General features: G+C 38.1%; 8 protein-coding genes across 12 annotated transcripts; 3 read left to right on the forward strand and 5 right to left on the reverse strand.

Annotated features, from left to right (window-relative positions):
- Nucleotides 1-32,190: 32,190 nt before the first annotated feature.
- Nucleotides 32,191-61,219, reverse strand: spen (spen family transcriptional repressor). Its single transcript, XM_023333738.1, has 15 exons — nt 60,735-61,219; nt 56,694-57,014; nt 49,925-50,539; nt 45,803-45,960; nt 45,486-45,686; nt 45,239-45,390; nt 45,030-45,155; nt 44,831-44,944; nt 44,637-44,750; nt 44,438-44,538; nt 36,590-44,348; nt 36,137-36,481; nt 35,186-35,380; nt 34,425-34,583; nt 32,191-34,338 (listed from the first exon to the last, which is right to left on the reverse strand). The coding sequence occupies exons 1-15, from the start codon at nt 60,815-60,817 to the stop codon at nt 34,207-34,209; spliced, it is 10,575 nt and encodes a 3,524-aa protein (XP_023189506.1). The 5' UTR covers nt 60,818-61,219; the 3' UTR covers nt 32,191-34,206.
- A 5,475-nt stretch (nt 61,220-66,694) lies between these two features.
- On the reverse strand, nt 66,695-72,595 carry tmem82 (transmembrane protein 82). 3 transcript variants are annotated; one of them, XM_023333758.1, is made up of 6 exons: nt 72,327-72,595; nt 70,649-70,718; nt 70,348-70,546; nt 68,237-68,651; nt 67,788-67,975; nt 66,695-67,145 (listed from the first exon to the last, which is right to left on the reverse strand). In XM_023333758.1, exons 1-6 carry the CDS (start codon nt 72,418-72,420, stop codon nt 67,065-67,067), a joined length of 1,047 nt encoding a protein of 348 aa, XP_023189526.1. In that variant the 5' UTR covers nt 72,421-72,595; the 3' UTR covers nt 66,695-67,064. The 3 variants fall into 3 exon arrangements, with proteins under 3 accessions (XP_023189526.1, XP_023189515.1, XP_023189537.1); XM_023333747.1 differs by lacking the exon at nt 66,695-67,145 and having other exon boundaries at nt 67,569-67,975; XM_023333769.1 differs by lacking the exons at nt 66,695-67,145; nt 72,327-72,595 and having other exon boundaries at nt 67,569-67,975; nt 70,348-70,562; nt 70,649-70,720.
- A 5,635-nt stretch (nt 72,596-78,230) lies between these two features.
- cep104 (centrosomal protein 104) lies at nt 78,231-113,191 on the forward strand. 2 transcript variants are annotated; one of them, XM_023337778.1, is made up of 22 exons: nt 78,231-78,411; nt 78,806-78,971; nt 79,874-80,047; nt 80,721-80,859; nt 81,250-81,312; nt 83,447-83,523; nt 84,255-84,423; nt 88,253-88,408; nt 88,527-88,751; nt 89,470-89,685; nt 90,498-90,665; nt 93,416-93,589; nt 98,533-98,709; nt 102,940-103,140; nt 103,810-103,905; nt 104,035-104,110; nt 105,099-105,171; nt 105,384-105,492; nt 105,634-105,772; nt 107,226-107,287; nt 108,618-108,705; nt 110,947-113,191. In XM_023337778.1, exons 2-22 carry the CDS (start codon nt 78,859-78,861, stop codon nt 111,081-111,083), a joined length of 2,832 nt encoding a protein of 943 aa, XP_023193546.1. In that variant the 5' UTR covers nt 78,231-78,411; nt 78,806-78,858; the 3' UTR covers nt 111,084-113,191. The 2 variants fall into 2 exon arrangements, with proteins under 2 accessions (XP_023193546.1, XP_023193555.1); XM_023337787.1 differs by lacking the exon at nt 108,618-108,705 and having other exon boundaries at nt 110,947-111,060.
- Nucleotides 113,192-114,648: 1,457 nt separating this feature from the next.
- On the reverse strand, nt 114,649-117,146 carry LOC102233281 (UDP-GlcNAc:betaGal beta-1,3-N-acetylglucosaminyltransferase 7-like). Its single transcript, XM_005812604.2, has one exon. The coding sequence runs from the start codon at nt 116,919-116,921 to the stop codon at nt 115,686-115,688; it is 1,236 nt and encodes a 411-aa protein (XP_005812661.1). The 5' UTR covers nt 116,922-117,146; the 3' UTR covers nt 114,649-115,685.
- A 2,102-nt stretch (nt 117,147-119,248) lies between these two features.
- Nucleotides 119,249-124,559, forward strand: c1h1orf174 (chromosome 1 C1orf174 homolog). 2 transcript variants are annotated; one of them, XM_005812605.3, is made up of 4 exons: nt 119,249-119,484; nt 121,172-121,243; nt 121,375-121,734; nt 122,690-124,559. In XM_005812605.3, exons 2-4 carry the CDS (start codon nt 121,172-121,174, stop codon nt 122,828-122,830), a joined length of 573 nt encoding a protein of 190 aa, XP_005812662.3. In that variant the 5' UTR covers nt 119,249-119,484; the 3' UTR covers nt 122,831-124,559. The 2 variants fall into 2 exon arrangements, with proteins under 2 accessions (XP_005812662.3, XP_023193476.1); XM_023337708.1 differs by having other exon boundaries at nt 119,249-119,377.
- Nucleotides 124,078-128,182, reverse strand: dffb (DNA fragmentation factor subunit beta). Its single transcript, XM_005812603.3, has 7 exons — nt 128,048-128,182; nt 127,052-127,178; nt 126,781-126,966; nt 125,622-125,701; nt 125,369-125,542; nt 125,061-125,161; nt 124,078-124,983 (listed from the first exon to the last, which is right to left on the reverse strand). The coding sequence occupies exons 1-7, from the start codon at nt 128,168-128,170 to the stop codon at nt 124,734-124,736; spliced, it is 1,041 nt and encodes a 346-aa protein (XP_005812660.1). The 5' UTR covers nt 128,171-128,182; the 3' UTR covers nt 124,078-124,733.
- A 1,354-nt stretch (nt 128,183-129,536) lies between these two features.
- nphp4 (nephrocystin 4) lies at nt 129,537-303,795 on the forward strand. Its single transcript, XM_014473925.2, has 29 exons — nt 129,537-129,830; nt 130,697-130,831; nt 147,119-147,288; nt 149,353-149,417; nt 160,245-160,394; nt 163,764-163,900; nt 180,782-180,966; nt 185,598-185,733; nt 206,988-207,206; nt 207,729-207,861; nt 211,505-211,557; nt 225,639-225,776; nt 232,671-232,828; nt 235,578-235,769; nt 242,122-242,309; nt 255,913-256,073; nt 257,338-257,521; nt 271,312-271,446; nt 275,023-275,213; nt 275,979-276,193; nt 283,395-283,584; nt 284,206-284,289; nt 289,372-289,528; nt 289,876-289,952; nt 290,197-290,282; nt 292,049-292,220; nt 297,464-297,643; nt 298,975-299,118; nt 303,398-303,795. Exons 1-29 carry the CDS (start codon nt 129,681-129,683, stop codon nt 303,536-303,538), a joined length of 4,326 nt encoding a protein of 1,441 aa, XP_014329411.1. The 5' UTR covers nt 129,537-129,680; the 3' UTR covers nt 303,539-303,795.
- Nucleotides 303,796-504,989: 201,194 nt separating this feature from the next.
- On the reverse strand, nt 504,990-557,585 carry ajap1 (adherens junctions associated protein 1). The gene is made up of 6 exons (XM_005800142.2): nt 556,718-557,585; nt 531,081-531,841; nt 511,282-511,369; nt 510,899-511,141; nt 509,121-509,249; nt 504,990-507,545 (listed from the first exon to the last, which is right to left on the reverse strand). Exons 1-5 carry the CDS (start codon nt 556,744-556,746, stop codon nt 509,177-509,179), a joined length of 1,194 nt encoding a protein of 397 aa, XP_005800199.1. The 5' UTR covers nt 556,747-557,585; the 3' UTR covers nt 504,990-507,545; nt 509,121-509,176.
- Nucleotides 557,586-576,716: the final 19,131 nt, after the last annotated feature.

A 576,716-nucleotide genomic window follows, 5' to 3' on the forward strand; every position in this document is an offset into this window, starting at 1 on the left:
TTAGTCAATTGCTGTGTAGTTGGCACCTTGACAAGCAGCCTTTAAATCAAAGCGAACCGGAGCGCGATCAAGGATTGCCATCAGGCCTGATGCGTCCTGTTTTCCATTTCCTAGAGAGTAGGGTGGATAAGAATCATTTGATTGGGGAGAAACTGGCACCGACGTGAGTGAGCGAGCGCCTGGATTATGTCATTCATTTGGTAGAAACTTCATTACAGTTATAAAACAATATCCTAAGATTTAAATATCGGATGCCACACTGCTCGGTCCTTTATCTTAAAATGAAAAGTCGATGACACAAATGCATATCTGCCAAGACGTGGCTGTTCACCTAGACTGAGATCCTGGATAAGGAGTTTGTTAATCAGCTCAGGTAGGAGAGAGACCAAACCCGGTATTTTTGAACGAAGAGCAAGAAAAAAAGACTTTGTTGAGCAAAAGGGAAATGTAAATAACTTAATAAGTGTAGAATAACAGCTGTGCCAAAAAAAACCCTGTAGTAATAGTGTTTGACTGAACTGCTCAAACACTTTTGGGTATTATGCTCAGTTACTTTCAATTTCTTGACATCCTATGGAGTGTCCATGCTGTGGAATTTAAACATCAATACTGTAATACCAACTCTGTGCCAGTAGGTGAACTGTATTATCAAATTCAACATTTTAAAAGAATTTCTATAAGACGTGCTAAGCCAATTATTTTTGCCAAAACGGTAATAATTTTAGTTCACTCTTTCCACCAAGTCATTAACTTTGAAGTCAAACAAGTTCAGTGGAAACAGGGCCAAAACAGAATGAAACAAAAGTTGAAATGCCCATAAAAATGGCTCTGATGTTGAGATTTCTAATAACCCGTGTAATTCTAGTTTATGTGAATATACTGCCATTTATTTAAAAAAAAAAAAAAAGATCACTTTTAAAGGTGTTTTAACAAACTGTTTTGATTTTATTTTATTTTTTTATTTTTTCTGGAGCAACTGGGTTCATACCAACAACTCAGAAATGTATTTAGCCCCAAGAAAATGTGTTGCCTTATGTAACATCAGCAAGTTTTCAAATTTCTTTTCTGTCAGTTCATTGTACAAACAGGAAGCCAGAGCAGTGACATAAGGGCTGGTGTGACCCAACGATCCACGGAAATGCTATAATCAAAGTTGTATGAAATCTGCAGATTGTATTATTTTTATTCATAGACAATGTAAGAGATGCTGTAGTATTCCGTAATCTATTAAAATATATTTTCAAAACGATCAATCACGATGTTATGAACAAGGTGCAAACATGACTGAAGATCTTCTGACTGCAGTTTGTGTTAGTCAGACACTTCAACACTAAACACGACCAAAGGATACAGGCAGGAACGTATTCATTTTAATAATAAAATACAATACTTACAACCATCAGAAACTCTAGACCTTCTGGTTGAAACGCAATATTGTTCAGTCAAAGCTTTTACCTGTTATTCAAAACCTTCCTGGGTGAGTATAAAAAGTATGTTGACCAGCCACACCAACAAAAAGTCTGCTCTCTCACAAGTCTAAAGTTACTCTTTCAAGAGTCACAGCGATAGTTTTGGATTTCTCAGTCTATCTGCTACATCTTTTTTTGCGTTCATATTTTATTTATGGTTTGATAGTGTTCAGCATTTCAGTTGGATCATCTGGCTCTCTTGTTTCTTTACTCAGCTTGCTGCCTGATTGTCTCAGTTTGTCTTGTCTTCAGCCTCCCTCACATCTGGTCCTTATTTGCGAGAGGTCGCACTTGTCTTGCGCGCATAATTTACCCCTCAGAGTATTCTATTAGCCCTCTGGCTCTCGGTGCGATACGGGGTCGCAGTGTGTTTACGCGCCTTTGTTTGATCGCGCTATCTTTGGGTTTAGTTCACACTGACTTTTTATTTCTCTCTGCCAAAGCCTTTCCGCCTCTGGACCTGAGCCAGCGTTTGGATCCTCCGTTCACTCAACTGTCATCCCTTCACAAAAGCCTGTTGTTACTCAACTACAGAACTGAAAATGTCTAGCTGAAACATTCAGCAGAAGCTAAATAGTCTTTATATTGTGTTCAGATGTTTTGTCCGGGAGAAATTATAACTTTTTCTGGCCGAGTAAGGGCCTCTCTTGGTTTTAATCAGACTAAACTCATAACTCATGCTTTATCGTATGATTGCTTGCACCATAAATTAAGAACTTCCTTTATCACAGTAACATCTCCTTGATCCAGAAGCCGACCTAATCATCAAGCAAAGTCATGACCCTGACAAAAAAAAAAAAAAAAAAAACATTTTGTGAAATCTCCTCATCCTCCTCTTCCTTCCTGCCCCTCCAACCTCTCCTCTCCCTCTCACTAGATCTGACTGTCCTTGGAAAATCTCAGTGTAGCCTGCAGGGGGGAAAGGCAGAACCGTTACAAGGTGCCTCTCATTCAACTCCTTATCACAACAGTATCTCAGCATACCGACGCCTTGAGCTGACACATAGTCTGAGATGATGCCTCTAGTGTTTTTTTTTCTTGCTTACTTTTGTTTCTGTTTTTTATTGGGTCAAAACCGGAGTGGCAGATGTTCCCATTTGCTCACTGAAGTAGAATGACCTGCTCCTTAAGGCGCCCGGTTCCTTCCTCCTTCCTTCTTTCTTTCCTTCCTTCATATCGAGTGACTTCAAACCCAAAGGCCACGGTGGAGGTTTGAGGAAGCTCGGTGGGTAGACACTTCTTAGATCGGGAGTTCCTGGGGGGCTGTGGGGTGTCGGAAAACCGGGGAGGGAAGAAACATCCTTCAGTCTCTGAAAAGGGGCCCCCCGGGCGCCTGAGAGCCTCCATTGAAAGCCACCTGTTGACTCAGTTCCACATGACCCCACTGAGCCCCTCGCTGACATCAGATAGGGCGGAGAGTGGGGCTAAAAAGACAGAGACGTCCACGTGAAAGTCTGAGAACATCTGAAGACATTCTTCATGTCCTCATATTTAGTTAAAAATATTAAAAAATAACAAATTATGTGAAGATACGTTTTTCAATGTGTGAACTTCACAAATGTTTGTCCATGAGTTTGACATTTAATATAAGGATAGAACAGGAGAATGAGATTAAACAGTTTAGACAAAAATGATTTTACCTGATATACAAACAACAATACTGAAGGAAATTGTGGTTATATGCGTCTATAAACATCATCCACCAGCGTTTGAAAGTACTCACTCGATTTTCAAAGTAATTTATGAAACGGTCTTTTTTTATATAAACTTTCAAATCATCATGAAACATTCATAGTGAGGTAACAGACAGATAGTTTTTTGCCCTGTAAATGGAGGAAGGAGGAGGTGCCCCTCCATTCATAGTCCTGCCTGAAACACGTACCAAACATTGAGAAATAGTGTTTACATTTAAGAGTTACCACCTACAAAAGTAAAAAAATATTAAAACTACATAGTGTTCACTTAATGTGCTAGAATATTTTAGCTTTTACATTATTTTAATTTTATATCAAATCGAGATTCTTAAAGAAAATCTTATTAGTCCTTTATATACCTCTCCACCTCCATGAATGCAAGTCGCTTGGACTTGGACAAATAGAGAGATAACAGTTTTCATAGTCAAATAGGTGCAGTTTTCACCACAGAGTCATAAGGATCGACAATGTGTCGGTTTTATACCATGTCTACTCAGATGAGGAGAAGAAGAAAAGAACAGAAAGGGTTAACGCCTTTCTCACCAGAATATGACTGTGGTCCCCAAAGTATAAATTATTCAAATGTAGAAAACAGCAGACCTGAGAATCCTGGTTCATATCCCGCTCATCGTGTAATTGGTCTTTTTTTTTGGTCTGCTGTGTGTTTGGCCCTCTGAATAGGAGCATCACTGCACAGTTAGCATGCTCTTTAAAAGGTGGGCTGACGAAATTTATGTTGCACTGGCCTTCTAGTCGAACAGACAGCAGTGCATTCTGGGAGGTAAGAATCCGACCTTACATGCTTGCATTACATGTTTCACCCAGGAAGATCACTGGCGGCGCACTGCCTCCAAACTCCACTTCCTGAGTAAAGCAATTACCAGCTTCTATGGTAATAATTCCACAGTGCAAAGACGATTAATGGATATTGTTTGCATAACGTATTTGAGAATGACGCTGTTTCAGCACCTTGGAAATCTGTTTCGGTCTCAACTCATCTCAGGCTACCTGTTAGCTTCAGCCTCTGGGGAAAACAAATGAACATTTCTAAGATGTTGGAGCCTCACTTAAATAAATCCAGAATCTCTTTAGGTCTCCAGAGCAACTGTTGGGGTGAAGCATCAGCTCTTAGTTTTAGCTCACAGGTTAGCTGCCAACATGCCAGATGTTACGTTGCCTCCTCCTGTTCTCCAAACTCCCCTGTTCTAGAACCATTTTCCTCCAATCGTTCTGAAAGGAAAACTAAAACGTGTCACTTTTTTTCTTTAGCTTAAGTGGAAGCTTTAACTTGCTGATACACTGAGTTCTTTGTTTTTCACCCCTCCAGCCCCCGGTACAAAACCCGTAATCAGATCCACCGGTCTGCCCGGTCCTGCCCTGCTGGCAGCGGACAATAAATAAACTTCCAATGTCAGCGCAGCAGAGTCCAAATACAGCGGACATTCTGCGAGCCCTTTCACTCCTCAGCTGGATCTGTCAAAACCTAAAATTACTTGTCTCAGCCGGACTGAGGGTGAACTTGTCCCATCCCCCCCCAAAAAAGGTGCCTCAGATGTTAGAGCTGCGGTAGGTAAGTTTAAACAGCAAGATAAACATTTTCAGTTTCCGCTCCTCTCCTCGCTGCCAGTGGCAATTAGTAACAGGTGAGTGGCAACACAGTGCGCAGCTTTCATGCTCCGCTGTTGATCGCACACGAGCAAATTGCACAACTTGATCCGAAAGCAAACAGAGAGCTGCCAACTCTCTGGCGATTATGACAAATTAAACTATAATTTACATCTGCTCGTGCAAGCTGAGAGTGAGCTCTTCGTGAGCGAGTGCGAAAGAGGGCCTGTGAAGCCTGCAAGACGATACAGGGAATCCAAATCGAATCGGAAAGCAGCTTTCCGTTGACCTCACTTCCTTTCCCATGAAGAATGTTTGAGAAGCTTAAATCTTCCAATAGTTTAGCTCTAGTCTGTCAAGCACAGGTTTGCTAAAGCGTTGTTCTTCACAGATGCTATTATTGAATCTCCATTATCACTGAGTCTCACTCGTCATCACTTCACGGCAGTGGAAATGCGAGAGGCTCTCTGAGCGGCGGTGATGTCATGGCGGCAGCAGCAGCACCTGTCCTTGTGGTTTCATCCCGCCTCCCCTCTGTGGGTTTTATTCTGCAGAGGTAGGTATGTCCGGCATGTCTCGGTCTGAGGAATTGCAACGCCGGTGAAAGTGTTGGGACAGCTGTGTGCGTTTCCTGATACCCGGTCAAGGACAGCGCAGGACTGGATGTTTATTTATTTTAATTTGGGAGGCTTGAGGTTCCAAATTTTAAAAAAAGAAAAATATTAAATCAAAGGAGACATTTTCTGTCTAATTTATTCATAGCAGCATTGTTTATGATGCCTTACTAAAAATATCTGTGTTATGTTTCTTCTCATAACTTAACTATATGAACTCAACAGAACCTCAGTGGAACGTGACTTAGTTTATTAGACATTTTTCCCAAGAACATAGTGAGATCAATGCGCTGATACCACATTTGGTATTCTTCCACATAGTAGACAAAATAGTGCCATTGAATAATGTATTGTTTTATCACATACATAATAATCTGGTAATTGATTTGCTCAAAATACAAAAGCGGCTTACAAACACCTCCGACGTTCAGTAATATGTCTTTAATTTGCAGTTTATTTCAGGGAAGTAGCAAGAAATCTACCATGTCCAGTCAAGCATTCCAGCCTACACTGTTCCACAAAACAAATGAACTAATATTTAAACTAGAAAGAAAATATTATTTCGATTAATGTTACCATATTTTCAGAAAATGGTTTATTTTTCTTTAGAGAAGAATTTAATTAATGCTGTCTGGGATTATCTCATTACAGATACAAAGCAGAAACCTTAAATGGATTTGCTTCCTTTATCTCCCTGCATCACCAAGCTACTAATTTCCAAAAAAAACAAAACAAATTGTTGTCATGCAGTTTTTTGGTTTTAACGTCCTTTTAAATACATACTAGAAAACGTATGTGCTTTTTCTAGTGGCCAGAACAGAATAGTGCAGGTCTACCCCTCCCCTACCTGTTTCTGCACACTGATGACGAGCCATCCTAGAAGGATTTTTTTCCTTTTATTCGCCCACTTTTTCTTCCTTTAGCTAGAGCTAGAATAAAGTGTAGAAAGGTGTCAGCCAGACATCATACAACATGACCAAATGACCGTCTCCTGTGCCTCGTCTTTATTGTCCTTATAGGAAGGCTCACTCACTGCGTGTGCTGAGGATTTCAGTTCATGACAGCGTAAGGTCGTTACTATGGTAATCTTTGAGCCTGTAGTCCCAGCATTCGTCAGGTCATTGGCCAGGTCCTCCCATACAGCTCTGGGCTAATCCTTCAACTCTCTTATGATCACTGATACTCCATGAGATGAGATTTTGGATGGAGCCACAGTCTTGGGGAAATTCACTGTTATCTTGAGTTTCTTTTATGTAATTATAATTTCACCAAGTATTAGAAAAAAAAAAGAGTTTCTAATAATTATCACCAAGCTGTTTGTCCTTCAGCCCACATCAGCTTTGTGCAAGTCAACTTTGTCTCTGGTGTCTTTAGGCGACTCTTTGGTGTGGAGGTTACAGTCTGACCGAGTGTGTGTCTGTGACAGGCAGAGGACCTGCTGGTAGGTGGGTGATCAAATACTCATTTCATGAAATAAAATTTAAATTAAATATTTAAGGTCCATACAGTGGGATTTTTTTTTTTAGATTGTGGCTATCAGAGTTTTAATTGTTTATTTTTTTAAACAAGTAAGTTTATTGAGAACAAACTCTCACTTTCAACAACAACCTGTTCAGGAAACATTAAGCAATCATACAACAGAATATTATACAGCAGAAAACAGAAGAATATCATAAAGAAACAGATAGAGGGGCGTGCCGTGGTGGCGTAGTGGTTAGCGTGACCCATATTTGGAGGCCCTTGTCCTCGACGCGGCCATCACGGGTTCGACTCCCGGACCCGACAACATTTGCCGCATGTCTTCCCCACTCTCCTTCCCCGTTTCCTGTCAGCCCACTGTCATGTAAGGAACACTAGAGCCCACAAAAGACCCACTGGAGGGGTAAAAAAAGAAACAGATAGAGAGAGAGAGAAAAAAGTTGAGATGTACAAAGTAAATTTCAGACCTTTCAATTCTTGGTAAGTGGGAAAATGTTAAAAAAATAAAAACTGGCTTATTTTTCCCCTTGTGTGTAATGGGACTGCATATACAACATGGGAACTGATAACTGGAGAAATCATTGGACAGCAGCGCCGATACTAAAACTGCATTTTTCCAAAAAGATCATTAAAAGACACCACCGAAATTGTTCAGGGAGCTGCATGAAATCCTGTCAGACACCAGTTATATTTTACATGTGAAGATTATCTCGGATGGGTTTTTTTTATGTACCCAGACTAGGAGCGTCTTTTATTGCAAGTCAAACCAGCTGACCTGGTCAAAACGGCCAATAAACCATGTGGCATAATGTGTTTTGGTCTGATAAAGCCAAACTTCAAACATCAGGTCGGCATCACTAAAAGACAAGGTTGGCCCAAAAACAAGACCCAATGACTTCCTTCTTGATCTACTGCCTTTGGTTTTTCATATTTAAGCTTTAAATGAGCCGCATTATGAACACAACAGCTGCAATTATGTGTGACAGACATTAGGACATTAATGACATTAAAGTCCCAAAAAAATGAATTTTTTAGGACTTTATGTTTTTTTTTTCTTTATAAACCCTTTCTTTCAGCTGGTTAATTTATATTAGCATATTTCCTTTTATGGTCTTAGTAATGCAGGATTTAATGATAATTAGTCTCCAGCTGTGAGAAAGTGAAAAGCAACTGTTAAAAGTCAAAGGCAAGATGGTGGACTTTAGTTCAGTTGTCATTATAGTTCGCTGCTGGCAGCAAATTAAAGGAGTACGAAATGTTAGAAATCCATCCCTGCAAAATTTGAAGTTTAAGTTGTTCAAAAGAAGAAATAAATATACAGTATATTTTATAGAAGAAGATGTTTTCTGACCTGAAGGTTCAATACAGAGTAGCAGACTTAGCAATGTGTTTCTGGTAGTGAATTTAATTACATGAGAAAAGGAAATAACCTTATTTATTTTGGAAAGTAAGAGATTAATAGAATATGATCAAATAGAAAATTCCAAGTCAAAAGTCAGTCCAAGAGAAGGAGTGTCGTTTTTTGTTTTTTTTTTTCACATAGAACTGACAAAACATGTCACAACAGCAAAGCAGCGTCGAGAAACTGCAAGATCTCAAATAAATTTCAGTCTGGAAACATGATACTACTAGACATATTTTTGCATTATAATGACGTCTAGTATAAAATCCCCATCTACAACCAGCACAGAGGCTCTACTGTGAGGTATAAAAAAGCAGAACTGTGCTGCCAGACTGGAAAACCTTTTGGGAAAAGAGAAAAAACTCAATCCAGCTCCGCTTAAAAGCTGGAAAGGAAATGGCAGTACGCCTCCTCGGAATCTTGTGCACCGATATCCTCCATGCAGGGGAGGACGGAGTTTATCACAGGGAAAACATTTCAGCTATTTTAAAAATCCCAAAAATGAAAGAAGCTCTCATGGTTGGTCTTATATTTTTAATGCAGCGAATCCAAAAAAGTGTTGGTTTTTACCTGAGAGCAACTGCACAGTTGTTCGACCCTGTAAGGTAAGAAGATCAACATGGTAAGACTTACCTATTTTCAAAATAAAGTCTTAATTAATTTATCATTAATATTCTCAACTTTAAGAGAATATTCTCTTAAATAATTGCTTATTTTAATGATAATGACTATTGTCCTTTCAAGTTGTTACCCAAATAGTCATAAGCTTTTCTTATGCTAGGGTTTTTCAATTTGTCTTTCGTTTCTGGTCAAAAGTTTGGCCATCAACAAACGGACGCCGCATCTTTATATTTATTATGCAACAACGAAACAGCAGGGCGTGTAGTTTAGTAGGAACGAACATCTTTCCGGTCGCCTTGCTCAAAAATTGGCAGAGTGAAGTTCCTGTGGTTAAAATTACACACTTGCCACATTTTTCCAGCTTTACTACATACACCGTTTTTGTGACAACCTCGCAATGCAGCTCTCTAAAGTAGCCGAGCGAGTATCCTCACGAGCTGTCACAACTACATGTAGGAGTGCCAGAAGAATGACAGGCAAATCTGCAAACCTGATCATAGAGAACAGCAAACAGGATGATCTTACATGACACGGCATGTCTGTGTGTGGGCAGATGAGAGACTCCAGTAAAAGCAGTGCTGCTGTCTCACTTCCTTGTTCTCACACCGAGCCCCATCGATGCAGGACAACTGTTGTGTGAAACTTCCAGTCTTAACCTTTTGCCAACATCAACACACCTGAAATGGCTCTCCAGATGGCAAATGACTATAAACACACATAGGCTCACTTTCACTTGGTGAGCGGAGCTGAGTGTTGCATGACTGTGTTTAGACGGGCTGCCAGCAGCTGTCACGTCAACGGATCGAGGTGTGCGAGAGTGCACGGCGTTCCTGTGCACTCCCGCACGTGTGCAGTCAGGTGCGTTCCTGCACCGTCTTGCCTCTCCTGCTGGAGTCGGTGGGCCCCCGGATGGGGGGGATCTGCCGGAGCAGGCGACAGTGGTTAGGGTGACTCAGCGGAGCGATGCTTTTGACAGCTGTTTGCGGAATGACAGATCGTTTCAATGCCTTGTCTCTCAAGGCGTCTTCGTTTGGAGCCTGTTCTTGCTTGTGGAGTTCTTTCAACAAACAGCACCAAATACCACGACAAGTCTGTCTCAGCGCCTGCGTAGGCCGAGCAAGGTGCATGATCACGAGGTGGAGCAGCAGGAGAGAAAATTGGATTTTTTTTGTTTTAGCTGTATGTTTTGCCTGTTTGGATCAGCTGAATACACAGTGTTGTGTCTTTCTCACCAGAGTGAGACGGCATGTCGGCCGCCGACAGAGACAACTACCAACACGACCTGGTAACCTTGACTACAGCCAAAGCCTCCATATTTGGACTTTAGCCTGATTAGCAGCCATCATATGCAGAAGGGCCACGCTACAGCAACCATGTGTTTATGTTGTGAGTCCGATTAGTACGAGAGCACATGGTAATTCTCTATTAGCTGGGGGAATAAACTTACTTGTTTGTTGGCTTCGTGTTTTGACAGACTGGATTTTAATTTTGACTGATCATTTTACACAAGTGTCACTATTTGTTACTGCCTAGCTAGTCCTTGTCCTACCAGTAAAAGGGCAACTTTAATTTTGCAAATATTGTTTACAGCACGTTTTTCTGTGTAATGCAGATTTCCTGTGTATTTTTGAGCTAAAACCGAAATCAGTCCCGAAAGAGGAGTGCCGCCACTTTGGAATCAGATGTGACAGATTCAGCTCATTTCCCACCGGCTGCTCCCGCTGCATGTGGCGCATACACGCATTACCTCATGGTAGCAAATCCCGTTCACCTCAAAACCTCATTGTCCAAGCAGGGAAGGGTTTAGTGTTTCAACATCCAGTTTAAGATGTGATAAAATAACCAACTTTGCTCAAAAAGAAAAGAAACATGCCTGTGTCAGCTGCAATAATGCATCTTAGCAATAAAACCCATGTACTGTAATACTTTGAAAGGCCTATTATTCCCCTTCAAATGGTGCCACATGTGTAAGGAAAGTGCATTTGTGGGTTGAGCAACTGGGATAGTGTCCACGAAAAACTCCCTGTGCCACATAAGGAAGTAGGGGTGGTTTAAAATGTTTCACAGTACTCTGTATTTCATCCTCTATTCTCAATTCACACTTGATGATTAGATAAGGTTTAAAGATAGAAGTCAACATGGTTAACATTCACTTGGGGTGTTATGAAAACATTATGAACCAACATTCCTCACTAAGAGGTTGTAAATCAACTTAAAAACAAACACCTGACAAGGATTTAATTTCACCCATATCTCGACTTTCATCAAATATCAAATCTTGTCTTGTCTTCTCAAGCCCCTGAAAGCTTCGAACTGATTTTCAGATTTTTGTTTCGTTTTTGGAGGGGAGGGGAGACACTCGTTGCGTTTAAGTAGGTAAAAAAACAACAACAAACAAACAAACAAACTTAGAACCTCTGGAAAAACATAACGAGTAGAACCTTCAAGTACTGTATATCTTGCTCTGTTCCTGAAAACGGACTCTTTCTATAACCCTTCAAAACCAGGGGTTGTTCAAATTTTGGGAAAACCATATTTAAAGCCTTTTATAAAAATATGTTTGTTTTTTTTTTCTTACATATTTGTTAAAACTGTCCCTATGTCATAACAGATAATCAATAATCAACAGATAATCTGTGAACAGATTGATCTCCTCCACATCCTCAACTGACCTACTATTACCGGCTGAAAAAATGCACCGCTCCCGACCACAGCCAGGACGAGGGTCGTAGTGCTGTCAATCAACCTTGTGTACACACTGTTTGGGCTAATGGAGGAGAAACAACTTTCCATTCCAGGTTTATCTACCGTCATTGCTGGCTATGCAAACCAGCCCAAGCATTTACAGCTGGCTTCGTTGTGGTGAACGTAGCAGAGCGAAAGGGGGAGGGAGGTTATGAGCAGCAGGGTGATTGACAGCGCTAAGACCCACCTCCTGGCTCTCATTGGTTGTTTCTGACAGACCTGTGTATTTGTTCAGATGACAGCAGGGAGGAAGCAGAGGAGCTTGATTTTCTTTTTTTTTTTTTACAGATTATCCGTCTCATGCCATATTGTCACAACATACTGACAGTTTTAACACATATGTAAAAAAATATATATTATTTTATAAAAGTTACAAAGTGCTGCTTTAATAGAAGGCGCCTCTCTGATCATGCATTATCTGAATTTAAAGGTTCACTGCTGTGTTGCGACCAACGTAGAGTCACACAACACTAATGAGGTTAGGAAGAGGGATGAGTAAAATGAGGGTCATGAAATGTGAGCAAAGACGAGACGGACAAAATAAATGAAAATGTATCGTAAAGAAGAATTAGGACGATAATTAAATGGAAATAAGTGAAAAGGAGAGGGATAAATGGGATTCCTTCAGACTCTTCAAACATCCTGATGAATTAGTTCAGTGGACCACAGGAATGTCTTGAAGACTAAACACCAGGATTACTTTTAATTTTCTTTTTTTTAAAAGTCACACAAAACAGAGGTTGTTGTTTTTGGACCAGAACCTCTGAGAAACAAACAGCCTATTCAGCCACTTACTCCGGATTGCATTAAATTGAAGCCTTAAAAAAGCTGGGTGTCTTCTTTGTCTGTATATGATTGATGCTGAATCTGTCTGGACGTCTAGAAGTTGGATCTGCTGGTCTCATAAAGTGTCTTGAAGTATTTTTTTGTGAATTTGCACAATTGAAATAGACTGACGTAAATTGGAACCGAGTTAAATAACGATAAGGTAACAGTTCTTAGCCACTTGTCCTTGCAGGGTCAGGAGGTCATCTGGCGAGAGGCAGGCTACCACCATCGCACAGCAAGGATTAGCATGCAGCTGAATGCTGTTTCAGCTCCATATCTCCTTAAAGAAACAGCCGTTAAATGTTAACGTTACAAATCCCACACACACACACGCACGCACGCACACCCACACAGTAACACTTTACCCAAGACTTAAACCAGCAGTCTTCCTATTGTGGCTAATCGCTGCTCCACCTCATCTCCAAAGCTTTTTCTGTTTCCCTTCTACTGAGAGTTTCTAGGACTCATCATTTCCTCTTATCACATGCAACCAAGCAGAAAGTTCTGGTTTTATCTACTGATGATATCCACCTGCGGCATTTCAGCCCACACAGCAACGCACCAAAGTTAAACCTTTAGTGTGCATTTATTGTGAGTCAAGCATTCAAGAGAAAAAGATGACGTCTTTTCCCAGGACTGTGTTTTGAGTAATCACGGCGATTTGCTGATCCTGCTTTGAGTTTTCTCTCTGGACTGTGACAAATAATTTGCAGGAAAATGCCGCCACGAGCAACCGGCAACTGAGATAAATTGGGATTCCTTTTTTTTTAATGTGAAACACCAATGGTTTTAGATTTCTAGAACTAATGGTGGTATATTTAACGTAGAATAAATTCTGATGGTGAGGAGTTCCAAAAGTCAGCATCTGGTAGCCATTAGTGATAGCGCGCCTTCAGGCAGCTTACCCTGATTTTCATGGTGGCTGCTTGATTGGCTCAGATCTCAATCTGAAGTAAGGTATGATCAGCCCTTCCCTGCCCAAAACTGAAAAATATCCCTTCTGTATGCTCTGTTATAGTGTCTCACTAAAGTGTTTTTAACCTTTTGAACTTTTTTTTCACATTTCATTACATTACAACCCTCAAAAAGACTCTCCCCTAAGCGAATTTTGAAGGGGACATGTACTCTTCAGGTCTCTTTTACAAAATCTCAAATGTCTGCAATGTTTTTGTAATCAGCTACTATGCGCTGTTGTCCCTGAATAAACCCCAGTGCAAAAAAACAATCCAAAAAATTTATTCAGATATTCACTCTTAAGTAAACACTCTGTCAGTCCGTGATTTAATCTCAGTATAAATGCAGATGTCTTGTGAAGGACTCAGAGGTTTAGTAAATAGACAGAATTTATTAAGCGCTTTTCTATTCATACGGACCACTCAGAGCCCTTGACCCTAGAGTCACATTAACCCAGTCGGACTCACTAACTCACATCCACTTACCGATCAGTGGATGCTGAGGTGCATAGTGTGAAGAGGTCATGAAGTTCTGTTCTGATCTGAAGAACATCTGAAGAACAGTTCAGATTAGCTGAAGAACAGTGAACAGAGAGCTTAATGGAATGGGTTTCCATGGTAGAGCTGCTGCATCCAAACCATACATCACCAAGTGCAATGGAAAGCGTTGGATGCAGTGGTATAAAGCCTGCCGCCACTGGACTCTAGAGCAGTGGAGGCGCGTTCTCTGGAGCGACGAATCACGCTTCTCCATCTGGCAATCTGATGGATGAATCTGGGTTTGGCGGTTGCCAGGAGAACTGTTCTTGTCCGTCTGCATTGTGCCAAATGTAAAGTTTGGGCTTAGCCCCTTAGTTCTAGTGAAAATAACTCTGAATGTTTCAGCAACATTTTGGACAAAACTTTGTGGGAACAGTTTGGAGCTGGGTCTTCCTCTTCCACCATGGCTGTGGACAAATGCACAAAGCAAGGTCCATAAAGACATGGATGGCAGAGTCTGGTGAGGACAGAGTCCTGACCTCAACCCTAGAGAACACCTTTGGGATGAATTAGAGCGGAGACTGAGAGCCAGGCCTTCACGTCCAACATCAGTATGTGACCTCAACAAATGTCCTTCTAGAAGAATGGTCAAAAATCCCCGTAAACACTCCTAAACCTTGTGGACAGTCTTCACAGAAGAGCTGAAGCTGTTCCAGCTGCAAAGGGAGGAACAACGTCATACTGAACCCTGTGGACTAGGAATGAGACGTCACTTAAGCTCTTATGTGAGTCAAGGTAGGTGGGCAAATGCTTTTGGCAATATAGTGTATGTATTGCAGGCAGAGACATACAAAATAAACTTGCATATGCAAATACAGAATAGCAAATGGAGACTGAAAATCTAAATTTGCTGTCTGAATTCTAGTGCGCACCAAACCCTCAAGAAGTTGGTTTGTTTACAATTGTGCGGTACTTGAGAAAAATTTTATTGGTTTGAATAAATTTGAAAGGCCCTCTGAAAAAAAAGTTTTTGTGTTCCATTTGCTTTCTTCATAGCTGCTAGGCTTTAGAAAGCTCTGCGTTTCATATCACATTACAGGAGGACCTTGTGTTAACATTTTCACTTTTCACCCCGTGTTGGCTTCAGCTTCCACCGCAACAAAGACTTCTTACAACTGATTAAAGAAAATAATGATATAATAAATGCACTTCTTCAGGCTCCTTCGTTTACTTGGGAATTTCCATCCAACTTTTACCATAAATATCTGAAGCCACAAAAAGAGTACTGATGTCCTGTGAAAGTGCAGGATGAGATGAAACAATGTTCTAACAAATGAGAAACCCTGCTATGCTATTTCTTAAGGCAAGAGAATAAAGAAAAAAAGGATCGCAAGGGGAAAATAAATTCTGCCTGCATAGTTTTAACCATCTCTGTATGCAAACTGGCCAAATATCACTAATGCTGTAGAAGCTGCGTTCCAGTTTACACAACTTAAAAGGCTCTAGAGTCCCTCACCGAGGCATAAATCAGCGAGGAACTAGACTTTGGTAATTGCCCAAATCTCTGGTGAGACCACAGCTTTCCATAAATCATAACATGGTTGAGGTTTGAGGGCAGCAGTGATATTCTTGTAAACAGCTTATTGCTTGTTAGTGCGCTGGACACATAGCAGGGAAGATTCACAGAGCAGCAAACAGAATGAGGACAATTAGCAGTCCAACAAACGCAAACAGACACACAATGGAAAATAATCCTGCTAAGGAATCCTCACTGCCAAATGCTTTCCTTTGTGTTTTATCTCCTCCGTAATTACACATTTGTAGTTTCCACGCTTAGAAAAAAATCCCAACCCCATCATTTACATTGCCAGCATGCTCGGCACTAAGCAGGCAGACAATCAACACGTCCTGTCTGGCATAATAGCTCTTTGTTGCTCCCTCGCCCCAAAGCTGGAAAGCCATTTTAGGGAAGCCACTTGCAAAGTTTTCAAACCTACGCCCACTTCAAGTGACCCAAGTCCGGCTCTGCCACCCGAGGCTCAGTTTGAAGTCTCCCACACTCATACATACTGGCTGACAGATTGGGTTCTGGAGGCGGGGAGCGGTTAAATTCAGAATAGATGGATGATGGAGGGAAAAAAGGCAGCAAAACACAAGCCTGTCTTTGATTTTCCCTAAAAAAAAAAAGTGAAAGAACCGTAAATCAACTCAACATGTCCCTGGAGCCAAATCAAGAATCAAATTGAGACACACAGACACACACACACACACCACACACGCGCACACGCACACCCTTTTCAGTGCAGCATGTTTAAATGCTTCTACTTGTAATCTGGTGCCAAAAACATCATGATTTTACATATTTTCTGCTTCCTCTGCATATGCAAACATTCACTTTTACACAGTAGCGTATGAATATGACAGTATGAATTTGTCGTTTTTCTTAACGATGTGACATATTGTTTATGCTTCTACTGGTATTTTGACAAGTTATCCGTTGTGATGAGCTCCCAGTCTCGTAGGATGGAATGCCTCAGTATCATCACCCTAATCTTTAAGCTCTTCCACAGACTTTCTATCAGATTGAAGTTGGGACTCTGGCCGGGTCGTTCCAAAACATCATTTCCGGCCTGAAGAAATCTTTCCAAGTGAAATGTTGTATTTCCGATTAATAACAACTCCAACCCTCTGCTAAACCTGGTCCTTAGGTCGGTAGTGGTTTTGATCGTAGGCTGGACCATATTCCTCCCCCTTGAAAATGATCAGTTGTGCTTATTTTGTCTGCTGTCTGATTGCTCATCAGATCAAGTTAAGACTCTTCTTAATTCTCCTCAGCAACCAGAGGATTTATTTCATTTAAATTAAATTAAATTTTTACTTTCTTTTTCGGTTTAGACCCAGAAATATGTTCATTACAGCAGACAAAGGGTGAGTATTATGTATTTTCCAGGCACATAGTGACATTTTATAGCACTATAAAGCAACTATGTTGCCTTCAGTTGTTATGAAAAATATTGCATTTATAAAACATGATTTAAAGGAAATTTGACTTTGTAAGTTGATGCCTTGAAATTGGGCCTCCTACTCTTTCTGAAACGCCGCCTTCAGAGAGTCATCACCTCTATTAACACCTTAGCAATGCTACATAGTTCCATCAGGTGTCTGCTAATTGTTGTTGACTAGTCTGAAGGAGCTGAGTGGGGCAGGGGTACTTTGTGAGACAGAAGCTTGACAGCTTTGTAAGCTGCAGCTCAGAGAAGGAGCTTCATCCTCTAGGTGGCGCTTGGTTCCAACAAGCATTTTGCACAGTTTAATGATTGTCATGGGAGAGTGAAGAATTTCTCAGACATCCATAAAAAAAATGAAGGCAACTCTCCAGGTGTGTTTTTGATGAGTGAATTATAGCATTATAACATGATGTAACGCTAAAAGGTTTTACACACTCCTGCCCCTTTAAGAACTCAGTTGAAATAAAAATTATGTAAACAAGTCAAATAATTGCAGATTTTAAACTAATTGTTTTTTTTTTTGTTGTTTTTTTACTTAACGATAGTAAAATATAAAGCTTGTTGAGCTCATTAAAATTTTTATTTGTGTACTTGAAACTTTCAAAATGGATAGATATGGACTTTCTTTGTAGTCTGACCACACCCAACAAGATGGAGGAATGTTGGACATGGACCCAGTTATAGTCGAATGATGCAAAAGAAAACAAGGACCATCACACAAGACCACATTCTTCTATGGCTCTGTGGTCCAGTTCTGATGCTAATATCCCCCATTGCTTCCTGAAGTGGACAGGAGTTAACCAGGGCACTCTGGTTGCTATGCAGTTGCAGCACCAAATATGCAACAAACTCCAATATGCTGTGCATTCTAACACCTCTCTATCAGGAAAAACACACAAGATCCCTACTGGAGGCTGGAAAGGCTACCAGGAGCAGCTCACACTGGACTAGATCACAGTACCGCATCTACAAATAAATCCCCGTTGTCTGCTGACTCAGCTCTTGTCTGGCCGTGTTAACATTCCACATAGCAATTTAAAGACAGAGACTGTAGATGTTTGGGCCCACTTATAGAGCAGCCCGGCTTCCAGAAGCTCCACGTCTTGTTTGCACTGACAGCTGAGACACCCCAGACATGAATGTGTTACATGTGAGGCTCAAAAATTCACATCCTGCCCGTGGGTAAAGTCAGTTTTATGACACAGTGAAGAAATGGACTGGCAGCAGGGAGCATGAGCAAGAAGATTGATTGCTAACATGTAAGCAGTCATTTGTTGATTACATTAAACTCCTGCTTTAAATGTTGTTTTGCTACCAACTAATTGTCTCTGTGCAAAAAAATGCCTCCTTCACTTTTTTTTGTTTTGTTTTGGAGCCACAGTGCATATCTCAAATGTCCCCCTCTAGTACCCGGGTAGCCCAGCGAGGGTATGTCTGGACTCCTTCCATCCGTCACTCTAGTCTGGACACTTCCATATTTCACCGCAAAAAGAAAGTTTAATAAGTCCAGAAATCACATTTGAATTGCCATTTAACATAGGCTGTGGCTGCAAAAGTTTGAACTTTACCACAAACCGTCTTAAGAGTTTGGCAGAATCAGCTGCATTGGAATAAAGTGTGCTAATAGCTGGGTTTGGCCTCTACCAGGATGGTTGTTATAGACTGGAAGTCAAAGGAGGAGGAAAACCATCCAGCTGCTCAACTGCATTCATTTAAAAACAACCCCAGTTTGTTTTTTTATTATTGCAGTTTTCTGTATGTCTTTGACCATGCTGGCTCTGACGAGCATTTTTTTCTATTATTTTTTTGTCAGAAACCGGTATGTTCTCTTCTTGTTAGCACCTAATGTTACAGTGCAAGACCAGACAACGTGCTAATAAAAACAGTCCAGTGTGCTCATGACCCTTTTCTCGCATCGCGCCACGTCAAAACCACTAACTTCAGTGTGTTTTATTGGGGGGTTTTACGCGTTATTCTTTGCAAAGTAAGTCAAACTCAGACTGAATAGAACATTTATGAAGTATTTATCAAACACATAAAATAGGCTTTAATCTAAAGCCAGGGTTTGCAACTCCATTCCTTGAGTGCCACAGTCCTGCAGCTCTGATCAGCTTCCCTGTCTCTGCTGTAGAAGAGCATCCTTCCGGCATAATGCTGCCACCACCATGTTTCACCATGGAGACGATGTGTCCTGCGGCATGTTTCTAGTGTGCTTCCCATGGTTTCTGGCAAACTAGCTATGCCAGTGTCACGCTTAACGCATGAAATATTATTTTCAGACGATGCTCTGCTTACAAGCCTTCCTCATGCCCTGACAGCTGTGTTCCTTGGTCTTTGTGATGCTGTTTTGTGCACTAATGTTCTCAAGTGAAGCTCTAAGTATTTCACAGGTCTCTCCCATGAGATTGACTCAAGCAAAAGGGAACATTTACATAACCTTAAAAGTATCACTTTGTCACAACAGTAAAGTATGAAACAGACCATCTGCGGGGGGGGGGGAAAAAACAACAAATCGAACTCCTGAATCCTCTTGGATTCGCCGCTGGGTGAGGTGAGGCCACTCCTCTGCGTCCACATTTCATAAACACTCAGACACCCATCCGCCTCTCGATCTGCTCCTAACCGCCGCCAATTGTAAAGCGGCGAGATTACATCGTGGCGTTTCATTCATCGGCGTTCGCTTGGCACTTTACCTATTATGGAGAGACTTCCTCACTCTGAATGGTCCCGAAAAAATAAATCAGCTGGGAGTTGTTGTGTTTGTGCGACCGGCGTTTTACAGGGTAGCAGGGATGAAAGTGAATTTTAAAAGTCATTCAGTATCACTAGCAGACATGTACAGCACAATCGCAATCTTACTTTCTAAATTACTGCATGGGGTCTTTGTGGGTATCAACATGACCTGCGCCTGGTTCATTCTGTGATGCTCTTTAAAACACCAAAGCAGCGTCTCATCCGCAACATTCCAGGCTTTTTCTGCAGCCTATGTTCACGTCATATCTCTCCGATTGCAACATTTAAATGAAGACTCCAGATACTGTTTGTCTCCCGAATGCTCCGCTTGAGATTTATTTTACAATTGTGCAAAAAGGGATACAGAAAATAATATTGTGTTTATTATATTGCTCCACCTTATCAAGTCAACATGGAAATCAGCCACGGCCTCGTCCAGAGACAGAGACAGAGACAGAGAGAGAGAGAGGCTGCTTCGTTACGTTTCTTTTTCCCACAGTCTTCTCCGGAGCCCAGCGTCTTACTGAGTCACTGTTTGGAAAGTGGATATCTGTTTGTTTAACTGGTTTCTTTGTCCAACTTGTGATGTGAGGTCGCTCCAAACATTAAGTAAAGTACGTTTGTATTTATTGCATTTGTATCAAAATTGCTCCCAGATCAAGTGATAAAATGTGGATATGCAAAGGGGCCCTTCGGGACGGCTCTCTCTGGTGCTGGGGAGCCCCGAATCTAACAGGGAACGCATATGTCGAGTCGACGGGGATCTCGGTGTGTTGACGCTTCAACGAGTGAGCAACGCTCCTGCTTTTAGCCTAAAAAGGCGCAGCAGCACTTTTTACATGAAGGATAAAGCCAAGAAATAAAACATGTGGTGAGACATTCTGACAACTGGAAATCATTGTCATGAACATTACAAACTTATAAACTTTGATTTTCTAGGGTGTAATTTATATTGGAGTGAAAAGATTAGAAGTTGAATGATTCTTAAAGGGACAGTACTATGTATTTTCCAGGCACATAGTCCCATTTTATAGCTCAATCAAGTAACTATATTCACTTCAGTTGTTATGAAATGCTGTTTTTACATCTTTTTGTATGCTGTCACTCTTGGCCATTTCGTATTGAGATTATTTTATTTATCAAGGTTATTAATTATTAGTATTAATAATAATAATAACTAAAGTATTTTCATTATTATTGTTGTTGTTTAAATGTAGAATTTTTTTTTTACATTTGTCATACTCCTACTGTGCAGCTACTCACCTACTGTACATATGTTCAACAATATATTCACACAATGGATAATATCTAACATAACAGCCTGACACCTCAGCAACCTCAGCAAATGAATGCAGAACAAGAAGAACAGGATGAAGAAACAGAAGTACAATCAAACGTACGAATGTAAACAAGAGTTTACATTCTGCAGTGGCCACGCACCGTTTATGTATTATTCATAATTCATTTCAATTGTTTGTTTTTTTGGGGAGGTTGGGGGGGGGTCATTTGTTTTGCAAGTATTTGTTGAATCTAAAGCTTGGTGTGAAGAAATTATTCCAAGACTAGACCAGACTTAAAAGTTTGGCTCAAAGTCTATTGGCCACGCAGCAATGGCAGTATACTGAGCCCATAATGTTTTACAGCTGCAAGTGAATTTTCTCTTTAAAATCTAACTGCGCTCATCAGATTTTCCTTTGGGCTTCATGCAAGATGAAGAACATAATTTGATGGAGGATTTTAATGTCGTGTGAGAAACAAGATAGCCAAAAACACAAAACTCCACCATCACTGAAGAATGCCTGTTTTATGTTCCCACCACTTAGCAGCAGCTATGAAGCACTCAAACCGTTTCCTCTTTAAACGAGGGAGCCAGTGCCCACAAAGGGGACAAATTCAAAAACCTTGAATGTTATGACTTGCAACAAATCACAACACCGCTGCATCGTAACTCTCCCATGTAGCTGAAGGCAGAGAGGTCCGAGCCAGAGCGTTTCATTCAGCCGCAAATCAGAATTCAGCCTCCCTGCTCCGTGGAAAAGAAGCCGGGGAAGCGTTTATCTCCTTCATAGAAGGCAATGTGCTGTTTAGATTTATGGCACATTATTAAAACAATCGTAACCCTTTAATGTTTCCCATTTTGTCTGGTGAAAACCACATGCTCATGTATTTTATTATCAATTAACGAGGCAGACCAGCACAAGGTAGGGAATTGCTTTTCATATTTTAGCCCCTTTCTCTAAAGACAGATTAACAAAACAAAATGTTAGTGGCTGCAAAAGATTAAAGACTGAGGTGGAGGTTCAACCTACAGAAGCTGAGCGACCAAACATTTGGATCAAAGCAATGTAAATGGACAGGAATGGTCCAGTCAAAGTTCAGGCCAAATGATCCAACTGACAAACAGTGGAACCCAGCCAGGTTCGGTTTTCGTCAGTTCAACTATTTGAGTATTTTTTTGTGTGTGTAAAGTAAATCCAAAGTACTCTGAAGAAATCAGACTATTTATTAATTCCTTTAAGTATATTTATTAAGTAACACTTTAGAAGAACATATACCAAATTTGATTAACATCTTTGAACCTAATCATGTACTAATGGGCATAGTTAACCAGTACTTACTGGGAAACACACAGTCCAGCCTTATTAACCAGTACTTACTGGGAAACACACAGTCCAGCCTTATTAACCAGTACTTACTGGGAAACACACAGTCCAGCCTTATTAACCAGTACTTACTGGGAAACACAGAAATAGAGGAGAAATTCTCCATGTGAGTTCTGATTAGACCCAGAACCAGTAAGGTTCCAGCTCGTAATTCCTGGTGATCATTGATTGTATTGGAAACTCGTTTTTTTTTTTTTTTTGTAAACCCATTTATGAAAAACAGTAGTATTTGTATATTCTTGTACGTTTGTCATTGTCTGACAGTTACTGAGTAGCAAATCATTGTCTGGTCATTCTTTTGTTCACTGATAACAAGAACTTAGTGAGGAACCAATCATTGCGTAATCAGTTCCTGACCGTTACCTGTTGTTTTTGTGTACCCTAAACTAAGTGAAACATCATACCAAGTCACAACATCAGTGAGTGAGTACTAGTAAGCTATTTGTTAGTATATGATTAGTTGCAAAGGCATTCCCTGGTAGTTAATCAAATTTTGTGTACCTTATAGTGAAGTATTGCCAAATATTCAGAAGAAAAAAGAAAAGCTAGGTTTAATGCTACTTGACACAACTGGCATTTGCCAAGCAGCAAATGCAAGAATACTATTTATTTTAATGAACGGTAGATAAGGCAGATAACAACCGCTTATTGACTGGGTTAACGTCTGTGCTTGTTAATGCATATTAAAGTATATTTGGTATTTGAGCTACTATAATGGGCAGCTGTAAGCATTTTAATATAACAACATCTCTATTCCAAGCAAAAAATGTGCACAAATGTTGATTTTTCATCTGTATTTTTAACCCAAACTTATAGATCGAACCCTTCTGTTCAGTCTTGGATAGGAAATGTGCGTGTAAGCTCTGACCACAGGGTCACAACATGCCACAATTTGGAAAAACTGTGGCTGACCGAGAACTCTGTGTTTTCAAATTACACAGAAAAGAAGTAAGATGTATATTCAAATTTTATGTCTAGAACACATGTACGTGTAATTTTTATACAACATACTGTACTTAATATAACATTTTCATAAAACCTCACTAAAAATCATCAAAAACAACCTGAAAGCATTACATTTTCATTTTCAAAGTGTAAAACCGTCTACAATAGTTTTTTTTCTTTTCTTTTTGTGTTTTTCTGTGTCCAAGTTTTCCAGAATTAAAAACCCTGCAGCTTTATTTTGGGCAGAATAAACCTTTCAGACTTTTCTTGCAAAATTGTAAAATTTGGAATCAGTTCCCTGCCTTTTCTGAATTTTCTACTGCGTTGGTCCAGCCCAGGGGTTTGCAGTCACAAACAACTCTTAATAACTTTGGCAAAAGAAAGACAAGCAAAAACAAATAATGAACCAAATAACATATTTAAGTAAAGACATAATAACAAATGCAAGTTTAAGCAGTTTTTCAGATTTTTTGATGGAATAATTGCACTAAATATTCAGAAAAGAATGACTCCAAAACAATCAGTGATATTCTCAGGTCTTTTTTATTGCTGGGTTGGAAAGCATTTGCTTTTTTTTACAATCATCTTTACAGGCCAAGATTGTGTTCCCAGAGAAGAACTTTGATTTCAATTTTAGACACTTTAAATATAAAATATATAATATTTAGAGGAAACAAAGGATTTCTATAGCAATTTTATTTTTACAAATATCAACATCCCATAGAAGAAAATGTATGTAAATGTAAAATTTGTATTTTATTACAAAAAATGTATGCGTCTTTCTTTGTTTTAAAATCCTAAAATAGAAATAAAATGATTGTTCTTTAAACATGAGAACACGTTTCCTTCAAAGATGTTTATCAAAACATGATGAGTCTTTATTTTCTCAAAAGATGATGTAACATTTGCGGCCCCGAGACAAGTTTTATTCAGCTAGACCGGGAGTAAAATGGGTTTCAATTACAAAGGTTGCTGACCCCTTGGTCTAGCCCCACAAAGTCAAACAAAAAACATTCAAGTTTGAGGTGGTAATATTACAAAATGTAAAATGAATACAAAAAGAAAAAACAATGTTTTGATCACATAGTCAGTTTAGACTTTCCCACAATTCTCCACACCGTCAAATCTTTGTCATCTTGATTTGAGGCCATCTGTTCGAAATGATCTTGTGAGAGAAGATTGAGTGAACACACACAAACACACACACACACACACTCCCACACACACGTTGGGATCAATACCAGTCCAGACATCAGACACTAATCAGCTCAGTAAATGTGCAGGAAGGACCTCAGTCAGGCAGGTATCCAGCAAGCTAACGGTTGAAATAAATTTGGCCCTTTGTGGAGAGAACAGAAAACATTCAGGCAATCAACCGAAGCGCTTCTTTTCTTTTCTTTTCTTTTCTTTTCTTTTCTTTTCTTTTCTTTTCTTTTCTTTTCTTTTCTTTTCTTTTCTTTTCTTTTCTTTTCTTTTCTTTTATTCCTTTTCTTTTCTTTTTTTTCTTTTCTTTTCTTTTCTGCACTCGACTTTTTGCAGCATCCAGACAGAAGCTGTTGTTCATCAAAAAGAAATTGACTGACTGAGCCTGAATATTTCTGCCACATAACAAGAAGAACTTCAGGAGGAAATATCAAACGCCTGAAGGTCTATTCCCATACCAATTTGAGGATTTTTTTTTTTTTTATTCATTGTTTTTTTTTTTGCTGTTTTTCGAAGGATAACATATTAAATTGTGAAATAAAACGACCAGAAGTCATTTTGACAGGACATGAAACATGGTAAAATGTGGAAAATGTTAAAGACCCTGGAATGTTCAGCACATTCTTTGAACTGGCCGAAATGCTCAAACAAATACAGCCCATGTGTTCTTGAGTTGTTTTCGTCACGATGCTAATGGGCAACATGACTGCATAAAATCTTCTGCATCAGTAACTGAACGCTTCAGTCACAAATTGGAAGCATCGGAACGTTTCTTGTGTGGTTTGCAGTCCAGACATTTTGAAAAGGTGGAGAAAGATTTTTTATGATGATGATGATGATGATGATTATTATTATTATTATTTCAGCACTCACTGGTTTTCTCTGCATTCTCATCTGAGGAATAGCGTCTAAGCAGCAGCGTGGAATGCAGCACGCTCGCTGCCAGAAGGACACAAGAAAACAAGCACTTATCGATGTCTAAAAAAAAACCCTCCAAATTTTCAACATTCTTTTAGCTTTCTGGCTAAAAAGAACTTTAAAAATGTTATGTGGCTGTGAATCCAAGGAGCAAACAGCGTAGAAATATGGACAAGGCCAAATTATCATGAGTCGTCTTTTGCACCGCACCAACTGGAGTGTAAATTCTCAGGCGAACAGCCAGTCAGGGACGGCAGTGGGAAAACAGAGGAACGGATGTGTTCCTTCTTTGCATTTTGCCAGTCTGATCTGCCTCTTTTCACACTGGGAACTGGGTGTCATTTAACAATCCACATCCCAGCCTGACAGGGAGCCATAAATCACTCACTTTTTAGGGTTGGACTTATTTATATCTACAGTCCAGGGATGATGGCAACATCCAGAAAATGGCCACAGCTCAGCCTTGACCCTGTCTCTACGCTTTTCTGGAGCTGAGGCGCTCGCAATTGTTTGAGATTTTTTGACCTAATCTATCAGATCTGACGTGGGAGGGGGGATGTTAAAACTATAAACCTTTGGCTCAGACTGCCCTTGTGTTGCAGAAAATGAACACAAATCTGGATTTTTACCTTTGATTTGTGCAATAAAATAGTGTCTGTTTGCAGTGTGTTAAAGTGTCAAGTGTCTTCCTAAAACTAAAGGAAATGCTTTATTTAAAAAATTGCAATTAAAGTACTAAATTAAAATAAATGTTCCTTGAAAGTTACAATGAAATATTACATAATTAAATCACAGAAGTATTCACTTAATTTTTACTACTATTTACACACCTTGGACTGTTTAATATTTCAGACCTTAAGGTTTGGGGAGTATTACGTGACAGGCCAACACAAGGTTGTGCATAATTGCAAAGTATAAGGAATGTTATTAATGTTTAAGGTTTTTTTATTTACTTTTTCTTTGTCTTTAAAAAAAAAAAAAAAAGAAATCTGAAAAGTGCAACGTTGTCATAATGTGTTGTTTAGAGAGGACCGAAATGCAAAGCGGCAGAGCGGTCGAGCAGGTGATGAAGCTTTGAGGAAATAAAAATGATGAACGGAAAACGTACAAAAATCAAAGGGACCACACGGAGCCAGAGTCAAACAAAAACAAGAATTACTATATTCAAGTCCTGCCACGCACTCCTAATTGTAAATTTGCCTGTACTTTGACTAGGTCGTTCCAACACCAACGCGTTCGCTTCTATCTAAACAAATATTCCTCTAGCTGGTTTTCCTCTAGGACTGCGCTGTGTTTAGGTCCATCCGTTTCCACATCAACTCCGTCCAGTTTCGGTGTTCACACTGAACAAGGGCGGTTCCCATAGAGTGATGCTGCCACCACCATGTTTCAATGGCGTGTGCAGGATTGTGTGCAGCGTCACTTTTCAGTTTTTTTTGTTTGTTTGTTTAAAACTGAGGCAGATGGACCCGTAAAGGAAACGCCTGGAAAAAGACGAGAAATAAGTCAGTTGGGCTGAATCGCATCGAGAACTGCAGAATGCTAACAGCTGAGATTAATGGTTTGCTAACGGCTTAGTTTGCTGATTATTCTCCCCAAAACACTGAGAAATACCATCACAAAACACTACAAGTCAGTGTCAGTCAAATTATTAACAAGCACTCTGTCATAACTGACTCATGTACATAAATGAATGTGAGGGACAATAATAAATAAACCTCTTTTAATTTGGAAGTCATAACTGAAGCCAACTCTGGATAAATATTAATTAAAATTCTCCCATTTTTGTCCAGACCATTATAACTACACAGTGCCATGGACAGAAGGAACAAACGTTTAGGTACTTGTTTTCCGCTGATTATAATTTTTTATTTATTTATTTACTTTTTTGTATATTAAGGGTACAGCTAAAAATAAGGACAAATATTGTAGCACCAACCGCCAAATGTCCAATTGCTACTAAATTCCCACAGGCCTCTCTCTGGGGAATCTGTCAGCTTGGATACTGTGACTTGGCAGGGTGAAGCCGGAAACCCTAATGATTCAAGCCACAGTCATAAAATTTCCCAAACCATAGAGCAGTTTGCCTACAAGGATGAGTCTCTAACTATTGCTTTTCACAGCTATCGTGCTCATTTGTCTTGCTTCATTTGAATCCAGAGGAATGCTGCTCTAAAAACCGAGTTAATCAGCTCCATTTCACTTTTTTTTTTCTCTGATTTTTAGCTTCACTTGACATGATGGAGAACAGACGGTGCCAAACTTGTTTGCAAAAAAGCATTCATGGGAGTGTTTTAACTGGGAAAACCATTATTTGTGCATGCCACAAATTTGGCCTTCGTGGAAAAAAATTCTCAAGGGATTTGGTGAAAACAGAAAGAATGAAGCCTGTTGAAGGAGAACCCTGGTTTCCAGTACGCAGCAGGCCCAGTTGGGGACACAGCAAGCATGCAGAGAAAGAACCTCTGGTCAGATAAAACCAGAACTAATTTTTTTTTTTTTTTTGAGCCAATATGCAGAATGCTATGTGTGGGAGAAAAACTAAGACTTCGCCTTACCCAGAACACACGACCCCTGCAGTGAAACGTGAAGGTAGCAGCACGACGTTTTCGCAGGGTAGTGAAGCTGGCCAGCTGATGAGAATATGGATGGAGTTAGATACAAGGAAAAGCTGGAAGAGGCTTCAAACGACCACGGCCCCTGGCAGCCCGGAGTTGCAGTGGAGTGGTTTTGATTTAATCACAAGAACGTGTTAGAATGGTCCAGTCCGGGTCAAGATCTAAATTCAATTTAAAATCTGTTGCCAGACCTGAAAACGACCTTTAAAAGTATCCTCCCAATCTGAATCTGAGAGACGAGGCAAAGTTTTAATTTCAATTTCAATGCGTCCTTGGCTGGGGAGCAGGCTGAACGCAAATGGATGAAAAACTTTTCAGCTTTTTGTTTGCAAAACAGTTGAAAAAACTTGGGTCATTTAACTTCTACATTACACTACAAAATACACTGAAGTTTGAAGTGGACAAAATGTGGGGGGAAAAAAATAGTTAAATAGTTGTGAATACTTTTAGTGGATCCTGTCCAGTAAAAGTATTCAAGTATTTTTTGTTTTATATCCTGCTACCTAGAATCCTAAATACTTAGGTTTTTATAAGTTATGAATAAAATAATTAAACTTTATTCATTTTAAACTGGTGAAATTTTCCACAAGTTTTCCCGTTGACTGTTGGCAGGGGCGGCTCTAGACAGGTGCCAACAGGGGGCCAGTGCCCCTGTCGAAATGATCCTGGCCCCAGTTAGGGCCAGGATGAAGAGATAATGCTAAATGAAATTCTTAAGATGATATGTCCTGGCATATAAACTATAAATAATTGGACCAATTTCATCCTTTTTTACCTTCAACATTTTACTGTATCAATAAACTAAAAATTACGTTGTTGCACTTTTAGCTTCAGCCATCTTGAGACAGGATCACAGTTTTCTTCTGCTACACTAACACTGTGTGATATTAAGGTAAATGTTTATTTTTAATGCAGCTGACAGATTGCAAAGCTTGAGGATGACATCCTGTTCACACTAAATGGTTTTGAGCAAAATTCATTGTGATGTTTAATAAAATTCATTATCAGATCAGAAATTTTGTTCATGCCATTTGAAACAAGAGTTTAAATTAAATAAGTAATTATTTTAACTTGATATTGTGAGTGACAGTAATACAGATGTGTGTGCTCTTTAAATAAGTGAGGGAAGTTTTTTTTTCTTATATATTGTGAAATAATTTTTGGTTTCAATTGCAACATTAAGGTACAACTCACAATTTTTACTCAGATTTCATGAAGAGTGTCTCATTTATGGAGAGCAAAATTAATAGGTGTCAATATACATTGCTTATTCATTAGTCCACTAGTTTTGCCTCTTGTGCTACACAAGTTAAAAAAACAATTGAATTATTTCAAAGGTCAGTCAGGTCTGTTTTGTCCAAAACCCTTCTAAAGTTAAGCTGAGATGGCTTTAGAGTTCTTTTCCAAACCTGGGAAGCTCTAAAACGTCCCAAACTGTTTCCCAAACTGGAAACGTGGCTGTTCAGTCCCGTACTGACATCTTCTGATAGATGGAGAAACTGCAGCTCTGACTGTGACGCGCTGGTCTGGTAATACTTACTTAAGACCTACCAATGAAATTTGTAGCAAATTATATAAACATTAGAGACACAAAAATTATTATGTTTTAAATAGATGTGTCATACAGTAGAGTGAAAAAGTTTTTTGCCCTCTTAGAGATTTTGGCAACATCAGAGTCGTTGCCAAACTTAGATGTTTTTGCATCATCAAACAAATTTGAATATCAGACAAACATAACCTGAGTAAATACAAAATGTGTAAAATTATTTCATTTAATACTAAATAGAGAAAAAGAAAAACAGGCCATGAGAAACAAACATTGCTTCACCCTTGTTAAATCATGAATTAACTGTACTTAACCAGATTTATTGGAAATCACAAGTCAAGCCCAGGCCAGATTACTGTCTGGCCTATAAAATAAGATGAAATCACTTTAACAGAACTTGTCAGACAAGGCTAAAAGATCAGACGGGAAAGTAGGTGATTGACATCTCAGTCTGGAAAGAGTTTGACTCCAGTGCGTTTATCCAAGACCGCATCAACAACTCATCTAGAAGATCACCAAAGAACCCAGAACAACATCTAAAGCACTCTATAGAAGAGTTTCAAGATTTAAAAAAAAAAAGACATTGCTGATTTGAAGGAACCCAAATGCCAATCTATTTGCAACAAACGTCTTGATGATCCTCAAAACGTTTTTTTTTTTAATATTCTGTGGACTGAAAAAAGTTGAACTTATTGGGAGGCATGCGACCTGTTACATCTGATCTAACCTAAATCTAATGGAGATTGTAGCAGCATGATGGTTTAGGCAACAGTGTTGCTTTCCCAGAACCTTTAGATGTATCCCCTATCCAACAAATGAATGATCAGATTGTGGCTAAAATCTCTAAGGATTTCTAAGGAATCTCTAAGGAGATTGAAGCCTCAGATGTGTTGAGGAAGCAGAAAGACTTCTGAAAGCACCATTTGGCTTGAACCCTTTAGCGTTATGGTCAACCAGAGTATAATTTGTAGAATATAATTTGTGACCTTATATTTAAGTGAGGCATGAATTAAACTTGACCTACCTTATTGAGCCTTTTCTACTGATTGGTTTACACCTGCAATACCAAAAAAAGTCCACTAGATGGCACTATATCAATAAAGCTTTGACCTGTTCAAGAACCTTCCTCACAAGAAGTTTGCATGAGAAAAAAATGCTAACAAAGACATGGGATTTTGGGCAACACATCTGACAGTTCTCAATGTAGTACAATGTCAAAGGTTTTACTAAACATTATATAGTAATATTACAATAAAAACATTTTTTTTTATGAAGGTCAAATAAATTTCTAAAAGCACACACTAGCAAATGATTGATTTACTAATATATCACTTACTAACTTAAGCTGACATATTTCAACTTGTTTACTGATGCATATGCTTAAATTGTCACATTGTTCTTCTTCCGTTTTATCAACAAATACTAGATGGACAGCAAAACCTTTTATGGTGACAGGACGCACAAATCTCAGGCTCTGATACCAGAACAACCTGAACGATTCTGATCTGAGCGCTGATGATGAGCAAACAGAAGATCCTGATCAACTGCAGCCCTGTGGAGACTGAAGATTTCCTTGCAACGCTGATTTTCATGAGCGTTTTCAGGTTCTCAGCCATGGAGGATTATTGGCATTGTGATTCCCGTTACAACCTGATAGCTGATCTAATTCCAAGGAAGAGATTCAAGCTCTTGCGCCCATTCATTCATTTTCATTTCATGACAACTTTGGACACTTGCCACTCCAGCGTCCAAACGGTGAGTGGATGCCCCGCTCTCAGTGCTTTGCTGCATATCACCAGAAATAAAAGGACTTAGATGCCTCACAACTGCAGTTGCAGTTGGTTCTATAGCGCGCCAACTATTTGGTGCCTGTTGTGTCTACTTTGCTAACTAGCCAAAAAAAAAAACAAGAATATAACTTTAATATAATTTTTTTCTTTTTTAAATCCGAGTTTTAGCAAAAAGGGTTATCTAAACCTTTTGGTAGAGGTTTGTGTTTTTAAAACTACTAAGTTGTTTGAAAAAAAAAAAGTAAAAACTTTGTTATTGATGATCTAAGGGGATAAAAAATGCACACACACACAAAAATCTTTTTTTGGTGTGAACCTCAAAGGGTTAATCCAAACTTTAAATAGCGGCTTGAAGCTTATTTGATTTATGAAGCAGGATAATAGTCCAAAGAACACCAGTAGATTCACTTCCAAATGAGACAAAAAAGAAATAAGAGTGGCCCAGTCAAAGTCTAAGATAAAATTCTGTTGTAATGGTGCAGGATTACCTTAAACCGGCTACTTATGGTTAAAACTGTACAAAATGGCCAAAATAAAAGTGTTCTGCGAAGTGAGGGACAGTTCATTACTATTTATCAAAGGAGACAAAATGGCATTTTTTGCCTCAAATGGTAAAAAGGTAAAAAGCTGAGAGTGAAATTATTTTTTCACAAAGGTCGAATAGCTTTTGTCTTTACTAAATGAAACCATCAATGAAAAAGTTCGTATCGTATTACTTCTTGTCATATTTGTCACGTATGCAAATTTCTGATTATCTACAAAAATTAAAAGCAGAAGAAAAATGTAACAAGGCAAACACTTTTCAAAGCACTCTACACTAAAAGTTGCAGAAAGGAGGACTTTTGAGGATAAAAAATAAAACAAAAACAAACGAAATGCAGAGTCATGGACCATTTAATGATCTTCAGAAGTTAAACAACCATTTATGTTACAGTTTAAAATGTCCTCATGGAGGAACAGCAAAAATACACTCAAAATGAAGGTCGATCAAAAGACATTTTTTTCATATTAATCACTGTTTTAAGACTGTTGTTTTTTTTCTTCTTCTTTCATTTGTATATCAAAAATTATAAGTGCCTTCAACATAACCATGAGAGTTTTCAGCTTGCAGTCATAGAAATATTTACACCACAAAACTGACAAGCATGGTTTTACTTTCAGCATCGGTTTCACGCGCTTCACCTCCCGTCTCTTTTTAGACTGCTTTGTTTTGTTTCACAAAACAAAAATAAAGACCCTGAATAAAGACAACTGCAAAGTGAGAGGGAGGGAGTGGGGGGGGGGCAACTACACGGGAGCACAGGTTAGAGACGTGGGTATTTACAGCTTGGCTCTAGGAGACAGACAGGAGGAAGGATGGAGACAGATGATCAACACATCCATTAGCGGCATAACGTCAAGTTTAAGTCACATTCTTTGCCTTTATGATCCTACCTTACAATTTAAGATATGAAAATAAAGCATGCTATACAACATGTGACACAAAGTAGTGGCATGAATACATTTAGTATGCAGACTTCCATATATTAAGGGGATGGGTTTTCAGACACCAGGGGGCAGTACAGGACAACGTGGGGAATGACGAAAGACAGAAAACACCAACTTCTACAGTACAAAAAGTTCCTTCAAATGAAAACGCAGCTTCGTTGTGTAGAAAGCGCTGCAGTATTAGAATCATGTCAATAAACAAAATATTTAAAAATGAATCAATGTGCCCTCTGAACAGCAAAATACTAATTTAAATATGAAAATAGGTTCAGATCACTTTTTTCCCCCCAAACACTTGCACGTAATGATCACTCGCAAGACATTTTGGCACAAAGTCCTTTTTTTTTGTTTTGTTTTGTTTTTTTTCTCTGCAAATCCCCTTCCGACTCCCTCCGATTCACATTCTTCCCCGGCTAAAAACAATAAATGATTCAGAAATAAATAAGAAAAAATGAGACAGCATACTTAAAGAAACATTGAAAGCACAATCTGTCTTGTAAAATAAGTTGCTTGGTCTCTCCATTTTTGCTTCAGTCTTTCAATATTTACAATATCTACAGCTTCACAATTCTCCACAATACCTTTAGGCATACAGAAGATGCAAATGAAAAGGAACAAATTAAATAAGTCTCTTTTTTTTTCTTTGTTTTTTTTACTGTCCCCTATTGAGGCATTGCGTGTAAAATATACAACTCTACGGATCCCATCATGAGTTCCTTGGGGCAGGGAACACGTCGCGATGGAAACATGAGATCGGAAATGTCGCAGAAACTTGCAGATGGTGTCGGAGGAAAAGCTTTGTGATTGATGAAGCCGAGAAGATTCTCCATCATTCCGTAGGCAATAGCTTTCTTTGCTCTAGCACAAGCATGACTGATCACTAGAATAAATTCATAACATGTATCAATTTATGCACAAATATGTACAAAGTTCGTAAAGTTTTGTCAACATAGTGCAATGGATTCTCAAGTTTAAAAAAAAAGAAAGAAAAACAATCACAATCACTTTTTTTATGAAGGTAAAAAAACATCCTACTTGTAGGTCTCCGTCCACAGCTTTATGAATGTTATGAAATACAAAAAGGCAATGCAGAACACCTCCAAAAATGGCAGAAAGAAAAAACAGTAATCCAAAAATGATCATCAAAAATCCCTGTTCGACCCTTTGCGTCCTATTTAAAAAAAGGTCTAGCTTTTGGAATTCATCATCACAGGGTGATTTAAGGACTTGGTGAAGTGAAGGAGAAAACTTGAGTCCAAACAAAGTGAAAGATATGTTTTGTTGTTGCCGTTGTTTTGCAGTCAAACTCATAAAGATGAGGCATTTCCAGGTTCCAAACTGGTTCAATCCAAAAGGGCTGGTGTTGGCATTGTTCAGGAAAAAACAAACAAACAATGGAGATAATTAAACAGAAGCTATAACAATCATGAGGTGAGGGGAAATGCTGGAGATGCTGTTGAGAAGGTCGGGAGCCAGGCGCGAAAGATGGCTCTCCGAGAATTCACACGGCGGGAATATTTGCACCACGTAAGCTGCCTGTAGTTGCAGAGATGGAACATAGTGTGAGTGGAAAAGCGACAACATCCACAAAAGGGACAGGAAAAGCTGGAACGAGAACAAACCTGATTAGAGCCAGGGTTGGGCACATTAATGATGCCAGCTGCCTGTTTGGCTTGCAGGTAAGTGATGAAGCCACTTTTCAAAGCTTGGGTTTGACCAAGGACGTCTTCTTGGTCTCGACCACAGGGTAGAGCCAGGAGCAAACAGTAGTCATTTTCCATCTGACATAAAAAAGACTTGAGTCAGTTAAACGTAAAAAGAAATATCACAACAGACTTATGACAGATTTATGGTCTACGTGATCCATGTTGTTGTGGCCATTTATGTTACATTTTGTAAACTGTTATTTCTATCCATTTAATTTGTCTTTGGACAGTTAGAATATACTTAAGTCAGGTTAGAACCAAAATCTATAATTGACTTTTACATTTGGAATTTAGATGACTTTGGCAACCTTTGGAGCAGACCCTCCCATTAATTCAAGTGATTAAGAACAGACAGGGCAGTTCTTCTGCTTGGCAAATGTCTGGTGTGAAGATGGGAGGTTTTTGTAAAATTATTTTTTTGACCACTTTTTGAACTTGAAGATTATGTTAAGTTGTAAGAGATTTTTAGTATTTGTTTTGTTTATATTTTTTTCAAGAAATAAAGCATACATATTTGTATTTTCAAACAATCAAGTCAGACATGCGTGCAAGAACCAAACCACCTGTTACCACCCCCACAGCCTTTGGTGGAAAGTTTTGGCTTTGGAACCCAGAAGGCTACGACACATTCGTTCATCCAGGTTGCTGGCACTCAGCTAAAATAATAAGGTACTCACAGTCATTCTGCGTGCCACACTGTCCAACTGGGAAACCTCAAGCCTCATCCTCTGGACAATACGGAGAAGAGATCCTCCTTCTGGGGGCGGGAGGGAGCGCTGAGCCAGGATGGTGTTTCCAGACACGAAGTGTAACTGGACGGCAGCCTGGTCGTTCTTCAGCGCCAAGAGTCCTTGCCAAACTATAGGATATTTCTGAAAAAAATAAAAAACAGAAAGTAATTGTAAGCATAGCTTCTCCTTTGCTTCAAACCAAAAATAATTGTATATAATGACAACTTGAGATGGCACAGAGAAATCTGACCGGCGAGTTGCAAACTCAAATCTTATCTAAACTCTGTGAATGCATGATACACAAGTGCTGGCAGGTGGTCTATATTCTTCAGTGTGGTCATTGTTAATGAGGGACGAAGACTCGGAGTGAGCCATTTTCAACAGCAGCGAGGTGTTTAGAAAGGACGTTAGCAGGAACACAGAAAAAAATAAAAGGCATGCTGAAAGAGAGCAAGACTCTTAGCAGATAACAAGAAGGCTGAAAAGACTACAGCAAAGTAGCTACATTTTATTAGTTTTTTATTTATTATTAGTTCAACCTCTGTCTGCAAAGGAACATGCTTCATTTGGAACGCTGGAAAACGTCAGAGCTAAAATAGATTGCTGTGTTAGTAATTCTAACCTCACTAATTGAGCTATCCTCCAAAGTTAGACAATGAATTCAAAATTTCAGTTCTTTATTCATTTCCTCTTTGTTTTAAAATGATAAAATTATTTTTTCATGCAGATGCTGCTCTCTCACACATGGTGTGATGTTGCCTCATGTTCCCTATGTTGAAATTGATGACAGCTAACAACAGGAAGTGTAGAAAGTCTATTTTAAGTGCTCTTCTTATTCCTTCTTGCACTATCTCTCTCATACCATCAACATACTGATGGGTCATATAATTCTCTTACTTTCAAAAGCTGCACCATGTCAATTGACCGATGTCCGGAATGTTCCAGCTTGGTATCATGTCGTGGCTGTTGTGAACTTGATGGGGGTACTGTTGGCGGAGGCGTAAGGAGGAAGGTGCGAGGGCCTTTCTGTAGAGACAGATCTGGCTTATGAGTGAGACCCATGGGCGACATCAAGGGGGACTGGTATGATGGAGAGATCGTTTCTCCTGATATTCGAGAAATGTGTGAAGGTTCAGAAGAGGTAGTGTGACGGAGATGTGGGCTTTCAGGTGTAGAATCATTTCCTCCTCCATGGGACTGAGATATTTTGCTTCGGTTTCCCAACTCATGCTCCGCGGGGATCTGATAAGAAAATTCCAATCACATTCAAAGATCGGTACACAATTCTGGTTTAACTGTAAAAATATCCTCAGAAATTACCACATGATAAAATCATAGTATGTTTCTTACCTGTGTAGATGAAATGCCCTGGTTGGCCAGATTGTGTCCCGGAAACTGGGAAGGGAAGCCCCGCATGTCTCGATATACTGGAAAGGAGCTTGTTCCTCCTGGATGCATTAGTTGTACTCCGTGGGGGTGAGAAGACATTAAAACAGGGCTGGATGCATGGACTCCTCTAATTCTACTTTCATTGGGGCTCAAATGCATTAGCTTTCCTTCTGGTGATTTGAGAGGCTCTTTTGGTGAGAATTCAATGCTCTTTACCAGTATTGGACTTCTTGAAGGTCCAGAGATGTTGCTTGGAGATGTTATTGCGGTCTCTGAGTTGCGAGACTGCCGTGCTTCTACAGATGCCTGTTCTCCTAGTTGCTGGTGCAGGAGTATGCGCTGGTGAATTTCTCTGTACTGGTCCATGCGGATGCCTGGGCGGAGCCCTCTGTGGTCACTGTGAACCACCATTACATCTGACTGTAAATGGGGAGCTGAAGGTCGATTAAGAGCTTGGTTAAAGTGTCTTGGCTCTTCTTCACTTACATTGCTGCCACCACTCCCTGACATTGACCTTTGGGGACTTGAATGAGACTGCAAAACCATATCTCGAATAACAGGCTGTGGTGTATTTGAGTTCTTTGTAGATCCTGGGTGCGGAGAAGGTAGGCAGCCTCCTCGCCTTCCATAGTTTATCCCTGGCATTGTTGGATTGTTCATTCTGGCTTCATGAGTTAATGACTGAGTGACACTGTGAGGCTGCATTATGACAGAGGACTGTTCTGGGTGGGAGTGATGCATGCTGGAAGGGTATGTAGACAGCGTTGGCATACCGTGACTTAAAACCACAGAAGTTCCAATGGGAGAGCTGCTTAGTGGACAGGTTTTGACAAAGGGTGAAGGGGAATGACCAGCTGTTCGTGGAGACTGGGGTTCTTGCTTGAGATGTAAAGCAGACCTATCATTTGTGTTGCTGGGACTAGGACTCATTCGTGTTCCAGGAATAGATGGGTGGTGTGGACTCATGACTGGGCTCAAGTTAGACTGCTGAACATTTTTTATGTTAATGTCCATTTTTTTTGTTAATGTATCCGTCACTAGCCCTCTTTTGCCATGCTGCTGCTGGATTACAGCTTGATTGTACATCAAAACTTGAGAGGAACTAACAGGCGACTGGAACATCTTCACCACACCTGGTGATGTTGTATGATAGTGAGCTTCAGACTTGTCGCATCCATGAACATCTTGCTTGATACTGGAAATGACTGGTTGAGAATTGTAAGACTGATTGGTTAAAAGGACTCCAGGATGCCCATAACCAGTAGGAGCTGAAGAAACTTTGGGGTTAGGTGACTGAGATGATGTGATGATAGGGTCTTGCTTTATCTGGGATTTGGACACAGATTGTTGAAACTCTATATCACCAGCACTGGCTTCAGGGATTTGACTAATTTTGGCTCTCATCCTGTGTGGTCCCTCTGTCTTTTGACCAGAATAACTTAAAACAACAACACCCTCTGATGTATTTACCCTCAAGCCAGGGCTAGAACCTGTATGGTAAGGAGTCGGCTCAACAACAGACCGCCCTCTAGAAACATCTTCTGCTATCTCCACATTATGACAGCGGTTATTCTCATTGGAGTTTGATCTAAATTTTTGTTTCGGAATGGTCAGGCCAATGCTTCGATTGCTTAGGGAAATTCGTGGAGTTTCTTCTGTATCATAAGGCATTGGAATTCTACTTATGACTGAGGTAGTAGGAGACATAATTGTATGCGGTTTCTTTTCCCCACAGTTCTGTTGGGATTCTGTGAGGGGGCCTGGCTTATGGTGCAGTGACTTGGGAGGTAGAGGTGGTCTTTGTTCAGAATTTAAATGTCTTGAAACAAGTGTGTCTGTGGGATTTTCATTTTCTGACATCCTTGAATGATCCGACAGTGCCGATGATACCACAGTGGTAGTTATAGAATTGCTGTTTGACGCAGACACATATTTAGGTTCCATTAATATTTTTCTCAAGGTACTGGAACTTGGATCAATGTCAGAGGCCTTGGTGTCAGGGGGCATTGGGGGATTTGCTGTAGGCGTTCCAAGTGCAGTTGATGGAGGTATCGTAGGAGTTACTACTGTGACATGACGGGAAGGATTAACATAGATTCTGCTTTCTTCAGATCGCTGAGGCCAGTCAGGAGAAAGGGGCATTTTGGCAGGTCGCAACAGGGGTACACTAAGCTGGGAAACAGGTGATGAATTAGCAGGGCCGAAGGTAGGAGTACTTGGTACTGCTGTTTGAAGAGGCTTTTTAGTCGCAGAACTGCTGCTTGTGCCTAAATGAAAGGCAGATTCTTTGGGAACAGGCTGCTCTACTTCAGGCTGTTCTGCCTCTTTGGGGTTGTCTACAGTTATAGCACTTGTAACATCACGTCTACAAGTTGCAACGGCAGTGACCACAGAAGTCACTGCAGAAACTGCAGCTGTAACAGTCACTGCTTTTGAGTCTGTTTCTGGATCTTCTGGAATTGACTCAGGTAACTTTACGGGTGAGGACTCTGACTGAGAGACTTCATCAGCAGTGTCCCCCTTTCTGCTAGCTGGACCTTTACGATTTCTTGACTTCTTTGGGGTTCTTGCTCTAGATTTAATTGTCTTCTTGGGTGTACCAAGAAGAATGGGTTCATCAGCTGTCTTCAATTCTGTCATTGATGCCTTTGGGCTTGAGGTTCGAGAGTCATCATCCAAGTCTCCAGCAAGGATATTATTGATTGCCATGTGTGTTTCCGGTTCCATGATGTCATTGGAGGAGGATGAGGAAGAAATTACAGATTCAGGTGTAGGAACAAGAGCAGAGTAAGTAGGAGCAGCAGTGAAGCCATCTCCATCCCCACAGGTTTCTTCAGCTGTGATGGAATCAATAGCAGCAGCTAGTTCTGTTTCACTTGCAGGATTTTCTCGCTTCTCCTCTTCAACTTCAACTTCTGGTTCCACTATGACAGGGGGCAATGCTGTAGGCGGACCAGGGGGTGGTTCTTTATAAGGTCTTGAAGGTTGGTCAGCTGTAAGTTTGGCAATATTTTCGACTGCCTGCTCCAGTTCCATCTGTCGTGCTAAAAGAACAGCAGCTGGATCAGCAGGAGGTTCAGATTCCGATAGTGCGTCTTCATTTTCTTGTGTAGTAATTTCTTTGGTATCTTTTGCAAAGTCTGCCATCCTTGTTTCTTCATTCTCTTTTACTACAATCTTGCCTTTTGTAATAGTAGCTGCAAACGTATCTGACTCATGATCTTCAGAGCGAAGTAGGCTTTTTACGTCATCAACGCTAACGCGTATTTCTAGATTTTTCAGAGTGTGTGATTTGTCTTCAGTTATCTGTTTAGTATTTCGTTTTAACCTTGGTGTTTTAACTTTTAAAAATTTTTCAGGCTGTTTACCCCTTTCAGAGGCGTTAATGTCAAATTCTGTATCAACAGATATTTTTTCAACAAAATCTTTTGTATCTTTTTCTTTTCTGAGCACAGGTGAGTTTTCACTTTCTGCCCTGTCTGATGACTTGCCAGTAGGTTCTGAGCTAGCTTTGGGCTTAAGCTCTAATTCATCATTGCTTGATGGATCACCTTGTTCTGCTGACACAAATTTGTTCCCAGATGATTTGTCTGTTCTACTTCCCTTTTTGTTTGGAGTAGAGGAAGTCAGTGAAGTTTGTTGGACTTTTTGTGTACGAGGTGAACGCCATCCCTCGGAGGGTTTCACAACTTCTGCAGTATTTGATGCCTCCCTGGCCTCTGTGTCTGCTTCCACTGTTTTCTTCTGATCCCCTTTTACTGGTGATATATCTGTGACTCGTTTGACACCTCTTTTCGGCGGGCGTCCCCGCCTAGTATTGGTAGAAATTTGAACCTCTGGTTGTATATGGTCTTTGTCGGCTGCTCGTTTGCGCATGCAACGGGGGGACTCTGTTACTTCCTTCCCAGCTTGTTCATCATCATGTAGAGTGGCATAGACTGACCTCACGTTCCTCCGTCGTGTTCTTCCAACAATTAAACTCGATTCAAGGTTTTGTTCTGAATCAGACGCATGTATTGGAGACTTGGATGTAGTTTTAGATTCATATGATAATTTAGGTGCTTCTGCTCTAGGAGATGATGCCCTTTTGAGTTTCTCTCGGTCAATCCGTTCACTTTTCCGTGTCGCAGGTTTTTCCTTGCTGATAATATTGGTTGGTTGTGTCATACGTAGTACAGAAAGGGTTTTGGCCCTTTTACCCTTAGTTTGTCTGCGAGTAGGTAATGGTTTCACTTCAGCCTCTAGCTCTGGCATACACGGCTCACTATCTGTCTCAATTTTTTGAGAGTCCTCAAAGCTTTCCATGGCTTGGCTTTCAACCTCAGAAAAAACTTCTGAGGTTTTTTCTATCTTTGAACAATCAGAATAAGCAAATTCAATTGTCTCTTTTTCACAGGCACTTGGGGAAACAACAGGTGTGTGATGCTTATCTTCTACAACATGTTCAACCACCAAACTATTATCCCCATCTGTTTTGGGTTCAATTAACTCTGTTTCAGGTTCTGGGTCGGAAACTGAAGGCGTGGGGTTTATGGGTGCCTCAGGAGCAGCTAATTTGATCATATTTACAGGAGGAGAATGAGATGGGCATATCTCAAGAGATGGCTCAACCTTTTCTTCTTTGACAAATGGCACTGATTGATCTGTGGATGGATCTGAAGCTTCCTTCTCTGCTAGGCATGTTTCCTTGGGGGAAGGGAGGAATGATGACATTTTTATAGTTATTGGGGGGCTAGGTGATTTGTCACAAGCCTTTAGGGGAGCTTCTGGTTCCTTGTCAGATATCACATTATCACAACTCAGAGTTTCATCTCTTTTCATCTCCAACAATACTGGGTCACTTTCAGAGTCAGGTAGATTGTGGTCCTTGTCTTTTTGTTGCTGAAGCTCCAAAAATCGACTATGGAAAAGCACAATAGGTTCTGTTGAAATATCAGCTCCTCCGGATTCTGAATGTGTCTCTATAGCACCAGCCTTGATAAAAGGCTTACCACTTCCAGTTTCTAAGTCTTGGTCTTTACGTTCAAGACGCTGCAGTCGACGAGAATCCTGTTCAAAGATGGAGCTGTGCAAGAAACGAGAGGCAAATAATTCCTGACGTTCTTGGTCCTGTGGCTTGAGTTCTTCCTTTTTATCATGCAACGTTTCCACAGAATCAGTACGGATCTTCTTTTTTTTCATGTACCAAGAAGGAATAGGGCGTGGAGCTAGCACTGCCTTGTCTTTTTCAGAACAACTATGAGACACTGGAAAGCGTGAGGGGAGAAAAGACCAATTATCTTCCCTTGAGGAATACAAAGTCTTGGCTCTTTCAAGGAGTGCTTTTGTGTCAGGAGTTATTGTTTTGTCTAATGCAAATGAGTAAAACTTATTTTTCTCCAAGGAACCCGAAAGCTTGAGGTCAGTCATTCTCTCATCGCGATCCCTGAGAATATAAGACAAAGAACTGCTTGGTTTGTGAGAAATGTGTTTGTCTCCATCGTCATCTGAATCAGACTGCAACTCTCCTGGTTCCAAGTCCTGACTAAGGCGTTTGCAAATATTTTCCCGTTTTAGAGTATCATTTGGGAATGTCATTTCCATTCTGAGAGAATCTGACTTTATTCTCCTCTCCCAGTGTTGCATTGCGTCATCATTAAATCCAAGTAAGGACGTTTTCAGCTTCGGGTGTGCATTGTTAGAAGACTGGAAATTTCTGGCTGTCAAGCTGAAATGATTTTTTAAGGATTCTGTGCGTGAATAGCTTTCGTCAGTTGGAGACAATTTTTGTTCCTTTTTTGTAATTAACAGACAAATGCGAGAAGTCTCATCATCTTCGTTTTCTGAAGACGGACCAGCTCCTATAGAAGACGACATGCTGTAGATGTCTTTATTGAATTCCTGGGAATTTGGAAAGTCATGCTCTCGTTTTACTTTCAGGACTTCATGTTCAAAATTCTCCAATTTCTTTCGTTTACTAGAAGAGAAGTCATCGTGGGCAATGTCCAGATTTGTTTTCCCAACATCATGCAGGATATATTCTTTTTCTGAATGACAAGCCTCATTGTTTGGCAACTTTCCAAACTTGGCCATTTTATCAGGATCCCTAAGCTTGGATTGAAGCCATCGATCTTGCTCAATTTGTTTTGCACAAACAGACTGGTTAATGTTCAGACAATGTTCATCTCCATCATAGTCTCTGCACTTTGCACTTCCCTCCTCATTTTCAGACAAAACCTGCTTCTGTTCTTTTAATTCATCCATATCAAAGCTGCCGTCATCTGATATCTTTGTGAGACTGGAGCCGTTTTCCCTTTTTAGAGCCTCCAAATCCATTCTAAGGAAGGGGGAGTTCTGTTGTGATGTAGAATCTTCAAGCAGCTCCCCAAAATGTGATTGCCCCTCCAGAGGCAGACCTAGAGATTTGCCTTCGCAGTCCCGTCCATCTTTAGGGCTGCTTACTGAAACCACACAGACAGCTCTATCCTTGTGTTCTTTTTTATGCACCCCTCTTATCAAAAGGACTTTCTCCAATCCTGTCTCCTTTGTGTTGTTCCACAGTTTATAAAGTCCAGCTCTACCAGTGTCTTCTTCGTTAGATCTCCTTTGTCGATCGGTTCTCACAGATTCTTCAAATCGCCTTTTTCTTGCAGCTAAACGATCAACATCCAGAGAAACATTGTTATCAAATCCAAACTCAGACTTTCCATGTTTTTTGGATTTGATTTTACCATCCTTTTCAGCAATCTCTATTAAGCTGTGTATATTTTTTTCTCTAGGCATCTTCCCATGCTTGTCACCTTTGGATGATTCTGAGCGGAATGTAGGACTTCTCTGGTCAGCTCCAGACAATGCCAATTTAGGACTCTCACTGCCAGCCCTCAATGTTTGCTTTTCTTGGACAGCATGACAGATCAATTTTCCTTCTTTTTCTTTGACACGCGTTAACTGCACTACACAAGGCAGAAGATCTAGCCTTGTTTTGCTGGAGCTTTCTTTTGAGGTTTTACTGGTTTTACTCCGTAGTCCAGACTCAGGGCTTGTGTCTTTTTCAAGTTCTGGTTCTATCTCCAGCGTTGTAGGCGATGTGACTTTAAATTTCTTAAGCCTTTGCTTCTCGCTTTTTTCTTTATCTCCTCTCTCTTTTCGCCCCGTTCTCTTCTCCTTTTCAACCAGACTCGCTCTTTCAATTTCAAAAACACGATCCTTCTCTAGTTTATCAGTTTTATTATATCTTTCAGCGCGTGCCTTTTCCAGTTTTTCAAATCTGGGTGGGGAAACCGAACTGCAGCTGCCACTTCTGTCAGATGATCGACAACAAATTCGCCTGTCTGAGTCACTTGGTATTCTCTCGGAGAGCGAAGGCGATGCGGTGGGGCTGACAGGACGTCGAGTGGAGACGTGAGTAGGGCTTTGGCTACGCTCGATGGTCCTTCTTCCATGATCACGACCACGATCCGTTTCAAAGCGCTCCCTCTCTCTTTCTCGCTCTCGTTGCAAGTAGCTGTATTTGCGAATGTCCTGCTCATAAGGATCAGCTCTGTATTCCCGATACTCTCTTGGGTCCTCAAAGTACTGTGGATCATAATAATCTCCTTGATATGGGTCCCATTCAGTATAGAACTCTCGACTTCTGGCGGGGTATTTCCGCCGTGGATCATCCGTGTAAGTTCCAGGTGTTCGAACATTCTCGTAATATTGTCTTTCTGTTTGAAACTCATATTGGCTTCGTCTGTCATCTCTGTCAAGAGAAACAAAAAAATCTGTTTTAATTTTGAGGGTGAAACGGTACTGAAGTCAAATTGTCTCAAAGAACAAAAAGATGCAAACCTTCTTTCAGAAAGAAACTCATAAAAGTCACGAATATCTTGCCCAGATGCCTGCATTGCACGATAAAACGCCATCTGACTTTCCTGATTTGCAAAGTCCACCTGAAGATGAAAACAGAAAATCCAGATGCAAAATTAGTTAACAAATCTGGAGATTAGTCCAGGAAATTAGTTTTGAACACAACTATATTTCCACTTGCCTTAATTTTATTGCCACCTATCTTCCAACCTTTTGTGTCTTTGACTGCTGCTTGGGCGTATTCAATGTTGTTGTACAGGATAAGGGCCATTCCCTTCATTCTATCAAGTACGACCTGTAAGCCACCAGGGAAACAGATTTAGATGTACAAAAATCACAAAGGTGGTAGAAGGGTACAAAAATAAACATGCTTACCTTGACAACATGCCCATAGCGGCAAAAATGGCGAGTGAGAAACTGCTCTGTTGTATTTGAAGCCAGACCATCCAACCAAACACAAGTTGTGGGCATGCTCTTTCCAAACCCCAGCTGGAAAAAATAAAATATCAAGTTGGAATTTGGGATGAAGCAGGAACATACTAAAATTGCAAAATTAAGTCACGACAAGGCTGACCTTTAGTCTGTTGTTACCAAGATACTCGCCGTCCATCTTTTTCATTGCTTTGCAAACACTTGCAATGTCGCAGTATTGAAGAAAGGCATACTGTGGGGCTCCATTCACCTTTTTAATGTCAATATCCTTAGGGAACCGTAAAGAAACACATCTGTCAGTAAACAACTATTTCGCTGTACTTTTTACTGAAAAAAAAAAAAAAAGCTTACCACTATTTCTCCAAAACGTTGAAAGATGTTTAGCAGGTCATGGTAAGTGGTAGTCTTCTCCAAGTTTCCAATAAATAATGTCCGTGTGGCCTTTGGATGAAACTCGTCAATCCTCTCATCCAGCGGTCGAAATTCGTTTTCGCTTTCTGTCTCTGAAAGGACAGAAAGGTGTAAGTGAGTTACTTTGATTTTTTAATCTTTCTGCTTTGAGAATTATTTTGCATAGCAGGTCCAACAGAAAATTCACCGGGACCATTCCAGGCTGTGACGTCAATTTGCATTCCAAAAAACAGCTTCCCCTTGGAGGCGCAAAGCGCTTTCTCTTGATCTTCTGGTTGGCGGAAAAAGACGAGTCCATAACGCTCCTCTGAAGCCCCATGGATTTGCACAGATGTAACCTTTCCATGTTTTTTGAATTCATGGAACAAACCGTCCTTGAGGCTTGTATCTGTGGCAGGCAAATTTAAATGTGGCACAAGTTAAAAATGTCTTAATTGTGGCAGATAGCTATGTTATTCTACACAAAAGAGGTGTTATTTATTGTGGCAACACAACATTACCTACCTGTAGAGCGCACAGGAAGATTTTGGACCTTGATGCCAAAGCTTTTACGCGGTTCGTCTTTGTCAAGGGAGGATAAAGGAAGAGCTGAGGGTGCAGGGACAGCAGCAGACTGCACTGAACGGGCCGGAGAGTCATCACTCGAGCTACTGCTAGAATCACTGCAGCAAAGCAAGAACATAAAGTAAAATGACTCAATCCAATCTGCCGGCTTCATTAGACAGACAAAATCTTATTTTGTATCAATTTGAAACAGACTCTACGGAGATGGATTATAACATGACACACTAAAGTGAGTTTGATTAAAATCTGACTTTGCTGGATGGAACTGCAACAGAGTTGAATGGAAATTAGCAGCATTTAATTTACATTGTTTTGTAACTGACCCTATGTTGACATTCTTTGAGAATTGGTGTGTACTTTCATTAAGTGTTTCTTCAATAAATGAAGCCAAACACGTGACAGTAAGAACTTTTTCATTCCTGTTCAGCAAAAAAAATAAATAAAAAAATCTATACAGTTTAGTCTATTTGTAAAACCCTGAAAGCACTGCTGTCAATTTCCATGAGTCAACTTGTGCCTTTTACACACACTGGACATTAATACTCACTGAGTATCAATGAAATTCAGCTACAGATGGTTTTATCAGGACAGATTCAAAAAGGAACACAGGGCACCATGTCTTAAACTGCTGATGTGTTATAAAACATACAGGAATATTTGTTTAGGGTTTTATACTTCAAAGTCAAAATGGGATGACATAATTTTGTGAAATTGTCTTAAAGACAAAAAAACTGATTCTTCTCTCCGAATTCTAAAAATGATGTGAAAAACATAGCACACAAATTTCTGATTAAATGTATAGATGGCGGGAAAGTTCTTGCAATGCAGTAAATACTGACAATGCCCCCTTCTGCACCCCCCAAAAAAACCATCCTCTATTGAACACCTTTTTCGTCTTTATTTCACTGTTATACAGAGCATCTTGTAATCCGTGAAGCGGGGGAAAAAAATTGCACAGTTGCACATTTCTGCCTGCCTCATGCACCTACTCAGACAATTCCCATGTCTGTCTCAGCTTTCTAGGCCCTCTGCTGTTTGTGTCCTTCTCACTTTCTCCTCCTGCGCTCAGACACTCCCGGAAGTGCTGCTGACGGAGCCTGGCCTGTGGGAGTGGGCAGGCAGCCAGCACTGGCCAGAAATTTCCAGTTCCAACTGGATCTCACGGAGAGGGTGGGAGGGTGGGGGGCTTGCAGTTACCCATACACAGAGGTAGGCAGTGCGAAAAATACAGCTGCCATCTCCCGATAGTCTCCCCGCAGCACTTCCTGGACGAACCACATGTGTCGCTACATGCCGTTCAAAGCCACGTCCAAAGGCGATGCAGTCAAAGAAAAAAACTGGAGAGGAGCTAAATAGAGTCATTTCCCATGAAACGGTGTTACTGTGATTTTAATCTTTATATTTATGCCCAGTAAAATATATTAGAGGTGTCATGATAGCAGTGAAAGAAGCAGAACTCAACGCAAAAGCCCAGATTAAGAATTTAAATTCACAAGATTGAGAATAATTACTCAGTGATGCAAGACATTTTAATTGTAGATAACTTTAATTTATTTTTATTGCAATCTACTGCAGTGTTTGCCACATAAATATAACATTTCCTAGTTGTAATAACCTCCGACATATTTCTTCACAAAGAAAGTGCATCAGCAATTGACGAGAAGCATTTAGTGGATTTATCACAAAGTATTAGAAAGAGGTAAATGTGTCGTCTTTTATGGTGGTTTAAAAAAGTCGTGGTCCACTGCTCTCAAACACCACCCCCACGAGGCAAGCTAAGTAAAAGCATAAATCGACGTTGGCTAATCTAAGTGGACTTTAGCAGTATGCAAATATTTATGATACAGAGAGAGTGCCATTGTAGCACTTACAAAGATCATTTTCTCTCCTTTAAAACCGACAACCACTTAACACATATGGCGACAGTCTTACCAACAATTTAAATTGGAAGAAGGATTTAATAACTGAATTTTGAATATAAGTAACAAAAAGGCTGTGGGGGTGTGCGTGTGTGTGTTTTGTGACAGGCAGTATCTTTTCTTGGCAACGTGTGCCTTCAAATAAATGTTCTAACATGCAGACAGAGCACCTGAAGTGGGGCATTAATCAAGCAGAAAAACCTCAGGGTGCCTTCACCCTTTCTTGCGTAACCCCATTTGGAATACAACTACCGGTGAAATGAGTCGGCATCACCAACTGAACACTTCTGCCGATTAATATAAAATCCATTACCTGCAGGACAATAGTATGTAATATTTGTGTGACAGCTCCTTGGAAATGATTGAATACAGGAATACACGCACAACTAATGGGAACGCTGCTATGGTTGCTGTTGGACACATGAAACTCTAAAGCTTTGGCACAAGCAGTAAATCGGAGGCACATTTGGCTAAATTTGAACTTTGTTTGCAATTGCTGATCAGAAATAACCCCCATAATCCAAGTATAGCAGTAACTCTTCTGTTTTGGATTTCAGTTTTCACCATGTAACGTCTGGCTGCCTAAATACATGGTAAGCAAATATTACACATTTTGATGCAAGAGTGATATAGTGACACAAGAGGTTCATAATATTGAGATGTCATTTTGGCACGATCGCTGACAAAGCTAAGAATCCCTCCTTTCCTTGGAAGTTTTTCAGAAATCCCAAACTGTGTTTTAAATAATCTGTAGTCAGAGTAGAATAAACCAATCCAATCTCTACATAACGGGGATAAAACCTACAAAATGTTATTTTTTTCAGTTTTCACGGATAGAATACGTTTTTATAAAAGGCCTGTACGCACTCTGTAGAAACCAACGAATTTAATTTTTGTTACCATAGCTATTAGAAAAGAATGAACACATTATTTTTCTCACTTGTTGTAATGCAATGTCCAAAGCTCTATTGTGTGGCACGTCCAAACTTCTGAGTGGCAGTGGTTAATGCAGAGAAGGGCAATGTTATCATTCCATATGTTCTGCCCTATGGGGACTTCTATCCTTTATCACAGCTGGATCAAATGTTGACTCATTATAAGGCTAAAGGAGAACACTGACATGCTGGGGACACTGACATACTATCAGGGAGAGAACTAAAACATGCAGGATGCCGGCCTTTGAGGACCAACTTTGGACACCACTGTCTTAAATCACTCATCGTCATATCCAGGGTACATACAAATAACATAAAGTCATATGCTTCGTAAGGCATAAGCGTTGGCATGTCATTACTGTTCAAATGTTGTCTTTTACAGCACTTAGCGATGGTATTGCTCTTATGGTAATTTATTGCTAATTGCTGATATTACAACATGTGGCACATGGCAATTTGGATATGGAAATGTGGAGAGAATGGGGGACATGTATACCAGCATGGTGTGTGCACTTCATTCACTGTGACAAAACCAAACCTGTCACTAGGAGTATCGAGTCTGTAACCTCTTGATAAACCCCAAAAAACATATGTTCTAAATCTGCCCATGTTAGTCAATACCTGCTTTCTACTTTTGGAAACCGATATACTACAAAAAATAAAAAATAAAATAAATCACTTGGCCAAAATATTACAATTTTCATTTTAAATAAAAAATTTGTTGCGACAGACTGGCGACCTGTCCAGGGTGTACCCCGCCTCTCGCCCGGAACGTAGCTGGAGACAGGCACCGGCAACCCTCCCGACCCCATTAGGGACAAGGGTGAACAGAAAATGGATGGATAGATAAAACATTTGTCAAATAAATGCTCAAGTATTAGCTTTGGATTATACAAACACCAGTTTTTAGCTAAATTAATCTTAAGCAGCATCCTGACATAGATGAGATCTCCACTACTGGCAGGAATTACATTTTTAGACATCTTGCACAATCTTGTTTGAAAATGTGGTATGGACTTAAAAAAAGATGTTGCACAATTTCTTGAGGTCAACATAGCTGATGAAAGGCATTTAATGAGGAAATACAACTTTCATTGAGTTCCTATAAAACACTTATTATCTTGGTTTACTTTCATGCATAGAGCTTAATAATTTCACAAGGGAAATAAAAAAATAAAAAACAAAATCTGACTGTGTAATTCACTCACCTGCCACTCGTGCTGCTGCTGGTGCTGCTGACTGAGTCTGAGCTGGATGAGCGACTGCGAGATCCTGACCCACTGTGGGAATGTGGAGGACGAGTAGTCTGAGTCACCAGTCTCTGAGGCGAGGGATTTCGCGAATGTGTCGAGTGTGGAGACCGGCTGCGACTGTGGCGGTATGACCTCTCCACACGCCGTCCCCGGTCATCCCGGTACAGGTCCCTGTGAACCACGCTGGCCAAAGTAAACGGTTCCCTGGAACGAGACTCATAGCGAGGCTCTGGCGCCTCAAACCGACACGGACTCCTGCTGTGGGAGCGGTAAAAGCCGACCCCGCTGGATGTAGATCCCGCGCTCCCTCCCGTCGACGCCCCAGCCGATCCGCCGGCTCCCGTGTTTCCAGAAACGGGACCAACTATAGTTCCACTAACACCTGACGGCACAGTTGTACTGCTCCCACCAGTGGTGCCAGATCCACTTCCAGCATTGCTAAGAGTCCTCTCTCTTGCGTCACGGTAATAGTCTGTTTCATAGTGCCGTTGACGGTCGAAGCTGCTACCAGGTCGCTCGTGATGTCCGTAGGTGGTGTGATCGTATGTCCGTTCCCGACCTTCCGCAGTCCTAGCAAACACAAAGAGAAACCAAGTTACTTTGCAGTTTTATCATTCAAGGTTGGTGGACAATCAACATGATCTGTTATATACAATAAGGGGGTTGCCATAATTAGACACAGGGAAAGACGGAGCAAAATGTTTGAGAAGAATTGAGAAAGACGTTTGCATTTCAAGGAGAAATGAGTGACTAATCTACCAACAAAACTAAAAGAAGGGTTAAATACGTGCCTGATAAGACAAGTGAGCATCAGGTTTTTTCTTTCTTTTCATCTGTGACTTGAAGACTGATTATAATCGTTTCCTTTGTCATCCACAAACAAGTCATGTTGACATGTTTTATCATTTTGCTGAGGATTTTTGTTTAGCCAATAACACATAAGCCGTTAAGTCATAACTACACAGTCTGATAGCTTTAGATCTTTAAAAACAACCTCTACAAACCAACGGTTTTTGGCATCTACGTTAAAAAAAATGGTTTTAATGAGGACATTTTGTTCAAACTTGAAACAATCAGCAATCAGAATTTAAAATGGTATTCCAAGTGATTTGTCATTACGGGAGTCATATTACAAAACTCACCATAATGAGCGGGATGGGACAGCAATTACTGCTGTTGGAAATCAGATCGAACTATAAGCAGCAAATTAGGCACGCTGTTCCAACTCAAGGCCGGATGTGTTTTCATCCAAAGACACTTAAGATCCTCATTTTAGCGGGACGTTGCAAAATAGATGAATGGGTTTTAGATTTGGTTCAAATGGAGAATTAGGAAAAATGTTAAAATTAAGGTTTTCATTAAAAAAAAAAAAAAAGATGGGTAGCTGCTTATGAAGGTTAAGTTTTTGTAATTGTTAAAGAAGGAGCAGAAACAGTGAGTAGCTTAAAATAGTATCTGCCCACCTCACCCTAGAAAAGGACATACATTATGAAGGTATAAAAGACAAAAAAAATCAAGAAACTAATATATATAATAATGTAGTGGCAAACCCTCAAGATGCTACACTATGAATAAATTATGTATTGCAAACAGAAATTGCATTTACTGTTTTTTTTTTGTTTGTTTATTTGTTTGTATAATTTACAATCCTAAATTGTATCCTTTACAGAGAAAATTAATTTATTCTGGTGCAGGATTATTTTCAGAATGTACCATTTTTTAAATTTTTATACGCCATTTGTCCAGCAAAGATTAGCTTTTACAAAATTAATAAGGGCACTGACTATTTAACTTCACTGTCTGGGCCTCACAATGAATACCTTTAGAGCTTTATATGAATCTGAAGTTTTCAAACCTATCACAGCAACGTCTTGAAATGACTTGTGTAAGATTTGTAGGTTACCCCAATTCAAACTACAGTAAGGAATGAAAATTACTGAACTTAATAACCAGCAGCTAGTACTAAAAAAATGAATGGAATGGCCTAAATAGTAAGCATTATATACAGAACATTACAAATAAGAGGCTGGCTATTTTTACATTGGCAGAGTGGCTGTCTGTCACACTCGTGGTCCGCTCTCACGCCTGCTGTAGTCGGTTGTATTGATCGGAATAGAAGTGTCATGTTGTAGCAGCCACTCCACATGTTACACATTTACCGTAATTCCGGCTCATATTCAAAAAGAATTCAATTTTTTTTTTTTTAGATCTTTCAATAGTAACAACTGTGATATCAAATATGAGAAAAGCTATCATTCTTTTCCCCTTGATGGCTAAATCCTACTATCTTCTCCACCTAATTTATCCTGTCCAAAGCTGCAGTGAGCTGGAAATGAATCTGCCGGACAGAATGTACTGTTATTTTGGTCTTTTTTTTCTCACTACAATTTTTATCTAACTGCTGTTTCTTTTCTTTTTCTTAAAATGCTTTTTCAGTCAGATATTTTTGAGGGAAACAACGGCAATTGTGACGAAATCTTTCAGAGATGGCTTTTGTTGTGCCGTACAATTTAAAATGCGATGTCTCTCCTTGACGTTTCAGCTAAACGAGGGAGTTCTTTCAACAAAATGAAAATATGAAAATGTTTAAGCATTTGTCCAGATGGATTCAAATCAAATTGTTATTTTATCATATAAGCACATTTGTATGTAAATCTCCCTGCTGTCCTTAGGAACCTATAGAAATCCACAGGACGAGTGGTATCAAAGGCTGCTGATATATTTCTCAAATTATGTTGTTACACAAGCATCTTCCTCTGCGTCACCGGGCGTCGGATGATGTCCTGAAGGGGGATTTTGGTAAATGATTAGTGAGGGCTCAACCTGGCCTTTGCACCTGCCGCCTTCATTTTACTGCCCCTGATGCGAGGACTTTGGTAGAACCCTTTGTACTAAGAACATAAATCCCTTTATGACAACTCTTTGTGCTGATATGGGCAAAATGAAAACAAAATATTTGGGATCGTAAATAGAAGCCTTGCATAAAAGAGCAGAACACTGTGTGAACTTTATACAGTGCCCTGGATGTTCAGAGTTATTTGCTTAAGGAGACAAGCACCGAGTCTTTTCATGGCACGATACATAAAAAGTACAAGAGGGTCAGGGGGCGAGCTCTGTTTCGGCCTATTTGATTTGATCGTCTGGGTTCTGGATTCATGAATAGCATGTATGGCACAAGGATGTCTGCTGTGAAATTGATGGATTAGCTTGACCCCCAGATGCTCTCCAAAATGGTAATTTGGTGGCGCGGGCCCAGGGCTCAACAGATACCCTTCATTTTCACGTCAAAAAAAAAAAAAAAAAAAATCTGGTTTTACATTATTCATAGAGCTTAAAAATAATTCAGATCTTTTTTTTTTTTTTTCCTTTTTCACCTTTGGACAGAATTTCCATCAGTGTGTGATTATTAGTCCACTCGGGTGCATGCTAAGCACATCAACTGTTTTGGTTCTACGTGAGCAGCATATTCATGAGGATTCATTCCTGCTGCATGACAAAAAGGAGGCTTATATATGTGGGCTCTGTCATATAGCAACAATGCATTCAGAATCTTTTGAAATGGCTATGCCTAGCTACTGTCTACACATAGTTATGACATAAGGAGACTGACAAACTCTACACTGTTGTTCTTACATACTAAATAATGATCTGCAGTAATGTGATTTTCTGATATTAGTAGTGAAGTAAAGCCAGTTATAGTATTCTCTCAGGAAACACCTGAAATTGGATTGGGAAATAAACCAGCTGAAACGAGAGCGTGTCTTTTGTGCTCATCCAGGTTACAAATCAGTGTAATCCATCAAACTGACAATTTGGTGAGCTCGATACTGAAATGGATGATGTGCTCGATGACTTGCAACATTACCGTATGCTACACCGTAAAATCTGCAACAAAGGGGAAACCAGTGGGAGAAAATGTTGAAAAGTAATATGCGAGTGAAGCGCAATGAAAATAATTTCAAAAGAAGAATCTTTTTCAACATTATGTGTAGGATAACACAATTAGATAGATAGATAGATAGATAGATAGATAGATAGATAGATAGATAGATAGATAGATAGATAGATAGATAGATAGATAGATAGATAGATAGATAGATAGATAGATAGATAGATAGATAGATAGATAGATAGATAGATAGATAGATAGATAGATAGATAGATAGATAGATAGATAGATAGATAGATTATTTCTGGAAAAATTCTACTTTTTTTCAAATATTAAATGTTGTACATTTGGTTAACACATCCCTGTAATTTTTTTCTTTTCATTTTTATTATGCCTTTTAACAGTTTGATTTTAACATATAGATACTCAAAAGTACTTCCAATTTAGAACTGATTCTAATCACCGGAGAGTGTTTGCTTAAAGAAGGTTCTGTGACGTAAATGTTAAATAGTAAGGATAAGATCCCGGGGGAGTTTCTGGGATTGACTCGATGTTCTGCCGCACAGCTGTTTCAAGAAATAAGCAGTAAATTTTTTTACGTTTTCTCAGGGGACATTTGCAGTTGTGAGAAGGAACATTGCTTTGAATTAATTCATTACGAATTGGAAATCTTTAATTATCAGTCTAATAAGTGAATTGCTTCTTGGCATTTCCTTTTAAGCGACTTTATCTGCATAAATGTGTTTATATATTTTTTGTTTGCTTGTTTGTTTATGGAGTATCGTCAAAACCTGCATTGATTAAGAATCCATCAGACAAGAGAGACGGGGGTGGGGGCCAGGAGCTGAGGGTGGGGTAAGGTAAGAAGAGGAAGAAAAAGGAGAATGATACAAGGTAAAGTAACATATTTCAAAAAGCAGTAAATCTATGCACCAGCTACTTTGGTTAGTGAGGAAATGGAGAGAGACAGGGGATCAAACTAGGGGGTTAGAGAGGACAGCTAAAATACACAGGGCAGGGCATACCAACCTTTTGAGAGAGTGGTAACTTGACCTACAATTCCAAATACAATTTAGGGAGATAGAACTTTGTGAGCAAAAACATGGCAAAAAATGTTGAGTGGAGGTGAAAAAAAAAAAAAAAAAAAAACTCTGAAGCACAAATGTTCACATTTCAAAGTGTAATCCTCATTTTCAGGCCAGCCGGAGTGTTCGGTTTTGTTCAAATATTCCTTCAGTGATCCGATTTAGGGTTTCCTTTTTAATGCTGGAATGTGTCTGAGTTTACAAATCCACTGGGAAAAAATAAAATAAAAAATCAGTTTCACTTTGAGTCCAGTTAAATCCAGAAGTCCATCTTTAGAAAGTTGATCGATGAGTCTGCAGTGATGATCGCCTTCTGTTTTTTGAAGTCCTAACATCCACTGTGGTAGTAATGCCCACATCCATAAAGCAGTCAGACTCTTGTTGCACATCAGGGAAGGTTTACGGGGGTAGATAACGGGTAAAAATGTAATCCAGATTAAAGTACTGTCATTCCACCGGTAGGCAGCAGTAATAACAACTCAAAGTCTCCTTGATGTTTATGTCTCTTGAGTATCTTCCATTTCTTTCACAATTAAGAGTTTGTGTGCTCTCCAATCTCAAACTAAGTCCTCTGCAAATGCGGTCCAAAGGTAAAACTTAGTCCTCTACTTTTGTCCGATTCATTAATTGTATCCATGGTTTAGTTATAGTTCCACAGTTAGAAGAGGAGCTGTTAATCCACAAGGGAGAGATAGGTTTTCTCCATTAGAACCAATATTTAAACACTCCAGTCAAAGCTACTTCCAGCATGTCTCTTTATTTATACGATCCAAATGTAGTCCAAGTTGATCCTCAACTTTTGCAATATAAAAATAAACTCCACAAAAAAAATCTGGTGGGGTGGGGAAGTCTTTTGCTCACTTGTTTTTGTTGTCTCTACTGTTCTGAGTCATCAGTAGAGGTCTCCCAAAGCTCAATTTGTAATGCCCTGATTAGATATAATCCCAAAATTAAACGAACAAAAAAAAAGTACACAAATAAATGGAAAAAAAAAAAGGTAGAATGCAAACCATACCTTTAGTACGAAGGCACATTCTTCATGTGTCATGCCATTGTTAATCCAACAGTAGGGAATAAATATCCTGTGTGGGGTCTCCGTATAACTCCAACCCACGTGAGAAGTGAGCACCTCCGTGAGGTGAGAAACCAAATCAGACTAATCCAGACAATGGGCTCTTATACATGTAATGTGTGCTGGTGTCTTGGTTGATTTGTTACATGAAGAAAAGATGGGTGAAATTAATCCACTGAACAGGGCTGGTAGCTCCACATTTACAGGAATCCCAGGGATGGCCGCTGGACCACTCTCTCTCTCTTTCTTTAACTCCCTCTCTCCCTCTTTTTTTTTCCTCTCTCCAGTAACTTCCAATAATCCTGGGAAATTTTGCGGTATCCAATCTTTGCCCCGTGTTTTCCACATTTGACCATTCCAACTCACAGAGATGACCAAGACAACAAACCTGATCCCCAGCAGCTGTTTGAACTCCTATCTGCTCATAACAGCCGACAGATGCCCTCGTGTACGGACACGTTTTCATTTAGGAAAACACCGAGTGTGAATCCAGGAGCTCTGACTACTCTTTGGGGTACTTTAGAGATTATCCTCAGTAGTTTTCATTCTGAAACATGATTTCTACTCTGTACCTCTAAATAAGTAAATGAATAGATGGTGGAAAGATGCTCGGAGGAAAGGCGTTTACCACAAACCACGGTTCGCTCTGTCTTCAGAGGACGAACTTTCTCCACTTACCCGTCTAGCCTGCGTTCATAGCGTCCATCTCTGCTGTGAAGCGACGTGGGGGGCCCATACACGGCCCCCCCTGTCGCCCTTGTGAACCCTGACACATCCCGGCCACGTGAGCCTAAGGACAGACTATCGTCCAGCCCCCTCGCTGCACTAGGAATTGTTCCTGGTTCATTGTAATCTGTGCGCAGGTCTCTGTCCCCCATCTTGTTGATTGCATTGTGAGCCTTTTGAGCACTTTTAATGTCCACAAAATCCACAAATGCTGCAACTCCACCCTCTGAGCCTCGCTTGGGCAGGACCTTGACGCTCTCCACTCGTCCATATCTGAGGGAGTGGGGATGGGGGGAAGACAGAGCGATCAAAACATGTTAGTAATCGAGGTTACAAAAGAAAATGTATTATCGCTTACAGTTTAAAAATATTCAGTTATAACAGTTTATTTGTGACTCTCCAAATCCGAATAAGCGTGTGTGAGAGACGCTGTGGGAGGGACAGTGGTTTGGTTACTCTTGCTTTCCACTCAGTCCCTAGTTCTTACAAGGCAACAGTAACCCAGCAACTAGACTTGAACCTTGAAACGCCGCATGTTAATAAACACACAGGCATGAAAAAATACAAAAGAACATGCCGGGCAGACAAAAATGGGGGAAAAAAAATTTACATTTCTTGAATAGAAAATGTTCTAAGTTCAATCTGGATTTTTTGCAAACACTGTTTTATGAGCCTTTAAGCTATTGTCAAACCAACATTGGGACGTTTATTACTAAGAAGTTGACAATTATTTACACAGCAAATGGAGGTAGAAGCAGGTGCCCCACCAATATTCTTCCTGTGTAAACTATTTGGTCTGAAAATAGAACATAAGTGTTACCAGACCTACCAAACAATAATATTGTATTAGTGGTACTCTAAGCTACAATATTTTAGTCTTTTTTACACCAGTTTATTTTTATATCAGAGTGCAACACTGAACAAAAACACTGAGTTCTAGATATGTTTCACACAGGAAGATCATTAGCAGTACACTACTTCCAATCTGCTATTATAGAGTAAATAGTCACCAACTTTTGTGTCAGTGACAATGCAAATCTATTAAAGGCTTAAAGGTTCAGAAAATACACTTTGCATAAACCACAATAATTATTTTGAGACTGGAGTTGTTTTAAGGTGGTAGAATTTTACTTTGGTCTTTGCCTCTCTTGAACTGGCCATTAGCTTAAAAGCTGCCAGTACTAACTAATGTGTAGTTGTGCTGCTGGAAGATGCCACAAAAGATATTAACTTTATAAAAATTGAATTGCTGTCATTCCACGGGGTTCTTGCTGCAGTTGCAACTTGGGCCACAATAGCCCAACTACAGCTACTGGATCTAGCTGCAGTTATCGCCACTTGTGTACCAAGTCTACAATTGACTGCAGAGAAAACACCACTCATTACTTCCTCACTCTAACTTTAAAACTGCCCCTTTTTTTAAAATTAAAGTTATAAGTGTCACTTCTTTAATTTCTACATCGGGGCTATATGTTTGTTTGTTTTTTTTGTCAGCAGAACATTTTCCAAACATCTAAATTTGGCTTTCTCATGAGAAAAAATTACACACATCTTATTTCAGCCAGCTGATGGCAATGTGCAGAAATAGGTGGGAGAAAGGTAGCTTTATACTCTATATAGTCAGAGAAAATTCTGGTGACTGTTTTTCTGACTCCTTAATAAAATGACTCTAACATTTGTAAAGGTTGCAATGTGGGTTTTTTTGGCCTTATCTTGTAGCTTTGCAGCTATAACATTTTAAAAACCGCGGTATGACTAAACACCGGTATCCGGACCATGCCTAGAAAATATACCGGCGGAACAGCATCTAGTCCACGACTTGCCTTTAATAAAACTATGAATGATATTTGTCATTCAAATATCAAACCTATTAAATTTGCACGCCCAAGCAATTACAAAGCTTGGTGTCTCTTTCTTGGACTGGAGTAAACACAAGCGCGTTTTTTTTTTTTTTTTTTTTTTTTGCTGTTTGACACAGGGTACCTCTAAATTTATTGGCATCCCGATTCCCAAACACCGAACAGCCCCCGACGCCATTTTAGAAAAGCTTTTCACACTGCTTACTCATTCTGCCGTCCCCCATCTTCAATTACTTCTATCACACACACACACACACTGGGCTGTCATGCACCTGCATACCCCAACTACCTCTGGGTTAACGCAGGGGCTGAGGCATAGGCTCGCTGAAAATGACTCGCCAGCACCGTTCCCCCCCCCCCCCACACACACACACACACACACACTCTCTGCTGCTGCAGTACCAGCCTGCCAGTCACCACCATCCCCCCTCAACACACACACACACACAAAAAAACCCATCATTACGCACATCATATCAAGGGATTATGTAAATAAAACGGCATATAGAGAGGAAGCCCATTACAGCGCGGTCTGCGGAGCAGCATCAATCAGACATAAAGCTTCTCCTTTTCTGTCCCCTAAACTGCATCAAACCAGTACGAAAACAAAAGCCATCGACAGCAGCAGATTATTGCATTGATTTGATAGGAATGCATTTCATGTTTTGGTACATTGTTTCTCTCTCTCTCTCTCTCTCTCTGTTTTTTTTTTTTTTGTTTGTTTGTTTGTTTAGGTTAGCCCATATGTCGACGTTTTTATGGCTTTCATCCGATATGGCGGCGTCTGTGAAGTGAAAACGAAACGCCACGTTAAGTTTTTTTCTTTCTTTTTTTTTTTTTTTTTTTTTTGAGCTGTCTGGTTTCTAACAAATGCACGGAGGAGCGGGGCTGCTATTTCCTTGACAGCGCCGAAAAGAGAAGCGAATGCGCACAGACAGACCGCGATATCCCACAGACACACTCAGCCCCAAATTAACATTATTATTATTATTATTATTATTATTATTATTATTATTATTATTATTGTTATTTTCCAGTCCAGAAAGAGACAGCAAAGAGCTAAAACGTTGATAAATGCTTGATAGGTGTTTCTCATCCGCTTTGAAGCCGAACATTGCAGCGAGAAGAAGAAGAAGAAGAAACGGGCTAATTTAAGAAATTATGGATCTGATGTGGTTTGAGTCGCAACACCCTGCCGGCTGTGCAAGTCAGCAGCAGCCGGGAAGAAACGCGGTTTTCATGGGAGGGGGGGGAGGCGAAGGAGAAGTAGGGGGGGTGGGGGCGACCTTTTTTTTTTTCTGCGCACGAAAGTAAACACAAGTAGCCTGCCACAGACTGTGTGCTCCAGCGCTGCACATCAGCGGCACGGCATCACCGCTCAGCCACAGCCGGGGTGGGTGCAACAAAGCTGCGGCGTGAACGGCGCGTCACTTCTGGGGGGAGGGGGGGGGGGGGGGGGGGGGGGGGGATGGAGAGAGCAGGGAGAGGTTGTAGACGGATACTGTGGACTCCGAAAGATTTATAGTGCTAATCAAGCACACTTTGTGCAAAAAAATAAATAAATAAATAAACAAATTAAATTAAAAAGAAATATCTGGTTGGGAAACAATGTCTGAGATGGACAAAGTCAAGCCAAAACCTCCGAACCACCAAGATCCAGGCTGTAAAATGCATTGCTCTCTCCAGCCCCCCTCCGGGAAGGCTGGGGTTTGTTTACATTGCCCTACTGTGTCTTCCTCTGCGGTGATCGGGAGCAAAGGTGGGCTGCACCGAAGCCCAGCCTGTAACCCGATGGAAACGTGCACCCAGCCCGACGTGAAGGGGAGGCAAGTTATAGCAGGCAATAAGTGGAGTGGCTGTGTCCATATGTCTGCGAGCCGAGTGGATGAGTCTCCGCTGAAAACGCAGGGAGCTGACAGCACAGCTGCCAAATGGGACTGAGCTACAGGGGGAAACCTCCTGCTTCATCCCGACTTCGCTTACAAATATGTCACAGCACAGACTATGAGATGCTGGCAGTGCATAATAATAATAATAATAATAATAATAATAATAATAATAATAATAATAATAATAATAATAATAATAATAATGAAAAGAAATGTACACATATCCTAATAATATTCGTACTCACCGTTTGAAGTGCTCAATAATTTTCTCCTCTCGTACATTTTCGGGTAAATTTCCCACCCATAAATGTCTGGTTTCCCGGACCATACTGTGTGCTCCTGCTCCCCGATCATACAGATGAGTTTGCTGTGTCAGTTTCTCCCCGTGCAAAATACAAAAGACCTGCAGAATAAAAGCCGGGCGAGAAAAGGACCGTAGCCTGCTTGACTGGCCGTTGTGACCCAATGTAAACCATTAGGCTGGATCCCCCTGCACGCTGTTTGATACTCTCCTCGCTGTTAAGCGGCGCGAGCTTGCTCTCTCCCCGCGCGAACGCGCCCCGGTTCTGTTCCCGTGACTAGGCGCGTCCCTGACACCACGCGACCTCTGGGTGTCGAAAGAAAGCATGTAGCTTCCTAAAAAGATGCAGCAACTTCGCTTGTAAAGGAGAGGCACACCGCGCAGGCGTGGCTTTGTGTGTGAACTTCTTTTCTTTTTTCTTTTTTTTTTTTTTCTTTTTCCTTCTTCCCGATGAGATAGTTCTGTGCCCGTGCGCATGCGCGAGAAAACCCCTGGTTGAGCGATGGTGCTTTGACATCTGAGAAGCTCGCAGGAGGATCCCATCACTGCCTGTTAAATACAGTAAGGCGAGGCGGTTTGAATACAAAGCAAACGAGACTATGTTTGAAATTTGTAGGATGATGGTTTTATTTTTTTTTTTTTAAATCGAGTTCGGTTTATGCTTATCGGTGCACAAAACATACCTCCAGAGTGTTTGATTGCGCAATATCCGCACATATTGCAGACAGTCTAACTCCATGTTTAGCGCAGACATGTGTCTGTCATTTGCCATTAAAGGCGAAGACAAAGCATCTCTTGTTTAAGCTGTGATTGATCCAATTTTAATGGGTGGACCTGCAGCTGATGACCACAAACCAAAGCTCTACATGTTAGTATAATCTGAATAATCACGTTTGAAATAAAGCACAAGCAATTCGCAAATGTCCATCTACAAAACACAGAGAAACCGTTGCGACACACATTTTCTTTCCTGGCAACTTTGAAGCAGTATTAGGGGAATTTGGTTTCCTTACGTTGCTGGGGGTAAATTTGCTGTACAACAGGGGAACAATCCCATATTTCACATGAATTGGCAAGATGAGCAGAATATGGTTTAGGCAACACAGAGGACTGGACACTTGACCATCCTTTCATGAGAATATTTGTAAAGCCAGTGACGGATGTTGGATGAGATGGCTGTCTCCAATCTGATTCATCCCTGAGGTGCTCTGTCAAGTTGAGTTCAGGGCTCGGAGCAGACCAGTCTAGTTCCTCAACACCAAATTCAAAACATTTACTTGTACGCTGAAGCATGAAGACTCCCTGTAACTGAGGGGCCCCCACAATCCCTTCTGTACTCAACTTTCCTGACTCTGTTGTGTCAAGTGTTGCTTTCCTGCCAGCTCCCAAACCCCGACTTATCCAATGGATTGTCAGACAGAAAGTCATGCTTTGTCTCTCCATAAAACATGTCTCCACTTCAGTCGAAGCATTTTTTTTAAATAACTGCATCTAGTTGCATTGCACTTGTAAGGCTTGGATCTCGCTGCTCAGCCATGGAAACTCACAAATTCTACTATTCTTGCGCTGCTCTTCAGGTATAATGAGGTTTTGAGGCTTGAAGGCCTTTGAACTTGTTCCTCAGTGGCCATGTGACTTAGCATGTCAGGGCTGAGTTGTCATTGTTCCCAATGGCTTCCAGTTGTGTGTGGCATTTTTAGCTCTGAGGAAATTTTACAACCGGACTTGTTGCACTTATTGCATCCTATCATATTACAAAGCTGGAACTTCACTGAGCTTCTGAGAGCTTTTAGTCAGAGGTTTGTCTTAGGAAACAAAAGACTTTGATCATTCGTTACCACAGCATGTTAACAGTTTCTAATTTTCTGACGCAAATTGACTGACGTCTGCAACAAGTTATGAATCTAATTTCGTCTCAGCAGATAAGCTTCTAAAAAGTAACTTGAGTTGATTAAAACACTTGTAAACTACGGTGTGGTTTTCAAGGTGGTGATCAGGACCTCTCCTTGGGTCTGAAGACTCCAAGCTGGGAGTCTTGAGATAATATCCAAAAATCAAGGTAAATACAATACAATCTTTTTTTTGTTTGTTTTTGAAAATGGTAAAAAAGTGTTTCACACGGTAAATTGGTTTGTCTTTTCGTCAATTTCTACCCTGATTTTGAACCCATCTGTTTCATCAGTTCCTGCTTTTATTTGGCACTGATTAACAAATCAGTTTGTACCAGTGTAGCAGTTTGTTTATTCATTTTCGAGGTTTTTTTTTATTATGAAGTTAGTCATTAGAATTCAAAAACATTCACAAGTATTTTGATGCATTACTGTTTCGATTTACTTTAGTTCTGATCCAGAGTTAAACTAGTTGACTTTGGCAAATACTATAGATTATGACTTCTTATTAAATTAAACTATTTTTTTTAACCCACCGTTAGTCAAGGATAATTACTAAGGTCATAAACACACATTTCCTTAGAGAAGACTATGAATCTAAAATACAAAAATTACTTCCTCATACCAAAGTCGCTTGGCAACCAGGAATTGCTGTGCTGGTATGAGATTGATTTAAATGTTATGCCTTGAAAAGCCATGTATGACCTACAAAGGGGAAAAATAACAAGCATCCATTGGGATTATAACCATTTTTTTTTTATCTCACTGGCAGATTGTCACCCTAAGCAATGGTGGAGGTTGAAAGTCTGTCATTGTTATTTTGTGGGTTTCAAACAAAAAGGTTTTGGACTCTGGATTATAACTAAATTAAAAGTTGACGTGGGTAAAAACCTTTGGCATCACATGGCAAAAATGCCATAAGATATAATTTGCTTTGATTAGATGCTGTAGTCATATTTTAAGAGCTAAATCAATTGAAAATATTTCATTACTTCCACAAGGAAATGAACCAACCCCAACAGAACCACACAGTAAAATGAAAAACAGATGTAATGTAACATGTTCGGAAATGAAATAAATTTGTAGGTGAGATTTGATCATTTATGACTCACCGTCTCCCTAATTAGTCAAAACAATCAATTATAAGGAAAAAGAAATTGCTACTATTGCTAGGTACATGTTTTTGTTTGTTTTTTACACTTATTTCACGGAAGTAGGCTTGCGCAAAATGGTGCTGAGGTGAACTAACCCAGAGATATACGAAATGACAGTATTCACCGTAGGATAAACTCTTGACATTGAAATATGAATCCCCCTTTTACCCGGCTCGTCTTGTTCACATATAGTATGTGTGACCTAATTAATAATATGTGTTGCGGAATAAGTGAGAAAGTAACAGGCTGGTGTTTGCTACAGCATTTCTGACGCCTTAACAGTTGAGCTATTACTGCTGTAACGTCAATGCATTGTGCAGATACGGGGTAGTCATAGTACTGAATAATGCTTAAGCTCATCTGACCTGCAAGTGGAGGCAGTCACAGTTCACAGACATTTAGGAGAAGTGATGCAAACAGAACATGTCGTTCTAGTCCACCACATTGTTGCCGCCCGTCTGACTCCTCCTCAACAGAAGGAGGCTTTTTAAAAATGCTACCTGGGAGGCATTTTGCTGCCTGTGTTTAGTCAGCACAAACAAAGAAAAGCAGGCAACCATCTCATAACAGGCTAATCTTTTTATTCAACATTAGTACCAAAAACCTTAAAATGCCTGTGAGACTGCCTCTACTGAACATTCAGAGGGTACAACACAATTGATAAAGATAACGGTGAGGCTTTTCAAAGGTCCAAGCAATGGACCTTAGGTCTATAATAGTATATGTAAAATCAAATGGTCACGATTATTAAGTTCTGAATATGTAATATCTAAATGTCTGATATTGGAGTTTTGGGTGGGTGGGAGGGACGGACAGATGGATGGTTTTAGGCAATGGGGCTGGTTAAAAATACGGAAATACAAAAATATTTCATCATCTCCTTTTTTTTTCTCCGAACTTTTCCAGAAATGGACTATTTTCCAGGCTGCTAGGCATGCCGCAAAACTGACTTGTGGGAATGACCACAAATTGGGAGAGTTGTTTAATTTCCTTGAGACCAGTGTTCAAACCAGAATTTATGCATAACAGAAGATAAAATGATTTGTAACAGATCAGTCCTAAGAAGTGATGCACACAATAAACAAAGGAGTTGATTTTCACAAAGAGATAAATTACGCAAATTTATTTTCAGCGGGGCAGAAGTTCTAATTAAAAGACACATTGAAACAATTTGGAGGATGGGATGTTGACCAAATATTTTGTATGCACATAAGACTTGATATGTGGAAAATGCCTCTTTTTAAAAAAGTATTACTGTAAAAAAAGCATGTGTACAACACAATAAATTTGACCAAATTCATTATAACCAGGCCGTTTTGTTGTGTTTATTTATTTGCCCCAGTTATACAACACAAAAATGCCCTGCAAGACAAATAAAGCTTGGAGGGGGCTATTAAATAAGGAATTCTGACCAGGTCTGAGCTGTTTTTAGCTAATAAGTAACAGAATAATCTCTGTGTCCAACGGTCTACAGTAATGGAGGTCAGAAGCTATAATATAATGTAATGTATTTTCCTTTATATACAAATAATAAAGTGTTTATTCTATTTTCTCAATAGATTTTTTATCATTTTAATCAAAAATGCCCCCATCTGTCTAAATTATCACCTTACTTTCACGTAAGTGCATCGTGCCTAGAGCTCAGTCCAGGCTTGTATGTAACATTTTTATGCAGAGGTGTTTTGAAAAAGCTCTGTCTCCATGGCACCACATCTTTCTGCTTTTGTTACTATATTAAGCCTATGAAAGCGTTGTGCGCATGCGCCCCGCGTGCCTATCAGAGGCCTCCTGAACAGTCTGGAACTCTCGGGAGGAGGCGTCAAGAATCTCTCAGTCACTCCAGCACCCTCACTGCAGTCGGCTGCGTTCGGATACCGTCTTTCTCAAACCTCCTGAATCCGTCCTGATGTGGAACTTTATATCATTATAAATCCATTAAACCCATGGGAGTACAATTTACTATTTTGGTGGATCGACCAGACACCAAAACGCAAATGTCGTCATCTGTGGTTCTCAGACTTGGATTACTATGGATACTGGACCGTCAGGCTCATATTGTTCCCCTTGTAAATTTTTTTGAGAAGGAACTGGAGTGATATATCAGAAACCCTCTCTTGGAATATGTCTCTTATCTGTCCTCAGCTCTAAATAAAGAAGTCTTCATACCGACGACAAAATGTGGATTTCATTCGATGTGGGTGTCAGAACATAAATCACGAAAAGACGACAAGCTTTAAAACGTGTTGCAAAGACGAGAACGAAACCTTAATGTGTGTTGGGTGTTAAAACAATGTTTGGTGAAACTAGCCAAAGAAAATGTGGATTCATTACTGTGAAAATACGTACAAAGTCCACACAAAAAAAAAATCAACAAAGCCTCCAGGGGCCTAGGTCTTTGTTCTACGCCATTTTGTGAGACTAACAGTAGTAATGGTTTCGTCAGCCATTTTGCCCTTACGTTTCAATAAAATAATGTGAAGTAACCGTCAAAATAACGCAGTTAGCAAGCGACGCTGACAACTGTTGTAAAATACATCAAAAAATGACAGTAATAGAGATAGCAAGTTAGATAAGCTGGTGTCTAAAACGATCAATTAAAAGGCAATCGACGTCTGTGCCCAGCTGAGGTTTCCGTTTACCTCTTTTTATTCAGTTAACTTACTGGCTAAACGAGCAGGTTATCCTGACAGCGAAGGTGACATGAAAAATGAGTCCACGATGGGTTTATAGGCTCTCAGTCTCATAGGAAGTGCTATTGGAGTGTGCAGTTTTAAAAGTTTTCTTTTCCTTTGTTTTACTGGATACCTTTGAATACAAATGTTTCCACTAATGAAAAATAACAGGGAAAAAACGGACAATAATGGCTTTTACATAGAAATCTGGTTTATATTTTTTATACAAGCCAAAATACAATTCAGACTAATATTTAAGCAAAAAAAAAAAAGTAAAAATATACAGGGCTCTTTAGTTACAAGGTCACCCATATTCCCAGAACTGAGTTTTTTTCCAATTAACCATATTTTCAGGTATTATGTCAAATTTCTGACTTCATTCATAAAAATTGTAAGTGTAGTAGGTAGTAGTGATCTATTGTCACTTCTGCGGAGCAACTGCATTAAATAACATGGGAGGAATTTTATGACAAATTGCAGTACAATAACAGTACAGGTCTAAGTAAACATTGCAAAAATCTTATGTTTACATATTATGACCTCTTGAGAATAGTCCATGCTATCTCGGATGCTGCTTCGCGTGTGTTTGTGATGTTTGTCGACGATCTCTTCTTGCATAGTTTATAAAATCCTCTTCGTCCTGTGTGACAGAAAAAAAAATGCATGAATAACTTCCAGAGACAGAGTATTTGCCATTGAGCCATAACATTATGACTATTGACAGGTAACAGCACACACAGCGCAATGCTTTTATTCAGAAAAATGTGTCACTGTCACCACAAATATTATGTTACTTTGAAATTCTGTGAAAAGTTGATTGCATTAAAATAAAAGAAATATATTACAGCAGTAATCTAATAGAATACTGATGAGGTATTGGCCAGTATAAGATTCTGATAAGTGGGAGTACAAGTACCACCGTTTCATGACAAAAGGGTTTTTATTTAAAACACAAAGGTGCTAAACGCCTTTAATGGTCAAAGCATTTGCAGCTGATCATAATGTTATTTTTCATGTGTTCTGTTAATATCAGGCAGTGTTTTAAAAGCCTAGTTATTACAGCAAGATGATATCTGTGAAAAGAGAAGTAGGCTTGTTTTTTGGGGTTTTTTTTTTTACACAAGTTAGAGACTTCTCTGACCTAAATCTGTCGTAGGGGTTCCTAAACTGTTCCCCTCCTGGGATAAAAGTTTAAGAAGTTCTTTTTCTCTCTGGGATGCAGTTTGATAAGCACATTTGGTATTCTGCCCCAGTTTAGTGGTCTCCAGAGAAACCGACTGACCTGCGAGGATGCTGCATCCAGCAGATCCATGTTTGGGATGAGACAGCTGGCCTCACCGAGGAAACACATTAGGATGTGGAAAACATCGGCCCAGCGTCCCACAGTCAGCATCAGGACCATCAAACCCCCGAGACGCACGACAACTGCATTGAGGACAACCTGGCTGCTCGGCAGACGATGCTGTTCTTCTGTAGGGTTGAGAGATTTAAAATGGGACATGAACAGGAATGGTTGGGTGTACTCAGCTGCCAAAACATCAAATTGTTTTTATTACTAATGAATAAATGATGGCTTTTTCTCTTATTACAACTTAAACTCTAATAAGTTGAAGTCCGGGAGTGTATTTCTACACAAAAGACATGTTTGCGTCATCTTAAACACGGAACGAAGCAGTGGCTTCATCGGATACCCTCTAATGGAGAGCTTGAAGCGTTTGACAGGATCCTCACCCTGCATGTACACCACCAACAATGTGTAGCAGATAGTCAGCGGTGTCCAGAACCTCAAGGCCTCGGTTGCAGAGAGAAACTGTTGGTTGATGATCGATACGGCTGCCAGCACGGCCACAAAAAAGGCAATGGTCATAGTCCTGCAAATCATGGGCTGCAGATAGCAGCCTGATGTGAGCAGGCTGATGCAAATGCCGCAGTAGCGCTGGGAGCTGTGCAGCTTATACAGAGCAATGACATGATGCAGTAGGGCTGCTGCCTTTTTTGCCAGATACCAACTGAGAGCTGCTGCCAGGAGAAGGCACAGCCAGCGCTGGGATGCCCCCTCGTGGAGAAAGTGCAAACTGCAGCTGATGGCACAGCCCAAGGAGAACTGGCTTTGCACTAGCAGCTGCTGCAGAAACTTCCTGGTTTCCTAGGAAGGGAAGAGAAGATGTGACGGATCAACTATACCACACAATAGGGAGTGGTAAATAGGTGTGAAATTATGAAACAGCGAAATAAACTAAATTAAAGACATCACTGGTATATTTGTATTTGTTGGGCTATGAGAACTAAAAGCTTTATCACAAAATTTTGTGGTACAATTCTGATAACGAATGATAAAAGTCACAATAATAGCTATTCATTACCTATTTTCTAGGTCATTGTATGACTATGTCTGCATGGCAGAGCAATCAGAACCCCACAAACACAGATCATACCCACTTGTAATGCTCTTCCTTAGGACATGAGACATATAAAAAAAAGTGTTACACATATGTATTGATGCTCTCATTGACAACACAGACAGTTTTGGGGGGGGGTGTTTAAACATCATTAACTGGAATTTATAGTGACAAGAATAAAGCAAACTTCTTATCATGATAGAAATTTATCATCATAAATGATAAACGCTACGATAAATGCCCAAGCCTATATTGGTGTAACTATTAAGTTAAAAGATATCAAGTTAAACAATTAGGCGACTTAGACATGGCTACAGTTTTACTTGTACTTAACAAAATGTTTAATTCCGTCTTATAAATAAACATATGATATTAAAGATATACAAAAATTTGGTCACCGTCTTTGAGCTCTAGTTTGCACTACATATTTTCTGAAATGCAATCTGTTCTTTACGTAAGAGTATATTTTATTGAGATTTTAAGTGAAAGACCAACACAAAATAGCGTGTTCTGACTTTTACAAAAGTCCAAACCACCGTTAAAAGAAAACCTTATGAAGTTCTAATTACACTTTCCTATAATTTTAGGAGACAAAGTATACCTACTTAGGTAAAATTAAAATTCTTGTTGAACTGAAATTCAGTCCTCTAGTAAAATGCTACGTGTTCCATGAGGTTTTGTTCAACATGGATGAGGGAGGTGGACAGATAGAGCTCTTTCAATTGATGAGAAGAGAATGGATGTTGACAGATGAACATCTGACTTGGTCAGAGCTAACCAAGTCAGACTGGAGACTTGGTTAGAGGTATTTTGAAGAGCAAACCAACATGAGTAAATGTTCACTCTCTAGATGTGCCACGCTGGTTGGGAGATACTCTAAAAACCTCCGTCACATTGTGGTTCTGCAAAAGAGTGGCCCATTTTGTGGCTGAATATAAAATAAAATGTACAACGCACAATTCAGATTTTTATTTGTAAAAAGAACATATAACTAATTTACACTTTAGCAGTTATGAACAACTTTGTGTTGGTCTATCTCATAAAACTTTGACAAAATACATTCAATTTGTCCACAACAAAAAAGAAAGTTAAAAAGAAGTAAAGTTTGTTGGTTTATTTTCTTTAAAATGTGACAATAACTAATGAGGCATGAAACAACAGCGCATAACTGCAGAAGTCAGTCTCTGCCTGCTCCAACATGCCTGATTTAAGGAAATTAAAACCTGGTTGTCAGCAAAACCTGGTTTGGTTAGCAGGGAAGCGTGTATAACACGAAGCAAAGATCAGAGCTGGAAAAACTGTCACGATGGTTTGGCCGTGCAAGAGGCATACCAAGGATCCCAAAACACCTTGTCAAACAAAGCTGACAAGCTTTGTGGACCAAACACAATCCAGGTTTGACAGGCGTCACTTGATCCTGCCACTATACTGCTGATACCTTACCGATCCAGCTGTAAGCAGGCCAGAGACGGCTCGCAGGCAGAATTCCAGTACCACCAGTGACGCCACACGGGACCCCACAATGGCCAGTATCCCAGTCACAAAGAGAAACTGGACCATTCCAAAAAGTCCATGTTTAGCTCTCATTGGCTTACTGCTTGACCTCCCACTTGATGTGCCTTCATTATTTTTTTCTTTCCAGCTGCAAATGACAGGAACTATCATGTAAAGGACAGAGATAATCCGTAGAAATGTCAATATAGGACTGAAAAACTCTTGCATACATGTCAGACAATTTCCTTACCTCTCCTCTATCAATAGATGTACTCTGAAGAGGGAGCACAGCACAGAAATCCCACATGCTCCCACCAGCCCTGCAAGTCACCAACAATGTCTTTATACAACAAATGTTGGAAAGTAGATTTAGAGATATTTTCATAATGTGTGAGCAAAAACAAAAGTTGAACATCTTAGAATGTGCACATCCTGCTACATCAATTATGGAACTATAAGTATTTTACATGAAGAACATCCTTCTGGCAGTTAAATATGATGGTGGTTGTGTGATGATTTAGGGATTTCTTACTTCAAAACCTGGATGGCTTGTGTCCTGACAATATATGGAAAGCCACTATTCTGTTATGTAGCAGGTCCATAGACCAAAGTGCATGATCCATTTAATTCAATTTATTTATATTGCACCAATTCAGAACAAATGTTACAAGTGAGTGTGTCTCTGAATGGCTTAAAAAAAAGGTTTTAGAGTGGTCTAGTTAAAGTCTGTACTTGCATCTTGTTAAGATGCTGCCACATTACCTCAAAGAGGCAATTATCCCTCAAATCAAAACAACTGTCTAAAGAGAAATAGACTCAATTTCCTCCACAAAGACTAATTTTCAGTTTTCAGTTCTTGATGACAATTAATTGATCCATAACCTGCTGTTAGGTTTTAGGGAGCAACTACTTATTCCACATAGGTCCTTGTTGTTTGGATTTTTTTTTTCTTCCTATTAATCAATTAAACCTCCATTGTGAAAGTTGACTGTATTCACTCAGGTCTATCCATCTTTAAGGATCTGAACATTTCCGGTGTGATAAAAAACTAAATCAGAAGGAACCTGTAAAGGACAAATACAGCACTGTGTCTGTAGCATGTTGCTAAGTGACACTATCTATCAGTCTATCTTAGTCCTGCTCTGTTGCCAACAGAAAAAAAAACATTTGTAGATCACTGGGCTCTTAAAAGTACGGAAGAATCTTTTAATAAATCCTAATAAGATGTCAATAAATTTAACAGAATTCTCTAGTGGAAGCTCATTGTATAAAAAATCTACTTCTGCTAATATCACAAATGACATTTTTGAACATCAGTGTTAAAGTAGAAAGTAGAAGAGATGTTAAAGATATTTCAAATTAAACATATCGAAAATTAAAGATATCTAAAATTACTATACAAACATTTAAGATCGTCTCAATAATGTACGCGTTTGAAAAGAAAACTAGGCTGTTATTCCAATATGTCTCAAAAAGTTCAACCGTCCAATTTAATATTAATGGGCCCATCTGATATTTGTTGGACATATCAAGAATTCAATTCTTCCCAGATAAATCAACATTCTGGATATATTGAAAGCTAAATGTTTATTTATTGATTCTTTTTTTTTTTTGGTTGTTGTTTTTACTTGACAATCAGCGAATCATTTTATGACAAACTGCCTTGCCATATCATAACAGCGTGGACATATTTTTGTCTGTCACTGACAGCAACAGTCAGTCTATAATACCGTTCCCAAAGTACACATATTTATGACATTTAACACTTAATTCAAAGAATTTTGCACCCTTGCTTCTTGAGTCCCTGTTAATGGCAAAACTATAGGCAATCTGCTGCGCCGACCTTCCTTTACACAGACTAGTGACACCCTGTCAAATATTCTTTTATTCCAAAAAATAAAAACAAAATCAGTGAATGAGGAGCTTACCTTGAAGTAAACCAATCAGAGGGTTCATGTCCAGTATCAGCCATCCTGGTAGGAGGTAAGAAGTCGGCAAAAAGGAGGTGAGAAAGGACAACATTTTTTAAAAGTCTTACAGAAATACATGGAGGGTACACTTAATAAATCATTGCACACTCTTGAGTCATGTATTCTGGGCCTCAGATCGGATTTTTTTTTTTTAAAAAAGTGTTGGAGTTGCTGCTTTTTATTTCCTGTTGCCTCGGCGTTGAGCTTTGCTCAACCCAAACCCTGTTCTGTGTCTCGTACCAAAGGTCACCCGAGGGCTGCTGGAGCTGTTTGAGTCAGAACAAGATAATAGAGGTTATTGCACCAGTCCACCAGAAAGATATTTACTTCTCATTAATTTTTCAGACAAAGTTTTACAAAATATTGTATCTTAACCGAAAAGAGAGATGTAACTTCTATCATGAATATAGACTAGCAAAAAACCCTACAAATTACAAAGAAATGCTGCTACTTCCGGCAGGCGCCGGAAGTAAGACCCAAATCGCTTCCCCAGTACGCCTCCCAGGAATAAGGTGGATAGAATGAGAGAAAATGAAAAAATCCCTGAGGTTACAGGGGATAAAAACGACAGAAAATGGAACACAAGGAGCAGAGACAGAGATAAGACAGTGCTTCAGGGGATACAGTTAAAGGATTTGAGGGCTTCAAGAGTCTGTCCAGCTTTGGGATCGGTGGAGGCCTGCATAGATACTGCATAGTGTTGTAATTCAGATAAGAACAGATTAAATTGGGGCTTTTTGCCAGAAAATTTTAATTTATGGATATTAAATTTAATTAGAATTAACAGTAGATTAGATCAAATTGATTCTCATCAGTAGGATGGACATTGTAGAAACCAAAAAGTACATCTGCATAAAACTGAAAAACTATTGAGGATATGAGACTGAATATAATAAACAAAGTCTTTTATTTTGCAGGGTAGCACCGGTGGATAAGTTTGAAGCACACATCACGAAGCTTTGCTGGTAACAAGGTATTTGGAAGATAAGAGTCCAAACCATTTTCCATTTGATATCAGAAACAAACTGTCTCCAGTAGTGGGATGCAAAAGGTGCAGTAGCAATGTTCCTCTGAAATAAGGATCTTATATTCTTGTTTCTAGTGGAAGGTTTAGAGGAGAAACTAATTTTACCCACAGCAGATTCAAAAACAGAACATTGTATATGTACAGCCCTGTCCTCCCCAGAATGAAGATGGCTCTTAAAGAGCAGGAGAACTTCTTTAGGAACGGCGTCCATAACAATAGCAAATTCCCTGGGGAAAACTGGGATACAGTAGGTGGATAAAAACTCAGAGTAAGACTTTAGGTACCCGTCAGAGTTAAGTAATTGTTTAACAAAAATAATAATATTGTTATTAAGCCTGTTAGGGAAAAACATTATTCTACAGAAATGAAGAATTCATCCCAGGTCTTTAGTCAAAACATCTACAGCTACATATTGTTCTAAGTAATTTAAAAGTTCTTTAATTAATTTAACTGTGCATTGAGATAATTTTCCATCTGTGATATTTGGATTTTTTTAATATATAAATTTCTTTGTAGAATGTAGATCTGAAGGTAAACTAGGTCTAATTGCTGGCACAGACGATGAGGTATAGCAGTACTCCTGTTTTTTTTCCTATGTACCTGCATAACGTTATTATAAAACACTGTAGACACGCCTATGTAAAGTGTATTTCATAGACTCTTATTTAACAAATGTGTTCGTCTCTCTTCCTTCTAAATTTATAACGCTGATAATTATCCCTGTCGCGTCTAAAAGTGCATTGATAAAATGTATAGTGAAGGAATCAGTTCATTATTGCTCAACAATTAGCGGCGTTGTGGGAGAAAGTAAGAAAATAAGTTTATTTGCGTGACGTGGCAGAAGCCATTCAAACTGACTAACAGCGCTGAGATGTTTGGACCTATTTAGAGCTGCGTGTCTCGGGTGTCTCGACTCTCTTCCTCTCTATGACGCTGGTTCTTCGGACCATCAACTTACATCGTGGCACTGCGCATGCTCAGAGCGATACCAGAACACGCGTTGTACGCAGCTGACGGCACAGAGTTTGGAAAATCTGACGACGTAGCAATAAATGTTTGTGACGTAGAAGGCTGATAGTTTACAGATCTTCACTGGATTAACTTCCAAGGCTTACTTTCAGCTTGCCAATCACTTGCAAGGAAAGGACTTTTTAAGTAAAATTTAGCTTTACGGTGAGAATGGAAGGAAATCAGGTTTGTGAAGAATTTCATCAGTTTTTTCAACAAAGGTGGTCAATATTTAAACAGGAGAACCAACGATTGAAAGAAGAGTTGTATAATCTAGAACTTCAGGCAGAAGTCAGAGAAACTGAACACCGGAATGAAATAGAGCAACTTACAGACATAATAGCTGAACTGAGACACAAAGTTTCAACATTAACAGCGCTGAAAAATCATCTGATGGAGACTGAAGACGAAATACTTAACAAAGAATCCTCTATGGCAAAGGAAATTGATGGATTAAGAGAAGAGAACAGAAGACTTCAGTTAAAGACAGCAGTATTGATGGTTGAAGCTACGATTTCCAAAAAAATAAAAGAAAGTGCTGAGAAAAAGATTTTGGACTTGGAGGAGAAAAACAGCAAACTAATTGCTCACAAGGCCAAAGACAAACACAAGATAGGAGAAATTTATGAGTTGACAGAATCGCTGAGAGATTCAAACAGAGACTTGAAAATGCAACTTCAATTAATGCAAGAGAAGCACGCTCTTCTAGAAGAAGTTGCAAAAAGTACCAAAGACAAATGTCATGCTGTAGGAGAACATGTAGATCTGCTGATAACACCGAACTCTGAAGTTCAAACCCAACAGCAACCTAAACTCTTAACAGAACAATCAACTCAGACTGAAAATTTGACATCTGAATCTAAACAACACACTATGGAAAAATCAACTCAGACTGAAAATTTGACATCTGAATCTAAACGACACACTATGGAAAAATCAACTCAAACTAAACATTTGACATCTGAATCTAAACGACACACAATGGAAACATTTACACAGACTGAAGCTGCAACTTATAGACAAAAAAGCAAAGATAGGCAGGGAAAGAAATCAACTACTACTCGAGCTGCAACTTTGGTAATTGAACCTAAGAAACCCAAATCTGTCGCTGACAAATCAACACAGTGTGAAACATCTGCTGTGAACTGTAAGAGCTGGTGGAGCACGTGTGGGGATGGGCTTTTATTTGCTGGTAAATGCACACTGATTGGTATTATTCAAGCCGCGGCAACGACAAAGGTTTTTGAAATGGCAAACGATTATTATTTTGAACAGACAGAAGTTCCTACCTAAGGAATAGTTTGTAAGATTGGCTTTCATAGAAGCCAAAGTTGGACTCGGGAGGAGCATTAAGGGGAGGAGACTTGGGGGAATTCGTGACAGTGTCTGTCAATATGACATCCAGCAAATCTGCTGCATTTAAAGACTAAATAATAATAATAAGGGGAGGGGGGGGGGGGGGGGGTATGTTATTTATTTATATATATATAGATATATATATATATATATATATATAGATATATATATATATATATATATATATATATATATATATATATATATATATATATATATATATATATATAAACATATATATATATATACTGTATATATATATATATAAATAAATATAAATATATATATATATATATATATATATATATATATATATATATATATATATATATATATATATATATATATATATATATATGTGTGTGTATATATATATATATATATATATGCACATATATGTTATCACACTTAATTGTCTTTATTAAGTGTGATAAAATATATATATTTTATAAAATATATATATTATATATATATATTTTATATACAGTATATGATTAGGATATCATAGATATCATAAAATATCTATGATGTTGTAATTATTGTGAAGCATTTGTCTCAGTCAGGATTATTATAAATGCTATAAATAAACTTTAGTATACTTTTAGTCTGGTCAAGTCAGTTTGCATATTTTGTTTATGTTTACTTTATGTTTGTATTTTGCATAAAATAGGTCATGTTTGTATTGTTGTCTGCCTTAGGAGAACTGACAAAAATTATCTTTTGTGCCAACTCTGTCATATTGATATAGATTTTTATTTCTGACATGTTGCTTAATATGCATTGTCCAATTTTTTAAAATTATTTCAATGTAAAAAAAATAAAATAATTTAATTACATTACAGATGGATGCCAGTGTTTACTTGTCAGATGTATTCCATTGTTGACATATAACATTTCAAAAATATGAAAATATACAGTACAGACCAAAAGTTTGGGGACACCTTTCTAATTCAATGAGTTTCCTTTATTTTCATGACTATTTATAAGGCAAGAAATCCCACTTATTAACCTGACAGGGCAACACCTATGAAGTGAAAACCATTTCAGGTGACGACCTGTTGAAGCTCATCAAGAAAATGCAGAGTGTGTGCAAAGCAGTAATCACAGCAAAAGGTTGCTACTTTGAAGAAACTAGAATATAAGGGGTATTTTCAGTTGTTTTACACTTTCTTGTTTAGTGCATATTTCCACATGTGTTATTCATAGTTTTGATGCCTTCAGTGTGAATCTACAATGTCAATAGTCATGAAAATAAAGGAAACTCATTGAATTAAAAGGTGTGTCCAAACTTTTGGTCTGTACTGTATATATATTTTCTCACATGCGCAGTAGGTCAGCCTCAAAGGATTCTTCTTCTTCTCCTATGGCTTGTTATGGCAGTTTACACACTTTGCGTATTACCGCCATCAACTGGACGGAGATGTAATTTCAGAAATTAATTTTTCCTCTATGTCTTCAAATAAAAATAAAAAAAAAATATATATATATATATACAAATATTTATATACATATTTTAATTTGAAGATTAAAAAAAAAAATATATATATATATACATACAAGGACAGCAAGGACAGCACAGAGGCCCTCATCCTGGCCGCCCAGGAACAGGCCCTAAACACCAGAGCAATAGAGGCCCAGATATACCACACCAGACAAGACCCAAGGTGTAGGTTGTGCAAGGAGGCCCCTGAGACAGTCCAGCACATAACAGCAGGGTGCAAGATACTGGCAGGGAAAGCGTACATGGAACGACATAACCAAGTTGCAGGCATAGTGTACAGAAACATCTGTGTAGAATATGGACTGGAAACCCCGAGATCAAAGTGGGAAACACCCCCAAAGGTGGCGGAGAACGCCAGAGCTAAGATCCTGTGGGACTTCCAGATCCAGACAGACAAAATGGTAATGGCGAACCAACCAGACATTGTCGTAGTGGATAAACAACAGAGGAAAGCCGTTGTGATAGATGTAGCAATACCAAGCGACTGCAACATCAGGAAAAAGGAGCACGAGAAACTAGAGAAATACCAGGGCCTCAGGGAGGAACTGGAGAGGACCTGGAAGGTGAAGACCACAGTGGTGCCTGTGGTCATCGGGGCCCTCGGGGCAGTCACCCCCAAACTGGACCAATGGCTACAACAGATCCCAGGAACAACATGAGACATCTCAGTGCAGAAATGTGCAGTCCTTGGCACAGCCTAGATACTGCGCAGAACCCTCAAGCTCCCAGGCCTCTGGTAGAGGACCCGAGCTCAGAGGATAAGAACCACCGGCGGTGGGTGAGAAGGGAATTTTTTTTATTTTTTTTAATATATATTTTAATTTGAAGACATAGAGGAAAAATTAATTTCTGAAATTACATCTCCGTCCAGTTGATGGCGGTAATACGCAAAGTGTGTAAATTGCCATAACAAGCCATAGAAGAAGAAGAAGAATCCTTTGAGGCTGACCTACTGCGCATGTGAGAAAAGCTTGTTGTCAGCGTTGGTATTGGAGATGAGATGGGAGTGCGATCCTTCATTAATACGGTAATGTTGCTGGTAAGATGTCTCCAAAACCCCCAACAGAAGGTCTTTATACATCTAGCTGTGCGCTTACAACGAGTTGCAAATAAAGACTCGCCTCTGTCAGTCTTATTCTCATTTTAGCCGGGTAAGTCTTCTGTACAATACAGGTAATGTTAGACTAAATGACGTTTGCCATGTTGGCAGATGAAACGATTTTAAGTCAACGAAAACGTGTCGTTTATTGTGTTCAACAATGTTATCTATAGCTAGTCTGTGTTGCCTTCATGAAGAGAAATTCTGCATGTAAATGTCACGTAAACTGGTTTGGGTATGCATCTGACAAGCTGGATCCACTCTCCTGTCAACCCCAAAGTTGTCTTTCTTTAATATTTTCTAATGTATTTACACAATTATGAAATTAGTTGAAATATGTTAAATGTAAAGATATATAATTTTATCAAATTATTTGAGCCCAACAGAATTGTTCAACCAACACTTACACGTGGAGCTTTACACTGTTTCTTTTGTTTATATTTTAGCAACTCCTTTGAACAACAATAGAAAAAAAAATCTCCAAGTGTTTGTCAGAGGAATGCCAAAGAAGACAGAATTCACTGCGGTCACCTCTTCAAGTCATGAGGATAATTTCAGTGCCAAGGAGCTGATGGTGCATGCACCCACTGTCAGTGGTTGGAGATCCAGCAGGTAATTTAAACCAGAAGGTCTCTTTCCAGAAACGTAGTTAATCTCTGATGTATTTTTCATTTAAGCTACCTAGGCCTTAAAGCATAAACCTTAGATTTTGATAGCTTAGCATGGGTACAGAAGCCTTGCTCATCTTTTCCTCCCTATGAAATAAAATTGGTCTTGACCGGCCATATCTATCTATTTTTAAAATGATAGCTTATTACATTTTAACAGTACCTATATGTCTTACTGGTAAATAAGAAATCTCTGTGGTACTCCAAAGGTAACCTTGTAGTTCGAAGAAAATGTATCATTTAAGTGAACAAACTAGAATCAGAGTCAGACAAATAAGATTTAAGCCAGCCTAGTCCTGTTTCTTTGATACCTACAACATGTTCAAGCTTTTCAAAGAGAATTTTGTGATCAATGTGTCAAAAGCAGCACTGAGCTCTAACAAAACACTGAGCTCTAACAAAACCGGAACACAGACATGTCCAAGCAATGTGCTTGGATACACCACTATGTAAACAGCTGGCTTTATCGCTTGTGATTTACCCCCACTTGCTCATCATGTCAGTGACTGTAAGTCAGCAGTCGTCTCCATGATTAGCCCTTAAAACATGATCAAAGTCAACATAAATAAATGCTTGTAGTAAACTGCTCTATTTGTAACAGGTGCATAAATGGGCTTCACTTTCTACATTGAAATACCATTATTGCTATGAATTTCCATCTCGGTGTTAGATACTGTAAAATTCAAGATGATGATCATTAAAGCTATCACATAACTTTGTTTTCTTAAAAAATATGTTGACATAAGGTTTTATTATTTACGTAATAGCATGTCGTTTTCTCAAGTTACTCTTTAATCTACCTTTTTAAACGGAGCCTAATATTTCTATGTACCAACATTTCTACAGGCTGTGTTCGTATCCTCAGCACCTCACCCTCCAACTGGCGGAGAGATGTAGAATAAGAAAGTTGCAATTGCTGGCTCACCAGTACATGATCCCAGCCAAGGTTGAATTTCATGTTGGTGACAGCCTGCCTGAAGCCAGCCCTCCAGGATTCCCTGGACAGTTTCACAGACTTGGGTAAGACCTCAGACTTTACCAGGCTTAATTCTGACAATTTTATTGAGCATGCACAGTTTGGAAGATTCCACGGTTTTCCAGATCTTCTCTTTTTCATTCAGGCCATTTTCATGTTGAAATGCCAAAAAAAAATAAAAATAAAAAAAAAATAAACACACTAAAACTGGTGATTTTTGAAATTCCTACCAACAAAATAAAGGCACTTACATCCATAAACTATCCTTTGAAGAATCTGCACTCAGCACAGGTCACTTATTGTTTAAGTGTTAAATATTGTGCAATCGCACTGATCTAATTTAGTCCAGATGCAAAGAAACCTGCAAAATGGCACACTCTGAAAATCAAGAGCTAGTTTCAGCACTGCATTGTTTCAGGATTTACAGAACCAAGTCCAGCAGGTCAATATGAATAATTTCTACTCAAAGTGTTATAAAAACTACATAAAATTAATTCTGGAAAAATATTAAATGAAAAACTGTGGGACCATTCAATCACAGCAAATGTGGATAATCACAGCTGATGCACACCAGCATTACATGATGGCCACTCACTGGGAAATCATAATGGATTTATTTATTGAATGATTGAGAACAAATGAATGAATTGACATTTGTGTTCTCCAGCACCTGTTCAAAGTATGATCTAACATAACAAAGTTGCACTTTTCCAACAGGTATGTGTCTTTATCGGATAACGAGAAGACTGGCTTCAAAGCCCGGGAGCTGAAGTCGGTCCACGTTGATGCCGTCGGAACGTATCTGAGAATAACCCTCCACAGGAACCATGCCAACCGCTACAATCGCTACAATCAGGTAATCGGTTGGGGCATTTCTCCCAGATCAGAAACCAAACTACTGGGGTTGCTTTAGGTTGGTTTTCATTTTGGTTCTCTACCAGAGGTAAAAACAAAATTTTGCACAGTATCTTTTTCCTTTTTAAAAAAAAATGACTTATTTACTGATCTTAACTGAGGTAGTTGAGGCCTGCAGTATTTAAAATTATTTTTTTTTAAAAAAAAAACCTCAGTAACGAGTTAATGGAGTAATTTTGGGAGCTGGATCAGTCCTGGGAAGATTCACTAGTTTTTCATGTTTCCTTCATTTGTGGAGAACGGTTCAATGTGTTTCATTTGAGGCCAGAATTCTCCAAAAAGGACTTTTTAATTCTTCTCAAACTGATGCCAATAAATCTGACTTCTTCAGGTTGCACTGGTCGCCATCAACGTTCTGGGAGATCTTTTGGACAGTACCACACATCACACAGGGGTAAGTGAACGGTCTCCTCATTTCTCTCTGCGCTGAACTTACATTTGCACAGCAGAAGGGGGGGCTGTTGAGCTGACTTTCGACTCAGCATTGACTTGTTGGGCAGATTAAATAGATTTTTTTTTAATATACAACCAAACCCGTGACACATTTCAAATTTTAATTTTGCAATGTCAAGAAATCTTTCTTTCATACTTTATGACTTAACATTAACATAATGTTGGTCAGTTTAGCACTGTTTCTTTTTTTTTACTTAACAGCAGAAGCCATTAAGTTTGAGATATTCCTTTTTTGTTTTGCAAAAAAGTAATTGCAGATAACTGACAGAATACAGCAGGATGTTGGTAAAGAGGACTCACAAAATCAAGACTCGCACAACATATTCAAATGAGTTATTAATTTAACAATTTGGCTCAATTTTCAAAGTATTTATTGTCACATTGGTATAGGCATATATATATATATATATATATATATATAGTCAAGGCTCTGGCCCAACTAAACTTCACAAGTGCCCAAACTTATTTGTACAAGTGTTTATGTATGTCATCCGTGTAGTAATGAGACACAAAGAGAGGGCACTATGTAATCAAACAGGAGACCTTCAGTTGGTGAGTGTAATCAGATAGTCCTGCAGATGGACGGCTCCTGGAGGAGCGAGACTGCCTTAAAACACACACACACGCATGTACACGCAATAACACACAGAAACGCAAGGAAAGCGTGGACTCTTCTTGCACAGATTCCAGTGAACAAGCCGTGCATTGTTGCTTCTTTAATCCGACTGAGCACCTTCATCACAGCAATGTTCTTGCCTGTTGGCCACAGCTGGGTCTCCTGGAGTCTGCGTTATGTTTGTTCTGGATATTGAACCTGTGATGTAGATGTGTAAAACAAGGATTATTTACTTCTTGGTTAAACTAAATTTGATTAAGAGCATCTCATCTACACCTTATCTAAAGTCAGCACTCCTTTCTTAATGAGTGTGTTAAAGCGTTGTTATTTACAGAAAAATGCAAAGTTGGCACTTAGAGCAACTTTGCATTAATAGTGTCATTATTTACCAAATGACATTTCATGACAACAGTCATAGACACCTTCATATTCCACAGGTGTTATGTCATGTTTATGACGGTGTCATGTCGGTCTCATACACACCCCGTCAAATAAAGTGTTATTAAAACGGTTTCTGACACAGCAACACGCTCCTCTACTTTACATTAAGCGATTACAATCTCTTCCTCTATGTTCCTTCACACGAAACAGTGGCCTTCAAAAACTTGTAGGCAAGTGTCCACTTTGACTAGATCTGCTGTTGTCACTTAAGGCTTTACTGGAAAGTTCTTGTTCTAACTTTTTTTTGTACTTCAAAGTTTATTGAAGTACAATAAACTGTGTTCCATGTCATGAGAGCAGCTTTTAAGATGAGATATCGGAAACATTTCAGCAAACGCTGCTTTGTTTGTGTAATTATTTCAAAGCATTTGAAGGACTGAGTAGGGATCTATGTGTGTGTTTATGTGTGCACAGTAGTGTGTGTTCCAACAGAGCTTTTCAAAAGTACTTTTATGCCATGAACATTTTCTTACAAAACCACAAACTTCAGTTTATTCCGTTGGGATTTTCTTTGATCAAACAAGATAAGGCAGTTCATAACTGCGCAGTGGAAGCAACAAAATGCATTGTTTTTGAAATTTGTTACAAATGCATGTGAAGCAAGGAAAGTGTCCCACTGAGTCAGTACTTTGCAAAACGTATTTTTGATGTAGTTGGAGCATTTGAGTATGCATTGGGAATCAGATTTTCCCCATATAGAGATTTATCATTTTTTTCCATTCAACATGCTCAGTCTGATTGAATGGAACATCATGGTGTAACGTGAACGCCAATTTTCAAGTAATTCAACACATTTTCAATTGCATTTAGGGCTGAACTCTAATACATAAATACACCTTATGTATTAAACCCTGAGTTTGACACGCGAAACTAATAAATAAATTGATCTTAACCTTTTGTTGTTGGTTTAAATTAGGGCTCTTTATAACAGGGAAAACACAAACCTTAGCCCTGCACATTACAGAAATAAGTGTGCAGCCAATCCACTTGTGTAATTTGTCCATCTGTTTACCCCCAGCCAAGCGGAGACCAGCTGATTGAACTGTACCTCAACAGTACCCAGCAGGAAGCTGCCCTGGACACGACTTTCATGGGGTGAGACTCGACCGTTGAACCCTGTTTTTTTTTTGTCTTGTGACAATAACACAGTCCACCAAAACCATTCAGTCTGGGAGACAACCAGTAAGCCATTCAGGGTCACATACGTTTGAGGAAACAAAACCCATATTTAAAATATATGCAGATGTACTTACTTCTTAGCATTTTAATCTTTGTAAATTATGCAATTAGATTCTTTTTACATACTTTGATCAAGAATTGTACAGGAACCTTCTGGTGATTGTGATAAAAATAAAGTACAGAAATTGTTTTTACATCAGAGCGCTGCAACAAGCAATCCTGTCAAATAGAGAATAATTTACTATATTTATCACAGACCATATGATAAATCCATCCATCCATCCATTTTCGTACACCCTTGTCCCCAGTGGGGTCTGGAGGGGTGCTGGTGCCTATCTCCAGTGAACTTTGTGGGCGAGAGGCAGGGTACACCCTGGACAGGCCCCAGTCTGTCGCAGTTTGATAAATACATTTTCTATGAATATTCATGGTCTTGTTGCATGTTTTTGATCATAAATGTAGTCTCTGTGCAGTCACCGATGCATTATTACCTGTGGAGATGCAACTCCACAGGTTGCATCTCCACAACCTCAGTCTTTATTTTTTTTAACAATCTTTACCAAAGAGCTACCAAGAGATTAATTGATAATAACGTAAACTGAATTCCTACTCCAATCATGCATTTTCATGCTTTCTTTCACATTCAGCAAATGTTTATCAATCTCCCAATTTGATGATTTGGCCTTCGACATGTACCAGGATCCGGAGGTCGCTCACATCATTCGTCTCTTGGACCAAAAGAAGCAAGCCGTTGTCCGACAGGAGAACTTTGAGGAGGCTAAGAAGTTGAAGCAAGCCATCGCAGACCTTCAGAAGGTAGATTCAAAAATGTTTTATTCACTTTACATTAAGTAGAAGAAGTATTCGTAGTGCAGTCAGCATGCTAGGCATGAAATTCACAGAGTATAAGAGCTTGGAGTGAAAATATCTTGAGAGTAATACAAAGATTTGAAAGAAAATTGCAGGACACTAATTTTATGGGTTTTTTTTTTTTACAGAAAAGCAACACACTTTTACACTTCTTCACAGTAACATAACATTAGAATGATACAATTCTTATTTAGAACTTTTATCCATTGATTCTGGATTGTTTTGATTGTTACAAATAGAAATTAGCAAATTAAAACAAGCTTTTTTTTAGCTAGCCAATAGACAGTTTTTGGGAATAAGTAATTCTGTATTTTTCTCTCTCTTTTAGCTATTTGCATACTCATGTATACACACACGCACACGTACATATATATACAGCTAAGGTTAAGGAAAGGACACACTAGGGAACGCCCTCTTTAGGGCTCTGTAGCTTAGATAGAGGCCTGCAAAAGGAATCAGAAACTGTTGTTAGGTCCCATTTGCTGTGTTGTCCCGTAAGGAAAGCATGGTGATGGGCCAGCGCTGCATTTTGGTCTCAATAAATGGAATTGATGAATTCAACTCACTAACTCTTCAACCTCATAAATTATAAACCTAGCAGGAGAAAAGATAATCTCCAACACAGTGTAGAGCAACAGGATGGGGAAGAACAGCAGTGCAATAATCTATTCTCCATTTACCTATAGAAAATAATTCTCTGTCCAACTGCATTATTATTATTATTATTATTCTATGCCACACAGACATTAGACCTTGTTGGTGCAGCTTATGTTCTTGGACCAATAACAGAGTCCTAGTATTACATTAAACAACAGGTCAGAAAATTAAAACATGTTTTAAACTAATAAATAAATCATTTATATCCACATATCACCACAAAACTCATTATGTTTTGTCTCCTGAAAATCTCAATTATTCTGCAACTTTGTCTCTATTTGTAACAGAAGCTGTTAAACATTGTTCAGATACCTGCTACAGACCTTCTTTGTGTTCAGCGTTACCATGCAGACCATGAATTCTTAACAAGCTCGACAGCTGCTGTCAGGATACCTGGGCAGTGTGTGTCCAACTCCCAGTTGAAAGGCTTTTTGTAACCAGATAACACACAGTCTTACAAATGCCAGTCGCTTGTTAGCATGGCACGTTAGCATTGTGGGCACAAGTCAGTCATGCTGAAAATCCCCTATCGTCACACCCTCATGATGTCGGAGTTATCCATTATGTAGCATCTGAGAATATATGAATAAAACACACAACAAACTGACTTGCTCCGTTTCTTCCATCATCAACAATTCAGTTTATCGTCACAGGAACATTTTTCAGAATTAAATGATTACAAATAATTGCCAAGTAATAAGAGTAGATGTGTGTTTTTCTGTCTCCAGGAGTGACAGAACTCCTAAAACCTCAGACATACTGAACTTTTTTCTGCAGACGCATTTAGAACCGATCCCTCTTGTAGTGAGTGAGGCTTGAATGTAGACCTGTGAAGACCGTGTTGGCTGGCACCTCGTTAGCAGCTTTATTCACCTCGAAGGAATTTCCGTGCGCAGAAATTTCATGTCCAACTCACTGGAAGCTGTTGTCAAGTTTCCACACTGTAAGTCTCAAGGTTTTAATATCTGACGCTCCTGCTTGTTTTTTTTTTTTTTCTGAACCAGGGCTGGAGTATCGCCTGAGGCATTTGAACTGGCCATGTTAAGATACATTCACAGTGTAAATGTTTTGTAGAAAGAAAACATTTACACTTTAGCCACTGAGGTGTACTAATAAGTATTTAAGTTAGACATTAAGAAACGTAAGATACATCGGACAGCTGAGCACAATCTAATGACTTATTCCAATATAATGAATGGAAATTGTCTCAATACCTCCATTAAAAACTATTCCCAGACTAAGTAAGAAGTAGAGCAAAACATGCGATAAATGTTTTAGTGTCTATAAAAAATGTACTCTACATCTTTTTGTTTAGTTATTGATCAAGTCCAGAGGAAGGACGAACCAGTACAAGATTCTCTAAATGTGATAGATGCCCTTCGTTAAAAATACAACAATATTATAATACATGCAAAAAAAAAAAAGAACCTTACATTTAGGATATATTGTTTCATTTAAAACTGAGGAGAAACAATTATTGCTAGTGCAGCTAATATAGTGCAACACTGATTATTGCAGTTTTATTAGTGGTATTTAAAACAGATTTATTTTGATACAGAGTATTAGCTGGACATTTAGTCAGACTGTCTGCTCTGGTAGCTAAGCTGCAATTGGCTGCTTAACAGACAAGCCACTCTGAAATGCAGTGTGAGCGACTGTCTGCATTCCCTACATGCTCATGCAGGAGGAGTGAATGCTGCAAGACAGTGACTTGATTTTTTTTCTTTGTTTCCTTTTTACCAATTTGAATCATAAACTGAACTTGACTGCGTTGTTAAATAACCAGGATCAGTTGAAATAGATGCAGATTGGTTTGAATTGACTTTTTTTGGTAAAGTGTTTAGAGATTGTATGTTGTGAATTGACACAAAATATATGAATTGAGTTAAATCGATTACTGCTGTTTTAAAACTGCAAGCCCTAAAAAGAGTGATAAGTGGTTCTCCTTTAGTTTTCTTACCGTGACTTTTTTGTTTTCTTGGCGGCTATTGAGATACACAATCATCTGCATTTGTCTTTCTTATAAGCTAGGGGGAATGTAGCATTCTTATTTCTTCCAGGTCACTGACAATATGCAAGGGAAGGTGAGGGAGGGGCACCAGTGTCACTGCTCTAGCTGCTCTAGCACTCATCCTGTCCTCTTATTAAAGGATTTTTTAAGCACTGGAACAGTATTATGACAATTTGGACACCTGTTACCAACCCACATGTGGTCCAGACGTTAAGACAATAATAGAAACACAATGTAGACTAGCAAAAAAAAGAAAAAGTGTTTCAAGCTCCATTGGAAGATAAAAAGGAGTACTTAAGCCCCTAATGATTTAGACCAGGGGTCTCAAACTCCAGTCCTCGAGGGCCGCTGTGCTGCAGTTTTTAGATGTGCCACAGGTACAAAACACTGGAATGAAATGGCTTAATTCCCTCCTCCTTGTGTAGATCAGTTCTCCAGAGCCTTAATGACCTAATTATTCTATTCAGGTGTGGTGCAGCAGAGGCTCATCTAAAAGTTGCAGGACTGCGGCCCTGGAGGCCTGGAGTTTGAGACCCCTGATTTAAACCCTTGTAAGAAATGGGTTTAAAGTAAGATTTTAACTTAATCCACATGTTTCTCCTGATGTTGATGGCAAGGAGCCCTCCCAACCTCAAAGACATGTGACCAAAAATACATAGTCAAAATACCTGCTAAAAGTTGGTCAATAAATAAAAAAACGGGGTTGGTTGATTCCATTGATTGTTGAGAAGGTCATTACTAAATTATTCAACATGCCCTTTTTAAATAAAATGTAAATCAAAGATCAAATATGCTTTTTTTGATTCCCTTCTTATATTGTTTTGCATTCATTACACAGATTGCATTTCCTGTCAGAAACAAAGTTCTTGGTTGACTGAAAATAATTTTAAATCTACATCCACTGGAGGTATCAATACTTTTGGGCTAAACTGTATAGGTTTAATTATCCTTTTTTATAACATCTAACAGTTCAATAAAATAGTTATGCAATAAAACCCATTAAACGTGGGAAACCAGTTGCATTATATAAAAAAGCAGGTCTCTTTATGAACTTTATAAACATGCTGGAAAAGATGCTGAGTCTCCCAGTGATTTGGGCTCTTCCAGGTTGGAGAGCGTTTGGCCCGATATGATGTGGAGAAGAAATCTGCGATTGAAAAGGAGAACTATGACCTGGCCAAGACGAAAAAGGAGCTCATGGACGAGTACAGGAAGAGCGTCTACCAACAGCTGGAAGTTCACAACCTGCTGGACATGACGATGGTCAGTCTTAAGCAATTAATCATGCTCCAGCTACACAGTAGACACCAGTGGATTGTGATGGGAAACAAGGTTTTTAAAGTTTCCATAAATGATTCTGTCTCTTTCATGGCATCATCAGATCACCAAGACCTCAAAGGTGTCCTCAGCCCAACGTCCTCCACCTCTTCTGCCTTCTCCTGCTGATGGTTCAACCCTCACCAAGCCCCTGTTGTCCACAGATGACATTAGGAAGGGAAAGAAACTAAACGCTCATAATCAGCAAACAGCCACACAGACTGTTGTACCCAAACCTAGCAGTCAGCCTGACAAGTCTGTCACCCCTGCCTCCCTCCCTTCCGTTAACGTAAGTATTTTTCCACATCGAAATTGTTGTTAGCCACATCGTTAATTAGCTTCTAAAAAAAAAATCCTCTATGAAACCATTTCCTAAGAGGATCAGTGTTTTCTTTAGAATAACCCAGCGGTATTTTCTTCTTTACACACACATTCCTGTAAACATACCTAAGCTCGGAAGCACCTTTGGAACACGTCTCCTGACTAAACCTGAGCAGTGCTTGAACCCAGAGCACACAGGGAGATTATGACCAGCAGGGGTCTGTATGCTTTACTCACCACCTACTAAGGCCAGACCTACTGCAGGTTTGGGTTTCACTATTTAATTAAAAGCGTGCAACAGTTGGCTGACTCTGGCGGCTGCCAACCTGGCCTCAAGGCAGTGCTTTGAGACTTTTGTTAAGCAGTAGGGTGCCAGTTGGCCCAGAGGCACAAAACGCAGAACTTTCTGGCTAGAGCTCTGGTTTGTATCGAGGTGGCAAACGGTCATTGTTGTACGAATGTTGAATGATACTGAATCTCTCCGGTGTTCAAATGCTAAAGTTGTTGTTTGCAGAGATTACATTTTTGACCTTTTAAGCCCCCAGACAGACAGGCTTCTGAGAAATGCATTTGGTTTTAAAATACTTTCATTTCGTAGAAAATGAGTGACAAGAATCAAACAGTGAAATACTTTCAGGCACAACATTTCAGCTGAAATGTTTACGTTTTTTGCTTTCTGCTGACAGATCACCGGTGTGCCTTATGATGAGAGGCCCCTGCCAGCACTTCAGCGAAAAGGTAGGGCAGGGGAAAGCATCCAGACGCCATCAGCGGGGAACTCCCCTAAATCTGACGTGTTAAGGTCTCCACGTGGTCCTGACCTGAGCGGAGAGCCAGAGCCCCTGACTGAGAAGGCTCTGAGAGAGGCTGGCCTTCCTATTGAGGCCTTTGGAGAGAGTCTGGTAAGAATGTCATGAGTTCAGCCATGGGCAGTTAAGCTGGGCTGATTTCAGTGACCCTTTTAGTTTCAGCTGATGAGAAAAACTTGCTTTGGTGTTTTTAAACCGCCCCCCAGAATGGCACCTTGAAAGAATATTCAGATTTTGAGCTTTTCCAACTTTTATCGTTGACAAAAGCTGAAGAAGTAGTAGTTCTTACAAGGTTCCAGCTGGTTTTTGAAATCAGAATTAAGTTTTACGGTCAAGGTTTGTACATGCCCTCGCTGATGCTGACATCAGCCCAATAATCATAAGACCTCTCCTGCCTTCTGGAATCATTCACATGAAGCTCCCATTAAAATTTTACATTGTAAAGGATGGGAAGCTTACTTATTAATGAGTCATTTTTTGACACTTCTGTTTTCGTATTTTTAGGGCTTATGGCCCTAAATGTTTGATTAGCTTGATGATCAAGCATACACTGTGTTTACAATAAAGGCAATGTGATATGTAATTTTATTTATTTATTTATTTATTTTTTGCCATTTTAAGGTTTTGATCCGTGGTGTATGTAGTGCATTATAATTGATTTAAGAAAGATTTTTAATAGGTGAAACATGAGAGAAATTTCAAAACATTGGGTGCTATCATTGCTTTGTGTTCTTTCTGGAGTTTCCTTGTTACCCATCAGCTGTATTTTTAAATCATTCCTGTGAAGAAATGTATTTAATTTCAAATTTAAGGGTACCGCTATATGATGTGCTTTACGAAAAGCATATATTTTATGAATAAGGTGCAGTGTATCTACGATACCAATGAAAAACATGCTTTCTCAGGTGGCTGGTGCATATTCTAAGACCTGGTGCTACAGAGAGGACGCGCTGCTTGCTGTGCACAGCAAACTGCTGGAAGTAAGCGCCACAACGCCCAAAGACGAGCTGAGAAACACAATAAGAGCGGCAGTCTTTCTGGTTAAGAAGGCCCTTCTGGATAAAGTTTCATCTGTGAGTCAATTCACTTTAAAGAATATTGCTTTGATACAAAATGCAACTCTGTTAAAAGACAGTGGATCATAAAAAAGGCAGTATCTTAACATGCAGTATATTAATCTGCAATACCTCTTATTACTGACTATAGGAGGGCTACTTATTTTCTCTGAGAATATTTTCAGTTCACATTATTTGAATAAATGCCACACAAGAACAAAACAAAGTACTAATTTGTTCATTGGTCAACTAAATGCCAGTTTACAACTAAATGGATATAACAATACTGAAACCAAGAACCATAATGTTACTTATTCAGCTTTAATTATTGTTAGAAATGGGCCTGCTAGTATATTGGCCTTAGCAGCTCTAACCAGGTTCCAAAGTTCCCCAGAAACCCGGTGAGCCTGCCAGCAGTGCACACCAAAGGAAAACTGGATTCTGGAGCAGAGACCCCACCTCTGCTGCCTGCCATCTGTCTTTCCCCTCCCTCCTTTTCCTAACTCCGCGTGGCAACAATGAGAGGCGCCGGATCGGACATGCTCCACAAGCGACTGCTGGTGGATTTGTTGGGCAGCGTACAGTATTATAAGACCTCTATATGACAGGAGAGGAGGGAAAAAAGATGATATTAGATTGTGAGAGATTATGACATAAAAATAGTCTGATGACCTCTGATTAGTTTTTTTCCATTTATCAAGCACACACATAAAACAAAGAGAACAATTGTTGGCAATATTTACATAATAATGTAATATTTACATACTAGCAAAGATAAACATAGTTGCAAGCGTAACCTTCCTTGCTCGTCACAGCACCAGTGTAACCTTGCTCGCTTGGTTGTTTGTCACCTTCCTCACTAGTATGACACAGAACAAAACACTCTTCACAATGTGACTCCTAACTGTACGCAAGCATTTCCTCAGAATCCTGGTGGGGGGAGCCGTGAGAGCGCCTGAAGGTCACTCATCACACCACTAGGTGGTTCTAAACATATGCATGGATTAAAAATCTCATTATAAATACATGCTATTATTATTATTATTTTGGGTAAAATACACACACTTTTCTCTCTGTTATGCAGTATGAAGCAACTCTCAGATTTACTTTACCGTTTTTAAAGTAGCATATAGACTTTCAAAGACTAAGAAAAGACAGCTACTTCACTAATTGTTCTTAACAAATCTAATCCATCGCACCATGTTTTTCTGTAAAGTTCAGATTGCAGTCTCAGCACCTTTCCATTTTGTGGGTTTTGACCATCAGAACCAACCAGTCCTTCAGCATCCGTGGATCAGGTTGAAGCCATTTTCAAGTGACAAACTAATCACTTTTAAAGTGACTTATTGCTTTGCAGAATTTGTAAAAGTTATTTCATTAAAGACATTTTTCAGTCCTTTGTAAAGCTCTAAAAAGAACAGGTTATTGTTGAGAGCATACTTGTGTATTGGTTGAAGTAGCTACTTCTACCTTTATGCTAGGACTGGACAATAAATCAATAACAATACATATCGCGTCAGACGCCTGATCAATATCAATCGATAATATGTCCAATGATTTCGCTGAACTCCAATTCAGAAACGCACAGCGTTCTGGGGGATGTAGGCAGAGGACAGGCTTTAGCCACTCAACGTCTCACAGCTTATAAACGTGAGTGGCATCAAATAGCTAACTTGCTCTTTGGTGAGCTAGCAACAACCTGATGAGTAACTTGAGCAGCTGCTGCTTCAGGTTTCGCCACCATGCCTCATAACTGCTTAAAAAAAAAAAAACAGTTTCGTGGAGTGAAAGGAGAAAATGTGTACAGCAGCTCGAGAGGAAACTGGAAAAAACAGGAAAAGTCACATTGCCAGTTTGGCAGTATTTCAGGTATTTAAGACAGAAAACTAATCAGTAATTATTGATATCATCTGATAGGAAACACTTATGTTGTGGTATATTTTTCAGTTATATCATTCAGCCCTACTTTGCACTATAAACGGTGTATTTCCCGCAAAATAGTGCCACATAGCAGGATTAATGGCAAAAGAAGAGTTGTGTGGGAAGTGTAGTTTTCATAGGAAAATATTAGAATACAGACAGTGTTTTAAGAAATGCTGTTTATATTTCTGACTTGTTAAACATTCTGTAATATTTTCTCCCAACCCAAGGCAAGTCACTGTATGCTAAATCTTTTGCAAAAACTTCCATAATGATGCTTCCTGGTTTAAGCATCACATTGATGATTAAAGGCTTTGTGCACACTCATGCTGTCAACATACTTTCTGTGCCACATGCAAAACATTTCACACAAGCTGCTTTATTAAAGCAGGAAATTTGACAAGCTGGACTTTGTATCCATTCTGTGGAAGCTGATTCCAGTGTTTCCTGGTGACGAAAAGGGCGGTGAAATTATAATTGCACTGATTTATTTCGTACTGATCCAGAAAACGCCTTTAAAGATCATTGAAAAGTCTTTCTCTTACGCACATTGCTGTCCCTGATTCTATTTGGTTGGCTATTCCTGCATAATACCTCAGTAATTTTTTATCTCTAAATCTACAGTGTGAATCGACATTAATAAGCAGAGAAATATTAAATTTAGTCATTATTTCAATGCTTAGTTGCCTTTTTTCTTTGTATTTTCCTTCCTTTTAAGCTTTTATTAAATAAACAAATACCAAACACAGCTGTGAAATAGTTTACTCATTTCAAGTTAATAATTCTCTAAGATATTTTAAAAATAGCTCACAAAGTTTTAAGCCTAACCTGTCTGGTTTCTACCTCAGGTTTTTCACGCCTCACTGAAGTTGCTCCGGTTGATGCTGAGCCAGCTGATCCCAGGTCTGGGCCTGGGCCGGGTTGAGGTGACCCACTGCCTGGAGCAGACCTTACCTAATTTGCTGGCGAGGACGGGAGACTCCCCTAACCGTCTACGGGCGGCTGCCATCGCCCTCATACAGGTAATATGACACTCCAAGTGATGTGTGTGTCTAGTTTACAGAACGGGTTGGTGTTTTGCATCTATTGAGCATGTTTTTCTGACTGTTCCGTATCTGTATTTTTCAAGCCGGAGTTGTTTTCTTATGTTTTCATCCATCTATACCAAAGTCAAATATCATATTTGTCGTTTCCAGACAAATATGGAAATGACAAACACAAGGCATTTCCTTGTGCTTCCAGAACACAAGGAAATGCAAAAGATAACCTGTGTGTGACTGATTGGCAGACATTCTGCTTGCAGCTTGCTAACCATAGCTGGCTAAATCCGTTTCTCTTGGAAGCAAAGGAAAACCGTGCGACCCTTATTTCAGCCAGCATACTGGCAGTGCAGAGCAGCTCGAGAAATCTTTTGTTCACTCTCCCATTTTCACTGAGCTCACGTCAAAAATATTAACATGTAGGAATAGCAGGTGATTTCTTTCAGTTGTTCTTCATGACTTGTTGTTTAGAACCTCAGTCTGCTATTGCATGCATTACACCTTTGATAAAGAGAGCCAGCAATCTAGTTTTACTGGTTTTTATTCTGTAGTAACAGTCATTTCACTGGTTTCAACAATTTTGTTGAAATCAGAAAATGTGTTCTTGTTTCTATTTTCTTTTGTGTTGCTGGGAAGAGGTACGTTTTGTGCGTCCGTTGTGGTTTGTTTGAGTCGTGAATGTTTGGAATGAGTCGGTGCACTTGTTTATGTCATTTTGTGACTCAAAAGAGGCCTGAAGGCCTGTTCATCTTCCTCTTGAGAGCAACATTGAGATCTCGAGAGGAAACTCGGATCTTAATGTTGCTATGTATATGGATAAACGGGATCGGATTGCTTTAAATGTGGCTGACGAGCTGCTTTCTAGGCCCAGTTGATGCTTGTTTTCAATTGTCCAATATCCCAGCTCCTCCAGTGGGAAAGCGAAGAAGCTGGTGGGATGTGGGTAGAACTGCATTTAGGTATGCATGATTGGACTCCCCAGAAACCACAATTAAAGTGTCAGGATAACAGTTTGAAGCTGGTTAACAGTAACAAACGGTTCCTTCAGGGCCCTCTGGTTGAAATCTCTGGAAGGAATGTAAACACCACCAGCAAAGCTGTAAATTCACGTGGCTAATGGAAGGACTGAGATTTCACAATAGTTGTAGCTCTATCAACAGAGAGCTGTGACTACAACGTGTTACAAATGTCCACCATCTATGTTATTACTGGAGCTCCCGTCTCTTTTGTCTACACGTAAAGACACTGGCCCATCAAGCCATATTACAGAGTCACTGATGTTGTGGTGGAGCCAGGTTTCAGTCAAGGCAAAAACTCACAAGTAACATATTTTGTACTGTGTGTTATTACATTAGCATTATGACTTATTGTCAAAGAATAAATGTAAAGCAATACTCTAACTGGTTTGTGAGGTTTCGCTTGAAGCCGCTCTCAGATCCCTGCCGTGTTGGAACATTTCTAAATGTTGGTATAATCGTTTCTGTCCGTCCTTCTCCAATAAGCTGGACATTTCCTACGTAATTTTACTGTATCCTATTTCCCACCAGTGTATAAAGTTTCACAGACCAAAGTGTTTCCCAATTCCCAACAACGGTTGGTCACATAAGAACGTGTGATCAAGAGCTCTTCTCCAGACTAGTGGTAGCTGTTCTGGATTCATGCGCTGCTCTTGATTGAAATGAAAGTTATGCTTGACGTTGTTCAGTAGAAGATTTTGTCACTTTTTTCCTTCCTTATTTGGAGAATCAGACTTTCCGTTGTTCAATACTTTCTGAAACACTTTGTGTTTTATTGGAGTATATTTTGTTGGCATTGCATGCAAAATGTAAAAGCATGCTACAGTGTGTTCCATTTTCTACCAAAGACGAGCCGACCACAACAGAGATGATCTTGGTTTTGCTTTTGTTACTGTATTATTACTGTTGGTGAACAACATTTTTGAGCAATCGATGTATTGTTTAACAGGATTATTTGAGAGCTCATTTAAGAGTCATCGCTGAATTTCAGAAATGTTGTTATCAAACCAGTAATCCAATACTAAGGCTCTTCATTATCCTTGAATTTTAGGCTTGTCTAGGTTCTTATGTTGTACAACTACTAGAGTGAGCAGCTCAAATTTGTCAATCCTTGTAACTTTGTTCCAACAGATAAAGATATTTCCAGTCTACTATCCACAACAATGTAAAATTTAAAAATTTTTAAAATTGTACAGTGAAACTAAAAAGGAGCTTTGTTTTTAATGTTAAATTCTTTGAATGAAATATTGATTCATTGTGTTTTTCTACATATAGACTAAAACAAAAACAAGCAAGCAAAAACTTCTGAGTTCAGTATTAGTGCTAACTGCCTGTTGTGCAGGATATCAAACCTTTTTGCCTTAGCTGGTTAATGGCTCAGGCTATCTGCTCAGGTAGAGCCTGCAGTCAGCTGCTTAACAGACTCGCCACTCATGGCTCACCAACTACATCTGTAAAAAAGGTGCAAAATTTATAACAATCTTTAGTTTCCAAGCAATGACTGTTCATATTTTTTCAGACTGGAAAATGCTACCAAACCGCCCAGATTTTCCTTTCTTGTAACCGAGAATCAAGCATGGTGTTTGTCAGTGCCTTTTTTTCTGCTGTGACTAGCTCTCTGGTAGCGTGACTACCAGGTCAAGGCCGTGACTTATCTTCCTGCAGAGAGGTATGCCAATGATCTGGTCAGGAAGAGAGCTTTACATCAATGTATGAGCCCATTCTTTTATGAGCACGAGAAAATTTGCAGAATATGCTAAACGTAAACAAGAAAATAATGCTAACATTCAAATTTTTAAGCCAAATGATAGCTGGTAGCGTGCCATTCCAAGGCCGTGACTTATTTTCCTGCAGTGAGGTATGTCAATGATCTGGTCAGGAAGAGAGCTTTACATCAATGTATGAGCCCATTCTTTTATGAGCACGAGAAAATTAGCAGAATATGCTAAACGTAAACAAGAAAGCAATGCTAACATTCAAATTTTTAAGCCAAATGATAAAACAGTTGCTTAGCAAAAATGTATTGCTTTCTTCAGATTTCAGTTTGTGTTCATCTAAAAAAAAAAAGAAGCTTACTGTAAGTATGATTCATTTCTTGCCTCAGTGTCTCCATCCTGTGCTTCGGCCTAATAAACAGTAAGAGGCAAATAAGGAGGTGTAGTCATGGTCTCTAAACAAGCTTGGGGTTGTTTTCTCCCTGACTTTCCCACACTGCCTCCTTTAACTATAATTGGGATCAACTGGAACTGTGAGTTCATCAGAAAGCTGAATATAATTTTCTGTGCCAGGGTGAGACTAAAATGTTCGCAGGTTTGAGCATGGAGAGATGGCGTGTTGTGTAGAGTATAGAGTGCTGTGAAAAAGTATTTTTGCAGATTTATCCCGTTTTAGATTCATTTGGTACTGAAATGGTTCTGGTCCTCAAACAAATAACCTGAGTTAAGAGAAAAGGCTAGCCAAGCCGATCTGGCCCTATGCAATAAAAGTGATTATCCCACTCGTTAAATCAGGATTTGTAGTTGTGATTAAGTGCATTTTGTGGTAAGCAGAGTTGAATTTTGTCAGTTGCACACAGGCCTGCTTACTGTCAGACCACTAAAATAAATAAATTACTTCAAAATATTTCCGATGGCCCTCTAAATTTTGGCCAATTATTCTGAGGACTGGCAAGAAAATAAATCTTGTTAAAAGTTTCATTACATTTCTAATAATACTTATGTCGCAATTCAGAAAAGGAACACATTCAGTAGTAATGTGATGGGCTGAGGCTGCTTTGTTTTAATTGAGGACCATTATATTCTGCTCCAGAAGATGAATGTCTATCCATTAGTTTGTGATCAGAGGTCCAAGCTCACATGGGTTATGTAGAAGGAAAGCAATTTCATGTACACTACCTCTAAATGGCCAAAAAGAACAGAAAATCCTTGTTTTGGAGGGGCCTAGTTAAAGTTAGAACCTAAATTCTATCGAAATGCTATGACTTGATGTTAGACTAGGTATTCATACTGAAAAGCCCTACAGTGTGGTTGACTTAAATCCGTTCATCGAAGAATAGTGGGTTGAAACTCCTCAGCAATATGAAAGATTTGTAGCCAGTCATCCCACGTTTTTGATGGCAAATGTTCCTGTCAGGAGTGAAAAATCTCATTATTTGGTTTAGGAGCAGTTGCCTCTTTTCACACAGAACCAGCTATGTACAACAAGACATATAGCCTGAAAAAAGGCACATAAAGATGACTTAAGAAAGTCATAAAGATAACTTAATAAATTGTTGTCTTTAATAAGAGATTATCATTTTCTCTCAATAAATGGAAAACAAAAATTTGAAAGCAACTTTTTTTTTGTATTAATAATGGTAATAAAGTTTGGGTGATTATTTGAATTACTGAGGTGTGACAAAAGCGCAGGATAAATCTCTAAGGGAAGAAATATATTTTTTATGGCACTGAATATTCTTGTCCCTTGGGGTCTGTGGCGGTGAACTCATTCAAGGGTGTGAGCGTACGAGAGGGAGTGTTTCCTTTAGCTCAGCAGCTCACAGACATTACCAAGCCTGTCTGGGTTGGTTTCTAATGTCTCATTAAAACTTCGATTATTTCTTTGCTTGACAAACGCAAAATTCACTATTTGTGTCTTGCATTTCAAATACATGTAGATCTTACTTTAGTCGTCAACAATGAGAGGGGGTTTTAGCAGAGCCTTCTTCTGCACATTACACTTGGATTATTTGCCATGACTTGTCGACTTACAGGATGCTTGTGTTGAAAGATAAATTGCTATGTGGCATCAAACAAGTATTCACCAGGAGCTTGCAGGATACATTTTACCTAATAAAACTCTGTAGGTCTACAAGTGCACCGGCTAGCCTCAACAGTGGAAATCTCATTCTTCCTCTTGTCTTTTGCTTAGGAAATTGCTGTTATGAAGGATGTCAGAGCCTCACAGGTCATCCCCAGTGAACTAGTGAAGCCTTTCAAATCCAACTTCCCCCCTCGTCTGGCTCAGAGTCGGGCTGAACTGCTCGAGAAACTTCTTGTGGAACTGGGCACAGACAACTCTGGCTTCACCCTAGAAAATGTCATCACGGTAAAGAACCAAAATAATAATAATAGTAATAATAATAATAATAATAATAATAGAAGTTTGTCTTGTGTTGTGTTTTGAGTTTTTTGCTTTTATGTAATCTTGAATTATTTGAAGTGTCTGAAGTTTACGTTAAACGAGTGTTCAGAAGTCAAAAAACTCACATCAAGTTTAGATTTTTAAAAATCTCAATTGGAAATGACTTTTTTTCAGTACAGTTTGTTTTGCTTCCATATGTATACCAACAAACATCGGTTGCATGATAGTCTGTGATAAAAGCTTCACAAGAACAAGAAACGTTCTTCCCTTGTTTTGGAATAAATACTGAATGTCATTCATACATTTATTTTAAGGACACAGTAAAGCATTTCTCTTACAGCATCAAGCCAGTTCTAGTGTTTGCTTAGCATACGTTCTTTACAGACCTCTTGCTCTGCAAAGCTGGTTCTTAATTTGTCAACAATCCATTGCAGATCCCAAGGAAAACACCACTTTGGTCAGGGACTAGAGTCAGGTTCTTGGAGGCCTACAACTAATCAAAGAAATGTGACCATTATGTTTAAATCTTCTGAGGTAGTTCCAATTTTAATCTCCGTAGTCTGAAAAAACAAACAAACAAACAAAGCTATACAGAACAGATACAGCTGGAGTCAGAAAAACGTATCCTTTTTTTTAACTCCAGCTGTATATTTGAATATCACTGATTGCATAGCAAACGTAGGACAAAGCACCATATATTGCTGCTCTAAGCTAGATTTCCAGCTGAAATAATAGGACTCAATTTGTAACTTCATAAAGATTATTCTGTTATTTACACTCACCTGCTAGGTTTTATAAATCCTGTTTGAAACAGTGCATGCAACTCCTGTTTGCAGAAGGTTTATAAACGCTTATCAGTGCCAGCCTATGTTTCAAGCAGAACTACACACACCGGCTGTTGTTTAACAACATTTATAGATGACAAGCTGTCATATCATACAACAGTTTAAGGTTAGGTCAATATATGTCATTTTTGTAAAATGTCAACCATCAAAAATAGACTGCAAAATGAAGTCTGGAGGGCACCAGCTTTCAGGTGCTGCTGGAATTCTAGCGGGACGTTAGTCAGCTGTGAACAACGCATATCAATCAGCTGAAGGTCTTTGCGAAAGTAGCTTCAAGATTAACAGCCCAACAGGGAATCACAACACAAGTATTTATAATCTGAATTGTCTCCAGACTTTGATGCTTTATCTCTGAAACCGCTTTGCTGAAATTCCCCAAAATGTCCCTCTTGTTCTAGTCTAATCTAATCTAATCCAGTTTACCATTTGAAAACAATTTTGCAGTTTTTGCAACGTACATAAAATAGATAATCCCTTCAACTATGACTTTTATAAGTCATTTCTATTTTTTTTTTCTAAAACCTCGTTGGCAGAGCGACTTTTTGGGACTTTTTATTTCACCCAGACATCCAGTAAACTCCACTCAGCTGAGCCCATGTTGGCACAAGTGACACTCTTTGCTTCGTTGGTTTCCAATAATGATCTAATTTTCTTTACGTAGTTGTTTTAACTCCGTAAAACGCTGCCCGGTCCTTTAGTCCACCAAAGAAAGCCTCTGTAATCCCGTTTGGCCCTCCTCTTGACTCTGCTTGACATTTGTCAGGGGAGAGCAAATTGTTAGTTTTGTCATCTCGGTTTCAAGTGTGGGCCGGCTTGGAACCAAACTCGGTTTTTAGAGGAGGAATCTCTATCTAGATTGAGCTGTGCTGCATCCCACAGCTGGTCTCCTCCTCTGACACGATTTAGTGTTAGAAATAAGATTCACTTCTCTTTAAAATGAACAGCTTGAGTTGACAATAAGTTTTTCATTTTGATATTTTCAGATATGACGGGAGAAATGAAGTCTGTTTTTGTTGATTCTCACTGCTTTACAGCAACTAATGTCAACTTTAAGCATTTTAGTTGGCATCAGCCTTAATAATGTAAGGAGTAAAAAAAAAAAAAACCTTAAAGGTTATTGAAGTACTTTATAATATAGACATTTTGTTACTGATTCCATACTAATAGAAAGGAATGACCCCATTAAATTGTTTACATAGCAAAGAAAAGTATATCTTTTTAGAATAAGATTTTTCACAACTCAAGCCTGATGAACTGCATACAAAGCACAGTAGACCATTGATCTGTTTATTCTCTGAAAAGAAACACGTTGTCTGTGTAAGATATGCTAAATATACACATAAACATATTTAACAATGTCACATTTTTCTAACAACTCTATCAGGTTGTGTGATGGGTACTCTGTGGTATCTCAGCGATAGTTCAAACATTTCTTTCTTTTTCCTGTACCGTTACCACGGTGATTTGCTCTAAGGCAGGGGGCCAGAGTCAAGAAAAGGGAATTTCCTAATTAAAAATGAGAACTGGTCAGTGGAGACGGCAGAATAATGGTATGTTGTCCTTGTTGAGCAAAGGACGGTTGGCCTTTTGACTCTGTTATCTCAGAGAAGAGAATCACAGCACTGAGGTAATACTGGCAGTGGGAACATCACCATTTGGACAGTAGCTCACTACTGAATGAGTGTTGTTTTTTTTAGTGTCCTGATATTTCAGCAACTTAATCAATTCTGCCTTTGTTACTGAATAAATAACTGATAATGGCAACTTGAATATGGATGAACCAATTTTGTTAAGTTTTTAAGTTAGGATTCACCTGTGCACTGATTTTTTTATTTTAATTTTTTTTTTTTTTATTGATTTAGCTCTGTATTGAATTGTACTTACAGAATTAAAGGTCAAATTATTCACTATTTGACAGCAAGAACTAATGATTGGGACAACAACAACACAACAATTATCTTGATTTTATCTCCTATGAAAAAAAAACAAATCCTGTCCCGTTGCTATATTCCTCAACCAGTGAATGTTTCCATCGGCCTCACAGTTGCGCGTTCACAACTATTGCCTCAGAGCATATAACACAGGCACTGGACAAACAACCGTAGAGTGAAATAATTATGAGTCACAGAGAGCTTATTTGAATAAGATTTTTCAATCGATCAAACCTAGTTCACCTGTTGAGATTTCAGAACCACAAAACAAAGCATCCCAAAGTCAACATCCAAGAACTGAAAAAACTCTCTAAGCCTCCTTCTCAGCTCCAAATTTAGCTCTGCTGAGGGTTATATTTAATCCATATAGTTCAACTTTACTTTCAAAGTTTATTTTGAGAATGAAGCTTGTCAGCTAAACAACCCACTTGCCTAAACTAACATCTCTATTGTACCTTTGTTTCTGGTGGACTCCACTCCACTTGGTAGACATAACTACAGTGGGTGGGACCTGCCCTAAACTTATGATTATTATTTTCACCTGCTTAAAATGATATCATTGACATATTGGCAATTGGTTGTTCAATGGTTTAATATTTCCTGAGGATATGTTGGCCTTGAGTAAAACGAAATTGTTCCTTATATCCATAGAAAATATAAAATATAGTATCACAATATTTACACAAGAGGTTCAAATTACACATTTATTTGTATAGCAAAGCGATGTCCGTTTAGTGAAATCTCTGCAAACCATTTTTCTACAACGTTTAGGATCTGCGGCACAAAGTTGAGTTTTGAAGCAAGGTAGCCGTTGTAACTTCTGAAGAGATGAGTCTGTGTTTGTTTTTTTCTGTATTGGCTTGACCAGCGAGGTTGGAAGGACATCGGGCTTTCTGTGGCCAATCAAAGCACTTCTGGCTTGTGATGTTACAGGAGTAAAGATAGACCAGATGTGAAGGCAGAGTGAGTCACTGGAATGTTGCGGAGCAAACAGCACGATTCTCCGTCTCAGGGCTCCAACCTTGTGTAGCACTGCACAGGAAGCAACAGGGACAATTTTAGGGTGTCAAAGAACACCCTAGGGTCTTTTTTGTTTGAAGCTATAAAACTGTCAAACTCTGCAGTACTGGCATGTTTAATCATGCCTTTAAAACACAGGATTAGATCCCCAGAGGCAGCCGATGAATTTGCCTTTGCATTTTTGTAACAAAAAGGAGGGGAAAATAACATGGACATAATTTATGGCTATTTATTTTTAGAAAACAACAAAAAAATGTCTTATTTACTTGTGCTTTGCTCCCCCGTGTCACATCTCCACACTTCAGTTCCTTTTTTTTATTTTTTATTTTGGACTAAAACTACAAAATGTATCTATTTATTCCACTCGCTTTGATCTAATTTCTCTTGTCATTTGTCAGTTTTGTACAGCTGCTTTGGAGCATAGTGCGAAAGGGGTTCGAGAGCTGGCAGCAAGCATCATCTTATCCCTGTACGAGCAGCACAGAGGAGCCGTTCTCAGCTACCTTCCGCCTAATGATGCTTCCACACAGAAGAACTTTCTCTACAAAACCCTGTTTGACGGATTTGGGAAGATTGATGGAAAAACTGCGGAACCTCAGGCAAATATTGGATTTTTTTTTTTTTTTTTTTTTTAAACATTTTGATTCATTCTTGGGTGTCTTTACTCTGGCCAACCTATTTGCATCAAACTGACAGACAAAGGCAGTATTCATCGTTGTAAACAGATAGTAGGCCAATAGAGCAGCTGGTAGATGGGCAGTGAAACTCTTAGACATGCTAGATGGGCGCATTCTTATAACCTGAACTTGCAGGACGGGTTTTAGATGAGACTTCATCAAAAAGACAGGTGAAAATTTCACGGAAGGTAAAGATCGTCTGACATAACCTTCTCCCTTTTTTGGTTAACAAATCAGCAAAAGATAAACGCATGCTAGTTTATCATGCATTGCAATGTTCTTTGGAAGCTCCTATAACATCACTGTAATTTTTAGCAGGAACAATAACCCTGACTTTATCTTATCTACACTAATATTGTGAATTTGTATGTAAGCTGTAAACTGCTAACAGTGACACAACAGGAATGCACTCTTTTAAGAGCCACAGCAGTCTAATTTCTTCCGTTTTGCATGCGCATGGTGACGCTGCTTTTGAGTTTAGTTCCAAGAATCTTTTAAAAGAGCGTCGCAAACAAAGACTCAGCAGAACGCACGATTTGACGTGGGCACCGTTTACGCAAATAGGCTAACGATGTGCTGGTTTTCTCTCAGGCTTTGAAAAGAGATGTCAAACAGCAGCCTGGACAAAAGGAGAAGAAAGAAATCCACTTCCTTCAAAAGCAGCTGGCCGCCTTGAAAGACATCACAGTGGGTGGAGCTGTCATCAGTCTGCACTTGGATCAGCTCTCGCAACATTTAATAATTTCTGTTTATGACTTCAGTCACTTTGAAGGTGGCCACATGCTCTGAGCTGCTTTTGTTTCCTCTGATGTGTAGGAAAGGGAGAGCGAAAGCACCACAGACGAAACATCCAATCAAGAACAAGACAAAGTTGAAAAACAGTCCCCAAAAGGTGCCAAAGCAAATATCTAGAAGATAATGTTTATTTAAAACAACAGAAAAGAATATCGCATTCATCTTATACTATTGCTATGGAATATCATAAGTGGGGTATGAACTTTAAAGAAGTGCGAAAACATAGACCTTTTAACAGATGTCAATGGTTAATGGATGTTTTGTAAGTAGCTATTGTGCATTTTTATGCGCAAACAAAAAATGAAGCCTGCACATAAATTATTCATATTATAACTTGGCCTCTCAACTTAACTTGCAGAGAATATAAACATAATGTACTGTAAATAATGTTCAACCATCACTTTTCTGTGTCTGATATTTTAGCATGATTAGCTTAATTTCCTGCTAAGTCAGATTGCCACCAATTTTTTATTTTTTTAATTTTTAAAAAAATATCTATTAACAACCTTCATAGAGTGAGCATTTTAATCAGATAGCAAATGTTTTTTATTCTGCACACATCTGCCACTAATAGAGAATTTACACAAGTGCTAGTCAAATGTCACAGCAATGACCAGGTGGCATTACTTCAACCTCATGCTTTGCTTCTCTCTGGAAATCTGTCAGATTTACTCACCTCAGCATGCTGAATGCTTGAAGTAAACAACGCAGAGGAGCGATAAAATGTGTAATAATTTTGACAGTTTTGAAAAGTTCAATTATTTCAGCAACTTAATTCAAAAAGTGAGACATGTTATATACAGACTGATGTTTTCAAGCCTTCATTTCTATCATTTATGACGAATTGCCTCTTACAACTAATGAAAACATGGCATTTAAATTTAGAAGATTATATCAGCAATAGAAAAAAAAACATTAATAGAGAAATGCAGACATGATGAAGAGTATGCTTAGTACCTGTTTAGAGATTGTTTTATATATATATACTGTATATTACTATTTTAGTTAAATAACTCTTTATTCTAAAAGAAAACTTGAATCATTGCAGATGTAACACAGTTCTTTTGGCATGGATTAATTTACAGGTGTCACAAAAGGGCCCCAGAGTCAGAAAGCCGACTGCGTAGACGTACAGGACTCCATCGAATATCTGGATAAGTAAGTAACGTAAAACCCAGGGCAGGCCTGTAAAAAGCTAATTAAATAAAACTAATTTTTTAAAAAATGTTGGCAAGAGATAACGTTTGAAGTCCAATCGATAACCTAAAGCTCAGTTCCTTTTGCTGCTGATTTGTTTAATGTAAATTCTCATTTTCATGTCACTGATGTTGCACTACCACATAGTCTGATAGGATCTCTGTCTATTCTAGCATGTGCATTTTCTGTGGCAAAAAAGATGAATCGTTTACAGAAGATGGATTGGACCTTCACTACTGGAAACAGTGTCTGATGCTGCAGCGCTGCGATGAGTGTAGACAGGTACAGTCATGCATTGGTATTGTCTGACGTCCCATAGGTTTGGGGCTTGTTTTCTCTAGCCTTCCTCAAAATAAGTCACTTAACAATCTGTTTGAGGACTTCTACAAAGAGCCACTGTGTACGTGTGTGTCGTGTTCACAGGTAGTTGAGATAGCCAGCCTCACAGAACACCTGCTGCGGGAATGTGAAAGCAGGTCCAGGTTCAGCCAGTGTCCACGCTGCTCAGAGGCTGTGCCCACTGAGGAGCTCACTGGTCATGTTCAGGGTTCAAACTGTAACCGTAAGTTGTATTTCACCTGGATGGAAAGACTAATAATGATGTTTTGGGAATATAAATTATTATTATTATTATAATAATATTACAAAATATGTTGTAAAATATTACAACATATTTTGTAATATGTTGTTTATTCTGTCTTTTTTTTTTTTTTGACATTTATTAAAATATATAGGTAAAATGACTTTAGGAGAGATGGAGGCATTCATCAAAGACCCCCCCCCCCAAATTAAGGATGGCGCTATGAAAATTTAATCCATATGTAATATGACTTAAGTCAGGCAGTTGGGACAGAAAAACTGAAATAAGACTGAAAAGAAATCCGTCATAACAATGACTAACAAAGTAAAGGTAAAGCTAGAAATTGCTACAAAGACGGCATGAATGATGTCCTAGTTCCATTAACATTAAACCATCATGTCAAGCTAGATAATTAGGTGGGCTATGTGTTTGTGTCCAGTGTGAACTCAACTCCTTAGTGGACATTCTGCTTGTAGCTCGCTAACTGTGGTTTTAAAACTGCATGAAGGTGTTCGTTTAGTTTCTACACTGTAACTATTACGGTTTTCATTTTCACAGATTAACAAAAAGTAGAATTGGTTTCTAAGTTTCCACAATTTTGACGGTTACCTACATTTCCTCAGTACTTGGCAGAACTGGCCTTCAGACTTGAGTCAAACATCCTCAAGTCGGAAAACTAGACTTGAAAATATTTGCTTGAGGTTTGGCCCATTCCTTCTGACAGAACTGATGTAACTGCAGATTCATGTATTGATGGCTCGTTCTAGCCACAAGCTAGAACTAGTAATGTCTTGGCTGTAGCGAACATCCTTGGGACGACATGTGTTTGATGGATGCTCCAAAACTGCAATAACAACCACAAGGTTGCAATTACATCACAATTCACTTTCCTAATATCATACATCCCTACCCTAATGGTTTGTATTTACTCCAGTCAGAGGTAAAGTAGCTCTGTTTGTGCAGAACAGAGCGGTGTTACCAACTTTATTTAAGCAAAATTACCTTTTTCTTATGCAGTTTGATTTTCTGTTTTTAACTATTTTCCCAAAAATCTATTTTCCAGTGATGATTGACTCAACACTCAATGAAGTTATTGTATGCGCTTTTTAAATTTATCCTTAGAATAACTATGTATTAGCAGCTACAACTTTGATGCAGAGTAATTCTTCTAGTTATTGTCAGGTGAAATGATGTTTCAAAAGCCAATGTACTGTATGTTTATTACATACTGTCAACTGCAATGTGTTGCATAAATAATTAATAGCAGTGAAGTCTGTCTGCTTTCTTTTGTCAGCACAAACTGATTAAATTTGTGTTAGTTAAGTTCGACTCTATTCCCAGGCTTAAGAAAATGTACTTCAGTGGGTAATTTTCTTTTAAATTGTGGGGCATTAGACTTAAACATATGATGTTTTTGTTCTCGCAATTGTTTCAGGTACAGTCGCCGCCTCCAACCATTGTCCTTTGTGTCACAACAACTTTCCACCTGGAGAGGAGGTGAGATTTTTTTTTTTGAAGCAACTTAGTTATTCACCAATGAACAACAATGGCTTGATGAAATGGAATGGTTGTGCCATATGGTAAGATGGGTTTCTTTTTCTTCACATCAAAAAAGGGTGAGAACAACTAGATACATGACTTAGCATATAATAGGCTTTAGGCAGCAACAGATGTTCGGGGTAAACACTGCTATTATCACACACTCTGTTATTAGAGGTGTTTGTAATTCTCTCCTGGTAAAGAAAATACCATCGCACACTTTACATTCCCATTGCTTTTAAAAAATCAATTTGTGAACTGTGTGGTCACTGCTGTTTACGAGCTGATTTCCTCATGATTCTTTTGTAAATTGAAATGGGTTTGACTGCGTGTCATCTGGCCAATTATTTGATCTAAAGCAAGATTAAATAATTAAAACTTATGCTTTTTTGTACTTAAGGCTGCAGTTTTAAAAGACACTCACCAAATCTAATAAGAGCAAGGTGAAATGTCACAGGAAAAATGTCAGATTTTGGACTTTCTTGAATCCAATTTTAAAGTGCTTGTAAAAATCTCCGCAGTTTGTTGGGTGTTGCTGTTTACACTTTCATGCTTTAGAGTCTGTGTGTATTGAGTTAAAAAAAAAAAGACCCTTAGGTCCACACAGTAGTGGAAGTGATGTTCTTTGTTTTTGCGCCTTTGAGAGAGAGGACACATGTGGAATATGTTTGGGCCTTCAATTCTAATTGTTGTGATCATTATCGTTGACTGCTTCTGGCATTTTATGGTAAGTTTGAATTACAAGATGGACTTCTGAAGTTGTATATGCAACAGCGCAACCAGGTTAGGAATAAGTTGATCCTAACAGGACGAAAAACTTGAGAGAATAAAATAGATGTCTTGTCTTCAAATGTATTTATTTGGGTTGATGTTAGAGTTTTATTTTCCTGCAGTGCATCAATGTAAAATCCAGAGTATTTCTAAGATGTTGAATAAAGTTAGATAAAATTTGTCGCAAACAAACTCAAGATGAGCGAGTTTGTTTGCTCATTAGGGAATATATCTAGTCAAAAAAAAATACAAAAAGGTAAAATAGAGAGAGAAAAAAGTAGAGCTGAAAATTCCTTTTGATATCTCACTTCACACAACCTAAAGAGGGATGCAGAACTTCACAGATTCTCTTTGCTTTGTCTGCGAGTGTGAACCCAATGAAAGAGGGCACTGTTGGTCAGAGAGAGGGCAGCCAGTCAGACTTTGACTGGGCCTACAGTCACCTGTGGTGGTCCGGGTCAAGAGGGTTCCTGGTGAGGGAATAAACTCAACTGTGCCACTTTTGTCCCTGCTCCAGGCCTGGAAGACTCACCTCATGGGCCGAGAGGGCTGTAAGCAAAACTCACGCAGGACTGCGGTGTCCCAAAGAACCCAGCCAGCACAAGGTGAGGCATTCATCTGCCTCCTGCCTGCATGGTGTAGGGTGCAAGAGGTATAGAGTTCACACTTGTCGGTAAAAGTTTAATGGCGCACCTTTTCCAATACCATTTCCTCCCTCAACAACACAATAGCAAGATTAGCTAATGAACCTTTCTGTTCAGTGTTTTGTAGGAATTCTTCATTTTGTTGTCTTCATTGGCTCAGTGTTTGTTTGTTTTTTTTTCTTTTTGGGGGGATTGGGATGGAGGATTTCTTGGAACTTTTTCAACAAGTCTGATGCAGACAGACCATTAGTGTTTCCCACTAGAAAGCAAGCTGCAGATGCATGTTTCAGATTGAAAATGGGGCTGCATATAAGCCAGTATTTCATCAGGTTTGTCTGTTTTGTCTTCTGTTATAACCCTACTGTTTTCATTGTTCAAGCTGCTCTAAAAATGTGTATTTACAGATAGGTTAATCAGTTTCCATATGAAAAATGCATGTTGCAGTGAGTGCTACTACACCTTTTGCCAACATTTGCCAACACTAATAACAGGTATGGGACATAATAAAATGTCACAGAAACATGTCAGGTTTTGGACTTTCTTGATCTCAATTAAAAATCTCCACACTTTTTTTTTTTCAGGTGCTGCTCGTTACACTCGTCCTTACGGTCTGTGGTGTATTGAGAGAAAAAAGTCCTGAAACCTTCTCATATACACGAAGCCTTATAGTCTTGGTTCACAAAGTGCCTTTGAGCTTTTAGCCATTTTTTTTCTCCTCACGTTACTGCCTTTTATTGAGATGCTACGTGGAAGACCAGTAAAGTGGTGCATAATTGTGAATTAAAGACAAATTATTACATGGTTTACCTTTTTTACTAGAGAAAAATCTGACATTGTGTTGTGCGTTTGAAATTTTCCCCTTAGCTGACACTGTGGAACTGCCTTTCGCTCTAAAACAGCTCCGTGTTTTTTTTTTGTTGTTTTTTTTTTACCCCTCCGGGGGGTCTTTTGTGAGCTCTAGTGTCCCTTATATGACAGTAGGCTGACAGGAAACGGGGAAGGAGAGGGGGGAAGACATGCAGCAAATATTGTCAGGTCCGGGAGTCGAACCCGCGACGGCCGCGTCGAGGACTCAAGGCCTCCAAATATGGGTCGCGCTAACCGCTATGCCACCACGGCACGCCCAGCTCCGTGTTTAATGTCAGCTCTGCACAACCGAAGCCTGAATTTTCGTCCATTCGGATTGAGCTTCAGAATGATCTTCCCTTCAACTCTGACCAGCTCCCTTGTCCCTGAGGAAGAAAAGCATCCTCACAGCATGACACCGCCACCACTATATTTTGGTGTTGAGATGGTGTGTTCAAGTGTTTTGCATGCAGGCCAGAGAGTTCGACTACAGCACTTTCTTAGACATGTTCATTATGTTCTTTATGTAGTTTTCACAGCTTAACTGGACTTCTGTTGACTTTTCAACAATGGCTCTCTTCTTTCCATTCTTGCACAAAGGCAGGATTTATGGCGTGCGTGACTAATAGTTGTCCTGTAAACAGATCCTGGAACTCTTCTCTGCTCCTCTTATGGTAAATTCTATTTGGAGCTTTAGGGGAAAATGGCAACGCTAAAAAAACCCACAACACTATGTTCTGATGACGAGGTGCAGACGTTTTTGTGCTTGTTGTGTTGTGTGAACAGATTTTCTCATGTTATGTTTCGGCCTCTGGGTCCGCCCCTCAGTGACGACCATACCTATTCAATTGTAATGGAAGACAATCCGAAACGCAGAGTTGAGCCAAACTGTGTAGGTACAAGTGGAAAGGCACATAATTGTCTCTTTGGTGTGTTATTTGGTTTTCATGGTGTTATAAGGTTCTGCTAAGAAACCTTTGAATGCTTCACAGAACAATTGTATTTCTGTTAAAATTACAATAGCATGTAAGCAGACTCTACAAATTTGCTGACACTGTCATTTAGCTGCAATTGAGTTTGTTTCATTGAAAACGATATATCCATTTTCCATCCCTACCAAATTACACTCTATTAAGTGTTGACCTATCAAATAAAATCTAATAAATATGTTACTATTCATGGCTGTAACCCAACAAAGGGTTATTGAGTCAGGCCATCACGATCTTCACAGACGCTTCCTGTTTATAGTCACGTCATCAGGAATGCGGGCTGCATTCATTGGAGTCGGCGTTTGGTGAATTTCCCTTTTTATTGTAAATTTAAGGATGGCATTTGTGGGTGTGTTTATTTTTCCAGGTAGGGCCGCTGGGGGAATGAAGCAGTCGTTGTTGGTCAGAGCCGGAGCCAGAACCAGAACTGGGCCCGGGGGCAGAGGCAGCCGGATCCCATCCCTGACACCCATGGCGAGGAGAAACGCTGCAGGAAAGCGCTGAAGCTGGTCGGTCACAAACTCCATCATCCAAAGATAGTATATAACCAGAAGAAACAACTCCCCCTGCCCTCTCATTTGAGAGTTATTGACAAAGGGTCAATAACTCCAACTCTAAATAGGTGGACGCAAAACTGCAATTCATCATTAAGGCGATCTAGTTCAGCCTGTTGGGTTTGAAACAAAAGCTTATTTTGTGTAAGAATATCAGCTGACTCAGTGTCCTGCCCGCAGGTTAAAACTCTACCAGTAAACACCTGTGAGGCCAGTAAATATGAGATCACTGAGTCCTTGTAAGTGATACACTCGTACAAGGTTTCTCGTCTCTTACAGTCTTATTTTTGTCAATGCTGTTTAAAGCCTTTATATGTTGCTTAAAGGGAAGTCTTGCCATTCCTTACTGTGGAACTATCAAAATTTTTAATCCTAAAGATTATATTGGAAAAATGAAGCCATGTTGAGGGTGTGCCGATTTATATTTCCAGCTACTGGTTGAAGTTCAAAAGTATGTGATGCAGCATTTCCAGTTGTGCAGCCAGCTGCATCTTTTCAGTCCAACTCCTCTGCTCAGTCACTGCCCACGTTTTACACAATGCAGGCACTCTGCTGGAAGCAAAGTTTCGCCGAGCTGAGACAACACTGAATACGTCAGTCTGACATCACCAAGGACATGTCACGTCTGTCAACTGAATGCTCTGTGCAAAAACGTCTAGATGCCCATTACGGCAGTGCAAGCCCTTCAGTGATTTCTCTCTCCTTTAAAAAAAAAAAATTTACTGGATTATGGAGCAAAATTGCTTTGATGCTGTGTATCGCATCGAGATAAAACCATAAATTTACGTGAACTATATATAAAAGGAGACTTTTTTTCTCCCCTCGTTACTCAACAGCAAACCAGATTAAACTTTTCCTGTTTTCGGGTCAATAAGATTACTTGACCTAAAACAAGCAATCTTGTTTTAGGTCAAAAGCTAAAATAGGATTAGATTTTGACCTAATCTGGTTTTATGTCTCTTTGGTTACATAGCAGAAAAATGAGATAGGATTGTTTTGTTTTTTTTCTTCTATTATTTTCTTCATATTTAAAAGCTTACATACATGGAGATTGTCATGCCTTTAAACAATTTTGGAAAGCCCAGATGATGATAATGCCATATTAGCTTCTACTTGATGGCACAGCAGTGTATTTGTGTTGACAAAACAATATAAATTTAGCTACTTTCCTTGTTCGACATCATGGAAAAATCTAAAGGAACCAGCCAAGATATCGGGATTGTGGATTAAAATACAGATGTCTGAAAGCGCCACATTCATCTGTTGTAAGCGTTATTCAGAAGTATAAGCAACAAGGGAAGGTCCAGTTATCATACAGATCTAGAAGGAGATGGCTCCTGTGTACCCAGATATTAGCAACAATCAACTCCAAGGCAAAAGACTTTTGTGAAGATTGCTTGCTGAACCCGCTGAGAGAGTCTTTGTCCAGAGAGAAATGACACCTGTACCAACACGGGCCGAAAGGTCACATAGCAAGGCAGATTCCATTCCTCCAAACTCAACATAAACAACCAGATTACAGTTTGAAAATGGACTCAGAGAAAACAACGTTCGTCTCTGGTAACATCTTTGATGGTCAGACCAAAATGCAGTTGAAGCTTTTGGCTCTAGTGAAGACTCTAGGAATAAATGGGGAAGCTTACATTCCTGAAAACACTGTCCCGAATGTGAAGCATTTCCCCAAATAAATGGCATCATGAGAAATATAGAAGCGGTATTTTATTCGATCAACCAGGAAGTTCATGACTTTCCACAAAGGGGCCAACTGTTGCAACTGTGGGGAGAGTTGGAAAGGTGTGTGTGTGTGTGTGCGTGTGTGTGCGTGCGTGCGTGCGTGCGTGCGTGCGTGTGTGTGTGTGTGTGTGTGTGTGTGTGTGTGTGAGCGAAACGACCTGCAAACCTCGCTCAGTTAAAGCAGCTCCGTCAGGTGAAATCTCCAGAGCCTTGTTGAGAGGAGACAAAATATTTTAACTAAGTCATAGAGTTTAAAAGGAAATTTTCTAAAGACTAAAGAAATGAATATAAATGTCAGAATTTAAGAAAAGTTAAAAAAAAAAAGATCTAAAAACTCAATTAACTCAAATTCATTGAAACAGCGTGTCTGAAACAGAGCCATCGCATCCTAATCTGAGCTTTTGAAATTTGTTTCAGAGGTTTAATTATCTTAATGTATGTAAACTTCTGAATTTAAAGGAAACGATCAAAGATTCCTCATTTAGCAAATATAAATGCATTTAACTAATACAAATAGTGCTGCTAATTTTGACTGAAATTGTCAAGACTTAAGTCTGATCAAATGCCAGACAGTGAGGGAAAAAAAGTAGAATTTTTTTTTCATGCTGTCAGTTTGAACTTTAGCTGAGTGCTATCTTCTGCACAAATCGAAACCTCTATTTGTAAGTGTGTTCAAACAAGCAGAAGTAGCAAGCTACTGGCTGAAATCTCCATGGCAACAGCTCTGACGGTCCTTTCTTCCTGAAGCCGTTACAAACCTGCCCAAGCTTTACTGCCACCATCAGTGAGCCGTCTGCCCTCGCACTCCCTAACATCGTCTTTCTAACACAGGGAATTAAGTAACACTTTGCCAAAGGACGTTTGTTACCAGTTATTTTCCTGAAATTTCCAAATGACAATCTTGCAAATGAGTGTTCTGAACTAAACCTTAGCTGTAGAGAATATTAAATTAAAATTAATGAAACAAAGGAAGATTATTGCGCCGTGTAGTCACACTACAAAGGTTAACAACTACCTAGAGTATTTATTCAGTTATTATTTTAATGTGCAAATGTCTTGACAGCGCTCACTGGAACACGTTAGAAATCTAAGTGACAGAATGTATTTGAATATGAAAAGGTCGGAAGCTTATAATGTATTCTTGAGCTCTAGCTTTTCGCACTTCCTGAAGCTGTTTGTACAATGTCAAAGATTGTCAACAATTGTTAATGACAGAGCTACTGGTCAGCAGCTGTTTTATAAGATGCAGCATAATTAGTTTCTAACACGGCCTGCTTTTGTGTGGACTTTAATATGCTGTGACGTTGTAACAGTTTTTATGGTGCTTTCTGTGCACTGTAGTCAGTCATTTTTATGACGCGTTTGCATAATAGCTATTTTTCTATGGAAATGTGTTTGTGTGTATAAAAATAAAGCTGAATGACAAATAACCAAATGTCTCTGTGAATGCTCCGGCCAAAAATGGTTGTTGGCCGGTCGTTGGCTGCGCCGAACTGAAGAAGAAAATAATCTTGTTGTCCGTAGAGCACCAGAATATAATGAGTTTTGTCAGATTACAGCTGGGACGCTCTCCAAACATTGCCGTTAATCAAATGATGACACCAGACATGCTACATTTTACAAAGTGACTTGGGGATTCCAGTTTTATTTTCACAGAGTGCAGGAGCTATTAACATTAGTTCCTTTTTCTTTGGTCTTGGGCCTAATCTCTCTTAATCAAAAACAAAGAAATTACATCAAACATAAACCATATTGACTTCCACAATTTTTCTCTCTCTCTCTTTTTTTTTTTTTTTACATTTTTACAATACATTGTAAAATAATCAAATAACTACTGTTTGTCCTCAATAGGTTTTGTTCTAAACCTATTAAGTTCCCTTTGCAGCTAAAATTAGGCATGAGCGAGGCAGTGGTATGATTTTTGACAGTTATGGCTTTAAGACCGTAGCTGTTTAACATATACCTTTTCTTTTTTTTTTACATTTTTAATCACAGTGGCCTGATTGTGTAATTTTTAAAAAAAATAAGAATGTTCTCCAGCTGAATGGTGTGCAGACTAACAAAGCAGTGCCCTTCTCACACATGTTGCTGCAACAGGTGTTAGCTGAAAGGTGTTAGCTGTCAGCTAGCTGAAAGAAATTTGCAAAGTAAACAAAAATAAATAATTGTATATTCTCTTTTTATAAACCGGCTATATTTGCTACACATCCATGTTTCAATTATATTGGGAGTAGAAGGGATAACTTGATTTCCTGTTTTAAATTAATACCAACAGGTCTAGTTAGAGATCTTAGGTTTATTTTTTGTGTCAGTATGATTCCATAATAGTTTTTCTTAAGGTCGTCTCATATCATTGGAATTTGGTGCCAGCCCATGCCTAGTTTATAAAATCATGAAATTAGAGAATAAAATCTCAGGAAATAGCCGAACAGAGGAGTGATGGAAAGAGTCACGTTTTAACCTGCAAATTTAAACACTACTCCCCCAAAGTCCACAATAAAATGACTCTCACGTTAGGACTTGAGGATAGTAAATGGCACAAACTGAATTTGAAAATGTACATGTCTTATTAGTTGGTGCTGTAGTGGTTTTACAAATTACAAATAAACCAAAAGAGGTCCACTTAGGGTCCACAGTGTTCGGTCAGCCAGGTTGTGAACAGTTTTATCTGGCACTCAGAGAACACCGACTGAGTTTCTCTCCACTCAATCCGCTGAAGATCGAATACAGTCGGAATAATAATAAAGAAAACCTCCGGACGATTTAATGAATGTATTGATCAACTACAAGTTGATTTCATGGCCTGCTGGGGGGTCCTTCATATAAAGGTCCTTTGTGCGCAAACCAGATCCTTGTCGTGCACTGCGCTCCACATCCTGAGCAGCTCCTGCGCGCTCAGTTTGTGCACCACGATGAGGCTCTTGTAAAAGCACGGCTCCGTGTTTATGGAGCTCGCCTTTTGTCTGGTGATACCGAAGGTCCTGAAGCCTGCGTGCAACTCCGGAGCCACGTTCAGCCTCTTGACACACATCCCTAAAAACACGTCGTCGATGGGGTACAGCTCCACGTCCTCCGAGGCCGCGAAGAGCCTCCTGGCCATCTGGGAGGACATCACGAACCCCCCACCCCCTAAATAGGGCGGGTACGGCTTGTCGTAGAGCTCTTTGGGTATGTAGTATTTGCTCTGGCGGTTCCGGATGGGGATCGCCTTGGCGATCGTGTCCCCCACAAACAAGTCGGCGTCTTTGCCATCGTCCACCTTGTAGCCAATGAACTCCAGCAGGTTGTGCGTGTTCACAAACACGTCGTCGTCTCCTTTGTATATGAACTGCGCCCCGGGACAGTAGATGTTGAACCATTTGAGGAAATTCACCTCCTTTAGGGTCAGGTTGAGGAAGGTGTCCATAAAGTCCCACTGCAGGATGTCTTTGTAGATCTGATCCTCGTACTCGATCAGTTTCTGGAGGTTCTTAGTGTCTTTACCTGTTGTCGGAGTTCCGAGGAGAAATAAAGTTTTGATCTTCTTTCCGTTAACTGTGCCCTCCTTGCCCCAGGTTTTACGCACAGCTTCCCGCCGGTCGTGCTGTTCGATAACGGACTTGATCACCATGATGAGGTGCACCTCTCCGTCCGCGCATTTCTCCGGGTGGTTGATGAGCATGGGGAAGTACCTACAGTGTCTGTGCAGGACAAACTGGTGAAACCTCGGGTCCAGACGCTGGAACCAGCCCTGGCTCTTCACCAATTCGTCCTCGCTGCAGTTGAGAACTTGTACGTCCCAGCCGGTCGGGGTCCCGTTGGCCGCCCGCTGCGAGTTCACTCTGTTGCTTTGCGCCGCGGCATTTAGTCTCCAGAAATCGGACTTTACCGGTGCCTGTGTTGAAGGAAAACAGTCCGAGCCGCACCAGCTCGCGTCCCGCGCGTCTTTTAAGCCCGCCGCGTATTTTCCCGACAGGTTCAGCTTGAGAATCATCAGAATAGACGCCAAAACCAGGGAGAGACTCAGCAAGAACTTCACCAAACCTGCCCGCTTTCTCCGAAAGAAGTGATCCATATCTGTCACCGTGGCGCCCCGGGACCCTCAGATGCTGCGCGTTTGGACTTCATGCTGTTTCGCAGCCGTGCGCCCTATTGGAAGCATCCACCGCCGTCCGTCCTCATGCGCACTTGCAGCAGAGTGAAGTTGTCCCTCTGCGGGCCACTTCAGCCCACGTGGACGGTTGTCACACATCAGTGTTTATTGTGGCTGGGAGGGTGGGGAGAGAGAGATGCACATGGCTCGCAGTCGCTCTCATGTCGCTTTTAATCTCCTCGCAGACCGGAAAACTGTTGCAGGACCGCCTCACCCAAATATCCCCCACCCACCCATCATCATCAGGTGCCTGACACATCATCAGGTACATGACACATCATATTGGTGCCCGTAGTGGATTTGTTTTCTAATAAACAGAAATGAGAAAATCGGAACTGTTTCGTCAAATTGCAAAAGACAAGCACGGCATCCTAAATATGCTGCAGCTCACAGTTCTGATCACCGGTGAAATGACGATGTGCTTTAAATAATATATGTATGCATTCTGACCAGTTCGGGTTCCTGAAGTTGGGATTCTGCATAAATGCAGACTGGATCACCTCGCAGCAGTTTGTGTGATCAAGTTGAGATTATAGATCTCTTTGATCTGCTGCAGGACTGGCCTTTTTTTCCCCCTCCGGCTGAATGCCTGAAGTCATTGTCGTGCAATACAATGAATCTGCGACCAATCAGATGACCTCCTGACTGCGCAGAGGGATAAAAATCCATTCCTTTCAGGTTCTGTGAATAGTAAAGAGTATACATTTCTTTAATGGAATATCTGTAAAACGTAACTGAATTTTTGACACTTGTTTAAGTATTTTTACTGGAAAAAGGTAAAAGACACGACATCAACAGGTTAATAGTATTTTTAGCTTGTAAATAGTGTGAAGCGCTTTGCGGTCCCCTGGACTTCATTGATAAAAGCGCTATACAAGCACATGCCATTTAACATTCTGTATAAGTGTTATTTTCCTTCTTTCTTTCTTGCAAATCGTTTTTATCTTTGTTTTGCTGTAGGTAGTTCTTAAACTGTAAAATTAAACAATGTGTCGTCTGGGGGTTTTACTATGTGCTTTCAACGCACCATTTGTCATTTTTGGGGGGGTTTGTTATTGAGAGAAGTATTGTGGGATTTTGTGGCTTTACTGGTGCTTTTATATTCCTGGTGTTTAAAATGTTGCATTTTCTGGTGCTTTAAAATGACTATTTGAAAAATAGATGCTGCAAACTAACTTGAGATTGTTAATTGTGTTTTTATGATTGCCTTACTTCGGGGAAATGGTTTCTTGATCTTCCCTGCAGTCGTACTTTCCATCATGTTTTTTCTAAAACTAATTTTGTCTGCTACGTGAACTTGATAATTCCAAGTGATGACCAACCAAATATTACCTTTTATAAACTGTACGCGTACGTAAAGTTCCTACATGTATTAACTGTGGCAGACATAATCGTCTGCAACCGAACAGAAGCAAGTTGTAAAGTGATTATCTTCTTGCCCCCTCTTATGGATAAATATGTGAACTACATTGATCATAAGGCGTGACTTAAAAAAACAACAACAACAAAAAAAAAAACAACCTCAACTGCCTATGCAAACCACACGGTTACTTTTCCCCACACTTTTAGAGCAAAAATAATAATAATAATAACAAAACCCTCCACATTAAGATTTCATTGCAACACATTATAATAATATAAATAGTTAGGCATAGTTATGCACTCAGTTGCAACTTGCAGATGTTTAGTTTAAAGCGAGGATCGTCGAGATTACTTTTAAATAAGATGATACAATCTCATCTCGTCGACTCAAAGTTTAAAACCAAAAGGTTGTATGGTATTTCCTTTTTTCTCTCTCTCTTTTTTAACAGGAATACTTTGGAATCAGTTCATGCGCAGTTAAAATGCGTGTTTAGGTTATACTATTGAGGAAAAAAGCCCTCCCTAACAGGGATAAATGTTTGTTCAGTACTTACAACCCAATGTAATATTTTTATGTAGAAAGAGACTGACCCCTCACAGTAAATTCTTTGGTCGATAACGTTCAAACCCATATTTACATTAACTTTGTCCGCTACGTCCGCAGACATGCAGGCTGCGTTCCAACATTTTAAATTGACCTCTTCCTCAATTTGTGACGCAACTGGGAACACACTTATTACTTTAGGCTGAATAAAGAATCTGAGTGAAGATTAAGTTCAAATTTTATTGATACTTCTCGCAACTACCCGACTCATAGTAAAGAGGAAAGTCGGCAACCCTTCGCAGCGCACTACCTAGTGAACGAGTGAAGGGATTTGGAACGCAGCCCAGGGAGTACGCCGCAGTGCCAGTACAGGGACTCGATGACCTCAGCTTGAACCTGACAGCAGGAAATACACGGAGAAGTCGGTGGTTCAGACGCAAACAGACAAGCAGCACACAGCCACGGCGGCTCAGGTTGTAAAATTTCCTCTGCCCAATAGTTGCTTATAGCTGTCATTTTAGTCGCAAAGCTAACAAAGAGCTAGATATTTGGACCCGAAATAGCGCCGGCGGCGGCGAGGTAAGAGAGAGTGTAGCTAGTCGAGTTAACCAGTAACGTCGTGTTATGTGATTAAATAAAGTATTTTAGCTTTCAACATTAGGGCGTAAAAGCGTAAAACTGTTTTTCGACGTGTAGTATTGAACACACCGACACCTTTAGGTTATAAGCCGGTTTTGTCCTTGTAACTGGTTGGAGACGCCGCCGGATAATCCTGGCGGAGGCTAAGTTAGCAACGCTTCTGGACAAAAGGTGTCGAGATGGAGAAAATGTTCGGTATTTGCAGGAGGACTGGAGCCGTGATTGTTTTGTCATTTGAGACTTTATTTGAAATTTCTCGCTTTTTGTTCGTCAAGACGGGATGGGTGGGTGTCGTTGGGGCTCAGGATCAATTACAGTAGTTTTTTTTAAAATAATAAATGTTGTGGAGAAAATATTCTACAGTTAAAGCAGTTAGTTTTCCCCAAGCTTTACTCCTGTCTCTTGTTACTTTAATCAGATAGTGGTGAAAATATTACAGTCATATGGGACACTATGGAGAAACTAACATTGTTTCCAAATAAGCCAGCATAATACACTAGTTTTCTTGAGTAAACATTTTGGACTTATTTTTTAGTTTAAGGAAGAACATAAAATAATACACTAAACAAAGCCTTTTCTGCTAAAACAACCTTGCTTACAGTTGCAAATGTTACATGACCTTTGAAAAAAAAAAATGCTGTCTTATAATTTTTGATAATTATCTGCAAAGAAATGTGTTGTCTTTTTTTTTTAAAGATTAGTCTGTTTATTTCTGTTTTTTGGTTTAAAAAAAACATTTTTGTAAAATGTAAAATTGTAAAATTCTTCTATGGAATGATGCACATTTGTGGGATATATTTGGGATCACAGTGTTGTATTTTTTTGTGAGCTAGAAGATTAAAAAGACTTGGGAACTTCTGCTATGAATTTACCGGCAGATCGAAACCTTCAGCCTCACCAAGAGTTATAAAACTGAAGTGTGTGTTGCTCTTCACTTAACAACGCATCTTAAAAGACTTGCCAGTGAAGTTTTACTTTGTTTTGTTTCTATTGGACTGAGATGTTTGCTGGTCATACAGAACGCTTTAGAGATTTGTCTCCCAGGTAAAAAAGTGACGTTTTGAACAATTGGAGCTTTTGAAGCTTGGTAGTAGCTGCAGTAGTGCTGCTCAATAGTCTCACATTCTGTTTTTTTTTTTTTTTTTTTTTTATCTCGGAAGAACCAGAGTTTTCTCAAAAATGTAAACACACTCGGAGAGAAATCTGAAGGGCTGGATTCAAGTCTCATTCGCCTTATCCGAGACATCTACTGCACAACTCGTTTTTATCCTGACTTTTACCCAGCCTGTAAAAATCCATAAAGTGGTCAGTTCGTTATGCTGAACAAGCGGTTTTATATGGTTTCTGGTGAGTCTTTGAAAAATTAGAGAAACATATTGCTTAGTATTAATTTACAGGCCGAGTCAGACGTCCAATAATCTGAAGGTAATCTGAGTTGCCAGGGAGGCTTTGTAAAAACATTTAGCTGAATAGCTTCGGCTCCCTGGGATCTGCTAGTGTTACAGCAGCTGCATCAGCTGACTGACTGAAGCCAAATCATTTAACTAAGTAGTTGCTATAATGATATGTGGTCACTGAGGAATAAACAACCTGTGTCTGGTTTTTATTTATGCATTTCTTTTTCCAGATGCCTAGTCAGCTTGATAACATGACGTCTAGAAAGAGGAAGAGCAGCTCTGAGGTCAGAGCCTCTAGAAAGGTTGGTTTTGAGACCACAGCTTTTAATCTGATTGTTTTTTTTTTTTTCTTTTAAGTCTATTTTTTTGTACAGACCGTTAAGTGGCAATGGTTAACCACTTGATCTCTCCGCATGTGCACATTCCGCCACAGGTTTCTGCTTCGGAGAAGAAAAACCGTAAAAGCCAGAAGATGCATTTGTCACCAGAGGACAGTTCAGCGCTGAGAACGTCCAGATCCACAGATAAACTGTCTCGCATCTGCTGCGAATGCCAGGAGGTTGCTGACAGGAGGAGGTGCCTGGGTTCACCTGAGCTCCAAGGCCAGGAGGGCAAAGAGAACGAGCTGAGGTCAGAGCAGGAGGTCAGCAGCTGCAAAGCTAACAGCGTCTTGGAGGAGCAGGCTCCTGAATGTGTGGAGCCCGAAAACAGTAGTAGAGTCTTATTCCCAGATGACGACAGTAATCAAATCCTTCCTGTGGAGCAGTTCTTCGGGAATTTGGATATTGTACAGGTGAGGCTTTGTGGTGTACAAGTTGTGTAAGCTGCTATTATTACAAGTTAAAAAGCCCAAATGTGACTGAAAAGGTCAGGTTGAGCCTTCACCAAGTCATATCAGTTTGTTTTTGTGGTTACACACTTACAAACTTACACAGTTCAAAATGTAATAATCATTCCATAACAATAAAGACATTTAAGTCCTTAAATGTGCCTAGATTTTTCAAGCAAGTATCAAATTGCTATTATTTAGGACATTTTGTTTCTTCAGTCAGTTTTAATTTGTTGGAGGCCAGATGTGTTGCATATTAAAAATGGAAAGCCACCTTTGTTTAAGATTTGAAATTTGTTCCTGTCAATAAAATGTAAAGTAGTTTGCTGTAATAAAACCTATAGTAGTTTGCTGTTCTGCTTGAACTGGCACAAGACAATAGTTCTGTAGGGAAGAGAAGCAGGAAAATGTTTTTAGAGATGGCACCTCAAGGGCCTGGTTTTTTTTCAACGCCATTTAAATAGAAGAATCCTGTTGAAATTGCTTTTTTATGTACTTTTTGAATTTAATGTTTTTAAACAGTCTGCTTATTACCATTTCTTTTCCTGTTTAGATAAAAATGTGGATGATATAAATTAAAACCCAATTAGCTTGTTTTTTCTCTAAACAGCACATCTTACCTCAAAATGTTTTCCTCATTATTAGTTGGCAGATATTTTATATCTTTATTAAATGGATTTTCGCACCTGGTGGATTCTGCGGTTATTTTTTATGTTCTCCATTTGATACATGAATGAATTCATGACAGGGTAATTTCAGAGTAAATAACCTTTTTTAATACTTTTAAAATGTCGATAAAAAGTGAAAACATTGAAGGGGGGGGTCACACAACAGATTTCCGACACAAATAGTTCCTCAGCCTTGTCGTCCCTCTGCTGTGCCAAGCCAAAAACTCTTGTACGAATCTCCGTTCCTGCAGGACTTTCCTCGGAGATCACCTGCTACTTCTCCCAGCGCTCGAAGGAAGGAGAGGTTTCGGCATTACTACGCACAGGAAGACAGCGATGGCGAAGAGGTGAGCCACGGCGGCCTCCGACGTGACGACGGAGCTGGCACTTAGTGAAGAGCCGGTTAAAACAGAACAACATCCCAGCACTTTGGAAGAAGCGACAACAAAACTACCTGCTCAGATGCTGCATCCAGTCGGTCCTCTTCATCTGTCGAAGTCTCTGCGCCGTCACTGATGTGAGGAAAATGAAGGATGGTTAGTGGTACTGGCTGTCAAAGAAATACTTCATTGGCAGTGTTTCTAGCTGTGTTAAAGTGCGATTGTAAACACTGAAAGCATCCGGTTTGGTGCCGGATGCTTTTATGCTGTTTTCTCACATGCCAACAATCACTAAAAAAATTGAATATGTAAGCAAACACACAAGTGCTTTTTTGAAACAGTATATAGATTCACATATACTCTGATAAATCCATGCTCGATTGTAGCCTACCTTTTTCAGAGCTCTCAGCGGCACTTCAGGAGATATTTAAAAAAGAACAAAATATGAGGAGGACAACAGATTGACTAGAAATGCACTTGTCAGAATCTTGCTGCTAATTTCCAATTTTTTGCAAAGCTCTAAGCTTAAGTTTAATGCTGATTGTAGCCTATTAAGTTTTCCCTCAGAAGATCCATTTTTTGTCCGTCCATCAGCATCTTAAAATTGAAAGCGTTGAATCTTCTTTCTTAACTTCCATGCTGAATAGTGTTATTGTAACACACGGCCTGTTTTTTGTTGCACTTATTGTTGAGGTAAAAAAAAAGAAAAAAAGATTTAAGTTTGACTGGTCAGAGCCAGTCAAATTGAAAATCTGCTGCATCTCTTACTGCTCTTTTTGAGTATTGATCAGCTGATGCAAAATATCAATGCCAAGGTGCTCTAAATGACAACATCTCTGCTCCAGGCAGCGTACTTTAATGTCTGGATTGTGGAAGTGCTGAACACAAATCTGACACGGCATTTTTTTCCTATCATTTGAATAACTAAAATAAACTATTCACTTAAAAGTTGAATAGTTTCAACCCAGTCCTTTAACTTTCTACAGGCAGTTTGTATACATGCTGTATACTGTACTGTCATTTCAGGATTGCTGTAAACTTACATTACATACATTATCATATCAGGATTCAACCACTTTAACATTCACTCTGAGATGCCAAATATTGCTGAATTAAACTTAACATTTTAAGGGTGCTTGTACAACAAATTAGTTTATGGACCGATGGAAATTTCATACAAATTACAGCAGATTGACAAATATGCAACCTTATGTCAGGCTACTTAAATGTTACGAGGAAAGAAAGATGGAGAACACCCAAAGAGCAGATCTGTTTATTACAAGATCAGAGATGAATGTCATATTCCAGCCATTTTTCACCAAGTGTCTAAAATCCATCCTTAAAGGTTTTTGGCAGCTTTGTAACATAATGTCTGTATGTAGATAAACACACACATATATATATATATATATATATATATATACACACACACACACACCAGTGCAGCTAATTGTTCTTTATATTCCTACTGTTTATAGTTGCTAAAGTTATTAGATAACAAAGTTGATTTTTCTGCCTAAGAATCTGCAGTTTAACTAGATTTGAACAAACTTGATTGAAAAATATAACCATAACAGGTTATCTGCAATTGCACTAGAACTATATCCACAGGTTTTGTATATAGCTGATAGATCTGACCACTTAACAGAAATATTGTATATTATTACTGCCTTATTTATGTAAAAATAATTAACATTTGTCTTCAGTGTGTAACTCAGACTGATTGAATGTCTCATTATTTGGGCAACATTCTTAATACATCCATATATTTTACATTATTGTGCCACATAATACAATAAAAAGCTTTTCATGACTTACAAAACTGTTTTGTTTCATTTTGTTCAATGAATGACAAGTTATCAATTTTACAGCAAATAAAAACTAATTTAAAAAAAAACATTAACGTAAAAATGTTTTAGGTACAACGCTTTTTCTTCCCTTTGGTATCTTCTTTTGCTTTCCTCGCATTTTTACTAGTCCTGAACATCTTATTGGTGTCACACATCAGGTTGTGCGCTCCCTTTTTGTGGCAGACGATGTGCACTAGCTTGAGGTTTTCCCTGGTGAACAGCATTTGGTAGAAGTAGTTCAAGTTTATGTCTGCGGTCTTATGAGTCTGCAGAGCCTCCAGCAGAGCGGGTATGATGGTCCTCTTCTTTTCAATCCTGCAGAAAAGGTAAAAAACAAAACGTTGTTTGATTCTCTGCTATTTTTACTGCGCCAGGAACAGAACGTATCCCACCTGTGATCAAGGTTCCAAGTGCTGAAGACGATCCTGCTCTCTCTGCTGCCATACGGGTTGATTGAATGGAGCGACTGGCACAATTTCTGCTCAAAGGATCCCTGAGGAGACCACAGAGAGGAAGAGTGAGGATTGTGCAAAGCAATTCTAGGTCTTTATAAAATGGTAAAAAAAAAAGCTTATTTAATTCACTGTATGTCTGCTGTGCTTCTCACAATATATTTCTGTTCCTAATAAACAAAATCACAATTGTCTGATGATTGGAGCAGATGCCATTCAGTTGCAGCAAAGCTTAACTTCTGCCGTACCTGACAGGTAAACCATCCTTCCTTAGTGCAGAGGCGCCCAGACTCCTTTTCAGTCCTGTCGAAGTATTTACCATTGTACTTGTCATTTTTCAGCATCTCAACCAGGCACTTGGATGTTTTTAAAAACTCCTCTTTCACTTTAGCTTTCTGTGTGCCGTTGGTTGCATTGTCCACCTGAAAAATCGACACAGGAAATTGAAACGTTTAATTTGCGCAGGGAAACGTGCTGGGTCTCAACGGGCCTCGGGTTCACCTCCTTCATGTAGCCCCGTATTCTGCTTTCACAGTTGTACTTCATGTAGGCAGACTTTGTTTTGAATCGCACATCGACACCTGGAATAGAACCAAAACACTTCAAAGGGTTGTTAAGTTTAATACAATTTTGGAGATGATCTTTCATCGAGAAGGTATATGTGGACATGTTGTTTTAACCATCAAAAAGCATTAAGATTTGGCCTTTTTACAAACCACAAAATGTCAAATTCTTATTTTATCTAAAAAACAACAAAAAAATGCAGTTTAAATTGAACAGATTCTTATTGCTCTATATCTTATGTCTACAAAAGTAAGTACAACAAATAAATAATTCTTAAAGCACACAAACATGTTGAGTCAAGTGTGCTGATCAGATAAAAAGCTGATTTTAGGCATTTACAGCTTCCAAGCACAGTATTATGCATCTCACGCAAATTCACTAAAAATCTTTAAAGACGTTCTGTTTAAAGTTTTTGGTTAGTGCCAGTTCATCCTTGTTAGATGTTTGCATATAATCCTCGTGGCCATGAATGCCACCCAGATGTGCCCATAAGTTTATGTACACAAGCAGAATTTCTGATTTTCTGGGCATTTTTATGAATGATAAAGTAAAAAACTTTTCTGTCTTATGGTTGATGGTTGGCTAAAGCCATCTATTAACGAACACCGTTTCTCTTGGTAGCCACCATGACAATAAACTAACCAAAGGATCCTTACAACTTGACACAACCTAGACATTTTTCCCTGAGAACATACAATACAAGTTGATGCACATGGGTTTAAGGTCACCATTTTGACCTGTGACCTCATAATCAGGGCGTGTGTAAAAAAAAAAGCTGGGAGTTTGTCGGCTCCTGACAGACCCTGGCATGTTTTGTCCAGTGCTGCAGTGATGTTGCTGGATACCAACATCAAAGACAAGAGTCATTCATCATCATTGCGATTTAAAAAGAAAAAACAATAGTTTAGAAAGTGAACTCACCCAACCACTAGTAAGTGTAGAAAAAGAAATCTGCATTATTATTCGTATTTTGGGCAATATATACAATGCAAACTATGGCTGCAACCCGTGTAAGTAACTGATTTATTGGTCTTAGTATAATGGTACAAAAAGTGGGAGAATCAACCAGCTTAATTTATTGTTGGACACTATGTACCAGTAAACCAGTCTTCATCCTCCTCTCTGCTCTCCAGATCTGATCTGTCCTCCAGGTTCTGCAGCAGGTCAGTAAGGACTTTACGCCTCTTGAAAGATTTCTCGTCAGAGAGAAGACCCTTCGCTGCTTCAATGAGACCGTCAGCGTGGCGATCGGTGTTCAGTAACCGACCAATGTCACAAACGACTACAAGAAACAGAGAAATGCTTAAAATAATAACACAAAAAAATTATTTTAGAGATGATATGGATGATATTTTTATCTCACGTACCTCCGCTCCATGTCTGATCCCTTGACAGAAGAACAAGTTCGCAGTTATCAGGCAGGGTGGGAAAGAAATCCTCTGTCACCATCGTTCCATCTTCATATAAACACACATGAGCACCAGAAAGTGGCAGCTGGGATGGTGAAGAACATGAAAACATCACATTATTGTAAGCTCAACCAATACACAAACACATAATTGGATCAGATCGGCTGCTTTATTCCACTTTAAATGTTGCACATACGGACAGACTTGAGTTTGTCTATGACAAACTGATGCAGACAGCTTCATTGGCAAAAATCAAATTTGCTGGTAAAGATGTGTAAAAAGCCAAATAAATTCAAAAATCTCACACTGAAATGATATTTTAATGTAACTTAGCGAAATGATGATGTTATAAACAGCAATACACAAACATGTCCAGATGTAGACTCATCTGATGACATCACAGGCAAACACACACAAAAAGAAACTGAAAGTAAATTAATGTTTTTAATCCAGTAGCACAATCCTAAACTTGAAATTCATTCAGTAGAAGAACGGGCATTTCACTCATTTAATTCATACATACCGTACTTAGGTGCACTTATACATGTGTTTGCTCTACCTACAGGATGTGGAATAAAAATAATTGTGCCAACAACGATTATTTAAAAAATATTCACGTCTGTTCTCCAGTAAATGTTCAATATAGTGAAATTAATAGGTCATAATTTTCTGTCCAATCAAGTTATATTCTGAATACGAGTTAATTAAAATCAACTATTAGTTTAAAGAGAGAAACTTATATCACATATGTATGAAGCACATATCATTTTTTTTATCGCTTCACTCAATATTCAACTTGTTCGTGGATTATTAAAATGCCTTATTTTCAATTAATAACTAAAGAAAACGGTTTAGCTCTCCCGGGTTATCAGTTCCTTCTTCATCCTCGCAGGTTCACAAAAAGCGGAACTGACAGCGACGAAAGTTATTAAACTACAAAAACATACGGCTTACCTGTAACAGCTTACAGCTCTTTTTTATCAGCTCCTTTACATCTTTAGAAGCAATGCCGTATTTTCTGTCCCCACTATAACCTCGAATTTTAACAGGTTTGTTTTTCTTGAAGAGTCCGAACATTTCACAGTTTATACGTACCGCTTCCTTTGTTCTTCTTCCTCTTGACGCTCAGTAGCGCAGCGGCAGTGATTTTGTGCTGCCCCCTAGTGGTTATCGTTATACGTTACGGCTATTAGTGACGTAGAAAGACAGTCAAAAAAACGATGTTTTTTGACTTTAAACATAGCAAATTTAGGATTTTTAAATGAGCGAATTATGTTTTATTACTTTTAATAAATTGGACTGTCACCTTTAAAATAAATAGATCAAGTCATCAAATCAAATAAACTTACAATTTGCTGTTTCTTTTTCTGTATCTGCTCTATATGATTGTATTGAAATTATTATAAAGTGGCCTGAGACAATGTTTTGTGATTTGGCGATATATAAACAAACTGAACTTAATTGAACTGTAGCTCTGTAAACATAATCAATTCTACTTTTACATAACTAAACTTGCACCTTCATTTCAGCATTTTGGATCTTTTAACTTTTTTGTCCTAAAACGGTCAGATCAAATTTAATATAAGTCTCATTCTCAATAAACAAATATAAAAATATTAGGGCTATGGTCTGCATTAAAATTCAAGAATTTATAGTAGGCCCTCGTTGTTAACACAACATCGATCCAAACAATATTCAAGAAATTTCCTTAAAAAACTTTATTCTCATACATCATTGATATATTATATTATATTATATCATAAATGTGACCTATGGGACTCCAGTTCATTATCTTTGTTGTCCAAAAAAAGTATAAATAATATAGGCAATAATATTTTGTCAATTTTTCTCCAAATGTCGGAAAACGGTGAAATACTGCTATATATTCATCAACTGTATGGCCGTGTGCGTCAGTAACACTGTACGAGAGTTTGTGTCGTGATTAGAAAGCAACTTGTAGTGTTATATTTTATGTTTTATTTTATTTTTGTAAGCTGTCAGGAGACTGCAGAAACGAATGTGTGTGTGTGCGTGTGTGTGTGTGTGTGTGTGTGTGTGTTTGTGTGAATATGTGTCAGCTCCAGTAAAATAGTTAATTTTTAGGCACTTCAATATAAAACAGTATTATCATATTTACTTACTCGGCATTCACTTGTAATATTCTGTTAAATATGAGAGCACATTATTACCATGGCAACTGACGCAGCACGGTGGGCTCTACCAAAGAACAGGTTAAGACCGGCTAAATACTCCATTTGCGAAATTGATTTTTTCGTGATAATTCACTCTTTGAAACACGTTTTGTTATATTGTAGTATTTAAACTAATTAGTATGAGTATAAAATTGTTTTCCTTACTAAGCAAGGCTTCTTTTTAAAATGCTTATATATTTCCGCACCCCTCTAAAAAAAAATAGTACAACTGGATTTCCAACATGGCGGCCGCATGTTTGAAAATCTGTACCGAGAGAAATTCTATTCTAAAGTAGAACCGCAGGTAATTTACAGAATTTTTTGTTTTATTTTATGTTTTTTTTTGTGCTCTTTTTATTGATAATGATATGGTGAAGGCAGAAGAGTGAAACAGCATGGCTGACAGCTGGGAAGAATTGTTTCACAAGAACCGGTTGGTTCCCCCGTCCAGCCAAACAGTCCGCCTGGCTGTGGAGAGCCACCTCACCGCTAACCATGGCTTTCAGCTCAGCTTCAGCCGGCTTACTGTAGCGCAACTCCCGCAGGTAATTCCAAACATTTGTTGTCTGTAAACGGCAGAAATGTTCCTGGGTTTAAACCAGTAGTCTCAAACTACTCCTCAAAGGCCGGTGTCCTGCAACTTTTAGATGTTTCTCTGCTTCAGCACACCTGGCTCCAATATTGGCTCATTAGCAGAGCTCTGTAGAAATTGACTGCATGCTAGCAAGGCAGTTTAGCCATTTAATTCAAGTGTGTAGGAGTAAAGTTGTGACACTCTGGCTGTCGAGGACTGCAGTTTGAGAGCACTGTTTTAAACAAACAAACAAACAAGTTAGGTCCAGCAATTTTTTGTGTGTATTTCAGTCCACTTCATATTTACTTGACATATAGAAAAAATAATCATAAAGACCTGTAATGTCACCCACAATTTAACACGATTGTAAAGCACAATCGTGTTAAATTGTGGTTTACAGAGGTTTTCATACCACTTGAACCTTTTCACGTTGTGACACATTACAACCACACGCTCGTGTGTTTTTGTATGATTTATGTAATGCACCGGTCTGAAGCAGGACATACATGTGAAGTCAATGAAAAATAATACGTGGTTTTGAACATTTTTTTTTTTAAATAACAATCTTTAAAGTGTTGTTTGATTGTATTCAGCCCCCTAAGTTGGTGGTTTTAAAAGTCTACTTTTGAGTTTGGCTGTGTATTTTCTTTTACTGATTTGCTTGCCTAGAGACCGACTGTTTTGCCCATATTACTTTGCAAAATATTTTAAGCTCAGACTGGTTAGAGCTTCCTGCTTTCTAATTGCATGTTCATATGATGTATTTATAATTCACTTAACTTATTTGAGGCATCAAGAAGAGCTTTTAGTTGTCCATCTTCTTTTGTTGACCCACAGGATCTGTCAGCTGGGGAAGATGTGACCTACCAGCTGCGAGTGACTCTGTATGATGGAAAACTCCAGCACTTTTTTGGAAAAACATGGAAGAGCTCATCCCAAAAAATGAAAAACAACAAGATTTCCTTCAACGAGGTAACTTTTTGTCTTAACGCATTTCACTGAAATAACAACTGCAGCTGCAAAGTGCTAAGCATTTAGGGGCTTCAATGCTCTGAGGATCTGTAATGAATTCTTCTCATGTTGTCTTCATAAGCATTCAGTCAATGATTATTTGTTGAAATCAATCCCTATTCAAATCTTAATTGTGTTAATTGAGCACTGCAATTATTTAATTACTACTCAAAACATTTAAAAATCAACTCTTTTTATATGAACACTTCTGATTGGATTGTGTTCTGCTGTGCTCTTGAGAGTGATATGAGCATAAACAAAACTAATCACAACAATTTGGCAATCACTTTGGTGATTACCAAAAATTGATCCAAGTTGTGTTGCACAACTTCCATATTTAAAACTTTCAAACAAAACCCAGATCTTATCACTGAAAACTGCATTTAACTTTTATTTAACTTATATTTTTAAAATGGCATGTCCATCTGAGTTCATCTTAAAAATAAAAAAGACAGAATGGCACAATTGTTGCAGCATAACTGACATAAATTGTGTCAAACATTCCTGCTTAGCTTCTCTGGGTTCTTGAGAACAATGGAAAGTTTAGTTTTAGATACTTTATTGCACAAAGGAACTCCTTCCTTCCTTCCTTGTAGGAAATCTTTTCTTCCAGTTTATGTCTTGGCTGTGCTATTAGCGTTCTCTACTGGTGTTTGGGGTTATTCAGACACATATTGAGTAAATCAATGTTTATAAATTGGTCCTTAATTATATGTTCATTGCTTCTTTATGATGGACTGAATCTTTTCATGGTGTACCCAGTGACAGTCAAGTGTTTTTGTGCCAATATCCAAAATCTGAATGGTAAAACGTAATTGCAACGGACCCAAAATATGGAGGCTGAGGTTTCCTTTATTGTATTTTACTGTTGTTTTACCAGGGTAAAACCCATTAGGATTTAAAACTTTTTTCCAAGAAAGTCCTGGCCAAGAGCAAACAGCAGATAATGTCCCCGTTCCTGTTCAGAGCTGCACTCAGCAGGCAGACGGACATCCTACCTCAAAATGTTGTAATTTGGTCAGTTGAGTAGACCCAAATAATACAGTGGGCCCTGAAATATCACTTTGCTTTACCGCTGCTGCTTGTACGATACTGGACATTCTCTGTTGTTTTCAGGACATTTCTGCTGCTGAGCTCTGCAGCCATAGGCTTAGAAAAACATCCTTGTAGACAGCTACTTTTAAATCACTCTGGAGCAATTTCTTATTATGAGCCTGAAGCACAACTTCTGCTCTGGTACACTGATGATTAGTTGAATTGATTCATCAAATCATTACTTTGAGCTTCTAGTTAGTGATGTGCTGATTATGCTGCTCAAAGGAGAGAATGCTTTCTTCATTATAATGACAAACACTCAGCATGGAAATGAGTTTTTCTGCATCTTTCAGTTTTAAATAGAACCATAGCCACATCTTCAGGTCAGCCATGGTGCAGCACATGACTGACGCTGACTACTTGTCTGTGCCGTGCTGGTGTTTTAAGCTCTCTATCTTCAAAAACACACAGCTTTAATCTTTGAGCCACCTCTATGGTTTCCCTCTGTTCATTCTCTGTAATTTCTCCGCCATCATTCTTTTGCTCCTTTGTACTTTGTAATCATCGTTAGACAAAGGAAACAGAGAAACCATTTTTATGTCACGATATCTCATGTCCTCTCTGAAAGATGTGCTTTGATGATGAAATTCCTCATAACTTATTGAAAGTGCTAAATAAGATGTTGTAAGAATCAAATATGTGAGATACAAAAACTAGTACTAAGTCTACAGAGAAATTAAACTTGTCTACAAGTCAGGCTTCTTTATGACACTCATGACTTATTTTACTTCTCCACTGAACAAAAACCTCATGGTCAACAATGTTGGTTTTTTTTGTCCTCTGATGAGCATTAACAAATTGATACTATTATAAATTGCAAACAAAAAAAACCTTTGTATATTCTTTATAAGGGGGTAAGATAGGGAACTTGGATTGTGTTGAATATTTTATGGCATCAAAATGCCAATGTCTTCGTAGACTATACTGTTTGCTTTATAGTCCTTTTATCAAGTTATTTTTTAAAGGTCTTATTGGATTTAGTGTACTTTATTTAATAATGAATTGACAAGAAAGTGGGTAATAAGAGAAAGGGGAAGACATACGGCAACGATCACCAGGCCGGGAATCAAACCTGCGACGGCCGCGTCGAGGACTAAGGCCTCTATATGTGGGTTGTGCTTTACCTTTCTGCCACCACAGCAAAACTACTGTGGAATAGTTTAGATCAAAACATATGCATGTCTTAGAATGGCCCAGTCACAGTCCAGATGTAAGTCCAATAAAGAATAGTTTTTGTTTTTATTGTTATGTTTTATCACTTTGAAATACTTAAAGGACGTGTATTATAATTATTTTTGTATCATTGCTATGCCTCCAGCACCACCATTGGTTTCAGCTTCATCTTTTTCAGTGACCACTCTGCTCTCCAACACTTCATGATGACAGCCAGCCAGTAGCAGATGCAAAATCCTTATTCAACTAGGGCGGTCAGCACCACTTTTGTGCCTGCAATCTATTGCATGCACAACACGCCTACTAATTGCACCTGGAAATTTAATATTTTAAATTTAGTAATTTAGTTTCTTTGTATCCTTTTAAGTTCAGGCCCTTGGTCTCCTTACTCACGGTAGCTTTAGGTAACAGAAATCTTTACATTTCCATGTCCTTGGCATAGGCTAAGTTACTTTTTCTGGTTTATTGATTATTTTTTTTCCTCAGGTCACATGGCCCAGGAGGGTCACAAACCACAGTTTGAAGAGCTCTGGTCTAAACAGATCTGCACTGTTTCATGTAGCATATAGAACATTGATATAGTGTGGAATGGATTGATAGTAGAACAGTGGCAGGTTTTCTAAAATGCCTGAGAAAAGCTATCAGCACACATTGCATCTATGCCATAAAAGGAGGAAGAAGAGAAAAATAAAATGCTCCCTTTTTTACACAATACAATTTTTTTTAAATCCCGACTGTTTTTCAGTGACATTCTACAAAGTAGATGTTTAGCTCTTTTGATAACATATTCTTTTTTTTTCTGTGACTGCAAAAAGCCAGTCAGATGCAGAGTTGCAGTCTAACTGATGGCAGGATTTTGACATCTTGAAATCGAATAAAGTTTGACATTGCCTGCCAGAGGGGTTATTTTTTAGAGCCAACAAATATCAACAATAAAATGTAGCTCCATGTAGTGTAGTTGAAAATTTATCCGAAGGCTCCCTGTTGTTATATTTGAGCCGATATCTGGGGAGCAGCTGGGTGCCTGTGTTCTCCCTCAAACATCTGAATGTCTCTATGAATCCAGGCAGGAGGCCAGTCACCCACTGCTTTATAAATGGATCGGAGCAATGAAGAGCCTCCCCGTAGCTTCCAAATTTGAAACCTACTGAGGGCGGTACAAATTTGTCTCCTTACCTTCCAGCGTGTTTGTGTGTAAAATACACATCTTTTAGTGAAAAAGAGAGTGTTGCAAAAATCTTTTAGCAGTGACATAAATGAGTCACAGCTATGGCCCATTCTGATTTCCATTTTGCCACCATCAGTTTTCTCCATTCCCCCCCCTAACCCACCATCTGCTTGATGTTCGTTTGATCCAGCATTTTCGCTGTGCACAGCCTTACTTTGATCCACCACAATAGTCATAGCCGCCATAAAAATCCACTTGGTATCCCAATCAGCATCTAAATCCCATTATCCATCCAGGATAATAATATAAACCACATCATATCCTATAAGGATGATAAAGTAGGTCTGGCCCTTTCTCTGCCACGCGGCGAGAGCTGCAGCAGCTTTTTTCCCCCTTCTTTTTATTAGATTTGGCGCGTTGCTTTCGCGCTCATGCTCGTGTTTATGAGTGGCAAATTGCTGTTTCATATCCAAATAATGTCAGTGGGGTGGGGATTCACTCCTAAGCTGCATTAGCACGTTGAAAATTGCACCTCCCTCCCCACTCAGGCCATGATGGATTGATTTTAATATCCACAGAAAAGCAAAGATGTGCAGTGATTAAAGACAGAAAGAGAGGGAGCTCCATTTTAACTTGGTTTCATTTTTTTGTACCTCTTTTTTGTCCCTAAACAGAACTCATCACATCATTACGATGCTGCCACAAATGCAATTTATTTTTTAAGTGAGCTGCATGGGCTTGTTAAAGTGTTTTTTTTTATGGGCCAGATGCAGAAATCATAACCACTGATTGTAAAAGATCAAACCTTTGTTTAAAAAACACAAAACAGGTTTATTTTTAACCTTCATTGTCTGTACTGTTTTAGGATGTTTGATACTGTAGTAAAGCAAAGTAATTTTAATGTTGCAAAATCTTCTGAATGCTTGTTTTTTTTAGGAGCAGTTGCAGATTTGATAAAATTTGCTACAGATTTTATTATATCTTGACTCAGATCTTTTGAATGGCAGTTAAAATATTGCACTTCAGATTTGTCTTCTCTGCAGATTTGTCAGCAGAGGGCAATGTTGTGCTATCTGTACGCAGAGAAGAGAAACAAGAGGAGGAAAGGGAGAAATGTGCATCTTTTTTGCATTGTCTCTTCCTGTGATCACTCCATTTGAGCTCCCTAGCCTTTACAGAGAACCAGTGGTTTCTTCTCACATGTGCAACATTATCAGACCGACAGCTGGGCTTGGGAGGAAAAGGCCAAGCTCCGTTCATGACCAACACAAACCTCTGTTTATCTAGGTCTCCAAATGCTTCAAGTTAGGACTAGTACATCTAAAGGTTTATATGAAAGTTTTCTGTTAGAATATTGAAAGAAAAGCCTAGGGTTATGCCTTTTTAAAAACAACAAAAAACCTTCAGCAAGATGGAGTGGCATGTCTTAGATACAGATGGTGATTAAAAACACTTAGCTTCACTCGCTTATGCATCAACATAACCGTCAGCCATCAGATAGCCTTATTACATGACTTCAAAGAAGTGAGAAGCAGAAGACAGAATCTTACCGATGGGGAAAGTATTTGCATCAGTCCTGCAATTTCTCCAATTTTGTTTCGTAAGGATTTGGGTTTTTTTTTTTATTATAAAAATGAGTTGGTTTAAAGTGGGGCTTCAGTCACAGTTGTGCTGTAAAGCATGAGTTTCCACTCACTGAAAGCACGCAATATGTTGTCAAAATGAAGCTGCTGTTGCTGTAACAAAGCTCCAGTCAAAGAAGCTTTCGTTCTTTCCATTTTTTTCACCACCCTCTCTAAAAGCAAAGACATGTTCAGCTGAAGGAAAAAAGAAAATCTCTTTGAACTCAGCTGCATTTCTTTTTTTGTGTGCGATACACTGTGTTTTGCAGTCAACCATATTTTTTTTTGCTCATGTGTTTCACAGCTTGTCAAGCGTGAACATTCAGCTGTTACGTAGGAAGGAACTGTGCCCTTTGCTGCTGTGTTTAGGGAACAGGTGATTACCAAGTTCTTATGTAGGACCCCTGTTTCATTCCAGTTGGAAAGAATAGTCATTAGATAATATTTAACCTTCCTTGGCTTCAATTTTGTTTCATGGGTTAAAACTTTTAATTCTAGGTTAAATCTGGTTGTCCTGTAGCTACGGGGATTTCTATCTCTGCAGTTGGACTCTGCTCTGTGATAATCTTTTGAATTTATGATTTTTGTTATGTTTAATAGTCTACTTTTAAAATCTACAGACCTGGAGGCAAGAAACAAACATTTGCAGTAAGGGTTTTGAAGAAGAAACAGAATATTTTATTAGGATACATTTATGATTTGTTTTTGATGTTAGATGTATACTTTTTAAAAAATAATTTTATAACAAAAACCATGACATTTTCTTTAAGGAGTTAATGCTTACAGTGCATGGCAGAAGGTGTCATGCCTATTGAACCTTTTCACATTTGTCACCCTGAACTCCAATGTACTTTATAGCAATTATAATATGATACCCCAACAAAACATAGAACACAATTATGAAGTGGAGGGAAAATTATACATGTCTTAATAAAATAAAATAAAATCTGAAAAGTGTAGCATCTACTTGTATTCAGCCCCTTTGAGTCAGGGCTTTGTATGAAAACCATTAACTCAAAATCTTTTTGGGTGTATCTGCACAGCTTTGTAGCCTAAATTTCACATAATTTTAACACATGAACATGCTTTCCATTCCATTTTAGCGCTACCTGTATGTTTTGGCTCTTTAGCTTGCTGAAAAAGGAACCCATATTCCTGTGACAATTTTTTTTTGCAGCTTTTTCTTTCAGTTTTACTGTTTTGCACCATCCAACATCCCATCAACTCCGACCAACTTCCCTCTCCATGCTGAAGAAAACCATCAGCATGATGTGGCCACCACAACATGTCAGTATGGGAATGATGTGTTCAGGGTGATGCGTAACTACAGCTTTGTATGACGGTTAAATAATTTAGGTTTGGTCTCATCTTACCAGAGCACCCTCTTCTTCATGTTGTGAGAAATTGCAAACATGACTTCAATGGCTGTATATCTTACCGCGCCAAGGACAGATTTGTGGAGGACATGCCTCATAGCTGCTCCTTAAACAGTTACAGGCTTCTTGGCTACTTCTCTGATGAATGGTCTCCACACGTTGGTCAGTTTAAATTTACTATGTGCTTCTTTTTTTGCAGTCAGAGGATGACGGCACATAATCCATTGGTTTGCATTGATAAATGAGGGTCAAACTGTGTGTACAGTTGTTTTAATGTTGCAGTCACAACCTTTGGCTTAACCTTTGCTTACATTTTACACCCCATTGGTTAGTCAGCTCAGCGTTGTTCTGTAATCACTACAACAATGGAGATTTGCTGAAAGATATCAGCCTATTCATTTAGTGTGGATTCTAAAAAGTCATGCATTTCTATTTGTCTGTTTTTTGTTTAGATGATCAAGCACATTTGTATTATTGCTCAGTATTACTTGGAGCATTTGTGGGTGCATTACACTTGTTCTGTGAGTGAGTGTTGTATCTTTAAACTCCAGAGCTTTTTAACAATCTCTTATGTACCTTAAGCCGTGAATTGGAACCAGTTTGTTTATTGGAAGTATGTGAAAGTGTCACCAAATTTCATTTGTGCCCTGAGACACAAGTGTATTTTTTTTATTGCATTGCAGATTAACAAAAATAACTTCTCACGCACTTACTGTCCATGTCATTAGGCACACCTTGTGATACTGGCTAAGACCAGTTTTTGTCTTCAAAATTGCCTTAAAGATAAGAATGTTTTGACAATTGCTATTTAACTTATTTAGCACCTGCAGTCTAGATGATCATAACACCAACTTTGTGCATAAACTATACACTGGAATTTCCAGCAGGTGAAAGTAGATAGCACCAATTAAAACATTCAAATCATTTTTCTAAGCTCAACTTCCAGTCAAGATGTAAAAATAACTAGGTGAACAGATTTTTCTTATTAATAGATGTCTTTTTAGTTTTGATCTTTTCATGAGGTTTACAGATATTTTTGTCATGTGTCAAAGATCACTTGCCCAAAATGCTCTAGAGGCATCTGTTGTTCTTTATTCAGAGCTGCTAAGTGCTCAGATAAATGTCTGGCTGTAAATCATCAACCTAGATCGAATCTGAGTCTGTTCTGTTCCTTTTCTCTTCCAATTCACGGCGCTTCTCCGAGTATGAAAACCGCCTGTGCAAAAGGTCGTATGATTGATGGACAAAGGAGCTTCCATAGCACAAGGACCCGTCTCCAGCCTACCTCTGTGCTTAATTCCTTCTCCCAACTGGCATTCCACACTAAAAGATATACACTTCAATTATACATGGGGACGATGGGGTTGAAGACTGCACGCCTTGCTTGAGAACTGATCAATATTTCAGTTCCGCGGGGACCAAACACATCGTGGAGCAGCTGCTGCTTAACAGCTTTACACAGTGGAGTGGCACATCCCCTAATACACAGCTATACACTGTGGGTGTGTGTGTAGGGGTGTGTATGCACAATCAAAGGACCTGAAGGGCCCACAACAGCTACTGCTGAGGTGACAGAGAGAGATGAGAGCCTCAAGGAGGTTTTAGTTGTGTGTGTGTGTTCAATTTTAGTGTGTGTTGGGTATTCATACTTGCCTTGTATTTGACTGTTCTTTCTCCATGCCTGTCTACTTCTTCTCTTCCTGTCCCCTCTCCCCATCACATTAACACGCAAACACTCGGATTCTAAAACACACATACAAGAGATCCACACACAGCAAGCTCGTCCCAATATTTCTGCTATCAGCTCTCCCTGGGGTCTGCGCTGCCTGTTTGTGTGTGGGCATGTGTTGAGACTGAGGGGAAAGAAAAAGATTCTGCCTGTCTTGTACTTTGTTGTTCCTGGCTTTGACGTGTCAATTCCATCTTTGCCTCTTTGTGTCTGAAGTCTGGCACAGAGACACTGTTTTCTTTCCTTGTTGCCATCCTGCAGCATTTTGTTGCCCCTCCACCGTTCAGCCAGCACCCAAAGACTGTGAAACATTTCACTCAGAGTTTAGCAAATGTCAGGAGACCAAAACCTCTGTTACAAAGTAAAAAATTACCCAGCAAGCACTTCAATTTCTTGTTGGCAAAACTGTAGATGGTATAGAGTTTTGTTTGAATCAGATGGAGAACGTTTACAGATTTCTTATATCCTGTATATTGTCATTTTCTGGAACTGAAGCCAGTTTTGATAACAACTAGTAAGACTGCTAGTGTAACAAACTTGATTTAAGATAAAATAAGAAATGTTGGCAATATCGCTCAAGCTTTGTGTTTTTCTTTTTCTTTGGTATGATATCTGTGGTAAGGTTTGACCTCCTTTAAAACATTTACATTTTAATGTCTAATAGCTACAGTCAGCCTCCTGCTGGGATATATATGGAGTGATATTTCCATATGTTAAACCATGAGAATATTATCATTTTCATATGAAACTCAGTGGAGTACAGGAAAAGACTTGTGGTGTTGACAAGGAGTCCTGATATGCAGGAAATCTCCTGCATATCAATAATTTTCCAAGTGCTGTGTAACTACCCAGTGCATATAATGTTCACAAAAACAGTTGGTTTGAAAAATCTTGTCTTGTTGGTATTCTTTTTTTTTTTTTTAATTATTTTTATTCACCTGTCACACATGCAGTATGCATACCAGTCTTATCTCTCTTGCTGCAATCCAGTGACATATTGGCCACAAGGGAGCCTGAAGCCTCAATTCTTGTCATTTTCTTAGCCTCTCTATCATCCACTCTGCCATCTCTCATCTCTGCTGTGCTTGGGACTGTCACAAAATTTCACACCAAAAGGATTTGTGATACTGATACCCACTGGTTCTGTGCCTGTAAAATGACTCGCTGAATCTCTCCTCCTTTCTCTTTCACCTCCTCTATCTCTTTTCTCATCCTCATCCTGCTGCCAGACTTGTATTAGAGAGCTTCATATATAGACTTCGATATCAAAGCATTGCAGCCAAGAAACTGCCAAAAGCATTTGCTTTATTTCTGAATCTTTGATTTTAGCTGGATGACTTGAACACTTGACAGCAAAGTCCCATAGTATAGACTTTTGAGATGCAGTGAACGTAACAGTTGTCTAGCAAAAACTCATGTCCACAAGTAGAAGCTTTTTTTCCACATTTGTGAACAAAATGTGCAGCAATGTCAGTCTTGAGCTCTGGAATCTGGATATTGTATCACTAGCTAATCCAAGCATGTATATCATACATGTAACTTATTATCTTTGTCCAAGTCTCCAAGACAATGCACAGTGTTGGTCAAATTCATGGCACTGCAAGTAAAACTGTGTGAAAAGCAATAAAATTAACCCAACTTTTTAAGCAGGAGAGTTTATAGACCCAGAAGCACAAATATTACTCTTGGAAAAACAAACTCATTTGTAATATGTTTCTGTAGGTCATCCGTCACATAAAGAAGTGTTATTTGTATTACTAGACTGCACACAGTCACTGCATTTAATTATATTTTCAAATTTATTGATATTTCTTGATACTTTTTTTTAACAAACAGTGGAGTTGATTGTAAAGTTAACAATCCCGACAGTATGAACAATTTTTTGGAATTTATTGTATGAATCAAAATTCTTCGTATAGAAAATTTATCACAATAAATAATAAACGATACAATAAATGCCCACTGTTACTCCAGTCCCCATCAGACCTAACAATGTGCAAATAGGTTTTTACAAACACATGTCCTTTGTTTCTTTCCTTCTTGTTAAAATCGAATGGTTCTTATGGAGACGTGGTTTGGCTTCTCTGCTGCATTGCTCTAGAAATTATTTTTTGAAATTTATACAAACTTTTTTTTACCATCCTGCTCACTGTGTGCGGTGGTATGATGAATATGAGTCCTTTTCCAGCCCAGAGACTAGTGATGATTTTTATGTAAGTCATTTTAACACTTTGATTTTGGAACATGTATTTCCAGGTTGAGGGGTAAATTATACTCTCATAGCTGTGTCAAAGGTTCCTAATCATTCATTTAGCACCAAAAGACAAATAGTGAATCAAACGAACCTTTTATGGGTTAGGGCTGCATATGAAAAGCAAGCTCTAGGTCAGTGCAGGTTGTTATTCCATTTCCCTAAAATCATTTCTTTAAAACCATCTTAGTCTGATATGAAATTATAAAACAGCATTCTACCTTGAGAAAATTGATTATTTCAGTTAAGAAGAGGCAGACTGGCATCCAGTTTAATGACTCAGAACTGTAATTTCTTTCTTCGCTGTCGAAGGTACATACCCAAAGTAATTGAAAGAATTTTACTTGAGGTGTTTTGTTGTGCTTTAATTTTCCACAGTATTGCTTTCTCACACTTCCATTCACCTCTCGCTAGTCATAGATGGGTTCTATGTCACCCATAAATGAATCTTCTTGGCATAATGCTTCCAAAGCTGCTGACAGGTTGGTTGTTGACAGTGACTTCATACTACATGCCTCCATGTTGAAGTTATTTTAATATCACCATATTGCTCCTCTTCCATCTTGACTTAAGTTACAGCTCTTAGATATTTACCCCTGCGAGAATCAAGTGCCGCTTTGTTGCTGCAAAGCATAACCTCTCATTAAGCCAGACATATGTGGCGCCTGGTGTTGCTACAGATGCAAGCTATTTCTCTAAATGACTTCTCCCAGAAATTCAGTGGCATTCAAGTCACAAGAGCTCACAGCATTGTCTTATTGTACAGATCTGTTAAAACCTTGTTTGTATTGGTGGGGAAACGTCATGAATATTGAACTTTGAAGAAACAAACTGACTTCTGTGTTTAGTACAAACCTAGAGATGCAATTGAATGCAAAATAGAACAACCTGCATATCTTTCCAATGACCCTATTGTGTTTTTTTCCCCTTTGCATAAGAGTAGTTTTAAAGAAATATGGTCAACCCTAAAACATTAATATATGACTGAGCAGTGAGCTGGTCATGAGAGTTTCTTTCTCAGCTCCTCGCTCTGCCTCTGACACTAAATCAAATTTTAAAAATGGCCGTAATTCTCATCACAAATCTTCCGTTTTAACAAAGTAGTCTAATCAGTTCAGGTCAGCTATAATGAGCTGAATCATTTAGCATCTCAGGGAACTTTTCATAAAAAACAGTTATACACTGTAGTCTTGATTATGTTAATTCTGAGCATATTCACTGAATGAGTAATCCTTTCTATCCAGTCTGGACTTTTGGGCTCATGGCTGTTTCTTGGTCTTCTAGCTTTCTTTGGCCTGAAGGGCTACGAGACAAAGTTTACCAGTTATGTGGTGTTGTATTATACAGATATTTAAAATATGCAGCATTGTGTTATATGCCACACAAATCATTAACCTGCAAGCAAAGTACAGCTTGCCTTAACCATTTCATCATTCTCATTTTACTTTACTGACTGTGAGCTTCTTTTTGTGAAAATCTTCTGCAAATTTAGCTGCATCTGTTTCCAGGGTTTTCCTGTTTTTAATTCTAGCCTTCTCCACACCACCCTTGTCTATCTTGTAAACACAACTGGCCGAGTATATGGGTGTGTTATGTCAAGTTGCCTGTCCTCCAAAAAATCCAAAATCTGCCAGTGGAGGAGGGCACACATGCAGGGACAGCGGGAGAACCATACATGATCAACCCAGTGTGATGACTGCACACCAACTTGAAAGAAATGCACACAAAAAAAGAGGAAAAACTGCCCTTGTGGCCCAAGCATCAGACCAGCCCACTGGGAAATGTCCCGTTCCTCCTGATTACTACCTGTTTGTTAGTAAGAGATACAGTGGGACAGCGATATCTGTCCCACTGTATCTCATATGAGAATGAGGGAGCACATTCTTTATAGAGAAGAAGAGAAATCTTTAAAAATCCCTTTCATTTTAGTTTATATCTCCCCCCCAAAAACATTGACGTTACTACATATCTCTTCAATTGTATGCATGAATTTTCTGTATTATAAAAACCAGATTTGTGGGAATTGTCATTAATAACCGCAATGTTTCATTGTTACCTAAATTCTGCCAGAGATTGTCTTAACTTTCAACAATGAGAAGACAAAGGAGTTGTTTCTGAGCCTTTTTCAAAGTATTCTAAATACCCTCTAAAACCTTCAAACATTTGGCTTTTGTCCTCCAACAATCTGCTTTCATTACCAAGTCAAATGTCTCTGCATTGATTGGAGCTGTTTATCAGCTGCAGCCTGCATTGATGGAAAGCTGACACTTGGCTGAACACTTCCCACCCTTTTTTATGATGACATGGTTTGATGAGAAGGCTTGATGCTTCATTTAGTGACTTATGTAACTCAGTCATATAAGATGCAAATCCCAAATCTTTCTGCTAAAGCAGCATTTGAACACAGTGACTGAAATGAATGTAAGATGGAGTCGATGACAGTACCCTAACAAAGTGACACTTTTCTAATGAGTGCCAAGAATAAAAGAGAGCGATCTTGGGCATAAGATTGTTGTTACCCTTTCTGCTGTATCCAAACAAGCAGGTGTCCATAATTTTATACTGAGAAAGTATATTTACTGGTGGAACCCATTCAAGGTCAGACTTTGTAGGAGTAGTCCCATCTTTCTAGATTTGAGCATGCTGTGCCCAGAGAAATTACAGAAATCCCTGAAGCTTCATTTTAGACTCTTTATTTATCTGCATGTTTAACTTCTCGTAACAGCACAGGTATATAAAAACTGAATTAATCTGGCTTCAGTATATCAATTCAGAACAACAAAATTAAACTTCAGTTAAACACAAGTCAATTTAGTCCAGTTCAGCAAAGGTTTGGATGAATATAATAATGTTTCAGTTCACGCCAACAAATTTGATTACCTTCAGTAGGATTAAGAAACATAAATTAAGAAGTTCTATAATGAACACAAAGCATGGTGATAAATATTTCATTTCATTCCATATCTAGCCCTAGGGATGGAGGGGTTGGCATAGAGAAGGAAAACTATCTTGTAATAAAAAAAACAACAAAAATAAAACACCTCTGGCAGAACCAGACTCCGAAATGGTGCTGCTGTCTGACTTGACCACCTGAGAACTGAAGTACAGTTATGGGCCAACAACAAATACAAATATACTTGCTGAAAAACAGAAAAATGATCTGTAGCATCTATTTGATGATATTGCATTAAAATCATTTTTTCTCTCAAGCTTAGATCAAACTTTACAAAGTTTGATCTAAGCAAGTCAGAAGACTTGTGGGAAAATGCCCTTCAGACCAGATGAAACCAAAGTGTAGAAGTTTGGCCAAAATATGAACAAATGTGATGAAAACCAAACATAGCATTATGCATTAACACCTTGTCGCTGAATCAGTTCTGAGTTCCTCTATAGGCTACAGTGATAAGTAGGACCAAATGTCTGACAAACAAATGATCTCAAGCAGTTGATTTGTGAACAGTAGGAGTTAAAAGGGACTCCACCAGAGCTGCCTTCTTCTGTTATGTATTAATGAGAATCATGTCAAACAAAAACTAAACAATATTGTGAATTATATGCAACTCACTTCTGGAAAAAGACATGGTGGGCCTCCTGCTACATTATTTTTCATAGAACAGAACCGGCTTAGATTTTGTTGTCAATGTTAGGTTAGAACTGATAAAGGATCTTGGTGAGATGAGTTTAATTGTATTATCTTCACAACTTTTGTTTATATTTTGTATAAACAATCTTCTTTGCAGGAGACGTTGCTGTTAATGTAAAAAAAAAAAAAATTGCAGACAAAATAAACTATATCACAGCGTCAGGAGAACTTTACTCTGTATGTTGTACTCTTTTTTTTTTTTTTTTTTTTTTTTTTTGAAGTTCTTGTATTTGGAAAAATACTAGTCTTACTAGATGGTGTCTGTAAAAGGAAAAAAAGAAAAAAATAGAAGTAAAAAAGCCCCTTCTGCAGTTTGTGTTATTTTACATGTGGGTTATATGAACCTTTTTGCACCTGAAGTTACAGAGGGCTTGGAGAATTTCTTTATTTATAGGGTAGCTCAGATTAACTTATTTTCTGACAATGTCATCATGGTATTGTTGGTGATTTAGAAAAATAACTTGAGTTGTTCCCCACAACCAGTGGATCAGAGAGAATTTATAGGTCTCCTTATGCTATTCAGACCTTTGTGCTGTGTGAAACAGGGTGGCTCTGGCACAGGAACGCCATTATTTCCAATTTGAGCACATCAGAGCCTGTATACAATTGCATCTACCTTGCACATACAACAAAAAGGCTCCCAAAAGGTATTACCATCTCTGAGCTTGTACAGAAATAGCAGGTCAATGCAACTCATCCACATCCTGAAAGGAAAATTTGTTGATTTCTGTTCCTTTAGGATGATATCAACAATCGTATTGATTTGTCCCAAACATCAAAGCTCAAAAGAGTGCAACAGCTGTAATAAAATTAGCTGATTCATCTTTCTAAGATAAGGATATTCTTTATTAAGTAGCAAGATACACGACTAAAATGGAGATAAATCGATCCAGCAAAGTTGCTAATTTTTTTTTTTTTGTGCACGTCTCTACTTAAATTCCTTACAGTTTTGTCACAACAGCTTTCACTGTATTCTATTGCATGTCTAATGTGAATCTGCAGTGTCCTTGGGATATTAGGAATTACCTTCCAAATGCTACACTGGTGTTATGTTTTTATTTTGAATGTCCCTGAACTGCTCAAATGACAGCAACAGTTGATGCTTCCAGCCAAACAAAGTACCCTGGGACAGTGCACCATCTGTCCTTGTTTATAGGTCATTTCCCTGATGTAATTTTCAACATGCTGTTTATTGGTCATTATTATTATTTTATATGTCATCTTCATCATGCTTCTTTCATCAGTGTGCTCAATCCCACTCAGGCTCAAAGAAAACAAGTCGTTTCTGTGTGTCTGTATTCTTTTCCTTTATTCTTATTTGCCAGATCATAATTTGTTTTCTTTATTGCAAGGATGCAATATACCCTGCTCACATATAAAATCATGGGATTGTGTATCAGTGCCCTTGGCTAACACAGTCCACCCTTCTGTGATGGCAGAAATAATGTAGACAAGGACATTAATATTTTAACACAACATATGTGGCCTTGCAGACCAAACCTTTTCCATCCTATCGTACTCTGTAACTATCACAAACACATGGCTAAAGATGTATTATGATGGACAGCTAAAGGTGTTAATGAGCTGGCTCCAGTGCCGAATGTGTGAGTTTTTAAAAAGAAGAGAACCTGTGCAGTAATTAGAATATTTTTGCTGGAAAACTAGGTCATAAATATGCTTGAACCGCTTTAATGTTGATTATTCTCAGTACAAGAGTGTTTTTTTTAAAGTGTTGTGAACAGGAATGACAAAATAGTAAAAGCACCTAAGAGACAAGCTCTTCTGCATGTCGGCACATTTGGGCCTTTGTACAAATGAAAGAAAACATGAACTGTGCAAGGCGAAAAATAAACTGCAAAACAGAAACCTCTCAAATTATGAGATGGAAACCATGTATATGTACCTTGAATTCTTGGAAAGTCTTGGAGGATTTGTCACTTTTCGTCCCAAATCAATTTACAATCTCAGAAAAAGTGTGTTTTTACTTACTAATTTCTTATTTTACAGTTAGTGAATATTTTACCTTCAATATTGTATACTTATTGTCTTTAATTTTGAAAAACTTTAATATTTATTGCAAATGTATGGCTTTTGTCTTTAAGATATGGGAAATTAATCTCAAAGCATTCTGAACGACTAAACGCTGTAAGTTAGATAATCTCCTTTGGTGTTCCATGTGTTTATTTCTCAGGTTTTGTACCTGCATACGTCCTTGCTGTTGCCCAGCACTCTGGTCGTTGTGGAGCTAGTGTCGCTATCAACCAAACCAGACGGCTCCTATCTGTCTCTGGGGAGAGGCTTCAGCATTCTGGAGCTTTTTACCAACAGACCAGAGGGTCCAGGTACTAATGGAGACAGAAGGTGATTATTGAACTCTTAATTACCACATACATGGATTAATGAGCCTTCTCATTAGGACACAAAGGACAGGTGTATTTATAATGCAGGAGGTTGATGCTTTCTGTCCAGCCAGGTTGTTTGGTCCTGTAATGTACATGTTTTTAGTAATTGTAAAAAATAGTTCTAATATTTGAGTTTTTCACAGCATCCACGAAAGAAATGCTATTATCCCTGTGGGGTTTAAAGCCACCTCAGTCTGCTCTGGTGTTGGACAGTTTAATTAAATGTAGCTGGCATGATAACAGACACATTTAATATTGAGAAGGTTATAGGCTCACAATATTAAAACATGACGTTAAACTGAAGCCTGTCTCTAAAAATGCCACGTTGCCACCAAGAGGATGGAACTTCATATGGAAAGATGAAGCTATTGTTATGAGTTATTAATATAAAATAATGCTTTAAGCTTAGATGCCCTGTTTTGGCTGACAACATGGATTTTAAAAACATATGTAAGGTGCCCTCTGCACTTTTAAATCATTTATATGACTGCATCTTTATCAGGTAGAAAACAATGGAAAAAAGTCACCTGTTAAGAGCAACTTTAAGCTCTTCAAAGAGATAGGATTATTAATGGCTGCAAAGATTGCTGCTATATAATTTTCTATTTAGCATCTGGTTAGTGATTGATGCTGCAAGACACTGGAGAGGTTTTGAACCTCTTCCATTCAGATATCTGTGACTGAAGTCCAGTATTGGTCTGTTCCGGCCAATTCACCCACATCAATTAATGAGAGGAACTGCAGCGATCCCAATGTGGGTTCCCCTTTAGATTTTTAATTGGTGCTGAACTAAAGGCATGTTTTAAGGAATCTGGGCTTCTTTTGACAATTTTTAGCTCGCAATCTAAAAACCTTAGACTAAACCTAGAAGTAGATGACTCTACTTTAAATTGTTTCTCAAAAACACAGTTTTGAGATTTACAAAAGCTTTATTCTATTTATGAAAACAACAACAACAAAAAAAAAAAATTATGTTTTTCTTTGCCATTGGGACTAATTCAGATCGTGGAAAGTAGGGAAACAGTCATACTTTTACCAAAGGTATTCCATCACTCATTCAAATAATTTAATTCAGGTATTCTTATACCTTCCATAGCAACTGGTGAATAAAATCAAGCACTTAGGCTTGCAGACTACTTCTGCAAATCACTGAAAGAATGGAAGCGATTAGGAACAAGAGACACTTAGCCATGAAGAATCACAGAGCGGGGTCAGACAAAACATGGCAACTCTTAGTTTTCCTAAAAAAAACTGTTCTTGTTCTTGTAAACCTAATATTGTGTATTGTCTTTGTTGGTGATTGTTACAACCGTTAATATTGTGAAAAATTGTGACCACAAAAATGATCAGTATCTTGTTGGAGAACCAAAATTCACTCTGATTTACTTTTCTCCTAATAGTTTTGAAGGGAAGCAATAAGCCTTATGTCCTACTTAAAGCTTTTTACATGATTTTCATTGTCTTGCTGTCTTACTGTGTTTGCCATGTTGGTTTTTGTTTACAATAGTATTTGATAGGTTTCTAATTTTTTAGTCCTTCCTGTCATTCTGCTGCCTCTTCAGTCAGCCTCTCATTAGATGAACTGACCCCAAATCCCCCCTGTCAGACGGCAGTTGGTGAAAGCAGCTATCTTGCCACAAACTGTACTGCAACCTAAATTACCTTTGCATTACAGCATGTATAACTGATTTCCTTCTGCATGATAGCAGGTTTGGAGGAACATCTAAATAACTGTATTTCAGTTGGACTCTAAGAAGGTGGAAGGTTGTCTTTTTAGCAAGGCTTCTTAATTATGCAGAGCACTACCTCAACAGTAACCGTTTCTGGCTGAAAGCAGGCAGACTAAGACATGAGAAGCACAACCTATCTGATTACTGGCGAATGTAATACTTTGATCCCCAGCTTTCCTAATGATGCAATCGGTGCAATGCCCTTAAAAACGGGTCAAGTGCTAAATTAAGATTGTCAGATCTACTATAGCTTGCAGGCCTGCTTTTAAGATCTGTTCCACTTTATTCCATAGGCTGAATCTACACCATGGATCACCAAGAGGCCTCCTCCACCCCTCACTGAAGGACTCAGTTGACTGTAAGAATAATTTGGCAATCATTTTTCTAGATTAATACATGCAGGATTTAGGGGCATCTATTTCCAAGGTGGTAAGGCTTCTTTTGTTTTCTGAGGTGGAAAAAGACACATCCACATTATCTTTAGCCATGTGATATCATTCAAAGTCAAGATGGCAAATGCTTAGGACAGTAAATAAATGACTGCTTACTTTAAAATGACTTTTAAAATGCTTATACCTCTTGATTCACCATTTTTAGCTATACCATGCTTAGAGAAGCCAACTGCTTGTAGCCTGCCTCTTCCAGATTTGGAAAGTTATTGTCAGACCTTTGGATGAGAGATGATTTTTGTCCTTGAATATCTGATTCAGCTTAATTTAAAATTTGGGAATTTTTTTTTAACTACTTAGCTACTTATGAGGCTCATGGTTGGTTTTGATATGTCAATGGTTGGCTTAAAACCAGGGCTATGAATTACAAAACACTGCTGTGCCTTACCGTGTGAATAACATTGTGCCCACCGAGAGCCAGACTTCCTGTCTTGGCTATCATGTCACATGAATATTAGAAAGCTTGCTCTCAAACGGACTCTTATGCTCTCTGAATTATTCAGTGTCAGCCTGTTGTTTAGTGGAATGCTGCTTCTCTGTTTTACGAGTCATGTTGCTGGTATTCTTGTTTACCTTTAGATGGTTTAGACCCCTTTTTATCACTTTAACTTTCATCCACTGTGGCAAAGGTGCATGGTTTTTATCTTTTCACTGTGAAATACTCGGGTGTCTTATGTCTAAAGACTGCATGATGTTAAAGTGAATCTGTTGTTATGGTGGTAGTTTCCTTCCCGATTGTGTGAAAGAATTCTGAAGGGAAAAAAAATCCCTGAGGGTCAAACTTTTTATTTATTTAATTTGTAATAAGTTCAACATTATACAATTTGGCCTTAGAGAAGGAAAAGTACATTGTTGATGTGCTGCAGCTACAATTGAGGTTAAAAGTTGAATTTAATAACAGTGACACAATTATAAACATAAATTGTTATACATCTCCTATCATAGTCCAATTTCAAGCATTCAACATAATCATTATGCTGCTGGTGTCTGTCACATTGTCTGTATGAAAACCTATTGGTCAAGACATTATTTTTTACAGTGAGTATTGTAGTTCTACATCATTCTTCATTCTTTTGCATTCAGAATAACTCTCATGACCTTTACTGAGACCTACTCTCAGACTTTTTTTAAATATTTGAAGTTATCGACAGACAAAAACAAATCTCATTCTAAAACCCCATCAGGACTAGTTCATAGACATTTGACAGAATGAAAAGGCAGAGTTAACATTATATAGTATATAGTTGCATGGAATATATAAATATACACCTTTTTGAAAGGAGACTAACAAAAATGTAAATAATCCCTGCTTTGATATGTAATAATTGGCTAATGCTGTTTCTTTCTTCCTGACAGCTGTTCATAGACTTTCCTCAGTTTATTAAATTTCTGCAGCTCTCACAGGGGTTTTAACAATGAGTTGCACACTGATTTATCAGCTTTAAGTCCACTCTTAATATTTATAATTCCTGACACATGGTTGGATTTTACCATGACTTAATGGTACACCGCAATCTGTTCATTTGTCCAACTCATACGGTGAACTGATTCATAACTTTACATTTTGATTACGTAGCTTCATGGCTTCCAAAACATATTTTTAGTTTTATTGCTTAAATTTGAATTAAAATCATTTATGACTACAATTGACTATGACTACCTATTTATGAGATATGTTTTGTCGGCAGTCAGTAAATCATGACAAAACATGTTTTACTGGAAGAAAACTCCAGTGACATAAAACATCTCTGCCAAAGCACTAACTGATTGAAGTTTGTGTCGCCCATATGGCACCTTTCCTTTCCTCTTCAGATGGCAGCCTCCTGTCGTCACCATATTCTGTAGCGTGACTAAGTCTGAGATGCTCATCAAGGTTAGTGCTATTGGCATAACACCTCACAGTATTCCTCCATGATTTGCATAAAGCACTGGTTCTGGTTTATCAATTGGAAAAGTCTTTTAGCTCCGTTCAAAAAAATACACAGTATGACCCCTAAAAAGTCACCACCCAAATTTAACTGAACAAATAGGTAAGTTATTTAACCCCAGTTGATACAATAAGTAACTTCTCACATTTGATTAACCCTCTATGGCATGACTTTTTATTTTTGTGGGGAAGAAATATTTTCCTGCATTCTTTGGGAGCTTGGTGGTCCCTAATTACATGTCAATCATAAAATCGGACTCTGACACCTCCTGGAACCAGATTTGGGTTTGTTGCCTCAGGGTAACATTGGTCTAGAACACCAAGATTGTCTACACTGATTATGAGAAATGAAATACAAATCAAACAAAAACTATATTCATAAAAGAACTATTTTTTGGACAAAAATATGTCAAAAATCATGCCCCCCAAAAAATAAAATAAAGGAGCAATGTGAGGTACAGCTATGTGGTTTGTTGCCTGAGGGCAACGCCATGCCATAGAGGGTTAACAGATATGTGGAAAAGCGTCCTGTGGTCATGGAAAATATGTTAATCTGTTTTAAGATTAACATTTTGCATCCCAATAATTTGGGATGCATGAGGCATAGAAAATATCTAAGAAGTTTGCAGGAACTACTAAAATTGGGTTGAGAACTGTCCAATGCATTATTATGCATTATAATGGAAGGATAGGGAGGAACCATTATCTTTGAGGAAAAAATGTGGCTGGAAAAAAAAATAAAACCTGAATGACCGAGATCAGTGATCACTTAAACCTTTGGTGACACCAAATCGAAGACAAACAAAAGTAGAACTGTTTAATATTGAAAGTGAAAGAATTTTTCTACACAATGTGGAGGGAATTCAAGTGATTCGAACTGTAGCCATGAGAAAACCACTAGTCAGTGAGGCTAACTGATTAGTTTGCAAGAGAGCATAAAGCCTGGACTCTAGCACGAGACATTGTTTTCACACATGGATCGGCCACTACAGAGTTCAGATCTTAAGCCCATTAAGATTCGTTGTGATGTTCTGGAGAAGGCTTTGCTCAGTGGTTGGACTCTCCCATCATCAATACAAGATCTTGGTGAAATATTTATGCAACACTGGATGGAAATAAATCCTTTGACATTGCATAAGCTTATCGAAACAATGCCACAGCAGATAAATGCTCTCATCAAAGTTAAAGGCGAGTGTGAAGCCTTTTTGTCTTTAGTGGCGACTTTTCTTTGTTCAGGCAGTGAACTTGAACTCGGGAATAAGAATCCTTTTTTGCCTTTCAGGGTAGTAGTCAGCCCATCTCTTATACAAAGTGTAAAAACTCTAAAATAATTTCCAATCATAACAGTAAGAGGCTTACTCACTGTAGTAGATTATGTATACGGCTACTTTCCTGTTTTAGTCCCAACAATACTTTTAAACATTTTCCCCTAAAAGCACCTAGAAAACACCTGTAAAAAAACTTTTTGTTAAAAAAAAAAAAAAAAAAAAAAAAAAATATATATATATATATATATATATATATATATATAATATATCTTACTTTTTCGATAAACTTCAAATTACTCTACTTGTTATACCTGGCAAATCTAAAGGATCAGGTTCGTTATGTAGAAGCCACGAAAGGTTGAGTTTGCAATTATGACTACTTTAAAAGTTTTTTCAAATGTTTAAGTTGTTTGTATAATTTAGAGAAAACCGTGCTTGTTTCATCGTGTTATGTAAATAACATTAAAAACAGCCCTTTGAAGATTATGATTTGTCAAAACAAGACAAACTTTCTTTTCTTTTTTTCTTCATGAGATGAACATTTTGAAAAAAAAACCCAAACCAAGTAGCTTTTGTGTTGCATCTAGTTTCATCATTAAGTAATAAGCTATCATGACTCTTGGGCGTGCTCTATAACCTTAAGGCAACACATGCATATCTAACACTGTTGGCTTGATGTTCCTTGATGAGAAATTCTCGTTTTCAGTCGGTTGACGTTGTTCCCGTTCTTGTTTCTTATAGGCATTTTTGATTTTAAAGTGAAATAAAAAAAACTAAATATTTCAATTTATCCAAAAAGACTTTTTTTGAAGCGCTTTTTTTCAAAGGTACTTCCATAATAAAATTATCAGAGCAGATAGCTTCATAAGTTTGCGATAACTTTTATCTGAAGATAATGAGGATAATAAGTGATAATTGTTCATATCCCTCAAACAGTTTAAGGGATATGAGTACTTTTGCAAGGCGCTGTTTGTAAGAAGCTTTGTTGTTGAGAAATAGAAATGAAACCTGTGTCTTACTCTTTAAACTTTGGTGCTTGTTTCCTTTACAAGGGCAGCTGTGTTAGTCCACAGGAGATCTCTGGTAGGTCGGCATTTATCCACTGACTGCGGTAAAATGTAGCGTTTGTGTTTACAGCACACAAGAAAGTGCCACAACATTCAGCAAATCAGACAGAAAGAAAAGGTCAAATAAGGAGAATGTTTTGCCTCCTGGAAGGCATTGTTATGATTTTTGCATAAGAAAATGTGTTCATGTTTTTTTTTCTCACTGTGAAACTAAAGGAAAATAAATAATCTCAGTGAGTGCATTGTGTGTGTGCAAAGTGACAAACTATGTAAAAAGTTTTAAGATCAGGTTGTGCTGAATGAATGCACAATGTAAAAGGAATGTGACAGAACTTGATTGGAAACCAATGGCACAAACATACATGTCAACATTCCCTGGTCCGATCCAGAATATTGATGAAGTAATCCAGCTTAAAATGCTGTTTACTTTGGACTCTTGTTTTCTGAAAATATTTTGTCTGGAAGCCCAAAAGGATAAAGCATAGCAATTTTTGCATTTCTTTGTTCAGCCTTCCTGTTGTCTACTGAAAGTCTTACTCTTCCTTGCTGTAACAGTGCCTGAAAGAGTCCCAGATATTAAAAGAGAGCTATTATTTTGGGCTTCACAAGCCACCGTTGCTTGGCAGCATGTTGGCCAGGATACCCAGACCATCTCATTGTCTTTGGCTTGCAGCGTTGAATGAGCTGCTCTTGACATTTAAAATGGTATTGCAGTTGTAAATACCGGGACGTGTGTTCTGTTAACATTCATGACAGAAATGACATCCAATGTTTGTTTTTTCTGTACTGTGATCTGTCCCACTCCCATCATTTTGGTTGGTCGAAGCAATGATTGTGGCTTTTATTTTTTACTAATGGTAATCCACTTGCAACAAAGCACAATGTGAAATCAAACTGCACCAAACTAAAAACATAATTCTGTTTTTGGTTCAAACCAAAGAAGTGGACCAAAGAACTTTTTTTGACAGAGGAGGCCGATATACCAAGTTATTTCTTGCTCTCCTTGTTTTCAGGCAATAATGTGGGTTTCAGTCTTTTTCAGTCTTCAATTTACTTCTTTAGAGAACTTCAAAGAAACTTTTTACATACACCTCTAAGCTTCCCCTTATTCTATAAAAAAATACAGAATAATCCTTGCCCCCATTAATGAAAACAGTCATGCCGGTATTCCTGCTAGTTCCTCTGGGCTTGTATAGAAGCGTAGCCAAAAAGTAGAATTTTAGATCTCCGTTTATAAATACTATCAGATCTTCCATCATATTTGCCCTTCCAGTCATGGAATGTCAATAATTGAAGTTATTTGTTGGAAAAGAAATCCAAGAAATTGCACTTATTTTATTTAGTCATAAAGAACTGTGTGTGGATGTGCAGGAATGATATATTAATAGATTCCAGAAAAGAATCTATTAATTCTTTTCTGCATCTTGGGTGGGATGCAGTGTAGGTTCTACCAAGTGGTGTTTATGCCCTGCCAGTCACTAGCTTGGTTTTATAAAAGCACACACAGAAGCAAAGACACTGTCTGTCTGTCTGTCTGTCTGTCTGTCTGTCTGTCTGTCTGTCTGTCTGTCTGTCTGTCTGTCTGTCTGTCTTTACAAGTACTTTGAATGAAAAATGAATGGAAGTCAATGCAGTTTTATATATTAATTTCAAAAACGGCACTACTCTTTTTGTAGCGCTCTTTGGGCCCAACAAGGAACAGCGGCTCCTCACGGCGTAGTATTTGATTGAAAAATGGGCCTCACAATGTAAGAAATGCTAACAACACACAGACTCCAAAGCACACTTCTCTCTTGAAAATATTGCCTTTCATAGACAGGTTAAGAGCAGGAACACAAAATGATGAAATGTCCAAATTCTCAATAGTGAGTCAAAATGCAATTATCATTGTTCCTTAAATGTTATTACTTTAGATAATTCCATCTGTACCTGAGGACTGAGCTCAAATACAGTGACTATTCTCATAAACTCAGGGAGAACTGGCTGTTGGTTTTGATGCTGACAGAAAAAGAAGCTTAAGTAAAAAGATAGACTAATCCTGGCAGACAAATCAAAATTCTGTCCAGGCCTTCAGACAGAAAAGGAGGGATGACAACAGGAAAAAAGTTGCATAAAGTTTATTGCATCCAGGGATGCAAAAACAGGAGGGAGAAGAAAGTGCAAAAGGAGGCATAAACACATTGGTTTGATCTGAGCTTCTCTTCTTATCAACTGGGAGGAAAGGGGAAGGAACAGAAAAAAGACTAAATCAGAAGGAAGGGGGGAGGGCAACTCTGGAGACCTCTTAATGTGTTAAACAGATGGTAGTTTGTGTTCACATTAGCATATCTTTATCTTGTGCCATAGAATAATGCATTCACTTTGTGTGTAGGGGAAGAAAAGAGTGCTGTGACATGTTTTGTTTCTGGTGAACAAAAATGCTTCCTTGTAATGAAGATGAAGAAACACTTTGGCTTGTTTAACATGGTTTTTATTCATACATTCCTCTTCATCACCTACACAAAACTTACTACTTCTTCAGTGAACTTCAAAGGAATCCTTTACTTGTACCGGCTGAACAGCTATGGTTTATGTTTTCAATTCTGTGAACAAGTATGATCTGTTTTGCTTTATCCACACACAGCATACGTTTGTTGCTGACATGAAACATGTGATTTAAGATTTAAGTATTAACCATTGCTGATTTTAGATTAAAATAATTGTTTATGCATAAGTCCAACATAAATGGTATTGAAGGAAGTGTTTATCAAAAGTATTTACATCAGGATGGAAATAATTAGTTTTGTTTATCACAGTTTGAATGATTTCAGAATGGAGTTTAGTGTAATTTGAGATGAAAACTATCTTAAGTTTCAGTTTAGAGTGAAGAAATTTATTTCCATCAAGAAAAGCTCTGGTATTTTTTTTTTCTTTAAATGCTAATCAGCTCAAATAAATGTCTGCTTAATCTTTCCTGAATTGTAAAAATACAGAGGCAGCTTAGAAAAGGGCATCGCTGTGACTTTCTTTTTTCTGGGTCAAATCAACATAAGCTGTTACTTTCTTTTACAAATCTTTATTGAATTTTTACATACAGAGAAGCATGCTTTGATGGAGCTAAAATACTTCCCTGATAGAAAATCTTAAAACTGCGAAAGATCAGGATGGAATGAATTTTCAACTGCAGCATTTTCTCTGCAGTGCAGATGTGGATTTCTTTACGACCAGGGATTTGATTATTGATATGTTTTTTGAGCACTGTTGGACTCTCTACAGTTCCATCTAGTGTGCTGTTGTACGATTTCCTCATCCCTTCAACGTGAAGCAAGAAAAAATATTGAATGATGTAACAGCAAAAAAGCATTGGTATGTTTTTGGACAGCTTGAGGTTCCTTAAAATTTCTGGAGAATTATAGTCTCTGCTGTGCATTTTTTTAGTAGGAGGGTAAAGTATGTCAACAGGGAGTTGCATTGTGTTCGTGTATGCAGGATAACTCCTGATACATCCTACATATGAATTTAGTTCCACATACATATTATCAAGGTAATTTTTATGCATGTGCTGCACATCCTATTACTTGAGGTGCTTTTTTAAAAATATGTTTTGAATAGTTTTTTTTTCCCAAATAAATGGAGCACAGGCAATATATATATACACTGCTCAAAAAAAAATAAAGGGAACACTCAAATAACACATCCTAGATCTGAATGAAAGAAATATTCTCATTGAATACTTTGTTCTGTACAAAGTTCCATTTGCACAACAGCAGGTGAATTTGATAGTCAATCAGTGTTGCTTCCTAAGTGGACAGTTTGATTTCACAGAAGTTTGATTTACTTGGAGTTATATTGTGTTGTTTAAGTGTTCCCTTTATTTTTTTTTTAGCAGTGTATACATATATATATATATATATATATATAAACTAAATTTAGATGCTGAAACTGAATTAAAACTCTTAAGATTAAATGAGCTGTTCAAAATAAATGGGTAACTGTCTTTTAATCTTTAGATTAATAGTGTATGAGTAGACTTAGCTTCTGAGTGTAAAGGCAATAAGTCTAAACAGAGAAAGAAGTGCCACATAATTACCATATGAAAATTTCTGTATGTCATTTGACCCATTGTTTTGCTGTGTTTTTAGTTTTTTTTATGTATGCAGTATTCATCATGTAACATATTCAAATGTCTCCATTGTACTAAGGAGCAAGTTGAATGCTACAGAAACACTAGAAGCCGCATCTCTTACAAGTATACATTGTATACTGAAAAACAGACCAGATTAGCTCTGGTTAGACAAGGTTATTACATTCCAGCATTTAAAAAGAATTGTTCATGCCAACCAGAAATCATTACCTGCAAGCCACTGGACTGTAGACCAGAATACCTGGCTTCCTTTTGTGTTGTAATACCAGCAATCGTCACATGCAGCTCTCCACCGGACCTAGCAGTGTGGAATTAATTTATACTGCGAACCCAATTTTTGCACAGAACATGTGATATTATAACATATTACATAGTGAAATTCAAATTCTTCTGTCAGTGATTGTTAATTGACACTGATGAATATAAATATTACTTCATCTCATGCTCGCATGCTTTTTCTTCCATTTTAGTGTTTTCCCAGAGTTACAATTTCTGTTTTCCTCATTCTGAGTCTTTTTTGTCCCCCAAGCCTTCCAGGTTCCCTTTTTTCACATCTCTTGCCAAGTAGCTGCTCAACCAACTCTGAGGTACCACACCACTGGTACTGCTGTAAGGATATTTTGGAATAGTTTTCTAATCTATGCACAGCATCTGACTGCAACATGAGCCTGATGCATAATAAATACCAAGACATAAATGATGAAAAAGAATCTGACACCTGGGCGCCATCTGTGTCAAGAAAGTTCTATGATTTTGCCTTTTTTTTCTTTTTCCTTTCTTCATTCATCTTTGCTGTGTTATGGTAAAAAATGGCTTTTCAATAAAAGCTGCTTCTGTGACTCAAAGTGTTTGCAGAAGAGGTTAAACTGTCCTGCAACCATGGAGGTTTCCTTTTTCATTTTTAGATTTAAGCACCTTTCTTGTTGTTAGTGAGCTGCAAGAGAGAGTCGAAGCTTTTTGACTGAGATGAGTCACTAGCAGAGGGAAGGAGAACGTAGGAATCCAGTCCATCATCATCATCCTTCTCCCTAAATCTCCTCCACAGTGACTTAAAGATCAAGGCAGTTGCAATGTCCTCTGTTGGCTCTTCCAGTGATTTCATGTTGATCACAGCTTAAATCCTGGATTTCATCCTTCTGATGTTTGACATGCTTTACTCTGAGGCAATTGAGCAGCATCGTGTGATGTTCAAATGTCTTGTTGCTTGATATGGAATGCTGGAAACTTTATATGGAGGAAAGGTTCTGTAAATCAGCAGTGCTTGTTCTTATTTGAATGTCAGACATTCATAATTTTAGTGGATGTTCATAGTGACAGTGCTGTTTGTCGTTCTTAAACAAGGGGCTGTAAAGCTGGAATTAACTGTTTGTATGGTCCCCATGTATAGGTCTTCTTCAGATGTTTTTCTCAATGTAAGCTTTTCAATTACTACAAACACTTTCTTCAAACAATCTGTTAGTCCAAGAGTGCTTTTAGACACTAAATGTTTACCACTCTATTGATGAACTGTGTATTTAGTTTGCAGAAGAGTGCAGCTAAGGGGAGCAGGTGACTGCATATAATAGAAAGAATGGGATGTGCCAAAATTAATGGGTCTCAAAGTGTTCAGTTGAAGTGGTAGTTTTTCAGCAGTGCTGACAGGAAAATGAAGCAACAACCAAGTTTCAGAAACGATTAGAAATCAAAATGGTGAGCTCAGGTTGCAGCATCAGTTCTGCTTGTACAATGACTCCCCTCCAGATTGCGCTGCACCAACTTGTTGAGCCACTCATGAGTGTGAATGAAGCTTGGTCTGTCGTAACCAGTGCTGTTCAAGGTCCAGTCATTAACCCTGCCACGGTGAAAAATTGTTATGCTGGTCAGACTTGATTGAAGCCAACGTACGCCAGCGTATCAAACACTACTACTCCCACTTTCCAAATGATCTGTGCTTTGTGTTGATGACAGGAGTTGCTACTTGTCTCTGAATGACCTCCGTGAAAGATGACAATGTCTAACTCATTGCTCATGTCTCGCGCCTCATCTACGCCGCAGCGGTTCTTTGGGTTTCGAGCTGAATGGCTGTCATTTCAGTTTTAGTCCGTGAAAATGATGCCTGCAGCGGAGTGGAACATTGCAGCTACGTCACAAACAGCCAAATGAAAGATTGAAAAATTGGGTGCACTTTGGATGCCATGTTGCCAGGTGACTTCCCTGCTTCTGGTGGGGATATTAGAACCTGACACTGAGAAGATGGATAACTTTTATTTGGATGAGGTGATGCTAATGGCCAGGTTGAAATATCATATTGAACTTGTTTGTAAGTTTTGCTTGCTTCTCATGAAATCATGCATTTTGTTGTCTTTTTGCAGATGGCAACCTACTGAAGGTAATTGATGGAGCACATTTGGACTGTGTGATGAAAATGCATCCTTCACTGAATTCTGCAGTGCATCTGCTTCCTGAGCATGCTCTTGTATCTGGAGAGGACAACATACCTGGGCTCATTCCTTCTCCAACAGGTGAGCTTTTTACATCTGGTAAAACATGAGGCGTCAGTTTAGGAGAATAAACTCTGATGGCACGGTGATGAGTATTAGGAAATATATGGGGGCATTTTTCTGCCATAATCCAAAAGCACACATTTTCAGTCTGAAAGCAGGACTTCATGTCTTTCTTCTCAAAACTTGGAATGATTGTACTCGAAACATCTCCTTGTGCTCAGACTTAGACTCTGCTCAGACTCTCTGCTCGAATTTGGAAACGCCTTTTGGCACAGTCGCCTGGCAACCTCTCAGCCACAAGAATGAAAGTGTTGTACTGGGTGCATCTGTTTCTTACTAGCGAGTGAGCCCGTGTGGCTACTATCGATTGTAGCAACCTGCACCACTCACTGGATGTAGGAAGAAATGATGTTAGCTTTCTTCTCCGTAGTACACTAAACATCCGCCAGCAGTGTGCTACTGATGACTAACAGCCTTCTGATCTTAGGCAAGAGTTTGTTCACCCAACCAACTCTGTACGTTTATTTGTTGTTTTTCAACAAAATTTAAACATATCCGCACAATTTGCACGTTATTGAATCATAGTTGCCTTTGTAATGACATTGTGTGCAGTGTCATAATCATATAGTAGTGTTTGGATGCAGAGGAGGAACTTGTTTATTATTTTTTACCAGTCTTTACGGTCTGCATCAATAATATATTATTTGAAATATTAAAACAACAATGTCTAACATATTGTTATTATTATTATTTTAATTTTAAAAAGAAAATCTCCTATTATTCCTACTGCTACTGTAGCAGTGCAATGCATTGTTTTTCTCTCTGGCCTTTTGAAGAAAAACAAGCATAACAAGCTGATAGATACTGGCTAATTAGTTGAGCATTCAGGCTGGGTAACCAACATGCATTCTGTTGCTCAACCTACATCTGGCTATTGGGTTGACATGTTTGGTTTTAAAACAGTGTTAATGAGCAACATTGCTGGAATGCCTTCAGTTTTCACATTATGCTTGCATGTGTTTTTCACTGTTGTAAATATTCCAACCAGCTCAATTTGTTGAAAAGTGTAGTAGTTTTTGTCAGTCTTTTATCTGCATCATCTGAAATATTAAATTTTCTGTGTATCATAATGAGGAAATATGATATCTGGGCATCCAGAAATACTCTAAAAATCAATTATTGTGAACCTGTAAAATATGCCAGTATTTTTTGGCCTCACCAAAAAAATTCTGCTAATAGCTTTCATTGCTTTAGTTTCTTATGGTGTTGGACGAATCAGTAAAGCAGAGGTCTGGTGCTCATAATAAGTGCCTGCGGATACAGCTGCTGTTGGATACTCTTGTCTTGCTTTAACATTTGTATTTCCCAGTTCTGCATTACCACATAAATTCAGGAGCTGGGCAATTAAATTTAAATATAAAAGTAATATCACAACATTCAAGAGCAACCATTATCCAAACAGCTGACATAGTATTTTATCTTTTTTTTGCCTACATGACTAACCATAAAATGAACAGTTATTAAAACAGTTTTTACTCTGCTCTATTAAATGATTTTTTACTATTAATAGCCATCATATTGTTAATTTCTTGAACTATTCTTTATTTTGTTGAAAGAGATATTGAGATGATATATTTTCAAATACGATACTTTGTGCTCTGACAGGATTTGTACCACTTAATTCTACATAGTTATGATCACAAGTTGTTTTCTTAACAAAAATCTACAAAAACATATTTGTGTTTTTATGAACTTCTCATTCCAAAATTACAGAAGTACAGATTTTGCAGCATTGCTCTTTGGGCCCTCAGCCAAACTGCTGAACAAAGAAGTAAACCAACCAAATAGGTTCTTTTGAATTTAATCTAGTCATATATGACTTGGCTTAACTTATCGTATTTGGTGCATCAAGCGTAATCCATTATTGCATACAAAACTGCACACTCATCTTCCTCCAGCTGTCACAATAACATACAGGACATTCATCACAGTGGTCTGTTTTTAGAAACTTGGTTCCAGCAGAAGTTGAAATGTCTGCAGTACTTAGAAAGTAAGTTTCTAAGGGGGAACGTAATGAAGTCTGACAGAGCAGAGCTATAATCATTGGGAGTCAGTGGGAGGTATGGTAGCAAGCTAATCCTCTTCATGTTCTGGGGCTGTGAGCAGCAGAGACCTAAGCTGCCTTTTAAGACCACAACCACCAGCTTGATATTCGCACAGCATTCAGAATAACTAGACTTTGTGCTTCAGAGACGGGGGCTGCAATAAAACATTGGATAGAGGCATTACTCTTTAGCCAAATATAAACAAACTGCCCGTTCTTGTTGTGTCTGGAAGTCAGACTTTCAAACTTCATCCATTGGCTGAAATACTTCATTTAAATCAGTTTTGATTCAATTTATATCAAGAAAATGTTCTAATATGGTCTCTTTTGGTTAAATGCTTAAATTTTTATTATTAAAAGCACGCAAAACAATCATAGAGTTTGAGTAGCACTCAAACTGTATGATGGACAATGTTCTTGCAGACATTGTCCATTTTTCTAGACAGGTTTCTTCTTAAACAGTTACCAAATATATTGCAGTCAACATTTTCAATCACTTGATCAGCCTTAATTCAATTCCTTATAACTGACTTTATACAAGCTGACAAAAGGACTTTGAACAGATATCAATTTATTCTCAATACTGTACTCTAAAATAACTAAAATATAATATTTTACTGATCTTGGTAGATCATAACCCAGTTCTTCATTTAGCCTTCCTGTTATCAACAACAACAATGGTGTCACCCCAATATCATACAAAAGTACAGATTTCTTTTAAATAGCACTTTAAACCTTTTATATGACTCTTTTACATGTCTCAACGCCTTACTGATACCGAAATTATTAAACTGCAACTTTTCCTCACTCAGTATCAACATCCAGATCGAAGACTGTTGTTTACAGCATCCCCTGATTAGTCACTGGTCAATAATGAACATTTATCAAGTTCCAGTCAACAAAGGATTTCTTGGCACAAAAATTATACACATACCTTCAAAAAACAATTATGTAACCTTTTCTGTCAGAATCAGTCACATTATGTTTATGCTTCCAGTCATTTATAATGCTACAATTTATTTTTGGTAAATTACATGTAATTCCCATGAAGGTATAGATTGGCTAAAAACATGTGAATCATTGTTTTATTTGTATTGAGTTACATTTCTGTCATGCTAGACTTCACTACTATCACACTATCAAAGATGGTGTATTACCCTCCTCATTAACCCCAAAGAGGAAACCCCTTCTGTCTCAGTGGGGGCTTTGAATGTTATTGAAAAGAGTCATGTAAATATTGTGTATATGCGTGTATGTTGACGTCATACTCTCTCTGTTGTCAGGAGACGCTTTGCTGAGGCCTCAGCTGCTCAAGATGACGCCCTTCACCCTGGATAAACTGACCATTTCCCTCCAGCCTTCCCTGGAGAAGTTTGAGAGCCTTCTGTTGCAGCTCATCAATGCTGACTGCCAAAACACAGTAAGGCCAAGTCTTCACAACCAGCACAATCATTTCAGTTTTCATATGCCTTTGACACATTTTGTGCAGCCATAATAAAGTTTCTTGCAATAGGTATGTAATCATATTGTGGGATTTAAAAAAGTAAAATAAAATCTTGAAGGATGCTGCAGCTTTGACAGTTGACTTGCTTTTACTACTGAATAGAAATTCAGTGAGAAAAACGAGCTCCAAGTACAGACTGAGGGATGCATTCTGGTTTATCTATATTCTTAAAGCAGTGTGTCTTTTACCTTATCTTACATCCCACAGCATTTTCATGCATATTATACAGAATGTGTTTACAAGGGAGAACAAATTACCTCAACAAACAGTAAATATCCCTGTCACTCTCCTATCTAGGTACACATACAATGCCTGAATATTATCTTGCATACAATTCATCACTCTGAGGTTACTGTTTACCACACTTTTTAAAATTATAGATGGGCACAATGGCATTGACGCACCTTTGCCAATACTGCTTTTTGGAACTTGATGATTTCCTTGATCCCACTTTTCATTTCCTTGGCATACAAGCACAGGCCTACTTTACAGCTGCCACTGCAGTTTAGGCCATATCCATTGCAAAGTAGATTGAGCTTATCCGTTTTCTTCCCTTTTTCTTGTCTGTAGCAACCCTGATGGTTAACCTTATTTGACAGGTGCAGCTTTGGACTACCAAATATATGTAAAGTGGCTGCACACTATCTGTTCACTTGAGCTTAAATGAGATGTGTCCTTGGGAGGGATGAGAATTGTTATGACAACGCTGTCCGTCATTGTAACCGTCTCACTGCTGTTTGCTACTCCCAGGCTCGAATCCTCAAAGTCAAACGCAGGGCACTGCGAGTTGATTATGTTAAGCATATAGTCAACACTGGACCACCACCTGATAAATTCATGCTTAGCATGTCAGAGATTGCATTTTCTCCTAGAATTTTTAAAAATAAAACTGGCCTTTGCCTTTCTATTTGCTTATTTTAATTAATGTCTCAAAATGTTAAAGCTTGACTCCATGAAGTACCTTAACTTATGAAAGCCCTCAAATTCATCCTTGCTTATTCTCATCATGCCTTTTTTTCCCCATCATCTTACTACTTTTCTGTGTAATAGCCTTTGCTTTTCTGTTATCACATCCTTGCCTTTTTGGCAAAACAGTGATTTTTTTTTTCTGCGAAGTCGACGTTTCTTCGCCCAGCTAAATGAGTGCTATTAAGGTGAAACTTTAGGAGTGTTTATATTTCAAAACAGGACTGCATAAAGTGCATTTTCCATCCCACATTCGAATCTGTTTGGAACATTTCACTTTTCTTTTCAGCTTTATTTCACTTATAACTGGCTCAGCTTAAGGATAACCAGAGGTGCCCACACTACAACACTTAAAGATGGTCTAAGTGGACATTACTAGTTAATCAATTAGGACTACTTTTAATTTATTTGACAATTAATTGTAAGTTGGATGAATTGGGTGCTTTCCTTCTCATCAAGGCAATGTTCATGCACCAGCAAGAAATTATACTGACTAGAATGCTACCACTAGGAGAACCACTTAGCCAGACCTTCGGAAGCCAGAGCCAGCAACTCTGAAGTTCCTGATCAAGTCTGTGTTTACTTATGTTGTCTTTTGGTTTGGTTTGATGCTCTGAAGCATTGAAGTGTGACAAACATGTAAAGGATAGGAAATCAGGAAGGGGACAAACACTTTTTCACATCACCGAACATTCAAAATCTGTAAAAGCATTAATAAAATATCATACTTGATAAAAGATGATGATTACCTTATTCTGCCTACTCTTTTGTACAAATATATAGAATGTCTTTGCCAAAATAATGTAGACATTACTTTGGCTCAAAGTGATGTGTTCATCAGCCTTTTGAGCTGTAGAACTTATTTTCAAGCATTAAGCAATTCAACTTTTATTCTTGTGTATGCAGTCAAGTCTTTCTGTGGATATGTGTATAACACTTTCCCTACATCTAAGTGCAGACAATGAAAAGTCAAGTACAAGTTTTGCTCCGTGAGCTAAGTGACATGTTGGCGTGAATAATTTTCTCTTTTTGGTATTCACAGCTCTTTCCTTCTTTATAGCTACTGCTGTATGACGGCATTCTCACGTCTGTGAGAAGTGTTAATACATGCAGAAGTCAGCTTGATTACAGCTTTTAATTAAAGTGTGGGTGTGTGTCGGGGTGTATATGCGACAGAAATAGCTAGAGAAGGAAAAAGGGTGTGTGCTTGATATGTGTGTGACCTTTAAACGTGTGACTGCGTCTGGATTGTCATCAAGCTGTCTACGAAGTGATTGTGACACCTCACCCGTTGAATCAGTTTTCCTGTTGTTTGAGTGAATGTGCGTGCATGCAAGTGTTTGATACCAACGTATGTGCTTACTCTGGTAAGGGAGAAATGGGGGTTGTGTGGTAAAAATGACCCTGGAAAAGGAGGCAGATGACTGTACAACACAGCATATGACAAATTCTTTGTTGGCTGTAGTTCCAACAGTCTTCATGTAATGTCCCTATACATGTTGCTATTTTCAGCTCGACTGACCAATCCAGCCTCTTTTATGGTTCACCCCCTCATACATTCTACACCCGAAGCTGACATGCATGTAATTTGAACTACTCTAGCTACTTCTCACACATTTATAGCACACCTTTTTGAGCCTTAGACCGAGTTAAACTCCTGTCTTGAACCTCTCCAAACACACTGTAACCTCTTGTTAAAAACACTGGCACTATTCACCTCCAGGGTTGCTCAAAAAAGAGTGCCCTCCTGCACTAGCTTGAGCAAAGTCAGAGGGTTTATTACCTTCAGTGACTTGTAGCACAACTGCTAAACTTCCGCCCCAATAAAATCTATTTCTCTTGATGAAAGCGCCAGAGATGTTGTCAGAATTTTTGTAACATCGCAGCTTTTGATCAAAAGACCAGAGAGAGCAGAAGTGGATGAAGAGGAGGAGGGGAGCAGGCAAGGACCAATGCCATGCTGCAGGCGGAACAAAACGCCTAAGGCTGATTTAATGAAACGAGAAAGAGTTTGGTAGCAAAGCTCCAGGAAGTTTTCACTTGTACTGAAAGAGCAAAACTTGCTCCAAGTGGGACTGCCCCTGTGGATGTGCTACTATAAAAAAAGACAAAGGAGGTTGAGCATTTCTGAAATAGGAGGCGTCTCTCGCATTGTTCTCTGAGGACGGTTTGGCCGCCGGCTGGTCACCACCATAACCAATGCAGTGTAAAGGAATGGGGCTTAATGGCATGGCTCACATCACACATCCATGGGAGGCAGCTCTTTGTAATGACCAAAGATCCAGACATTAGCTGAAACAAACTTCAAACGATTATAGTCTCTATCAGCCAGACAAGACAGAGGATGCGTTGCAGATTAGTGAGGAAAGATACATTTATCCACTTTTAACTATATTATACTGTTTCTTCGATGGAGTAAGCTATATTATCTGGAGCTTCTAAATCTTTTTTAGAGAGAGATGTTTTGTTAGAATTTTTTATTAGACATCTAAGAATCTACAGTTTTGATTAATGTAACATTTGGGTCAGCTGAATGTAGAGATTTGAATGCCATTACATCTATATGCATGAGCCGCTTCGAGGTTAACAGTATAATTATCACAGTTTTTACTAAAAACTTTAAAACAAAGTAGTATGTTCTCTAATTTTTAAAATTGAAATCAGAACACTGATACAAGAGTACAACATCAGCAATTGGTTGTAATGATGTTATTTGGATTATCGGTTTATTGTTTTGATTTTGATTCATATAATTAAACAAAAATACATAATGAGCATCTTCTAAATTTAGTAGTAGTTTCCAAGCCCTTACAGAATCATGTGTGTTTCTACTTTTTAAAGAGTAAGACAAGTATTGTTGACATTAGCTCCAAGTCAGTCAGTCATTTACATCAAACAGATGAACATCATCCATCAACAATACCAACAAAAATCATACTTTAATCATCCTTTTTTTGAGGATTCAACTTGCATTATATTCCTATTATGACAGAGAGAAAACAAAAGGGGAATGACATGACTATTTTTAATCTGTCATTCTAAACCATGTTGATGTCAAATTGTTAAGAGCAGATACTAACCATCGTTGTTCCAAAGGGTCGTCTGTGACAGCGACAGGTAGAAACGGATAAAACCGGATAGATTGGCTTGATGGACACTGGGTTTATTTTTAATGTTAGAGAGTCCAGTTGAATTCCTCCATAGCAAGTCAAACCTGAACTCCCCAGATTTCTCTATTTTCTGAGTTATGGTGAAATTGCAGGTGATGTTAGGAGCATTGACTTTAACTTCAGACAGGTCCCTGCAACATCAAACGCATCCAAAAAAAAAAAAAACTAGACATGAATTATGTTCAAAATTAATCTGGTGATGCAAACATAAAAATTAAACTATATTAAATAGACATAAAAACAACAACATAGTAGTTGGCTCCAGTGCCATGCTGTTCGAATATTTTAAACATGGGATTTGATTTTGCCATTATGCAATACACATAAATGACAGGGGAAACATGAACTATGGGCAACATTCTCAGAGCTTAATTCATTCAGCTTTTTATCTATGATATGAGAAAACTCACCAAATGTACAACACTGTGTATACTATGCTTATTTTTGATATTTTGTAGTAAATTGTTTTCATTACTTGGTCAAATCTAAACCTGCAGATATTCTCCTGCTTCTTCTGATGATGTCACAAACAAGTGTGCGTAAAATAACCACAGTACTTCTGAGAATACCCTTTTGTATTTTCGGGTGTATTTGTATTCTGTCCATTTGCAGTACAGCCTCTGAGCTGTGTGTGAAAACATTTGGAAAGAGGTGCAATGCAGATGTGAGTGGTCAGATTGCAACATCAGGTATCTGCGGTGAGCCAAGTTGGCATAAAAAAAATAAGGTGGTTGAAAATTTGAAATGAAAGCTGACTTTAAAATCTTGTACAGATATCCAGAACTGCTGCATTTGTCACGATTACCATCACATTACTCCTTTCAATATAGCACTTTAATAGAGTTACAACACTACTTTTAAAAATCTGTGGTTACTTTTATCTATGTAGTTTTCTGTAGTTCAGTCTAAGTATTTTAAAATTTGAACCTGAACTGCTTATCTATTTATGCTCTACCACCAAACCAAATGCTGGAAATTAAGTCATAATCCAGTTTGTTCCCGTTTTGTCCTAAATTAGACAGACTGAAGCTAAAACCGTCTCTAGAGGTCTAAAACTGTAATTAACTCAGGCGTTAATGATGTTTGGATCTCCATGAGTCAGTCTCAGGTCATTATGAATGTGGTTGGTGCCAAAAGTTATTTATTTCTTGACCCTGTAACTAATAAGAAAAGGAACTGACCAACCTAATATTACTAAAAACAAAATCTCACCAACGCCCAGTATTAGTGTTTCACTGGTGGGAATAAAGACAGCTGAAGCCACACATGCTCTATCTCCGGCTTAGAAGTTCACCTATCCTCAGGGGTTTCTGTGGAATATAGCTTCAAATTATTTGTGGAACATTTTTTGTCTGTTGAGCATATCTGACATATTTGAAGCAAAATGCAGTACATCATCTTAACTCAATGATACTTAACACGCTATTAGATGGCATTTAAAAAGCAGCCAATCCAGGAACAATTAATGCATGTTTAGCAATATTTGGTATTTTTTAAAGAGAGTTTTGAGTTATTGCAGATTTAATTTAATAATGATTGTACCAGGCAGGTAAAAAATATCACTTGTACAAAACAAACATTTGTATTTAGAAATGGTAAACTTTCTTCCAATAATGTATTGTTTAACCTTTTTAAAGAGATAAATGTCTTTAACACATGCAGCTTGGACCCACTGCTGGAAGTTTATTTCTGTGTGAAACCAACTTTGCTGTGATCCGTTAGTCTCATGGTTGTGCAATTTTACATGTGCTGTGTGTAGCAACACTAGTCAAGACAAATGGTCGGAAACTGAACGGGAAACAGACTGGCAGCAGCACGACTGTGTTTGACTTAATAATTTTGGGCTGAAATTATGGGTTTCAGCAGCAGGGCAACAATGATTTATCAGTGAGAGCTCAGTGCCAGTTAAAATTCGTTAAGGAGTGGGGGGCGTGGGAGGATGAGAGCAGCCTGCTAATGATGCGGCAACTGTTTCTTGCCATAGATGACTCATGCTCAATATGGGGGAACTAATATCCAATGTGTGAGGAGCGACTCACTCTGTCTCTCACCAACTCACACTCTCATTGTCATGGTGACAGTAAAGACCTTGGTCCAGATGAGCAAAAATCATTTTTTTAAGATATTGTTGGCTTCACAAGTGTGGTTTGAATTGATTATCATGTGGAAGGAGATATATTCACAGTTAGGCTCTTAGCCCAGATCGTGTGAGATCTATGATTGCTAAAAAAAAAAAAAAACGCCAAACAAATAAAAAAAAAAAACAAGAAGCTGTTGCCATTGTTTAGCATTTTTTTGTGAGAGCTACTTGCCACAGTAAGATAACTACCTTCTTAATTGGCTGATGCAAAACTCATGTGGGGTGTAATTTCACCTGCTTTGCTCACATTTACTTGCTTTCTCTCTCACTCTTACATGCTCTTGAGATGACAGTTGCCATCTGCAGAGTTATTATTACTTTTTACCTTAGTCTACAAGATAATTTCAAAAACTGCTGACAAGAAAACGTATTGAAAAACCGACTTCAAATGTTAAATAGAACCATTTACTAAAAGCCCTTTTAGATTTTTCTTTCTTAATAAGCTTTGAAATATTGTTAGCTGTTTGTTCCATTGATCCATTGTCTATACCTGCTAATCCATGCAGGGTCACCGCCGTCCATTTCAAGTGTTCATCAGGTGAGAGACCCCGTGGACGGCTAGCTGCTTATGCATCACAGGGCAATTTTTCAAAAGAAAGTTTAAAGTGTAGGATTTTTGAATTCTTCATAAATTTTGAAATGTTGCCTTCTGAATAAGCATTTTCTGTAAATAACAGGCAGTGCCTACCAAACATTAACAGCCAGTTTTTGCTATGTATTTAACTAAGCATAACACAGTACAATGTTTATGGAGACAAAGAAATGTTCCTATCTGTACAAGTTATGCTACAATTATGCACATATTTTGAATAATTTTCTTGCTCTTTTCCATCTTAAATCTTTGAATAGTCATAAACTGGAATTTGAAATTGCATAATTTCAACATATTCTTAGATTTGAAAGCAGTCTAAATACTTTGTGTTTACCTCATAATTTGCCAAAAGCCCACTGTCGCTGCTAGTGTATAATTATTTATTAATACAATTTTTAGGAGAAATGTTTGAATGAGTTGGAACATTTATTTATTTTAGATTTATTTATGCTTCTGTCTTGTATTTGTTCTTTTCAGCTCTTCCTACAGCATAATAACAACCAAAAACTACAGTATATCTTCTGTTTCTTGTACTTTATTTAAAGATTATCTGTTGCCCCCACCTAACCACTCTTTCTAAAAAAAAGTTTCATCGACATCAGATAATGTACAATAATTTGCAGCAAGTGAGTCTGTCCTAAATCTATCCAAGTTTGAAAAAATTAATTAGTGTATTAGTCACACAATAATTTAGAATATTTTCCTAATAATAGTTCATCTGATGTGTTCTGGCAACCTTGGAGTCATAGGGGGTGAATGAACTGGTTGAATGACAGCTAAACACTCCAACCCCACCTCGCCCAGCTCATGATGTCACGATGTTTGTTCAGATGACACTATGAACTCTCACTTTTATTCTCATTGTGACTCTCGAGGCCACAAACTTTTTCCACAATAGCTATGCACGGAGGCGATACTGTCCAGAAATGAGCACAGATGCCTTTAATTATCCTCCCTTGTGATCTCATTTGTAGCTTGTGTTATGTTTCTTGAACTTTGTGGATTCATGAATGCTAAACATTTTTAATAATCAAAGTTTTACACTGGGTAGTTTAACATAGTTGGAGTAGTTTGCTGCAGATCAAATTCTCCGGTCACATTTAATTTATTCCTCTAAGGCAGAGAAGTGTACGATCAATATGCACATTACAGGGCACACCTAGGCATGGCTTAGAATAAACTCAATTACTCAATAGCATTGAGTAAAAATACATTTGTTTCAAGGCCTTAATAAACTTTTTTTTTTTTAAATGTGTAAAATAATCGAGTTGTTTTTATATTGAACAAACAATTATATATTTATTATAATGCCAATGTCACAAGGCCCAAATCAGCTTTTGTGTAACTTGATGATGAGTTCACTTCACAGCAGTAGCCTGTGGAGTGACATGTGAAACCAGTTGAGCATCTTTGGCTTTTGACCAGTGTATGGTTGTCTTTTACCGGGGAAAAGAGTAATTTTTTCCCCAGTAAAAATTAAATGCCAAATGGCAGCTTATTCCTAAACAAATGTAATGGAACACATTACGTGTTTATATATATAATGTGTTCCACTATATACAGCATATATATATATATAGTGGAACACGCCCACGTCCACCCCCACACACGCATACATACATATACATATATACAGTACAGACCAAAAGTTTGGACACACCTTCTAATTCAATGGGTTTTCTTTATTTTCATGACTATTTATAAGGCAAGAAATCCCACTTATTAACCTGACAGGGCAACACCTATGAAGTGAAAACCATTTCAGGTGACTACCTCTTGAGGCTCATCAAGAAAATGCAGAGTGTGTGCAAAAGGTTGCTACTTTGAAGAAACTAGAATATAAGGGGTATTTTCAGTTGTTTTACACTTTTTTGTTTAGTGCATATTTCCACATGTGTTATTCATAGTTTTGATGCCTTCAGTGTGAATCTACAATGTCAATAGTCATGAAAATAAAGGAAACTCATTGAATTAAAAGGTGTGTCCAAACTTTTGGTCTGTACTGTATATATATATAGGTAAGCATTTAATTTATTTTAAATCATTTGGAAACTGAAAATCAACAAACCTTTTGGAAGACATGTTTTAAATGAAATAACCAAATGCATGTTAAAGATAAAATCTTCACAACAAAAACTAGCATGAGTGCTGGAAAATTAAGAGTTGTGATCATCCTACATGTCCCTCCAGGGACACCTTTCATCCACACACAGGTGTGGATAAAAGGCATGGATAATTAGGATAATGAACCTTATTCACAACCAACAGGCTGTAACAGTGCCAGTGGCCCTTGGAGATACAGAGGGTCAAATTGCTCTTTGTGCCTTTATATGATTCACTGAAGAGTCTGATCAATTCTCCAAACCTGAAATGACATGAAATAGGCAGTGGACCACAAAACACGTTTGTTGTAAGGTGACTCGTTTGTTTGTGTATACATTATAAATAACTCATCGGCAAGATGAGATTAACATTAAATATGTTAATGTCTTACAGCCCAAAAAATTCATTTTAATTGAGCTTTACTGAATGGTCAAACATTTTGCTATCCTTGTTCTCTGTTCTGAGCATTTAGGGAAACTTTCCCACTCATTTAATTCCATTGCCATAAAGGTATTAGCTTTTCTGAAATTTTCCAAGAATGTACTTTCATTTATTTCAAGTCTCTTTTTTTGTAAACTCTCATTTCATTTTTCAGCACTTCCATTTCATTGCTAGTGTCTCTTTCTAAATTAGTTTTGCTTACTAATCTGTCACCCTCACTTTTTTCCCCACCTGCCTCACTTAGCAGTTGGAGCAGTAAATTACATCTAAAACAAGCTCTGTTGGTAAGATGTTATCTCCTGATTCTATTATGAAAGTGCCATTTGAAACTCTAGAGGACTTCAGTTTTTAAAACAAAAGTGAAACGATGTAAGAGACACTAACCTTTATAATCCACTGTTACAGCCTGTAGTTCAGACACAATGTCTTTTTTTAGTGCTGGTCCAGCATATTTTCTTTCATATGTTTTTTTAATGGTTTTTGGGCACTAGTGGCCTACATTCATTAGTAGGTTGACAGAAAAAACAGCAGAGAGAGAATGGAAGTACATCTAAAAAATCCAGGGCCTGGAATCGACCCTTGAACAGCTGTGTTGTGGCCTGTAGCCCCTGTGTGGTGTACACTCTACCACTGAGAGCAGCACTGAAAACATTTTTATCTGGTCCTCCTGCTGTAAGTTGTCAAAAAATTTAACAGATTTCAAGTGGAGGCTGCATGTGTGAAAGAGCAAGTTATTATTAAAAAATAAAGACGGTGATTACAGAGTATTTTATAACATAAAAGAAAGAACAAGTGACAGTGATACACTTAACACAGATTCTCATTAAATAACTTGGTCCCCAAAGTAAACAAACACAAATAAACAATAATGAACAATGAGAAAAAAAAAAACACCCAGCAATCTCTGCACAGATCTCTTAATGTCCTTTGTAACGTTTCAGAAACTCGGTCAACGGTGACCATGTCTTTTCAAATTTCGCTCCTTTTCCTCTGACAATATAAGTGAGTCGCTCCAGAGCCATACAGGATGACATCTCCTTCACCCACATGTGATTTGATGGTATATCCATTTTTTTCCAGTATAGAGATATTAATCTCCTGGCCTGCAGGAGTCCAAAGTCAATCAATTTTAACTGTCTGGAATTAAAAACATAGTTCTCTGAATAACTACCCAAAACACACATTTTGGCCTCAGCAGGTACATTCACTCCAACGATCTCTGACAAAGTTTGCGTAACCAGGTTCCAATATTGTTGTTCCAACCAAACATTTACAGCAGATATCTGGGATGTTAGGTGCCCAGCGGTTCAATTTGACTGGAGTTACAGATGATTACAGAGTAGTTTTTTTTTTAATTGTCCCATCTTAGGTTAGCAAGTAGCACGATTAGCATGGACTGCATTAGCAAAACATCAGTGACTGTGTATTCACAGATGAGTTGTTCCCAGCCTTTTATCAGCGCATAGCTCTTCTTTTCCCAACAGCATTTGTGCCCTTGCCAACGTATCCCCCAGGAGCACAGTTGTAAAAACAGATGTGCGTATCTGTGCGTTCGCATATCTACGTGTGGACATTGATACGTGGAAGCGCATATGAGGAATAGCCAAAAATGTTTTGTGAAGTTTTTCTTTCATACTTCTGGACTAAATGATCTCTATTTAGATAGCTCTTATGGAAATGAGCTCCAACATGCCTTTTTTGTTGTCTGTATCCTGGAAAATATTTTCTCCTGTTAAAGCCTCAAATCTCTTCAGTTCATTATAGCAGATGATTTTTATTATTTCCTCCTAAATTATGTTGCAAGCCAGGACTTTCTTATTGCTTGGTGTCTTGCAGCATGAAACAAGAGACATGCTTTGACATTTAGAAAATCGTTTCCTATGTCATTCTACTTCCTCTGATAATATAAACACATCACTCGCAACACTCACACCAAAGAGTGTTGCTGTCAGATTGACCCGGTAGTGCTCATGTGAGCTGCCTTTTCTGAATGGAAAAACTGATTGGAAAAGTCTTCTGACATTTGAGCGCAGCAACCCACGAAGAGCCAAAACCGCAAATACTTGAACGCTTAGAACTACCAAATATGGCTTAAAGTTAATTAAGCACAGTGCAAAATGTCTGAGCACTACTGCAGAAGCTAATGTCCAAACACCAGCCAATAGCTTTGTGCCAAGATATATCAGCTTCTCAAGTTTCATTTCTGTTTGAATATTTTAGATATGCGCCTTGAAAAAGCATCTGTTAATACTCAACGGCAAATAGGTCCACTGTACAGTATGTTATATCAAGTATAGACTGATGTATAATATTAGCTTGTGCAACTTCTATCCCAAGTTGAGCAATTCAAGTTGTAGTTACTGACATATCAAACACATGAATAAAACTAAATTAGATAACAAGCTTACGTAGATGAGAAAAAAAGTGAGGGGCACACCCATGATCCACCGGTGTATTCATCACTTTGAGAATTCCCTCTTCAGTGACTACAGAAATGGAGTATAATTTAACTTTGGGGCCATTTCATTGTTCCTGTAAGCTTCTTAGCCCTAAAATATTCATATTCCAGGCAGGGGAGGAAGAAATCTGTGACAAGAGGCAAGAAGGGGAAGAAAGAGGATAGTGTGTAAGATAGGTAGAGAGAGAAACTGACAGAGTGAGGAAAAAGGGAGCAATGAAATGAATGAAAAAGGAACTTTCAAGAAAGGAGGGACAGAAGGAGTAGAAAACAGCATTTTAACTGATGCTGTCTTCTAAACAACTTTTTTCTCTCTTTCTTTTATTTTTTCTCTGACACACTTCATGACAGACCTGTCCAACAAAAGACAAACCCATTTGCCTGTCATCCTTCACAGGCTGCAGTGAAGGGAAATAGTGAGCGCAGACAATCTGTGGAAATATACACCATCATTATGATGTGAATGTCACTGAAAGCAATTATTTACAGATATCCTGTCACACTTGTGCTGATAGCTGCAACTCTGTCACAGTGTGAGACTAAAGGCGGTATAACATCTTAACTCTATAAAGTGTAGTTACATCAGCTGCATGATGCAAAAACACCACAATCTGACATGACAAAGGACAAGATGAGCTTTACTTATTGTTCGGTACAAAAGGTGTTCCATATACATAAATACTTAACATATGCATGGTATGATGTGCTTGTTATATATTAATGAGAAAAAATTAGCTACATTACACAAGCAAAAGCATGTGCTTCAAAACATTTAATACTTGAAACCAAAGGCAAAATGATGTGGAGCTGATATTTTCAACTGACTTCTGCATTTTGTATTATTGGTTAATATAATTAGCCAAATGCTCACATCAGTATATATGTGTATACCCAAGAAATGTAGACATTTTGTCTGACTGTAAGATTTCAATAGTCCTGCAAACACGTCCAAATCCAGTATAATTCGAAGCAGAAAGAGGTTGAAACCTGAAAAGTATATATATATATATATATATATATATATATATATATATATATACACACACTCCAGTAAATCAGACTTTGGGTCAATTCACTCCTTCACTAATTCAGCAAAACAGTGGTAATGAACAGTCAACCTACTTCATACCATTTTTATTCCTTCCACCTTTTGTGCTTCCTCAAATACCTTGTGGATACTGAAAATGGCTAACTTTCACTCTTATAGTAACAACTTCCACACAAAAAATGCTGTTTGCTTATTTCTGGGTGCATCTTTATTATCTTATTTCAGTTTAGTTTATTCTGGTCATATCAGATCAGTTAGTTGTATTGCTGAAAAGTCAACCTGCACAATTAAGTCTTTGAACATGAATGAAAACTGAAACAGATGTCTGTATGAAAACTGCTGCTTTATTGCTTTTATCAACACATCTATGCATCTGCATTAGAGCAGAAGCTCTTCAAAGTCATATGAACAATTTAAGTCTGAGATAACTGGCATGCATTATATGGAAAATATTTGCTATTAACCTTCCTGATTATGCCAATATCTTTAAAATAAATGGTCATAAATTAGATTAGACAATTAAACTCAATGCATTTAAAATAATAATAATAATTAATAATAATAATGTTGTTATGATAGCAATTAAATGACAGTGTACAGATCCTGTAGGCACATACTAGTTTCTTTTTTTCAGGTGGGCATGACGGGTCATAAATTTAATGGTAATTATTGTTGCAGTACTTTTTATGAGTTCAAATATGACAGACTGATAAATTAAGAAAATGCACAGATTAAAATTAGCTCAAATTGTTATACTAAGCATTGGACAATAGAAAAAAAAGCTTTTACTGCTTGAGGTTAAAATCTCTACCTAAGTCGACTAAAATCCAATTCTGCATGCACATGCGTACACCTCTAGAGATCTCAGTTATTCAAAGCAATGATGTGAATATGTAAATCAGTTTACAGAGAAATCATGATGTAGACTTTGCACACAATATTTACTTGTTTTAGGTAACTATAATGTAACAATACCATCTGCAGTTTCTGATGTATCCTAATTTGTTCTTGTAACTCTGTGATTGATTAAGGCATTAACCTGTGTAAGCAAACTAAAACAGTTATATAACCTACCCTAAAGTCAAATTACAGCCAGCATGATTCAAAATGTATCAGGACTGCTGTTAAATTGATGAAAAACATATTGCAGTACTTGTCAAGCATAGTGACACAGAATACCTCAAACACATAATAAAGGTAAAACAGTGTATAGTTTTGAATATATATGTAACCAAAATAATCATTTATTGAAAGAAAATATCACATTTGTGGTTAGAAATTGGGGTGAGTTTTTGTTGTTTCTTTTCATTTTTTTCAGACAGGATAAAAGGCTAGAATTTGACAAGAACCTTAATCTCCTATAACCAAACATAAAATGTCATAAGTTGTCGAGTTTTTGTGGAGCTTGGCTTTAGAAGAAATGAAAAATACAAACGGTGGGTAGGTTGTAAAATGGATGAGATGAGGATAAAGTCAAGCGTTGCATAGATGTAACCTGAGAAGAACAGTAAGTAGTTAGGCATGTGGGCTGTTTGGTATCCAGGCAAGCTAGGCTGCTGTTCCTGCTGTTGCTGCTTTAAAAGAAAACCCCCGTCTGAATTGATATGCTAATTTGATTGAGAAGGTGTGGGTGGATATGGAGAAGGTTTTAAGCTGCTAGGGGGACCGAGAGCGAGAATGACAATGGAAACAGAGAGGAAAGAGAAAAGGCGAGTGGGAGTAGGAGACATTATAGGGAGAAGAACACTGAAATGAAACAAATAGGAAGGAGTGGGAACGAGAGGCGAGCATATGGTGTCTTTGCATTTCAGGGTTAGACAGTTTGCAGTCAGTCAGTGGACGACTGTCAGTCAGTTAACAAATAGCAGCAAGTATGTAGTCCCTCGTTACAATTACTTGATACACACGCCTTTTCAGAATCAGATTGTGATTTACATGTGTTCTGTAAGCTTCAGTGATCAGCTGAAAGCATCAATGCAAGGAAAATGCATCAATGGATGTTTAACTAGGCCTTCAGCAGCAGTTAAAGAGAATGACTGTCAAGTTTCCCAGCTTAAAAGCTGTCTATACAGGCGAATTAAAAAATATATATAATTGAAAGGCTAATTTATTTTAGTAATTCAGTTCTGAAAGTAAAACACGTTATTTGAGTTCATTATGTAGTGGTAATGTTTTACATTTATCTTTGGTAATTTAAATGATTATGACCCTCAACAAATGAAATTGCATTATTCAGTTCCTTGGAAATTAACATGTGACATAATATCAGTCAAATGGACCTTTAGTACACGAATGCAAACCTATTGAAAAATATGTCCATGTACTTTACCATGATTTGCAGCATCGGTCCAACAAGGCATGGAGACAATAATATTTGTTTCTAAGCTAAGGGGTTAAGCTTCTCTACATTATTGCTTCTAGGGTCTCTCATTTTCCTCTTGAACATGCTGTGCAGTTTTCTAAATGTTAAACTATTTAAAATCATTTAATATTTAATATCATTCTCAGTCTCAACAAACAAAGTTTAAGCATTTATAGTGTGGTCCTGAGCCTTAATACATTTCAGTAAACATTCTTAATAGACCTTTGCATCTTTGTAAGACGTTTTACTTTATCTCTCAGCAAACCATTGCCATTACCAACCAATTCAACCTTTCAGCAAACAGATTTTCTTGTCCACAGAAAGTCTGTACTTAAAAATCGCTCGCTCCTCTATAATTGCGGCTCATGGAGTTCAAAAGTTGTACAAGGCCCTTGACTGCCAGTCTGCAGGAGAAGAAAACATAATAAGCTGACAGTAGCATGAGGACATGATTGGACATGGAGTTTCTAGTTTTCTTTTGGTATGCCTTCATAAAAAATAAGAGTTCAACTTTTTTCTTTTGCTTTACTCACACCATCAGATGCATACTTTTAAAAAGCTTTTTGTTTGAATGTACCAATAAATCTTATATTACAAAAGAGGGGATTAATGACGTATATTTAATTCTAGCAATTTAATTGGCTTTTTTCCCCTCCAAAATAAAGGCTATAATTACAAGCTGCTGCTGTCTCTTCTCCTTTGCAGTATTTTCTAGAAAGCAAGATGGAGAGATTTGTCTGTTGCCTTAAAATCTGTGACAAGAGGCATAGTTGGCTTGATGTGTTTTTTAAAAGGGTTGTAAAAATAGGCTTTTTTGAGCTTTAAGTGATGTTATAATAATCTCTCCTCATCACAAACACACCTGGTATTGCTTGTATCCTTTCATGTAAGTTTAAGGAATCCATGAATCTCCTCTGGCATTCCTTTGTGGCGCCTAAACACTTACTCTCACTTAACGCCTCCTATTACCCTAGAGCTGCAGTCTCCCCCACGCCTCGTTCACTCAGCTCCTCTAGACTAGCTGCAGCAGCAGTGAGCAAACACCTGATGGAACTGCTCCTCCGTAGAGCTTATCATACAAACTACTTTTCAGTCCAATGCTCCTAAGAACAGTTGTAAATTATGTAATGGAGGAACTTTGTTGTGATGACGCGTTGAATGTGGCGTGTCGGAAAGAGTAGGAGCTTCTTAAAGAGATATGTCAATTTCAAGGCATCAAATTGGAAAATTTAATTTCTTTTAAGTTATGTTTGATATATGCAGCATTTATTTTAAATTTAATGGTGCTCTAAAATGGCACTCTGTGCCTGGAAAATACATAACATCCCCCCTTTAATCTTTGTTAGTTGGGGTTTAGATAAAGGCTCCATCAGACTCTCCATTTTCTTTATGAGCGTGACATTGGACACTAGACAATAATCTTGTTGAAATCAACAAGATCATCCACATGCACTGTTCATGCGAACTGCTTTAGCTTTGTGTGTGATAACCCCAATTTGATCTTCTCTGTTTCTTAGAAACAACCTGAACCAGAGGATGCACAAAGAACGGTTGTCATTCAAGAACGGAGGCTTCATGTCGGTGTTCACAATGGCTGGTGTTTCCTTGATAAGCCCCAAGTGGTGGTCCTGGAGCCCTTTGCATCAGGAGTCAGAGGACGAACAGACAGCACCTCTAAGAAGAGCACGCTGGTCAAGGACAGGTGAGCAGAAGTTACACGTGTATATGTATAGTGGAGCTGTAACTGTAGGCTGCAGAGGATGGTGAAGCAGAACTCTGATGTCAGACAAGATCTGCAGATGTGCAGAAATAGTTTTTGGAGTGCTTATTTTTATGGTATTTCATCAGCTTCTCTAAGCACTGTTCTTTTTGCTGATCGAGAAATGATTGAAAGTTAATCTAATAAAGTCAGCAAAAAAATGTATATTTGAAGAAAGCTTGCTAGGCATTAATGTCATTTTAGTATAATATTGGCAGATATCAGGGCAAAGTACTATTCCTGGTGTCCGTTTCTCCTCTCCCTTCTCTGGAACTGCAGCACACACTATATTTTTGCTTTACATGCTGTTTTTTGTATTTCTAGATGGCTGGGACAATCTTTTTCTTTTTTGAATTTGAATTTTTTTCTGCGGTTGAATTGATAGCAGGGGTTATGTAGAAGTGTTGTAGATCTAAATGAAATAGTCAAAAATACAGTGCATTGTAAAAGTGTTCCCACACCTCAAACTTTTTCACATTTGGTCATTTTAAAGCTAGAAACTTGTGCACAATTGTATGTGGTATACCCACAAAAAGTTGTCCATAATTTAGAAATTGAAGGAAAACTATGCATGATTTTTGCCAAATATTATGGAAAGGGTGACATTCATTTGTCTTGAACTCAACTAAATTAATACTTTGTAACTTCTTATGACTTTTTGAAATGAATTTCTCGCCACTTTTTCTTAGATGCCAGATTTGTTGATGGAATAAACAGTGAAGTTCGGTGAGATGTTCAAAGCGTGGGATCTAGTATTGCTTTGAACTTCTCCGCTAATCTCTGCATAAACTTACCTGCGATGTTCCTTGGTCTTCATGATGCTGTTCTTTAATGTATTCCATAAAAAAAACAAAAAACTCTTAGACCTTCACAAAATGGCTGGATTTATACAGAGAATAAATTTTGAGAACCATGAATAATTTTCTTCCCCTTCATAATAAGTTTCAGCGTTATGCTGAATCCCAATAAAACACACTGAAGTTTCTTATTGTAACATGACAAATTGTGGAAGAGGTATAAATACTTTTACAAAGCAAAGGCGGTATTGTCGTATCAAAACTGATCACATTAATACAGACCTGCTCATAGGTCACAATATTTTAATGCTCGTCTGTTTTAACCAGACTTGGACAGTTTTTAATGATCACAAATTGAAGTGTATTATTGCCATGGTGAAAACTGTAAAGTCTTGCTCAAATAGCAGTTTTTATTTCTGCCTACTCTAAAACCCTGGGATGTCCTAACAGCTTTTGTTGCAGAGTCTGATGGCCAATAAAAGCCTGCTGTTGCATCATTGCAGTCCTCCACTTCGTAATTCTATTGTTTGCTGCATCCAGAGGCGACAATGGCAAAAAAAAAAAGAAAAACAACAAATGAATGATGAAATCCTGTCAGTAGAGTTTTGATACATCCATTGAAACCAAACTAAGAACAAAACGAAATAAAATTGTGAGAAGTATGCAAACAGATTGCGTTTCCCAGCTTAGATAAAAGGTTTGGCAAATTCTTTTAATGTCTTCTTCTGGCATTCCAAATAAATTTGCATAAATGAAGAATCCTTCTGTTTATGCACTTCCTCCTCCCACCTGTATTGCTCATTACCTGTTCCTCCTCCACTTAGCAGCTATATCATCGGTGTCAAGGGCATAATTTAAGATATGCTTTTTTTCTCTGGTGAATAATGCTGCAATTAGCAGTTAACTCCCAAGCAAAGTTAGTTAATATTTGTTTGTTGGATTTATTCAGGTAATTTCCTGACCAAACTGGCCATTTGGTAAGGAAACTGGAAAATCCTTATGCTGCAGAAGCAGGTGGCAGAATTCACAGTGTCCACACACTTTAGCTACTTACTTTGCAGTTTAATTCATTATTAAATACTAAATAAATGTTTAATGCCACAACAGAATTTGCACAAGGCAATAGTACATCAGAGCCTTAACTTATGATTCCTGGAAGATTTAGTAAACTAACTAAGCATTGAATTTAAAATAATTCTCATGTTTCAGAAATATATATATATATATATATATATATATATATATATATATATATATATATATATATATATATATATATACACAATACTACATCATCTTTGACCTACATGAAACAACTTTATTTTTCACACCAATGTTTTGTTTTCTGATAATTATGTAACAGTTCAGAAGAAATGCTTTGGCCTTTGAGTCTTATTGAGACCACAAAAAAAGTCAATGTCAACCTTTCCAAAGCGGGTGTTGTGATGTAAGGTCATCAGTCCACTCAGTTAAAGGAAATCTCATCTCTGACACTTGGCACAATACATTCTGAAATCTCATAAATATTTTAGGACTAGCTGTTTTTCTTTTAACTGAATTGGTTTTTAACTCCCCTGAATGTATCATGTTTCTATGTTTTTTTTTTTTCAATGTGGAAACGTGATTGCATGTTCCAAATGAGGTTACTAAAAGCACTTTTGAAAATAAGCACACCAAAATGTGGAGAATATGTTTTATATGTTAAAAAATGCTAAAACATGGGTAAATGTTTACCTCCAGAGATATGTTAATACACAATATACAGTAGATCTTGCATATAAAGGCCTGTTTTACTGTATTTTATGTTTCACCTGGAGATCACTTGTAATCTAATGGATTTCACAGGCATATTTATATGTTCTTCACACATTCCACTTTCCAGCTTTTCAAAAATCTTGTGTTTAAAGTATATTCATGTTTTATATATCTCAATCTATTAAGATGTTAACATTTTCATGAGCTTTATCACATTTTCCCATTTCAGTTTACAATGATTTTGCACATGTGCAGAATTACATTCATGTGTAATGACCTGTTGACACAGGTTTTGCACGTGTGAATTTTATGCATTTTTTCCTGTAGGTTCCTCTGATTTGTGGCTGGATTTCTACCAGCTGTCCAGAAACAGCACAACTCCTCTGATACGTTTTGCATTACAGCTCACTTTGTTCAGAATACATAAGCTGTCCCCAGAAACCCACCGTCGCTGCTCTGGTGACGGCACAAACCTCTTGGCTCACACAAATAGAAGTTCCAATTAATGAGTTGTGTGGGCGCATCAGCGAGCCATTAAGGAGCTGAAATTTTTTACAAATTTTTTCTTTCAGAAATATTGGGAATATGTGTCATGGCAGTCTATTAAATATTTTTATACTGTGGGTAAGTCTTACACATTTTCCTACCTACAAAGAGTAAAACATTTTTTATTACGTTTCTGCACTGCTTCTTTACAAAATAACAAAAATGAGAATATTTCTGATAAGTATTCTGCTTTGAAGCAGATTTGGAGGTAATGTGGAGGTTCTAGCTTCGGTTGCAAACATAAAGTTCACGGCTGAAGGTCAAACAGTTCCTTTCCAGTTTCTATATGATGCCCTAATTCTGCTGTATTTCATTGCTCAAAGTTTGTCCTTTCTTAATTATACCTACTGTGAATGGCGTTAGGAAATGTGGTTGTGCTGACAGCACTGTCTCCAAAATACCTAATTGGTTGAAAACATAACACTGTTCGCCCACATGCTGTCACTGGACAACCTTACTAGAAACCACTGCATGCACCGAATGTGTGTTCTGACATTTTTCCACACATTCTTGTCAGTGTGAGCGCTCTTATTTAAGCTGTGCCTGTCTGGGTAATTGGCTGGGATATTTTATGCAGTTTTATAAAGTAGTAATGCACAAAACAGTAACGTGAAGGATGAAATAATTCCATTTAAAAGGTGAGGAAATTGGAATGGCAAAATAGGCTAGGGAACTCAAAACATGACACACAAATTCTTGAAAGTGGATATCCACATCAAAATGTATTGTTTTTTTTTCTCTGCTGCATACCAGACCCTTGGAGAAACTAAGATTATGTATGATGACACAGGTCTCTTACCATAACAAAAATGTATGTACAAACATTTAACTATACAACAAACTCATCAAGATGCTTACCCACAATCTGTGCCTGGCGACTCGTGTTTTATGACCACAATAATCATCATCTTCTCCATACTAAAACATTTTTTTGCACTTCTTTCCTTTTTTATTTTTAAAGATGGGAATGTCTGTTGTAAATCTGGTTTGATGTACCCCTATAGTGTATGCAGTAATTATGGTGTTTGACTCTCACTGGTGCTGTCAGTGATAGCTGACAGTCTGTCTGGCTTGTGTTATGCTGGATGGTTTTAGAAATGGAGAAAAAGAGGGGAAAACTGACTCAAGAGAGGCTGTGAAGCGAAAGGAAGAAAAGGCACTCGGCCCCACCTCATGACACGCAAGCGTTGCACAGTATGCTCCCGCCTCCTGTGTATGCAAACTGTGAATGACGAATACATAGAAAGCCGTTTCATTTCTCACACAGGAGGCAAGTGCTTGCCAGGAAATATTTAGTAAGGGATTGTAAATCTTCCAGCACATTGATTTTGTTTCACTTTTAATGGAAAATATAGCTATAGGAGGAGAAATATTAAAACCTTTCACATTTTGGAAAAGCGTTGTTATTTCTTCATTACCGCCATCACATTTTTCACGCCTACATTACACATCAATATCTCTCTGCTTTCTCTTTAGCTCTGCAACATCATCACGTCCTCAGATGCTGGGCCTTCGCAGCAGCTTGGAGATCAAAATGGCCAATAATCAGGCTTTGGCAATCATCTTTCAGCTAGAGTACGTCTTCTCCGCTCCCATAGGCCGAGAGACTATGGTAAGAGGGACACATGTATTATAGAGTGTGTAAATCCTAAATCCAGATCCTGGCTTGGTATCAACCTCTTCTTGAAATGGACCCCAGCCAGGAAGTTATCTTTATAGAAAACATCTTTACATGAATAAAAATGAGAGAAAAAAAAGCTGTCAAACACTCAAGCATATTTTCACAGTAATATGTGCAAAAAGATCCTTTCTTCTCGACTTGCTGTGTGAGCTTCCTGTTTGTGCAGATAAGTTTTAAGGAGTTTGAATCCAAACATTTTCAGTGTATGGTTTCAGCGATGGCCCCCAAGTCACCATTTACCTCTGAGCTGCTATGATTGGAAGAGTAGACGACATGCTGGTGTTCTGTTATCGATCATTTATTGGTTTTATAGTACAAGTTTAGATTTCTGAGTTATAAACCAGATTACAATACTTAGAGATGCAAGTAACATAATTTCAGATACAACTCTTGGGGTGGGGGTGCGGGGGGTCATTAAATGCAATGGTCTTATTTTTAGATCATCCAGGTAAGAGACTTTCTTCTGCTAAGAGCAGTCTGCTGGAAGCGGTGAGTGACCCTCCGGGCTTTCTGGAAGGACTACATCCCAATCACATCCACATTAAGCCAGGAGAACTCCAATTAGCCTATTATATTTATTATATCCTTTTGCACTGCAGCTGCTGTGCCAGGAGGTCCCGTCTGGCTATAACCAAAAATATCTCGACAAGCAACTGAAACAAACAGTCGTGCTTTTGAAAATATAGAAAAAGGAAATGATTAACAATAACTGCTCTAAGATCAGGTTGCTTGCACATAGTGATTAGTATTCATAGTGCTCCACTTTAAAAAGGCCGCCATCTAGGGCAGACAGACGCACACCTCCATGTTGTGCATGAGAAACTAAAACTTTTACACTGTCAAATAGACTGACTTGACAAGAGAGGAAGAGGGAAAAAGTGTGAGCAGTGGCTCATTTTCTTGATTCCTTTTGACTAAACTAACCAAGGTGGTCATACAGATTACAGTTTTTTAAGAATCTCCATTAGTTCTTACCATAGTAGAATATTCGTCCTGTGGTTCACAACGCAAACATTACAATAAAAAATAATATTACAGATCATATTCATGTGTACAGTGACAAAGAATAAATTCTTATTCTAATTTAAAACCAAATTATCCCAATTCTTCCCTGTATTTGTAATTTTCACTGCATAACTGTTGACTATATTAACTTAGATGAGGATATTTTATGGATTTTCACTTTTTTCTCCAGTATTAAATTAAGCTGGAGTTCGCTCATGTTTAGGTTTTTGTGTCATATAAGTTGAACAACCCAGTGATGGAGAAATCCGCGCTGGCAACATGTCCTGGTAAAATAAGTCGATACTACACAGCTGCTCCCAGCATTACAAAATACACTAAAAGACTGCAGTAATTATGTGTGTGGGTGAGCCCTCAACACTTTGCACATTCTGAGGCTAAGCCCCTACTATGTTACTGAGTACAGCCCTGTATACAATGAAGGGTCAATAGGACAGCAATTAACAACAGCAGAATAACAAGCAGTCACAATGTCACCAGGATGACACGGTACATCAGTATTAATATAATAACTAATGTCTCTTCTTACCATGGCAACCTGTTGACAGGCAGTTTTCTGTGTAGGTATTTATATGGTTGTTTGTTTCATAAAGTTTAAAATATTCTGTGAGCCTGTTGACTCAGAATGGATAATAATTAGACAAAGTGACATAGTTACACCGTCTAGCTTATTCTAGTCTGAGAAACATAATACAGTTTAAGTAAGGAGTAATGCTAGGGTCTGTGAATATCTAGTCTATTCCTAAGAAGATCATTGGGAATAATGATCAAGTCAGAATTAAACACTGATTCTAAGTTGGCTAAGGAGATATTGCTGGGTTTGAGGCTCAGTGTTGGTTAAAGTAGAGAAGGACATAGATGTCTGCTCTAAAACTTACATCAGTCTGTCAATCAATGTTGAGAGATTTCACTCAAAAATGTTGCCACTGGGTATGAATGCAAAATGAGAAAATTACCAACCAACTCAAGTTATGCTGCCACAGGGTCCAAAACCTGTGACTGCACTGCTGATTTTGAAATATGCTCTTCTGTTGCCAGCAGTGGCTTTCAAGATGCTCATTAGCTTTACTGTGGGTGTTCATGGTCCCCATAGTTAAGAAAGCACAAACTAATATTTTAGGTTTTTACACTGACACTTCCGTTGCATCTAGCGTTTTAAAAAAAATACATACAGTCACTTCATATAAAATATATTTATGCTTTTGGAGAAGCTTTCTTTTTCCACCGTTTTTTTTTAAATGATCACCTAAGTTCATAAATTCTAATAAACCTGTTGGAACAATTCAGTTGCTATCTGGATCATCTCAGAATAGCAACAGATCCTCAACCACTCTCTACTCCACCACATTCACCTTCTCTACCATTAAATTCTGAATGTTTGATGAAGTGAAAAATATTTTAAAAAGTGCAGAATACTCTCTATTTGTGGCAATGTCGTGTGGATGTTTTTAGTGCATGCTGATACATCCGCATGCAAGTTATCGCGTGTTTCTCCAGACATTGGTTGTTGACTGATAAGGATTTTCTCGTGCTTCCTCTTAAAAGACAGAAACGCAGCTGCCAAACTTCATCTTGCAGTAAGACTCCCATATGATAATATCAGCTGATGGCTACAGCTTTATGCTCTGTGACTTTGGCAGCCAAGAGCAGCATGATGAGGCAGCGTACTTGTGCATGCACTGTCTCAGCTGTCAGAGATGCGACACTTCAAAAGTGTTGAAGTGGTACTGAGTTAAGGTGTGCCTTCAGGGAAGTCAGCCGAGCTCTGCCAACTAGATTTTAGACCATTTGATGACAGTAAATATGGATGATCATGCTGGATAGTCGTCATCAACTTTACTAAGACTTTTTGGACATTTCCAAGACTTGGAGTTGTTCTCTCAGTTGGAAATCAAGCAGCATATAAATGTTTTTATTCCTCTTTTGACACCTCAGTTATTGACTTACTTGCTGATTTTAGTACTTAGAAAATGTCATGAAAGTCGTTAATTAAGAGCACCAAGTAAAAAAAAAACACATTTGGTGTTGTTTATGGATTTATGAGCACTTAAGAAAAGGTTTTTGCAAAGAACAGTTGAATAACCAATTATGGTTTTTATATTGCTTATAGAGATTAAATTAAATTTAAGCTTCCAAAACAAAATGTAATCCAGGAGTCTTAATTTGTTTCTCTAGTTTATGACTGGTGGAAAAGAGTTTTAGGGTAATAGAAAGCACCATGCACCGTCTGTGTGTTTTCACGGAATATTCTATGATTTACACTTGTCTGGGTCTAAGTTTTGTGTTTAACATAATGCCTGATAGACGAGTACTTTGCCAGACAATTTCGCCAACTTTTCCAGATTATTTGACATCTTCTGTGGTAGAGTAAGGCTACTTTGTGTCATATGTCATCTATAACTCTGAGTGAACATAGATAATGTGGAATTCCTCTACCATAGAAAAAGAATTTAATATTTAAAATCTTCCCCTAACATGTGAATATTAAAACTTTGCTTATCAAAAATGTACTATTGATACACAATGTTTTATTTCTGTCTGTAATATCAATAAGTCATTATTTTCTTAAACCTATGCAAAAAAATAATTTTTGTCATCCTTTTTACAAAACATTTTATGGTGGAACTAAAGCACCTTTTAGTTGTCTCCATGTGTTTTTTGATAACACCAATGCAGCAAGAAGGGTTGAGATCATTCTGCCTCTGTTTTCACTCCTCACTCCAAAACAGTTAGTCGCATTCCTGCATCTGCAGACTTTTATAGGGGCAAGTCGGCTCCACAATTGGAGTGAGTGACATAGTGATGATATGTCGTCAGCCAGCAGCAGAATTTTCAAGCTAAACAAGATTCAGATGTTATACTGATGAGAGAACTAAGAAGGTAGAGGTACAGTTTAAATTTGAATCTCAGCCAACAATATGATTACTACAATGAATTCTTCAGCTATTGTTTCTGTTGTTTAGAAAGGATGCAATGGTTAACACTGTTGACACAGGCTTTGTTCTGACATTGAAGCAGCACTACATCACCTGTTATTCTGCCACTGTTGGGCTTTTTTTGTAAACCCTCAGCTGTGTGGAACAACACACTATTTACTTGGTCTTTGTCTAAGGGTGATGGGAGCTCAGAAATGGCTTGTCGTTTGTAATTATTTGATGGGAATCTTTTGCAAAAGATCCTATTGTTTTTTGGTCCCGAAAACCAAGATTAGAGATCAGCACTCCAATAGACTTGGTGAAGCTAAAAGCTGGGCGATATGGCCGAAAGATAAAATCTCAGATTTTAGTTCATGTGTGGGCTGGTATCATTCCGAACTATGGAAACTCAAGCTATTGGCCCAAATATAGCAAAACCAGTTCAGATTAGCTGAAAATTTTGTTATAAATATGAGTATATCCATGTCATTGCACGCTAATCTTTTAAACGTGCAGCCGTTTGGATATCGATTATGCAATCAAAAGATGCAAATAATGTCCATTAATGAACACTACTTGAATGAAAATATTCCAAACAAAGAATAAAATTCAGATCGTGTAAAACTAATATTATGTAGTTCCATTTTTTTCTGCCACAAAACTATAACTGCGACAGAATTTTTTCCACAGCTGCAAAGTTTCTCCTTTCTTCACTGCTAAATCACAGTCATTCCACTCTAAAAGTTGACAGATGTGCTCCTGTGCTGCCCAAGATTAAACTCATGATTACCCTTCTCCTCACCGTACAGGTCTCTTATAGCAGACCCATGTCTGCCGGTCCACAGCGGTAGTTGATATGTTTTTGGAGTTTGTAGTGACATAAATCATGGGCCAACAAATGCAGTCTACTGTCAATCAATACATGTGCTCAATACGTGGCTTGTACTACCCCTGAAGTGAGTATGAAAAACAGAGAAAATCAATGCAGAACTTTCTAATTGGCATGAATCCGGCAGGGCAGAATTGGTTAAAGCTGTTCTAGTGGAGAAGCACATACAATGTTCCAAGGACCAAAACTAAAAAAAAATAGGAGCAGTATTTGTCTTTCATGTTTTGCTGCTGATCTCTGGAACCAACAGATATGCAGAAACTGTTGCTGTTCCTTTAAATCAAGTGTGGAAACACTGCATTTACTACAGCTTAAGATTCAAAGACTATCAGTTCATTTTATTTTGCTTTTGCTGTTCATTTGTTGAAATCAATAATTTTTTCTTTTCATGTAATGCCTGATTTTTTTAAATATATTTTTCTTTAATTCCTCTATTTTTCTGTGAAGCACATTTAATTACTTTGTGCACGGATATTGTTATACAAATAAAAATTTGTGCTTTACCTTAGAAATGTGTGCATAAAGATATTTATTTAGGTCTCAGTAAACTTTTGTCCTTGCTTCTCCCATGTTGCTCTGGCTTTCATTTTTAACTTCAACACTAGATGGCGCTGTTTGGTGCAATATTGACAACCGTCTTGTGTTGAACTGTAGTGGCATGACAGGTGCGGTCTGCCTTGTTTTTGCTCTTTCCTCAGATTAAATAGACTTATGTCTTTTGATGTTTTCTGAGGGGGCTAAGGTGGCTGCGAAGAGAGGAAAAGTAGTTTGCTGAAATCCCTTTTCATTCTCAAAACATTACCACTGCAATACAGAGGCAATCACCCTGTGCTCTCAGAGTGCCTTGATGCTTCGTCCGTGCTGTGTTGAAAGCCAGCCAGCCTCTCACTGTAAGGCAAAGCACAAGGATGGCCTCCTTTTTTTTTTTTTTTTTTTTAAATACAAAATTGTATTGCCATCGTTGCCTGAGGTTATGTAGAAAGAAATTCTTGTGGTGTCATCATTTTTCTTCTTTCCCACTTAGCAATGTACAGCCAGACTTTGCTGTTTGGTTGGTCCCTCTGTCATGTCTCCAAGTGTCTCCCTTGATCTCTCAAAATCTTTAAGCTATACTTTTATTTCACATTCCTTGCAGCAATCAGAGGGATGAAGAATAACGATTTTAATGAAGTAGGCTGGAGAGAAAAAATGGAGAGGGTATATTCCTGATAGGCTGCTCTCCTACTGTGTCTGGGGCTGATGAACTTCAAGTAATCAACTTCTCTTGAGGTCAAACGCGCAAGGTCCACTTCCTGCCTTTTACCTTGTCAATGTCGCTCTACTTTGTGATTTGGTATTGAACTTTTATTTTCCTTTCATCAGTGGTCCTATTGTACTTCTTTGCGGACGGTTTGCACTCTTCTTCCTTCACTATTCACTGCAGCACATTGTTCCACATCAGTCCACTACCTGCATCAGAAGGGACCTGAATATGGGTTTACAGCAGGTTACCAACCAGATTGAACTACTGTAATGAACAGTGTCAACCTGAAATATACAAAGTGCTGCAGCATTTAGATGTTTCTTTGTCAACACATCCAAATCACACATGGTTCTTTAGCAGGACTCTGTACAACTTGAGTGCATGAGTTGGTAATTCATCCATTTGCGATTCAGGTGTGGTGGACACATATCCAAACTCTACAGTACACCAGCCCTCGCGGACCAGAGTTTGACACCCCTGCTGTGGGATCTGAAGAGAGCTTGAGGGTGTGATGTATCTATCTATGACAGATGGTCAGAATGACCAGCTTGCCTCAAGATTTAAGACAAAAACACACTGGAGCTGCTGGAGTGCAGGATGTCAAGTGACGCATTTTATTTTTGCTGTTAAAATGCAGTAGTGCTGAAGTGCAATGAGACAGGACAAATCACTGGACTTCAGGCAGTTACTTTCTTCAATAGCAGTGACACTTGAATAGAATAAAACTAAGGAGATGCTGAACGCCTTCGAAGTTTTGTTCAAAGATGATGTTCCCACACATTTTATGCAAAGAACGTTATATTGCCATTGTTGTACTTAACTTGATACCTACAGTGATTCTGAGATGCTTACCGTTTTGTATGAAAGCTCACATGGTGAATAATCAGAGGTTAGATGCAGCCTAGAAAGGAGTTTTTCTGTTTGGCTACATGAGAAAACAATTTCATGTAAGACACTATATCTAGTCATTCAGAAAATGACTTAAAGTTCTTCTTTCTGAAGGGGGTTCTGCAAGTATTGAGCCATGGGGTGCTGTTAAAGAAAATTATACCTTTTAGCATGTCTTGCACTTAGTTATTTACTCAAACGTTTTTGTAAGAACCTTCTACAGTATGACAAATTGTGAGAAGACTTGGATCACTGACAAGTGATGTTAGGAAATGGCAGCTTTCCTAATTATGTCCCGTCAGCATCAATTTATCCTCACCTTAACTTCATCTCAGGCATCTCTTCCCTGCTGTTTGCTGTCTCACTTCAGCCTCTGTAAGCTTGGCACTGTTCACCTACTGAGCCATGCAACACAGTCACATACTGTACAATTTAATACAGCACGATGGGGCATATTGTTGCCTGTCGTCTTCTGCTGACAAGCACTAGCTCATCACTAATGGGTGGGCTGGTCCAGGGGAAATTGAGGATGAAGGTGCTGACGGCCTGCATGACTTTGTCCTTTTCCAAAGAATCAATCTGTCATGAGGGGGAAGAAAACAGCAGTCATTCAAAACACTGACATGAGGATTGAGTGATTGTTCTTTGGTTGAAGTCTTAAAAAAAAGACACATAGAGGATAAATGGGTGAAAAGAATCAAACTTAAGGCTTTATCGAAAGGAGATAGTTGGATTCGTGTTTCCAGTGTCTTCTGCTCTTACCCCAGAGACACTGCTAGATGTGAGTCACCTTCTTGGAACGGTAATTGGCAACCCTCCCAAGCTGTTACATGATATCAAACCTAAATTACTAAAAAAAGGATGTTGACAGTTGTGATATGCGTCATGTACTGAAATAGGTTCTCCGTTTGTGTAACTGGGCCAGCACAGAGCGGCTAATGAAAGCGTTGCCTTCCTCACTTTTTCATGTTGTGCAACCTTTAACCCTGACTCAGCCTGGTGAGTGGCACAGTTGATTACCGAGCGTCTGAGGAGGTGTAACCATTAATGCTTGACCTTTAAACAAACTCACTGTTTTGCCCTTTACTGAGCTCTCATCTGGATATATGCAGAGGCAGAACTGAATCTGGCAGCAGGCTCTTTCTTTCCTCTTTACAAAGTATTGTACAGTATTATAAAGAAAACAATGTTGTCTGTAAGAGAAAAGGTCTGACTTGGGTGGCATTTATGATGTTGAGTAAAAAAGTGGCAAGGAAAACTTGATATGAGATTATGGTAGTATGTTTATTTCTTGAATGCATCATTTTTATACATGGTACTTTGTTTGATTTTAATATTTTTTAAATGTAGCATGACTTTTATTCTAATGTGTTTTTTAACTTGGATTTGTTTGTTCTCATCACAAAACAATCCTAAATTGAAAAATCCATTATCTCTTCTGTGTAAATCACAGAATGACTTAATGACAAGGATTGATACGAGGGATTGCAGCAAATACAGTGACTTGATTCATCAAATGATGCATTTTATTGAAAAAAGTTCATTAGATTTATTACAGGAACAGAGCAGTCAGAATGATTTGGATTTCTTCTGCTTCATAGCTGATTGTAGCTTCTTTGTCGTCCAATTTCTTTTCGGTCCGGTAAGCCTCTTTTGCTTAACATTTGGTTTGACTCTATATATAATTTTATATCTAAAATATAATTAACATATCACTTCTGGATTAGCACAAGACAGGAATTTAAGACACCAATTTATTTTTCAACATTGTATATTTGCCATTTTTATGAAATACGCCTAAACAATCATGATGCTGTCCTCTACCAGTGAGGGAAATGTCAAAACATTTCATACCATATTTGAAGGATCCCGCTACTTGCTTCATAAGACGAGAAAAAGAGAAAAATGAGGACTAAAATGTAGTTTTGCCTTTGGCCAACAGCTGAGGCTGATTAACAGACGTGATATGGAGCTTATCAGACATTTTCAGTTTCCTATCTCCTTAATTATGTCTTGAGAGAGAGAGGCAAGGCTGGAGAGAGCATATTTCCTCAAATGTGGACAATAAGGTCATTTATAGCGCAATAGACAGACAGAGGAATTTTAGTTAGTAGTAACTTGATTTATAGTGCAGGTTACACCCAAAATAAAGCAACTGGTTGGTGTTTAATCAACAACATTTTTAATAAAAATTAGACCATTTCCAAGATATTTTATAATGCAGCCTCTGTTCTCATTTTAATTTTTAGATGAGCTTTGTAGATTATTTTTCTCTGGTCTATTGAACCTATGCAACCTTTTAAAAATATTAATGGCTTCAGTTAATTCTGCTCCAGCTCCTACTAATTTTAAATGGATGAGAAAGTATTTTCCTCCCCACATATTTCAACTGATTATCATTTTGATGTCACAGACATGTGTCAAGAACTAAAAGTTCTCCCACAGAGATTATATCAGTAAACCCAAAATAATTTTTCAAAAGATGAGTACAGGTACACTAATTATGAAAGAAAGTTATCCAAATCAACTTGGTCAAATGTGGAAAAAGTAATTGCCCCCTGTCTGCTGGTTGTTCCACAACAACTGCAGTAACAACTTCCATCAACCGTTTATGATTACTAAATGGTTGAAGAAAAATAATTCTCTTCCATCACCGTGGAGGAGGTTTGGCTCACAAAGAATAGTGTTAATGCATCTTGTAGCATTTTAAGGCAATGACAGAGCACCTGAGTCGTTATATAAATGTGGTTGACTAGACCACACCAAAACATTAATTAAATTTTCTTTGTCATTTAGCGGGGAACTTATTAGAGTGCTTTGGGTCATTGTCTTGCTTGATAACCCCATTGTGTTTAACTGTGACATATTCCTGGAGGAGGCCATTAGACAACCCTCAGTAAGTTCCTCTGAAATTCTGCATTCAACTTTGTCTCTCCTGAACAAAGTCTGTGAAGGAGTTACTGCTGCCACTAACTATATGTACTCTGTTTTTCATCTAATGGACTTTAAAACATTCTCAGGCCATATCTGTCAATAGGGTGTAAAGGTACCTGTTGCTAGATTAGGAGCAGGGATTGGATTGACTTGCTTAAATATAAAAGTTTTTTCGTTTTTTTTACCCCTTAGGATAATAAGCTGAACTTGACTGGGTTATAATTAGGAATGAACTGAAATGTCTGCAATTTTAATTTTAATTTATTGTCTATTTCAGAGGTGTCCAAAATCAGCCCTCAAAGGTCGGTGTCCTGCATGTTTTAGTTCTTTTTCCAGCCATAGTTGCTGCCTCCTCAGCATGTCACTGTACAGGGCTTGGTAACGAGCCATCATTTGATGCAGGTGTGTTGAACCAAGTAGGTAGCTAAAACATGCAGGACACCAGCCCTTCAGGACTTATTTTTGTTCATTTTAATAATCTATCCTTCTTGTAAAGTGCCATATTGCATTTATTGTGAAATACATTGAATTGAAACTGAATTGCACTCAAAACAGACATTTTCTGTAGAATATGAAGCATGTCGATACTACCTTTAATATATATATATATATATATATATATATATATATATATATATATAATGGTTTGAATGATAATAGTGACTGTGATCACAGTTTTCTTGATAATTGTTGAGGGATTGCCTTACCTGGCTTCTCTGACCACATCTCTCTTTTGACAATATCCTGCTTGATCTGTACTGAAGATCCAAGAATTTGTCGAGGTATTCTCTTAACCTTAATCGTTAGCTTGGGACACTAGTGCTGCTCTCTTAGTGAGTGTTCAAAGAGGTGTTTCTTTTATTGCCTTGCAGCTGTCAAGTTTGATGGAACTGTCACTGTCAGATCTTATCTGATTTCTTGTAAACAAGATAATTACAAGCTTCAAAAGTTTAGTGATTTAAAAAAAATTTTCAGACATGCTGTAGAAACTCCTCACTTTTATTAAGTGTCACCTTAAACAATAGGTAGCAAACTTTGAGTGTTTAATCAGCCGACTCCCTGACTACTCCACCTAATGTCACCGCGTTATACTTCAATCACAAAAAAGACAAAAAAAAAGTATTTTGGGCAGTAAAAATCTAATTTTAATGGGTTGTTTTGTTTAATATTTGCATAAGCTTGTATTGTAATGACAAATTAATTTTTCCTATCAGTCATTCTACAACAGGCATTGACCGATAGCAGTCCAATACTTAACTAACTCAGCTGCATTAAAGAAAAATTACACTGCATTGTACTTAATGCACTTCATTCAATATTCTCCTTTAACATGACTAATTCAGTTCAGAGAGCTGCTCAAATGTCCTGACAGCACATTACCTAAAACATGTAGAACCTTAAATTGCATTTTTAATGAAATATCAGACTCAGACTGTTTAGTTTAGAGCATGGCTAACATTAAAAAGATTTATTCATTCTTTGGTATATCTGAAAGTTAATTTCAGTCATAACCCTTTCCTCAGGGGTTCCAGTTGTTCAAGTTAATTTGTACATTTATTTTATTTTTTTATAAGTACCCAACAGTGTAAGGATTTTAACTGAAACTAGAGCTGATATTGAGTTAATTTACATTGAGAAAAAGCCTTTTCCAAGTTGAGCTCTCCACAGAAAAAAAAAAATTCTCTTAATCATGTTTTTATTTCTCTGAGATGTCAGTGCAAAAGAGATGGAAGAGAAACAGTATGCGGAGCAGAAGGTAGGAACATGGCTGGCAGCAGCAGGGTTTATTAAAGGTGTCAGTGTACAGCCTCTCCTTGGTGCCACGGAGACTCTTGTTTGGGTTTTAATTGGCTCACAGGCGGTACATGTTGTATAGATTGTTGTGTGTTTTTCCCATGACTGCCCCTAAGTGGCTGTATGTGTGTCGCTTTTCTGTGTGCCTGAAGGGTTGTGCGGTGTTTGGTAAATTAATGTGAATATGCCAAAGCTTTTAGCAATCAAACGCTCATTAAAATGTTTGTGCCACAATGACACTATCCCCAGAACACACAAAAAACACCCCTCAATGTTTGGTGCTGCTAAGGTCATTGGTGCTACCTTCGTTGTTACACAGGCATGAATCCTCCCACTGGTGTGAAGCCAACTTTTTAAGAAACCAGTTAAATATTTGTTTTTGTTCTGATATGAAATGTCATACAAATGTTAATTAAATGTTAATCAAACATCCTAAGAAAAATAATGTCATGTGGACTTAGAAGTGATATATACACGGCCTGATTGGTGGCCTTTTCTGGAGTTCATTCTTCCCTGGAGATGCCTTTTCCTTTCTCTCCATGAGAAGAGACGTTGAAGATGAGGCAAGGGAAGCTATGTGCCACAGACACATTATTTTTGCCTGCCTAATTAAAATGAATGTCAGTTCTTCCCCCGCCGAGAAGTGCATCAATCTCCCCCCTGCGATAGGCCTGGGGTGAGTCTTACCCTGTCAGTGCCTGCCAGCAGTGCCATCCTTTTCCAGATGGATGTGGCGCCCTGGCAACCGGAGAGGCGATTGGTGATGATGTTTGAACATCTAATCGTTGTCTTGTGAGTTCAAACTCAAACTTAGACCCTGCTGTCTATGTAAAGCAGCTTCAGCGAGGAAAGCAAGGGTTTTGATTAAACACAGTTACCAAATGAGGTGCTAAGAGCCACTTTAACCCGGAAGCAGCTGCAGCAGGCCTATTTAAGTTATGCTTTTTTATATGCCCTCTTATATCTGGAGCAGAATAGCCAAGTCTTTGATGGTGTATGAAACCATTGAATCCATGTGTTCAATCAAATACCTTTGCAGGACTATTTTTAGAGACAGGAAATGAAGTGTCTTTGCCTGGCAACAGTATTTGCACAGTTGGTAGTTATGAATTTACATATTATCACAAACTTATAATGATCAACATTTTTATCCAATGGGAATGAGGAATGATTTGCCACTTTGATGAGGAATTAATAACCATCTGACCATTACTTTATTGCTTTCATGTAACAATACCAATATTTCTGAGCAAATGTAGATGGAAATGTGTCACTCTGATTGGTCTGCTATGGTAGATTGTTATATAAAAAAGACAACAAAAAAAGAAACAGGGGCTTACATCCATGAACATTTCCACATTTTATCACATAGCAACTACAAACTTAATTTTTTTTAAAAATTGCAGTTATAGATATTTCTAACACAGAGTAGGGCATTCTTGTGGAAAGCAAATTTAACATTGGAAACTTTTAATCATTTTTCCAAACATGAATGCTGCAATACTGCCCCAGTTATAAATTTTCCTTGGAATGAGTGGGACGTCATTAGCAGGCACACATTTTAGAGTGCGAGCCAGCCCACAGCATGCCTCTTTTGTTTCATGTTATCCTGCTTCTTCTGTGTTCTTTGTCCTGCATTGTTTTTCTGGCTTCTTCTGTACCCAGCAGGCAAAGCTGCCGATTGTAAAGTTGTTCACTTCCAGAGTTTTCTAAGAGGTATGAGCAGTTAAAAAATGTGCAGTACTTTTATGCACTGCATCACTTAACAGATCTCTCGCAAGCACTCCATTAACTCTGTGGAATTATATTCTTTATTAATATTTTTCCTAGCATTTTAAAATGCAGGCAGAAGTAAATCTCTATGAGCTTATGTCTTTTTAATTTTAGAGAAATTTACTGGAAAGAAACTGGATTTCTACCAGCACTTCATCTTTGTTTGTTTATGAAGAACTCCAGTAATGCCAACATTCTGCATTTTTGACCCAATCCGGAATCCGCTAGGTCCTTCACTTAACCCATGATAGAAGTTGTTTGACTGCAAATAAAAAAGAAACTCCCATAACTACTGTGTCCCAGAAAATTTTATTATTCATTGGTTACTTATTGTTTCATCATGCAATGCTTCTAGCTATGTTGTAACATACATTGCACATTTTGGTCAAGATGTAGCTATTAGGTTTAAAACATATTATTTTCATTTACATTATTTTCAGTGGAGAAGTGTGTTTCCTAATGCACTAATATTTGAGATATATACAGTATGTTGAAATGAGTTAAATTTGTCTTTGGATGTTCAACTGTGCATTGTTATCCAACTAGTTTTAGAAAACAAAAAAATGCAAAAGTGGGATTTAATGCTCACCATTATATTGCAGCCCTGGCTGACACAGTTTATGGTCCTTGTCCTATTGGAAGCTGAAACAAAGACTAATTTTATTGTTCTTTTTTGTGTGACTGATGATTGTGGTTTATGTGATAATTATGTGATTGCAAAACATAATAGAATTTCTGAGTTTCCTAAAGTGTATCCCCTATAGAATAGACATCTATTTTAGCTTGCATGGCATTTTACTCAATACTGAAATGTCAAACTGCCAGTGGTGATGTATGGGGAAAAACACCTGAGGATCCATAAAGCGTCGCATTAAACTTTATGTCAATCCAGGCACTGGGTGGTATATCTTCCCCAATATTATACCAAGGGCAGGTGAAGCACATTAGACTAACTCAGCAGCTCAGTGCTGGAAGCAGCTTTTTCATTGGTTTAAAACATGTTTAGTTTAATTATAATGAATAGTCTCCTTGTAAAATTTTATTTGAGGTTTTTCAAATTGGGGTTCTTAAGTCAAAATACTCTATTTTCTTTAGAGTCTCGGCTAACTTGACAAATTAAGAAAATGACAGGCACTTAGTGCCTGAAGCCTGTAACATTACATTGTGATGTTTGAAAGGTCTTTACTAATGGTGCCTCTGGTTAGTTGCTCTTTGTTTGAAGACTCTTCTTTAGTTGCTTTCAGCAGGAAGAGTGCATCTTAGTTGGGTAAGGAGCAAATGATTATCTCAGCAATTGTAGATTTATTTTCTTCAAGTTGTTTTCTGACTAAATCTCCCTGCAGTATGTTGAGAATCATTGTTCATCTGTACTGTTTAGTGAAACTAAGTGCTGCCAAGTCAAGTCCACTGCATCTGATAAATGTGAACCGACAGAATGTCGCTCCAAACTTAAAAATGTACCCAGCTGCCTCTGCCTCCTGTCAAGTCAATAATAAATGCTTTTGCCCTATTGCCACTGGGAAACATAGATGCCCATGCCGTCACAGATCATATTTCCAGTTTTGGACCTGGGTGCGAATTATGCAGAGACAATGGCAGGCTTGACATTTTTCCAGGATGTGAGCATAGTCGGCTTTAAAAGCACAGTCTGCAAAATAAATTTTCTTTGTTTGGACAGATAAAAATAAAAAGTGTCAAGCATATGACTGAATTCAAATTCAAAAATAATTTATTAACCCCAAAGGGAAATTAAATTAAACAAAATAAAGGCAGATTTAAAAAATTGAAATACAAAATGTACAAAGCCGCACAAAGACCAAAAGCAATTACAAATAAATCACCTTTCAACGTATTCTTTTGCTGTAGGCAAGTGAAACATCTGAAATGACTAAATAAAGAATCAAAAGGTTATGCAGACCAAAGACAGGATCATTTTAAAAGTTTGCTGGCTTTTTTGTTTGCATTGTATATATGGTTTGAAACAGAGAAAGATTGACAACTGTGACAGACATATGGATTAATTCAAACTAAAACAGTATAGTGCAATCTCATACAAATAAATGTACTATCATGCACTGTTCAATCAATTTTGTTACAATATGAGCAACCACTTATCTCAGTAAACCTGTCTGAGAAGTGAACCAAACTTTTATCAAAATCTTTAATTTTCAGAATCAGCAGTTCTAAAAACTTCTATTTCCTTTGATAGAGTACACAGGATTTTGAATTCATATGGAGTACGTGTATATATAAATGTGGCTATATTAAAATATTTTCTGTCAAGTCTTTTTAAATTAACGATCTTGATGCATGTTCTCTCAGTCCTGTAAGGTTTCTCCTTCTGAAGTATAAGTAGAGGAGGCTACGGGCCGGTTCCTGTCACAGGGTCTTGGATGAAATAATGACTTGAGCAGCCCAACAGACTGCAGTAATGGTAATAACTGTCAGACTTTGTCTTCCACCAATGCCCACATCCTCCTAATTTAGGAATAATTCTTGCTGCACTCTAGAAAGCCCCAAGTCACTGAATATCTTTCCAATTTCTTTGAGTTTCTCCAAAGATATGTCTTTGCAAAGCGCTTTATCTCAGCTTATTGCAAGCTTTCTCTTTCTAACCCCCCTAAATCCGGACATATTCAAGGAAGTCAGGAAAGCCGTGACATATCAGGCTGTGTGGCTGTTTTGATGATTGCTGATGTTTCGGTGCTGAATCAGGCTGGTGTAGTGCCTCTGCTTCCAGCTCTTCTCGTCGGCTGGGAAACGTTTTCCATCGTCTTTGATGTGCAGAACTTGTTCTCAGCACACAGTTAAATAATTTCCCCCTCTCCCACATCTTCTTAATGCCCTGTAGGAGTTAGATGATTACACTTCCTTCTTCAGGTCATAGTAGTGGAGTCTTTGTTTCTTCCCCGTTAAATGTTTGAAACACACAATTTCATTATTTGTCTGGAAACAATGCAGCATTACTCTTCTAATCCATTTTGATGGATTCTTCCCTTAGAAAATGTTTTGCTACATGGAGCAATTATGTGTGAAGTGACATTGCCTGTTATTGTTTTCAGTCGAACCTTATGAAAAAGTTTCCTCCCTTCTTGTTTGCGCCTTAGGCCTACGTTTTTAATTCTTCACTTCCAAGCGCACTCATGTGCCGGCTTTCTTTCTAACTGAAACTTAATGACTTGTTTTGAATATAGCCTTTAACACTAAAATCAGCAGTGTAATCACACTTTGGGGAAATAACCCATTGATCATTCTGCCTGTTTGGACATAATGGCCAGCCTTACAACAAACTTTTAATTCAAAAGACAAAATCTCTGATTAATTACATTTTTTTTTGTCCATAACACTCAAAGTGCAAAAAGTTATACTTCTTCTAAAATATAGAAATTGATTTAATGTCACTTTGCTATCACCAGTCAGCATGCAATTGATTAAGACTCAGTGTGCTACTGTGGCGCTCAGAATAAGTCGATTTTTCCTGGCCGTTTTTCTTTTTTACATTTATATCTTCAATAAAAATCTTCAACCTATGCATACATTGACTAACTACCTCCTGCTGTGCTCTGATTTTACCACAAAGCTATTAAAAGCCTTGTACCTGCATATACATATGACACTGCTATACTTTATTCAAGAAGTTTTGTGACATAGTTTTATTGTTAGTGGTTCTGAGATGTACAGATTAAAAGATGAATAGGAAGTTTTTCACACGCACTTCTGAATGGGGTTATTATAATCTTTGTTTTTATAAAACTTTGAGTCTCTGACATTCCCTCTTTCATGTTTTTTGCCAGCCCAAGCTGTCAACCCTCCATGCTGTTCCTCTGTAGATCCTGCTCTCTCAAAGCACTTTAAAACACCACCACACTGAGATCATGACAGGGATTAATGCAGTCTTTACTTTCACAAGGAGCTGTTACATAATTCTCCCAGTTTATTCTAATACAATGTTCGAGCCTTAAGAAATTGATAAAAAAAATAAAAACTCCACTGTGGCAAGAGAAATTGTCCTAAGATTTTTTGCATGTTTCCATGCAAAAAATGTTGGAAACCATGTTTGTTGGAAACCATGTTTCCAACAAACATGTTTTTTGTTGGAAAAATTAGCTTTGCAAAGTGAATGATACGCACACATTCTGATATCTTTAGTTTATCTTTTGACTGAAACATTTGTGAATTAATATTTTGTTTTAGTTGGTAGTTGTCCTCATTTGTACTTACTGTGAGCACTTTTGAAGAAAAAGTCATTCATAGTTTCTCATGATGGGGAAGACTGAAAGTCTGTGATAAGAACTGAGTGTGGGGCAGATAAAAGGCTGCAAGCGTCCCAGCAGAAAAGGCCCCTCGATTGGTCTTTTGTCTCCTCTTTTCTCTCGCGGCTCAGCCGGGCGTCTCTGCTACCGAATCACTCCTGCAATAAATACAGTGAATAATATAAGAAATTAGTTTTATGTCATATGCTGAACACTCATTTTACTCTTTCAGTGGTGTTCTATTGGAATGCATACATTTTAGAAATGAAGTGTGTGCGTGTGGTGAAGGCAGGCAGGCAGGGTTTGAGTGAAGAAGGAAAGCATTCAATTAAATTTCCTCGCAATTTTTACCGGCTACGTTCTGGGCCATAAAAAGACTTTTGGCTCATTGCATCATTTTATCATAACTTTGGAACTGAAATAGTTTAATTTAATGTTTCACATAAAACATTTTATTAATTTGACCTCATAAGATAGGAAAACAGCAATGTCTTAGGAGGGATCACACATTTATCTGTTTAATGGGTGCTATATATTTCTGCAGTTTCAGTTTTGAGAAAATGCTGTTAATATCTGTGCTTCTTGGGGATACATTCATAGTTTTAAGATGGCTACATATCCAAGGAGATGGGGTGTTGATCAGCTTTAGGGACCTTATAAAACTTTAGAGCGGTAAATGCACATTGTGAAACAAGTAGGTCCTTTTTGTATTTGGTTATTTGACTACATGTATATGACTAGTAAAGCCACTTGTTTCAGAGCCACAAATCAAATACACAATGCAGCTGCTGTAATCTGAGATTGGTATATTCAAAAAGAACTAAAGGAAGGACAACAACAGACATATGAAGTGTTAAAGGGTTTATATAAGGCGTTTGTTTACATAATAATAAAAAGCGAATATTCAGATCTCTTTAACCTTTAGATTTTGAGCGCTCCGTCCCTGCTGGAGTGCAGTATTTCTTGCACTGTTCAAAATGTCAGCTCCATTAACCTATCCGAGCACTCGACTTTGGGCTTTGTTAATTGGTCAGCAAGATTACTTTGCATAATGCAAAATAAATTGACATTTTGAATCTGCCCTCAGCAGAGATTGCACTTGTTAGTCTTTGCAACAACGAACAAAATGATTGTCGCTTTTGTTTAGCTCATAAAGACCTCTTGTGGCTAAATTAATTATAAGTGTTGTTGTCAAGCTGAAAGGATGATTTTTGAAAGGCAACAAAAATTTCTGGAAAAAAAAAAAAAAAAAAAACTTCAGAGGACTTACAGTACAAGGTATTTGCCCCCCTGCTGATTTTTGTTATGCATACGTGTTTCAGACCATCCAACAGATTTTAATACTACATTAAGATAACCAACCTTAATACACAATACAAAAAATACCAAATGGTTATTCAAATTATTTTATCTATGAATGGCAAAGGTTACTCAGATCAACATGGGAATATGTGAAATAGTAAATTCCCCCTTAAGTCTTGAATCAACTTTGATTAACTACATTTTTGGCTTGATTTCACCAGTTTCAACCAGACCTGAGTGACTGGCTTACCTCCAGAAAAAACGAACGACGTATTCTTGGCCTGGTTACATGGCAATTTAATTCTGATCTAAGCCAGTGAGTCAGAAATGTTGTTTAGCATTGAAAACAATGGGATAGGAATGATTCTGGCCTTGTGTTAGCAAACAGCTGGTGTGAGCTTTCAGTCACCAGTAAGCTTCTTCTCAAACAACCATGTTCTTTTCACAATTTAGTCCTCCCTATAGTTCTTTTTGTGGTGTCTTACGCAGCTCCAGCTCTCCTGCTGTGCACTGCCAGTGAGAAACAGTACATCAGATGTGACTCTCTGGCTCAGTAAGGGGATCTAGAGCTGTGTGGAAATGGTTTAAATCAATTGGTGGAGGCAATATTGTTGCTTTCATTTGGGCTTCTTCACACGAAGCTCACTGGAAATCAACCATTGGAAGACATTTTTCTGACTCTGGTTTTCAATCTCAGTATAAGCCAACATTATACTGAGATTGAGTTACTTTATCATAACCTTGAGTTAAAGTGCCGTGTTTTGAATTTCAATCAAAATGTAGTCGAATTTGTATTTTCATGATTATTTCAATTTTAATAGATAAACTAAACTTCCCAGCCTGCGCTCTACTGCTTTATAACATTCTACTCATAGCTTGCTAAATGTAGTTTTACAACAGTATCCCATTAAAAATGATCAATTACACACTTTTAGCTTCTTCACAATGTTATCTCTACACCAGGATATGCTTAATTGTTAAACAGTTTTAAATTTTTATTTTGCTCTTAGTTTAAAGTAGTGCAGTCTCTTGTTGTTTTACAATGTATGTTTTTAATTCCAAAGATCTAAGCTTTAGAAGTTGATAAATCATTTACTGTTGCAGTTTTTTTCCATGGTCACTCAGTAGAACTTGTTAAAATTGATTCTAAATTATTACCTGCAGTTCTTGTTTTTCATATTATACCTGGTTAAAGGTTCTGTATGACATTTAGATTTAATATAGCATTTATATGAGTAATGATCCGCTGCGTCGGATTTTTGTATAAGGCATTCCAGTTGTGATTAGGGGAATTGCACTCCCTCAGCGAACCATAATATGCTGAGCTTTCTTCTAAATTAACAAGGACTTGCAGGTTGTACTGTATGGGTAATATGTACTGTCCCACATTTGATTGATTGTAATAGTTTAAGGCTCAGTTTTTTAATCAATTCGGCAAAATCTCATGTTTCTGCTGTGGATGATTTAAAGCAAAAGACTTTTCCTCCATTCTTTATATGTCTGAAACAGAACAGCCCTGATTCTAAACCAGGTTTATACACAGTGAAGCGGCTGAAACCATGTGTAAAATAATACATGATAACTCTGTCTTTATTTCAAGAAGTTATATTTAAGGTGGCATATTTAGTGGTTAAAACAGGGCTGCATGGCTTTGGGACAAAATGGCATTCCGATGTTATTGTGAACTATTGCAATGATTACTATTTATGTACATTTTTCTCTGTAGACTTAGTCTTTTTCATCATAACAATGTCTAATCCAGGTCATTAAGATCTGTTAGCTATGAGCATAAAGGACAGCAAAACTCCATTTTATTGACCAAATATATCACTGGAAAACAGAGGTCAGTGTGTATAACTTACAGCAGTCATTTTCAATATAGCTCTGTTCAACACATTTATTGTGTGATAATTTTAATTTATGTACATTTCAGTTTATCTGCACACTCAAAAAGTCAATTTTGTCTGAAAACAGAGCAGACAAAATATAGACAACTTTATGCCCATCCTAATATCCAAATTATAGTTTTTCCCTAATGATAGGGTGTTTATTGTAAGAATTTCTAATCCTACATAGTTAGACAAATGCTATAATTCCAGGTGAAAGCTTAAGCAGAACTGGGCAAGTGTCACAATGGGAATTTTCTTCTTTTTTTTTTTCTATTCTCGCAGCTGTCTACTACCTCCACATCCCGAGCTGCCTTCTTGCAGTGCCTTCGTTGGGGGATTTGGTGCCCCTTCCAGGAGCTAGCTCACTGGAAAGACAAAGAGGTCCAGCTTGTTCTGCAAGGAGGTGCAAAGCCGAATCCTCTCAGAGTGATGGTCTACAGCACAGAGGCGTCTGTCCAGACTCACAGCCCTGCTGCAGTCTCAGCTCCAAACACAGTCCAGGTAACACAGAAGCTCAAAGGGAATGTGTTTGTTGGAGGAATAAATTATATGAATGTCCGAAAACGTACAGAAAGGTGTTTAGACTAATAACTTTTCTTGCACGACTGCAAGATGGTGCTGTCTCCTTAGAAAAAAAAACAAAACACTATTTTTATTGTGAATTGTCCGTATTGTCAAGTTTCAACAAAGATGACAGCTTAAAGTTTTGCTCCAAATATTCTAATCACATTGACTAAAAATTGTCTGGAAGTTACTCCCTTTTAGAACAAGTGTTAAAGAAAAAGTATTAAGATCCTCAGATTTTCCACACCTATGCTGTCAATTATCACATAGTTGTAGTTATTACTGTTTTTTCAAAGTACTTTTTGCACTGTCTCCTTTCCTCGTCTGTTTGCTGTTTCACTGATTGCAGCCCCAAAGTTGCTCCAGAATCTCTGCTGTTCCTTTTTACCGGAGTTAAACAGTTCTCTTAACGTTTCTTTGTTTTGGGCACTGACATGGCTTAAACTTTCTCCTCCTAAGGAACGCTCGGAGGCAAAGGATGTGATAAGATTTTGGCTGTTTTCCAGTTTGGAAAAGAAGCCATCCAGCCCCAGGGTATCTCTGAGGACTAAGCAGGAGGATGTGCCACGTCAGAGATCATCACCTTCACCAAGTAAATATCTTCATTTAATTCATGAGGACTTTTTAAGGTCACATTAATTGCTCTATAAGTAACAGGATAAATGACGTGAGAAAACATTGTTTTAAAGAAAGTGAAATATTTCTTCCTCTTAAAACTTGAACTTTATTTTTCTTCTAACCATTTGGTAAAATGCACCAATAGGAATTCTGGGCACCATGTTGGATCTTTTACCAATTTGAGCCACTTTTACCAAGTTTAGCTGATTTTTCTTCAAGAATTATAATATAAGAAAATCATCAAAAGTATTTCTTCCTTTACTTCCTGCTGTCATTGCTCATTAATTGAGGGTGACATTACATTTTTTTAAGAAAGACAAAATTCTAAGAAGGATCACATTTCAAGCTGTCTTCAGTATTTCTTTATTACAGGCTGAGTTATTCCCAGTAGGATGTAGATTCTTACCCAAACTTTGAGATTTTCTAAACCATTCACAAATTCATTCTCAGTAATTCACATTTATTTTCTTAATGTTTTTTTTATCTTGATTATAGAGCCATTTATTAGTATTTATACACAACCACCAGCCCTATTTAGTTGGTAAATTTAGTTTACAAGTGAGTCCTTCCCTCAATGTGTCCCTCCCTGTCCCTCTTGGAAGCAGCAAGGCCACTATGGTGACATCCCTCAAAACCACTAATCTGCCACTGAGTCCCTCATCTTATGGTTGGCCTGCAACTCCACTTCCTTGGACCAGCTGAAAATCTTCTGGAGGCTTTCTGCTTGTAAATCCTCTGTTACAAGCTGGATGGCCGGTGCAACCAGAGCTGGCAGCAGATGGAGGAGCGGTTCATGTGCCACCGCAGCAAGTTTGCAGGGCATCAGAGTAGAGCGCTACTGCTGTCACCAGCTGCAGTCCGAGGCTGTTGACACAAAGTGCAGCCATGTGCTGAAGAGTTCACTGGAGTGGCAGCTGGACATTCTGACCTCTTATGAATTTCATTATTTTATTTTGACAATGCGACACATTTGTTTGTTTATTTTTTACACAATTCGGATCTAAATGAACCACAGTCAGTGCAAGGTAGAAAAAAGATGCTTCTGAATTTCTCCTGCCCTGCAGAGCGCCGTCATTCTGCCCCAACGAATTAAGCACGCCTGTTCCACAATATCCTCGCTAAATGAAGTTTTGAACCCCGAGCTTTAAAGAAGACTCCCGCTAAAACCGAGTTCTGATTGAATATTCTGTGGCTGCTCATACCCGCGAATAAATGATGTGCCGCTGTCTGCATGTCTTAACGAAGGCTATACTGCTGATTTGTTGTGATTCTGACGGTGAATTGATTTAAAAGTGTGGTAACGCAGCCACTCAATCCCAGCGACGCATTAGGAACTCGAGTGATCCCTGGTTAGGTAATTGATTATTTCCCTCCTAATGAGACTGTTTACTTATCTCAGGAGAGAAGAATAGCGCTGATCAGGGCTTGCGTCACAAGAGTGCAGAGAAGGCTTTTGGCTGCATCTATTGATGACATCTTAATCAGTGTTCAAGTGCTTTTACAGAGTTACAAAAGTGGACTGAAGACTTGGGCTTGTTTTCAAAGAAGAGTGATACAAATATTTCTTTTGATTTCAACATCTGATTGATGTTGGTGATCTATGATGGATTTATTCATTCCTTTCTTTGCTACACAGTCATCTTTACTTACGTACAATAATACATCTCCCACATCTCCTCTGTGACTATAGAGGTAGAGTTACATTAGTTTGGACTTATGATGTGTTTACTTCCTTTTTGGTCCTGAAATTGTGATCTTATGGATTTGAATTAATTCTGTTTTCTTGTATGGACAGTTACATTAATTGATGTTTTAACATATACAGATCCATTCAATATTATTATTAAAAAGCCCATTTATTTCAGGAATTGTATCACTAAGTAAAAATCAATATATAGCTTATAGATGGATGTTTGAAAGCCTTTGATTCCCTTGTCACTTGCTGAAGAAAATCTCCTCCACAATGTTTCACTGTGGATTTTTTGTTGAGGGTAGTGTACTGAATTATCTTCCTCCTTTACATAGTTTTTCCATGTAGATCCTGCTTGTCCTATTATCAAATTTCCCCTGCCTGAGCTGTGGGTCCCTGCAGCTCCTCCAGATCAGAGGAATTCAGGGTCATTAAGGAGGTTTAAAGTGTTTCTTTGGTTCACCTTGACCCTCTTTGTCAATTCTCAAAATGTTGCTGCCTTTGCCCGTTCTGTCAGATTAGGTGAAAGGCATCTTCAGGGTCATGGGTTGTGTTTGTTTTAGGCCAAAAGTTTCCTCCAGATATGGGGAGTGAATAAGTTGCACTGTCCATTTGACAGATTTTTTCACTTGAGCTCTAACTCTCTGCAGCTCCCTCAAAATTCCTGTCGGCCTCTTGGCAGCTTTTTTAATGAATGCTTAGTCTGTGCAGTTATGCCATTCTCTTTCCACAAAAGTTCTTTACAAGTTAATATTTCTGTTTGAAAAAGAATAAAAGTTGAAAATCATTTATCCTTTCCTTCCAATTCAGGAAGGACAGGATTTATGTGACAGACAACTTTGTGTCTGTCACCTAATGTCCAGATGAATAAATTGAAATTTGTGATTATGACATGACAGAATGTGGATGGATTCAAGGGGTTTGTGTTTAAATGCGTTCCTTGTATGCCCCCCTTGTGTTTTGCTCTTATGCAGCCCACCTCTCGTAAAGCAAACAACTGTCCAACTCTGGGTGGAGAGCTGTTTGTTCAGCTGTCTCATTGATCCCAAACAAACGGCCAATTGCACATCAGTCCTGCTAACGAGGTGAATCAAATTCTCCACGGGCTCCAAAAGTATAACAGTGAGAAAACAGCAAGCCCCTAAAAAGAAAATGGTTGCCGGAGGGGTGGGGGTGGGGGGTTGATGCCATAGCGAATTTGTGAGAGAAAGCCAGCCAGTCTCATAACATGTCCACTCTGTATGCATTTAGTCTGAACAGATGGGCGCTACAGCAAGACACCGCAGGCAACTGAAGCAATTTCCAAAAGGCCAGTGAAGCCCAGCATAAAGAGTGAGGCAGCGTTGGAGAGGAGGACAAAGAGATGCTGGAACGCCTTTCATTACACCATTGCCATGGCTACCTACCAAAAAAAATCTCAAGGAAACATTGTTACTCTTTAAACTCAGCGAGCTGTCTAAATCTAACTCTGGCTCTTGATCTGTGTGAAATTGGATAGATTTGTCATGTTTGAAAATAGTGAGGGATTCCAGTGTTCTGTGGAGTTATTTACTTTGCTAGGGTTATTCGGTACATAATGTTACGGTTTATTCATATACCTCTGGATGCCAGATTGCTTCAAATCCAATCAGTAGAGAAGCAGTTTATATAAGATGACATTTTACAGTTACCCTTTATTCCCTCTCACTAGCTCATATTCCATTAAATCTTTAACCAAACTATAAAATAATCTCCTTCGATGCAGAAGATATTACAGCATCATTATTTAAACTTGTTAAACTCTGAACTGAAGAAACTGGTGTGTTGTCAGATGACTTGTAAATGTAAACCTCTGCAGGAATACAATATGAAAAGCATCACTTTTCTAGGATTGAAGTTGGCAAGTTTGATTTGCTTAATTTTTTTTATTAATTTGCTCGTTTTTCAGGTCGAAAACAGGTCACTCCCACCTCTCCTCCTGAATCCCCGCGAGGCCCCGGGGTAAGACACCTTATTAGTCATTACAGTCTAGATGTTACATGCTATGGAGTCACATGATATACAGCATCTATCTGAAATGCCAACTTTCTGCACATTTTTAAAAATAGAAATGCAGTACCTTAAAAGAGTATTCCAACTCATTAAGTTAAAAAAACAAATCTTTCTATATTTCAGTGGAATTTTATTTGGTAGACATACACAAAGTAGTGTATAATTGTGAAGTGGAAGGAAAATTACTTGCGGTTCTCTTTTTCACAAATTAAAATATGCATGTTGTGCAACAAACAAAAAAACAAACTCCGGTTAGTTGTATACTTTACACTTTTTTTCAGTTTAGAACATAGTAAGTTTTTAAAGCGATAATGTCTTCCTTTGTGGTGTACTATACATTTACATTTAAATATCTGGACGCAAAAGTTTCTGAGACAGCAAAATGTCCGGCCTTGTCTTCTTGAAATAACCACAGATTTACTGGGAAAAGAGTTACCAGATGAATCTATAATCATATGCCACACTTATAATGATATGTGTATGATTTATATGATCTTAGTTGCAGTAGCACCTTGAAACAAATGCCTGTTTTCCACAAACTAAAATGTCAAGTTCTTTAACCACATGTCTATTGTTTCAGTGTTCAACTGATGTGACTTGGTGTAATAGAGCTGGAGCTTCTCTGAGTTGATATATTGGTTCTTTGTAATAAACATTCAGGGTAGAGCTTTGGAGGCAGCAACAAACTTGGCTGACCTTACGTCATGTGAGCTCAAGGTACTCCAGAGCCTATGTGACTGTATTGATCACAGCAGCATCACAGTTTCTCATGAAGATGCACCTGAAGGCTTGAAGGTCACCCACAATATACAGAGGCTGTTGCATTGGCTGTTTATTACCCAGTATTTCCCCAGACTTCCTGCAGTCCTGTTCTAATATTACTTGTCACATCTGGAGGTGAACATAGTATTTAAGGTCTGGTTGAATCACACAACTCACTTTTATGTTGGGAATTATTGTATTTCTAAGAGAAAGTATTTTATTTAACATATACATATGATACCTGCTGAGCTTGTCGTACAAACTACATCTCAGTCTAATGCTCCTAAGAATGGTTTGGAAAGAGTAGGAGATGTTAAATTGCAAAGTAAAATTTCTATCAAGTTATGTTTGATATATATAGCACTTTTATAACAACTGAAGGTAAGTTATTTGACCGTCGTTGCAACTGTGCTTATAATCTAAACCTAACCAAGGGCCTTTTCTTGCTAACCGTAACTATGTAGTTGTATAATGTAGTTAAATAATGCAGGAACTGATCAAATATCTTAGGAAAGCATTGAAGATATTTTTCATTAGTTGGAATATCTCTGTTTTCAGCTCAAAAAGAATATATAACAGAGTTTTAAAAAAAAAAAAACCCGACCCCTAGGTCTCCTTGTTCAACAATGTACTTTATCCAAGACTTATAAAAGGATTCCTGCTTGGAGCCAGAAGCTCGTTGAGCAGCCTTTATGCAAGACTGCAATTTTTTATTTTTTTCCCATGCTGTGTAGACAAGGATCATAAATCTCAGCTAACACACACTTACACTGTCTTGTTTGTCCTCAAATATAGCAGGTCTAACCTATAAATTTTGTTAAATGTCAAGATAAATGACTTATCTGCCCTGGGTTTCCCAACATTGTAAGCAGGAGGTAAAATTGAGAACAGGCTTGTTTACAAACATTTCTGTCTTTTTTTCTCACCTGTATGAGCACCCAGGAACATTGCAGATGTCAAAATATTCAGCAGAGTTTTTCTGAAAAACTCAGCAGCCACATAGCAGAAGGGGGAAATAACAGAAGTGTGTGAGTGCATATCTGTTGGAGATGTTATTCCTGATGAACAACAACAAAAGGTCTGTTTGTGTCAGTCACAGAACACTTGAATCACCTCGGAAACCTTGCAAGGAGGGGGGAATTACTGATGATGATAATCACGCCTAGTTGCATCCAATCAGATTAAATGTCACATTAGCATCTGTGTATGTCAGAGGCTTCCCACAGGCAGCTAATATATACTGATCAATCCCTCTCTAACTTTGTAATATATTTAATTGTTCTGTGATTATCCTTCCACGACATCGAGTGCGAGTTCAAACGTCTTCTACTATAAAGTTCCAGAGCAGGAACTTTACACTAACCGTATGTGCCGAACATATGTGTTGCTGATTTGTGTATATTGTGTGTCCTGGCTGAGCTCAGCTGAGCTGCGGGGCGTAACCATCATCCTTCAGCCAGAGTGGAAGTGCCAATGGGGACTGGGAGTTGTGATAAATGGTGCTCTCTCTATGAGGATGAGGCTGAGGACACAGGCGTGCTCACAGTAACACAGTTGAGTCCAAGCGAAGAAGGGACGATATCAGCTCTGTTTCAATGCCGGCTCCCTGGGCAAGAAGTGGGTCAGTTTGTCGACTCATTTTAAATTGAACCGGCGGGGGATGCGAGCCACTGCAGCGCTGCACCCCTGAACTCTACAAATCGACCTTATTTTGATTAAGCTGCCAGGGCGGTGGGATTCCACAAGTGAGCAGCTCCCAGTAGCCAAGAACAGACGTCTGTGGTCACACTGGGCAGCTCGTAGGGGACAACATTAAGAAAAGGTGCTTAACTGAATATACTCTTCACTCTCAAGAGGATCCAAAATTTTAAGCTTAATTCCCAAATGATTTATTCTAATGTACTGACTCAAATTATATTGGACAAAAAAAAGATTATTTTTACTATTTTTCTTTTTATGTCTTTCATCTCATTCCTGAACGTTCCCTTTGCAGCTAACAAGATCCTTTTCAGTACATCACATTTTCAGGGGTTAGGGTTAGAGTTCAGCTGTTATTTCCCAAAAGAAGCAATTAAGCATGCCTCAATAAAGAAATATAACATCATAAAAGAGAAAAAGTCAATTTAATACTTGTTTAATATTTGTTAATACAAATTGCTGGAGGGGGGTAAAGAAACAAAAGAAGGAAAATTAGGGACCACTTCTGACAATTTCAGGATAATCGCATGCTGAATTCAAAAACACCATCATTAGTCGCCAGTCTTACACAGAGTTAGCAAACCTTCAGTTTTAATCTGTTAAAAGTATGTTGGTGAAAAAATTGGCCTTGAGTGTTATTTAAAATGCTGCTCTCACCACTTTTAAGACAGTGCTGTTTTTCAATTGCATTGCATTGTATTTTTAGCATAACCCTTTAATCCTTCAAACAAATTTTGTTTTTGTCTTTTTATGGGAATAAAAAAAGTAGAAAAAAAATCTGTTAAAACTGCAATCTCTCAGGTGAAGATGATATTGTTGCCAAAGTAGCATATTTTTCTCAGGATAAACTGAAATAAAAGTGAAGGCTGTTTCAGAATCCTCTCTCCATACTAACAATGCCAAACAATGGCAATTGTTTTACAACACCATAACCATATATTTGAGACATTAACCGTTTCAGCATTCAGCCTGTTTTAAATGTCAGAATGCTTTCGACATAGGGTTCATTCAATTAAAGCCAACTTTAACTGAACTCTAGTTTGTTTGTCTAGAAGGTTTGGTTTGTATTGGGAGGTGTGAATGCGTAATCAAGCTTTGATGCGGACCAAAAAAGCAAACTCTGGTCCGTCTAAAAACCTAAGTCTCTGTTCGGTTGAAGTGAACTCTGGTGAGGTGTGAATGCAAGCGGACAGGAGACCGCTCCAAAAGTGGGAAGCAGGATACAGCTCAGGGCATTCTGGGTAAATACAACCAAAACAAACATTAAAGTCTAGCGCTAGGGGAGAAATAGCTCATAGTCTTTTACCAAAGAGAAAAGAGAAGTCCTACAACCTCTAAAATCTGTGGCTACTTTATTTTTTGTTTATATTTTGTGAAGAAGGAAGTTGTGCTCATGTCTTCTTCTTTTTGTGTCATTTCCTTAAGTCATTCTTGGTGCAGCACCACCACAGTTCAGGAGGTGAACAGATTTTTAATTGGTTTGGTTCATGTGACACAGTGCAGTGTGAAAGCAAACTGCGGCAGCTGAAAATACAACAAATGTTGCAATTTCCGTGCCCAATCAAACGTAGTCCACACCTATATATTTCTGGGTAAATCAAAATGTGACACAGCAATTATTAATTCTATCACTTCTTGGTATCCAGAGCATGGACAGTTATCTGATGGTCATCCAGGTCCTCCCAGAAATAAATGAAACAAAAAAACACTGTGTGAAGCTGAGCTGTTGATCAATGAAGTCGCACTTCTGTCTAATTCAACATGAATTGGCTGCATTTTTTTCCCACTTTTTCAAAAACCCTGACGTGGGAAGAGCAGCACAAACATTTTCCCTTTTGTAACATTGCCCCCATCCTTTTCAACAGAGATCCAAAACGTTGATTAATCTGCACCATCCTCTGTTGATATGCCTCTTTAAACAAGCTGCATGCACATTGTCTTGTTTGCTGGCATTGTAGAACCTGATGACTTTCTTCTTGCTTGCATAAATTATTGATCCTTGACACTCTCCATTTGCCGCGGTGCTAAAGATTTTGTGTTATTTATAGGCAGCATTTGGACCGGCAGCGGCGTTTGTTTGCCTCTGTTGATGATTATTTCTCTCATGAGTTCTCACATTGGGCAGCGGTCAGGCTTCAGGGTCGCGTTCGTGTTCTGCCGACCCAGGTGGTCTTGTAGTCAGTGGGCTGAAGGTGAAGCTGTGTTCTACTTTGTTACTTGGCATGGGCTTGTTTGGCAACTGGCACCGACTCTGTGCAGCCTAATTTTAGCTCCTTTCCTTCACAGAGACTAGTTGTGCTGCTTCATCCTTTTTTGTAAACTAAAGATGAATAGCAGGTTGTTTTTCTACGTTCAGAATAAAAATTTCTTTGCTTTCCAGCCTTTATTCTTCCATGTAAAGGAGTTAGAATCTCACAGTTTCTGATTTATTATTAATACATTTGTTCCAATCTTTTGAGTATTTTTTTTCCAGATTAGCATATGTAGACTAACAGTTTGCCCATTTATTGTAAAAGAGCTCAAAGTCCATCCATTAGATGGAAAACATCTGCTAATATAATTTGTCTGGTTTTACCAGAGATTCTTGATCAGATCTAAATCTGGAAGGTAAACTTTAACACTTTTGCTTCCACTAATGTCTATTCTTCCAGGTTTACTTTCTGTTTAGCCCCGTTTACTTTCCAATCAACTCTGACCAGCTTTCCTGGCCCTCCTGAAGAAAATCATCACCACAACATGATGCTGCCACCACATTGTGTTCAGTGTGATACACTGATTTTCATTAGAAAAGCAAAATAATTAAGATCATGTATCATATTTTTTACAATCCACAATTATGCAGTATTTTGCATTAGTTCAAAATATCCTCTATTATGAATATTTTTATAACATTAAAAAACACAATTTATTTTGACAACTTCACTTATAAACCATTTAAATCATTTCAAGCAAGAGGAGAATGAACTAAAATAAGCACTTGAAACACTTAAAATTTGTTGTTTAATATTATACATTAAACAACAACAAAAAGGTTTCAAGGTATATGAATAAATTTGCAAGATGCTGTATATTTCAGGACAATGTAGAACTTTTTTTAACTGTAGAGTACACTTGACGATTTGCCATTAAAATAAAAAAAACAACAAAAATATAGTGGTGAGACAACAAATTTCATTTGTAGTTAAAAACTGCACATTTAGATTTTCATTTAAATCATGCTTAATGTGAAACTAGTGAACTAACGAGTTCACATAAATTTAAATTAAAGTTGATTCTATTTTTTTATTTTGTTTAGCTCATAACGATGGGTTTTAGTAAAGAATAGCTGGCAAGAATAAACAGCGTTTTCGACTTTCATGAACTTCACCATACTGCCCATGCTGTGAATGCATACACTGTGGGTGATGGTGTAGGAAACAGGGGGGCAGAAAACAGGACTAGAACACAAACAAGAGAACAATTTGACGCCAAGAATTTCATGAAGTAGGAAAACACTTTGTTGCTCTGATTAAGATGGTGTCATCTTGGTTACTGTGGTTATTTATTAAAACCTTTTTTTTTTATTTATAGTTTTGTCCAGTGTTGTATAGTAACGAAGTAAAAATACTTCACTACTTTACTTAAGTATATTTTGGAGTACTTCATACTTTCCTCGAGTATGAAAATTTTTGATGACTTTCACTTTTACTTCACTATATTTCCGAACTTAATTGCGTACTTTTACTCCGATACATTTTCAATGTGTGGTTTAGTTACTCGTTACAAAAAAGCGAGAGAGAGAAACGAAGTGTTTTGATCCCACCTACTGATTAGCAAGTAGCAAGCAGGCTACCGAACAAAGTCGGTAGCCTACTTGCCTGAGCTGGTTCATCACCTCCAATAGGATACACCTGTTTCGCTTCTCCCATTAAACACAAAGCAAGTCTCGCAATCAGCAGCAGCCACGTGGAGGAGGAGACGGAGACCACAACGACTGCAACTACGTCAGACACGGCTCCAGGGGAACCACCAGCTGGTGATGAGAGCCCATGGCCTTATTTAAACACAATACATGCTTTCGTGGGTGTTAAAGATTCGTCGAACCACATGCAGTTTATGTTATTCCTGCCCGAAGATGTGGAAATTCTATCTTACAAAAACTCCCCGTCCAACTTGAAGAAACACATCGAGGTAACGTCTTATGAAATGGTTATAATCCTCCTGTTTCAGTAACTATAGCTTGGTCACTAGACACTACTGTATTGTGAAACGTTGACCATTAATGAACTTTGTTTGGCATTGTTTCAGTTCCACACGTGGTGTATTTAGCTGAGGCCTAATGTTGACTGTAGCAGGCTACCTAGACTCCTCTGTTCAAGGGGGGACAGAAGCCATAGCGATAGCAATTTAGACTAAATTTAACGAATATAGGAAAGGCATGCAAGTTCAAAACCAGGTTTACAGAAGCCAATAAGCTGCATTTCCCTCCCAATTCTTTTTTTCTTTTGCATAATGACCAGTTGTGTGCACCACCTACTGACTGTAGCATTGACTGATTCACTGATTTGTGAAGTAGAGTAATCGTAACAGATCTTTTTCTTCATGTTGGCCGCATTTTCTGTACTATTTATTTTTCTCATTTTCAGCACTGACCTTACTTGAAGGGAAAACTTAAGGCTTACAAAAACTTTGTATTTTCTGTCCTGGAGGGTTTACTAAGAAGCTGGTTCAGTTGTAAAGCAGGCTAAGTTAACCTTGTGCTATAGGTAAAGCACCTAATTTTCTTAACTAAATGATGCCTGCAGGTATATCTATTAGCAGGTTTGATTTTGCCTGCACTTGGTTGGGTACATTATTTTAAGTGTATTTGACAAGTTTACCAAAATATAAAAAATGTCATTCAAACTGCATTTGCTTTGTTTTACTTTTTACTTGTACTTTTCATTACATTACTTGAGTACATCCATTTTTACAGTAATTTCCATACTTAAGTACAAGAAGTTTCAGATACTTTAAGACTTTAACTCAAGTAACATTTCAGTCAGTGACTTCGACTTTTACCAAAGTCATATTTTGGAGAGGTACTTATACTTTTACTTGACTCTCAGATTTCAGTACTTTATACAACACTGGTTTTGTCATCTTCGTTTACCCATTCTTACAAACAGCAACCCCTATGGTTCATACTCTGACTAGTCTCCATCTTACTATAACTTTTTTTTGTGTGTGTACGTTTTTGTTGTTTTGTTTTGGACTCCCTCTTTGGATTGGCCTAAACCCTTCTTGTTATTTGCATGTCTATCTCTGAGATCTCCCGTAGAAACCTTGATTTCATGCTACAGCCTCTTTCTCTTCCTCCCATGCAGATGTTCAGGAAAGAGGCAAATGAACACTGATGTGGCTCATTAAAACACCTGACCCAGAGGAAGTCATGGTGCTAGAGCCGGAACATTTGAGGACTCAGAACAAATTGTGAAAGCGTCTCAGTTTAGGGGTTAACATTCTCTCCAAATACTGCCTCTGTGACATTCTTTCTACTTTTTCCGGAGTGAAACTCTTTCTCCAATATGTTCTGCAAGGATACGTGACAGTGGTTTGAACTTCTTGTGCTTTTCAACCCGTTCTTGTTGCTCTTCCTCCGTTATGGTGTGTTGTACCTGCATTCCTCTCAAATTATTCATCATCAATAACCCAAATCCTCCTGCCTGCCAGGTCTCCCCTTGGGTCCTCTGTTCTGTCCTGTGCCAATGCTGACCAAGTAACAACTTCCCCATGTGAAAAATGAAGCCAATATGGAAATACCAAAAACTGCAGTTTATTAAATGGACACTGGAGAAGGCCTAAGAACTCCCGTTGGTCCCCCAGCTTGAAAAATGACCAGCATTAGTGCAAAAATAAACATGTTTCTGCCCTGGTCAAATGAATCACTGTTAAGGGTTGCACCACACTGAGTGACAGGTGAGTTACCCAGTGGACGCAGCTGAGTTTTGTTTTCTCTCAACTCCAGCTGCAAAACACAAACTGGTGTAGCCTAATTCTTGTATAGTTTTTAAACAGAAGCTTATCAAAAGGCACTATATTTTTATGTTCAGGTGTAAACTTAACCTTTGAAAAATCAATCTTTTACGATTCCTACATATTTCTGCAGTTGAAATTTCATTGTATTTCATAGTTCTAGTTTTCCCAGTCTATTTAAGTCAAATATTAGTGTGCAAATACAAAACTGTATTGACACACAGATGGCTAGATAGATGGTTTTCCAGTACTTACCTTATTTAGATTGATTACTGTGTGTACACGACAAATCTAAGTGCTTTAAGCCTCAAGTACAAACAAATGTGGAGCATCCAAGCTGACAGATAGCAACACCATGACCATAACAATGACTTGTAATATAAGCTTTATTTCTATACAGTTGCATGAATAATTTTGACATTTAAGTGATCTGATGCTACTCATGTAATTTTGTGAAAGCAGTTTTGTAATGTTGTAGTTGGTTTAAAAAAGAAAAAAAAATCTTTTGCCCTAAAATTTGGTTCTGTTTTTTTTATTTAAATTTTTTATTTTTTTATCGACCAGTAGTGTTTCTTGTGAAAAGTATTATCACATTGTTAAAGTTCACTTCCTCTTGCTGGTTGTTCTGGTGGTTGAACACACATTTTAAAATTATTTTTTAATCTCCAAAGTATTATTAGTCAGATTAATTTCTGTCATTTGTCAAATAACTTGCTTAAGACTTGACACTTGCTTTGACTTTGGAGTTGAGTGGAAAGACTTGAGACTTACTTGTGATATGCAAAATAATGACTTGGTCTCAGCTCTACTGAAATTCTTTATCATATAGCATTTCCCTCCATTAGTTTATTTTTCATACATACCTACAATAAAGAGAAATTTTATCAAGGCTTTGTGGCTCATTCTATGTCACTTTTTGGCAATCGTTTTTAACTATCAGCATTTATTTTTCGAGCACAGCATTAAATTAGCGCCTGAGAGTTGTGAATGCTGGCATATTTACACCCAACTGTGTTACGGGGGTTTCGGTTTGAGAGCTTAAAATTTGAGTAGCAATGTGTTTAACTTATTAATATTTAACACGCTTTACATTATGACGGCTTCTGCCAGTCGTGCCATAAGTTAGCACAGTAAAAATGCCTATCTTCTCTTTTTTGGTATGACACAAATGTTATTCTCTATGAAATTGGGAGCATCAGTGCTATCTGAGAATTAGGGGTTGTGCAGTTAAGCTCAAACTTATTTCTGCTCCTTATTAATTTAATTATAGAGTCAGTACAATTTTTATTCTCAGTCAGACTCAAGTCAGTATTTTGGCTGGGCCAATCTAAAACGTCAATATTTTGGTGAAATGTTAAAGGTTACTTTAAACCTAAATCTGCCAGGGGTATGAATATGTTTGGAGTTAGCTTTGTGTTTTTTGAGCGGTGCAATTTTAGAAGCTCACCCAGAGAACTGGACACTTCCGCTGGCGCCATTTAGAATTTGTTAGAAACACAAATTGGCTCAGCTTGGTAGCACTGCCTCTAAGAGAATGGGTTGAGTGGGGCATTTAGTTGTGGCATAGATTTGACTGCCAAAGTTGTGAGCTCAGCCTTTGTGCCCTGACAGCCAAGCAGATCATCTGCTCATATTTTTGGCCTCATAGGATCTTCATGTCGCCATGTGTGTGAATGTGTGTGTGTGAGATCTTTTCATCCTTGGTCTGTCTTTCACACCCTCGATGTGCAGAGTGCGGTGAGTCACTTGCATGTGTGTGTAAAATGGGTTTCGGCTCAGTGGTACTTGCAGGGCCTGACTTGTGACATTCTCCTGGCCTTCACACTTTTGGCATTTTGAAATGTGTGGATGTTTTTACCATCGTCTCGGTGACCAAAACAGCCCATTTTAGACCTGTACATCTTATGCCTAAAATGATTGATTCTCCAAATAAGAAGAGAATGTAAACAGATCTTTATATATATATTTGTTCATTTATAAGATAAAATACAAAATGGGAAAATATAAAAACATAACTTTACATTTATGTCTTTTTTTTTCATTCTTGATTTCAAATATTTCTTAATTTCTTCAGTTTTCCCAGAAGTGATTAGTCTCTTTCCCTTTTGCTTGGACTTTTCTCTACCACTTTTTCTTCAACACTTTTATAAATTCATCCTCATCTGAATTGCATATATCAAATTCAAAAGAGAATTCATCATAGCCTCACACAGTAAATCCCTCTGCTGTGTTTTCTGCATGTTTTCTTCATCACACAAGAAAACATGCTTACATCAGATCGATACACACACACAAAGTATGACACTTTGGACACATTGCATAAGTTTGTTTTGCATAAAGTCTCTAACAAATTCAACTGCTGACATTCTTTCTATAAAATACGTTGTTTTGGTTCTTCCTCTAGTACCTGCATCATACTTATTTTCTGTTGTTCATTCCTTTAAATTCATATCAAAGATGGGAAGCCTCCATCTGCACAGTCATGTATCAAATTGTGGGCTGAGATTTAACAACTACCGTACTTACACATCTTCAAAACTACGAATAGTAAAAAATTGCTAAGTTAACTTGGAGGTGGAAAAATCAAGAAAGGTTGAAAATAATAAAAGCAAAAGGTATTGAGTAATAATGTTGGCAAACAATTGTGGCACAGGTTACTGTGGCTCTCCTATAATTCATTCAATGAAATGAACAGCAGTGTCCAAAAAAGAGTCACCCTGTCTCAAACTACTTTGTTTTAAAATCTCTGTATTGTTTTTCATTAAAGGGACATTTGAATATAAACGTACTGCTTTTTAGGACCAAATTCAAATGTTCTTTTTTTTTTTTTTTAATTGGTTATTCATTCAATATGCTAAAATCTAAATGTCGCAAATTCAAATCCAGTGCAACCAACTGCATTAATAGTCACCTAATCAGAAAATAAAGTCCAGCTGTGAATTATTCAATTTCTACATAAACACAGCAGTTCAGACTGGTCATACTTTAGAAAGGCACAAAAAGCCCAGTAACATATCATTTGTTGTGATCTATTCTTTCCACTCAGTCTGTATCGATGCCTGTTGTGCCAGTTCTATAGCTATTTATAGCCTATGTAGTATAATCTATAGAAGGCTGTATTGTTAAACATATTTATGGGTTGGAATCCATTAATAGCGCTAACTATACAGTCTAACTTACCCAGCTTAGCAGCTGTAGTGGACACTGATGATAAATCTATGCTTCTTGTTTGGGCACATCCATGGCTCATAAAGCTTGATGGGGTCACCCATCGATACGTCGATGAGTTCACCATAATTTTCCCAAATGAGCACGTTCTATTATGCTTCTAAATGTAACCCTTCCTGTTCATGGGCCCAAGTAAAAATATTATCCCTCAAATTATAAAATCTTAAAAAGTTCAGAACTTTTTTCCTAAGCATTAAACTGCATGTAGTTACATCCTAAGTTTCTACATCGTTTAACTCAACAACCATAGCAATAATCTGAACAATGTGTAAAGCACATTATAGTGCAAAAGCAATAGAACTAGGTCAAGCGTCTGCAACCTTCAGCTCAGGAGCCACAAGTGGCTCTTTGGACCTTTTATTTTTATTTGTTTTTCAGCTTATTCCTGCAATAATTGCATTTCCACAAATTCCACTAAAAATACCAGTAGTCTTTATCTATTGTTATTAGGCTGGAAAATATATGTAAGTATAAACATCTTACACTGAGAAGTTGAAAATATACAGACAATAAAGCAGCTCTGAAAGTCACACGCCGCTGTGGTTTTTCATTCTTTTCTATTTACAGCATACCTGTTCTTAGCTTCCACTATCAGCAGCTCAGGTTCTGTGCTTCCTTCAAATGTGCTGTCAGAACATTTGTCTTGTTTTGCAGACAACATATGTCTAAGTGTGGTTGCAGGTTGCACTGATGATTTCAGTAAAAAGGTGTTGAAGGTCTTGATGTTTTATTTGCAGCAGTATTGATTATGAGTGTTAGGCAAGTGAGCTAAATGTCTGTTTAAACCTAGAGCAGTTTCCATGTGAAATGGAGAGGATGTGTGAACTCCTGTCAAACCTCATGTGGCCCATAAGAACATTCTCTGTGTTGTCAGCGATGGCCGTATTGCTAAGCAACAAGTTATAAAAATAAGTGTTCCCTTTAACTAGGCCGCTAGGGGAAGCTGTAAATGTTCTTACTGTGATGCAGCATCTTGTGTCAGCTCTGAAAGCTCTTCTTGTTAAATGGTAAATTCAGCCTTTGAAACAGTGGATTCCTTTGATACAAAAGTTATGGGTTCTGTTGTCTCCTTAACCTATTTTCTCCGCAGATAGCATATCAGTTTAGCAAAGCTTTTCAGACAGACTGATTAGTGCAATAATTCATCTTAGGAAAACATAAAAAAGTGACCTGTAAACTTTCTAAGAAGCAAATTTTAATGGAAAATCACTGATTCACATTTTCTTTTCAGTACATATTTAAAATATACCTGTAAATGAATGCAGTGCTGCTATGGTTTAAGAGTTTTAAATGTAGAACTCATAATTTGCCTCCTATTAGCTAAGAAACATTACAGGTATACAGTGTTATTTGAAACTTAATTCAGCAAAATCCACTCTTTCTCCATACTACTTCTTGCCATCATTCTGGTAGATGTTAACCATGGTTTTATTTGCCCAAAGAATGTTCTGCCATGTCTGCTGGTGTTTTAGATGGTTTTCTTTAATAAAGTTCAATCTAGCCCTAATGTTATTAAGGCTAAAGATTTGCTTGCATCTCTGTATTTACTTTCATTCAGTCTTCCCTTTTTTTGTAGATTTAGGTATTGATACGCCTACCTTTTGGTTGATGACTTTGTTGACTGTGGTGAAGGGATCTTCTTTCTAGAATTATATTTCATATTAAATACTGTTTTTTCAATCAGTAGATCAAAAGGTCAACCTTTAAATACAGTCAGTAAGTTGGAAAAAACATGCTTTGCAAAATAAAGTTTGGAGTGTCTTGTTTAAAAGGACTTCTCCTGCTCTTTATACATGAAGAGAGCATCTAAATAAGAAACTTAATGTAATTTGCATTTGCAGCACCATTGACCACTTGGAAGCGGAGGAGAGGAAATATGCTGATATGATATGCAAGGACAATTAAAAAGCATCTACTTAAGCAATCAATTAAGATTCATTAGTAGCAAATATGAATCATGTAGACTACAAGTAGAGAGGCAATGGTGCTCTTTCGCTTTGTATCAAGCTTGAAGTATCCCCCATTAGTAGTAATTGCTGTGTTCCCGATGCTATTTTTACATAATCTTTAAGTTGTGACTGGGAAAAAAAAGAAAAAGCTGCTCTCTTTTTCACATGTCTTCAGTATCAGAAGGGAGACGAAAAACAGTTTTAACCTGGGCGTGCTGGGAAAGACAAGCTTGTGGATGTGGAGACAGGGGGGGGTCTGAGGGGATTCTAAGTGTTAAAGAGTAATGGGCTGTTGTTGTGATCTGAGGCAGCACGTGTCTCTCTGGCACAAAGTATATTTCTTACCACTGTTGTTGGTAATCATAATAACAGCAAGTCGTTTGCATTGTTTCTCTGCAGCTCTCTCTGTCTCAGCTGGCAGCTACTTCACGCTACCCGACCATCAGCCACTCCAGCTCGTCGTTACCGTGGCAACAGTCATTTCCTTCTCTGCTCCATCCTTCCCCATTGGCATCAGCCCACCAGCTGTCACATGTCGTAAGATTTCCACCCCCGTTCCCTTACACACACACACACACACACGCAGTCGTGGTCTCACACTGAAACTTCACATACATGCCAAAGGAAACGCAAAAGCATTTAACAAAGACAAGCATTTACAGGTTTGACATTTCTGAACAAAACACGCTAAATGGTTTGAATATCCTCAAGACAATGGAGGGAGTGATTGAGTTCAAGCATACCAAGCCTTGCTGAAGTGTTCACACGCCTTCACATTTTTCATATTTTGTCATGTTACAACCGGAAACTCAATGTATTTTATAGGACGCTATGTGACAGACCACTATTACAGCTACAAGTTTTTAGAGTACGTCTCTTGTGTTTTTTTGTATTGAGAGACTGAAAGTTTTGTCCATTATTCTTTGTAAAATAGCTCAAGATTAGTCAGACTGTATGAAGAGCATTTGTCATTTCACAGATTTTGACAGAGTTTTGCCACAAATCTCGTGATCTCAAGATTTACTCTCTTTTCCTGTTTTCAGCATTCGAGATAAATATTATTTACGTAATCTTTTTTATATCTTTATGTAAATACTACCTTACTATTTTAGCACGGGGTCTTAAAAATCTACATGTTGTCTTGTATCTAGTCCAACTTTAATCTATAAATTCAAGCCAGTTTTGTAACATCGATAGATTTATTTCTCAATGATCTTGGACAACTTAATGATGTGCATTTAAAATGATGTTACAAACTACAAGTCCTAACAAGCTCAATGAAACGAAGGGCATCCTGTTAATGCACTCAGCTCATATACTGTTGCAAAGCTGAGGAAGTCAGCTGCACTGTGCGGATTTTAATACCTCTGGTGAATAATTTACTGGAATGATGCAGGAGTAACCTGCTCCCTGCTGTTGTGGGTGTTTGCTGCTGAGAATTGGCTAGGACTCATTTTGCCTTTGAAAACTGCCTTGTCTCTGCTAAATTAGACCATGTTCCCCCACAATGATGCACATATTTGGGAAGTGATGCAGAGCACGATGAAAACAGTGGTGCAATCTCACAAAGTGAGGATAGATGAAGTAACCACACCCCGACACACACACACACACACACACACACACACACACACACACACACACACACACACACACACACACACACACACACACACACACACACACACACACACACACACACACATTCTAACCTGATTAATAGAGAAAGATGTACAGCTCTTTAACTTTTCACATTTTTGTACATATACACAAAATCCACCACTGTTTTTAATGTATTCATCATTTCCCAACAGTATGCATTTTGGAATGAAACATGTTCTAATTTACAAATGTATGTAAATGTAAAATGCTCTCTCACCTACATATATAGAGACAGAGAGATTTCATCTCAGGCTTGGGTCCTTATTTTACGTGGTCCTAGGCTTGTGCTCCTCTGGATTGCGATGACGGATGTTTCTCCAGGTATTTGTTGGAGCTCCGATGACCACGGCCACTACTGTTGCCTCCACCTGCCAGGCTCTTTCTAGCTCTTCCCTGAGCCCTTGCTGTTTCTCCAGTTTCTCCTTTTTTCTGATGTTTCCATCACTTGAATGACCACATCAATCACAACGACTGTCCGCTGCTGCTTATCAGTGATCACATGGTTGGCCCACTGCCATTTTGTCCGTTTGTATCTGAAAGCCCCCAAGGATCTTAGCTCGGTCATTCTCCACCACCTTGGGAGGTGATTCCCACTTTGACCTAGGGATCTCCAGTTCATATTCCACACAGATGTTTCTGTACCTGGCACCATCCACTTGATTATGGTGTTTCATATTTTCCTTTTCTGCTAGTATCTTACAGCCTTCAGCCTTCTGTGAGATGTTTAAATTTTTCTGGGGCTTCTTTGCACAGCCTGCATTTGATATCTTTGCTGGTGTGGTAGATCTGTTCTGCCATGATCAGTGCTTCTGTGCTGTCTTTCAGTCTCTTGGTAGAATTTGGTCATATCAGTCACTTCAGCTATCTGTCGGTGGTACATCCTAATCAGCTGTTCTTCTTCCCATGATGGTTCTTTCAGCTTCTTCTCTTCCAGTTTTTATTGTCTGCAACATTCACTAAGCTCTACATCACTTGGGATTTTCCTCATGTATTCTTGGAACTTAGATATTTCATCTTGGGTGATGACTCTGATAATCACTAGACCTCTATATAAAGGGGAACATTAGTGGACTCATTGTAAGCTAGGAAGGTAAGCATCTTGAGCTGTGAATGTTCAATCTATTATTCTAATATGTTGCCCAACTGCAAACCTACAAAGACTTGTCTTGGCAAGTAGAGTATTAATTATAGAAGCATTAAATTAAGTAGAAAAAGGCAGCTCTGGATCTTTTCACAGATCCTCTATTCACTTTGAATAAGTGGAAAACATGGTTTTGGGATAATTATTAACAGCTTCTTTCACAATACTAGCTTTTATGGAAGAGTAGCGAGAAGAAAACTGCTTTTCGAAGAAAGCCAGCATCATTCCATTGAAAATGTAGAAAATCTTTCAGATTTATTCCCTGATTTGACATATTTTGAGAGTCATTTCTGAGGTTTCAGAAACACTAACATGCCTCATATTAAGGCTGCAAAGCTGCATGGAGCTGAAGGCATTAAGTGTTGACATGAGTGAAACAAATAGATGCTGATCCTTATATCCAACTGGATCAGCTGTTTGTCTTGTAAAGGAGGACAAATGTGTGCATAGATAAAGGGCTAAAACAGACAGTTTGGGAATAAACAAAGGCAAGGGAATGAACCTGCTGGTAAAAAATGTCTAACTCAACATTTTTATAAAACTTATTCTGCTATCTATCCAGCTGTAGTGTCTTAACTAATGTTAAAAAAAATACTATCTTTAACAAAAAAAAAAAAACTGATATAATGCAAAATACTCTGACTTTTATCTTGGCAGATAAAAGTTGGACTAGAAATTTAAGCTAGATAAGGTATTCTGGCAGTCCTCCTCACAGCACGACTTGGTCTATGTGAGCCAAATTCAATTGTAATTTTTTTTTTTGCAATATTGTGTTCCTGATTATTCTTTTATCTTCAGCAAGACTCATTCGCAGTTCCTGGATTATTCAGGTAATATGATTCATAGCCTAAGCTGTATGGATTTCAAGCATAATAGATGGGAGAAACATAATAAAAGAGCTGCTGTCTAGTTAGGAATCCCATTTCAAGTTGTACTGCAACACAACACCGTCTTTACAGTCTAAAGTGAATAGAAAGGGGGGGGAAAAACAACATTTCTCATTGCAAGAAATGTTTCGTACCTTTTAGATGAATTGCTAAGATAATATTTTGCTTTCTGTAAATTTCCTTAGACTGCTACAGTCTCATGCTACTATAAAATGCTAATTAAAAGAAATGGATGAATAAATGGAAGTCGACACACCCAATGCCTTTTTTCTCTGAGGCACCATACTTGCCCAAAAAAACATATTTTGTTTAATTTTACTTGTTCATTTCAAGCTGATTTTGTGTTTCCCTTGAGAATTTTGGTTTCTACATTAGAGGCAACTCAAAAGCTAGCAGTTAATAAAGTTAAGGAACGTTTGACCCTTAAGTCACTGCCTGGAAATAGTTCTCATTTATAATTCCCTAGGTGGTTTCTTTTAGTAAATTCAGAATTTACTGTTTAAACCTCCATTTGTCCTTGTAACCATAAAACCTGAGCACACCTGCCCATGAAAATCACTCATCTATGGGTTATCACATTGCAATAGCTTAATGTCAGCAAGTTCAAGGGCACCAATTCTTTGGACAATTTAACATTTTTAAAGCTACTATCTCATACCATGCTAACCTCAGAGTTTATTAAGACGCTGGCTGTTCAATCACATGTTGTATACTCGTGTACTTTATGTATATACAACAACATGGTATTGGCCAATGTTATTACTGACATGTCTGACGGAAAGTCAAATAATATTCGACTCTGTGTCTTCTGATAGGCAAGCTAAAATGTGTGTGAGGAGCCAGGAAGGAAACATGTCTTCATTAGCTCTCTATAGATAGTTGTTGGTTTGGTCCAACGTCCAGCTGTGTATCTGTGACAGTGAAGGAGGGATTAATGTTTGCACTATAAACCACAACATTATTTCTTGCCTGTGAGCTCCCCTCTCACGTTGAGCTAAAAATCTATACAGGCTATACATCTACATACATAATTAATGATTTATTATTTCTTAATTTGCTACACAAACACACACATATAAGATATATTTTGGATAGTAATCCATAAATGTTCAATACTATTAAGTCATATTAAGAACTGAAGCTGTTGTTTTCCTGTACCAACACAATAGCAACAATGCAAGAACTTCTTTCCAAATCATTAAGTATATTTAATATCTTATCAGCTGCTATGAATTGTATATAAAGTCAATTCAAAACCAAAGTGAACTCACAATTCTGACACCTTTATATAAAAACATTGCTTGTATAAATCATATTTAATAATATTTTCTTAATTATAAAATAGTGTTCAGAAGGGAAAATACCCCCAGTAATAAGAGTTACTTATGTCTGAAAAGCTTTTTGTTACTTCTGAAGTGGAGCGCACAATATACTGCCACTTATTATTTGCAAAATTATAAAAAAAAACATAAACCTTGATCATTTTAAGTCAGTCCTACATGTTACCTCAGAAGCTGTTGTGTAGACTCCCATTAAATTCATATAGTTTCAGTGTTTCTATTGTCTCCAGAAACAAGTAGGTTCGAGGTCAAAGGCTTGGAGAAATGAACATAATATAGAATAGGCTGTTTACAGCATTTGTAATCATGAATATAAAGAAGAAAATGTTCTGCTACAGTACTTTGTAAAATCCTCAGTGTATTTTAGGTAAATGTTTTTGTGATAGATCAGTACAAATTCTGTATAGTGATAAAGTGAAAGGAAAATAATTCAAGTTTTTTTTGGTTTTTTTTACAAACAAAAATGTGGCATGTATTTGTATTCATCTGCATTAAATCTATACTGGAGTGTTTGACTATTCTTTTCTGGAGTTCACTCTAATTGGATGGTGACTGTAATGAGTGATTGCCAAATCTTGCCACAGACACTCAGTTGAATCCACATATGAACTTTAACTGGGCCATTCTAAGATGATCTAAACTCTTCCATTGTAGCTGTGGTTGTATGTTTAGGCTTGTTGTTTGTTGGAGACCGGTAGAGGTCTTTTCCACCTCTACTGGTCTTTTGTTTCCAGTGTATTGATCTTCACCCACCTTCACAGTAACGATAACCAGTTTCACTGTTCCTGTTGAAGGAAAATATGCACAAGCCATGAGGCTACCTATACTTAGTTGTTTTACATGTAGATGAAAAGCAAACCTTTAGTCTCATTGGACCATATCACTTTTTTTATGTTTCTTTTTTTTTTTTTTTAGCAAACTACAATCAGGAATTCTTGCGGTTTTCTTTCAATATAGTCTTCTACTGTATATCTTATTGCAAAAATGTGAAAACAAAGTATTAGTTTATTTCCACTCAACAATTCAACCCTTTGCTTATGCTGTCACATACAATTTTTTAAAATATATACTAGTTTGATTTGTTAATTTGAAGAAATGTGAGAACGTTCTAAGGCTATGAATACTTCTCCACCTTGGTTTATGATATTTTAATGAGACGTCTTTGAGTTTCTGAAAAATATTTGACACAAATCCAGAATCACTAAACTGGAATTTTGGCAATGTAGAAGAAACATGCAAACATTCATCTGAAGGCACACAGATCTCAGCTGTTGTAGTTCAAAGTGATGTGCTGCAAGTGAAATTGGAATCTAGCCAATAACTTGTAGGTCGCAGTGAGTATGATGAAACTGCTTCCTTCACTTCTGACATCCTGTGGTTTCCTCTAAGCTTCTTTTTTAATAGAGATAAAATGTCAGACCACATTTTTTTATTGTTGCATTTTATGTGTTTCTTTCCAATGACAAAAAAAAAATTAATACAATTAGAGAGGCACCAAGAAATCAGCCTAACATTGAAATCAAACAGTTATGCTTGATCGACTAAATTTTATGTTTTCCCTTTCATTAAATGCATAAAAACAGTCAATAAACAGATACACTAAAGAATGTAAAATAATGTTTTTTTATTTGTTTTAAAATCTGATTTTGATGCATAAATAGGGATAAACTTTTAATTTATTCATGTTCTAACCTGCTGGATTTAAAATTACTACATCATAGTAAGTGGTAGTACATCATGTGTCCTTAAGATAATAACATCAGAGTCAGTTAAAATCAAACTTTATAGAAAACTAGGAAAACCTTATTGCTGCATCTTCATTTGTTTATTCTAGATGAGTAATTAGAATCAGAGCAAACATTGACAAGGACCAAGTAAACCCAGACCAGGGTAAGCTCCTTACCTCCTCCTGTGACAAGTGGCTGCTGTGTGTGAAAGATATATATTTCCACTGTAAGCTCAGGGAGTCAGAGCATTAGGCAATTTCTAGAATCAGTTTTGACAAATCCACTGCAAGCTTTTTACTTATTGCCTCATTCTTTTAATCCAGGCCTTCATAACCCAATTTTACTTTCCATGGATCCAGTTGTCAGCTGTGTTTAGCAAAGTCGGTCCTTCTCCTGGTTTTTATTTCTCTTTGCTTGTGATTGTACTGTACTGAGTCATTTCTTTATGATTCATGTGTCTCTGCCTACACTTTTGTGTGATTGGCTTATAATTAGACAGTAGAATTTGCTTTATGCCATTCTGAGTGATGAGTGTGAAAGTGAACTTAATTAATGGGGAATAGTCTGACTTATCAGTGTGGATAAACAGAGCTGGTTCCTGATTTTCTGCCATGCTGCTGCATTAATCCTATTTATTGCATTATGTATAGATCGGTCCTTGTGTCTTTTTGTAGGCCTGCTCAGCTGTCAGCAGCATCACCCACCTGGAGATGGACCTTCAGCGGGAAGGCGGCAAAATGACCTCCAAGGACGAAGAAGGGGATCATCTTCAAGAGCTGCCCTTCACCCCCATCCATGCTCCTGTCATTACTCTGGGAGTGAATGTGCCGAGGTGAGGTGTTCATGTTGTGTGTCCCCAATTGTAGCGGGATTTAATGTTACTTAAATCCTCCAGGACAGGTTGGCTGACGGTGTCATCAGCTGCTTAAAATTCATTAAGAAATAGTTAAATATTCCAAATTAGCATCATGGAGTCACACTAAAATCAATTTGTATTTTTGCCATACAGCACATGTTGATGTTGATATTGGGAGAGAATGTTGTTGACCAACTTGGAAGGTGCTTTTTAAAACTACCTGCCAAACTGTATGTAAACAGACGGTACACTCAACACAGAAAGCATATTTCTTGCCAAGAATGTAGCTACAGGTTCCATTTTCTGAAGAAATGTTTCTTCAGAAAATGACAAAAGCAATGTTCTGTCATCTTCACATATCCTGGATTTTCTCTTACTTGGTTCTTGTTTTTGTTTTGAGAGTTTTCCGTTTTTAAAGGACACATCTATTTCTTCCCAGTCGTCCATGTTTGTTTACGCTGAGCTTATGTTTGGACTCAAGAGATTTTGTGAGTTTTCCCATCTGACATCTGACTATTGGTGAGGCAAATCAGTTCGTGTGTGGTGTGTTGCTCCTGCCGTGTGGCTTCACACCACACATTGTACAACCAAACCTGTTGTATCCAAGACTTTTTATCGCCATGTGTGGCGTCGCTAAGGTCTTGAAGGTTTGCCAACAATTTTAAAATTCTGCCGTTTGAACCAGGCATAAGGCTAAATAAGCATTTGGCCCTCAAATTCTCCAAGCTGGTCCGATGTGTAATAAAGGATTAATGTGGGAAGATTCACCTCATGCCCACTGATAGGTGACAGCAGGATCATCAATATCAATGTGTGAACTGTGAATTTGTTGAAAAACTAATTCTTAAAATTGGATATTTCCCCCCACTGGATCATTTTTATTTCAACTGAAACTTTCAGTCAACTTTTCAGTTATCTATCAATTAACTTTCAGTTGGTTGATAGATAAATAAATAAATAGGATTGATTTGACATCAACTTATTAAAAATCTATTTTAATAAGTTGATGTCAAATCAATGCTACTGCAATAACAGATTATTGAATAACTCCCACATCTTTATCAGAGACGCCAATAAATGTGGTCTGTGCTGTAAAACAGTGTGGAGAGCCTCCACCCGTCAGGCCATAGAAAATCTAAATCTTAAATAACCTTTTTAGCGGGTACTCAAATGTGGAGCGTCACGTTCATTGTCATCTCCCAAACTCAGTGGAAATGAAACATTGTCCTCTACAATCCAAGGCCAACTGCTGGTCCAAAACTAAATAAAAGTAGTCTCTTGATATTGTTCACCTAATTATAGCTAATGCCTTTTTTGTCTCCTAATAAATATTTGTTATGCTTGGGTTTTTCCTCCTGGTTTTAATCTTTGCTACAGTTTCTGGAGTTCATCCATGTGAATCTTGCAGTTTCATCTTCATATAGAAACATATTAGTTTTTAAAAAATATATTTCAAAATTTACCCCCCTACTTTACGTATTTTTCTCCCACCACATATACATGCATGGATACTTACAACAATAATTTTTCTATGCTTGTTGAGTTAGTTTCCTGAAAGAGAAAGTACACTTTGCAAATAATGAGCATAGACACAGAGAAACAAAGCCTTGCATTGGTGAGCAGCATCTGTAAATAAGCAGCTGGCACTGAAACAATTTCTCAATCCCGGCATTTTGGATCCAGACACCATGTTGTTCAGTTCAGCGAGCTGAAACATCGTTGCCTCTTCACTCAGAGCCAGAACATCTTTTTGACTGTTTTCAGTCTGAAATGACCCACTTTTTGGAGAGGAACAATAAAGTCAAAAGAAGTTTAATCCAAGTTGCTCCGCATATCAGATGGAGCCCCTTTTTGAAATAAAGATGACGGCCTGAATATTAATCCAGAGTGACTAAATTAAGAGAGAAGTTTTAAGAAATGGGAAAGTGACATAATGCATGAAATTGATGCAGCTGTGGAGAAAAAAACAATTGATTCCCCTTGTCACTGCTGTCATTCTGATTAGTTTGATCAAGGCTTCTTTCTTTTGACATTTTTAATTACTGTCTCAACTATTTACCAAATGGACTCCGACCGTGTTAGTGCTATGACATTATTGCTCATTTCATATGCCTGCACTTTAGCCAGCCACCTGTGTGCTGCATTTATCACAGCCATGGCATTCCGAGTCAGTGTTAAAAGTATAAGTTATGAATGTTACCATAGTTCTGCTGAAACAGGTGGCCACTATGATTAGAGATAACTGGCAATTATGCTTGAAAATCCTGAGGGAGCGCTTTGGCACCCACCCGGTCCCCCTCTACTTCCCTCCCCTATAACTATTATCCTGGAGCTGCTGTTTGATGGATATTGCTGACATCCGTATGCTGTCTAATCATCGTTTCATCACATTTATGTTTAGTGCAGACGGATATTGCAACTCAAGTTTGGTTAAACGGGATGAAGTGACAAAGCTGACGTTATCGCTCAAACGATAAACATCTTGTATTAGAAAGGGTGCGGGATAAAATGGTGAAAGGTCTGAATTGATAAACAGGTGTTGTATTTTACCCAACTCTCGTCATTTTCCTGTCTCATTTGAAGTAAATCACCTTAATGAGGCCTGTGCAGCAGGGAATCAACACGTTACCGCCTGTTGTTTGTCAAGCGTCAAGAACACATTTGAAGACGTCTGTGTGCCGTGCTCCAACAGATCTGACATTTTGCTTTGATGATTTTTCTCCAGCTCCTGCTCAGTCAGCTCCAGGAGCTCTCTGGCACACCTTTTCTCTGCCGGCTTTCCTGAAATCCTTGACTGCAGCGGGCAGGTGGCAGAAGTCCTGGACCCAACTGAACCTATGCCCTTCGATCCTCAGCGGGAGGAGGCTGACCTTTTACAGGGAAACCTGCTGGTGTTTGAGTTTCTGGCATTTACCAGGTGAGGTCTGCAGTACTGTGACACATACAGCAGCACTGATGATGCTGACTCTTAGCAGCATCCTGTGTCCTCCTGAACAGTACAATACACACACCGTATTCTCTCCATATTCAGCATACGGATCGAGATAGGTAAAAAAAACCTTCCATTTTGTCACATTATTAAAGCAACAAACTTGCCTGTAATTTAGGATTTGTTGTAATTGACCAATACACACACAAATAAAATATGAAGTGAAACAAAAAACGACAGATGAAATTCACTTTTAAAGTCAGGGCATAAAAGATTAACAAAGATATGCTTTTTACATATTTGTTAAAATTATTATGTCGTGACAGTAGAAGATGAGACAGATGAAAAGATTGCGCTCCTCCACCTCTGCCCAGTGTTACTATTGATATCTGAAGAAATGCACCACTCCTGGTCAACCAATCAGAACCCAGAGGAGCATCTTGGTTTGATTCATGGAGATGCTAAATATGGATGGCAGACTTCATTGTTGTCAGCGTATTAACAACTTAATCCTTATTATTATCTGCCACGGTTGTTGTTTATCTTCCTGCTTCTGCATATCAGGATGCAGAATAGTGACCTTTGTTGAGTATCGATGACTTACAGGTCAGGTGAATGCGACCTGGCCATATAGAAGCAGGTCATATTTAGAAAAATCTGATATTTACATCGTGTTCCAAGTTATTATGCAAGTTATATTTTCTCAGATTTTCTTAAATGGTCAATGCAAATGATGGTCAGTATAATTTTCAAGTCCTGAACTATTACAGTATAAATCAAATTTTACTGAACAAAGCTCCACATGAGAACAGTATTTTTTTCAAAAATAAAAAACTCAAAATCACTGTTCCAAATTATTATGCACAGCAGATTTTCTAAACATTTTATGGATTATAAAGAACTGCAAACGGTCATTCTTTGAATGTGCAGCATTAAGTGGTCCCATGTGCTAAAATCAAAAGCTATTTCAATCAAAAACATCTTAACAGACTGAGTTACATGTTAACATAGGACCTTCTTTGATATCACAGCACAATTCTTGATCCATTGAACTTGTGAGTTTGTGGAAAGTTTCTGCTTGAATTTCTTTGCAGGAAGTCAGAAAACATTCCCAGAGCTGCTGTTTTGATATGAACTGCATTCCACCCTCAGACCTTCTGCTTGAGGAAACTCCAAAGGTTCTCAAAAGGGTTGAGGTCAGAAGTCAAAGGAGGATGGTGACCACACCATGAGTTTCTCTAATTTTATGCCCATCGCAGCCAATGACACAGTGGTATTCCTTGCAGCATGAGATGGTGCATTGTCATGCATCAAGATGATTTTGCTACTGGAGGTACGGTTCTTCTTTGTGAAGAAGGGACTCTGAAGGGGCCGACCAATGATTCTCTGCCCATAACTTCGGCCCAAAAAATTACTCCACCACCTCCTTGCTGACGTCACAGCCGTGTCGGGACGTGGTGGCCATCCACCACCAATCCACTACTGCGTCCATCTGGACCAGTTGCACAGCAGTCATCAGTGAACAAGTCTGTTTGAAAATTAATCTTCATGTACGGCTGGGCCCACTGCGACCGTTTCTGCTTGTGAGCTCTGGTTAGGGGCCCAGTAGTAGGTTCATGCACCACAAGCCTCTGGAGGATCCTCCACCTTGAGGTTCCAGAGGCTTCAAATAACTGTTTGCTGCTTTGTAAGGGCATTTTAACAGCTGCTCTCTTAATCCAATGAATTTGTCTAACAGAAACCTTCCTCATTTTGCCTTTATCTGTACAAACCATCTTTGTTCTGAATCAGCCACAAATCTCTTCACAGTACGACGCTTCAGTTTTCATTAAATATCTAATGTTTTCATACCTTGTCATACGACACTACACTATCTGATGATTTAGGTCAGCAGACAGATCCTTTCTCTTTCCCATATTGCTTGAAACCTGTGGCCTGCTTAATAATGTGGAACATCCTTCTTAAGTAGATTTCCTTTCATTGAGCTCACCAGACAAACTAATCAACCAGCTCTCTGAAATTAATTATAGTGATTCAAAGAGCCCTGACATACAATACCATCTATAAATTTAATAGCACAACAAAAAATGGAATCTTTATGACACTTAAAATCCAATTTGCATAATAATTTGGAACACGGTGTAGGACCACATATCCAAGTGACTTGGATGGCATTTTTAAAAATCTGATCTGTGTTATTTAGACCGTCATGAAAAGAATGGATACAAGGTGCGTAAGGGCAAAAAATTAGGATTCAGGTCTCGTCAGGCTGCAGAGTGAATGTAGTGAAAATCTCACTTCATTCCCACTTAGATTATTTTATTTGGGGGAAAAAAGCAAAAACTGTCACTCCCCTTTCATAATTTTGCACAGCTTTGTGTTGATCTGTCACATAACACAACATATCACATCCTAATTAAATACACTGGAATGTTTGGTTGTAATGTGACAAAATATTTAAGGAGTATGAAAATCCACACAACATTGCTGCATTAATCTGTGGGCGAGTTAGAATTGATGCATTGTGACAGAATTGATTTGTCATTAATTTACAGTGTAAAATGAACATGTCACATGATATAAACGTTTAGAATGAAAAGTAGCAGGAGGGGGATCTTATTTAGTTTTCCTCTTCTCTCAAAAATCAATTTGTTATACCATAAGCATCAATCGACCATCCATACAGATACCTCTTTAAACACAAAACAGGCAATGTATATAAAAATAACAAAAAAGTAGATACATTATTTTTGTAATGATATAACACTACTGAGTCAATATACTTCATCACATATTGATCACATTTTATATTTTATTATTTTCTTAAAAGTAAAAATTGATCTAGTCTCTTTGGTTTCTTTAGACAGATTGTTCCACAGAATTGGTCCATAAACAGAAATACAATATTCCATTTGTTTTGTTCTGACTTTGGGTTTTTTAAAACCCAAACAATTAGAGCACACATTTCTTTCTGTCCATTAAACTACTGGCCTTTTATCTGCATTGAGGAATTGATATTGTAGTTGGACATTTGTTTGATGGTTGAGGATAATCTCCCACATCCTGCCTAGACACCTTACCACCTTATATATATTTTTATATATATTTCTTTCTTTTTGTCTTCTACAGAGAGACTTCAATTCACATAAGTCCTCCACAAAGTCCTACCTGTCAATTACATACCCATACATGGCATGTATGCTCTGTATTACAGAGACGCCATATTTCCTGTCAAATCAGGCAGAAGAGCACCTGTGTCATTGTCCCATCAGAGAAACCTATCGAGTAGTCGTCCCATCTGACAGGGGCTGACAGTGACAGGGGGCTGCTGAGGGATGTCAACAAAGGCCTTCACTTTTAGTGTCGTTCCATCAGCAGTCCTTTTCATTTGTCTTGGCTGTCACTGACTCATCTGCGCACTGCTTTGACTCATCGTACCAACCTCAATACTGTGCAACTTTTCTCCGATTAGAGGCTTGATACATGAAACTATTTGCATCGGTTATTTATGGGTCTTTGGATTTATGCCTTTTCTGCTTGGAGCAATTACAATCAGAACCTCTAACTGACAGCATGTACACGTGGACCATTGACAGATGGGAAATTACACCAGACTCATATGCCCAAGTTAAATATTCAGACTGAGGGCTGAGTTTCATATGTCAAGTGCTTTCATGTTTCTGCAAACTCTTTTGAGTCTGAAAATGCATGTTTAGGTCAATAAAATGTCTCACCTTGAATGATTGATCACTCTGTCCAAAGTGCTTGTGGTGCACTCCTTAATGACATGTTGCTATGCATTGTTATGGAAGTTTGAACAGGAATGGGACGCAAAGATCCCAAAGACTAATTTGAGACATTTTTAGAGATTACCAACTGAAATGTTGTGCTTTTTTAAAACTTTCTCTTAATAATTTTGATATTTGTATGTATTCATAATTACATATTGATATATAGTCATCATTAACATTGTATTGCAGAAATATATATATATATATATATATATATATATTTTTACCTTCTCTTTAAATTTCAACCTCAATGTTATGCAATAGACTAACTAAATGTGTTAATCGGATTATAATAGTATCTGGAAAACACAAGATTTTAAAATTGTTCACAAGTAAAAATCTTAAAAGTGTGGAGGACATTAATATTCAGCGCCATTTAAGCGTCTGTGCAATTGATTCGCTTCAGTGAAGAACTCAATAGACCTATGGTGACTCCGGAGTAGATAAATAATTATTTTTTGTGTAGAATAATTACTCATCATAAAGCTAAATACAGAGCAATCCTGGACGAAAACCTGTTTGTTGTAAGACTTGAGACCTGGGTAGATATTCTCATTTCAGAGAATGAGAATAAAACATCCCTAAACGTACACCAAACGCGACAATGAAGTTGCTCAGTTTCAAGCGTATCCATTGTTTAGAATTACACAGTCAAAGTCCAAACCTAATTTTAAAATATGGGGAATGACTCGGAAATTTGCTCCCCAATCCAATCTGTCTGACACTGTGTGTTGAATGAAATGAAATGTCAGTATTACAGCAGAGAGGTACATTGTAAAGACTTTCAGTTGTAATTTCAACAAAAAGTGGTTCCACAAAATCCAGACTCAAGGTGGGCGAAGACAAATGTTTATGAGTTTTCGTTTTTGTACAAATATGTTAAACATTCTCACTCTCCTTCCACGTCACAATAATATAGTGCTTTTTGTTGGTCAATCCAGTACTTTGAAGTGGGTAAAAATGTGAATAGTTTTATACGGTTGTGTTTTTCTGTAGCCTTTTACAAATGTTGGTTTAAAGAAAAAGTCATTTCCGAGAACCAATGTGGAGTTCTGCAAATTCTTAGCCGTCCGCTGTATTACTGAGACTGTTCCAATTTGTTGGTTTTGTGCAAATTAAAAGTCATGATAAAGTTTAACGTCCTGGCCTTAGTTTTACACTGGGACCAAAGCAAAATGCCTATAAAAAGTATGACTAATGCAAAAAATCTTGAAGCTTGGTACAATAAATTCCATAGATGTGTTATTTGGTATAAACCTATTATACAGCTCAAAAAAACCTATTTCCCTGTTGTTGTGAGCGCAGTCAGGCTTGGATTCCATAAAGGCTCGCAATTTAATCACATCCTCACTGCAGGCAAGGTGAGAAATTTCGATTCTGGTATTGTTAAAGTATAACAGCAAATGTTTAAAGCCTGTGGGTAAGTTACAGTATTCTCACATAAAAAGCTGAAGACCATGCAACAAAACACAGTATGGATTTCTATCTCAGATTTAATGACGCGCTGGTAAGAAAGCTGATTTAATTCTTCGACTTCTTTTTCAAAGCATTCTGGAGTGCTACCTGAACCCACACACTCAAGCTTACAGTTAATTGCAGATCTGTGTCCTTCTCTGTTGAGTGGGGCGAGGGTGGGTTAGCTACCTCATAATTATGACAAACAGGTATGGCAGGCATTAGTTGTTACTGTGCAGTAGTATCACTGAGACAAGTTAGGACGCTGCTGCCAAACGTTGTCATTTTCTTTCTGTCTCAGGTTCTATGATTATCAATCGCATCTTTCAACAGGATGCATCTCCACTCTGAATCTGCTTTTACAATGGAGCATAGCGACCAATTGTTAGCAAGCCTGTCTTTGGATTAACTTCCACTTTAAACTGTGATGTTCTAACCACCTGTTTAGTTTCAGTGCTGCTTCCTGCTTTACTTTTTCTTTTAAAAATAATTAAATATATTAAAGCATAAATCTTTTTCTATTCATCAGCTGAAACAGCTGAGCTTTTTTCCTGAGTGTTTTTTTTTTTCAACAATTCACTGCTTAAAGTTGCTTTTTGCAAGCTCACTGGGAGTCTTTTTGGGTATAACTTAATATTGGAGTGTTGCATTGAAAATTTGCAACAGTGTGTGAAATTGCACTCAGAGGGAGGCGTTTGTGTGAAAAGCAATACAAACCGCTGGGATTTTCTTAGTCTCAAAGGCCTCTTTTTCCTAAATGTGATTCTTTCAAAACAAAGGAAGGATTTCATTTGTATGAACTTGAATGGAGGTATATTTATGCACCGGCTTCTGAACACTACTTCCTCTTTTCCGTTGCACAAAAGCTTCCTGTGATAAGATTTTAAAGCCATTTTTATTTAATGTTTTTTCCTTAGAACTCTCTTTTATAAACCATTTTCTGAAATACAGTTTACTCTTAGTAGTATATGCTATTTTTTTTATATAGTTTTTGTTAAAAATAACTTTTTTATAACTCGGGAATCCATCACATCTGATTACAACCTATTTTTACATGTTTTAAAATATTTCACATATTTTTGTTCTTTTCACAGAATACCAGGAGCAGGAGTTGAAAGTGACTGGCCTCGCAACATCTATGTTACCTTCCAGTTTTATCGCTTTCCCCCTGTCACCTCACAGCAACTTAAGCTGTTGACCAGCGATAAGGTTCGACCCAAAGCTAATGAGGCACTTCCTTGTGTCTTAGCCACTATCAACAAAGACGGATCTGTTAATACTGGTGAGACTAAAAGGCTGAAAACATGATTTACTCTTCCTCGCTGTTGTTTACATGTATTTTTATGGAGGTCTTTCAGGTCAAGATTGGCGTTTTTGATTTCATAGTTTTTGTCAAAATATCTTTATGTATTTTTGTAATAGTGCTTTTCATGATGTAAATACTGGCTGTTTTACCTTACCATCAAAAAACTCCCTGTCCCTGCTCATAATAGGTCAAACCCTTTTGCAATCCCTGACAATGACTAAAAGATTACCATCTCCACTTTCCTTGTTACCATTGTGCATTAATATCCTTGAACTGTAACCATGTTCAGTGGTGCTTTGAGGTTATGCAATGCTCCAACACTTCTCCTTCAGTCAGCTGAGTGAAGTCTGAGTCTATTCATGTAGTAGCTAATGAAATGGATGAGATGTTACAGCTTCTTACAGAATGTGATACTGAGCACACAAATGACCCTCCCCCACCCCTTTCCACATTACCCTCAAACTCATACACCTACCGATGTCTTTATTCCCAAGACACTCTCCAGTCCAGCTCTGTCAATATTTCCCTGTCTATTTATATTCGCCTGATCATCTACAGACAAATGCTCGACTGCAGAGCCTTTTCTTCCTTGTCTTAGGAAATAACCTCAAAGGTTATGATTTAACAAGATCCTAATTTGTTTTTTGTTTCCTCAGATGTCGATTTCTGATATCTTTGTTCTTAGCTGCTTTATTTTATTGGCTGCAAAAATAACTTTTTATTTAAAAATGGCTTAGCCTAACTGTAATAAACAAATGTATATAAGATTCTGGAAAATGGCAGAATAAAATGAAAATATTGCAATGTTCTTTGTAGATCTGATGCCTTTGAATAAACTACACAAACAACTGAGAGAAGAATTCACAAAAAGACATTATAGAAAATCTTACACTCTTTCTTTTACGTTTAGTGATTTTTCCTGACTCGCTGCCAGAGGGATTCCTGTGTAAAGCCCAGTCCATCTGGAGTCCAGAGCTTTGTGTTCAGAGATACTAGTCCCTCTGGATTTTGTTTGGAAAGCTGTCAGAATTGAATTGGACATCTAAACCAACTTTTAGTCCTTTAAAGTTTTCAGAAAAAGAAACTAAAACCACAAATTGGTTACTCATTACTTAAAAATGAAAACTTGCTCAAAACTTGATCCCTAAATCACTTTTTATACACTAATAGTGTATATAAATGTCCCAAATGAAGCTGCTGTACTTCACCTGTTATGATCTGCCAATTTTACACATTGGCAGTATAATTGAGATTCTTCTCTAAGGCCTCTAATATTGAGTTTTTGATTTTGTATCCTTTTATGCAATGTTACCTGCTGGTGTTTCCAGGACTTTTTTTTTTTTTACTGAGATCAAGTTTTTTAATTTATTTATTTTTACAAAACCTTTTTATTTTTATAAAACCTTTTATTCAGTCATTTGCTGACAGCAAACAGACATATAGTTAGTTCTCAAAATAGCCATAAGTAATCACCTGCTGAAATGACTCCTCCTTATTTGACAAATCACTTACTGCACACGATATCAGTCATTATTCAGTATATTAGATTATATTAAAAAAAATTATATTTGAATTATCTTTAAGAAAATAACACAATAAATAACATAATTCATAACATAATTCATTTTCTCACTAATTTACCTAATTTTTTATTCATGTTGACATTTCTGTGAAAGATTACAATTTAAGGTTGGGCTTATGGATAAGGATTTATATTCATAACCTAGACAATTCTGTTTTTTAGGTATACTACATTGCATGCACCACGGTTTGTGAACACCTGTGGAATTCAGCGTCCAAAGACTGAATTCATTTCTTTTAACTGTTATATGCGAAAGAGAAATATTTAGAGTGAGATGAGAAGAGAATTGGAAGAAAACTGGATCAAAGTTTTCTTCTTTTAGTTCTATATTTAAAAGCTATTCAAGTTGAAATCACATGTCAAACTCAAAAGAAAGAACATGACAGAAGCAATCAAACTTCAAATGATTCCTAGAATTGAGCTGGTTCGACTTGGAGAAAACTGTCTAACTGTGAAAAATACAAGGATTTCAAACAAGGCGGCAAATTGTTGAGATGTTTCTGACTCCTTCACGGATTCAGATTAGAGATTAGAGTTGAGATATCAGCCTCGACATTTTGCATCATTGACCCTCTTGTCTTTAAAATAGCTCTTACCTTCTGGAGCATAGAATGAATCCTCGAATCATGTCCTGTGATATGATACTATCAGTCGAAGGTAAAACCAAAAGCAGCTTTGAAAAAACGGTTTCATTTATTTTGAGAAAAAAAACTATCTAAGCCAATGTAACCCCTTTGTAAAAAAAGTATTCACTCCCTTTGTTATGTCATGAATGAACTATGAGGAGCCACATTTATTTGGAAACCTAAATTTAATTTCTCAATACTTCCAAACCCGTTGTGTTGGGTCTATTTTAGTTACTAACCTGCAAGGAATCAACCAAAAACACAAATTGCTTTTCTGCAGAAGAGGAGAGCAGAGCCAGACGCAGAGAACCGCCATTAAACACTGTCTGGGGTCAACTCTTCGTCCCCAACTGACTTTTATTATGATTACAAGGAAGGAGGTTGGGCTTTTTTATACAGTCACACAAAGAATTGATCAAAGACCTTTACTACAGGATGTTCTGGAACCTTCTGTGGACATGCCCTTACAAGGCACGAGGCTGACCATTACCAATCAGTTTCACAGGCAGCTGATAACACAGGAATCTGTAAACGTTTTTAGCCTCCAGGCAAACATCCTAAAAACAGGTAATAGTGTACAAAAGAAAGAAGTCAAGTAAACAACACAAAAATAATAATATGAAAACATAACCTTTCAAATAAACTCATAAGTAAATGAACTTAGATAATTTTTCTAACATGTTGGATCAAGAAAGTACTTAAAAGAACCAGACAACATGAAGGAGGTTGAAAGATCTCAAAAGGCAAAACAAGATGCTCCGACTTCAGGAAATTTAAGAAGGAAGGAAAAACAAATTAGTTGACAACCAATCAAAATTATTCCAAGAGCACATTGACTCACTCAGGCCACAAGGGACATAAAAGTATTGCAGGTCTCAGTGTAGTTAAAGTTATTGTTCATAATTGAACAACAATAAACAGAAAGAGCAAAGACTGGATCCATGCCAAGTTTACTTCTGAATTCAAAGGCCTGTCTTACATTTACCAATAAGTCTCCATAAACTGTTGTGAAAATATGGACTGAGAAAAATTTGACCATATCATCACATCAGGTGTAAATGTAGCAAAGCATCTCATAAAACGAGCATCAACAGTTGAACACTGTTGTGCTTGTAAGCTTAAAGCACGACAGAGTTAGACAGCAAGTCAAATAGCCAATGCACACTGGCAAATCTGAACCTCTGAATAGCTGCAAAACAAACAACAAACATCATCATTTTGGTGCGGTCTATTCGAAGTCTTAATTTAAATCCAATTGAGATGCTATGAAATGATCATAAAGAGGTTGTTCATCCTCAAATCCTGCAATGTGGCTGAATTTTAAATATTCTGCAAAGAATTACTCCACAGCGATGTGAAACACTCATTGGCAGTTATCATAAAAGTTTGATGGCCCGTGCTGCTGCTAAAGATGGCACAGCCAGTGTTTAGCTTTAGGTGGCAGCTACTACTGGCTGGGTTGGTTTGGACAGCTTTTTATCTTTATTAATGAAATAATTTAAAAATGGCATTTTGTTTTTAATTTGGTTAACTTTATGTGATATAAAATTTGGTTTGATGATATGAGACACTAAAATGGCGGCTATTTTTTAGCTTATCACTTTTGCTTCCCACAGTTTCTACTATGTTCCCTCAGAGCTGTTTAAAGTCCAAGTGTGTTAAAAAGTTTGCAGCCACTGTTGAGTAACAATCCCATTATGGTGTTTGCTTGGCCAAAATAATATATGTCTTTTTGGTAGGTAATAAAAACATTGACCATCTAGGCTTCATAATTCTCAAGCTGACCATTTAAATGATCAATGCTTTTTAACTTCTCATAGTGTACATGCATATTATTTTGGATTCATTTAGATCACAGGGCACAATGTTAAATAAATAATTTGCAACAACTGGAAATGAAATTTTGTTACAGTAATGTATTATACAGGCTGATGTATAAAGGGTTTTATTTCAGAGGTAGAAATAAAAGGATTCCTCAGCATGTCCCTGATTTTGTCTGATCTTGAAGGCGTGTTTGGAGCTTTTTGCTTCTTTCTTGTTTCCCCTTGTGGGAAATTCAGATTGAAACAAAGCCAGTTTGAGCCACAGACAATGTACCAACTAAAGAGGCATTATATATAACCAGCTGGCCTTGTGTGTACATGTGTTGTACACACAAGGCCAGTTTGTGACACGAACAGATTTGTGTCACAGACTAAATGAAAATCAACAACAGTATTTGCTTTTTTCTCTTAGGATTTGTAAAACTGTGAGATGTGTGTACATATTCATTAAAAAGAACACATTTTTACTAATTGAAACCAAACATTAGATGATCTGTTCTGTAATAGATAAGTTGGTCTTGTTGGAAAAACAAGGTTTTTTGGTCAAAGGGTAACTTAGACATCAGTAATAACTGATACCATCTAAAATGCAGTAAAATCAGAATCCTACAGATAGTTGCTTTTATGGTTCTGCTTTCTATCTAAGCTTAAAACTGTCTCACTTTTGTAAAGGTGGAAATGTGATAAATCTTTAGTTGCAAGTGCAATTGGGTGAGACAGACCAGTTTTTATGTCTTGAAGTTTTAGTGTTCTTTCTATGTTTCTGGTTTAGCTTTGTCACAACAGTTATTTAAAATGGATATTTGGTTGCAAGAACTGAAAGCTTGATTTGTTGTTTGGTATTCACTCCACTAAGTCAATGCTTTAGCTCCTTCAGCAGGAATTACAGCGATAAGGCTCCTGTGTTATTCTTCTATAAATTTTGCAGATCTTGCCTTAGGATTTTTGGATGCTGTTTAAAGCAAACCTGCTTCATATTCTTCACACTGAAGCGATAATGTGGAGCTAAATGTGCTTAAACTAGATGCTTTCAAGGTGTGTTCTCATAAACCTCTTGGATGTTGATTTAGTTGTGTGTTCATCAGGGTTATTATCATGTTGAAAAATTTCATCTCTGCCTAATTGTTTTTTTTGGAAGACTGAAGTATGTTTTTCTTTCATTCAATAACTTGTTTGGATTTCATTTCTATTTTCCTGGTGATGGCAAACATAGCTGTAAGAGATGATATCTCTTGTGTGATATTAAAAGACCGGTCTGTTTGTTGTCAAATTGAAGCCAGTCTTGTCCAGTTTTAAAATATTTGCTTTGGTACTGACACCTACTAAAAGCTAAAGGATTTTCTGTATTTCCCCTAAACTGTCCCTACATTCTTGTCTCATTTGTTTGATCAAGTACCATGGAGTCTCAATTGATATATAACAATTCATATACTGAATGAATTGTTATATAAATTAAGATGCATCTGATATCCCTAAATCAAAGCCTTCTGTAGAAGTCACATATAAATCTCAAAACTTAAGAATATCATAAGAAAAACTTTTTTTGTTACTCATTTCAGAAAATGAAGCTCATATCTTATGCAGATTAATTCTACATAGTGAAATATTTTTGGTATAATATGAAGGTTTCATAAGAAAACTTTTTTATTTGAACGCCTGACAGACATTAAAATAAAAATACCTCTAAGCCATTTTTGTTTTTAATGCCTCAGATGTAGCAAAAGCCAAGTATTTCAGAAAATTTGAATCTTAAATAAAATCAATAAAAATGATATTTGAGCTAAAATGTCAGACTTCTAGAAAGTGTGTTCATTTCTATGAACACAATTTGGTTGGACCTCTTTTTGCATGAATTACTGAATAATCTAAGTGATTTTGAAAAGAAAGTCTTAAGAAATCACTTGAAACAGGACAAACCTGCAAGAAAAGTTGTAAGAGGCTGCAAAAGATGGGAGATTTTACAACAGGACAAGAATCCTGAACAACTGTAACTAAACATAATAATTTAAATCTAAGAATATTCATGTGTAAGAAATGCCCAGTTAAAATCCAGACCAAAATCCATCTTACAAACTGTAGGAAGGTTTGGAAATGTATTAAAAGAGTTATTTCTAAACTCTTTTAATCATAGCTACTGCTTTGTGTCGGTCTATTGCATGAAACCTCAATAAAATACATCAAAATTTGTGGTTTGAATGTGAAAAACTATTAGTTTCTGAGGTATATGCTTTTGGGGTTTCTGGTTCAGAAGTTGCAGATTCTTTTTAGTGACATGTTAAATGAATTTGCTAAAACAAAAAAAAAATAAATAAATAAAAAGTTACTCTTAAGAGTTCAAAATAACCTTTTTCAAGGTTTTAACTTTTATCCAAGCCATTTTGAGGGCAATTTTCAAATATTTTCATAGTTTTACAAATAAAATCCTAAAGCATATCGGTCCAAAGCAATAAGACTCTAAAAAAGTACCTCTTGTTAAAGCAGTGTACACTTTTCCTTGCCTCTGCATGTTTCTAGGTTTAGCCTGGGCCTTGCTTTATGCTGGGGCTTGCGTCAGTCTCAAGAACTCTAAATACGCACTCTGCATCCACGCTGTTTTCTTAGCCTGGAGCCTTCACCGTCTTGTTAGGCTTGTTGATCCCCAGCAGGATTTTCAACCCAGGCGAGCGTGCTGTGCAAACACCAAACAGGCCATCCAGGTTAGGGCCACGGTCCGAAGTGGCAAAATTTCCCATAGGCTTTTGCACCGCAGTGGCTGCCACTATTCCCAAGTGGCTGCAAGAGCTCGTTTGCCACCCCGGTATTCCTTTGAATGGGCCATTTGGGCGCTTTTGGTGCCATACCGGTGCAGATGCAGTTCATGCAAAATCCCCTGGATGGAGCTCTTGTATTAGGAATAGAATCGTGTCAGATTTTCACTTTCAGCTCAGAGGGCCTGCCACCTGGGTGTTCCGACCGGTGATCCTTGGTGGCAAAGTGGCTTAGCTGGGTGTGCTAAGTGTCTGAGTGCTGGTGGTTCATGGGTAGTGTGGTCCACGGGCATTGTGGGGGATTGGGAGGCCTGCCACTTGGGTATTCTGACCTGTGTTCCTTGGTGGCAAAGTGGCTTAGCTGGGTGTGCTAAGTGTCTGAGTGCTGGTGGTTCATGGGTACTACTCTGGAGGTCCATGGGGGTGGTTCATCTGTCCTCCATGCGGGGTTATGGTGCTCCATTCCTGGGTACTTGAGCTCCATGGTGTGCCCTGGTTCTCTGGAGGTCCAAGTGTTCAGTGAAGATGTGCCCTGGTTCTCTGGAGGTCCATGGGGGTGGTTCATGGGTACTACTCTGGAGGTCCAAGGGGTGGTTCATCCAACCTCCATGCGGGGTTATGGTGCTCCATTCCTGGGTACTTGAGCTCCATGGTGTGCCCTGGTTCTCTGGAGGTCCAAGTGTTCAGTGAAGATGTGCCCTGGTTCTCTGGAGGTCCATGGGGGTGGTTCATGGGTACTACTCTGGAGGTCCAAGGGGTGGTTCATCCAACCTCCATGCGGGGTTATGGTGCTCCATTCCTGGGTACTTGAGCTCCATGGTGTGCCCTGGTTCTCTGGAGGTCCAAGTGTTCAGTGAAGATGTGCCCTGGTTCTCTGGAGGTCCATGGGGGTGGTTCATGGGTACTACTCTGGAGGTCCAAGGGGTGGTTCATCCAACCTCCATGCGGGGTTATGGTGCTCCATTCCTGGGTACTTGAGCTCCATGGTGTGCCCTGGTTCTCTGGAGGTCCAAGTGTTCAGTGAAGATGTGCCCTGGTTCTCTGGAGGTCCATGGGGGTGGTTCATGGGTACTACTCTGGAGGTCCAAGGGGTGGTTCATCCAACCTCCATGCGGGGTTATGGTGCTCCATTCCTGGGTACTTGAGCTCCATGGTGTGCCCTGGTTCTCTGGAGGTCCAAGTGTTCAGTGAAGATGTGCCCTGGTTCTCTGGAGGTCCATGGGGGTGGTTCATCTGCCCTCCATGCGGGGTTATGGTGCTCCATTCCTGGGTACTTAACCTCCATGAGTCCCCCTGGTTCTCTGGAGGTCCATGGGGGTGGTTCATCTGCCCTCCATGCGGGGTTATGGTGCTCCATTCCTGGGTACTTAACCTCCATGAGTCCCCCTGGTTCTCTGGAGGTCCATGGGGGTGGTTCATCTGTCCTCCATGCGGGGTTATGGTGCTCCATTCCTGGGTACCTGAGCTCCATGATGTGCCCTGGTTCTCTGGAGGTCCAAGTACTTAAGCTCCATGAGTCCCCCTGGTTCTCTGGAGGTCCAGGGGCTGGTTCATCCAACCTCCATGCGGGGTTATGGTGCTCCATTCCTGGGTACTTAACCTCCATGAGTCCCCCTGGTTCTCTGGAGGTCCAAGTACTTAAGCTCCATGAGTCCCCCTGGTTCTCTGGAGGTCCAGGGGCTGTTTCATCTGTCCTCCTTGCGGGGTTATGGTGCTCCATTCCTGGGTACTTGAGCACCATGATGTGCCCTGGTTCTCTGGAGGTCCAGGGGCTGTTTCATCTGTCCTCCTTGCGGGGTTATGGTGCTCCATTCCTGGGTACTTAACCTCCATGAGTCCCCCCTGGTTGTCTGGAGGTCCAAGGGGTCTGTCTCCCAACCTCCATGCGGGGTTATGGTGCTCCATTCCTGGGTACTTTAGCTCCATGAGTCCCCCTGGTTCTCTGGAGGTCCATGGGGGTGGTTCATCTGCCCTCCATGCGGGCTGTCAGTGCCCTAGCCCTGGGTAAATGAGCTCCATGAGTCCCCCCTGGTTGTCTGGAGGTCCAAGGGGTCTGTCTCCCAACCTCCATGCGGGGTTATGGTGCTCCATTCCTGGGTACAGAAGCTCCATGAGTCCCCCCTGGTTGTCTGGAGGTCCAAGGGGTCTGTCTCCCAACCTCCATGCGGGGTTATGGTGCTCCATTCCTTGGCAAAGCCCCCCCAGAGCAGGGGGTCATCAGAGGAGGTTGTGCCTGGTTTCGTTTATTCTTCCAAGTGTGTGTGATGACCGGAGCCCACCTTTGGCCCAATAAATGCGCGGGACCCCCCCTTAAAGCCCCCGTGAATGTTGGTTCCCATTTGGCATCAATGCATTTGAAAGTGATACCCGGATGGCAAGTCCTGCTCTGCCGGGTGGGAGGCAAGCTTCTTAACCATTGTGCCACGGGCAATGTGGCAAGCCCCAATGGTGCCGAATACCCATTTGGCAAGCCCATGTTCACAAAGGGAGCCTTACCAGGGGCGCGAGACTCTGGGCCATGCATGCTGGTGGGTCTAGTCCGCGGAGGGGTGCTTAAGTGTGGGGTACCCATGTTCGAACGGTCCTTAAGTGTTGGTCCCCAAAGTGGCAAGCCTCCCATTGATATAAACACCCAGGTGGCAAGCCCCATGTACTCGAATACCCAGGTGGCAACCCTCCCATTGACATAAACACCCAGGTGGCAAGCCCCATGTTCACGAATACCCAGGTGGCAAGCCCCCATTGTCATAAACACCCAAGTGGCAACCCCCCATGTTCACGAATACCCAAGTGGCAAGCCCCCATTGTCATAAACACCCAAGTGGCAACCCCCCATGTTCACGAATACCCAAGTGGCAAGCCCCCATTGTCATAAACACCCAGGTGGCAAGCCCCATGTACTCGAATACCCAGGTGGCAACCCTCCCATTGACATAAACACCCAGGTGGCAAGCCCCATGTTCACGAATACCCAGGTGGCAAGCCCCCATTGTCATAAACACCCAAGTGGCAACCCCCCATGTTCACGAATACCCAAGTGGCAAGCCCCCATTGTCATAAACACCCAGGTGGCAAGCCCCATGTACTCGAATACCCAGGTGGCAACCCTCCCATTGTCATAAACACCCAGGTGGCAAGCCCCATGTACTCGAATACCCAGGTGGCAACCCTCCCATTGACATAAACACCCAGGTGGCAGCCTATGTTCACAAAGGGAGCCTTACCAGGGGCACGAGACTCTGGGCCATGCGTACTGGTGGGTGTAGTCCGCGGAGGGGTGCTTAAGTGTGGGGTACCCAGGTTCGAAGGGTGCTTAAGTGTGGGTCCACAAAGTGGCAAGACCCCCATAGTCCTAAACACCCATTTGGCTTAAGTCTGGGTCCCCAGGTTTGAATGGTGCTTAAGTGTTGGTCCCCCAAGTGGCAACACCCCCGTGGTCATATACCCCCATTTGGCAAGTTTGGGTACCCAGGTTGGGACAGTGCTTAACCCTAAGTGTGGGATACCCAGGTTCGAAGGGTGCTTAAGTGTGGGTCCACAAAGTGGCAAGACCCCCATAGTCCTAAACACCCATTTGGCTTAAGTCTGGGTCCCCAGGTTTGAATGGTGCTTAAGTGTTGGTCCCCCAAGTGGCAACACCCCCGTGGTCATATACCCCCATTTGGCAAGTTTGGGTACCCAGGTTGGGACGGTGCTTAACCCTAAGTGTGGGTCCCCAGGTTTGAATGGTGCTTAAGTGTTGGTCCCCCAAGTGGCAACACCCCCGTGGTCATATACCCCCATTTGGCAAGCCCCATACCCTATCCCTGGGTAAAGGAGCTCCATGAGTCCCCCTGGTTCTCTGGAGGTCCAGGGGCTGTTTCATCCAACCTCCATGCGGGGTTAGGGGGACGTCTGCTGGGTGCCGCTCTTTGTCGGCAGACCTTGCTGCACACATGCAACCCCCTGGGCCAGATCTGTCAGCTCTTCCTGTTTCTGAGCAGAGACGCAGCTCATCCTGTCTCACTCTCACACTCTCCCTCTGCGATCTTATTGCTACTCGTTTACACCACACAAACCAAGAGCATGCTGGGAGAATTATTACTCCAAGTGGAGAGAGAGAGAGAGGTGCCAGGTGGTTTGGTGAGAAAAATGTGGATTGGAGGAATGAAGAAAGGAAATGGTCTAAAGGAGCAAGATTTTATGTAATAATATTGTCTACCTTGTAAAAAATTCATAATCCTCTTAGCAAACTTATTTTGTAAAAAAAACAAGATGGCTCTTGTGCACTCTTGGGTTATTACCAGCTGTATTTAGCTGCATCTAAACCCAACGTTTATATCATCACAACCTTAATTCAACTGTTGCTGTCTCAAAACGAATTAAATCAAGTCTGATCAGTTTCTTTCTGAGGGGACAGAACATAACTATAACTTTTGTTATTGTAGCTAAAACCCCAATGACACATGTGAATGAGATTACACAGTCATGTTCACGAAGGACATGACATTGATATTCTTTTCTCTGAAAATTATACCATCTAAAAAGATAAAGAAACTGTACCATTTGAACTTTTTTAACTCCAGAAAGTGTTATCAATTTAAATTTGCATTGTTTTGTTGAGTGGTGTATCTAGATTAAAAATAATAACTATTTCCTTGAAGACTTACTGAGCCATCCTTTCTTGCCCTTTAATGCTAAGCAATTGGTTTCAGTGTGGCAAACTCTGTAGAGTTGTAGAGGAAGCCCTTCCGTCCCTCTTCCTCATGGGTTGTTATTATTACTCCCCTCTGTAGGAGTGAAGACATTTCAAGGCTCACAGCTGAACCGTAACCCACTAAATGTGCTCTCTAACAAGGGAGACATCGCTCTGCAGAAACACATGCAGGAGGGTCCTTGCAGAGAGCTTTCTGAGGGCTCTGGAGAGAAGCACTTTCTGTTCTTTTTGTAATTTTGTGGAGGAGAAATAGAACATTCTTGTCTAGTACCTTAAATGCATACTCTATGTGTCTAGGTAAATATAAGAAATCCAGTCCAAGTATATAGAAACTTGTAAAGGAGAGTAAATTCTATCAAATGTTTTTTTTTTTTTGCATGTCTGAAAAAAAAAAAAGAAAATGAAAATGGTTGGGATTTTGATTCTGTATCACCCAGGAAAGAAGCTGCATCTCATATTAGACTTTTTTTTCCCTATACACACCTTTGCTACACTGACACTTACATTTTGTTACACAGAATCTTGCGCAACACGAGTTTCAAGCATGAAAGCTCTGTCTTTATTAAGATCACTTTAAGTCTCATTGTCATCATAAATAGAGTTGCAATTCCCATGCTGTCTTAAGGAGAGAAGTTGCTCTTAAGTAGGATTTTGCTAATATTAAGCAAAGACAAGATGATTTAAAGTTTATATTAGCAAACTATCAGTGATAAGCAGGATTATGAATTCCCTGGAGCAAATCTCTCCAACTTTGGTCCACTAATTCATATATAAGCACCTCATTGATACTACATAAAACTAACTTTGCTTTTTTCCCCTCAGTAACAACTGAGAATCTTAATTTACAGAAATCACAAGACACTCAACCGAGTAGTATGAGACATTTTTAAGTTTTCATTGTTAGATTAGGTTAGTGGAAATCTGCTGTTCTGAGATAACCAAGCAAAGCCCCTATGGAGCTCTTTCCTGAATAAGTGATTGTGAGGAGTACAAACATGATAGTAACAGGGAAAATAAACAAAGAATGGAAAATATTCTTTTGAGTTTGTGGAGCTTTCTGGTCTCTTTAACTGAATGGGCTTCTAACCAAAGCTCCTCATTACATCACGTCTATTCAGCCGGTGGCTCCACTGTACTTTTATCCCCAGGGAGTAAAGGCAATGTCGAGGCTTTGAATCGAGGCTGGAGGGAAGCTCTGGGCAAGAATTCTGATCATCCAGTTACCTCCTAGCCTCTCGCTCAAACCGTTGATACAGTCGTGCATAATACTAACACACAGGTTAGTTTGGGGTTGTGGCAACATGCATCCTGTACCAGTTCAGCCTGTTGTACAGGTCCATTAATGCATGTTGGGATTTTTTCCCCTGCTTTTCTGCTTAAGGTATTCACAGTTTGCATCCAGGATTTTACTCTGAATACATTCTAAGTAAACAATTCTTTAGCTTTCTGAACGGCTACAGTGTGATTCTCAGTCTAGATGTTTAACACTTTGTTAGACAGAAAGGAAACTTTCATTTCTGAGTCATGAATATCTACTCGCCTTTGAAACGTTCAGTTTAGATTTCTTAGATGGAGATACGGCTTAATCAAACAGTTTGTAAAGTCACTCTTGAGGTTTTTCTGAAATTGTAAGCAGCTTTTGTCGTCTTGAATTGTCGTAACCTTCAGGGGTGGCTGACATTGTGGAATGGCTCTGTGCTCCCAGGTTTCTGTTCTCGGTTATGAAGCCTGGTGACTCTCAGTTGACAGATATATTACCAGCTCAGTGGCATCCATAAGGTTGACAGCTGAGTTGCCTCTTAATTTTTCTTTTCTCAAATTTAATGTCACCATTGTGGTAGGAAAGGGGTAATATAAATATTTATGATCATGCATCAAATATACACCTTCATGTTAGTGAGGGGGACTTCCAGGCTCACACATCCATGTCAACACGTTAGCCAAAAAAGTTCAGTAAACCCAGCAATACTGTGCAATTTTGATTACAAAGAACACAATTTGGTAGTGTGTCCTACATAGATACTATATGTTGATAATTAGAAAATAACACGTTTATCTGGGTCTTCAAATAGACTTTTTATGAAGTGTTTTGCCTTCTTGTCAAGGTTCTCCAGGCCTGCAGATTCAGTTCAGAGTTGATGACGATTTCTTGAGGCCAAGAGAAAAGCGCTGGTTCCTCCGCCACCTGGCCCTCCATACCATGCACATCGATGTTTGGGACAGTGAGTCATTGCTCCTCATTGGTTCTACCGCCATAGAGCTCAAGGTAAATAACTGAAGGTTGGATGTCAGACTAATAGCTATTAGAGACACATTTATCAATTTTTTTATGATCCAGTTCTAATAAACAAAAAGAAATGACTAGTGGGTTGAATTTATTTTTCTTGATCATCACATGGTTGTGAGAGAGAAGTCATTATAAAAACAAGATTTTACTATGTTAAATCAAACTAAATGATTTTGAGTTCACAGTTTAACCTCTTGATATGCTACTGTAGCAATTAGTGTGGTTTGATACGTTTTCGTTACTAAAACACTAGTTTTAGTTTCTGTGCATATTTCTGAGACTGTACATCATAACTTTAGGTCTGAGATTTCCAAAACACTGTTATTTTATTATTATTTATTTATTAATCTCATTTTAAGGCCAAAGTGTTCTGAAACTGGCAGGTTAAAATCTCAAACAAATAAAGATAAACTTCCCTGTACTCTCTTCCTGTTATTTGCTTTAAGTGTTGCTCTCTTGATCTGTCACAACCTGAACAGACTGCAGACATGTTTTACAGAATACATTTTCCTTTTAAATGGGTTCCTCTGACCTCAGTTTGAAATTTATTACATATACTTCAGATATTGTTGACCCTTATTTTTTTTAGCCAACAATAACATATCATAAAGCCTCGTAATACTGACATATGGCATATTCAAATAGGAAACTCAAACAAGTATATCAATTTTCAATAGTGTTTACTGTCTGGATTGCTACAAGAAAGCTCTTGCCACTTTCTTTAGTGGCAAGAACTAAACAGAAAACTACATTTCATTTTAACTCTTTGTTTATGGTCACAAGCACTACAACTATTAACAAGATAGAAAGTACCAAAATATCTGCTATTCGTTGGTCAATTGTCTATGAATAAACATGCTACTTCATAATGCTGCTCCGGTTCCCTGTGATAGTGGATTAGATCAACACATTTTTTGGCCTTTAAACCCGTTCAAAAAGTAGAAGACACGTGTATCAGACAGATACGCTCTTGTGGACCTCAGTCAGGCTGAATTATGTAAAACTCTTCATCACACAGATCTATTAGAGGAGTTCAGAAGCGCGTGGGGCTGTTTCACCCTAGCTTCATCAATCTAGTTTCATTATCCAAATTGAGAAGTTTTTCTTTCTTTCATTGGTTGGTTTGTTTGTTGGTAAATTCTTTCTTTCTTTGTTTCTGTCTTTTTTAATTTTCTTTCTGTCTTTCTTTCACATGCTATGTACAACTTTGATTCCTGTTAATTTGTACGTTTTCCCTCCCCAGTGCTTGCTGCGTCAGGGGAAGCCTGCCGTCCAGGCTCTTCACGAGTTGGAGATCCTGACCACAGATTATGTGGAAGAGGATACTTTACTGCCTGACGCAGATCAGCATCTGCGTTCAACATCCACCGCGATGACAGTTTGCACCATTGTCAGAGGACGGCTCCACATACGAACGGGCAGCATAGGCAAGTACAGAAAAACTTTTACTTCCCATTCAGAACTCAGATTGTTGGTGTAATTATTGACACCTTTACAATTAAATGTCTACATCAAATGGGACTATTTTGTAATGTAATCAGAGGTGTCTGAAATTTTTATTTGGGCCAAAGTTGTCAAGTCAAAAGTAATATAATTTTGAAAAAAATGCAAAAAGCCTACCTTGATTCCTTTTAGTTGTTTTTTGATCGACTTAACATCGTATATTTTAAGAAAAATAATGAACTAGTCAGATTAAAGGGAAAGCAATGATTAACTTTAGCTTTAGGAAGGAATTGTTGAGTTGTCCTGCTTAAATAAGGCAAGCCAAATCAACACTCTTATCTCCTTGTGAAGATAAAATATTTTTAATCTCATCTACCCACTTTTTCAAGAAAAAACAAACAGGTTTTGTTACTGGTAGACTTGGGAGAGCCTGTCCAGACAGCCCAGAAGAGACTCTATAAGGAAGTCCAATAAGGAAAGCTCAATGTCCTTAGCCTCATAGTTTGGGATACACCAGAAAACTTGGGGTCTAATCTGGGCTGACATGTAATAATCCACAAAGCAAGGCAGGGCCATACCCCGCCTCTGCTCCCTAGGCAGCTGCAGGGTTTAGTATTTCACTCTTGGACTTTTATTACTCAATATGAACTTTGAAAAATGTTTATCCCACTCCCTAAATTGTTTTGCTGGGACCTGCTCAAGGAGTGCTGCGAAAATCTACATCAGTTTTGGGAGAACATTTATCTTTACTATTCAGATTCTGCTGCCAAGGTTGAGGGGAAGCAGGCTACAAATGTTCACTGTGGATTTTCTTATTTATTCGTTTGTAGGTAATGTCATATGTGTACAATTTTTTATCATTCAAACACCTAAATGCTCTATTAGAGATTGGTTCCAGTTGAATCAGTAACTACCCATGAATTGTTTTGAGTGATCAAAAAAAAAAAGTGATTCTTTTTTTTTTTTTGGCTGTGTGTAAAAAGATGCATATCATTCTTCAAATGATCTCTGAATTTCTTCAAATTAGTTTCCTTAAACTTTTAACTGAAAAAAAAATCTAAATTTTACATTATTTCATAAAGCTATGTAATCAGTTTAAATTAGGTGAAAGCAGGACTGAGTCTGGTGATGCTATTTAAAAAAATGTTTTTAACAAAAGTGTCCCACCTCACACTTTTTATTTAAAGCATGCTTTAAATACAAACCTCCTTGTCTTTAATGTCGTCTGGATACAATTGTATCACTCAACACAGATGTTGGTATCTGATATCGATGGGATTCAAATGAAACTCAAAGATGTAGCATCACGACCTTAAAGACTTCATCCTCAAATGTCTTATCTGCCAACATCTTTGTGATTTTTTTTGTAAACATTGCACTTTCATAACTTTATATGTGTATAAGAACAATTTTTTCTTTCTTCTCATCTACTGCTACTGATGCAAATAATAATGAAGAATACGGTTTAGGGAGAAAAAAACATCTAATCTCCCAGGCAGATGTTTCATTGTGGATTTCTCCAACACTGACTTCTAAAGGAGACTAAACCTCCTTCTGTCTCAAAGGAACACAGGAAAGAAGCAGTTGTGTTTGCTGGCTTTTGAGCAAACATCCTTGTTCATTGCATCCCAAATCATCCTTTTACATCCAAAATGTGTGTGGGCATTAATTATTCAGGATATATTGGTTCTTTAGAGCTTGGGATTATGAATGAATGTTGTCTCTTCTCGTTATTTGAGTGTATAGTTTTGAAGTGACAGTTAATCTCCACCACTGGGAGGACAGAGGTGTAGAAACTTGTAAAGCAAACGGTGCCAAAGCAAAAAATATCTCACTGCGATAGTCCCTCTCTGTCTGGCAACTGAACGCTTTTCCTCTTCCCTTGCACTCATCCAATTTGGGCCTGGCACGCCCCTGCGGCGCAATGGCAGCTGACGATAGCTTCCTTGCCATTAATCAACTGCTGAAACGATATTCCACCTCATAAACAAGACGTCCTTTTTCAGGTTGAAAAAACTCTTCCTACTGGCATTGTTGAAGCTTAATATACCAGCAAGTTCTCATTGTGCTTATCACTGAAAGCAGGTTAAGAGTGGGTCGGGTAACGGGTTATTGGCTGGGATGGGGAGAGGGGTTTTTGTCTGACATGTAAATTCACATCAATGCTTAGATATCTATCAGGGCCGCCTGGCCGACAGTCGGAATAAATTTTGTGAGGGCATCGCTAGCGAGGTCTTTTATTTGTTTTTGCTTCCGTCTGCTGCTGCCTTTTTCATATATTCACATCCGTCTTCACTCTTCATCAGTGTCTTTTCTGTTTTCTCCTGTTTCTTTTTCCCCTTCCACAATTTCTTTTTTCTTACTGGTTAATCCAGCTGTGAAATGTAATAGATTGAGTGAGTCATGAATATCAAACAATTTAAAGATCCCAAAAACTCATGGCTACACATACATACATGCAGACAAACATTGCCTTGCGTACTTCTACGCTTAAGACTTTCAATGTTGCTGTTTTTTTATGAAGTGTAAGGGAAGAGTTATGTATTTAGCATCTTCTACACATCACCCTGAACACACCATTCCAATCTTTAGACATGATGGTGGCAGCATAATTCTGAGGATTCTCATTATTAGCAGAAACAGTAAAAGGTTTAAGGAATGAGGGATGGAGCTAAATACAGAGCATTTTTGGGAGAAACTCTTTTAAAGGCTACAAAAAACTTGAAACTAAGGACGAGGTTCACCTTTCATAGGACAACAAACCCAAATATACAGCCAGACCTAAAGTGAAATGGTTTATATTTAAGCATAACCATGTCATAAGAATGGTCCAATCAAAGTCCAGACCTAGATCCAAATGCATATTTGAGGCAAGACCTGAAAATGTATGCTCATACAGGCTTTCCATCAAATTTGCCTGAGCTTGAAATACTGAAATGTAAGTATTCATTTCTAAACTTTACCTTAAAAACACTTTGTTTTGATCTACCAAGTAAATCCTGATGATGTAAATTGAAATCTTCTGTCGTAGCTAAACGAAGGGGGAAAACATTTTAAAATTTATACATTTTTTTAGAAGCACAATGAACACAAATCATCAATCTCAACTGTTTTCTTGAGTTCAGTAGAAGGTTAAACAATTTCCAGATGGAATCAAAAAGTTGGACTGACCAAGCTGTGACTGATGACGTACAGTTGCACCTTTGGGATTCCAGTTTAAACTGTGGGGTAAAGGCGGCTTTAAGGGATTTATCTCTATGAATGCAACAAGGGAGGAGTTGTGTGTTTGGTAGAAAGATGTGCTAAGTCAGAATGGTGAGTTGAACAGTTTAATGGTATGTCATAAATTCCCGAATATGTCCTTGAGCCTTTCTAAGGTCCAGTTTATAGAAAATGGTCCAATGTTTCTTTTGATAAACATCCCTGACATACTGAAGCCAGTTTTGATATGAGATATTTTCCAACAAATCAGCCTGCTTGATAACCTGCAGGGTTACTCAGCTTACTGCAGGAGCGGAGACCCCATTCCTCTCTGGCGCCCAGCGCTGATGGCTCTGGGAGGCGTGATAAATGGTGTGTAAGGAGACCCAGGTGTGGCCAGAGCTGATGGTCTGTCCTACAAACCAGCTAAAGCTGGCTGACTTGTCTTTCAGATGTGCTATTCTCAAATGGTCATTTGTTTGGGGCTTCAGCCAGCATGATTTTCTGCCGTTTCTCTCATTGATTAGCTGTCTGTCATCATGACTGGCAGGAATTTAACTTACATGACAGTGTAAAAGATCTACTTAATTGCATACCTGCTTATTCATCTCTTGTTAAACTGACAGCAGACAGCAGGGCAGCAGCCCTATCCCATGGCAAACAGGGATTTCACTCAAGCATAACATACAATGCTGCCTGGTTTTCTTGCCAATATTAGTAGAAAAAAAGTTGTAGACCAATTCGGAGACATCTTTTAGATTTACTTTATGTTTTATTAAACACAGCTTCAGATCAAAACCGAGTTTTTAAATCTTTAATTTGAAACAAGCAAAGATGTTGCAGCAGGGGTGTGCCTTGTTACCTTGTAAACTCGGTGCATAAATTACACTCAAAATTTTAAACACCCTGTGTTTTGTACACGACAAACCTAACAGAGTGGAGGGACAGCAATTTAAACTCTCCCACTGAGCTAAAATAAAATGAATACACATAAATAATGCACTCAAGTGACACAAAGATCAGAAAAAGGAGTGAAACTGTGTTAATTTATGAACATTTGCAAAAAACTGTTAGGTTTTATATCATGTACAAAGGAACTTTAAATGCCAGGTCAAAAAATCTTAAAAATGAAATCAATGCATATTTCATTTTCCCTGATCATAGCACTGCATCTATTAAATGTTTTTTCTTCACTCACCCACCTTAAATGAAGATGATTAGTGGTATTTCAAGCAATATTTAGAGGTGGGACTGTCTTGGTTGACATGGTGATGGAAAGAAATTGCAAAACACCCAACCTTCCTCACACCACACAAAGACCATCATGTCATGCTGATGGTAAGTTAATGGAAATACTGATTTGATCTGTTTTCTTCTTCACAGTTCTACAGTGTTATAAAATTGTCCCAAAATAGGATTTGCCACAGTCGTCTTTAGCAAACATTCTTTTTTCATTCACTGTGTTCCCGTCATACCGATTTAAGCTTTTTATTTATTTATTTATTTCTTAAATTTGCAGTAAACACAACAATACAGATTGCTTAAGTCAGACTTGAAATAAATATTTTCCTTTGAAAAAGGAGAACTCAGCAGGCGAGCCGAGGCAATTAAATGCCTCATCTGTTGTACGAATGAAATTAATGCAGTGCAAACATTAGCTTTTTTCAATTACTGTTGGAGGCATTATGGCCAGGATAAAAAAAAAAAGATATTTTAAAACTATACACATTAAATTACATAATCAACTTAATTTTTCTCTAAGCTATTAAAACTCTAAAAGCAACAGAGTGCTGACTACATACTAATATCTAATTTCCTGTTTTTGATTCATGGATTCATGTTTTATCTTTTTTTTTTTTCTTTTTTTTTTCTCCGAAGAGTTTTTTTTTTTTGCGGCGCTAGTGGCTCGTATTTTTGCGACAGTAGGCAGACAGGAAGGAGGGTGAGGAGAGGGGAGGGGGGAAGACATGCGACGACATCCTGTCGCATGTCGTCGAGTCGAACCCGCGACGTCTGCGTCGAGGACTAAGGCCTCCAAATGTGGGGCGTGCTAACCCCCTGCGCCACCACAGCACGCCCCCATGTTTTATCTTTAATGAAATTTATCAGCAGCATGAATTAAAAACAAAAGGCGAATTCCTATGATTCTGAGTGAAAAACTGCACATTTTTTAATCATCACAAAGTAGGACTCGCATGTAATTAATAAAAAGAAAATGTTATAAATTGTCACATCCATTTAGTCACACTACAATGCAGTAATTTTTTTAAGGTAAAGGACCCAAAAGTAGCCGTACTGAATAATAGAGAAATTAAGTGAGAAACGCTTTGTTTTGTTGAAACATCTGCAGTCTTGAGCAAACAAGAAGCACTGCCAGACAATTGTCTGAGCAGACAGAATGTTTAAGCTATAACAACTGCTGGCTTGCATTTTAAAACTAATTATTGAATCTACAAAACTGATTTTTATCCACAAAACCACAATGCACTCAATAAAGGCTGAGACAAAAAGCAGACATATTTAATAACAATGTTTGATGAGCAGATTTGCATTTGGTCAAAGCAGAATTATCCTAACATATAAACAGCTTCAGGAGTAGCGAGCGAATAATGAGTAATCTTTCAATCCATGATGTCATTGTTATTTAAAGCCCAAAGCGTTTTGAGAGATAATGTTGACTCAACAGTGGCTCATTAAAAATTATTAATCTATCGTTAGTTTCTAGACACATCTCTGTGTCCGAAATGTTTTCCAGGAACAATGATGGTTATTATCTACTCCCTTTTGATTTCACTGCATACAGTACAGACCAAAAGTTTGGACACACCTTTCTAATTCAATGGGTTTTCTTTATTTTCATGACTATTTATAAGGCAAGAAATCCCACTTATTAACCTGACAGGGCAACACCTATGAAGTGAAAACCATTTCAGGTGACGACCTCTTGAAGCTCATCAAGAAAATGCAGAGTGTGTGCAAAGCAGTAATCACAGCAAAAGGTTGCTACTTTGAAGAAACTAGAATATAAGGGGTATTTTCAGTTGTTTTACACTTTTTTGTTTAGTGCATATTTCCACATGTGTTATTCATAGTTTTGATGCCTTCAGTGTGAATCTACAATGTCAATAGTCATGAAAATAAAGGAAACTCATTGAATTAAAAGGTGTGTCCAAACTTTTGGTCTGTACTGTTTATCAGGATAAAGTGAAAACAACTGTTTGATCAGAAGTATACTAAAATGCATCGAATTTGTCCCATGATGCTTCCTCTTTGGCGGATCATTAACACATCCTAATCCTTTGTGATCTAACATCAGTCAGATATTCAGATCATACTTTCACAATAAACACACAAACACAAACCACCATTACAGATCATTTTGTCTTTTCACAGCAAACATCTTAATCCTTCAACACCGTGGTTCTTCCTCAGCGTGGTATCTGCATCACATTCTGTTTAACGCATATCTCAGATGAGACTGACAGAATAGAATAGAAATATCCTTTATTGTCCCACAGTGGGGAATGTTTGGTGTGACAGCAGCAAGCTGACAGGCAATCGAAACATGTACATTCACACAAAACTAAAGATGTAAAATCTATGAAAACCAAAGAATAACACAATGTATTGTAAGGGCTAAATTAAAGCCCAAAATAGTGCTCATGTTGTTTAAAAATTACATACTCTGATCAAAAGGTATATGCAAAGCTTTACAAAATGTACATGCTTCTTTGTGAATTAAAAACTGTTTGCAACAAGTGGTAAAAACTGTGCAACAGCAGAGATGTGCAAACAAGAGCGGAAATGTTATTGGAAAGGAGATAGCTGTGCAAATACCAGCAGGGATATCAACACCTATTGAGTTTGTTGGGAGCAGTGATATTATACAGTATAATATCACTGATATTATAAAGTATAATATAACTGCTATATTTCCTTTCTCTTCTGCTGGGAGAGGATCTGCAACAACCCTCTTTTATGTACTTAGGATGCAGCAGTCTGTCACTGAAGGAGCTCTCCTCTTCAACAGTTTCATGCATAGTTTGTGACACTGGAGGGTGATAAGATGTCTTTGCTGTATGTTCACTGGCTGACCCGTCCTGCTGCACAAGTGGCATGTAGTTTGTTTTTTAATGTTATGTTCTTTTATGATCGGTAATAATTGTTGTTTCATGGCTTCCCGCTTTATCCGTCCCAGACTGCATTCTCAACTTATAACAAAAAGAAAGAAAGAATTGACATACTCAGTAGTTTAAAAGCATAGTAAACAACAGTTGTATTTGGTTTATACTTCTGTTCTTGTTTATTGCAGTCAAGTTGACAAGGCAGGTAAAAATGCTGATAAACTATAATCAGAGGCCATTTCTTCAGGTCATCTTCCCAATATTTGACAGATGTAGAGACTGGTAAAGCAATATTATTCTGTTCAGCCATTTTCTTCTGTGCCAAAGTGACTGGTTGTTTAAATGTAAGAATGCTGGTACAGTTGTCAATAAAGTCCACTAAGAGCCTTATGGGATTGAGGAATAAGGCTGATAGTCCTCAAAGATTGATCAAAATGACATGACAAATTCAAATCCTTGTTAGTTTGATTGTTTCTCATTAATGTTGGTAAAAAAATATTTTTATTAACAAATTTAATGCCAAATTCAACCATAGACACAGTTTATGTAGTTCTATAAAAGGTCTGTGGGTCTTGTGGTAAACTCAGACTTTTACATCTTATTTAAAGTTACTAAATGTACTTTTAGAAAATAGTCTGTGATTTTTAAAAATATGTTTATTTGTATGAAATAATATTGCTGACTCAGTTGAATCTGTGTTCTTTCAAAGTCCAATTTTCTCCACAACTAACACACAAAACGTGCAGAAGGACACACAAGCAGGAAGCGTATATCTGCTTTAGCACAGTGGAAATGGGCGATTAGAGCCTTCTGCAGACCTGACAGTGCTGCTCATCTGCAGCGGCCTGATAAGCCCTGAGGAAACTGACTTTTGCAGCTGGAGAGAGTAGAATCTTTTTTCCCAAATACTGCCCCAACTGGGACAAAATATCAGTGAAATTTACCTGGCCATTAGTTTGGCTATAGATGACAGCCCACATGAAGTATCTCTCCGTCATTAAAAGCTCACTGCTGGCACAATTACGCCAGACTATATCAGACTAGCCTTTAGCCTTAAGGTGAGGCTGAATCTGCTTATTTCGAAAGGTCAGTGGCCTGGAACGGCGAAGCAGAAGAAATCGAATACTGCAGGCTACTTTGAAACCCCCTTGGCGGTCGCTCTCATTTGTTCTGGAGGCCAGCAAATCAGTGGCTTGTTATGGCCTTAACCTCAAGAACTGCTAGCAGGGCAAATGAGGTGGGCAGGTCGGGCTATTGTCATGCGACAGCATTGGGCAGTTGATAAATTTGATAGACTTCAACCTCCTGAGTCTTTGTTCACTAATTTTCTTCTCCACACAGAGTGTGCAACACTCTCTCTATTGAAGTTTGAATTTGTGTGTTGAATATCATTAAGGCAGTCTTTTTGATTCAGTAGTTGTGGATGGGTTATATGACTGAGAGCAAGACATCCATACTTGCATCGACATTCAAATAATTTTGGTTCATCATCGTCACATTATTTTCCTTACCTACTTATAACACTATCTTATGTTTGATGGTGATGAGAATTAAGCAAAAAAAACACCATAGATGTGATATCCTCACAGAATAACTGATGGAAGAATCTGTAACGAGGCACTGGGAATAAGATATTTGCTTTTGATTGGAAGTGCTCTCTAAACTCTACAGCATAAGTGATATGTTCACAGTAATATTTGAGGAATTATAACTCAGGCAAATGCACCCGACTGAATGGTGTGGCCAGTGTAGGGTGATGGATGATGAGGAAAATGCTTTGGGATGGCAGACACCTCTCCCATTAATCTGCAGAACAGCACTGTCTGCCTCTGTTTGCATAGCAACACCGACTCCACATTATTCATTTAGCTGCTGCCTATTATCTGTTAGTTGATGAAAGGATTCTCCTTTGAAAGATTTGGAGGATGCTTTTGGCTTTCCCTCTGAAACTCCTGCAAGCTATCTGATGTGTCGGTTTTGGACAGAAGAGGCAGTTAATTGCTGCTCTCGCTACATTTCATACCAGATGAGAGTGCATCCTGCACGAGGATGCGCTCTCGTGCAGCTCCTCAGAAAATGCTACATTTGTTTCAGGTATGCACCTCATTTTGGGCATACTATGATTTAGGGCCTGAAAACATTGAGGAAAAACTGAGTTCACTTTGATCAATTTTAACTTTTATTTCTACCTTCTTTGTCCAGCAGTGTCTGTAGATTAGATCTCATTTATTTCAAATTAAGCTCTTAGGCTTAAAATTGTGCAAAAATACTGATGCTGTATTTAACAATGGCGATTCAGAGTAGCTGATTGAGCCTTTGCAATCGTCATTCACATTGTTAAAAATCAGAATTTAATTTACAGTCGGTAAGCTGGGAAAGGTACCTCTGTTAATCAGCCCGCTGCAGCCTCGCTAACTGAGTAAGTAAATGCTGACTTCTAATACTTGCAATACTCGATGGAGTGCAAATTGCAAGTATAAGATGATGCTCTCAATAAGATCTTAATAGCAACTACTAAGTTTTACATTCCTGAGAGATTTTGGTCTTTATTAACATGGTAGATTCATACTACAAATGTATCAGCTTCACATTCATGATGCAGAGGTGGCATTCCATCACATCCCAAATGTGCATTGTGAAATGGAGATGTGGTGACATTGGAGGCTATTAGAGTACAGTGATCTAGTGGTCAGGTTCCAGAAACCAATTTGAGAATATTTCAGCTTTCGAGTGGCACAAAGCACCACTTGAGGTAGCCATCAGAAGATGGGAAGACCAGGGTTATAAGAAGATGGTCATAGTCAGCAACGATATGGTGCAAAGTGTGCAGAGAAAACAATCTTTCACTCTGTTACATGATCACCACCACAGTCTGAACAATTTGCAGAAGGCAGATTCTGACTCTACTATCTGAATGTTGAAACTGAGATCAGGACCTGAGACACTTCCAATGTGTTACTGTACAATTTTAGTAAACCTGTTTGGATTGTAGCCTTAGTACCCTGTTGTTTGCTAACAGGAGAGGTGCCTAGTGTGGTCTTCAGCTACTGTCACCAGCATGTTTCAAGGTTCAACAAGTTTCTATATACTTAGTTTTAGCAAACGGTTATTTGCATGTGTTGTTTTTGAACAGTCGGCCTATTCTGTGACCTCTGAGATCTGAGACAACTGCTGCTCACTGGATATTTTCTGTTTTCCAGACTAATGTCTATAAATCCATGGTTCTTTGAGCACTTGATAAACTGCTGATCTACTAGGATTTTCACAAACACATCTGTCTGGCATCAACAAGCATATCGTGTTAATTTGAATCCGTTTTCTTCTACATTTCATTTGAGCTTAAAGAAGCATTTTTCTGCATGTTTGGATTTATGTAAATGTCTGAAGTACTGAGTTGCAAAAATTATTTTTTTGGTGGGGGGCCGCTTTGAATAAAATTAATTGGACCTTGTTTTTAATTTTAGTTGTGAATCTTGGTGTAAATACTTCAAAGCTAGTACTTTTGGTCAAGGTTGTGAGAATCTGAAATTGCCTCATGATTGAAATGATTTACTTTTGTAGCTCAAGCAAAACTTAAACCTCTGGCACTATAAAAAGAGGAGAACTTTTCAAGGTATGTTGTCCAGAGACCAATACCTTATCTAAGACAACATCTGGAATAATTCTTTGGACAATAATTTATACCAAAGTCTGTAGTCTATTCCTGCTCTTCTTCCAATATCTGCACTGAAATCAAACTGGAAACCCAGTCAGACTGGCTCATGTGACATTTAACATCTTTATGTTCAACAGTCTGCATCAATCAACATGAGTCATTGTTCTGCCAGTTTCATACCCAAGCCCACTGACAATTTCAAGCTCCAAATGACAACCGCAAACTTTTGGACTTTTTGTAAAAGGTGTTACCTTCAAGCTATTTTGAATTAACAACTCCTAAACCAAGCACTTTTATTTTTATACCTTGGATCCTATTTTGGCTTATGTCAAAAACTTCATGCTAAGGAACAGCTGTTGTACAGATGCTAATTTTGTGGATAATTGCATCTCTATCCCAGACTTATACTGATGGTGACCTAAGAATGCAGTGTGTGATCAAATATGAAGAGACAAGTTTGTCTTAATAAAACTGAATTTGCCTTCTGTGTTGTCTTATAAACACGAGTCTCAGTGAAAAGAAGCAAGAAAACTTGCTGGGAAAACTGGGGCAACACTTTCTTGTCAAACTAAACTATCTGAAATCAAACTGAGATAAGATCTATTTGTGGAGCCCCTGCTGGTGTCCTCAGGCAGATTCCAATGTTTATTCTCTAAAGAATCAGCAGGATTTTTTACATATAAAAACACTAATGAAACGGTGAGCATGGATAAAAAAAACTAATGACTTTGATAACAGCTTCTTTTATATATTTTATATAAACAGTAAATTTCCCCAAATATTTATGCAAAGTTGTTGCTGTTGTTTTTTACTTTTTTGCAGCTCATATTGCTTCTCAGTTTCTGTTTTCAGGTGTTTTGCTCGTTATCCTTACATTTTTTTTTATTTTTTTTATGAAGCCTCCACAGGATCTCAGCAGGATTGAGATTAGAAAATTATGCAAGTCAACATAATTTGTCAGATGAGCCTAATAGTCTTTAAGGAACATGAAGTGTTAGGTTTTTTGTGGTACAAATGTATTTGACATAGTTAGTTTTTCTTCTTCATCAGTAGTGTTGATCATGTTTGTAAATCCCAATGTCTCTTACATCTCGGATTATTACTCTCTCACCTACATACTGGTATTACGATGTTGCCTGTAATTTATGTTATTACGTACATTTACACAAGCAAAAGATATTATTTTAAAAATGTTTTTATTTTACTCCACTTTACATTTCCAGTCCACTTTAGAGTCTGGATCAGTAGGTAATAGTTGTCAGTCGGATTATGAACTCAAAATTTCAGCTAAGTATAGAACTTAGTGTAGAGCTAAGTGTAGAACAGTATAGTATTTGTGTTGAGATTATGTTAAAAGTTTCAACTGCTACTGTTTCTTTTTCTTTACTTGACAGCCAGCAATACCAAGAAAAATATTAGATGTTTGATGCCATTTTGATTCTGTACATGAAAAAAAAGTTTTAAAAAAGTTATTACAAGAAAGTACAAGTCACATAATCCAGTAACATTTGGATAATTATTGTCTTAATTAATGCAAAGTCTCATTTCAACAATATTCATAAATGTTTCTACATTAATTTCTCTCTTAGCCAGTGCTGATTCCGTCTACTTTGTACCTAGAAACTTTTATACTTGTGGCATTAAACTATATCACATTATCTTTCCATTTATTCCAGTATTTTCATAAATTATGAAGAAAAAATGTTATAAAAATCTGACAAGAATCTGTATGAGTTTAATTGTTCATGACTATTTGGAAACTTTTTATTACTCTCCTCCATTCCCCTTTATTTTGATGCCGATTTCTGTTTGGTCCGGTTGACTCCTATAAAATATGACAAATTATGATCATTGATTAAGCCAGAATAACTCATTGGACTCCTGTTGGAAGCTAAAATGTATTGGACTCACGTGAGCTAATTTTCCTGCAATATACTATACGTACAAAGTAGAAAATCACTTTAAGGTCGCACCAGGTGCATAAAGTCATACAGGTGGGTAAGAATCTGTAAAGTTATTGTTTTGTTTTGTTTTTTTTTACATTTGGGAAAATCTTACTTTATCTTCTTTATATCTCTTGACATCTCAGATTTCTCTGGTGTAATTCTTGCTGAAATTATTTATAGATAACAATATTCTTTTGTCCATCATCACTTACCCCTCAGGATAACAATATATTATCACCATATAAGTAAAAATACATTAGTGAGGGAAATTAGCTTGCACTTTATTATAAATATGAAAACTACAGATGAAGATATGCCTATTTTTTTTTCAAATTCATGTAGAGTATGTTGCTATAAGAACTGTCTTTTATCATTTTAATGTGCACTCCGACCTCACCCAAATCTCACAAATCAGTGCTTCCTCTGTTGACTTCTCAAAATATTGACTATTTAGATTTTCAAATCTTTGAAATTATTGTTTGCATTATATCCTTAAAAACCCTTTTTAATACCCACATTTTATACCCACCTGATTAATTATGTGGAAGTTCTAAATGTAAGTTCTCCTTTAATTAAGATTAACTTTGAAACCATGACAAAACCCTGTCACATAGAATTAAGAAGTGATACAGGGAGTAAAAATTACCTTTAATGCTATGGGAATCTGTTTGATTTGTCTCTCATTTCTACAAAAGTGGCCTGACATTGGATTTGCGGCACTTCAAGTGTCACCTGCTCCTTAAAGACAAACAATTTTTATGTTTCAACTTTAAAGTTGAGGTCCATCAGAGTGTTAATGGCTGGTATCACACACATACAATGATTTCTTTGCCCTTTGTTTCCTGCAGGATGTCCAGCTGACCCTAGCAGGAAGAGAGCAGCAGACGGGATATCATCTTATTCTCACATCATCACGCCTCGTGAAGTCACCACCGGCTTTAAAGGAGGAAGCCTGTCAACCCGAAACATCCTTCAACTTAATGGTCAGCACATCAAGCTTAATATGTTAATGCACCAACAAATTAGTTGCTGCCACTGGGGTAAAAATGTTTAAAACGTCTTAAAATAGATGATTTGGTTGCAGTAGCTTAATCTCAAGATGTATTATTTTGAAAAATACAACCTTATAACGTGACGACAGCATAAAGGAAGAGGCATCGTTGACTATTCCACTTTGCACAATGTCTCTGGATGGTTTTAGTTCCTCTGTGTGCTTCGTTTTCCTCATGTTTTATATAAGCATTGAATCAGGATTATTTATTTGGTTCATATCTGTGTCGATTTTTCTGCTGAAAGACCAAATCACCACTCATATTCAGTTTACTGGTAGAGGCAACTCAATATCTCTGTAAAATGACCCAATATTTTAAAGCATTCATAAAGTGATGCACTCTGACAATGTTGACAAGGTCATTTGGACGAGAAGCAGGCCCACAGCATCACATACCCTCTACCTTACTTAAGTCAGCATGATCTTTCAAATATTGTGAAATGTTGCAAAAAAGCTCAGCATTAATCTGATTTGACCCCCCCCCCCCCCCCCCCCCCCCCAAAAAAAAAAAGACTACAAATGAAGATTCAGTAGAGTTCATAAATATTTTAGTGGTGGGACAGGAATGCGTTTTGTTGTCTCTTGCATGACTCCCAAATATTGCTTATAATGTAGAAAAAAGTCCAATAGTTGTCTTTTTAAAACCATCCTGTAATGCATCATTGGTCAGTAATGAAAGATTTCTACAAATTCTGATCACCATAAAAAAATATAAAGTACAACTGAAAACATTTTCAGTTGTATTTAGAGGCACCAATAATTCTGTCACCTATTCCTTTACATTAATTTTATTAACAATAATCAATTTGAATATAGGACTTTTTTCAGTTTTCAATGTAAAATTATGCTGTTGCAGTAACAAGTGCATTTATTCCTAACCTTTACCATGAGTACTAACCGTTTTGTTTACCTTTGAGTCTGGTTATTGCACATTGGAGTTTCTCCACTCAGCTATCGGTGTGTGTCTGAGCCCTTGTTTGAGTGGAGCCTCAGCCACAGAGGAATCGGCGTCTTTTATTTGGGCGTTGACCGCGCTGCCGCCACCTTGATCGGCTCAGTCAGATACATTTCACATTCTTTCTATTGGCTGCACCAGCGAACCACTCAATTTCCAGGCTAATTGAGCTTGCACAGGCATCTCTAGTGGTTAGCCACAATCCTGTTTGTGGTTTGTTTATTTTTTGACTGTGTGTGCATGTGTGTCGGCGTGTGCAAGCATAGCCTTAGCAAAGGCACACAAACACACAGGGGGGAAACCAATTTTTCCCTCAATTAAGCGAGCCATCATCAGTCAACTGGCTTGCTATTGGTAAATTTGTCTTGAATTTTAACTATTTCTGAAACCCACACTCACAGAGTCAGAGGTTTCGCATAAGACATATAAAATAAGCATATAATTGCACAGTGTGATACAAAATGCATCTGACAGGTATAGAATTGCAAACTGGCCTGCAGAAATGATGTGTCATTTCACAAATATTTCAGCTTTATTCACTGTGTCCAAAGCACTGATAAACAGTTATGCTGCTAAAAAGCTCGATGTAGCTCAGATTCTGTGTATAAAAACATATTTACAAATTGTTTCATGGACAGGTTCACCTCACAATCGCTTTACACACTGTGGCAATCAGTCACTCATACCTCTTGTTGCTATGCAAACACAGGCTGTTCACTGTTTGCTCTGTTTCTTACATGTCTTCCCCACCACAGCGTTCCCACTTATTGTCTCTTTTACATTCTCTCCTTCCTTCACCTTGGTGTGCCAGTTAAGCATACAGTGTGCCTAATTGCTTTCACTGGAGTCCAGTCACACCAGCAAGACTTAGTGAGCAGAGCAGCTACACACCATAGGGTGGTATATGTGTGTGTGTTTGTGTCACTCTCCTGCCCCACTTCTTCCTGCCGGTGGCTGTGAAGGATAGCCAGACACTATCAGGTTAGCGCACTGGCTCCCAGCCTGATACGGTGTTGATAATGAGACTTGGAAAAATGTCTAAGGATAAGGAGTCGTACGAGTAGGGGGGGAAAAAGAAAAGAATAGCAGACATCAAAGATTTTGGCTTGGAAGCATACAACCTAGAAATATTCTTCACAGGGAAAGTTTTGTAATACCCCAGATTTATCCAGGCTTAATTAAGTCCAATAAAAAAAGATTAGCAATGTTTGTTTATTGGTTTTAAAATGTTCCATTCATTGTTCCAGTTTATATCCCAACTCTGTTCTGTTTGAAATCATGTAGGTCTTGAGTACACCCTGGAAATGTAGCCATCTATCACTTGGTAAACAAACACTTTGTTCTGACTTGTGAGGGCAGTTTGGCAAAAAAAAGCAATAAAACAAACATGAAAAGCGTCTATTTGAGGTGAGGGAGCAAGCTGGGATGCCCAAAGAAAACTTATGCACAAGTAGATGGAAACCTCATATAAACAGGCTGAAACAAGCTTGAAAAACTTGAATGTTTGAGAAAAAGTTGCTGCTTAAAGAAATATAACCTTCGTAGAGTGGGGTTCTGTAAGAAGACTATAAGTATTCAAAAATCCTACCTCTGTGGAACTTGCAGATCAGAAAGTGAGTCAAATATGTCACAATGAGAAATGGCTGTTATATAAATTAATCTTGCACTTCTGACAAAAACCTACATTCCCTAAAAATCTACAAAAATATAAACAGCTAGATTCCTTTTGTGGAAGAATTACTGATATGTTTGTTTTGCTGTGACTGTTCATGTTCAAGGTGTTCCTTCAACTTAGCAAACACAAAACCTTTTCTGCTGCTAATTTTTATTTTGCCAATTCATTTGGTAAGCTTAAATACTTATAATTAATTTGGTTAAATTAATCTATTCAGCATTTTACATAGTGCAATATTGAAAGTTAACTTTAGAATTCTTTTGCAAAATGGTAGAAATGTAAAAAAAGAGAGAAAATGCTCAAAGAAAGCAGGACACAAGTAACTTCAGTTTGTTAGTTGTATGTGATGAAGCAGAAAGCACTGGTCAGCATAGTATGTGGCATAGAAAAAAATCCACTCCAAATGCACAAAATACTAGCAAATGCAGAAGCATTAAAAAATGTGTTCTACCGCTTGTACAAAACAAAACAGAACTGGGTTAATTTACAAGAAATGTAGAGTCTCTGCAAGATTAGTAATAAGGGGAGATTGTTTTTTCTAGAAATCAACGCTGCAGTTTAAGCTTTGTTTAAATACGTTCATAATTCTGTGACTGGTCCACTTGACTAAATTAAAATAATTGATAACTACGTAATCACTGAGGCAAAAGAAGACATCAGAGAATCTTCTCACTTGAAAATTTGGAGATTATGGTCAAACATTTTATCTTCTCCATCTGTTTTTATTTGTATTTTTGTAATTTTTCTTCTGAAGTGTCATTTGGATGTGTTGAAAGGTGCCAACAAGGAAAAGGCATCATCATTATCAACATGAGGAGAACAGATTCCATTCTTCCCAGTGAACAAATTCATCACTTTGGCCTGTTTTTACTTGGCAGCAAGGAACACGGCACAAGAACACAGGCTGGACGGAGATGCGGCGCTGTTGAACAGAAACAGAATCAGAGCTCGGGACATCACCCCTGAAGTACAAAACCTGAACACCGACAGCAGACGGCGAAAGCTGGACTGCATGGCTGCAGTGCATCGGCTGGAGGCTAAAGAGAACACAAAAGCAGCCGATGTTACGGTAATGTCAGACTTTGCGCTAATAAGGATTTGCAAATAACTTTGTTGCTAAACATTTTTGAGAAATCAGCATTTCATTTCTTAGCAGAGTACAAGTTCCAAAACAAGTGACAAACACGTACAAACACACGCATATGCACCCCCACCCACCCCCACACACGTGCACCCCCTACATGTATGCATTAACGTGTGTGGGTGTGTGTATGCTTTTAAAATCCAAAAAAAATTTTGACACGTTTAGAAAAGTATTTCCAGTATTTAACGCTCCCAAATATGGATGTTCTTTGTTAAATTGGAATACCTAGTTTTTATTCCAAGCACTTGACGTAGACGGAGAGTCTGCAGCAGTAAACCTGCCTGCTAGGACGTTTATCCAAACTGTACTGTGTTGTGTAGAAAGAATGCAATCAGTGGAGAAGCAGTGAAGTGTTAAAATATGTCTTGAAATAGTCACCGAAAGGTCATGGAGAAAATTATTGATTTAGTGCAACCTGAGTTTTACTGGCTGTACACTGGCCAGTGTTTCTACCAGTAATGATGACATTTTACTCCACAAAGTCATTAACTGAACACTCTGCTCTGAGAGTATTAGAGCTATGAGCTGTTGCACAAGAACACTGCACAGATCAAAACTGATCACAAAACTGCTCTGGAAACTGTCACAGCAGTTCATAGAGAACATTTTGGGTGAAGACCATGATAGTGTGTAGTAAGATGCCACTATAAAACATTTATCAGTCCTTTGGTGTTGTTTTTCTGGTGTCAGGGTCTAAATCCAGCAACTCGGTTGATCAGAGAACATCAACCCAGCGACGAGTACAGCAAGGCAGAGGGAATTGCGAACATGCTGAGCCAGGCCATCACCACACAGCACCTTCTCTATGCCAACCTGGGCTCTGCTGAATACATGGAGTTTGTCCTGAAGAATCCCTTTAACGTGCCTCAGACCGTCACCATTCACAGCGATGACTCTGAGCTCAGGTGAGACTCTCCAGACAGTTAGTAGAGTGTGGTATCTACCTTTATCTGCACCGTTATTAGTTTATTTTGAGAAACCTAATCTTCCTCCAGAAAAAATAAAAACAAAGGTTTTCTTAAAGAAATTAAAACATTTTATGGCCACAGCATGATACTTCTAGAGTGGCTCAAAGTAACAAGTGTGTGCTTTAAGCTGTCAACACAAAACTTTATGTGCTTAAATATTTACAGTGCATCCAGAAAGTACTTAAAGTGCTCTATTTTTCCACATTTTATGTTACAACTTTGCACACAGATACCCCACTATGACAATGTGGAACAATTGTTTGAGTGTTTTGCAAATGTATGAAAAATAAAAAAATAGTAACATTTTTGGGGATCTTGACGTCTTTGTAGTTCAATGCCACCAGAAAGCTCAAGAGATCAGTTTTGTTGTATCTGGTTTCACCTTTTTTCATACATACAGACATTTTTTCCCCTATGTTTTAATGTTCTCTTCTTTTTAACAAATCTGTTGAACTTATTCTCAGAGATGTACTTTAGTAAACTCGTTTATGACGGATTCATCCATGCGTGCATTGTCTTTACCCACCTGCATTTCAAAGTTGTTCTTAACCTGTTTACTGTGACATGTCGAGCCACATTTTTCATCGTCGCGCACAACTTTTATTTGTTGCTCCCAAGACTTCTTAATTCATTAATTTGTAAACATGGTGCTATGCTTGCTTAGTATGTGTTACCTCTTTTAAACTGGAAGGATGTTGTAAATTTATTGGTGGCTCTCCAATCTAACACGCTAGGTGTGAACATGTGTTTTTTGTGCGGTATGTGTTTTCTGTTGTTAGATCGTAACAAGCCATGCTCCTACGTTAAGCTGTGTTCACACTTTGTGAATGTGTTTCCATTTGTGATGTTAAAGCTCATGAGCCTATTTGTGCTCTGTGTTGTGGAATAATGTATCCTCACATCTCACACACTCCAGTGTAGCAGACTGAGAAGTTGGCCCTAAATTGACAACTAAACAATTCAACCATTTTAAAATTTCACTACTCTTGATATTATGCTACAAGCTAATACATAAAGTTAGCGCAGCTGAACTTTGTATAAACAAGATCGACACTTAACAAGTCAGAGGTCCAACTCATATCAAATTATATACAATCCACTTCAGTCCAGAATCAGTTTAAAACTAACCAGAAAAAGGCTCAGAAGCAATGGGCCAGGTGAGCTGTCTGTAATAGAGACAGTGAAAAAATGCATAAATGGATAGGAAAACCTACGCCACTCTGGCTGTAGCTTTTACCAAAAATGAATTTTTAAACATAGTTTTGAAAACAGATTTGCGGTTTCTTCAATGTACAGCTGCAGGACATACTCAAACGTTACAGCGAAATTATAAACACTTTCCACTTTCTCCAGAACAAAACTTTTCTACTGTTTGTGAGGTAATGTTTTGGAACTAACAGTGACCCACAATCAGCTCTTATACGATGATCACATCTTTATTTAGGAGCCAAACATTTATTACTCAGAGTGGCATTTGGTTGTGTCGTCTGTTCTTCTCTCCTCCTCCATTTAAATTAATACATTTTCTGGCCTGTTTTGTGTTATCAGACTCAGTAATGATGAAGATTTTGGATTTAAAATTGAACCCCTGTAGGATTCCAGTAATTTGGGACTCTCAAGAGTTTTTTTTCCCCCCTTAAACTTCAGGTTTACATGCTAAAGAACGTCCATCTTTGCACCAGTACACTTTCTTTTTGGTTTGTTTTTACTTTGTGCCTCTGGGCCGTACTTGTCATGAAGCTATGAACTGTGGGCAATTCCCTGAGGCAGTCTGCTGAAACGCAGACTCTCTGAAAATGTTACACCAGGGCTCAAAACATCTCGGAGAGAGTCCCGATGCAGCTGATGATTTGACAGTGGGTCCTTGCAGTATTAGCTGGAACCAGCTTCATACTTCCTACGTGTGGACATGAACATCACAAATAAATATGCATGCATATTTATTTGGACTATTCTTGAATAGTCCATATAGAGGCTGATTATTTGGAGGTAAATTTCACATGTTTACATCAACAATGATAAAGGAGATAATTTCAGTTTACAAGAATGTTTCTACATGGCACTATGCGTCAACTTTTTGCTCATTATTCACAGACACTTGATAGGCTCTCAGACAATGAAGATTCTTTCGCCTTCAGAAACATAAACATGTCCTTGACACAGATGCATCTGTAATCCTGGCAATATGCCAAATAACCCCTTTAATCCAAACACAGCAGCCATTATTCCTGATGTTTGTGCTTGATTCTTTCCCTGTCTCCATGCCGTGCCCGTTTCTTTTCATTTAGCATCATTGTTAATCCCCGCCTTCACAGAGTCTTTTGTTTTGGATTCCGATCATGCCTGAGCTTTGGATTAACATATATCAGGTTGATCAACAAAGGCAGCGGCACACCATGGATAAATCATTATGGCATTAGCCCGGCCACTGGGCCTCCTCTAATTGAGAGTCATCAATCCCACTATCTGTCCTCTTACTGGCTTAGCACCCTCTTTGTTTATTTATTTCTTGACAAGGCAGTGTGACAATTTGTACCAAACGCTTTCACCTTTACCAAGTGCTGGAATGTGTGAATGAAGAACAAAAGTTTTGCATTATTGGACATGTGTCTTTTGCAGCATCTGGGTTTCATTAGTGAAACTTGTAGTTCCCTATGTGCACCGTATATTTTATGACCCTATGATATTTTACTGTACATAAGCAACCCTCCTGCATGTTGAGCTTCAATGTGTCTTTGATTATCCTACCCTACACTTGTTAAAACCTTATCCAGATATGTTGAATAATTCAGACACAATCACTGACAAAAATCTCAAGTACCTTGAAATTGTGAGCAGATTAGGACACGTAACCATAGGTTACAGATAGTTATGGACTAGTTACCGTTACAGAGATTAGTATAATGTTAAGTAAAATAGTGTAAAAAGTGACCCTTTCGTTGTGTTACCTGACTGCAACTTCCTGATACTGTGGTCATCATAATCAAAATTTTGATAGTACTATTAAATCCTTGTTTCTTGTCCATCTGTATGAATTCACCTCAGTCAAGTCATCAGTCAGAAAATGCGTCATGAAGAAGAAAAAAACATATATAAATGCATCGGACTTCAAGTTGCAGGACCAGCCAAACGGTGGAAAAAAATGTGCAACTCATTGCCCATAAAATGCTGTAATCGCTGACAGTTCTGTAACCACAGGTTTATCTGCTGATCATTTTAAAATCTGTATCAAATTTGAAAATATTTTGGATAATCTTTGCGATATCCAAGACTAATTTAGAAAAAAAAATCCAGTCCCCAACATTTATTATACAAAAGCAATTCACTTGGCTTTTTTTTTCATAAGTACTACATGAATTAATTAAACTGCATATACAATGTTAAGATTCACAGTAATTCTGAATGTTTAACAATTTCCAAAACCACACAAAAAAAAAACCTTGTAAAATTGCACACAGGGTCGGTGCGACACCGCCGGACTGCGCACAGTGTGAAGAGCTTGTGGGGTCTAAATGATCTCATCTCTTAAGACCATTGGAGAGTTAAAAGCTTTGAGCAACACTGCACTTGTTTAAGATATAGTGAAAGGAGAGGTTTTTTTAGCAGTTTTATTTTTCCGTTAATACCTTCTGAGAGTAAAACTTAACTTTAGATTTTCTGTTGATCTTTTCCAATAATTAAAAGTTGAATTCCAAAATGTCAGATTTTTAAATGGAACAAAATTGTCCATAAAGATGCATGAAGGTTACATGTGTCAAACCTTTGCAAATAGATGTATCCTTATGCCCATTCTTGGCTTGTATCTAAAGCATTTTACATCATAATCAGATTATTCATTTTTTCCCACTCAGTGTAAAATTGCTTATCAAGGAGAAGATAGGGTAACACCTGTGATATTTACAGGTTTATTGTGTAGTCCAAATTCAAGATCAATATGCCAAATGCATACAGCAGCATTTCTAACCTCTCGTTGATATATTTAAAATGAATATTGTGTCCTGTCAGAAATACATACATATACCGTTAGACGAGGTCACTCCAAAACAAGAAAGGTGGTCTAACAAAGCCGATAAAGTTTGAATAATAAACTAAGTCAACGATGGTCAACTCTTACCAATCTTACACAACTCCAGAAAGGTTTCAGGCAAAAAGAATTTCATTGTGAATTCCATTGTAATCATTTCATTCATATTTCATCTGTTTTCTTCTCCATCTCAGTGGGGAAGTAAAAGTGTCTATAATATCCGTGTTGGACTACATGAGCAGCAGCTTGGTCAAAACACCAAAGTTGCTCTGCTGTCGCTTCCTCATCAATATTTCAGCCGATGTTTGACACGCAGGTTTCTTGAGAACCTGGGGCGAGCTTTGGGTCAGGTCTTTGTTCTACAAAAACAAACCAGAAACAAGGCTGGCCCTAACTCACAATTCCAGCATCAGTCTTTGAAGACAGAGTACTTAGCGAAAGGCTAAGCTAGCTGTAGCTTTGATGTCAGCAGTTGTTTTCAAGCCCATAGGCTTCTCTTGATGGACACGTTTGCTACCTGTTGTCATCTATTTTGTTGGGAATTGTGCACTTTGCCTGGCCGATCCCTGTGTGCTGGAAGACTGATGGCTAGCAGATTGTGTTTCCTCCAAGCTGTGCTGCTTTTCTCCCATAATTTTTTTTTCCTATGCTGTTTTCAGCTCTGCATTTCAGTCGTCTTATTCTTCGGTTTTTGGTTTCTCTTACTTTGCTGTTTTTACTTTTATTTAATAATTAATCGGCCAACAGTTTGCAATAAAAACTCGCAGGTGAAACAAACACCCATAAAAGCCTCTTTGTTGTCTATGCCAAGGGCAAAATGTTTTATTCAAACCGCACTGTGGGAATATCCAGATACATTTCATAGAAATTGACTGTAGCATCTTTGCCTAAAGTTGGCAATGATGGAGCTCTAAAAAATTTAAAAACTCCCAGTCTCCTATTGAGAAGAAATTTCCCCCTCCACTCCCATGGCTTCAAACCTTTTGAAGTCTAAAGCAACCGTTCCCTGAATGCATTTGTGTGTGAAAATTTTTGCATATAAAGAGAAAAAGAGGAGGAGAGATAAGACATTTCGTCTGTTGGAATGGGTTATCGCGTTCTGGTCGTTATTCCCTGGAAATCCATTTATTAGGGGACCCAACTGGGGCAATTTCTGTCCTCTTTACACCTTTTCCATACACGCTGTCAATAATTTAAGGCAAGTAAGTGTGGTGGAAGTGTAGCTGCTTGGTTCAGGAGTTTAGTGAAAGTTTACTCCTGGCTGTTCAGTAGAGTGTGTGCCTGTTAGACTTCAGACTTAAGAGTTCCCTTTATTTTTAAGATCTGGTGTCACCAGAAGTCTTCATTCATCAGTAGCTTGACAAGAAGATCGGCAGAGAGAGAAGAGGATGAGATGCAGCATGCTGAGGTTGAGAATCGAATCGTTGATTACAGTAGAGGTGTGCTTGCTCTACCAGTGAGGCACACAACAGCCATCATTTAAGATTTTCTTCATGGCTTTTAAAAATACAGAGTTGTACATTAACAACAAGCCTCCCAACTCATAACTATGTATGAAATGGTTGGTTACCTTCATTTCAGGAGATTATGTACTATAAAAATAATGACTAATTTTATTAAATGTGCCTTTCTTACACAAAGACACATTACAAACGCAAACTTCAGTGTATTTTGTTTGGATTGTATGTGATAAAGCTACACACAATAGTGTGTAATTGTGAAGTAGGACGAGTACTAGATGTTTTTTCAGAGATAGTTTTTTTTGCTAATTAGATTTTAAAAAATGTGTAGTTTATTTATAGTCAGCCCTCCTGAAACCATACACTGTACAAAAACATTTTTGCTGTAATAATAGCTGCAAGTCTTTTTGGGTATTTCTCTGCCAACTTCTGTTGAAGAAACAAAACATGACACTCATGTTTCAAACAATATCCCCATGTTTCACAGTGTTGTTTAGAGGTCAAAGAAAGTGTGTTTTCTTACACAGGGTTTTGCAAAAATATCTAAAACTTAAAGTTTGGTTTTATGTATCATTGTTATTTTCCATTCCATTTAGGTACTTAGGTCTACTTGTTGCTGGTTTATTTACTATAAATTTAATAGTGTTTATTACTGATTTTAAGAAGGTTCTAATTTGTTGACATTTTACAGATTAGGCTATATGCCCGAATAAAGGCATTTATTGGTGGGGTTTTTTTAAGTTATGTTTTTGATTTTATGTAACTTTACAATCAACTTTGACATTTTTGTGAAAACAAAAAAATATGTTCAAAGACTCTTCCAGTTCCTGTTATACTTTTTATTTGAGCACTGAATGTTTAAGTAGTTTCATGTGAATGACATCTAACTATTCTTTTTAAAATGTTCAATTTGGTTTCTGATTTGTGTCCGTTCAGATCAGTTTATCATGAAGAAAACATTTTACAATCATTTCTGAACAAAACCAGTTTGAACCACTTTGAAACATTGTGCATATTAAATACAAAATAAAACAATCTTACAAGATTATTTTTCAGATGTCTTGAAATGCTTAGTGATATACGATAGTCATCTCACAACAGATTTGAAACTGTGATCTGATGCATGTTTTGTCAAATTTGCAGAGGCTTTGATTTGCAGTTTCTAGTGCAGCTAAGTAATTGATTTGAATCTCATCTTTCACAGCAACTTTCTTCTTAAAAGGAAAAAGTGAAAAACAAAATGAGCCATGATTCTAAACCGCTTTTGGGCTTGTATGAAAGCAAGATGGTTCTTTAATACATAATCATGGATTTTCTTACAAATTTATATTTAATTTATGACAAGTCTTCAGATATGTTCATTTAAATGTGTGGTGTACCCATTTTAGTACTTTTTGGAGATTCTCTTGAACAGCAGACATATTCCAGAGTTGAAGCATATGTTGCTTTCTTCCGTACCAGCCACTTCCTCTCATCCATTTAGTCGTTCTACAGAAACAGAAATCGGATTTTTTTTCTCGGTGGTGTGTCTCTTCAGCTCTACCGCACGGTTTCCATTTTGATCACATAACAAGTCACATTGTGATCTTGAATGGCTTAAAAATATGTAAATCTTGCTTTGATTACATTTCTGTCCTTTAATCTTTTCATCCAGTGTCATCACTGACACTGAGGAGTGGCGTTACTTCAAAGCAATAACGAAAACCTCTACCCCGCTGGAGGAGAACATGTTTCACGTGGAAGAAGCAGCTCCTGGTCCCAGGGTTTATCTCCGGCCTAAAGAAAGTGTCCACATTCCCCTGAAGTATCAGAGCTTCCTGTGCAACCACATCACATCTGTCCAGGTGAAGTTCAGATCAGAGGGTGACTTTGAATGAACTGTTGTGATTTCTCTTTTTTCCCCCCCGTATTTATTGTTTTACAGTATAACGTTTAAAGAGATTTTATTTCTATTTTTTTGAACCGTAAGAAACAGACTTCGTGCTACCATGTGAGAAAACTCAGAGGGACTTCTGAACACTAGTTTTTTTTTGTTTGTTTGTTTGTTTTTTAATACTGATTCAAGTACATTAACATCTTTTGAAATATATTGGCCGTGAGCTCATCAAATATGTGTCTCAGCTGTGAAGAAGCCATGCAAATAAAATGTGGAGTGAAGCTAAGACTTGAGGAAAATGTCACCGCACCTCAGTGTTTAGTAATCACAGCTGATCTCTTTAACGGACACTCTGGCTTTCTCATTTTAGTTCTTTTCACAAGTTTGGTTCAAAACAAGTGTCACTTATATCAGATGTTCATCCTCAGTGGATTGCTGGTGGCCTGAAGCCCTTTGTTTGTTGTCTGTTGTTACCATTTACAGTTTTCTTGCGGGGTTTGTACATGTTGTATTTCCTGAGAATAAATTGGTGTTTATATGTAGATGCTCAGTTTTGATAACAGTGTGTGTTTTTATCAAATCCTTACAGGGACCAAGCTTCCTGCCTACAGGCAAAGGTTCCCAGATGGCCAAGAAGACGCTGTCCAACATTATTAATGCCAAAATTATCAAGGTACACAGTGTCCCATTACGCCTTGTACAATATTCTAAGGATCTTGAACTAGTTTTATCTCCAGCTGCAGATTTTTAGTTATCTCGGATGTGCTTGTGTTTTCTCCTTTGAAAAACCTTTTATCTGAAACCTTTAATGTAAAGATACATCTTAGGCTTCAAAAAGAAGCCACATACCCATCTGTTACATAATGTCTTGATGGGTTAGATATGGCAAACGAGGATATAGACACCTAATCCCACCACTACTGAATAGATTTTTGGATCTGAAGCTTATATCAGTTAACTTTAAGCTCCATCCTAAAGTTAACAGTCTTGTCTGCACAAAAACCCACAGACAACTAACTCCCTGAGGAATGCCAGGATAGCATTTCTTACCTTCTCATTTTTTACATACGTGTCACTAAAAAAGGAAATGAAAACTATTAAGTAGCCAGACAAGACAAAAGAGTAAGACTGTGGGATTAAAATAACTTATCTTTATTAACCTCTAATCTAATTATTTATTAGTCGCGAGATCCTAGGACGAGGCATCCGGGTGTGTGCACATCACATTTTGGGCCGTTTAGTCCACAATGCAAAGCTTTTCTCTATATGGGGCCTGGTGTCCATATGTGAGGCCATTATACTGCCACATAGTGGTAGTGGTAGAGTAGAACACATTACAGGTTAGAGCAGGGGTGGGCAACTCCAGGTCTCGAGGGCCGGTCTCCTGCAACTTTTAGATGTATCTCTACTTCAACACACCTGAGTCAAATAATGAGGTCATTAGCAGGACTCTGGAGAACTTGATTGCACTTAGGAGGTGATTCAACTGTTGGATTCAAGTGTGTTGGAACAAGGAGACATCTAAGAGTTGCAGGATACCAGCCCTTGAGGACCAGGATTGCCCACCCCTGGTTTAGAGCCAAGATGGCTGATAACACACCTCAAAATTCACATGGCAGCTTTTGATCCAAACTTTGCTCTGGTAAAAGATTAAATCAAATTTTATGCCTGATTTTTGTTCAGATATTTATAAAAGTGTTCAGTGTTTGTTGTAAAATTTTACAAAAGTTAGTATCTGCGGAGATTTACCATGCTGCTAAACATGACGTACACATATGTGGACAGAAGGACTTAGTGTCATTAGTTTTGTTGGTGATGTCCACAAATGTGGGCAATGGGAATTAGTTTTATAGAAAATGTTTTTGTGTTATCGTAAATACCAACAAAATGTGAGAATTAAATAATATTTTTAAAAGACTTATAGGGTCTTAAAAGCTGTCAAATTTGAGTTGGTGGAACCTGGAGAAATCCTGTAAACTATTCCATTAAAGTTTTGACTCCACTCTGTGTCTTTGTCCTGATCCAGGATCACGCTCCATATATCTCCATTTGTCCTAGTGTTAACACCTGCCTTCGAGTCCCTGCTGAAGAAAAACATGATACTACCACTGCCATGTTTCATGGTGGAGATGGGTGTTAAGGGCGTTTGTTTTCATCCACACGGAGTCTTTGCATGTTTATCTTTGGTCTCATATTAACAGAGCCACAGCTGTTAACAAGATGTTACAATGTTTCTGATGATCCAATACAAACAGAGAACTGAGCCATGTATCTGCAGAATGGAGATGCATGATCTTTTACAAACAGCATCTTCACATATCCTCATCAACCTGCGTTACACCATGATCCTCCTGGTGTTCATTTGCAGTATTTTGATTTGATCACATTACACAGGGTTGATAAATATGTGCCAATCTGCCAAGTATTTGTGCACCACCCCACCCCTGTAGCCCCTTCCTCCAGTTTTTGTATTTTCTGAGTCGGTCAGCACTGCAAGTCAGAGCAAGCAAACAAACAAAAAAAAAAAAAGCATGTCAACAGGTCAAAGAGGTCAGGTCTGGATCAAATCTGTATCCCGCTAAAACTGACAAGTCCCAACAGCAGAGCTGTCAGTATGCCAGCTCTGGCCCCGCTGTCAGTCAGCATACATCGGCAGATATAGGCCACAACTGCAGGTCAGCATGTCGCCGCAAAGCTGATACTCCCACGGTTTGGACAGCTGCTCTGCGTTCAGCAAGCAAATTGTTTGAGGTTAGCTTCCAGGACTGGAAATGTTCACCTATCAGACTGCTGGGGATACATTTGTATTGTATCAAAGTAAAGATTGAAAGTGCTGCTTTAAGTTTGTTTTTTTTTAAACATCACTTTTCAAAATTTCATTGTTGTGAATATTGAATTAGATTACTGGATAATTTAAAAGTAATTTTTTATATCTTTTTGAGAACGGTACACAAAAAGCATAAACATAAGGAGAGGCGCTAAGGCACAGTTTAGGAAAAAAGCTCTTGTTGACCTCTGCCAAGATCTCGCATTGTAATTAGCTTTTTACAGCTGTCTTTCTCACCAGTGATGTAACTTTCAATAAGCTGCCTAAAAGCCTCTTAAGTGGAGTCCCAATTTGGGATCCATCAGCTCCTCTAAGAAGCTCTTTAGCCTTCGGTAAATTCACCTAATTGATGTTCTGAAAGGGAGAGAAGGTTATCAAAGGATCCCCATTTTCAGATTGTTGTCTCCGCAGTTTGTAATTTAATTAGGAACTTGAGTAAAGGGAGAGGTCAAGTCGAGGCTTCAGACACAAAGAAAAATGAGCAAGAAAACCTCCAAGTCTAACTTAAACGTTAAATTGACTGCAAAAACAAAACTCAGAAAGCTTTAACGGACTCTGGAGAGGTGTTGTACTGACCTCCGTGGATGAGTCATAAGAATCGGACACAATCCTGTTCAGGGTTGCTTTGGTATGCATTTTATTTGCCTGTTTGGAGCGCTGGGGGAAAGCGCATTGCATCCCAGTTTTTTTTTTTTCTTCTTCTTCTTGTCTCTACCCAAATTTAACTTCAAACAATGTTGTATTTGTGGTACTCATTAGAAATAATGGATTGTGGAAAAAGTATTTGCCACCTTATAGATTTCTTTTTTTTTTTGTTCTATAATGAAACAATTAAATGTTTTGGGCGTAAGTTTGTTTACTACTTTGTTTGAAAAAACACTTTATTTATTGAGGCAAGCATTAGAATTAAGTTGATCAAGTTAAGTTCATCTTTCTTATAAACCTATATATATGCTTTACTGTGAATAATTACAACAATTCCAAACTGAAAGTGCAATTTGTCCATCTCACAAGTTGAAAACACATTTAATAGAGAGGATTTGCTGATCCCTAGTTGTTCTGGTTCTCGCTTTAGGAATACAGTTTGGACCATTGGATAGATAGTCTAAGAACCGTGTTACAAACAGTCTATAATATAAAACAGACCGTTTGTAATAAAATACAGTACGTGATTAAACTATAGGATATACACATCCTGATATGCATATCCTGTTGCCTACTTTATGCAGCAATCTTCAAAGCATTCTCCAATGGTCACTGGAGATTTAAATAATTAGACACAACTAATTTGTATTCTGGTGGACATCGTTCTTAATGTGTTATGTAGCACATGTGGAGAGGCAAAGATTCTCAGCTTGTTGACTTCCTTAGGGAATTGTTGTGATATCTATAGTTTTTTGTAAGCCAGTTAATAAAAATCAGGATTTAGAGGATTATTTTTTCTGAACATCTGAATAGGCCCAGTTTGGTTAAGGATCTCATAATTAAACAAGCTGGTGGACCTAAAGCTATTTGTCTCTAATTTTTGTTCGTTCACATCCTCCTACCACCTTGCAGTGTTCATCAACCGTGCACATATTACTAAAAGCATCATTGCAGGATGAAAATGTTTTTCTAGGTGAATTTTTACTCATATTGATCTACCAATAAATAAATGTACCTATGTGATCTGCAAATGTAAGGAGGTGGGGATTCCTTCAGGTTGGTGAACAGCAGTTTGTTTTGGAACCGATGAGGACTCGGCAGGCTTGAAGTGAAAACATTTTCTTGTTTTTACTGTGTAATATGTTTCAAGTGAGTGAACTTTCAATCTTTCAAGTGGATTTCCTGTTTTAACTGGATAAGCTTCTCACCTACCTCCTGATGAAATCTGTTTTTACAATGATTTTATGAATGACGTCCCCCACTTCTGCATTGTTTTTCTGGAACATTGTGTGACATCCTTTTAAGTACTGCACAACCTTAATTAATGTGTGATAAGACACATAAAAAATTAAAGGTTGACGCTCTCCAACTCACGACCTGCTTAGTTTTCCCTGCTTCCACAAGAACACGTGATATTTGACCATGCAGAATTGAACGTGCCAGGCTTATTTTACATCTATTTGTGTATATGTAAATGGAGGCGTATTGAGGGAGGAGTCTGATATTCCCCCGTGCACCTGCTGATTCCACAATGATCAAAATATTCAAAGGAATTGTGCTTGAATCCATGTGTACGAACAGCTGCATGCATGTTTTTTTTATTGTATCGTTTATTGTGAAACAATGTCTTATAAAAATTGTAATTTATTGTTGCCACATAAGTTTATTAATGGTAAATAAAAACAAAACTGACAGTATGATTGGAAATGTAATTTTTGCTTTTTTCTCCATTGTTTGTTCTATGAGAAAATCAATAATTATTAATATATTTGAAAATATGAATAAATTTAGCTAATGTGTGCAGATTAGTGATATAAATCATACTTTTTAAGTAAGTGCTTTCCAGAATAAGGGTTTATTCTTCAAATGTGAGTGTTTGTCAGGAACTATGTTTGTGGTGCTATGAATGATGTGATTTGCAGTCACAACCATACAGTAAAAAATAAGTTATAGTGTTTTTGTTATTAACTTTAGTGCACTTAAAATGTTTTTGTAGAAAATCCATGCAACTCTTTATACACGATTCGCCAGGTTTGCACACATTCAAGGTGATTGAAATGCTGTAAATTTTCCTTAACATTATTCTATATTTATTACATATGCTTATTGTTATTACTGGAGATAGATGTTTATATACAGTTTACATGAAAGATTTATTTAGAATTACCTCTTATTCTCTCCTCCACAGAGAACAGCCCTTCATTAGTCATTTTATGTAGGCAATTCAATTTGACTTCAAGCCTGCAGTGCATCACACTGATATTTCACCTCTTCCCTCCACAGGTTACATTCAGAGCAGAAGACGGCAAGCCAATGGCCATCTGCCAGGTGAACGTGGAGCCAACGCCCCACGTTGTGGACCAGACTTTCCGACTTTACCACCCTGAACTTTGTTTCCTGAAAAAGGCCATCCGCCTGCCGCCGTGGGAAGGCTCAACAGGTTGCTAGGCTTCTTTCAAACAACCTCCCGTCATCGATCTTTCCCTAAGCCACAACGTTCCTTTGTGCTGCACTGAATATATATTATATAGATATAGCTATATAATAGATCTACTGGACATAAATGTGTTTTTTTAATTTCAGTCACAGAGGTAATGTAATTTACATTATAGCGGTACCTGGGGAACCAAGGCTGGGGATGGAAATGAGAAGATTGAAAAGTCCATGATGATAATCTAATTCCTGGGACGTGTTCTTATAAATGCTGATTAGATGCGCCATCTAACTGTGGCCTTTTCTTGTAAGTATTAACATTTTCTTTGTTTTCCTTGTTTGTGTGTCAACCAGCCGAAGACCCAAATTCCTGCCCTCATATTTCTGTGCACTGCAGTGACCCTAATATCATCTGCCAGACGAGGATGCTGGTGAGACGACATTACTTTCCTGCATGTTTCTGTTCTGACCACAAGTAACCCACAGTAGCCTTTGCTGATTGCTACACTAGTGATAAAAGAGGTAGAAAGCATTTTCTTGCAATTCCCGAGGCATGAGTTTTTATCCATGCTTCCACCGGGACATCATGCCATACTGGAGACACATGTCATTGCTTTCTTAGTCATTTTACGTCTCCACTTTAACATGTTTTTCGTAATTGCTGTTCTTGTTTAGGTTCCTGGAGAGCCTCAGGATGTGTACTTAAAAGTACCAGGGAGTCCCAGTCCGCACATAAAGATGTTCTTTGTCATGGTTTTCACGTATGTATTGTTTGCTGCCCACGCAGATTGCATACGGTGAATACAAACACAACTTAGCCTGAAGGAGTGTCCATTTTTAACTAATTGAAATGTTGATATAGGCTTGAACAAGTTGTTTCACTAACCGAGTGGTACCTCTTTGTGAGAGAATGGACCTGAATGAGGAATATTACAGAATTCATAATCTGTTCTACACTGAACCTCAATAAGACATACAATGTCTTGCAAAACTATTGAACATTTGTTTTGCATTTTCTCACATGAAAGCCACACACCTTGATGTATATTATTTGTTTTTGTTGTTGTTGTTGTGGGTTTGAGAAAGAAGAAATGGTTTTAAATATATATTTCTCCTGGACCTGTTCCTTTTTGCTCACTATGCTGTTTATTTAATATTCCCGTATAAACTTTTGAGGATTTCAGAGAACAGCTGACGTTAAGTTATGAATATATGGACCCTGTTAACACATCCAGTGTCTTCTGAAAGCAATCGATTGCACTTTCATTTAGGAGTAACTAATTAATTCTAGCATGGCCTTTTTTTTCAAAGCTTAATTAAAAAAAATATTATGTGTTCCATTTTCACCACTTCCGAATTATGTGCTATTTTATGTTGGTTGCAACAGAAACATTTAAAGAAATATAAATTGTTAAAAACTGAAGGCATCTGGATGCAATTGCAAGGCATTTTAGGTGTCTTCCTGCTTTTCACCAGTTTCTATATCTGAAGATATGTCAGACTTAGTTCTGACATTATTCATTAATCAACTGTGTATTTAATATATTAAGCCTTGGTGATTTAAAATAGCATGATTATTCAGAGATTAGATCTGTTTTTTCCTCCAAAATGGTGTAACCAATGATACAGCCTGTAGATGCCATTTTTAAATCTAGATGCATCATTTTGTCCAGAAGCTACCAGCAGTGTTCACAAACTTGCAGGCAGTTTTTATTTCACTCCATAAGAGTGGCTCAGCTGGTAAAGCAAGCTAGTGGCGAAGTCCCCAGCATTTCCTTTCCATGCGCAGAAGTGTCCTTGGGTAAGACACTGAACCCCAAGTTGGTCCTAATGGCAGGTGCACACTTCTCATGCCAGCTTTCTCATCTGCCTCTGTGACTTTGTGAGAAAAAGAGGGAAAAGAGTGCCAATAAGTATAAATCCCTTGAAACACTTTAAGCCACTACTTAAACTAAGTGCTTTTCATTTTTCATCAAAGCTATACATATAGTTGAATGGAGAATGGCAGTATTTGCAATATATGTCATGTCTAAGACATCAAATATTAAACTTATTATCCACTACTTTCAGTAGTTAACATTGTGGTGTGAGTTTGGAACAATTAAAAGAAAGTGTGACTGGAAAACCCCAAATGCTCTTTTGTGTGTGCATCTGTTTACCATCTGAAGATATCACTTCATTTCATCAGCAGCTCCAAATGTTACTGATGTTCCATGAGCCCTTGAAAACTCACACTGCCTTATTTCTATTGCAAATATCCCCAAAGGCTTCTCGAGTGCAGTTTTCTCAGAGCAGAACCGAGTAGGTGACTACATTGCCTCCCACTCTCACAGCCAGCTAGTGCTCCTGAGACTCTGTTCCCTTCATCTCAGCTCTGATTGGCGATGATGTTTGTGCTTATTAAAATGCTCACTGAGCTGTTGATCAGCTCTTATGATTTCCAAACTCAAGCTGCACCTGCCGCATCTCCGGGGGAGCCTTAATTGTTCTCGACTGTGTGTGTTTCTTGTTTTTTCTTTGTTGACAGTGATAAGTGGAAGGCGGCGCCCTCTCAGATCTGGCAGGTTTACGTGCATTTTCTGGAGCGGGTGGACGTCAGCTGCGTGACTGGCCAGAGAACCTGTCAATCACTGGTTCTGAGGGGAAAACAGGCCGTTCGCAAGATCAAATGTTTCTTGTCACACCCCAAAGAAATTGAGGTACGCTGTTTTAATTTGTAAAGAAGTAAAGTGAATTTATTGTGTCTTGATTTTAGCTGATAATTACAAAATGTGTTGTGGGTGACTTGGCTGCTATTAACTCAAACTAAGTTAAATTGACTATAAATTAATAAATTAGGTTTAGGAAAGTCGGAAATAGAGATTCCGATACTCTATTTTGTGTTATGATTTGATACATTCAATGTATATTATACAGAAAAAAGGAGTTTTAATTTAATTTTTAGTTTAGTTCTTATCTTAGTGTTGCAACTAATTACAAAAAATACATAATTACTGTCAGCGTTCAGTTGTATTATTATTTGCCATTTTAATATTTACATAATGGGCCCCAAAGTGGTAATTTTGTGTTTATATTAACATCATATGAAAGCTGCTAAATCTGTATAAAGACGGCTGAAACTAGGGAGGCTGGTGAAAGCACAAAGCATGACTGCAGTGTAAAACAGACTGGTGCTCTGAAATCTTTAACTTTATTGATGTGTAAATGTTTGTAAAATGGTCTGAAGAGCTGCAAAAACTAGCAATAAACTCCCGCCACAACAAGCTTTTCTGCCGTGAACAAATATTAATTATTCATGAGCAAAGGTGTATTCGTGTTTGTACATTAAAGATTGAGAAAAGTCACACAAGATGATTTCAATAAAGTAGTAGTTTCTTATTTTAGTCCAAGAAAGCCCTGAAATTTGATGGTGAAATGTTTTAAGCTATTTTTAACAGCTCTTATTGGAAATTAGCATCTCTAGCATGTACATATTGTTTTGAACTGTAAATGTTTCTACCTTGTGTCAAAGTCTGTCAACATTTTCCTGACATGTCCAGACTTTATGTGCCACATGACAGACAGAAGTTAAACATTCAAAACAATAAAATGAAGCCACTTCCTTTTGGGGGTTTGTTTTGCTGTTGCTGTTTAACTGAGATTTCACATGAGTTATTCTTACTTTCACACTTACAAATAACATTTGCCACTATACATTTTTTACATGGAGTAAATAACAAAAATCTGTCTTGTATTTATTTTTGACTTTAAAATAACTCCAAAGAAGGAGATATTTTAAAACATATTGGGTAAAAGTCAGCCATGTCTGGATCAACGACTTCAGTCTGATATCTGGTCCAAGAATGACGATATCTGTATCTTATTTGATACAGATATTGGAGCAGATTGTCCTCATCTCTTATCATCAAGCCTCTATTCAGTATCCAAATTTTCCGTGAGCTTTCTAACCTTGATGTGTGTCACAGTCATGTTTTGTTGCCAATTGGCGATCTGGTGCATACATAATATTTCTCTCTCTGCTCCAGTGGATGGCAACAGCTCTGTTATTGGCTGCATCAGCCTGTCTGGAGAAGGTTAGTTGCTCTGGCTTTGCCATGTGCCAGTTACTTGTCGAATAGGTTTTGGTTCCCTTGGGTCTAATTTAGGAGTTATCTAATTAGCTTAGAATGTGACTTTTTGGACAAATTATCCAAAGCCATTCATTTAAAACCACTAGAAATAGAATTTTCCATTTTGGAGAATGATTTTGCTCTGTTCCCTGATATTTCTTTAAGCAAAAGAAAGCAAATGGTTTGGACTATTTGACATTAAATGACTAATGAAATGAAGTGAACTAATTTGTCAGTATTTTGTACCTCACAACACAACTTGAACCTTGAAATGGTTAGAAAATAATACGCTCACTTGCTGAAGTTGATGTGCTCACTTCAGCATTTTTATTCTATAATTGTTGGGCAAGAAAGTAGCTGAATCAATTTCTACACTATCAGCGTAAAATTATTTCACACAATGCATGTTGAAAAAGATGACAAGGAAGGATTAGTCTGCAGTTGCAACAATTCAATACGCCATCTTAAAAGGATAGTAGATCATTTTTGAAGTGATCTGCAGTTAAAAAGTTGTAAAGTTACAGTCATACCCGCAGTAGATAATTTTCATGGCATTTTTACTTGTAAACTGAGAATAGCTGGTCACTGAGGCTAAAGCTACAGTTTCTATAAAAACTGCACATAATTCTTGGCTATTTTACCCTTTTTATTGCATTTCCAAACTGTTCATGAGAGACAAAATGTGGATTTTTTTAATATCAAAGTAAAAACTGATTTATACAAAAATAACAATTAAAAAGACATTTGACATAAAATAACTGATTGCACATATATTCACCCCCTTCAAGTCAGTATTTAGTAGAGGCATCTTTGCCTTGTTCAGTTAGGCGTGCTCATCTGGATGCTGCGGTTTTACTCAATTTTTCTTTGCAAAACTGTTCAAGCTGTCAGGGGATTAGCTGCAACATTTCAAGTTCTGCCACAAATTCTATGTTGTTTTGAGGTCGGGCTTTGACTGGGCCACTCCAGAACCTCCACCTTGTTGTCTTCAAACCATTTCTATGTAGCTTTATCTGGATTCATCAAATTATTTCCCTGCTGGAAGATAAATGTTTCCAAGGCTGTAAGTTCACATGGAGATAGAAAAAATTGTCCTCCAGAATTTCCTGATATTTTGCTGCATTTATTTTAGCTTCTACCTTAACTAGCCTTCCAGGGCCGACAGCCGAGAAGCAGCATGATGCTGCCACTACCATGCTTCACAGTGGGAATGCCATGTTTGTGGTGATGTGCAGTGTTTGGTGTCTTACATACAGTCTCGTCTGATGGGCAAAAAAAAATTTATTTTGGTCTCATCAGACTAAAAGCCTTTCTTCCTCTTGACCATGGAGTCTCCCACATGCTTTTTGGTAAACTTTAGTCAAGCCTTGAGCTGAGTTTTCTTCAACAGTGGCTTTCTCACTGAGACTTTAAAATAAAGCTTGAATATGAGCACATTGCACATTTCTCTGTAGGTCATTCCAAGCAAAAAGGCTCTCGGCTTAGATTTGTTACCGAGATTTGTCACTGCCCCCACGTGATCTCCATTCCACTCATTGTGACTACAACCACCAGTTGACTGACAGCAAAGGGTTCTTTTGTCATTTTTTCTCAAAAAGCCACATTTTGTTGATCGTGACTGATTTGTAAAAGCAATACAAGGGTTAAACATCCAAGAGGATGAGAACTTTTTATAGATACTGTACTAGAAAGTCTGAAAGGGGCAAAGATGGAAGCTGTCTTCTATGGCCTAACACAACTCTAATCTTAAAAACATCACAGCAGTTTGTACAAACACTATTTTATATAGCTTTTATATTTTGCATATATATATATATATATTTCCATTGGGCAGTCATTTACATAGAAGCTGGTAATTATCTACATGGAAAATACAAGTAGGAGGCTATGTGCCACCAATGGTCTTCCTTTGTGAAACGTGGTTTTCTCTGGTGGAGAAAATGCATTACAATAGTATTACAACATTTTTTCTTTCTTCTTGATTTTTACATTGACTTACTTTTCTTTACTTTTCTGTACATCTTCCATTCTTTGTGTTGAAAACTGTTGAGGTCCCTGTTTTTCGTACTGCCTTCTACCTCCATTTTGTAGCAATCATTGGGATCTGGATAATTGTGAATTCTACTGCCAGTAAGATATTAACTGTTTCTACCATTATAACAGAAGCTCAAGTCAAAAATAGTTAAGTAAATCTCTTTTTACTACTACTCCCACAGAAAGGACTACAGCCACTGGTCGATGGGAGACCTTGGTGATAGAAAACTTGACTTCAAGTAGATGCTTTGCAATAAACTAAATCTACTTGTGGAAGATTGGCTCAGCAGTAATTAGGAAAAGTGGAAAACACATACACAGAATACCTTTATTTCTTAGTTTGAAAAAGACCTCTTTCGGACAGTTCTTTTACATTTTTTTCAATTGGATCCACTAACTGAGTTCACACTCAGTTAGTGGATCCAAAATTATGGGACTGCATTTAGTTATATAAACTGTGATTTGCAACAGTTTAACTTGGAGAACAAAGTGGTGTGTCCTTTCTGCCACCTGCTCTCATAAGCTATTCTGTCACTCTGCATGTTATCCAAAGAACATTTTGCACACAAGCACCACTGGACCAACATTTCAGTTATTATGAGTTATTTGTGCTTAGATGCATTGCTAAAAAATCTGAAAATGTCACAGGTCCTTTAATTTCTGAACATCATTCCTCTTTATGTTTGCTGTCTGTGCCTCTGTGTTGATTGGGAAAAGCCAGCTGAAACTAAACAGCTGAAACCTTAAATATCAAATGGGAAGCTGTGAGCTTTTCTCCTGCCAGATTTCTTTCAGAATGAGGGATTTCTGTTTTTCCTAGTGCACATCCAAAAATGATTTTCTGCTAATTGTTCTTCGAGCAGCACAAAGCAGCACGGAGCAGAGGAATAACAACGGTTTCCTTTGCAATAACCCCTCGGTTCAGATTCAAGTCATTATCAAGAATGAAGTGTGTACTGACAGCGTGTGTCATTTCAATTTAGGTTTGTCTCCATTTTGCAATGATGTCAGATAAAAAAAAAAAAAGACTTGGTTATTTGAAGACATAGAAATGTGCTCTGTGCACAGCATATTGCCCTTTATTTTCAATAGATGTTTTCTTCTTCATATCTGATAGCTAGAGCAGCCAGACAGCTTCTCAGTCAGAGTTATTTCATAATACTTACCCATATTCAAAGAAGGGGATGATGGACTGTCACGGTTTTCCTGCGCGCTCACTGTACGACCCAAACATGTTTACCCTGTAGAAATAGGGTACCGTCTGAGAAAGTGACAGATGTATTTTTCAAAGAGTTCACCGTATGCATCAGTGGCAGCTTTGATCTGGCTCTCAGCAGGTTTGGCTGACTGTGGAATGCACTGAAGGAGTCTTACAAAACAGGATAAAGCTCAGCTTCAGAGAATAGCTTTGCTTTTCTCCGAGCAGATTGAAAAACAGCTGCACAGTAGAGCTCAATCTCACATCCTTGTGTATGTCACTTTTTTCTCCTGTGCTTTCTCTGGATTCATTGTCTGTTCTCTTCTCTTTACCTTTTTCGCCACATCTTACTTTTCTCTGGCCCACTCTCAGTAAACTGGGCACCTTCTTTATTTCCCTCTGACTCTTTTAAACTCCCTGTCTTATTAACCCTGTCCCTTTCCGCCCCTTCGTCTTTGTCCTGTCACACTCTTTCTGTCACTTGTTCAATGGCTCTGCTTACCTTCATTGTGTTGTCGCCGTTCTCATAACCTAATCACCAGCATCTCATCACCTCGCTGCCAGGTGCAATCAACCTTTCCCGCCCTCACCTCCCCTGCAGGTGGACCCGGCCGGTGTGTTTGTTTTGCCTCCTGCCGCTGTGCAGGAGCTCCAGCTAAGGGTTCAGCCATGGCAGGCTGGCAGCCGCTTCCTGTATGTGAACGCTGTGGACGTGGATCAGCAAAGGCTGGTCGCCGCCTGGCTCCTGTGTCTCAGTGTCCACCGTCCTGTACTGTCAAAGGTGAGAGGATCTTTCTCTGAACTTCTCTGAAAAGAAATTCTGTGTCTAGATTTTTTCTTTTATCTAAACGTTTTAAGAAATGTTGAGGACCGAAATTGTTGGTCAAATGTGGCAAAATTACAAGAAATAAAGGCTTGAAATGATGTACTACAGTATGGTTAGGTGAGGGTAAGAGTTAGGGTACGGTGTATAACTGGTTACCCCAGTTATTATATTACACTTTGTCAAATGCGTGCCAATTTTAAAAAAAAACTTTTTTGCAATATTAACTTTTTTTTTAAAGCCTGACAGCTATGCAGCAGGGGGGATGGGCTTCTCTCTCGCCCCTCTTTGCTTTTATTCCAGTGTAAGTTTTGTTTGTATTTGGTTATCTTAATTTTATATTCCATATTTACGTTCAACATTGTCATCCATTTGCTTTGACACCACTAATTACTGACTACCTACAGCACAGGTTGTCTGCGCATCCTTAAAATGTCTTAAATTTGTGTCTAAAATAAAGGTCTTAAAATGTCTTGAATTCATTTAAAAAATCTTAGTTGGTCTTTAACTTGTTAATCATAATTCTTACTATTTACTGTAGTTTTTTTCTCACTGTGCTTTGAGTTTCATGCAAACATCTTCATTGCATTCTGTGAGTCAAAGCAGTAGAAGGTAGCAATCTGCTAATATAGCAAATATAGCTTGAAAGCTAGGTTTTTTTTTATGTCTATCATGAATAAGTGAAAATTTATCAGCAGTTGGCTGAATGATGTTCTTTTTTGTCAATGACTGACTTCTGCTGCCAACACAGGGGAGGTTGAGTATAGAAAAACGTTTCTGGAACTATGGCTGTGAAGAACCATATGTGATCAGAGAAGCAGAAAGCCAGATTCAGAATTTTTGCTACACTTGATTGTAATGCAGCAAGTTCCCCCAACCATCCCTTATAGTAACAGTTTTAATTTAACATGATTCAAGATAGCATTAAAATTTTATTTAAAAAGTCTTAAGTTTTATTTGGTGAAACCTTCAGATATACTGTGACAGTTTTCTTTCCTATTTTCTCAGATATTAAATTAATGCCAAAACATCATTTCCAGATTTTTTGTAGCCCATAAACCATGTTGGGACTTTTGATTGTTGCTCATTTTTTATAATTTCAATTTAATCTTCGTAATTTAGGAACTTCAACTATTTCTTGTGCAGTTCAAATTTTTCCAAAGGTTACTGCTGTTTCTTGTGTTGTTGTTTTTTTACCTGGGTTTTGATACAATAGCTAACCATACTTTGCAAAGCAAGTCAGTGACAAGCAAGTGCACCATAAACTGTTTGTGTGTGGATGTGTGCAGGCATTCGAAGTGTCTGTCCCAGCTGGTAATGGGCGTGGCAGCTCCAGAAAAATTACGTACACCAACCCTTACACCAGCACACGGACATTCCTGCTCCGCTCCGACCATCCTGACCTGCTCCAGTTCAGAGAGGATCAGTTCCAGGTGAGATAAAGCAGGAGGCAATACAGTTCTCTCCACTTCATTAAGACTCAAATCAATACTTTGATTAACGCCTTGACCAAAGCTTGTCAGGTGTCCTCCACAGATAGTTTCTCTAGATTAAAGGATTAATCTTGTTAACACAGTGTGAATAATTTCTGTGTTGTTGATGATCCATGACATGTGTTCGCAGAAAGTGAAACATCAATCCTTTTTCCCCACCAGACGTCAAGCCATTAAGTTTTGTGACAAATTCTTGATTAATATAAACTGTAACAGAGGCACGTCTGAGCTGTAAAAGAGCTAAAAGTGATGGTTTATTGGAGCCTCAAGCTGGATTCACCTCTTTACTCATGACCCGGCTCTCGTTCAACACCGCTCATTGTATATTATATTGTATATCTATCTGCACAAAATTAATCTAGTTAAAACCTTGAGAAAGGTTTAACCTACGTATTGATTATACAAAAAAAAATGCTTTAAACATTCACTGCTAAATAAATAAAACAACATCCCCCACACCTATTGACACCCTGGGAAAGATGTGTAATCAGCCTTAAAATAAATGAATCTTTTGTTGGAGAAGTGGTAATATTGCACTTGGTAAAATCAGGAATCCAAGCTTTGATTTGAGTGTATTGATTTAATTAGGAGGGGGAAATTCATTATAAAACCTAATAGTTTTCTCCGATTCTCCAGTGCCACACTTTTTTGGAATTTTCACTATTTTATTTCTTCGAAAGGACTGCACTTAATCGTCCCCTAAAACGTTTTTAGAAAGTTAAAGCCAACACATTGATGGATCTATGGCTTTTTGTATTTGCACATTATTTTCCAGAAAAGTTAATCCAGTGTCCTGGGTCCTTGAGAAGATGACGTCTCTCTTTCTTTAGTTTACCACAGATTTTGTTTCAATAGGACGTATATCTGATAACTGAGATGGCTTTGAACGAAGGTTCATTTTGTGTCAGATAAACCACTTCTGTTAATTTTGTTGGGTCCTTATTTTGTTTTTATAGGCAGAATAATAATAATACTTTTTCTCGGTTTAAAGCAACAGGTGACAATACTTTTATGTGAAACATTGATAAGGTTCTCAGTTGCTTCAAAAGTGCAGAATGCTCATAGTATCACAAGATTATTCCCCATAGCTAAGAGTATGGCACATTCTTTATCTTTTGTTCCAGTTAAAGTAGCAAACATCATGGGTCTGTGTTTGTAGTGGCAGGACATTAACAGATTTTCTGTGGTCATTCCCAAAACAACCAGTAAGGATTGTATGTTTTATCTAATGGTTGTAGCATGTCCTTGGTAAATCTATTATATCATCTTTTGTTGCAGTTTTTACTAGTAAGCTTTTTTTTTACTTCACTTACCATCCTCCCTCTTTGGTCCTCTTCCAGTTTCAATTGATTCAACCTTTTAAAATATGTGCAGCCTTTTGGATGTAATTTCTTTCTAAATGAAGATCATTTTATATCTTTACGACTTGAATGATGTTTCAGATCAAAATATATTTTTAAGTGGTCTACTTCAAATGTTAAGTATAAAACATTGTATGAATATCAGTAGGGATGTCTAGTAGTAGACACCCTTATTAGTAGACAAATATGTTTTGTTTTATTTTGCAAAAACAAAAAATGTTTCCCAACTTAATCAGTGTACTCAAACTAAAGATTTTTTCAGTCTGACATTTGTATCAAAAGATTTAATTTGTGTAAAATTTGTTACACATCTTTAAAAGGAATGCCATTAATTTCAAAGAGTTTTGCAGATATGTACATATATCTTTGGCAGTGAATAAGATTGTATTGATTTCAACACATTTGTTGTCTGGGCCTCAGCTGCGACAAGTGTTGTGCTCGTTTGTTTTCAGATCACATGGAGGGGAATATTACAAAGCCTTTCTTTACGTTGCTTTGTTGTCGTGTGGTCAGCTGCAGCCTCCTGCTGATTTATTCCCTCATCAAAACAAAATAAAATAAAAAAAAAACTGTTAGGTTGATGCCGTCATTTCCTTATCATTTGCTTATTTGACAAAATAGCAAAACAAGCGAGACAAACACAACATGTGAGACGCAATAGGAGCCAGTTTGCACATAAACACTGAAGGAGTCTTGCTGGGTTTGGCCCGAAGACGGTGCATCGTTATAAATGAGGTGGGCAGAGTGAAAAGCAGCCTCTGTTTTTCCCACCTCCCTGGTGAATCTCCAGGTATCTCATGAAGGATCTGCTGTCCCTGTTGCCTCAAGCAAAGGAGAAGGTTGTCTTTTCTGTTTTATATGACAGCTTCAGAGAAACTGCAAATAACATAAGGTTTTAAGGAAAGTAATTGCTCTGTAAATTTCACATTTTGATTATTTTATTTCTTTTCTGAGGTTATGTAAATGAAAAACGGGTAATGGCTGATAGAAATACCGTGAGAATATCAACAAAAAGATTAAATTATGACCTTGTAGGCTATGAGCCCCGACAACAAAAACATCAGCACTTTCTCCCTTTAATTAGTGAGAACAATGAAAATTGCAGGCTGTGTGGACAAAACTGGTAATTTATACAAAAAAGGTAAGGACGGCAGTGTCGGGAAGTTATAACAACAGAGGAGCGATGCTACTTTGTCTCTCCTTTCAAACATTGTTCATAAAAATAAGAAAACTGTTGGAAAAAGCAGTTCAGCTGTTTTTTGTAATAGAAATGGCTAATTTAACGACTGCACATAAAGCTGTGTCTGTGCAGCATCATGTCCCATTTAACAGATTTTAAACCTTATCCTGGGCTTTTGTATAAGCTGATCTTTTTTTTGTGACTATTTCAATCAAGATGGTGGTCTCAGTTCAGTATATAACATGCAGCCTGTACATTCTGGCCAGTTTTTCCTTATTGGGCTCTCTGGGTCTTATTTGCTTCACATCGTTGGTAAATTCACAGCCACAGATTCATGGCATCGAGCTCAAAGCTGCTGTCATTATCGAACACAGATATACTGGAACAGACCCCTGTAATATAAACAGAGCAGTATGAAACCAATTGGAATGCCTCATTATGAAGAGAGAACTCACAAGCCAAAACAGTATGCTCATTTACAAGCTTTTCTTTTGTAAACCCCAGCAAACTAAACATACACATTCCTGGTTTGAAGTTTACAGACTGTACATCCAGCATTAATATTATATTGTTAGGATTTAAGAACTGTTTTGTTTTTTTTTTGACTGATTTTTGAACTCAATAATTGGATTCACAAGTCTCAATTTATTGTGGCTTTTCTCTTTATGCCGTGTCAAGATTATACACACCGTACAAACACAACCTCATTTAATTTTTGTATAAATGTCCCATGCAGATAACCCATGTGCTTTTTGTGGACACCTTTTTTTTTTTTCTCCTGATCCAAGTCATCTTGGCATTTTCAGATACAGAGTCCTAATCTGACAGTTAAACTTTAATAAAATCAATATAATATGTACGCACAAAGCCTCAGTAGCTTTAAAGTGCAGTAACATAACACTACGTTTCATCAGTGTTGCGTTCTACTCACCAGTGTTTATAAATGCTGCAGGTTCTCTGCCTGTCGTGACAGTGACAGACGTCTCAGCTGGTGTTTGTGGAGGATAACTTTAGTCCGTCGTTCCAACATGCGATTAGCTTTGTTAAGAAAGCAGCTGCAACCTTCTGAGAGCACTTTACCTAACATGGCCATCAATTTTTCATTTGTTTCTGAAGCTCTATCTGACTCGACACATACAGTTGGGTTTTTGCTGAAGAGCTTCTCTGATATGACTTGTTTATTATTTGAATTGTGTCACATTTTAATTCAGTTCCAGTTAAGCGATCTGCAGTATCTTTGTAAAGGGTGAAGTACACTGAATCTGATCTGATGATTCAAATTGATTCAGGACATCTGTATTTTCTACATATACTGACCCATTCGATAAATCAGAATAAATGGGCAAGCCCATTTACTTCAGAAACTTTATCACTAAGTGAAACATTACATAGACGAATCAAACACAGATGGAGTTTTTGGAAGCCATTACTTTTTAATTATGATTTTCCACTTACAAAAACCATGACATGTAAAATTAGAATATTAAACCAATAAAAATGCATTTTATATTACAGAAATGGGAGTGGATGAAAAATACGTTTAATATCTGCTTAAAGGTTGTTATCTTCAAAAGGTACTTTTAATCTGACAAACAGGCCTTATCAGAGCTTATATTGTTTAAAACAAAAAAGAACCAGACAGTAAAGGGGATGTGTTTGCTTTGTTCACTGTGTTCAGATTGGCGGTGGAGAGAGTTACACGATCGGATTGCGATTCGCTCCCAGCCAGAGTTCGGGCTCGGCGGAGATCCTGGTTTACGTCAATAACTCGGAGGAGAAAACCGAGGAAACATTCTGCGTCAAAGTCAACTATTCTTGAGCATCGGTCTGAAAATGCTGCTTGTATTTGAGTGATATTTTATCGCTCAGTCTAGTTTTATAAAACATGTGTTGATGAATAGTTTTTTTTGTATTACTTGTGTCATTTTGTGCAGTTGAGTGCTGCGGCCATACTAACACCAAATGAAAAATAAAATAAAATTACAAGAATAAAATTAGAATATTACGAGAGTAAACTCGTACAAGTATAAAATCATAATGTTATGAGAATAAAGTCAAAATAATACAAGAATAAAGTTGTACTAATATGAAAATATTTATAATTTTTATTCATTATTTAACCTGTATTTCAACATTTTGACTTTATTCTTGTACAACTTTATTCATATAATATGACTTTATTCCTGTAATTTTATTTTCTTTGCATAGCCCTAATTATTTGTTGCAATTTTGTACTTTGTAAATTAATAATTTTAGCTGCTGACTCAATTAGTTTGTTTGTAGCCCAACAAAAGATGAACCCTAGCATAAACCTAGATGGCACCCTGCTCACAATTTACTGTAGCTGCTGAGGCTGATTCCCAGTTGTGAGCCATCCACGGAAATGTCCAGCAAATGTTTGACAGTTCAAACCAGCCGAATGCAACATGGGGGTGAAAGCAGTAACATTTCATTCGCTCTAATTACCCAGTGAGCCCACTTGAATGCCACTCGATGGTTGGGTTTTCATCTAAGACAAGCCGGCGGTTCGACCTTCACGTCTCCCCACTTTTTAAACAACTTATTCTCATCACCGGTGTTATTAGAAACCCTGCCGTAATGAGGTATGATTTTATTTAGCAAGGCGCACATCTCTACACAGCGCTCTCATTAACACAAGCACCCTTTTAAGCCCTCCACGCTCTCCCGCTGCTTGCTGCGCTCCGTGTTTCCCCGGTTTGAGGAGCTGGGAGACAGAGAAAGAGAAGGCCATGCATATTGTGTTATATAACTCAAGAGTTACACAATTCCTCCTCCTCACCCGCTACCACCACCGCCGCCGCGCCCCACGCTCTCCCTCCCCTGCTCGCTTTCAGTCTCATTAGAATGCAGGCTGCAAAATAAGCCTCGGCACAGCAGCAGCAGAGACAAATAAAACAAAGATAGTCACTAAGCCGGGTTCATCGTATGGATGCCTTATTGTCTTTAGATGTTTCGCGTCAACGTGAAAATAGGCGGATAAAGTTTTATTTACTTTGTCGTTTATACTTTTGAACATTCTGTTGCAATGTTTACAATATTCTGGCCAGTTGTGCTCATCTTCATATAACGTCTTAATGCTTTATGTGTAGGTTATTTACTGTTCACGACGTCATTTCTTGCATATCCCCATTTCAGAAAAACGTTCTTCTTAACTCAACAGCAATATGTGTAAATTAAGTCAGCTTCCTTTAAGATACATGCAGACAAGAAACACACTTTCTCTTAGTCCTATTCTTGGGCAAATGTAATAAAACTCAAGACCACTAGAAGGTCACATATATGGAACCTTAAACATAACAGTTGTGTACTTAAATATTATTCTATCAGTGACATCAAAGCAGTTTTTATTAGTGTATTGCCAAATTACGTTAATGTACAAAGACGTAAAATAAATGACATTTTAAGAAGTACTTATCAAAGGCAGACAGCTATTTATTTATATTTTAAGTTTATTTTGGGGTTTTGTTTGTACCTTCTGGCACAACCAGCCCTTTGTGAACATTAATGATCTTGATATGGCTTAACATGAAAATGAGTTTGACGCCTCATTAAATATCAGCACATGACGCATTTCAAAATGTCTTTGGCAGGTTTTGAAGTGACATACGTTTAACCTAAAGTATACAAAACCTTCAACAGATTCAACAGTCATTTATTAAACATTCATCAAATGGGGAAAAAGAAAGTCTGAATAACTGAGTCCATCTTTGTGTACATTTTATAAGCGGAGAGCCAGATGTTTATCTCATTTTTACAGTTTAACTCTTGAGATTTTCAAAAGACTACCATCTTCTCCAAAGCCAGAATGTTCCAAAGCAAAGGTTGAAGGCTGGTGCCCAAAGTCGGTCATGGAGGGCCGGCATCCTGCATGTTTTAGTTCTCTCCCTGGTGGTAGTAACAACCTCCTTAGCAGGTCAATGTTCTTCTTAGACCTTCTAATGAGCCATCATTTGATCCAGGTGTGTTAAACCAGGGAGACAACTAAGACATGCAGGATGCCGGCCCTTCAGGAACGACTTTGGGCACCACTGCTCTGAACAATAAAACAGAGACTTTACTGCATGCCGTTCACCCTTCCTGTAATCTGCTGAAAGTCTCACTCTTGCATTCTGAATGAACCACAGACATGTAGAACACAGGTGTTTACATTTCACTACAGTGAAAATGGCAACCTCTGCGTTTGATTTTACTCAACATCTGCCTCATAGAACACAGGTGTGTGCAAGTCTTCTACATGGCGAAATCACTAAGTAGAAAAGGAATGGGTTTTTTGTGTGTGTTTCTGTCAGTCTGGATACTGTTCATAACATCTGCATCACTGAAACTGAGGTTTTGTCTGACAAAGGACTGTCAAATTATCATATTGTAAGTCTTGTTCCACTGCTTCTGTGTACAGGAGATTTTCAGCTCCCCCTCTTCCCATCTCGGTTGAGTAACCCACAGTATCTCTGATGGGGAATGTGCTGTTGTTTTGTCCAGGCTACTCTCTGCCTTGTGTGAAGCTCTTGCCTGTTGTGGTTGGAATATGTGGACTTTGCAGCAGTCCTGAGTGGGAGCCGAACGGTTGTTCTCCCAGCGAGGGGCAGAGTTGTTCTGACACCTTATTAGGGGTGCCAGTCCAGTTGTTGTCGGTTCCTCCTGAAGAAGCGCTGACATCCACCACCACAGCTCTCATCGTCTGCTCACCTTGTTAGGGCGGTTAGACGGGACCTGTCTAGTTGTCCGTCGGAGAGGCTGCCTTGATATTTGCTTCCCCATGTCGGGGGCTTATTAGAGGAAATCCACGACTACACGTTGCAATCTGTGTTTACGATCATCTTTTTTGTATGCAGCGGTGCCCAACCGGAGCCTTGCAAGTGGGTACATGTCTCTGAAAGCACACAGCAACATCTCAGTGTATCAAAGAGCTTCACAACTGAAGGAATATGCAACCTAGCAACCAGCCCTCCTCCTCATGTACAGTACGCCGCTGGTTTGGATTGTCAATGCGGCCGAGAGGAGATTTAATTAATGCTGCTGTGAAACACTTGAAACTTGAAGGACACATCGCAGCTTATAAGGAGTTCTGACATTTTTTGTCACTGACAAGTTTGAAGGAACATTCACAGCTCCGATGAAGTGTGAGAAGGAGCTGTTAATAAACTGCAATTCATTTACCTTGTTACCCGTCTCAGCAGGATCCTCTCTATCAGCCACCACTGATCTGGATGAGGCAGCGCCGCTGTTTCTGTCACTTTATTTAGCATCAAAATTGATCTCAGTAGATGGCAGCCTTACACACACACACACACGCACACAGAAGATTCGCATTTCTTATCTAACCATCTTTCCTCTGAGGAAGTAAAAAATTAGAAAGGGAGGAATTATTTCTATTCTGACATTATGACAACAGAGACGTATAAGCAGTAATCTTCTTACCTCTGTTTTGTCCTTCATTTTGTTTCCTCCTTGAATACAAAGTTGCTTTTTTTTTTACCTAATTGTGGATTATGCATCTCAGTGATTCTTGTTCTGCATTTTGTACAAAATGTTATGTTTTTTCTTTTTTTTTTTTCTTTTGTCGCACTTAAATGTTTCAGATTGTCAAATCAACTTTTGATATCAAATAAAGATCACCTGAGTAAATACAAAACGCAAAATGTTTCATTTTTCACTTATTAGATTAAAAAAAGCTGACCTTGAGCCAGTTGAAAAACGTTTTACTCCTATTAAATCATCCATTTACCCATGATTCACAACATATTTATTTCTGCCAAAACCACAGAATCAAGAAATCACTTCAATGACAACATGAAGTACAAGAAGATATATATACAAGCAAACACATTGTTTCCTTATCTCAACTATTTCCATAACTGAATAGAAAACAAGTAATTGACATTTACACCACAAGACTGAAATGACATTGAAATGTAGTGATTTAAACCATTAACTGTGTAGTTAAATAAAATGAATGCCACATTTTTCAGATGTTTAAGAAGAATATTTGAAATCCATTTATCCTTCACTGTTCCTGTGATAAAGGAAGGATAGATTTGAAGGATATCAAGAGTTTTTTTAAGGCACTCCAATTAAAAAATGAGTGCCTTAAAAAACTATTTAAGGCAGTCCTTAAATAGTTTTTTAAGGAGTGCCTTATTATTATTACATTCTATCACATATCCAACACAATTACCTATAAAGAAGTCTGTTTGCATGTAACTACCATAAAATAGTTTTACTTCTAGCTTGGGTCTGTGAGAGTTAATTGCAGGTTTTATTTTAATGTTATGAAAATAAATTCAGCATAATGCTGCTTAGATTAGTGTTTTTTGCTCCAGTTTCTTTGCCCTGTTGATTTAAAATGAATCCTAGTTTCTTTTCCTTGATTTAACTTTTTGGCTCGTTTATAAAATGCTTAAGGTATTTGCGAATCACAAACAGTAGTGGCCCTAAATGTCCAGGTTTTACCACAAAATTACATAGCAATTTAAATATTAGATTTTTAAAATCAAATTCTTCACTAGCAGGAAACGTGTGTGTGTAGGGACTACCAGAAACCACACCTGATATGAAATGATGTTTGGATTATTGATTCACTATGACCGCAGAGTTCATGATGATTTGTGTTGCATGTTTACTTTGTATTTTCATACTAATGAAGTGAATTTAAAAAAAAACAAACAAAAACACGTCTGTTTTCACTTTCTATGCTTTATGTGTTTGGTTTTGCTGTTGTAACATCTATAACCTTTATCATCTACAAAACATTGTCCAGGTGAGTAACAAGGCACTTTAAGGTAACCCACTGAATTTAATTATGAATCCCAGAGGAGGTATTTAAATCGATTTTGTCTCTACTGCAGATACATTTTCAGAGCTGATACAGTAAAATCTGATCTGTATGTCATGCTGTGGTCTGTTTTTTTGTGGTTCCATTGCATTATTTCATCCTGCTCTGATGTTTGGTCCCTCTAAGCGACCTCCTTCATTTATGTTTCATTTACGTCGAGCAAATATCTGGCTTGCTCTTGGCTTTGATGTATCAAACAAACCTCCAACATTTGATGCATCAGTGAAACTGACGGCTCATTGAGCTGGTTGAGGGTTGGCTGTTGCAGCAGAGCAAACGTCACTCTGAAAATACAAACCAGTCATTCACAGCTGAGTACTCTACAACAACTGGGAGGGATTTACATTCCAGTACAATCATGACGCCCGATACATCGGTGCCAGTCATACATATTGATGCTGGCACAATAAGCAGCAAACTTTAGACACCATTAGATGGAAGCAGATGCTTTTGAAGCTGTACTTTTGGCTGAACTTTCTTTGGGCTGCTGCAGCGCCTCCTGCTGCGACAGTGCAGTGGGACTCATGGAGGGCATTGGAAAATGAATTTTCTTCACACAGTTCATTCGTGGGCAGGCTGCTCACTGCCCAGTGGGTCCAAGGGTCCGTCTCTGCAGACATTAGAGGTCTCCATTACATGGAAGCCATTAAAACTGCTCCCCAGGGTGCGTCGATATCCTAGTGAAATTGTGGTAATAATTTATGTTTCTATATTTCTATTCTCACTCCACAATGAAGGAATGACCTAAAGTAGTGGATTTCATAGTTTTGTTCAGAGTAAATTGTAATGCAAGGACATGAAAGGATTGATTGTCTTCAATTGAAGACAAGGAAATATTGTTAGGAATGTTGTAGAAAAACGCCAACCTCAAGAATGAGCTAGTGGTCTGTGCAGTGACAATTTTATGAACCTGTAAATCATCGTTATATTCGCATTGGAGAGCTGATGATTATTTAGCCAGTAAACAGAGGAAGGAGGTGGTACGGCACAAAAAGTCTTCCTAGGTTTTAACACATTTGTAACAAAACATGAAAACTATGTCCGGTCACATTAACCGCTCCACAGAGTGAAACTAAAACGTAAAAATCAATGACGTTTCTAACCCTTCCTTCTTCCTCTCTTATTAACTTTGATCAAGGTTATAAAGTAAGACTAATCTGAAAGTGCAAATTAAGTCAAGTTGAAAAAGGAAAGGTTGACGGAGGTGAGCAGGACCGAAAGCTGTGGCAGGAAGATTGATTTTTCCCTCCCCTTTGCCTTTAAGGCCATAGTTCTGTTGGAGAGTAAAAACATCTATTACCAGCTGATTGCTTTGGATGCTGGAAAACATAATTCATGTGGCCATAAAATGTGGCCCATGTTATGATAAACCAATATAACTGTGGGGACCAGCACTCCTTTAAAGATTTTATGACTGACACAATTATGTAAAGTGCATAATGATGAGGTTTTAAAGACGATGCGTATTTCGGCTGCAGAGGTTTAAATATGCACATCTCCATACATGTATTCAGACACAGTTTGGTGCACTGCTGCGGCAGCAAGTCTGAAAAGGGTAGGAAGAATTAGATTCATTAGGTTCTTCTGAGATGAAAATATGCTCTTTGTAATTTTACTTTTTGGGAGTTGCAATGTAAAAGATCAACAGTTACTGAGTTTTTACAATTTTAACATCAGGGAAACTGAATTGTTAGAGCTCCTACTGGACAACATATGTTCTCCCAAAGTCAATTTCTTTTAACATGGGAAAAATGTCTTGTTATAAGTGAAACACTTTTTCATCAATGTTAAAGAGTTATTTACTTAAAACAAGCTCCTACATGTTGCTGAAAAGTTGCTTGTTGTTGATAAGTTTCGTCTTATTTCAAGTGTACCAAGACATTTTCGCTAGAAATTATAGCAATGGTTCTTTGTAAGATTTTATGGCTTCGAAATGCAATGTCCAGTTTTAGACTATGCATTCAGAATTTGATACTATCTTATTGGCACATGATTTGAAAAATGTAAAGATTTAACAGAAATTGATTCAGTTATAAAAAATAAGTCCATTAAATTTGTGAAAAAAAAATCTTGCAGAAGATTTTTTAAAGGGCTTTTAGGCTTTGTTTGTGTATTCTGGAATTGTTTCAGCTCTTAACATACGTACCCTGAACTACAGTAAGTCAAGCTCAGTAGTCAAAGACTAACAAGGACACAGCTATTTATAAAAATTCAACAGGAGTAAAGACAAAGACTCATGTTTACTTAAAAAAATAAATGAGCTACAGTCATCAATTTACAGTCGAGTTGTGCCAATGTTTTTAACGAGCACTGTACATTTAATGATTTGCTATGAAAGTAAAGCTTTAATAAGGCAGCCAAGTCCACAAGTGACGACTTGACTGAAGCACAAACACACAGAAATTCAGATAGTGGCATAAATTTGCAGCTGAAATAAACCCCTGCCGTGACACATCCCATGTTTGCTCTTTTTGCGAAGTGTCACGAAGTAAATAAAACCCCTTGCAGACATAAAAAAAGAAGAAGCTTTCTTGTAATGGTAATGCACTGCTACTTTTTAGTTCATGAATTTTAAACATTTTAAATGTCAGACAATAATTGTTGCATGTACCAATGTGCGGCCTCCCTACTGAGTCACCGCTTGGTAACCCCATTTTGGCAAAAGGTCTCGGAAAGTGTTCCCTCTGTTTTTTCTACATTTTCCGTCTCTCATTTTTGTGGATTTTGCTAACTTCTGAAATATGCTTTGTTGCTCATTTTCCTTTGATACTTAATGAAGTCTTCCCGAAGCCAAAGTATTTATGTTTGTTTATTGACTTTGTGCATTTAAAATTAGCTAGGCTAAAGCTAGCAGAATGCATCACTTTCTCTGCAACCTTTTTTCCTAACAATCAAGAGGAAGGGTTTTTGTCCCCGTTTTATGCTTTTAAATTAAAGTAATTTGTAGGTTTGAAAACTCAGTAGCTGTAACATTCAATAAAATACCAGACCATTTTTGAGAAATGTAACATGATTGTGTCTCACTTAGCTCATTTCCACATACCAAAGTATCGGTTTTTTTGGAAAGAAAGGGATATTTTGTTCCGGCTGGAGTTTCTGTGAGGTAACATTTGTTTCTGTAGATAATGGTAAAAACAGGTTTCCCAGAACCGCATAAAAATAAGCATACTTGACCTCATTGTTTGATGTTTAATCTGAATAATTTGGTCAGTAAGGTTTACCAGAATTCTTTATACTTCCTATATGCCTCAATGATACAAAAAATATATATATCTTGCTCTCATGACAATCAATACATTTAGCTGGGGTTTGGTACAACTGTGTAAAATGAATCAAACATTTTGGATCTCCTTCCACAAGCTTCTCACACATTGGTTTGCTCAGTTTTGGCCCATTCTTCCAATGAGACCTGCTATAATTGAGTCAGGTTTGCAGGCTGCCTCACTCACAGAAACAGCTCTACCTATAAATCAGGTCTTTTCGTAAAGGCCACTCCAAAGTATTGACTTTGTTGTCAATTAATCACTTTGTAACTAATTTGGCTGCTTGCTCTGGCATCACTATTCATTCAATTGAATGTGTTTTTCAAACCATTTCAAAGCCAAATGTCTTTATTTTCGCCTGATAATATTTTGTTTGATAATGTGAAGCAGGTAAGGGTGAAAAATATCTAAAACGGAAGGAATTTGTTAGCTGGCTAATAGTTTTGCACAGCACTGTACAGAAAACCCACAGGGAGAAACGTGGGTGTATTTACCCAAGGGACCGACTCACGGAGGCTGGAGGTGTCGAGGACGAAACAACAACATTGCAATTTCTTGAAAAACTTTCCGCCCCGTTGAGTTCAGGTGTTTTGCATGCAGCAGTTGTTAATTGAACTTAAGATGAATGCTGAAATCAGTCTGCAATCCTTCTCATCACTCGTGCAACTGAAGCAACCAGCAAATATGGATAGATTTGTAAAGTATCAATTGTGCAGATGCGTCCATTCCATTGTCGGAAACCAGAGCACACGTAAAGAAGAAAAGACATTTACAGGAAAGGCGAGGTTCTTTCAACCTTCCACTTTTCCTTGCTGGGACGTCTCCACATAACTCATCCTGTGGCATAATAATGTTTCCGCAGCTTTTACTGTGATGGCAGTTCTGAGAGCCCATAAACAATCTAAACTATAAACGTAACCGTGTTTGATGGTAGCTGTGCTGGGGAATGAGATGCCTACAATTTGTTTGCTCAAACGTAAAAGTTTGTAGTGAGGGTAGTACTGTGAACAACTAGCAAAAAAATAATAATAATAATCCAGCAAGCTGAGGTTTAATACATTTGAGACTCCCTTCTAGTGCGGGAACAACTATCACCACCACATTACAATTCTACTTCCTCTGTTTTGCATTTTCCCTTAAACATGTTTGGTAAACTGAAGACCCTGATTTGGGGTTTTCAAGTGCAAATTTCCTGATTTACCTAACTTTTAGATGCACCACTCTGGAGAAAGAAGTAGTGATTTTCTTACAAAAGAAAGACATTGACATCAAACCTGAGGACATTTTGACCTGTCACACCTTGCCTAGTAAATAAAAAACAGTCAAACCATCTATTAGGTTCATTAGTAGTAACCTAGTAGTCCACACATCACTGTGGGATGTATACCCAGAAAATCCCTGGCTGTGCCTTTACCTCCTTGTATTTAAAGTCAAAGTTTTCTGCGTCAGAGATCCGTTTAGAGTTTCTTCACTCATATTTCTTATGATTAGCAGCAACTGGGAGTTTCCCCTTAATCAAATTGCCTATAAAACAAACTAAATTACTGTTATTAACCTGCAGCTTCAATGTCAACTACAGAGGGCGCTCCTGCTGACCTAAGTGCACTGCTTGGAAATACTGTAAATATTCATGAGTTAGCAGCCGGTCTCTGAGAGATAAATTGGGTCTTCACCTGTGTGTCCACCTTATCAAGCTAAGGGTCAATGCTCAGGCAAATTCTTAGGGGAGAGAGGCAGAAGCCTAAACTCTTTCTCTATTAAAACTAACTCTCAATCAGAAGCTTTGGCCCCTTTCTGAATTTCTGGCTGTCTGTGAGGTCTGATGATAGAGAGAATTAGGATCCTTCAAGTGTCTTTGCTGAGGCGGTCCTGCAGGACCCTCGGCTGTCAATAACAATCTGCTGTTGATGTGTTTGTCGGCCAAATGGGCTGGCTGTTTCTGCTTTTGTCAGAGATAATTCGACTCTGGGGATCAATCTACATCCTGCTCTTCCAAAGAAGACCCGGAAAGCATTAATAGAAGGGGACGAGATATGACATAATTGCAGCTTTTGAGTTTTGCATTAGTTAAACTTAAGAGAAGCTAGTCTTTTAAGTTTTTAAAAGTGATGTTCTGTCAAAGTTACCATCGGTAATCACTTCCGTGCCCATCACAGACAGATATCATCTCAAAGGGCATTTGTAATCCAGCCCTCATTTTAGCCGACTTTGGTACTTGAAACAACTCAAACAGAAAGTGTGAAGAGATATTGGGTGCCACATGAAGCTGCAGCCCTCAGTGTAGCTTTCCCCAGTGCATTTCCCGATCCCAGACCATTTGTTCCTCTTCTTGTCTTTGCTTTTTTTTCTGTGCAGGTACTATTGAATAAAGGACACTTGAGCCACAAAACCCTTTGTATTGGTGCTGCACTTGTTGGTAGTCTCTAAAAAGTGAATTTGGGCTGTAGTTCATGCTATGGACTAATTTACATTAATCTCACTTAATTCTTTTGATTTAGTGATGACATCTTACCTTTTTGTGTTAACTTAAAAGTTACACATTTAATTAAAAGTAACTTTTTACTTAAGTTTTATTTTGGACCATTTATAGCAAACTGCTATAAATGCACAGTGGTGCAGTTGGTAGCACTGTTGCCTTGCAGCAAGAAGGTCCTGGGTTCGATTCCTAGCCTGGGGTCTTTCTGCTTTCTTTCCTCCCACAGTCCAAAAACATGACTGTCAGGTTAATTGGTTTCTCTAAATTCTCCCTAGGTGTGTGTGTGTGTGTGCATGGTTGTTTGTCCTGTATGTCTCTGTGTTGCCCTGCGACAGACTGGCGACCTGTCCAGGGTGAACCCCGCCTCTCGCCCGGACCGATAGACGATAGCTGGCGATAGATGCCAGCACCTCCTGACCCAAGTAGGGACAAGGGTGTAAGAAAATGGATGGATATAACAAACTGCTGTGCAGGAAATTCTTCTCGTGTGAAGGGTGTTTGAGTCGAACCTGAATTGGAACTGAATTTGATTAATCTGTTTTTCTATCACAGTTTTGAACTCGGGATACCAGGGTGCATCCAAAACATTTAAAACTGAAAATTACTCCTTGGCCAAGTATTATTGCTATTTTATTTATTTCATTGTGTGTAATTTTATTTTCATAAGTGTGAGTCTTGTACAACTTTTTTGTCAATTTAATGTTTTAGTTTACTAAAGCCAGTTTGGTTGTTTAAATTCATTTTACTGCCTTTGTGTCTCATTTAAACACCCCACTGTGCTCCGATAGCCAAACCTATTGGCCCATTGATTTAATATATTTAATAATCTTAACTGCTGTGTTACACACACAACCCACATAAGGAGACTTTAGTACTCGATGTAGCCGTTGCAGGTTCGATTCCCTGTTTGATATTTGCTGGATGTCTCTTTTGTTTCTCACTTTCCTGTCTAACTACTCTCAGTTAAAGTAAATATAGTAAATTGGTTGCTATGGAAAACGTGATTTTTCAACAAATGGCTCAACAAAGTAATTAAGCCATTTAGTTGTGTTGGATTGCAAGTATTTTGAACACAATTGCGTCTGACATAAAAACAAAGCATGGCCATTATAAATTACTTTTCTGGCTATCAAACAAAAATGTACTTTCACACTGTTCTGTCCAGGGAGCTAGGCGTCAGCTTAGTTCTTTTGAAACGGAAGGTGTTTTACTATGGCATCCCCTGTCAATCTTTCTGATTCTCTTCTGGGATTATTCTGAGTAACTGCATCCTGCTTGAGGAAAAGCAAACCAGCCTTTTCATTTTACCTACTGTGTTTGTAGGTAAATTAGGTAGGAATTGGGTAGTGTGCTTAGGAAGACACAACCTCGACTTTCTGAATATCAATTCTTCAAACGCAGAGCCCTTTGTGAGGTCTTTTACACCATTTGAACAGCAAGTCACATGTTAAGAAATAGGGCAAGTGCGCAGGGGAGGGTGTATCCTATCCAGCAACCTTTTAAACGGCACTCACATCATTCTCGCACTTTGCTCTGTTAATGAAGATAAAAGTCAGAGTTTTATCTGTTTGTACAGTAGAGACTGCTGCCGTTCTGCTCTTGCTGCCCTGACTCCACAGAGGCTGTATGTCCCACTTCTAGACAGGAAGCCTAACATTATTATTCACCCCCCACCAGTCAGCCTCCAGTGCCTGTGGTCAATGGAGGTTTATCCACCCTTCAGAGGGAAAGTGATCAGATGTGTGTGGACAAGCTCACAGTTCATAAAACAGCAGGGTGCTCCATGGTGGAATCACACAAGCCATCTCCAGCTATCACAATGGTCTAATGCAGTTCATGTTTTTGTGTATTTATTTATTTTTATTCCAGATTACGATGACATAAGAACACATTCCCGTGTACCCTCTCCGCACTATAAACATCTTCATTATTTTCTAACTTGGATTTAATGGAGGGTTTTAATGCCACATGGTCTAAATGCTAATTCAGGGGCTTTTTCAGATTAATGGAAAATCTGAGAGAAAGACATAAAAGCCCACTTCCTAAAGGGTTCTCCAGTGGCCTAATGTTCCGCCTCCATAAAGCTGAAGGACTCGCAAGAGACAGATTAAAACTGGATGGTCAGAATCAAAGCGGCAATATAGCAGCCATGTCCTCTTTTAGTTTGAAGGACCAGTGGATCTTCATTTCAAACTTAGCATGTTTTAGGAAGTTTCAAGAAAATGAAAGAGCCTGAAAACATCTGCTGTTGTTTCCTATTACTTTATTCTTAGCAAAATAATAATAATAATAATAATAAAAATCTTTATTTCTGTCTTTTTTGTGTGCACACATTTAAGGATCAAGGCTTCATACATGGGAGTCCAGCTTTTAAAGCAGACAGAAATCCCCTGTGGGCAACACAAGTGACTTTTTTTATACATCAGCTGAGTGGGTGCTTAAACACACTTCCTGTCTGTCACCTTCTTGTTCTACAGTGGAAGTGACTTCAAGGACTTTTGAAATAAGTATGTTATGATTGCTAGGTGGGAGATTGTGTGATGTGTTCAGGACTCTTGTGTTTCTCTTGGGCCCACTTGGCTGCTGCAGTGGTGCCGAAAGTCACAGAGCAGTAAAACCTCTTCAGATGCACATATTGCTCCTGCTGCTAAGTGTGTCTGGGCAGCGAAGTAACCTGAAAAAAATACATTTTTCTATAATCAAATTTTTGCTCTCTGATGGAAATTTGGCAATAATTAGTCTGTTAATTAGTTGGTGTGTTTTTGTACTTTTGATTTAGAGTAATAATGATATCGTGGAAGTATCAAAAAATTTAAACCTTTTCTACTGCGACCTTAAGATCTGATGCTCCTCTACATAGGAAATATTTGAAAGTGTTTGGATGTCTCTCACATCGTATAGTAACCTACTGTGCAAAAGATCAGAGTTTTGCCTTGCCTCCAAGGAGCCAAACTTTACTGTAAATATTAACATTGACCTAATCAATATTTTTTTGCCCCTCCACAGTTTTTTAGTGGTGAATGTAGCTGATATGTACGGACTGTAAATATTTTTCCTGCTATTTTACTGACAAATGTCTTTTGAGTGTCAAAGGGCATATTCCACCATAAATATGTATGAAACATGTAAAAAAGAAACACAAACCAGGTGAAAGTTTCCAGAGAATAACTTCTGTAGGAAATGCCAAACTCACAATGGCTACCCAGCTTAGGTGTATGTTCATACTGCAAATATGTCTATGGTGATTTACTCAGTGAGGAGGAAGAAGTCCGGGAAATGTTGTCTAAGATGAGGGATTTGGATTCCTAGCAAACTAGCACACTACTCTAAGATTTAAAAGTGCTCAGGCACAGACACACACCATTTGTAATTCACAACAACACTGAATTATGTTTTTCTAATGTAAATTCTGTCAAAACTGAAACAGATTTTGTAGGTTTTGCTCTAGCTCTGATAAGTATTGTTACTCTGAAGTGGCCTGGCATTCACAAACGCTTTTATTTCTTCCAACCACTAAGTCAAAAGAATACTTTCCTGGCTGTGTAGCAGAACATAGCATTGAATGAAGTCTTACTTTTTTGCACATTTTATTCCTAAGGGTTTAACTATACCACTGTAATGTAGCTGTCAAAATGTGATTTTAAGGACGTTGTGTGTGAGTTTATCTAAAATTGACTTTACATCATAATGATGTACTAAAACGTCCCTTTAAGCCGTTTGAGCTGTTGCCTAGAAAGTTTAAACACTGATATCCCATCTGTCATTCATTTGTCTAAGACATTAAGAAAAAAAAAACATACTTATTGCTAAATACTATAAATAAATAAGTAAGAGGAGCATTTGAAGAGAGTGGTTATTGATTTATTTAATAATGTGATTTCAGCAGAGCCTTTGTATACCCAGAGTGCTCATGAAAAGAAAACTTGTTTCCTTTTTCTTGCATTTGAAAGCCACCACAAATCCATTTGACATGTTCTCATTAGAAAAGTCTTTTATTTTCATGAAACGACCAGCATTCGCTCTTTGCTGGGACACGGCACGCCATTTCCCACAGAAAGTACTGCACTTTCTGCTTCATAATGGCTCACTGTCAGTCTCTCATTGTGTCACACAAATGTGATTAACAATTACTCAGCAGCTTTGAAAACAGTGGTACAGTAGATTGGGAGTTATAAGTACTGAACAGATGTGTGTTTTTATTACAATTAATATTTTAAAATATGAGGAACATAACTGAACTACGAACGCTCCATCCCCTGGACGATGCCGATTATCTGCTGTGCACAGATTTTTAGGTGAGATTTTTTTGTTTGTTTTGTTGTTTTCCTCTTGTCAGATTTCCTGAAAGCAAAATGGAATATTGAAAAATGTGATAACAGCAGGAAATAAAAAAACTTGACCTCAGAAAGTCTGGAGAACTATTGATGATGGCCACTTCAAACAATTGAAGTGGGGGAAGTGAAAAGAAAAAAAAAAGAAATAAGAGATGAACCTCCACTGGGCTTCTCTGAACATTACATTTTACTCATGAACTGAAATTTTACCTTGTAAATGCAGTATAAATAATGTTAGAAATCGAGGACAGAGAGCCTTTTGCCAGCCATTCCTGTAATGAGCAGCATTACAAGTCATTTAAAATTTTAGTGTAATTGGTGCAGCATATGGCCAGACTCCTGCATCTGAGACATAAAGGTGTTACAGGCTCCTATAAGATCTTAAACATGAAGAGTTTAATGAAGAGTCGTCATTAAACATCTGCAGGAAGTCCAGATACATCAACCAGGTTCGGTTTGTCACTGCTGGAGCACCTGCTGGATGATTAGCTATTATGATTCCTCTAGTCTTTAATGTTCTCAGAGCCACAAAGGAGATGAAGTTTATTTTGTGCATTAATATATATGACACAGTGTCATTAATGAGCAGAACTGGCTTCATTGTTTTACTGACTCGTACGTTCTTGGATCCCTGCTGCTTCTGTAAGTAAGACGCATCGTTTTCTAATGCAAATGATTGAATTTCAAACAGCCAAACCCGTGAATCACATATTCAGCATTGTGACTGAAGTTTTTAAAACAGTCACAGTTTGAGTTTAAACCAAAGTACTAAATGGACCGACGCCAAGTTTAAAGCTTCCAGTTAGAGAGCACTCTCATCACGATGAAGTGCGTGGCTCCGATTCCAAAAATGCTAAAAGCAGCAATTATGAAGACAACCGGCAGTATATTGGCATGCTTATCCAACTCTGAATTAATTAATACTAATACATAAGCAGTTCTGATAAAAGAGTAGGCTGGGTGGTGGAGGGCAGCAGCGCAGCAGGACTGATGTTTGAAGTTTGAGCGGAGTGAGTGTTTGCCATGTTGTGGCTCTCTGTGCCCGATGGATGAATCAGGTGGAGATTATGTCGACTGCATATCAACCACACAACTCTTTAAATAGCAGCAGAAAGTCAAGTTGATGGAATAACGTATGCAGGAAATATATTTGTTTAATACAAATTTTCAACTTCAGAAAATACAGGAGATGAGCGCTCAAGACTTTTTGTCTGGTGGTACTTATTACCCATCCCAAACTTTTGCTCTGGTGTTTGGTCAGAATTGTGACGACGGTTAGAGACGTACAAAGCATAAATCTGCAGTTTAAGTTTTAAAGAGAATATAAATAAACAGAAAAGGAAAAATATAATGAGGATAATGAGAAAAGGCGTTCAATTGAAAATTATTGGGGCCAAACATTTAACTCAGATGGAACAAAATTGGTTGTGTAAGGCCAGTTATTTCTGATATTGCCAATTCAAAAGCACAATATCCTTTACTAAAAGTTAAATCACCAATGAAGTAATGGCTTCATGTTTTCAAATTTCTCTAATATAACTCTGAAACTGCCCCAGTGTTTCCACCCAGGAAGTGTCTAGGAAGCATGACCCATATCCCATCACCAAGACAGGCGAAAGCGCCGTCAGGCTCCAGTCCGTCTGTTTCTTTCCTTCTCCGCTATGAACAAATACAACAGAGGCTTTGAGAATATGAAATAATATTTAAAGAGCCTCTGTGAAGTGTACGGGACATGCTCGTCATGCTCCATCATGCTTAGGTTTGAAAAATCTAAAGTAATTCAGAACTAGACGTGATTACATTTAACCATGATTCCTTTAGTATGAGCCAGGCTACAAATCAGACACCAGCTTCAGCACCACCATGGATACAGCTACAGCGTTTGCATTGTACAAAACACTGAGAGGTATGTCTGGACCAGCAGTGAGGCAGGAGAAAAGGGAAGAGACTAACATACACATATATTGCACTAATTGCACCCCACAGGCCCCACATGCTTCCTTGGGTGGAAAACCACATCACCCCTATTAAAGCCCATAGCTTCAACTACAGGTTTAATGCCACCCTAACTTTCAATTCGGTGTCGTGATAGAAAAATTTGTCGGCTTATAGATGCAAAAATGTCAGACTACCTAAAAGGGGTTGTGTTGTTCTTGACGGTCAATCATGCAGATCAGACTCTTTACTATATTTTTGTTTTTGATTAGAAACCTTGTCAGAGGTCATTTCTTTCAGGTGGAGGTGATGCAACCTTACCCAGCAGGACAATCTATGGGATGTAATCCAAATCTAGCTAGTTATGGTTTGTAACTAGTTGGCCAAACTGATTCAACAGTATCTGTCATTGCTTTAAGCATCAGCTTTAATAACTGATTATTAGCAGTGAGAGTACACTGCTATAGTGTTTGTGCTTAGTCAATCAGTGTCACAGCTAGAAATAATGCTGCTATCAAAACTGCTGTTAGATGTTGTCGAGTTTGCTGCAAGTAAAGTATTGAACATAGCTACTGAATCAACTGTTTTCTTCAATTTCTTCCACTAAAACATGTTTTTACAGCTACTTCTCCAAATCTACCTGTATGCAGGCTGATAATTTAATAATTGTTTATGCAAATGTTTTAGTTAAATTTCATATCTCTAACAGATTCTCTGTGTAGATAAAAAATTAATTCAGTAGATTGGCAGTGGCTCTGTGTCTTTGATTTCCTCTAGAATACCTCATTCATTATCAATGCTCTTAGTTACTTCTCTGCCATTAGAAAAGACTTAAAGTGCTTAAACACAGAAAGTGTAAGCCTGACATAAATATCAAAGCATCTATATAAATTGTATTTGGGGCAAATCTAGGCCAAACCCACACTCTGTGCTGAGAACATTTGGGAGAGGTGCAGCTAAAAATAAACAACTGATCTTGATAAAAATAGACACAGCTCTGCCCCAAGGCTTGGATGGAAACTTAGACTAAATGATGCAGAGTTTCATATTTTATCCTCAGCTAAAGTTCACGTGAGGGTATTTCATCCCTTCAGCTTTAGGCCACACAACCCCTCAATATTATTATTTGTTTATTATCAATGTGGCCACAATTGATCATTTACAACAAAAAGAATTGCACATTTATTCTGTGGGGACATTTTGCAGTCATTGAGCTATTGTCTGCCAATTATAAAAACTAGGCCTTCAGCTCATTACATTTAAAAAAAATGAATGTCAACTTGAAGATTTGATGCTCTGTTTTGTCTGTTGACAACTAGACAACTAAAGTATAAAATGAGTTCAAATCAAATGGAAAGAATCGTTACAGATCTTTTTCCATAATCCAAAGAAGAAAAGAGATTTTCATCAACTTGGAAAATGTGTGGAAACACATCATTGGATGCAGGTTTGGAACAGGTGAAAGTGTTTGTGTCGACGGGACGTTGCTAAGTTGTAAAAACCGACATGCTGTCAACAAAAGAGCAACAATGAAAACAGGTTTTATTATTTTATTTACAAGTACTAAAAGCATACATAATTACACAAGGAGACACTTTTCACATTTCTTTATTAAAAGTCATTATTATTATGTATTTGGTTGAACTTTCTTAAAGAGTAAAGAGTGTAAAGAGGCTAAATTTTCTGATCACAGCTGGACCCGGTTCAAGCGTGTCATTCTCTACTTTCCCGTCCACCAACTTTCCGATAAAAGCCGCTTGCTTGTTTCACAGAAAATCAGAAAAAGAATGAAGGACATCAATTTTTCTGACGCACCAAGACCTCGAGATTCCTGAAGCAGAGGGGGAGCTCACAGATGTGCTGTCAGGTGACGCCTGAGTAAGTCATACGTCCTTCACAATGTTCAGTTCTTTTATTTTAAACGGAACAAAGACACCAGCCAGGCTGGATGGAAACAAATTTGCGCAGGTACTCTCATTTTTCAGAAGACCTTGACACATGATATATGATGCCAAGAGATCCCTCAGTCACGGGAAGAGTCAAAAGTTGAGCTTTCTATTATTTTATCTAATTTAGTGTGTTTGTAATAAAAGAAGAGGCTCAGCTTATGTTATAAAATGTGTTTTAAAAGTGGAATTCATTTAATTAATATGTTGCATACATTTCAAATTTTTTTACCAGTAACTAAGCTTGTGCTTGGGTGAAAATCTGCATCTTTGGTTGATGTTACTTTCCCCAAGCAGTAAAAATATAAGATCAGTTTAGAACTATTACAAAAAGCAAAAGTACATGAGGGTCTAAAACTTGAAGGTTGGTGAAAATCTAGATTGCGCAGCAGTAGAGTTAGCAAATAATGACAGCGATTGTGAGCTTCCTGCCTCAGCACAGCTGATAATAACTTATTGGTCATTATCGGGCCTTTACTAATGCCGTCATTATTTCTATCAGGAGAGTTAGAGCAGAGAGGAGGACATATTTAAATGCTTCATTAACAGCTCAAAATTAACATGACATTCATAAACATAAGTGCATAAACTTCTGACTGGAACTTTGGATACGGTGGCTGCTTAACTACAAAACTTTATTTGATAAGTGAATATTCATGCATGTTATGATGTGTTAAACCCAAATGCTCAATTAAATAATTATTCTGTGTAAATTCTTTTGTTGCTTCTGAAGGTGAAACACATAAAATATCCATCATTAAAATACTCGCACACCCTCCCCCCCCTTTATTATTATTCAGAGTCTTTAAATGTAGCAGATTTGCTGGATGTCATATTTTCAGACTCACCATCCATCTTTTCCTCTGTCTTGAATATCACATGAATTCCTCAGGGAAATTTCTTTATAATTGAAATTAAGGATCAACTGTGACCTGAGAAAAATCTTTTATGGCCCTGATTTAATAATTCAAATGCTGAATATGACAGATTTTGCATAAATATTAAAGATAATAAAGTAAAGGATCATAGGTCGCCTCATATTTTAAGTTAAGAACCGTGCCTCTGTTAATTATTTAACCGAACGTGGTACAGGACAAGTTTTACAGAGAAGCTTTATTTATCTTATATATTCTACCTCCAATTATTGTCCCCCAACACCCTGGTGAAAACCTTTACTACAAATAAATCTTTAGTATGGAGACATTATGAACCCCCAGATGATTGGCCTTCTTGTAGCTCTGTAGCAATAAGCTTTGGATTTATTTTCTTTGCTCCCTAATTATCACATCCATTGTTACAAATAAACTTTCCTCTTTCAGATTAGTTTTGACTTTTAACTTATTGCTCTGGTAGCAAAAAGGGTCAAGTTTAGGTTCATAGTGGTTCATTTAGCCATTTCCTGAGTTATGGGATATAAAAATGTTAAAATAAAAGTGCCATTTTGCTAAAATTGTTTGTGGAGGACTATGCTACAATAATAAAAGTTAAACACTGTTGCCATGACTGCTTTCCAAAGTCCAAAAACATGGCCGAGTCCAGGAAGTATCTGGTCTCACACCCAATGACCGCTGGAGATCAAACCCTCTCTGGTCCGGCACGAGTACTATTTAATATTTCTTAATATTAAATTTAATATTTCTTAAGAGGTACTGAGAATACATCACAAATCTGAGCATCTTTGCAAACTCCTCTTTGAAAGCTTCACTTATTTTTTTCTATTATTCCTAAATTAGAAAATACATCTTTTTTTTCCTCCTGAGGTACTGAAAGACTGATGTGTTTCAAAGCAGATCATTCACATCATTGAAGTGAGGCTTCCCATTTCAATACTGAAGAGCTAGGTTTTGTAACAGAACAACAATCATGATACCAGGATTTCTTGTTAAAGAAATAATAATAATAATAATAATAAAAAAACATTTCCATTCTTTTGCAAAATATCTTTCTATTGCATCATCCAAATCTTTCATATCTGCGTTGTGGTGCATCAAACCACTGGATCAGGATGAGGGATGAATCAAATCATGTCAAATCTGTGTTTGCTGCTCATCTGTCTGAAATGTATCAGGTTGTGGGCAGTAAACCGAGTTACTGACTGGACTGATCTCAAACCAACCCTAGCCGACACTGTAAACAACATAAAGAGCCGTCATCCTAGATTCCTGCTTCAGGGACACGGCGTCCATTTTGTCCTTCTCTGTGTGACTATCAAACATTTTATCTCCAGTAAAGCTCAGTTTGAAAGACTCTACAGAGACTGCAACTCTAATAATATAAAGTCATTACGTCTCAGAATGAGTAGCTAGGATTAAATAAAATGACTCTCCTCCAAACATCACATATTATATTTTACGTTATAGTTGGTAGAGAGGGTGATGGTTCCAAAAACTGTCAAACATAAAAGTTGCAACCTGCAGCTGATGAATGCACCACTGGGAGTGCTGTAGAGAGTGACCAGCATTTCTTCCTAACGCACAAACACGCATGGCAGGAAGTATTTACTGTCTATAGAGAAGTTGCAAATGATATTTTGGAAACATAATCCTCAATACTGCAGCTGCTGTGACTTTAATGCTATTTGTAAAACGGAGAGGGAAACAAACTCCCATCGACAAACCCAAAGCCGGACCTGTTATCCATTATTCAGGAGGAAACTTGACTAATGCGGCGCTGAAACCAAGAAACTGCTCAGTTTCAGTATCACTCTGTCATGAGGAAAACAAGCTGGAGGGCATTTCAGTCCTCTATTATAGATCAGTTATACTGTGGTAATTCCTGTTAAAGATTACAAAGTGACTTTGAGCTGTTGGGGAGGAGAAGAAACACGCTGGCTAGATTGAATTTGCCTCTTTTTCTTGGAGTCTATCAGCACTTTTAACCGCACCATTAACAGTGAATAATATTTTATTCATGGATCTGTTGTCCGATTCATTACGACTGTCTGGGTTGAAACGATCAATATCCGTGAGATGAATTTTATCTGCCAAAGACTGGGATAACAATAAAACAGGAGCCTTGAGTTTATTGTTTATGTGCAGCTTGTTATCGTTAAACCTTTTCTTTTTCTTATTGCAATAGTGCTACTATAGCTCCTCTTGGAAACTGTCCTAGATGTGCCGTTTGATGTCTGCGTTATGATTTATGTTGTGGACTTTGTTGAAGTTTTCGATTTGGACTCCTTAGATCAATTTTACCTTGACTTACCCAGTCATGTCATCCATTCAAGTTGCCAGTTTAATCAAAAATGCATAACGTCTCTTATGATTAGTACATGAAGAAACTAACTAAACCACCCTGTTATAAAGTAGAGGAAATATCTACATTTGGTTCACCTTCATTTATATTTAACGTATGTAAAACAATAATCTAATCATAATGAAGTTGGGAGTGTACAAACTGTAAAGTCTCTGTAGGGACATTTGTTCTCATTGTAATAAAGTTACAATGTGAACTTTATTGTAATGTAAATTTAGTTGAAGGCATATTAATGCTTTAGCAAAGTACCGTAAATAACACTGTTAGTGCAGCGGGTAGCGTAGGAGAATGACATAATTATTTCACAGACTTCAACTCATTCTGTGTCAGCTGAGGTGATATGAGAGATGAACATTTTGGATCAAAGATTGAGCCGATGAATAAGTGCCAGCAGATATTACATGCAGGTCAGGAGAGTCCCATCGCTACCGTCACAAATGTAGCATTAGTTTTTAAACTGCAGATCAGAAACCACATCTGTAGATGTCAGAGACGAGGCGGCAGAGAGAGAGAGAGAGAGAGAGTACACATGGCATCCATATAATGTTTCACTGAAAGCACAGCTTATTCAATAATTCAGAGCTAAAACTTTGGCAGATTTTCTGATCTTTAAATCTGTTCCTTGAGACAAACATATTCAGTTGATGTACTTGGAAAAATGTCTGCGAACAGGAACAAGTGAGAAAGAAACGGCTCGTCTGTATCCTTTAAATCTTTTCAGTGTTTATGTCTTGTAAATTGTCAGAACAGTCGTGTCCAAACACCAACCTGACTTGGCTAATAATTGAACAATAAAGCACATTATGCTGTCTTAAAAATAACTTGACAGTGCAGATGAACAGTGGGAGCTGAGAGTCAGTTGTTCAGCGCTGCCCATCAGGATCCCATCTTAGCATTACAAGAGGATAATAATCGAGTCAAACAGGGACAGGCAGTGAGATGAATGTTAAATGAGAAAATTGGAGCAGCACTGTGGTGATCATCATGGACAAATAAAGTGACACTGTAATACACAGCTGCCTAAAGACTTTTATTTAGCTAACTCTGGTTCCTCCTGCCCAGTAAAAGTTGTTCAATAGCAAAGCTCTCACTTTAGGCAACACTGGGGTATATGTGTGCTAAGCTAATGTACAGTCATATAAAAATAGGAAACACCTTAAGTGAGTTTGCTAAAAGCAATTTTTTCTTGCCTAATCTTAAAGCGTCTTTCTGCTGAGGAAAAAGTTAGCATATCCAGCTGCAGCAAAAACATCTCCACCCCATGACACGTCCAGCTCCATGGACATGAGCTCCTGGTTGGTTCGTTTCCTGAAAATTCTCTTGCTTTATGCCAAAAATGTCTTCTTGTCATATTCACATAACTCAGGTTAGACAAATTTGTCTATGGAGTCTATGTTTTTCTTATTGGGCAAAAGCGTTGTTACACACCTCCTAATGAACTCGCTTAGACAGATTTTGTTCTGCGTTCTGCATTGCACTCTTGCAATAGAAATTTCGTTGAATCCTATTCAATGACAATAAATGCTATCTATCTATCTATCTATCTATCTATCTATCTATCTATCTATCTATCTATCTATCTATCTATCTATCTATCTATCTATCTATCTATCTATCTATCTATCTATCTATCTATCTATCTATCTATCTATCTATCTATCTATCTATCTATCTATCTATCTATCTATCTATCTATCTATCTATCTATCTATCTATCTTTCTTTCTAATTTATTTAATGTACAGTTTTAAGTTTTTCTTAAACCCCTTAGCAGATACTAGTGCAAGCTTCCCTCCGAGTAAATCACAGAGATTTTGGATCCTAAAATAGTTTTTACTCTCACTTCAACAGCCAGGATCACACCACACTAAATGACATTTGAAAAGGGTAAATCTAGTTCTAAGTGGTATTTTCTTCTGTTTGTATTTCCTAACATTACTTGAATTTTTTTTTGCATTGTTTAAATTGACGTATTGAATATCCGTAGGTTAAAAGCTCTGAGGTCTTCTGCAAAGATGCCAGATGATTTGGGGAAAGTTGTGATTTTTCCTGTAATATCTTTAAAGGAAGCAGTTCACGTATTTGTATTTCTCAGGATGTGCAGATGTGAAGAAGAAGTTTCAATTTAAGCCACCGGCTGTCTATATAATGCTTGTTCTTTATGCGGTGTTCAGCGGTGCTGGGGACATAATACAGACTCATTCTGCGCTCATGTTTAATTCAGAAACACTTGGAGGAGTCCTGAAGACGGGCAGAATTATGACGTCAGTTTGTGCAGTAATGAATACCCATTTTAGTTTTATGATTTAAAGTTTCCACGAGGCTCAGGCCACGCTTCTGTAAGTGGATGTGTGCATGGAAATGGCACTCTGGCTAAACTGCACTGAACAACATCCCTAACTTGCTGTTGTCTTCAGGCAGGAGGTGCAGGAACATGGTGGCCTCCTGTGATGAAGTCGTAACAAGTGAAATGATTCGCCGTATTGTTTTTTTTTTTTTTTTCAGCTTGTAATTAAGCCTCCCACCATTACCCAGCAGGTGTGTCTGTAAAAGTATCAGACACCCGCTGGCATTAGAGCACAGCCTGAAGAAGCTGAATGTACCTCAGAGCCTAAAGGAGATGTACAGAATACATGATAAAGCCAAAGTTCTTTATTCTCCTCACTGAGGAGGAAACAACAAAGGGCTGATGTCTCTTTCAGGTAGAGTGCAGTCTGTAGATAACCACCAGGAAGGACACTACCTCTAAATCTAACTTTTCATGATGAATTAAAACAACAAAGATACTAATAAGAGGTATGAAATACTTTGTATTTCTGGAATAATCTTTATAGAGAGTAAAACTGAATTATTTGGACATTAAAACAGAAAACATGTTTTGAAAAGACGTCATACCTCGAACATCTCTCTGCTGAAGATGAAGTGTGGTTTGAACTTTCCTCAGACTGATGTCAGGAGCTAGTAGATGGTTATAAGAAGCAGCTTCCTAAGACCGGACAATATGACTGAAATACATAACACAATATAAGGGTTTGTAGATATTGATAATTATTGATTAGTTTTTTTGTTTTAAATATCTGAAATACTTCCAAGATATTTCCAGATATTTTCTGTTTAATCCACTGTTTCCTCTCGAACTCCTGTTCTCCTTTCACTCCACACTCTTGTTGTTTTTTAAAATTATTTTTAAGGAGTTATGAGGCATGGAAAGCTTAAACTGCACTAAAAGGCTTATGGACTTATTAACTGTACATGTTTAGTCCTAACTAGGTTAGATTTGACCAATAAGCCGGACAACGTATGTCTTTCTTTCGTTTCGTCACACGTACAAACTTATTGGTATTCTGTGTGTAACAACAGCACAAATTAGCAAAGTAGAAAAGTACAACAAAGTAGCAAATAATTTTGAAATGCAAGGAAAAAATAAGATGGCTTAGTAATGTTTTCAAAAATAAAAATCTGAAATGTTTTGTCCGTTTGCATTTGGCCACCTGAGCGAATACTTTAATGAGATGTATTTTTCTGCAGTTTCGTTTGTTACACAAACCGAAAAGAAGGCTACAAAAAAAACACACACACGTTTTTTCCTTCCATGTCTGTCACATGGTGTTACTTTGTGTAGGTCTGTTACATAAAATCCCCCCCAAAAAAAATATATATCAAAGTTTGTGTGTTTAACGTATGAAAAGAAGTTTAAAATTGACACAAATCTTAACTATATATAAGACTGAAACTTGTGGTACGCAGGAGACCCTGCTGTGAAGTCACTGCAGGCCGGAATCGCCTCCCATCCAAATCCTTATTGCACAGTCATTTCTGCCGAGCGTCAGACCATTGTAGCTGTGCTTGTTCATCAGCACATTGTGCAGTGGGTTTGATTGGCCATTTATACTGAGCGGTTTGGGCGACATTCTTCTTCCTGCTATCAGCGCCGGAGCAGTCCTGCATACGCAGCACACAGCCAGCTCTCTTTTATCTATTTATTTAGTTTTGTTTTTCTTTCCTTCTTTTTGCAAAACAGTGCCTGCGACCGCTAACTCCGAGCATATCCACGCAAACCAAATCCATCTTTTCTAAAAGTCATACCCCGAAACCACCATCAACGATGAAAACATTAAAAAAGTAACCAGCCCCGTTGTTTGCTGTTTTGGACACCTAGACATCTTCCTGGCTCATCTTACACGCCATACAGTGAGATGCCGTTCCTGCTGTGATTAATGTGCATCACGTGGCCTCATTTTGTGTTGGTGTCGCAAAAGTAAACCGCTGGTTCGCATCAACAATCAAGGACAGAAATTATTGATCCTCGTCATGCTCACTTTCTCTGTCCTGTTTATGACAAAGCAGGCGGCTCCGAATGGATCTGCCAGTCACCAGCAGTGAGCTGTGACAGTGCTTTTAATATTCATGCATCTCCCTGTAATGAGCCAGTCAAGTCAAATGCCAGAGTTTTGCAGAGCAGGCAGAATCCCACCTGTGATAAGCATCCAAATGGGAGAACACAAAACAGACATGAATAAGGATGTTTGTTTTGCAGGATTCCTGTGCACAGCTTATATCGACACCTGCTGAACAACAGCCTCCAGTTGGACAGAGTCTGAAAGAAGCAGCAGCAGCAGCAGCTGAGAACTGGGTCAAGACAGACAAAACACAGGTTTGTATGATCCAAATCATATGAGTCCATTTCCAATCAGGGAGATAAGGTGTCTGCCTGTCGGAATGCTGCAGCATCTATAATCTGCTGATAAGCTACTTTATCAGGCCCAGCACACTAGCCTGCTCTATTATCTGCACCTTTCCGTCATGTCTCCTATTGATTTACAGAAACAAATAGAGCTGGAGTGAAGTTTGTTCCCCTTCTTTGATGGTGACAGAAAGCTTAGAGGAGGGTTGGAGCAGCTCCATCACAGCTGGGTGAACAGGTGGAGGGAGGGACGGCCTGGAGAAGCTCCAGCAGAGAGGACCTGAGCTACAGGCGGCCTGAGGGACGCCGCTGCAGAACTAACCACAGCGTGCAACCACTACTCTGCTTCCTATTGATACATATCAGAGGAAAATGTCTCATAAAGTTGTGGTTGTGCACATTCCATTCAAAAGTGAATGATATACAGATTTGGCTCACACAGAATGTAACAGGCCAAGCATTTGTTTCTGAGGAACAAAAACTGGTGAAAATCCACAATTCAGTGTCTGAGAAATTTAAAATATTATCCAAGGCATTTTTGTTACATAAATGTTATGTTCTTCGAAGCCAACGGGAAGAAGACTGAGTATTTAATACCCCTCACGAGGAGGGAAAGTCGTTGAAAGTTGTGTTGAAAATGTTGCATTCTGCTTGCGTTGACGGAAAATTGAGTGGAAGGAAAAAGTGTGGAAGAAAAAGGTGCACAAGCAACAGGGAAAATTGCTTAAGAGGATTCTGGATCAAATCAATTTGTGAGCGATTCACAAGGTGTGAACAGCAGCTGCAGTCAGTTTTCCAAAAGCCTCCACAAACACGTTCAAGAGTTACAGACGTGAACATTTCTTGAACCGCCACAGTTCAAGAGACGACAACATTTCTACCCTCATGATAAACTTGAAATTCAAGACACTTGCGTTCAGAATCCAAAATTCTAATGATTGAAGTCATTGATCCAAAGTCGATCAGAAGGTTCTGATCCATGAGGAGATCACTTGAAATGTTTATTTGCACGTCTGACAGTTTGTGTTTATTCATAGTTCAAACATACACCTGTACCATTTGTACCTCAAAATACTCGCTGTGATTTTCTTTTGTTATTTAAAATGTTAGCACTTCAACAATGGCCACATACTGGTACTTTTCCAATTTGCAACACACTGTAAAAATATATAAAGTAAAGTCTCTAATTCATGGTTAAACACCAGCAACTGTGGTTGCCAGTATTTATACACATGCCATTATTTTACTGTAAATATGAGACTTTTTTTTGTTTTTTTACAGTGAGACCAACTCAGGTTTACCTGAGGGGACCTGAGCTGACTCATTGTCTCGAAAGTGAAGAAGGCACACACTGATGTTTGGTGGACTCTAGCCTCATTCTGCCAAACCTGTGCATTAGGCAACATAGGAGGGATTTCTGCAGTTAAAACAGAAGATCAGCACATAATGATTAAATGGAGCATTCTTCTTCAGAGACCGAACAAACAAAACAGGGCCAATGTTACCTCAGTTGTTCAGAGATAGCACCTGCAACTAATTACGTTAATGAGCTACATAATTTTGGCATTGATGGAGTTTGAAGACTTGGTTGCATTATTTTCCCTCTGGCTAAGTAGGATAGAATTTACATTTTGGTTTGTTAAAAAGTCATCGACGGTGCCAGCTTTAATAAGCTAAAAAAAAACCAAATAATAATCTCACCATTCGTTTAGAAATGAACAGAAACAGAGTCTGTGGTTGTTGTTCTCCTCTTGCTTTCGGCCAAAGCAGTCATGGTCAGAAAAAAATATCTAATTATCTGATGGTTGTCTAATCTTGTTTATTCAGTTTCATAGTTCTGTATGTGAAGTATGAAAACGACGAAAAGTGTATTCTGTCTTCAATATACTTTGATGTACTATGTAAAAATAACAACAAAGTGGAGAGCGTAACCAGCAGTCCGCAGGATAAAGGACGAACTTCGTCACCTGACGTCGAATAAATTGCAGGTATCCAAAAACTGGCACCCAGCAGACATTTATATTTTTCTTCACTTTTCAAAAGGGCACACGTTTCATATTTTCTGCTGTGTCCCTTTTTAAAAGTGGACAGTGAGTGCAAATTCACACACCACCCGTATCATGACACAAGTGAGGTTTCGAGACTTTTCTGTTACAACCTATAAAACCGTTTTCAATGTCCTTTCATCTCCAGAAAGGCAAATTGTGAGACTCAACATTTTCATTCAACTTCTGAAATACATATGAATATATCTAATTACTTAAAGAATTTATTGAAACATCGGCAACCTTCTTGACATTGCAGCATTGCTTGTTGCTGTATGTTGCACATTTATTTGAACCCATGCAAAGCTACTTTTGACTCGCATTAACGTAAAACCAGCATTTCTTTTGCATGTTTGCTTTGTGAGGGCTCGTGTTTTACTGACAGCTCCCTGCCTCTCCGTTGCTACTTTCTACCCACTACGAGGAGCTAAGAACAGTTTGTATTCCAGCACTTCGTGTTGCTCTGACTGCATCCTTGACAGTAATTGTACAGTCCATGGTGAGGCTGTCAGACTCCAATGTCTCCTTGAGGTGGAAGTAATTTTAAAGTCGTTCCTATGAGGGCAAAAAGGCGAAAGAAAAATCATTGTCATGCAACGTTGCTGCCTCAAGTCTGGTCACTATCAGATAGCCTAAATGATAGTATGTATAACCTATTATTGTCAAAAAAACCCCAAAAACATTGACATTAACGTTGCCCTTCAAGCCCTGAAAGTGACTCAGCTTGAAAATGTTCAAGTCAGTCTATTTATTGTGTGCGCACACAAACCATTTTTTCTCCTATAGAGTGTAACAATAATTGTATTACCATCAAACAAAACAAAACACAAAATAGGAAGAACGATAATAGGTACCCTCTGACTCTCTGAGAAGAGCGGTCATCCCGTCCAAAAGCAACCAAGTATCTTTTTTGATAGTGGCAATCACAAAATCCTTTTCAGCTCTCCTTTGAGTGGGGGGCTATTGTCCAAAGCCTTCTCGCCTTACACTGTTTTCCAACTCCATCTTTTCGTAAGTCAGTGGCCTTTTTTCTCAATTGCCTTCTCCAGGCCAAACCTTTCACTTTGTTAAAGAGTCGAACAGAATTTCAGTCGAAAACAGCGTTTCCTGTAAGATGTCTCGCATAGTGGTTTGTCGTCATATTTAACAAACCTTTCATGTTGCCTTTAATTGTATTTATTCTACTTAAAGTATAGGCAGTGATGTAAAGTCTTTTGGAGTCTCCATTTGGTTTAAATGCAAATTAGTTGGTCGCAAAAGCTGACATTAGCCACTGGTCCAATGACTGGTTACCACCAAAGAGGTATGTGCCTAAAAACCATCTTAAAATTACTTGCATAAAAATAATCATAAAAACAATGTCATGACAGTTTATGAAAACGCTGTTTAGTTAACATTAAAATGGTCAAATTGAGGTTAGTTTGAGTGTTTATTTACACAGAAGTCAAAGACCATCTACACAGAAACTGGCCGTTGAAACAAACGTGCCACAAATCGTCCTGAGTGAAAGAAATGCTATTTAAAAATGGAACGTGAGTAACAGATTTTCATAATAGATCAAGCTTTTTGACAACAATATTGTTGTAGTGGTTAAAATGAACACTATTTTAGACATTCTTGTAGTGGAAATGCTTTACATTTTATGTTTTAAACATATATTTTCCGACAGGAAGTTCATTGATGATGTGCCTCCTTCTGCCTCTAGTTCTCCTTGGGCTAGCCATCAGTTCAGCCTCTAGGACAAACTACTCTGGGCTCATACTGAATGCCGATGTCCAAAGAGCTGCTGCAGGTTAGATATTTAGTGCTTATAACTTTCTAAACTCTGAATTATACCTTTGAATCTAAAGTAAACTGGACCGAATTAAAGGTGTTAAACCCTACAATCTCCACAACCTTTGTACGGCTGCTTAAAATAAATGTTTCCAGAGTAAGATCTTTTTCTTTTGGTGGTGCAGTTACTTATAAAACAGTTTTTGAGGGATCACTTCATCCCTACTGTTACGTACTATAGAGGAACTATCATGCTGTGGGCCTTTTCACATATAGCCCTGGGAATCATGCATGGAATAATGGTCTCTGAAATACCAGCACATATTATACATTCCACATAAAAAAAAACAAACAGAGGATGATTTTCTAAACATGTTGCCAAATTAACACAGGAATGGTTCACTGGAGTCAAATCCACCACACTCCCCAGGCGTCGACACGCAGGATGAGACAAACTATAAAAGATCAGTTACTGCATCTCTCCAAGTGCAATGGAAAATACACTTGCAAGAAGAAATTTTAATTTTGCTAAATATCTCTGCTAATTTACTTGAACTTGTCTCTCTGCAGATTTGAGAACAGAATTCATCATAATTTTCAGGCGATTGAGTGCGCCATAAAACCTCGTAAATGAGGTACCGTTCTGTATAAGTGAGTTTGTAATATTGCATTTTTCTTCTTTTTCAGCTTAATATTCTAAGACAAAACGATTATAAAACTTTATGGCTGTGATTTGGAAAATCACAAGCCTGCATTCTCTTTCCCGGCGGCCCCAAATGACCCGTCGTCTTAGATACACTCCCTACATGCTTCAAATTATTCTCAGACTTCCTATTGTAAATTTGATTTAGCAGATCTTGAATCCTAATTACTATCTTTGTGTGATTTAGTTTTTTTTCAGGAGCACAGTGATCCTCCCAACTCAGGTTGTGGGAACCAAATATTAAAAAAGGATTTGCCTTGGAAATATTCTGCTTTTTCATCGAGGATATTATGTTTTATTTCCCAAGGGCACCAATTCACACACATGTACTATTTTTAAATGGCACAGACAGGAGAGCAGAAATGGGTATTATTGAAAATATCTCAGTGCAGAAAATTTTCTGTGCTTGTCCATTGAAAGCACAGAAAAATAGCTGCATTATCTCTCATTTACAAATGTTAATTTCCTGAATGACATGAGTGGCTTTTGTCTATTTTTATACTCTTTGAGAATAATAATAGAATTATAGCTGATCTTAAAAAGAACAAAAGTGCTGGAATGTATAGCTGTGGTCAAAATTTTACATACACTAATAATCAGCATGAAAGCCGTTATTCACTTTACCTTTTGACTTTGTACTACACACTTAAAATGCTCTTTTTTAACAGGTTGACTCATGATACAACCTGCAGTGATTTTTAAAAACAAGGCTTTGGTGGGACAGGTTTAAAGTTATTTTTGCAGTTTCTCTAATTGAACAAACTTCAACCTGCAGTCTGACATGTTATTCATTTATTAGAATATTATTAAATAGTTCATTTATTTTAGCAACTCAAATCCCTAAGTGAAAGACATTATGTTGATTAACTACACAGACTGATGTTTTCAAGCCCCTTTTCTGTTAATTATAATGATTTTTCACTTACAGCTAATGGAAAAATTACATTTAAGATTTGAATATTACATCAGAAAAAAAAAGTAAAAATCTTTTTCAATACAGAAATGTGGACTTAATTAATAGTATGTTTAATTTTTACTTGGAGATTATTTTTGAAAGGTATTTTTAATTTGACATATGAGCCTCGTCGCTATGCATACTCTGGTTGAGTCTGACTGTTTACATACACACCCTCTAATATTTGGATTAATGTCCCGAAAAACAGAAGAGAATGACATGAATGTATTTTCTCACCATATGTATTTGTTAGGATGTGTTTGGGTTGCTTTGTATCACAGAGTTGTCTGTGTGGTGCTTACATGTTGAGAAATATTAAGCTAACTAGTTCAACAATTGTGTCTTGCTATGGCGTCCGGTAGTTTATCCATCCATCCATCCATCCATCCATCCATCCATCCATCCATCCATCCATCCATCCATCCATCCATCCATCCATCCATCCATCCATCTTCTTCTGCTTATCCGAGGTCGGGTCGCGGGGGTAGCAGCTTCAGAAGGGAGGCCCAGACTTCCCTCTCCCCGGCCACTTCTTCCAGCTCTTCCGGGGGAATCCCAAGGCGTTCCCAGGCCAGCCGAGAGACATAGTCCCTCCAGCGTGTCCTGGGTCTTCCCCGGGGCCTCATCCCGGTAGTTTAATTTGTTTAAATAAGAGTGAATACCCGTACATATTCACTCCATAGTTGGTACACTGGACATGTCCAGACAAAGGTCAGTTTTTATGACCACATATGCATATGTGTTGCACAGAATCATTGATCGACGGGAAACAGTTTTCAATCATAAACTATTTTGTATGTTCAATCTTATCAGCTTTACCGAGCTGAGAATGTTGAGTCTGCAAAGCCACTCATAGGTCCACTGTTATATATTGCATTTTCTTTTCATTTTACTTTCATTATTCTTTCATTGATATGAGATTTATAGTTACCAGCTTTGTAACTGGTAAGTTGGTGGTTTGAGCCGCTGCTTTGTTCAGTTGTGTCGTTGACCAATGTACCGCCATCAGCGTATGAATGTGTGAATGAATGGGTGAATGACTGAATGTAGTGTAAAGCGTAGAGTAAATCCTCTGGACTAGATAAAGCACTATAGCTACAAGTACAGGTCATTTACCGTTTACAAACCGTTTTGTCAAAAGTGAACCACTGATCACTAACTCTCCGTTTTCTTTTCATACATTTGTCTAAATAAGTTAATATAGCAAAGATCACCATCTGAAAGGGAACGTCACAACAAAAGCGTAAGATTTATGCTGAGTGAGTTCGAAAATTGTTACGTAATTGACCCACTTTAATAGAATAAAAACTAATTTTCTGCTACACCCACATTTAGATAGTTATCAACAAAGCGTCAACTTGAAATTGGAAAAAGGAATCTTGAAATGATATCCGTTTTCATAATCAGGGCAATACAGTGTATCTCCGACTGTGAACTTAGGATGTTATTTGAGGTTAGCATTAGAGACACGCGATTAAACTTGTCATTCTGCTGTGATCTTGTATATGCTCATTTTCGCTCCTGCTGATGTTTTCATTTTACAGTGGCACTACTATTACTGGCATAATTGCATCCTCGGACCACCTAGGGATGTGCCCTTGTTGAAAAATCCATTAGCACACCACAACACTGCGCCGGAGACAAAGATGGAGGATTCCAGCTAGGCTAGGTACAACACTTGATGAGTGGAAAAAAGCATGGACATGTCGCTCTTCTTACTTTGCCCTCCAAGGACACTGTTGCCTGGCTGTGATGGGGGAAAAGAAACACTAACATGCTCAGATGAGATTTTGAAGGGAGCAAAAATGATTATCACCCATCGAGACACTTAAAGTTTCAAACGTGTCACTCTAAGTGAGTTGGTCAATAACTCTGACATATTTGACATTTATGTCCTAGAGGTGCAAACAGAAAATAAATATGACTATAAAAGGGAGTTTCATTCGACGTCCATCCATTCAAGAGAGAGCAACACTCATCTCTTTCTGGAGGATCCGTTGTGTTTTCTGGTCAGAAGGGATATAAAGTCTCACCTGCAAGCTTTGAGTCTGCCACACCAGTGTCCTCAATTGTGCCTGGAAAACCTCTCAAAGGCGGCACCCTGGAGACGTCCTGTCTGAGTAACAGAACTTGCAGAAGGTTTAAAACTGTTCCCTTCATTGTATTTTTTAAGGGTTACTTCAGAAATATAAGATTTACTTGTACTGTGCAAACTGAATCTGAGCTTGGCTGGCATTGTCAGACTCTTTTTGAGAATTTGTTGGACTTAAGACAAGTGAGGCAGGTTTTAGGCCAGGGTCCAAAAAAAAAAAACCAAACTGGATTGACAGCATTAAAGTGGAACTGAAACACTGATCCCTGTGGTGGAGGTCTAATATCTCAAAAATCTTGTTCACAAATGGTGAGAGAAAAGAGCAGGAGACAGATAGAAGAATCTGTCTCCTGTATATGCAGTGATTTTGATGCTTTGCTGTCCTTCTGTGGGGGGGAGTTGGAATCAAAAGGTAAACCTGTCTATTTCCCTGTCAGTGTCACCTAATTTATACACGTCACTCATGTGTGAAAAGAGAGTTAGATGAGAAGGAAAAGGTCTGAGCAACTCTACTTCGGCTGTTTCCTGTGTGATGCACTGGACATAAACAACTGTCAATATCATTTCACATGAGATTCAATGGTGATATATTTATACATATAGTCTCAAACACCAGACACAATTGAAAATTTTATCAAAATTATATCAGCTATACAATATGACTTTCACTGCAATGAACTGCAATTCATAATGCCCTCCTAACACTGCAGTTCTTCCAATTATAAAACTTCAATGATGTGAAACTGTGCATCCCCCAAATTACAAAGTAAACACTGCATCGGGAACCTAAAGGAGAACAGCAGCAGTGGCTTATCAGTTTGGGTGGAGATATGAGTAAACAATGTGCCACTCTGTAATAGCAACAGTTTCACTTCTAGACAACCTACCACAATTATGAGGCAAATGATAGGCTGGTTGTGCAAAATCTTTTTCAAACTCGTTCTCAGTTGCTATACCAGCCATAAAGTATCATGTTTTGCAGAAGCAGTACTTATTATTTGGGAATGTTTGCTCCAGGAACAATAACCAAGTCTATTCAGGCATTCCACTATTTGTTTTAGTGCCTCATGAGTATTGATGCATATTTCAACAACGCAAGATTGTGGCAAAATTAGGATTTGCAACATTTTGTTCAGTGTTTTGCTCTTTAAGCTTCCTGTTCCCATCTAAATGTTGTCAACAACCCAAGCTTGGGAATTTCAAGAAAGGAAATACATAACAGTACCAGTACAGTATCAGTAAGGTGAACTGATACTTCACCTTGTCAGGTGAACAAGTTCATTCTACCAGTTTTAAGGTAGTTCAACATTTTGAAACATAGTTTTTAACACATTTGTAAAAAATCAATTTCTTCTTCTAAATTTTAACAGTGATTTAAAAATTTTAAAAAATTATCTTGTTCTGTAGAACCATGCAGTCCGTATTGCCTTTCTATGAGGGGATGAAATTGTTCATACAGTGATCTGTTTTGGACAGTGGAAGAATTAAATGTGAAACTAGAAAGTTCGGTTAATTGTTTGCCAATTGTTTAGCTGATCTGTACCTGACCCCCTGCCAGGAGTCAAGTATCTGCCGCTCTTTGGCCATTACACGCGTATTTTAACCATCAGACTGGGGAATTTAATTAGCCTTGCTTCCTTTTGCTCAGGAACCATGGATCCGTGAGGGAGCCATTTCCTCTCCCTGGGACTCCGCCGTGTGCATCACTGCACATTATTTACAATCACAAATGTGCACAATGAATTGGAAATGTCAGTGTAAAACGCTGAGGCACATTTCCCCTTCTGATTTAAATATACATTCACTTACACATGCTGAAGCGGTTTCGCTTGTCTTCATAAAAAGGTTCAATCAAGGACAGAGAGGTGAACTACAAGAGTCTAGGAGCAACTTCATTCATTCAGATGATCAAAAATAATGCACTGACGGCAGCCAACGCTGCTAACAAAAACTATTGTAGAATCTGCAGAGATATAGAGGTCGCTTATTTCTGGGAAAAAAATAAATAAATCTGTGTCCATATGGCCTTTTGGCTGATAAGTGACTGAGTGGACATAAACACTGACACACAAACAAGCACACATTGTAACTCTGGTGGCTCTGTCTGCATTTCTGGGAACACCCACTGCGTCAGTAACAGATGCTTGCTGCTGTCCCTCATGGTCTTCTGCCAAGAGGAACTTGCAGCTCATGACCACGGAAGCCCACCCGGCATACCGAGGCGTTTTTGGCACAAATCAGACGATACAGTAAATGAAGAAGGTGCCTTAAACACTCCAATTGTGTCCCAAAATAGCAACAACTTTGTGAAAGATTTATCTAAAGAATGTTAGGGGATAATACAGAGGCGTAGATAATTGAACTGAACTCTTTGTTCAGCAAGAGGCGGAGTCTAGCTGTAACCACAGTTAATAAAAACAACAAAGCATTATGAGGAAATGAGCAGCTTGCATGACACCATAAATCAGTGGGAGGCATTTTCCTCTAATGGAAAGCCGGGGTCTGCGCAGAGGGCCGTATCAATCACACAGATAGAGCTGCCACCATATTGACTATGCACCAAACAAACAATATCTAGGATGAGGTCTAAGTGCTATTCCCAGTATGGGCCACATTGTAGATCATTCCTCTGCTCCTAGGAGCACATTGAATTATTAAGAATGCACATATGTGAGAGTGGAAAGCTTTGTCGCTTTGAAAGAAAGTGGAACATTCCTTTTCCTTTTCAACTGAATTACATCAGCGCCAAGTTTTATTTATTGTTGTTATCGCAAAGCAGAAATCCTAGAGGAAAGCTTTGCAAAAGACGGATCGGACTACACATCAATAATGTTTGTATCAAGCAAGTTTCCCTTAAAACGACCAGCAGAGCAAACCAAACATCAACATTGTCGATGTTGATGTTTGGGTGTCAGATGTCAATACATCTGTATTGTCAGATGTCACGGAAGACAAATATTTTAAGAAATGGTAAGCTGCCATTAGACCATTAGGTTTATACTAATATCTCGTGTTCTCGTCAGCTCACTCAGAATTATATAAAAATAATTATTTAATCTTCAACATTTTTCTTTTTTTTTCCCCCCATGTTCTTATTCACAATAGTATTGTGAAAGAATTCTAGTAAATAAGAAATGGTCAAACTATCAGTCAAAGAACTGGTGTGTTTAAAATGGTCGGTTTGGACCATGATGTTCCGGTTCTGATTCAGATCTGGGTTCTAAGTAACACTTGCAGATACCAAGTCTCAATGCAATAGCACCATTTTTGCAAAGCAGACATGTTCACCGTGTACTACTAGCAGTCGTGTGCATTCCCCAGTCGCTGCGTTGGGTCCACCTAATTTATTGCTTGTTATCATAAACAGGAACTCGACCGCGTTGTTACAGCTGAGTGCGGTTAAGAATCTAAACGGGGTTAAGATGACTCAAAGAAAATAAAAATGAGCAGCAGAGTGGGGAAAGAAAGGAGATGTAAGTGACTTTAAAATGTGACAGGCTTGTTGACCTGAATGTGTCACGATCCACGGCTGCTTGGGCTTCATTTGTGTTTGTGCTCTGATCATTTCTGGATGTGGGGGGTGAGTGTTTGGTTTTTCAGCTTGCAAGAAATGTTTGAAAAACCTCGCATCACTTTCATCCCCTTTACAATTACCTTATTTCAGTCTGGCTTTATCACACTAAACTGAATAAAACATACAGAAGTCTTCTGCGAAATGTGAAAGGTTCAAAGGTTATGGTTTCTTCTGGACAGCGCTGTTTATGTGCGTGGCTTATTTAAAATATTTTTGAAGGATGTTGGGATTTGTTGACATAAATGTTTCTTCAGATTATTTGTCTCTGTTCTACATCATCACTTTCTGTTTTCCAACTTGTCAACCAGTAGTGTAGGTGTTATAATTTACATTTATTGTGTACCTATTTCCTCCCTGCTTGCTTCCCCCCCCCCCTGCTTTTGCATCACTTTGCAATTTTCTGCATTTCCCAGAGCAGGTTTTTAACAGCCTTTAGCAAAAAGGGGTTATCTGTCTGTAAACATGTAGGTGGAGAAAGAGCAACAGCAGCTATGTGGAAAATACTTAAAAAAAAAACAAAACATAAAACAAAGAGGGAGCAGCACTGTGAAGCATTAAGAGGCATAGATCATTCAGTGTGTAAGTGTGTAGTCTGTTTACGTCACGGCTCCTTGCAAAAATATTCCTCCCTCTATAACTACTCCACAATTTGTCATTACAAATACAAACCTAAGGGATTTTTTTTATTTTTATTTTTTGTCATTTTAATCTATAGCTCATCACAATCTTTAGCATAATTGTAAACTGGAAGAATATTGTTTTGAAACTTTTTTTACCCAAGAATTTTGGAAATCTATTTCTTTTTTGAATATGTATTCAAACTCCCATTACTCTGATATTCTGAGAAAAGCAGGACAGTCTACTGACAAGACAACTATTAGTTGTGTACTCCACAAATGTAGGTGGTAGGAGAAAGTTTTTATTTAAAAAAAACACAGAGAAACTATTATTTCTGTGTTACCACATGTTGTATAGGTTAACACAGAAATCACAATGTACAGTATGACACTCTGACCAGTAAATATCAAAATTTTACTTTTGGCGTATGTGCAAAATATCATATCAGAAGAGAAACAAAAACTGCTCAACTGTACATAACCTTGAACAGATCTTCCTTTGTTCCTTTGTTAGCTTAACATTTTTAAAGCTAACATTTTAAATATAGGCAACAAAAACATGATAAGAAAATGGTTGACATTAGAAGTGAAAGTATTTGTTTCAAATACAGGCAGGAAGAGTCGCCGTCCTAACATCTGTCACCAGTCACTGCATCTCACACTCTGCTGGACACGGTGGGTCAGAAGGTTAATGATTTCGTGCTTTGTCAAATCAGATTTATTATCTAGGGATGGATTAATTTGTCAGTATTGTGCGGTCCATTAAGACACTACCAAGCAAAGCCTTAATTAGAAGAGCATAATTGCAGTGATTACCACCCTCCTCTTGAGGCATTATGAACCAGTGGAGGAGCAGGAATCGCCAACAACTTTTGTGAGTGACGCAAATTAAGTGTGCAGCTTTGAGAAGTCACACACTGCGACGATATCCAGAGTCCCACTTTTCCCCCTCCCCACCACCTCCCTCTTTTTTCATTTTTCGACTGAGAAGTGATTTACTTAATCTCTTTGGATAGCCTAAACAAAATTACTAAGTGATTGCTCAAGTGTTTGTTTCTGTAGATAATGTGTGTGGAAAAATCTCAGCAAATTAAATTATTCCTACCAAGTGGGTATTGTGTTAGAGGGCTGGGAGAAAGTGCAGCTACAATCTCATAAAAGGCCCACAAAATCATCCCGAAAACACAGCGAGTTCTATCGGCAGCGCGAGCGTCTGGTTGTCTGTGACACAGATATGCAAACGCAATCAGATGAAGGACCGGAAGGCTGCTTTAGGCTGCAGGAGAAAGCGGAGATGCAGCAGCCAAATGCTGCTGTTTTTCCGCAGCATTTGGCTGATGAGAGCTGTATCTGCTGCACCTCATCTCTGCCTCTGCTGCACGTCGTCTTCTCTGGGCTCTTCCCATATGGTAATGCTTCACCGCTCCAGCTCTTCCAGGTAATGGTGAAAATACAAGTCATGGACCTGTGCAGGCTTTTCCTCCTTTTATTTACTGCTTTTTATTATGAGTGCATCACTTCATATAAACAGTCCCAAATCTGACTGGTTTAGTAGTGAAATTTGATGAGGTACAACACATTTTTGGGCTGATAGTCTTTTTTTTTCACTTTCAGGATGATGTGTCAAAAACTTTTCAACTTAAATTCATAAATTACCTAGAAAGACTCGCAAGAGGAAAAGAAATCAAAACTAACAAAGCAAGAAGATGCATTAAATATTCAAATTAAACAGACAAAACAAGCATCATAAATGCCACCAGTCCATCACAACGGTCTCTGAGATGGACTGAGCATTAAATCTTATTTATGGGCATCGTCCTCAGCCTCTTGGACAGAAATCAAGCATTTTGCAAAAAAAAAAAAAAAAAATATTTCACAAATAGTTTATGCAAACAAAAGATGTTTAAGACAAAGTAATTAATGTAAAATAATTCACTCTGGGTATGATCAGTTTCAAAACTGCAAATTAGCTTGTTGCCACCTGGGAATGTTTATGCTTGTTGTCACCTACTTTGTGCTAAAGTCAAAAAAGTATGAAAATGCTTTGGATAAAAAAGGATTTTGTTATTTATTTATTTTTTTTTTTTACAAAGAATACATTAGTTTTATAAATCAAGTTCTGTTTTAAATGCATGTTGAGCATAGGATAATGTAGTTCAAATCACACCTTACCATGTTTTCTTATAGGGCTCCTGGGATACGCCTTCATATTTATTTTTCTGTAAAAATTAACAGAAAAACACAAGTTCTAGAAATCTTGGTTTATGGCTGACAAAAACCTTTTTCTTTGTGTTTGCTTCTGTGCCAGTGCCACCGCATGTTAAGGGACCCCTGAAATGCTTTGGTCACTATGCTAACATAATCTAATTTATCTGAAAAATGCTCAATTAAAGACCTGATTATAGCAGTGAATTGTTCTTTCCCATTTTGTAAGAGGTGCAGCTTTGAAGCAAAAAAAAAAAAAAAAGTCAGGAAACTCCCTTAGAAAACTTTTTGGAAATGTTCATTTAGATACATGTTGTATTGCCCTATGAAGTAGACAGGAGCTGAGTAGTTTGGTGGAGAATTCAGAAGAGATGTGATTGCATTTTGGTAATTCATGATGCATAATCGACCACTAAACCACAAAAATATTGACTTCCTGAAATAACTGCACAAAGTTTTAACTTGTAATTCAACTAGGCTGCTCTGTTTTTTTAACTATCCCATTTGAAAAGTACCTCATCCCTGAAACGTTTAATAGCAAAGAAGTCTTTGATTTAACTTTGCTTGATATTTGCTCATATTTTTAAACACCAGTTTCCTGAAAGGTCTCCTGTGTTTAAATAGGGGATTTGATCTGTCTAGCAACCCTGCTGGCTTTTCTCTGAAAGAATCTTAGATTATTAAACCTCATATTTGAACTAATATGACCTGTTATCATGGCGGTCATTTTGACTGAAACTGGTAGACGAAGCACGAATTAACAAGGGCAACATTTCACTTAATCATCAGTGCTCGTTGGTTGTTAGCTAGGATCTGCGCAGAACCAGAACTTTAAAATGAAATGCAGCCCTTCACAACATCAAAATGTCTGCAGTGCATAAATAAAATGACTTAGACTGAGCAAACGTGACTAACTTGAACTGAGATGATACTATAAAACACATTTTGAGGACTGTGAGTCCCTTATTCTACTTGTGAAAACACATTAAAAAAGAGCATTTTGGTTTTTTTTGTTTATAACTTAGAGTGAAAAAAACATAGAGACTTTGCACAGCATAAATGGCCAAAATATGAGTGGAAACATGCAAAAACATTGCTAGCACTTTAAAACCCCTTAACCGTCACCCCCGGAAAATACAATGGAAAAATGGCACACAGGCGTTCTGCTGCTTATTAAAGATTTGGATTTTTGTAATGCCAATAGAAGAGCAAAGAAAATTGACCATAGAGAAGTGATCTAAATGATTTTCAACATATCATTTCTTGTCAAAATTTAAAACAAACAAACAAAAAAAACAATGACTTTTAGAGAAGCTTCCCGCTTCTCAGAATCAAACGTTTTTCAGCCTTTAATTAGATTCTAATGTGCATAATTGTATGCCTTGATCAGACTTTGATGTGTCACAGATAAAGCTGTGCTCCAGTATGTTTGTGTAAAGATCAGTATCTTTAGGGCAGGACAGCGGAGGCAGTCGCACTACCTTAGATTTCAGAATCTTTCTTCTTCATCTTGAATAGTAGCAGAACCGCTGGTGTTTAGCCTCATATCTCGCTTGTGTTGAATACAAATCGATTCTGGCCTTTTCCAGCCATCCATCTTCCACATGTGGGCACAGGTGACCACGGCCTCCGAGCTCGTTGCTTGTACTCAAGCAGGTGACAGCTTTCACCTGAGCCACAACTTGATCAATTGTGGAGAGTGTTATGGAATTGAATTTATGGATCTGAGCACAGCCAATATTTAGCTGTAATTAAGCAGGGATATAGAGGTAGAAGGTGCGCTTGTCATCCTCTGGAGGTGGATGGAGGCGGATGTTTTCTGGCTGGGAAAACAAAAGATGGCGCACAGTGAGCTTAGGACTATTTCTCAGTGATTATGTGTCAACTGATTTTAATGCATAGGTTAGACATGGCAAGAAAACTCGCTGTGCTTCAGAAGTACCATACTCTAAGCATTTTAGGAAATCCCAAACAAATATGGGAAGACTTTGTAAGCTTTTGATTCAAAGCATTAATTTGCAGCATTTAACTTAAATAGACCTGAGAATGTTTTAAACGCATGGCTGAATAAAAAACAAAAAACTAAGTAATGATGTCAGGGAGTGAATTGTTCTGAATTCTAGATGCCTGAAGGGGCCACATTTATCTGGTCAAACAATTATGCTCAAGTATAAACACCATTGCATGGTTCAAGAAGAAAACAGGTTCTGTGTCCCTGCGATGAATGAGTTTTGGTGTTAAATAATTGTATTAGGCCTAGGGCAACAGACAAAGAGCTTTTGAAGAGACTAGCTGGTAGGACGGTGTTATTACCCACAGTGAAGCGAGTCCTTTATCAACCTGGACTGAAATACAACTCAGAGAGGAAGAAGCCATTTCTGCAAAGCAACAAAAAAGCCAGATTATTCTTTGTAAATGCACTCTGGGAGTGCATTGAAGGTTAGAGACATGCCTAGTGGTCTGCTGAAAGTAAAGTGAAAGTACATGGCCATGATTACCATCATTATATTTAGAGGAAAATAGAGAAGCTTGCAAGCCGGAGAACACCAGCCTGAGGTGGCTGCATTAGGCTTTGTCAGTGCTCTGCTGCATGAGGGACTGGTGCACTTCACAAAGCATTACTTATACTAAGAATAAAGAGTAAAAGCATATAAGTAAACATTATCTAAATGTAACTACAAGGCTACATAATACAACGAATATTTGATAATACTAGTAACACAATTTACCTAACAAAATGTCATCATGAGAAAAGAACATCATACTGGCCATATTAAGGAAACTTTTTACAATATCACAAGTCTAGAAATTTGACTGAGGTTTGGGGGAAAATACCCACAACGATTTGCACAATTCATGTTGTAACATGTATTTATTAAATTATTTTGGCTTCTAGCTTAGATAGATAGCTCTTTTGGCTGATCTTAACTAAGAGTCTAGATCTGTATAGTCTGTAAACGTAGATCACCTGAAAAAAGCCAGTCAGATAAAAGCCTCGATCTGGAGCATGCCCATCCCCAGCGGCATGGAAACCATTTTTCAGGCTTTTGCGTCTTGTTTTATCGACATAGCATGGTTTACGATATGCGTTATGTTACCGTTCTGCTTTTTGTGTGGCGTTGTTCTGGGAAAAACCAAGGAGTAATCTACAAATGCACACGGTGGCAAGCTGTCAGAGCTGAATCTTATCCTCCTGTCCACCTGAAGAAAAACTTACCTTACTTCACTCTCAATGCGCCAACACTTGTATGCTGTTTGGTAGGATGGCCCGAGATGTTCTTTGCATTCATCCCGTCAGTCCACCTGATGCGAGACAGAAGTCGGAACCAGCAGATGCTTTCCAACCTGTCCGTAACGGCTCTGCCACTCATAACACTCAGCTCTTCACAGACATACCAGCTTAACAGTCACAACCACAAGATACAGGAAGATAAAGATGTTCTTATCATATGTGTAGGAAAGTGAATGCAACAACATATCTTTATGTCGGCAAATACTCAAATAGGCATAAAACTCTGAACCATTAAGATTTATTTGATGCAAAAACTACTCTAAGAGTCAAATATTTCTGTCACTGTGAGCTTCTTTGTTATTGTAAGAGGTAATCCTTGTCTGACCCACTGATTGGGCAGTAATAAATAAATTCAAAATAAAACTATACAATCTGAGAGAGAAGAAAGTTTCATAGATATAAGAAAAAAATAACTCTATAAGCAAACTTGGTCTATTTCTTTTCTGTCATCTTTTTAGAGACAAGACAGGTCAAGATGATGGTTTAACTGTTCTGTGAATATGTCACTTCAGACCAAATAGTCTTACCGGACATGAATTAAATGCCTCCATTCATGCAGTTCACCTTGAGTTATCACCCAGAGGACCTCTAGTCTGATAAGAGCAAAGTTTCAAGACATGGCTAAATGGTGCCTTTTGTCCTTTGCTTGATTAGGCCCTCAAAGTCAAAAGGGTTTGTCTGAAAAGGCAACTTTGCAAACCAGAAGAACAACTGTGTTTCACAGATGGGTAAAAAACTTGACATTTATTTACGAAGCAATTCCAGCCCCGGAAGATGAGTTAGCAAATTATTGCCTTATTAGTGAAATTAGTGTAATCTCTTCTTTTACACCCACTGACAGCTGTGTTTTCAGTACCCAGCCAGAAAGGTCAATTCTATGTTTACATAGAAGCTGAAGGAAATGGCCCCCCATGAATCTACATCAGTTATTAGCCTAGCTGCCCATCTAATTAAGTGGTGAACGCAGTAATCAATCACCGGCCAAATTGGATTTGGATTGGATTTCTGTGGTCTCTGGATTGAACCGTGGATTGTCCAGAGCTGGAGGGTTGACTTTGACGATGACATTCCAAGTATGCTTTGGAAGAGATTTGTCACACGCTGTAGGAGAATGAAATGAAATATCTATGGTAGATAGAAAGCACACCAGAGAAAGTTTTCCAGTAAGAGAAACTCAATCTGCGACTGACACGTTATTAGACAAAGCTACACCACCAACAAAAGAAAACAAACAAAACAAAATTTTTAAAAAAAAGGCCTCATTTCTTCTCAACACTGGAAATACAAAGAACAGAATAATTACTCCAAAAACAATAAATAGCTCCATGAAAGAAGTCTCTGTTAATACGCTTTCTGTGCGACTCCTCAGCCAAGCAGAGGAAAAGCAATAATATTTTCCCAGTGCATTGATTTTATAAAATCTGCTTCCTAAAAGGTTTGGTTGTTTCTCTAACTAATCAAAGGAAAGAGAGTTGGCAAAAATTCAGGTTGAAGCATAAAAAGACATAATTTTAAGACAATAAAAATACCACAAACCAGCCATAGACTCTCTTCTAAAATTCTGTTACATATAATCCACAATACACTATATAAGCAAGTAGGGGGGAATAAGATCTTGTGGTGTGGGATCTCACAATATGAAAATCCAACAATCTGTCTCATCAAAGTGTAGTCTGTCTCAGAAAGTCCTGCTCAATTAACGGTTTCATGTCACTTTGTCAGGTGTTGGTCTTTTGCATCTTTCCCAAACGGCATCGTCTACCGAGAAATTTCTAGGTTTCATTTGATATAAAATGTTTAAAGGTTGGCATTATAAGCTAAATGTGAATGTATTGTTTTATTCAGTTAAAATACCCGAATTGTTATTTTCTGAAAATAACAATTCAGTTATTGTTATTACTGAATTGTTAGTTATATATTTTCAGTTATTGCTGAAAATAACAGTTAAAACGGTTTTATTTTTTTTTTTTTTATCTACCAACAAAATGTCATAGTCTTTCATATCCTGTAAGAGTCAACTGACCAAAGTCAGTCAATGTAGATAGTTGTTAAAAAATGTCAAAAATATATACATATATAATTGAATTAGATTCAACATTAGATTAAAACAGTTGTATCGCTACTTATCTACATATTTCATGAAAACATTTCACTGCATTAAAATTTACATACATCAAGACTTAAGTGTACATGAATTGGAAGGGGTCATTTTACAAGAACAAAAGGCTGGATGGAAGGAACAAAACTGCAATGATCCAGGTGAATAGACCTTTGTCTTGTGTATTAAGTACTGGGCATTGTTATTGACCCGGGATATGAAGGAGAATGCTTTATGCTTGACACCTGTAGTTTAAATGCAAACTCATCAAACTGTTGTTTTTTTTTTAGATTAGAACCACCTTAGAAATTGATTAGCATGAATAAAATAAACTAGTTGACCCTTGCATATTATCAAAAATATTCAACACCAGGAATTTCTGACTCCAGTCCTGGTGGGCTACTCTCCTGCAATTTTTAGATGTTTCCCTCCTCTGACACAATCATATGGTGTAAATACTCTGAGCCATTACATTTACAGATGTCTGGTAATTAAGAACTCATTTGATTCAAGTGTGTCAGACCAGAGATGTATCTACAAGTTGGAGGACATGGACTATTGAGGAAGATTACGGAAACGCTGCTTTCCGTAATCTTCCTCAATATTCAATAGATCAGTTTGTGATATGTGCAACTTTCATTACGTTTGTGAAGACAGAAAAATCCACCGTCTTGTTCAAATTATTGGCAAAGTCTTGTCCCTTCACCATGAGCCAAATGTCAAGAAAAGTTTAATCTTTGTCAGCTAGACAACCATAGTGATTTGAGATTCAATCTTACTCTTTTGGCTCGCAAAGAAAATGATCTGTTGCCTCAAAGAAGACAGTGAGGAAGACTAGCTCTTCAGAGCCACACTAGAATTAAGAGAACTGCATTTCCCATATCTATCAGTACTTCCCATCACACATCCTTTCAGATAATAATGGTCCTTTTTTAAAAAATTTGTGGTGGTTGAACAAGTGATTTATGCGGCCATTTTCCTGAAGCAGTGACTTGTGACACCACTTACACTTCTCTTGTCTCTGACAAGTAAACGCTGCTTAAACCCAGCTCATAAATTCATGATGTAAATCATAAAGTGAGCATTATTGAAAAGCCGTTTTATACGTAGAGGGTGACTGTTCTGTGCTGCAAATTGTAGCTTGTGCAGTTACAGAAGCAATCTCTGCTGTTTGTTTAGTGTAAAATTAGAAAATGAAGGTGTATTAAACAACCAACCGAGATTGCCGATGACTTTTTTTTCCCATCCTCTCTGTTTTGAAAACGACGCAGGTGATGATCAGAAGAATTTAGGACGAGAAACGCAGACTGAACCAACAAAGTCTACGCCGGTATCTTTTATTTATGTCCGCACTGAAACGACACCCTGCCAGCACAGACGCTCAAACACAAAGAGCTATTTTCCATACTTTTAAATAAACACAAAGAAAAACAGTGTGAAAAGCTAAAATGCTGCTGTGATCTGTCAGCTTGCAGCAGCACCTGGCTTCTGCTGAGGTGTCGGTTGTCACTCAGCTGGAACCTCCATCTCTTTGGATTTGATCCATATCTGTGAAGGTGTCAGTCAGTATTCCTCCCAGAGCTTCCCCATTGTTTTCATCTTTTTCTTTCAAACATTCTCACTTCCCTCCAGTAGTGGAGGAAACAGAAGCTTTGTTGTGATGAATGGGGCCAATATAGCAATAACAGGAACAAAATCCCAAAAAATATCTACTGTCCTGTGTGCAGTACAAGTCTCCTATTTTGTTAGCAGCAAAGATGGATGATGTTAACGTTGCACAATATTTGTTGCCACATTCACCCAGAAATGTGAGCTGCATGTTATTTGGAGATAGTGAAATAAAAAAATGTGCCAATATTCAGGTTCTTCTCAAATACTAGTGAGGTGTATTACATTAGGGTTTTGATCAATTACTTCTGTGTTATGTTATATAGTTTAGTTGTTTTTGTAAGGTAGGTCATTCTGTTTTATTTATTCATAAAATTGATGGTGGATCCCGGGCATGTATGATTACTCCTGCATGGGTAGAAAGAGACAGAATCCAGGGCTCAGGGCATATTTCTGGGCTGTTGCTGTATTGGCATGTCAGTGCACTTCAACTAAAACTTTGAAGTGAAGTTTGACGCTTCATAAGGCCATCGTTGATATGGGCCACACCACAGCAACTTATGTGAGTCTCAAACTTTTTTTATATAACAAATTCTCCGTAAAGTTTTCCAAATAACACCATCTTGAAAGGCAGAGTAAAACAGTCCTACAAAAAGAACACAACAGGTTCATTGTCCTAATAACAAAGTGTAATCATGCACTTAGGGATTCACATTTCTCTTTGAACTTGAATTTGAGATATTGTTCATTTAGTTTGTCTGTAATTCCAAGAACCAAGCTCCAAACAAGCAGCCACCAGTTTATTGTTGTTTATGTCATTAAATGTGTCTGTATTGACACTAATCTGAAACTCTCTGAGCAGCACTAAAGGTGGTCCAAGTACCACGAACAGTACTTGGACTATAGTTTGAGAACCATGAGCTTTACTACTAACTTCTAGATCTGAATCTTCAATTCTTGAATTGTAGAAATTGTTTAAGTCTCTTCTGTCACTTCTTGCTTATAAATAGATAATAGGAAATATATTACAGAGCATGTTTCTGTTAGTGAGCTTTAGAGATGCTGTAGGAAAATGATGTTGTTTTTTGGGGGGTTCTTTTCAACCCCTCCAGGGGGTCTTTTTGTGGGCTCTAGTGTCCCTTATATGAAAGTAGGCTGAAAGTAGGAATCGAACCCGTGACGGCCGCGTCGAGGACTCAAGGCCTCCAAACGTGGGTCGCGCTATCCCCTACGCCACCACAGCACGCCCAGGAAAATTATGTTTATTTTGGATCAGTCGAATTTTTTATTATTTGTGTTGACAATTTAATAACAGTAAAATCATTTGTTGATAGGACTACTACTAGTCATGTAAAATCAGTTGAAAATCTCTGGCAAGACTTTAAATTTGCTGTCCAAAGACGCACTTTTTCCAATGAGCTCAAGTATTTAGCAAAGAAAGCAAAATCTCAATAGAGCAGCAGGAAGTTGGTGTTGGTTTATCCCAATAAAATACGCTGAACTTTAATATGACAAAATGTTTAATGGGCGTGAACATTTTTGCACAGCACTGTGAATTACCCTCTTTGGGACTGCATAAAAATGGATGGTCAAGGGACCAAACCAGCAAGCATGCTGATCTAAAGCTGACACATTTTCCAGTCAAAGCTGGGATGTAGCACTTCCAGCCTTTTCCCACTATTTCAGCTAAAGAAGCTTAACAAGCTGCCAATCATAAATCATCTTGATTAACTTCTGGATGCATAAACTTCATTTACAAATAACCTGAAATGCTATTGTTCACTAATAACAACAAACCACATTATCTGCTTACTGAATTGCTATGAAAAGGTCTCAAGCTTCTTGCAAGTTTACATTTCTATCATCCACGCAGCGCCATCAGGAATCTGATTAGTTGCTCATTTATTCTGCACCATGACTTCAAACAAATGCCTACACAATTAAGGAACTCATCAGTCATAAAAAGTAAAGTTCTGAAACAGATGGTAACCTTGCCAAGTCTTGATATAATTTGTTTTAATATAATATTGAAATGCAGATAATACATTTAATCTGTATAAAATGTGCTTTTTGTGGAAATAACTAAGCACAATGTGAACTATAATACTAATTCATGTTGTAAGTAAATACAGACTTTCTTTAAATTTCTCTGTGATACTTTTTCTGTTTTAAAGAAAACAGTTTGACTTTATTGTACAGAAATTTAGGAGGTGAAAAAAGTGGTGCTAGTTTCAAGACTGAGTTCAGCTTTGATGATCCTGAGCGCACATTAGTGTGGAAGTCATTACATTTGCAGACATTCATTGCTTTTGTAATCGAAATGATTTAGCTAAGACTGGTCCATTGTTTCCTCTAACAACTGACAAACTACATCAAACTGCTCCACTAAATTGGCCTTTTGATGACATTGATATTGGACTGTAGATAAAACTGTGGTCATTGGTGCCTCTGTGTTCTTATAAATCTTTATTATTTCAACTCAAAATGGAACATTACAACTGATGCAAGCAGGAAAAATCCTCCACGTTCACTGGATCTTAATCATTTCAGCTAAAGGAGGTATAAAAGCTGCTGAGAATTAAATTCTTGGATAATAGCTTTGAGGTTTTTTCTGCAACATTCAGTGGTTAATGGAACATAGAACAATTTAGCAACTCATGTATTCATTCATAAATTCGAATACTGCTTGGGTTGGTGTGTCATCACCCTTTAAACATGATTTTGTAAATTGTACAATACATGTTGTATATGTTTGATTTGACACAAAGGAATACAGTTAGCATTGCAACAACTGCAATAATTGATTGGCTGATAGCTCAAAGTCAATCATGCATTTACAAAAGCTTGTTTACATGTTTATATGTATGTTTCTTTTTCTGTCCTGTTTTATGAGAAGTTTGTGTTGGATGAACAATCTAAAGCAAATAAATGGTTTCTTTAAGCATCTGGTTTCCTAATGATACACCAATTGATCTATGAGTCATTATCATAATAATGTTATTAATCACTCTTTGCCTTAAAAAATATGAATTAATAATATTCTTTACCATTCTTTATGGTTGTGCTTGCTAGGACACAGCTTCTTATGATGTGTATCAAATCTTTTAGTATTTTAACGAAAAAGATTTTTATTTTTTTTTTAAATGCAAGCATCTAAGTACAGGAGAGAGTCGCTGCACTCCATTATGTTCAGCCTGGAACCTTGTGACTGGCAAATGTGATTCAAAAACCGTTATTGATGAAATCTTCCTTTGCACTGTGGCATTTGGACTCAAAGGACAAAATGTTCTATTTTATCTTATACAATTTCCTGGTGGACTGAGGTGCTATTTGACCACGTACCGTTGTTATCCAACCCGCTAAAACACAAAATTAATAGAATCTGCCAGAATGATTACTGTATAACTCCTCTCACTCACTTCAATTCCCGAACAGAAGATAACAAGATAATGGATAGCAGTGTGCTTTGTGCACAGTCTATGGGATGATTTGGCTTTTTTTTTTGTTCCAGTCAGAGAGCAGAGATGCAGCCACATTCAGAGACTCTTTACTCCTACTGTTGGATGTGAATGACGATGCAAAGAAACGAAAAAGGCCAATTCACAGCAGGAGAAGCCAAGATGGAAATATTCTCACCCGTACGGGCACAGTAAAGAGATCATTCACTGAAGCATGTTTTCCTTCTCACATTTTATCTTTCTGATAAAAAAAAAGAAAAAGTAATGTCAATGTTTTTCTTTTCTCTTCTATCTTTATTTCTTCCCTGGGGGAGATGTAGCCACTTTGCCTCTGGTGAGTGACAGTGAGGCTTTTGGCAGAACGAAGGTTCTGTGAAAAAGACACACAGCTTGTGTCGTGTCAGGCTGCTTCTTTCCTCAATATGCACAGGCAACCGGGTTAATTAGGAAACTGACTTTTCGCGATGTGTTTCAACGGATGAAATTAAAAATTAACTGACAGTCTTTTTTGCACCAATGGGAACCGTGGTGGGTAAACAAGGAGAACACTGTGTCCTGGTTTGAAGGTTTGAGAGAAAGCAGCTGGTTGTTTCCAAGGAATAATAAAGAACAGAGTTACTGTAGCACTGATGATGTGATCAAAGTACAACGTGTTCCTTTGATGTGCATTCCTTAAAAATGGCAGCTGAAGCTTTATTAGCAATTTGGTGTCCATGATTACTATATATATATATATATATATATATATATATATATATATATATATATATATATATATATATATATATATATATGTAAAGCAGAACAAAATTGGAAGGATATGGGATCAGGTGGATGGAACCTAGTTAATTTAGATGTTATTTATATTTGTGAAATTGTTAGAGTTCAATCCTACAAGTTTAGTAATTCTTCATGGTGTCTCCCAGGGGCCAGCATTGATTACTTTATTGATCCCTGCAAGAAATTAATTTTGCCCATATGTCACACATACATGCTACATACAAGTATGTAGTATATGTATGGGAACACATGTTCTCAATGTGCAGATGTGATTGGTTAGGATTAACATGGAGGTATTATTTTGGGAACTAGTTCAGTACTCATAAAAGGTTCTTTGCTTAGCAAAATACCTCATTTCACTGTTGAAGCCCTACGTATCTTCAGTCAATGATGAATCTATTCGTAGCTGCAACCTCTAACAGGCTTGTCTTCAATCTTCCTGTGAAAGAGTTCACGTTGTTGAACTCTTTCCTTCATTTCCTGTGGTCCATGTCCAGTGTGTTCAGTACACACCTTGTCACCAATCAGCGCTGTGACTCTTTTAAATAGGCTGACTGACTGACTACAAGCGTGGAGACACCTGTGACCGTTTCTAGGTTTGAGTTGGTTTAGATGTCGAAAAGCTCATAAATGAACTCTGTTTCACTTTTAGTCGGACAACTCAATGAAATTTCCACCCTCATTCTCTAGACTGATATAACTCCCACAGCTGTCTGCTCCAGATGAGATACTTACCAGTGAGATGTTGTTACAGATGTCAAAAAAACGGTAAAGAGGAGCCGGAAAAGCATTGAAAGAGACAAGCACATCCCTTGACTGACGGAGAGGACTGCTTGATTTTATTGAGGCATATTACTGCAGTGTTAATCCAATATACTCGGCATGATAGAAGTTAATTGAACAGTAATGGCATTATTGATTATGTTGACATCATCTAGTTGGCCCTATAATGGAATGTGTGCTTGTGAATTCTAATCGCAGAGCTAGATTGGCATTTGGGAATCTTCTGCTAAATGTGAGTTTGGAAAAAAAAAAAGACAATCAGACAAATGGAATAAAAGTCATACTTAAATACCAAAGCGCTTCAAGAAATGAAAACAGATTCAAACATAACTGCCAAGGTAAAAAAAAAAAAACAGTAAATATGCTGTGTGCACTAGTAAACAATCTAATATTTAAAATGGATACTGTTTGACTGGAGGTAATGGGGTAGTTAGGTAGTGACTAAACAGCTGGACCAAGCAAAGACAGGAAAACAGCACTGGTTACAAAAAAGCAAGGGCTCTATATTTGAACCACATCATTCCCTGTCTAGGCTTAAGAAAGGAGATAATTGTTAAAAGGTTGCAGGAGAAGAAATTATTTGCGACGAAAACAGATATCCTAAAAGCTAAGAAAAATTCTAAACCCCCCTGAAGAAAAGAGATGCATGTTTTGATTCAAGCATTAATCCATTTTCTTTATTCTTACTTTTTCCTGCTCATCGTTGGTGTTGGTGAACGAAGGAACCCAAGAGTCCCTTGAACTCAGAATTAAGTGGGTATAGAGAATGGATTGATGGATGGGGCAGTGATGGGCAGTTTATGATGAGGGAATAGTATTATAACATGATGTAAAGCTCAAAAAAAGTCAAGTTTACAAAACACTGCATCTTTAATAGGTTCCTGTTGCAGACGATGTAGTGCTGTTATCAGCTGTGCCTTGTGCTTCGTAGAGTCTACACCAACTCAATTTACCATTGCATGACTATGTTTACCATTATCTTTTTTTTATTGCAGTAAAAGACAGAAAGGTGTCTTTATTGACACAAGGTCTAAAAATTCCCCAACCCAAATTGATCAAAACATGATTATGCATCCAAAACTCTTGCAAACTAAGTGAAGCAGAGTCAGAGGCTGAGAGGACGTCAGCCTCCTAATTTACAAACAGATGACAAACAAGAAGAAGAACTAAAGGCAATGCTGGCTGCAGGTTGGGATCAGAGCTTCTTAGAGCATATCTTTAGCTAGATTAAACCTGTTTTCATTTAGGAGAATGCTGACTATACTTAACCCTGGCAGGAAAATGTTTCAGTACAAAACTCATTAACAATAAAACCTAAATATATAAATAAATGCTGAACTTGGTGCAGTTTCCTCTCCCCCATTAGGCAGCTGGACAAAACGTAGGGGAAAAAGGAAGCAAAGAAAAAACTGCAACTCCAAATCAGGATAATCATGGCATAAAGTGACTTTCTGCAGCACTATGTTTGCCATCTTGGTCTGAGATGTCATAGGAATTCATTGCATTACTCCCCCGTTGTGTAGGTGAATAGCTCTGGGAGTAGAAACCTTACTGATTACAGTGGAGTAATAAAAATAAACACTGGATGTGGGAAACACAGGAAGAAAGATAAAGGTAAAGGTAATTTTATTTATATAGCACATTTTCAGCAACAAGGCAATACAAAGTGTTTTACAGAAATTAAAAGGAAATACAAACAAAATAATAAACCAAAGGAAAGAGCAAAAGAAGAAAAAGCTAATAATGTTGATCCAAAGTAAATAAACTAGATAGATAGAGGGTACCTGGATACCAGATAGATTCAATGAATCATAGAGATTTAAGAACTAGAACACAACTATAAAAATATATCGTTGGATTTCTTGCTCAGTTTTGAGAAAGTTAATACAATGGTCAGCTGATTTCTAAGAAACCAACCAAACATTTGAGCGCTCATCTCTTCATTCGCTGCATATGTTGCTTCGCCCGTACTTCCAAGTTTAGCACATTAAAGATGTTGAGCCTCTTTAATGTGATATTTTTGTAGGAAAGCTTGAAAGTATGAAAACATGGATACAACCCAACCCAATCCAACCCAAATGTATAATTTTTTTCGTTGTGCAAACTGCACAGAACAGTGATAAATGCCCCATGATAAAACATCTGTTCACAAGGTGGCACCAAAGACTTAGTAGAGATGGCTGCAAGCAATGCATGGACGCCAGGAAGAGGTAACATCTGCTGTTATCCCAAATTTGCTCACTGGATGCGTGTAATAGCCAATCAACTCCCAACAAATTCATTCTGCATGGTGAGCCACTTAATTATTGACAAAAACTCCAGAGTGTTGTGGTTGAGAAACAGTGTTTATGACATTACAGTAAACGGTAGCTACACTCAAGTATTCAATCCCTGATGTAGCTTTTTGACCTGGTCTTGTGTTGTAAGGTTTCAGAGTTTCTAACCTAATTCTTTTCAAGGGAGTCATTCCATAAAAGAGTCAGCAGGTCATTGGAACGGTTAGCTTCCTTTTTCTTTGAGAGGTAAATGTAGTCAGCTGAATAATTAATCACTGACGCCCGTTTAGCTCTAGGTTCAGTTCACTTGAGACTTGTCCCCTCAATAATTCAGCTTGTTAAGCCTTTTTATTTAAATCTCCATCAAACATTTATCCAATGCTGGGGCCTCTTGTAACCTCCTTGCTATTATGATCACCATTTAGGTCACTTTAGCTAGCGTGACAGTTATTATCCTCATGGAGCACCATGCCAGCTACTTGTATTTAACACTTTAACACAAGAATAGCTGCCTGGGCCAGATCAAAGGTGTAGCGAGGGTACTACCCATTAAAACGCTTTCTGGCTTAAAAATAGTCGGAGTTATAACACAAAGTGAATTTGATAACAGTCTTTTGGTCCTTTGAAAATAAGTCTTTTCAGAAAATTTAAAACATAAGAACGGGAGCTCAGTTGGTTGAAGATGTTCCGGTATTGAAACATAGAGCTCAAAATAGATTTGGATTTAAGATTTCTTTTTAGAGTTGTATTTAGTTACTCATCAAGTTACTCATCTCTCATGCTCAGTTTTTGCACATGAAGATGAGCGCCGAGCAGAGATTGACATGAGGACTCACATGGAGAAACATATGCCAATACAATTATCTCTGTAGGGTTTCCAAAGTAAACTTACTGATTGCTCTCACTTCCATCTGCACACAAACGAAATCCTCCAAGATCAGAGCCCTCCTACACCTTACATAAAATGCACATTCTTGGAGATTTAGGTTTAGTTTTATAACACTTCTGCTCAGTGGGTATGAAGCTGGAAAAAAAACCCAACAACTTTCCATCCGGCGTCCCCGTCACTGTCGAACTTTATCAAATACTCAGTTTTGTCATGTCACTGCAGACAGCGGTGACAGGCTGTTACTCTGCTAATCGCTATTCAACACTTGTCTATCACACTTTCAGTGACTGATAATTCAGTTTTACCTAATCTGAAATTTATGACCCCTTCTGGGTTAAAAGGGCAATCTGTGTGAGAGCTGACTGTCAGGTGTTATACTTACACATCTACTGAACCTCGTCCAAACTGCGCAGCCTTACGAAGCACAGCAGCATCCCACCTGGGAGCAGCTATGAGGTGGGTGGCGGCGGTGTGAAAGAAACCGTTGCCGGAACGAGCCTGGAAAATGACCTGTGGTATATCTTTAGACTGCTGGAGGAAAAAAGGACTATTTCCATGAATGAGCAATGACCTGGTTGTTTCAGTTACGCGGAAGCCCCCTTCTATTTAAGAGTATTCAAAAATGTCTCCTGCAAATCTGTTAACTTCTCAAAATGTCCCTCCTCCACCCTCAGGGTTCCTCTCCCCTGTGCCCTTTCTAAGTAAATGGCACTGAGAGATTGATTTGTTTGCTGGTTAACAATTCTCCATGTATAACTTATAAGCCACCTGCCATAAATCAGAGCAACTACTTCAGTGAATTGAATGATTGATGCCGTTTTTATGTCTTTATGGAAATGTTGTTCCATAGTGCAACATGCACGTGTGCATTTAGGAGGCGAGGCATGTAGTGCCTCAGCAAGAGTAATTGCATCGCTAAATATTTTCTAGGTTTTATCCTGTTTACAACCTCAAATTTTAAAGTATTTCATTATTATTTTAAATGTTAGAGAACAAAAGTAAATCATACATTGTTTTCTTTACTTCCTTTACATTCAGTGTCCAGAGCAGAACCACCTTTCCCTATAAGGAAAGCTGAAAATCTTTTGAGGCATGGCTTTGCTAGCTTTATACATCTATCCATGTGTCCACTATCATACACGGTTATCCCTTGTGGTGTTGCTAGGGGTGCTGGTGTCTATCTCCAGTGGTCAACGCAGGGTACACCCTGGACAGGTCGCCAGTCCATCGCAGGGCAGCTTTATACATCTACAAATTCATTCTTTTGTTTTTGCTAGTTCCTCTCAAAATACCACAAGCTTTGTCAAATTAAATGGATGTCAGTTTTCAAGTCCCAGAGCTTCTCAATAAGGTTTGACTCTGGTCTTTGACTGGGTCATTCAAAAATATCCAACTCATTTTGTTGTAGTTCTGGAAGTGTGTCAACGGTCTACTAATTTTTTTAGTTATTGCCTTGTTTCCACTGAGTTGCATGATACGGTTTGGTGCTGTTTGGTGTGCTGTATTATGGTCTGGCGAATTCAGGTAAAGGTTTCTGTTACCAGTTGTACTGTCACTGGGCAGGTGAGGTTAAACTAACGGCAGTCATGTGAGGCCAGCCTAACTAACACCAACACGTAAAAGTTACATTAATCCTGTTGGAATGAAATAAAAGCATGGATCACTTGTTCAAAGACTTTAAAAACAAAAAATATTTACTGTTACAGAAAAGCCTCAATTTAAAAAAGGATCATTGTGCCACTGAATGAGTCTGTTTTTCAGAGGTAAATTGTTAGACTGCAATGACATCTTTGTCAAGCATAAATATAATTAATCTTGTCCTCAGGGAAATTGAAGAAATTTGAGCAGGCTTCAGTGAAACACTGAAACTATGCGTTTAGTGAAGCAAAGTAGTTCTCCTTTAGCTGGATGTTGATCCGAGTGTCATCAGGATATGGTTGAAAATAGATATATTTAATAAAAATTAAACCTAATGATGTCATATAAATAGGGGAAAAATTAACCCCAGATTAGATCCCTGTGGAACTCCACAAGTAAGATTTTCAGTTTTGCCATACTCAACTTATTATTGGCTGATGGACTGAACAGTTTTCTTCAAGATATTTTGAGCTGAATGTATTGTTCTATTAACTAACACTACTTTAAAATTCTCCACAAAAGATATTTTACTGTAAAATTAATATAAAACAATGATAAGTGTCTGTCTTGGTGTTCCATACGTGCAACCTGGTGTGAAATCAACCTTTTGATTTGTTGAAAAGTAGCCTATCTTACCGTGATGTCTTTGTCAACCAGGTCACACATTATTCAGTTATGACTGTTTAATTTCCTTTTCGATGAATACATAAAATGTTCCTGACTCCACTGTATTTGCCTGACATTTAAAGATAAGCACCTTTTTATGAATGTCAAGCGAGTTCTTAGTGGGAGCAATACACAAACAAACAGACTAATCTATCAGTCTTTGCACAGGAGAATAAACTTTACTCTTTGCTTTTCTCTGCATGTCAATACTGAGCTCCACTAGAACAAATGTATACGGTGAAACCTTTGGTTTCGCTCTTTTATATTAATGGCCGAACCATTTCCAACCATAAACACGTAGCATGACAGCTGTCATTCTTTAGCAACACTGTTACAAGACAGAACATTTCACGTCTCCTGATATGTGACATGGGCTTTCGCACATTTACACTCCTCCATCAACACAGCTGCAAATAGATTTCTTCCCCCCCCATCCTCAGGGCTCATCCACTCCTGCAGTCCTGCCAAAACGTTGCTCAGATTACTGACATTAGACACTCTCACCATGACAGATAAGGCTGAGATAGGTATTTTTTTAAGCATATACAGTGCTACATGGTGAAACCTAATTGCCAATTGTCAAGTTTGGAACATGTTCTCCATCACTGTTGTAGGATGTTGTGGGATGTGGAGGACACCAGGTGAATAGAGATTTTTTATTTTTTTTTTACCAGCAGGAAATATTGTTTGTATTACTATCCAATTAAATGTGCTGCATGTATTTGATATCTGGTTCCATCTAATATATGCATGATATTTTCATTAAAAGTTTTAATCACACGATTAATATTTTATGACATATAAGAGTTTTGATAAAGACTAGACCCAAATGCAGGGAGGAGGCAGGCTGGTGGAAATGAGCATTTTTACTCAAAACAGGAAATTAGGAAAAAAAAAAAAAAAGTACAATAACTAAAGTCTGGGGAAGTCCGAACTAGTACACCACAAGAGTAACGCACGGAATCTGGCTGATGGGATACCAGCATATGTCACCCATCATACATCATACATCAGACATGACTCCATCATGTCTGATGGAGTCTTAATAGAAGTATTTACATCTAAACTGTACTGCTTTTGTCGTAAGTTTGTCAATTCCCACCTCTGGCAATTTGTGACTACGCAATCACTGCCAGAAGTGATTAGTCATGAATAATGCATTTCATGTTTAAAATTCAGCACTCAGGCTTTGATTTGCGCAGTTATATTTTTTCCTCATCCCCCCGTCACTTATTTCCCTTACTCCGCCCCCATCAGCAATTTCTTTGTTAAATAATTCACACGGAGCAATAATCAAATGGAATGGATCCAACCGTATATGTACTCCCTCCACTTTAACGCCTGTCCTGTTTTCCCTCTGAATGATATCTGAGAGTCGACCTCCCAGCAGCTCTTCTGTAGCTGCCAGTTAGGATGTGAGGCTGGCAGGCCAACAAGAGCCGTGGAACAAACCCATTCCTCCCGGCAAACACTGGCACGGCAACGCAAGCAGAACTTTTTAGCTTGTTATCAATCCACATATGCTGAAGGAGACGGAGGAGTGTGGTGGGTGGGGAGCCGTTGGGCGGGGGTTTCTGATGGGATTTTCCCTTCCATAACACCTCTTTTGCTCAGTGCTTGCGTAAATAAAGCCAGCTTAAAATGCTTAATTATATTATGTAAGCTCTAAGATCAGGGAACATATGAAAGGCTCCCTAAAAGTGTGTGCGTGTGCGTGTGTGTGTGGGTCTCATTCATCATTAAAAATCCTCCGTTCTGCTCATATTCCATCTTGCAGGGAAGCTCAATATATCCTGGTGACGTCTAGGATTAGAAGATTGTCTTTTGTCTGAATTCCACGTTTCTTAGCGGTGAAGCACATCAAAATAAATAAATAAAATTGCTGTCCTCATAAAATGTCATATAAATTAACCGTAATTCAGTGCTTATTTTTGTTTGCCATTGGGTAAGCATGTTTGTTGACAGTATTTAGATTTGTATTTTTTTATTTTACATTTGAAGAGATTAAATTTTGCCACTTTCAACTGAAATTTATTTACATAAAGAGACATTCTGGATGTTTCGAAAGTGTTTTCTAGCAAAGAAAGAAACCAAAACTGTAGATTTCCTTACTTCCTTTCAGTAGTGACAGATATGACAATTCATTAATTTTCAGAATTTCATCAGCATGGCATCAAACCTCTGACCCATCAGACAACACTTTGCACAGAGCTCTGCTGAAATACTTTGAGCCACGTCTGGTGCTGAGTTCAGCCTTTCTACTAACAAAATGAAACAGTTTTTGTCATGAAATTGGCTCAATAAGCACCAGTTTTGGCACCTCGCATGAAGTGTGTCAGACCTTTAAGGAGTTTTTCCACTGGCAATTTGTGCACTAACCACTTAATATCTGGTTCAGTTCTAAACCAAGTAGTGAGCTTTTCCACTACCTGCTCTGTTCCTCTTCCTCACAGGGCGGGACGTGAGCAGCAGCAGCCGTGGCGAACTTTCTACTGATCTGCAGTGAACAGTTGACCACAGCTGCAAGGCACACTCAACAATGAGAACATTGCAGTTCTGGTTCTGATGAACCAAAATAGACCAAAATATTTAATTTTGTCTAACAGAAATTAAGTAATTTGACTCCACTGCGCCCCCTAAGTTATTCCATCAGCTATATCTCCTTACTGCATCAGTTGATCTCCACCAGATTTTTGGTGCGTCGTCAGATAGCGCTGCCGAACGCATCGGCGCGTATCGTGAGAGCGTCTGCAATGGCTAGTGGGCGGCGTCGCCGGAGCTGTGAGGGCCGTTCGAGGCTGCTTGCAGCTTTAATTGTTTTTCCAACTATTCAATACCACTCAGCGGTTTGGTACACTGTTTTGTCTGTTTCTACTGTAAAAGCTGCCGTGCAGTACCCTTCAGCCCCCTCCATAAAACAATGGTAGGGTCCAGTTAGAGTGGGGCTACTGGCATCACACAACACAGTCCATTCCCTGCTTGTGACAAGCATGACACATAGGCATGTTGTTGCTCTGCTATGTTGCCATGTTAGGCATGTAGGTGTGAGCCCACCTTCCAAGTAAGAGTCCAGCTGGTGGTGGAAACGCTCCCCTGAATACACTAGACCATAAAACAGTATACCGAACCGTGCAATACTCTGGAAATGAGGCTTTACTGAACATAACCAAGGAACTTGAAACTGGTGTGACTGCATTGAGAGGTGAGGTGTTTATTTTAGTTTCTTAAGAAAAAAAAAACAACAACACATTTTCACTAAGGCTTTAAAAAAGCACCAAGGTTCAAAAGCACGTTATAAACCTCAAATTGAAGATGAAGACATTACTGTTACTACTTTTATCTGTGATGATTTTGGTTTTATGCATCGATGTCCCTGTTGGGTTTTCCATCAGTCTTGCTCTCAATTTTTTTCTCTCATGCCATTTTATATGCTCCACAGTTTCCGTCCTGGAAATCAAATAATTAATTTCTGATAGCTACAAGCCTAAACACAGTTAAAAAGAAAAAAAGCTATAGCGATATTGATATATAACCTTTAAAGAGTTATCTTTATTGCATGCCAAGTAAAGAAGTACCTTGTGCGAGTGACTAGAAAATTGCTAGGTGAACATGGCAGCTTGTCAAAAGCATTTCCCATAGAAACTACTGTGATGTTCAGCTAAATGTGCGGACAATTTGGTCCAAATTTATTCAATAGCTCACACAGATACTTCTCAGTTGGAGATTGTCTGCTGGAGGTGAGCTCCCAGCTGGAAATCTGAAAGAGGGAGAATGCAGTGGTGAACGGCTCTGAAAGCAGGACGTAGAGCAAAACATAACACACTGGAGATGTTGATGTAGTTGTTACAACATGTCAAGAATGACAAATACAGTTCCATAATGATTGTTTTGTGTTGATATGATTGCTGAATATATCAGAGAATGCTCACAGGAGCATTATGCAGTACTGCATGTTCTGCTGACATCTCTCACAATGTCAGCAGAACCTGCACATTCACAGTAAACGCGACAACAATTTGAAACGCTATCCACACAGTCTTACCTTCTCAACTAATGAACATTTTATTAGACGCTTGAAAAACTGCAAGAGGTTTGGAGCGACTGCTTACATTTGCATTTTCACATGTGCTGGATGTGTGAAAATGGCTGTAGTTACTCTGCAGAGGCCAGAACAATCAGTTCCAACAGTAGCCGTATGACTCGCAGAATTATAGAGCTCAATATGAAACCAATGAGCAGTAGAAAAGGTGCAAAGCACCATAGGAGCCGTGTCTCTGTGGTTGGCAATATCATTAAAGAGATTGTCTCAGTTCTCAGCTCAGAACTGGGGAAAATAAAACCTGAGAAAGTAAACATGCGTGCTGTATGATCACTCACTGATCAGTAGTACCATCCTTACATATCATTGTTTACTATAATGTAAGATGTCACAGGAAACACTAGAATAAAAGCTCAGTTTTCATCACATTTCTCACAATATTTTGTCTCTCCTTTTAATTGAAAGATTGCAGTTAGCACTTTAGCAAAAATAAATAAATACAAATAAAAACCTGCATGAAGTAATCTTCTGATGTGAGCTGTTAAAAATAACAACTAGAAACGGTCGATAAGGGAGATTCATTGCCTGAGACTATGGGTCCTTACAAGTCGACTGCACAGTAATTACATCTCCCGAGGATCCAGGAGAGAGAAAAGTTTTCAAAACTGGGAGGGGAGAGGAAGGAAGGCTGGTGAGGCAGGAGCAGAAGAGCTTCATGCTCTGCAGGCGTCGCCATGCTTTCCTCCCTTTTGAAACAAAGTGTGAATTCTAATATCTCATCAGGAAACAGACAGGAAACTCTGGAGAGACTTTGTTCCTTCATTCCTTGTTATGCAGGTTCCTTATGTTATCATATTATTGTCAAAAAATTAATTATACTGTTGACTAGATTCATCATGTTCAACAACCTTGTTTTAAAAGCATTTTTTCCCTGTAAAGCACTGCTGAACTTTAAATATAATGAAAAGTATTGAGCCGTGTAACATCTAAGTTTTAAGGTATCGCCTGGTAATTGAAGTGGTTATAATGATAGTTCAGTTTCAGTGGCAAGACCATCAAGACAGCATTCTTGTGAGATATTCTTGGTAAGTTTCCTAGCATGTAGCAAATAGAAATAGTTTTGTCTGTTAGGTTCTTCAGCTACTCTAAAAGAAGAAACGTTTGGTCTGATTTAACTTCAGACAGTGAGAAAAATGTGTGTTTTTATTCTGTGTAAATATCTGATTGCAACTGTAAATATAAAGTAGTTTTCTTGAGAAATTAAAACCTCCAGCAAATCCTTTGACCAGAAAGTTGTTTTTTTTTTTTTTACATACAACATTTTATTGCTACACATTAATGAAACATGACAAAGTGAAATACTGTTTACTGAGAGTTGAGGTTTCAGCGTGGACAGGGCTGTTTACCATTTTGTGTTGCCATGGGCCCCATCCCAGTTCCAGGCTTAATCACATTTTCATACTTAAGAGTTTCTGGTTAGAGTAGTGAACAATATCTCTGGGCAAAACATGGCTACAGTTTTGGAAAGCAAGATGTGAAAATAACCCCATAGAGACTATTTCTACTCAATCCAAAAGACCATGGCGCCCACTGAAAGAAGGCTGACCAGAGGCGCAACAAAACATAGAAGAGCTGTTTAGGAAGAATTTCAATACATATGCAGAGCTGGAGTTTCTTTTGGACAGGAAACGGCCGACAGATTTCCAACACAGCGATGACATGAGGACAGAGTTCTGACATGGAGGATGTGGGATTGTGTGTAGACGGAGAATCCGATCTGTACTGATATTGCTTCCATCTTGTTTTTCCAGCGAGGTAGGTTAAATTTCAAGTTTAATATTTTGTTCATTTGTAAGCACTTACAGAAAGGCCTTACTTGTTAATGGGAAGAGAAAGAAAATGAAAAGAGCAGCAGAAATGTATATTTCCCAATAAATCATAAACTTAAACTGTATATATTTTTAACATTTTAATTTGAGGACACAATCACCCCAAAATTGTAACAATAATCTGTATTTAAGGAAACCTATGCCACAGGTTGGTGCTCAGTGCAAACTTGCTGCCGTTTCCCCTCAGTCCCCAGAACCTGCTTGGTACCCGAAACATTCCTCCCGCTATCTAAGCTGTTTAATTAACCTAATCGCCTTGGACAGGGGATTTTTGCCTGTGAGAATCATGTTGCCTAATTTGCATTTAAATTGTGAAATACTGACAGGAATATTCGGGCATTGTGGGGAATGACTTCCCATCAGCATGGGTTATTAGCTATGATTTAGTTTGTTTTTTATAAATTGTTTAAATTATCGGTGTAATGATCGCTGCCCCTCTTGTTATGATTGATTATTTGAGTTCATGTTCAGTCCTTCTCCTTTTCTACTTGAAAGGTGGCCTGCACTGATGCCGGAAATTTTCCTTCAATTCAAGAAGTTGAATTTTTTATGCTTCCTGCCTGCTGGAGCAGAACATTTATTTCGTCGGATGACTTGACAGTCATTGTGGGAACTGGTAATTAGGGCATCTTGATAAATATTTACAGATGCGGGTGAAATGATATGAACACAGTCATTACATCTGGGGCAGCATCATTTAACTAGCCCGGGAGTTGCAGTGACAGACGCATGTCTCTTAGCTAATTTGAAGTGTGATGCTTTTCTTTGTGCGAGAAGGAGGGCTTCCTTCAGAAATCATGTTATGTTTTTATTGAACCATGGAAGATAAGAATACTGGAAATTAAGATTTTTATTACATCTCAAACATGTTGACAATTTTTTCCAAAGTTGGTTTGATGAATCAGAAAAAGACTTTACTTTGTTTTCTTACTCAAACTCATGCAAAAATGCTCATACAACCCAAACCCTGTAAGTGTTTAGTTTATTTTTTTTCTTTTGCAGTCCTTAAACCTGGCTTAAATCCACTGCAGAAATGTGTAAGCTGTTTAGGTTTATGAAATAATGTCCATTTGTGATTTTCTTGTTTCCCATAGACATAAATCTCCCCTAATTGCCTAAAGACAATTAGGTGAGATTGTCTTTGCTTATTGAAATTGTTTGAAACTGCTGATAAATTTTATACAAAATAGCATACTTTCTATTTTTTATCATTAGGAGAAACATTTTTTGTCACCAATAAAGAACAATAGTTAAGAAACCTTTCAGTTATCACTCTAATTCAAACCACATCCATTATTTGAAGGCCACACAAAATAGATTTAACCAAATGTCTTCTAATGTGTTGTTTTCTTAGTTCCTTGCATCTGGTATTCAGTCTCTGAAGTCTAGATCTTATTATTTTTGTCAAACCACTTTCTATGGCTCAGCCTGAGCAGAAACAGTGTTTCAGTTAGACTTTCATGAAAACAAACATCTGGAGACAAACCGTTGTTACACTTTAAGTGTAAACACACAGACAGTGGAAATAAGACTTGAACTGATAGATTTTTTTCCACCAGCACTGAGAAAACCTCTGTGAAAATGTCTTCGAACATTTACACCAACACTAACAACCTAGCCTTCCCCAGCTCCAGTAAAGCCAGTATTTTAGATTTGACCAGCCTGTTAAAAAAAACAACAAAAACCAGTTCCCCTTAGGTAACTGACACCTTTTAATATTCTCAATCTAAGAGCAGTGCAATACATCTGCAGTGACATGAGAGCATATTTATAACCTACTCCAGTGGACCAGTCTTCAGGGTGAATCATTACCAGCAGCTGTCACATTTATGTACTTTCTTCACAGTAGTCTTGCTTCTCCTGGAGGGGAAAAGGAGCATTTTAATCCTGCTGGTAGCTTCATTCTTATTACCTAAAAGCAGGTAGGCTGCTAAACAAGCATGCATTTCTTCGCCCTCGATCTCTTCACTATCGTAGCAGTAAAAGGATTTGATTCATCATCATTTCCTCACATATACAGAAAGGTAAATACAATTGGGATTTGAGCTCACAGATGAAGGTATGAAGTAACCTTTAACTCGTTTATATGACCACTTTTCTTGTCTAAAAACTTTTGGTTATTTCAAGAGTTCTTTTAGAATTATTGCACTTCCACATGGCTCCCTTCTCCAGTGCGCTAGAATCGAAAGGCTCATCAACATTTCCTTTAGCTCTTCAAAGGCATGGGAACGAGCCATTCATTTGATTCAGTTGTGTACAAGCAAGGATGCATTATAAAGGCTGCAGAACAGTAGACCTTGGGGGCTCTGTTCTAACCAAGACCTTCCAACTGTATAAGCAAAATTTAGCAAAACAATAAATGTAGCTGTATTACAAAGATTATGTTAATTTTGATGGTCTATTTCAGAAGTATGCTGCACATCCAAGTGAGTAATATTTTTAATGACTACATGACTCATTTCCTACTTGTCTGACCTGAACCTGTTAGAGCGCAGTGTCAAATTCAAGGCCTGTGGGCCAAATCAGGCCCGCTACAGCTATCTATGTGGCCCTCAAGACTCCAGAGAGTCACATGAATAGATGTTCAAAATAACAGTTGTATGCTTAAATAATATTTTATCAGTCAAATCAAATCAAAGTTTTGTTTGTATTGTGCCACATTACATTAATGTGAAAAGATGTTCAAAAATATTTAAACTTAAGAATGCAGAGAAGGCTGTAATTGCTATTTTGATAGTTTAATGGGTAATTTCATCAATGCATTCTGCCACAACCGGCCCTTTGATGTGGCTCTGAAATAAAAATGAGTTTACCACTCCAAACCAGCCTTCGAGATCTACCATCCTGCAACTTTTACTTCTCCAGTAAGAAGGGAAGCACACCATCTATGGGGTATAATGAAGAGGAAGACGAGAGACACCAGACTAGACAATGGAGAAGACCTGATGGCCACTATTCGTTCTAAAATGTCTTCATTCAAAAATCTACAAAAAATAAAAAAGAAAAGGAAAAGCACATCTGAATACTACTGTTGGATTATGGAGGCTAATGCACCAAAAATGGCTGTCACATAACTCTTTCCAATTCGATATCTAGGAATCTGACCTGAAAATGTGACAACTGAGTTGTGTCAAGTGTGTGCACAAACCTTGCCAAATTTTCTCAGGATAAGCCTCTCTTAAGAATGCAGTACACTCTTGTTTCTCATATCTTGCACTAGAATGGGTGCCAAAAAGTTAAAAGACTGTCCATTCAAATTATATACCATAAAGAGTATAATTAAGTTATCCAGGATGCAGTGGCATAAAGCAGAAACTTGGAGGAATAGATGCTGCCATCAAGGTGACATGTTTTCCTGGGAGGTCAGATGTCGTTCTGCATGACTTCCAGCGGCGTGGCTTCGTAGAGACGAAGTGCGTGTGCTTGACTTGTGGGGATGCTTGAAATCTAGACCCGTCTCTTACTGAAAACAGATGCAAATCATGAAGACGATGGCAAAGACCACAAATTATTAAGCAGCTGAACAACTAATCTACATCTAATTGAGGATCTGTGAAAAAAAAAAATTAATTTATTTTCACAGATGCTATGCATTTAATCTTATTGAACTTAAACTATTTTGCAGGGAAAACTGGGGGGAAAAAAAATTGTCTATAGATGCGCAAAGCTGGGAAATGATGATCCAATCACAAAGAAAACACTGACAATTACACTGAAAAATGGTTGTAAGGTGACAAAATATAAAATATATTCAAGAGATGTAAATAATTTTGCTAAATCACTTTGTTAAACATGGGGAGAGGAGCTTTGTTACGCGTCTCTCCAAGGTGGAAACATTCTTCAAGAGCAGTTTATCTGTTGATGGGATTATCCTCCCCAGTGGTGTTTTTCTGCCTTTCCTCTTCCTTCCTTTGTTAATCTGTTTGTTTTTGTTTGTTATTAGTGTGTTAATCTTCTTTTTTAACTTCCATTGTTAATCAAGGTTGATGACGTGTTATCTCATTTCACATGGACGAGACGTGGACAAGAAGCCAGTAGAGCCTCCAGAGAGTTTTGTGAGCGCACAAATAGAGCGCACTAAGCTAAGCTTGAAGTTTATTCTCTTTTTGTGCTACTTGTGTTTGATAAGGCTTTTTTTTTTAAAGAAAAGGTGTTACTTTCACAGAAATATGATAGTGGTGTGAAAAGGGTCTTTTTAGGAATATTTTCTTTTGAGGAAATATTCTGTGGACTGGTGAGACAAAAGTAGAACATTTCTAAAGGATGCATTTCTTGCTACATCAGGAATACAACTAACACTTCAGAAAAAGTAACTTAATGAGAACAATCAACCATCTTGGTGGTGGTGTGACAGGATAAGACTTATTTACTTCTTTCGGACAATTTACACAATGGAATCATGAATTCTGCTCTCCAATTGAGAATCCTAACGAAAAATGCTAAATGATTACTTTTACTTTTTTCCCCACATAGGACCAGTGTTGGTTTGGATAGCTTTTTCCCATTGAATTAAATTAAATTCAACTTTGTGTATTTACTCAGATCACCTTGCTTATGACAATTTGTTTGCTGATCTGGAACATATATTAGTGGAACATATGCAAAAACAGAAAAAATCTTTTTTTCTGTTTTTGCATGGAGGGAAATGCTTTTCAACATTACATTGTAATCTAACTAGAAAACTGCATATTATATTATGCATTGTGTTGTGCACAGGCTATTTAGTAGAACATGTATATCTGTACTGTAGTTGTTCTTAATTAGCTGTGTTGCTCCTTTCCTGTCATAACAGATATTCAGCTTGATCCTGACAGCAGTTGAGGATGCAAAAAAAAAAAGGTTAAACATGAAAAAAAAAGTTAGCTTCTTTTGTGAGTAATTATAATGACGTAAAAGGAAAGTGATGTGAGAGCACAAGCCGTCTCTGAATTACTTTGTCAGTCAAACTGAGATGTCTTGGCATGGATTAGGTGGCCTGGAGATGTCTGTGCCATGTGTACTACACCAGCCTGTAATGGAAAGTAGAGTCATTATTATCTAATTAGGCAGACTAATGACGTGTCACAGAGAGCCATAAGGCCGGGACAGACTCCGATGTGCCGTCTGTTCTTCACTAAAAGCCTTTCTCACAGAGACAGACGCATCCTTAAACTTAAACTGATGAGCCATAACATTATGACCACATACATGCGTGTGACTGCACAGATCCAGGTTTTCTTACCAAACCTGATCTCAAAACTAAAGAAATGCACAAAAAAGAGATATTAGCAGCAGATCCTTTGTGCACGTACATAATGTTTGTCATAGACATATTGGGACTCATCAGATTAGCATCTATGGAATATGAAGTCTGGCTTAGACTCTGTGTTCTTTGAGTTTGTTTCAGTTTTTTACGGGACTCCCCCGCTGACTTGCGAACTGTGGCTTCTGTCGTTTGTTAGCACGGATGCAAAGTTGAAGTGCATCTGAGAAGTTTACCCAAAGTACACTCATTATTGGCATTAATATTTTATTAATTTTAGGCTTTTAAATAAGCCATTTGATCCATTCCTGTTTTGGCAGGATTTGAGTATTACAGAACAAAAGTCTCAATTATTTCTAAGTACAAGAGTTGAGTGCACAAGTTTCAATTTATTGCAGAGTCCTTCAGCATAATGCTGCCACCCTGCTTGGTTTCTTCCATATTTCTCAGCCATGTGCCAATCACTGAGAATGTTTAGTTTTACTGAGAAAACAGTTTCAGTAAAACTGTTTTCCATTGCCACCCTAGTTTTGGAGCTGGGTCTTGGTTGGTATTATTAACTAGATTTAACAAAAAAAAATGTTTTTTTTTATTAATATAACTTGTTTTTTGTTTCAGTATTCTCAAAACTGATAATAAACATCTGCCTGTCATAGGATGCACACTTGTTTTACCTGATAGCATGAAAAGCAGCTGGTCACACTTTGAATGTAAGAGAACAACAAATTGACTAAGCAGCTGCAAGTTGTTGCTATTGCTGTTGCAACACAATGTTTACAGGTGATTGACAAACAATGAACAAATTTTCATCCACACTTAACTCCCAATTCACATGTTAACCTTTCTTATTTTACTGACCATTGTTTTTTCTGTCTCTACTCCATCCTTCTGCTTTGAATATTAAAGAGCCCTTAAATCTCCTCCAGACTTAAGGTGCTTCATTTTCGCTGGAATCTGACCTCTGATCTCCAGAAAAATGAAAATTTCCTTGATGAATGAATATTAGCATAATTTCCGTATTACTGGCAGAGGGCATACTAATTGACAGAGTGAACTCTATTTAAATGGGTGTTAGTGACAAGAAAAACGAAAGTGCAGAAAAATATTGGAACAAATGAAACTGAGGTAGGACCTTCTGTTGAAAATACACTGATATATGATAATACAATTAACTGACATTTTGATATGCTTGTACTCCAGTTACCACAGAGACGGCGTAGGAGCACGCAAGCATTCCTCAATATTTAAATCAAATTTCAAATTTTGCATAGTTACTGCCTCTTTAGAAGGTGGGAAGGTTGTAATCACGTTGTAAGCAGAGTGTGGGAAAGAGCTTTTTAAAGAGACAGAGGTCAACACAATGCAACATAGAATCAACAATCAAAACATGACATTAAGTCAAGTTTCATCAATAAATTTGTAATTGATTACATTTCAAATACAATCCTAAACAGGAGGGTTTTTAGTCAAGATTTAAAGGAAGTCAGTGTTTCAGCTATTATACAGTTTTCTGGAAGTTTGTTCCAAATTTGTGGTGCATAGATGCTGAAAGCTGCTTCTCCTCGTTTGGTGCTGGTTCTGGGGATGCAGAGCAGAACCAGAACCAGAACCTGAGAGGTATGGAAGGTTGATACAACAACAGCAGATCTTTAATGTATTGTGGTACTAAGCTGTTCAGTGATTTGTAAACTAACAACAGTATTTTAAAGTCTATTCTTTGTCTATTTAGCTATGAAAACACACAGGCACCTGCCAAACAGGAGTGGAGTTGACTAATTGAAACAGCATTTCGACTTTTGAAAGCCTCTTCCATTTACTATTTCCGATGAATTTTAACAGATGAATAAATCCATATTTGAGAATGTTGACCATTTTTTGTTCACTGCCAAAAAAATCCTTGCGACTGTTTCTAAAATTTCAGCCTTCCAGACAAACAATCCCATTTCTGCCTGCCAGACCTGCTCTGTGCCACCATCCTTCACTGCTCATATGTTTGTTTTGAAGATCACTATAAAGCTCAAGTTTGTCTCTGCCTGACATGTATTTAATCCTTTCACCATCTGCTGCCGGTATTTACAGAAATCATGCTCTCCCAAATAGCATAAAAGCAGTCTGGCGAATTTTGTTTCAAGATGTCACTTCAAATCAGCTAAAGCAAGTATTATTTTCTAAAACAATCTTTAGGAGTGATTATCATAATGCCATAGAATAAATATGCTTGTCTTAACCTCACACAAATGCAAAACCATTACTTTAAGAGGCTGATTACCATGTGTTGAAAGTTTTTGAATGTTTTCGCCACAAAAAAAAAATAAAATAACATAAATAAATAAAATAGAAATTGTCCATAATCAGTCTTGACAGATTACTTTACTTTGCTCTCTCTAAAAGCTTCCTGTATGCTGATGTTCACTGGAGTAAAATGGGCAACAGCTCAATTTTGTACTGAAGGGTCTATTAGAGAAACGTCGCCTTTAATTTATTTTTACATTTGGACCATTACAATCACAAACTCTAATGTATTTAATTAGGATTTTTCATGATCGACCAAAACAAAGGATGATGATTCTTTGCTTCTTTTACCATTTATCAGTGACTAACAGCTAAAATATTCTAAGATCCCAAGTGTCCAACTTTTATTAAGAGTAGTTTTACTTACTAGGTTCCCTTTGCAAGTGTATAAAGTGAAGAGTTATGCCCTTAAGCAGGCAAAAAGAAACCCCAATAAAATCAAACTGCAGTTAAGAAAATGTTAAACCAAAGGTTTAGCACAGTTGAGACATTTCTTTAGAAATTACATTATAATTACTGGTGTCTTCTGTTGTACATACATCTGTTATTAATAACCTGTTTTCAGTGATATATTTTCAGCACTGATTTATTAATACTACAAATGGATTTAGTTTACATGTTGACAAGAATCTAAAAACCGCTCACACATCCAAGTAATGCTTGAATCCATCAAAAGATATCAGCCGTTAAAAATAACAGAGTATAGCAACACAAATGAACATTGAAATAAAATCGCTTGATCCCAGAAGGAAAGCCATCAAAGCGCTTCCTAAACAGCAATTATTTAAACTATCTCATCTTGGATTTTGCTCTCTGACAGTTTAAGTCAGGAAATGAGCCCATTTTAAGCCCCTTATGTAGCTCACAAGCTGAGAGAAAAACATTTCCACATCTTTCAAGTCGTTCAAATGTAAACAGACAAGGAAATGACCATTTATGGTCTGAATCTGCAATAAATAATGTGGTAAGATTATTTGGGATTGTTTGTGGTAACACAAGTAACTCAACTCATAAATAAATATTTTAAGTTGTACCACATTAAGAGAAAGAACAGAATTACAAAGGGCTGATTAAGATCAAATGAGGATTAACTGAGAGCTTTTCTCCAATAAAACAATATGTAATGCAGTTCAGGAAGTGAAAGAGAATATTGTATTTCTGGATGAACTTGAAGTGCCTTTTTTATGGATGTAACTTTGTAACTAACTTTGCACTGAGAGAATTTGAAAGGTAGGTTAAAATTATTTTGTGTTTAACAAAGTAATTGAATTTATTGTTCAATTGCAAAGAAATCTGTGTGGTAGTTTTTATGAAACTTTAGCTAATGTAAACAGAAAAACCATTAGCGTCCCACAGTCCAGGAATATCCCTGGCGAATGGGTGAGAACACAATTTTAGAGGAAAATATGCTTCATGGATGGAAAAGCATCAGCACCACCCGTCTCAAAATCTGATCTGAAATGTGCGTCCTTGTGTTGGAGCCATTGCTTATTATCCTTTGTCAAGTCTTCTGACCGCCTGTAACATCATCAGCAAAGTAGTTTTTTATGCAGAAGTTTCTTTTTAAACTTTGTGTTTTTATTGAATCCTGGCTTGTAAATTACTTTTTGCACCTTGCTGGTGTTTTTGTTTTATAGCTGTGTAGCTGTTGGCAACGTAATGCATCCCGAGCTATTTGCTTTACTTCACTTCAACTGACTTTCTTAACTTCCAAACCCAAATTGAAATCCGTTGTATGCCCTCCGAGAGCAATATCGTAGACTTTATTCTTTTTACCCTCTTCAAGTTTGTTCAAAAACTTTTTCAGTTTAAAGCATTTTTTTTTTCTCCCCAAAAACAATAGTTTGAGGTGACCTATTGGGTTGCAAACAGCAGCCTCATTAGGTTTATATTTCACAAAAAAATTCACTATGGCCATTCACTGGGACTATTATTCAACTAAACACAACCTACAAACAACGTTAAGAAGTAGAAGAGCAACTCTCACAGAGGAACTCTCTCCCATCACTCATCTAAATGAACCAACTCAGTGGCCACCTTTTTAAAAGATGCATCACTGCAGCAGGACCAATGTTAAGAAGCAGAAACAGTTCAGCCTTGAAGATGTTTTGTATGTGTATATTTTTGTTTAGTTTGAAATATTTTTCATGACACCAATGAAAAATGTTTTCTGACTAAAAAGCAATAATGTTTTTTAGTCAGAAAACATTATTGTTTTCTGACTAAAAATAATATTTTAAATTGTTGTGTTATTTTTTTGAGTTACCACATAAGTACTTTCTCAGCAACGGTAGTCTAAGCTGCTGATGGGATTCTCATTTTTAAAGTTAAACTTTTCACATCATTAGAGCGGGCTATGCAAGGTTATCTATAGCTATATGGCAATATGTTCCCCTGTCTCACATAGAGAACAAGATTAGTTGCTTCCTGACAAAAAGAAAACCTCCAACAAGTTTTTGGGAGGAAAAGAAAAAATGTAATTGGATCGCCATCGTCTTTTTAACATGCAGTAGGCATGGAAACCCTCAAGTCAACTTTCCCTTGTGAGAGACAAAGTTACAATAGCCCATATCAGAAGTGTTCCCTAACACGAACTGGTGAACTGCAACCACTGCCCTGTTCCATCACTTTACCTTACCTTGGGAATCTGCAAAGGAAGGATTAGCGGATGAGATGAAAGGGGCGAGCAGGGAGGACCGCTGAGAGAATGAATATGCCACTCTGAGCCTCACCGGGCCTCATTACAACAGAGTCTGCTCACAGGCCAACAGTGCCCAAAAACTGCTACTTTGAATCTATACCAGGACTTATTTTGGGTTCTGAGACCCCTAACAGAATCTTTTATTTCATGAACAGCTTGGACTTAACATTAAGTTCAGTCATTAAGTTCAATTTAGTTGAACTTTAGTTGAACACTAGCTGTGCTAGTGATCAAATAACTTTTAGCCAAAACTATATTTTTTGGCAGGCTTTTAAATAGTTTCAAATGGTGTCTTTTTGATTTGTGAGTACTTAAAACTGCATAACTTGTATTTAATTTACGATGGATAAAAAATAAATACATGTCATAATTTTCCTGCAGAGGAGTTTTCTAGAACAATTTCTAGTTATAAGTTATGAGGATTTGAGGTTTTCTTTGTGTTTATTTTAGGTTTTTGTGTCTATTTAGTCTCCGTGTTGTCCTGTCTACCCCTTGATTGTTCCCAGGTGTGTCTCGTTCCCTGATTACCCTCTGTGTATTTATACCTTACCTGTGTTTCTTGTTCTTTGTCTGGTCCTTGTCGTAGCTGTCCTGCCTTACTTGCCGTCCATTTAGTTTCCAGTTTGCTACCAGTTATTGAGCCTTAGCCTTCTGCTCTTGCTGTGCTGCCTGGATCGTTGGACTTCGTATTTTTTGGTATCGACATTAAAATCATCATTTCATTTCCTAAACCTGGATCCGCTGCGTCTGCCTCACCACCTTCACCGAATTTCATGACATAAGTACTCTCAAACAGTTGTTTTTGTTTGACTTTATCGCTCTTTTTCGGCCACATTAGCTTTGTACATTGTGGTTTGAGATTTATTTCTTTATGCACAGTTCTCTTCCATTTCCTCCATAGCATTTCAATCAGGTGGAAATCTGGACTATGACTTCGCCATTATCTTACACCGTAGTTATCTGGTTTCTATTGTAGATTTGCTGCTGTTTTGAGAATCATCATCACCTGTTGATGTGTAACTTTTGACCAACCCTTACCTCCCGATTGACTCTATGGTACTTTGGCATACAGGAAATGGGAAGACTAACATTTTGTTTACATTTTTTTCTAAAAAACATTTTGGTTTTTTTCTGGTAACCCTTCCAGACAAGCCATACTTTATTCATCCATTGTCTATGCCTGCTAATCTCTTTTTCTAATTATAGTGTCATGCTTTTGTCTCTTTGGCTAATTTGTCTTTCTTTGTAATTAAGGATTATGGCGCTCTTGGGCATTTTGCAAATTCTTGCATGGCATGATCGGACAACTTCACACTTTGTTGATTGTGAGTCAGCTCCTCCAAATCTGGTTCTCAACAGGAAAATGGTGGACTGCTCCCTTTCAGGTGGTGGTCGGTCCCTGCAGAGGAGTTTAAAAATCTTGGTGTATTGCTCTAGCATGATGGTAAAATCCTACAATTTCCCTGCGGGAAAATCCCAAAGAGATTAATAAAGTTTTTATCTATCTCTTTTTTATATATATTTATCTAGAATGGAGCTGAACCCAGGTAAATCTGGGTTACATCTGTTGTGTGCCTGACATGACGAAAGAGTAGAGCCAAAAACCCTTCTCTTCATTTCCTTTTCTGTTTATATTGACAACACTTATCTATAGGCATGAGATGTGGATCATGACCAAAAGAGTAAGATTTGTGGCTGAAAAAGGCATCCTGTGTCAGGTGACAGCACTTAGCAGCAGAGATAAAGTAGATGGAACCTGAAGTAGAACAGGTGCTGCTCTGCATAGAAAAGAGGCGGCCAAGATACTTTAATCTCCCATCACGATATCTTCTGGCCGGCTCCCTTTGTAAGTTTTAAGGCATGCCCCACTGTTGGGAGACTCTGGGGCAAAGCCATGGCTTGCTATGGAATATTGTAAAAAATGTTTTTCACTTTTATCACATTATTGTTGAAGTATTCCTAAAAAAAGAAGGAAAAACTGTTCATAGATGAGAAAGCAGATGCTCTCTGTACATCATGATGTCTAGACTTGTCTATCAAAGGCACTATTCTGTACCTGCCACATAATGACAAGTCTGCCTGACTATAACACACTCCCCCAACAGTCTGCAGTGACCTTAACAAAGTTGATGACGCTCCGTCATTGACTCTGGTGATCAGCAGGTAAGATTGTTGCTTTGTGTCAAAAGTGTTTTCCCTCTGCAAAGATGTAGAAGAAAGACAAAGACAGAAGATACAAAGTTTTGGCCGTCTAGTTAGAGAACCAGTTTGGGATGGGTAATCTGATCAGGGATCAGTTGTTAATGGTTTTGAAAATTTCACCAGCTGGAGTGACTGGCTACTCCTTCTGGTTTTGAAATGCCTGTGGCATGTGTCTGTGATGAGATAAGTTTGGGATTCACTGCGCGATCTCATCTTTGATAAAGGATAGATGGATGAACTGCACCGATGATTTCTTGAGATGTCCAGAGCTGAAAAGACTGGCTATTGTCTTAAATGTTTTCCTCTTGTGAGCCATCTTCTTATTTGGACAATGATAGACCTCAAATTGTTTGTAAATGTTTTTAACCTTTCTTAGATTGTTGGGCACCAAAACAATTCTTTTTCACTCCAATGTTGTCATTTCTTTCTCACTTTCTGCAAAAAAAAGTGAGGATCTATATTTCAGACCATAAACATAGACCATTTTCAAAAAATATACTTTTATACAAGTGGTCAGACTGAAGATCGTTTATCAGAGGTTTTGCTTGGCAGCACAGTGCTACTGCTTGCCCTGTAAAACATCTGGAAGCAGTGAAGGTGTACAGAGTTTTCCACATGACTGTAATGACAGCCACTAAAACATTCTACTCTCCGTGTTTGTTTTCCAACAACTATAGTCAGAGACATATTAAGTGTCACAGAAAGTGTTAGTCTCATTATCTTCATTACTTTCAAAAGAAAATCGAGTAGGAACAAATCTGACAAATTCCTTCTTTAATGTAACACAGCATTTTTATATTTGTGCAGAATGTGTCAAACCATAACAATCTATAATTTATAACTTTCTAAATAGAAGAGTGTGAGAACACACTTAAATCAAAGCTAGAAGCAAAATACATTTTTAGCTTAACATGCAGCCCTGTAAGTTATGTCATATATCTTTTGAACTGGCACTCATACTGAGTTCAACTAATTGCTTGGTAATAAGCATGTAATGAGTTTCTGATGTACAGTTTGTGCGTCATGGGCTTTTGCCAAATCTCTCTACAGAAAAGAGGAAAGCTTGTAATGTTCTTATTTTACAGCACATTGCTAACCATGATGAGTCTACCTGTCAGTCCACCTTTGGTTTCAAGGCCAGATAAGTAGAAAGACTTGCTAAAGTATTTCAAACACAAGTTTTTGATGGCAAAACAAAATGTAAGCAGGGTTTGTCCTAAACAGGCCGCCAGTCTATCACAGGTCCTATTTTTTTCTTCTTTTTCATTTCAGTTATGCCAATCAAATAAATATTATGTACAGCACATAACTTTACAAAAATAATTGTTCTGCGAAGGTGTCCAGTCTTAGGAAACTTGGCAACTGTCTTCAATAATTTTCCTTTCTGCATATCTTCCCACTGTAGCTTGGTACGCTTCAATTCATTAGAAACCGATGTAGCCATCTTAAACTGATGGAGAGACACAAATGCTTCACTGAGATCATTACTGACATTTTCCGTCTTGGCATTGTGATAGTGTAAGTCTCACTGCTCCGCACAAACAAACCGACACAAATCTCTGCTTTTACAGAAGTACTTACACTAATGGTGGTCATTTATCAAGTGCATTGTATCATCAGTGTTAGGCTACCATTTCTATTCCTACGGCAGCACTGGCCAAACACTCGATTAGTTTTTCCCTAATAAATAATCATACAACTTAATTTTGCATTTTGTGGTTAATCTGAGCCACCATTTACCTAATTTAGACTTAATAAGGACAAACACAAACCCTTTATATCATGTCTGGGGAAACAAGAACTCCAAAACTGAGAATAAAAAATATTCAAAAATTGAATTTAATCCATGCCTCAGTAATTACACTTGAGCTATTGTACCAAATTAATTCCATTTAAGGTCCACGTTGTGAAGAATGAATGGCCATGTTCAGCAAGATCAATAAAAGACTTACAGAAATAAATCTCTTTAACACTGCTGATTGCTTTAATTTGATTAAGAAATTACATTTGCAAGCTATCAGTTGACAGGGATTTCTATCAGGATCCAATCAGCAGCTTGATGAGACTCAATTATGGCCACAACGACAAGGAAAATCGGCTTACGCTATCAGACTCTTTATGCATTCTTTGCTTAGAACCTGATGAGCATCTAATTGAAAAGGTGGAAACAAAGTAATTGACCATGACTGGACACGTCAAAGTGTGAACCATATTTCTTTATTCTAGCAAATATGAAATCTGTCCTTAATTATATTTGCCAGCAGAAAGTAATTTGCAGGGTACAAAATGATTTTTCTGGAAATATGTTAAATCAACTACGGCTTTGCCCAGTTTATTAGGGACACCTGCTCAATGTCTTGTTGACACAAATGATGAATGAAAGACAGTGCATGAGGTTCAAACCAAAACCTTAGCTTTAGAACATAGCTGTCATTGAACATAGCATATTTGCTGCTGGTAGGTCACTGGTCACAGCGTTTCAGAAACCAGTTGGGATTTTTATGAACTACAACCATCTCTTGGTTTCCTGGTCAGTGGAGTATGGATAGACAGGTCCAAAATGCTAGAAAGGCAACAAAATCTCAGATAACCACTCGGTAAATCAAAGGTGTGAACAATACTGTATCTGAACACACAACATGTTGAACATTGAAGCAGACGGGGAACAGCAATAGAAGACCAAACTGATTGTCACTGACATCATCTTAAAAGTGCCTGAAAGAAAATAAAACTGTTCAACAAATATTTTTTCCCTTACCAGTAAACATTAAAATGGTAATTTGACGTTTTATATGAATCGGAGGCCGCTAGGTTCTGCATGGCAACATTTCTCTCGGTGGCTCTGCAACTTTCACATAATCACTTTAATCAAGATAGTAATTTTTTTGTGTGTGTGAAATTAGTTTGCTTTGATTCAAAGTTTGAAATGTTACATTTTAAATCACCTCACGGAGATGGCAGTTAAATCAGTGTTGGTTAATGATTCAGTTTTCACCCTTGACCTTCGATCCCCTTCCTGCCTTTTGCCAGTTGACAGTGGGACTCCCCTTGTGTCAGCTGATTAAAAAGACAGTTTTGTCCTCTCTTAAAATCAAATCATGTCGTGGCCTTTGAGACAGCGGGGATTTTGGGGAAGGGCCAGTGTGTTCGTTTAAACAACATGCCATCTTTCTGATTTGGTAGCTTATCCATCAGAGAGACCATGGGGTGTTACAAAAATCCACCGTGAGGTTATTATCATTCGAAAGGTGTTTTCTCTGAATTTCTGCCAAGCTGTTGTCTGCTTGGTAGAAGCAGTTTCAGTTGAAAAGAAAAGTACTTGGGGCATCCAGGGATGTATCAGGGAGCCATTTTTCATTGAAAAGAAGAAGGGAAAGGAAAGAAAAGGCCACCGAGAGGGCAGTGAAAAAGTTTTAGAGTGCTGTGAAATATACTGATACAGTCAAACTTACCGTCGTGTTTCCTTTTGAGGGAATAGAGAAAAATAATCGTATTTGACAAAAATAACAAACAAATTTATGTTCAACACCCACCGACTTGCAATTTTTCAATGAACTCACTCAACTTTGACGGAAATTGGTTGAAAGACTAAGGTTTTTTTTGGCAAAATTAGGAAAATAAGCATTTGATCAACCTCCACAATAATCTTGAAAGTTGAAAATAGTGAGCATGAGTCGTTGAGCAGTTTCTCATCCCATTCAGATGTTTCTGAGTTCATGTCTGAGAGTGAAATAGTTTCTTATCTAGGTCAATTATGCTTTTGTCTTCACATATGTCTACTATAACATAAAATATGACTAAAAAGACAATGTAGCCTCCACTCCTATAGATGACGTGTTCAGGATATTACTTATTTAAAACGTAACATTGGGACCGAAAAATTTAAAATTGGTGTCATCTCCCACGTTTGCAAAGTCCCCTGCATGGTAAACTAAAAATGGGATTTCTTATGGCTCTCCTTTTGCAGTGCACCACATTTATCTGAATCTTTACTAATGCAAGAACCAGGGGGTTGTGGAGGGGGTGAATGATGAGCTACAGTTCAGATCTGAGCTTTCTGCAGCTGATAACTCTGCTGCATTGAAGCAGAGTCAGGGAAGAATGCAGTTAGTGAAAAAGACGGCCTTGGCAAATTGACCCGTTTTAAAGTTTAAAAAGTTGTAAAAAATAGTTGGAAGTATTTTTTTGCATGAACCTTTTTCTATTTGTCTTAATAGGTGCACTCTACATAGAAATTGAAAATGTATTCATTTTACACATTTGCACCAACCCTAGGTCTACTTTTTACATAGATACTGTTTGGGTCAATTTGACCCGGCAGTCAGGTTAAAGTGCAAAAAAAGATTAAAAAATGTCCACTTCTATATGTTTCCTCGCAGCTATGAACCATATTTCACCACACACACAAACACAACACACCACGCACATACTGTACATGCACACGCCGACACACACAAGCCCACTTTCTCACTACTCTCTTTACTTCACTAGGAAACTGCGAGAAAGCAGGTGTTCACGCACCTTTTTATGGGAATCTTGTCTGTTTCCGTTGACAAACTCCACTTACACTGAGTGACACTCAGCAGAAGTGGAGGAAAACATAAATACTCTCTGCATGACTCATTTATATTGATTTTAATCAGCGGGTCAATTCGACCCAGAACAGTATGTGTGTCTCTTATTCAATTATAAAGATCACCCATTGAAAAAAAAAAAAGAAAAGTGTAGTATAAATTTTTTTTTAACCAAAGATCAGTTTCAAAGAAATGGTTTTTTTGTGTCTAGTTTTTTTTTCAGTGGACATTAAAAATGTAAATTCCATTTTTTATGTCCAAATGAGTAAATGAGCAGGTTGTCGTCATTGATCCTTAATTTCTGAGAAATAAAAAAACATCATTGCACAAATATTGATTGAAATGGTTAGTATTAGAGTTAATAATCAGATACAAAAATATTTTGGAGGAATGTTTTGGTTTCTGACACTATTGCATGATTAAACACTCCCCGGGTCAAATTGACCCACGAACATTTTTGCTGTACCCTAGAAACAAACATTAAAGAAGGGTTAAAGTGCATTCTTACTACTACGATGTCTTTATGTCACATTTTGATGTACCTGTATGTCTGAGTCTGGTTTCATATGAATGCTGTTTCAAAGCTAGCGGGGGCTGCCTATATTTCATGGAATATAACTTTTCAAAAATAGTCTAACACTTACCCATCCTTTGTCTTATATATAATTTATCTGAAGTTCAATTCTCACACAGGCAATATTTTACCTCTGCTGAAAGAAAAACAACACTCAATTTAGTCCTTCATGTATACTTCAATGGAGCCACTACACAGATAAATCCTCCCTCTCAGCAAGTGCATTCTAAAGTTGCAGTAAAATTTCTATGAAGCATCTTTTAAGAATCAGACTTTCAAAATGGAGCATACTTGACTTTCGAGTTTGAGATTGTAAGGAATATTTTTTAATACTTATTTGAAATGTAAAACAATGCCTTCTTTCTGACTTGCCAAAGAGCAAACATTGAAGAAAGGACTTGCAAAGAAAACACTGTGTGGATCACATGCAGTTTTCAATCTACAAATGTTTATATTTCTGTAGAAACTTAACTCAAGAATGAGTTCAAAAGGAACAAAAGAACTGTTCAAATAAACACATAAAATGTCACTGAGCACAGATTTGCATAAAATGGGAGTAGATGTTTGTCTAACACTTAGCAATATCATTAGGATGTCCATTTCACCAAAAATATATTCTGTCTTACAAAAGGATTCACACCTTTTGCAGTCTTAAGAGTTTTAAATGAAGGCAACTGCTCTTCTCTTGTTATCTGTAAGACTTTTTTCCTTCAAGAAGTTTCTTGAGTTCTGAAACTTGTGTGGAAGCATAAGACTTACGAGTTTTAATTTGAAACATTAGACCTATGGATACCCAGTTGGGGTATCCATAGGTGCTGCAGAAAAGATCATGGGCTGCTATAAGATTTTCTGACAAAGACAAATAGACTGAAAAACTGTTTTCTTCCCCATAGACTGTTAGAACTGCCAATTCAGCCACACATTAAGTAGCATGTCTCCTCTTCTGTGTAATGTTATGTGTCTTGATTAGTTGTTTATAAAAGCCCTATGCAGAGTTGGAATAATAATCCCGTAACAATACTAAAGGTCTAATCAAAAATGTCTAGGAATGAGAGAAAACAGTTTTCAGTGTTAATGACAGTAACAGGGAATCAAAGAACTGAAGAAAGCTGTTGGATCTCCCAGTTGCCTCCATTTAAGACTGAAGGTGATTTTTAACAGCTTTTGAAAATAACATTCTAAACAGTGTGCATTGCATTCCTTTACTCTGATACTTATAAATAAATCAATTTCAACCAGTGGTTTTAGGATAAGATTCCACCTAAGCCTAGTCCACTTGTGTGTAATGTAATCTCAACATAAGTCCAGCTCTTCAATAAAGGCTTCAGAAGTTTATTAGAGAACGTTAGTGACAGCATTATGAAGATCAAGGAACACATGAAGGAAAGTTTAAAACAGGATTGATTAGAGTTAATGAAAAGATAGACTTAAAGTATTAACTCAGAGGGTTGACTGCAAACTAACGCCATGTGTTTTAAAACATTTGAAGCCCATGTACTCTACAGGCTTATCTGATGTGGTGTTGGTTTATCACATAAAATCCTGGTTAAATACAGTGAAGTGGGTTGTTGCAACCTGACGAAATGTGGAAAAGTTTTAGGGGAATTAGTATTTTGGCAGCATTTCCCAGACTATCGCACTTTGGTCACTGCTCGTAAAAAACTAGATCACCGAGATCTAAAATTTAGAAAGAAGCTGAACTGGGTTACCTCAATCACTGTAAATGAATCTAGCACAATGACTGGTGGGATTCCCAGTCTGAACACATTCAAAGATGCTGCAGGAAAGAACACGGGAACCAAAGAAAATTCATTATGTAGCGCCGTGGCCATGTCACGGCCATTCCCTCAGGGACAACAAATCAGGACAGGAGGAAGAGAAACCAGACAGGAGAGGACGGGGGCAGCAGTAGAGAAGTGTGATCTGAAGACACAAGACAGCAGTGGGTGGGAGGGGTTGTGGCCAGATTGGGGCAGTTTGTAGATAAGCTACTTAGAGCGTCTACAATTCATCCAGAGAGCACAAATAAACAGCAAAATGCCTTTGAGCTACTTATCACAGCCCTGTACTTTTTCCTGAATTGTAGAAGTGAAGGATGGGCCATGTGGGACACCATGTGGCCTCAAAACAGCCTAAAGTAGATCACTCTCTTTAGATGTTGCACACAGTACTTATCCTGGAGCATCAAGTTGCAATTTCAGTTTTTTTTTTTTTTTTTTTTGTAAGCAAAGGATTAGAAGCTTTATCTTTGCTGCTGGGAAACGTTCTCCATCCTTACTGCAAGTTATAGGCCGTCTCATACTGGAGGTGTTTTGGGATGGATGTAAGCAGGAGGTTAATCTTTAATCATCAAGTAGTTGAATAAACCTTTTACTGAATGGTGCAGGTGTGGGGATTATACTAACAACATCTTACTCTTCCAGAGGAGAAACTTGCTACAGACTTTTTGTTGTTTTTTGAGCTCTAAATTTGATGAGCTTTAAAAAAAAGAGAAGGGCTTGCATGTCCCAGAATCTGCAGCCATGATCGAGAAATTTGCCTTCATTGTTGTCAATTTCCTCTTTGCAGTTTGACCAAATAAAAATCCTTCACATTAGTATTTTCAGAATATTATCTTCGATGACAGGGTTCTCAAAGATGCAAAGAGTTGTTTACATGTGGAAATAAATCAAGTTGTTCTTGGCTGAATTGTAGGCTTTGACCTGCAATTGATTGCATAAAAAGTCTTGCATCAAGTGCAGAAAGTGTGCTTTTGATTTAGATGGTCATTGGTTGGAGAAGACCGTCATGAAGGATTGTTTTTCAATGGTGTGCTGCCTTTGGGTTTTATTTGTCATCCTCTGGTTAAGACAGATTTATTTTACAAAGTTGTTCTCACTCCAATCAATAAATAAATCTCAGTGTTTGTTTTGACAATAAATTTAGATTTAGTCATAAGCCCCATTCAGAAAACACCTCATTCCAGTCTTAAGACGCCTTTTTAAGGGTTAGAAGTCAATCAAAACCTCTTATGTCGTTTCTAGCAAAGTAAAGTAAGGCAGTCACAGCTCCTTGTTACTTACCAATATTTATTTACAGTGACTTTCTAATCTCCATGAAGCTTACGTCACTGGACATCAGCTAAGAAAGTTTCTTTGGTAAATGTTATGCCTAGAAAGTATAAAACAAAACAAAATAATAAAAGAAACAAACAAAAAAGCATTTAAAAGCAGCAATGTGTCTCACCGTTGGAGTTTTCTAAAACGTATTTGAAGTGTAATGCTCTATATCCAACCTGGTGAGTGCCATTCCAAGCTGTTTTTCCTTCTAAAATACCTTATTGACTTTTGAAAATTTACATGTGTGCATAATATCACAAGCTTCCTTTGTGATTTATGATTACAGAGGAAGCTGCTTAACGTTTCAGGTGTTAGTAAAATAAGCTGCTTTTCGTTATGCTAATCTCAAACTGTTATTGGAATCTTAGCCTAGTTTTGATTGAGTAAATTTGCTACATTTTTGACAACTATATTTACAGATCTTGTAGACATATTTATCATAGGATGGAACTGAATTAAACCAATAGCAAACAAAGGTAAACAACCTTAACATAAGCAAACTCTGAGGTAATCAAAATGCCAAAACCTAAAAATAAACAGAAAAACAATAATAACAACAAAAATAAATAATAATAATTTAACTAAACCTAAAGTTCTCAGGATAATGACATGATTATTCTTTAAATGAGTTCGTCAGAGCTCTTAGCCTAAGACCACCATTCATGAACTGGCAGAGCAAATCCAGTTTGGCTCATTCAGTCTAAGTCCTTCTGTATTCAATTATTAATGAATCAAAAGCAGCAAGATACAAAAATTAGATGTAGCATCTTAAAAAGGTTCAGTGAAGCACAAAGAGCATGCCCTCAGCAGGGGGTGAGGCCTGAGTCAGACTCTGAAAAACAGCAGCCAAAAGGGAAGTAGCTGGACACCCTCAAGCGCTGTGGCTGGTTGATGCATTAAGAGTTGAAATGGAAGGGATCAGACTTTAGAGGAATTTTTCTCTTGGTTACAAAAGTTTTTGATAACACTGTTACAATTACAGGAATGCAGTGGAGATGCTTTGCTGAATTAATCACTCAGTCTCCTGAGAAAACCGAGAGCTGGCTCTTGAGCCAACCCTGAACCAACTCTGACACGACTTTAATCAAAGGAGAGGATTTTTATTTAATTAAATTTAATTAAATTCAGTTTGGTGTGTTTTCATAATTCCAGCTGAAGAAACGTTGCAAGGCAAACAAGTCAAAATTAAAGTTCTGTTGATTCTATAATGACAATTGGAAAAAGTCATCTCTCTATTACTCCCGTCACATTTGTTCATTTTTACCTTTTGGTAAAAAGTACAAGTACAGTTGTGCACTTGACATTAGAAGTTCAGATGGGGTTGAACTTCAGATGGGAAGCTTGGTTTGGAGAAGTCTTTTATCCAATTGCACAATGGACGAAAAGTGGTTATAATTTTTAAACAAAAGAACATTATATGTGCTATAAAGACACTCTGTGTTTTCACCAATCTAAGCCATGTAGGCACTGCTAACCTGTTGGTCTCTCCTCCACTGAAAATATCTGTTAATTTGAGGAATTTGGTTGCATCATGTACTAACTTTTTCTTGTTTTCAATTATAGGTCTGGCTGTTATAGCTGGCGCTGCTATCTTGTCTTTCAAGGCAAGATAGGATGCAGTGTGACGACAACTTACAGGAAATCAGTCAGCTGCACAGAGTTTTTTGACAAGTTTCATCTGAAAAGTCTCAAAAAGTTAACAGAATCTGAGAATATGGGACCTTTCATCATGTGTATACTGCAGTTTCAGTCGTTTTATTTTGTACTTTCTCCTCTATAATGGTAATCCTGTTAAACCACTAAATCGTATGTTTTTATCTTTATGTTTTATCCTTTTTTTGCTCATAATTGCCACATTCTCTCATTTTAAGTCAAGCCTTTTTGTCAAACAGTAACATCATCTGTGATGTACTGAATTGAATTTGATGATACAGTAGGTTGGCTTTTTGGTGTCCTGATCACTAACCACTAAATTGAAAGAATGTTGGTGGTTGGCCTGATGGTGTGAAGTCGATGTTCAGAGTGTCAACACAATATATTCCCTATGTGTACAAATTATTATTATTTTTTTTTCTAATTAACATTTTGGATTTGCTCTCATTACCTCCTGCTATTTATTATTGATGAATGATGAAGTGGTTCTGATATAACAGTAACGGGTCGATATAGGGATTGTCCCATCTTGTCAGACATACAACTGCATGAGTGTCCTGCCAAATACACAATCCTGCTGTTTATACGAGAAAGCTGCGACACCGCTGCTCTTCATACACCTTCTTTCCACCATTTTGTTCACTCTCATCAAAAATGCATTTAAGCACTTCTGCAATGCTGGATGCACTGTTGCCCTAGCAACCATATTCTCCCACCAGAATTATAGGTCTGGCTGTTGTAGCTGGCGCTGCTATAACATTGCTTTACTTGTTCTCTTTTAAAGTCCTTTTTATTTACAGATATTTTTCTCAGTACCTTTAACAACGAGTAAATTCAATGGGCTTGCAATGGTAACAATTATTTCCACAGCAATGGTTGCATATATATATATATATATATATATATATATATATATATATATATATATATATATATATATATATATATATATATACAGTATATATATATATATATACAGTATATATATGTAATATATTGTAGATGTGCATCCTTGGATGAAGTTTTAGCTGTTTCTGTAATGCCACAGATTCCATTTCCGAGCCCTGCTGTGAAAAATGTCAAAGGCACCCTGTAGCCTCCTACCTTCCACCTCCAGATCTCTGTGAGGTGTTTTGAAGCACTTAACTCACCTGCTAATGTACACAACTCTCATGCCAGGAAGTCTGTAGGTGTGGGAAAAATTGCATTGATGTGAAAAAGCTTTCTAATATAAAAATGGAGACACAAAAAAGGGGGGTAAAAAAGACGCCCTCGCAGAAAAGAGCTTCTTGTCTTTTCTTGTTGATTTTCTTGCCAACACCTGCCGACTGTGCTGTTTTGCTCTAATTAGGCACATGCATGTTAGTCCTTGGGGATGGCTCAAAGAAAAACCAGGTAGCAGCACTTGCTGGGTGTGTTGACCCTGCTTATTGCACCGTAACGCTCAGTTGTCAACAGCATGGCATTCTCCAAAACACAAGACGTTTTTTAACCCAACTGTGCACCCTCACAATGGCTTAAAATGCTAACAAAATAAGGGGCTAAGGTGTTACATCACATTAAAGGCCATGTTATAGGCACAGCGCCTGAAATGTCCAGTAGTCACACTGAGAGCATGTTTAGTGCAGAAAAACATGTTTCTTCCGACACAAAGCCTTAAATGTAGGTAGTGTAAGTCAATTTGAACCATTGAAACAGAAAAGTAATTAATCAAAGTTAATTTGCTACATGCATGAAAAAAGTTTTTTTTTCTTTGTAAATTGATGAACTCATTGATGAACTCATCAATTTACCCTCAATGACAGCAGACTACTGTGAAAAATGAGTCTTTAAACACTTTTACAGCCAAAACCTGGAAACAGACCAATTAAAACCCATTCGGGGAGTTTTATCATCTTGAATAGCTGTCAGTTCCATCTCCCGTTAAGCCTTCTTCACAGACAACTTGCACAGGAAAGTTCAGAAAAATAATGGTCTTGTTTGAGAGTGAGATGCATCCCCACCATTATCAATTCATGACACCGAATCAATAATTTCCCCCCATGCCGTGTTTGCTGCTCCTGGGTCTGAGGGATTATTTTCCTGTGCTGCTTTGTCAGCTTAGACACAGAGCTACAGACTCAAGAGGAGAAGGAAGGATAAGAGACAAGTCTCAGAAACAGGCTGACTTTGTTCTCAATCAAATGACAGACACCAGAGGATGGAGGGATTGTATTTATTCATAAAGTGTTATGTTTTTCAGTTTTACCCTCGTGTTAAGTGCTTAAAAATACAGCAGGTGAAACAATACACATGACAATTGTGAAGTTGGATAGTATCATTTTTTTCTTCTAGTATCTGTGTAGTTTTTTAAGAATATCATCTTCTTTTGATTAAGACAAATCTGTTTCACACATGACTTGTGTTAGTGAATCTCACTAACACAAGTCATTAGAAAAGCTACATAAAAAAAAAACATTGCTGAACTACTGGAATCGTTTCAAGATAATTTTTTTTCTGTGACTAAAACATAGATAGCCTGCTTCAAATATGGACTTCGTGGTTTTTAAACTCGCCAAAACTGCAGCAATGATCAAAATGATCAGAAAATGAGTTTTGCACCTTAAACAGCTAAAACAGCAAAGCCAACATCACATTAGTCTTTTCTGTGGCTGTAAGCTTCTTCAAGAAGTCAGTTCAACATGCGCTTCTGCTTAATTTGTGATCGTTCACACACTCTGCAGAATATATTCAGCATACCTTAATGATTTAGGCCTCTAGCTGCAATTTGCATTTCCCATGCTGTTTCTGCCTACAGCTGGGTTCTCTTCAGCCCTCTCCTCGGGCTGAGAGGTCAGAGACCTTCTCCTCACTTGTGGAGGACATGTTCAGCAGGTCATTAGTTGATATGCTCATCTTTTCATAAAATGTTGAATAGCATCGTATGGAATAGTGATATTTAAACCTAGACACAAACTCACACTACAGCGTCGTTGTTGGAGAAAATGAGGAGCATCAGTTTTAGGATTGTTGTTATTATCTGGAATGACATGACAGATTTTTTCATTAAAATTAAAATGACTGTAACTAAATGACTGAATGGCAACAAGAGACACAAACCAGTTCTTGAATGACTGAAACCTGCTCTTCTCAATGTAAGGAAGGTTTTGTGATAACTTGGGTAAGTGCACTGGACTGAAGGTAGACACTGAAGTTACATAGTAAAGTCACCTGCACACACACAGGCAATCAAGCGCTTAAAGAATAGTAGGCAGGTGTCACATAATACAATACTTTCAATCTGCATATTAGAAATTAAAAAACTGTTTAGGGTCTCCTGTAAATGCATATTCATTACCATGTTTAACAGGATTTAGTCACTGCTTTGTTATTGCAACCGTTACAAAAAGTCACAGCGGATTAGTGGCTTAAGCTTCCTTAGTAAGCTTAGCAATTTGGATTGCATTGATAAATATATAAAACGGGGAACTCATGTGGTAGAAAATCAATAGTAACAAAGCACAGGCTAAAGTTTATCTGTAAGCAGCAGTTTGCATTAAATAGGAAACAGTTTGCAGCATAATGATGAAGGTAATCACCTGTGACTGGGACGAAGTGCCTGAATCTTTTGGTATCTGTAGGTAGGGCAGCAACAAGCAATGCATTTGTTAGGTTTAAAATGAAGTTACAGAATTATGCAAAGCAATGAAAACGGTTTTGAAAGTTTTTCAGCCAGAGCATGTTCATAGAAACGGTAAGCTGAAAACTGATTTGTATGAATAAGTGATAGTAGCTTGAGTCAAAAAGCTTTAAATAATTAGTAAAACCTAGAAATTAAGTAATTTTTGTTGTTTCATTATTCATTATTCAGTACAATGAGAATAATAATAATTATAAAAAGTTTGGACAGTGTTTCTTGTTCTGTTAGTGACTCGCTTTTTTCTGTGAGTCTGGGTTGTTTAAAATGTGATAACAAGTATGGAAGCACGTTTCCGCACTCTGTAAAAAAAAAAAAAATCTCATTATTTTGAGATACTATCTCATTATAATGAGATAATTATTATTTTTGTTTTAACAGAGTGGCGGGAACGGGCTTCCATAAACAAGCACATGCAGTCACTGATATTGATATTTTTCTGGTTTAAATGAACTACTCACAGGGCTTCCCGGTAATATTTTTAGGTCTAAACAAAACACAGCAGTCAAAAAAAGTTCTACATACGTTTAAGAAAACAGATACATGCCTGTTGACAGTAAATCTCGTTTTAAAAAGCTTGTTTCTGCACAACTTCCTTGAGCATCTAGAAAGACACCTAGAAATAAAATGAATTATTGGTATTAAATCCTGGGGGGTGAGTTTATTGTAAATTAATGTTACCAAATTAAAGTAACTGATCAGGTTTGACGACAATTCTTATGAAATTTGGAGAGCTGATTTCTCATAATTTTGGATTCCACAGTGCCAACATTCAAATGGCAATCTTCTTCACTTTTTAAATTTTTTTTATGTGTTTGACAGCAGTACAAAAATTCACACTTTCAGAATCTGTAAATAACTCAAAGCGCCCCCTGGGAGACTTGTTTCTGGTTTTGTTGGAGTCAGTCAAATTGGTTTGGAAAATTGCTTTTTTGTGTGTGCAAATGAAGAAATCTCGTTTGCAATCAATTGCCCACGTTTGTAGGGCTATTTTCTATTATAATACTCCATAGGAAATGTTGATTCTGGAAGGAAACTAAAGGTTCTCTTTTTGACAGCTCTAGTAAAGTGTGCTTCATATGTAAAGTTTTCACTTTAAGGAACATAATAAAAATGAATAATACTTATTCTGGCATTTAGAAAATAGACAGTTTTCTGCATCTGTATAAAATTTTGGTTACTCAGTTTCATCAGGTAAGTAACAGTAAGAAAGTTCTGCATGAAAGGAAAATTTAAAACATCAGATAATTGTTGATTTTGTACTTTTCTGCTTTTTGTAAGTCAAATTTAGTTTCTAAATCACACACGTCAACACAAACAGTATTATTTTATTTTTTTTACCCCACTGTTAAAACTTTTCTTGGTAAGCCTCAATATCTGTGCTTATTGATGCTGCCAAATTATTATAAATCCCTCTCAGCATGAACAGTCACGGACCTTCCTTCCTTCAGATGTGGAATAAACTTGGTAATGCTCCATTTCATAAAATTATTTTTCGATAATATTTTGCTCGTCATCCAACCTCAGACAATATGACATTTTCTTAGTGTTTGCGAAAGTTATTAAAGAAGCAACAGTGTGGTTTAATCTAAATAAATTAGCCCCAGTTGGAGGCAGTAATACTGGAACACAATAAGCAATAAGCTGCTGTCTCAAAATCAAAATGAAGGCGGTAAATATCCTTTCTGTGCTGAGCTCCCCTCCACTGGCATTTGGAGAAACAGGGTTGTCTTTTACGCATGCTGAAACATTTAACCCAATTTAAAGATAATACGGGATTTAAATGAAAACTCCACCAGAGGACGTCTAGTTTTTAATGATGATACCTTTGCTTTTTTATTCTTTTCTTGAAACCTAACTTTATGGGCCTCATTTTTTCGGAACAGATGAGATGCTTGATGGCATCCTCTTTGTCCCGGGTGGCATGAAAACATGTCAGCCACTACAAGAGTTGACATCTTGTTATCTCTGAACAATTTAAAGTCCCTTGCTTTCGTCTGTAATTATGCGTGCTGCAGAAAAACAACAGAGACTCGCCTTCCAACATCTCTGTGCCTTCTCCTGCTGTGCAACATTGAAGCTGGAATTTACTGGGAATGCTTCATAAACAATGATTTTACACAAACAGAAATTTGCTTCGGGTTTAGCTATCCTTTAATTATACTAAAGTAACATGGTAATGCTTAACTGTAATTTGTGTGTCCTCCTTTGCAGCACTATAAAATCATGTCTCTGTCATTTGCCTCCAAACTTTGTTGAGTTCAAGCATGGATTTGTATGATATTCTTGCCATTAATATAAATGAATTCGATTCAATTTATTTATATTGCGGGAAGTCACAGCAAATGTCTCAAGGCGCTTTGCAAAGCACAGAGATCTATTTTACATGGAGAAAAAGTCAATTTTATTCAGTCGTATAGACTAATTCAAAGTATATTACATTCTGGGTTATATAACACTGCAGACATGTTCAGTTTATTATTCCCTTTAGTACAAAAGATTTCCTATCTAAAAAACCCGATCAATTGCATTAAGTCACATACTTTGCAACAATAAATCCTTCTGAGCGAGCACTAGCAACAGCAACAGACTGCATGATGTTAACTTTTCAGCAATCCCTTATAATGAGCATGCATGTGGCAAGAGACTGAAAAAGTCTCTTTTGCCTGTAACAGTCCTCTAGCAGAACCTGTGTGAGCAGCCATCTGCTGAAACTGACTTGGGTTTTTAATCGACAGAACAGACAAAAAGAGAGCGACGCATAAAGTCGAGCAAAAATGCCACAAGCCAGCTCGACCATTGCCTTCTACTCCACTCGATTCTCATCTCCCTTCAACGATCCGCCTGGGATTTCTCCCATTGAAATCCATTTCTCAGGGTGAATTTACAACCTGAACAGTCAGGAGAAGTTGTGAGTGATGAAGACCGTTTTTCTGCACTGTTTTACATTTGTCATTTTAGCAATGGCAGCGAAGAAAGTGAACAAAGCCATTCAATCCATGTTGGCCATGCTTCCAAATATTGAATCATGTTCGACTTCGGGCTTCAGTCTTAAAAGTGGAGGATGGTTGTTTACGGCGCAGACAATATCGCGGTAAACAACTGTTTTGTTTCAAGCAAAGCATAGAATAAGGGGTTGGTTTTTACCCGTCAATAATAAAATGAACAGAAATCTAAAACATAACACAGCTTCTTTTATGGAAGAACAGTAAAGCAACAGCAAATATTATGGCTACTAAAGGTAAATCACACAGAATTATAGCATTTGTTTATAGTTATTAACACTTTGATACATGTAGCCACATATCAAAAGTGAGTAAACAATGTTGCTCACCTGTTTGCAACATTTTAGTAGTTTAGTAGCAAACTACTAAAAGAAGGTGCACCCTGCATCAACTCCAGGATTTTAAGAAATAGATGTAAGAAAGTACTAATTATTAAAGCTACTGTAGTAGTTAATCATTTTAAAGAATCTTTTCATCTATGACTGTTTTTTTGCCCCCATTCATTTTTATTTCATTTTATTTAGCCTTAGCTGCCCTGCTTTTCAACCTTTCTCTGAGCTCTAAGGAGAAACAGTTTGGACAGTAGTTCAACCAAAGAGAAGTTAATGTTGTTACATTTATTAATGGAAAACCGATCTAGTGTCTCTGCATATTATTCCTCTGCTTATTGCTACCCACAATCAAGGCATTTTTGTTGATCACTGGACACTTCAGAATCCACGAAAAGCCTAATGCAAGGTTTATTTGACTAAAAAACAGACTGGAAAAGAGATTTTACTAGATTCCACTTGTTCACCACAAGGGGCCTCTCCTTGCAAAGAGCCCCTAAGCACATGCTCAGGTTGCCCTAATGATAGGTCGGGTCTACATCGCTCAGATATCTACTTTCCCAATTTGAGACGTTTTAAGGCCTTATCTCGCCAGATGCACCCGATAAAGCTGAACATCCCTGTTTAGTTGCTCTGCAGTGACAAAGAAGCAATAGCTTTCTTCAACTCACAGCTCTGATTGTAGCTCTGCTTGATTTATTATAAATGTCTTTTTTCTCTCTCTCCTGGCAGGCTTCATGCAGGCCAAATGCAATTATTCAGCAGTGCTCAGCGAAGGGTTATTTAGCTTGGATGAGTACAGCGTGAGAAATGTTTGGACACTGCTGTTCTGCAGGGTTTGTTGATTCTCTGTGTCCTCGGGGTGGGCGCATGCTCCTGTTAAAACAGCGATTTGGAAGGTGTTCTCTCACCTAGCCACATATCACCAGTTGATACACACCGTGCCTTGTAGGTTTTTTCTAATCCCCTTCACGCTCCTACACACTCAAGCAAACAGAGATTTGCATTTGTATGCCACACATAAACAGATAAACTGACATTTGATGTGGTTTAAGGGTCATCTTTGGGTAAAGAATATACAGTATGTAATATACTGCATAACTAAGCTTTTAGATGGGTTGTTAAAGTCTAAATGGGTTGTGGGTATCACATGATTTTCTCGTCCTGGGCTTTTTCTTACTTATTCATACCAGTGATGTTCTTAACATTGTGCTTCTCTATGAAAGCGACCTCCTTCACAGCAGTAACTGTGTTCAAATGACTTTTTCAAGCAGAAGGAATCAGGAGATCATTAACCTTTTGCATAACCTTTTGATTCTGGCAGCTGCTGCAGAGTTCGTCACGCAGGCTATAGAGTTTAACTAACACTTAAAGTTTGGGCTGACCGTTCCCAACTTTGTGGACAGAAGAGAAAACAGAAGGGCAGCAAAACATTAAAAACATTAAAACATGTCATAGTGATATTTTTATAGCTTCAGACCTTAACTCTGAAAGTAGAGAGAATAACTTAGAGTTAATTTACTTTAATACTTCAAGTTTTTAAAGGTAAACTGCATTCATTTCACACAGAGTGATGTAGTTTAGGCAATTATTAGGTAGGAATAAACATACCTAAGTCAATATCCAATAATTACATTGTTATAGCCAACAACCAATGTTTAATATATTTCATGACCCTTTTGACACCTTGCAAAAAATAAAATAAAAATACCACAGTTCTTCACCACTGCTAGACTGGAATAAATGTTGGTTATTAATATCAGCTTGGTTTTATTTATCGGATCAATTATTGACCGGTACCAATGTTAGTTCCAATATGTCATGCATCCCTGTAGCGATTAAATATGTTATCAAATAAGATCAGTAAAAAGTGGGAGTTTGACACCGAAAGGTATAAAGTATATATACTCAATAATTGCTTGACTCTGCTTTTGCACTCATTTAACTGCATCCAAGATGTTGCTTAGCTTTTTTGCATTTTCTACCTGTATTCAGCAAATTTCTAATTGAGTAAATTTAGCTAGCAGCACTGATGCTAAACGTTTTTTCATATTTATTTGCTCTTTGCTAAATAAACAACTCTTGCCCAGCTCCAAAGTTGCTTAATTAATCCAATTTACTCATTAGTGTAAGAGTCATCTGCTTCGCCAGTACGGGACAACCAAATGGTTTGCTGCAGTGATAATTTTTCCTGATAAAATTATCAACTTTTTTACTTGCAAATATGTTAGTAAATCCTTTCATTATGTCTACTGAAGCAAATCTGTTCATATCACTTCAGTTATACATCTGCTGTTGACAAAACAGAGGATTGCTGGATTGTGAAGAGTGGCTATTCAGAGAACAGCCATTGGGTAATTATGCAATATGAGCCACTTTGTTATGAATGTGTTACTTTTCTAAATGGTAGAACACAATGGCTGAGCAGATAAGCTCTGTGTTTGCATTAAGCACTCAATCATTATCATTTTTGACCTTCAGACATGTTTAATTAAATCAAACCCTACACACAATGGTAGCATCCTGGATTCTGTAACTGAATTTGAACATAGCATAAGTTGTTTTCCATGAGTTTAGCCCTTAAGTGTGTTTTAATTAGTGTGTCATATTCAAAATATCTGAAGGTATCAATTCTTTAATATTAATGTTTCTATTAAATGCCTCTGCTCTGTCCCTTTGAGAGGCGCTGCCCAGGTGCATGCCATGTGGCTTAAGTCCAGTGCCATATTTTTACATTATTTCTGGCTTGTTGAGGTAGATGTCAAATATTTTTGAATGTTTATTGTGAGTTTGCACTACTTTGCTAATTCATTTGGGACAGTATTTAATTTAGTTACATTAAACTTATAAGTACATGTTTATAAAAAGACTGTGAAAGTGATGTATCCCCCTTTGTGTGCTTTAGTTTCACACTTCCTTGGAATCAATAAAACCTGTGGACAAGAGATCAACTTTCCTCAGTCTTGGTATTAAGGAAGAGTTTAGCTGTACTGTCTAGTCGCATTTCATATGGCGAAGGCGGTATATATATTTTCATTTTTAAGTTTTTGTTCATTAAACAAATTATCCACATAAGATGAATGATGTGAATTATTCTTCTTCTCTGAGCAGAGTGACTTCCAAAACTCAGAAATGTTTTGTATTTTGCAAAAAATAAGCACAATGATGTTTTTTTTGTTTTAAATTACTAAACAGATTATTGTAGCAATACTTACAATTAAGCATGACTTCAATCCACTTTAAATGAAGACTTAGATTACAGTACAAACTGGAGGAAGTTCCTGTAAAACTTTAGTCAAAAGAGAGACTAAAATCAGAAGTACTGTAGCCCTCATCAAAGTTTTCACACTCATCATCATCAGAATCACTACTGTGAGGCATACCAGTAGCTGCATTTCCATTTATAATGGAATATAATGGAAATGCAAAATACTGCTAATGTAAAAAAAAACCCCAAAACTTTGTAATTGCAGTGTTTTCATTAAATACGAAGTGAAATTAAAATCACACATGAATAAGTTTGTTCAAGGAATAAATCATTAAAAAAACTTGCCACGCCATTATCCTCCAACTGCTTCCTGTTGCCTTCTTTGTGGTTTGCAGCAGTGGCAACATCCAGTTGTGATTTGATTTGTGTGATGAGAAAAAAAGTGTTTCCATTGCAGTTTTGTGAAAAAATAGCTGTTGGTGTTGATGGTTATGTAAATAAATGGTAACACTTCATTTGACGGGTTGTGAATAAGGCTGTCATGACACCATCATAAACATGACATAACACCTGTCATGAACATGAGTAAGTCTTCATGAATATTTATGACTGTTGTCATAAAGTGTCATTCGGTAAATCATGACACTTTTAAAACAAAGTTGATATTATTCAAAATGACTTTGTTTTGACAACTTGACATTAACCAAGAAATCATGATCTGACATAAATTTGTTATAAAAGTATTACTGATTAAACTTTAAAAATTATGTAGCTTTATGTTATTAAAGCTAAAGTTTAATCAGTAATACTTTTATAACAAATTTATGTCAAATCATGATTTCTTGGCGTTGATGTTGATGGTTATGTAAATAACTTAAGCACATTTATTTTACGAAATATCAAATTGCTCAATTATGTGATCGATGGAAACACAACTTCTTTGGAAGCTGTAACCACAACAGCAGCAGTTGTAACTTGGTGTATGCATAAACTTATTTTCCCTATGTTTAAAGTACAGTGTAAAATATACAAATGTTGGAGGTCACCTCAGTACCCACAATTAAATATTAATCTGCAGCACACATGTATATCGTCCTACGTGTTTTAAAAATGTCCTGCCTGAGACAGACGCCCATGTCTATCAGACTTACCTCAAAAGTTTTAATGAACACTGCTTGAGCTGTCAGATGAAATCCCAATAAAGCACAATAAAGTTTGACCTTAAATAAGTTCAAAGGGTATGAATACTTCAGCAAGTCGCGGCATAGTTATTTTTATGTGATGACTTTGTTGAGATCCATCTGAAACAAATATGAGGAAAAAACTCAGAACCTGAGGAGGTGACTGCAGAAAAAAACCCTGGTCCCAGTCGTTTCTGGCACTGTCACAGTGTGATGCAGCGGATGTCACCAGCTTTTGTCTTTGTGTTCAGTCCATCCTTTTGAAGCAAACTTTATTGTAGTGCTCACTTTGTGTGTAGAGGAGACTATTTTTATTTAAGGACTCGTCAAACACTAAATGAAAAATGAGGATATCAGTAGGAAATAATAAAAAATAATCATCCGTACTGACTGAGCTGTTTTCAAGTAGTCTGAAGCGTATTTAAGTAGCCGAGTCGTTTTGAAGGATATGTGGATAAAAAAATCATTTACTCACATTTGCTCTTGGCAGGATCTTGGCAAAGATCACCAAAACGTTGTAGCATTATGTCATCTTATTGTACTTCAATTGAACTGTATTCCACTGCTGGATGTTTTAACATCACCCTCAGTAACCCAGCACATCAGTGGAGATTTTGCAGAGCATTGGCAGAATCTTAATGCCCCAATTTGAGTGCTTGCTGCCTCACTGTTGTCGCTCTGCCAATTTTGCACATCTGCCAAGGAAGTTAGTAATTCCAAAGCTGCTTTTCACTGAAAAGGCTGTTAAGTTATTTTCCTCAATACAGAGCAGATCATGTTCCCTTTAACAACACTATTCACTGTAAAAAGGGGGCTGAAAATCGTTCTGAAGAAGGATATTAGCTTTTTCTTCTTTTTTCTCACGATTCTGGTTTCAAACTGCAGTCAATGAGGCTGGAAATGCTCTGAAATCTCAGGTTTGTGAGTGTGATGCCAATGTTTCGGCAGGGAGGTGAGGTGGCAGCTGCTATTGATCGGCTAGCATTGTGGGACAAAAATCAGGGAGGCTGATGTCAGGCACACAGTGTATCTACCTCAAAGGAATTGATTGCCCAGAGCTGTTAGCCATTGGTATTCTTGTGCTGAAAGACAACTGCAGACAGACATAACAGGGCATTCTGTCGAAGGAGGAGGTTTGTGGTAATGGCGGAGAATATTGGGAAAGAGAGAGCAGAAGGGAAAAATGCAAAGGCGATGATGAAAAAAAGTAAGGAGGGGAAAGTGCCTGGCAGTGCTGTCATCTTTTTATATGATTTCTGACAGCATTCCCCAAAAGACTAAATATTTCATTGCATGAGTGGACGTATTCTGTTATGTTCACAGAATATTCAAGTTGTTGGGGTTTCTTCGTACATTTGAAATAAGGTGGAGTTAAAAAATGGTCTAGTTGTGGTTAGGCTAACTAGATTTCTTTTCTTTGAAGCAACGGCAAGCTCCCAGGCAGCTACACAGTTAGAGGGATCACTTAATAATATGTAGGATTTTCAAGGTGGCTTTCAAAAAAATGCTGTACTTCTGAATTTCTCAAAGGAACAGATTGAGTCAATAGTTGGTTTTGAAATGCCCCACAGATGCATTTCTGTAAAGACATGTTTGCCCCCTAAAGATTTCTTCTCTTCTTGCTTTTTGGCACATCTAAAGGATTCAGATAACCAAATACATTTCATATCTAGCAATGACAAAGTGATACAGCAAAAATCACAAAGTAAGAGTTTCAACAATGGGGCTATTGTTGACAAAAGACAACATAAAATGTCACCTATACACCCCCCCCCAAAATAATTTTTATATGATCCCCAAAACTTTCAGGAAAATATTCTGACTGATGAAATTAAGGTGGCCATCTGACATAAAACAAACTCAGGGTTTCAGAAATGGAGCATCATGCCAACAGTAAGACGTGGTAGTGAGCAGGTCTGGGACAGCTTTGACACTTCAGGACTTTCTGTAACCGATAGAACCATAAATTCTGCTCTCTAGCAGAAAGTCTTGAGGGAGAATATCTGACTCTCAGTTTGTGACCTTAAGCATACCAGCAAGTCAAGCTCTGAAAGGCTAAAAAAAAAAATAGTAGATAAAGGTTTTTGAGGGGCCTAATAAAAGTCAGAACTTAAATCCGATTGAGATGACCCTGACCAAGTCATTCATGTTTGAAAACCCACCAGAGTGACTAAATTAAAATAACCTGGACAGAGCTGATGCTCTATTCGAGTGGTTTATAAGTTCCTGTTGTATTCTCTTTTTATGCATTAATTGATCTATGTTTTTCAATCTTCAACTCAATCATTGTATTTAAAACTTTGCCTCATTTGTCAACATTTACTGTTTTTAAAAAGTGCTACATAAACAAAATTGACATTGGCAGTTCTGAATGGGCCAGCAAAACTTACAGTCTGTGTTGCCAAATGTGGTTTTCCTTTTATTATAAATCTGATTACAGCAAATAAAATAGTGATAAAAAAACAACTACTGTTGGTTTAATGAAAGAGAAAAACTGAAAAGAAATCTGTAACAGAAGCAAGGACTTTTTCCAAGTTTCACTTATTTGATTTGTGTTTCTAATGTAAAGTAACTTTTGAAATGTACCCATAAGCGTAAGTGTTTTGTTGCCCTCGAAGAAGCACATGGTTCTATGAAACATAGTTTTTATTTCAGAACACATTTCATGCAATATAACCTGTACAAAATTAAAAAGCCGTTTCTCCACTGAAATACACATCAAAAGAAAGACTCTTAAAGGCCGCAGCGCAGTGGAGCTGTGGTTCAACTGAATACTCAATATGAAGAATCTTAAATGTGTCCACCTTGATTGTTACATCACTATAAATTTGCTCTGGAACAGCTTCTATTGTCGAGGGATTGTACGTACTTCAGTCAGACATGAAGAGATGGAGCATGGGCAGTTTAATATAATTTCCTCCCTTTCCTGCTTAATAAGAGCTATTGCATTCTCAACAGTAAAATGCATGTGCTGTGGAGGTGATTTGAATGATGATCACAGTATGACATAACGCTTTTGTGACAGAGAAGCAGACCTAACACTGCTGGTTCCTTCCACCTTCAAGTTTTTTTGTGTTATTTTCTCAGAATCCCAACACAAAGCCTGGACCCCGGAGGCTACAGACCAGGCTCATTTGCTTATGAAAAGAAGGTGACTTGCTGCAGATCTGTCGTTCCTGCGATCAAAGACGCAGCAGGCGAATGCTGAGGAATGAGGGCTTCTCAAATGCTGACAGAACCGCTGGTACCACAGCTGCTGTTTGGCTCCACTGACCACGTGACGAGGCTGCATCAAACATGACAAAATAAGGATCACTTGAAAATTCTAATGAGAACTGCATACATATGATCAAGCGTCTTTACCTGACAAAGAGTTATGGATTTCACAGCAATATAACTAATGCTGTTTTTGATAAGAAAAACAGCATTAGTTATAAAATGGATCCTACAGTAAGCTTGCTTTCTGTTCCTTGACTGGGCTAAGCCTAGTTTCAGTACACATATGCCCGATTTACTTTAAGGGGAAAAGACTCTTGGGTAAAAATTTTAGCTGCCCGTGAGCTTGTTGTCCACCTCAAGAGACATGTCGTTTGAGTATCCCTGATGAATAGTGCAAGCAGCAGCGGAGAGAGGATTTTGCAGTCTTGATAAGTGATATCAAGAAAATCCTCAGTTGACCCCAATGAATTAAGCTGAACTTGAAAATCTTGAATTGGCAAAGTATGCTGATCTTTGAGATCAAAATCAAAAGCCCTCTTGGCGTATGAATACCTCACATTATGTTTTAAGGTTGAAAATAGTCAAAAGGTTCTTCAAGTATGTTGCAACTCAATGTTGATCTTTGTCCCATATAAATACTTTGACAAAATTATGTGTGTATACCAATGCTACTGCAGACTGCCACTGCCACCTGTGGTACAAACATCCAAAATGGCAGTTTAAATCTAAATCTGTAAAGTTTAAATCTGATATTATTACACCTGGTCTCTGACAAGACAGGGGAGTTTAATTTGTACAACTCTTTTCAGTAACAGAGCAATTAAAAGTGCTTCAAGGAGAATGTCTTGCTTGAGTTTCTCGCTCAATATTTAATTTAGAAATCTATGAAACTGGCATTTCCTATGTTAGTTCAGCATTCTAATGTCATATCGGGAAATTCAAGGTGATATATTTACTTTTTATGCAATATTTATTTGTCTCCTACAAGTTCAAATAATAAAGTTGAATGTCTGTGGACTTCAGAGGCCTGTTCTTCTTCTTTGCTTGGGGCTTTTAGCTCCAGGCTACATTTGTTATTTTCACCCCCTCACATCTTGCTAAAAAAACAAGATACAAGATACCAAGCTCTGAAATGAAAAATGACTTGATAATTTCTTTATCAAATATAGTAGAGATTCAATATTAAAAAATTTCTGAAAAACAATCTGTAAATCTAAAAATCCTATCAGCGGATTAGAAACTTAAAAAACTTTTTTGTCCAATTGTGCCAGTGTCCTTACCAAGCTCGTTAGAGGTGCAGTTTTCACTTTAATGCTGGAAAAAGATATCGATTTTTGACTGTTGCTTGACTGTAGTAATTGGGCTTCAGAAATAAAAGCTATGTCATAAACAATCTGCCATAAGTCATATTCAGTTACGTTTAGCTCTGGTACACAGCAAATGTTGTCTCAAGACTCTATACACAAACAAATACAGTTCATATTAATTTGTGCAGTCAATTCAGTCCAATAATATAGACTGCTTTTAAGCTAATAAAATACATTCTATTTCAATCATAGTAATAAAACAATGCAATACAATCGAGATTGGTTATTATTGGTGTCAAAGATGTTATTACAATGGAATAACACATATTAAAAATAGAGATCCATCAAGATTTTAACTGAAGTTGGACATTTTTCTTTTCAGCTTAAACAGCCCCAAAATCAATTTTTTCTATTACCATTTAAAGTTGCATAAACTGAATTTATTAAGACTACAACATAGTCATGCAAAATTGTCAGCAGCAGTGGTGTGGTACTCTGATCTTGTATTATTATTTTTTGGTAAAGTCTTCTGTGGGGGACCTGCCTCTGCCCCAATGGCTGCTGGAAATAGGCACAAGATCTCCATAATTCTGCAAGGATAAGCAGATCTAAAAGATGAATGGATGGATGGGATTTTTTGTTTGTACTTGATCAATTAAAAATACATAACTGATTAGATTAGATTGAATAAACTGTACAGAAACATCTTTCTATCAACAGGATGTGGACAGGCCATTTATTATTACATAGGGCCACAGTTTAGCTTTACTAATTTTCTTCACCTATTAAAATCATGAAACTGTTTTACAATATTACAAACATTTTTAAAGGGGCAGTATTATGTAAAATCAACTTTTTTAGATTTCCATCGTGTTATATTGTTACTCCCTCTTAAAACTCGCTACCTGAAGCTTTTGCCTCACAGAGCATTACTGCCCCATGACTCCCTCTCTCAGCTCCTTCAGACTAGCCAGCAGCAATTAGCAAACACCCGGTAAAACTACACAAATGCTCAGCACAATATGTGAATTACTTCTGAGTGCAAAATTGGCAAAAACCTTCTTCAAGGGTTGGTAGAGGAGCAATATTGTGATGACTTCATGAAGAGCAGGGGTTTTTAAAGAGACAGAGGCCAAATTTAAAGGCCAAGTCAAACTTCTTTTAAGTCATATATATAAGGTTACAGAGCAACTTGATTGGTTTATAAAATGGCACTATGTGCCTGAAAAATACAAATACACTTTAAAAGTGCTGCAAAATTAAGGTCTTATTCTTGAAACTAATTAATCAATGGAACTTGCAATAAAATTGAATTGTCTTATATTAAGTGACATTAAGCACATGCAATTACAAACATCTTACTCTCTTTAATTATTAATGAAGAGCTAATGAAATGCGCAGTGAGATATGTTTATGGTGTTTCAGGCAGCTGATTTGAGCCCATTTCCTGTGGAGAAACGACCACTGTTGACAGTAACAACTGCAACTCTTTACTGAATGAAGACTGATCACTGCAGGTCAACAAGAAAAGGTCAGAGTAAGCGAGTCGTGACTTTTCAGGACATAAACACTCTACAACCGTGTCCCCTGCACTTCAAGAAGACAGGCATGTTCCTGGGAAAATGATAAACAGTGATTTGCTTTTTAAAAGTTTGAACGGGGAAACTTCCTGGAGCAGGTTTGACATCAAAAGGCTGCCAGATGGATCTTTCATCTCAATGTTCCTGTGCGACAAAAATAAACAAGCATATAATGCCCATTTCAGGCTGCACAAGCACAACCTGCTCGGCACTCTATGTGCCGTATGCATCCGGGAAAGGTCGAACTGTAGGAGGAAAGAGAACATCATCTATATGTGCATGCTAATCAGACATAAGATCCTGGATCCTGGCCACTTGGCCCGTCAGTCTCGATCAGCAGAAAGCTAATAAAAATGGGAAGTGATGGGAAGATTAACTTAGCGACTCTCAAGAACCAAAGAACTTAAAACGAATAATTGGAATATCATCCACAAGCATGTGCTGATATCTGCCAGTTGGCAAACTGGTCACTTAGGCTCCTGCTGGGATGTCTAACAGAGAAGATGGGTCTGCACAGGCCAGAAACAAGAGTCTTGAGTAGAAATGAAGCATTGTAATCTGATATAGGGATATATTGCTATGAATCCCTGACAAAGCTCTTAAGACCTCGCCCCCCAGCACATATTTTAACAATGAGTACGTTACTGGAGTGTGACCACTGCTGAGAGGGGGTTGTAAATACGAAAACAGGATGGTGATTTTTTGCAGCTTTGTCTCCGGTTCTTGCCTTGTGATCATTTTTTTCCTCCTTTGGGCATCAATGTCTAGCATTGAATTAAAGTGGCCTGCAGCTCTGTGTCAGTGTAGTTCTATCAGGCTCCATTATAGACATGAATATTACAAGATTACCACTAAATGCTGAGATATGGATGTAACTGTCATGGCCTTTATTCGCATTAAGGCTGCATGGTGTTAGAAAATAATACAATGACCAAATGTTCATTAAACATAGTGATGCTGACATTATTATTGTTTAATCATTGCTTTTCACTTCCACAATACAATACTACTAATAGAAATAATAATCATAAAGTCTGATGATCCTGATTATCAGATCATTTTTTGTTGTATCTTGAGTCACAAACCATGTATAGTAGGGGTCAGATTGCTCAACTACCTGCTGACCATGGGGTGAAAAACAAATGAAATTAAATTGTGCCAAAAATGAAATAGAACATCATCTCCTACATGCAGGTTCCTCGTTGATTCTATTGTAGTTACCAGGAAAATATTTAGAACAGAGTATTTTTTTAACAGTTCACTTACTTTGAGTGATGTCAAGAAACAACATGCAAAATGTAATCTAAGATTGCCACCCATGTAAGCAACATAATTTTGTTAACGCTAAAATAATGGCATTTTCTCCCCTTACTGCTACCTATAGGTATTAGGAAGCAAGGGCTCAGTAAACCCTTAAGCTGTCTTGGCTGCTTAATGTGGTCAAAATGTGATGAAAAAAAGTTACTCAGAGTCCTTGGTACTTATAGTAAATGCCCCAGCTCTGGCTCAGTGATGTGTCAGGCAGTGACGCTGTATAAAGTGCTGAATGCATTGTGAGGCTCTCTGAACTGTATTTAATCTTAACATTTAGGGAAGTAGTATAGTTGAGGTCATAAACTTTTTTTGCTTGATATCCCTCAGACTTGCATGACTTCACAAAAACAAGGATTTCCACAGTAAAGCCAGAAGTTGTATCTGGTTAGACAATGACAATAAAATCATCTCGCTTTACCAGACATTATTGCTTGTTCTTTGAAAACTGTCCTAAAAGGTAATAATCAGAATCACTCTGCATGAAGCTCATAATTCTCAAGGAGTCTAGCTCAGCTATTAGAGTCGTTTCTTCAACCTGTTTAGAATAATATTTGTCTGATACACAAACATTTTATTTGTTATTGATGGCACCTTGTAATACATGAAAAGAGAAAGTACCGCTTTAGGCACAAGTGCATACTTGGAAATGAACACATCAATCAAGATGTTGGAGTTGGCTGCAGATCCCACAGGAAAAATGAAATGCACAACGGGAGACTCTGTAGGAAGCAATACAACGACGCAATGACAGAGCGACTTGCAAACAAACAATCAGGTACATTAGATAAAAATGGAAATCTCCTGGTTCTCTTCGGGCCGTGACTAAACAACCCTGTTCACCAGAAGAGAGCCAAGTCGAGGAACGCGTTAGCCCGCTAAACGTTGTTGGCAAAGAGAACGGCAAAGTAATGAAGCAGAATTGGTGAAATAAAAAGTAAATGATTTGATATGCACTGCAGCAAAGCATAAAGGGCTTCTATGTAGATTTAGATCGTTTTTAAAATCTACATTAAACATTTTTTTAGTGATATACTTGTGCCAATGAATGAACAGCATTTCTTAGATGTAGTCATACTATAATCACGCCACCAGAGTAATTATTGAGGATTACTGCTGTCTTTATGAAGCAGGATGTGTTGTTCTAGACCTTTACGCTTTATGCAGTTTTAAAAATTATGGGGAGTCATTCATCAAGTTACACAATTAACATCGAAACCATATTTTTGTCAAGGTTTCAGATTAGATAAATATTTTTACTATGTGACTGACTATTTGCTGATAGTGTTTACAAATCATTCTGCAGTTTTACATTAAAAAAAGTATTCACCTTCTTGTTTGTTTGGTAGTTTGAGTCTAAATATATTTCTTTTTAGGTTTTTTGAGGAATAATGATTCATGTTTCATATATACAATTTTTAATTTTTTTTTAAAGGGGCAGTGTAATAGAAAATCAATGATTTTAAGCTTTACAAAGTACATGGAGTGTTGCCTTTCATGCAAATTCGACAAATCCTTTAATGTCCCATAGCAACCATTCAGGTGTGCAAACCTCCTGGATGGACCTAGCACTGCCTACGAGGCGCAGCTCCTCCTTGGAGCTGAAGCTTTCAAGCTTCTGAACTTGCGCCTCACAGAGTATCGCTACCTGGCGACTCCCCGACTCAGCTCCTTCCGACTAGCGGCAGCAAATAGCCTATGCATCTAGTAAGCTCATTGTAGGAGCTTCATCTCAGTGCAACGCTGGTAAAAAAGTCTTGTTAAAGGGTTAATGGAGGAGCGATGTTGTGATGTCTTCCTGAAGGTGGAGAAAGAGCAGGAGTTTCCTAGAGAGACAGGAAAAACGTCTCTCTAGGAACGTCATAAGTTTCAAGGCGTTAACTTATGAAGTGGATTTTATTTTAAGTCATATTTGATATATACAACATTATTATAACAACTGAAGGTTGTTATTGTGTCTGAGTTGCTTGATTGTACTATAAAATGGCACGATGAGGCTGGAAAACACATAATACTGCCCCTTTAAGAAAGGTTACATGTCACAAAATAGAGTGATAAATAGACAGTAACCCATTATATGTTCACTGATGCGCCAACACAAGTCTCAGTGACTTTATTTTGCTTTTAGGTTCAAGAATGTTTCTATAAACTCTTGCAGTTCATCTGTGCTATTCATTCTGGAAGATCTTAAAAGGTTCATCAGGTGATATTTTTACTTCCATCTCTCACACATGCACAGACGCTGGCACACTGAGGCACTAGAGGACATCATACATTGTCTTTGACTTTTCTATTTCTTGCTGGCAGTTGTAGGAGGAAGGGAGAAAGGGGTGACAGGTTCTCTGACCAGCCAAGCTTTGCAGGCTATAATTGGAGTTCAGGAGGTAGCAGAGGCTTCTGGGTATAATTGGACAGTAGCCAGGAACTTGTGTGAATGGTTGTCTAAGCCTCGCTCCCCTTTTCCACCAGCCATCTCAATTACTCCCCCGGCGCAAGGCTTCACCCCGACGGGCCTCTAATGCGCCATCCTCAACTTCCTCAGACAAATCTGTGTTTGTTCATACTGGGGTGTTTCTTTTAGGAGACGAGGGTTAATAAGCCACAGTCATCATTGTGACTGCAGGAGGAACCATATATGAGGACATGTAGACACACGTGGAAGACAGTTCCAGATTTATTGAAGTACACTAAGCTATGATGCAAGGTTAACACTCCTCAGAGACTAAGACACGTCTTGCCTCTAGCCGAGGCACACGGTACAGCTGTGGTTTCTCAGTGAGTGAATGAGGATGACAAAAGCAGGCATTTACTCAGGAGAATAGAGAAAGACAGTAATTATCAATCCATGTCTTGGCTTTCTGTTTCTCAGCCTGTAGAACCTTATATTCTGTCGAAAGTTATAACACGCCACCCCTTCCAATCTGTCCCAAATGAGCATAATTAAAGCTATTTTCAATTACAATGGCCAGAACTGACAAGGACTGAATGAAGAGCAATGTGTAGCCTCAGCCGCTGACTAACAAATAAGTGGGGAGGACTCTCATAAGTTGTTAAAGTCCTTCCAGTAATTTGTCATAAATTACTTAAGATCTCTGTGTGCGTGGGTGTGTGTGTGTGTTTTAAATGAGGAACAAAGACCGCACTATAAAAGGGCGGACTTGTATCCCAATGCCATTGGAATTAATTTCACTCCAGCCTTAATTAGTATGAATTTTGTATGTGGCGTTACATACTTTTTAAAGTTGCTGTCAAAGCAGCTCAAATATGCCCTTTAAAGAGTAGTGCACCCTATAATACACTTTGAATATTAGTCAACTAGGTCACTTATCAGCCTAGAGTTTTAGTGCGCTTACATCATCTTATAAAAGTGTTTTAGTCCTTGTGGTTTCCAATATTTTGTTCCTTTAAATTTCCATGTATTATACTGGGATTTTGTATAACAACTCAAAGTAGTGTGTAATTGTAAAGAGAAAAATTAGTAGTTCTATAATATAACTGAAAAGTGTGAGGTATATTTGCATTCGCCTTCTCAAGTCAAATCCTCTCCCTGCAAATACAGGCGGAAATCTGTAAGGATATGTCTCTAACAGCTTTAGCTGCTACATTTTGAATCAATTTGAATTTGCAAAATTCTTCAATCTCAGCCAAATTAAATGGAGACCGTCTGTGAAAATCAGGTCTTGCTGCGGCTTCTTGATTAATTGTAAATCTGGACTTTCCATTCTTGCTCATGAATATGATTGAATTTAAATAACATGAAATTAGATGACATGTTATGTGTCACAGTGAAAGCCTTTAGAAAGTTTTACTTTTAACAGGTTTCCTGTTTAGAAATAATCTGGATGCAGCAGGTGAGCAAATATGCTGTTCATTTTAAATTTTTAAAGGAAGAATTTCATAATCATTCATTCTATGATTACTAAACCCATATTAAATGGATTATTATTATTATTATTATTATTTGAACTCTGTATTAAACTTTTGACACTGTAGATCATCAGATTCTCTTACATAGATTAAAACATTGTGTTGGCCTGAGAGGCCCGGTATTTGAATGTTTTAAATCTTATTTATAAAACAGAACTTTCTCAGTTCATCTGGACCGATGCTGTTCTGGGGCCAAACCTTTAAAGTACGGTATTCCCCACGGCTCAATTTTAGGTCCCATTTTGTTTATCTTATTTTTATTGCCTCTTGGTCAGATTTTCCATAAATGTAACGTTTCCTTTCATTGCTTTGCGGATGACGTCCAGATTTATATGCCCCTTAAACTACAAAATGGTAAAAATGAATCTTCAGCTATTGATAGATTGTTTAGCTGAAGTCAAAACTTGGATGGAACAAAACTTTCTTCACCTCAATCAAAGTAAAACTCAAGTTATATTATTTGGTCAAAGTCTTCACACTACAAAATCCAGATCGGATTCTTGGTTCTTTAGTTCGGTTTTGTCAGACCTCTGCTAGGAATCTTGGTTTTACTTTTGATACCAAGTATCAAACAAATTAGCTCTGTTGTTAAATCAAGTTTTTATCACCTGCGGATTTTAACAAAAGTTCAATCTTATTTTTGTTTTAAGGACTTTGAAGGACTTATCCATGTCTTCATTAGATCTTGTTTGGATTATTGCAATTCATTATATAGAGGCATGGATAAATCGCAGATGCAGCGACTTCAAATGATCCAGAACGCAGCAGTACAGCTTCTTACAGGAACCAGGAAGCGTGACCATATAAAGCCCATGCTGGCCTCTTTACACTGGCAGCCCGTCTTTTATCGAATAGATTTTAAGATTCTTTTATTAACTTATAAAGTTTTAAATGGATTAGCTCCCCCTTATCTTCGGGACCTTTTAAAATTTCAGTCTGTGTCCAGAACCCCACGATCAAATAATCAGCTATTGCTGACAGTTCCTCAGACCCGACTTAAAAGGAAAGGAGATTGGGCTTTTTCTGTTGTTGCTCCTCTTCTATGGAACAATTTACCTTTCCAAATTAGATCTGCCCACAACCTGGATCATTTTATATCGCTTCTCAAAATTCATTTTTATTCTTCAGCATTTATTTGAAGTAATGTTTTGATACTCTGTTTTCATCAATTTGTGTTTTTGTCGTTGTTGTACAGCACTTTGGTGCAGTTTTACACCTGTTTTTAAAGTGATATAAAAATAAATTTGACATTGACATATCTTTAAATATAAAGTTGTAAAACAGTCATTGTGAAATATTTCTCAGTAATTAGTTTTTGGCACTGCTGATGAGGTCGATATGCTCATTTGTCAATATCTGTCAGGGCGATAATGTCAGTGCACCTGGGCTCGATAAAAGTGCTCACAACAGGGTGGTTTAAAAATTGACACAGTTCACAGAAATTACACATGCTGAGATGCTGCCTTGCTGGTCCATCTGGGCGAAGAAAGGAAAGCTCAGACTCCAAAACCCGTCTCATGATTGGAGAAATAAAAAAAAGTATGTTTGACCTAAGAATCAAAACTGATGTCAGAATCAAAGATTTCTTGCAGTTTTTGAGTAGCCTGAGTAAAAGTATTTGATAAACTAGCAAGATAGAAAACATCTGAAGGCTTTTTGAAGACTTTTTTGAGCTGGAGCATTTCGGTCTCATCAGTGTGGGCTGAGGGGTCTTTAGTGGGTCATTGCTGTGTGTCTCACCTCCTATTTCAACTTTGTTGAAGTCCGTCATGTTGACTGATGGTGTCAAAAAAATACGGTGGCCGACAGGTGCAAATGCGCAGCAAAAGAGAAAACATGCAAACAAAAAAGAAGACACCCCCGAATGAAATGCAGCAAACAAAAAGAGAGACGCAAACACCCCCGAATGAAATGCAGCAAATAAAAAGTGTTGAAAACGGAAGTGCTCCAGACCACTAGGGGGAGTCAAAGAAAATAGCATTCATTTCTATGGGACCAGATGCAAGATTCTTCTTCTTCTTCTTCTTCTTCTTGGTATTTATTGGCGGTTGGCAACAAACTTACAGTAGCATTACCGCCACTTACCAGTATGGAGTGTGGTTCGAGATGGTCTATAAACTTTCACTTTCTACCTTTTCCCTCCATTAACTCCTGATTAAACATACCCCCACACATACACACCTGCTTATATTATCCAACTTGCTTATAACTTTATATACCCCTCTTTGATATTCTTTACACATTCACACCCAACTTGCTCTACTCATATCCTATGAAATAGCTTTGTTTTTTTAAGATACCGAATAATTATTTGAATATGTCTACTCCCGAAATCTCTCCTCAAAAATTCTATTAAATTAAACCTTTCTTTAATACCTACACACTCTCTCAGCATGCATCTTCTCTCTTCTTCATACTTACAACACTCTAAAATAACATGCTCTATTGTTTCAGACTTCTCACAATAATCACACTTTCCAGATGCAAGATTCAGAGAGATACCTTTACTTTCTTTCAAATTTCTTTCTCTGAATCTTGCATCTGGTCCCATAGAAATGAATACTATTTTCTTTGACTCCCCCTAGTGGTCTGGAGCACTTCCGTTTTCAACACTTTTTGTTTGCTGCATTTCATTCGGGGGTGTTTGCGTCTCTCTTTTTATTTGCTGCATTTCATTCGGGGGTGTTTGCGTCTCTCTTTTTGTTTGCTGCATTTCATTCGGGGGTGTTTGCGTCTCTCTTTTTATTTGCTGCATTTCATTCGGGGGTGTTTGCGTCTCTCTTTTTGTTTGCTGCATTTCATTCGGGGGTGTCTTCTTTTTTGTTTGCATGTTTTCTCTTTTGCTGCGCATTTGCACCTGTCGGCCACCGTAAAAAAATCCCGTCATAATCAATTTTTACCAGTCAGTTTTTAAATGATAGCAACATACTCATTTGCATTTAATTTTCATTAGGTTAAATTATTATTCAACAGAGAATCCACATCTTGCCATCATACATCAAGCAGACGGACAGTGTAACTTTTTTCCTGCAGTAACAAGAACCACTGATTGTTGACCTACATGCAACTACTGTACATATTAACAATAAAATTAAATGTCTGCACTGAAACCATTTGCCTTCCGCTTGTGCTTAACCGAATGTCTCAGGGTTTTGATGTTGATCTAGAGGCTGAATCTTTGCTTTCTGCTGCATTGGAGACTAACTTTTTACAGGCAACACATCAGCCAGATTATTTTTGATGTGACGATCCCTGTCCACTTTCGAGGCGGCTTTCTGCTCAATGCTAACACAACCAGGTCCGGAGCACAAACCGGATCAGCTTGGAATGGTCCCTGCAGTGCAAAAAGACCTTTGGTCAGCAGTTGATGGCCTACACACTTTAATCCAGGAAGAAGATACTTTAAGAGACTTTAAGATACTAAAGACACCCAACACACAGTGACTACATGTGCATCCAGCATAGCTCAAAGGATGAATAGGTTGCATTGCATCTCATATGAACTGTTAAGTAAAGTGGAGGATATGTGGTGATGTGAGGCCTGTTTCCTTTTTCAAAGGCACCAGGTACCTTGAGATTGTGTGGCAAATTATTATTTTAAATACCAGCAGAGTTTAAATAAAAGTCTAATCCCTTTGTCAAAAATCTTAAAATGTGTTATCTTCAGATCTTTCAACATACTAACTTTCCAAAACACATGACCAAATCAACAAAAAGCAGCTTTTCCCATGTCTATCTCAGTCCTCAGATTTAGATTCTCCAGAAAGATGTGGGATGTTCTAAAAAGACGAAAGCAAATGTGATGACTTAGTAATCTAGGTTGCACACATAGAAATAGTCAAAGATGCCACTTTCTGTATACTCCAACATTTCTGAAGGTTGGAGTATACAGATAGAAACATTTTTAGGCAGAACGTAGGGCAAGACTAAGTTCTGTCCTGTTGTCAAGTTGGGGGTCTACAAAGTATTCACAGCATGGGTGCCAAAAAGTGAATTAGTTAAAAAGAAGTTTGATTTCCAGAGGGAGTTGTGCTAATTCAATGAAAGACTAATATGCTTTAAAGCTGTTCCACACATCTGCTCTAGGGATGCCAGTAAGTATGGAGATATGGTGGTGTAAAAACAGACACGTACCTCTAGATATGAGAAATACCCCGCCAGCTGTTTAATAAGGAAAAGCCTCCTTAAATATGTGGGGAAAGGTCTGATGTATGCAAGTGTCAGGGGCAGACATCTCCTCCTGCTCCTCCTGGCTTACAAAACAGACTTTTTGTTTATCACTGACATCCTGGTGGCACATCCCTGATGAGTAAACTTAAGAAAGGGTTGCTCGTAAAAGACTGAGCGAGAAAGGATGGATTTAAGCACAGACGAGCTGCATTGTTGTCAGCAGGCTTTGGCCTTTTTTCTGTTTGGCATCAACCCCACCGGGGATCTGGTCATTTGGCCTTTTTCATTCACATAGCACATGTCTTTGTGCAGCTTGGCTGTCTCCACTTTCTTTTCCAAGTAAATTTAGAACTTGAGTTCAGACTCGTACTGCCAGCCAAGGCTTGTTGCCTTGGGGGAAACAAATTGAGGGCTTATCTATTGCTGCCATCAAGCAAAGCCTACCACAAGGCTGGCAAGTGGCATCTGACCAACATAAAAACTCTTGACTTTGGTGGACATGCATATGCACATTATTTTTTTTAGACTCATCTTAAATGTCAGGATTAGATAACTAGATAGGCTTTAGGAGGCAAAATTGGTTTGATGAATAATTTGCTTTAAAACGTATCTCATCTCTACTTTCTAAGGGAAAGTTTCCTCTCATTAATACCTTAGCAGGCATAACATTTTTACAACTGGCATGTAAAGTGGTTAGCGTATCATCATTATATGATGTCAGAATCATTTGCACTTGTTAAATACAGACCCATTTAATACAGAGTATTGTTGAATAGTTAATTGATGATCATTGAAACACATATAGATTAATACACTGACTGATGTTTTCAAGCCTCGTTTCTATTATTATGATTTTCTGCACACAGAGAAAAGATTTAGAATATTCCAACAGACCAATATAAAGAAATATATTTTAAATGCAGAAATGTGGGCTTATTGAAAGGTATGTTTAATACGTTAATATTTCCTAAAGGTACTTTTAATCTGACAATTATCAAACAATAACGTAGACAGATTGTGGTTGCTTTGGCAGCACAAAGGAGAACCAACAAACACGTTGGATGGGGTAGCTGACAAATTTAATTGTAAACTTGTTGACTAGTTTTTAACATAATCCAGCTTTATATGAATTTTCATCAACCCCTGTGCTAGTAAGGAGTAGATCTGCACGTGATTATAAGATCAGACTGGTCTCCTAAGATTCTCTCATGACCTCAGAGGTTACACCAGTGGGAGTCGCGATCATTCTCATGAAAAGTTTGCTTTCAAAACCAGCATTTGTTACACTTTTACTAACCTTTCTCCATGTGTTTCATTATGACTGCGAGTACCATCCCAAAAGCAATGCTTCTGCAGTAAAGCTGGAATGGTGCCGTCAAGCTGCCGTCCGTGAAAGCAATAATCCTGCCATGAATCTCAAACAGCCAAATGAAAAAGAAGAAAAATAACTTCTTTTTTTTTATCTGCTAAGGAAAGGGTCCTCTGCTGCAGTCTGTTATCTTTTCAGTGGAAACCAGAGTTCAATGTATGAACAATATACTATGCCCACAGTGTGAAAATCTCTTATTTTTAAGCGGACATACTCTCAGACTCATAAACAAGCACACTTATGGCTACCATGTTTTCAAGCTTGGAGCTGATATAACAGAGAAATCCAATCCCACAAAGACCAATGGCCATGTTAAATGCTAAATCATAACTGAGGACCAAGGCTGCAGAGGTCAAGCATACCCAACCACCCAATTTGAAGCCCTGCCACCTTGAATTTTTCTTTTGTTTTTGTGGTGATTTTTACCAATTCGTCTCCCTGAAGTCACACTTTCCTCTGCTGTTTCTCCCCTTTCATCTTGTAAGAGCTGGAAGAGGCGACTACGCCGGGCTTAGTCCTGCCAGGTAACACTCGTATTTTTACACATGGAGCACAGCACAGGCTTACTTTTACAGTTGCAACAGGTCAAATGAAGAATTAATTGAAACTGAGAGGAAGAAAAAGAAGTTGGGAATTGTATTAAATCCTTTGGGATGTTTTTAAATAATTTAACTTTTTCTTTTCTTTTCTGAGACTTTAATGAATAGTACTAGCATCTTGATGAAGCCAGATCCTTTGGAGGCAAATCTCCTGGAAAAGGATTATGCACTGATTTTGGAAAATGAAAATGTTCTGTTTTGAAAAATATCTGCGTAAATGTGGCCTGAATAGCTAATTGGCTTGTTACTACTGATTTAATTTCAACTCATTTGACTGAAAATTAGATGCATCATGTGCTGTTAACCTTAAAGAGTGTAATTCTGTATTAAGTTTGTGGCCTGCCATAATTGGTTGCTGTATTATGTTTAAGTGGTGTAAGGTACTTTGAACTTTGTTGTTGCTGAAATGTGCTACACAAATACATTTGACTGGACTTCATTAAAAAAAACTTCAGCTGGGTCTCACTGTGACAAGAGTAGGTTAAGTTTTCCAAAAGGCTCATAAGGTCCTTATGTAAAAATAATATATTACCACCTAAAACTGACATGTTCAAAAGTTTCCCCAAAAACAAATGAATAAAAAAAAAACATTCACAACCTCAAGATAAACTTTAATACAGTTCGTGTATTATCTATGTTGAATCCTCTGAAACTTGCTCATTAACCAGTGGGTAACCCTGGTCCACTTTAAAAGTTACTTTTCTAAATCATAAGAACAATCTTCCTCGGTCATGGCTCTGAGTCCTTCCATGTTTAAAACATGGAAGGAACTTAATTATTTACTCTGTATAAATTAAGGTCAGATAAAATTGATTAGTCCCTACTTAGCTCACTGAGTTGCTTTTTAGATGTGTATCTGCTTGGGACTAAGAGGTATCGACAAGGGGAGTCTCTCCTCTCTGACAAGCATGCAGCAAAAGGCAAAGTGGCTGCCAATCAGTCCAGGTAGAAAAAAAAAAGTATCCTGACAGGAATGGGAGAGGACCGAGTTGAATATTGAGCTCTTTGTCAGCCAGAAGTCATCAAATATATCCAAACCTGGACCCCAAAAAGGTTCTACCAAGACCAGGTTATCTTATAGAAAGGAGAATGGTAATGAGAGCTTAGGCAGCAAATGATAAACAACATGGCGACAAAAATACATCAAACACAAATACAGCACACCTGTGATCAAAGAAAGGTAATAAGTATTTCCAACCTTTTTATGCTTCAGTCTCTTCATTTTCTAAAAACACCCCAAAACAAACATATTCTGCAGTGCAGCTTTCACAACAATATAGGCATTTCTGCAATTCACCACAAGAGTCCACTTACTGACTGTGCAGTCTAAGAAGCTGACCTTTTAAAGGTTTAGGAGCCTAAGTATCGTGGTTTGTTTGTCATTAGACTTCCTCCTGGCTCTGATTGGCTGTTTCTGAGTGAGTGGTGTATTTCCGCAGATGTCTGTAGGACCCCTAGGGAGAAGACAGATGAGCTTGATATCTTTTCACAGATTAAAACATATTGTTCATAAAAATTACATTCTGCAGCTTTAAAATTTAATTATGTGTTTTATTTGCTACTCTGTTGTGTCAGTACCACTCAAAAACAAAAACAAATATGTTTTAAGTTATTCAGATTTCACAAAAATAATAATTATTATCTTCTTTCCATAACTGAGCAGGCCTTCCCTCACAGTACAAGAGTTGTTCGAAAGCTCTTCATGCCAGACATCTAGCACCAGTGAGACCTTAACTTTCCACAAATGTTCCACTTCCTCTTTGAGTCTTTGGGAAGTTTTGAACCTATTTTGTGGTGCTTCTGATGTATGAAATCGCTTTGTCAATCACAATTGTGCGAACTGGAATCACAAAAATAAATGTGCTTAATGGAAACATGGCAATTAAAAAAAAAAAAAAGTGTTTGACAAAAGGTGTCTGTGCTGGGTTGCGGTAGATTTTCAGTTGTATCGAAATGAGTTTATTGCACAAACCTGAAAAGGGAAACTTTTTTTCGCATCACACGAGTCATGTGATCGTCATACGGCAGATCTTGGTTTTGATTGCTCCATTTTAAATCCTTATTTTTGTGCTGCCTCCACGCTTTCCTGTCTACACCATCCTTCTCTAGCCACTGTAGAACTTCACCACCGATTCCTCAGGCTGCCAGTTTTCTTTAGTTTCTTTTCAGCTACCTCTTCCACCTTGGGATCCATCAGCCTGAGACATTTAATTAGCAGTTTAACCTCAGGGGGCCATATTCCTGAGGTATTCCAGGGGTTTTGCTTTTTAATTGAGGAAGCTGACTCTGATGATCACTAGTTCTTGAGCTTAAAACTTGGTTCTTACCATTCAGCTGGTTCTGTTAAAAGAATGTTGTGGGAATTTTATTTCACATTAAGGGAAACAATTTGGACAAAGATACTTGAAGCTGATCATTGCTGGACCCCACTTTTTACTCACTGACTACAAACATCGGCAGCAGTTCCCAAGTCTAGCGAAGTTTATTTTTATTGCATATTTCAGCAATAAGACATGAGTCAATTAAAGGCTGGAAATGTTCTTCAGGTGAAAGGCGGCAGACTTTGTAACTGTCTTTAGGTTAAGGTCAGAGTCCATCGCTACTCCCTAACCTAACTTGTTCTGCAAAGCACAAAATGGTAAGGGTCCTAAAGGACTACTAGAGTTTCCTAGAAAATAAAAAAGTCCTGTCAATATGGTTCTCTTTCAAATTCAGTGGACAATGTTCCAGATAATAGCATCTTGATTCAGTAAAGAGTCAAGTGATCATCTTTGAGATCTCTTAAGACAGCAGCTGAGCAAATAAAAGAACATATTGACACTTGGTAAAGGAACCATCAATGCTTACACAATGACAAAGCAATACATAATGTTCAAGGTTCACTGATAAATGGCTAGAGGATGTTTTTATAACAAAACCAGAGACCACAGTTTTGGTGAAGACAAAGTAAAGCAAGAGAACCTCGTCTGTGTTGGTCTCACACATCTCAAAGGTCATTTAACTGTGGTGAGCTTATACAGCGGAGGCCTCCACTTAGAAATAAAGTGTCCAGTAGAAGGAAGGCTGTTATTAGAAATGTGGTAACTTGAATTTCGAGGGATATGAAATCTGGGGCTTTTTCCCTGGTCACAGTTTAAAATCCCCATTAATGGACAGTCAGAGACCGAGACCACCGATTCAGAGGGGTAGAGATTCATTGCCTCAATTACCAGAGATCAGGAGGGGTTCAGCACTGAGGCAGAAGCATAATGTTTGGACTGCTGCAACTCACACAGGCATGCTGAGATGCTTTGACTGAAAGTGCAGAAGCATTATAAACTGAAGAGATATTATCATTGCTCTCTTGTGAAGGATAAAATGATGCAATGTTTTTTTTTTTCTGTCGATGCATTTATTTTATAGTAGGCAAGGAATTGGAAACACTTCTTGTGCTCTCAAAGTAATTGCACACTTGAAAAAAAAAAAAACCCACCACAGTCTTCCAGTTTTTATTTCACAGCAAGACTTGCTCATTTTTTTATTGTTCTCTTTTTTGTGTGTTCTTTCTTTGTTCCTGTACGGAAAATACAGAAATATAGTCTGTCTTATAACTTTCCACTTGCTTTAACCTGTGCAAGTACCGCAAGCCTTGTTGAGAAATAAGGTGAGACGAGAGGAAAAATCCTCCAAAGATTACAGCTTTTTCCAGAAGACATTTGGAACAATGGGTTAGTTCCAAATATCTAACTTGTAGTTCTTAACCTGGGAGAACTTAAAGGTGTGAGGATTTGAGTTTTCTTTGTGTTTATTTTAGGTTTCTGTGTCTATTGAGTCTCCATGTTGTCCTGTCTACCCCTTGATTGTTCCCAGCTGCGTCTCGTTTCTCTGATTACACTCTGTGTATCTAATCCCACCTGTGTCCCTTGTTCCTCGTCGGGTCCTTGTCTAGACTTTAGACCAGGGGTGGGCACTCCTGGTCCTCGAGGGCCGGTGTCCTGCAACTTTTAGATGCATCTCTACTTCAACACACCTGAGTCAAATAATGAGGTCGTTAACAGGACTCTGGAGAACTTGACTGCACTTAGGAGGAGATTCAGCTGTTGGATTCAGGTGTGTTGGACCAGGGAGACATCTAAGAGTTGCAGGACACCGGCCCTCGAGGACCGGGAGTGCCCACCCCTGCTTTAGACTGTCTAGTGTTCGTATCAAGTCTGTCGTTAGATGTCCTTTGTTTCCAGTTGCTACCAGTTTTGAGCCTTAGCCTTCTGTTCATTCTGTGCTGCCTGGATTTTGGACTTTGTGTTTCTGGATTATCATTAAATCATAATTTTCTTCATTCCAACTATACACATTTATTAAAGACTCAAGCAGGCCATAATGACAAGTTAAAGTTTTAGTAATAGTTGACTAAAGGTATCTATGTTTATATCCAGGCCATACAACCACTGTCTCTTACCCAAATAACTCTCTTCATGACTCACCAGCTAAACACAGGAAATGCTAAGAAGTTTCATGTACCAAAGAAACACAAAGTTCCTTCAGTGGGTTCAAAGTTTCCTGCCCATGAAACCTATAAATGAATGTGTCAAGAAGTAACTTAGCAGACTTCTGTCAGTGTGAAGGAGAAGGAATTTGTGTTTTGTTTTTGCGTATGCAGCACCAAGTAATTATCCTAGCCAGTTTTGGTTTCAGGTCTTCATCTTGTTTTGAAGTCACATTCATGTCCCAGTCTGTTCACCCTGTGCCACCAGCAGACTTCAGGACACAAACTCTCACCTCATGCCCTCTCTGAGGCAGCTGTTGACCATCGCTACTAATGCTGTCTGCTCTACATGACAGATGAGACGAGATGCACATGTGATGATTAAAATTTCTGTTTGTTAGAGCTACTCACTCTCACTCTGCAATTGTATTTCAAAAAAGAGACATGTTGTTTTTGTATGTTCCCTTTGAAGCCAGTCATAATGATGTCCCCTACCTGGCAGCCTTATGGTGGCGAAATGAGAGGAATGTGCTGTCGTGTTCATAACCCATGGCAGAGAAATGGCCTGTAAGAAACACATTAAGACACGCTGATGTATTTTGAAAAAACTCAGGCTTCTGACCTCTGTGGATGACAAACCACTTAATGGTGGAAAAGACTGATGTTCAGTGGGCTTGGTTGTGAATGCACCCAAAAGTCCAATGTGACATTATGCCAAAATAAAACTCAGTTGTTTCTTTTCAGAACCATGCTGTTCCTTCAGTTCGATAATGATCCAGACAATAGCTAATTTCCTTTAATATATTCTAAATGTTTCACTCAACGTAACTTTTGTACTTTGGCTGCTCTTAAATCAACAGGGCTGGAGGCCAGTCTCAACCAGGTTTTTCTGGTCTTGGGCTAAGGCTTGAATTGTTAGGCCTCAGTCTCGGTCTCATTCAACAGAGAGTGCAAACTGAACAAAATGGGACACAATGTTTAAATCCATTTTTCCTGCCAAAAACAGCGTCAAATCTCTTTAAATGTCCAATGCGATGGCTGTTGTGTTGTGTATCATCCAGCAAGTTGCTTTAAAAGAGAAGATAGATGAGATAAGGTTAAGCCACAATGTACAGTAAGTGGACCAAAGGACCAAGTGATAGATCTAGAATTAGTGCAATCCATCATTCTGGTCATTAGCTACACTGGTGATGGATGGAAATACACAGGAAGTTCAATGATCAAATGCAGCCTATACCCTGTGCAAACACTACATGCAAAATGGCAGAACTATAATGCTTTGTAGGCTGCACTTTCTACTTTACAAATGCCAGGAAATGTACATGACTGTACTTACAACGTCAGCCGACTGCACATCTTAATTAGTTATCCAGTGGGGGTATGTAAACTGGGACAAATCTTCATTGCAAATGGGAAATGCTCTTTGATCCAACGCATAGCTCCTGCAACTTAACGGATGCCTTGCATAATAACGCTTCTTCCCATGGCACGCGAGACGGGGAGTTTTAAGTTTCTTTGTGTATCTGACACTCATAAACACTCATCCTCCTCTACAAGCATCCTCCAACTCTGAACTACTTTGGAGCAAGACGGAAAAAGAGACAAATAAGTTTCTAAAGGCTCACCCTGAGGGGCCATGAGGCAGATGGGGCTCAGAGGAGTGAAAATGAGTAGAATGTGATAGAGCGGAAAAAGTCTAAAAAGACACTTAGAAGAGTCAGGGATGCGACAGCGGTATCAAGGGGGTGGGATGCGAGATAAAAACACCATGAAAACGCTACATTAGTTTCCTCTAGTACTGGTGGAGGCAGTAGCCATAATCATTTGCTAGTCTAATGGCAGCAAGGCAGTGATGAGAGTTAATGCATACTGTCACAGGAAATTAAAGCGAGGGGAGCCATTTTGAAGCATAATTCGTGCAGTCTCCACCCACTTTTTTATGGCTCCATTTGATTGATAGTCCTCTAAATGTTGCTCTACATTTAGATGTAATCAGGGCAGTCTTATCAGAAAAGATGAAAGACCTCTCTATTCTGGGGTTCATTCCATTTATACTCAGCCACTTAATTTATCAGGGCCGTATCTGAGCACTGCCACAACGAGGAAACTGGCATAATCCAGAGTGCCAAAACCAGCGCTTAGTATGGCGTTCATATGGGTGAGCAATGTAACATTTATGAATAATGCAGCCGGAGTATGAATGTGCCAGTGATCCTCGCATGGTGCAGCGGTATTAATTAGATTCTGGCTGATTTTGACATATGTTCCTCAGATGGACTGTGTCGCTTCCATGGCCTGGCTTGATCAAATGTTTTAACGCAGCAGTTACATCAAATTCAGTCTCAAGCCAGCGATTCAGTGGTGGGATTGATGTTAAGAAAAGCAGTTTTTTGAATGTTTTTAATGTAGATCACGTCATTCTTTATGTACACAGTCACATCTCACACGGAGCCTTTAAGAACAAAATTCAGCACTTATCCGATTAAAGCTAGTTTTTATGCTATTGTATTTCCCTGCTTCACTGTCATGAAGAAAAAGTTAAGGTATCCACTGCTGACTTTCTAAAACTATTGAATTTTAAACAATTCTTCTGTGTTTTTGACAATTTGGTAATGGAAACATAATTTACAAAAATAATTTTGTTGGATATTCCTCTGAAATATGTTCTCTGATAAAAGCTGTTTGACTTAGAGCATGTATACTTTATTATGCCTCTAAATGTCTGTTATGACACATTTATATGCATGTAAATATACATTTTTGAGTTGCTTTATCACAGACATGTTTAATTAATTAAATATACATTTTTTGAGTTGCTTTATCACAAACATATTTAATTAATTCCCTAGTTCAATTAAAGAACTAGTTTGCAGTTTGTTATGCAAGATTTTAGGGTTTCATGACTGTACACATTAGGTAATTTGTAAACCCTATTATTTGACATACAATACATGCATTTATATCAGAGATGTTCAAAGTGCAGCCAGCAATTCAAGAATGATGGAAGTATGGTTCTCCAACGCCGGTGGTTGATACTGATAGAGACTTTTTACTTTTGTAACTTATGTACAACACAACATATTAGTCTTTTACCTGCCACTCTGTTTACATTCATCTTTCAAGTGATTTTTACTCAACAGCAAACTGTAGTGCACCAAAAGCAGTCTTACTATTTCCTCCACTGCTGGTTCAAGAGCTTATCAATAAATATCAATGGATTTGAAAATATGATTAGATGAAGTTACTGCATGCAGTTTAGTGATATAAATCACTCTTTTGTATGTGTCCTAAAGAAAAAAAAATCTTTCAAACTAGTGGGAGATGGAAGGGCCGTCACTCCTCCTTTCCCACAATCATGTAGCGTTAACATAGCACTAGCAAATCATATAACATCTATATTTTTTAAATATTTAAAGGCCATGCAGCATGCTGCAGGTCTCTGTTGAACAAACATGAATTAAATCAATTAAAACCATGGCAGAACAATTGAAATTCCAATGCACAAAATAGCTAATCTTCCTAAATGGCATCAACTGCCTCAATAACTAAATTATTTTTTTAACTCAAAGCTTTGAATAAACCTTGTATGTACACAGTGACAGAACTAGAGATGACAGGGAAATAAAAGAGCTATATAGGGAAGCTGCAGTATTGTGGCGTGTGTCTTTGAAACAAAAGGAAATCCTCAAATTATTACCAAAATCCACTTTATTTTTTTATAAAGAGACACATTTCCTTTAATCCCACAGTAAAATAGATTTTCTTGCCAAATGCTTCCGCTTGCATATCAGGACAAAAAAATAAAAAAAGACCAACAGCACTCAACATTTTAATTACTCTTCTCTATCAACGTAATAAACATTTCTATGCTGACACTGAAAATATTCTACACGGTAAACATGTGAAAACGTCTGCTTCTGCCAGTGAAGCAGTCCAGAAAGTTAAATTAACATCAAAGCTGTTCAAATTTAAATACTGATATCTGATAAACAGAAAAAAAAAGTGATTTATTTTTATTAATGCTGTTCCTCTCACACTGTGCCCTGCAGGGTGGAGAAAAAGCAAACATCAGCATAGAGGTGACTGGAATCGAAGAGGAAGACCTCTAATTATCTAAAGGATCAAATACTCTGCCCATCCCTCTGGGTGAACCATTGCTTAGAAACTCCTATCCCCAACAAAAGAAACACTGTGCATGTTTGAGCTGAGATATCATTGGCTTACTTGTCCTTAGTGTTTGACTTAAACATTCAGTGCAAATGCTCTCGGAATGAGATGTGTGGTAATTTTGTACAACCAGTTAAGTTAAACCCCTCAATCAATAATCGGTCTATAGTGTCATTGACTGTGCCTGAAACCACAACACAGATTAAAAACAATCAGCTTTGTGGGCAGCAGCAGGCTGAATGTAAAGCAAAAAGAGTGATTTGCATTGTAAATGTTTGATATACTGAGACACAGATGTGAAGATATTTGATTGTAATAAAACTTTCAAAACTATCTAAATACTTATGTAGAAGTATTTATACTCCTGAATCTTCTCCATGTCTTTTTTACAGTTATGATGTGTGTGGAGTGGACCCAACTGCAGCAGGCAGTTGATGTAGTATGTTGCAGATATTTTAATGTAGAAAACCAACAACAAAAAATCCAGGAGTACAAGGAGATCCAGAACACAAGCAAACTGAAGACTCGCATAATGACGAGCAGGGTGACGAGACAGACTGGCAAGTTGTGACTGAGATAGAGGAGCTTAAATACTGGGAGGCAGCAAATGGAACAAAGGGCCTAGCTAGATGAGATGACTGATTGCAGGGGTGAGTAGTTGCCACAGGATGTAGCTGAGGGGTGGGGAGAAGGTGGCACAGGGAAACTAAGAAGATCTGCTAGGGAATACAAAAGGGAGGAAACGGAGCTGAAAGTACTTCTAATACAGACGACACACTAAGAGTAAAGAGAACCTGATAAACTAGAAGAGAGAAAGACATGAGGGAAACCATAACCGAACCTAAACAAAAACGAGGCTGATCTAACAATAAGAACTAAGGGACATAGAGCTAGAATAACTAGAAGATCTAAACAAAGAAATAACCTAACTAGAATCACTAAAGAACGATGGACATAGATTCAGACAAAAAGACTGACTAAACCTAAAGTGACAAAGTAAGAAAACTAGAAACACTGCAGGGGGAACTAGAAGGACTTAATAAGTTAACTGGAACTACTAAAGAAAGTTATACCTAGACTCAAACATTTAAGAATAACTAGAAACACTATGAAGGACTGAAAATAAGGAACGCAATAAGAAGACAATTCTAATCACACTAAATAACCTTAAATAATAAAACTGAAATGACCATGTAGGGCTAAACTAAAACATAATGCAAAATAAGAAGAAAAGCAAACCCAAAAACCCAGAGTTCTGACAGCAACACTGCAACCTTAAAGGCCAATGCATTTTATTGGGATCAAAAAATACTTGTGAAGCGGAAGAAAAAGGAAACGTGGTTTTAAGTTTTTGAAAATCTAAAACATTTTACAATCATTATTGGAATATGCATTTCAATTGCTGGTCAAATTAAAAGTAGCTATCGAAAATCACAGGGTTTTTTTGGACAGAAGGTTCTGCTTTGGATTAGGAGAGTGTTAGTTGGGGATAAGGAAGCCTGGCCATTGCCCTCCTCTGCAATTCTACTCCATCCTAATCTCCCTTCAGTGAATTTCAACCGGGCCAATAAGCAAACAAAAGGAGGAGTTGTGAATTGTAGTCTGCCTACATATTATAGGGTTGCAGTTTGGCTATGACAGCTGAAGAAGTGAACAAAGCCATTCGGTTTGCCTCACTTCCAAATGTTGATGAATTAAAGTCGGACCAAAAGGAACATTTAAGACAAGATGTCATGGCTCTTCTCCCCAGAGGCTTGTTTACAGCACACATAATTTCAGGTGAGCTTCAAATCCAATCATTTCAACAACATTTCAACCAATCATTTTAACTTCAACAGAAGCCTCCAGCGTCTCATTAACAGAGAGTCCAAACTGTATGTATGAAGCAAAAGGTAGAACAAGTAACTGGTTTTTACCAGGCTATGGATGAGGATGAGGAAGTACGAAGGCTTACTGCCTTTGAGGTGATGGAGAGGAGCTGGAGGAGATTGTGGTTGCAGTGACAAGTGTGGGTGGGAAAAAACCGGGACGGGAATACTTTTCCAATTTAATGTACACATTTTGAGATGCCTCTGAACATCCAAGGGACGTCAAGAAAGAAGCAAAACCTAATTAGACGGGAGTGACACCCTGAACTAGAACAAATGCATTATACATAATATTTTGTGTGAAATTGAATTGTTCTACTTGGAATCGAAATTGACCATCTTAGCTGCAATCACATGCTGTGTATGATCAAACGCAGCACTGCACTAAATTAGGTAGGTGGCAAGAAATCACGCTTAATCTTAGATTTTAGATCAGCTCTAATGGAACGATATCTACATCACACAGATTGCCTGAAGTCAAATAATATTAAAGTTAAACTTAAACGGTTCAGACCGATGCTTGACTAAATGCTGCAGAGACTCTTCATCACAGCAATTCTGTGCTGTTGGTCTTTAAGAGCTTGAGAATAATTGATAGCACCAAAGTGTCTGTAAATAAATATAATTTACTGGTTTGTTATAAATTCTCCAGTGGCTATCTTTCTTTTCAGGCCACTCTGTCCCTTAATAGCTCCAAACCTTGAGTCAATGGATTAATTCTAATAACCCCGAAAAACAGACAAACAGTGAGACTCAGATATTCGCTTTCTGCAAATAGCTTGAATGGACCATTTTTTTTAAGCTTCAGATGGCAGCGAACCCATGAACTGCATGAGGAAATAATTGACTTGCTTTATGGGATGTCTTTTTTTCCCCCACTCCTGTAACAAATACACTCATTAAACTAAAGCCTACAGTTTCCACAGAAAACTAAGGGTAGCGTGCATGGATCAATGTTCTGCTGAGGTCGAGGTATAAGCAAAGGACATCGTTGTGCCCAGATATACAGTTTTATTAAGCAACCAAAGTAAAGTCTGTGACTGTAATTGAACACTCTGCTCCTCACTCTGCCTGTTACATGACATCAGGCGCTACTGCCAACCAAGCACATAAACAATAATGCTGTTTACTCTTAAATATGAACGCATCACATTAATGCACCCTGTTGACTTCTCGCATGAAGCGGTCGCTGTGGTGTACGTGCCAGTAGTTTGAAGCTATCCAATAATTCAGTTCACAGTTCTATTAAAGCACTCAGCCACAAAATGAAGTAAGATTTATTATGCAACTATTTTATTTGAAATGAAAATAAAAATGCAGAGTAAATCATTTTTATTGTGCTAATGAAAACTGCTGATTGTGAAACTAACTGGTTTACAATGCAGAAAATAAGAACTTGAGCTGAATTTACAGACGCTCTTGGTCTACCGACTGTTCCTTCCTGTTACCCAGAGTTTCTCTGCTGTCCTCAAAGAATTGTGGGCTACTTAATTGCATTGCCGGTTGTCAATATGGGCCGCATGGACTGGAGCCTACGGCAGCTTTGGAAAGGGGACCACACAAGCACAAGAGAAAGACCAACAAAAAAAAATGCTATTTATAACTTTTACCCATGTGCAGATTTTCTGTTGCTCTTAACCAGGCGTAGTCAGTGGGGAGTTGGTGCTCCTCGCTCGCTGCTTAGAAATATTTTCTATGCTTTCATTGATGGTACACTGCATTGTATCCCGTCCCAGAATTAAGATAATCTTCTGCATTTTGACCGTTAGGTTGATATAAATGTACAACCTGGAGAAATAATACTATTTGTTAAATAAATGAAAATAGAGGATGACGAAAAAGTAAAAAGTGACAAGTTAACTAGTCAGAGAGGCTTCAGATACAAAGCAGAATTTATTGATTTTTATGCTGTTTTTAGCTAGTTAGACCTTCAAGTTACTTTTAGAAAGACATGAACATTTGTTGGCATCTGAAGAGGATGAACACACAGTTCAGTCTAAATAACCGTTGAACCTTTGGAAAAGGGACAGTGGCACAAAGGTTTATGAGACAGTCTTTTCATCAATCATTAAACCATTGAAATGTAAAAAAAAAAGCTGGTTGCTGTGTAGATATTCACCCAATACAAACATGTCTATGTTGAGATTTGAGATTAGAATTGTTTCAAGACAGTAGAAGTCTCTTAGCCACTCTTGAGTAGACGTTGGCTTCGATTACAAGTCTCAAATAATCTGAGTTCATACTAAATGAAGATGCCATGAAAGTTATTAACTGTTTTTAAGATATTAAATGTTTATACCCTTTTGACAGAGGCTACGTTGGGATGGCAGAAACTTTAACTGCTCTTGCCATCCTTTAGCCCCTTCAGCAAACTCCATTGAAGACAAACATCTGTTTTCTTAGTATTGAAAACTTTTGCAAAGCTCTCGACTTTAGGTGAGATATAAACTGCTGACAATGCCACATATTCCCACTTGAAAAAAAACAAAGAACTAGCCTCTAAGCATTGCTGCAAAAAGAAATTTTGGCCATAACATCAATAGCTGTGTTGATTAAGGCAATGACTGTTTAGGATATTGACCCTGATTTTAAGATGGTCACTGTTGTGGATGCTTCTACCACCACAACCACCACCATGTAGTTTTGGTATTTATTTATTTTTCTAAATCTACATTATTAGTAATATCTTATGTTATGCTCAGGTTAGTCATTTTATTCAGACATATATCTTCTAAATATATGTCTAATATTCAGTTATTTGTCTGAATGGCTTACTCACACTTGTTCTTTTGTTTGAGGTGCTGCAAACCCAGACCAGCTGGAGGAGGAAGCTTGGAGCATACCATTTCTTTTCCTAAAAGACTGAAGGGGGGACTTTTTTTTGTTAAGGTCAACTTTAGTTATTTAATTTTGTTACTTTAATATTCACTTATTTGAGCTAAGTTAAAGTTAGTTTTGCTTTACTTGTTTCATATATTGCTTTAGCCAATTTTGTATTTGTTTGTTCCTTTGTTATGTTGTGTCTCCCTCATGTGGTAGATTTAGGTACTCCACCCCTATCTAAGCAGCATTTTGTTCTTTGTTTGCAGGTCAGTTTTGTTTGTGTTTTGTTAGTGTTCAATTGTCCTCAGTTGAGTTGGGCCCAAATCTGTTATTTGTCCTTTGACGTATTCTTTTTATTGAAACTTTATGCTTTGTTAACTTTTTTTTTTTTTCTAATTTTTGAACACCTTTAGTCCTTGTTTTAGCCTGGTCCCTTACAGTCACACTAGATCTTATGAAATTCTTTTAAGAACCTTCAAATACTCTTTTCAGCTTCACTTGACTCTTGAATTCTGTTTTTAAAATTCGAAGTGTCATGTTATTCACTTTAAATTTCCTTAAATATTAATGTTATTTATAGATGTAAAGTTCTCTGGTCAAAGAATTTTTGCAGTCTTCTGAGTGATGTATATTTTATGGGCTATTTCCTATTGCATTCTGTTATTTAACTTTCCTTTAATACTGAAACTTATTTCCAGATCTTCTTGCTTCTTTGCTATAATGGCTATGGCAAAAAATAAATCCATATAAGATGTTTAAAGGTATTGTGCAGTTCAGGTCAGCGGTTTGTATCGGGCTACTCATCACAGTTGCATCAATTTTTGTATTTTACAGATGTATTTAAACCCTAAACCGGGATTCCACATTTTCACTAATTTTGAAGTCGGGACTTTCAGAGAGGACATTCTGCGGTCAAAGATATCCCATTTTATTGATTCTAAATCATGTCTTTATGTGTGGTCACCGTCCTGAACACCCAGTATTTTCCAGTCTTCAATCATCTCACTAACTGTCTCAGTTAGATGAAAGGAAATTGTTAAGGATTTTTAGGAACAACTATCAATTATGGCTCAAGCCTGGCATAAACCGGAACACGCTGTACAGCAGCAAAATAGTCTTACATTTCAATGCACTGAGAGACTGGCAGGCAATAAAGAGGATCCTGCCTGAAAGTTGCAGAAGAGCCAAACACCCTCATCATCAGACAAGGCAAAGATTGAGATGAAATGTTTGGAGGGATCACGAAAAAGCTTTTAAACCTGAAATCCCTTGACAAATCATTAAACATTGTGGTGGTACAGCTTGGTATTGGTTACCAAACCTGTCAGTAGTAATGGTTAGTTACAAAAAGTGGCTGGTTGGAATAAAGAAAATAGAGGACTAGGTTCAAATTCTTCAACTTTACCTCAAATCAAGAGTTGAACGGCAGAAACTCTGGAACAGGTGGATGTCCTAACAAACACACATCACAACTAGTATGGGAGTGAATAAAATATGCTAATAGTAATCTTCTCAGCACATAGATTAAACCTTTTAACCCTTTGGAGTCTTGGGTCTAAAAATGTAAGGACTTTAAAGTCAGTTCAGTATCAGGACAGCATTCCAAATGAGTTCTTCTATTGTTTATAAGTAGATTGGCAAAAGATGCATCTGGAGTTTTTCCAGAAGCTTTATGTCTACAATGAGCCTGTAGTTTCTTAGTAACTGGCAAAGGGACTAAAATATTAACAGAGGTGTATGTACAGTCATATTTAATTAGCAACATAATTTAAAACTTATTTCAGCAATTCAACGACTGAAGCTAATGAAAACATGGCATTTCATAAAAAGTATTACTTCATAATTTCGGTTGACACATTATACCAGGTATCTGTCAGATACTTTCATTATAACAAGAACTTTTAATCCTCTGTATATTGTAGTCTTTCAGTGTTAACATTTCATTCATCTCCACTGCCAGCTGTGGTCAGGAAAAGATCAAATTTACAGTTATTTCTTGGCATTGTAATTATTTGAACATGCATATTTAGTCAGACAATGCAAGCAACTTTGACACAATAAGTAACATTTTGTAACCTGAATCTGTGATCCTGTGCTTTATCATGACATGATAACTCCATAATCTGTACATTTATATAAAATCATTTCCAGTTTGCCTGCAATCCTCCTTCTCCATTGTCATAATCTCTGTGGTATTGATTTAAGATCCAAATACAGAGAGGCAGCTTGTAGATGAAGAATATTTAAATGAAAGAATAAGAAAATAATTTACAAAAAACCCAGGGAGCACAAGGAGCCAGAGCTGAACAAAATGAGGAATAAAAAGTCAACCAGCAAAGTAACTGACTAGTAATTGACTAGCGGGTTGCAGGTGTGAGGGGAGAGAGGATAAATGGCACAGGGAGTGAGGGAGAGTTCACTACAGGGGAACTAGGAAAGTGAATTTAACATTAATCTGATAACTGTGAGGTTATTATTTATTTATTTTTTATGTTTTTGTAAGGCAGAAATGACTTCTAAACCTCTAAGGGCTTTAGAGAATAACTAGACCTAGGAAACTAAACTACAGTAACAAAGAATAACTAGACCGAAGGAATAAATGTAATAAAGTATAATCTCTAAGAAAGGACTGGACTAAAGTAACTCAGAAACAAGACTGATCTAATAAAAGAAAGAGATTAAGGAACACAGAATGAACAAACTTCAAAGCACAGGATTATCATCCATAAAGCTGAGATTGGGGAGAATCAGAGCAATAATCAAGCATTAGATGTTTTGATCACTATTTTCATTCGATGGATGACTCGTCCTTGAATGTGCAAAAAGTTTTTCTTTTAAAAGTTTGACTCGACCCAAAGGATGATGAACTGTGAGAAAGGTCTCAGGCTATCAGTAGAGCAAGAGATCAACAAAGTCATTCAAATGTTCAATCTTAAGTGATAAACATGAAGACATGTCACTCATCAAACTGTTATTAATTAATTTCCAGCCATAATCATCCACGTTAAAAGCTGTCGTTAAACTGTAATTAGTTCTACATGAAGTAACAAAAGACCTGGTTATTTCAGTCATACATATTTATAATGCTTAGGTTGGAGAAACGTTGAGATAAATATACCACTGTAGAGAGACAATTACCTGGAAAAGAAAAAAAAAATCACCCACACTTGAACATGAACCCACAAAAAACTAAAGCAGGATAATTAAAGGGAACACATCAGTTCTGTAGCACTGAACATTCCTAATACAGTATATTCAAATAAAATGTAATTATAGGGATCCATTTTGAGCTTATAGTGGGGTCTCTCTCAGGAGAAAAGTATTTATAAAGTTGAAACTCCTATCAAAGTGGAATGCAGAATTTTTAGCTCATCAAACCAATTTAGCAGGATTCAGTGGCTGACAGCACTTGCTCGATGATCTCTCACTGATTGGACTCCAGCATCAAGATTTAGTGGCTTTGTTCAAGGTCTTTAGACGAAGGAAAGTGGCTTCAAAGCAGCTCTGATATGATCTATTGTCTGTTGGTTTATGAACCCCAGAGGGCTGACAATCATAAACATTCAAGGAAGGCCTGAATCAGCCGGGCTCAGAAAATGCTAACCTCCTGTGACTCGTTGATTTCCAAAGAAGATTGATGGAGTTATGTAGGTTGGTGCTGGATCTGGGGAGTCAAAAATAGTTCCCAAGGAAATGACTACCTTTTGAGTTTGGGGTAGTCTTTGTAATTTATAAGCTTAAGCAAAATTAAAGTTCACTTGTTTGTAATTTATTATTAGTATAAATTCAACTGTTTAGAAAGGCTTCAGAGGTTTGTTAGAGATCATCTGTGAAAAACAGCATCATGAAGACCAAAGAACAAAACAGGCAGGTTAAAGTTACTATTACAGTTCTGAAATGTTCTGGAATGATTTTGGGTCAGGGGTGCCCAAAGTCGGTCCTGAAGGGTCGGCATCCTGCATGTCTTAGTTCTCTCCCTAGCTTGACACACCTGGATCAATGGTGGCTCATTAGAAGGCCTAAGAAGAACATTGACATGCTAAGGAGGTTGTTACTACCACCAGGGAGAGAACTAAAACATGCAGGAAGCCCTTGAGGACCGACTTTGGGCACCACTGATCTAGGCTTTGAACATGAAGTAAGGGAAAGTTTAACGTATATTTTGGTTATAAGACAATATCTCGAGTTGTGTGTATGTCTAATAAATCATCCCAAAATGGACAGAGAATAGAACAAATGTGAATGTTGACTTCCACCTGTACATACATTTAAATCTATTGAACCCTGTTCATTCATTGAAAATATAACTATTGGACTGCAACATCAATATTTAGAGGACTTGTTCAAAGTCCCCAGAGGTCTAGCAAACATCTAATCACAGCAGAACCAGAGGTAAGGGGGGAATAGATTATGTACTCCTTTTAGGAAAAGTGCTTTTAGCAAAACTGCCTTTTCTGCTAGATCATCTGAAATTGAAACAACTATAACACATTTTAAATATATGTCTTATTAATAATCTGAATTGTCAACACTAGCTCATAATTAGACCTATTCTTCATCCCCTCTGCTATCATCTTGCCTCATGTATGTGTTTATGATTTTCTCTTTATGTTTATGTGCTGCTCATGTGCATTTCAGCTTCAAAGTATTTTTCTAAAGTCTATTGTAATTGTTAGTTTGTTCATGTAATTGTGGCGTTTTACTCATATTCCTTTAGGGTGACGTTTACCATCTGTCCATGGACTGCAGGTGAAAAATAGCCTTATGGCTAACTCTGGCATATTGACAGAAATGTTATTAATATGTGCAGTCCTTGCAATAAACAAATACATTCTAAAAACAACAACTAAACCCAGAAAAGGGTTTAGCAGAAAAAAACAGAAAGATAGTTTTCACATAAATGTAATGTTCAATAGTTATTGTAGAAATGCATGATTTGTATCAAAACTGCATGGGATTTCTTAATACAATGTGTCTCCTGATATGAAAACTTGGTTTTCTTTGCAGAGGTTACTTATCCATTTCAATGGAGGCAAGTTAAAGAAATATTTAGTCCCATTAATTACAGTTTCTCTACACAGTGTCGCCAGTCCATGACTCGAAGCAATATTATGCTTTTTTTTTTCCGTGTTGGCTATGATATCTAAGCATTTAAAAGTTATAGAACACATTTGTTGCCTGTTTCATTGTTTTATTCCTCCAAACGCTCATGACATTTGCCCAAAAAGGGCAATCTGGACGTATGAAATTATGAGGAGACAGTTTAATGATAGCTGCTGCTCTGCACAGTTCACAACAGGACAGTTTGGAACATTTTCTTTGTTCTCGGCTATTTATAGCACAACCATTACTGGAGGTAAAATGATTGTAGACCTTTGAGGGTAAATCACAAGCTGTGAAGGGACATAAACCTGACTTTCACCCACCCCCCCTGAAGTCAACCCTCACATGCCTTTGTTCCTTCTTAAATTTATGTGGAGAGATTAACGTAGAATGGAGAGGTCAAAGTTGGACTTTTTTTGTGCTGATAAGCCTCAGCTGATGTGAGGAGGTTAAGGGAAGGGGAGTCTAATGTGAGATCTGGCTGTGGATCTAAGTGAGCTGCAAATCTGAGTGGCTCACTGAATGACACAGACTCGGTTCAGACCTGCGCGGCCTCAAAGTTTAGAGGTTGTATTATATTTTTGAGATCGCAGACACTCCAGATATCTAAATGTTAACTCAAGCAGAAACACTGCCGCTTTTAACAAAATGTCCTCTTCGAAGAATACACTAAGCAGCTTTAGGCCCGACACAGCTTAAATGAAATGGGTTGCTCTTGAAACAGAATGTCAGCAGTTTGCTGTTTATAGTAATTCCATTGCTTTTTCATGGACAACTTTGCTTCATAGTAAATTTGTCCAGCTTAATTTAGAGACAATTATTATTATTCTTTAACAAATATATGAGCTTTATTTTGGAAGATGGCCTAATGTAGTTAGGCACTGAAGTGCTTGTCATAATGGAGAGGAATCGTTTGGAGAACTTGGCCTGAAATAGCTACAGCAGAACTCCAAAATTATTTAAAAATGTATGTATCACACAAACACATTTGAAGTACAAATGTGGGGGAAAAAATGGCAACATGTAAATAAAAAGGAAAAAAAATCCACAGAGAAATGTATAATTCTGATCAATTTTTTAATTTACCTTTATTAATAAAGGTTATGGTGCTACGCAGAATGTTCACGTGTTTAAACGGCCCAGTCAAAGCCTAGAGCTATATCAAACTGAGAATCCTTGATAACACTTTCAACTTGATGTTCACAAATGGTCTCCATCCATTCTGACCTAGCTTGGGCTAATCTGCAAGGAAGACTGGAAAATAAATGCAGATGTGAAACGCTGGTAGACATAAGTCAAAAGTCTTGGAGCTTTAATTTCAATAAAACGTGCATCACTGTAGTATTGATTCAGGCCTGATTCAATAAACTTTCTGAAAACTGCAAAATGTAGAAGGAGGTATGGTTTCCCTTCCATTTTACATTATGTACTACCTGCTCTTGGTTTATCACATAATAAGCTAAAAAAATACTTTGAACTTTGTTGTTGTATGACAAAATGTGTTATAGGTAAAGAATGCCATGCTTTGTTGATGACTTGTGCGTCGCTTTGGCTTTTTCTCATTGACTGCTTCGCGTACTACTTGAGTCAGTGTTAATATATTACCAGAACTTAGGATCTCAACCACTGCTTTAAGCTCTTATGCTTCCTGACAATAGTATGTTTTTTGTTTGCTGTGTACTTTATGCCATATTTTTCCATGTCGGAGTAGCTATCTTTTTGCATGGCCGTAGGTTGAACTTTAAGACTGTGCAGCCGTTCACATAAAAGTCCCTTATGTTCGTCTACAGCAGTGTCCACCAAACAGAATAAGTAAAACATTGACAAACTTTAGTGGAGACGACCTCCAGCTGGGGAATGAGTGCAGCCGTGTGCCATTTGGGAGTTCCTTGAAGCTATGTTTAAAAATTAACTCACCTCAAATCCCAGTGTCATTGAGGTTTTACGTTTTGCATGAAAGAAAATGCCTCTGAAAAAAATTAAAAGATTTATGAGTAAATATGAGGGCTTCAGCTCAGAAGGAAAAAGTGTAAGAATCTAACCTTTAAAAAAAGTCAATGAATAACAATAAAAGAGTCGTCAATAAATGTAAAAAGGGGCTATGATATTTGATGAATAAACAACAAAATGTGTCTGGATTGATCATTATACAGGTTGTACAAAAACCACAGGGAGTTCTAAACTTTAAGTTTGACGTTTGGTTTTGTTGCAAGAAAGGTCAGCAAATAAGCCAGGCCAATAAAAAGTTATAAACTGTGCTGTGTTACATTCAAAAGCATGAGATTTCAAAGGAATTATTAGACTTCTGTGATTATGCCCACCTTTCTATTGGGCACTGAGCATCGAGAAAGTCATGCAATCATTTGTTAATATAAAAAACTTATTGTCTGGGCCATATGGGGCTGTACTGATTTTCTTCTCCCCAACCCCCCCGGTTTCTTCTACGGGTTATTGATCGGAGCAACAGACAACGTGCAGTCAATGTGTGAGAGCATTACAGCCATTGCAGTTTCATTGATCCTCTTTTGCGTTCCTCAGAAAGGTTACAGGAATGGAGTCAAAGCCAAAAACCAGGGCTGCTGCTTTCATGTAATTCTAGTGAGCATGAGAGCATGATTATTTGCTTCTTTCACACATTATTTTAAGCCTTTGTAGAAAACATCAAACACTGTTGTGCAGATTCTCTGTCTGTGGTGAAAGATTGTCGAATTTTAAAAGCCAGGTTATAAATTGATGTTGAAATTGCGTATGCTGGTTTATATTGAACCAAGAATCAAATGGGGTTTTTTTTTTGTGTGTGTGTGTGTGTGTGTGTGGAGAGCTCCACTTGGACTTGAGGAACAACTAGAGTGTAGATTAAACGATGGTGGGATGCAAATGAAGCTTGAACAATGTTTAACCCATAGATCAAGTGCACTACATTGCCTTCTTTGTTCGTGTCACAGCAAACATTGTGTTCCTCGACAGCATGTGCTTGTACAGCTGGAAACCTGCCTGAGATGTTCACCGCGGTATCTGTCGGTAAGGATCGGAGACTGCCCACTCACTGTGAAACAAAACAGGCAAAGATGCTAAAACCACACACCCTCCTCCCTTAATGCATGTTCTGTACATGCAGACAGTGCAGAAGGCTCAATGTAGTGTGGTAAACTGGTTCAGAAATAAAGGTAACAAGCACTTACTGCAGTGTCACAGTTTAAAAGCCTTTTGATGTACCTGAGAAGCAAGATGTGTGTTTATGCAATGTGTCATAATGGCTGCTGCTTTTTTGGTAACCATCATTACTGACAGCAATTTGATGGCCACTCTACAGACCATGCAAGAATTATGAGCTTTACTTGAGAGCTGGAGTGCCTCTGAAGGAAGTGGGTAATTTAGCAACATTTCAATTCAAAATGGCTAGCAAGCTAAATTCACACAGGACAAAGTTGTTTTGAGGTGAATTAAAATTACTTATATACATATATTAGGGGAGTAATACTGATAGGTATTTTCCTTTCGAACCTAAATAAAAGAAAGAACCACAGACAACGTATATGAATTTTATGTAGAGCTTTTGCAAAAGGAGAAGTCTCTGCTGATCCTTCCTCCGAACAATTCACAGAGCATTCTGATCGGCTCTCACATGAGCTCCTGTTTTTATTGTCAAAGAAGAACAGGCAAGGGGGCAGTCAGGAAAACAACAGAGGTCGTAAAGCTTCTAACCCAAACAACTAACAACCCAGTTCCAGATGTGATATCTGATCAAAGGTCTGAGCCCGGTTCAAATCTCGGTCAATACTGTCAAGAAAACAAAATACGACTGTTCACAGGTAGTTACTAAATTAGGAGGTGTTCTTGTAAAAAGATTTAAGGTCTGAGAAACTTAGTGTTATCTATTTCTCGTAAAGTTGAACAGACAGTAGTGACCTCCAGGTCATTTAAAGAAGAGAACACTTTAAACAGAAAATCACAAAGATCTATAGACTTAATGTGAACTAAAGTAGATCTGCTGACTACATATTCTCTTTCAGTATTTTCCATTTAGTGACAGTTCATTTGATGACCCCTTATGACAAGTCATTCAGTTTCCTGTAAGCGCAAAGGAGCCAGAGACAACCGCACTACCACCCCCACGTTGCACTGAGTAATAGTAGCTAACTGTTAGCCACCAAAGACATTAAAGTTGTATCTAATCATGGAATCCCTCCTATCAGTGTCATTGAAACTGGAAAATTTTACTTTTAGTTGTTAAAAATAGACAGTATCAGGGTTTCTCCCAGTGTATTATAAGCCTGGCGGGCCACAAGGCTTTACTTGTGCCCCCACCAAGCTAAGCATTGCTTATTTATTTATTTTATTCTTAATTTTTATTTTATTTTTTTGAAATGTTTGCATTTTTTAAAAGATTTTATAGTTAGAATTCAGGTGTTAATCTTCCAATCTTTAAATAACACATGATTATCAAGTGATATTTTAAAATTTTCTGCCAACTTTAAACATTTTTTAACTCAAAAACACAACAGGGCGCTGGATGAATGACTGCCCAACCACTGGGCTTAGCAAGTTTTCTGGGGGAAACCTTGTAATCTGTGAAAAAAAATTACTCTTCTACCTCCTCCTAGTGCTACTATTGCAGTCTGAAAAGACACGTCAGTCCCAGCTAAACCAATCTGAGTCAAGGGGAGAGGCTTAGCGCTGTCAATCATCATCATGTATGCGCTGCCTAATGTTCTAATGGTGGAGTAACAACTTACCGTTCCAGGAAAACTGATTATCCTCTGTAATTGGTGTCCAGGCTACTTAGCCTGAGCATTCATGACAGGCTCTGCTGACGGAGAAAAGCTGCAGTGTAGCAGAGAGTAAGGGGGAGGCTATGAGCAGTGGGCATGCAAGTTTGCTTAACAACACTAAGGATATGTGGAAGAAACCATTAACTAAGTAAACTATGTTATGTCAGACTTTATTATGCACACAAACATGTCATAAAATTAGGTTAGTGGTTCATTTTGCCATGTTATAACAAAAAATATCTCTTGTTTTGAAGAGAAATGTAGCACATTGTTCAGAATATCTGAAAACTTTGCTACATTCTTTGGCCAAATGCAGCAGAATTACGGTAAAAAAGCCAAGCCTCTACATAGAACATCATTTAACCCCCAACTTAAGAAGACATTGACACTCTTATCCTCATCGTTATGCACAGCTTTGTTCTTGTGCTTAGTTTAAGATTTTGCACAAATGAATTTCAACCAACAACCACTAAGGCAAATTGTCACCACCTAAGCAAGCTTAAAACAGGACACAGCAAAATGAGCTCACACGTGCAATCAGATCCTCGAAATCTTATTCTCAAATACATGCACATGCGAACTCAGCTCTGATCCGCAGTTGACAACAGACAGGATGAGACACGTCCGCTGGATGTGCTGTGGACTCAGGTGTTTAAGGCCCAAGGAGCTGTCCCGTCGCTAGTTTCACACACACAGCTGCATGACACACATCAGCTGCTTTCCAGCTGAGACGAGAACTGTTGCCACTGCCATATTTGATATCTCAGTGAGTAATTAATAACAATCTATTAATAACAGTGGAAGCTGTTAAAGATCCTCATTTTCATTTCTGCACATTTCTGGAGCGTTTGACATGGTCCAGCAGGCTTTTGCACTTCCTTCAGTGCGGGAAAAAAAAAGAAACAATTTAATTTTGGGAACAGATTTACTTTACAGTTAAAACTGGTAAAATTGTATTTTGTTATTGTTTTTCCTTTTTCACTTCAGCTAAGCACATATACAGAGTACATATTATATGTGAAGCAATGATAATGCTTTATAAGCAAGATAAAAATCAACACAAACATAGTTAAATGTTAAAAATCATATTATTTACCATTATTACTGACCACATAGTCTTCATAATTCAGTCCCTTCTTGACTAGCATTTTCAGTACTTAGTAAGGCACCTTTACTCTAATGACCTATTTCAAATGTGATGCATAACATCTGCATTCATGAAGGGGTATTATGCAAAAATTACTCTTTTCAGCTTTACATCACATTACAATGTTATTCCCTCATCAAAAACATAACTGACGTTTTGTCTTTATTCTTTCATTTGTGTTTGAGAATTCCTTTTATATCCACTAAGCATTTCAGCTGCGCAAAATGCTTAATGGGACACAGTGCCACCTTTGAGACGCAGCTCCTCCTCCTAGGAAAACACATAATACTGCCCCCTTAAGGAATCTTAGCTCACTCCACCGTTCAGTTATATTTCTAGACTTGCTGTGCTGCAACTGGCTTTCTCACATCCCAGCAGACAGAGTTGAACTCAAGCACCGAGAGGCACTTAAGTACATAGTGGATTTTTATTCTGTCCTGACACAGAATAAAAATATCACCATCAAATAAAAACATTGTGTTGACTGTTTGCATCAACCCAGTGAAATGTGAAGACAGTTGATATTAAATGACAAGCTATGGACAAGCAATGTTGTCCAACATTGTTTGTGAGATGCTACATAGAAATGTAGCAGCTTACATTTCTATGTTTTTGTCTATTTTATCTCTTGTGCATCATTTAGATCAGCCTGCTCTCCCTGACCTCGGCATAAGCGGTAAATGTCAACGCTCTGATCCAGGTGACTTGCTGCACTTGGTCTTTAGTGACCCGTTAAGGAGCCCTGGAGACTGAAAGGGAGTCAATTTTTAACTGAGCGAGCATGACTGAGCCATGAGAATCTCTGACGTCATTTCGAAGACGTCAGGTTGCAGAGTGAATCATGATGTGACTTTACCCCGACGCCCCAAAAGATTCCAGCCAAAAACAACAATCCAATTGACACGATTGAAACCTCACACTGCGTCTAAAACCAAAACAAAAGATCGGTATCTTGCAAAAAGAAGCCACTATTTCAACGCTCAGTACGTTTAGTGTGTGTAGGAGGCGATCATAGGATTTAAATGCCATTGACAGCAGCCATGTGTTGCTCAGAGCGTTTTCGAAAAGGGAATTGAAAGAATAGAGTGTGGGCAGGGAGAGCTACAGAGAGGTGATGCAGCAATGACAGTTATTTCTGCCCGAGCGGTGACTAGCTGCCCACTGTATTGGCATTGTAATGCCAAATCACCCAGTCAGCTAGCCTCAGGGCATGCTGCACTGTTGTTGCCATGGTGAGCAGATAATCTCCAAAATAAAAAAAGCCTTTTATTGTTGCAGCTTGGATGGACAGCTGTTTCAGCAGGTAACCTTTGAGTGCATCACTCTTTCGAATGTGTGAAACTTTTGAATAGTCACTCAAGTTTCTTTAGAAGTCAGTATAGAGAACAGAGAGAAAACTGAAATATGTGCGCGCTATCATTTGTAAAGCTTTAAAGATATAAATTATCTCAGTGGCCCAGTGAAGGGCATTAAGCCGTGGAAGTGAAAAGCAGTCGTCTTCAGCCCTGCAAGGATTAACTGAGGTTTTCATGTCAGTTTGAAAATGTTATATTTAGCTTAATAAAGTTGTTGTCACCTCATGTAATTAAGAATCTGACTGTGGACAATTTAACTTCAGCATAAATGCAGCTGTTTTGTGGAGGCCTGTCGACAAACTGCTAACCATAACATCCACAAATCCGCTCTTGTAAGAAGAAAGAAGGCTTTTGAACAACACTCCCACTTTCTGTTTGCCACAAACTTTTTAATATAACATAATGTTATTTATACCTAATGTAAAAGTCTATGTTGACTCCAATGGTGGTTAATGAAGTTACACCATCTCGGGCTTCTGAATGTTTTGTTTAGTGGTGTACAAAAAATGGAATTAAATTATTCAAAGTCAAAGAAAATCTTGCTAGATTAAGATAATTATTCGTTAGCTGTCAGTATGTACTCCTAAAGAAAACTCTAGTGGCTATGGCTCCTTGGCCTCCTGTTTGTCTGATTTAATGAGTGTCTCAGCTAAACAGCAAAGCAAAGACAACTAGAAGTTTTTTTTCTGCTCTCAAATCAACATAAAACACATATTGTGTCAAACACAGCCTGACAATTATTAAATAAGACATTGGAAAAGAAAACATGAAGAAGTGAAAAGCAAAAACAATTGAGTAGAACTTTTCCAGTAAGTAAAAGCTGATGAGAAAGCTAATAGAGTTTGCCGAAGAAAACCAAAATTAAAATATTATCCTGCACAAATCAAATCTCCCTCGATTATTAAGAACAGTAAGAAGCTACACAGTATTTCGTTATTGCTTGGTGTAAGAACTATCAAACAGCTGTCCATTCTTTATATCCTAACAGATTTAGGTTTTAATTTGACACCCAACATTAAAAACACAAATATCGAGGAAGTGTGAGTTGAGTGGGTTAATCTTTCCTCAACTGACCAGAGAAATCACCTGCAGTGTCTGCACTGCAGGGCTGTTAGGTTTGTGTAGGAATCTGTGAATTCTTGATGTTTGTTATCTGACCTCGTTACGATCCACTGGGACAAACACACTTGGCTAATTCCAGCTGGGATGAGGGAGGAAAGGAAGTGACAATTAGGTGCTGATGAATAAAAGCTCACCCCTCATTTTTCATAGATGTCAAACACAGGCGAGACGGAGTGTTTTAGATAAAACAGCTCTTGTTTAGAACATCTGGAGAGAGAAAAGGAACATTTCTTCTCCACTGGTGTAGCGTGCCTTTAAAAAAAATTATTCGCCCCCTCCAACGTTTTCTCTTTTTCATTGCTTTTAAAAATCTACAAGCAACAAAATGCAGCTTTTTTGAGAAAAGACCCCTCTAATGTCAAAGTGAAACCTGATTTAATAAAATGAATGACAATTAAGCCAAAATATGCTGCATAACCAGTGATTGCAATATACAGTATGTTCATGATGTTAAAACTTCACTAATGCTGATATATTATCATACAATTACAGAAAGGGTAAATTTGTATTACTGTTAAGCTGTTTAGTACTTTTTTTATACTCGTTGAATTTATTTTATTAAGTGTTATTTTATCAATCAATCAATCAAATTTTATTTGTATAGCACATTTCAGCAGCAAGACATTTCGAAGTGCTTTACATTACAAACACAGAATCACAATGCAACATAGAATCAATCATTAAGTCAAGTTCCATCAATAAATTTGTAATTGATTACATTTCAAATACAATTCTAAACAGGTGGGTTTTTAGTTGAGATTTAAAAGAAGTCAGTGTTTCAGCTGTTTTACAGTTTTCTGGAAGTTTGTTCCAAATTTGTGGTGCACAGATGCTGAAAGCTGCTTCTCCTCGTTTGGTTCTGGTTCTGGGGATGCAGAGCAGAACCAGAACCAGAACCTGAGAGGTCTGGAAGGTTGATACAACAACAGCAGATCTTTAATGTATTGTGGTGCTAAGCCGATTTATAAACTAACAACAGTATTTTAAACCTACAAAACCAACAGCTGAAGAGGCAGTCAACAGACGGGGGTGAGGATGCATGCAGTGTGATAGGCTTAGACATTGACAATTGTTGAAAGGATGTAGATGACCTGCATGGAACAAGTACTCTTAGTTTTCCTGCTAATTACTCTCTGATTCCAACTGAACACACCTGGAAGATGGCAGCTAACATCCTTTCATCGACATCATTAAATTGACTTTTCACCATAGTGTACTGTGAAACCCCAGTCCTCTATTGCAATTTCAGAGAAGAAATTATAGAAAAGACCATAACCATCCACCAGTCACTACAACAGCTTATTACTAAATAATTAATATAGGCTAGTGGACAGACATTTCTGCCTATAGTACACATTTAAAATCAATTAAATGGTGCAGTTGTTGTTGCTTGTTAGGTTAACAACTGACCTAACAAAACGTATGCAGTAGATCATGAACAGTTTATTAGCTGACAATTTAACCACTAAGAAAAGACATTTAATTTTGTTGTAAAGTTTGCAAAAAAAAAAAGCCGTAAACAAAGGATGCAAAATATACAAAGTTTTAGAGCGCATCTGCTATTAAACTGGTTAACATGTTGTTTAAAAAAGAAAATTGAGAGTCAAGACAAGATACTAGAGGGACAAAACTTAGAAAACAACATCAGGATTTGTTGTAAGAATTACCATGCAAAGAGAAACTATGCATGGGACTTGAAATATACTGCATTTGGTGAGCAGGGGGGAGGAGAGCCAAACTCACTACATCAACTTTCACGCTGATTGTCCTTGGAACAGGATAGTAATGGCCTTATTTACATAACAAAGGCGCCTCTTCACACCCTCTCTTGGAGGGCCAAACTGGCCCCTCTTTGGTAGCTCTAGGGACAGGGCCAAACTGGCCCCTCTCTGGTACCTGGACGAAGATTCCCATTTTGGGAATCTTTGGTAGTTCTAGTGTTAAAGTCTATTCTTTGAGCTACAGGGAGCCAGTGTAGGGACTTTAAAACTGGTGTTATGTGCTCTATCTTCCTGGTTTTAGTGAGAACACGAGCAGCAGCATTCTGGATCAGCTGCAGCTGTTTGATTGATTTGTTGGCCAGACCTGTGAAGACGCTGTTGCAATAATCAATACGACTGAAGATAAACGCATGGATGAGTTTCTCTAGATCTGGCTGAGACATTAGTCCTTTAATCCTGGAAATGTTCTTCAGGTGATAGAAGGCCGACTTTGTAACTGTCTTTATGTGGCTCTTTATATTAACTCCGTGCAGGCACCTTTCTGATGTGAAGAAAATGGTTTTATTCATTAATTGGAGTCTTGGGTCTAAATGGCCGTTTTGGTCTAATTTTGAATTTACCCTTATATTTTCACCATAAAAACTATTTACCTTACCTTGTTTGGTATCATTATTTTCAGAACATCCTAAACTTTGTGATTTTACAGTGTTTGTTTCATTTTGACAAAATTTATTATCACATTGGAGCAAAAAACACACACAGAAACATGACGTCATGCCCGCCACAGGGCGGGCGTCGACCTCAAGCAATAATTATAAAACATAAAAAATTTTTCTATTGTTTTACCCAAATCTTCTAGGAGACCCATTTTGGGTTCTATATTCTTGTCTTATTTCACTTTATGCAAACTAATTGCTGTTTAGGAACACACAAATGAAGTTAAGCTGAGTCAGAAGACATAATTTAGAAGCTTTCTATGGGAAAATATCCTTAAAATATTAAGGAACAACAAGCACACCAATCTAAAATATAAAAGTTTAACAACTGGAATGGAATCTCACCTTCTGTCTCCAACTTTCTGCACAGTTTCTGAGATATCACTTAGCAGCAAGCAGTGCTCGGCTTCAGATTCATTACAATGAAGATGTGCATCAGAGTATTTACCTCATAAACATCTGCAGAGCACAGTCCCTCTTGTAGATGTGACAGCAAAACATCATAATTGATTATGCATTTGGATCTTGATTTAAAGATCCCCACATAATTCTGAATGGCAACTTCATCATAATCACCGATCTCTCCTTCAAAGTCTGCTTTTTGTCTGCTCATTAGGGACGCCTGATGAAGTTCCCAATCAATATGCAGATGAAGAGCGCATCAATTTGTTTTGATGCCTCTGCCATATTTTTTTTTCTTTCTTTTTGCTGAACAGGGAAGCAGACCTGCTGAAATGCTACAGGGAAGATGTCGGCAGCACAGACGGATCTGTTTCACGGTGGTTTTACTGAGTGACGGATGTCTGTGGTCTGATCAAAGCTTATGCTCTGAGAAACTCAAGTGCATCTTTTCGTCTTTGAGAAAGATTTTGTTTTCTATAAAATGTTTTGAGCTTAGGATTATCGATGCCTATGGGTGGCTGTAAAATAAAAACGGCAATTTAAGAAGACTTCTTTAAAAAAAAAATACAGACTGGCAACAGCCAAAGCGCTGACATTTTGAACAATCAGAGAGCATTTCTAGCTGTGCAGCAGTAGTCCTTCTAAGTCCTCCTAGGTTAGGTTGACCTGAAAAAATGGCCTGGTTCAGAACACACACACACACTTAAAATGTTCACATCTTGACATTTATTTGAAGCATGAAATACTGAAACACTTTAAATCAGTCAGTCTTAGGGTTAAAGCCATCTAAGTATCATCTTTTGGATACATCTTGTCTTCTTAAGATGCTGTATCTAATTGCATAAATAGCTGTCTTTATGGAGGTTCTTAATAAAATAAATACCACTGAACTCGTCCATTCTGACTCTGGTTTGTTTCTATGGCAACTAAAGAGTGCTACACTTTTTAAGATTTTTACTTTTAATTTAAAATTATAGAATAATAATAACTCCACTTTGAACGAAAAGAATGCACTACTTTCTGTCATATAACATTCCAGGAAGGAAGTTTGAATGAGATACAAATGTGACAAGAGGTTTTAAAGTGTTGAAAGATGCTGTAAATTAGACATGTTTACACAATTTTGATAAATGACTCAACAGCAGACACAACTTATAAAAAAATACTGATCGTTTAAAACAAGAAGCTGGAAACTGTAAATATAAATCCTCGCAGAATGGGTGATGGAGGAAGAGTAAGTAGATGGGTAGGTAAGTGGGGCGAGATACACAGAAAGTGAGGTTAGTGGGTTGGCTTAGCTTCACAAGAATAATTTAACTCAATCAAGACACCGGATCTCACAGTTCAGGCACAGATGTTACCCCACTGGTGGAAACAAGGATCTGGCAAAAGCTTGTGAAAGGACCATGGATGATAAACAGCTTTGTGAAGATCTGATGGATGACTGCAGCAGCAGAAAAGGACCAAGTATCCTGGTTGCCAATACACACATGTACACGCACGCACAGAAGAAAGACCGAATACACAATAGTTAAATGATAAATAGAAAAGAAAGGAGAGGGAGGTGTGCAGCTTGCGGCAGCAGACATAAGCAAGCATCAGCCACCGGAAGTGCATACAGCTGGCAATAAGAGCTGAAGAAAAGGTACAAGAGGAAATAATGGACAAAAAGCATGAATGAAAGAGGTAAAAAAAAAAGGTTCACATCTGTTATTTTAAATTACATCAGGTATAGAGGTTATATAAAAACATATTGCCTTTACATTGGTAATTACACAAGTAAAGTATTTTAAAAACTTTGTGCATGTTTTTAAATAATTTTTTGTACAGTGTCACATTGCAGTGAAGGTTAAATGTGTACCTCAAATTAAGTGGAGTCAACAATATTTGTCATAGCACATATTCCATCTGTTTATTCACTTTATCACTTTTACATGTTTTAGATCATAAAAAACAAACTTACTTCCATATAGTTAAATATAAATGGCATCTATAAAAAAAATGGCATCTATGATTGAGTTTTTTTTTCTTTTTGTACCCCTCCAGGGGGTCTTTTGTGGGCTCTAGTGTCCCTTACATGCAAGTAGGCTGACAGGAAAGAGGGAAGAAGAGGGAGGAAGACATGCGGCAAATATCGTCAGGTCCGGGAGTCAAACCTGCGACAGCGTCAAGGACTCAAGGCCTCCAAATATGGGTCGCGCTAACCCCTACGCCACCACGCCCTATGATTGAATTTTAAGGTCAAAATTACACTGAGAACATAAAGGTTTATTTAAAAAAATAATTTATCTTGCTTATCCATAAAAGGGCAGACGTGGAACATTTCGGAAGGTATGCATCCTGCTGTGTGAAAAAGATGTTATATCAACAGTCAAACATGGTTGTGGTAAAGTGATGGTCTTGGAACCATGAAACTTTCTCAATACCCAAAATATCCAGCCATCAGTTCAAAGACAAAAAAAAAAAGAATATAAAGTCCAGCTAGAAATGAACACACACAAAAAATTGTGGTTTGGTATGAAAACCATCAAAGTGGAAAAATTGAAATAGAGATTAAAACAACAACCACAAAAAATACCTTTGTGGTGTAAAAGATTTAATGCCAGTTACTAAAAAATTCTTCATGGCGGTTGCAGTTATTGCAGCCAAGGGTGATGCAACAAATTAATACGTTTAAGGTGCAGTTACTAGTTAGGAGCAGATATATTTCACAGCTAATGCTAAAGAAACCAACAGGACACCTGCATGATAGTTTTGAAAGGATTGAGCCAACAAAGAATAAACCTCCCTGAACACCCGCTGAACTTGTTCTTTGTCATGTCAATACTTTTTCAATCATCACTCACAGATTAAATAACGTTAGCTGGCCTTAGATTTCTAGTAAAACTCTGCTGGCCGGTGAATTGGGATGGTGGGAAACATGACATCTGAACTATGCAAAAAAAAAAAATCTGTCGAATTAATATTATAAGCAAAGAGAGGGGTTTTCTCGGCATCAATCATGGGTGGACGTGACTCTTCTGAAAGGGCAGTACATGGAGCTCTAAATCACTTTGTGGACAATCCATCAGTTGTGTATCTAAAGTATGATCAGGCACACTGAGAGTGAAGAGAATCCAGCTTTGCTCAGTGAGTTATGGAAAATGAAATTCATCACAGATACAGAACTTGCTGAGCTCTAATCTGCAAAAGTACTGTCAAAAGACGCCTGTCTCAGAGGATGAGTAATAGGTTCAAAACCAGAGGATGTGAAATCTGGAGTTCTGACCCAGAAACACCAGCATTTCATGCTAAATAACTTCAATACTTACTGATGGTGCCTTGTGTTAGAGCTGTGACAGTGACAGAATGATGTAAGAAATCTGATAGAATAATACTGTAGGGGATGAAATTCACAGTACGAAAGAAATGCTGGTGGGAATTGGCAACCCCTTCACTGAAGTGACTCCACTCTGTAAGAGGAGAAACAGCAGTCTGTTCCTCAGGGACATTCTTCACCTTCTGAGATTCGTCTTTATGCAGAGGGAGCCTTCCCGCAACAGGATGAAAAGAATTTCTTCAATTCCAAGGGATTCTATGAATGTACTGCATGTCTTGTCACGCTTGAATAAAATTCAGATACCACAGCATCTTGACCTTATTTTAATTATGGATACGAAAAAAGGGAGCAAACACTAAAATGTATTGAAGAATTACTAAACCCAGTGCTACTTAAAGTAATACAAACATAAAATGGCATTGGCTTATTCAGTGTTTGCCATTATATCCACCATGCCTTGCAGACGTTTTGCAACTCTAAATATTTATAACATTTTATCACATTACAAGTTACCATCATCCATCCATCCATCCATCCATCCATCTTCTTCCGCTTATCCGAGGTCGGGTCGCGGGGGTAGCAGCTTCAGAAGGGAGGCCCAGACTTCCCTCTCCCCGGCCACTTCTTCCAGCTCTTCCGGGGGAATCCCGAGGCGTTCCCAGGCCAGCCGAGAGACATAGTCTCTCCAGCATGTCCTGGGTCTTCCTCGGGGCCTCCCCCCGGTGGGACGTGCCCGGAACACCTCACCAGGGAGGCGTCCAGGAGGCATCCTGACCAGATGCCCAAGCCACCTCAACTGGCTCCTCTCGATGTGAAGGAGCAGCGGCTCTACTCTGAGTCCCTCCCAGATGGCTGAGCTTCTCACCCTATCTCTAAGGGAGAGCCCAGCCACCCTACGGAGAAAACCCATTTCGGCCGCTTGTATCCGCGATCTCGTTCTTTCGGTCATGACCCAAAGCTCATGACCATAGATGAGGGTGGGAACGTAGATCGACCGGTAAATCGAGAGCTTCGCTTTTTGGCTCAGCTCTCTCTTCACCACGACGGACCGGTACAGCGCCCGCTTGACAGCAGACGCTGCGCCAATCCGCCTGTCGATCTCCCGCTCCCTTCTTCCCCCATTCGTGAACAAGATCCCGAGATACTTAAACTCCTCCACTTGGGGCAGGACACCCCCCCGACCTGGAGAAGGCACTCTACCCTTTTCCGGCTCAAGACCATGGCCTCGGATTTGGAGGCACTGATCCCCATCCCGGCCGCTTCACACTCGGCTGCGAACCGCTCCAGCGAGAGCTGCAGATCACAATCTGATGAAACCAAAAGGACCACATCGTCTGCGAAAAGCAGAGATGAGATCCTAAGGCCACCAAATCGGATCCCCTCAACACCTTGGCTGCGCCTAGAAATTCTGTCCATGAAAGTGATGAACAGAATCGGTGACAAAGGGCAGCCCTGGCGGAGTCCAACTCTCACCGGAAACGAGCCCGACTTACCATCAAAACATGTAAAATTGGAAAACCCTACATATCCCTCAATTCATTTACAAATAGGAATCTGAAGAATATGGAGTCCATTTGTAACATGGACTCCACATAACCTTGACTCGGTAGTTTGTTGAGCCACTTTCAGGGATGTGCCTCCACAAGATTTACAAATTCAAAGACAAACACTTTTCTTTCTTTCTTTGAAATTGTCTCAAGTCCAGTCAAATTGGAATATCAGCGTCTGAAAACGTCAACTTACAAATCTTGCCAGATTCTCAACTGGATTTAGGTCCCATTTTTCTATGACCATTCCACTGTTGTTCTGTCATCCTGCTGAAAAGATGAGCTTCTGCTCAGGTTTCAAGTGCATTGCAACCTGCAACAGGTTTTCTACCGGATTGTCCTGTTTTTACCGACACCCATCTTCCCACACACTCTCGGCTTTCCTGTCCAAATGAAAAAGGATCATTCCCACAACACTGGCCAATGCTGACCCACCATGTAGATGATACGTTTCAGGTGATGTGCAGTGTTAGTTTTCCTATCCCACACATTATTTTGTACCTATGCCAGAAAGTTAAAGTTTTGCACTTGATTTTTTATTTATTTTTTTTTAGATAAGTCTGTATTGTTGAGAATAAATAATTATGTGTTTTCTTTCTATCTCTGTTAGCTAGTTGCTAAGCTAAAGCTAAAAGAAATGACGTTAGGAAACACCCTCAAAGCTAAGATTACAGGATACTAGGTAACGCCCTCTTTGGGGCGTACCTTAGAGAGAGGCTAACAAAGAAGTTCACAACCTCTTCTAAGATACCATTTTGACTTGCTACTAAAGTTCCAGCTGTATTTTGGTATTAATAAATGGAATTCATGAATTCAACTGACTTTTCTGTAACCTCATACATCAAGAACTCAACATGGAGAACGGTTAATTCTCCACAGTATCTAACTTTTCTCAAAAGTTATACACAGTTGCATCATACTCTTCCCATTTCCAGTGACAAAGGCCTTCCACAGCTTTTCAGATATTTATTTGTATCCTTTACCCTCCACTTTACGACAAGACGTTGCTTTGTGTTTGTCTTCACATAAAATGATGTTGAACGACATGAATCTTTGTGGCTGAAATGTGACAAAGTGGGAAAAAGTTTGAGGGATGTGAATACTTTTCAAAGGCACTCTATGTTGTACATTTATGTTCCCAAGGCTCCCAAAAGAGCCCTTTTGTTCTAACACCCTTTCCTGTTTCGAGACATGTCAGGAAAAACTTCCCATCCATTATTAACCACGTCTGTCTGTGCAGCCATGGTGGCTGAAGGGGTTTTAATATTGTCATGCTAATGCTTTGTTCATGTTTTACATTGTTAAATATCACCTGCAGCTGGCTCGATTGGCACGGGTCGTTTTGCACGACCCACAGTCAGCCGGGTGTAATTTGGCGCTCTCACGCTGCCTTCATGAGCGTTTTCCTCACCTTAGCTGCCGACTCTACAATGTGCCCCAGCTATGAAAAAAGCCAATTCACGGGACAAGTAGCCTCTCCACTTAAGTGATTCTGCGGTTTTTACCACTTCATGATTTCTTTCATCTGTGTTTCCCCGCCTTGCTCTGTGCCCCGCTCGGCTCTCGGTGGCACGGAGGGAGCTGATCCCTGTCATGAAGGGTTGATTCTCTGAACAAGGGGGAAGACTTATTGAGGTGGAAACCACCAGCTCAGCAAACATGACTGGAGAGACGGATGAAGCCTCTCTCTCACCGCAGCTCGTCTCATCGCCCCTTAAACCCTCCAGGATTCTCTTTCTGTCAGGCACCCTTTCCTGTGTCGAAGGAGCGGGGCTTATAACATCCGAGCCAAGTAAGCGCTTCACTCACAGCTCAGGTTTCATTATGCAACTAATGAAGAGTGCTTTGGATCCTACCATATTTACTCCTTTACAAATTCCAAACTGAGCTAACTGAGTGTGGAAACAATTCAGCAAGGTTCCACTGCTTGCTTGTTTGCTTGCACGCACTTTCCTCTTTCCTTCCAGTAGTTTCATCTTCTGTTTGGACGACGGCGCAGTAATCATGCCTGCTGATGCAAAGAAACTCTTTGAAGGGGCAGGAAGTTTGCATAAAAGCTGAGTCATGTAAACCGTTTTTTTCTACGTGGGAGCAAAACCTTCCTGTTACTGGTCAGGCCCACTTGACATTAGCAGAAAAAAAGTAAATCATAACTGCTCTGCAATAAATAGCATCCTGAGGGTGTGAAATGTACTCAGTTAAAAGATGCACAACTTAATTAGGGAACAGAGGTGAGAAACAAATCCTGCATGGACAAAAGAAAGGACATGCTAATGATTTTTGTTAATTTGTGTATTTATTCACTGAGAGCTTAACTTATCAAGTACATACAGTGACCTCCTTGATTATTCCCTCACTGGGAAAGATGAGCAAAAAACCATAAATAAATTCCTCTTTTACTGCACAGCATAATTTAATGCTGGAAACATTTGCTCTCGTACTCTGATAATAATCTTTGGGGATTTTTACTACCTGAACTATCATCCTTAAGTCCTCATCAGAAATTTTGTTTGACTAAGCTCCAGTTGTTTTCAATTTTTAACATTGTTTTCTCTGACTGAAGCAAGATCACACCCATCAGATATTTTTGTGTCCATGCCCTCACTAATGAAGACCAACACATGCCCGACTTGCTTAAATTAGAAATTCTTATTAAAGTGGGTTCCTTTTGGCACCATATTTCAACCCAAAAAGGTAGGAAGTTAAATTACTAAGCATACATTTTGACTTTGACTTTAATCAAGTCAAAAGGCTTTTGTTTTCCTGTTTGTTTGTTTTTTCAATGTGATTCTTTGGTTTTTCTTGTTTAATGAGCTTGTTAGAATTTTTACTGTGACATTATGATATTGCAATAATTGAATCATTACTTCACTTTTTCATGCCACCCTCATAAGGTGCAGCAATAATTATGCTGGGTGCTGTATGAAATGGAGAACATCAGTTCTGTAGAGACAACATGAAGCCTAAGTTGGCAAATTTGGCATTTTGGAAGCTTATTTCTGGTAACCTGACTTGAATGGCATGTTCTCTTGTCTTTCTTAATTTGAAGAGTGTGTCAGAGTTTCTGCCCTGTTACATTTATTCCTCAGGGAAACAAAATGTCATATATGAAAGGAACAATTTCAGTCAATAGAAAAACTAAACTATGTATGATTAGTTACATATTTACGTTACTGTTCAGGCAGATCACCTATGTATTCAATGATTTTGTACAGTACATGTACCCCTTTAATAGTCCTTGTTTTTCTAACAGAAAGTATTGAAAGTAGCAGTTTTTCTAAAAATAAGATAAGTTAGATTTAGAGTTTATGTAAAAGATCAATTTATTTTTATGCTTTTGTCATCTTCACCTGTAAATGTGATGGCTCCTAACAGAAGGTACGGATTTGTTACCTGGTTGTTTTAGAAACATGTGCAAATTAAGATGTTCATGTGCAAAGTCTGTCAGGCCTGTCAACAAACACTATACCAACTAAGTTGCACTTTTTTGCACAAGTACTTTAAAATTTTCAAAACTGAACTCGTGTTTAACTGATGCAAAAGTTAAAACCAACTTAATTTTCCAAATTTCTTTGCAAATTTGGATTAAATAGTATGTTCATTTAAAGAGATACATATATCTTTTTACAAGGTGCAATACAGTACTTGCCAAGTTCACCTGGTAATATGTTTTCAATATGAACTCAAGTTGGAATATATGAGTCTGTGGTTGTTTTGAGATCCTGTGATTCTTTGTCTGACACTGCCTACATAAACCCAAAACCTACAATAGAGAGTGAAACTGACATAGTCACTTAGTACCTGAGTATTTTGTATAATAATTTCTTGAGGGCACTAACAACTCATTATTTACCCCTAGATGGTCTGTTGGTGTTTGAATAAGAAATGAAAAATAGTAAATTAAATGAGTTGCTGATTTCTCCAAAAAGTGACACACCCACAACAAAAATATGAATTCCACGTCACTGATCCTTGTATACACACGCTATTCATAGAATGAGCTCTTTAAAATCAACGCATTTACTTTAAAGAAATAACAGGCGTTCATTCACAAAAAGTAACAAAATCCCTGCACAGTTCTCAGTACAAGACATAATGTGGCAACAACTTTAGAAAGGCTAAAGCATTTGTTGCAGAGATTAAAGTGTGAAATTAGATCAACATTTGCACGATCACAATGATTAATTTGTGAAAAACAAATCATTCTTTTTACACAGAAAATTTCCACATCATCCTACTATAAATGCAATCTAGTAATTTAAGTTAGTGTCTGATCTGGAGTATTTCCAACAAAACACTGTCTTTCTCTAAAATAATTGCAGTTATTATTAACTTAATAAAAAAGTCTCTACTGACTTCTTATCTAAAACCTTTGCATGACCTGCTTTTACTGCATGTCAGTGGATACTGTTGTACGTGTCGTCATCTGTCAGGATTTGACGTCCAGCGTTTTGTCTAGTGTTGGTACTTTTCTGTTTGGTCATCGGTTTTGTTATCCTGCGAGGTGCAAAAACTTGCTTGCAGAACTTTGTTGATCTGACTGACATTTCATGATTACTTTGTATTTTTTAATCCTGTAGTCAGGAGCTGCTGATTTCCTTCCATGCAGCCTGAGCTTCAACGGTTTCTGCAAAAATGTTTGCAGACAGTTAGGCATAGCAAACCATCTGCAGAATGCATTTAAAGTTAAAGAAAAAGAAGTACGGCACAAAATGGAACCACGTTTTTCAGGACTGGAAATGGCGAAAGTGTTCTGTGGATTTGTTTGTCTACCAGTGACTTTTTAACCTCCTGAATGAAAAGAAAGGGCGCTACATATCAACTTTATTCAATGTCTCTCATTCCATCCTGCAGCCTTGGTGGATTTAGTGTGAAATGAGAGGGCATGGCTCATTGATGCACAATACTGTTGAAATAACCTGCAACAAAAGGTAAAAAAGAAAACTGAGGGCACATTTTTCATTTACGGGCCACTGGAAAGTTTGTGCATTTGTTTGATGTTTGTAGGCATTGATCAACCAAGTCCCAGCCTGTCAATATTCCCCGCTTCTCTCTAAATCCTCATTTGTCTTCTCCCTGTGGACAATAAGAGCCCCATTTTTCCTGTCTGTGTTGCCAGCAACGGCGGCAGCCGTAAAACATGAAGACAGCTTCAGAGCCCTAATAACTTCAATAAGGTGTGGCTGTCGTTTCCACAGACCCGTCGTCTCTTTTTCTGAGAGGAGTTGTCTTAAGAGTATGAAGTGTTGCAAAAACAGATTTGACACAGTGATTAGAGATTTAAACTCAGAGTATCTCTCATCTCTCATCCTTCGATAACAGGCTCCTAATTGGTAGGAGCTTTCATTTACTTTGGCATTAATTGCACACTTGCTTGATGCTTCTCTGACTGCTATGAAGAACTCTGCCACCCCAAGTGTAGTTTTTCACTTGAACAAATTAAGATGTTGAGTTAATTCGAAATATAAGAAAACAAAAAAAAAAATAAAATAGTGAAGTTCTTTAGTGGTGTAGGATATGATTAGCTTAAAATCTACAAAGCACTTTTCTTTATTTACAAGAAAATCTTCATTAGTAATAAGGAAAAATGCTCATTATGTTCCAGTTAGACAGTGAGGTCTAGAATGCATTATAAGTATTACATGCTCTTCAGCTATAAGATATGCCATTTGCTGCAGCTGCTTAAGCTGCTTTGAGAATACTACATATATAATATACATAAATAGTTAACACTGATGATGTGCAGGTAGCACGGCTCAGAGGGGACAAATAGAGCTGATGGAGGAAGATTCAGCTCCAAGAGCCGTTTGACTGACGAAAGATATGGGGAAACCTATGGAGCAAATGTGTACAGAGTAGAAAAATAATATGAAGTGTAGCAGACTGTTTTATCCGTGCTTTCATTTTCAGTAGAACTATAGTGAAAAAATCCCAACACAATGTGCAAACTAGCAGCTGTTCCTTTTCACATTGTCTCATTTCTTTAGCTTTTGTAAAACATATTTAGTTATAAAACCAGCTGTAACTACAGCTGGTGGCCTGTAGGAGTATGTCTCTGCTAGTTTTGTATGTCTAAAGACTAAAATGTTTGAGACGGGGAAACACCCTCATCTCAAGTCTTTTGCAGCCAATGACAGGTATTTGCTAAGGATTGCAGTGCATTTAGCCCCACTGAATACATTGCAATCCCCATCAATTTCTACCCTCTCCCTGCTAAAGAAAAGCATCCCCACAGTATGATGCTGCCACCATTTTATGGCCTGCTTTAAAGAGTGGCTTTATTCTTGACTCTCTTAAATTAAGGCCAGATTGTAAAACTAAAGTTTTGTCTGTCAAAGGATTTCTTAAATGAGCTTTGAAGTTACCATGGGTCATTGATGGCCTCTAGAGTCATTCTTTGTCGATTAAGAATAATTTAAATGTTTAAAGCTTGTGATATTCTTTTATAATCTAACCCTCGTCTGTCTTGGTCTCTATGATAACTTTTTCCCTCTCCAATGTCCGCTCATAAACCCTGAAGCCTTCAAGGAACAGCCGTAAGATTTTCACACATATAGACTTTATTTACTAGACGGATTACTTCAGAAGATGATTGATGGCGTCTGATTTGAATTTGGATTCATTAAAGGAAGGGGCCTGGACGCAAATGTACACTGCACTGTTTGAACTTTCACTGAAACTATTTTAAAAATGTATGTTTCTCTTCCACTGTAACATTTTCTGTACATGATGCTTGTCAATCAAATAAGTTATACTTGTTGTGACATGACAAAATGAACACAAGTCAAAGGATTAAGAAACATTTTACAGTGCACAGCTGTTGATCTGATGCTCCCATTTGGATTCTCACACGTCAACACTAAAGTCAGACAACAACTTTATAGCTTCTCTGCAATGAATGAAACTGTAAATAAAGATTATGTCGGAAAATCTCTTCTCCTGATCTTTCCACTTTTATATTAACTCACTGTTTTTGCCTCGAGGTAGAGATTTTCTCCAAATCTTTCGATAAAGTTGATAAAGAAGTGAGGCTAATTAAACAAGCAGAACCAGAAATGTCAACATGAGATCGGTTATGTAATTAATATTTATTAAATTACTCATCAAACCTTGAATAAGGTACAGTCGTACTGCAGCTAAACCGCTGCCCTGCACAAACTTCATTTGGAGCTGAACAAAACTTCATGACAAAGTTGTCTGTTTAATTTTCTAAATAAATTTGCATACTCTATCTGCCATCTAGTCAGCACACCATGTCAGCTCTGACACACAGACGTAGTGTTTGGTATTTCTCAGAGTGTGCTCGGCTTTGCAGCCCACTCAGCTACAAGTGTGACTCATAATTTTCATAGTAAACTATGACAAAGACTGTATATCCATCCGGCATGAGACCAACATGCATCAGAAAATGGATCATCTCTGAGCACATATTGTCCACTTTCAGCTAGTGAATGTAAATATGCACTTATGATGATGTAAGAATGAGTGTTTGCCTAACATTTTATTTTGCCTCTGTGGGCATAGATTGTGTTATTAGGTGAGAAAATGACAACAGCATGAAGGGATTTAGTGATTCAAATTAGTTTCTATACCAGATTGTTGCTTTTCTAGTGTCTTGCTTTATATACCATACCAACATCTTCACATCTTGTACTATATGTTAATTGCAGCATTTGTAACTAATTAATTGCATTCAAATAAAAATACATATAAAATATATCAACAAAACAAGCAATATTTTCAATTGAAAAACCCTTTTTGCTGTGACATTGTTGAATAAATAGTCATATAAGCTCAACAACAAAGAGAGTTGTTGTTTTTAATCTGTTCTTTAGGTTCATCAACCACCAGATTGATGGAAAGCGCTATTAACAAAGGCCCATTATACTGAATCAGCTTCAGGAACCCTCAATTAGTCTTGTAACTTCTTTGAAAAATGCTGTTTTACAAATGTGTACTGTGCACTGACATTAGTGTTGGGATGGCATGTTTCCTGCAACATGTTTTCCATTGAGGATCTTTTTAGGATTGTATACTTTAGGTAACAAGTTCACTCCTTTTTGCACAACAAAAGCAATTAAAACATTTTCTGAAGCAAAAATCAAACCCCCAGAGGGCCAATAGAAGATGGGATTAGATATTTTTGACAAACATTTACTTGGTTGGTTTTATTTTTTCATTTTCAGTTTTTTTCAATGTTTTTGCGACATGGTGACCTCTTCCTGACGTCTTGCCTCAAAACTATAATTTTATATATCAAGACTCTTCACATTGGTTTCCATCCATAATTACTGCTTTGTTTCTTTTCTCACCTTGCTGTGTACTGAGGTTCTGCCAGAATGGCTCCGCTGTGCAGAATCCCACATGTGATATTCTATGAATATGTTACATCACAAACATGGACCAATTAAGCATTTACTGCATTGCACCTGGCGAGTAATTACTGCATTATGCTTCGCTTGCATGTTTCAGACTCTCAGAGTAAAGGCTCTAGGAGACAAGACAATGGTTTTTCCCCACTCTGGGATCAATTAGGTAACTTATTGTGCCTAATGAGTGTCACAGTTATATGTACGTTTTGCTGTATGCTAAAAATGCCAACATTTGTATGTTCAATAAAGAGACATTCGGACCTGCACAAGAGACGCCTTAACCCCTGAAGGCCTGGTAAATCATTTGTTGATCGCTGAGTCATGTGTTGATTTATAAAACAAATGCAAAAGGTTTATTCTGAAATTAATAAGTGGATATTGAGTGTATTACGTGCCTTTGGATGGGAAAAAGACATTTAATCACACCATGGCATGATGCATTGAAATAAGGTTTTCTATAAATTTACAGAGTACGTAAAAATGAAAACTCCCTCCTTTGATGGATGTCTTATTCTGAAGCAACTCACAAATACCGTGTGCCACTTAATCACCTCGATGCAGTTCCTGAAATTTATGAATGATTCTATTACATCTTTCACTTTTTCTTGTTATGTACTTGGTATGCAGTTCACCATTGAGTAATTGAACATTTTTTTCCAGCAATAGGTATGTTTTGAGCATTACAAAGCCAGCCACCTGAAATGAAAACATCTGCTTAGCATTGCACCTGCTGACATATTTAACATTGGAATCTACACCGGCTGTACGACGCTTACATTGCAACACATTCAAGGGGCCATTAAGTACAACTGGAAAGCATAAACCCTGGGATCCAGACTAATTGTCCAATTTACTTTGCATATCACTCTGTTGTGTTTCATAACAGGTTATGGTACAAGACACGGTCTACACTGCCGAGTATGCAGTTGACACATTTTCAGTTATGAAAATGAAATACATTTCTAAGATAACTGACTAAATAGAAATAAAATGGTTCTTTGAAAATGACAATAAATTGTTTATGTACAATAAGTTGTATATATTTGTCAAAAATTATAAGTTAATGTTTCTTAAAAAGTCATGGAACATTTATGGTTCTAAAGTTTTAATGAACTAGATAGAGGGTAAAAAATTACTCTTTGGATTGAACTGGTTGCAAACAGGAATAAGTTTTAGTCACTTAAATAATGATGGAAGTGTAAAAAACAAAGATGTTAAAACAATTTCAGTGAATCCAACTTTATTGCTTTAACCATCTTGATTTTTGCTTTACACAGGGAATTAGATATTAGACAAACAACATGTGTTTTTAACAGTCATTTTGACTGTTTACTGTCTACAGTATACTGCATTTTTGACAGAAATTCAAATATGTATAAGAAAGAACTTAAATAAAAAGGTAAAGGTTGCTACTCATGTGTTATAAGCATGAGTAGCAACCTTACCTGAAGCCATACTTAGACTACGACTTGAGGTAAAAAGGCATGGTTTCCAAGGGAAATGCAAAGAGGGCTACCTGTTGCATATATACACACTTAAAACTGCTGAATCAAAAACAGTGTAATTTGGATAATTTTGCTAAAATTTCCAGGGTTGAAATATAGAACCATGTAGCCCTTGGTCACTTTGACACAACAGAGTAGAGTCCTGACGAGTCCAATAATTTTACATGTCCAAATATAATCCCTGATTATTCTGCAGTTTCAAATGGATAGGAAGGCGATGCTGGAACCCGATTTATCTACAGCAGCATGTCTTTCTCTGCTGCTTCTGTGTTCTGTCTTCAACTCGCAGGATACACCGAGGAATCTTTCTGTAAGAAAAGGAAAAGAAATAGTTTTAAAATTCCTCATGAATGCAACAATTACTTTGATACATAGTTTGTTTCTTTCAAGAAAGAGACTGAAGTTCAGTAATGGCACAGCTCAATGTAAAACTGACTGTCAAACCTTCTGGGCAAAGTACTATTGTTAATCTTTGAAACACTTTGCTTTGACTTCCAAAAGGTTTCTCTGTAATTTTCTATGGACAGCATTGTTTTGCATTTTGAATACACACAATTCTACCTCTGTACATTTTGTTCTCTTGTGCCACAGAGAGATGAATCTGCATCACTTAAATGACTTAAAGTTAATGTTTGAGTCAGTTCGAGGTCCCAGCATGCCCCCACTCGACAAAAAACTCCTTGTTCACGGCCTGAAAACGTACTACCGCATGGGTGGCCCAGATAAAAAAAAAAAAAGACAGCGTTTTTTGTAACACATGAATCTAAGGAGAAAATCAATAAGCTTAGCAGATGCAAAGTGTAGGGTCAAAACATCGCCACCTGCCTTCTTGTTCATTCAGATTCTCCCTTAACAGCAACAACAAGCATGCAGGTGACCTTTGCGCCACATCTCACACTCCATTTTACAACGGCATCAACAAAAGTGGTGTAATGAATTTGCTTGTCACTTGCCCCTCATCTCCTCCCATGGGCGGCCCGCTTCCTGCCTCGTGACGGATCTGCCTCTGTGACTGCACTTTAATAAGGCAATGGAGTCTCTGGCAGGATCAGTGCATTTAGGAAAAGCCACAGAGGTTCTGGTGATTGACTACCAGTGCCAACACTAAAAACCCCTGCACTGAAATGATGGCTGATGAGTAACTGATTTGACAGAGGGCAATGTCGCTCTCTTGTTTGATAAAAGATCATTGGGAATCACTGTGGGTGGGAGGAGAAGCTTTTGTTGTCGAAAACGCCAACTCAGGGGAAGTTTTCAAAGCTTCCCGCTGGGCTAAAGGGCAACTCCGCAAAATTGGCTTTTCCTTGTATTGTTTATCCATTAAGGTCTTAAATTTGAAACATGCTGAGCATGACAAGAGGAGACACCGTAAAGTCAATATTCATTATTGCTTCAGAGCATAAGTGCATGGGTCATCTAATAATTAGCAAATTGCTCCATCAAAGCCTTTTTTCCCCTAAAACAGCACTGGCAATGAAGATTAATGCCAAATGGACTGCCATCCATTTTAATGGTGGGAAAATAAGTGCTAAATGAGTGAGGAATAATTTACAATGAGCCATCAACACACGGTAAATGAACAGTCTGTTACTAGTGGTAACTAGACTCAGAGCATACACACTACAGCAACAAAAGTACCACCAAAACACTGATTGTCTCTGTGAGGTTTTGAGAATGAATCAACAACAGAGTGCGCTTTTTGAGTTGTGTGGTTCTAAATGTGAGAAAATGAAGGAGAGTTTGCAGTAATGTTGTCATGCTGTCATGTCTTTTAAGTATGTGTGTTGCTTTTGAAGCCCTCCTGCTCTAAACAGTGAGTGTGTAGTGAATGGGTTCCAGTATCTGGAATCGAACTGTTCAGCTACCCGATGACTGACTACCTTTACTGGGATTTCAGTGTTTAATGTTTGAAAAAAATGGATACATTTTTTGACAAAAATGATCAACTAACCAATTTAAAGTTCTACAAGAGACCCTACATTGTGTATTTTGAACATCTATGGTGCAGTTACTTGGCATGTTGCATCGAGCCACTGAGTAGACATAAACATAAAAAGATGGTCCTAGTCTGGCATAAAGGGGGCCTAACTTAGTTTGTCTAATAAAAATTACACATATTAGGTAGTTACTGGCTAATCACCGACCAATAATTTATTTACTAGATATTTAGAAACTGGTACAAAGACAAGAATTACTTAGATAATTAGTTCCTCAGCTGTATCTAAGCAAATATTTGGGCCTTTGTTAAGAACTTTTACCATGATATTTCTGGTGTTTTTCCAAAATGACTAGACCATGGGTCTAGTCATCAGTGTTTACATAAATGACTAATGACAGCAAAAATGTTGAAATCCTGATGCTGCAGATTGTGTAACTGTGAAAAGATTGATATACATTTTCTGACTTTTCCATGGAGAGAATTTTAACGCAAAGTTTATTGTGATGTGATGCAGTTCAGAATATGTAACTGAGACAGAGACAGTTTAAAAGTTAACTAAAAATGTCCTTACTGTGATTTTTTTGTGTGGGAAAGAAAAGTACTGAAGTCCAAACTGAAAACATCTTGCATTACAGATAAAAAAGATAATCAAATCTGGAACTTCCTGTTCAGTCAATCATATTATCTCTTTTAAGTACTTAAACACTCTATTCTTAATGACCATGAAAATTAAACAAGAATCCAGCGCATCATTAATTTAAGATTATGTTCAAGGTATTCAGAGGTTTCTTTAATGGCTGATGTCCACCTATTTATCTTTTTCTGGTGTCAGTTATTAGTTTGTGACTTCCTGACCCTGAGGACCATGGGTCTAGTCATCAGTGTTTACATAAATGACTAAGGACAGCAAAAATGTTGAGGTCAATAGACACAAGGGAAATTCAAAAGGGCCTCTAATTATGTTGTGAACAAAATGCAGAGGTGAGACTAAGCAAAACAGAATAAGCAAAACATTGAAGCTTTAGACCAATGTTAAGTGTAAAATCGGGATGAAAGATGATAAAGGAAGAAACAATTCAACATCCTGTACATTTTAACCTTTTATTATTCAAATTACCAATGTTACACAATGTTATTAAGCAATCTAATGGGTTACTGATTCTGAGCATCCAATAATTTCCAGCTAACTGACTGTGCTCAGTTCATTGTATCATGCACACTAAATGTTTAGAGAAGCAAATGTAAAAGCTTTCATAAGCTGAAAATAGGTTGGATCTCTGTTGCATAGCAATAGGTGCTGGTTGCATAACAGTTTAGTTTTGAGGAAAAAAAAAAGAAAATTGTACCACTTTTAAAGAGCTAATCCTCATTTCAGGGTTTATAACGGCCAAGGCGTCAAGCTAGAACAGTGACAATGACAAGCTGGGCTGACTCATTTTTCTGTCCTCGCAGCTCACTGACTTAATTCTGCAGCAACTCTGCTGAACGCTGCAGTGTCAGACACCTTCGCCTGTCCTGTTTTTCTGTTTTGTTTTTTTTTTGCTTGTTTCTGTATCTTGGCTGAGTTGAAGTTAACATGCAGCCTCTCTCAACGTGTTGTTCTGTTGGTGTGTGTTTGCAAGAGTATACATAGGGGGATTCACACGCCTGATTGAAACGGAGGATTGTAACCCCTCCCCGGAGGTCTTTGTGAGGCGGTCTCATCTGATGGGTGAGAAGCCACAAATGGAGGGATGTAGATCATAACAGAGATGATAGTGCCTTTCCTAAGATAACACAGGGGGGTAGAGGGGCTGAACAGGAGCCACATTGAAAGCCAGCATATAAAGCCTTCATTCAAGCTTCTGGTTAAAAAAAAAAAAAAAATCCTTCATAGCCCCACAAGTGCACCTGCCACTGCAGAGGGGACCCGTGTACCAGCAGAGAGGAAGGCGTGCAGAGAGACACAGGACAAAGTGACTGAAAAGACCTGAGGAGAGATGGACAGGGTCTTTGTGCAGGCCTGACAATGGCCAGCAGAAGGAGCTGTCTTTTTGGATTTCCCTACTGAAAAGTAAAGCCAAAAAAAGGGAAGTGAACAGTACCATGTGAGTAAGTAACTGTGTCGTCGAATGTGTTCTCTCACATATTGAGAGAAACCAGGAAACGGTCATCTCCCAGGAGCCAAGAACAATATGCAGAAATTCTAAAAGACATACAGTACATGGTATCGCCGCGTGTTTGATGTGCTCCCCACAATCTGCTGTGTCACTTCACTGTTCCAGCTGGTTTTCAGCAAGGCTTTACAGCAGGTATGTCTCTTCCTGCAATGAAAAGAAGTGCACAGAATGGAGAGGAATTTATATGGAGATAAAAATACCCACATTTTCCTGAAGGGAAGCTTGCAGCTGAGGGTCTCTGCAGTCAACCAAATGATAAGGCATTCATGCCTGGTTGAATTTTAAAATCTCAAAGGAGTAATTTAAACTGAAGTATTGGATTGATGTTGAATATAAACAGATGCGTTATTTGTTTCTGTTTAGAAATAGCTAAGAAAATGTAGCTATTTTAATTAAAAATAAGAATAAGCAGGGACAAACACTGCCATATAATGTCAAGAGAAATAATAGGAAGTTTCTCAGAATGGTGTTCAAAAGCCTCTACAAACTCACTATTGAATGTGAGATTTGAAATTATATATAGTTTTCATTTCTGCTGACATTTTGGGTAGGATGTTGTTCATTTTATAAAAACCATTAGAATTTCTTTTAAATTAATGTAGGAAACAAATTTATAATATATTTATAATATATATTTAATATTTTTTTTGTTGCTACAATTGGGCTTCGTGCATTCATCTGTTGACTATAAAATATTACAATGAACCCCCAACTATTCTCGTTTCAGTATTTGCAGATTCAGCTGTCAGCAGATTCTTCTGTGGAATGTAACCCCAAAGTATCGTCAAAATATTTTCCTATTCATGTTTTTTTTTGTTATTAATATTGGTTTACATCCAAGATGTTCAAAAAAAAATGTAGCTTTTGAAGCTGAGATACATATGTCCAATTCTACTTTACCCAGCTCCATTCATTTTCCTTGAAGCTGATTGGCTGTACCCTCAAGGGTGGAAATGAGTAAGACTGCAAATGTTTGCATCTGCTGTAGTGCCAACATGGTTTCCTCTGTGCATATAAATGCCTACTGAGGTATATTTGTTGTTGGTACCATCAGCATGTGGGGGTGTGCATGAAGGGGTGAACGTCTGTAGTGTGAAACGCTTTGAGTTCCTCTGCACTTGATAAGGTGCTATACAAGTACAAAGCCATTTACCATTTACAAATGTGTTTGTGAGCTGAGCTGTGGTTTGTATAAAAAAAAAGAACTTGCCAAATTTTTCCAAACAGCTTACTCTGCTATTGACTCTTTGTGGTTATTTATTGGCCTGGATAGTTGAAATTCAAAGAAAGGAGGCATATATGCAATATAAAAATGATTGATTTAATAATCACAGGCCCCTGGAGCCATACATGGAGCCTTATGTCACCAGTTTGGTCACACACTATTGTGGGAACGATATACCATTCTTTCACGCCAGCCAATGTGGTAACTTCAGCATGAACAGCAGGTCAGGCTGATCCCAGAAGTGCCTAATTTGGTTGAGAACTGCAGTTGGGCCTTTATCCACTCCCAATCTCTGAAAGTCGTCTCTGATAAGCCTTCCTCTGTGGTCAGTTAGTATTCATATCTTGAAGAATCGAGTCAATTATTCACTAATGCAAAAAACAAAAATAATGTTTTTTGCAGTATTGCCATTCCCAGGGGCGGAGCCAGTCATTACCCATCCCTGCAATTCCCCTCCAAAACAGTTGGCGGCAGCAGTGAAATATGCTTGAACAACATAAATGCATAATATGTGTATATTGATTCACTTCAAGAAAATATATTTCTGTCTTAGTGAATTATTTTTGAAAATACCAATGTCACTTGCTCAATGAGCAACGGTCCAAACCTGGCTTATGGTAATTTTTCTGGCTCTCGACATTTCCTGTTTTAGTAAATACTTTGGTGAATAAAACAGGCAGCCTGATTTCTGTCTACATAGATTTTGGACAATTAGGTTGCCAGTTAACATTTTCCTGTTTACCATCCAATTGTCTATGGAGTCTGATTTTGTTATTACATTGATATTATACAAAGCTGTAAATGTAGATCACAATACTGTGGAAAACTGCTGGAACCTGTATCCTTAGGATCTGATACGTGCTTTCTTATCTAACAACAATACTACAAACCTCTGGTAGTTGGTCAGCTAAAGATAACAGGAGCAAACAGAAGGCAATCAGATAAGGCTGAACAGGTGTTGTGTTTTGCAGTCGTACTTGGGAGGCAAGGTGGCAGGAGGTTCTTCAACTTTGTTGTTGCAAAGTCAAAGAACTGTCTTGCTGAAAATTAAAAAAAAAAAAAGAAGATCCATTTGTGCATCATTTTACATTGTGCGAAATAAAAAAACATGACAAAACCCTGCCGATTCTACATTTGAGACGGGTTGTTGGTTCTTCAGAGGTTTTCTGGGCTCTGACGGATGACCGATATTCAAACTGCAGGACTAAAGGATTGAAGTCAGGTTGTTGGAAGTCAACGGAAAACTTCAAAGTCTAGCTAGGTATAACTAACCAGCAGCACCATTCTTAAAACAACATCGCAAGAGGTCAAAAAGCAGAAGTTTGCACAAAATCTTGAGTTGTGGAGACGCTGGAACTTTGTTCCACCAGCAGCTGCCAGAATCAACCTGGATGAAATGCATCATTGTGACAAGTCGTATCGAAGTGGGAAAAGGTGACTCCTGCTTTTTCAGCTGGAAGCATTCCAGTCGCACAGTTCCATGCACCTGCATTTCAAATCATCCATTCAGGCACAATCGCTGGTGTTTGCCATGGGGCATTCTGTGGAAATGGAGGCAAGTGTAAGCTGTAGTTGAGATTAACTGAACAGAAAGACCATTGGTATTCAGAGAACTCAACAACAACTGACTGATTACTAAATGGGAAGTAATAAAAGTGCTATGAGCCTCTGTAAGAGGTAAAAGGTGCTCGGGTCAAATTGGGATGCAAATGAAAACTCACCTTAGTTCAGTAAATTGAGTCAGCAAACAGCAGCACATCAAGATGGCTCTGATGGGGTGTGTGTGTGTGCTTGTGTTTTCCAGTAGGGCTTGTGTTTGTGTGTCTTTGCACAGTTAATAAAAGGGCATTTTGCCTGATTGGCTTGACCTTTTAAATTATTCAGATGTCAGTGCAACTAGACGAACATTGTCTTGGGCAAGAGTTCAATGTTTAACTTATTTCTTCCTAAAAGAAGGTATTCACTGGTTTTACTTGATTTATTGTATAAAATATGCAGTGCCTCAAACAGATTTTCACATTTTGACTTAATGTAAAACACAAACTTCAACTGATTCTATTATTACTTTGTGTCAGAGATCAATGCAACAAAGTATTATATGGTGAGGAGAAAGTAAAACAATAATCTTTTATTGATAAAACCTCAAGTTCAACAAGAACTCTTTTGTGCGTCTTTCCTGACTTTGGACATCTAGAGACAAGAATTTTAGCAAATCTTATTTTGCAATATACCAAAGTCAGCCTGTTGGATGTCGAGAGCCTGTTGACATTAATTTTTAAGTTTCCCCACTGATACATAGAACTGGAAATAGATTTGGCCATTCAGCTTTTTGTGTGTGTTTAGTATCATCCTGCTGGAAGATGAACCTCCATCCCAGTTCTATTTCTTTTGAATGTTCAAGTAGGTTTTCTTCAAATTGTGCAGTTATATGGTCGATGGATATGCAGATGTATGGCTTTCTTTCACTCAATAATTGATACAAGACTTTTGTGGAGTGTCTAATTTATGCTTGTTCTGTCAAGAATCTCCTAACTACCTTTTTTTTCTGTACAATACTTATTCCATTTTCAGGTGACGGATTGAACAATAATCTGCAAGACCTTTAAAAATTGGGATATTGTTGTAATGCCCCTTGAATGTTCACCACAAATCTCTACCTGACCTGTCAGGTAGAGACAGCATTCATTGTGGTGTATGTTCGTTTTACATCGTGTGAATCTCAATAAATATAGATCTGTTTTCTGAAGTGACTTCCAACGCTGGATTTTGTTTAGGAATATGAGTTTAAACAGGGCAATTTTCCTTCCACTTCATAGTTAGGGAATACTTTATTTTCACATAAAAATATAATACCTTTGTGTTGTGACGGTAAGGCAAAAAACATGGAAAAGAGCAAATCATCCATCATAATGTTTGCCTAACCTCCCCTAGACAGCTTTTGATTTTATCCTAATAGGATGCATCCCTTTCTTACCAGAGAAAAATTTCCAAAAGACTTTGAAAAATGGCTGCAGAAATTTGAGCTCTGCTGTCATCTGTGGAACGATCAGTACCTGATAGTGACAGTTCATCCAGAAGTGTTTGTGAAGGGTTTACTTCTCAGCTCTGAGTAGAAAAGTCAGCTTTTTCGACTGTAAGCTAAGCAACAGAGAAATGATAAAGGAAGGCCTTTCCCAAAGTCTAGGTATATTGTTGATAGGATGCCATTATTAGAAAGAATAATTTGTTTATACTGTATAGGGGAAAAAAAGCATATTTTTCTTTCTAAGGGAAATCTATTTACTTCCCACTAGACACTGGAAGAGATCATCCAACACAGATTGCTATAGTGCAATTTGGGAAGTCTTTTCAGGCTGAGCTAGGACAATGAATTAGTCCCTGATTACTGATGAGCCTATTAGTTTTCTTCAATGGTCACCCCATGATTAACGGATTATTGTCAGCCTGTATTTAAGTGCAATAACCCTTAATTTTGGTGGGGTATTAGAGTGTCCTGGCCTCTACAGGCCCCACATGCACTTCATTTACTTCCATCATTGTGAAACAGAAAAAGCTGGAGGGCACAGCTTTGCTTCAGGCAGATCAGGATATATCAGATTATCAAGGGACAAGGCAAAAGGTTTTTTTCCACATGTGGTTGTAAGTTGATTTGGATGAATTTCTTGCATGAATCGGTTAAGGATCTTTAAACTATTGCTGATATTGTGTTTACTTTTCCCCCCAGCAAATTCTTAATTGAATTCAGGCTTGAATTTCGATTGGGTAATTTGAACATTGGCTTGATTTAAACTATTGCAACTTTGACTGTATATTGATATGGTGATTCTTTTGATTATTTCAGCCCCACTTCCAGGTCTTTTACAACCTCTTATCGTGTGTTGAGATCTAACGCATTTTGAGCATCAGGGGCTTCTGGCTTACATGCAAAGTCTAAAGTGGACGAGCTTTAAGTCTGAAATCTGCTCGTTTTCAGACTTTAAGGTTTTAACAAGCATGTAGTGCATTCAGAGCAACAGATGCTAGAGTTGCAAATTCTAAACTTTTGCAGCTGGATGGAGGGCGTCAGCCCATCAGAGAGACTCTGCTATGGGACGTAGCAGCCTGTGGTTGGTGTCCTGGAAGGAGATGCGGGCATGCGAGTCAAGTCATTATGACCCGCATCATCAAGTTGGTAAACTGGACTGGGGTGAAACGAAAATAACACTGAAACCGACCCTTGTAAATGTGCGGCTTGTGGAGCATGTGGTGGGACTCAAAGTCAGAACGCCTCTGAATTGTCTGGTCATCAGGTAGAGGCGCCCGATGACGATGTTGTCTTGCTTTCAGTAAATAAATCCAAGCCACTCTCTCAATTTCATTCAATATTGTACAAAAAGACCGGCAGAGGAAACCAGCAATGAGTCAAGAAGCTCTTCCCAATGCGGGTCTTAGACACTTGATATCAAGCATATTGTGTATTTAGCATGAAGTGTATTGCTAGCTTTCTACCACATTCAGCGTTTTTCAGAGCAGCCAAAAATTTCGATTTTGGTGTTATCTGGTCAGCACACCTACTTGCACGTGTTGGATACATTCTTTACACGGCTTGTTAAGAAAAGAACATCTAACAGCTTTGTTTTTCTCATTTATCCAAACTTGAGGGGACAACCTGACTTGTGGATTGTCAATTTACTTGGAACACCAAAAATCCTAAATGACATGTACATCACACAGGGCTGGGTGTCAGGCTCCCGTTCTCAAGGGCCAATGTGCTGCCAGTTTTAGATCAGGCTCTGCTCCTAAACAGCTGGGTCAAACCTCCAACTGACCCCTGAGCATGCCACAGCGTTCTTCTGAAGCTTGAAAATAAACCATCATTTGAGTCAGGTGTGCTAAACCAGGGAAAGAAGGAAAACATGGACACCAAGCTCTCGAGGACTCACGTTGGACACTACTAACATGAATTATGTCCATTAAAAGTGTCAACTTTGCATTAAGTGTCTTGACACTTCAGGACAGCAGTGAAACATTCATGAAGATTTCCTCATGTTCATAACCTGGTGTTATGTCATTATGACATAAAGATATGTCTCATGTCAGTCTTATGCACACCCCTTAAAATAAAGGGTGTGCATAAGAGGGAAGCTAGGAAAGCTTCTTGGGTAACACTAACCCTAACACTTGAGATATTTTGTATTGCGTTGATATTTTGTATTGATAAATGCCCGTCCTACAAGGACTAATATTTATCTTACTGTTACCTCCCTTATTTATCTTGCCAATGACTCCACTACTGCAAGAATAATGCAGTAGATTTAACTCGACCCCAAACTTAGTCGAGTTAAGTCAGAAAATGGGAAAGACAGAGTGTAGTGATAGCTTTTTTGTGGCTGAGCGATACAAGGTTCAGTAAAGACAAGCATTGATCCTGGGCACATGGACGGGAATACGAAACAAACTCCTGGGTGAAGATGCAGCATTATCAGAGATGGTGTGAATGCAGGCTGAATCTCTCTATTCTGTTTTTGCTTGTCTATCCCCTCTGTGTGATTTCAATCCAACAATCTCACACAGCCACAGTCCTTGGATGCCTTTTTTTTTTTGTTCGTTTTGCAGACATCAGCTGACTCGATTGCAAAATACTCGACAGTGATAAAAGAAAGTTGTTAATCACGGCCTCGATAAAGTTTTCAATCACCGGGGGCATTGAGGATAAAAAGAGCACATTGGACTTCTTTTTTGCTAAAAGTTAAACTTTTAAGAACACAAGTAGCCCCAAATAACTTTTAGAGTTTATGAGCAAGAAACCTAAGACAAAGTGCAAATACTGTAAGGAGTGTAACTTTTCCAACTTTTAATAGTTTCAAAACCAGAAGCATATTGTCTGTTTTTTGTCATCTTCCTTTCTGTCATATTGGTTAAACGACTGAATCAGAATAATATTTTAACATTTTAGAGACATGGAAAAACCAATTGTGTATCGTATGCCAGCAACAGAGGCACACAAATAAAAAAGCAGTATACATAAATGACCTAAAAAATATATAAGAATAGATTATAATCTGTGTAAAAACAAAAACAAAGTCAAAGGACTGATTTTGGTGGCCACGTTCATGGGAACCACAGCCTGAGGAATGAACCTACTCCTCTACCTCGATGTATAGACTTTGAGGAATAAAAAGTCACTGGACTGGATGGGATTCTTCAGGATGTTCTCTGCGCTGTGTCTGAATCTCCTGTTGTAAATCACTTTTAGCGAAAGGAGGCTGTTGTTGGTCATTCTTTAAGCTGATCTGATCTCTCTTTGTAGCTTCTTCTTGTCAGACTCAGAGTACTTTCCATAACAGACTATCGTGGAAAAGGTCAAGATGCTCTCCACTGCACACCAGTGAATTGAAGTCAGCACTGCATCAGCCTTCACATGAAGCAGAGGGGTTGGTGGGAATGCCTAATGATGCTGGGATTGTTTGGTGTCTATCGGACATTAAAGGACACGTCCAGTTCCAGGTATTTGACAGTTTTCACCTACTCCATTTGTTAGAGTGGAGTAGAGTACAAATGCCTATTTATATTTCTATTGTGATAAAACGTTACACTGTATCATTTTCCAAAATTATACAGAACTGCCTGTGGCAGTTTTTTGCATGCTCAATTAAATGCTACAAAATTAATAGAAAAATTTAAATGTTCATATGGAGATTTTGCTAAAGAACAAGCAACGCAGGTTTGGCATCTCGTCCTATGGCAATGCAGGGTTAGAGTTGTCATGGATTTGATGAGAGAAAATGTTTATTTCAAATAGTCAGAGATTTCAGACTTGACTGACTGGTGGAAAAACACATGAGAAGAAATTACTTGTTAACATCTGGATCAAATCGAACAAAATTTGTACAAATGAAAAACCTCCCAATTTGATCCCTTGGATTCCTTGTAAAGCAGTTATTTGTGAGCAGTGGTCCCTCAAGACACATCCCTGCCGTGATACATTGGTACCAGTGTCAGAGACGCTGCTTGAACCGAAATCTGATTGGTGCAGTCTGACTTATGAATCGTCTGGTTCCTGCTGGATACATCTTGGTTTGGGTCTACTTTGTTGTCAGTAGTGTCCTTGATGTGAATGAAGACATTCTAGGCAATGCATGACTACTAAATGAGAGACACTGGCTGAGAGTGCTTCATTTATATCGAGGCTTAAAATTTTAGGAATCAAGCAATACATAATCCAGTGGACAGGTGCCACATTTTGAAACAGAACAATGGCAAATATTTTTAACAGCTTTGCTTTTGTTGCTTGAACTGTAAATAGACTTCTACATCGCATCCGAGCCCAGAGATTTTAATAGACTGACTATGTGGTAGGTGCTCACGGAGTATCCGGGTCGACCTAAATAATCCGGATGATTAATTTGTTGGAAACAAAGGCTCAGTGTAATCACAGAGCACACCTGACTCTGGCTACCTGAGTATGCTCACGTGTTCACATGGTTTACCCTTGCCTCCGCCACTCTGGCTCAGGGCCCACATATCCTTCCTCCTTCTCTTTGCTGCCTGCATTCCCTGGCACTTGCCCCTAAAAGTAAAGGGCTATTTTAGGCGTAAGGTAACAATCAGCGTGGCCAAGATCATTAGCTTGTGCATTCCCCGTGGGCCAGAGACAGAAAATAACGTTCCCTTCTCCCTGGCATCTGCAGATTCTGGTGAAAATGAAGACATACAGCCCCCAGGTCCAGCAGGCCTGCTCAAGGTAACCTCTGCTGTCAGCACACATTTACAAATGCTGCCTGCGGAGAGGAGGGTGTGCTGAGAGAAAGAAAAATAAAATGCTTGATGTATTAATAAATAAATACTTCTGCCCGTTCCCATTTTGTATCTGTGCATAAACGTGGAGAGGAGGATCCCGCCTCGGGTGCTTCAGAGCAATATATTTTCCTCCAACAGGAAGTCTATTGAGTATTTAAGCAATTCCTGCTTTTTGACTGGTCTCAGGTGTGAAAGTAATACCATATATTCACAAACGAAATAACAGAAAACAACTCAATTAGTCTAGCTTTGTGGTCCAATAATGATCTATATTTTATCATTTTTGAATAGATGGTCCAACATTCTGTGCACAGTACTGATATCTTTATTACTCAACATGTAGTAGGATGAGCAGGGCTAGTAACACCCCGACTGAGGAGAATTGATTATTTTTTACTGCTTATAGCCACAGTCCTTTGCTGGCCTTTGTCTGTTTGTGTAAAATATGGTGGGGCTCAGGTGTAAGATGAATACCGAGCCCATTTTCCCAATCAAAACTAAACATATTCAGATTTCAACATGCTGTGGAAACATTTGAACCAAATAATTGATTTATTTCCTATTTTTATTTTGCTAAGGTGTTACTTGATGAAGTAAACCACTGTGTTTAATATTACCCAATAGCCACAGGATTAGCGTTGAGTCAGAGCATAGAGCTCTCAGACTGCAGGTAGACTAGAGTTTCTTAGAGAAAAATGATGGGGAGATTTTTCATGTATCTGTCTTCTCTCTTGCTGAACCAGCTCTTAGTTTTTAAACAATAAACTGCTTTTAATACTCCACATTTACGTTCCATTATTTCTGCAGTTAAGTCTGTTTTATTCCTGCTGTTTGTCTTTTTGTTAAAAAACATACCTTTGGTTGTTCTTTTCCTTTCCTGGACGGGCTGAGCTACTGTTGCCCTTAATCTTGTTGAATTGCGATGTTTTTTCTTCCCAATGGAAAGTATTTTTGTGTATCTTCTTAAACAGAACTATTGCCCCCATTAACTCTGTGTACGTTTTTTTCTTTTCTTAAAAAAAATACACTCAGGCTTTTTTCCCCTCCCGTCAGCTCAGTAGAAGTGGTTTCACCTGGTCCTTTCTGGAGGCTTCATCTTGTCAAAAGAAAGAGTTTTATCTCCACTCCACGCTACACGGTTGCTCAGGATGATGGATGTTGTCAATGACTGACTCAGTTCAATTTTTCTGGAGAAATCACGTTTTAACTATTCGTATTAAATGACTTTGACTGTGTTGAATTGTACTAAAGGCTGAACTAGATTGCACATAATCAGTTCCTGAATCTGACTGTAGATTTTTTTTCTTTTTAAATGGACAGAAAGTGGATTTTCTGGTAAAATGTGTAACTACTCTATGTATATTTTTTGTTCGTTGGGAATTTATTTAAAAGATGAATTAAATTAAACCTTGCCGAGTTATTCAGCTATGATTCAATCTAATTGTCATTTGAATTGTGAGCAATGTTCTAAAATGTTGCAAAAATGAAATGTGGGTTAGACATTTTTCAGTCTGCTGGTTTGGAGGGAATCAAGCAGGCTGCGCAAAGTGTAATTTTGTCAGATTTTATTGCTACACATGGCGACAATTAAAAAAAAATGATGTTGAAGTTGAAAACGAGCATGGACCAACCACTGGAAAAGCCAAAAACCACCTCAAGTGAGAATGAAAGCATTTTTGCAACACTACATTACTTCAAATCTTTCAATTTCCATTTGCCTTTTCTAACATGATGCTTCAAAATCCGGATTAAAACATGGAAACACGACTTATCTGTTTGCACATGCAAATTGAGCAACGCTATTTTCATGTTTTCAATTTAATTTGATCCGACACTCTCCTAACTAACTGTGCTGAGAAAAAAAAAAAAGAGTGACTGAGACCCTCTTGAGACAACCTGAAGGATGAGGCTATAATCAGTAAATCAGGCGATAACTGCTAATCAAATCAGCAACTGAAGAGCCAAAGACGGGTCTTTTAGAGGGCAATTTCTGCAAAGAAGAATCTTTAAAAGTATTAACAGAACCCAAGTTCTGTCATGACAAAGTAACACACATCGAAAGTACTCAGAGACACATGGAGATGCTGGCCATTTCGCTTTAGCGCCTGTCTAGAATAATAATCATTATATGAAAGTGAGCTGACACCATCTTGATTCAGTTAATCAGTCACTATGTTACTTATTAAAAAGAGCTAAATGGACAGTTACGACTGGATTATGCAAGTTATGTATTCGACATAAAAGAGCAGACTGAAAACCTTCTACTGCAGGCTGTTTTCAGAATGTAAAAAGTGTAATAATTAGGCAGCTGCTCCCAGTGTTACATTTGCTACATCTGGATGGCTTTCTACACATGTAGACTGTGCTCTTTTAGCACCATGGAAAGCGTCACCCAGACAGCCCGCTGCAGGCATGCTTTTGGCAAAATTTATCTGCTATATTGAAAAAGCACACTTTCGCTGTTTCAGTACCGAATATCACAGCTGTTTTTATTCTGTGAAAGAATTTGCTAACAATATTTACCGATTCAAGTAAAGAAATGTCCCCGTTCTCTGTGAAATTAAGATTTTGTAATATTTCACTTTCACTGCCCTCAGATGATCACACTGGGAATACATTTTATTGAAACCTGCTCAGGCTTTGTGCTGCTCATGCAGGACTGTGACCTAAAAAAAGCACCGACCTATAATAGCAGAAAGAGGCGTTTGGATTTGAACCCTTTATAATGCATGCTGCCGTCTTTATTGGCTGGAAATAGGAGGGGTTATCTATGCAACATTCCAGCAGTTAAAGTGTCATGAGAACATGGAGGATTTTTTTTTATTTTACTTTATTCATCCCAGCAGGATTTATTAAAATGTAAATCTGGTCCTGTGCACAAAGGGAAAATTTATGTCTTCACATGACCTGACAATAGTGTTCATATTTCACCATTTACTCTTACATATGGAGAGTAAGAACTCTCCATATGTAAATGGAGTTGACAAAATATACATAAAAAACACTTAAAAACTATTCTTTCAGGAGCTGCTTTTCCATTACAAAATCCTTGCAGCACTTCCTGTTGTCTTCTTTGTCTTTTCCACCAGTAGTGACATCTGGCTGTTGATCACGTAACTCATGTGATGTGAAAAAAGTGTTTCCACTGCAGTTTTGCGAAATACATCTATTTTGATATGGCTGAAAAACCAACTTATCCCAACGCAAAAATGTGCTGAAAACCGTGAGGATTCTTTGAAATTGCAGTGTTTCTATTGAGCAAATTTAGTTTCATAATTCCAATTTTCTCAAATTTATGGTCAATGGAAACTAACAGAGGCTATTCTTTAGGTATTGTCTTTTGTCTCATCTGGCAAGATGAAAAAAAAAATCCTTGCTTTATTTAACCTTCTGGAAAATGCCTGCTCTCCTCGTTTCATCAACTTTTCCCAGAACCTCATTTTGAGTGCGTTCGATGGTTTATTTTGTATTTCTGGAACTTGATGCATCGGGTTTGCTCATAAGATCTAATATCTCATGAAACTGATCTTGTTTTGTGAGATTTCTGTGTCATCGTGGCCTCATTGAAAAATGTGTTGAATGACTTTTAAAAGCAACATTTCAGCCAGAGCTTCTGTAGAATTATCTTTTTGAATAGCCTGTTTACATTGTAAATTTATGACTGTGAATCAACATGCTCTTAAGTTACACTAACATCTACGTCCAAAAAAATAAATCATGCAGCTCAGTTTCTCTTGTCTGCATAAATTTTATGCCAATTGCCGATAACACACTGTGAAAAGGCCATATCACCTGCCAGTTCAGAAAATAAAACTGTATTATGGAAATCAAGGAATCAGTCTGTGAAGTGAAGTGCAGTTGCTTAGCATGTGCATCAGCATCCATCTTGTTTTGTGAGGGCTAAAGTGTCAGCGTGGCAGCAAACGTGCAAATGAGAGATCACTTGCAAACTCCATCTTTTTGCTCCTTCCTTTGTTTTCCCTTCTCCACTCTTCTTTTCAATGCTGTCTCGTTTCCATTGATATTCTGTCTTTCTTCCCATCCGTTTCTCTGCGTCGTCTCCCTTCTTCAATCTTCCCTTTGCCCCCGTCCTTTTCTATCTGACAGCCGTAAAGCTCCTTTGGGAGGTAATTAGGGAAAACTCAACAGAAACACACACACACACACACATCTGCTGAAAACAAGGTTTCCAATACTTCCCTCTTTTTCTTCTTGCATGACAATGGCAAGAGACTAGGAGTCAAGTGAGGAGGATGATGAAAGAGGGCGCATGGGTACAACCAGAACTTCTTTAGGTAATGATGTTGGGAAGGGATGCTGCTTTGGTAATCCCACATTTTTATGCAGCGAGGCATCTGATGCCAGCTTCAAATTATGTGCACCTTTGCTTGTGTCACTCAGAGGCTAAAGGTTGTGTGTGATCTTGTCTGGTCAACCTGTCGATGTTGGCAGCAAAAGTGAAGAACAAAGTGAAATCCTGTGAGGGACAGAGACAAAGTTTCCTTTCTATCCTCAAGCTATGTGTTATTTTCCAAAAACTGCATGCTACCGGCTCTGTGTTTTCTGAACACCGTAGAAAGCACAACCGGGGGATACCTCCAGAGTAAACGCACCAAATGGTTCCTTTTGTTTGAACAAACCTGCTGCCTCCCGGGCTTGATTTCAAGTGTTTTTCATCACGTTGGTCATTTGGTGTCTGCTTGGCACACCATGACTGACCTACTACAAACAATTCCCTACAGACATAAGTCGGAGGCTTTCTACTCAACAAGAATGACCACAGACCAAGTGAAAGTTCAGAATAGTAAACAAGAGTTGTATGTCTGGAGAATGACATTTTAGCCCTTAATAAAAGGCACCATTTATAATTTTCCAATCAATATATTATGCTAATTTGCTGCCAATCTGATGTTTCCTCTTATTTGTCAGTGCCGGGATCTATTTTCAATCACAGATAATGTACAAACCGGAAAATAACAGTGAGTTAGAAATAGAAATCTAATCAAACCTATGCAGCTGAAACCATACATCCACTGAATAAGAAGACAGTCTGAATTTAAGTTATACAAAATGTCTCTTGTTTTGGGTCAGACAGAACGTCCCAAAGTATTTGCTCTGTGAGGTGGAAGCTTGGCTTTAGACTGCAACTCCAAGGAGGAGCTTTGTGGAAATAGGCAGCACTTTGGATGAGAAACTGTTTAGACATCCTGAATGGTTGCCATGGGAGATTGAAGGATTGTGCAAACATGCACTAAAGAGTCAAAGCAACACTGCAGGTCTGTTTTTGATGAGGGAATAATATAACATGCTATAAGGTTCAAAAAGTTAATTTTACTTTAAATATAAGTTATATAAGTTACTTGTATATTTTGAACTGTGATTTAAAGTAACAATTACAAGCAAGTCTTGAAATGATCTTCATGAAGATCAGTTGTTTAGGCATTAATCATTTCACTAAATGGGTCTCAAATTTTCCTTAAGCATTTTGTCCTCTAAAAATTAAAAAGTATTTCGCTTTTCAAGATATTTACACGCAATTTGAAACTTCAGCCAGTGATGTTTAGGTTATTGTGTCTAACTTCCCAGAAAGAAGCAGAGTGGTGCTGTAATACCTTTGTGCATCTGCCGACACACCTCAGTAAGATTTGTGAATGATTTTTGAAGAAATGTCCGAGTGTTTGGGCTGAATGACAGCTAGTACTAATGCAGGCAGGCAGGCAGGGCAGGCAGCGAGCTATATACTGTGCACTGTGAACTCTCCGAGATCCGGTACGATAAGCACTAAAAGAGTCTTTAGAGAGATGAAAGCTCCCTTTTGGCCACTGTGTAGATTGGGCTGACATCGTTCCATGGAGGCCGATTCACCGCTGCCTTGTAGTCGCCCTTAATAACCTACAACTTTCAGTTTCCCCGTTAAAGCTGTTTGAGAGAGAAGGTAGCAATGCTTTGGAAATCTGATGTTTAAATGTTGACCGGGCTTGACAGTAGCTGTTATAATAAAGTCCCAGACGTTGTGGTTAAGTGTGGGGATAAAGCACATCTGGACTGGGGATGAAGGTGTTATTGCATTACAAGCTTAGTAGACGGAGTCACTGCTTAGATAAACGTCTGTTAAAAATATTGTATTTGCTTTAAAAGTCTCTTGAAGAGCCAATCTTGGACAAGAGCTTCCCATAGTGTTTGTGATCTTTGGCAAACTGAATGCCCTCTACAGTTCATTACAGTGTTTGGAGGGACTATAATGGTACAAAGCTGACACACCTCTGCCAGCAGTCATTTGTAAAATATGCAGGGAAGCGCTTCACTGGGTGCTAGCTCCTTGGTGGAAGGTGCCAAAATCATTAAGTTATTTAATAGTTCATTGAGTCTTTACAGTTGACTGGTAATTAAACAACACTCGATGAGTGCAACGAGGGAGCGGCATCGGATGCCATTAAGCGGATAAGATGGTCATAACATCTGCAAACTGCTTGGCTCAACTGATTGGAAAATAATGCTCTCACCAGATGCCTCTGATGAAGCCTTTAGGAAGACCTTTAAAACCTGATGTCTTTGCAACAACACCTACACTGGAGGTTAGAGTATTTCTTGGACCACACACAAATTAAATTTCGCTCCTTTTATTTATCTTTCTAATTTTTTCTTTTTTGGCTCCCTCAGCCTTTATTTGATAGTAAAACAACATGAAAGTGGGTTGTAAGAGAAGGGGAAGAAATGTGTCAAAGGTCAACGGGTCAGGACTTGAACCAATAATAAGGTCACCATAAATGGTTTGAGCACTTTATGCCCTTCCCTGGAGTTTTGTTTCTTTAAAACACCATAAACCTTGCTGTAAGAGTGTTTACCCGCTTGCAGATTTCTTCCTTTTGTTTGCTTTTCGTTTTACCTAAATGTTTCAGATCGTGTAAACAAATTTCATTGTCTGCCTAAGATGAAAAGAGTAAATGCAACAAACAATTTAAGTAATTATTTCATTTATGAAGAATCTACAACTGCCAGAATAACTGGCAACAAACTAATCACATCACTGTGGGGAATTTCTTCATCTTATCATTTCAATTCTGCAGCATGAGGGTTTTTGAACATGAGCGGATAATGTCATGACACAGTATCTCACTTAAATTTCAATCCACATTTTCACTACAGCATGAAAAAAAGCTTTTAGTTAATTTTTTTGTTTAGGCATATTCAAATTACTGTCTCACTGCATAGCCCATGTGTGCTTCAGCTTAACGTGAAAAAGTGAGGACCAGGGGCCTCACGCGTGCGTGCGCACAAAAAGTGTGCTGCGCCATATTTTACGCACAAGTTGGCATGTATAAAAATTAACTTTGCGTCAAAGTTTGCGTAAATATACGCGCAGTTTTTCGCTGGAGTGAAAATGAGCAAACTTTTTCTGTGGACAATATCAAAGTACAAAGCGTCAAAACTCACCTACATACACTGAAATCTCACTCCATACAGTGGTATTGACCTAAAGGAGCATTGAATCCAATGTTTTGTCATGATTGTATGGATTTATTGATTTAAACGCAAACTATAAAACCAAACCAAATTTCTCCTCGGAAAATCATCTACCACACACAAAAAATAAACAAATTGAGGATGAGAGGACCGGGAAAACCTCACTCAAATGTAAATAGTAAATATCCTCAGGTTTTGTCACATAAAGATTTAAATGCGCAACGGTCTGTGCGCCAAAGCACAGAAAATGCATATTGTGTCCTGTTGTTCTCACAGAGGAAGAAAATAAGGTTGGATCAGCCGTCCTTTACTCCAAACAGGTCAGGCTTGATTATTCTTGAAGTGGACAAGGTTCTGGCAATCACACATGTACATGAACATCTGCGCAAAGGTGGGCGTAGTTGTGGAAGATGGCAGCTTTGGCACTTCTGGAGGACATCGCCAATAGAAGGATTCGGAGGGAGTGTGTGTTCAGAGATCGCATTGACCTGTTGGCACATGAAGACGAGTGGCTTATCAATCTGTTTAGATTACCCAGGGCAATTTTATTGGAGCTGTGCTTGGAACTGACCCCCGCGTTACAGAGAGAAACTAGAAGGAACTGTGCATTAGTGATGGCCAAATGAAGCAATGAAGCTTACCAGCCCATTGCTTTGCCCAAAGGTTCGTTATTAGGTGGTTCATTAATGTCTCACTAGTGACATCTGCTGTTCAAACTGTGACGCCTTGTCACTCAAATAGACATACTTAACAAAATTAGTAAATGCAATATTGTCACAAAGTTTTTGTCAAACTCACGTTTAGTAACAGGAGAGTCAATTAAATCCTATTTAACTAATCTTTTTTAGTTATTAAAATTATTTGTAGCCAATCCTGGTATATGTTGACTGTCAGTGGCTGTTTTCTTTTGTCATCAACTGATTTGACAATAGACATTTGTTTTAGTGTATTCGGAGTGCGGTGCTTGTAGGGTCAGACAGTATTCTTTGAGATTTGATTTGCCTCCTGAAAAACTAAAATTCTTCAACAATTCTCTTTTTCTTGGATTTCCATTGGCTCTCTGATCTGATCCCTTATATTTTTACTCATCAGGCCAGAATTTTACTCTAATTTTGATAGGTTGGCCACTCCCGGGATGGTTCAAAGGAGTTCTAGGTTTTCCACATTTGTGTACCCCCAAAGCTTTACCTCTGCAACCATTTCTAGACTGGTGAATGTAATTATTTTGTCTTTTTTTTTAACCAATGGCTAGGTTGGTTTTATTTGTTCTCAAAATAAATTTCTTTACTTAAAAACTGTCACGAGACGGTGCGGTTAGGGGTGGTGAGGCAGACGCAGCGGACCCAGGTAAGATGAATTATGATGATTTTAATGATAAATAAGTCCAGCAACAGGCAGCACACACATTGACAACGAATTGACAAGACATTGACAAGGACCCGACGAGGAACAAGGAACACAGGTGGAGTTAAATACACAGTGGGTAATCACAGAACGAGACACACCTGGGAACAATCAAGGGGAGGACAGGACAACGAAGAGACTCAAGGACACAGAAAACTCGAAATTAACACACAGAAAACACAGAACACGACAAAAACTGATTTTTGCATTTACTCTTCTTCAGTCACACACCTTGTTTAAATACGTTTCTTTTGACCGATGTACAACAGGTCGGTGTCCAGGCCCTGACATCACTCCCTGCTGTCATACCGCTCGACATGTTCAAGGAGTGATGAGCACATCTGTACACCCTGAACATGTCTTCGGCATGTCAGGAAGTGAGGAGAGGGTCTCTGAGGTCAGAGTCCCAGAGGGATTGTGGGGTGTTGAAAGGGCTGAAGAGAATAAAGCAGAAGGCAGACAAGCAGCCGTGGTAGGAAGACAGGAGAGGGTTGAAATGCAGAAGGCAGCTGTAGGTTGTTTTAGTTCAGATACACTGTCCAAATCATAAGGGTCGATGTGTGATATATGCTGCTGACTGTGAGGAAGACACACAGTGACTCAGCTCAAGCTAATGACCAGAATTAGCTCGCAATGGATTTATATGTTTTTTTCTGAAACGTCTGTGCAATGTCTTTTCCCATTAAAAGTATGTCGAAAGTGGGTTATTGTCAGTAAAAGCTCTAAACATATTGCGTATACATAGGTTTTTCTTTGTAAGATATTAATAAACTCATACCCCGCAGTTTGATTGATTTTTGAAGTTGTTTGTAAAGTCACAGGTCCATGTAAAACTATTCAGATCCCTTGAACTTTTACACTTTTTGTCATTAAACAAAGTCTTGCTTAATTTGGTTTTATATAACTGATATTTTACATAGTAAACAGAATTACTGTAGTTCTCAACTGTAATTGAAAGAAAAAAAATCTGTTTTTTTTTTTTTTACTTCTTTCAAAACAAAATCTATTGTGTGTCTGACACAACGCTCACCTGAGGCAAACATCTGCTGCGATTAAAGCAATTCAAGTGTTCTGGGTTTATGTCACATTTACTGAGATTGTTTCCTGTTCTCTTGTACAAAACAGCACAAGGTCAAGCAGATTGGATGGAAAGCCTGAATGAATCTACATTATGTCATCAATTCTCAAATACATTCAGGTCTGGATATTAACTCTAATCCATGAATAAGGTTTAAACTTAAGTTTATCACACCTCTGACTTTATGTTTGGGGTCATTATCCTGCATCCTTATTAGTTTTTGTTAAGTCTCCTCTCCTTTTCTGTCGACTTTGACCAGCCTGACCCTCCTGAAAGTAAATGTCATGTTGCCAAAACCAAGCTTTACGGTGGGAATTGCTCAGGGGGATGCATAGACTTATTTTTATGCTATCCAAAAAAATGTATTTGGCGAAGAACACCTTGGACACATTGGCTGCACTGGACCTTATTTTTTGAATACGTCATGAATTGGTGGTGAGGAGAGACACAATAGAACCCAGGCTGGAGTGATAACGTTGATTTAATGATGATACTAGATGAGACTAGAAACTCAGACACTGGTGACAATGGTAGCACCACTCTAATACGTCTAGCATCCCGCAGGACACAGGTGAGGTTAAATACGGGAGGGGTTAATCAGGGAAACAAGAGACAGCTGGAGACAATCAGTGGGAAGACGAGATGACACAGGAAGTAAAACGAGAAACGGACACAAAAATCCACATCCTCGCAGAATATTGGATTAAAGAAAGTGGATCACATGTGTACTATTGACTTTTCAGTGGTAGTTTTTTAAATAGTTAACCATATACACTTGCTGTTCCAGTTTCACAATCGTCACATAAAACCCCAATGAAAATTTGAAAAATACAAAGGCTTGCACTTTAAATGTGACAAAAGCTTCAAAAGGTTGAACACTTTTGCAAACCAAAATAACTACAGAACAGGAGGTTTTGGATTTAAATAAGTAAATTCATGCCAGCAGTTTGCAAGATATTTCAAAATTAAACACGCAGCCTGTTTTTGGTATCTTCTCAGCTGTGAAGGAGAAATAAAACCCCTCGCTTTTCACACAATAAATCAAACGGTTAGCTTCAGTCTCTCATCTCTGACGACGGTGGCTCAGTGATAGCAGAACTAGCTGTGACACAAATAAAGGATTCTGAGCGCTGAGCCCGATCCCCAGCAGGGCAGCAGTTGTATTGATCAGAAGCTGGGAATTCCCATGAAAACGTTCAAAAGGTCAAGCCGGCGGGACTCTGTCTGCAAAATATGAAAATAACCAGTGTTTCTGTGACTCTGATCACAGTGTGGAACTTCACGTGTCGCCTTCAACCAGTTACCATCTGGACATTGACACAATATCAAATGAACCATGAATGAGCCTGGTTGGAGGAAGGTATAAGCACAGGATGACTGACATGTAATGAATGAGTGGTAGATCCTACGCAATGGACATTGGAGAACCTTTTGAATCAAATGAAGAAACAAGATAAAGAATCACGCCCAAAACTCATAGGAAGGGCGGGACAACAGAGCCAGTCTTTATGCTGTTGAACATCATAGCAGAGATCAACGAGAGAAATAGTTTGAATGAAATCTGGGATTCTGCTGTGGGGTTTTTATAAAGAACCAATAAATCCTTTGGAAGACTTGCAGATTTGAAAGGAATCGTCTTTGTCTTTCGTTGTGCAGGAGAGGACAAAGGAAAAATGCACGACTGCCGACCTGCAATCCCGCATCAGAATGTCAGGCGCTCTGCTCATGGATTGTGGGATTTCATGAAAACGTGTCTTTGAGAGAGCTGGATTAGGTGAAAACATGAGGATGGATGAATCACACAGATAAATAGAAATGGAAATCATGACTGAAGGAGCAAATCTAATGGAAATGCTGCAATGAGCTAACTAATAGTTAATAAAGACAATGAAATGGTGAATGATGAGAATAACCAGCCTGAAATAGTTGGAGTTTGTCTGGGCTGAGGTGAACAGATGGTGAACAGAGGGAACACCGAATGTTGTGAAACATTAAGAACATGATGTGGCAACCTCATTTTAGCTAAGCTTTTAAAACAGAAATGTTTGACAAAAATTACATGTAATTTCTCTCCCTCCCTAGGGAAACAAGAGCAAATATTACTTACTTTTATGTTTGGAATTGTTCCCCTGTTTTGTGCAGCGTACACACTGTAAGCTGTACTATTTTACACTTTGACTGGCTAGCGACACACAAGTTGGTGATCTCTATTTCAAAAGACTTAGACTGTGTAATTTTTAAAAGAACAATTCTTTCTCCCAATTCACTGATCAGAGATTCTTTAAACTACTGTATCAGATTTGTGAAACCTTTATTTTATTTATGGAAACATAAAAAGGAAATACAAAATGAAAGACAACTAATTTCCACAGATGTTTCCATCATCTACTCCTCTCTTCTTTTCATTTGCACTTCTGATCCATATAATTCTGTCTCTAATCTTAAAACAAACAGACTCATATGAACAGAATATGAGCAAGATGGGAAGACTTTAAGCCAGAACTATATATATATATATAGTTATAGATGTTTTTTACTTAATAAAATCCGAACCGGCTTTGATCACCTTTGATCTCCTTCAATTTAAAGCAGAGGCTTTTAGCAAAATATTTTGTCTGGATAGACTGTTGTTCAGAAGAAATAGAATACAATATTCCTTTCAGCTGATACATATGATGCACAGAGCAAATTTGTAGTCCTCAAACGCCTTGTTAAATGTCAAAAGACAACACCGAATGTAGAACGTGTTCCCTGGGCGTGCTGGTTTCATTCTCTTTGCCACCTCTGTCTCTTTGATCGTCTCCTGCCAGGTTGGAATAAAGCTGCAGAAGAAGAAGTAAGCTTTTATCAGCTGAAGGAAAACAAGTCACATGTGGCAGACAAAGAACCTGGAAGGAGCTCTCTTAGTCGATCCATTTCCTCCCTGCTGTTTCCGTTGTTAGCTGGACCCCTGACCCGATGCTTGCCAATTCAGAGCCACTGGACTGAGGGAAGGTAATCAAAAGTTCTGCGTGAGCAAGAGATGAGGGAGACTGGTGCGACGGGAAAAGCGGGCCGTGCCCTGGAGATAGCGAGAGATGGAAAGAGGCGGATCTGGGCAGTCCTGAAGTCCATCTCTGTTCATTCAAAGAGGAAAATAAGGTGACGGTATTGAGGACCGAATAGTTTGGTTTAGTAAAAAAAGAAAAAAAGAAAATACAGCTGAATTAATCTTTTCTCGGTGGAGTTTGGCCTTTGGGCTGTTTTCCTTATTTGGTGGGCTGAACACCTTCTTGTTATTTAAACCTCTACTTGAGCCACAACGATGTTCATTTCTTTTAACTTTATTCTGATCTCTCATAATAATGAAGATAAAAAGTCAAGAAAATTAAATTATTTCCTTTACCGGAATTTCTCATCGAGGTGTTAATGCGGGTTGATTATGGTAAAAGTCTTAATGTGATATTGCTTTCATGGGGTGAGCAGAAATTATCCATGAGTGGCCGTGGCAAACATCTAACCAAAACCATGTTCTGGGCATTGTGTAGGCTAAGTTAAATTATCCAGTCATTTAGCTAAAGGGAGACTGAGATTAGCCAATTAAAGTCATAGAGGTGATTCTGTTTTCTTTAAAACATTGTCTGCTGTGAGTTGCTTTGCTAATCAAATGTAGTCTAACAGATGTAACCATGATTAACATTCTGCACTGAGCCTGAGATGAGTAAGTATTTTAAGAATGAATTAATTTCAAAGGAAACCTAGAGGGTACTTTTATGATTTGCTCCATTGTCTTGTAAGAGAGTCCAACGCCGCTGCTGCTGGCTTTACATAAACAAAACGAAAACAGCTTAAAGTGTCACAGACCAAGCGCAGCAAGAGGCTTTAAGAAAGAGGCTCTGTTTTGTCTAGACAACGGATTTCATCTGTCTACAGAATAAAACCAGGCAGACCCTTTAAAATTGGACAAGAGAGCAAAGTCTGCATGAAGCTCAAAAGGTAAATGTTGAATGGTTAGCTCACATGACACCTGCTACAAAGCAACAGAGAGCTTAAGGTGCTGACTTGGCCTTCAAATTTTTCAGATATAATCCAGTGGAGCATCTGTGGTATGGACTGGACAGGCAAGTGGAGGCCCCACCTTGAAACTTGAAGGACTTAAAGGATCTGCTGCTAACATCCCAGTGCCAGATACTAATGGGTGCATTCAAGGACCAGCGCTGTTTTGGAAGAAAAAGACAGTGGCAACAACACAAAGTTAAAGTTAAGCAATGTTATATTTTGTGGAAAAATGAAACCCTCTACTACTCCACAGAAAATCAATTACACACTCACTTTACCAAATGCCCATTATGAAAAAAAAACATCTATCTATCTATCTATCTATCTATCTATCTATCTATCTATCTATCTATCTATCTATCTATCTATCTATCTATCTATCTATCTATCTATCTATCTATCTATCTATCTATCTATCTATCTATCTATCTATCTATCTATCTATCTATCTATCTATCTATCTATCTATCTATCTATCTATCTATCTATCGTTATTTAACAGAACTATAAACTGATTAGTTCAGTCTTAGTCTTGTACTTTACATATATACAGAGAGATCAGATGTGTGACTTCCAGCAATACTTTTGAGAACAAAAATAGATAAATAAAAAATTAGATTGGCCAAAAACTTTTTACTAATCACAAACAGGGTTTTGAAGAAGCCAAATAATTCTGTCCAGGTTTGGTCTATAAAAGTTAGGTTTATTGAATCTCACCTTGTGTTTTTTTTTTATATTTATTTTTTTAAACATCTCTTAAATGAAAAAGCTCTTTAATTCTGTAGCGAATCTGGAATCCGGCTGCCACATTTGGCAGCGGTGTTATCCAGCAAATCCAGTCATTTTAAGAAGAGGCAGTGGTTATTTTCTCTGTCGGCCAGAGAGGCTCTGTTTGATTGGACCAACAGGAGGATGGAACAGCTGCTGAGGCATGTTCTGGGTCTGCCGCTACAACTGGTCACACAACACACTGACACACACAGCTTTATTTGGGGCTAATTAAAAGTGAGTCAACACATTTCCACTGACTACGGCGGGTGCCACAAAACTAAGGATGATTTCCCTAATATCTACGTTATTGCCTCTTATTTGAAGTCACATTTTACTGTGTGTGCAAATACCAGGATGACAAAGCACCCCAGCTCCACTGTGCAACCGGCGTGTGATAAAGCCATCCTATCGGAGGGTGCTGCATCCGTTCCACGTCTCTAAGCTCTTCCCTTAAGCTCAGCAAAGAAACTCTCGGTGAAGTCCATTTTCAAGGAATTGAATCAGCCTTTTGGAACAGAGAGTGTGGTGTTCCCCCAACGAGGGATAGCAGAACAGAAGCACAGTTGAGTCATCAGAGTTTTAGAAGTTGCAGATATATTGTCTGGCTGCATCAGACACAGGTAGGGTTTAAGAGGCTGCTGCAGAGACAGAGCAGGAGCGAGCTCATGAATGTTTAATTAGCATTTTCAACGTGCAGTCAAAACAAGCATTTATATTCCTCGAGTCGATATCCAGTGCGGATGTGAGGAGGCTGATCTATGTTTAGCCATGCAAATGTGGGGATTAAAACTTCAGGCTAGGCTCCAGAGCGGGGACACATTTGCTGCTAAATTAGTCATTCTCAGAGAAACGCATTTGCAGGCAAACACTTAAAAATGCAAAGACAGAGACCAGATCAGTTTTTTTTTTTCATTCCTCCCCAGATTTTAGTCCGATAGAAAATAACTGGAAAAAAAAACATTTCAGGAGAGTGTTTGATGTCAACAATAAACTGTGAATTTACTGCGTTGCCAGGTTTCGCGTGACAAGCCACCCTGCATTTTGAGTGATGGCTTCAGGATCTGACAAACACACACTGTCCTGGAGACATGGCCCATCCATTTCAGCTTCAGTCAGCCCCAGGCACAAAACCTGCCCCTAAAAATGTCCATTTAGACCTTCTCACTGATGTGTTTTTTTCTCAAAGTTGAGTCATTTGTTCCTCCCCCAGACATCCTCTAATTGGATTCCAAATCTTTGGGTGATGATTAATCATATGACCTGCTTCAGAGGTGCTAATGAGGAGCTATTTTAGTTGAATGACATCACCACAAATCACATCTGGCAACACTAGGCTGCAGCTCTGAACCTGCGTCTCTTCCAGGAGCAAAAGGAAGGAAAATGCCATTTTGGTGCTGTCTGATGGCAAACCATTGATTGATTGAAAGGCTTGATGCTAAAAGCTCAAACTTTTCCATTTAAGTCTGGACCTGTGTGTTTTGATAATCGGTTAGCTTACCCCTCAGCAGTTCATATAATTGACAGGCACCGAGTCAGTTTGTCACTTGAAAATGCTTTGGCATTTGTGTTGTTGAAAATTCACCAGCAACGTCGCTAAGCATCATCACGTTTTCTTACAGTCAGCCATTTGAGTACTCTGCTGTGTCTTTCTTATCCAATATATTTTTGTATTTTCTGTTGCATGATACTGCTATTCTTTGAAAAACCAATGTCGCCTTCAACGCCTATTTAGAGTAAAAATATGTAGAAGCCATATCTATATTATAAAGCTTTAAGAAACATGCTGTCAAAACATCTATACATGTAAGCTGTATAAAAACAGACACCGTATATAAACATATGAAAAAGACAGTCAAGGCCGTGTAATCTTAGGTGTAAACAACATGTGGGGTGATCAGATAAATAGACATTTGAATATTTAACACTGCCTGCAATGACTTACTGTTATTTGGTGGTTTCATGTCTTTGTTTCAGAGCATAAACAGTTAATCACAAAAAAATAATAATAATTTTGTGAAATTAAGAAAAATGATTCTGATTCTCCAGTTATTTTTTTAAATAACTAATTGCTATCGGTCACTTGTTACTACATTGCATTTTGTTAATTGCGATTGGCAGAGGAGCAGAACAGATGATCCTGCTCACACAACAGAAAGCCACAGGCTAACCGCATGCATTAATTGCAGAAGTGGTCAGCTTACCAGAAGGACACAGTGTGTGACTGTGTTCTGTCAAAGAAGGACAGTCACACCAGTTTGTGGGCCGAGACATATATAGGAATACTCATGTCCACTCTTGGCTCTCAAACACAACTCTATTATAATTAAATGCAGATAAAGTTTTCCCTTCAACCATTTGACAAACATTTTTTAAATGAGCATCTTGACAGAAGCCAAATGTGTTAAAATAATTCTGGAGGATGTGCGTGTGTGCGGGAGCGCGCGCGTGTGTGTGTCCCAGAAACTTGGAGCTTATTCTGAAGGAAAAGAGCCTCAAAACTAAAAGCTGAATCCTCCATTCTGGTCCTAAAAGTTCTCGTAACAGCAAAGAGGTCTGCTGAGAGGGACGTGTTCCTGTAGGGTGATAGGGAACAATGTACTCTTTAAAAAAAGATGGAGCTGGGACATTGAGAGCTTTCTATATAATGAAAATTTGAGTTATATCTTAAAGGGGCAAATTCAGGGATAGTAACAATGGTGAAGCATAGTCTCTCCTGGCAGTGAGGGACAGTATGTTTTACAGGTTTTTAAAAATAATCTAGTCAAGACCTGCGACAGCTCACAGCCAGTTTCATTCAGCTCTGTTTGCTTCATTTCTCTAGCGTCAGTTAATAACAAAAGCTATCTGAGGAAACCTTCCAAAAAATCCCAGGTTCTCCAATGCAGTACACATTTACTAAATGAGTTTCTTGATGTATTTTATATTTCATCATAATAAAAAGTTGAGCTTGAGTGTGTTCAAAGTCAAACTCGCTTCCATTTAAGACAAAGGAAATCCACCTGCGTATTTGGATTCAGCCAAAACATTTTACAGCAGTTTTATTGATACTCTCTCACAGCAACAACAGCAAAAAAATAAAAAATAAAATGCTTGTGCTGCTGTTTTTTCCAGCATATATTTATGGATTAGGAAGGGATGGAGCAGGATTTATGAAAAATACTAAGTGAGGGCTTTTTTTCCCCTGACATTGAAAGAAAAAAAAAATCTGTCAGTGTTTCTTCCAAATATAGTCACAGTGACTATACAGTGACTTTTGCAAGTCACTGTATCCACAGAACAGTTTCATGTATCATGGTACAACACCAAACTTTAATGCATTTTGTTGGGATGTTTTGTGAACACTAAGTAGTGCACAGCAAGCCTGCAAAGCTACAGTGGCTGCTGCACTTTGTCCGTGTAAAACGAAGTGAACGACAACAGTTGAAGATGAACATTTTAACTAGTCCTTCTGAGGTCACAGTGTGGCGCTTACAGGTTGTGGTTAACTCCTCACTTCAAACCGAGTGAGGGCCTGTGTGAGGACATACTAAAAAATGGATGCAAACCAGCGAAGATGCGGAGCACATTTAGAGAGGCCATCACCAAGGACTCGATAATGAATGTTTTAAAAGAGGGCCGTCTGTAGTTCACAGAGTAACTCAGTCCCAAACTTCTCCACTCTACAAACAGAAGCCTCCTTGGGCGATACAATGAACCTCACTTTGCCTGCGATGCATTCATCTGTATGTGTTGGTGACCAAAAAGAAATGGCTCCACTGTTTACCCTAAGAGGAGTTGTGTAGATGAATAGCATGTAGAGTAAAAGCATCTAAGTGGTCATTAAGTCTTGAAAAACCCAGTCCATTTACTTGTAACCAGCTCATAAAGAAATTGCACAACAAACGCATCTGCCATCACTTTCTCTACTTGAGCCTCTATGACAAGAAACGAGAAGTCTGAAAACTCCACTTGTTATTTTTTCAGGTGTGATAAAAGCCTTTGAAGTAGTGAAGATGAACAAAGTCTAAATCTTGAAGGGCTTACAGAGAGACAGATATTACCTCTTCATGGTAAGAATGTCATGAAAAAACTATGAAAGGAGGAGTTTGATAGTCCTCTCACCTGCACTCCTACCTGTCCAGCTGCCACTCTGAGGCGGTTTAGGGGCTCCGACGCCAAATTAACTTTGAGTGGCCTGCCCAAGTTTGGAGGCAGCACACTCTTTGAAGACCACAGCTTTTGCGGCAGAGATTAATCTCACTGTACTAAAGTGTCTCCTTGGCAGCTGTCGGCATGTGCTGTCCACCCCATTGATCGGGTCCTTCTGTGGAGGCACGGATGCATAATTCTATTTAATGTATAAGGAGCAAAGGGGGCTCCAGGCTTGTCACAGACAGTGCAGACCGATCCAAGTGGCCTCATACTAATGTGGCCTGGCAGGCCTCCCTCAGGGCAGAGCGTGGCTTTAGGGTGCACAGAGGCGTGCTCAACCTGCCCGCGCTGATTCGTCAAACTGGAGCAAAGAACTGTGTCTCCAGGTGATCCAAAAAAGTAGCTGACAGCGTGAGAGAAAAGAGAGGATGAAGGCCGAGAGAACGCGACTCTCCGTAAACAAAGAGAAAGAAGACACGAGGGATCCCTGTTAACTGTTAAAAGGAAAACTAACATGCTGCTTTGAGGCTTTAATCTGTCTTTTTATTGAAGAAATTCGTTTAGAAACGGGGTTGTTTGGGAAATAAGCCATGAAACAGCATTACATATTTCATTTCTTTGAACTGACGTCAGACACTTGTGGCAGTGGAACTTCTTTACTGTAAGAAATTAAAAACAAAAGAAGTAGCTGAAAAGAACTTCATTTAAAAGCCAACAATTGAGCCAAGTTAAACAAAGTGTTAAGAAAATCTAAAAAACTTAAAGTTGTTGTTGATCATTTCAATCAGAGTTTTTTATTAATTTACTCTAATTAAATCAACGAAATCTCACAGCAGTGATTTTATATTTGGTCAGGAGAAGCAATTGTGTCACTTTTGAGTACATTTGGGACTAGTTGGGATTTAACTTTCAGGTTACTGGTGTACGGTCTTAACTTCATACGAGGAAATGACCTAAAACACACAGTCAAGTAGGAATATCTTTCTTCAGGTTTTTGTTGATTCTCTGACACCAATCCAAGTCATTTATGAATAAGACTTCATGCTATTCTGAGTATCAATTCAATGTTGCATTGAAGGTAAAGAAATCAACAGCACTTACAGAACAGAAGTAGACGCAACCAGCACTTGACAGAAACTGTGTTGTCTTCAGTGTTGTGGATCTTCTTTGGATAGCTTACCCCTTGTCTTAATGTAGATAATTGAAATGTTTTTTTTGGTAATTTCTCTTTTGTCCCATATTTGATGTGCTTAATAATGACTGGTATGCATATTTGATCTTGTGGAATTTTTGGTGCTCTTCTCCTGACCGATACCTTTGAACAATGAGATTTTGGGGCAAAACAAAATTGTGGCTGGACAGCTACAAATGAAGGTTCAGCAGACATTAACTCACAGGCATTGCACCAAAAACATGGGTTTTATTCAAATGTTTCAATAAAAAAAAAAAAAAAAAAAAGCCTTTACTGTAGCCCAGATCCAACCCCAAAGTTGGAGGTTGGTGGCATATTGGAGGACTGAATCACAGTATTATTGCTAGATAGATGGACACGACGAATACAGTTCATTAAACACTAGTTATATCTGCATATAAAACATGTCAGCAGAAGCTGTTGTGCAGGTTTCTTCCAGCCGGAAGGATGAATCTCCGGTCTATTCTAAAACACAGAGAAATGCACCTGTTTCTGCGACTGCGTCTCTGACCCACCAATGTCTCATGCTGGGGATGTCTGGTATTGTGGAGGATGGTATGCATCAGTCACCTCTTCCCCTTTTCCACCAACTCCCCAACAGAGTAAGCACAGAGTGGAGTGCGGCGTCAGACCTCGTCAGGTTGAAAAATGTGGTTAATTTTGTTTTCATTCATTCTTTAACTAGGCAAGTTGGAGGAATTCAAAGAAATTTGTTCAGTCAGTTACAGAAAATATCACAATTAGGTTGCCATACATGCGTTCATAAGACTGAGCACATACAGGATCTCCTTCTCTTCAACTACAATATTTCAAGACCCAATAACAAGTTCTATCATGTTAATTCTACCTTCAAACAATATTGGACTGCAGTTTCAGAGTGGAATGCAGGGTTGGTACAGATGGCAACATGACCAGGTCATTCAAAGACTGGCAGAAATCCTGGAGAGGTTGGAAGCCAACAGGCCCATCACTAAACCTAGGGTTTATCGTTTTAATCAGTCAGGAAGAGCTAGGTCAGCTCTCCATTAGCAGAACATGATTATTCAACAGAGACCAAGTGAAATATTGTAGCAGCTTTGGAACAGATGCTCAAGGAAAATCACAATAAAGTCTTTGCAGACCAGTATTGTCATTTGGTTTTCTAACAAAAAATGAGTTATAGAAAATAACTCTCTCTGCCCTGCATATTTTAGATGTTTCTGTTCCAGAACACGTGATTCGAATGACTGCATGACCTCCTCTGCAGCCACCAAGTGCTGCAGAAGCCTGTTAATTGCCCACTTATTCAAATAAATTATGTGGTACAAGGGAAACATCTATAACCTGCAGAGCAGTGGTCCCTGAAGACCAGAATTGAGAAACATTGCCTTAAACCAAGATTGTCATCACAGTCAAGCTGAACTTTCCATGGATGACGCCTTTAAGAGAAAAGGGAAAGGATGCAGAGTAGAGTATGTTTAGAAGCTGGATGGAGAGGAGTGACATTCATACACTGGAGCAGTCATGCAGCCCCTGTTGAAGATCCAAGGAGGTAGAGGCAGACACATGAAAAAAGTCATTAAAGAGGTGGCAGAGAAAGGAAGCTCATGACTCTGCCTTCGAAGGAAGGATAAACTGTGGGAAGGAAATGTGGATCCGAGGGCTGGCTGCAGGGGGCGGAAGGGAGACGTCCCCTGCAGCCTTACTCCTACTTCATCTCCCTGAAAGATGTTCTGAGATCTATGGAGTGAAACAACAAGCAGGCTGATGACCCTGCAGCCAACAGACATGGCACAGACAGAGGTGCCAATCACCAAGCTGTAACAAGAATAAGAATTAATTTCACACTTAATACCTGCAAACAATATGTCGTTTAGATTTCGATGCATCTTTTTAAAATATTAAGGCCCTTTCACTCTGCCAAGGTCTACATGACAGCTTGTTCATGAATCATTTAACACCTTCAGTGCTATGGCTTGTGCTGTTTAGTAGATAAATTCGATTATTTTCATTCTTTATTGTTTTCATATTTTTTTTGGGGGGGGGGGTTCAGTTGCATTACTCAAATCGTTTTTGACATTTGTGCATTTCTCCCCCCAAAATTGTACAAACAGCAGAACATCTTGGATTATCTGCAAAAGCCAGTTTCTTTCTCGAAATTCTTAGTTCATGTCAGTGAGCATGTCAATGCTTCAGAATGACAAGTCTGAAACAATGAGTCTTTGTTTCATTGTGTAAGGATAAGACAGTCAAATTAATTAGTCATGTTGTCAATATAACTCTGTACTCTGAAGGGATGATCTGCTATAAACTGTGGCTAAAGCTTGGATGACAAGTTTTGTAAATTGCAATTTTGGGAAATCTATGGCAAGATTCACATATATGCTTTTACTGTCATTTGTTGACGGCCCATGTCGTTGTACAGAAAGAAAAAAGACAGAACTGCAGAGCACACAAAAAAGGTAGAAACGGGAACATAAGATAATCTGTACATTCAGTGCATGGGGATAACAGTGCAGGTATGCTATGCTATTCCAAGATACCTTGGTAATGCGTTTTGCATGCAAAGATCTACATGACAATCTTTTGCTTAAATGTTGTGTAGTTTGAGACAGAAGAAAATATGATCCATATTGAACTTGACACAAGCAATTGAAAATGTAGGAGAAAGCAGAGAATTGTACATAATCATTTGCATGGGTGCACAAAAGCATTTGCAACCTGCTCAAATAAATGAGAAACTGCTTGCTTTGGTGTACACACGTGGCCGAATGATCTCAAGACTGAACTGGTAGTTTTGAGAATTTCAATTCTGTTCTGAGAAAAGCACCAAAGTGACAGAGAAAAACTATAACGAGAAACCAGCTTCTTCACCATTACTTTATTTTCCCCTGTTAGCATGAGAAGTTATGGGCTACAATAAACTGTGTCTTGAGAAAACCTTATGTAGGAAAAACATGAACCCCAGATGTATTATTAAAGGTCTGTTATAAAAGTCTAAAAAAAAATTAAAAGTGCTCACATCATACTGTGAAGTGAAGCTACAAGAGAGAAAACCCACTGGTAAATCCTTTCAAAGCAGGCTCATTTCCTGCTGTATTAAAGTTAAACTGAGTGACATTCACAAGACAAATGGTAAATAGCAAACTTAAGTCAAAGTAAAGCATGTTTTTGTCTTTATCTGCTAGTGTCATATTGTGCAGGCATGCAGCTAAAGTGGACTTTAAAGACCCGTTATAGGAGGGATAATCAGCCCCCGTACTCACAAAACCTTTTTCTGAGCTGTTATTAATCGTCGAGTTCCTCCAGACAAAAAGAAAAGCCGGCTGTAGAGATGTTTCACACCTTAATCAGGTTGAAAAATAGCTATTGGAGAAGAAACAACCTTGTCTACAAATATTCCACAGTTCATTTTAGAGCTTTTTACCCAGATGGACGATGGTGCCACAGTTATTTTTGTCAAGTTACTGAACCACCAACGCATGATATGGATCCACCGACTGCATCCCATTGACCAAAACAAAGACGATATACAGTGGTTTCTTTATTTTTATTTCTATAATCATTCCAGTGTACAGTAATCTCAAATAGACATTTTTTATTATTATTATTATTTGCAATCTGCATTCTGCAAATGGCAATTACTATCAACCACCAATCATTTAATAATTATAGAAGTATTGCACCATATGATTCAATTAAACCTCGGGCAAAGAAGCACAGCATTATGATAATTACCGAACAGTGAAATTATAAATGATATTGTGGCATGCATAATACTTTTTTTGGATTTGAGAAATCTACCAGCAGCACAGTCACAGAAAAATGAAAAAACAAAAAAAAAAAAACAAATGGATAAGCAACACATGCTCTTGTTTGACTAATGCCAATGACAGAGATTTTGCTGCCATTAGCTTTGTGTAGTCAATGTAATAGTCAATTTTGAAATTGTTTCAAAACATCTTTAAATCCCTGACCAGACTCATAAGCCGCTACAATCTCCTTCTGAAGTCCTCAGACAGCTTCTCTGATCTTCCTGTGCTGTTCACTCCAAGTGTAAGGAACACACCAAACAAAACGCCTGAGTTGAGACAGGGCAAACCTCCACCATAATGCTGAGTAATGGTCTTCTAAGCATGTACCTATTTGTAATTCAAGGCATCTTTAGGTGAGGGTGTCCTAATTTATTTCAACCAATAATTTTTTTTAAAACACCGAATTCTAACTGACAGCATTGTTAAAACTGCTTGTCTTGTTTCAAGCAATTTTATTTAAACATCACAACTACATGTTCACTAATAGCGCTACATATCTGACTGGGTTTTTTTTGTAATGGAGATTGACAAACCAGAATTTGAACACTTTCGTTTCTGCAGTAACAGCCACTTTCACCTAAAAGCCAGTTGTATTAGATTTTCAGCTCAGGGTTTATGGGAAGCCTCAGACTGTCCAAGTCAGCATTCCAGTTGCTTTGTTCAACTTGCACCAAAACAAGTAGAGGACGGCATTACCACACATCAAGGCGCATGCGGTGGCGCGGTGGCATCTGGTCTGTATCTCTGCAGCACAGAGCTTCCTTTGTGGAGTTCATATTTTCGTACCGTGTCTGCACATATTGCATCCAGTTGTGGTCGAAAACAGAAGTGATGACGCTTGAAGATTACATGCAGAATTATATATTTTATCAAACAGAGGTAATGCTAGTAAGAAATTTAGCTCACCTCATCTTTGCATATATTTTTTTAAACATGAATTTATCCATCCTCTATACTTGCTAACCGCTGCAGGGCGGCGCTCATCTCTGGCAGTCATTGGGGTACACACTACAAAGGCCACTGGCTCATCACAGAGCAACACAGAACAAATTTATAGAGAGTACGTAACCTAACAATCATGTGTTTGGACTGTAGGAAAAAGTCAGAGCAACAGAAGAGAATGTCCATAAATGCACAAGGAAAACATGCAGACAGTTTGCAGGGATTCAAACCCAGGAGCTTCTTGTTGCAGGGCACCGGTGCTGCCTACTGTTCCACCATGCAGCCGTCAACATGAATATTCTTTAAAACAAAACAAAAAATGAAAGTCTATGTAAGATAATAATAAACATGCATTTCTCTGATCTATTCACTTATGTCTTGCTAGCAGTAATTCTGTCTTATGAATAAATTAAATCTAGACAAAGAGAACTTGCGACTGTTAAAGCAGCATTATCTGTCGTTTATTGAAAAAACTCCTTTACATATTTGCTAAAACTGCCACTTAGTCGTGACAGCATAGTTTGAGACTGATAATATGTGAACAAAAAAATCCAGCTACTCTGCCTTCTCCCAGTACTAATAGCAGAGATACACCTCTCAGGCGGAAACTGAGAGGGTAAATGACGGCGGATAAGCGGTTTACCTGGAACGGTAAGTTGTTTCCATCATTAGCACATTGAGCAGCGCATACACAAGCTTGATTAACAGTACTAAGACCTTCCTCCTGGCTCTGATTGGTTGTTTTTGACCAGGAGCAGTGTATTCCTGCAGATGGCGGTAGTAACTCAGGGAGGAGCTGGAGGATTTGTGTTCACAAATTCTGTCACATAACATACTGTCACGACATAGTGACATTTTTATCAAATTTGTAAAAAAACTATTTTTTATAAAGTTCCACTCTCTAGCTTAAATAGATTCACATTGTATATCCAGTAATGTTATTCTCAGCTGTTTAGTGAAGTTATTTCTCTGCTCTTACCACAAGACGAAACAAAAAAAAAACTCAAAAAAACATTACAGCACGAGCTCATGTTGTTTTATGTTTTATTAATAGCAACATCAGAGTACTAAATGTACAGAGGACGAATCCAGTGAGAATCGCATTTACAGTGCTTGCAAATACAGAGCTTAGTAGTACAAGAATAACCAAATCATAGTCACCTGGAAATTGAAACGTTTACCAATTACTACAAAAGGAAGAGATGTAGTTCATAAGACACAAAACAAAAGTTATACAACGTTTAGCCGTCACAGAGACAGACTGGAGTCCCTTTTTTTGGAGGTGTATAACGTGTGTGGCGTGTGCAGGTGTGTGTATGTGTGCATTTATATACTATAGTCATATGTCTTATAGAAAAGTTAACAGAGGTACTCATTGATATATTAAACACAAATATAAAAAGTTTAAGAGTCACAAAGTACAAATTCTTCATTTTTATGGCGACAACACAACTGGAGTCGTTTTCCTTCATCGTAAGTATGGATGAGCTTTTATCGAGTGTGAATGATCAAAGCACGTGTTCCCGTTATGAGCAGCCCCCTTCCCCCATAAAAGAAAAACCAGAGATCTTCTTCGTTTACTCCCCACCCCCCCCCACCCCCACCTGTAAACACAATGTATGATTATAAATGACACTTTTTATTTTTCTCTCCCATATTAGCTGAACTTCAGCCTCCGATTTTGTCGTCACTAAACGCTCCCCACCAGTCTGCAGTAGCTCCCTTCCTGTTCCTTCCTGCTTCTCAGATTCCCTTTACATGCCACTCAGTTCGGATCTGCACTCTGCTGCAAAAGGCATCTTACAGTGCTAGAGGCCTTCTGTGTGAATCAACGGCAGATTTGGGTCACGTTACTACTGCCCCCCTCTCGCCGATGCGTAATGAGAAAATCTGGGGTGCTGCAAACAAAAAATGTTTTTCTTCTATGTTCCCAAGTCTTTCACTGTATAGATAAGCGCCAGCAGTGCTTTAGCTCTTGTGGATAATAATAATAAAAAGTAAAAAATAAAAAACATGACCCAAGAGCAGAGTCAGAGCCCTCTGCTGCGATTACAGTAAGCGCACAGTACGAGATTTTCCTGAAACAAGGAGAAGCAGAGTGAGGAGCTACAGTTTCCTCACAGCTAAGGAATTGATTCGGTAAGATTTATTGTCACATCAAATATTTCTCTCCTCCTGCAGAGTCTCGCCTCATTGAGCACCCTATTGACTTTGATCAAATTCAAACCGCCACCTTGTCGCTGTCAACGCCACGTTTCTGGGCTCGTCGGACACCAAATGCCGGATAACGAAGCCGACTCGATTCATCGACTCTCTTCCTCTTATGGTAATGCTCTATAACGATATGACTGGGAAATAAAAAATAAAAAAAAACCTTGGAAATGTTCAGTCAACATTTAGATGTTTAAACAATACATATGTCGATAAGTTCCACTCCATATGTCTTGACACATGCAAACACAAATCACAGGACCTGTAAATTTGTCTTATCCTTCGTCTTGACAGAGCAAACCTCTGCTGGTCGATAGCGTCTTTGTGCTGAGGGGAAGTAGGCGAGTGAGGTGACGGAAACAGAAGCTGCAAAATATTCATTCGCTGCGCAAAATAAATGCACCCGCTTAGAAAATCAGATCCGACTTGGGGAAGAATTTATTTCATTCCCTTAGTATTTGCAACAGAAAATTGTAGGGAAGTAAACTGTGTAGCCAGATAAGAAAAGAAATGAGTTCATATGTTGCATTTATGGTGTTATGCTGCAACTGGTCTACACAGGTTGCCTTGCTAAAGCGTCTGTATTTCCATGCTAATCAGACATCCCAGTTATACCACTATCAGGACTGCCATTGAAGCATTACAGGTTAAAATGTGCAGGTGATTTTACAAGCCAGGAAATAACTTTGAGAAAAAGAACTTGTTTTCAGACTATGTGTTTTCATTCATTCAGTTAACACTTTTATTTTTACATCATCGGCATCATGTACTTCATTAGTAGATGGATTCAGTACCTCCAGAGAAGCTTGTGCCAAATTCTAAAATTTCTGGGGCAAGCGTAGCAAAAAATAAATAACTAAATAAATAAAGTAAAAAAAAAGAATGACAGATGGAAGGAACACAACATAGATTAAGTTTAGTTGGTTTCTTGGCATCGGTTGTTTTGTTTTGTTTTTAAATTAATATTCATGTGATGGTGCTCTTTATATTAAATTCCACTTAAAAGTGTTTGAGAAGAGCAAGTCATTGGTTTTCCAGCCAATCCATAAATGCACCAGAACCTGATAAAGCCTCCCAATATTCTTACTTTCAGACCTTCCACTTTTCAGCCAGTGAACTATTGCAGCATCTACTGAAGTTTTATACTGGTTAGCTAAAGATATCATACAAGTACTGCTCAAAAGTGCAGAGAAGAAGCTTGGCACAAGGTTAGTTTTTGTGTTTTTGAAAGAAATACTGTAGATACACATGTAAACAAAGACACTATCCCCGACCTAGCTCGAAGCCTTCCCAACAACAGGAAAGGCCTTGAAAAATAGAACACACCTGTACACAAGTAGAAGCAAATATATAGAAAATACATTTACACGTGTGTAATATACAGTAGGTTTCACAACCCCTCTGATAGAGAAGGTAAGAGTCTTCATTCAAAAAATATATGTTATGTCAAAGACGCAACACAGCCTGACGCGTTTGAGGCTGAACCAGTTATGCGTTATTCATTAGAGCCATTTTTTAATTTTTATTTATATTTTTTAATGTTGTGTTTGGGCCGAAAAGCAGGAGTTTTGCACCACAGTGTTGATCCCAACTCAATTTTTTACACCTCGACAAGGGCTCGCGTTTACACGTAAGGCGTTTTCACACATGCACCACAGTCCTGGAATGTTCTAGAAACTACGTGGCAGCATTTCCCCTGAAATTCTTTCAGAGATTTTTCAGGCTGCCTTGAAAACAAAGAAATGAAAATCCGGAAGAACAGCTAGCGAGAAAATGTGCAAACGTAGCAGCGAATATCTCTATTTTACTGGTAACCTGTTTTTGTTTTGTTTTTTTACCATTTGCTCCCTTGCCTCTTGGGAAGTGTTAAGACACAAGCAGTTCTTATTTCTTCATAATTCTTTCTTTACAACAGTGATTGTAGAAAGGTTCATCATTTTTGAAAACATCAATTTCTCTGCATGTTGTCCTGCTTACAGTTTCTTCATCCCAAACACTTCTAACTATGAGACCAAATCTTAAGAAGAAACTTTTCTATAATGAAATGCTTAAGTGAACAGCCACTTAAAAAAACAACCCATTAAGAATAATAAAGAAAAATTGCACCAAACTGTATGTAGAATCCCCAAACGATCTTCAGCCAGTCATGTGTGAAACAGCCTCCTTGAAATTATTTGCCATGTTTTCTTGGTACATTTTAGGAATTGTGTACAAGTCTAAAAAAAAAAATGGACCCATGTGAATTACTGGAAATGAATTTTCCCAACACCCAGTGAAACCGATTAAATCTGTACATATTGCTGTTTGCAGCAAAAGAAAAAAAAATGTTTACAATTACAGAATTGTGTTTGTGCTTTGTACAAACCTACAGCACAATTACAGGTAGATTATTAGACAGTTTCCACAAGAGCTTCGTAGCACAAAGGTAATCAGAGGTTTAAGTTTTAATAATAATAAAGTCATTGGTGCTAGGAGGTTCTTGGGAGAGCGCTGCTATTCTTCTCACCATGCAGTTCACTCCACTTGACTTCAGAGACTGTTTCAACCAATCTGGTGGTGGGTAATTGGGTTGTCTTAATCCTTTGACTTTAACAAAACAATCAGGGAGTGTCAACTTTTATTAATTGAATTATTTCAGATACGGCTGGATAACTTATTTCAACACAGTCTGTTTGGATTAAAACTGGTTACATTTTATTCTCCTTGAACTGCTTTCCTTTTGGTAGAGGACCAGGTGGGTCTATAGAGAGGTGGCCTTTGCAATACATCTGGTCAAGGAAACTTGCTGAGGATCATTTTGAGCCGCAGGATTATTCCTCTGTTGCTTCCCATTCTTCACCCAGAAAACTGATTCATATATTTTCGAGGATGTTTGAGCCTCTTTTTTTCCACTTCCCATTTGAATTATACCAAGTATCAGAATTTAGTTTGACTAATTGCTTAGTAAGAGACTCATTTGTACTTTGCATGAAACCTGGACAGTCCTGAGGTGCTATGAATATCCCGTGGAGTTCCCTGCAGTGTCTCGTGACTCTCTGCATTCAAGCTATATGAATCCGGTGCTGTTGCATACACCTTCACCACAAATACCTTCCATATCTGTTTTGATTAACCTCCATGATTAAGAAGCAGTGACGTGAGCATTGGGTTGGCGTGAGCCAGATGCAGATGGGGTCCTTTGTAATAGTTTCAGCTAAGAGTGGGGGGCGTGTGACAGCAGCGGTCCTCCGTTCTCCAGACTTCCACTGTCGGTGCTGCGGCAGACTCTTTTTTTTTTCTTTTTTTTTTAATTCCTAGGTGTACAAAAATAGACATAACTATTCTGGTTTTAAAATGGGACTTAATACAAATTATGTCTTTAAAGTCAATTGTTCAATAAAGCATAAACCATCTATATATTTTTTTTTCTAACTCTCTTTTTTGTGATTCGTAGAAATATGTTTTGGACTCCTTTGCAACACATTTCTCAAAATTACTTCGAAACATTTTCAAATACATTTGAAGTATTTTTTTTTACATTTCTTTAAAAAAAGGACAAAAAAAGAAAATAAATAAAGCAATAAGAACTGATACAGGTTTAATACAACACACTTTGTTTAGTCCTTCAGTTATTGTTAAAACTTCCATTTATCCAAGTTGTGGCACATAGTGGCATTATTGGCACATTGTTCAGAAATATATAGTTTGACTTCCACCCAAAGCAGCTCCTTGGGCTCCTTTGTCTTCCACAGTCTTGTCCCATACGTCCTGTAAATATATCTATATATACTTAGATATATATATATGTACTCTCTACCTAAATGAATGCTGTTTTTCGGGAAAGATGGAAGAGCAGCTCCACGGCTGCTCAGCTTGTTATCTCTAGAAAAATAAATATCTTCACAAGTGTCCGAGGAGAGATTACACTATTTTACAAAATAAGCTGTTTTTGTGTGTTTCTTGTTTCCAACTGGATCCTGTGGAAATGCAGAAAAAGACAAAAACAATCCAGTTAACTCCTCATTACGAGGCTAAGCAACACAGACATGATTTTTTTTTTTTTTCTAAATTAGCCTACTTTCTACTTGCTTTAGAGGGGAGGGTGGCATTCCAATTTGGCCTGAAAAACATGCTGCTCATTTCGCAGTGTGCAAAAAAACTATACAACTACGGCTAATTGTTAGACAAATAATCCTAATAAATACACGAGGTTCCACAAATGGCGAGCAGTCTTTTTTTATTCAAAGCCATGCGATCTGGAGTACGCTGTGAAAAGCTGAACTTTATAACGTGTGTCCAGGCAACAACAAATGTCATGACACCCTGTCCTCTCCCTACTTTACCTGCAGGCAATCCGTTTAATTGGAAATCTGGCTCAATAGTTACACCACCCCCACCAATACTGCAGCACTAAAGCATGTGTTCAAGGTTTATACATTGAATTTCAAATTCTTGGAAGTCCTAGCATGTACTGGCCAAGTAAAAGTTTTTGAGGAAGGTATAAACCTACTCTTTTTGTGAACAAACTCTAGGAATGCAAGTGGAAATGAAAGGACAAAGGGTTTTTTGATCCTTAGGTAAAAAGAAATAGGTGTGATCACATGGTGCTGATGTATGCTGCAAAAGTATTTAAAATGCTTGAACTTTTTTCACATTTTATGAAGCCACCACCACAAACTTCAATGCGTTCTGTTTCTAAATCAAGACAATAACATTTCTGCCCAGTGTACTCTGCAAAGGAGCTCAAGGTCAGTCAGAATGAATGAATAGCAACACGGAAGATCAATTTTCAAGACATGCCACAGATGCTTAACTGGATTTAGAGTTGTACCTTAATTGTATTTTAAAACAAGAATGTGTTTCAATCTAAAGCATTCTGCTGCATCTCTAGATATTTGTTGTTAGTTACTGTCCTGCTGGAACGAAACCTTCAATCTCAGTCTCAAATCTTTTTATGGCCGCTAACAGATTGTCATCCTTTTACAATGTCTTTTAAAATGATCCATCCCCTTGGAAATTTTACCATTGTACTGTTACATTTACACATCAATTGTGATTAGCAAAATTAGGCTCTTTTTTTTGACAAAGAAATTACAAAATTCCTTCCACTTCTTGATGGAAATGTTCACTTTGACATAAATGTTTTTTGTCCTGTCAAAGAAGCCAAACTATGTTTATCATGATTTCTATAAGTAATAAAACAGTAAAAAGGGGTGAATCCTTGGGGGGGGGGGTCACTGTAAGTGTTACTTTGTGATGTTCCAACACATAAAATTCAGATAAAATACATGAAGGTTTGTGGCTATGAATAAACAAAATGTGAACAACTTCAAGGGTTGTGGCCCAACGACTACCTCATTTCTGAGATGCTGCTATGAACTGATTTTCCTTCCACACAGGATATGGGAAAAATCCACAATTATGTCACAAATAACAAACATATGCCAAGTTCCTCTCAATTCCCAAAGTGGGGCAGCGTTACCACAGGGGATTGAGGCGGCTGAAGCTCACTCGACAGTTTGTAAGAGGAGGTAACATGGAAAAGTACCCACCAGAGCGTGGATTCATGAAGTCTTTCCCGGTAAATGAGTGAAAGCCTACAAGCTCATCAACAAGAGATCTCGAACCATTTCTCCGACACAAAGGCCACAGGAATCAGTTGTCTTTCGGTGGGGGAGGGCCTGTTGGGTAAAACGAAGGCAGTTAGATCATTAAGCAAATTGACTTTGAAGTGAATGAAACACCGAGCTAAGGCATGTCTTTTAACCCCAGAGATTTTATTAGCGTGTGTCCGCTAAGGTCTAATCATGCCCCTAGTTAGCCTTCAACGTCTCTGTCAACAGCATAATGTTGTCGCAGTCAGATACTGAAAAGAGCTGCATGACTCATCAGAAGTGTTTTTGTTACATCTGTAAAATAAAGCGGTAAAAAAGCTTTCAGTGACCGTGATTGTTAAATATAGACACTAAATTAATCATTTTCATCGTCACTGCCGATGTACAGCTGTTAATTTGTCATCATTGTTGGTCTTTTACCCCGCAACGTCACCCGGACAATAAAAATTGTCAGCATAAGACCAATTTAATGTTGCATTGTCCACATAATGGGAGAATCATCAATACAGACACAAAAATGTAAATTGTTTTATCAGTTTCTTGGGGATAAAGTGATACAAGTGCCTTAACGTGGTTGTAAAGAATTTGCACGTTTATTATTTGGAAAACAGACAGAAAAATGGAAGCTTATGTTTGCCCTAAATCTATAAACCAAATCAATATTTTCCTTCCCATCATCCTGACTAAGTGTGGTTGAGTCATTTTCTGATTCATGAAGATCAATGCACATCTACTTTATTTGAATATAATGCACTGTAATATTTGCCATTTAGAAACTAGGGTAAGAGAAATGAGCTGGTGTTACAGCATTTCTCTACTCAATGAATACAGGAAGTCATGCATTAATAATAAATAGTTCCTGTCAAAAACAATCTGCTCCACCCAACTTGAAGAATTGATTTATTCACTTTTATTTTGTAGGAATTGGTAAAAATTCCAATAGTAATTCCAATAATTTCCCTTGGATTTTGTAAGGTTTTTCCTTAAAGATTTCCTTCAGCGAAAAAACAGATGTTTAGATTGAGATCATACTGATTTATTAAAAAGACTGATTTATTTACCATATTAGAGGGTACTGTATTCTCATCACATTTTAGAAATCACACGCCAACTGTCATGATGTGTTGTGGTAATGGAGGACCCACATGGAGCAAGGTAGATACGGCAAGTAGTGTTGAAGTTTTAATAAAAATGGAGAACAAAGAACTTACAAAAAAAAAAGAATCACAGGGAGCCAGAGCAGAACAAAAGACACAAAAACCAGGAAGAACAACTAGTAGGGTAAATCAGAAAAAAAAGGGATTTAACAGGAGGAACCAGCAATAAGTTGAAGATAAACTGTGTAGCTTGATTACTGAACAGGGAACAGATGGCTAGTCAGAAATGGGTTGCAGGTATGAGGAGAAAGAGAGAGAAAATGGCACGGGGCGAGGGAGAGTACACAAACTGGGTAACTAGGGAAACGAACACAAATAACTAGACATAGCAAACTAAAATAACTAAGGACTGAACTAGTGTAAAACTGAAACAAGGGTGGTCTAATCAAAAAAAAGAAACGATATAATGAGACTAGAATCAAAAACTCAAAACAACACAGGTCCTGACACCAACAACACAAGTGATTATATATTTTCAAGTGCATTCAACACTATTTCTGGCAAGCAAGCAGAAAAGTTATTTCCCTCTTTCATTTAGTCATATTTCCACCATCGTACCTGTTTCCATTGTAAGCCGTCTTGTACACAGGTGTCTGCTGGATCATCTCATCGGTGTAGATGGGGACGGCAGTCCGTACGCACTCATGTGAGCACTGCAGGCTGTCGTTGTAGGCAGTGAAGATGTCCACCTTGCTGGGCACGCGGGCCGGCGTGAAGTCTGTCAGGTTCTGGCAGCTTTCCTCCTGCTGGTGGATCTTTCTCTGATGGCTATTGTGGCGGCCATTTCCAGACTGCGCACAGCTACAAAAACACGCACCAAAGACAAGAAACAAACATAAAATCATACCTCGCACCTCTGACTAAGCTAGTAAGATTCTCTAAAACAGAAGCGGATCTGCTGACAAGGTGCTGTGAGTGAAAAGTAAAGGAATCTTTCCTACCAGTTTTTAAGGACGAGTGTTGTGATCAAGGCTGCGATCACCATGATGAGAGACACAGTGATTGTGATAATCTGGTGAACTGCCAAACCTGCAAGAAAAAACATAACTCACAGTGATTTTCAGAGAAAATATTTAGTTTAAAGTTGTGTACACTATACCTTAGAGTTTACAGGCTGTTTACAGGTATTTCAGATAGCTGTAGAAACAGTATAATATCCTAAAAAAAAATCTAACTCAAAAATCAGTTTTCCAACAAGTGTTCCACTTCCTGAGCACCGTCATGCTGTAACATCTGCGCACCTCAAAGTAAGCAGCTTTTGCCCGAAGGCTTTCATTTAAGCTTTGAGTAGAAGCAAATGTTTTTTTATCCGATGTATCACATGAAATATCTGATGAAAAGCAGAGCCTGAAAGGTAATCTGAGTTCTTTGAAAAGGGTGACAGATTGAGGAGGCAGCAAAGAAACAAAAATAATTGAACTTTTGGGAGTTTGAGGAAGACAACAGTGGATTCTTACCTAAAGAACAAGGCAAAACATTATGGAAAATATGGTTTCACATTCAGCAACAAAACATAATTTTGATCAGATCATATGGATTAAGGTTCTGTATTCATCTATACATGAGGTTCATGTCATACAGTTATTTGCTTGGTTTCCCCAGAGCTGTTTGGGTCACATTTAGTTTCTTCTTAAGAGTCATCTTTCTACAAAATGTACTACTATAAATGTTATAATATGAAAAGACTGATCCTTTATAGAATTGAAATAAAGGGGACGTGTTTGTGAAGTAAAACATAAAGTCCCTAATTTTTATAGCCTCCAAGTAAACATAAAAAACTGAATTAAAATCACTTGTACCCTTCTCATTAGCCAATGGAGAAATCATTAATAAACAGTCCAACTCCGAATGACAAGGATTTAGGTCTAATTCCCATCACCAAAATCTTTTGCTTTCTTCAGATTAAAATTTGGGTTCTGGCTGGGTCATTCCAAAGCAATATTAGTTACTCTAGTAAGACAGAAATAGCTTGGTAATAAATAAATATTTTTAAATCTATATGGCAGGGGTGTTAATAGAGATCTCAATGATTTAGCAGGACATTGAGGGTGCATTCACACTAGATATTTTTAGTCTGCTTTAATCAAGCTCTAGTAGTTCCTTTGCCAAGGATAGTTTGTTTGGGGAGGTGTGAAAGCACAAGTGAACTCTGACACACATCAGAGTTCAGAAGTGACCAGACCTAGGTTTTTAGGCACAAAAACCTAGGTCAGCAGATACAGAGGTTGAACTTTCTCTACTACTGAAGTAGAGAAAGAAACAAGAAAATGCTCATTGTTTACGCTGTTGATGATCAACTCAAAAGGATTACACAACCCAGATTATAAATCTGTTCCAGACAGCAAAAAGCCATAAAATTAGTTCTAGAAATGTTCTAAAAATGACTGTTCCCATGCTGTTTCTTATTCTAAACAGCATGGGAACATCTAAAAAAGCAACATCCTTTTCGTTTTCTATTTTCAGACTCTGAAGTGAGATCTCTCTCCTTTTTATTATCAAAGGCAGTTAGCGACAAACACAACTGTGTAGGACGTGTTTAAAGGGAGGATTAGTTCAGGACCACTGCACTGTACTTTAAGGTGTATTTGTGTGGGTGAGTGATAGAGCATGAGAGCAAATAGGGCAGAATGACACACTGCAGCAGGTGACATACTGCAGGGGGACAAAATATATAAATAAAAAGAAAAGCCGTTATGATGAAAATGCCCATGTGGGCCATATACATCTCACCTCTCCATCAGCCAGCTGCCTAGCTGTTGATCCAAGCCAATTTGTCTTCTGAAAACGCTCAAAAGGAAGTGCTGCTCTTTAGTTTGGCAAAAGAACTCAACCTCTCCCCAGCTTCCCTGCTGCCTGGACAGCCCCCCTCTCAGATAGCAACCTTCTGTGAGCACGAGTTTTGAAAAAAAAATAAAAAAATCAGACCAGGTCAAGCTTGGATTAATATCTCTGGCTGGGTCCAGGAAGCCTCACCTTCCCAGCGCGATCAAATCCCTCGTCATGACAAAAGCACATTTAGTTCTCTGGCGCGGCATTTGCATTTTCAACGACCCACTCATCTCTGCCCTCCGCCTCCCTCTCTCTTTCTGTGTCCGTGTGATGATGGAGCTGGAGGAATCTGGCTACAAATGAGCATCTGTTTCTCTGAACTCAATCAAAAGTCGAGGTGTCCACTGATGGGAATCCTGTTTGTGTTCCACTGATGTAAAATTGAAAAGGGAAACCTTCCAGATGGTGGATTTTAAATCAAAAGCTGCACTTAGTAGATTTTTCCCTGTAAAACAGTAACTGATTAAAACACATTATAAGGGTAAATTAGTTTCTGCTCCCAGCTTCCAGTGGAAGCTGCTCTATTAATTTTGATAAGAGGAAGCTGACTGACACAGCTGGTAAACAAGAACATTTTGTGTGCAGTTTAGTCAGGGTACTTAAGTCAGAGTAGCTCATTAAGAGTTGCATCAGGATGCCATTTGGGGCCAAAATATGTATACAATCTCTGCATACTCCCTTAATGAAACAAATGAAGCTGAAAATATGAGTCTAAGCCACACAAACACAACGTTAGACCTCTCATAACCCAATTTGCTAAGCAGCAATATTTAAAAGTTCTCAGAGAGCACAGCGGTCACACATCTAAGAGGCCAGTCCTGTTTTCACCCATGGCTGCCAGTTGGAAGGAGCCAAATTTGGCCTGTGGATATAAAATAATTTTGTCCTAGTAAGGATTTGAAGAAATAACCTTTGGCATCCACCTTACTTTAAAATACCTGGTAAGGTGTTTTAAAATACCTGGTAAGGTGTTTTTAGGTCAAATTACTGTCAAAAACATAGAGATGCATTGGTGGTTGTCACGATTCTGGGATACGTCTCTGTATTTAGATTGATTACTTGTTCCTCATGTTCCCTGTGTATCCTAACAGCCATTTTGTTCCCACTTTCTCTTATCAACTTTAGTTACTTGCCTTCCCTCACAGCTGCACCTAGTTTCTAATCAACCACCTGCTCCTGCATCAGGAATCAACCTCACGATGTCTCTCAGCCAGAATTAATAGTCTTTGGTTTTTCAACCACACCCCCACACTGAGATAGGAATTTCGGCGGACACCTCGCTCAGAGTCCCTCTCAGCAGCTGATTGAATCACTCCTAAGCTACAGTAAGACAGGAAGGAGCTCACTGAGAGAACTCTGAGAAGACGGGGCCCAGATCAACAAAAAAGCAATTTCTAAAAAGCTTAGTTTCTACCAGATTCTCCACTAAAATATCTTTAAGTGCATCTTACATACACATTTGTTTCATGATTTTCATTATATACTGGCTGAGGACCATGGGGATGTTGTTGTAATAAAAAAAATACAAATTAAAACCCTCTGATTCGAGACGTACAGATCAATGAAACGCATCTGAGAACCAGACATTTTTCCTGTAGAAATCTGTGATCACCAAATCAAATCCCGAAAAGGAATCGGTTTTATTTTCTGTTCAATAAAAGCTACACAGGTATAACTTTCCATTATTCTCTAGCCTGCAAATGCCTTAAACAACAGTGTGTACGCTTAGGCACTGTTTCTACTTTATGTGTTAGAAAAAACAATCTAAATCAGTTGAAACAGGAATGAGCAGGTCAGGCCGTGGTTGCATGTCTATGGCAAAGTCAGGCAACAGCACTATTGAAAGAGACTAAACTCGAGGCGCTAAATCTCCCCTGCAACCATGGAAATGAATTCTGCTTGCATAAATAGAGTACTGTTTAGACAACTTAAACTTTTCTACCAATTAAGTAGGACTCCTCTTCATACCTGGTCATTTTCAAAGGAAAACAATTCAAGCGTGAAAATAATCCTCCCTTGAAAAGATGAAACACATGTTGCAACTGGTAGGAGGCTAATAATAAAGACAAAATAGAAAAAGTAAATTTTTTTTAAACAATGTGGCCTGAAACTACGAGCCAGCCAGGTCCACTATGATGTTCAGGTGAAATAAGTAAATTAATAGCTGCCTTTCAGCTGCTTATTGCTGTCGGCTTGCTGTAAAGAGAAATACGTTTAATTTCTATTGTTGTATTTCCTAAACATTGCAAACAAAATCCTGCTTCAGAAGGAAAACACTTCATTTTTACTTCTCAGCAACAACATTTTTAAATGCCAAAACTAAAACTTTCTACATTTTTCCTCGCAACTGCTGCTTGTTTGGAGTGCTATCACAAGAAAGCTGCCCAGTATGAGCACGAGGCTCATACTGGGCATGCTGGTCTGTACACATGAGACGGATGGAGCAGTAGAGAAGGAAACCAGCAGAGAGCGAGAGAGTATGACTAGTTTGGTCAGAAGCTGAGTGAGGATTTAAAAGTTTTCAGATTACGTATGTCTGTAAATCATCGTTAGAGGGGATGTTATTTCCTCCCTTTTGCCTCAACTGATATTTTGTTTGCATTCCCGCTGTACGTAAGCGTTCATTGAGACTGAGACCAGCGTTACCAGAATTTGCCTGTTTAGTCCAAATTTCACATTTGCCCAAATAAATTGCACTACAAAGCACAGCTGTTTTATTTCTGAGGTTCTGCCAAAACTAAAAATGTAAGCCATTCATATATTTTTATAATATGGCGCAATACTCTCAAAAAGGAATTAAGTTTGAAAAAGTAACGCTCATACAGTATATTAAGTGATGAAAGCATGCATCTTGTTTGTCAAAATTTATTGGCTCAAGAATGAACATGAGGTAAAAAGGAGAAATTATATGGAAACCTGAGTTTGTTTTTTGCTCACTGCCTGGTTTGTGCCCATAGGAAAACTTCCAAATCCTCTCTCTATTTTAAGCTGAAGAAGCTAGACAGATTGGGAATAGGAAAATGTATCCATTCAACAAACAGTGGCCTCAGTGATGCGTGACAGTCAACCACAACAGCTGGTTGTGCTTGGTCACACAGTGATGTGGGACGTCACCCCATTCCTCAAACAGCATCTGTTGCAAGTCAGCCAATGTGCCTGTGTTTGTCGCATCCAAATTCATCCATAATTGTTAAATGGGACTAAGGTGAAAACAGCAGGCATGCTGAGCCACGAACGTCACATGGTACCTGATTCAGAAAACTAAGGTACTGAGGAAAACTATGAGATAACATCTGAACAAGAACTAAAACAGAACACAATAAGCAAATCAAAAATGACACAGAACGGGCTAAGTCTCAAAAGAGCATATGTGTTCAGCTCGCCATAATGGTGGTAATCTTTTAATGAGAAGACTTCATAACTCCAGTTCCTCTAAAAACCCCATTGGTATTAAACATGCCAAGCTACGGCTTTTATATAACATGAATAGATTCATGTTAGAAAATAAATGTTAGGTTTTTTGTTAAAATGGTAATGTTAACAAATCATAAGTTGAAACTATTATTTTCTGTAAACAAAGGCAACATTTTGGCAATTCAGTGTGATGCCACTGTTTAAAACATTAAGTATCAATCTATACTGTTGTTAAAATTACTTTTGGTTTTCATTGTTTTTATTTACAGTATTTATTCTCAGCTCTACGTGTGGAATAACGCTGGTGTGGAGCAGTTTCTTAAATGTCGTACTCAGATGTTATCTTGAACAGGGAGTCGTTGTGTGGTGATTCTTGTGGCTTGAGAGAAAAATAACATGATCTCACATAAAGATTTCAAAGTAAAATGTAAATTAATCTAATTGCTTTTATTTACACAGACTGTTGCTATTGAAATAACATATTGACTACTACTGGCTATTACATTGTCAATAATGCTCTTTATGCCATATTTTATAGGTATATTTTGATTTTGAATCCAAGCAGAAATACAAAATTACCAAACGCTTCTTACACCTTCCAAACTCTAGTCATAAAAGCATTAAGAGTAATGGGTAGGTGGTATTTCCCGCATTAATGCTGTGCTTATTTTGATTTTGGTTTCCACACCATGACTGTCTCTTTTGTTCTAGCAGTAATTATTTGTAAACATATACAATTTTATTTTTGTGTAAACAATGGAAAAGTCTAGAATCTCATTTTCAGCCAGATTGATGCCTTTGCGCAGCAGAAGGTGAGGGTCAGAGAGGCTGCGCTGGAAAAGCGCTAATTAAAGCACTTTCTGTCGCTTCGCTTCGAAAGGTCTTTAAACTGCAGGTCTGGTTTGACAAACAAACAATTGTGGTTTCGAAACCACAACCTTTATAACCCTGGACACATACATGCCGGCGTGTGCCTACTATTAATTAAATCGAGAGTAACATTTCTTGGAAATGAGATATAATGTTCTCATTAAATTTATATTGAATCACTGGCATGCATGTATGAGTTACTGCTGCCCGTGCATGCTGAACTGTCTCAGTATCAATCATTCTTCACATGACGCCAACAGTACTGACTCCCACTTAAAATCACACAAACTGGATTTATGAAAATAAATTCATTTAATGGAAACATTCAATTAAGAAACAATTAAACAAACAAGAATACATTTTGAAAAAACCAAATTTTTTTGAAAACAAAAAATGTAAGATTTTTAGGTGTTTCACAATTAATGTATTTTGCAAAGCTGCAATGGAAAAAAACCTTTTTCACATCCTGTGATCAACCACCGGATGTTACTACTCATGGAAAAGATGAAGAAGACAATGGGAAGTGGTAGGAGGATGATGGCGCAGCATGTTTTTAAAACGTGTTATTGCGAGAACAATCTTAATGACATGCAATTTTAAATACTTTTCCTATTCAATGGAAACGCCGCAAAATTGCGAAATTGTGTTTTTTCGACTTGAGCGGAATATCAACAAAGTGTTGCGCACATTTGTGATGAACACGCGACTACTGTTTGCTTAAAAAAGCTCCTGAAAAATATAAGAATTTAATTTCACTATAAAGAGTTGCAGCTCAAAGAGCATGAACCTCTTCACTCCCTCAAACCAGGGAGCACATTTGCAAAAGAATATTCAGTCCATGCTAATGTGCTGCGCGACCTCACCGTGATTGCCTCAACGCCCTCCTTCCTGCAACCTGGCACCTTTTCGGGACGGTGGAGGAAGACTTCCGTCAAAGGTTGCTCGCTGATAGCCCAGAATTTCCAATTAACATTAATGTCAAAGTGTCAATCTAGGCTGATTTCCACTGAGTAACCAAGCAATCTAAAACACTCATTGCCAAAAGCAGCAGCAGCGAGAGAGAGGCACAGGGCAGAACGAGAAGGAGAGATCAGATACAATTACTCTAAATGCCTTTTCATTCAGTGTCAAAGGCATTGCTGTATAATTCAGGCAGCCTGCGTTGCAAAATGGTAAAATGGCAGAAAACGGGACAGCCATGGTATATTGCCTCAATGATAGTCCCCATAAAGGGAGATACACTCATCTTGAGTCTGCATTAGAAATAGCGGGAGAACACTCAAGAGCTCATCACACAGCAGACAAATGAGAATAACAGCAATTTTAAGAGGGCTGAGAAGTGCCACTGCTTCTAATGCTGCTACAAACAGCCACCCTGTGCTGTCAGGATTTCAAAAGGAATTATTTTTTTTAAATCAGAAAAAAACCCAACTTGAAACAGCAGGAGGAACAAATTGAGCAACTGGAGAGTTCCTGATTTTATCTCCTTCCAAAGCCCTGTTTTATAAATATAAAGAAAACCCTTTTAACATAACATATTCTGCTGCAACTTATCAGAGTGAAATAAACAAAATCTCCAGAGGTTCTCATTCGACATCTGTAGTTTGTGTCTATGAGGCAGATGTGCCAGAAAGAAGGAGTCAGAGACTGAAAGTGAGGTGACATCTGTTCGTTGCGGCCCGTCCGTCTCCTCTCAGCGGAGTCGTCTGTAAATAAGGGACAGAGGGTTTGACTTTGCTCGGCTGTCACCGGGCATCAGCATTTAAGTCCAGATTTAATGCTTGAGAAAAAGATTCATTTTACCCACGTTATCGTGAGTCAATCCCGAGAGCTATGGCAATTTTATTGGATTGCCATGGTAACTGTTGGGAAAAGTGGTTTCTCTCCGTCTCTGTGTCTTTGGCTGTTGAAGAGGCTGTACTGTACGCCTCTACGGGTCTACCTGAGGTCAAAATGCTGCTTTACAATGTTCACACAGCCAGCTTTCTTAGAAATTGATTTATGAAACACTTAACATAGTTTACATGCACACAAAAAAAAAACAACCTGCCGGGTTACTTCATTATTTGAAATGCCCGGTTTATGCTGCAGGGCTAAAAGTTGGGTGGTTTTAACATTTAGTCATAAACTGTGACCCACTTCGATGGGTGAGAAAACAGAAGAAAAAGCCTCCTCATCCTTCACAGACCGCCTTTTTCTGTCGAACTTCCCTGAGCCACGTTTACAACACGGACTAAGAAATAGAATGTCTTATTTACATTATTTCAACTAACAGAACAAGTATGTTCACCTCAGACAGCATTCGTGTTTTATCTAATGCTAATGCTAGCTATGTTCACTTGTCTCATTTTGACCAAATAATGAGAAAGTTAAGATAAACAAACTCAGATGATAGTCTAAGTTTTCATTGAAGTTAGTTACATTAGTTTTTCTTTCAGCTGTGTTAAATTAATAGTTTGGTTTTTGACTTTTAATGAAAAACTTTTATTTTAATTTTAGGGTTTCACAGTCAGTGTCCACTGTATGAAGGATGTTTTCACACCCGATAGTCCGATAGACTCAGCCTGATCGGGGACCAGCATTGCAACATGTGTTACATTTTCAGCTGGTGCTGTCAAATGAGCGAAATCCTATAAAGAACAAATGACAAATACATGAATGAAATTCTTTTCTTTACCAAATGTAAACAAACTGGAGAAGCATTAGATTTTATCAGTTATAGGATTTCTCTTCAGCAAACGGCCAAAAGCCATTACTCCCATTGCACTAGACTCACACGTTTGTTGTGGTTTTACCCGGAATCACCTGCACTATGGTCCGTTTCCTGGTTTTGGAGCGGTCTCCAAAACCAGGAAATTCACATGCCAAGCATTCACATGCCAAGCGGACATGTGAATGTCCGCTTGGCATTCACATACACAGTCGAACCACGCCAGAGTTCACTTCAACCAAGCCAAGGTTTTCAGGTGGACCAGAGTTCACTTTTTTTTGGTTTGCATCAGTTTCATTGTACATTCAAACCTCCCCAAAAGAACTGAACCTTCCAGGAAAACAAACCAGAGTTTGATTAAAGCGGACCAAAGAGGGCTGGTGTGAATCTACCCTTAAACTTTACCAGTGAATCTATTCTGTCATTTATCAACATTACAGGCTGGTGATCAATTTGATGCCCCATTTTAAAATATAACCAGGTGTCCTGGGTGGTATTGGAAGATATATACTTAGCACAATATGAGACCCTCACTATGAACCAAGCATTATTCAAAGGTCATTGCCTACCTGAGTACTGTGACCATGTTCATAGCTTTTTTCTTTTTTTTTTTTTTACCAAAGTGTGCTTTGCTTCTAATGACATTCAGGCTTTATGGACTCCCAGGAACAATATCAAGGTTTTACTTACTCTGATAAAAGCTGCAATATTTAATCTCCCATGCCACAGACCATCTAACAAGACCTAAGTTATCAGCAGTGGTTTGCTGACTGGAGGTTTAATCATTTCATATCCATAATGGAGCTGACAGCTCCATCTGCGTGGAGTAGAGGGGAGCCGGAGTTACAAGCAGCTCAAACGGAGAACAATCAGCGAGCATCTGGAACCACCGCACTAAACGCCTCCACCCTCCCCCGCCTCCTCCCCCTCCTTCCTCACCACCTGTATAATGACCTGAGCACCAGGGAAGCAGGATCAACAGGAGCCATCCACTCAGAGCTGCAGCATCCCAAACCCCCGTCCCTCCCCTCTCCTGCCTCATCCTACCTAATTGAGACATTCAAAATGCTTATTATGCACACTAGTGGCAAGTAATTATTATAAGACAACACACATTATCACCAACACTGTATTCTGTGTGTTTCTTTCTCAGTTTGGGCTTGGCCTGTGGCAAGAAATCAGCTAATTGAAGAATTACACCCACTGAAGGCAGCAAGTCATTAAACTTCAATGCATGTACTGACTGATGATGTGCAAGGGAATAGCTCAAACTAGTTAAATGAGGCAGAAAGCTCGCAAAGGCTGCTTTCTGAAGGACACCGATCTGATTAAAGGACTTTTCATTATTTTTGAAATAGTTTGAATGAGCATAAAAGAGTTGATTATGTTGTCCTGCATTCTCTGTGAAAACAGTTTTTATAGAGAAAAGTCACTGCTGTTCTTTAAAAGAAAGACTGAAGCTCCTTCAGTCAATTAAAACAATAATTAACGACATTGTCTAAGTATGGGTTCTGGCCCCAAATTGCATTAATCCAATATGACAATGAAATACATCTTTATGCTGAGGAGTGTAAGTATTTAGCTAATAGGTAACACTTCAAACACTTCAATAGCTAACATAAAAACAAATGTCCAGTTTATGTTATTTATTATATACTGTGAAACTGTACAGATATTTATGTTCTGCCACCAAAATAACATGCAAACAGCTATAAAAACATCTCGACCCTCTTACCGGAAGCAACAAAATGCCAACTTTTCAATTTTTCCACTTAGATTAGTGGTGTTCACTTGTGTAAGAAACTTTTTAAACTCAACTCTGGAATTAATTCAGTCATACTCAATAAATTAGAATACATGTTGTGATTTGTCAGACAAGTATCTAAAAAATAACCTGGTATCATATATTAAGCACACTTTTTTCATTAAGCTGAGATTTTTGTGCTAAAACTGTTTCTCTTTTATTAAATGCTTCAATGTGATATTCTACTTTTAGTTGTTGAGTTTGCATTCGCTTCAGAAGAACTCTGAAGGTAACGCAGCAATTAAAATCTTGATGCAAGTGATTCTGGCCAATCAGTTTAAGCCCTTGACAAAAAGATAGATTCTGCCAAAATGTCCAACAGTTTTGTGGTTTCATCTTGTCACGCATGCAGATGGGAACGTTTTACACATTAATTCCTGTTTCTCTCTGTAATCCGAGTTTCACTAACTGAATCTCTTCAACAGGCACACGTGTTTGAGCGTGCTGAAACCTCAATTGCAAAAACACTTTTACAGATGCATTTTACTTGACAAAGTGTCAAAACTTGAATCAAAAGCAGAAATTAGATGTCATTTTATTGTGCGGACTCAATGAAAGCATCTCATTATAGTAAAGGCAAAAACAACCAAGAAAAAAGAAAAATGAAAACAGCCTTCTGTCTCTTCCTTCAACTAAATTAAGTGTAAAAATGCCTGGAGGTTGTTCTGATAGACTCACAAATAGATCATTTATTTCCAAGTGCACTTTCTTCTTCTCCAAGCAAAACATTTCCCAACTCCTTTTCCAGAAACTCTCAATCAATTTTAGCAAAAATGTTGTGGCTTGCTTTTTTAGTGGTAGTCATTCAGCTGATAGCGTAACAAAATCTTATGCATGTTTGAATTATTAACTTTGATCTACTTATTTTTAAGGAAAACCCCTTCTGAATATATATTCCAACAGGTCTGGGCATGGAGACAAAACAGTTTGATGCTAACAGGTGCTGAGTCAGGCCGGCTCTTTAGTGATGTTGCCCTAGCCTACAGACAGCATCCATGACTCACACATGGAGCGTGGTGAGAGGGACTATTTCTGTGTCACCACATGGCCGGTTTTTAAACCAAAACAAACCAGTTCCTGAACTGTGAAAATCCCAAGCAATAAAAAAGAAAAAAAAACAACAACAAATCATAAAATTCATTTGATCTGATGGCCGAGATAATGTTTTAAATTAATTCCTTCACCCTGAAACACTCTCGATTATGAGGTCAAATGAACTTCCTCATCTGAGCCTCATCTGAATTAAGATGAGGCTTCGTCTGTTACTCTATCAGACAGCATATAATCTGCATCAAAACACTGCCTGCTACCGCTATTTAACCAGAATGAGGTTATGCGTCTAATTTTAAAAATCAAGACAATTTATTTAGTAAGACGAGGAAACATTAACATCTTTTTCATATTTAAAAGGAGCCTGAACCTTTTGCTTATTCCAAATCCTTAAAGGAACAAAGGTGCAGCGCAAAATCCGACTACAAAATCTGAAATGCACTGATGCATTCAGTACTGTTCCACTAGCATTCAAATGCTACTACCATTCTTTTCAACGTGCAGTTGAAACCAGATGCTTGTCTAAAAGACAAAACATCTATTTTCAATGTCTGACATATTTATACAGCTCTCTTGAACATCTGGTTTTAACTGCATTTCATTTATTGAACTACTGCTTTAATAAAGAACCCCCAGGAGCTTAAGTGAAAGAGCTTTTTTTTAAGGTTGCCACATCAACTGAATGATCTTTCCGCAGTCAACAATCTAACAGCTACAACCTATTATTCTCCTCTCTTCTGCTATTTGTCTACACTGCCGTTCTGCTATAAATCCTGAATCTTTCTCCTTTTCCCCAGATGGTTTAGGAAACATTTACACCTTGTATTTACCAGACCTCTTGACTGTGATAATAAACTGCTCATAAGTAACATCAACCCCACTGACCAACAGGAGTGTGTCAGTGGAATATGTGCTGAAAAGCAGAAAGGACAATGAAACATTTTAAAGACTGCCGTTTTACACTTTTATTTCAATGTAAAACGTACAGCACTCTCCACTATTACTGCTCCCCCGGTAAAGATGTTCATAAAAGCCCTACAATAAGTAGTTGTTATGGAAACCCCAAAATGCTGGTATTCTCGAGTGGCGTGGGTTGGGCTTGTGGTACCTCCCTTACCATCATGTTCAATGTGTGTGATGGAAAGATAAATATTGGACCTGGTTCAGTTTTGTTCGTCTCAATTAAACTTAGTAAGAATTGCTCTTAATATAAACACTGACTAGATTTTGTGATTTCTCTATTTTATGTAAACAGCATGTTGTCTAATCTTTCCCATTTTCATGTAAAAGACATCTTATTTTATATATGTATATAAACATAGAACAGTAATGTATAAACAGAAAATCACTGAATCTGTTTTTATAGAAATTATTAGAGGTAACTGTAGCACTATTTAATTTGCAATAATTATGTCATAACAGAGGATTCACTTTGCCACTGAATAAAACTGTGAAAATAATAAGTAGGATCTTTCTACTATTTCCTGTGTTAGATTATGCTGCTTCTACGAGAGATACATTTGTTTTAATGCTTTTTACTCAACTTAGTAAACGCGATATTATCTAGTACCATAAAGGTTCTTCATAAAAATGACAGCCACAATAAAAACACTACAAGCTATAATGTCTTTCGTCTTAAATGTGCAAAGAATAAAATCTGGCACAATGTTAAATTCCTGCTGTCAGTTGTTTAGGCCCTGTCTCCACATCTGACTTCTGTATGACTTCTTCTACATTTAAATATACAGACAGATCAGAAATATGATATTTTTGTACATTTTTAACTGTTAATATATTCCATTTTTCAATGATTTTACTCTTTTTATGAGTCATAGTGAATTAGTGTATTCAGGCTATTTATTGCACAGATATATGCCTCTTATGTTCTTCCTTTTGACACAGGGTCTAAGCTCTTATACATTTTTTAAGTCAAAGCTTTTATGCAAAATATATGCATATGTAAAAAGTACATGTTTGTCCGCTTGTAAAAATGAAAAATAGTTTTATCAAATGTATGCTGCTGGTAGTCTTAAAATAAAACTTGCATAACACCAAGTGAAACAGAATTTTTTTTTGTAAAACAGGAGTAGGAGGCAGAAAAAAAAATCCTGAGGTGGGATGAAGTAAATAACCAGCAGAATATGATTAGCAGGATAAATATTTATGCAGATGATCAAAACTGAAACACTGAACAACTGCAAACACCTTTCATATTTATTACCGAAGTCTCAAGTTAGTTAAAGAAACTTCAGACTGCAGCTGTTAATGCTACAGATGTTGGGATTTTGGGGTTTTTGTCCTTCATGGCGGTGACAAATCAATCTAAGCATCTTCAGCTTCTAGTTCACCTCAAACAATTAAAAGGTGATGAATTACTACATCATTCAATACACAGTGTATAGAATTATTATATTGTTAGTCTTAATATGAAAGGTGATTAAAGTTTTCATAAGGATGTAACTGATACCTGCAGCACACTGATCACAGATCAGCAGGGGTTTGTGAAGACGTGAATGGAAAGGGTGATTTAAATTAGAAAATCTCAGTTTGGACAACGCAAAGCTAATATAATGCAGTCAAATGCAGTCTCTGAACAGGTTTTTCTAAATATTTAATCACTAAATATGACACTGTAGTTTTGTAAATAAGCTTCGGCAGAGCTCTAAACTAACTTTTTTGTGCTGGTTATACTGGTGTGGTAAACTTTATTCTTTGGCGCACCAGCACAAAAGTTAGGTGCACCCAAGTTTTTAACCACACCGCATTCAGCGTTGCAGTCTTATGGATTTGCTTTTTTTTTTAAATCACAGAATATTTAGGTAATACTGGGTGCAGCACACAAACATAGACAAATACAGAAATATGTGGCCATTTACAGAATTGGTGGTGTCTATCAGAATTACTGTGAATCATTTCTGAACAATATCGTACCTACTGACGTCTCACGTATACTATTCAACAAATGCATATGTCAGATTTTTTAGAGAGGTTGTTGTGGAAGACCAGAAAAACCATTGGACAATCTGCTGGTCAGAATTACTTTATTATGAAATGAGCATTCAGTGAAGAGAGAATAAAAACAGTTATTTCTGATGTTCTTTGGGTAAATATTCAGAGTATTGGGGAAAAGAAATCTAAAGAGCTGAACCCTGAATACTGAGTCTTATAGAGAGAAGAGACAGGGAGCATCAGCTGTCAACAGGAAGGCTAACTGGACCACAAGTTGATTTATTTAGTCAAGTTAAGCCTTCTAACACTATTTGTCACGAAACAAGCAGGATTTAGAGATACTTCCTAGTGGAAGACTTAAAGGCAATGTAGGAATCTGGAGCTAGCAATGCTAACTGCACTAAGTAAGCAATTACTAATAAACGTTGTGAAAACAAATATGTCAGTTTCATTTGTTTAAGACTTAATTTACCTAAAACTCTCTCCTAATTTACTGAGCCACTTAATCAAACAAGTTCAGTGTAATGTTGCCTCTTCAAATGAATTATTAATGACCGTTCACTGCAGAAAAGCTGCTGAAGTTAAAACTGTTACCAGGAAATTGTGATGCTGCTTGGCAGTAGGTAAGCAGATTTTACTATATCTTTTCTCCTCAAGAAGTTTTAGAAAAACCAGATGTTGGCATGTATCATTCTGACAACAATTACACATTTGTTGACCTTGAAGATATAAATATGACTACACAAAAGACTATACGGAGTGTACTGATTTTAGCTTACATGAAACAAGACCAAAAAGAAAATTAAACGCTTAATGATAAAAGTTTTCGATTAGAAAATATTGGTATCAGCAGGTATTTCAATATCAGGATAAATCAACCCCACCTTAGCTCTACTCCAAAATAAATAAAAAGAACTGGAACAAAGTACATGTATGTAAACAACAACTCGATTTTAGCGTCAAAGAATGAAATGATATAAAGTCAAAGTAACTCAGGTAATGGAAACAGTAAATGAACGGGCAGGTCTTACAATAATATCTATTGCACTTTTACCTCATACACAATGAAAGAGTTGCTAAAAGTGGCTACATACAGATCTTTTTATTTCACACATTTTTGCTGGAAAACCTCCTACTACTCACCCACCTCACCTCAAAGTTTCCTTCACGATGTGAAAAAACAAAGACATGAATAAAATTATTTAAGTGTTAAAATGTTCATTGTGGGAGTTTTCCAAATTAAAATTGTAAGTATTCTCATTAAAAGGCAAGTCAACGAATCAGATTTTCAAAGAATCAAAAATATTATGTTTTCAAAAAGTGGTCAAATGAGATAAAAAAAATTAGGTGAAAGGCTTTCTTTCGCAAGTGTCTCCACAACAATTCAAAGCCGTGCTGCTGGTTTGGTAATTATATATATATATTTTTTTTTGCTTTTGGGGATAATCTGACACAAACATGAGATAATATGCTGTGAAGACAAAGTCCTCTGCAGACAATCGTTCAGTTTTGAAACAAGCCCTGAAGAGAAACTGCGATCTTACAGGAACAATGATGTGCACCCACTTGGAAAGAGAAAAACGACTTTCTTCCTCTGTTAGCTTTCAGGGAGCCGTGTTAACTAATTTCCTCCTGGAAACAATATCAAGCCATCATTTGAATCACAGGTGGCCTCACACTAACCTCCCAATCAGGGGAAAATCAAGAGATCACAACAGAGCTGACAAGACCATTAACTACTGCCATTTTGCATTCATTATACACAGCTCAATCACAGTCATGGAATACATATTTATGCCTCTAGCCTTAAAGATGTTTTTTAAAGTTGGATTTTATAACAAATCATATGTTCTCTTGCTGATTCTTTACATGTTCACAAGCAGCAATGCAATAGCAACAAAAAAAAGAGAAGACTGGATCTACCATTGCTGCTCAGTGGCCAGTTTTACGACACGTCTGCTACTGCGCCGTGTTGAAAATGTTCAATTAGCCCAGTTTGTGTGATAAGATGTTGAACATAACTTATGTATCATTACATCTATGAAGAAGTCATGTACCTCATAAATGTAATGAAACGTTAATTCAGAAACGTCAGGCTGAGAGGCTGTCTGTTGAGGGTTGCCTCTGCTCAGAGGGCTGCCCATAAATGTCGCCCGTGGCCATGTGCAGTATTTCAAGCATTCACTGTAGTCAAGGGCGTAAGGGAGCTCCTACAGCAAGCTTCCATATGAAATGCAGCAAGTGTTGCACATTCATGCTTCACAATAAATTAACTTAAAAAACTTGTCTTTAAAAAATTGCATTTATATTTTAAAGTCAACAACAGTTTAACAGTTTTGTGCATCTTTTATATTAACATGTGGTAACTGGAGATAAACCGTGGAAAACATTAATGTCCATGTTCATTGCAAAATCTTGTGTGTTTGAATTCTGCTCTTCTGTTTGATTTTCCTTTACTCCCCATGCGCAGACAAACTACGTCATGTGCTTAAAAGCTGCACTGAAGATTATTTTTGATGATTTTTATGACGGCATTTGGCAAAATGTAACGTTTGTTGGATGTTTTGTGGTTGTGCAGACAGACACATCTAGATGAACTCTGTGGCTGAACACAGATCTCAATCTTTTTTTAATTTATTTTTAACACAAATATTCTTCTTACATTGTTAAACAGATTAAATGCGAAATACGCCATAGCAAAGAAAGTTTGAATAGTATGCATTATGACAGAAACATGTTTTATACTTTCTTATTGGCTTCAAGACATCCAGTGTCAAGCAAGTGCCAAGATGGCCTCCTACTAAGTAGTGGGCAATAGAGTCAAGTTGACACCAGTGCAAAGCCTAGGTGGCATTGGCACAATGTGGGTGTGAGTATATCTACCCACACAGTGGGATGAAGACTTCTGGACAACAGCCTTGTGACAGGAAGGGCAACAAAGAAGCGGCAGGGCCAGAAACTCAGCAGGAAGTTTGCACAAAAGATGGGCAGCGGAATATTTTTCTTCTCTTTTGCTTGTGTATAGCTCTGGTTACCAAACTTTCAGCCTCTGAAGCTATGAAGGAAGACTGGACCAGACTGTTGGTGTTGAATCATAGCTGGGTAATTATGCAATTTTTGTACAACCTTTTAATATTACTTGCACATACTTTACCATAAGTGCCTACACATATTGGTTTGTGGACCCACGCAATGGTGCATAAATAATGGGGCGCATGGAACATCCACTCTTCATTCGACAGTAATCTGACAGGAGGAGAGTAGAGAGAAGTGGAGGGATGTGTGGCAAAGGAACCGAGGACGGGACTCAAACTTGGGACGGCCGCATTGAGATCGGCCTCTGTATAAAGGATGCCTGCATCATGTGACGCCCAAACTCTTCCATTTTGAAAAGTGGGCATACAAACTTTTTCCTTCTGCTTCTCTATCCAAAGGAATATAATTCTTCCCTCTAGCCCGACAGGTTCACACAGCCTCTGTTAATTATCACTGCATATTTTCTATGGCAAGGAAAGATTAGCATTAGTCCAACCCTCTTTCATCTGGTGAGTTTGATCCAATTCACTGCTTAATGGTCACTTTGACTAACCAGGATCCCCTCAGTCAGACAGCAAACAGCAAGGAGAGGAATGTTAAAATCAACAAAATTGCAACGAAATTAAGACTTATAGGTTGCTGTATCTCACCTATCTCACCAACTCACCACAATTTTAATAAAATATACTAAAATAACATACACTGGTGGCTTCAATTACATTTAGACTACGGGTGTGATGCAAACAGCTACGGGCATCTTTTGCTCACAGAAACAGCATCCTAGTGACTGTCAACGTGAATGTAGGAAACTCTTAAAATTAGCATTTACTCAGAATATTATGGACATATTTGAACAGTGTCCTCTACGCCACCAGTCCCATTCTTCCCACTTATCTATAGGGTTTTGTTAATATTGTTGCCACTGCCATTTCATAAGCTTTTTAGATTTATGGTTTATATTAGGTGTTGTATATTTACATGAGGCAGAATAGTGTATTCCTGTTATTTGATGGGATTCTTTTGAATACCATTGTATAGAAGTCCAGTGTCCTGGAATTTACAGAACATAATCTCAAAAATCATTCGTCACAAGAATAAAATGTGAATGTGAACATTACCACTGTGCTGGTCATGTTCACACATTATTTAAGCGTCCTAATATGTTTTTCATTCAGAGGACTAGCCTTACACACAATTTTGCACAATGATTGTACCAGGAATAAAAAGTGTGATTAAAAACTTTGTCTAAGAGTGACTTCTTTCCAGCATTTGGTGCTTATCTGAGTATAATCTAACTCCACACCAAAAGGCAAAAATAAGAAGGAAGCATCTCAAAGAATTCACCATTGAATCCTTATCTGATGCCCAGGAAACCCCACAAGTCATAGCCACATTAAAAACCTGTGGTCCCTTCTCAAAATGGAGGTAGATACGCAGAAACCAACAAATTGTGATAATCCCCAAGTGTTTATAAAATTGGAATGGGTCACCACTCAGTACAATTTGGTCCAGATCCAACAAGCCAAAGGAAATTGAATTAGGTATACAAACAGTGATCTGGACCACTGCAAGTTGACAATTCTTCATATAAATGAGTTGTAATTGTTAATCAATGAGGTTGAAACTTATACAAGGTTTAAACAGTTATTTTATGTCCTCAGCCATGCTCAGGTCAGCCATGCTCAACTGAAAAGACAACTTTATTTACTTTAATAAATACATTTATTGAATATATTTTTCTGCACTGAAGTCATGTGTTGAATTTGTTGAAGTACAGCTAGATGAAATGTTCATATTTTAATCCAGGCGTCTTCAACTCTAGTCCTCGAGTGCCGGTGTCCTGCAACAATTAGAGGTGTCACTGGTCCAACACACCTGAACCAAATAATTTAATTACTTCCTCACTATGTAAAGTTCAACAGAGTCTTGCTAATGGTCTGACCTTATTAGAGACAGGTTTGTTAAAGCAGTGACACATCTACACTAAAAGTTGCAAGGAACTGTCCCTCGAGGACTGAAGTTAAAACCCACCATAAAATCCACACTAAACTGTTTGTTTTATAGTCGTTTTGTCTTACCTGGTGTGTCCCCGTATGGCTTTGGTGGTTTGGCAGTCTCTGATTTGCTGATAGAGGACTTAGTGGTACTCTTGGACTGTGTTGAGGTCACCACAGTGAACGTCCTTTCGGAGACCCTTGAAGTAGTGCCAGTAGTTGTTGCCACTGTCGTGAGTGAGGCCCTGGTGGATAGCCTTTCATTGATTTCTCCTTTGCTGTCATCATCATTGCTATCTGTCCCTGTGGGTCCCCAGTCTATGAAACTAGGCACCGTAGTAGTCCCCTTAGTATTCACCGTAGCATTCGGGCCCTCCTGAAGCTTGTTGTAGCTGTTCCCTTTGAGTTGCCTCCTGGCTCTAATTAACAACTTTCCTCTTGACGCCACTGGAGTTTCTACTATCCCAGCCAAAGGATCACTTGGCTCTGTTTGAGAGTATTTGGACCAGCAATCCTTACATGCCGCTTGTCCTCTATGTGCTAACTTCCGGTGCATTTGACCTTTGCATTTTAGCCCCATCCCTGCCCTGTTCTCTTGAGGTGGAGGAACGGGGTGGAGGAGTCGACGCGCCAATGGGCCCACTGTCCTCCAGTGAAGCTTGTTGGGCATATCCCAGAGAGGTTGCAACCGAGGCCAGGAGCGAGCAACCAATTTAGGTGTGAGCTTGATCCCCAGGCCCGGGCTGAGGGGGCTGCACACAGAGAAGTCCAAGGTGAGGTGAGTCATGGCCAGCAGGATCCAGACCCAGTGCCCCACACAGCTGCCTGGCCTCAGAGCAGACGAACTGCAGAGAAAACACAAAATATAAATGAGACATGTCATTTTACTGATAAGGAAAATCTAATTAAAACATCCTGTACAGACTTGCTCAATCTTCTACCATCTAGTTAAAAGTGTAAATATTTGCATTTGGAGTTATTATCCATTTGCACACCAATCAAGGTTTAGACACTACAACTTCTGCAACAGCTGCTCCATTAGGCCTTGGCAATAATTACTTTTACAAAGGGGCTCTTGAATTACAGCATAAAGGTCAGTTGTAAAGTAAATGTTGCAGAACATGAGAAAGGTGCTGGATTTGTACCTCTTTGCTCCGAACTATTAACGGCAAGACAGAGTTATCCTTGACATTCCAGATTCGTATCAAGTAGACCAATACGCAAGGTCGTTGTGCTTTAGCTGATCATCATCTCTCCCAGACACAAAGTCATCTGACTCCTAAGGAGCAAGCTGATTATGCAGAGCAATGCTTAAGGCTGTTCTGCACTATGCCAGCAGATTACACAGCATGACAAATACATAACTGATTTCTTTTTCTTTTTTCTTTTATTTGTCATTTAGACTGAGAAAATTTACTGAATAGTATTGGAAAATCTTGGCTTCGGTATAAACTTTGCTTTCTGATCACAAGGTGATAGATGGGCTGTGTATTCAGGCTGCGATCCGGTAGTGGGTTGCTTTTAAACTCAACCTTCAGAGGCCCCTGGGACAAAGCTACACATTGATTCCTGAGGGAGAAACCTCATTAAAGGCTATCTTTAATCTCTGCTGTCCTTGCCCAATTTGAGCCCACAAGGATAGCTCCTTTTGGAGGCATCACAGAGTTTGATGACAAATGAAAACAGGCTGGTCGGTTTCATCAATGCTTAGAGGCATCCAAAAGACATCGGATAATTATAGAGGCTTGTTTATGCGACTCTGGCACTCTACTATACTCTCTAGTTGTACTGGAAACTATGTATGTTACAAGAGTTTAGTTAGTCATCTGACAACTATAATGGAGTTAATGTAATTATTTAAGAATAAAATGACTCTTAATCGTCAGCATTAGGTTTTTTTAGTCAGTGCATAAAAACAGTGGGGCTGAGACTGATAAAAGAAACCATATTTTCATTCTTCCCTACTTCTCATCTGAGGTGTGAGGAACCAACAAGCCCCTGATAAAGGAATAATTTAAAACGCCATTTTAATTGAGCCATAAAAGGTGACTGATGTGATCATGAAAGAGCTGCGACAAGGTCAGTGTACTATCGACAGCTAAAAATATGGGTGATAATTTGTCTTGTACGAGCCCTGGCCCTGACCTCAGACTTTCTGGCACTGATCCTGGCTCCCACCCAACCTGGAGACTCGAGACGATTCACTTCTGACTCTGCAGGCCAGACTAATTCAATATCCGATAGGGGAAGCGGATGTTACTTGTCATTAATAAAATGACTTTGCGACAGGAAAAGTAGAGTTGTACAATATTAATAGGCGTGATTGTAAAACATTTAGCATTTAAATCTGAGTCAATACAAGCAAATGAAAAGAAAAAAAAAACTTTTCCTACTTTTTGTGATGGATTTTTATTGCTTAAGAACAAGAGAAAGTATTAAAGTATATCCAAACTTTAATCCAGGAGATAAATGGATGTTATCTCCTGGACAGAATGTAATTATTCAAGTAATTCAGTGCTACCTAAGCTAAACATCCTTATATAATTTGCTATTTTTAATCCTCTTTGTGTTTTTTTGTGCTTTGGAGTTACAAATTAAAAATCAATTAATTACCATTAGTTTAGAATCTATCTTTACTTTTTAATAAATTGGAAGAGAACAGAATTAAATACTGCATAAATCATTATAATTTGTAAGGCACGCAGTTCGTCTACTCATTCCTTACACACACAATTCTGCATGCTGGTGTGCTTCCTCAATCCTATTTGGATTGCGTACTACTTGCATAACTCCAATCGCAACAGGACTTGCTAGAGATATAATATCCTAGCTGCAAGTAATATTTTCTAGGAACTGCACATTGATAATTTAAGAGACACTAACACACTCTGACATCTTGCATAATGAAAATATAATTTGGAAGTACACTGCACAGATGGCGGAAGAAGTAGTGCAACATTCTCGGCGTGAACAAACCAGATTGCTTTCTGATGGGACTGTGTGCATGGTGTCCTATTTCATGAGCACATGCTATATCATACAGCCATGGCTGACTTCAAAGTTTAGGTAAGCCCCAGGAATGTGGCAGGAAATCCGTTTAGCGGAGCTTGTGACATGGCCTTATCCAGAGCTTCTACTGCCCCAGTCTCACAATTTTATCTTCAGAGCGTGATAACACATGCAGCCCTTCTGGTCTAGATATAAAGAGCCTGGCAAAAAGTATTCATATCCCTGAAACTTTGCTTTTTATGCGACAGACCAACAGAAAATTGTGTATTTTTGTGGAATCAAAAAAATATGATACATGGATTTAAATTATTTTATGAAAAGTGTGGCGTCTGAAAAGTTTGGTTTTGCATTTGCATTCAACTCCCACCAGTCATTGCTTAGCAAAACCACATTTCTTCCCAATGACAGCTGCACGTCTTTTGATGTTTGTCTCTACCAGTGTAAATTTTAAGTCTTGCCAAGGACTTCCAATTGGATTTAGGTCTAACCTTTGAATGGTTTATTCCAACATATTGATCATGTGTTGGAATCTTTGATCTTATATTTGATTCTGCAGAAGCTCCCGCTGTATTTTTATGGTTGTTGTACAACTATAGTAGACTTTTGCAAAAATACATTTCATGGCATTCTTCCATCAATGTTTTTCTTTGAACAAACACTTTCTCCTTGCCACACTTACATAAATACCATTTTTGTGGGATGCATGGCCGACAGATTTCTTGTTGCCAGGTTACCCAACATGAAGTGTGGACCTCTGCATCTCCTCCAAAGTTACCATGGGCCTCTTGGCTCTATCTCTGATTAATGCTCCCATTGCCCACTCTACCAGTTTGGAACTTTTCTAAGTTTATAGCATCTGTCATTCTTTTTACATTTCGGTGGTTTGACAGCTTATAGTTTGGGGTACTGTAACAACACAACTCGACTTTTCTCCTCTCTAACCCATTCGGGTTTCTTGGTCTTCATGATACCGCTTGTTCACTAGTGTTCTCTAACACGCATCTGAGATCTTTACAGGACTGGATTTAATCTGTACACTGGGGTTGATTAAGCAGCAGTTGGTTGAAACAGTTGCATAAGAATAGAGGCAGAAAAACACCAGTGAATGTCTAAATGTTTTGGTTTTTAGTTGTAAAAAAAACATGCATAGCTTTTCTTCTGATTCACAGACATGCTCTACTAGTTTGTGGTTACAACCCGAAAAATGTAAATGAGACTTTTTGCCAGAAGCTGTGAATCTTTTGGACAAAAAAAGAATGTAGTAAAATAATATTTGCTCTTTTAGTCTACAAGGCTATGACATCTAGACATCTAGAGAGAAGATGATGCCCATTTTCATCAGCTGACGTGCGAAAGGTTTAACTGGAAGCAAAGCAGAAAATATGATATGGCATTATTTATCATCTCCCCAAGTTCTATCTCAGCATATCAAGCTTATACTTGAGCCAGACGTTTTGGGAGCTGCATTACCAAGTAAAGATTTGGAGCAAACCTTTAATTAGCGTGTCTGTTGCCCCGGAGGACTCTGGTTTGAAGGTCACCAACAGACTTGCTGGATTGATGATTTTACCCAAGACTTGACAGACAGCAGATGAAAGAGGCACCTTGGGCTTCTTTCAACCCGCATCAGGCAAAATCTCTGAGCATGGCACGTAAAAGCTCACAATGTTCAAGCATCAAAAAACAGACACAGCATGTTCACATGTACCATATTAGGCGATCTCTCTTGTGGTTTTTCGACTCAGAGTTAATGATATTTGCCATATGCTCAATCTTGCTGGAGTCTGAGCTCTCCCTCTGCAGTCCTTCATCAAACTCAGTGAGGAGTTTCTACAGGAAGCTTGTGATGTAAGAGTAGATGTGACATGTAAAATTTTAGAGCAGTGAATTGGGATTATGCTTTTCAAGCCCAATTATGAAAGAGCGCTACAGCAGGCTTCGCTGACCAAGATTTTTTTTTTCCTTCTTTTTTTTTTAGCTTAAGCTGTGCTATATTCAGTAAATCTACTGGCAACTTATTCTGCCGCTTCTTACAGATGCTACAGTCAGTGGGGGCTTTGCATAAGTCACTGAAAGTCACGGCAAATCCAACACATGATGTCCATGTGCAGAAATGTCAGTCTGAAAAGCACAACCAGGGTTTTCTATTCACACCAAAACATTACTGGAATATGATTTAAGGTTTGATTTATATAGTTTATTTGATAAATAATTTGTGTTTTGGATATCTTTAATTAGCAACAACAACAACAACAAACCAGCAAAATCTCAATCTGGAATAAGAAAGCTCACTTTTTTTTGTTTATTCTCTGAAAACATTCTCATAAAATCCCACCATGATCTGCTGAAAACAATCCAAATATATTACAGTTACCAAGCTTCGAAAGTGGAAACTTAACGCTGCCACTACAAAAGAATGAAAAGGACTATAATGAATAAAAACAAGCATTTGAAGTGTGTGAGTAAGATCCTCAGTATAATCCTGTTTGAACTGCTTGAGCGAAGAGCGACAGCGTTTATTAACAAAAAGCCTTCCTTGCGGCGTGTTCTGCCCTGAAGATACGGGTCACTCTACATAAGGAAATGTCTGCCCAGATGACAGATTTTTGACATGTGGAGTGGTCCTCTGTGGTTTGCGCTCTTCCACAAATAGCAGGGTCACTAGCCTGTTGTTTTTCACACCCTCGTGTGGGTGAATCCGGCCTGAGTAGCACTTGAGGGCTTCTTACTCCACCAGAGAGACCAAAGCTCTCTCTGGGTGGAGTAATTACATTTTCCACCTAGTTATACTAATATTACTGCAGTTTCAGGGAGGTGGGGTCAAGAGGAGACCTTAATTATTTTTTTTTTTTGACAGTAAAAATTCTGGGTCTGTCCAAAGTGTTGTTGTTTAGCTACTAAGATTTATCGTGGCGTATCAAACCCCTCTGCGCTCCCAGCACTGACACCATGAGTGCTGTGAATGCTTAGAAGAGCATAAACTGGTCGCAAGAAAGACAAGCATGCTGCGATGGAAATCCTGTGATGACCTAAATCTGACTAATAGTGGGAAGTCACAACTGCATTCTGTGAATTTACAGCAGTATTTATTTGGTCAACAAAAGTATATGCTGTAACATATACTTTTGTTAAAGAAATAATAAATAAGCACTAGGTATAATTTATCGTCCAATCTTATCAATATATTCCAGTTAGCCAATCTAACCTTTTGGTTGATGTAAATCGCTCCTCTCCTAAACACATTGCTTCAGTAACTGAGTTTGTCTCCAAATGTGTTTATTAGCTCCTTGAACTCTTTAAATATTTTGTGAAAATATTTAACATTTGTCTCAATTAGATGGTAAATGTTAACATTTGACTGAGACAAAAAGCTTATTATTAATGCATATTTTAATTTAAAAGGCAGCATCTTAGTGGCCTCAAGTGGCATTTATTACTTCAAATTTGAAGGGATGACTTTTGTTCCCACGTGATGCAACTTCTATTTTGTTCCTGAAAACGCAGCCATCTCATAGCCTTCGATCGAAACATTGTATATCAGTGAATCTCTCTTAGAAATATTACCTCAATAAATAACTACAAAAACATCCTTGAAACGCATAAAAGAGTAGTGCAGTGTATGCATAAATGAATTTAACTGCATATTGTTCCCAAAAATATGTACATGATACCCTATTTCCACTGACTGTGGTTATCTGTGGTTATTATCGCCATTTAGGATAACATAATATTTATCATGATGTAAGAAAGTCTGGCCCCTTGTGTAACTAAAATAATAATGGGTGACATGATTTTATTTACTTTGCAACGTTTTACATAGCCACATTTTATAACTAAAGACTTATAAAGTCATACTCAGTACATTGGAACATGCTTTCACATGAGCCCTGTCTGTCAAATTAAAAGTACCTTTCAAAAATAATAGCCTTTAAGCAGATATTAAACTTATTTTTTATTAAGTCGACATTTCAATATAATTTTTTTTTAATGACCTGCTGTAATTTTCTAATTTTAAATCTCATGTTTTCTTTACGTGTACATGGAAAATCATCCACATCTACCTGTGTGTAGTTAATCTATAAATTGTGGTTGACTTAATGATAAATTTTCTGAAATAAATGTGCTTTTTAGTAATGTAATTTATTGAATCGGTCTGCACATACAACATAGAAAGTCTTTACAACAGAACATCCTTATTAACGGGTATGAAGCATTATTCATTTCTGCTCTACACACCACTGACATATTACAAAACTTGAAAAGTAGGTGGAGTTGAATAAGAAGCAACTTATATTTTTCCTTTAAGTGTTCATATGAGAGAGCCACACTCAGCTAATCACACTCAGACAGATCAGTGGGCAAAATCAGATTGAGTGCCTTGCCCAGAGGCACGTCAGGATGCAATAAGTGGAAACTGGGATCAAACTCATGACTTTTGGATACCAAGACAACTGCTCTTCCCACTGAATCAGTCGTCTCTTGTAGTGTATGTCATTTTTATGACAGTGCAAGAGCTTGAAAACTAAAGGCTTTCCTGATTCATGAACTCATTTTTTGCACCACATTGGATCCGGTGAAGAAAACTGTTATATCTGCATCTAATCAACCAATGAGTGCACCTAATTATTGTTTCTGCACTGTATGCCTGGCCCACTTCCTGTGTCATCATCATATTGCAATCTCCTGTGCAAAGTAGGTCTTAATTAGAAGTAGTTGAGCGTTTTGCAGGAGCAAGGTCTCAGTAGATGGGCTCCTCACCTCAGGGAGGTGAAAAAGGCAACTTGTGTCCCTCGCCTGAAGTGAGGAGAAATTTTATCAACGTATCAACCGCTCAGCCACAGAGTACGCTTAGTTTTCTAGTCGATATAACCATTACAAAATGCTCCACTCCTGCTGAAAATGACGTGATTGGGCAGGATTTAAACTGATTTAGTGGAAGACATTTTCTTTGACCTCCCATTGGGGATGAAGGAGGGGTTTCCTGCTCCTGACAAAAGTGGTTATATTCAGGTCTGCGTGTTCGCAATATCAGAGTTCAAAACGTAACCATGTATTCAGGGTAGCACTTGCAATTGTTGGGAGTATTTACAGGCTGAACCACGGTATCCGTTTCTCTCGCACTCGCTTCCAAAGTAAGTACTTGCTAGAAATACTGTAAAGAAGAGCCACTGGGGGAAAGGTATACCAGCAACAGGTCACGAAGTTTCAGCCTGGAGTGGGCGTTTTTCTCTCGTGGGTCCAAACGGGTACAGCAGAGGTTAAAGTGAGACTTTGTGAGTACAGAGTGGAGGACTGCATCTCAAAAACACTTGTTTCAGTTGACTTGCCTTTTTCTTCCAGCTCTAACATTTCATCTGTCGGGATGTGAACTTAAACAAGGCATGCAAATGCATTTCACTTAAGGAGTCTAAACATAGCATACATAGTTAAGTGTGTGCAAATTTGTACTTTCAATTTACTTACATTCTAAAATTTACATTAGTATCTGAAGTTACCAATTTTACCTTCCTTTATGAATGCTTGACGGTTTTGTGCTCTTTAATGTTTTGTGACATTTCATTTTCTGCAATTAGAGTCAGTCAACGAGCTCTAATGACAATATGAAAGCATGTTTATCGAGTCTGGCTGGGAGATTTAGAATCTATCCTGGACCTCGACTGAGGGCCGGTGTGGCTGGCACATGAGAACAGAGAACTGTGGAATCATACAAGCACACCTGTGAATGAACCAACTATCAACATTTGCTATGTTTACCATTTTAAAATGATCTTACCATTAAACCCATATTTATTGACTTCAGTTTCAAAAATGGAGGATTTTGTCAGATACTACACAGCAGACACAGGCAGGGATCCTCTGTATTTAAGAACAAACAACATTAATTTGTATATTTTGGTCTATTTTGGACTAAAAATGGCACAAAAAAGAAAAAATGCTTTGAACTTTGTTCTTAGCCCATGCAGAAGAGCACAACTTATGTTGTCCAACTTTTCATTAGGAAACATAATCAAAAGTTGATTAGAAACTTTTTCTAACCAAAGTTTATAATCAATCTTTGATTAGGAAACATACCTGGTAAGGTTTTAAGGTTTTATATATACAGTATATATATACAAAAATAACTAAATGTTTTTCTATACATTTTTCCCCACACCTGTTAAGACTTGGATCTAATTAAACTGATTTCCAGACTCTTTTTTTCTGTGAATAAGTTCATTTTTATATGCCTGTAAAGTTGCTATGAATCTCTTAGCATTATAAGCAAAGGTCTGCAAACAATTGTCAGGACTGCCAAATTAATAACATGAGACTTTTTGACGGAGGCGGTATGACAAGCAGTCATTCAGCAGGTGAATTAAGATATGACCTTTAAAATAAAATGATTAGAGAAAGTTTGCTGTTCTCTGGACTTCAAAGAACATTCTCTTCATTCATATAAAAGAATATTACCAGTTCACAGTCTGAATGCAGGATACATTGTGTGTCAGGCTGCAGATTGCAATTCCTCAGTGACATCATTCAATAAAAGGCAGTTGCCAAAAAGCTCCAGCAACGAGAAAATCAATGAGATAAACTGTGACTAAAATAAAAAAAAGTTACTATTACTTCTAATAAAATTATTGATGCTACAGACAATCTTAACAGTGCTTAAGTCTGAGTAAAACATCAGGTTGCAAAAATAGTTTTTGATCATTTTCTGTGTATTTTAACAAAGCCATGATAATCCTGACAACTGTGACTGATTAAGACATAAAAAAAAAAATAAACATTTCATGGCTTTACATATCCAACTCCAACCCACATCTAGTACCATCGAGGTACTAACATTCATCCCTTTAAAATGTGGATGAAAACTGGAGTTGAAAATGCTTGAATGTAAATAAAGATCATGCAACTTTAAACTGATTACACAATCTTGCAACAACCTATTAAAGAATCTATGATGGGTCTTTACAAACCACGTTGAATTTCCCTGTCACATTTTTCCAGTCAGATCCTTCCTGGGTATGAAGGGAGGCAGCAAACCAATTCATCACGCTTTATAAATGTTGACATTCTGCATCAAGAGTTGACTCCTTTAGTTTGCCACAGGTGAACTGAAATAAGTGTAAATTGAAGGGATTCCTATAGCAGATTGTGTGTGTGCCTTCAATTTACATCTACAGCAATGCCCGCGCTTTTATTAATCTTTGTCAAAACATATTTGTGAAAAGAAAGCCTCACTCTGATTAACATTCATGTCAGGCTTGACACTAAATCAAAACAAAGGATGAGGAAGTCTGCTTTAGACAGAAACTCTAACATCCTAAATGTTGGATCACGTATTTAACACTGACATGTGCTCTAAATTACTATTACCAGTACAGCTGAAGAAAGGTGTATATGCAGATACACAGACCTGTGTGTTTCCAGTGGAAGTGCTAATATCCATGTTGAGGGCAGAGGATGTCTCCTTATGTTCATCCTTGTTATAACAAACGTTTAAGGATCAATTGCCTGTAAGGAAACCTCTTATGCTGCCATTGTAGTTTTGCATCCCAGCCACTTATAAACACTTAAGCATCATCACTGAACCGTGCACTTGAACTAAGCAAAACTGCCTCTACTGCATAAAAACTTTGGTTTGAAAGTATGGAATGGTGTCCCACCTCAAAAATAAACTGTTAAAAATGTATATCTTTTACAAGCAAAATTTCACAATAAAAAATAATGAATTTTTATTTTTAAATAGACGTGGTGACAGGTCAAACATCAAAGTTGGTGGTTACTTTTTACGGTGGCTGTCAGTCACTTGTCTGTGCTCTCACAGAGGCAAAAGCCATTGTGATATCCAACCAGGGGCTGGTGGTCAAACTAAAAGAAAATAAATTCCCATGATTGTCAAGACACATCAAGTACACTAAATACATTTGCATGTTGAAATAAAAAAGACTGGAGAACATGTTCATTTCTATGCAAAAAATGTACAATGTCATATTACATTAACTGCGCGGATTACTTTCTCCACCTTGTACTTTAAACAATTTCATACATACTGTGTTAAAGAAAAATATAGTAATTATACCTTTTTTTGTATTGCACAGCTGATATGTCAGACCTTTTGATAAGCAATGTTTGAATGAAAGCGACATATATAACATGAAAGTGTACATTATTCCACGTTGTTACATGTTTTCTAATTATGATACATGTTTTGAAATAAATGCATCTCAGAAAATCATTGCGTCTTTATCAAATGTTTATTTTCCAAAGAATTTTTAAAAGTTCAATATAATAAAATGTATTTCTATTTGATATTAATTACAAATCATTCTTATGAAGTAAAAAAAAAATATTCTGGAAGAGTTAATATTTAAGATCTAACACTGAGTTAGTGTTAGTAAGTCTTAAATGATTAACTCCAGACATATTTGATACTTGATACTTAGAACTAAGGTGCCAACTCTTCAAAAATAGTTAAATTGACACTTTCTGGTGTGGACCCATATAGACACTTTAAAAGTGTTGAAATCGAATCTGACAGAGTTAATTTGGGCCTGCTGGATTTGCGGTGTATCTTGTTGGGCTTCCTTTGGCATAAATTACTGCAACAATGCATTGATCAGCCTGTGGTTCTACAGGTTTGTAATGAAAGCAGGTTGCTTTGATAGCGGCCTTCAGGTCATCTGCATTGTCGGTTCTGATGTTTCATCTATGCTTTATAGGTTCTACGGCCTTTTTACTGGCCAGTCAAGCACAGTAACACCACTGAAGCAGCTTTTGGTCTCTTTGGCAGTGTGGGGAGATCCCAAGTCCAATTCTGGAATATAAAACCAACAGAAGGAAGTATGAATTGCTCTGAAATGTTCAGAAAACACAGTGGACCAACACCGGCGTATCACATGGCATCCCAAATCATCACAGACTGTGGAAACCTCCCACCAGACTTCAAGCAGCATAAATTCTATGCCTCTCCACTTTGCCGCCAGACTCTGCGACCTTGATTTCCAAATTAAATACAAACTTTACTTTCATCTGCAAGCAGGACTTTTAGACCAGTTACCAAATGCCCAGTTTTTCTTCTCCTTAGCCCAGTTAAGACGCTTCTGACATGTTCTATGTTTGAGGAGAGGCTTGACACCAGGAATGCGATATTTGCAACACTCATCAGTGTGGAGCCTTTTGGTGCGCTGACTCCAGCCCCAGTCTGCTGATTGTGGAGCTCCACAAAATGAATGGGTTTTGCTTGACAATAATCTACAAGCTGTGGTTATTTCGATTGCTTGTGTACCTTTTCCTGCCACTCAATTTTCTACAAATGTGTTGGAATATGTCACTCTATGTCCAACCAGCTTCTTTAGCAACAACCTTTTGTGACTCCCCTTTCTTTAAGGGTGTCAATAACTCAGTTAATGACTGAAGTTTCACTTTCAGAAATGAGTTTTCTCCACGTATGTCAATGATACAACCAACCCTGAGAGGAACTGTGCGCCTTCAAACAAACCTGGTCAATTTAAACATGTTAAATAATCATCAACAGGCCATGATGAAGCCCATTCAGGGGAGCATAAAGCAGAGCTGTTCTGTGAGGTGACTTGCAAACCAACATTCTGCCTGCCTCTAACATTTGAAACCCCATACCCATAAGCTATGCAGTTATTCATGGAAATTGTGTGCAAAAGTTCAATTTAGTGACTAAGAGTTTGTGTGTGTGTGTTTCTGCGCTGCCCTCAATCATATGCTGCCTCCATAAAGTGGTAGTCATCCATCAAAACTTTGAAACCCCCCCTCTAAACTTAGCTCTGCTCTGTCTCGGTGATATATGGACTTTTCTGGTTTTATAAAATCTTGCATCGTGATGCACAAACGGCAAATGAGAAGTTTTGATACAGCAATTTAACAATCCAGCGGCTTCGCATCCTTCTCCCTGACAAGTCTGAGGGAACTTTCATGAAAAGCTGACCTACTGTATGTGGCAACATCTATAGGAGTAACACCTTGTCTGGTTACTCGGAAATGTCTTCGAGATGAAAAAGCCCTTTCTGGTATCCAGCGCCTTGTGGTGTTAAGAGGTTATTTATAGCTAAGTTGTTTAAAAAGCTCAGTGCTGTCATGGCTTCCCTCAAAACCTTCTGGGGGTTTTGAGGATGGATTACATCTTCTTCTCAAGTCAAACACATTCAGACCACTATAAAGGAGCTCCGGCTATTTTGTTCACCTTTCCAAGGATTGTGTGTAGAGAATACGCCCAAGACAGTAGGGTGCGTGTGAGAGCTCTTACATTTTGTTTCCATTCACTCCACCTTCCCTGATCCTGCCAGCCTCCAGCGTAGCAAGTCAATGCAAGTGAGGAGAGTCCTAAAATAGAGATGGAAGGACATGGAGTATGCATTTGCATTACCCTAAGAGAGTGACAGAGATGGAGAAAGAAACGAGTGAACAGTGAAGAAGCTGTGCGGTAGTCTCGCCCCTCTGGGCCGTAAAAACTCTCTGATAACATTCAGGCCGAGGAGCAAGGACACTTCTCCTTACAGATGACTCACTGTGAGTACAGTGCAAACAGCAGTGCAGATTGGACCCCAGCGGCAAGGCAAAGATGCTTTTTGACTGCTACAGCTGAATTTAATAGGAGGAACGAGACGGTATTTTACATACATCAATATTTATAGACAAACTCCATACGCAAGAAGAAGCTGAAATGACCAAAATGGATAGAACCTCTGAGTGGTACAATTTTCGAATGATTCAGCACGAAACAGCCAGACATGTTAGGGCCGTTCACTGATCATAAAGCTGGACATTTTTAGAGTAAATTAGAAATGTCATCATCGGTAAGTTTGTTGACCAGCTGCAACCCAAGCACTGCATGTGAAAAAGAAGGGGGAAAGCATTGCTTCACCCACTTATTTCTCCTTCTCCATTTAACTCATATGTACAGTATGTCACATGCCTGGAAAAAATATCCAGCAAGATTGAAAATGTGCAGATTTTTCCTATAAATCCTCTTGTTGGTTTAATTCTACCTTTACCGCCACATGCAAATGAAAACGGAAAGAAGTAGAAAAAAGCCCTACATTCTCCAAAGACTGGGTACCAAGAACAGGCTTTAAAAGTAAAATAATATATATTATATATGTAAAGAGAGAGAAAAAAATATAGATGTATATTGTTACAAATGTTTTATACTGTTTAAAGAGCTTATGAAAAGTCTGATGAAGATGCACCTTTAAAATTATACCACAAAAACAAAGATTTGGATTTCTGAGTCATGTCTGCCTGCAGTTCTAATCATTAAAAACATTTCTTATATGATTCCACAACATGATAAATTAAAAAGACCACAGATAATGGCAGTATTACAAATGACAGTTGAAATATTAAAGTCTAAAATAAGAAAATAAGTGGAAACTACCAATACAAAAAGGTCAAATCCCTGAATTTATCTACTCAAACTATTTCTGAAACATTGAGAAATAATAATTAATCATTTTAACCTAAAACAATGCTATTGCTGAGGCCTGAAAATATTTTTATATATCAAATCATTTTTAAAAACTCTATTTGGTCAGTTAGCTAAGACTGATGATTTAACAGTCTGTAACTGCACTGTTAGATTAAGACAGCAAATCAAGGCTCTCTGTAATAGAATGTGGCCATGGTATATTAGAATCATTTTAAAATCACAAGTACATGGAGCTTTATGGGGCTTAAAATCTCTCCTCTCCTTAAAAAAAGCAAACACTGCTCATGCACATTCAATCCTAATTCACACAGTATAAAAAAAAAATCTTCAAACATTTCTTTTTTTTTTTTTTGTAATTACCTTCCTATCTCACAGAAAACATGAATTAGTATTTAATGACCCTTCTGAGTTTAACGAGAAGTGACACTTTTTCTCCTTCTTACAACTGCAGCAGACTGAGAAAACCAGGACATGATACCAGCCCTGTTTTCTGCCCTTCTCGCTCCCATTAATTCCAGCATGTGGCTTCAAAAGAGTCTGACCCAGAATAATCACTGTTTTCAAGTCAGGGTCAGCAGACATGTCCTGTAAGGAAAATCAAGACTCTAGTTCGGTAGCACAACACCACTGAATATAACAAGAGCTTTCTGTAACACTGAGCCAGACCATTGCATTATCAACATAAACTCAGCACTATATTAAGAACGGAATTAATTTCACAATTGGACAATATAGATAGATAGATAGATAGATAGATAGATAGATAGATAGATAGATAGATAGATAGATAGATAGATAGATAGATAGATAGATAGATAGATAGATAGATAGATAGATAGATAGATAGATAGATAGATAGATAGATAGATAGATAGATAGATAGATAGATAGATAGATAGATAGATAGATAGATAGATAGATAGATAGATAGATAATCTAGTCATCAAGCTTATACTATAATGACAGTTAACATATATAGACATGCCATATATTTCTTAGTCACTTTAATTGTATTTTACATATTTTAGCAAAGAATGTTTCCTCTTCAGCATTTTACCAATTCATGTAGTTTGGCGATCAGGTTAAAGTTCTTCCAGCTTGCGCTCTTCTTGTTCAGCAGGTATTCGATAAATTGTTCATGATGTCTTTTAGTGGTAGGTATGAGCAGGACCGCAGCCAGATCCAAGCTTTAGATTTGTGTGTGCCCATCTGATAAAAAGAACAGGCGAATGGAGACAGAAAGAGTGAGCCAAAAAGAAAACCCGCAGCCAACTGAGCTGGGCTGTAACAACTGGTTTGGATTTTATTTTCAGTTACGTTTTTTCTTCTTTTTTTTTACTTCCCTCCCGCAACTGCTACAGGTACCAGCTCTGGGTAAAGGTTAACAACTCTGATAAAGTATATTAACCTTGCTAAATCTGAAATATCTTTCAGGCATTACTATTAGGAAAACTACAAGTAAACTTGCAATGGGAACGGCAGGAGAAACAATGTCGTTCTAGGTTTCACGGTACATGAGGCATTTCAAAGGATGAAGGAAAAACAGTTGATTTCCTATGAATTCTTTGTGTTATTTCATTGAAAACTTTTCCTCACTTTACATAGCAACAAGATAGCCTATCTATAGGCTATCTTGTTAGCCTGGGTTAGCATTTTGTAAAGCCTAGCCTAGGCTATCTTGTTACTATGTCTTCGTATCTGTCACAGCTGGCCCCACCCAGCCTTGCTTTTCTACTTGAATAAATCCTTCTTTTTTTTTAAGTACTTTTCTGACTGTAGACATGGGCAGGTTTAGGTGAGTAGCTATTGTCTTGTAGTGATTTCCTGTCTTAAGAAAACTGGTACATACCTGCTTTACTTTAAAGACTGACTGTGTGTTGCATCATCCTCCAGCTGTGGATATATCAGCATGCCAGAATTCAGAAGAGAGTATCCCTTTGACTTTCAAACCACCATTTCAGGTGCATGGCATTTACTGTAGTCAATATTTTAAAAAGTGAACCCAATAACTGTTAGCATTAGAAGAATCTGGATGGGATGGAACGGTGTTCCCAATGCAATTGGGTGATGCCTGTCCATTTATAAACAAACATGACGGTTGAACTGAAATCAATTTAAATCTAAATCTCCAATGGTATAAATAGCTTTGGGCTCAACTGCAAGACTATAATTTATGGAATAAATACAGGAATAATGCAGGATGATACCAGGAACTGACTCTGGATTTGAAGCCCCCATTGTAAAGCAGGGCATTCGGACAATGTAACATTGTGAAAAGCTTTGAGCAAAAGTTAAGAACTGTAAGAGTGATATATTAGCTGTTGTGGTGTGATGCTGTTTGTAGCCTGGAGTAACTTTGTAAACAGAACATTTCCAAATATATTGGCAAACCCCCCCCCCAAAAAAAAACAAACTGCACTCCAGATAACAGAGATCCACAATGAGTTTTGAAAATGACTATAACAGATTTACCATCTGTCAACCACCATCTGCACTCTAACAGAGAGTGGAGCGATGGTTATGTTTTGTGTTATTATAAGGGAAGCCATTGTCTCTCTCCACTCAAAGCATCAATAAGTGGCATTGTACACCTTTGGGACATTCAGATTAGACCATGATAGCATTTTGTAAAGTGCTTGCACGGCTCAGATCTCTTATAGAGAGTGGCAAATCATATACAATCTTCAACTTAATTAACCCAAGATGGCTCAAGCACACGGCAGCTATCTTGTTCTTTTTATTTATCAGTTGTCTGGTGTCACTCCGCTTAGATTTTTCTGCATTCACTGAGGACAAAGCAATCAGTACTGCACTGATTCTATATGATGTTACCACATAAATTAGATTGTACTTTCATAACATAAAAAAATATGATCATTGGGAAAAATCCATATGATAAAAGATGGAAATATGAAATTCAAAAGATTTCACAATGGATTTTTTTGAACCAAACGTCTTAAATGTATAATATGACCTTCTTTTATCTAGCATCAAAAAGCAGGGAGAAGTCAAAACTGATTGAACTCTTCTGCTCTTCAACAAGAAAGCAAAAATCCGCAACATGAATTAAAGTATTTTGCCCCCAAATATCATTCTGATATTATGTCTCTTTGGAAAGCTGCACTTCTAATTGACATTTTGTTAAATCAATTTAACAGACTGCTTGATAAAGTAAATAGAAAATGTTAGAGCATGCGTAATGCCAGAAAGCAATTCTCCGCTTTGATGAAAGCTGCACACTGGATATTTATGAATTACGAGGCTACATGACTTATTCAGCTGTTCCGTTTAAAACTCGGTTCAACTGGCACCTTACCCACAGAGCTGGATGAAAATATACTCCCTTTGGTGTCACTGAAGGAACGCTTAAGTACATTCCTGAAGCTTTAGATTGAATCAGTCTCTAAAATCCAAAGATGTTTTTTTTTCTGAATAGCAATTAGATCTCTATTCAGAATAAATATCTGTTGTGCTACAACCATTGCAACCTCGCCATTCAATCCATTTAGCTTTCTGATGAGACAGGAAATGTTGAGAAACCCCTGGAATTATTGTGTCGTGTGCTGATGTTCTGGGTGAGAGTTTATGCGATATTTTTCTTTAAGCTTCTTTGCAATCTTTTTAGTCATCCAGCAGTTTTTAATCAGACAGAATCACGACATCAATGTATAGCTGCAAATCCTGAATGGGTAATTAAATTGTCTCAAAACAAAAACAAACTGTTATAACATTTGCTTGTCCAATATTAAACACACACACACACACACACACACATATATATAACCCTGTTACTCTGAAGATCTACTTACAAACCTTGAAAAGTGCATGGTTTCCTTTTTTATCAATATAAACAAGCAGAAATAACTTACATAACCAGTGAGAGACCTTGACAATTATAGCAGACATCGCTGTGTGCTCCATAAAGCCATTACAAGATTTTAAATGCCAGGAAGGGTAACATTCCAACAATTTAAAATCCTGAAACTGCGGTCTGCATTTTTACTGATAGCTGACTTATGCCTGGAACGCACAAATGCACCATGCTGAACTCAGAAGACCTTCTCGAGAAAATAAAAGATTTGACTCAGAAGTCTGAAACAAAGTTTTGATGCTCCTCCAATTCTGAGCTGAACATTTCCAAATGTCTGTGAGACAAATTACAACTGTCCAAGTGTTCAGAGTCTTTTCTGGCTTTTCCCAATGAAAAGAGTTTAAAAATCCAGCTCCCCATTGACGTATTCTGTCTCAGGTTTTTATCAAGTGATCACCACCTTATCAAAGAGATGGATTTAAACTATCTTTTTGCCCCTGCGAAAGAATACATTTTACTTCTGCCCCTTTTACTCTGCATGCATCATATTATGTTGTGGCATCCAGATCAATGATTCTCCAGGTGTGATATCTTCAAGGGTATTTTACCTCTGAAGGTAAAAAACCATCAGAGAGTTTTACAAAAGGTCAGGGAGATTTGCAGGATTTGTTGTGAACTGGAATAATCTTTGCTAAACATACGTTATGTCTGCATGCTTTGAAGGAAATGGCTGTACGTCACCCATTCAAAAGACAAATTTCATCCCTTTACACAGATAAATATCGTCTGCATGTCTCTTAGGGGTGCAGGAGCTGATCTGGTCTAGGTGGATATCCCGTATCACCCAGATAAACATCACGGCTGGCTTTCTGTGGACTTCCAGAGATTTATGGATTGCCTCTGTGGAGCAGGCCACTGGGAGGTAAATACTGTATGAAACCTTCCAAATGTCCCAGCAGTGTTCATCACACACACATTTACACACATAACTAGACCCACATTTCATGGGCCTTTAGGTTTAAGCTGGGACAGCTGCTACTATGGCTGCACCAGAAAACAGTTTAAAGGGGGGAAAAAAATGAAAACAGCAGAAAAATATTGTTGCATTTGGTTAACTACGGGGTCCAAGATGTAACAGCCAAGGCTCTTGCATCATCCCACTAATTTCTCCCACTGCACAATGTCCTCCAGCGCTGTGTATATGACCCACATGCTCAGAATGATGAGGCTTGGGAGAAACTGGGTAAGAAAGAAAACAGAAAAACTGGAAAATTGCTCCAATTATAAAAGCCCTTTGATATAATAATTCTTACTGTGCCCTGTGCCACAGTCCACATAAATTACCACGTAGATGCTAAAAACAAAATAAAGCTTTTATTAAGAAGCATTTCAGCCGAGCTGTGAGATTCCGGGTCAGTTAGTGGAAATGGGCTATGACGGATAAATCTGGTCCTTCATAGAAGAACTATTGACCCAGCAAAAGCTCACTACATTAATCAGGTACAGTATAAGATCTGTGTTGGTAATTCTGTTACTCTGCAGGATGGATGTGCGTCAGTGAAACAGCAACAAGACACACCTTCTCATTCTGCACAAACTAGAGAAGATGGTAATTACAGTTTTCACCAAAAGTGGCTGGAGCAATTGGCAGGGTTGTTTTGTGCTCGGGTCAAGTGATAAATTGTGGAAAATTTTCATTTGTATCAGAGCCAAACTTCCTTTAATCAAAAGTCACAGGATGATATTTTACCGCATAGACAGCGAGTGCATGCTGTTTAGGTGTAACATCTCTGCCAAACTGAAACTTAAAGAGGAGTTGTCTTTGACAGATGTGAAAGTCAAAACTACCCCATGACCAGGTTTCAAGTCTGTAGCACACCAAAGGATCTGATCCCCACAACCTGCAGGCTGGGAACTGTCAGGACTGCCAATCAGACACAAGGTTTATCTAACATCAGCAGCACATTGTTGGCTGTTTGCTGATGCAGTCAAGCTGCAGATTCGGGTCGTTGAGCAAATTTTAAATAAATGGAGGGGTATGCAGAAGATGAGGCAAACACTTATAGAAGCACAAATAAGCTGTTTCAAATAAGAAATATAAACCTTCCAACAACCCAGACTGATCGAGTTACCATTTGTTAGTACTCATCTAGAAGCATGCCATGGTGTTGATACTTATACAATTGTATATAAATGTTAATTAATTAATTAATTAATTACGGTGTTATATTTGCCTGTAAATACTTGTTTGTTTTAATGTGAGAGAAAAACAAAGCTATGTTCAGCCTTCTTGTTAGCTGCTGAAAGTTTTGTGCTTTCTTATATGCAGAATGAAACGGTTTCCTTTTAAAGGGGAAGTAATATGTATTTTCAAGGCGCATAGTGCCATTTTATAGCACTATAAACTGAAGGAAGTATGTTACCCTCAGTTGTTATAAAAATGCTGCATATATCGAACATGACTTAAAAGAAATTTGACTTTGCAATTTAACACCTTTATATTTACACCTTTACATGCTCTGTCTCTTTAAGAAACTCTTGCTCCTTCTGAAAATCGATCTTCAGAAAGGTGGAAGATGATCTCAGGAAGTCATCACAACATCGCTCCTGCTGGCAAGCGTTTTGCACACCTGAATGGTTGCCATGGGAGATTAAATGATTTCTCAAACTTGATTCAAGGCAACACTCCAGGTATATTGTTAATGAGGGAATAACATGATGTAAGAGCTCACGAAAGTCACTTTCACTTTATCTTGCCCCTTCTTTTATCTTTGTGCTCCTTCTGACTTCACCTTAAACGCCTCCCTGATTATTAAAACAACCATCACTTTCCTGTAACAGAGACCAAATGGCAGAGTGATGGTCTGTGAAAAAACACAGAATTTTTACTTTTCAAACCATCCGGTAACCAGTGGCTGATCCGATTTACATCACCTATCAATTACTGTACTAAAGACCTGCTTGTTGAACCTTTAGCTTGCTGTATCTATGCACTACTTTAAATTTAAACGGGTGAAAATTGTTAGATTGGAAAGTAGCTCTGCCCCAAAAGATCATCGGTAGTTTTCAGATTAGATCACCATTTCAAACTTTACAGCTCAGCTCCTTGCTCTAAGAAACTTTAGAGATTCAAGTCATAAAACAAAGCAGAATAACTATAATTTATGATACTGTGGTCACAGTGCCCGACTTTAACAGCTAGTGTTATTATTTTTCCCAAGGCTATAAAATCAAACCCCAGCCCTCTCATCTCAAGCATTCAATATACATTTATGTGTTGCAGGGGGTAAAGGAAATCAAAACAGTAGCCGTGATCCAAATCTGGTAATCTATCTTTACTTACAGCTGCAATCCAAGTTAGTGTTGTGTAATTTATGCTTTCCTCCTGCTGCCATCAAAACCGTCAACAACAAATCTTGTTTTCATTCTTCTCTAAACAAATTCTTAAGTTTGGTCAAATGAACCACAGATGGACGCTTCGTATTTTTTGCCGTTAGACAGGGACAACCTGTCTTGGTCCGCCTGGATTTGACAGACTACTGAGCACATGGTGTTAGCAACACGCTCTTACACACACATACACACACGCGCGCCCCCCACACACGCCTCCAGAGGATAGGATCTCGGAGAAGCAACACAGCCTATTTCACTGCAAATTAGGTTAATCACACTCCAGAGAGGCCCAGTTAATAACCCTCATAGAGGCTATTAAGATGGCACCTAAATCATAGGACTATCTGGATATCTGATGCCCCCTCATACAGAAACGCCACGTTTGGCACTGGAGTTGTGCTGAAAGCCTAAGAACGAAGAGGCAGGTCACATAAAGTCCATCATCTGCAGGCCGCTGATGCTGCGCAGTTGCTTTGTGTATTAGGGGCCCTTGTTCATTAAGCCACTTATTTTATTCAAAATTAGACCATCAGTCAGATACAGACCACAATTTAGTGTAGCGGTAACACAGCGCATACAGCACATGAATACTGATATGAGGACATAATGCCTGAGCTTTCTTAGCTCACAAAGATCAGCTGAACAACTTCCTCCTTTTATCAACGTTTGAGCAAATTTAATATTTATCCAGACTGAAAATAATTATACACCCCAAGAAACGGTGGCCTCCTGGAGACGACTCGACAGGAAGAAAAGTCCTTGGGAAAGATAACTGGTGTCTCTGCCCGTTACGTTGTGCAGCCACAGTAATCTGAAGCCTGATAGCATCTCCTGTGTGCTGGCGGGATGAGGGCTCTCTGTGGGGAAGCAAAAACTGTGTGACGTCCATAAAAGATTCAGTACCGAGGTGTAGAGCCTGGCATAGATGAATGGTGGCCAGTAGACTCAAATTATACACAATTACAGCTGCTTTTGTCTATGGATCACACCTAAATTTGTCTTCCATTGGGAAAATCTATCATGTATCTAGGATTTCGTTTACAATGAGAGAAATTCCAACGTATTTTAACATAGCTGTTCATTAGAAAAAACACACAAAGATATCTAAGACATATTTTCTCACCAATAACCAATTCTGCAGCCATATTTCTACACAAATAACTTAAAGCAACCAGAAGAGTGCTGGAAAAAATACTTAACTATCTGTTAGTGTGCTACAGAACCAGTTCTTCTGTCAAACTAGTTAAAAGCTTCCCTTTTGGCCAAATGGAGCTACAGTTCCACACACACACACACACACACACACATTACAAGAATATATTTTGATTATAGCCATGTTTTTTCAATTAGAGGTTCACATCTAGCAAAAATGTGCAGAAAGCCTTTAATAATATTAACATAATTCTTCCTGTTGTATAATCGCAGGTGTAAATTTTGAGACAAACCTTTTCAATGACAAAAATTATGATTTTAATATTTTTTTTTTAATCACTGATATCACAGATGCTGGTACTGCTGCTGTTAATCATTTTGCATTTTGTGCTGCCTCCCTTTACCAGTCGGTCAAGTGTTAGGTTTCTATAACATTTTACGGATTTAGAGAAAAAAAAACAAGTGAGGGATCTTTGACCATTTTAACTCGATCACCCAGAGTTCTGGCTGATCCAGAGTCTGGGATAAAATTGATTTTGCGTATGATTGACAATTACTGTTCACTGTGCTATTCTTTTGGATCACTATCTGGCAGTAATACACCATATTAATCAATTTTCAGTAAGTAAATGGAAGCTGACATTAAATATAGAATTATCTGGTAATTCAATTAAAGATGGGGAGAAAACGCCGCCGCAGCATCACAGATAACTACCATGCTCGACAGTGGGCACAGAGTAATTGTTGCCCTTTTCATTCTTAGTTTTACATCAACGCCACCCAGAAAATCCATATTGTTTGAATATGTAATGGTGGGCCGAAACAAAATGCTTGGTTGGAAGGCCTTACAACCAACTGATGGGCATATGGATGGCATCTAATTGCTGGTATGCAGGATTGATAACCCCAGGATGCCTCACTTTACTGCATTTCTCTAACAATAAGCTGGATTCTTGTTCTTACATCCCTTTCCGCCTCTGCATGACAGCAGTAAGAGTTTGCAGTTGATTTTTATGATAGATTCCTCCTCTCCCCACTGAATAGATGCACTCAAACTGAGGGGTGAATTTTTCAGAAGTCGGTGTAAGATAATGAAAATAATTTTCTTCATGGGTTTTTGCTCTTTAACAGTGGATCCACTGTAGATGTAAGACAGATTTAAACTTTAAAAGTATTTATACAACCTACTCCTTTCGCAAAGTCTTGTACCTAATATTAAATGGGAAGAAAGATTATGTTCATTACAATAATAATAGAATCAACCCTAGCCAGGGCGTTTACAGGTTAAAATTTTGACAAAGAATAATCATAAAGCCTTTATAACAGAGATTCCTAATGAGATTAGTTGCCTAGAATCCACAATGAATAATAGAATGAATGAACAAATAACAATGCAAAGGCTGTGGTGTGGAGATTTTTTTTTTATCTTCCAAAATTTCCTTTTTTAAAATTTTGCTAAAGCAGTGTTAATTTACGCCCACACATCTCCACTCTGAGCTCAGATTGTTTTTTATCTGTTCAAACAGGTACAGTAGCTCTTCCTGCACAACTTCCGCTTTTTATTCCGCACAAACACACACTTTATGGACAGTAAGAATTTTCCCTGCAGGATCCACTCGCCGTCACTGACCGAAGAAACACCCAACAAGAACAGACGACTCAAGCTTTCCGCTGCCGTTTGAAACAAAGTGGCTTACAACTCATAACACGCTGCTGCGGCCCATGACACCAGTTGCCGTTTCTCCAGGCATTTGGACGTTCCACATCCCCACCCAACAAGCAGCAAGAAAATTCCTCAACAGGGAAGCAGATCTGTTCCAGCTTTGGACCACGGCAGATCTGAAACCAATTCACTTCTTCATCTTGTGCATCTGCTGCTCTACTGACGCCGTGCACTGCCATCACCCTGTGAGGTCAGCCTAGGATGTGGAGAGTGTGTCATGCATAATAAATGTGCGCCTGCAAACGGGAAGGAATTAGATATGCCAGGCAGGAATGAGATTCAGCGGGTGTCCAACGAATCTGAATAACATTAGACTGTTGCTCATCTAGGAGGGCGTCCTTACTTTTATTCATTGGCTGCCTTGATGAGGAATAAGTGTGGCAAATTTTGGCTTTCGGTCGGAAACTTCTTAGGAAGCTTGAGCTAAATAGCCTGTTTCCCATCTTGTTCAAAGTAACATGAAACTGAAACATTGAAAAGAATGACAGTTCTGTCAGGTTAGCCTCAGAGCCTCTCTCCCAATAGCTTCCATGGAATATTGTTTCCTACCCTTGATAAGCTCAGATCAGTAAACTGCAAAAGAAACTTTCAGAGCACAAAACTAACAAAACTATGAAACATGTCACGGACATTTACCCTTAAATCAATGGCTTTGCTATCATTGGAGCGTATAGCTACCTTTAATTTAGCCTCCATAAAGTTGCCTTCTAATTACTTTATGATTGCATCTTTCCATATGTTTGCTCTCAGAAGTGGGGCGGAGCTGCCAAGGCTAACCTTGAGGCTGTGCGCGCGTGCGTCTGTGACCGCGTGAGTAGTTTGAGCTGTGCTGTTGGTGACCCCTAGCGTTCCTGATGTGAACATTTTGAATGTTTCCTCTGGAAAAAATAAAAATAAAAAAAATGTTTTTGCCTAAATATTTCATGTTGACAGCACTTTATTGCAAAAACTGTGCAGTGTGTGAAATATGCTCTTCCCTTTTGCAATTTTATTTCCTAAGAGTCTTAGCGTGCATATATTTAATTCCGATGAACTCATAAGTTGCCGTGGCGTAGCTTTAAAAACTGAGACGTGTTGTGGAAGAGGGGTGTCCGATTTTCGAAAGGGTGGGTTATTCGGGTTATTCGAGCGTTAAAGTGACAGGTTTAATCCCAAACACGCTATTTTAATCAGCAGCAAACGTGTCTCACCTGCGCGCAGCGCTCCTTTTTATCCACATCTTATCTCGGCTGCCGAATCCGCCTCAGTCCTCCAGGTATCCTCCCATTTGGACGGCTTTTCACCTAAGTCTGGGGCAATTTCTAGTTTGAAGTGAGAAAAGCACTCAAGTCACGGACCTTACTCCAGCTGTCAACGCCAGCATCTTTGTTCTAAGTCATATCCTTCAGCGTGGCGCACCTCGAATTCCTCCAAGAAGGAGACCAAATCCCACTCAAGCGAAAAATAAATGAATGAATAAAAACGCCAGAACAATAGTCAGCTCGCTCAGAAGTTCTTCATCTGTTGTTTTTGCTCTCTTCCTGGTAATCAGTTAAAGGCAGAGGCGGGCAGGTGAGGAGGTGCCCTCAAACTTTGCCTCCGCGCAAAATCCTTCATTCCTTCCCTCCGGCTGAAAGAGCGAGCACATAAGATGCGGGGAAAACGGGCCAAGTAGTGTGCTTCTTCATCACTGAACTGACAGTACGTCGCTTACATTGTTGAGAGGCAGATGAACCTCCGAGAAAAAAGGAGAGAGAGAAAGAGAGAGAGAGAGAGAGAGAGAGAGAGAGAGAGAGAGAGAGAGAGAGAGAGAGAGAGGAAAAAACAGAGCAAAAGATGAGGATGCACGGATCTTCCAAGTCAGCAGCGCTGGCAGGGGGTCCTCATTATCTCCTCACATCTCTGGAGGTGTTGAGGGTTGAGGACGGGTTTCAGAGAAAGTAAAAAGAAAAGGATGGGGAGAAAAATGATGGAAAATAGGCGAAAGTGAAGGAAGGAAGAAGGAGCGCGATGAGGGAGAGTCCTGGAGGATGAGGGTTGTTTCTGAGGAGTTGAAGAGAGAGAGAGAGAGAGGGGGGGGGGGTGAGAGCTTGTCATTACAGAGGAGAGGAGGATGGTCTGTCTCCTCCTGCTGCTCCTCTTCTCTCAGACTGACGAACGACCTGCCTGCAGAGCCCCACGTTGCCGTGACGTCACTTTAAAGCCAAATATGTCATGTGCCGGAGCGCCTCGCGTCATGTGGGAGCGCGCGCACACGCATGGTCGTCTGGGCTTGGCTACATGGTGATGGAGAGCACAGAACTGCACAGGTAGCAGCAGTGTGACCGAGGAGTCATCTGTTTGGTAAATAAAATCATGACGTTGTCATTTGGGGGGAAAAATAATAAAGTGTTCACATTTTCGTTTTTAAGTAGTTTATGTGACAGACCAAACAAAAGCAGCGGGAATTAATGGCGTGGATAAGGAGAAAAAAAAAAAAGACATACACTTGCAAGATTTCTCAGTCAGATTGGGTGGACTGCATCTGTCAATATCGCTGTACTTTGACTGGACCAATCTTGCACATTGTTTCATGCTGGGGTTGTGTCCTGTGTTAAGGACGGCTGCCATGTTACTTTGTCTTCTCTGCCCACACAGGTGCACTTCTGGGACTTCTAAAGACACTTCAGAGTATCTGAGTAAATAAGGCTGAGGACGAATTGACAGTTTTCAGACTTTTTTTGTGCAAACTATGAAACTCGTGTAGCATTCCACGTCACAATCAAACACTAATTTGTGCTGGTATTTCACTTAAAATCCAAAGAAAATACTTTAAGGTCTATGACTGTAACAGGACAAAATGGGGAAAATGTGTTCAAAAAATGTGAATGCTTTTGCAAGGCACTGTGACTTTCATCCATCTATCCATTTTCTGTACACCCTTGTCCCTAGCGGGGTCGGCAGAGGTGCAGTCCGTCGCAGGGCAGCACTGTGAGTTTGAAACATCAAATAAATGAGAAATAGCTCTCAGGTTTGACCCAAGCGAAGCATTTTTCTTTTTTTTTCTGCTTTTTTTTTTAAGAAATGAACCTATATAGTCCTATATATCTAAAAATCGTGTGATCCGACACAGCAGAATGACCGCTGACAAAAATCAGCCTGAAACGTTCGTTCAATGTCACAGCTGACCGAACCTCAGAGGAACAGAGTCATCGCTCTGCTTGTGGCTGGCCTGACTAATAAAAGAAAAGAAAAACTTTGTCAGAGGACTGAATGTCAGTCATCCAATGACTGTGCATCCGAGGTGAAGGTATACTGTGATGTTACTTGGCTGGGGCTGCAGCCGGGACTCTGGCCAGGTCAGCAGTGTGGGACTATTGCTCATCAGGATTGATACATCAACCTGTCCACCTGTACAGCAAACTTCAATTGATGAAGAAAAGAAAAATAAAAGAACTCTGTTTTGGACAGGGTGCTGTAAACCATCTTGCTGAATCACCTTTTACTTTAGCTCTTCTCTGCAATAATATTTACCCACTGTGACGTCCAAAAGTTGTCCAAATCTTTCGGATTGTGAGAACATCTCTAGTTCTCAGATCTTGCCAGGCAATCCCACAGATTTTCTGTCAGATTTATTTCTGAAATCTTGTTTGGCCACTCCAAAACTCTTTCTTTTTTCTCAGTCTTTTGATTCTAAGTGTTTGGACCGAAAACTAAAATGACTCATCATCTTGAGCTTTCTATCAGACACCTAAATGTTTTTGGGGGTGGTTATGACTTTATCCACCTTGACAAAACCCAAGTTCCATCAAAAATCAAAGAAACCAGTGAGCATGTTTCATAATGGATATGGTGATGAACAATGCTGGTTTTGTGGCAAGCATACATTTTTGCAAGTTTTGGCCCATGTTCTTCAGATCATCACTCATAACATGGTTCTGGGAGATCTTGGGCAGGTCTGGATGATTCTTTGTGAAGTAATGTACCTCACGTTTTGAATTTTTCCTTCCACTCAACTTTCCACAAGCTTGCCTGGACACAGTGATGGACAGGACAAATTAATTAATTTAGTTCTTGTGATGGACCGAGTTAAAAACAGGAGGACTCACAGGACATATTAGAAAAATAGGGTTTTTTATTTTAACCCAAAGATTATAAATAACAAAAGATAAACTGAGCTCATAAAAGAGGTCAAAGAAACAAAACTGAACTCAGGCAAAAAAATGTAAACAAACTGGCTGTACAAACAAACATAACTGACCTCCCAAAGGAATGACACACAGGGGTTTATATACTGGCTGATCAGACCAATTAAGACACAATAGGGGTAACTAAACAGAATACAATTACAAATAACACAAAACAAATAACAGTACAGCTAAGTTTGGCTAAACTAAAGACCCAAAACTGAAAATCAAAAATATTAAACTTTAAATACAAATATTTACTTAAATACAAAACTTATCTAAACAAAGAAACTACAAATTCCCCCTTCCAGCAGAAACTAGTGGTGCAGTCCAATCAGCATTTAAGCCTGCTGAGCTCTGGCCCCCATCCTTTGTCTGGCAACTCCAAGGCAGGTAAGTACCGGTGGGGAAAAAAAACAGAATTAATCTTAAGCAAACAAAATTAACTTTAAGTTTCATATAAATACATATGCTAACTAAATGTGCGCGCTAACAAATAGAACAAATGGATTCAAATCAACTAATAAATGTTTTTATTGAAACTAAAGTGTTGTGTCTATATGAAAAAATAAACTGTGTATAAAAAAAGAGTTACCGACATCAGAGTGTGGCCATGGATTTGGCCATCACAGTTCTAAATAAGTGGCCGTGATCCCATAAAGACACAACAGTCCAGCTCTTCAACAAGCAGGAAGGAAGAGAAAGAAATAGAAAATCATCACTTGACCTCTAGATGACTCTTGCAAACGTGACAAGCTGTTAAGTATAGTTGATGTTAGATCAATAAAATGTTTTTGAATACTTCTACTAAGAACCATGCATTATCTATTTCACGAGCTCATTTTTAAAACATGGTGTCCTTCCATACCCTTGTCTTATATGACAGATTTCTCTTTATTCCGCCCTGCTTCTGTCAGCTTCTATAAAACCGCCATTTTATTTTATTTTATTTTTTTCCAAAACCAAGTAATTTTTTTCCACCTTCTGCATAGTGTGTGAGTCTGCTACTTGGAGCAAAAACCAAATATAGAATACTGTACAGTACAATAGAGGCATGATGTAAGAACTCAGAACATCAGAATCAATCACATCACTCCGATTTCAGGGTTCAGCTCAGATGAGGCAAAACGTATTTTCTGGGAGAATGTGCAGCCTTAATGCTGAATCCAAAGTGAAAGCAGCTTTCTATTCCGCAGCGTATTTCTACCGTCTCTCCCGTTTGACATGAATGCGGCATTAAACTGTCACCCTGGAGGCTTTTTACACACCTGTACCACAAGAACTTAGCGGTAGGCAAAATTCTCTTCTCATTAGAATCGGTGTGCTGATGTGACCGCACAGCGGGATAGCTGGAAATATTATCCATGACAAGATCAGGTCTTGCGTGAGAAAAAGAGAGGAAAAGGCAGCCTTCCTTGTTCACCTCAGGGTCAGAGTGTCTAACCAATGAACACATCACACCTGTTCCAGCCTTTTGCAGCCACTGCAGCCTTTCCTGGAAAATAAAATCTCCAGTGGTGTGTTTTGAGTTCACACCTCCTCTATGTTACAAAAAGGATAAAATAAAATAAAGTTCAATTCATTGTAGAAGTGGTAAGATGTGCCAAACGTACAGAAGTAATGAACCTCAATCAGTGCAGGATGAATTATTTATTTCTCAGTGAACAATATTTATCACAAATTTGCAGACAATTTTTTTATTACTATTCAGAGAATTTGGATTAATTTAACAGCTTTGAAATAATTACACCTAAATTAAGAGTTATACAAAAAAAATTTCACCAAAAGCTATTTTCTTACGATGAAATACTATATTATTTATCAAACTGATGCCTATTTTCTAATAATCCATTTAGCAACAAAGGAAACAAAAGTCAAAACAAATATACAGATGAGTTTAACCTTCGCAATATTCCATAACTTGAGTGAACGTCTACCTTCGATGAAAACCTTGGCAATCAGACGTCTGAAGAAACTTCTTAGAATACTGACTTCTACTGGTAATCTGGAGGGAGAGGGAGAGAGATTTAGTAAAAAAAAGAAAAAAGTTAAAAGAAAAGAAAATGTTTAGGACTGAAGTCATTGGTTTTACCAGCACCAGAAAACTGGCTTAGCAGAAGAATCCGAAAGCCTTTCTGTGGTCCAGAAATACTGTGTTCGCCTCTAAGTTAATGGGATTGAGTCTGTGGATCCCATGTTTTCCCATTTGGCTAAAGAGAAAAATAAATATCAGCACATCTCACATTTCAAACTAAACTGGAGGCCATTTTGTGTCAGGAAAGAGCAGGCCCATGTCACTGTTTTTAATTAGGACCAACTCAGAAATGAAGAAAAAAAAACACTCTTGAAGAAAGTTATTGAGGAAAAAGTAAAACAATACAACTTAATCAAGCTTGGTCTGACTTGGCAGGAATTTCTTATTAAGTGCTGATCAGCCAATTAGAAGACGTCTGGGGCAAAGTTCAAGCCATTTTATAGAAAGCAACATGAGAAAGTTTAATAGATGCTGAGTGTTGCTTTTCACATTCATCTTATCTATTTCCAAATTCCCGAAATAGATTATACATTTTCAGCACAGAAATATTAACACTCAACAAAACAAATATCTGGTCATTATTTTTGTATGAAAGCCCAAACTCAGTCAGGTTTATTCAAAGAATAATTAACTTTACTAACCTCTTAGTAATAATCTTTCTCACCTCTTGGTATTGAATCATGATGAAGATGGGCTACGTTCAGCTTTTTTTTGTACGTATAATTTTCTAGGTTATGTAGTTTTTGTTTAGCCATAGTTCTTTTTCCTTTAATTACTCTGCTAGTATTTACTGGGCCTCCTTTCTTTGCACTAATGGATAGAAACAAAAGCTCTGTCGTCGTCAGCGTGTCGTCAGCCTTCTCCGTGTTCCAGAAATAGCACGACGGTTTTTGCCACACGTTTTGGGATTTGCTATTTTTAATGTGTTCGGTTCGTGTGCAAGTTTTTGTTTTCTGCTGCACATAGTGATGTACATGTGGACCAAAACAGTCCAAGTTTGACCTCATCAGAGCAGAGCACCGTTTCCTGCATATGTTTGCTTTCCCCTGGGGCTTTTAAAATGAGGAAATTATTTGAATACCAATATGCTTTTCTTCTCTGCTGTTTACAAAATATTAAAGTTTTTTTTTTTTACAATAAAACAAACATATATTACAAATAAATAAATAAATAACAATAATAATGGCTTTATCCATAAAGGTCAGATTTGTGCTTCCAGATTTGCCAGGACCTTTTCGACCGCGTCTCAGATTAATGCTCTCCTTGGTCAACCCGTCAGTCTAGATGGACGGCCATATCTGGGTAGGTTTTGGAGGCGTGCCATACTCCTTCCGTTTGATGATGGATGGAGCCGTACTTGCTGAGATGTTGGGATTTACTTTTAATGACTTACCCTTGTTTTAAACTTCTCCACATCTTTGTTCTCCACTTGTCTGTAGTGCTCCTTGGTCTTTCATGACGCTGTTTGTTTAACCTCTGACTGCTGAGGGCGACAGCTTTCACTGGACTTTATCACAATAAACGTAGGCTGACCGAAACTGTTGATTTTCAGATTTTGATCTGTAAAATGTCTTGAAAGGATATTGATATTTTCATTTCACTTTGCTATTACACTTTACTTTGTGTTGTTCTATTACTTAAAATCCTAATAAAATACACCAAAGATGAAAAAGCCATGAGTGTTTTCCTTTTTCTTTTTCTTTTTTTTTTTGCAAGGCACTGAGGTTATGAAAGGAGTTACTATTCTCCCAGTGAGATGAATTGCAGCTGTTCATAAAACTGACTGCTCCATACATGATGAGGCAACATTCCTCCCCCGCTAATTGTTGCTATAAAACACACTTCTGTTAAACACCCTCATTACTTCATTACTGTGTACGCATACATCCTGATCCAAGTGGACGCGACTGTCTGAGGAAACCATCAGCAGCTCTCCAGCAGATGGAAGCTGTCATCGCTCCGCTTCTCCATTTCACTTCCTCCATCTCTCTCCTCCTCTCTCGTTCACACTCCATCTCCCACACTCGCTGCTTTGCATGTTGTCTTCCCCTGGCTTCGTGTTTGTGTGCGTCCTCGTACGTTCGCCTTTGCTCGTGAAATGGAAAGAAAGGGGCGCATGTGTGGACAGCCTTGTTTTGCCTCTGAGAGGAGGGGCGCGCGGGTCGCAGGTTGCCATGTATGTTTCCTTAGGCTGCAGGTGGTTTTCGTCTCACATGGATCGAAACGCGGCATAATAAACATCTGTTGTGTAAGCCATTAACACCCCGCCATGAGAGTGCGCATTAAAAGGAAGAGGGATCAGAGTGCTGCTGTGTGTGTGCTAAACTGGACTGAGTCATTCTGAGCAGCAGCAGTTGTGGGCTGAGTTTTGAGTGCAGGATGAATCGTTTTCTGGTTTGTGGTTGTGGTTGAAGTCACTTTACAAGCCTTTCGTTCTGAAAGAATCTGTCTACTTTTGTGATTTTTTTTTTCTAAGTTGTTGGGATCTTTTTTGGCCAAAACGCAAAATTTGAGACTTCTGAAAGATAGAAATGACCAGCGATAGACTGAGTTAAAAGAGAAAATGGTTTTGCAGAGTCAGACAACCAAAAGATATCTTAAAAGTATGAAATATAAAATACAATTTGGCTTGCGTTCGGTTAGTTCATATCATTAGGCATGAAAGAGAGCACGAACCGTTCATTGCTGCAACACAAAAAGAGATCAGTGTGCAGTATTTCAACTGCAATTGAGAATTTCAATGTGTTTTATCATTAACTGTTTATTTATTCATACGTGGACGCTTTATGTAGTTTTTAAATGCGTGTCGTAAGTGCAGCTGCCTTTAATAAACAGAAGAGAAAATGCTTTCCTTATTAAAGGATCGTTTTTAAATAGGATGCACTGAACAGACCTGTGGCTGCTAAATTACGACACAGAAAATGATGGAGTGAACCCTCTGAGTCTCCCCAGAGATCCTCTATGCACAAAAAATGGGTATGCTTTGTAAAAATAAACAGGCCAAGAAGATGGATTTCTCATTAAACTCCTAAAATAGTTTTTTTTTTTTTTTTTTTCTACCTGCAAAACAATCGTTTAATTTCATTTTCAGTTTTGGCTTCGACTGAAGGAACAGTTCAAGGCTGTGGGATGAGGACGCGACACATTTCGGACCACAGCACAGCCAGACAGCTTTAGCTGGAGGCTCCTGTGGATGCTAGGAAACAACTGCCTGTTAAGGTATATCCTGTTGTCTGACTTGGTTTTTGATATTTCATGTGTGCTGTCAGTAAAAAAAGAATTCTACTGATGTTTACACATCCGGTTTAATAAATAAGCTTTGACCACTCTCTCCAAGTCTGGCTTCTAAATGTTTAACAATGGTAAATAATTGCAGCCTTGACCAATTTTTTTTCTCTGTCTGAGCAAAACAAACTGCAGATTGTGTGTCGGTATTCTGACTTCCAACATGCATAGCAACAGATGGAGGGGCGTTTTTGATATTATGAAAGCTATGTTACTGTGGTGCAGGTAAATCTTCACAGGCGAAACTCAAACTGATCGTGTACAAAATGGTGAGACTTCTAGCTGCATTCCCAGCTAAAAGGTTTCAGGCTGCCTTCTGCTTGATTTCTGTTTTCACACTGTTGTACACATTTATTTGGACATTGAGTAAAAAGCACTCTGCAAAGGCAAGATTTGGGTATTGTGACAACACTGTCATATTTGTTTGTTTTTTCCCCTCCAAATACACTTAATTCACAGTTTTGGTACTTACCTTTTGTTGCCCGTGCTGCTCCTCTTTCTCCCAGAGACACATCAATGGTTTTGTCACTCTGTTAAAGCAAACACAGATCACTTTTACATTGATCTTCCTCTTCCAGACATTAAATTGGAAACTCTAATCAACAGTCAGAGTCATAAAAAAAAGAAGAAAAAAAAACTAAACATTTGCTGGTTTTGTGGGATTAGACAGCTGTGAGAGAAAGCATAAGGTCCAAATAGACAGTTTTCTTGCAACTTAAAAAGATTTAGTTAGCGAGTCAAGTGCCGTGGGCGTAGAACTAGAATGTTCTCTTTTTAACCTCTAAGCTTACTAAGCAGAATTCTGACTGGATGTTTATTCTTTAGGTTTTTTCTCAGCCAGTCAAGGGTAGATTTGTTAAACGTTGTGTTCAACCTGGGAAGGTTGTCTCTGTGCTGTCGGCTAAGAGCCAGAAAGGCAGGAGGAGAAGCGGCTGAACTTGTTTGAGTTTCTTGAAGACGTCTGAGCTTTCATTTGAAATGCCCGAGGAAACTTTTGAGTTGTGAGGAGGACTGAAAAGGATTTTTCACAAAACTTGAAGAAATTCAAGCCCTGCCTTTTTTTCTCCAAGCGACTTACTATATGACAAACAAAAAGGGACAAGGAAAATGAATCTGCTGAATCAAGTTTTCTAATAATCAGGGTCATTTATTTCTAGTAATTTCTCCTTAGAAATAGTTATACAGTTGTTTATTATCAATAGATTGTATTAACATGCATTTTTTAAAGAGTAGGTTCCATTGCTTTTAATCTGCAGAGATGATCAGATGTCCATTTATGTTTGTTTTTCTTTGTTTTCTGCTATTCACAATGATTTGCACAAGAAAGCAACTTCTTTTTTTATTTTCTTTGGTTTTATTGCTGCAATATGAAGAATAAAAGCCCGAAGTAAATACAATGGAAATTCTTCTGCTGACTAATAAAAAATATATAACAGAACATCCACAACAGAGGAAGTCTCTACCGGTATAGATAGGCATCTGTTCACAGCAGGCAGGACTTGTTTTTCTTTTTTATTAAATGAAAATCATTTCACTGTATTGTACTGAGGTCCTCATATACTTTCCGGCACATGTTTGTGCCACTGTTATTCGTTCTGACAGTGCCGACCAATGTGGCGCCGAGTCTTTTGTTGCTGCTGTGTTCACTCAGACGTCATAAACTCGAAACATATTTGGAAGGAGAATGACAGGCTGAACATCTTGTCACTGTTATTAGACTTTGGCCAAACAAACAGAAAACAAGCAGACACAAAACATATATTCATAACTCTGAAATGAAATAAATCTAATTCACATTCTACCTTATTCATGAAGCTACATTAACATTAAGGAAGTATATACAATTAGAGATTAGACCTGAACAATGCATCAGGGAGATTTAAGAACAGTGTTGAGAATTTTGTGGCAGACCAGGTTCTTCCACTGAATTCATCTTCGGCAGATAAAAGTGCCTGACATTTAGATATCCTATCAGTGGATGGAAAAAGCAGGTCTCAGGAGAAGAACAAAGGCTCTGATTTCTCCCCCAAGCACACCCTAACCTACAGAGAGGAGCCTTGGTCTCTCTATACAGACAGGAGCCAACGTTTAAAGTCGACGTTAAAAATCTTTAAGTTTTAATTTCTACCTGTCAAAACATAGGTGCAAAGAATCTACGGTACTCTTAAGCAAATTTTTGTTTATAAAAAGATAAATGTAGCAACCTCTATAAAACATGAATTTCCAGAACTTTGCTAGTTAGGAACCTTTAAGTCTGTGGTGACACAATGATCATGAAATTTTTCAAAGGCTGCAATGAGATATTTACTACCAGACAGAACGCGCTGACAGATTACTTGCCTAAAACTGAAAAGAATATGAGGAACCAGCTCTCATCTTTTGGGAGTCTCCATTGCTGCAAGCAACTTCTTCAACATCAAATAAAAATGGCACCACTCTCTTTCATCAGGAAATGTAAAGTCCAGGGGCTGACAGAGAAAAATACTCTGTCTAAGTCGAGTTATATTTTCCAGCTTCAATCAAAACTACATCTTTTTGTGTAAGCTAACCATCTAAAGAGGCAGTTGTATGTATTTTCCGGGCACCTATATAGCACTACTATATTATCCAGTTGTCATAAAACGCTGTATGTATCAAACATGTTTATTCATGTTTCTCTATTGATTTCAGCGCCATGCACTCTTCCTTCCTATTGCATCAGATATGAAAGGAAAGGGTATAGGACCGGTCTCACACAGAGTACCAGTACAACACAGCCAGAGGCTCGCTGGACCTTCACAAAGTGACCGCAGCACCACTTCCTGGTCCAACTTCAGATGTCCAGCTTGTCACAGCATGTGCAGTCATGCTACATGAACAAGTGTCAGGCTCACTAACAAACATGAGTGACTCAGTAATGCCACTTGCTTTAATTTAAAGCTGCACATAAAAGTAGAAAGTATCAAAAACCATATCATGCAGTGAATGGGAGCAACTCAGTGCACTGTGATGATGTTTTTAATTGTGCTGTACTTGTGTCTCAGTTTTTTGCGCGTTATGTTTTTTTTACATTCTGTTGCAGTCATCTGATGTCAATTTGTGCAACCGTGCGTCTGTTTACTAGGAGCAATACCGCAACGTTGTGAAATATGCAGTTATACATTCCAGTTATAGAACTGTGTAAATAATCACATTTATGTTTTATGTAAGAATGTGTTGGTTGTGAAAGCAGGATTAAGCTACAAACAAATAGCTTGATATAGTTCTGTAAAAATACTTTTAATGCATTCAATTCAATTTGTTTGTGTCAAAACAAACATGAAACACTGTCAGTCTGACACAAAGAAAACACAATACCATTTGAAAGAGCACAAAGTATGAAGTGTAACTATAAATGTAACTACATGCATTCATGCATGTACACATTTTTCTTCATTCAGTCAAAAGTACTTGTGTACCAAAAAAAAAATCAAGTACATAAAGTGGTCTGCTTTTTTTGTTTGTTTTGTTTTGTTTTTCTGTAGATCCAAAACTTGTTTGATGTGTTAAAAGAAAAGCATCTAATTTTCAAACGTATTCAGGCTTAGTTCATCAAATGTATTCACAGTTATGAAAACAAGATTTGAGTCACTTTCTTTCAAATCCTATATTTAGCTGAGTTTAATCAATTAAATAAAGGTTGATTCGGGTGCAGCAAAGTTGGCTTTTCAGTTAAAGTCTCAAGATAGACATAGTTCTATAAAGGTTTGGTTGTAAAAACACAAGCACATTGTGTTGTTCTTAACATTTTCCATTGCCAGACATTGACATAATCTTGTCAGAAGGTTATGTCTGGTCTAACATGACCACAAAATGAATATGTATTGCAAAAGAGGGGAAATAAATCTGAACAACTGCCAAACAAACATTTCTAGAGTAAACTTGTGTAGTTAAGAGTTGTACCAGCTTGTATATAAATTCCAATAGTTTATTATGTGTCTCACATAGCAGACAGTAGAGAAGGACTAGGCATAACAGATGATACTCAGGCCTTCATATTGTTATCAATGCTTCTTTTGTCATTTCTGGAACTTACACTTACAACGTTCACAATATGAAGCGCATTTTTTTGACACGGGTCAACTTTATGGTTTTAAAACAAAACCCCACATACGGGCAATTCTCATCGTCACAGTCGTTCACATCATCCTCTTTCTTATTTTGTGGTTGTCAGCAAACGCAAGCAACTTGTTGACTATTTCCATAAAACGTGCCACTGCTAGACACTGAACGTGTTCTCTCAGAGAGCAAAAAAGCATTAATTAATTAATTCATTAATTGCTAACAGCAAATGTAAATCTGAGCTACTAGATTTCAAAGTGTGGATCAACCTCGATCAGTAGCTTTAACTCACCTCAAATGCCGACCCTCTCCACCATCCATGTGTATATGGATCTGAGCCTTAAGGAGAATTTCAGCTATATGGCCTTGAGGTGCTGTTATTGTTATCCTTTTTCTGCTTCATTACATAGACTAATGAACAGTTAGCTGCAGCAGTGCCGTTCAGGGCTTATTTCATGCCAGTAGATCATGTTTGAACCAGAGGCAGGCTCTGCTGACTGAGTTTCCTGTTACGTAAAAGCCTCTTTTACACACTGGGCTTATTTAAGTTATAATGGGGAGTCAATATTAGGACAAAGTGTGGGACGATCGGCAAGCAGCAACACTGATATGATAAATCGAAATAGCTCAAACCCTGTACAGGTTACACAACGTTCACCATCAACCCAGAAGCAGAGCTATTTGCTCACTGAGCTTATGCTTCTTCGCACATGCGGCACACGAGATTGGTTTTTACAGCTGGGTCCCCCTTGCACTCGACGAGCACGGAAGTGTTGTGTTGAACTATTGGATCAAAGCAGGATTATTCAAAGAGCAATTTTAGATTGTTTGTACGTGTGTAATACAAACCAACTGCCAGTATTACCTCAAAATTTCCCCACGGACTTTAATCTAATCGGTTCACGGCTCATGGAGGAAGGGATGCGATCCGCAAATCGGAAAGCATTCACAGTAGGGAGCTGGACCTATTTTTTACCTTAATTTCAAATATCATTTTTAAGACCTTCGAAAACTTTTCCTCCAGCTTTCTGTGTCTAAGCTGATTAAATTTTGCCTGACATTATAGGAGGGACTTCTTGTGAGCAGGGTCTGAAAGTGAGGAGATAAAGGCATGAGTAAGCGCGGGCAGGGTGGCTGTCTGAGTGTGCAGAAGAGCCATCTCCACTGATATCCTGCCACCCAGGGCTGTAATACTCAACACTCCTTGCCAAGACTCTAGTGTCAAACTGGACATTGAATCTTCTTCTTTCTTATTAAATACAGACCCCTACATACACACACACACGCAAGAAGAAACACCATTGAAGTGAGCCAATGCCTCGGGCCGCTCGACTATTTTCGGGGAAATGTCATATCTTCTCAATTCAAAGACAAAACCACAGATTTTCTTTCGTTGACATTGCAGCTCACCCTCTATACTCGGAGTGGAAAGAAACTCTCCACGTGTTCACACTGTGCAGCTGGTAATTCACTAGAAGTTGTGAAAATTGAGATGGATACATATGTAAAATGCAGTGAATGCAGAGAATAAAACGGGATCCTTTTGTCTGGAGCAACTGGTCCCCACTTCATCAAGACAACAGATTGTGGTAGATCTTGTTGTTCCCGTCTGTTTTCACACGGCTGCAGCAGCCATGTCACAAAGATTTCTCACGTCTCCACCTGAGAGAAAAAAGCTGATGCTGGTTCTGCAAGCAAAATTCAACCCCTGTAGTTTCTGAGAACGAAGCCCGTTTTAACGGGAGCATGCAATTCATTGTTGTTTCTTATTCAGGAGAGAAAATTAGTACGGCTCACGTACATCTTTTTTTTCTATTAACACGACTTCTGTCAGCCTTTAACATGAAACTCACCAATGCATGCTACTGGGATAGCATAACATGTTGAAGCTAATTAATTTCAAGACATAAAATTGAACAACTTCCAATATTAAACATTTATAAAGCAGACCTCTGTAGATTCAGCTATATATGAGGTATGTTCTTCCTCTACTGCATGTTGCTGCACACAGGCAATGTCTTATTGATTTTGAAGCAGCAGTGTGAAAGGTGAAAAGATCCCAAAACAGTCTTACAAAACCAACAAACATCAGCACAGAAAAGTCTCGAGTAGTAACAAGCACACATTATTAAAATAACGTGTTCAGATTCAGGTGTTTGTCAGATATATTCTCAGCTGGGCTTGTATTACGATGTATGGTAAAAAATCTCCAATTATTTTATAACTGTTGTTATTTTATAAGCTTGTGTTACTTGTTGTGGTTTCTCGGTTTGGTTTTTCTCTTTCTGTAGGTTTGGAGTCAGAATTCAAGGCGGCTGACTCTCTATGCTTCATTTTGTATCTTTTTCTTTTAAACATTTTCCCCACCTTTCTCCCTTTCTTTTTTTTCACTTTTTGTCTCTGTGTCCATTTCTGCTGCTATGTCACCTTGATGGAGGGAATGGTAAATTCCAGAGTTTTGTTCTAGTTACCATATGCTTCCAAAATTTTATTTGGCATTCTTTTAATATCGTTTTATTTTATTTTTGTTTTTTAATCTTCTTTTACTGAGAATACTGTTTTTGAGTCAATGTTTTTTTGAGGGTTTTTTTTTTCAAATGTATTGAGCACCGGGCCATGTTATATTTACATTTACTGTGTGTCTATGTAAAGTTTCTCTACTGGCAAGAAAGCTGACTCACCTCACTGTAGCCAAATCCACCTGACAGTATAAATAAAATCAGTCGATTGATTGACTGATTCTGTTGTGTCAATGGAGATGATTAAAAAAAAATATTTCTCTAAAGGAAGAGCATTCCTAGTAGAAAGTAGCTCTATGAATTGTTTCCTGGTCATAATCTCCTTCAAGAACTAATAATTCTCCACCATAATCTACAAAGCCAACGTAAACAGGCTTCTTAAAAAAAAACCAAAGGCCACTGCTAATGCGCATGCCGCCATTCTTGAATAACAGAAAGAGTACATGCACAAAAAAATCAGAAAAGAGGAGCATTCAAAGATACAACACAATGAGTGGCAAGTGTTAATTTATTAGGAATCCAGGAATACCCACATATTTTATGTCTGAAATAACTGACAAAATGAAACAATTAAATATCAGTTTCCTTCGCCTGTGCAGTTCTGGCTAAAGGTGAAAAAGATTGGCACATGATAAATCACCACAGAGCTCATGTGCACTGCATGATTAGATTGTGGATAAAGCGTTAAATCGAGCTCAATTTGCTATTTGACTGGCTTTAAGACCCTTATCTCTGTGCATTCTGGCTTAAAACTGTTTCCAAACAAATAAAAATGTCCACTTAAAAAAAAAATAAAAAACTTATCCAATTAAGAAGCCTGCTGCTAGACACAGATGATATCAAAGGTAGGATTTTATCCACTATACGACTGGAGAGATCGCTACAAGTTGCAAAACGGCAGTTCTTCGCCTTGTGCTGCTATGTCACTGTTGTAATTTTGTTGAATCATAGAAAAAGAGCAGGATAAACTAGAGGTTGAGCAGCATCAGCAGAACAGGTTGACAAAGGGGGAGTGGAGGTGCAGTCATGTGAAATGAAAGGAGCTGACATTGAACAATTGCTCATTTTGTGTTAGGGGTGGCAGCTAAATTCTGGCTAAGCACTACATGTTGCCCTGCGCCAGAGGATGACAGAATACCCACTCATTCAGTGTAATGTAATATTTTCTTTAGAAATAATTACATAAAAAATCGAGAAACAATACACCAGGACACAATACACCATTTCAATCAGACATTGGTTTTATATAGATGGGAAAGAAAGGTAATCTAGCTTTTTTTGACCTTTCATAATCAATTTGACAAGCAGGGGTAAAAGTATGAACCACGCTGGTTTGAAGATGTTAATGCATGAGACTTTGCTGACATGCTGCATCAATGGAAATTTATTGGAGCACATTCAAGGACAATTGACTCTGCTTGAATCTCTCTCTTTAGTCTAGCAGAGGAGCGGTAATGATGAGAAATTCCTCAGTGAAGCACCGTCGCCCCGTCAGTGCCTACCTGGAAGTGCAGTGTGTGGGAACACTGGAGTCGTCTCTATGGAAACAAGCACAACACTGTCAGAGAAGAGGCATACACTGGGCATAACTTAAAGCAGAAAATGTACCACAGAGGAAAGTGGGCTATAATTGATCGGTCAGTAGCTCTGAGAGAAGCAAAACCAAAAAAAAAGAAAAACAAAAAAAAGGAATATCATGTTCCATTTTCCCAGGTCATCCATTTGATGCCCACGTTTTTCCTATATGTAAGCAGAAAATAGCTGTTGCAAGAAATGGCAACAGCTATGTTTGGGAGGAAACATGAAAGTGGGGATGGGATGCACATAGGTTTTGCGCTGAAGTCTGAAGTCTCATAGCAGATTCGGCAGACGGGTCTCTTAATAGACTGATCCAGTTATGTTGGTTTGACAGATATGAACCCTTCTAACAATGTAATATCAGCTCCACTGGGCACTTGTTATTGCAACTTGGAAACAAAATAAAACTTACATGAAGCACAGCTGTATCCCTGGACAAACTGATTTATTTTGCGGACATTGTTGAGCATAAAACGGGAGTGTGATGCATCTCACTTTCAATTGAGAAATCGAGCATGATGATCACCGTGAACCTGAGTGTCTTTTGATATATTTCTAGTAATTTTTCTGCCACTCTGACCAATAACAATACTCTCTCCCCTTTGTAGGACAGCACCCATGGACCACCAGTGAAGCAAAGCACAGCCTGACCAGCGTTGGTGGACTGCGGCCATTAAAAGGTCAGGGCAGCCAATCTTACACAGGTCTGACTCAAGGATGGGGATGAAATGGGTAACGGTGAATGGTGTCATCTCAGGTCTGTTGCTAAGAATATACGAGATGACAGAAGGCATCTGGTGAAGAAAAAATTCTGAAAGAGGTCACAAGCATTAAGATTCAAATAATACAGATAAGCAAAATGTACAACAAAAATAGTTTTCTTTTGTTAGCAGTAAAGTACTTCAGAACTAAACACTTGATTAAGCAGTCAACCCAAATGAAACATATTACACACCAACTCATCGTGAAAGTTGTTAATCACAAAAGTCAAAGCAATATTCCGAGTGACACCAGTACTAAAAACCTTTGAACACATTAACTTTCCCACTGAGCAATGGACCTGATTTCAGTGTCAGGATGACATGGACCTGCAATAGACATGAGCAGGGCGCCGCCAGAAATCTTGGGCCCCCCCACGCAGCTGCTGTTACAATTTTTTTGAGTCTATCTGACCCATCAAAAGCGTCACAATTTTAAAAGCTTGCAACTGCCTTGCTTTCTTTGGTCCAATACTAATTACTAGCACAATATTTACTGCTCACGAATTTTACATGAAACAGTTTGCAAGTAGGTTGCTTAAATTTTTTTCTATTAGTTTTAGCTTACTGAAATGTCTCTCCCCACGAGCAACAGTCATAAGCAATATGAAAAATATACATGAAGCAATCCAGACTTCTCAAAAAATGCTATGTAGTTGCATTTTATTCAAGCTGCAGTATATAACTAATAAAAAATATGTTTTCTCCATATTTTTTAAAGCTGTCACCACGTCATGACAGTTTGCTATGAGACAGATAATCTGTGAAAAAATCAATCTCCTCCACCTCCTCCCTGCACTACTATTACTGACTAAAGTAATGCAACGTTCCGACCGAAACAACCTATCAGAACCAGGAGGAGGGTCTTAGTGCCGTCAATCATCCTCATTCACTCACTGCTAAATGTGCTAATAGTGGAGAAACAACATATCATTACAGGAAAATCGTTTATCTGCCGTCACCGGTAGCTATGCTAACTAGACTAAGCATTTACAACAGGCTATGCTAGCTGCAGCATAGCACAGAGAGAGGGAGAGGAAGGATGAGCAGCAACATGAAATAGTGATTCAATCAATCAATCAAATTTTATTTGTATAGCACATGTCAGCAGCAGGGCATTTCAAAGTGCTTTACATCATATCAAACACAGAAACACAATGCAACATAGAATCAACAATTGATTGACAGCACTAAAACTCTCCTGCCACTGACTGGTTGTTTCTAGCACTTTGAGAAAGCAGAGGAAATAGATTTTTCACAGATTATCTCTCATACCATACTGTCACAATATAACGACAGTTTTAACAAATATGTGAAAAAAAATATATATTTATAAAAGTTACATACTGCAGCTTTAATTTCACTGGGAGAGGGCAGGTCAGGAGAGATGTGGGTTAGAGCTGCTGCTGACACATCTGTTGTTAAGTGGTAAAAGGTACAGGGACAAGTTAAATATATGAATATCTTGGTAATTTTTTTCCCTTAATTCATTAAATGCTAGTGAAATGGAGGCAAACAGTAGTCTGTAGCTAAGCTAACTATGCTAAATGGTTGATAATCTCACAGTCTACTCAAGAGGCCTGCATCCTTTGACTGACCATAGACTGTCATCAGAATTATGCGCTCAATTCCTTCAGAGCGATGATAGAAGTTGTTAGCTTTTACAGAAATTCAGAATTTCACACAATTTCATTTTTCTTCATCAAAATGTCTATGTAGGTTATTAAAGCTGACTTTACTCATTTCAGCAGCTTAACAGTTTGTTATTTCTTGACGTTTGGTCCAAGAAGCACTGGACCGTGAACTTAGTGCAACAAACTTTTTAAAGACTTCCACTCTAAGGTGATCAGAGGGAATCAGTTTACACACTGTGAGAGGTTTGTCACAGAAACTAAATCACAGCAAAACAATGGCATTATTCCTCAGGCTGCTCTACTGGGATGGTATAAATCATTTTGCTGCTGAGCAATAAACAAAAATGCCTGGCAATGGATTAAAGACATTGTGGCGGTGAACCCTTCTTCCCTGGTCTCAGTCTAACAAAATATGACATTTGAAAATAACAGGACCCTTAGAGCAAAAGTAGCAATCATCTTTGTAACATAGCCGACTACAATATACTATGCCTATTAGTTCCCAGAGGCTGGATAATTGTGTGTTTTGTTGAAAGCGTATATGCCACCAGGATATCATGAGGCGTTTAACAGGTTTTACTTGCTTTCATGTAAAATTTAAAGGATTTTGCAGAACATACAAAAAAAAATCTCAATTTTTTCCCCCCCATTCCACATTTTGTCTTGTGGTTATTTGCAGGCTTAGTTTCCATTTCGGTGAAAGTGCAATCCAAGAGAGCCATTTAAGGCAGTGTTATTTTTCTGATATCATCATGTTCCAGCTAGTTTTCCTTTTTGGTACATCTCCACTTTTCTCTCTTAAAGCTTTGCTGGAGAAAAGCGGGGGGTGAGGGGGGGTCGCAGATCCAATGAGATTTGTCAAAAGCTCAAATCAGATTAGTTTAATCTGGTGCTAGGCAAGTGCCAAATGCACTTTCTCTCAATATGGATCATCAGACCCAAAACAGAACAAAAGCAAAGTGTGTCGTGTTCTGTTTTAAGGCTGGATCAGTATGCATTTTATTGTTTGTCAAAGCCACTGGAGGACTGAGCTCTGCAACAGCACGTTCTGAGAGACCCTTAAAGTTGCAGATTTGATGACACAACAGTCCTCCGGTGTGGTTTGATGATATGCTTTAATGTATAAAATCTGAAATATGAGCTCTGGAGAATAGA

The sequence above is a fragment of the Xiphophorus maculatus genome, chromosome 1, assembly GCF_002775205.1.
Source record: "Xiphophorus maculatus strain JP 163 A chromosome 1, X_maculatus-5.0-male, whole genome shotgun sequence".
Classification (NCBI taxonomy): Eukaryota; Metazoa; Chordata; class Actinopteri; order Cyprinodontiformes; family Poeciliidae; genus Xiphophorus; species Xiphophorus maculatus.

Excerpts from the sequence above, each read along its gene's own strand:
- spen (XM_023333738.1), bottom strand. The coding sequence starts at position 60,817 with ATGGTCCGGGAAACCAGACATTTATGGGTGGGAAATTTACCCGAAAAT. Across the intron at positions 45,961-49,924 it reads AGCAGCAGCACGAGTGGCAG|TGATTCTAGCAGTAGCTCGA; the intron begins GTGAGTGAATTA and ends GCTTTGCTGCAG. Across the intron at positions 45,391-45,485 it reads CACAGCCTGGAATGGTCCCG|AGACAGAAAGCGAAAACGAA; the intron begins GTGAATTTTCTG and ends CTGTCCTTTCAG.
- tmem82 (XM_023333747.1), bottom strand. The coding sequence starts at position 72,420 with ATGTTGTCCTTTCTCACCTCCTTTTTGCCGACTTCTTACCTCCTACCA. Across the intron at positions 70,547-70,648 it reads CATCTATTGATAGAGGAGAG|CTGGAAAGAAAAAAATAATG; the intron begins GTAAGGAAATTG and ends TGTCATTTGCAG. Across the intron at positions 67,976-68,236 it reads GTTGGTGGTGTACATGCAGG|AAGAACAGCATCGTCTGCCG; the intron begins GTGAGGATCCTG and ends TCAACCCTACAG.
- cep104 (XM_023337778.1), top strand. The coding sequence starts at position 78,859 with ATGCCAAAGAAGACAGAATTCACTGCGGTCACCTCTTCAAGTCATGAG. Across the intron at positions 83,524-84,254 it reads CTGGACACGACTTTCATGGG|CAAATGTTTATCAATCTCCC; the intron begins GTGAGACTCGAC and ends TTTCACATTCAG. Across the intron at positions 105,493-105,633 it reads GCTGCGATGAGTGTAGACAG|GTAGTTGAGATAGCCAGCCT; the intron begins GTACAGTCATGC and ends TCGTGTTCACAG.
- LOC102233281 (XM_005812604.2), bottom strand. The coding sequence starts at position 116,921 with ATGGATCACTTCTTTCGGAGAAAGCGGGCAGGTTTGGTGAAGTTCTTG.
- c1h1orf174 (XM_005812605.3), top strand. The coding sequence starts at position 121,172 with ATGCCTAGTCAGCTTGATAACATGACGTCTAGAAAGAGGAAGAGCAGC. Across the intron at positions 121,244-121,374 it reads AGGTCAGAGCCTCTAGAAAG|GTTTCTGCTTCGGAGAAGAA; the intron begins GTTGGTTTTGAG and ends ATTCCGCCACAG. Across the intron at positions 121,735-122,689 it reads GGAATTTGGATATTGTACAG|GACTTTCCTCGGAGATCACC; the intron begins GTGAGGCTTTGT and ends CCGTTCCTGCAG.
- dffb (XM_005812603.3), bottom strand. The coding sequence starts at position 128,170 with ATGTTCGGACTCTTCAAGAAAAACAAACCTGTTAAAATTCGAGGTTAT. Across the intron at positions 127,179-128,047 it reads AGAGCTGTAAGCTGTTACAG|CTGCCACTTTCTGGTGCTCA; the intron begins GTAAGCCGTATG and ends TCACCATCCCAG. Across the intron at positions 125,162-125,368 it reads AAGGATGGTTTACCTGTCAG|GGATCCTTTGAGCAGAAATT; the intron begins GTACGGCAGAAG and ends TGGTCTCCTCAG.
- nphp4 (XM_014473925.2), top strand. The coding sequence starts at position 129,681 with ATGGCTGACAGCTGGGAAGAATTGTTTCACAAGAACCGGTTGGTTCCC. Across the intron at positions 207,207-207,728 it reads CAGCTCCAAACACAGTCCAG|GAACGCTCGGAGGCAAAGGA; the intron begins GTAACACAGAAG and ends TCTCCTCCTAAG. Across the intron at positions 207,862-211,504 it reads GAGATCATCACCTTCACCAA|GTCGAAAACAGGTCACTCCC; the intron begins GTAAATATCTTC and ends CTCGTTTTTCAG.
- ajap1 (XM_005800142.2), bottom strand. The coding sequence starts at position 556,746 with ATGTGGATAAAAAGGAGCGCTGCGCGCAG. Across the intron at positions 511,142-511,281 it reads ACACTCGTCCTTAAAAACTG|CTGTGCGCAGTCTGGAAATG; the intron begins GTAGGAAAGATT and ends GTGTTTTTGTAG. Across the intron at positions 509,250-510,898 it reads ACGGCTTACAATGGAAACAG|GCCCTCCCCCACCGAAAGAC; the intron begins GTACGATGGTGG and ends TTTACCCAACAG.